The sequence below is a fragment of the Gambusia affinis genome, linkage group LG03, assembly GCF_019740435.1.
Source record: "Gambusia affinis linkage group LG03, SWU_Gaff_1.0, whole genome shotgun sequence".
NCBI classification, from domain to species: domain Eukaryota; kingdom Metazoa; phylum Chordata; class Actinopteri; order Cyprinodontiformes; family Poeciliidae; genus Gambusia; species Gambusia affinis.
In genome coordinates, this window is record NC_057870.1 from 23,024,099 (window position 1) to 23,598,398 (window position 574,300).

Here is a 574,300-nt window from a genome sequence, read left to right on the forward strand (position 1 = left end):
TGTGCTTAGACTCACGCTTGAGGTGAGACTGTTGACCCAAAGCCGAATAAAAATCCTCTAAAAACAATCTCCGACTTGGACTAGTCATTATGCTTGACTAAATCATAAGAGAACCCCGTCACAATGACAAACACCTCTTTTTATTCACAATTCAACTGAATTCTGATGACTTTATACTTAATACATAATATAATTACATTTCTTTCTCCTGTCAGTGCAACTTTCTACACATTGTCAAAATTTATTCTGGAATTAAAATAGTCTTAAAAGTATAATAAATTTGTTGAAACACAATTGTAAAAAAATCTAATTATAAATAAATACATCTTCTTTACCTGTATAGGCTAATATTTTGATCAATTCCATGGTGAAATGTGAATATTGAACACGGTCAGTACTTCTACCCCAGCAGCGTAACCCCAGCATTTGGGTCAAAGCTGAGATCCTGCAGCTTTAAGGACACATTGCTGGTAGTTTAGTGGATTAAATAAATGTTGGCCTTGTATTTGAAAAGAACACATTTCCTTGTCTTTTCAAATGTTTGGAATATTGTTGTGTTCTTCAAATGAGGACTTCCTTTCAACAGGAGATTGGAAATTTACTTGCCGTTTCTCCCCAGCTGAAGCTTAATTTTTCCTCTTCTCCCCTATTTTCCCATAAATGCCTCTCTGACTTGTTTTCTTTCTACTGCCAGGCTTTTAGTAGTGTTCATAAAATTGGCCCAGATTGCTCCTTGTATTTCCACCAGCTAGAGAGAGCTAGGCTATTGGCATTTGTGTATATTAGCTAGCAGGCTACAGTATAAATCTGTATTGATGATATGGCAGCCCCTATGGGACAAGGTAGATGAGAGCCAATCCTGGAAACTATTGACTGGCGTGGAATTGCTTTGGTAATATTGTTTGGGAAGACAGACGACTGCGAGGGAAACAAAAAACGAGGGAGGGAAAAATAACTTAGTAGCCTAGGTGTGATTTTTTCTGCTTCTTCTATTGTACTTTACTGCTGAAAAAAAGTACAAAAAAGCCTGAAGTGATGAAAAATAACAGGGGAAAAAAAATGAGAGAAACAAACCAATAAAAGGAACAGTATTGTAAATGTCTGAAGGCGAGAAGAAAATGACAGGACACAATGTAAAAATGACGTAGGAGATTTAACATTCCCAGTGAGAAGGAAGGCAACATATGCAAAACTTTTAATTAGGAATTTTGCAAAATTACTTCAAACTAATATATGAATATAGCAACTACCATTGGTTTATGTTTGTATGTATATTTTTAATTTGTCTTAAAAACCCTGCAGGATTCCTCTTCTTGTTTAGTGGGAGACTGAAAAATATGGCAATAATATTACCGTAATTATTTTCATCCTTTGAAAATGGGTTGGAGTTAGAGAAAACAAACTGCTACATTTTGGAGAAAACCATCTAAAAGGTACACAGAGTGAGTGGTTGAATGTCTGGCTTTAATTTTAAATACACCAATGGTGTGAAGTGAAACATGGACAATAACATATTAATAGGTTTAGCAAGGATCTTATGTGTTCAACCATACATCCAGATCAACAGAGGAAGAGGAAATTACAGTTTAGGAATCCCAAACTTTAAGTGTTGAGTCTGGAAGAAAATGTGACTAGAAAATCTGTGGGGTCACATCCAGAGGCTGGCTGACACATTATCCTCTCAATCTGACTTTCTGAAAAAATTTAAAAACTTTGATAAATATTACCATATCAAAATGTTGAATGCTTATAGACTTCTATTATGAAAGAGTGTGTACTGAGATTGAGTTTAAAGATGCCTCAACAAAGTGCTTTACTCAGGATATATACAATTATCCAAAAGGGTTTATGTACTATTTCTGTTTCCTTCTTACATATTTATATTCTTTTCCGCTAACTTGTACATAATAACTGTACAATTTAGTTGTGGAAAATCATCTAATTTTTCTCAGAACAAATACAAAATTTCATTCAGGTTTGTACATTTCTAAGAACCACTTAACTTAATGACCATTAAAAGCATTGTTGTAACAGTTAAACTGCAGTCTAAAATATTTTTTTACTTAGCTGTGGTGAAATAAATCTGTTTTAGTAAGTTTGGCTGCACTTACCAGTTACCTGACTATTTTTCTGTGTGTGACGCTGCTCAGATATGCCAATCACTCTCCAACTTGGCGTCTCATCTCCTAGTTTGTTCCCACATCAGACTCTCAGCACTTCCATCTGCCTTCTCTATTCCGCGATCTTCTCTGTGCCCCTCTCTTGCTTTCCTGCTTTTGATGTCTCCTTTTTAATTTATTCGGCTGATCTACATGCAGGTAAAGTTCATGCAGAGAACAGGCTTTTCCACTAAACAGTCCCTCGAATCACTGCTGAAAGCAACTAGAAGTATAAAAACTTATACGGTGTTCAGGATCCTCTCTCAAAATTGCTACATAGGTTTAGGAACATCAAAGCAAATGTGAAGATCTGGTCATTTTCACTAACCTGTAAATAGCAGATGATTATTGATAAGCAACTTCAAGCTTTGAGAGAAAATTTTTAAATTTTTAAGGACAACATCATTTGATCTTGTATTTTGTGAGAGTGATTTAGATGATGTTATACCTAAATCATTAGGTATAATAATTGCAGGCCTAAGGTTGAGGGCCTGCGATGTGCAAGCTGGAATTGATTGATAAAGTTAAAGATGTGGATAAAGCCTTAAAATAACATTTTATAGCAGTTGTATCAACTCATATTGACAAAATAAAAAAAACTTCTAAGCATCAGTTTGAGTACTGAGAATGGTCCAGCAGAACAAAATAACTGATGTGTGGTCAGGGATTAAGAGGATCATATGCTTCAAGCAGAAGGAGGATCAGATCGATAAAAGTCTGGATAAAGCCAATGAACTGAACACATTCTTCAATAGGTGCAGTTCAGGAACAAGCTCAGCCTCCTCCTCCTGTGCCATCAGCCAAACAGGCCTCCCATCCTCTCTCGACCCGCTGGCTTTCTGTCACATCTCAAACGTTTTATCTTCCACCCCAGTCATGGATCTGGTCACTGCTCTATCACTGTCCCTAACCACATCAAGAGATGAAGGTTAGGCCTTCATCTCGCACTCTGTCTGTTTCTAGAAGTCAGGTGGATATGAAGAGACAGAACCGGAACAGGGCTGCCCGTCCAGATGGCGCCGGCCCCAGAGTACTGCAGGCCTGCGATGTGCAGCTCTTCAACCTTAGCCTGACCCGGTAGAAGGTTCCAGAGCTACAGAAGACATCCTGCTTTGTTCCAGCGCCACAGACAGTTCATCCATCAGTCCTTAATGACTATTGACCCGCTGCCCTAACATCACACACAGAGGTGGAAATTTAAATTTTCTTCTCACCAGCCACTCGGAAATTTTACAAGGCACATTTTTTGTAAAAAACATGTTTGCATAATATTGATCTAGATTTTAAAAGACATGCAGAGGCAGATTTTTCAAATTTATCACTTATTTCTAATCACTTATGCATGTGTTCTTTATTTCTTTAGTAAATGAGTTTTTTTGCCAAATAAGTAGAGGCATGTTATTCAAATGAAAAGAAAAGTTTTTATAATCATGAGTTAGTAGTTCTGCTCGTAATATGTTTCCTTTGTGAGTCCACCTATTCATAAGAAGTCAAAACAGGCCGACTTGTTCTCCTGCTTCGTAATGCTGCCAATCGTAATGTTAGTGTTATTGTGTTCCTGGAATGTTTCTTAACCAACCAAAGTAAATGCTTTCAGATATTGTCCCAATAGAGTCAACTCCACACTGTAGATCTGTGAATGCTAGGAGGAAAATACTTTTTTACTATTATGGTTTCCAAACAATCACTTGGAATATAGATAATATCTAATGGTTGTTATGGAGACGCAATGCCAGTGAGTTTTGAATATTTAACCATAACCACCATAACCCATGTTAACATGACATCCTCGTCCAGCCCCGTTTGTCTAGATATTCTGATCAACCTTTAAAAATGGCAAAGAACAAGTAAAAAGAAGATACATGAAAAGCCAAATGTTATATATGTGATAATTTACAGACTGTCCATCCATCCATCCATCCATTTTCTATTAACCCTTCGTCCCTAATCGGGTCTGGAGGGTTGCTGGTGCCTATCCCCAGCTAACATTCCGGGCGAGAGGCGGGGTACACCCTGGACAGGTCGCCAGTCTGTCGCAGGGCAACACAGAAAACAGACAGGACACACAACAATTCACACACACACTCACACCTAGTGAGAATTTAGAGAGACCAATTAACCTGACAGTCATGTTTATGGACTGTGAGAAGAAGCCGAAGAACCCGGAGAGAACCCACCATGCACAGGGAGAACATGCAAACTCCATGCAGAAAGACCCCGGACTGGGAATCGAACCCAGGACCTTTTTGCTGCAAAGCAACAGCTCTACCAATTGCGCCACTGTGCAGCCCATTTGAGTCCACCAAAAAAGAAAACAGGAACTCTTATGCATTTTATACTGATAATGATGCCACTAAACAGCCATCATTCTAGTGATTTAATAAAAACATACAAACAAAAATCATCCTAATATTGTAATTTTGCCCCCATGCAATTACTCATTTTAAAGGTTGAATTATTAAAATGTATTTAGTCAGTTTTTAATGTCTTGCATATGTAAAACACATTTACAACTCTGCTTTTAGACAGATGCACACAGACGTACTGAGCAACTGAAGGACTTTTAGGGGGCATTATGACAGTTCTTTTGACAAATGAATCCATCCTTTCAATTCACAGTGGCTCTGACTTGTAATTCCAAACATTTCGGAGGGCATTTTACATCTAGTTTCCATTTCAGGAATGCAAAGTGGACAAGATTTAAAGACCAAGTCCACACAAAGCATTATTAACATGAAAAAGGGGAACCTTTCCAACAGTTTGAAATAGGCAGAGCTTAGACTTATATTCAATTATCACCAGCAGCAAAAAATTCAGTACCAAGGAAGAATCAGGTTGACAACACAAGGGACTTAAGCATACATTCCTACCTAAGCTCAGTCTTTTTGGATTCAGGAGGAAGTGTCTAAAACATTTCTTTCTTATAAAAGAACAACAACAAAACAAGTGCCTGATCGTGTGCTGATTTGCAACCAACTTCCGCCAATTTCTCTCCTTCTCCAGTATGATCCTGGATTGTTTGAGTAAAACAGAGCAGTCAGAGAGAACCCATGCATGCAAAGGAAAAATATACAAACAGAAACTTGTGAACATTTCTCATTTTTTAAAAATGAATACTAAATTTTTGCTTGGAATTTTGGAGACATGTTGTCAGTAGTTCATAAAACAAAACAAAACAAAAAACAATGTTTGTTTTACTCAAACATATGTTTATAAAAAGTAAAATCAGAGAAAAAATTTGTGAAAAAAAATTTGTGAAAAAATTGTAACGTATAATTTTTAACAAATAAAAATATGGAAAATGTAGCATGCATCATTGAGCAACCTCTGGTTACCCTAATCTAGTGTAACTAATTGCTTTGCTAATCACATAATTAGCTCATGCAGTCCAGTAGAAAAATATTACTGTAAATTACCCTCAACATGCTATGTCCAGAAATGGACATAGTATGGTTTGTCTAACCATAGTTGATAAAACCATAGTCAGAAAAACTAACAACTTAACACTAAGGTGGAGGTTCATCTTCCACCAGGAATTACAAAACCACCACTACAATAAAAAGGTCTAGATCAGGGGTCTCAAACTCCAGTCCTCGAGGGCCGCAGTCCTGCAACTTTTAGATGTGCCTCTGCTGCACCACAGCTGAATAGAATAATTAAGGCTCTGGAGAACTGATCTACACAAGGTGGAGGTAATTAAGCCATTTCATTCCAGCATTTTTTGTACCTGTGGCACATCTAAAAACTGCCGGACTGTGGCCCTCGAGGACTGGAGTTTGAGACCCCTGGTCTAGATGTATGGCTCTCATGATGTGGTAAAAGTACCGGTGATGATACTTATGTTGCCATCAATGGTATTCAGAATATTGACAGCTGATAAACTGTACAGTTGAACAAAAACAGCACAACCAGCATGGCTGATAGCACAGGAACAAATGTTAGTGGCTACCTTGTTACCTTTGAAGTTGAAACACAGATCTGTGAATAATATCAAACCCAAATTAAAATTTTTTGAGTTGCTGGTAAGAAAACCAGCGAGTTATGGTATCTAAAGTGCTCAGTGAAAAGCTAACTATTGGCTATTAGCTAAGTATTGCCTCAAGATATTTAACTCAACTTATAAAAAAGGTCAAGCAAAATCAAAACTGGTACATGTCATCTATTTAAAGTTATAAGGTTCAACAGCTTTTCTGCATGGTACAGTCAGAGTATATAATTATGGCTTTATTTGGACCTTGGCATACTTTATTCTTTAAATTGTCAAAATATTGCTGAGGGTTTTGTATGTGTATCCACTTGGTGACAAAGCCAACATGATGCAGCAGAAAAAAAAACGAGGACTTCTCCACATGGTGGCATCTGTACCAGGCAGGTTAGACGCCCTGTGGGAGAAATCTGCAGTGGCTGCAATTGTAAGGTCAAGAGTTCACTAAAAAAGCTGCTATTGCAACAGTTTCTCCAATGTGACACAAGCTGTCTACCAAATAATGTTCTGAGACTCACTCACCGACAGTTAGTCTCTAATGATGGGCAGAAGCTGTTTGCCCTGATGTCACACTCACACCGCCTGTCCCATAAACACACACACATCTTTTTGCTTAGTGAGTGGCCCTCATACACACCAAAAAACACGCCCACTGTTGCTGCTGCTCTCCAACCCTTTATCTAAACACACACCTACACACACTCAGGATGTCTCAGTTGCTGCCATTGCAACCCTCTAGGGACCCTTGCAGGGCAGCACAATGTAAATTGTACTCTCTGCCATTGTCTCTGTTTGCCCATTTTTCTTCCAGCTTGTAGAAGACACACAAACACACCAGGGTGCACAAACCCACTTCTCCACCAGTGCTGCAGAAAAGCCAGCAGTATTGTTGTTATTGTTGTACTTGTTAGAGATTGCACTGTCAGCAGAAAATACTGCTGGTTTCTACATGGCGTGTGTATAAAGCACAAGTGGGGGGGAGGGAGGGTGAAAGAGCGTGTGTGTGTCATTGCGAGTGTGCGTGTGTGTTCACTGGCCTTGCTCTGTCTCTGTGCTGTCAAGTGGATTCATAACCCAATCCAGCAAGGAAGATTTTTTTTATATTTTTTGGGGGTGGAGGGATCATTGAAAAATACCCTATTACTCTGCCACAAAACATTTTAACAGGGCAGCATTTGTAATCTAAACAGACATCAATGATTGTCAACAGTCATCATACTTAGAACCAAAACAACCTAAAATAGATTCAGTTATTTATCATAAAAGTTTGAAACAAAAAAAGCCTTTTAAGTCACATCCACCAAAACAGGAAGGCCCAACCATATATGGTAGACACAGAACAGCTCAATGACTTGACAAAAATGATCTACTAAATAAGTTCAAGTAAATTCAAGATTATTTTTTAAAAAATCTGACAACACATTTTAATAAACCCAGACATGTAAATATATGAGATTATAATTAAGTGGCTGTTGTTCTGTCTCATTGCCAGGTTGACATGAATAAATACAAGAATAAAAACCACAAAATCCCACTACAGAAATACATAAAACAATCTTACATCCCATACATTTTTGCACATAATCAATGCATATGAATCAAACCTTCCTGGTTTTCTTGATTTTTATAAATTACTAAACAACTGATTATTTCCACCACCCGCATTAAATCAGTAACTGGTCTCCCTGTCCGACCCTCCGACCCTCCGACATGTTTAAACATTTTCTTGATCTGTGACAGTTTTTTCCTCCCGTCTGAACCAAATGAGCAAATGTATTTGATTCCATATCAGTATTTTAACTTCCTGTCTGTCCACCACATGGTTATTAGCTTGAAGTGGCGTCACACAGCAAAATATGTTGGCTTAAGTGGCACGACAAATGGTCTCTTTGGAAAAAAAAAAAATTAAGAGCTAATTAATTTAGTGCAGCTAAATCCTCCTGAGAAAATATGGAGTCTTGCACAATCACTGCATCTTTTCTAAATGTACAGTAGAGTATTCTGGTGACACAGTTGTGGAGGAATGCCAGTGCTGATCAAAGTAAAATGCTGGTCAGAATGGGAGTAGAAAGTATTGAACCTCTTTGAATGCTTTCAGGTCTTTAGTGTTTACAAAACTACTTTTATCACAGCAGTCATTTTCAAGTACAGTCAATTGAAGTCAAACTCAGAGAGCTTTTAAATCCCTCTTTAGGGTGCTGGTTAGTTAGGTCTCCAAGGTACTGCTCTCACATCATATCTCTCCTTACTCCCATCTCACCACTGGATAAATCAAATACAAATGTTTACTTTAGAAACTCAAACTGCCATCAGAGACTTTACTACTGCTTTGTAATAAAGCCAAAGCTCAACATTGAAAATATAAAATCACACACTCTTTGGGAACTTCTGTCTTCTCTACTGCCTTGTGCTTACATTTTTCTTTCATTCTTTGTGATCTACAAAACTGAACAAAACCAAAATGTAAACATTTTTTATATGCTGATACAAGCCTTCTAAATGTAAATAAACAGACAGAGGAAGTTGTACTTATTAGCCACATATCTTTAGTTTTCCAAGTGTTATTACTGTCAAAAGTGTAAAAGTCATCAAGAGATGTGGAGGATAGAAATGAAAAAATTCCAACATGAGGCCAACAAACAAAAGCAAAAACAGAGGCAAACCCTTTGTAATCTGCCATTAATTTGAGTTGAGCCAAACCACAAGGGATTCTGGGAAATCGATGCAAGCTGATTGCTAGGGCTGCAAAAAACCAGAAACCAACCTGGACTTTTTCTCATCATGTAGCTGTTTTTCTCTGTCTCTCTCCTTCTGTCACACACACTCCTGGTTGGGTCAGTTTATTGGGGAAATATTAGACAACTGGAACTGGAGCTCACCAAGTGGATAGCAATGTTCCATTTGTTTTCCCATTTGATTGCAATGTGCCTCTGTGAAACAAGAAAGAAAGTGCAGCCTTGATACCGGGAGCTTTTTAAACTGCAGAACTACAATTTTTTTTTTTTTTATTGGACGTGATACACATGACAATTTTCCCTTCACTTCTTTTCCAGCAAAAACAGGCAAAAAAAAAAAAAAATATGCCAATCGTTGCCTGGAGGAGAAGTGACGAGGAGTGACCTCGAACGCTTACAGGCAAACCGGTTATCAGCTTATAAATTTGATCCAGATATGTCGAAAATATTAAGTAGGACAAGTTTCATAAGTTCAAAAAACGTTCTAAGTGACACTTGAAAAATATACCTAGAATTAAAGTTTTATCATCGCCAGACTGCCACCAAATAATCCAGTAAAAAGATACGGTAAATTATTATTTATGATACATGAAAGAACATGACATATCAGAGGATGTCAAAGAAACTGCTAGAGAAGTCTTCTCAACTTTTCATGAAATATGCTGTTTGTACAAATACACAATTATGTCCATAATAAGACCATATCCTAATATAAAATTAAGAATTTCTTCAAATACGAAAGACAATTTCACTAGTATTATTCCTCTGGTTACCAAGGAAAATTCATCTTTTTCAAGCAAAGCTTACAGCAATGGTACATTACAGTGTTCTTGTAAAAAAAATATCAGTTTGTTTTATACATTTTAGGCATGTTTACTCAGAGAAAATGTCCTTGCACCAAACATTATCCAATAATTTGAATTGTCCAAAATGTGAGAAACGTTTAAGAAGAAAAAAACTTTTGTGAGCAAATGTATTGTTTCTTGTTGTTATTTTATGTTTTCATCAAGTAAAGTATCTTGAATTGCCTTGTTGCTGAAATGTGCAAAACGTGCTGCTCAGGCCTGTTATTGGACTTTCAGGGAACACTCACTCCCCTCATTATCCTCAACAATGCTGTGGATCACTTCCAGTTCTTAAAACTCATCTTTTTCAGGAACTTAAATTGTCTTCACACTGACACTGTTCTGAAGAAGGAATAGAAGAAACTCATGAAGTACAACTTGGCTTCTAGAGCTGCTAGTCATCTCTAATATTGCCATTATTCAATCTGTCTTGTGTACATTCATCCACAAAACAAGACAGCAACAGACTGCAAAGAACAATTAGGTCTGCAGAGAGGATCATCAGAGCTGACCTTCCCTCCATCCAGGACTTGTACAGGTCTAGGATGAGAAATGGGTCACCAGTATCTTTGCAGAGCCGATACATCCTGCACACATTCTGTTTAGACTTTCACTGTATCTTCAGGTCGTTGCTATGTACTATTTGCAAAAACCAGCTGTGAAACACAGTTTCTCTTCTGTCTTCTTTTACAGCAGCTACTCTGCTGCATCATTTCAACCTGTCTATTTTAAAAAGTTAAATATTAGGTGTGCATACACATACATGTATTGTAAATACTACTGTTTTTAGTTTTTATTTATCTTGCAAAGATTTTATACTTATTTATAATGACTGTACATTATGACCATGTGAAAATTAAATCTAATTTATTGTTTGTGCACAGAAACAAATTTATTGTGGGACAAAGTTGGACAATACAGTTGATTCTGATTTGAACATTTAAATTTATATTCCGTGTTAAGTGTTAATTCTTAGCATCCATCTGCCAGGATTGTTTAGGGTCTAGTGACCTTTATCGAACAGTTAATAGACAGAAAACAGAGAAGGGGAGGACATGTAGCAAATGGTCCAAGACTGAGAATGAAACCCTGGACAACCACATGGTGGACTATAACCTCTACCAACAGAGCAGAACATTTTATACTATGCAGAATTCAACTCATATCTTCCTTTTCTTTTATGTGTATCTTTAGTTGCATTTATTACTGCAAAAGTGTCTTCACAGGTCTGCCTAAAAAATGCAGACAGCTGCAGTTGATCCAAAACGCTGCTGCTCACATTCTGACTAAAACAAGAAAGCTAGAGCACATCACGCCAGTTCTACAGTCCCTACACTGGCTGCTTGTAACTCAGAGAATTGACTTTAATATACTATTTAAAAATATAAATCACTGAATGGCTTAAAATGCATTAAAGTTCTGTTGTTGTTCTACATGGCTCAAAAACAGCACAACAGCAGATCCAGACCTCTCAGGTCTTTTGGTACTGCTTCTGCTCTGCATCCCCAGGACCAGTTCCAAGCAAGGAGGAGGAGCATTCAGCTTCTAAGCTTCACAAATCTGGAACAAAGTTTCAGAGAACTGTAAAACCGCTGAAACTCTTAGTGCCTTTAAATCTAGACTAAAAACCCACTTGTTTAACGGTGCCTTTGATTAAAAATGATGGAACATTGATGCACATATCTGATGTTTATTGATGACTTTGATGATGTGATTTGACAAAATGTTATTGTTTATTGCTTGTTTCTTAATTATTTATCATATATTTTTATGGTGTAAAGCCCTTTGAACTGCCTTAGTGCTAAAATGTGCCCGATTCTTATATTATTCTCTAGAATATACAATTACATTCAATCCACAGTCACACAAAATCCGCATTCAAAAAGTATTTGTTTTTTTTCTAGGTGCTTGCTACTATCACACAGAAATTACAAAAAAATGAGTTATGAAATTTTACTTTATTTTCAAATCATCCAGGAGAATTTTTTTAGACCTGCATGATGAACAGAGCCACAGAGCATGTAAAATGATACTTTAAATCAAAAATTGTTGCAGGCTATTAGTTTAACTCAAGTAGTTATCAAATCACATTACGGAACTTCCTGACGTTCCACAGAGACGTAAAGCTGATTTGTTTCTTCTCCCTACTTATTCCTTCTGGGGCTTGAAGCAGAAGTTCAGCCAGCGTGCAGCGGAAAACTGGAAATTTCATTGCTTCATTTTTAAAGTAGCTGCAATAACTGAGCAGTGGGGACCGATCTTATGATGGAAGACGAATATCACAGTGAGTTTTTCACAGTTCTCATCAGGATGTGCCTCACATGGGGTTAGCTGAGGCAGCTGGAAAAATTAGACCCAAACACATCCATCATATTTACATATATTCATAGATAGTTTTTGGTGTGCATGTCTCATCCAGTCAACCACAACACCCGTCCCCATCTCTCTCTCCTGCTCTCTCTCTCTTTATCCTTCCTTTCCCCATTTCCAGTATCTTACCTAAACACACACACACACACACACACGCACACGCACACACACACTGTCCTCTCCCTTGGTATCATTAATTCTGGGCAGTAGGTATAGATGTCTACCAAGCATAATATAAGCAGATGAGATTGAGAGAGGGCCAGTTTCCTCTAACAAAGAGTCAAAAGGACAAAGCTTGGCCATTGTGAGTCAGGACCATAATGAAAGCATTAAGATAACTCTTCAATATTTATGAAAGTGTGCTGCTCTAAGGCCATAAACACACACACACCCACGCCCACGTCCACGCACCCACACACACACATAGGGCAGCAGTCTGTTTGGCCATTCATTATATGAATTGATTTAGCTGAGTTTTCCCTGGTGGTCTCTCAGGGATAGAAAGTTTCATCCTTTCATCCGGACCTCCATGTGTGGGTATGTCCCCTTTTCCACTAAAGACTGGCGTAATTTTGAAAAAGGAAAATTAAAGAGATACTTAGGTCTGCGCTGCCACACTAATTCATCTGTCCATGCTGAAGGAGGAGTGTACTTATTGTGAAAGCATAATGTCAGGATCCTCGTCAGGATTCATGCACATTTAGAAGGAAAATATCAAAACGAATGAGAAAAAAAAGGAAAGTATTTTGTAATGGCTTTTTGAAGCTGCTTGTTGGTAATTAAACTTTACATCTACTTTATACGCTGCTTGTAATGAAACTTTAAAAAAAAAGTTTTTCCCCTTTTTTATACAAGAGCTCCTACATGTATTTGTAATGAGTAATCCAGCCTGTTTGCTTAAAACGAAAATGTACTATATCTACTGTTATGTCCCATTGCAAAGTTTTTAAAGGGGATCTATTATCCAAAATTGACATTTTGCACGTTTTTATACTTTCATATGGATCTCAACTGCTTCTAAAAACAGCCCAAGTACGTAACAATAACCATCTTGTCATTTTTCGAGTCTGGGAAATTAGCAGTTTCAAAAACCTCCTGATTGCATGGATAAGCTATAGCAGTATGAATTCATACTGCAACTCAGTGCCACTGCTATAGCAAATTACATAACTATTTAAGGTTATACAACCAGAATGTAGCATTTAGCAAATAAATATTTAAATTCAAACTTACACTTGATAAAAGGGATGATATCATGTATTTTATCTTAAGTTATTATAAAAATGCTGCATATATCAAACATCAGTTAAAAGAGATCTGACTTTGCAATTTGACACTTTGAAACTGGTGTCTTTTTAAGAAGCTCATGCTCTTGCTGACACATGCATGATACAACAGCAGCGCTCGTACATTCACGGTTTACAACCGTTCTTAGTTGCGTTGAACTGAGAGATACTTTCTATAACAAACTTGTTAGATGTGAAATTCCACCAGCTTTTTGCTGCTGCTAGTCTGAGTAGGAGAGGCGCAGTGTAAGGGTGCTGTGTGGGGCAAAAGCTTGGCTGGAAAGTGCAGCTCCAGAGAGGAGCTTGGGGTAAATATGAGGAATCCTTTAGGCACCCTGGCTGGTTGCCACGGTAGAGTCAAGGATTCCCTAAGCATACATGAAATAATCAAAGCAACACTCAAGGTATGTTTTTGATGAGGGAATAACATAAGATGATATAGAGCTCAAAAAGTCAATTTTACCTAATACGCCTTCTTTTATGTTGAGTCTTTCTCACATTTCAAAATGAGGCTCTTTTCAACATCAATCTGATTATCTGCCGTTTTTTGGAAGCATTGGTAACTAATCGTTCAACCTCTGTCAGCTGGTTTTCCTTCTGTACACCTTTTTTTTTTTTTTTGCTACAGCACAATGGATGCTTTAATCACTGTGGCAATGAAATAAATATATCTCGCCAAAAGATTACATAACAGAGCTAAATAGAAGCCAAAAAGAAAAACAGTTACATGATGCTGATTTTTAATAATGTTCTCTAACAGATCTGAGGCCTTTACAGAAATGTTATTGATATTAAATAAGATAGAGGAAATCTCTGTTTAAGAATTAAGTTGCAGTAGATAATATAGGGATGTGTAGCAAAATCTACAAGTATTGCTATTGCTATGTCCAGTATGTAAACAAACTAAATTTAATATAAAAACTTAAAAATGAGAAAGTTATATTCTGCTGTTATATTCAGCAGGAAGCATCATGGAATCTACTTCAATGATCCCATTCAAATTTTCACGAAGACATAATTTTTTACTACATGGTTCAAAAACTTCTTACAACTTCTGACTTTTCCTGTGCTCACTCATTCAGGTTATTCATGTATCCTCAGATCCATATGTGCCCTGACGTTTCCATTTAATCACTCATCCTGAAGCGTCTCCATCCTTAAGAATCTCCACCCTGCTCCCCCGCTCATTAAGTCCTCCTTCTTTCCATCAATCCATCCATCTCTGCACCCCACTCATCTCCGTTCCTCCCCTCTAAGTGCCAATCATTAAGCTGTCAGTCAGAGAGCTTGCATGTTGACAGAGTCTCAGCAATCAATTTACGATTTATGGTGAATAGACTTAAATGCTCAGGTTTCCTACCAATTTCTCTTTCCCTTAGTCATTTTAACCTTACTAGATTTCATTTCTTCCCCTACTTCTCATCTGACCATCGTCTCCTGTTCCTACTGTGACTTTACTCCTTTCATTTCTTTTTACACTGCAAAACTGTAATGTTTCTTTCCCCTCTCTCCTTCAAACATGCTGGGTGTCAGTCCTATAGTTCCCTTATCCGTTCAGGTATTTTTATTATTTATTACAGCCATATCTGTTAAAGTACTATCTGACTCCTTTCCCGTTTCACAAAGCCACTTTCAATTTACACCCCTATTCATGTCAAGGCTGCGACGATGGATGGTTGAAGGTGGTGGTGGGAGGCGCTGCGTCTTCAGATAACCCATCAAAGATCAGATTTACAAGTGTCCCTTGGACTATCCCTCCTCTGTGTAACCTTTTAAAATCTCCAAGGTTTTCCATTTAGAGCCTATTTAGTAACTGTACATCCTCTCAGTTAAAAAAGGTAAGGAATACACAAGCAGGATTAAGATATATTTTGTATGTAGCTGCAATAGGAAGTGAGCAGTTGACTTTTGGACAACAAGAAAAAAAAAGAGAAAGCCTCACATAAGTGTTTTAAACAAGGGAGAATCGAGAAAGCTAAACTAGAGCAGAATAAAAAAAGGGAAATGTACAGACCATGAAAGAGGATTGGACAGATTTCAAAAAGGCTTGATACAGAAAGCCAGAGGGTCGAATAGCCATCAATCAAGTAGTTGATCAATGAATTGATTTGTAAATCAGGCACTATACAGTATGTCAAGGATGAGGCTCCATTAGAAAAGAGCTATGCCGTCATTACACACTAGAACCCGAAAGCTTTGGGTAAAAACTTATTCATTTTCACAAAGGCTGTGCAGAAGAGGTCAATAACACGAGAATGGGAACACTTTTTCTTAGCTTTCTTCTTCCGGCTACATCAGATTTGTGTGGCTAACACTTTGGACAAATTCTCAGATTTCCACTGGATATACTTTGGATATATAATTAAAATCCTATGTTTAATTACATCGATTATGCAAAATCATATTGAATACATAACATGCACTATTCATCTAACATGAATGTCATCTATCCAACATAATTTTGCACATGTGAATGAGTAATGCCAGGAGGTAAAATACTATTCATTTTGATTAGTGTCTTCTCACTGCATTAGATAATCAGGAGGTTTTAGAGCAGGGGTGGGCACTCCTGGTCCTGGAGGGCTGGTGTCCTGCAACTTTTAGATGTGTCTCTACTTCAACACACCTGAGTCAAATAATGAGGTCATTAGCAGGACTCTGGAGAACCTGACTGCACTTGGGAGGTGGTTCAGCTGTTGGATTCAGGTGTGTTGGACCAGGAGACATCTAAGAGTTGCAGGACACTGGCCCTCGAGGACCAGGAGTGCCCACCCCTGTTTTAGAGTATGCCCCCTTATCTGTAGGGCGTTCTGTACTAAGATGTGGTAAACCTACATGCTGAACAAGCCTCCAGTTTATTGCAGTTCAAGTACAGGAGAAAAAAGTATACAGAGTTCTTCGTTAGCAACCACGGCTTATATAGAATTACAAATTACTCAATGAGGCACACTGTGCCTCAAAACTGCTTAATAATAAACAACAACGGTATGAAAACTGTGGATAAAATAGAAAAAGTCACACCACCAGTTTGGTAGTATTTCAGATGTTTTTAAACATAGAACGAATCAATAATTATCAATATTCACTGATATAAAATGCTTATACTGTGATGTGTTTTTTCAATGATATCGCTCAGTCTTATGTTTATGTAAGTTTAAACAAGGCTTAGTCGATGGTAGCTGCCAAGCAAAAACAATTCCTTTGGTGTTGGTGGGAGCTTATGTTACGCCACCAAGGTCTAGAGGTTGAGGGACGGTAACATAAAATGTGTACAGAGAAAATAAGTGGAATGTAAAGGTTTTTATTACAAAAGATGGTTTCACAAAACCAAAACACAATAGAGCTTAACCCAATTGAAACAAAAGAGCTTACAAATTCAAGAATGGTCAAGAGCAAATTAAATTACTAAATGTTTGAACAAGAAACAAGTCAGTCTAAAGTAAACTCAAAACAACCCAAAAGAAAGGATACAAAGAGAGCATCAAACCTCCCAAACACGTGGTTCTCGCTTCTATAAAGTCAATCTAAAGCAGAGTCAAACTACTTAGCAGAACAAGCAAGAACAAAATAGTTCAAAACTGCACAAAGCAGTTCTAAACACCAAACATGACAATTATTTTATGTTGAACACATAAATTAATTCATCACAATAAAGAAACTTATTATTGACAAGTCAACTTATCAGGAAAAGACAAGAACAGGAAGCTCTTGACAAATTCATGGACAGACATCAATGTAGTCAAAAATTTACCTTGAACAGGATGTGTTTTGTAAAACTTTTAAATGACTTCTCAGGATATTGATTGTGTTTTTATTTTACTTTTTTTGAGTTGAGTATAAAATAATGTCATAATGTACAAAGTTTTGTGTTGCCTAAGCTAATAGGAACTTGCTGCAACAGCTTTGGCAAGGCAGCTGATGTAGACCATTGTATGATATACAGGCACACTGCTGAAGAGACATCTGTAGTTCCTACAGACAAGTCTATGTTTCCTAAGGGACTGCTTAACTCAACACTAGCCCGGTGATAATGTGCCATTTTCCTTTATCCATTAAAAGCTGTTTGGCATGATTTATAACCCTGTAACCTGCTTGGGAAGAAGCAAAGTAATGTTAATATCCTCCTGAAGCTGCTCAGGAGGGATAGCCTTGTCTGTTTATGCTGGTTTTTAATACATCCTGCTAAAATGCTAATGTTGCTACATCTACTTTATCGCACCACAATGACAGTGGATATTTAGACATTGACATTTCTATACCATCCCTGGTAGTGCAGTTACAACAACATAGTATTGATAAAAAATGCATGACTTCATTGCAGCTTTTAATCAGGACTACTACAAAGTCTATAATGTACTTCTTTCCTGCCCTATAGAAAATTACAAATACATATATAGTCTTTTAAAAACACTTCATTCTGTTTTCACTGGAGTAAGATAGATAAACAGCAACAAAAATGTAAAAATTTTTGTGTATCATTTCCTTTTTATGAGCTGGATGTATCACTACACTTTTATTAATAATGCAATCATTACATACCTGGAAACAAATTATAATTTTGGCAATGAGCTTTTGTCTGTTTTCTTCAGGTGTTATGGAAGGTACTAATAATACACCAACTTATTTCTGACTTTGTCATTTGTCACAATTAAATTACCGGTAGCCATATAATTAACATTTAAATAGCTATGGTTGATAATTTTGGTTGTTAAATGTCACTGCATCAAATAAACTGGGTATTTCAAGTACTTTTCTTGCATTTTTAAGAAGGAAGGTTTCTTGGAAAGGGTATTTTATAAACACAATCATGACTAATCGTGTTCACTCTTCTATTTGGATTGCCATTGTAGCTAAATAAAACCCTTTCAGCACAGGAACTGTGGCTATACGACAATCTTGAAACATACTGGAAATTCTAAAGAAATTACTTTTTCGGTTTCTAAAATTTAAATTTTTTTCTATTAATGATGATTTTGTAATGTAACACTGTAATAAGGAAATACAGTAAATTTGCTTATTTTCTTTCAAAAACATATTTTTCTTTTTAAGCTCTCTTCAGCATTAATATAAATCAGAATAAATCACAAATATATTTTGAATCAAATACAGTCTATCATGCTCTATTATTCTTCAGCCTTGTTTTGACACATTTTCTCAGTTTATTTCTTAAAGTGTGTGTGGTTCATTGAGTTTCCGTTTTGAGTTTTTACATCTTTATGGAAAATAGTTCATGACTCTTTTATTCAGCATCAGAATGAACTGAAAACTATTTTATTCAAAACTGATTTCAGGTCAATAAATGGTGCTATAAGATTATTACATGAAGCTTACAATGTTTTGCAGTCTTAGTTGATATGAGTTTGTCTTTGAAATAAACAAAAACACTGTTTCATTTACAACCCTCCGTTTTCAGATTACTTGATAAATTTTTTTTCACATCTCAGTCCACTTGCTTGCTGTAAACCAATGTTTTTGTTCAGTTTTTCTGAGCGTTTTCTTGTTCTCTGCATTTGGCCATCTGTCATTAGTATGGACTTGAGAGGAGTTGGGGGGGAAACCATGAAGTGGAGGCATCTAATTGGTCCACAGAGTATAAGGGCCTGTTCAAGGGAACGCTCCTTAGATGAGTACTGATTATAGGAAACAGCAGGTGCTTGTGTTGGCAGGATCCTAGTATTAAAACAAAAGTTCAAGGCCTCTCAGTGGGCCTTGAGTGAGTTTTTTATTTGTCAAATTATTTAGTATTATTTTGTGGCATCCTTCCTGGAGATGGCAGACACAAGCTATACTGTGAAAATTTATTAAAAACTTATTTTGGTGACAAACATGAATTTTTCGCAACTCAAACAGGTCTGCCATCTGTTAGGACAGAAACTGCATGTCTGGAAAAGGAATGGACAATTCTAGGTCAGTGTGTCCTGCATGTTTTGATGTTTCTGCTTGAACACACCTGATTTAGATGACTGGATCATTTGCAAGCTCCTGTAGCATTCAGGAGGGGTCTTCTCTAGTCAATACATTTCTCTGTCACTCTAAGAGAACTCCATTTTTGGACAAATGCATTAGGACCAGTTCAAGCAAGAATACAGAAATGTGCATTTGCAAAAGAAATTTACACAAATCATCATTAAAAAGTGATTATCAGCAACAACAGAAATGTGTTTTGCCTGAGGATGGGTCAACTTAAACACACCAACCAGGACAAAAAAAAGCCCCCGAAAAGTTTTGATCGGCTTTATTTATTATAACAATTTACTTTTGCTGATTGTTCAGCATCAAATTTTTATGTGAACTGTGATTTGGCACAAAGAATTGGCATGATGCTAAACAACACGAGGGCTAAGTGAAGTGAAGCCAACAGTACTGCAGTGATAATAATTTAAAATATGTATGCTACTAAAATAAACATCAGTCTTATAACAAAACAGATGTCACGGCTATAGATATGAGTTTAAATTACCCCCAAAACAAACAGTGCTGTGTCACCAAGACAGCCACCGTGTTTCATCTACAATTTATTACATTATTTGTGATTTCCTCTGATAGTAACACAATACACCACAAAGACCAATAAATTCTCTCCTGTATGTCCTCCATTCGTCTGCCTTTCGCTTGAATGCCTTTCGCTTGAAAAAATAAAAAATAAAAAGGTACTGAGACATTGTTCTACTGATAATTGAACATTGCGTGACTGTAAATTACGTCTTGGTCTGGTGGATAGTCTCACAGGCATAAGAGGGAGAACTACGGGAGGGATTACTTGGCTGTTTGTTTGAGAGATAATTTACCAAAGCATTCAATCTATATAATCGTATTATCTCTGCAAGTGCATAAAGTAAAGGTCCACAGGGAGGGAAATGGATCAAGACTTTAATCGTACTATTTGGTTCAATCTGTAATACGACAATAACCCAGTGATTATAGGAAATAGTCTGAAATGAAGGAGGTGCAGCAGGTTTCTCTGTGAGAATGTGGAAATGAGGTCTTGTTTTCTTTAAATTGTTATTCATATAGAAAAAAGCCTTAGAACAGAAATAAGTAATAATATTTTTAGAAATATTGATGCATTGTAAATGTTAGTATAGTAACCACATGTTAACATTTAGGTAGAAGACTAAAACAACACCAATGTTTCTTACATTCCGTGTGGTTATAAACTTTAAAAATATATTCCCATTAGAAAACGGTGGCTATGAATGCCTTGTTGATATCAAAAAGATTATGCAGTCTAGCTTAAGAAGGTAGAAAGACAAGAGTATCTCAAATATAATTCATCACAAGCCATCCATCCATCCATCTTCTTCCGCTTATCCGGGGTTGGGTTGCGGGGGTAGCAGCTTCAGAAGGGAGGCCCAGACTTCCCTCTCCCTAGCCACTTCTTCTAGCTCCTCCGGAGGAATCCCAAGGCGTTCCCAGGCCAGCCGAGAGACATAGTCCCTCCAGCGTGTCCTGGGTCTTCCCCGGGGCCTCCCCCTGGTGGGACGTGTCCGGGACACCTCACCAGGGAGGCGTCCAGGAGACATCCTGACCAGATGCCAGAGCCACCTCAACTGGCCCCTCTCGATTTGAAGGAGCAGCGGCTCTACTCTGAGTCCCTCCCGGATTATTGAGCTTCTCACCCTGTCTCTAAGGGAGAGCCCAGACACCCTACGGAGAAAACCCATTTCGGCCGCTTGTATCCGCGATCTCGTTCTTTCGGTCATGACCCAAAGCTCATGACCATAGATGAGGGTGGGAACGTAGATCGACTGGTAAATCGAGAGCTTCGGTTTTTGGCTCAACTCTCTCTTCACCACGACGGACCGGTACAGCGGTTTTATCCCTTACAGTTACTGTTGAGCGATACCTGAGCCAAATTGTTGAAATCTCAAATGTCCTTGCCAAATGATGGAAAAATTTTCAGGCTTTCTCCAATTTCTCACTCCATTGCCCTTCTCTTACTTCTTTCCTTTTTTCTTTTCCCTGCTGGATTCTCACACCTCACTCTCCACAAGTTCTACACAATCTGTCAGTCATGTGTGGCCTTTGTCAAGTTTTCTACTAAGACCTGGATAATCCTGCCATCACTTAGGCTGTTAACTCCCTCATTACAGAGTATATTAGCCACTGCAGCCCTCTAATCCTGCGTTCTTTCACTTCTGCCTATTAGGGATCCTGATGGATTACTGTAACTATCACACCTCTTTTTTGTGATGGTATGTAGGGATTAGTATTAAATAAATGTGCATGTCACAGTGATAGCAGGACAGTCATTCAAAGATAATAAAAGACTTTTGAAAAATGGAAGTTGGATTCCCAAAAACAAATGAATAGAGGCATTACACCAGTAATCCTGGAGTCCTACTGTTTAGCAGAGGATTAAAATACATTAAATGTTTACTTGTCAGAATAGTTAAAGGTGAAATTTTATGTTATTAATAAAAATATTATCTCACTAGCAATTTATCAAGAAATCTGTCAAACCTGCTGCACAGTGTGGTGGGTGCATAAGTGAAATTTACAAATGAACAGACTGGGAACTGAAAGTGTTCTTGTAATGTTGCATCTAGTTTAGCAGAGATGGAAAACCAGAGTTACATTTATTGAAGGTGACCAAATCAGCTTTTTTTTTTTTTTTTACCCCAAACGTAAAGTTTTCTTTTCTGTCCAGGTCATCCAAGAGGATTTCATTAATTGATGAAAATATCCAGGTTTTTATAGTTTTCAGGGGACCAATAGGTATATTTAAAGTCTCTTAAAGTTGCTGCCTGAAAGGCGGTTTGGAGCAAACAGCGGCAAAAGGAGTGAAGACGGAAGTGTGCTCCAGCCTTGCTGGTAGTGTTTACAAAGCAGAGTGTAGCTTTTTGGACGAACTAGAAAATGAATGTCCTTCATACCATCCTGGCTGCAACAAATGGTTGGCGGAGTTCACCGTGCAGATAGCTGGCATATATGTTTCTGTGTTAACACTCCATAATCCTGTAGTGCAGGGGTCTCAAACTCTAGTCCTCGAGGGCCGCAGTCCTGCAACTTCTAGATGTGCCTCTGCTGCACCACACCTGAACAGAATAATTAAGGCTCTGGAGAACTGGTCTACACAAGGTGGAGCGTTTTTCCAGCGTTTTGTACCTGTGGCACATCTAAAAACTGCAGGACTGCGGCCCTCCAGGACTGGAGTTTGAGACCCCTGCTGTAGTGCATCACTATCACTATCCAAATAACCGAACAAATACAAAACGGATACATATACAGCAACAAGAGGTTTTTAATATTAGCCCGGTTTTACTTACTGAACTGATACCTTAAAAACTAATACCAGTGTTGACGCTGAAATATTGTGCATTCCTAGTAATTGTGTCAAATATTTTATTTATTAGAGATTTTAACGTCATTTTCCTGCTTGTTGTCTTGAAAAGGTCCATCTGAAATTTGTTACTTAACTACTCTCTTAACTACTCTATTCACGTGGAGAAGGCACACTTTAAAATGTTAAGATCAAAAGTCTTCTTTAAGTAAAGCAAGTATGATTGAAGTATTTCAGGACTGGGCCAAGTGTCCTCTTTCTTTTTTGCTAATCAAAATATGGTCACCCTAGTTTGTTTGTTTCTTAAATGATCCAAATTCATTTAATACAGCCAGAACCGCAGGAGTACAAGTCAAGTTCCAAGTCTTTGAAGTACAAGTTAAGATGTGCAAATATTGTGATATTTCTAGATTTTTACAATCAGAATCTCATTCTGACCCAAGCATAGTTCTGAACTTGTTTCCCCATTGCTACAACTTATTTTAATATTACAAAAATTAAAAAATGAATCCCTAAAACATTAAACTATAAGTCAATCAATATGTCAGTCATGTATAATTAAAAGACATCATACCACTGTGCTCAACAGCTTTTTGCCTTCAAGCAGCTTTATTGGAACAGGGTAACCAAACGAAAAGAGAGGGAGAAAAATGATAAACCAGCATATGTTTTATTATTTCACAGATGGGAGAGTTTTGGTATTACATGTGTTTGCCTCCTCCACTCTTGTTTTCCCATTTTTTCCCTTCTTATATATATCATGTACAGTATGCTGCATGGTTTTCACTCATCATTTTCCCTTTCCAGCCACCTGTTCTCTCTCACCTCTCTGGGTTTTTCTTCTCCCTGCTTTGTTTGAATCATTCTGTAGAGTTGCTGCTTTCTTCCTGCTCTAATCACAATGAACATGATGAGTTTGCTAACAAGTTGTTTTAATTCTGCTGCGCCAGGAGCTTGATCTCTGTCTCACCTCTGCATAATGTGTTAAACTGATTTTACATAAGAAAATAACACCTCTCTGATACTTGTTAGCAAATTTCAGGCTTCAGCACTTTTCACACAATGAACAGGAGCACACACATCTTTGTCTAATTTCCATATTTTCACACAACACTCTTTGTTCTATAACACATTAGATCGTGATTATCCACAATAATTCAGTCAGAGTCAGCAAGCTGCAGACTTCAAAATCACATCTGTTATTTGTCTTAGCATGAAAAAAATCTACTGGACACGATTTTAGTACATTTGGTGTTAAATTTATAAGTAAAATGTATTAATTTTCAATCAATTTTGAAGGTCTTTGGTTTAAAAACTTCTGTTCACAAAAATCCTTTTATCTTTCAATCTTTGGAGGTATTAGAGATATCACCTTTCTCATTTTTATTTCAAAAACTGATATGTCTTTTAAATGTAAAATGTTAATTTGAGGAGAGCAATTCAGAAGGGATGGAAGATAAAAGCAATTATGTTAAAAATGAATGAAAAGATTTATGAATGTATTTTCAACATTCTTCCTGTTGGTTTTCTGCAGAACTTTTTGTAAAAGAAGCAACAAAATGAATCTCATTAATGTTTTCCATAAATGCATAATCAGAAGACAGAGAACAGAGGATAAATACAATGGACCTATGATTTGGATGCTTGTAACAGGAACAAACAGAAGTATAATCAACACTAGAATGTAAATTGACAGCTAAAAAATATTTTTCTCAAGTCAAATATTCCTGTGTGGGCATTGTTCCCCAGCTGTCATTCTTATGCTTGGGTTTAGTATACTTATTTTTATTTTCCACTAACTTATCTATTGTGTCTATTTTCTATGTTTTTATTGGCTACATGGCAGATTTCGGGATTTAGTTAAATAATTAAAAGTCTTGATAAAGAAAAGGTCATGTCTATGTCAGTTCCCTATTATTCATGAGGTTACTCTGTTACCATGTTAAAATAATGTGAAGTTTCCATGGAACATACAAATGATGTGGATACAAATTCAAAGACATCTGAGATGGGCGAAAATAGATTTCAACAACTGTCAAAGCACAAATAAAAAAAATATTATAACAGTTAGCTTAATGGTGAAATTAACCATTTATTTACTATGCATAATCTTAAAAATCCTGACAATTAACAGCATGAAACCCAAAGATAAATCTAATAACATTTGAAAACATTACAATCCAGATATCACAAGCAGAAATATACATATAAAAAACTACATGATTAGAGACTGTAACACTGATAAATAGACAATAAAGTCAACATTTGCTAATAAACCAGTGCTTGCAGCTTTGCAGTGCAACACAGGCTGATCATGCTGAAGTCCTTTCACCTCAACATCATCCTCCGTCAATTTACAGCCAAAACAGAGAAGATAAAATTAAATTTTAAATGTAGCATTTCTCTCACTCACTTTTAATTTGATAAAATATAGTAGAAAACTTTCCACAGCCTTGTTGTTTTCAGGTATCGGCTGCAGGCTGCTCAGATTTCTCTGTAGCTGGTGTTATTCATTCGTATGTTGCTTCTTAAACTTAAATATGTGCGTTCAGTCAACATAGAACAGACACCTAAACTGAAGGAAAAAAGGAGAACGTTTATCACCAAGGTTTGAACTCGAGCGCTGCTGAGTTCAGGTTTAGTTCCAGGTGTTATTGATGCTTTTGGTGCCTGAATGTTGAGTTGTTGTTTCACTCTGAACCTTCTCCACTGTTACCTAATGCATAATAACAGACATAATATTGTTAGCTGAAAACTCAGCACTTCTCTATTTATGACTAAAAAACTACTTGGCCCATTCTTCACCCTAATGTTATATTTACCTAATTTCACTAGCTGTTGCAGTCACCGTAAGGTGATCCTAATTTCTCAGACAGTGACAGAAAGCAGATAAAATCTGATCTGAAAGTCAAGCTATTTTTGCATGCAAATCGTGAGGAGTGTAGCCATGACAGCCAAGTTTCCTGTTTCATTCATCCCAGCAGGAAATGAATGGACCTGGAATCATTTGCTGCTTGTGTTGGTGTCAGAGTAGATTAACTGTAGCTCAAGCAGTATGCCATTACAAAGTGGCACTTTACCTCTGTAGCTGTGTTTGTGCTGAGCTGGATGCGGCTGCAGAAGCTCCACTTGTTGCTTTTCTGCTAAAATACATCTGCACTTTGACTTGGCCAATGTAATGCACAAATGACTCTAATGGTTTCTGCTCAGAAGCTAGAATGTTTCAGACACAATAACTTGCGCTAAAACGCCGCAGCCTGCCCTTTTAATGCTTCCATCAACCATTCCTTTCTTTTAGGTGGGCAAAAGCAAGATGCAACATCTATTTGTAAGGTAAAAATGGAAGGCAAGTTCTCCGCAAAGCATTTATTGAAAGCTTTAATACACACCCATACAAAAAACACTGAATAAAAACACTGTCACTGCATTAAAAGTTTCTTACTTCAACATCAGGAAGCCTATAATTTCCCTTTCCGGCTCAGAAACTTCTTAAGTTGTCAAAAGGTTAAGAGAGGATGCATAAAATAGCTGACAACAAAACACAGCTCAGACCAATGCACACCCTACAACTTCATACACAAATATTTGTAACAGAAGCAACAAAAATTACACTATCTCACACAAACATTAAACACAACAAGAGCCTTTTTTCTCTTGATTAGCACCAAAAAACGCATACCAGTGGCTGCCGAAAGGAAAATTGGGTCGGCAAAGACAGTAATGAAGGAAAATTGGAGTAAGAGAGAAATAAAGGAGGAGGTGAAAGACAAAAAAGATGGATAAGGGGAGTAGGAGGAGGAGAGTGGGTGTTATGGCTTCTTAACTCTTCGGAGTGTATGAAATAAAGAATCACTTGTGTTCCTAATGACTGTGATGTGTGACAGTATTTAAAGCCATTAGAGGGGATATGAGCCAAAGGATATGCACTACCCACACACTCTGCTACTGCAGAAGAAATGGACCAAATCAAGAGGTAGGGGAGATAAGGATGGTGGCGAATAGGGGAATCGGGGAAGTATGGCAAATAAAGCAGGGAGGGGAAACCATGAAGAATGCGAAAGGGAAATGAGAAAAAGAGGAGAAAGATGAGAGGGAGAGAGGGAGAGAAAGAGAAAGTGGAAAAAGTGGAGGAGAGAGTGGGATAAAGAGTTGGATCGTGAGCCAGAGTGAGAGGATGCGATGAAGGGAGGTCTGGTGTCTACAGGCTCTCTGGTGTCTTCTATCTTTGATCTAAATGTACTTTGGCATTTCTCCTCTCCTCTCCTCAGATGCAATTAGAATTCTCGCTAGCCAAGCAGACGCAGATGAAATGGCTGCTTAATGACTTCCTCGGCAACTCGCCCCAGCAACGCAAACCTTCCATCTGGAACCTCCTGTTTCTCTCTCTCCCTCTCTCATCTTTTCCTTTTTGGCTAATCCACCCATATTTTCCATTTTGATTCAGAGATAGATTCTGGTCTGTTTTTTATTATTATTGTTTGTTCACTTTGTTCTTCGCTGTCATGTCTTAGTTTAAAACTAATTTTTATGTTTGCTTTTTGCTGTTTTGCAGAACTTTGGCATTCCTTCTACGCCAGCTTTTACTCATTGAATATTTGTTGCCTTCATGCCTTTCACAAGCCTTGTGTATAGTTCAAGAACTGTATCTTCCATATCTTTGAAATCTTACAATAAACAAATATGATTTGAGCAAACTATTTGACTTGAAGGATATTAAGCCAGTTTATGTGAAGTGCTTATTATTAGTCAGTACATTAGTTGACTCACAATAAACGGTGGAAGACTCTAATAAAATACTCAAGTTTATACATTTTCAGACATTTTTATCCAGTTTAAAGACATTTAAAATGTAAACAAAGTCAATAATTCAAAATGTTTGCTTTGGGACTAGACTGACAGAACTTTGAGTAGGACCTTATCTGAAGGATGTACAAATACATTTGTATTAATACACTATTTGGAATCACATCAAGAAACAAATGTAGAAAGATATGAAGGTATGAGAAACAATAAAAGCATGTATTATATTGATGTGGAAAACTGCATCTAATACAAGCCCGGATACTTCTAAACATTATTCACTATCCCTCATTGTTAAGATGAAAAGAATCATGTTAAAGATTGCTTGTTAAGGCTTCAGGAAACTGTTTTTCCCATTTTTCATCTTCCACTTTGATTTGTTTTTGTCTCAGATATTTTGATGCTCAACTCATCTGTTCATTACTCACCAGGAGGGAGGGCTAATTTCCTAATTGGGCAGAGTAATGCAAATTTAATGAATTTGGCAGTGGAGTTGCATAGAGCGTGCACATTACTGAACATACATGACTATGAGAGTGCCAGGATTCTCAGCAAAGACACACAAGCATTCTTCCTTTGTGTCACAACAGGAGTCCAACATTCAGTAAATCACAAGGCACAAACTCAAAAAGTGATTCTGTGAAATACAGATTTATCTTTGATGTGGAAAGCACAGCTTAACCCAAATTATGAGAGCTAGGATTCAATGATATTTATGTCATGTTCAATTAAAAAGATAGTAACAGGCTGCAGAGAAAACAATCGATGGAAACTCAGCACTTTGTGTTGGACAGGGCTGCACACTTTGGAATATGAAATATGCTCGTTCTACTTTAAGAAAACTAGCTTAGATTCATTTTTTTTTTTTTTTTTTTTTTACAGATGTTAAAACAAAATTTCCTTTTTCCCTTTTCTGTTTTCAGAAAATACAACTCTCAAAAACATAAATGATACTTCTCTCCAAGAAATGTTTAAGCTGTCTGCATTTGACATGATAGCTAATGGTTTTGTAGAGAACGGAAGTTGGTGGTGAAGTTTCCTTGTAAATGTGGATCCAGCTACAGCATTTTTACAGAGTCAAAATTTAAATTCTTACGACAAGTTTAAGTTTTTTCAGTTATTAGTTTAATAACAAAAAGATGCTCCTAATTTGCTGTGATGTATAATTTACAGGTTTAATGGAATACAGATTTTGTAATGAAATTAGGTGAACTTAACATTTGAGCTTAGTTGAGCATTTTAGCTAAGCTTGAAATGTCTATCTGTGGAGATTCCTCCATCTTTCCCCCAGTGTTAGTATTTATTTAAATGTTTTCACTCAATATATTTATAATTTCACTCTTTTTGTGGTGTTTATTGCATTAGGTTGTTTACTATTATGGGTGCACACATTTAGTAAACACTTTTTGTTTATTTGAATCATTAACTACTTTGTTTTGCTGAGTTTGAAAGACTGGCTGGGGGGAGAGGACTGGACAAAGGCAAACCAGGAAGTGGGACAAACCATCAGGATGCTGGAAGCAGGGGACTTGATGTTAAAGAACCTGCCTCTCTCTACGAATAGCACAACTCCTTAAACATTTTTGGTGTTAGGTTGTTTTGTTTTTGCAGTTGTGTTGTAGTCAAAATGTGTTGGTTTAAATTAGTTGCTTATGTTTATAGATTGTTTGTCTTTGTCTCATCTCCCACCCCTCCTCGTTTGTGTAGGCTAGCCTTTGTGTTTAAATTCCCCAGTGTGTTCATTGTGTGAGGTCAGTTTTTGGTTCGTTATCCTGAGTTAGGTATGCCTTAGTTGATTTATTTTGGGCGAATTTTACTATATTTTTGAGATTTGATGTTGAATGTCTTGTGAAGGATTTTTGGAAAAATAAATAGAAAATATTTTTTTTTATATATGTCTTTGTTCTTGTGCCTTACTGGACGGACCGTAACACTATCCCATTATCTCATGCAGTTTTTTATGATTATGCATGATGGCTGCCTTCTCCTTTTCATGTCAAACTATTTTTAAGGAAATGCCTGTTATAGACTTTGCCACTTAATTTGGATACCAAGGTTATAACAAGACCATCTTCCAGTGCCTTTCAAGATTTGTTCTGTAGATAATTGTTTTAAAAAAACTATTCCTATCCCTTCACAAATGTTTTTTTTCTACTTAAGCATTTTGTTAAATTCCAAAATTTCCACAGATAACATTTGTCAGTGTGTAGTTATTGACATGAACAAGTTGAATGTTACAATAAATCTGAAAAAGGGACACAAGATACATGACTGAGGTTTCTCTCCTAAGGTTCATGTTGCATGCAAACCAGTGAAAATTAAACACCTCCATTGTGACAAAGCAAGACTGAGCAACATGGCATGAATATTCTCGTACTGCCCACTTATTGTTATAAACATATGCATGGAAATATAGCAATTGAAAACAGTTTTTCTTGATTGCTTTTCTGCAGTTGTCAACTCAGGAAAGCTTCCTTTCAGAGCAATGTTTGTACTTGCTTTTCTTTTGTCATGATAATGGTAACTGCAAAACCAGACACTTGTTAAAATTTTATATTTTTAAAATTCAAAAATGTTTTTCCACGATGAAACATTTCTGAAACCATTTACACAATTTGACATTTGTATTGTAAAATTAATCAGAAAGCAAGCCATTTAGGATGAAAATAATAAATCAAAGGAGCATCAACTCAGCTGCAAAAGAGTGATTGTTGAAGGTTTTTTAATTTCAATTAAGTTTAAGCACACTTATGCAACAAGGGTGTTACACAGCCTGCTTTTATGCTTCAACATATGTCACGCTCTCCATATTTGTTTGTATCAATTTAACTTTACAGGAGATGTCACAATAAAGGTGGAAAAAGATCTCAGTTTTACAAACTGAGGACAAAGCAGTATACTAAATATTTATGCAACAAAACAATTGCGAAAAACAGACATCAGGCTCCTATTCAACTATCTTTGGAATCTGATTAAATAAAGTTTATTTAATTCAGAAGCTTATTTAGATTCTGACTCTTTATTTCTAGTCGGATCACTTTTCGTATCTTAGTTTGAAGCAGCTGTGATTAATTACGAGAATCATTGCCAGATCCAAAGAGCTTGATTAGTTCAGTTAAATTGATTCTACCAATTACAGCTTTGATTGACTGTGACACATAAACTGAAGAGTGATATATTATCTATGTCAAGAGTAGTCATAGTCTCTGTTTCTCAAGATTTGCAGTTTTTTTCCCTCCACTGTCTGATAACTGAAGATATTAGGTTGGGAAGTCAAGATGGAAGAGGAGGAATAAAGCAGAACACAGTTCAGGCATTTGCAGTTAATCAGGAAAAAATGTCTGACTCCTCTTTACAGTGACCTGCATACATCTACCAACCTTATTCCTTACAACAAATGCGACCTTTGAAACATTTGTTTCTGATAAAGCGCCAAGAGAAAGGAGAAATTCAAAGTTAGTGACAGCAGTTAAATTTCCATTCAGCAGTTTTATATGATTTTATAACCTCAGCAGAAATGTCAAACATTTCTAGGCAACTTTGCGGAAGGTTTCAAGGTTGCTTGAAGAACTGAGTAGAATAGAGCAGGCTCAGATGTTCTCACAATGACCTTAGATTAAAAACTGTGTAAACTGGAAAAAAAGGAACTTCATTTACTTACAAATTAATAAACAGACCCTTATTAATTAAAGAATGGAACTAAGGAATCTTTCCAAATACTTGAAATTCATCGTTGTATTATATATTATATAACACATCAATCTCACATCCTTCACAATTGGTACACTGCAGAACCTAAACATACTTTCTAAAAAGCAACATATATTTTGCCAACACATACAGTTCACAGCCGCGATGGACTGGTGACCTGTCCAGGCTGACCCCGCTTCTCGACGTTGACCACTGGAGTCAGGCACCAGCTCCCCTGGTGACCCCACTAGGAATAAGACAGAGTGTTTCATGTGCTTTCTGTGCAGCTTCCATCCAACACTAACATCAATCATGTGACAAATTTTCTGCCACATTTGCACACTTATTGGTCAGTGGGAGGTGTAGAAAGCTGCTTTGACTCTAGAATATATTTGTTTGATCCTGCAATTGTAGATCAGATCAGCTTTCTCATCTCCAACTACCAAACTGAAAAATCCTTCTTACACTATGTCTGACTTGCACCCAGACTAAAACATTCAGATAGTAACTCTGCTACCTATTTATTTTTACACATAGGAAAAGATGGAAATCTGTGTGTGTTTGTGTGTGTTCCCACGTTTTTGCGCAAGAAAATAACCCCGACATGCAGGGAGCTCGCTGGTAAGTGTGATGGATGGATGTTGTTTCTCACACATAGTGACACATGTTTTTGTCACCCTCACACGCAAATACAGTCTTAGTTTAAAGCATTCTCTGTCATCATATATCAGCTCAGACACAGAAACCCAAATTCTCCTATTTATTCAGACTCCGTTCTCTGACTCTGAGCAACAACTTCGAGCTATTTTTAGATTTTCTTTTTGCTGAATCTCAGAGCTTTATTTAGTTTGTATAGTTGTCTATTATCCCTTGATTGTGTTTAGTGAAGTCTAAACACAATCTAGGGATCCGTTGATTTCAAAGGATCCAAAGTGATTTGATTAGTCTTGTGATTTGATTCCAGTTTACAAATGCTTTCTTTTTGTGCTTGTTCCAGAAACTGTGGTTTCCAGGTCTGCTGGATGCAAAGGATAGCTCCCTGTTTACAGTCTCCCAAAATGTATTGTAATACCTATTCTACACATGAGCAAACCTGTAGTTGATAACGCACTGTAGATACAAGAGCACATTTTATATTACCAAAGTTTCACAGTTTTACATAGAAAACTGATTAATATTTACATGCACGCACTTGAGCATATAGCAGTTTCACACCTTTTATGCATTAGTATTTACCAAGATAGGAAGCACTCACAAAGGTACTATACATTACTTTGAGTATCCATGATGAAAGCCTGCAATCACAGGCATATAAAGCAAAAGTAGAAACATGAGGGAACAAATGGAGAAAGACATTATTAACATCCATGTGAGAAGATACTTGAATAGTAGAAATGTTTTTCATTTGCACTTTATATTCAGAGAAGTAGGTTAGCTGTACATTGCATAAGTCTTACTAGTTTGTCAGAATTGTATAAGGTTTATATAAAAATGTAAGTTCAATTCCACATTGTCATGATGATTTCGTTTTTCTTTCAATTAATGCTGATTTATCGTTACCTGGGTCAAATAAGATGAACTACGATTATGTCGTGAAATGGTTGTAATAGGTGGTGAGGTAGACGTGATGGACCCAGGTATGAGGAGTAAATGATGGTTTAATAATGAATTGTACAAAAGATTCAAGCTGCACAGGTGAGTAGAGGCAAGGAGCTCAGACACTGGCAGCAACAGGTAACCCAGCTAGTAACAATGACATGAGACATGACATAACCAGGATCTGATGGAACAAGAGAAACCAGTGGGTTTAAATACACAGGGAAGGTAATCAAGGAAAACGAGGGACAGCTGGGGAAAACCAAGGGGTAGACTGGACAACAAATCATTTCTTTACAGCTTAAAAAGCTATTCTACCCAAGTAGAAAACTTCTGACTTTGAAGATATTAAAAAAATCTAAAAAAAATCTAAATAAAATCTAAATAATTTCGGTAATTCTAGCCAACTTAAAACAGAAAAATTTTAATTTGATTTAATGCTGTGTTCTGTTTTTGCACATTATATAAACATCTAATATTAGCTGTAAAACAGGGAAGTGTTAGAAACCATGACTGGCTGCATCATCCCTGAATGTTAATGACCCCAATTTATTTAGATATGTTTTGCATTGTCTCCTAAGGGAGAGAAATACTGTCTTGCTTATAAAAGCAAGCATTACCTTTAGTATTCTTGGTCTTGGTGCCAGTGGTAACTGAATTCCTATACATTTTATTCTCCTAGTGTAGCTAATTAGCCACTTTTCACCTGTAAAATAAACTTTTGGCAGTCCTCTTCAATCAGAAAATCAGCAACTCTGTCTTATGAGGTAGATTACATTGCACTGTAATAAGCAATATAATGAAAATGTAACTTTAGATTTGTCTTCAGAAATTATTTTCAACCATAACAAGAAGAAACCAATTACACTTCCTGTGAAGAGATATTTTAGAAAAATAGTTATCTCAGAAAAACCCACACTGTTGGCTGTTTTATTTTTCTTCAGTTTAGAAAAATTGTCTTCAAAATATCAGGTTTGTTTAGATGTGCTAGTGATAGCTGATATTGCAAAATTTGAAAGAAAATATTTGCAATCTCATAAAGGTTTTTTTTATATATATATTTACTTCAGAGATTTATGCATGAAGGAGGATGGAATTGCCTAATATCAAAGAAGAAAAAGCACTTTGAATAAAAGAATCTTCCTCAGTTGGAGTGAGGCTTGGAAATAAGAATCTCATTTTGTTGCTTCTTTTCACATTTTCCTGTCTTTAAACCTGAAATTGATCCAAATAGTACTGGCACTGTCAGCTGCAGACACATACAGACCTATGTGGGTGAAAATACAGTAGTTCAGTGCATTTAAAGTGCATCAACTGACTTGAACTGCATTTAAAGTATCGAAACTTAAGTATATATTCAGATGTATGCAGTCATGCTTGTGCATGCAATAGGCCATGGGAGTAGTTCCCCAATCATTCTAATTGCAAATATCTTAATAACATTCTCCTTTCCAATTTCTCTCTCTATTTCTCTGCATCTCTGTTTCTTTTTTTCTTCTCTTGTGCTTCCTCTTTCTCGCCTCTCCTTCCCGTATGTTAACAGCCTGATTAGGGATTTGCTGGCCTCTCGGCAGTTTGAACCAATAAAGGGCTGGTTTAAGTGAGAGCGTTCACACCTGTCCTGACAGGAATGATAACGACCATAACCAATCTCCGCCAATCTGCCCCGTTTCCACTGTTATGAGCCGTTGGAAAGCTCATGTAGGGCGCGAGGAGACGTGTTGCATTCAAATGGCTCTGTCAAATGAGAAGAAAATAGATCCGACTTTGTGCCGGAGCTACAATCACATTACTGGCTCAACATTACGCCTCTGGAAAGCTTAAATTATGTATGTCACCTTGTCTTTCTTGATCTATTATCTATCTAAATAAAGTGGGATAATATCCAAATCTTTGTTAGTGTAAAAGTGTACACCTTATACATTGTTTACCCAGTATTTTCTCAGAAAATTTAGTAAGGGTTGCTAAAGTTACAATGAGAATGTAAGAAAAGGCTACAGAAAAAGATATAGACATGAAAATACCAGGGCTGTCTACTTACCCACATACCTTACCTTTCATCAGTGCTGTAAGCGTAGGCGATGGTGGCATTTGTTGCTTTCTAGTCATCAGATACCTCTGACTCGTTCTTATTTATACATGCGCCACTTTATTTATTCATTATTGTGCTCATATTTTATTCATCCCTTGTTTCATTTTATTTTTATTTACCACTTTCTGCTGAAACTATCATCAACTGAATGTCAGCACTTGATCAAATAGTGATGGGTATAGAGTGAGAGGAACAAAAGAGAACAGAAATTGTAGAGAGAAAAAGTGAGATTTACATAGCATTGCCATGTGGAGAAGTATGAACACATAAAGTTGAAAAACTCCTCCAAACCTCATGATTAAAAGTTATATAATAAAGAGAACGCACCTTGTATACTAGTGACAAATCAACATGTTTTCCATATCTCTGACTATGTTCTTGCATTGGGGAATAACACCTGCATGTAGAACATGGGGCAAATGCCAAATCTCTTACAGACATCATTTAAATTCCCCAAAGAGAGATAGACAAGACACAAAATATACTACCTCAAAACACATCCCAGCATAAATAATAATATCAATAACACACACATATAGAAAAAAAGAACAGACAGAAAAACTGAGAAGTCTTGACATCATTCAGGAGATATCTTTATTGGCATGACAGCCGCTGGCAATTGCAAATTCCTTCCTATACACCTTTGTAATGAAAGGCTTCTGATAATTCACCAAAAATAAAGTCTATTAAAAGGGACCTACTATGCCAAATTCACACTTTGGACATTTTTGTACTTCCATTTGGGTCTTTTCTACTTCTAAAAATATTGAAAGAGCTAAAAAAAAACAGCCAGTTTTTGGAAAGATGTTAATGTTTCTTGGTGTCTGGTGTCGTTTCAAAAACCTCTTGAATGTAAGGTCACAAATCAGGAGTCACTGCCCCTCACCTAGCAACCCCAGCAGAACTCCAGGATATTTAGTCAACTGATTTTACTGCTGAATGTGCTGTACAATGGCTGCTTGAAAAGACAAACATTTTGTTGTTGATTTACCATCCAGAAACCACTTGTTGCAATCTTGTTATTTGTGCAGGAGGCTCTACTTCTGATTTTCAAAGATACACAGTTTTATAATTGCACATCTGTTTGCAGCCATTTTCAAGTGTGAGTGTAAATGTTGAGTTGGGAGGCATGGCCAGCAGCAGCTTATTTGGACTTAAACTGATAAGAAGCCCTAAAGCAGATCATTCTAAAAAGAGATCAACATAGGCAGAACTGACTAGACAAAAATCTCATTATTTGTTTTGTATATCCAATAGACCTGCTCAAGTAAGCATATAAAAAGCAACAAAGTCTAACTTGAATCATGATGCATCTCCAGCTTCAGTCCAAAAGACCATTTGAATATAAGTGCAGCTTTGCTATAGAAGTATGGATGACATTTTTGTGATATTAAATCACAAAAGTATAAGTTTAGTGACATAAACGACTTACCGTTCTGCTGGTGATTCCTCTCTTGTTGATATCTTCATCTCCAGTTACCAGTGAATAATGAACCCCTCCTGCAAATAATACAATTCCAGGTAAACATACATACTCCTTTCAACAGTTAAATGTCATAGATTTAAAGTCTGTTGAGCTCCAAGTCTCTGAAGAAGATTTTCTAAGAAATCTGTCAGAGTATCAAACTAGTAGCCACTCATATTACTCAACCCAGCTACAAAAAGGTTGGGTTTCCTTTAAAAGTGCAGCATGAAGGTGTTAAGTCTTCATGCTGTTCCTGGCCAAGTCAAGTCTGGGCTGTCCTGCTGTGAAAGCAGCCATAATCAAACTTTCAAATGAAGAAGTACATGCATAGCTACAGGTGTCTGTCCAGGTTGCTGACCCTGCCCCATCAATTTTTTCATTCAGCTAATTCTGCACTCAGCTTTGCAGCCTGCAATAATAGACCCTGAAACAGCTTCTGTTCTAGTTTTCTCTAATTTCTTTACTTTTCCCAAAGACATTTGCTTTTAAATCTGCATCTCTCATGCTGTGTATCTGGCCTTTAAATTTACACTTGCTGCCTGCAAAGCTTCTTTTCCATCTTTCTTGTAAATTGGAAAACTTTTGCAAGGTAGTGTGGGTGAATATCAAGAAGTCAAGATGGGGGATGCTTACAAATTCATACCAAAGACTAGTCAGTTTTTTCACCACAACACATTTTTATGTTTCTGTGCTGATTCAGGGAATCAGCACAGAAACATAAACTTATTTAGCACTTTTCTAGTTGTATTCACTGTGCTTTTACACACCTAGCTACACTCTGATATGCAGATTGGTAGAGAGCTTGGGATTTAATGCCCTTGCCCAAGGGTACACTGGCATGAGGCAGGCGATGAAGCTGGAACTAAAAAAAACCACTTTCTGATTGTAAGACAACCAATTGAGCAAAAGTTGCCCAAAATAACAACACAAACATTTCTACATACCAAACATTGACAATAAATGACATTTCTCAACTAAACATTCTAGTTATGCTTCATATTTGTTTTTTAGGAAAGTTGGTACACATCCACCGTTCAAATTGCTTTTGCTTCATTATACAGTAAATTACAAGCTTCTGTATTTCCAAGCCGTTTTGCATGCACCCAATCACTCAATGAAACAACTAATGGCTTTGCCGATAAAACATGAGCATTGATTTGGAAACGTACACAGGAGCATGCACGCACCCACTCAAACACACAGTTGGATCAATTTAGCATGAGCTAATTGGCTGTCATGACCTCTTCATCGAGCTGAAACCATGAAAGCCTTGATCTTGAAAAAGGGCCTGAGGGGTACACTGGGATATACAAGCAGATCAACAGTTACACACAGAAAAACACAGTTATACACAAACACACACACAGGCACGCAGGTACTCGGAGGCAATGAAAAGTGGATAAAGTCCTCCAGGAAGATCAAATGCAAAGTCACTAATCTACCTTGTTGAACATCAGAGCTGTTTCTGATGCATATATGTACTCCAAGTGTCTCACACTTTGAATAGGCTGCTCTATTTTGTAGCTCAAGGAGATGAATGTTTTTGCAAAAACTCCTTATCTTGAGAAAAAAAAGATTGAAATACTCACAGGGGCTTCTTGGCCTAGAGGTTTTTTTTTTTTTGAAAGCTTGCTATGGTAAGGTATGCGCTCACAACTAAAGAAAAATAAATGCAACTAAAATAAGAAGCCATCACGACTAACCCTAAAAAACAAAGGGATTATGCACCTTATTGCCGCTTTTATTAATTTTATACATGCGTATATACTTAACTAAAATTTTAAAAATAATTTTAAAATGTGCTCATTTATTTTGTTCCACTCTTGTAACAGTTTTTCTCAATTGTAAAGTAAAGTCTAATGAGCTGTGATTTGTGCATCAATTTCCAGCATTAAAGCACAAGTTTAAAATGTGCAAAGTTATACAACAGTTTCTTTTATGTTAGAAAAGTTAAAGGCACCAAAATAATGAGAATTGATCCTTCACTTCACCTGAAGAAACATCGGCGTCCAGCTGCCTGTGATGTTATGGAGTAAGCCACACCATGTCACAGAGCTGGGGAGTTTGTTTTTCTTGTCATGTCGAATTTGTCAAAATGCCTTGATACATTTGTTGTGATACATAAATAAACTGGGCAGAATTGAATTGGTATGCAATTCAGCAGTGAAATATTACACTGCTCCTTCTGATGTCAGATTAAGAGTACAGGTTGGTAGCCTCAGACATAGAAATATTGTTAACATTTGGAAATTAGATTCAGTCTGAACGCTCGTGTCCTCAGCTTGTGCCCTTAATCCATTTATTTCATTTTGTGCTGTCATCCGAGCAACAGTTAAAACGCTGAACAGTGAAAAAGCTAAATTAATTAAAGAATTAAAAAAAAAATCCCAGCACCTTTCTCACATTCTATCAAACTTCTCTAACACTTTACAATCCTCTCAGCGGTTTCCTAAATTCAGTTGAGCTTCTCTTCTCTCTTCCACCCCTCTCCCATCCCTTTCATTTTACTTCCTGTGCCTTTCTTCACCTATTATGCTTTTCTCTCCTCCCTCACCATCCCTGGTTCATTTTCCCACTACACCTCACGCTTTCGTCCTACCTTCATTCCACTTTCTACCTCCTCGCCTCCTCCTGTCCCTCCCTCTATCTCTCTCGGTGGCAACATGAAAGGCTACCTGTGTGCTGATAGCCAGGGGAAAAGGAGGGCAGAGAGTTAATTAACTTGCTATCTGGGACTGACTGTTAATAGGAATTGGAACAACTAATAAGAATACACTGTTGTGTGCCATGTTAGCCGAAATATAGATTTAGAAAGCATACACAAGAAAAGGGAATGTATAGGTAAGTGTGTCTAGGTGGAAAATAGTGCACTATGCTCAGGTGCTTGTGTGTTGGGGTGCACATAAACAACTAGAGAAGTGTGATTGTGTGCACTCAAACACACACTCATAGAGAAAGGTGGCAGGTGTAATTTCACGCATTAGGAGGACTCAAGAAAAAAAAAAAAAGCACGCCCCAGCTAAACCCCTCAACCCTCTCCACGCGCACACACTTCGTCTACCATCCCCCTGGCTGCCTCTTCTCTCGCCACCCGAACCCTTTGAAGATAACTTTTTCTTATTAGCCTAACAATGGCGACGCGGAATGCAACTTTAATTCAAGCTTGGCAAACGAGGCGGGGAGGAACGGGACACTGCGCCTCTCGCTTGTTCCTCCTGCGGGGGGAGAAAAAGCAAGCGAGGAGGGGAAAGGAAAGAACAGTCAAGAAAAAATAGGGAAAACGTTCAAATAGAAATCGCAAGGTAAAGGTTTTTTTTTTTTTTAGTTTGGAAATGGTCCTGAGCACCTTTTCTTTTTTTCACTCCCCTGTTTTTTTCCTCCAACTCTGAGATTGGCAAAGTGCTGACGCGATCTCTTGTGAAAAAGCAGATACTTTTGACACACACTTAACAAAAACGCACCTCCCTGCTGATGTGATTCATCTGGTTAAGTGCCACCCACAGCAGTAACACAACTTCTACGCGTCTCATGGATTTTTTTTTTACCCCTGCTCTACTGCTTTTTTTTTTTTTTGTAAAATCCTTTGCCTCTGTCTTCCATCCAGTGTTGCTCTCCCGTTGCGGTAGGTAGGCATGCAGGCAGGGTTGACAGGTCCTTTCACAGACAAGGAGGAGATGCTTGGCCTTTGAAGTGAAATTGGGGCCCGTGGAACTGTCTGGAGCATGATTAGCATGAAGCTTGGAGTGGTGAAAAAAACAGACAGCAACCAGGTTAAATGCAGGGTAAAAGAAGATGTTGAGGAAGAGAGATGACTGGAGAAGAAAATGAAACTATATGGAAAGAAAAAGAAGATGATACCAGATGAAATATCAAAAAGGTCTTTTCAGAAAGTGGGATTTATTAAATAAATGAACTGGTAGTTCTAAAAATGTTATTTATGTATCCCAAATGTTAACCTCTATCTTTGCCCCAAAATAACAGTTAGAGACATAAAAATCTAAATAGTTTAAGGCTCATGTCTGCATTTAAAAAAAAAAAAAAAAACTTTACGTTCCTGGCCTTACACTCACTTACAAAATTGTTTACATTCACCACAAAGGTCACGGCTTGGGGACACCAAATGAAGTTCAGTAATTCCACAGACGTAAAAAGAAAAAAAGGTCCATTGTTTTATGGTCAGGGTGTTTTTAAAAAAATCTCTCCAAAATTGTAATGACCATAAATAAATTAACTGGTGACAGGAAGTTGAATGATAAGGATATTGCCGGTTTTGCCAATGTTTTGGTTGATAGAACTACATTTTTCATGTAGCGTTTTCTTATTTTATAATATATAGCCTGTATATTTTATCTCTTTATGTGGACAACCCTATTTTAGGTTCCTATATATTTTTCTCAGTTGGACCTAATAGTAGGTTTCATGGTCTTTTCAAGTGTTTCACAAATTTAAAAGTACTTTTGTTATATAACATAATAATCTCTTACTTAGATAAATTAAATCAGCTGAGCTTCCTTCTGCCTCTCAGACCACCCATTCCCCTCGCCTCACAACTCCTCCAGACTAGCGGCAGCGGCAATTAGCAAACACCTGATGGAACCGCAAGTCTGTCGAGCTTATTTGGGCAGACTTTATTATTTATTGTGCTATATAATGGCACTACATGCCTGGAAAATTCATAAAATCACCCCATTAAAGAACTCTTCATGGAAGATATGAAAAGAGCATTGAATGCATTTAGCTTAAACTTTAATAAGTTTAAGCTAAAGTATTTGAATAGAGTTCTTATTATGTTGATCACTTTAAAACAAAGTGGTGGTAGCATTAGGTTATGGTTGTGTTTTTAAATAATAAAAATGTAAGATGTCTGTATAAATTAAAAATAATCATGATGTAACAACTAGAAGAGGAGGACAGAGAGGGCAAGCTGAAAAGCAAAGACATGCAATGCAATGGAAGAAAAGACCACTGGTGACAGTGTGATACATTTCCATTTAGATGGGAGGGCAAAGTCTTTCTTCAGCGGAGAGGGACATCTTTTTGATGTGAATGGCTCAGTACTGTCATCTCAGAAACACTATGCTTGTATTTTGCATCTTCATGAGTTTGAATCCTAACTTCCAAAGAGTACATCATAAAAAAAACTTTCCCAGAGCACTGGACTCAACCTCCCAGGCACACTTCAAAAAGAGGATGTAATGTAATCTTATTCTGAGAGACAGAGATGTGAAATTGAAATGATTATTTCATCTTTTGTGTTTTGAACGAGTGTGTGCGTGTGATTGTCTTGAGCTGCCTTAAGGCTTTGAGGTTACCCAGCAATTTCCTCATTTCTGAAAATCTTGTTATTAGCTTTCATTGTGAATTTAGTCTTGAAGAAAACTGAAAAAGTAATTTTATTTTGTTTAAAGTTTCAAGTCTTAGCTCATTCAAACAAAGATGATACAGTGGCTCACCTTACACTGTGTCTTGCAAAAATAATCAAGACACAAGCTCACACAAAGCTCTATGTTAGAACTATTGTATTTGAAGCAATAATTCAGTTTTATTTTAGCTTTAAAGTAAACATATCTGAATGAAATTTAGAATCTATAGGGAATTAAACTCAGCTTACAAGGACGGTAATAGATGCACGGTGTGTTGGCGTGTGTGTGTGTCACTCTCTTTCCTCCATCAGCAGTCCAGGGATCCTCAGGGTGACTCAGGTTTCTCTCAGCAGCAACGTCATCACCTTATTGATACACAAATCAATATTCTTGCATATTAAAATTTAGTCACCCAAAGCAGAAATTTAGTTTAAACTTTACCTTAAAGATTCAAAATGTTTTCCATTAAAAGTAAGTTCAAACAAGTCGTGGCCTTCTCATTATCCATACTGCTATTTACTAAAACTACAAGGTCTCTTGTTTTGGGGTCATTAATATTAAACATTTTGATACATCAGTTTTTTTTAAAGATAGCCAATAGATTTGCTTTAGCTGTCTCTTTTTTTGTTACATAATGCATCATTGGCAATCCAAGGATATCTTTTCACCAAAGCTTTTATAAGACACAAAAAATAAAACATATAATTATTTTAGCTTTGAAAACCAAATACTGAGAATAATTTTCTATAATGTACTTATTCCATATTGTACAATAATGTTATGTAACTTAAGTGAATAAATCCCTAATATCAGGGCTTCACTCAGTTTTCTCTTATTTTGGGTCTAATATTTCAAGTCAACTTGACCCAAACATGGACCAGAGCCAAAAACCAGTAGAAATACATCAACCATACACAAATAAATTCAATTACATTGAGACGTTTCAGCACTTCTGTGACTTAGCTTCATAGTGTATCGAAATTCTTAAAGAGCCATTAGAGTTGACATAATTAAAGTAACACTATAGTCAAATAGGATTAGTGAAGTGGGAAACTGACTTAAATTGTCTTTCAGCACTGTCTTTTCAAGCAGCAGTAACTGAGATTGCAAGTCTTGATCACTGCTTTTTCATGGGTAAGAAGACAAAAGTTTGGGCAGATATAAGACAAAGCAGACAGAACACCAAGATTGGAAGGGGGAAAAAAAAGCAACATTACAAATCAACCTGCTACGTCAGCATGGTCGCCAGATCTATGAATTTATCAGCGCACAGAACATTCAGGCTCCTGATATTTCAGAGCCACGGTCAGGGCTATAGATTTTAACTTGCACAAATGTCAGAGAGATAAATGATGACTGAATCGGTCAGGCAGATGAGACTAACATATTCCGTTATAAATCCTTTGGCCTCATCTTATACTGTACAACATGAGGGTGGAGAGGATGAGAAAAGGCTGAAAAAGGTAAACTAAGCATTTAGTTTACTCAGATATTGGCATTTCTCTCAGAATGCTTGTTTGTGTCTTTTTTGTGACAATTGTGTGATATGATTGTAAAACCGTGCACAGTCTTCATCAACAAGACAATATGGGATTTTATTCACAATCTATATTGTGTTTTAGACAATCAATGTAATAAAACATTGTAATTTTGCTTAATTAACTTTTACTGAGCTGCGGTGAAGTTTGATCTGCCGTGTTTCAAGGTGGCTCTGTCATTACCTGCTGCTTGTTTTTATACCTAAAAGTCTATTATGTATTCAATTCAATCTTCCACTATACTTTTAGAGACAAAATGACAAGGTGATGTCTTTGATAGTGGCTGACAATCTCTGTCTTCTAATTGTTCCTTTGTAAAAACGCAATGCTCAAATTCTCCACCCTTGAATTAAACATCAGCCGTCTTTGTCTCCTGCATGTCTTTCCCAAACTACTGCCAGAAAAGTAATTACTATTTCAAGAGATTCAAGAAAAGAGAAAGGAATGTGGAGAGAGATTAATGCATCAAATGATAAAAATCTCCATACAGTAAAGGACTCGTTTGCGGCCATTAATCAGTTAAGTGTGCAGCAGGGGGGCTAAATCTCTTTTGCATAATGATGAAATCATTTCTTCTATTCATGTTGGGAAGTACTATGAAGCTGAGATAGAAAACATAAAGGACACTTGAATAAAATAAAAAGTAGTTTAAGACTTGTCCGATGAAGGGAAAGCTGAACCATGGAAGGATGCTAATTATTAAGACATTTAAGAACCAACAAATAACAAAAATTCAACACCCATATTCAAAAATACCATATCTATTATCCCAACTATATATGGAAAGAAAAAAAACATCTTAGGGGCTATATCTGAAGGCTGGTGTCAGCTACACAGCTAGAAGTGTAATGTTATCATAAAATATTAATGTTATGTCCCAAATGTAATTGTAAGTATCCGTCATTGTCTAAAACTGTTTTTCCTGCCAGGTTGTGAGGTGCTGGTACCCGTCTCCAGTGGTCCTTTGGCATGATGAGGGGTACAGCCTGGACAGGTCACCCACTCATACCTTAAGCCGATTAAGAAACACTGATTAGCCTAAAACGCCAGAGTGTCCAGAGAGAACTCATTCATATGCACAGAGAACATAGAAATCCATTCAGAAAGAGTTCACGTCGGGATTTTAACCCAGAACCTTCTTTCTGAGATCTTTTTATGGCTTTCCACAACTTCAGAGTGCAGCTTCCTTAAAGGCAGTCACGTAAAAAAAAATAATAAATTTCTTTCCAGTGAGGGTCCAATTACTGAGCAAGAAATTCAGGTAAAAAGTTCATGGTTTTTAATTACTTTCCTTATAGATATAAAGAAATTGATAAGGAAATAAATTGAGTTTTACTTGCCTTTAGCCAAAGAGCAACTAGAACTTCCAACGTCACCACCAAAAGAGGCCCAGTTATTACTTTGGTGGATTATAACAAGTCTACAATTCTTTTTTTATTATCCTTCAGAAGGTTGCAATGAGCGGCACATACTTTTGATAGTATGTGTCTGTTATGAAGAACAAATTTATAAGCAGGCAAAAATACATTAATCCCTTGCTGTCCGCCTCATTTCAGGCTGTTTCTGTAGGATTCATCATATCAGCAGTTTCAGATGCAGTAAATTACTTTGTCTTGGTACATAATCTTACATAGCATACTGTAATTTTAAATAACTGGTTTGGAGCTTAGCCTTTTTCTTTATTTTATCTGTTTCAGTAAGCAGGACATGTATACAAGACATGATTAAATACTGCTTAGGACTTCATCATTAAACAGGCTAAGCTTAACTTGCAATTTTAGTAGATGCATAGCATGCCTAAAATGTGAAGAGATTGTTCTGTCAATTGATTTTCATCGCATGCCATCAGAAAAATCTTTACAACTTGATTTGCCTGGGCTATGACAGATAACCAGAGAAGAGTACATAAATTCCTATAAATATAAATATGACATTAGGTTTTAAAAATATCAAGATAATGTAGTAACACTCTTTTGTGATGGTAACTATTCAATGTATTTCCTTCCCTGATTCCATTTTTAACAGAAAATGTGCTGTTTAATGTACTCATGTACCTAACCACTGTACTCTCAGCTATTTAACATAGAAAGCAATAGATCAATGTCAAATTAAACCAGGTTTGTACTTAAGTTCTCAAGCTTTAATAGTGGAGTTGACAAGAAAGATAATTACTATGAAAATATGGAGGTCATCTCCATAGTTTCTTAAAGAGTTAAATTTTATATTCCTGTGTTTTATTCCATATTCTGATTGGTGAGAGACCATTTGCTTCCACGCTAGTCTAGAAATTATGAACCAAATTCATGTGAAGTATCATAGGTCATAGGAATAAGGTTAATAATGAAATAAAAAATATCACAGGATTTTATCTAATTCCAGCTAAGATAACATCTATCTTAAAATCTTTATTATGTTATATTTCAGACCTTAAAAATGTAATATTACATTTCTTTAGGTTCAAGTTTTGATGTGGAAGAAGATGGAAAATGAGATGACATTTTTGCACCGAGTAGTTTTTAAACATTGAAGAAAAGCTTAGCCAAGATCAGATAAACAATAGATGATATCTGAGGCAATGAAACGATGACTGAAAAGCAGCAAAAAGAGACTGTCTGGTGGGTGGGATGGCTGTGATGAAGGAACTGTTTTGATGTTGGCCTTAGAGACTCCTCCTGCTTCCGTGGCAATACCACTTTTCACTTTAGAGATAACTTTATATATATTATATAAAAAGACCCTCCTTTTGTCGTCCTTTGGGGGAATGCATCCCCTTAACGGCTGACTTACCGGAATGAAATCAGGAGCAGGAAGGAGAGATAGCAGGAGAAGGATACAAACGCCGCCTCTTTACCACTCTTTGCAGGCCCCAAGTCATTCTTATCACACCTATCCAAACTCGCTGCTGCAATCTCCAAAACTTCTTTATCTCTTAACCTGATCTGTCCTACCATTTTATGTAAGCATTCCCTCATTAAAAAAGGTGTATGATTAAATAATAAATTTCAGTCGGATGCAGTTCTTACTTCTGCAACACAGAAAAGTATTCCTTGCAATTTTCCTTACAGCTTTCTTTTGATGTTTTTATTGTCTCTCAGTCATATTGAAGAATTTCTGCTGAGGTTTTTTTTTTTTTTGTATAGTGCAGCAGCTTGTATGCTAATATGTTGTTAGCTGTTGCACCACTTTAGAAAAAAACTGAAATTCAACAGCTAAAATTCAATAATTCACATGCAAACTAGTGGTACCACTGCATGCTAAAGCTAGCTGCTACATGAAGCTACACTCAAAGCAGACTCACATTTGCGCAAAGGTACACTTTTGTAACTGTGTACGCATACTCGGTGTTGCACAGTAAACTGCTCAGCGGGAAACGGTGCCAAGCTGATATGGTTGAGAAACCAGCCACATCAGCCAGACTGCCACTTTGTGTCACACCAACAGGAGTGAGACAGGGCTTGGTGCCCAACTAACTAATTGTTTATATCAGATTGTGGAAAATGAAGGAATACTTCACAAGAAATGTATCCAATCGCTATTCTCAACTATCGAAATCTCAACCATCCACAGAGAGTGTGTGCAAAGTCCACGAGGTTTGCAGAATACATACAGTATACAAGAGTATATTTGGGCCATATTTGGACACTGTTTGAAAAGGATTAAGAGCAGAATGGGGGCACTGTGAAGATGTGGTAATAAACAGGTGGTTCTTGATAGAAGTTATCCGTTTCAAACTCAAGTGTTGCTTACGAAGTAGTGGGATGATCCATTTATTATGTTTTGTCTTGAAGAAGCCATTTTGTCTTATTATAATTGTGGCATGTGTACTTAGTGGTTTTTACAGCAAGTGTTATGCTGTATAATTGTATTTATTTAGGATCTTTCTCAGACAGCCATCACAAAGTTTTCACAATGATAACAACATACAATTTGTCTTAGCAGCCCAGCGACCAGTGAGGTTAAAATGCTTGTTTCAAAAAGCAATACTGGAAATCCCTATTTTCTTATAAACACAAAAAAATTGCTTCTCTTTAAACACACACCTTCCTTACTTTCAGGTTATATTGCTCTTGTCTTCAAAGTTCAGGAGAAGTTAACTTTTATTAGTCCAATCTTTGTAGAAATCTGTGTACTGAAGTCAACGTCAGTTCGCATTTGGGATAAGGTTAATGTTTTAACAACAAACAGACACACCTCAGACATCTCCAAGTGCCTATAGGACAGGCTTTGATGATGAATAGAGCCGAGATTGATTTTGGCACGGCCACAGAGTGTCCTTTGGGTATTTTGACATTGAAAAGATCTGCAAGGGTCCTGACACCTTTGATTCCTGTAGATCCAGCATTGGCTCTGAATCCAGCTGCAATCAGAGCTACTTTAAGAAAGTGACTGATTGCTGGGGAGAGGGAGCGAGGGAACGCATGGAAAAGGGGAAAGCAAAGAGACTGTGAGGCACAGAAATGAAACAATGAAGAAGGTATCCATAAATGTTGAAGAGTTTCTGAAAGTAAAGGATAATATGATGAAAAAAAGTTACCTTTAAGATGTATATATATGCACACGTCAACATATAAGGTGGAATTCTAACCATCTTATTTCCACTGTTTTATCAAAGCTTATAACAACCTGCTATCAAAAGGGTTCTTCCCAGAATATGAGAAACAAAAAAGTCCAACTGTTTTTCATCCATGCACGAAAAATACAGCAATTAATTGTGAATTGAATTCATTTTACAGCCCATCATTACTCAGCATTATTCTGTTGCATCTGATACTGATGACTTTGGCCTTAATCCTAAAGCCTTTAATCTATCATTGGCTCTTATGCCACCTTAAATTGGCTTCCATTAAACCAGGAGGTTTGCATCAGGTCCCAGCCACACTAATCTTGAGCTTATTTTTCTAATAAAAGAAAATTATCTCTGTTTATATGGTCTTCAGGATTTTTATAAAATATGTAAAAAAACAACAACAATGTAATTCTAATGCTGCACCAGCAGGTGGTGATAATTTTGACAAACTACTTAAAAATGTAATAAATTCCAGCAAAAACAATTGTAGCTAAAATTTTCTTTTCAATGGTTAACTGAGGTTACATTTGTGATTTAATGGAAATACATTCAGGAAAAAGCATAAGAGATGCAGAATAATCAATAAATACTGCTCCATGATTTGTGTTTTTTTCTTCTACCATACAACATACTGTGTGTGCAAAGTTCTTTCAATTTCTCTTCTTCAAATAAAGACAAAAAACACTGTGCTGTGTTTCTATTTTTCAAAAACATTTTAGTCAAGAAGTGTGGCTCTTGCCTTTAAATCTTTAAAAGTTTTTTTCAGTTTATATTGTTTGAAAATGCCTTTGCAATAGTTCCAACAAAGTTGGAGCACTTGACCTCAGGATCTTTAGAAGCACTCCAATTCCCAGAGGCTTTAGGCATCAAGAGTAATGATCCAATAGGAGCGTCCTTTCTGAAAATAAAAAAGCACTCAATGAGGTACCTTGAGTCGTTCCGGTCTAAGTGTCTGGAAAATACCATTTAGTATATTGTATTACTCCCATTAATGGCATATAGACCTTAGAAGTCTTATTGCCCATTGACTGCATCTATTCCCAGTGGGCTATATGTCTGTCCATTGACTGCCATTTAGTGTCAGCGGGAACATAAGTTGTTATCTGAATGACGTTTGAACACTCAGCAGCTCATTTCGGTGGTCAGGGGTTGCATATCTGTAAAATGGATGCCGTCTTCCCTTCTACCGCTCTCTAAGTGTATCCACCTTGTTCTCATTTACTGCAGGTTAAAGTCTCGTTTTAGTTAGAGATTCCTCGTGGTTTTATTCAACAGACAAATATTTGGGAGAATGTAAATTTTGTAAAGGGCCTGGGCTACACTTACTTATTACACATGACTTTGAAACATTCTGTATAGTATAAAGGTTTTTTTTTGTGTTTGTGTCTTTTTGCCATTTCTACTTTCTATTTCTTTTCTTTTTGCAAGTTAAGGTCAGTTTCAGTATTTCTATAAGGTGGTGCTATGGAAAGGTTACTTGCTCTCTTACAAATAACTTCTGTTTGTGCTTTGTTACCCTTTAAAGTCCAACAATGTCATCTCTTGATTCTACAGGTTGGGCAGCAACAAGCTATGGGTAAACTTGAACTCAGTTTTTCTCAAAATGGGGTGAATCGCAGCTAGCACATGATTTAACATGTGCTAGCTGTAAAATTTTTTGTCAAGGGTATTTTTCCCTTATAAATGAATTTTTTATTTGAAAACGACTTTCCTATTTACTCAAGCTGCCTTTATTTTATTTTAAAATTTCTTTGACAGTGATTTTCTAAAATAGAAAATCTATAGAAATCTATAATGAGAAAAATATTTATTCACACCAGTATATGCCAGTTCATGTAATATGTTGAACTTTTAGCTCTCCTTGGAAAAGTCATTTCATAAATCTGAAAGATATGACCGACAAATTGAATAAGGTACTGCATGTTTTTATTTGGTTATAGTCAAATAAAAAATATTTTTATTGAGTAATATTAAAATCTTTTCTAACACTGTCTATTCTGTAATGTGTAAGAAGATTTTCTCTGTTTTTTGTTTTCCACTCCTATTCCATCCATAAAAAAACCTAATATTATAAAAAAAATATTCCCTTTATTTTCTTCAGTACAGTAGGCTATTCAAGTAACCATTAATATGACAGAACAAAGAATTGGAAAATAAAAGTCAGGAAAAGATCTGTAGATAAAATAAATGTTTCTTATTAGATAAGAGAAATGCATCTTTGTAAATGTTTTTGTTAAACTCACAGAAAAATTAGGATAAAATGAGGAAGTGGAGATAAGATTTTACAAAAATAGGCCAAGGGAGACCAATGGAAATCTTTTTGCTTCATGTCAGTTTTCTTACTTCACTCTTTATTCGTCACATTGCTCCATTTCTTTTAAAGAGTATTTGTTGATCTTTTATACACACTTTCCCAACATGTGGCTTCCTTGTTTCCATGTTTCCTCTTATTCCTTTGTTATCACAAATTAAACATTTTTGTTTGTACTGCCTCTATTGTCTTGCAACAAACGTCTAATTACAAAGTAAGGAAATGTGTATATATGCCCAAGTATAACACTGGTTACATTTTAAAAGATGCTGTTTAAAATGCAAAACACGAGGTAGATAAGCAAATTCAAGCACTAAATAAAACTTGATTTGGTTTCAGAATATAGAACAGGTCTAAACTCCCAAAAAACACCCCAATAAATAAACCTGAATTTACCTTTTAAAAGATACCATGGTCAGGTTTAATATTCTTTTTGTAAAACACTTTAACTGCAATAATTTCTATGTTTTTAAAAAAAGTCTAAAAATAAAGTAGGCGCTAATTACAAAAACATATAGCAAAAAGAATTTGCCAGGTGTTATTTTATAACATTTCAATGCCCAGAGATGCTGTTGAGAAACATTCATCCAATACAATGAATTAGTTTAAACTATTTCCAATTTTAACAGTTTGATTTGCCACCTGGCTACCTTGGTAACTTGAACAGTTCAGTTCCATATGAGCCCATAGGACAGAGGAACCACACGGATAGATCAAATAAACCAGAAAAGCTTCAGTAATATTCAGCGTAGCACTTTGCTGAATATTAAATCAGACATTTGCTCAGTTAAGACTTGCTTTTTTTCTATTCTACTAAGTTTCTCTTATAATTAAGGGAAATCACAATATGCAGAGTAAAAGCTCATACTCCTGACAAATTTAGGTTTTAGGTAATCTTTTAATATTTTAAACACTCAGCATTTTTCTTCTTACTAAAAGTAAGAAGAAATAGGTGGGTGCAGCCATTGCAGGGGGGGCGGGGAAGCGGTATGAATGAAAAAAAAAAAGAAGTTACCCAAAAGTGTTTCACTGTAGAGATGGTTTGTAGTGTGTTTTGTTGCAACCTGAAGTGTGAAATAAACTTCAGTGGAGTATGAAAACAAAATATGTGTATAGGTTTATGTCTGGTTGAACGATGTGTGTGCCCAGTTGATTCTTTTTTTTCTTTCTTTCTTTCTTTTTTGGGGGGGATTTTATTGTAATCCATAGAGGGGCCCAGAAAATTTTTGGCAACCACTGGGGCGGCTCAAAAGAAAATCTTTGGGAACCACTGTTCTAATCAATGAGGGGAATATTGTCCATTTGACAAAACACAGAACTTCACACAGCTAGCACATTTAGAGCACAAGTCTGCTTATGTATCAGCTTAAGGTTTAGTCCTTACTTCATCAGAAGTGTACTGATTATATTAAAATATGGATTTTATCCTACATACACTGTCCAATATTAATCTGTAAGTGTTTCTAACCTGCTGCTTATGAACAAATATCAGACTTGAACAGGGTGCAGATAAAATGCACTGAAAAGATTGCATTATGTGAGGCAGCAAGTGTGAGCTTATCCAAACAAAGCAAAATTAATTCCCATTTCAATCAGCATTACAGGCCATTCTGACCTGCACAGGTCTAGATGGATCCCTGCACACCATTACATTACAGTTATGTGTTCAGAGTGCAGCAACAGTGAGGAGCAACTACAGGTTTTATTGGTCCTGTTCTTAATGACATTATAAGGAATAAGATGTATCTAAATGAGTAGCTAGTTATCTAATCTGACTCCCTGAAAGGCACCAGTGGTATGTAAGCCGTGGACTGTTTCAGATAAGACCTTGAGTATAATAATCCAAGCTTTATTAAATATCAACTCCCTATTGCTGCCAAATCCCTCTTTATTATTTTATGAACCTTGAAATATAATAAAGAATCTAAGCAAAAAGTTAAATAGTTACTACTGTTCCTTATGAAATCAATTATCAAATGCAGTAGGAGTTAATATTTTAATAAATGTGTCATTCTTCAGCTTAAGCCCTCCTTTCCCTCACTACTGTAGACCCTAAAATATCTTGTCTTTAGATGGTGGTACTAATATTCTTGCTGGTAATACTGCACACCCCCTAAGTATTCATAACCCTTGAACCTTTCCATATTTTGTGACATTAAAAATATAAAGTGCAATCATTTTCTTTCTTCAACAATTTACTTAGGTGATTTACGGTAGTTTGATGGTTCAACCCAAAAAATGAATTAAAATGAAATAGTTTTCAACTATTTTTGACAAATAAAAGGCTAAAAAATATGGTTTGCTTTTCTTGTCATACGGACCAAAAAAAGAGCCCAATTCATCAAAATGCACTAACACACAACTATACATCAATACACAGATGAGTAGACAGATTGGGGTTAAATGCTTTGCCCAAGAGCACATCGACAGTGGGGGAAGCTGGAATCAAAGTAACAACCTCTATTTGCCACGTGACTGACATAAGCCCCAGAATGCTGTGTGGTTCTGTGAAAATAATTAAAATTCTAATCAGACGTACTACTACTGCTAATAATAATACATAAATTTTACATAGCACCTTTTAGGACACTCAAAGACGTATTATCTATTGATACTGATCACACTGGTCTACCACAATATATATTGTTATTGATTTATTGTCCAGCCCTAATCTTCATTTATTTGAACTATCCAAGCACAGCCAGTTACCAGGATTGCAGTTAAAACTAAGCAAGTTTGTTGTTCTTGTTAAACTCGCCATCTATGAATAAGCGTGTTTCTTCAAGAGCTCTAGGGCCTAATCCAAAAGTAGAACAGGAAAAATTCTTGTACCATGAATACGCAAACATAGATAAATACAGAAAATGTATGTATTTTGTGAACAAAATCATGCTATTCAGATTAATGATATGCTGAAGCCTTTTTATCTTTAGATATGGAAAGGTTTTGCTGTTCTGGCTTTTATCACAGTTAGAAAATAACAGAAGCAAATTATGTAATTATAAAGCAGGTTACAACCTCAGTTAAACTGCCTAACTTTATCAAGACTTTAAAAAAAAATAAAATAAAAAAAACAATTCACAGAAGACCAAGTAAAATGATTGTTCAGTTATTTGTTTTCTTGATTATGCCAATCACAAAGGGAATTTGAATTTCAGCAAGATACATGTGAAATGCCACACTCATTCTTTGGTAGTTTCTCTAGAAAAGTAGTCTGTCTAACATTTAAAACATATCCTCTGAACAAAATAGTATATTCAAATTTCTTAGTACTCATAATGTGAAAATTAGCATTTTGTGTAATCTGTAGTGTTTGTGTAGCAGATTTTGAAGTGCTAGTCGAGAGATTGCTGCAATATTCAAGCCTTGTTCTTTGACAGGAAATCTTTAACTTATGTTGTATTTTTTGCCTGATAGTCGGTATAGTCAGTAATATGGGCTCTGTGACTTGAAAAACTTGGATAATTGTTAAATATTAAACCACAGATTCAAGTCTGATAATTTTTTAACTACTTTGAGATGAAAGATTTTCTTTCTCAGTTTAATGTTACCAGGTTGAAGTATTAAAAAAGTGCATCTGTATCTGACATTTTATAAAACTTTCCCTCTGGCCGTGCTTATGAACACAATATAAAAGTAAGTTCTATTTTATTTTATTAAGATCAAAAAACAAAAGGTACTAAAATTATTTCAGCATAACCTTTTCTTGATACTAAAAGGTTGTCTGTGCTATACGTGACACATGGTGGTATCTTGGTGAAACAAAAATAATGGGATCACAGAGCTTTGCACCCTGAAGGACCTTGGATGCATGCTTCATCTGCTTAACCAAACATTCAGAATACATGAAGCATGCAATTTAAATATGACATACTAGATAATATAATTATCCATATCTATTTGCATTTGAACAGAATGCATACTTGCACAAATTCATATAGTTAAATATCATCTACTTGTTCATATTTGCATTCAGATGCACACAGAAAAACTGACATAACTGCAGAAAACTGGCATTCGATCTAGTGCACAGTACAACCTACCTAGAGCTCCACTTTTTAAGTCAGAGTACAATTTAACAAAGATTGTTATCTTCTCAATTAATCCCACACGTATGGTTCGCTGCTGGTGGTTTTCAATTTTAGTTACACAGACAGGACCTGAAAACGTGTATTCCTGAAAATGGTTTGAAAGACGCTGGAAGGAAAGAAAAATAAAAAGTCCCCAATTTATGCCTAAAGACTGAAATTAGGGAAAGTAATCGGGCCTTACATCCGATCCAAATTCTTTAAGTCAGTAATGCTTTAAGTCAGGTTTGAAGATATTGTTTGAGAAACCTTAACCACCGTTCATCTAAATTTAGGCAGTGTTCACAATGCAGCCTGAAGTCACTGAAATTATTATTATTTTTTTACCCTTAAATTGTTTGTGATCTTTTTATGACAGTCAACATAGATCAAATTTTTACAAATTAAACCCTGGCCACTTGGATATGAGATCCTCATATCCAATCTGTGACGTACAGATAAATACGCATCACATCACTGATACTGGACAAACTTCACTATTATCTCTCCTAATGCACAGGGACATTAGGATAGATAATCCTAATGTCTGCCAACAACCATGGCAGACAATAATGAAAATTAAGTTGTTAATGTGCTGGTTCCAGTTGGACAATTATGAATGTGCTTATAGGCCTTTGTCATTCTCTCAAATATTGTGGAAATGTCTTTATTCACTCTGTCATATTTGCCAGTTCAGTGGGGTCATTTTTTATGGGTAGTTTGCTGGAGTCTTTACGACAGAATTTTTTTCAAGCCAAAATCTAGACTTTGAGTGGACAACTACAACATCTTTCTTTCTTTCTTACTTCTTTTCTTTCTTTCTCTTTTTTTGTTTCTTTCTTTTTTTTTATTTCGGAAACGATTAAGTTTTATGGCAGACAGCCCCACATTGGGTTATAGAATATAGACTGAAGTGTAATCTTATTAAAATAAAGTTAAATGCACAATATAGCTGCAAAGCCAATCCAAAACTAGTTTAAATGAAATCAACAAGCTTGTTCAGCTCTCATGATTATACTGAACTGAAAAGCACAATAATGATATAAGCCTGCAACACATTGTAAAAAGAAAGCTGTATTATATCTGAATGGTCTTACATTACAGACAAAGATAAGAACTTCACTAAAACTAACAATTAATTTCATAGTGACCATTAGTACATTAAAAATCCCTCCTGTTGAAGACAGACTACTTCATCCCATAAGTACCACTATTAGGTTTTGCTTAATGTAGTCAGCAGCTAACACTTCCTTTGACTATTTCGGCAAAATGCCAGTTTAATTTCCATCTTCAAACCGTCCTCTCCCTCTCTCTTGTTCCAATAAAAACTTCAACATGTTTTGCAGATAGAATGACTTATCTTGTTGCAGATTCAGTGCCCAGGGTCAATTTCCCTCCAAATGAGAGCATTATCTGCAACAAGCTGCCCCCTGATCTAAGCCTGCGCTCCTGCCGGCTTCATTTGTTCCAGGCAGACGAACTGAAGACTAAAAACTCTTGTGCTTTGTTGTCGCTGCCTGATTGTTCTGTCAGAGTCAGTGTTTCTGTGTTTGGTCTGAGGCATGATAAAGAACAACCAGCGGACTGTAGCAAATGTCTTTACTCACGCTTATGAGAGAAGATTACATGAAGTGGAAAGTCTGACCAAGGAAGAAGCAGGAGTCAAAACAGTGATAAGAAAAAAAATACAAAATCAGTTTAATTTAAAAAAATAAATAAATAAATCATCGCTAATAACAAAGGGACTGAATTTTTTTCTTGCAACATTTCTTTTTGCTGGTACCTGTTTGAAGAAAGGACTTTATTTCTGTTGCTTCCAGCAGTTTTGAACTGTTAAAGAGTGGGGTGATAATTCAGCAACTATCCCTTCAACTGCATCCATTCTTTCCTTCGTCTCTTCCATTTTTTGTGTGTATGATTAGGCAAATTGTCCTCTGTTTGTTTTTGTATTGTAAATCAAAACTTATTGTAAAAGGTTAGAAGACACATGATATAAGTTACATCAAAGTATAGTGTTGGTTTTGAAACAAGGGTATTTCTCTACCTTTTAATTAAAAAAAATAAAAAATAAATGTGTTAAACTCAACTACAAAGTGTCAGAAAATCATAAATATATGCAATAACATTATTTACACCACATAAGAAAGTATTGGGTCATAGTGACGCAATAAAAATACAAATTTGAAAATAGAGTTTTGGTTTGAAGTTTTGGCCACATTAAAAACTTTTAAGGATTCTTACCTCCATTACCATTCTCTTCATAAATGTATGATTCAGTCTTGTTTGTCTCATATACAGTTGTTTTAAATGCTTTAATCATTACTCTACTACTTACTGATTTTAGATACAGGCAAGCTATTTTCTTGTCCATATCTGGTTATTGAAGGGCATGTTCTTTTATCACATTTTAGAGTTGAGGGAGATATTGATCTCTGGGAATTGTTAAATATGGTTTCATTTATCACTAGTCATTTAAATTTAGAAACCGTTCTAACTCTCAACCCTGAACTAAGTCTGATCTCTTATATATATATATATATATATATATATATATATATATATATATATATATATATATATATATATATATATATATATATATATATATATATATATATATATATATATATATATATATTTATGAATAAAGCTGTTGTGAATGCTTAAGTATCAAATGGGACATATGTTGTACATGGAAGACATATACAGACCCTTTCAAAAACAAGCTACCTCAGTAGATATTAGAGTTGAAAAAAGTATTAAATTCTCGTATTTTCAAAATGATACAGTAGAAAAAAGATGTTAGAGAAAGCTGAGATCAGAAAATGACTGAGTTTCAATTGAATAATTACTAAAATAGCTGGAGGTTCACAGTGACAGTCCATTACTCTTTAGAATTTGTTATATTGGTATTGGATTATAGATCTTGTCACCTCAGTCAACTTAGTTAAATAGTTCAAACAGACATCACGGTATGCTACCTGCATAAAGAGAGGCAAAGCAAATATTCACTCTAATCATTCTCCATTTTTCTATGCACACATGGCTGGAATCCACATTCAGTCAAATGTGCTTGAAATAAAACATTCCAAATGTTTGACACCTGACTTTTATATTTGCACATGGATTAAAATATAAAGAGCTAACATAAATGAGGTAAGGAAGCATAGTAGAATGAACCTAAAGCTTATCTGAGAAACATTAAGCAAGCTGCACAAAAGAATAATTTTATATGGAAAACTGTTTTCATGACTTGGGTATTTGATCAATATTGTAAGATTTTGTCACTGTATTTTGTCACTTAAAGTGTTTCTTTGGAACACAGTTCAAATTAAAAGGTGTACATGAATCCTTGTGTTGTTAAAGACAACACAAGAATTTGGAGGAGATTACACAACACAAACTTCCACCCAACTCTCCATTCCCCCAAAGGGTCAAAGAGGCCAGAAAAGTTGACAGGAAGAACAAAAGGAAAGAGGATGGTGAAAAACAGACAAGTTTCCTTTAGAAATAAAGCAAAAGCCTTGGGAAGAAAAACCATTTTAAAATATACTCTAAATCTCAAGGCGAAAGTAGAAGGAAAAGAAAAGACAAGGATTTGGGGAAAAGGTAATGAAAAGATGAGGCAGCAGAAAACATAATGCAGAGAGGGAGACTGGATAGATTGGGTGAAAAACGGGGAGAAGCAGAAAACAGGAGAAAGGGAGTAATAGAAAAGAGTGAAAAGGGCTAGACTGGTAATATACAGCAAAATGAGACAAGCCCTTTGGAAAAAGAGGTGAGGATAAAGGCAAAACAACCAGTCAATTACCAACTAAGTATATTCAAGATCAGATAAATGTGGAACCTATTAAGGAAATAAATGTGTATTTAAATATGAGCATCAGACAAGCAAGTAGACAATTTAAAGGAGGAAAACAGTTAGAATTGGATGTATACCAGCACCATTCGGACAAGTTAAGAGGGGAGGCTGGTGGTGCATGTGAAAGATGGTAAGAAAAAGAGAGAGGGGGAAGTAAGGTATATTGCAGGACTAAGTGGCCACAGTGCAGTCTGCCAAATATAAAATCAATAGACACTATCTCAGTCCGACCTCCTACTGCTGAATCCATCAAAAAAATTTAACGATTCTTCAGTAAAAGATGCAGCATGGCAACACCGGAGAACTTGACTGTGTGTGCAGATTTCTTTGCATGCAGTGTATGTTGTGTGTGTATGCATAGCTCAGGGAAGGCCACCACACAAAAAAAATGCATGTAAATGTCAAAACAAAGAAAGGATCTTTCCTCTGTGATGATGAGGCTGTTGAGCTCAGTGTCAACATGTTAGGGCAGTGTCGCTACATCTGTGAAGGAATATCCAGGACACCGTTAGAGTGCGTGTGTTTGTGTGTGCTGACACAAGTGTTATGCCAGAAGTAATTTCCAGGTACATAAGCTAAAATGTTGTTGCTGTTTTATGGACTTGCAATTGTGTTGATGTTGTCAAGGTCTCTCAGCCCAACTGACACAATCACACATACTTTTGCTGAGAACTAACTCAAAGCGAGACTTTAATGAACACTTGGCCCTTTAGTTTATGTAAACTATTACTTACAGTAAACATGCAGTCAAAGAGAAAGAAAGTTTAGAGGGACATAAAAGAGACAAAAGAATTAAAGGGAAGAACAGATGACGAAGGACAATGAGGAAGGAGGAATTGATGGGACGAAGAGGAAATGTAGTTGGATGGGGTGAGTGGGACAGATGGATTGAGGGGCAGGGTGAGTGAGGGGAAAAGAAAGTGATAGAGAGACACAGAGGAGTGTAAATTTGCATAGGGGTGAAATTGAAGTAGCTTTGAAAGGCAATTCAGCTAAATCAATTTAAAGTCCTCTATTGAAGGACTAGGGGGATATCTAAATAACTCAGCCAGGGGTTCACACACATCCACAAACTCACGCCTACACACAACATCAAAATAGATCAACCAAACCATCTGCTTTACATATAGATTCCACTTTCATGTGAGACTGGGGGACTGGTAAGTTTTGGGTAAAGTACTTGTAAATATTAAATATCAAAATGCAGAATTTTCCAAGTTGAAAACTTCCATGGACTGTTTCAGCTGACCTGAAAGTTTTACAAAGATACCTATGCACAAAAAATGAGTAATGCAAAAGTTTTACCACTGAAATTTGAAAGAATCATAAGAAGAAGAAAATAAAAATATTTCTCCTTATTACATTTCTTACTTCTAATATTCAATGACACAAAGCCTGTCTGACATTCCTTTGGTTTATACACAGCTCTAGGGAAATTACAATTTTGCATCACCATCTTACTCACTATAGCAAAAGGGACCTCCAGCTCTACCACCTATTTCTTCAAAAAACAGCACATTTATCACAGATAGGCTACAGCATTTAGAAAAGAACAATGGAAATATTTAAGCAACAAATCAATACTCAAGCTACTCTATGCAAGATTCCAGGGTTTCCCCTAGATCAGAGGTGGGCACTTCTGGTCCTCGAGGGCCGGTCCCTGCAACTTTTAGATGTATCTCTACTTCAACACACCTGCATCAAATAATGAGGTCATTAGCAGGACTCTGGAGATCCTGACTGCACTTAGGAGGTGATTCAGCTATTGGATTGAGGTGTGTTGGACCAGGGAGACATCTAAGCGTTGAAGGACACTGGCCCTCGAGTACTAGGAGTGCTCACCCCTGCCCTAGTGTATTGTAAGCCTGGCGACACGAGATACATTGGCAGATAAAATTGACTTTAGCTACAACAACTTACGTCGCAAGATCAGAAAGAAAAGCGAGTGCATAGTCTATGGTTCAAATTTATTTATTTTTTTCCCAAGGCCGATTGGGGAGTGGCTTCTTATGATTCAAATGATTATACGTACTTGAGAATACAATAAAACTCATAAAAGATGGATTGAAAACAATTGGTTAGAAAAATAATCTCAGTACTGAAGACAAAATCTCTGATCCATTTCTTACTATTTTGAGTTCTCATTTAAAGACTAGATACAAAGAATGGTGTCCCCAGTGGTAACATCCTCAATTGGCACATTTGCTTTAGCTTTTGCTTGAATATTTGATTGATTTTGTAAATAAATAAGGCACAACAAAATAAAGCTTCTGAATTGTAAAATAAAAGTGGATGGTTATGAGACTTAAGAGCCAGTTTTAAAACAAGGCACTCATTATTTGCACAAGCATTCCTTTTCTGATCCAATATTCCTCATTGGCTGATGAGTTGAAGAAATTAATGATATCAAAACTACTACAGTTTTCATTTAGTGATCCTTACATCACAAGCATGAATACGCATTTTCACATTCATTTTAATACTACTGGCATAATTTGATTGTCAGTCAGTGCCCCTGGGAAAATAAATCATCCAATTAACACTGAGCTAATGGGAGGGATTTTAATTAGAGCTGTCTACATTCCCTCTCTTGCTCTTCGTGTTATTTCCACAGCTATTCATCTTTTTTCCAAACACTTGTTTTGTCGTGCTGATTGCCATTCCGTCGGGGCTTTTTTGCGCCTTCCCAAAACAGGGACAGACACAAAACATACAGCTGCCTTGGTGTGTTCAGTTCACACACACACACACACACACCCGCCCATACAAATAAAAAGCCATGCCAGCACTCATCAAATTGATGTTTCCTGAGATTAATGTTGAAGAATGAGAGACTTGGGAATGGGGGTTTGGGATGATAATGGGCAGAGGTTGGAACAGTGAGATGCATGTGGATATTTTGTATTACACTCTCTGTTGGTTGGTTTAGGACAAATTTCTGATAGATTTAAATGCTAAAGAAAGCTTTAGCATTTAAACTTCAAACCTCTGGTACAAATGATGGTTTATTCTACTAACATTTATGAGCTTCACTCAATTGAAAAGCGATATTTGGAAATCAATCAATGACTACACATGCTTTTAACATTAGTTGCTTAAATGTGCTGTATTGAAGATTTAACAAATAAAGTATTTTGAATTTCAGGAAAATACACCAACAGGGAAAGATTGTGGAACAAGACAGCATTTCTATCAAATACTGTTTGTTTTCACTCTTCAGTGAACTTAATGGAATTGAATGAGTAGTCAAAGGCAAATTCTCAGTAAGTGAATTTGTAGTGAGCTGTCTTCAGGATTTTTCTTCTGTTTTGACTTGGTTCTCATAATCCGACTGGTGAGGTTAAAAATGCAGGCTTAAGATCTAAAACTAAACAGATACAATACAAGTCATTTAGCTTGAAGGTGTGTAAATTCTAATTTCCCCGAGATTTGCAATTAACGCACAATTAATCCATAATACAAAACAGCAGATATCCTGCAACATTCCGCAGCTGCTTTCTTCCAGCTCGTTAATACAATGTTTTTGGTTTGTGTTTTATCAAAGCGTATCCTGTACACCCCGAGGGAAGCTTAACTTTTTGTGATCTTTAGAAATGTCCAAGACCTTTGAAATTAGTTCCAATGTTGAATGAAACACCACAAGGAGGTGGAGGTCTGTTTTGACGAAGACAATGGACATAATTGTGGGCAGTAGATGTGGCAAGGCAAGGCCAAACAGTACATAAATCCTTAATTGGGAAAAGATGTTGACTTATCAGAGTATTTATTCAGCCAGATGCAATTCTTATAATGGGACTTCTTAGAAGATTATGAAGCATGTGCTCAAAAATTATTTGCCTGAAAGGGGAGCTTTTTGAATCATCAAAAGAGCACCGCATTACATGAGATGTCTAACTGGCATAGCCAAAAAATCCCTTGTAGACGACGTCGCAGACTCTGGATTTTAACTGGCCATTCATGCTCAAAAGCTCTCCAATGTGACTAAATTTAGAAAGAAATATATAGAAGAGTGAGCCAAAATTCCTCCACAGATTATTTTCTCAAAATAAACAGATGGAAATGCATCTTGTATTTATTTAGGTCATCACTGTTTTATATAATATAAATTGTAAATAAAAACAACCTACATTGTTCTCCACTGATATGATTTTGTAATATAAAATGTATCTTTACAGGTATTCCTGTGCAATATCTAACACACTTTTACTGCTTACTTGGATTATTTATGCTTATTGGAAAACAAATGACTGTATGTAATAATTTTATAACATTAGAGACCAACACCAGCAGAGTTAAAAGATTTACAAATTCCTTTCTGTCACATTAATCCCTGTGTTTCTGGCTCTATAAACCCAAATAAAGAGCCTAATTTAGATAATTTTCAACTGAGACTCAATCAGCATGATTGGAGGCAACTTCAGTTTCATTAGTAGAGTCAGCATTAAATGCCATGAACCAAAAAAGGCACCTAATGCTCACTGTATAATTTGCTATATAATTTTAACTTGATAATGATCTGTAATATCAAGTTCTTCATCAATGGTTAATGCAGCAGTCACTGCCACGTAATGCAAAACATAACGCATTCCCACCAGCACTTTTTTTATTGACATGCATTATTCGACAACACTCTTTAAAACATGTTGTGTATTCTTTTCTTTTAATTGGATTTACATGCTTCAAATCAATGCAGCATTCTGGTGTTGCATCTCACAGTTCCCTTAGAGATCTGCTGTGAAAAGTGTCAAAATAGACTTTAGATCCTGTTGATCAGAGCAGCGTGGGAATGTACAAATTTTAGACACAAACATCAAAGTTCCCAAAGGTTGTTGCTTTAGTGCATGAAGAAGAGGAAAGAACTTAACACACTGCTGAAGTTATCAAAAAGATAATAATCTCCAGGTTGATTTGAGATAAATGTTTTAAAAATATGCCTCATATTGTTATGCGTCTGACTTTTTAATCACATGGTCAAATTCCATTCAAATCAGCAGGAGTTGACCAATTCAAGTTAAAGCTTTGAGCTAGAAAAAAACCCCTCATTACATTTCAATTATGAAATAACTTATGATAAAATATTAATTATATTTTGTTCAATATTAAAATTTTAATTATAAATTGATTACATATTGGGTTCGAAGAAATATTGAACTTACTTCACTTCATAAATAAAGCAGCGTGTTTGCACAGAAGAATTCGGTAAAATCATTTTATATTAATTATTGGTTAACTACATTGCATTTCTGAATATTGATATCAAATTAAAATTAAAATATACAATTTGATTGCTTTCCCAGTGATAGTGAAATTCCAGCCTCTCAGGTGTCTACATTTATGGAAATTTTAAAATTGCTCATTCGAAACCACACGGTTTTGAATGAGAAAATTCGAAACCAAGATGGACACCATAACATAGTTTTACTGGTAACCTTTCCCATACATAAGAGAACGATTTTGCTGCTCACTAAATATTAATACAAAGGAAGATGTAAAACCAAGTGCGATTTGTGAACCTCTCGTGCAACCATTTGTGCAAATATTGGACATTTTTATAATATCGGACTATTTAAACCAGTATTTCCCAACCCTGGTCCTCAAGGCACACTGCCCTGCATGTTTTAGGTATTTCCTTGCTTCAGTGCAGCTGATTTCAATTGATGACTGATTAACAGGCGTTTGTTGAACTGCAATCAGTTGAATCAGGCACATTAAAGCAGGGAAACCTCTAAAACATGTAGGACAGTGTGCCTTGAGGACCAGGGTTGGGAAACACTGATTTAAACTAATCTAGGTTCTAAATTTCACTAACAAGTTTTCAGATTTAAGGAAAGCAAATATTTAATCTCTAAGGCTCAAACACTGATATATGCACATATATAGAGGGATCAAAATACCAATCTTCGAACACTAAGATAAACATCTTAGAACTGAGCAAAAGCAGCTTCGTGGTAGTGTGTATCCCATCAATGACTGTGTGGGTGTGTACATGTTTGATCAGGATTGTGTTTTTTGCCCTCGTAGCCTCTGTGTTAAAGGAGAGATGTACTACCAGCTTTTAAATTAGTTATGCATCACTGCAGGTATTCACAAACACCCCAAGATGTCGTGTTCTGTGTTTTCCTGTGTTTATTTTTGAAGTTTCCTGTGTGTCTGAGTCTCCGTGTTGTCCTGTCTCCCCTTGATTAGCCCCAGGTGTGTCTCGTTCCCTGATTACCCTCTTGTGTATTTAGCGTCACCTGTGTGTGTCTGTGTTCGTCGGATCCTTGTCTGCGTCTACGTCAGTGTACGTCAGTTTACGTCCGTTGCAGTCTGTGTACGTCTGGTTACGTCCTGTATTGTCGAGTCCTCGTACTTTCCTGTTGCTACCTGAAGTGAGCATTAGCCTTCCGCTCAACAGTGCTGCCAGGTCTGTGGACTGTTTTCTGTTACTATTCATCATTAAACTCCTCATCACACATCATCTGGGTCTGCTGCGTTTTACCTCACCGCCACCACCACACCCCCTCATGACAGAAGGACCCGACCAAGCTGAACGGTGAGGCACGCACAAACCACCATGGACCCAGATGAGATTAAGGAATTAACGGAAACCATACGGGAGTATGAGGCTGCCATGGCCAAGCCGTACGCGGCGACAAAACGGCTTGGATTCGCCATCCGGTTGGGTCTGTTGCTGGATTACTGGGTCCCACGTTTTCCGCTTCCTGAGCTGGTGGCATTGCAGAGGGAGGCAGAGTGGGAGCGTGAGGCAGCGTATGCTGTCATGGCTGGAGAACCGCTGCCTCCCAGACCCAAGACTCTGTCCTCCCGATCCACCACCCCCGTTCCGTCGCCTGAAGAGCCAGCAGCAGACCCTCCGCGGCCGGAGCCGCCAGCAGCGCTTCCGCGGCCGGAGCCGCCAGCAGCGCTTCCGCGGCCGGAGCCGCCAGCAGCGCTTCCGCGGCCGGAGCCGCCAGCAGCGCTTCCGCGGCCGGAGCCGCCAGCAGCGCTTCCGCGGCCGGAGCCGCCAGCAGCGCTTCCGCGGCCGGAGCCGCCAGCAGACCCTCCGCCACCCGAGTCCGTTCCTGCCGCCGCTCCTGCCGGCGCACCCGAGGCCGTATCTGCCGCCGCTCCTGCCGGCGCACCGAGGTCAGATCTGCCGCCGCCCAGCCGGGCGCACCGAGGCCGTATCTGCCGCCGCTCCAGCCGGGCGCACCGAGGTCCGTATCTGCCGCTCCAGCCGGCGCACCCGAGGCCGTATCTGCCGCCGCTCCTGCCGGCGCACCCGAGGCCGTATCTGCCGCCGCTCCAGCCGGCGCACCCGAGGCCGTATCTGCCGCCGCTCCAGCCGGCGCACCCGAGGCCGTATCTGCCGCCGCTCCAGCCGGCGCACCCGAGGTCAGATCTGCCGCCGCCCAGCCGGGCGCACCGAGGCCAGATCTGCCGCCCGCCCAGCCGGGCGCACCCGAGGCCGTATCTGCCGCCGCTCCAGCCGGCGCACCCGAGGCCGTATCTGCCGCCGCTCCAGCCGGCGCACCCGAGGCCGTATCTGCCGCCGCTCCAGCCGGCGCACCGAGGTCAGATCTGCCGCCCTCCAGCCGGGCGCACCCGAGGCCGATCTGCCGCCGCCCAGCCGGGCGCACCCGAGGCAGATCTGTCTGCCGCTCCAGCCGGCGCACCCGAGGCCGTATCTGCCGCCGCTCCAGCCGGCGCACCCGAGGCCGTATCTGCCGCCGCTCCAGCCGGCGCACCCGAGGCCGTATCTGCCGCCGCTCCAGCCGGCGCACCCGAGCCCGAATCTGCCGCCGTACCCATGGTGATGGGATTCCAGGCGGCCCGCCTGGCTCCAGGTCGACAGATGGCACGGGTAGTAGGCTTTCCTGCCCCAGTCAGTGTTCCTAGTGCTCCCCCAGAGACTCCTAGTGCTCCCCCAGAGACTCCTAGTGCTCCCCCAGAGACTCCTAGTGCTCCCCCAGAGACTCCTAGTGCTCCCCCAGAGACTCCTAGTGCTCCCCCAGAGACTCCTAGTGCTCCCCCCGAGACTCCTAGTGCGACCCCCATATACTCCTAGTGCTTCCCCCAGAGACTCCTAGTGCTACCCCCGAGACTCCTAGTGCTTCCCCCGAGACTCCTAGTGCTTCCCCCGAGACTCCTAGTGCTTCCCCCGAGACTCCTAGTGCTTCCCCCGAGACTCCTAGTGCTTCCCCCGAGACTCCTAGTGCTTCCCGAGACTCCTAGTGCTTCCCCGAGACTCCTAGTGCTTCCCGAGACTCCTAGTGCTTCCCCGAGACTCCTAGTGCTTCCCCGAGACTCCTAGTGCTTCCCGAGACTCCTAGTGCTTCCCGAGACTCCTAGTGCTTCCCCGAGACTCCTAGTGCTTCCCCGAGACTCCTAGTGCTTCCCCCGAGACTCCTAGTGCTTCCCCCGAGACTCCTAGTGCTTCCCCCGAGACTCCTAGTGCTTCCCCCGAGACTCCTAGTGCTTCCCCCGAGACTCCTTGTGCTCCTCGTCGCCGCCCCCGTGCGGCCCCAGAGACTCCTTGTGCTCCTCGTCGCCGCCCCCGTGCGGCCCCAGAGACTCCTTGTGCTCCACGCCGCCGCCCCCGGGCGGCCCTAGAGACTCCTTGTGCTCCTGCCGCCGCCTGCGGCGCCCCAGAGACTCCTTTGTGCCCTCGTCGCCGCCCTGCAGGCGGCCCCAGAGACTCCTTGTGCCTCGTCCGCCGCTGCGGCCCTAGAGACTCTTCGCCGCTGACGGCCGCCGGACAGCCTCCGTGGTTCCCGCCTCTCCTGCGCCATGAGCCGCTGACCGCCTCCGTGGTTCCCGCCTCCTGCGCCGCGGACGGCCGCCGGACCGCCTCCGTGGTTCCCGCCTCCTGTGCCGCGGACGGCCGCCGGACCGCCTCCGTGGTTCCCGCCTCCTGCGCCGCGGACGGCCGCCGGACCGCCTCTGTGTTCCTGCCTTCCTGTGCCTCCGCCCACTCCGTTGGGTTAGTTTCTTTTTGTTTTGGACTCTTGGCCTCCCTGTGCCTCCGCCCACCCGGTTGGGTTGGTTTTTTGTTGTTTATGGACTCTGGACCCCCCATCCAGCTCCCCTCCGCCCACCCTCGTTGGGTTTCCCGTTTTTGGGCGTCTGGGAGCCGCCCGTTAAGGGGGGGGTACTGTCGTGTTCTGTGTTTTCCTGTGTTTATTTTTGAAGTTTCCTGTGTGTCTGAGTCTCCGTGTTGTCCTGTCTCCCCTTGATTAGCCCCAGGTGTGTCTCGTTCCCTGATTACCCTCTTGTGTATTTAGCGTCACCTGTGTGTGTCTGTGTTCGTCGGATCCTTGTCTGCGTCTACGTCAGTGTACGTCAGTTTACGTCCGTTGCAGTCTGTGTACGTCTGGTTACGTCCTGTATTGTCGAGTCCTCGTACTTTCCTGTTGCTACCTGAAGTGAGCATTAGCCTTCCGCTCAACAGTGCTGCCAGGTCTGTGGACTGTTTTCTGTTACTATTCATCATTAAACTCCTCATCACACATCATCTGGGTCTGCTGCGTTTTACCTCACCGCCACCACCACACCCCCTCATGACACAAGATGAGAGGCACACACATTAAGATGATGCAGAGACACTAGCATGCCACATCTACACACCCTATTGAATAGTAACAGAGAAAGGCATAAAAACCACAGCCAGAACGTCCTGGTTACAGTTGTAGGAAAACCTTCTAAAGATAGTGGAAAGGGACAACTGGGGAGCAGCAAAACAAAGGTTATGACATAAAAAACAAAAAAAAAAAAATCCAGATAAGGGGTAGAGGGAGCCAACAAGAAAGTGTTTTGATCCAAAAAGTTTTATTTGACTGTAAAACAGTCATAGGCTCATCTCAAGACCTTTAATATTCAAAAAATATGTCTGGTTGATGCTGTTGTTCTCCTTGTTAAATATGTATTTTGGGTAACCAGATTTATTTTGTGATTTATATTTTCTTAAAGTTCTAATTCAAAAATTATTTAATCTCACATAGCAACAACTTTCAGATTGCTGCAGTGTCTGTTTTTCTGGGGTTTTTTGCGGGGTGGGGGGCATATGTCCTTGCGAGAGTTTCTTTACGACATATCACATGGCCAAGAAATTGCTACTAAAATATTCTGATATCACCTAAAATGTGCCCAAATATATAACTAGTTTCAAATCATATCTGACTTGAAGCACTGCCAGCCTTAAAAACAAACATGTTTTGCTTTTATTCCAGTCTTGCTTTTGAAACCAATGTTTACATAGAGATCAGTGTACTGAAGTGCTCTGCTAATAATACTATTTTTATTACAGTGGACTCTGGGTATTCATGGGGGTGAGGAACCACAAGCTCCCGGAAATAGCTAAAATCTGCAAAAACTTGGGACCACCTTGTACAAATACTTGTAACCAAAACTTCTAATAGTTTGAACACCAATATTCTTTAATAATATGCATTAGTACTAGAAATTTAACTTGTTTAAAGTTTTTAATTTGTGTTGGGGACTGAAAAGGAGAAAAGCAACATGAATCTAAAAATAGCTCAAATCCAAATAAAAAGAAATCCAAAACACAAAGAGACTAACTGAACAGACACAATGGATAAACTAAGACAGCAAGACATGAAAAGAGAGATCAAAATATAGACATAAGTGGATCTAAAAGTTCAAATACCAATAGATCATAACACAAAATTCTTACAAGGGAACATGGAGCTCTGTATTCATTGCCACTATTCTATAAACAGCTATAAAACAAACTGAAGAGTTTTACCACTCACCAAAAATTAAAGAAATGATTTGTAAAATAGTCATGGATTAATTTCTCTGGTACCCATCAAACCATTACTTTTTCTGTCTGGGTCTGTCAACCCTCTAATATTAAACAAATCGACCATTCATTATGAAGTTCACCAATTTAGCAAAAAAATTGGGTATTCTTTGTTGCATCTACAAAAATCCCCATCTATCACAAATCTACGAACTCAATGGCTGGATTGTTACGCATGAGAGAGAGCCACTCCTGAAACATAAACTGTAGTAACCTTGACTGTCTGTGGCTGCACCTATTAATTCACAGTATCCTTGTTTGGATTTATAAAGGCTATAAAATATTAGGGAGCAGTGATTCAGGGAAGAATTTTCAGAATAATGGCAGAAGCTGAGCCAGAATGTCAAGACAAATACAGTAACTGGAAAATATAGAGACTACGCCGAAGGGTAGTCTGCTCTTTGACCACAGACAGATTGAGAAAAGAGATAGTTGGATGCAGGTGCTGGATTTTATGAGGGTCGTTTGAATGAATTACATGGAGGGTCGTCCATCTATTCCAACTTCACTTTCTGAGTACTAAGCTCATGTTCTCTTTCTTCTCATCTACTCTTCCTCCTTCTTTTTTCTTGCCAATCTGCTTCTCCAAAAGGTTCCTACTAACCTGTGTTTTTCTCTGTCACTCCTTGTTGCTTACATTGCAGCTATGTTTTAACAAAGAGTCTAGTAATATCTGTGCACCTATTCTTTCTACTGCCTTATATTGCTGTGCAGAGAACAGAAAGATGAGATATAGTTTGAAGCAGCAGGAGCATAAGTCTCCATATCACCATGCAGCCATCTTTAATTCAGTATGCGTTCTGTAGGCAGAAGTAATAAGAGAAATATTTGCTACTGTGGTTTGTCATATTTTTTTTTCCAATAAGAGATCAGTAATGATTACAAAGAAAATGATTCAAAATTCTACTTAATACTTTAGAATCCAACATTGGTTTCTTCATTGTAAACAGTTTAATGTGCTTTATAAATCTTTAGATTTTTGCCTGAATTTTATTATTTGAACCAAGTTTATATAAAAGTTCTAGGACTTCATATGTCCGCCATCTTCTGCTTACATGAGATGGAAATAACAGCTCTAGGAGAAAACCCATAATTTCATTTTCCCTGGTGACAATCTGCAGCTCATTCTGGGGGATCCATGTGAGCTGCAGAAGTGATATACTATATTGCAAGAAATATCCGCTTACTGCCATTAAACACGTGAATTTAAGTAACGTCCTATTCTTAATCCAAAGGGATTTATAAGCCACCCTAAGGACCTGAAAACAACATCAGGTCCTTGGTGAAGGTTTCCCACAAGATTTACTAATGTGTTTAAGAAAATTTGCAATAATTCTTCCAAAATAATTTTTATGGTTATTTATTTAACATTTAGAATTTTGAGAATTTGTCAGAAAATGATTCAGAAATAGACAATACAAATTAAACTAATCTAAAAAGTTGTTTCTTGTAAGTCCATTATAAATATACTAATAGTATGCATAAAATGAAAAACAAACAAACAAAAAACTCTCTTAAAAAGTCTATTGCAGTCATCAATGTTGTTCTTGTATTAGTTTTTTTTTTTTTTTTTTTTTTTTTAAGGGTGTTATCACATCGTAGTCTTCATAATGCAGCTGAGGCTGCTCAGACCACAGCTTGTGTCCAGATGGTCAACCTTTCAGTTCCCTTTGGTGTTGTTCTTTTGAGTCATAGCCATCGTCAGGCTCATTCTGCCACTTCTGTGAGATTGCAGCGCCCCTAGTCCTTCCATCAAATGGCCAAAAAGCTCAGATGTAACTGCAAGATCTTTCTGACACCATAACACATAACTTTGTTTCTAAATATTTATTAAACCCTGTTCTCTTTCCCAGAAGATTTATTTCAGTGTTAGTATCAACATTACAGAAGTGTTTTCAGGCACAACTGGGTGAACTTAGTGAAATAAAACAAGTGAATATTGGTCTTCAGGTGGAACATGCAGAGGGGGTTTAAAGCAAATTTCTTGGATATATAATTATTAGCTAAAATTACCATTATGTTCAGTTTCACCCTACTCAGAGGAGTTGGGAGGAAGTATTCCAATTAATTCCTTCTGCTTCTGTTTCCATTTTTGATGTGAGTTTAAGGGTGCATTCACACCAGCACTACTTAGTCGCCTTTAATTGAACTGTACTGCGGTTTGTTTGGGAAGGTGTGAATGCACAATCGAACTCTGACGAGGACCAAAATGCAGGACATTTATTTAATACACACAAGGATTCAAATATAAGTAAGTTAGGTGATTTTTTTTATGTGTGTGTTTGTACAGTACGTATTAAAGTGTTTGATCCAAGTTTCATATTATTTTTAAGATGATCTAAGGCTGCTGCTAAAGGCTTTTGTGAAATATATCTTGTGGATGAATGCTAAAAAAGAAAGTGCAGAGACAGCATGACAGGAGATTATAAATGAGGAAAGTATTCATCTATTCAAATCATAAAAGAAATATGTTTTGTTTATAAATTTTAATTAAGCAATATCTAGCTATGCACGGCTTTGTATTGGGCTGTTGTCACCGAATCCTTTGGAGTCATAATTATGATTAAGTGTGGGCTGATTCACATTCAGTGTTAAGCTTTTTTCAGTAGTTTAAGCTATAGAAAAGGGTCGCTACACATTCTTCATGTCTGTACTCTAACATTTCCAGACCTAAATTGGCTGAGTTTTTAGACTATTATTGTGCACAATAAATCAGTTCAAAAAGGAATTAATATCAAAGCTAGTAATTCTAATCAAAATTAACAAAATGGGAAGCCACTTATATTTAACAAATTAATATCAAAACAGCTCTCAGTTTTAATAAATTCAAAGCTCATGTGTCATATTTCACTAGAAACTTTCTACAGGCGTTTCTAATACAACACTGGTAAAAACCACAACCCTGATGGCTGGCTGGATTGATATACCACTATATATGGATAGTTGGCTTGTGAACTATAAGCCAAACTGATGTTCAGGGAGAACATCAACATGGATAGATGAAAATATACTGCTTTTTCTTTTTTATGCTTAGCTGGACATGGAAAATACTTATTCTTTTCAAACGTTTAGAGCATTACAATAGAAAGACAGAACTATCCGATTTCTAAAGGATAACAAAGCCTAAGATATGAAACAGCACCTCAAAAGGACTCTACTTTGAACACTCAACTGCATCACTTTTGCTTACACAAGCGGCATCATTTTCTAACAAGTTGGACTGAATAAACCCACATGTGCATTAAAATTATATCAGCATGTGAACAACACAGAAATTTCTCCTCTCTATTCATCAGGAAAACTAACCACCAAGAAGAGCCCTGGTGTTTCCTTTGAGCCTTTTCTTGTATTTGGTCTTATTGTTTACATACTAAAACTGAAGGAGAAAGCGAACAAAGGCATAGTAAATTATATATACAAACAAACAGTAATCATGCTTTAATGTGTGTTCTCCATTTATCAATGAAACACTTGTGAAGAACTTTGAAAAAAGTGAGAAGTTTACATAACTTGGAACAGCTTTATCAAACAATAGGAGACATTTAAAAAAAAACAAAAAAAAAAAACTTGACTTCAAAGTACCTGCTTATTTTTTTTAACAGTAACAATAGCTCAGTTATATACCACATACCTTAACATGCCTTTACTCTCTCAGAAAATTAATTTATTCAAACAAGCTGGTGTGTGTTGAATAAATCCTTTTATATAATTAAAAAAAATGTCAGAAGAACAGTCAAGGAAAGAAAAAGAAATAAGTTCAAAGAGCTGAAAAACATGACCCCATCACAGCCCATAAAAGAGTGTGCACACATTTTATTTGTGATGAGGCAAACACACAAGTAGATACTATTATGTCCTGCTTTCATGTAAGGATAGTGCAATAAGAGAAAACATTTGAAGCAGCAAAATTGTAAATAAAGGTGTTTTAAGATAGGTACAAAGAAGAGCAGCAAATGAAAGAATTTGACTGAAACAGATCCTTAGAAGAGTATGCAGAAAAAGTGGAAGTTGTGTATGAAGTGTACAGGTGTTTGTGGAGGCCCTCCTAAAGTAAAGCTTTTAAATCCACTACTTTCTTACTATTACCCAAGTAAAAATGTTAATGTGGCACTTTTACTTTTACTAAAGTACATTTTTGTCTGTTTATTTGTGCTTTTACTTAAGAACATTGTTTGAGTACTTTCTCCATATCATATCATTCACAACAACAGAGACATGTATTAAACAGCCAAGTTAACGCACAATTACATCACAGGTGATCTAACTTAAATACTCACTTTTTTTTTCACAAACAAGTCCTTGATTGGATGAGCTCTGCACTCCTGCATTAGAACTTCACCCTGCTGCGTCCCTCTGACATTTGACAATCAACCTCAGAAAGTAAAAACTCACATAATCACCAATTAACAATTATTAAAATGTACCAAACCATAACTGAAAACTATAAATCAATGAGTTTTGAACCTTTTCTAAAGTATCTCCACAATTAAAAAAAAAAAAAAATCAACATAACTGTAGTTGTACACGCAAAAGATGTTTTTCAATAATTAATTTTCCTCACAATCTGTTTCTTATCAAAAGAAGTTCCAGTGTTTTTTTTTTCCTTCATAAACTCAATTGTTTCTGATCAAACAATTGCACCACATCATTAAGTTTTATGCAGTTGTCTTTTTATTACCTTTTAGTTTTTTAAATGCACTGGCAATTGATTTAGAAATGTAAATCCCAAAGTTATTTCATATTTTATTTTGCTTGAGCTATGTTTTTACAGCCATACAGTGTTCATCTTGTAATGTTATGAATCAGTAACGTGGCTCTTCCCATAAGAGTTTGACAAAGCTAAGTAACAATGACCTAATTTCAGGGACTGACTCTAAGTATGCTTCTAACCATTATTGGCATGGTTACAGAGGCATTGCATATCATAGATTAGCAAATAGTTTTTTCCTTCTGTAACTATGACTGAAAAAGAACATTTCAATACCAGAGCAAAGGTAATTACCAAGTTTTAGTTTTACTTCAGCAGACTGAGGTACAACATGTACTGTTCATTCAAACATGGGTAAGAAGTTTGACTTTAAAATAGCAGTTACTTTCCCATTTTTGAGTGACATTATGAAATTGAAAGAAACACTACTTATGTTAAAAAAAAGTTAGTCAATAGCTAAAATACTTGTTTATATTTCAATGGAGTTCAATCAGCAAAATGCTGCTGCTGCACATAATGTATGAATATAATTCTGACTTGCAATAGTATTACCGTAAGTTGCAAAACAATTAAAGCTTAATGACCAAAAAGACATCACAGATATTAAAGCATTTTTATTTAACATTTTGTTACTATGCCTGTTATCTCCTGTTTGGTGTTGATTTAAAGGACTATTCCACATTCTACAGTAAAAATAGAGATTTTTTAAGGTTTCTGTCGATACGTAATAAAAATAAAAATGACTCCTTTTGGTGCTAGAACCCATTAATCATATAGAATGAATTGACTGGACTGAATCATTTTGATCAATGAGACTTTTATTGTGTTTGTGAAAACATAAAGGGGGGCTCGCTTAGGTAACTATGCATTCAAGAACCACCCCTTGTAAGTAAAGGACAAATGATTGAAGCTCATAATGTAAGCGCTTTCTAATATTTTATAACTCTCTGGGGTACTATATTCTGAGGACACGATGTTTATTTCCCACTGATATTCCTGATATTTCAGAGCTGTAATCCCCCACCAAAAATAACTTTGAGGACCACAGAATGAACCCAACATTCAAGAGATATTCATGTTCTAATATTAATTAATCTGGAATTCTCCTTTTTCTGCTTCTGAAAGGCTCTACATAAAAATAAGACTTGGGTACAGATAATGGGTGCATTTATTTATGAGTAAGTATTAGAAGAGCAAGTAGAATTTTTTTATACTTCTGCACATACTGAAAGGAGTGATGGGATTGTAGCACTGCTTTTCTCCCTGATTTCCATTCTTCACATCTTTTCTAAGCTGTTTTTTCTCATTAACAGTTTTACCTATATGCCTCAGTCTTGTTCCTTTTTTCTGAAACTCGCTTTTTAGCTGCAAAGTTTTTGACCTGTGGTTTGTTTTCCATTGAATGAACTTTCCTGTAAAATAATTGCATTTCATATTCCTTGTCACTATCTTATTTTTCCATTTTGCTTGTATTGATTACATCAATGCCGCTGAAGGATGAGTGGATGGATAAAGATTTTAGTTGCATAAATTGAAACATGAAGACTAATTAATTTATATTATTCAAAATGTTAACATTTTCATAAATTCCATGCATCTTGTTACAGCTTCTAAATGTCACAAAGTAGGCCAAAAATATATATTTTTTTCCCATTTTAGTTTTTCACTTGACATTTAGATCTCCAGAAACTAAACATTGAATTTTGCGTACCTGGGTAAAATGGCAGTGATTATTACTCCTGCATTGCACATCCTGTGCATGTCCTGCTAGGTGGAGAAGTTTATATGACTTCTCCACATTTGCATGGGTATTCTCAGGATAATCCCAGGAATAACTAAATTTTGTAAATCTAAAAAGACTGCTGCATTTGACTGTGTTAGATTTGTTCCCAAAAGTAAAATTGTATTAATGTCTAAGACCTATGTTCACCTAATGTTTTTATTTTCAGTCCTTTACTTCTGGTTTCTCTGAATCTGACTTCATATTTGGCTCCAAGTGAAGAAACTAGATGAGATTTATAGCCACCCTCCACATAAAATGCATCCCATTTTGTCTACACTTGAAAAAGTTGTATTAATTAAGTTTTGGTCAGAAGATTCTCACTGCTTAAGACAATATCGCTGTGACAATAACCCTTAAACATCCAACATCTGCTGCTAGTATTTGTGTAGAAAGTATGCAAGTTATCAATACTGACTTGTTTTTTGCTTTTAATGTTTTTTTGTTTGCTTGCTTTGTTTTGTTTTCAGTGAAAGCCATTCCACCATCCTTGCAGTCTGCTGGAAAATCACTACTTTCATTTAGAGGTAAAAATTTCTAAAATGTTTTTAACTGTAAACATGAATGTGCTAAATATTGATCTGAGTGAGAAGAAAGTGTTACATAGAAGGATTATTCTTTCTTCTTTTCAGTTAGTGGAATACTGTATTGTTACACAAACAGTTAAATCTTTACTAAGTACATTTTAAGTAAAGCAAACTAAAATTTGAATATGAATTTTAATAGCTAGTGTTCTGGCTGAGCCATTCCAAAATGTTAATATTAATTTATATTACACCCCTCCCAGTCATAAGAAACATAAATGCTACTATTGCTACAAAATCCTGGTCTTGTTTATTTTTATTTTTTTCAATAAAAGTGCAAGTGTTCTTCAACACAGCTGATTCAATGCACTGAAATATCTCTGCAGAGGCCTACTAATGACACATTTATTTGATTGTGCTTAATATAGCCAGCATCTCAATCACTGGAACTGAAAGACCAAATTTGAACACCACTATAGAAAGTAAATATATTTTAATTTGTTACAATAGTCAAGTCAAAATCTAGACCTCTAACTTGAAATATTGAGCTAAAACAGCCAACATGTGTTGCTCAAATTAAAGAGGCATTATGCCAAGAATCATTCGTTTCTGCAGGAACGACAGATAACACAAAAAGAGGAGTGATGCGTCTTTAGAAATATGCACATTCATACACACCCATCAAGGCAGAAATTCTCCCATAAGACCCACACACATACAACTATATTAAAATTATGTTCTGGCATGGTGCACTCCTCTCCATCTTGCTGATGGTTTCATTTTTATCTCTCTTTCTGTGATTTATAGGACCAGCGGTCTGCTATTAGTTAGCTTAAAAAATGGCTGTGCTCTGAGCAATACCAGATTTCATTGGACCAGACATTTCCCCCCACCTTCCCACTTCCTGTAGCTTGAAAAAAGCGAACACAGATACAGATATTCGTGAGCCCTGAAAAGGCATTTTGCCAGTGCTATTTTCTCACATGAGGAGAAGAAATATACATGGTATTTACAAATATAGATTAGGATATGGTAGCAAAAATTGCAATCATGATATAACAGCCAAACGTTATGCTGTTTTTTGTTTTGTTTTGCTTTACCATGTTTTTCATATGGTCATTTAACCCTGTGCAACGTCTTTGCTCTGGAAGGTTAGTCCAACAGAAATGGATACACAAACAAAACAAAACCACATAATTATCTCTTAAAGACAGACAGGGTTAAAGGGTACATTGAAGTTACTGAGTAATTGTATTCACAAAAGAATATTTTTTTTCAGTCCTTTTCTACTTTTTATTAGATTTTGAAGTTGATCGTCCAACCTTGACCAAAGTGTTGCTGATTAATACTAAAAATCTGCAAAGAGCTCTTAGGTCAATTTTCAGTGGTAAAATTGAAAGGTGGATGACATAAGATTAAAACAGTTAGTGGAAAATCCAGGTCACTCTATCTAAATCAGCTGTTTTCTTTTATGATCGTGCAGCCAGGATACCCGCTTTACAGATAATTTTGTTATTCACATCACACAAATCACTCCGGTGAGCTCATGGGCTGAGAGTGCTTTTAGAACATGCAGCTGGGATTGTACACTCAAAAGATTGTGGCCATCAACTCAGCAGCACTGACAAGGGAACATCCAAAAAAGAAGTGTCAGCCATTTCCTCTATACTAAATAATATCTAACACAGCTCTGTGCTGTCTTACTCACAATGGTTTTCCAAGCTCATTCATGGTTTCCAAACCAAACACCATTATGATTCTGTGACAATCCCCCAAGGTGGCTCATAGGCGTAACAGGGTTGCATCTACTTCAACCCTGCATTTCAAGTGAGCTTAAAAGATTTACAATGTTTTAAGTCTACGGTAGATTGAAAGTGTGATCTACAAAGGGGCTTTAGGTACAAGGGATAACACGTAGGCAGTCTCAAACTGTCACATAAACACTATGAGCCTAAATAACAACAACCAACAATGAACAAACTTGAATGACAGGCATATTACTGTTTGCAGATGAACCCGATATAATTTGACTTATAATATTTTGCAAAAATGTGCAAACATTTCAGCTTCTAGATGTTCAAAGTTGATAACGACATAGCCCAAAATACTTTTATATACAGAAAATTGTAATCTAATTACATTTTTCCTTCCATTTCAACCATGAAGTGCTTTTTGCTAAAGTATAAATTAAGGCTATAACAAAGGGGTCCTAAAGTGACAAAGACCTTTGCAACATCATAATTCAAGGTGCTTGCAAGACATGTTACACGAGAGGATGTGCACAGTGAGGAAACTTTGCCCTTTCTGACTTTCAACTGTCAGACAAAAACCCTTATTTCATGTTTTTATAACTGTTCAGACATTTTTATGTTTATTTGATTTATTACCTTTACTTTTATTATGTCAATGTGGATAGGTAAAAGTTGATTTGTTTTTTTTGGTGTTCATTTCACAAATTGATTTGTGACAAGAATAAACTAATCGATACAAAAATGAGAGAAATTTTTATGTTGGAACTGTGTGAAGAAACCTCATCCTTATTTCTGCAGATAAGCCTAAAATGAAGATGACTTCTCAAGGTTTTGAAAGATCATACGCAACATCAGCACAAAGGATGCATGAATGATTCTGCATGTATTCATGAAGAAACAAAGCCACCAAGGGAAAATCTGTGTATGTGTGTTGCTATGTGAGCACGCCCTTGTTGCCCTGTTCCCAATCAATCTCAGCAGGAAGTGATAGGGTTAGCTCCACCCTCTGCGAGGGCTAAACAAATTAATATTAATCAAGCATTGATTAAGGCCTTAACATTGACCAGCCATTACTCACATCACCATTCTTTTTTTTCAGAAAACCTACAATTGCATCTCGATCCTATCGCTCTTCTCTCTTTTAAACTTTTACTGTTAATGTAGGTGTTTCTTGAATGCTTATTTTCTAGTTTACTGTTTAACCTACAAACTATTAAAAGCATTGAAACCACCTGGCTAATGTTGAGAGGTTTCACTCTTTACGACAATAATTTGTGAGTGCCTTGCTGTGTGTGGTTTAGAGGTCTTGATAATAAACTCACTCATTGTTCTTTGATGGTTTCCCTTTCCTATCTTTTGATAATTTGTCCTATTAAATTTATCTGTATTTCATACTCTCCTTTCTACCCGATGTTCCCATCAAACTGCTGGAATTTCTAATTTTTTTTCTTCCCATTTTATTTACTCTCAAGTTATCCAACCATCCCTGATATTATTTATCTATCCATTTTTTATCATATTCCCATGGAGATTTGATGGAGGAGTTCTGACAAAGAGCTAGTTTGAACAATCAAAAGGGGATGATAAAATGGAAAAAAAAGAGTGAGAAAAAAAGATTAAGGCATACTGAAGCAGAGAGAAATGAAGAGAGGGACTAAGAACTGGATGTGGGGAAGTCAATAAAACACAATAGGCCATTGTTCTGACATAGCATTAGTCACCTGGGCAGGGAACAGCTTGAACAGGGAGTTTGGGAGTGAAATGGAACGAAGACAAGGATTAAGAAAGATAGGTGGAAGAAGAGGACAAAGGTTGGGCTGAAGGTAAAATTGTTAAAGACCATCTGCCTTCAGGAAAGAAACACTTTTTTGTTGTTCACCAGATGTATTGCCTAGCCTGAAAGGGCTATACAATACAATTCTCAGCAAGTCAGGCCCGGTTTGACTAGTCTGTACTATTTATAGGAGGAGACCTCAGGACAAGACCTAGTACCCGCTAGAGAGACTTTATTTACCTTCGGGCCCGGGAACACCTTGGGATCTTCGTATTAGCTGCATTTCCTTTGAGCATAGAATTGTGCAATTTGACATTTTAAAAATAAATTTTCTTAATGGAAACAAATTAAGAAATCAGTCATTTTTTGATAAAAACTTTTGGGGTGAGTTTTTTTTTTATCAATGTTGGTTATTTCACAAAACTGCAATGGAAACTTTTTTTGCTTCAAACAAGTCATATGATCAACAACCGGATGTAATCAAGAAGAAAAAGTCCACAGGAAGTGGTAGAAGGATTATAGCATCTTATCACATATATGAATTCATTCATGTGACTTTAATTATGTTTCTTATTTAATGGAAACTGTGTTTTTTCAACTTTAGCATAATATTGACAAAGTTCCATTTCTAATGGAAATGCAGCGAGGGTGAGCAGAAAGATGTTTGGGTGTCCAACGTTGATCTGATGTACCTGGGACCAGATCTCAAAACAGAAGACGCTGAATGAAAAAGTATTTATTTTGCCCAGTCAAGTTGGTGAAAATTGTTGAAGAAGTAGATTTCTTTTTTTTTCTCCGAAGTGGCAAAATGTTGCTTGTTTGTGGTCAGTTGTCATCCATTTACTGTTAGGGTACTGTCTGAATGTTTAAACTTCAACATAAGTGCTTTATTGCTAATATCTAGACTCCTGTTAAAAAAAAAAAAAAAGTAGACCAATTTCCTACAGATTTTCTTTCCTTTAGGGTTCACCAAAACAAGAATGCTTCAAACCATCTCTACCCTGTCAAACCAATAATCATAACCTCTACCTTCCGCTTTATTTTGGAATAAATAGGAAAAGTGGGAGATTTAAAATGGCATACCTAAATCGGAGGCAGTTGCATTGGGTTTTATTGCATTTGGCCATGCTGTGCCTAGATGACCAGGAAAAGAGCACAAAGGAAATTCATGCACATATTTTTAAATGCCTGTCACACACATGCTAAGTTTCAGTAATGGATATTATCCTTGGTTTATTTCATCCAAGCACAGCTTTGAAGCTAAGCTAAATGAACCTCCACACATACACACAAACATTCTTTAAACACTATATACATCTGAATGATTTTCTACTCACTGATGTGGCCCTTCTACACTTTAATTAGCACAGAGCAGTGGTGATAGAGCTATAAACATACTTTATGTCTTATTCAATAGAAACCTACAAACTGAAAAATCAAATCTAAAACATGGGGAGTGAGCTTAGCCTCACAAAAAATCTGAAGTAAATCAGTTTCAGTGGTTGCTTTCTGAAAACTACTTTGGTCTTTGGCCAAAAACGCCACCTAGCAAGTACAGCATAATAATTCTACTGTCATTGTAGTTTCCACAATTAAAATTTTTCAAGGGCCGGAATCAGATAGATAAACTCAAACAATCTGGAATAACAAACCGCTTATACCACAACCAAGGGCGAAGGAACGAGTCTGCAATTGGGAGGGAAGCATATCGGAAACCTAACAGATCAGTAAATAGAAATGTCAAACAATTGTGCCATCAACACGTCGGTAACGTGTTACTCTAATCTGGCCCCTTGTTTCAGTAACAAGTATTCTAACACATTACTATTTACAATCCAATAATCAGATTAAAGTTATGCATCAATGTAGCATAATGACTGTCATTCCAGGACTGAACACTCACTTTATCATTTGCCTCACAACTAGCAAGCTAAATACTCTGGTAGCACACGCAAGCTACCAGATTCTGATATATTTTATTGGTCAAAAGACATTTGGTCAATGGTCAAAACGCATTGATATAAGTTGACCAGCCTAGTTTTTCTAGTGTAGAAGATGTCGTACCACACCTTTGCTATTCCAGATTGTTTTTCTTGTGCTTTTATCAAAAAGAAACTGAGGAAAATAAAGTTTACGTCGACTACTTTAGTAGCGTTCAAGTAGGAGCAGGGTTGCGATAGCTCTGGAGTCTGCTTGGGAAGGGAAAAATGAAGTTCCGTTCAAACACTGTTGAAGCAAGAACTCTTTGAGGCTTTGGTCCCCGTTTGGCATTGGTGGAGAAGATTTTTTTTGTGAGTGCAACACACAAATGTAATTTCCTTACAAATTTGGCACTATCTAGGGGTACATAAAAATACTTTATCACCAATGACCACTATTAAAACAAAGTAAAAACTAAAAAAAATAAAACAATTCTACTTTTTCCTACATCTCTGCAACCTTTTGAAAATCATTCAGTGTCAAAACAAGCAAAACACATTTTATTTTATTAAGTAGATGAAATATTACTAAATGAATGACATGGAAACTTACTAAAATGCTGTCAGGAAAAGGAATACAGGACAAACTAAGTCAGTCCACAAAGTGAACCAAGACAGGCCAAGTACACGCATCACTTTTCTGTGTCGAGGCAACACGCTGGGCAACTTTAGGCTTCCTGGGGGATTCTGCCTTGCTTTGAATATAATAAAAGACTTACAGTATCAAGGAACAGAGCACAGGGGAAACCGGAAGAGAGAATAAAAAAGAAAGATAATCATGTAGAGAAACGTCAAGTGCAGCGAAGAAAAGTAATTTTCACCAAGAATACTCATGTGGGGAACACACACACCAACACATATATATTTTGTAAAAGCTTAGAGCTGATGCTTGGATACAATTTGTTTTGGCTATATGTGGAACCATCAGGGATACACAAGTTCCAACTTCCAAAAAAACTAATTTGGACACAGGAAGACACATACTTGGCAAAGTTTCAACTCACAAAAAAAGAGAATCACTAATTCAAAAACATACACTAGCAGCACATAATGCTCAGAAAGACAAAGTCAACTTCCCAGGAGAAATTAGTTACTTTCTGGCCCACACAGTTGTATGCATACTTTAAAATAAAAAGGAAGATGGTAGAAAGGTAAGCTCGCGATGGCGGAAACGACAAAAAAATAAAAAAAGACTAGCGAAAACAATTTTTTTGGAAGAGAATAGCTCTTAAGAACATGTATCAAAGAATGTTTGACATACAAACTTTTTTACAAATTTAGGCCCTCTCAGTATTTAAGCCACACAATTAAGGAAAACAATTCTTAACAGTTTCACACTTTATCATCTTTCTCTGACAACTCATGAAGTTTTCTCTTTGTGCTTGTCCTGCATATTAGTGATATTATTTCTTAGTCAGATCACATATGACCTGACTAGAAATGGTGACAAGTGGGAGGAGTTTCTTCCAAACCATAAGGGCAAATCATTTATCAATCGGTGGAGGTGTGACTTTAGATCAGGGACAAAGTGATCCATGTTTATAATGCCATTAGGTGTTGATAAATATACAACAGAGAAAAATATAAACTAATGAGCCCACTGAACGGTTAATGGACAGCATGTATTTCGTGATATTATGCCAATTCACTTATTTTAATCTGTGTTGTTCTATTAAAATTGTTTTGATCTTTCTCTATCAACCTGAGATTGTGAGATAAAAACTTGTACTAAGACTTCAATCTCAGACCAGGAGTTCAACACAAGTCTCAAGACTTTAAGGCACAAATCTAGGTCAGGTCTATTTTTTTGTGCGTGACTTAAGTGTGACCTGAGATTTAACTGTCTCAAACTTGAATCTCCACCTTTGGTTTATATCAAACAAAAACAACAGTAAAAGCTAACCTTTTAATCATTATTAAATTATTACTCTATGGGTTGTTTTTTTTTTTCTTTGTTTTTAGCTAATTTTGGGGTAAAGATTCTAGACACAAGCTCAAACATCTTTCTATGCCAATGTACATTTTTCTTTATTTATTTACTGGTGCTCTCTCAATGAAAGAGATATGTGAATAATAAATCTCTTCAAGTGGAATATGGCTATTGCAATACCTGGAAAATGTGGGAGGACATTAAACTGACTTAGTTCCGCGTTCATTTAATGGCATGAGCTGAGTAAATTCCTGACAGACAACCTTAAAATTACATCTAGCACATCAAAACAGAGATTTACTGTTTTGTTTTATTCACGCAGTGCAATCTGTTTCTATAATTAGCTGGCTGATCGTTTCTTCTAAATTTTAAACCTCCTGGGTCACCATAATGAACCGTTATTTCTCTTATGCTACATATCCATAAATGTGTTTCAAAGTATCTTCTTTTAATACTTCACTTTTTCCTGACCTGTCTTAACCACTACAGTTGTTTGCTAGGTTTTGAATGGCAAAGCATAAATGAAGTGTTTTGTAAGTTAGCATTACATCACTCGTATAAAGCCAATGCTGCAGGTTCGCTCATTCAGCTTATAATTGGGAATGCATCAACTCTAATACACATAATATAATATGATCCAAAAGTCAAAATAGTGATGTGTAAAATATATATAAATCAAGTCAAACATTCTACATTGTAGATTTGTCACTGAAAAACCAAAGAAAGTATATCACACATATAAAATTAATCAATAAAAAACTAAGCTGAATTACTCCTCCCAAATTTTGACAAAAAAATCTAGACCTTTTCATAATTATGTAGAACCAAATTAAGCATGTTATGGTTTTCTGAAAGGCACTAGTTTATTTGCTGCAAATTTTGTTGGTACTTATGCACGCATTTGCTTGTAGAACTAGTTATCATCTAATGTGGCCAGATGTTAAACAGATGCAAGTCACACATATCTTTTCACTTTAAACCCATAAATAGGGAAAGATGTTCCACAGTATTTCACAGTATTGAGGTTCTTGGTGTAGAAAAACTGTAAGAGGAGCATAAAAGAATCTAAAAAAGGAAAACACCCCAAGCCAACGTACATTTTAAAAAACAAAAAAACTGGCACAATTATCAGTAATGTTCAATGTTTCATTTACCATCTCAGACGGTCAAAAGACAGAGCGATTTAAAGTGCTTACTTGCAACGAGATGTCAGACTTTAGTTGGAGCAGCACCTGTACCTCAATAGACTTTCTAATCTTAAGATAAGTGGTTTTCAAATTATTTCTAACATTAGGTCAGTATCATTCAAGCATTATCTCAGCTGCGTTGTCCATCCACTTAGTTTGTTTATAAATGTAATGAAAGTCTCTGTTCAGCGTAATGCAGCAAGGTTTAGAAAATCTTGAAGAAAATATTCCTTTGTCTCCATTTATACATTGCAAACTGATTTAGCCACAAAAATACTGCAGTAGTCAATAAACTATAAGCATCTGCATGTTTTTAAGGAGAAACTACTGTGGTGGATGTGGCGCATACAAATGTATTGATTTATACAAAATCAATACTACATACAGCCCATTTTGCATCAGCTATAGCAGGGAGTCTCTTGGGATACAGTATTCTCCATAAGCTTGTCAAATTCATCCTCTGGGATTTATGCCCATTGCTTAAGGCAAAACTGCCCTCACTCACTTCAAGACGCGCTGCAGGTTCTTCGGGTATACAGTAGCATTTATGGTATGTAACAGATTTAAAAACTGTTTAAAAATGATCTCAGAACCTTTACATTACTCTGCTGGATTTAATTGCTTGTTTCTTTAGTAGTGTTTTCAATGATGACATCATTTGTTGTTACTCCAATCAACTGTTCTTTCCATGTTGACGACTACACAGGGAGAACTGCAGCACCATGGTGCTTCATGTTTGTTAGACGTTAATTTATTACTTTGTGACCCAAAAGGTCAGTATGTTGTCCATGTGAGAATAGGAACTTCTTCTTCATATAGGGAGTCCTTAGAGGCTTCTACTTTTTTTTTTTTTTTTGCCCGTTTCCATAAATAGGAAATATAGAAGATCTTTGTAGAAGTGCTTCTGGATGGTCTGTGAAATCAACTTCTAACTTTATGAAGCTAAACAGAAACATGTTAAACATGGTGAATATATTCTCAATTCATTCCTTCAATGTCAGTAATCTCTGACTCAATCACAGAAAAAATGCAGAAATATATGATTGAATGAATAATCTCCATAGGATTGTGCCGTTGTAGGTCAGTTTACATCATGATGTGATGTGTGTTCACATTTGTTTTTTTGTAAGCTTATGTATGGGATATGTACACACAGTAATGCTAATACAGATATACAGAAGTATATTAAAATTAAAACAGCACAGTCAGTAACAGAAATAAAAGAGCCAGACTTTTTTTTTTAAATGCAAACTTATTTTTGTCTCCTTGTTTCATGGTACACCACAAACCAACATGCACCTGGAGTTATTAATAAAAAAACAGTTTCAAACGTGCTCCTCATTGCTTTGTTGTAAAGCTTAAAACTCAAACACTTAGTCGAAGAGTATTTCTCTACTTTAGAGGGGTTTTTCATCCCTTCTCAAACCTACACTTCTCTAACACACTCTCTTATACACACACACATACACCCACATAGGGTCTTGGCATGCATAGCAGCAGCTATTTTTCTTGTTAATGTAGCATGTCGAATTTGCAGGGCGGTGGCGTGCAAATGAAAGGTTGCACGTCTCACTCGCTTGGCAATATGTATTTGATAAGAGCTGTAAATCAAGTAGTGTAGCCGAGCAGAGCCTGCAGGGACAGACAAAACATGTTTTAATGTAGAGAAGCTCAAAATTTCTCTGAATTACTATTTTGCTACGAAGAATTAAGAGAGACTGACCAAAGCAGAGGGTCACAAAAACATGAACAATCAAAATGAGGCTGACTGTGAATCTGTAAACACAGACAAACAAGTCAGAATAGACAAGGCAAAAACAAAAAAAAAATCCTAATTTTCTCAATCCCACTGCCAAATACAGAGAAGCTTTATCCTCTTCCAGTGATAGAATAGATAGATAGATAGATAGATAGATAGATAGATAGATAGATAGAATAGATAGATAGATAGATAGATAGATAGATAGATAGATAGATAGATAGATAGATAGATAGATAGATAGATAGATAGATAGATAGATAGATAGATAGATAGATAGATAGATAGATAGATAGATAGATAGATAGATAGATAGATAGATAGATAGATAGATAGATAGATAGATAGATAGATAGATAGATAGATAGATAGATGGATAGATGGATGATAGATAGATAGATAGATAGATAGATAGATAGATAGATGGATGAATAGATAGATGGATGGATGGATGGATGGATGTATAGGTAAACAGATGGATGGATGGATAGATGGATGGATGGATGGATGGATGGATGGATGGATGGATGGATGGATGGATGGATGGATGGATGGATGGATGGATGGATGGATGGATGGATGGATGGATGGATGGATGGATGGATGGATGGATGGATGGATGGATGGATGGATGGATGGATGGATGGATGGATGGATGATAGATAGATAGATAGATAGATAGATAGATAGATGGATGGATGGATGGATGGATGGATGGATAGATAGATAGATAGATAGATAGATAGATAGATAGATAGATAGATAGATAGATAGATAGATAGATAGATAGATAGATAGATAGATAGATAGATAGATAGAACACCAGTAGAACACGGGAATCATAATTTATCAACAAATCAAATAGTAGATAAAACAAAACAAATTGATTATTGTAACCATAAATAATGGGTCCCTTTTATACATGTATAGGAAATAGTAACAGGTCTTGTGTGAGGAAAGGAGTGTGGGTGTCATTTCACTAGACAAAATGAGACTGTATCTGAAGTGCACTAATGGTGTGTGTGTGACTTCACAGTAAAATGAAAGAAGTGTTTACCAGTATGGTTGGCTTCATTTTGGTGTGTATGGGTACTCTACAGGCACAGAAGGAGCATGTAGAAGGCGTATTATTGAAGGTGTATTTACCCAAATGGGCAAAAGCACTAGGAGTCTCTTTTGACAAGGTGAAGGTAATACTATCATTACTGTGCTCTGCCCAAAATAACTCTGTAATATCACAAAAACACTGGCAACCACTAGAGAGTAGAGATAAGATTTTACCAGGCACATTTACATGTTAGCACTATGATTGACCCAAATGTTCAAGTTTAATCTTAATTAATCTTGCATCATGAATCAAAAACCGATAAGAACAATAGTTCTTGTATGGACAGATAAGAATATACACTCTTAAAAATATGTCTGAGAATCATCGCAGTGGTAGAGGAAAATAGACTAATATTTGGAGAAAGAGTCTGAGAGGGTCTATGTGACCCTTTTTTGATTGTTCTCAGTGAAGGGTAAAACAGTGCAGCACGGAGTTTTTAAAACATACTTTCAGCACTCTCAAAATAATGTTTTTAACCAAGATTCTGCTGTTTGAATGTTGCCTTTTTGATTTGCCTGATGTACCAAGACTGTTTTTTGACTTTGCAGGACTAATCACTTATATAGAATGCATAGAGCACAAACATCACCCAAACAAACAAAAAATTACACATTTAACTAACTTATCAAATTACCTATATAAAAAAAACAAGAAAAAAAACATAATTTATATTGAAGCAAAAATGTATTTGTAAATATGACACTTGCTGCAAATTTGTAAAAACAGTTAATTTTAACCACAACAAACTCAAAGTGTCTGAGTGTGTATTTACAAGGCAAAGATAAAGCTGGAGATGGAGAACAGTTCTTGTCATGTAGTAAATATAGCTATTAGGGTGTGTGTGTGTTGGTGGTAATGGTTTTGTTATCAAGTCAAGTCAGTTGTGTTGTGCTGTCTTGCTGAGTCCTGGTCAAAGCCAATTTCAGAAAATTGCTCTTTAAATCGCTTGTCGCTACATAGTGCTTAAGAGAAATGAAGTTTTTTTTATTTAGTAGTGATATAAAGATATGAATTCACTCTTCTTATAGATTTAGCTTATCAGAGTCTTGTCGCAACAATCATTGCTGACTTTCTTCGCAAGGAGGTACATTTTCTGGGATCCATTTAAGATGTTTGGGTCCATTTAAGATACAAGGGTCAGACTGGGGGCAGCCTCTTGTTTCTTAGAGGACAGAAAGTCTCAAGCATTAACAGAACAGGATCACTGACTACAATTCCTGTTTAGGCCTGTCGCAATAAACAATACATCAATTAATCGCACAATGAATTAAAACTGTTGACTTCATTTTAATTATCGGCTTTATCGTTTCTTCCGGCCTTTTTCTCTTTCTGTTAATGACACTGAATCAAAAAAGGCACAACTCCGGTGCTCTCCACTGACCCCTCCTTTCCTCATTTCCTTAGTGTAATGCCCAGCGCACACTACACAATCTTAGAGTTGTTGGCTGATCGTCGGCCCATTTTCAAAACCTGAGACCACACATTAGCCGACAGAAATCCTAGGTATAACGGTTCGATAAGATTCGATCGTGCCATGTGGTGTCCAACAATGAGCACAAAATAATGGCTATAAGTCCAGTTAACTAATTTTAAAACCAGGCATTAATCAATGCTTTACTACAATCTGTCTGCAACGCATGTGGCTCTACTGTCAGCGTAACGTCCTGACTGAATGAAAATCATTAGAACCTATTTATGTCACGTTAACGAAGAACAGCTGAAAAGTTACCAGGTTTATCAACTGCATAGCAATTTTGCGCCAACTCCTCCCCTCATCATTTCTGTATTCTTTGCACAAAATGTTTTATATACATTAATGTTGTTTAGACATATCATCTCCAATGTCCGCTGGACTGGATTGTCCCATGTCAGCTGTTTGGGAATCCCCTCCGTAATTTCCCCTCAGAAAGCATGAGAGGAATCCATGTTTTCTGATTGGCTACCTGTCACATTCACTGGGAGTGGCCTCGACGATCTACCGTAACACACCACACACTACAGGATGATCAGTTACGAAATTGCAAGCGACAATCATAGAACGGCCAACATCCTAAGACTGTCGCAAGGGGAAAATTGTGGCCAAAAATTGTGTACTGTGAACTACTGCATCAGGTAGTCGGATGTGCCCATCGTTTCTATTTAAATCTAATGATTATTGAAGGGCAATATGGTATACAGACTTCATAATCTGCATTCTTTTGGTTGAATGCAGTATTTATTTTCACTTTGGCTTTATGTTGCTTAGATTTCATTCTAGTACATTTCTTGTTAATGGAGCCTGAGAATCCATTTTATTTTTGGTTGTTTTGTTTATTTTGTTTATCAGTTCCAGTGTTAAGTGTTCTTTTGAAAATAAAATGTATCTATCTTTGGCAGAAAATCACATGCATTATTATGTCATTTCCATTAAATCAGTGTAAAAAGGTCTTCAAACAATATTATCGTTTATCGCAATAATTGTTGAGACAATTAATTGCTCAGGAAAATTTGTTATCGTGACAGGCCTATTCCTGATATGTAATTGTTCTTTTAAAGTTAATAATGTACCAGAAAATTAAATATACCTTATATGTTAAGTTGCTCTGTTGTGTTGATGGAAGTGATTTATAAATACATTTTGTCTCAGAATTACGTCTTTACTGGCTTTACCTAAATGCATTTGAATGCAAAAATCTAGAATCTAAATTCCAGAAGTCAAGCTACCACAAATAACATTCAGTCCAGACTGTATCGACATCTGTCTCATTTAGGTTGTCAGCTGTTTTGCTCAGTGTTAACTGAGCATGCTTTTTCCATCCTCAGATTCACAAGCACTGGTGGCTGAGACACTGATTCAGGTCCATATCGATCACATCTTCCCTACAGGCCATAATGCATAACATCTTCACTCAAAACACTTTGAAAAATGGTGGGAAGTATGCCAGGTAATTTGGGATTTAATGTAAACTTTATCACAGATCTCTCATTTGACACATATTTGTTAACATCCTGTGAGATACAAAGCGTGCTGCTAACTTTAAATGTAAGTGTTTTTTTTAAATCAAGAACTGTTTCGGTCTCCCAGGGGGCAGCTCATAGATACAGCACTATGTAATATGGAGTCCAACAAGTTATGCCTGTAACATCAGGTTTTCTATGAAGTACTGTCTTAAAAACATGATTATTCAATCAAAAATTTAAAAAATTATGTTTAACTTTAAATCCTTACAATGCTAATAAAACTTCAGTACCACTAAACTTAAGAGCTGTAAGATTTAAAAACTCAGATTTTCTTTTTTTGTTGTTGCTAGTGGGCTTTTGATTTCTTACACATGGCAGACCTACAGCTTGTTGTAGAAACTATATCTCCTTTTTTGTAGGAGGCCCTGCTTAGGTTCTGCAACACTCAGGTATTGTTTGACTTCATAGAGAGAATAAATAACCAACCAATTTTGTATAAGACCTTTATGGTTAATCTAATCTGCACAGAGCTTCAATCTCAGACTACAAGTTTAATTGTGGTCTACCTACTTTCAAACAAGGAGGTAGACCCTTTGGTTAAAGAATGTTTCTGTTGTAGAACATCATCAAATTTTCTTTTACTAGTTCAGCTAGGTTCTGATATGGCTGGCCTTGGTGACTCTATTCATAAGGACATCACCTTACTCTGCTCTCTTTTCTCCATTTGTTCTCCATAATTGTGTTTTTCTTTTCCGAATGCATGCTGGTATTTTTTGGTGATTTTGTTCCATGTTCCTTCACTGTCTGGAGTTTAAAAAAAGTCTCTTACTGTTTAATGGGAGTTCTCCTCTCTGCAGTCACCAACTGCCCTAGATGTGTGCTTAGCATGGGTGAATTAATCAAAGTAATTATTGATTACACTCTATACCCATTGCTTAGATAAAGTACCCCGAATAACAGTTTACTATTACACAAAACTGATTTCTGACTGTACTTGGGCTCAAACTCTTTAATTAATTAAAGACTGTTAAATAAGAAATCAAAAAGCTTTCAGTTTTCAGTTGTCTTTATTGGTTGCTATTGACCATGTTTAAATGAGGACAATTATCATAAATAAAAAAATAAGAAGGAAAACTTTTCCTGGCGCATTTTCCATATGCGCACTTAATTGCTGCCCATTGGTTTCGCTACTTGCAAGCACAAAGCAAAAAAATCTAAAAGTATTCAGCTGCTTTTTGCTTTACATCAGATGGAAACCCTTTACAAATCTTCTTTAAAAACATACTAAGATGTGAAATGATTCAATTCTGAATAAGCCTGCTTATTTTAATGACCAATTAAAATTGGTCACAAAAAAAAGACCAAATTACTTTTTTAAAAAGTAAAAAAAAAAGTACATAGGACCCAGCAAATATTTTTGGTAGTAAAGTGTGCCATCATAAATTAATGCCATCAATGAACACGCCAGCACTAATGGGTACCTGGATTTAGAGACTTTATGCAATATTAAAAATAGCTTTAAGTTATGGTAATTTGAAACAGTATTGTAAGGGTAAGAAAACTAATAGATAAGACAATATGTTAGGATACTAAGGTTTATAAGGCATTCATTGATCCGAATATAGAGTTAATTATCTCTATAATATACTGTATATTCCAATAAGGTTTTTTTTTTTCTAAAAAAAAACTTATTGGTTTTAAGAAATCCCCTTGACCATTTTTGCTAACATTTGACAACTGTACTGTATTTGAATATTTCAAAATCCCTTTTTCAATGAATACAGCTAAGCAGTAGTAAATCCCCCTTCACACCAGAGTAAGAGAACAATTAAAATCAAAAGACAATGGACTTAACAGGAGAGGTTGTGAGCATAAGAAAACTGAGCCTGTGATGTGATGGCATATCTTGGTCCTGGTGCTTATGAAGCTGATTGGTAGCTTATCAACTCAGGGAGTTTATCAATTAACAATGATCAGTAATTGATTCTATGATTAGAGCCCCTAATTTATCAAACAAGATCTTCTTTACAGATGATGATGTGCTCCAAAATTAGTTTCTGTTTTGTTTTCAACAGCTTCTGGCTAATCTGTTGTTTGTCCACCATTTTTGAAGCCTTTTCATTTTCAAAGTCCCATTAGCGGTCACTGCTGATTAGCCACTTAGTACAGAGATCAGACCTCTGTAATTCCAGTGTCATCTGTAGCTTTGGTAATGGATGTGACATCTGTAAAAACAAGGCCATTTTCACAAAGTGCAGAAGGCTATGAATCTGTCCAGTTTAAAGATGGGTCAGTACAATGCTGAAGTTTGATTTGCATGAAGAGGTCTTGGTGAGGATTGATGTCTTGATTCAGTACGAAGACTGGTAACAGCCATCATGTTTAATCTACAGAGCAGATGTGTGTTAAGCTGTGAAATAACATGACTGAGTGAGTGACCACTGCCAATTAGGCGCTGCACTTCTAAGCAGCATTTTATGGCGTCAGCAATAACCTCATGGTACATCAAAGTGCACTTCATAGATTTATCCTAAAATATATCTACAAATAAATAGTTAAATAGTCACATTTCCCAGTCTTCTTTCTAAACAATAATCTTGATTGTTTTACTGTTGCATTTTGGTTTTATTGAACAATCTGATCAAATCCCCCTTTATAGCATTTTAAAATGCTATAAAGTAGCAGTCTTGATAAATACCTGGTAAAGCATATTGTTTCATTGAGAATATTGTGACAGAATATTTGAATTTTTATTTTTAATGCCTAGGTCATTCTCCCCATCCATTATCCTTGACAGCCACACCCTAGAGGTCAGGTTTAAATTATACCATAAACTTCACATGTTTTTTGTTACTCTACCTTGCTCATTTACAATTTAAAAGAGACAAACAATTAAACACATGAATGGAAATACCAAAGGAGCAACAAAATACATTTAAAAACATGATAATGGCAGTAATAGTTTCCAATGCTGCAAAGTGCCACCACTGATTTTGTCCTTAGCTTTTACAGATCAACTGTGTTGGTATTTTTTTGATAATTTAATTTTATTACACTGTGGCATTTCAAAAGTCAAAAAATCTCTGAGGTTTTGGTCAGAGTAATTGAACAAATCCAATATACAAAAAACTAATCATTCAAAAATGATCAAATTGAAAATAAAATGTATCTTAATTGATGTAAAGTATCAGGAATTGAGAGATTGTATATGTAGTGCTAATTATATATGTAGTGCTAAATAAGACCATGGTGACTTACAAAATGTGCACTTCAATTAGAAGTTATTTCAATATAGAAAATATAGCATACAATTTGACTTGAATGCAATATGGTACAGAACACTGTTGATGTAAAGTAGTTAGTCTTAGTGGGAATCAGCTCTTGATTTGTTTATTTGTAACTTTTTTTTTGGTGATTTTGTTTCTTTTCACACAGAATACTGCAAGTAAACTAAAATTTGTCACTACAAACAATTAAAGAATAAATGAATTGCTCAATGGTCCGGGTCGTCGTTTAGCATGATTGTTGTGTTCACACCTACACAAATAAACCACAATAAAGGGGAAATGGACAAAAGACGCCTGGTAGGAAAACTTTCAAGTTTTGTGTGGAAGTGCAGATTATGGCGAAATAGGTCTGGAAGGAAGGGCTGCACAGTGGCGCAGTTGGTAGAGCTGTTGCCTTGCAGCAAGAAGGTACTGGGTTCGATTCCCGGCCGGGGATCTTTCTGCATGGAGTTTGCATGTTCTCCCTGTGCATGCGTGGGTTCTCTCCGGGTTCTCCGGCTTCCTCCCACAGTCCAAAAACATGACTGTCAGGTTAATTGGTTTCTCTAAATTCTCCCTAGGTGTGAGTGTGTGTGTGCATGGTTGTTTGTCTTGTATGTCTTTGTGTTGCCCTGCGACAGACTGGCGACCTGTCCAGGGTGTACCCCGCCTCTCGCCCGGGACGCAGCTGGGGATAGGCACCAGCAACCCTCCCGACCCCATTTAGGGAAGAAGGGTGTAAAGAAAATGGATGGATGGATGGAGGTCTGGAAGGGAAACTTGGCTAATTTGAGCTTTACAAGCTGTGTACCGACATGACATTCTCTCAGTATCAGATTCAAAGTTAAGTTTGTTTTCATACATAATTATCTGTTTTTCAGCATAAATCATAATTTCTAACCAGAACTTTACCCTCTTACAGTTGCTCATAACTAAAAGCTGATTCAGTGCTGATTATAATATTTCTGAGGCAGATGGGGAACAAATTAATTTGATGTATTTGTAAAAACATAAACAAGGTCAATACAACATTGACCTTTTTCAAAGTTACACATAACATTGTCGTTGAAAAACATTGAGAATCCCAGCGTATGATTATGTGTTTCACCTGGTAAAAACACTGTATTACTAATCAGACTAATGAGACCAATACACACTCACTTTTCAGCCTCAGACAACCAAGGGAGCATTTAGACATTAAAACACATAAATACAAATCACTTTTAGATGGAGAAAGTGATGCCAGTTTCAGCCTAAATACATTTGAATACACAAATCTGGATATTATGTTTATTGAAGAGGTAAAACGATGAGAAGAAGGAAAAAGAGACCAAGAAAAAGTTGTTTTGCAAGTACAAAAGAGTGTAGCAGTGTCATGATTGCCTTCACACTGGAATGGTCACGGAGGTCCCACAGACTGTTCAGCAGTCTTCATCTAATATGAAGGAGGCCTAGGCAAATTATCAACCTTTATCCCCCACCCCCTGACTTTTCAAGTTACTTATATTTTATCTGCATTTTTGAAATTTAAACAACCTCAAAATATGATCTAAAAAAATCTCATGAATTTTTGGTTGATTACATCCAAAGAATTTTACAGCTCAAAACAGAAGGAGGCTAGAAAGTGTCATTACTTTTACAACATAGTAGTCAAAAAGGTCTTTCCTTCAGAAAAATGGAACTATTAGCAACCATCAACTTAGACTTGTTCGACTTCTCATTTTTTATTACAGCAAACTTGTATTTATTTTGGCATTTTTTTAGATACAGTAATGTGTCCAGAAGATAGTGATCAGTCAAAAATATTTATTGCTTTGGTAGAGGCTTCCCAGCTCATTTAAGTTATTTTTTGATTAAGTTTACTTTTTTCACAGTTGTTGCCGTTTTAAAACCCAATAGTTTAGGCTGTGATTTCAGTGACTAAGGTTTAAGTATAATGTTTATTCCCTATGAAATTAATAAAATGGAGACCCTCGGTACCCACTGATGAACATCGTAACATTTGGTTTGGTTTTCTAAATGAATTGGACTCCTCAGACTCATTATTTTTAAGAGACATTAACTATAAGATTTGATGAATTGCCTCCATTTTTACATCTCATTATAGGAGAAAACTGATTTCTATCCTGTACATTCATTAATTCAATACTTCAAACAAAGACAGGTACAACTTTAGAAAAGAACCAGTAGGATCACTTTCACATTGTGGTGAAACTGTAGGTAGTATTCTGTACTGTCATTTGAACCATAAAATGTACAAAATATCACCATGGTATTGGCTAGTGACCTCCAATCTTATTCACAAGCACTTTGAAGCATGTTTATTTATTTACAACATACAGTGTACTCTGAAACAATAACACATTTATAAATAAATATTGCAATCTGAACAATCTTACAGTTCTCCTTTTTGTAGTCGAATTCTTCACGACTGGTCACCTGAGCTTAACGAAGGTGAGGCAACCTCTGCCTGCTCCGTCTTCCAATCTCTGCCACTTATTGTTTTACATGTGCTATCACTCACCAGCAGACTATCCATTACTTGCTGTCTGTCCTTGGTATTCCTTTTCTTCCTCACCCTCCAGATGTCAATTTTAAATAAATAGAAACAGTGTCTAAAACAAAAGAATAATATATTCTCAAAATCTTAATAAACTTTTAAAATTAAAAGCTACAATTTAAAATATTTCTTAACTTTAAAAAATAAAAAATAAAGAAAAAACAATAAAAACATATTTATCAAAAAGTAGAAACAGAAGGAAAAAATTTTTATGGTAACATGGAAATAGATATATATAGATATATATATTTATATATATATATATATCTATATATATATATATATATCTATATATCTATATATATATATATCTATATATATCTATATATATATATATATATATATATATATATATATATATATATATATATATATATATATATATATATATATATATATATATATATATATATATATATATATATATATATATATATATATATATATATATATATATATATATATATATATATATATATATATATATATATATATATATATATATATATATATATATATATATATATATATATATATATATATATATATATATATATATATATTTCAAGCCATTTCTATTAGTCATTCCTTTTCAGTCATACTGTAATGTCATTTAGTACTTCCTGGTAACTCCGTGTAATGCACAAACCTCTTCCAGCCTGGCTAGATGTCTTCATTCAGAGTTCTCATTGAGTTTTTAGCCAGGTTTTGCAAAGTCCAAGCCATTTTCATTTCATTTCACCACCCTTTGGTTTGCAGAATGTATCTGACTGTGTTCCACAGTTTGTTCTAGTTCTGCTTAATCACAGACGAGGAGAGAGGCAAGGGGACGTCACCATTGTTTCTGATGGGGAGAGAACAGTCACTGGCTGCAGGGTTCACGAAATGAGGCCCCATTAAAAATGGCCAGTGTCCTTTCTTATTTTTAATTGTGCAAGAATAAAAACGTATGTCTTGGATCCAAGGATGAAACAGTCTTTCTTGGGACTTGTCCTTTTCAATCTCTCAGAGTTGTGGTTTGTAGAAAGAATATGATTTCCTGAAAAAAGATCTGATTTATCTGGACTGCTGACTAAAAAATTTGGTAATTTTCTGTTGAATACTTGAAATATATTTATATATATATTTCTAACTCGCATTATACTCATAAGTAATAACAAAATGAAATCGGGGAAACGATAGGTCAACATCTGTTGTTTTGCGGTATCAGTGGTTGGTTAACCATTCAGGAGTCCTGGCAGGTAAATTGCTTATATTTTAAAACAGAATATTTACTCAACAGCCTTAGCCAACAATGGCAATAAATAAGTAAAAAAAAAAAAAAAAAGGTTTGTCAACATCTTTGTTCAAATGTATAGTGGCTTACAAAAGTTTGTCCATTAACATACCCTGAATCGATAATGTATGAATACAGTGGTTTACTGGTTTTCTGAAAGTAAACACTCATAACCAATAGTGACCATTGCAGATTTTTACACTATGATTTTCACAATAAGTAACACAAAACGAACTCTGAATGTTACTTATTGTTTGCTACTGTTACTTTTAGTGTGAGCTAGTGATGACTTTCTACTCTGCTTTGCTTTAAGGGAGCCAAAGGTTAGGAACCCTTAAGCTGTGTGTCCAAAACCTTCAAGTTATCACCATTTTTCAGTTCACTGCGCGCACATTTTTCGCTTCACTTGACCCTTTATTAATCCACTGCAAAGGCATCACAGGTGAATTGTACTCTATGTCCATCTTTTCTCCAGCCCACATCCTTTGCCTCTCTATTGCTCAGTATCTCTCCCGGTCAGTCACAGATTGTCTTGTAGCCTCTCCATGTAGGTTCTGATTTCAGACTGACCCAGGTCCATATCCTGGCACACCCACTTAATGTCATCCTCATTACCATTGGTCACAAGAACTGAGGAGTTGACATACGGGCCACCACTACCCGAATTATCGTTGGGCAAAACAGTGGCAAAAGATGTAAATTTGACTCGTTTACGCTTGGCAGCAGCAACTGCAGCTGCAGCTCTGGGGGAATTATTCAGATGCTCTGTTTGCCCAGTGGTGTCTTTCCCACCAGTAGTGATTGCAGAAAGGCACTGATGGGGTTCTGGGATAGACCTAGGCAAGGTCTGTCCATGGGCCATTCCCCGCAGTCCACCTGTGCCGCCACTCCCACCACTTATTGTGCCCATGCCAGAACCTACACCCATCACCAAAGTGTTCCCAGCACCATTCAGAAGGTACTTGCTCTCCTCATATCCTCCTTCATTTCTGTCTATGATGGTGGTGCATTCATCAGGTAGGCCCTGGCATTGGTCAGTATGGTCTGCTAAGAGGTCAGCTTCAGTGCCAAGCCACACCCAGTCATGAGCATGGTTCATGTTACCGCCTGCTTCCAGTACAGGAACCTGCTTGTGGCGGTACCTAAAGGAAAAAAAAGAGACAATAATTTGGCTTCAGTGAAGGGTAAATAAAGAAACAAGAAATGAATCCTATTTCTTCTGATGATTGTCATAAATTTAGCTTAATTTTTTTTTTATGTGGTAAGACTTGGTACTTTCAGTTTTTCAACAGATTTGTTTCAAAATTTAGAAACTCTGACTAATATCTACCTACAAACTTGAATGGTAAGATATAAGTAAGACTATACCCATAGCTAGCAAGATTAAGATATTGTGGTCTTAAAAGATTACAATATTTCAATTATATTTCTCTTCAATGGGAGCTCTGTCTTACTCTCTGCATGCAAGTTGAATTTATCTGGTAAACTCTAAAATTGATAGAGCTCGGGGTGTGCTGTGGTGGCACAAGGGGTTAGCACGCCCCACGTTTGGAGGCCTTAGTCCTTGACGCGGACGATGCGGGTTCGACTCCCGGTCCCGACGACCCTTGCCGCGTGTCTTCCCCCCTCTTTCCTGTCTGCCTACTGTCGCAAAAATACGAGCCACTAGCGCCACAAAAACTCTTCGGAGAAAAAAAAAAAAATTGATAGAACTTGACAACTTTTTGTATTTCTGTTTGAGACTCTTATTTTGAAGTATGAAAGAAAGTAAAATATTTAAATTGCCCTGTTATATCAACAAAGTTGGCAGTCAACACCTAATACAATTCATATTTAATATTCTTTTTAATCTTAAATGGAAATTAAATGACAAAATAAATGAATGTCATCACAACTGTTGAATTGTTTGTATTGGACCACTCTTTTTTCAAGTCTCAAATAATCAGAGGGGATATTTGAGTTTTTAATAGTTTTCTGAAATGTTGAAATGCTTTAAATTAAAAGTTTAGTTATAACCTTTACAGTTTGTTACCTGAATGCAAAGCTGACACAGTTGATGAGGAAGACCATTATGGCCAGACAGAATACTCCCAGAAGAGCATACATCCCAATCTCCAGGTCTGACAGGCCTCTTGTGGTCTGGGTCAGCTCACCATTCCCAGTTCCTGGAACTTCCACTTGTACTGGGTTCTTACTATAGTCCCCGCCTTGACCTGACCCTCCCCGACCACCACCAGTGGCTCTTCCACCTGAAGCACGGTGGGTTACTGTGCTTTTAGTTGTTGTGCTAACCTGACAAATGGAAATTAAAACATTACAATGTTTTAGTTTCAAAAAACTATAAATTAGTAAAAAATTATCTAATGTAAGGGAGAGACATGTTATCCCAGTATAAGTCTCATTCTTTATTTAAAGCAGAAATTTTGAAATGTAACATTTCTGTAGGAGGATTTTGACAGCATTAGGTAAACAGATAATCTGTGAAAAGATTGATTATCACCACCTCCTCTTGCTTTACTGCTATTCTGAAGTAAAGCACTGTTCCCAATCAAAAACAACCAATCAGAGCCAGGAAGAGGTTCTCAGCACTGTCAAACAATGTTGTGTACTGCTTCTCAATGTGCTGTTGGCATAGAAACAACTCATCGTTACATGAAAACCATTTATATATCAATGGTGGCTATGCTAACTAGCCTGAGCATTCACAACAACCTCTGCTGGCTACAGCGATGCTAGCAGAGGTGAGAACCAGAAGTGGGATGAGCAGCACCATACGGCTTGTGATTGACAGCAGCAGGACCCTCCTCCTGGCTCTGATTGTTTGTTTCTAGTTAGCTTGAGGAGAAGGCTGATTTTTTCACAGATTATGTCTCATACCATCCTGCCACATCATACTAACAGCTTCAACAAGTATGGAAAAAATATGCTTCATTAAATTAGATACTGACGTTTTAATAGTTAAAGACAGTAATTTCAGGAAAACATCCAAAATAATCTTCCCACCTTCCTCATGGCTCCTTCCTCTCGGTCCACAGCCACACTCTTGGAATTCCATTCCCCTCCATTTGTCCGTTGTTCACTGGTGCTGTTTTCTAACCCTCCACCATCCTCCGCTCCACCTCTCTCATCGCTGTTTGCTCCAAACTTAACGACCACATTACCAACTCCAGATGCCAGCACACTCTTCCTCTTGGACTTCTGGCAAGTTTCAGAAATGACCATTTCCACACGAAACAGTGGACCCTGTCCATCACCCTCAGCTACTATAATTGGCCAGTGTTGCTCCTATTTGACAATCCAATAACGGGAAAATTAATAGACATGTTCTTGTTATGTTTGAATGAAGTGCCATAAAGGTTGTTTTAGATTTTTAAAAAGAAAGTGTTTTAACCTGATTGGTTACAGAGATGACATTCTCATCCAGTGAGACAGCTGAGAGGAGGAAGTCCTTGGGATCATAGATATCAAGAGGTGTCACTGAGCCATCACTGTAATGAATCCATGCACTAACCACAGCTTCCTGAATGTAACAACAAAAATAGGATACGTTAAGTTTCAGGGTATGCACAGACCAAATAAAACAAAAATGTTTTCAAGGCTTTATAGCCTCTGGCAGAAGGATTATGCACCGAGAGCAACTTTAGAGAATGTGAACCATAAATGTCAGTTGCGGTTGCTTTGGGTTTGCTTGTAATTAATTGAGACTTTGGTGACCTAATAGTGTTGTCATCAATATAACTGAAATAAGTAATACATTTTTACTATTTGGACCAGATACAGAGATACATATCTACTCTTCCACTGACTAACACGCAAAGCAGCTGTATCCTATTTGACTCTGGGTCAAATCCCCGTCTCACCAATATATGTCTTTACTAAATCATGCCAGCATGTTGCCATCTCATCCCGTCCTGCTTCAGTTTCTGATATAGGCGCAGAAACCATTTTAAACCCATGGAGATACCTGCTGCATGTAGTATCTTTGATAAACCTGGTAAAGTGATTTGACCAGTAACCCTAGCTACAATTCTTTGGCCAAAGTATTACAGATCATAAATAAAATTGGGAGAAATTACGGTAGCAGGATTCATCACTACTTAAAAAATTACTTTATATTCTCAGGTAAACACAAATTTAATATTAAGTTTTCTTCAGTCATCTGACAGTCAGTATATGTGAATGCATAAATGTATTTGCAGAAGTAATTGTTACCTGTTTAGGTGTGTGAAGCAGATCTGTAGCTGTAGTTGTTAGCTGTATTGCTTGGTAATTTCCAGGACTTGCTGTCATACTGAGAGACAAGGATGCAACCAGCTGGACTCCCAGGTCTGTTATTGTTACCTGCAGGAACAAATATAATTTATTAAACAATCTATAAAGGTTTGCAAAAAATCTTGGGCTTCCACATGTTTACAATAAATACAAAATATTTCTGTATTTATGATGAAGGAACAGTGACATTATGTGCAACTAAAATTAAAACTGGAGTCATTTCAATTATGTAGTTGATATATATAGCATATTTTATTGGATCTTTTTCAGTGTTATTTTTCATGTTCACGTTAAACCTGTGAGTTAATAAGAATTACACTTTGAATCAGCTTTATTCCTTTATTCCCTGACCTTGTCATTTCTGAAAAATAAAACTGTTTGATTGACAGATCTGTATAAAAACATTATGTTTCTCTTCTATGTTTCTACAGTATGTCATCATGGGGAGTACCAGCACTTATTTATTCAACTTAAATCGCTTCTAAAAAGAAAAATTGTAATAATGATCCAGCAACATAGTAATAAAAAAAACATCACAGAGGCTAAACTAATTTACATGTTACTCTACCTTGTCATCCAGGACTGTCACAGTCTTCTCTGCCAGTATAGAATCAGACAAAGGGGACAAGACCTGCAACGAATCATAAAATGAACACAAATTTTACAGTAAAGCGTGAAAACATAAATCTAAAATTACATTTACATTTTTTAAGGATTTTCTTTAGGCTCTGGTGGCCTTTATTGAGCAGTAAATCTGCACAAACTAAAGAAGAAGAGAGAAGGAGAAGGGAGAAGACTTGCAGCAAATGGTCCAACACCAAGAATGTAACCCAGAATAGCTATGCTTTAGGTTAGTTTCAAACATAAAATAATAATGATCACTTTGAATCCGTGGTGGATATTTTTACAGTGGGCAGATTTAAATATTGAACCTGGAACAAACAAGGAAGAATACATAGGAAAGGATAAAGGACACCAATCCTAACTTTCATTTTCCTACTTATTCAGGCTTTGAAAATACTGTTTTTAAATACCATTCTTTTTCAGACTGTGTAGGGAAGCAGGCTGAAATAACTTCTTACACTTATGCTATCAGAATTAGCAAGATGCTTTATAGTCTGTTATTATTAACCAAGTCCAAAACAAGCACGTAAACAGACATGAATAAACAGGATCCTTTCATAACTGATTAGATTATCTGTGTAAAGAGTGGAATGTGTTACATTCATATTTAGTAGACATTCAAATCTCACAGTTGCTTTCAATTCATATTACAAAAAAAATACTTATAGAAAGAAAAATGTGCACACAGCATCTGACACAAACACACATCAGCTGTGCTCCTGCGGGTTAGCATTCAACTAAGTCAACAGGGCCAAAAGCAAAACAAGCAAAAGAAAAAGTGGGTGGATGAAAAGAGAATAAAAACAAGCAGTGAGCAAGAGAGGGTAATATATAGAGCAGGTGTCAGAGCAAGAAAGACAATGACAAATAGCGGTGGACAGAATATGAGAAAGGGCAAAGGCAAGGAGCATGAACGATTGTGATACAAGAGGAGAGGGAAAGCAGAAGACGGACAGTGACAGAGATTAGGAGCCTCGTGCTGGAGTGTACTCCTCTGCCTGAGGACAGGCAGATCTGATTGGTGTACAAAGAAAATCTCTCACTGAACGTTTCGATGTGTCAAATTCAATCCTACCCTCGGTGAGGTATAGAAAAAAAAAAGATTGACATGTATGGGATTGCACCTCAAGTCTGAGAATGAGCCTGTGAGAGGAAGAAACTGGGGGAGGGGACTAAGGAAAGAGAGATGGGCAATAGAGGAAGAATTGGGGCTCAGGGAGTCTTAGCTGGGGAGGTAAAATTGAAATGTCAAACTATCAAATGGTGGCTGTCGACATGCAGAAAGAGAGAGTGCTGGGTAAATTCTCTCTCCTGGCTCCAAAACCGCACACAGCTGCCTATAAATGTGCATCTGTATGTGTGTGTGTTTGCGTCCCAAGTTGGCTTGATGGAAACATATGTTCAGCTGTTTCCAGAAAGTCCCCTGTGTTTCCTCTTAACTCAGTGCCAACCTATTTAACAAACACACAGGCCACTTGTTTAAGAGCTTCCATGCATGCGAAGGAACTTAAAAACATTTCATAACATAGAATTTTAAAAATATATGTTTTTACGTGCAGTCTCTTGCAGAAGTGTTCTTGACATCATATTTTGCTATGTTACATTCCAAACTAATCCATTTTTATTTTTATTTTACTGACCAACACAAAGGAATTCATATTTATAAAACTGAAGGAACCCTGGAGAAGCTGCAAAGATTCACAGCTCCTATGAGATAACTGATAAACAGGACAAAATATATTAGCTCGACAAATCTGGCTTCTATGAATGAAGGGTAAGAGTAAAGCTATTATTGAATGAAAACAAAACATTTGTCTTTATTATTTTGCAAGTAGGGAATAACAAGCATTTGGAAAAAGGGAATCTATTCAGTTATGACCAAAAGCTGAACTTAAGGCTCATATGAACCTACAACAAAAGTTTTGCAAAGAAGAATGTAAATGTCTGTCTCAAGACATGTCAATATCTAGTAGAGATATTCCCAAAAAGACTTCCAGCTGTAATCACAACAATAGATTTTTCCACAAAGGTGATGATTCAAATGGGCTGAATCCAAAAGGATGACACCTTTTTTCACAGTTGTGTTTATATATTTTTGTAAACAATGTATCGTTTTCTTTCCATCTCAAAATTATGAGTTACTTTGTGTTGGTGTATTACATAAAATGTCAATTCATCATAGTTTGTGGTTGTGAAAAATTTGAAAGGTTATGAACGGTCTTGTAGGCAATACTCTGAGACTGGATGGACTATCAAACAGCCCACTGGACTGTATTATATGTGGTGTAAAGCTTATAAAGGCCAGACTATTCAAATGCAGCCAATGCACAAATGTTTTCAATGTCTGCAAATGTACAACTACAAAATATCACACCAAGATGTCGAGGCTAAATCCACAATAGTTAATTGGGGCTAATTGTGGAGTAAGCAAGCAAAGAGGCTTGCTGTTAGATATGAAATAGAAAGAAAGGGGAGTGTGTTTACTGCATAAGAGTGCTTTATACTGCAAGGTGAAGGGCCAAATTACAACGTGCTTGACAAAATCAGAAATGTTCAGCTGACTGTTCCTGGACTTCGTGATGAATTCACTGATTTTGGAATATATTTCAAAACCATTGTCCACCAAGCAGTGACTAAAGCAGAAATCTCAAGTTCAGAAAATGTATGTTGAAAGACATTGTATTTTGCAGAGAAAATAAAATGCTACTCACTTGTATAGTAGTAATGCCTAGGTCACGTCCCATTAAAATATGCCCATCTACAAGTCTAGCAATGCGTGGCTCTTCGACCTGTTTGATAGAAACAGAAAGCCCAGTGGTAACTTTCATTCTCCTCTATGTGCTAGGCCCTCTTTTTCACTGTAACATTAAGTACAGCTAAACCTATTTTATATCATTGTAATAATTTAATTTGACACATATGCTTCTTCTGATCAGAAGTAATATATTTAGCTGTAGCCCATGTAGAGCCCTAACTATTAGGGTGATGGGAAGAAGGCTTTATATTTACTTAGGGGTATGAATAAATTAATGATTTATTAATAAATATATAATTAATTCATTTATTTATATATCAATGTAGAATATATTGTATATTATATTCTACATTAATTAACTATTAATGACCATTTTCCACACTTACCTTCAATTGTTCCAAGACCAAAGGAGTGATATCAGCTTGCCAGTCAGTACCCAACATGTAAACCATCTCCCCTCTAGGGTCAGATGGTTCAGCAACAAAATGAGTGAGAACTCGAACCAAAGCATACTGGTACTGGAAAGTGGAGAAGGAGGGTAAGGTTTAGTGGACATGGATTGAGGTCCTTCACCCCAACCGCCCAACTCATTGATGACCTAATCAATAATGTTGCAAGTTGACGCACAAGAAAACTATACTATTTTAAAGCATATGTATTACATAAATTTAGAAGCAGATTTTTTGGTGTCATCTACAAAAAACAAAAACACACAAAAAACAATCCCATTTACCCCCTCCACTGCACAAGTAAATTCTTGACATTTTCCCAATCTTTAAAGGTAAATAAAAAAACCCACCACATCATATTAAATAAAAACTGCTAATTGCAGATTATATTCTACAAAATTCTATTAAACAAAAACAAAAGAACACATAAAAACTGCCTTTAAGAGCATGACCCGATGAAATTCAATCAAATGATACCTGTAGGGTGCAGCCTTTACCCTTTCTGTCATCATCTTCATCGTCCTCGCTGTCTCTGGTGGGTCTGTAAGAACAGAAGAAGATAAATGAGATTGAAAATTGAAAGAGGATGAGATAATCTGGTAATTAAAAGCCCTTCCAATAATCTAAACGTAGCTCCAGCTAAACCATACCAAACACTCTCTATATAATAAGACTTTTAGCCAACACAATGCTCATTTAATTTCTAATTATTAATTACATTTACACATACTGCCTGAACTGTATATTTCTTGATATGGCTAATATTTGTGTGTCCAACGTAACCCAAAATAGGAGGGTGTCTTTACTGTGTTCTTAAATTGGAAACTTCTTGGGTTTTTGGTCAGACACTTGTCTGCCAATTACATATTTAAAGAAAATTTTGACAATGCGCATTTATTAAATGTAGTAAAAGATAAGGTAAAAATTTTTCTTGTGCACCACTACACCAATTATTGCTAGTAAAACAGGATTAGTTGAACAATAAAAAAACTGTAGTTCTGAATATTTTCTGAATATTTATGTTTGTTCATTCAACAAATGGAAAAAAGTAAACTAGTGTACACCTGATGCATTTATTAAACCAGCCAGAAATCCTTTTTTTTTCTGGAACTGAGCACGCTTGTGCTCTTGCAAACAGGGTTAATGGATATTACAGTTTTCAAATGCTCAGTTTTGTTCTGTTTTAGTTTGGTTTTCAACCTGAAAAGGACATAACCTCCAACAATATATTTGAATGGACCCATAACATTTTGTAATGGGGAGGAAGTGCATTATGGGTAGCAAATCCTCAACTAAGAGTTTTTAGAATATTCTATTAAGTGTTGGAACATTTGTAGTCTTTCCTCCAGATTCTCTTATAGAGTTTCAAATCCCAAATAGGGACAAATAAATACACAATCTTCCTTCTCTGCCTCCCTCTGTGAAATATCTAGCCAGCACTCAGAACTGCATCTGAGTCTCATAACTGTCCTTGCTCCAGTGTTGCTCTGGTAATATTACACAAATTCTTATTCCATTTCCCAGAGCCCCAGTCACACATGTGTTTGCAAGAATGTCCCTAATAGTTCTTGTGTTTTACTCAGAGAGAGTGTGGTTAGGAATATGGTGTGTGTGCGTGTGTGTGTGTGTGTGCGAGAAACAACCTGAGCACATTGGTTGGTGGCCACCTGAGCAAAAATTGGCAAATTGAAAAATAGGCCCAGCCGAGTAGAGTGGAAAGATGGTGATATGGGAATAACACAAAGCACATCAGGGATAGAGCTCATAGATACTCATGTGTATATACAAATGCTTAAAATATATACTGTGCAGGTAGAGATGGACAATGGAAAAGTAAATTTGACCCAGCGATAACTGTAGATTTTTACCCTAAGAAGTTCAAGTGAGGAGAAGATCACACACACTGAAAACTATAAATTACATAAACAATTAAAAGCTGGAAATCGGTATGTAAAATGTCATGATGGTGTAACAATCCTCTAGAATTTACTGTTTCAGTATTTTCTGATCTAGTTGAGTAATTCATGATGCTGATCAAAATATTTTAGCAGCATACATTATCTGGCATATAAAACAATTATACTTATGTGTATTGTTATGCTTTTATAGTTAAACCAGATATTTACATTTTCTGTGTAAAAAGACAATCTTCTGTTCCATGTCAGTTCTCCAGCACCAGTGTCCTGCATGTTTCAGCAGTTTCTCTGTTTCAGAACACCTGAATCAAATGATTTGGTAGTTGACATGTTCCTGGAGAATTTCATGACATGCTGGTGAGCTAATTGAGCTATTTGAATCAGCTGTGTTGGAGCAGAAACACATCTAAAACATGCTGGACAGCAGCCTTTGAGGACTGACTTTGGATATCCATGGTTTACACTGCAAAACAGATAACTAAAAAATAACGACTATTTAGCTTAGCCTTTTTGAGCTATATATCCATTCAGGGAATAATGGACAAAAAGATGGTTGAAGTGAAAGCTAACACACGACACTTCACGGCATGTGAAAAGGTTAAAGTTTCTGGGTAGTTTCCCATCTTGAGGTGAGGCCTGGGTGCTGAAGATAAGGATGCATTGTCTTCAGATTTTTGCAGAGCTGAAAAGGCCTCCGCCCAATGTTTGTGTAAATGTGTGTGAAGAAGCATAAATAGTGAGAGCGTTTCTGAGTTATTAGCCTTATGATTTACGCATCGTACCTCATTGTCTTCTCCTTGATGATGAAGCCTTGAAATGAACATTTGTGAGTATGCCTCTGATTTGATTCTGCCTTGAATTTTTCTTTTATGGTAATTTTCCTTACAGAACTGTTCAATTATCTGCAATCTTTTTCTTTCTTTATTAATTAACAAATGTTAAAGTCTAATAAGAGCAAAAATATGACAAAAACATATTCAAACTAACAATTCCCAGTGCTGGCGTTACTTGATCAGAAAAGATATTTATAAAAACTTTTTTTATCCATGATAAAATGAATGACAAACCGAGGAAGCAAAGTGCCATCTAACAGACCAATTGCTTTTGCAGCCTGAATGTGAGGATTTTGTGTGAAATGCATTGCATTTTGAGGAACTAACAGATCCAAATGCTTTCAACATCCACAGTGGGATCCTCACCCCCCACATCACTCACTCCCTGAGGTCAGACAGGTAAATTACCTCTTGTTGGTGGTGATCGGCACCCTCCAGCCTTTGACCTGGCTCAGCTCAGTATCTGACACATCTATCTGCAGGGGTAGCTTGGGAACCCAGACAGTGAGCAGCAGCTGAGCAGACAGGTGGAGGTAGGTGAAGTTTACTGCCAGGGACTGTCTACCTCGCATTTCTTTGCCATTCACCAGAACCTGGTCGCAGTTTAAGGAAACCTGAAAAAGGGGAAGCGGTGAAAAGAAGATGAGAAAAGAGTTTCCCTGACGTGTGAAGCAGCATGGGTGAAGGATCTTACATTTTACACTCGATCGGTGATTTTCATTCAGCTGTAGCAATAGTAGACATTTATTTTGCTCACAGCCCAGAAAAACTTTCCCTTACAATTTGCCTTTGTTCCAAAAGCAAATTCAAAATTTATCACACATTGCTTCTTCTTTTTATTTGTTGTTCCTAAAACTGACCATTACTATATAATAAAGCAGAATTTTGAGTTAAATTTCACATTATTTTTAACTCAGTGTTACAAATCACCTGTTTCCTATGACACAGTTATCATTTATATACATATTTTTTAAATAGAATTGTGGTTTTGTTGCCGGGATTAACCTAGAAAAGTATTTTTCGGGGTGTAAATATAAACCAGTGCTCTTTCTGTACAGTGCAACATTTCTGTGCTGATGTCCTTACACAAATGTTTGATCTCTAAAGAGGTTAGCATTTTGTTCATCAAAGCCAAACCATTTCTATAGGCTCGAACCTCTGAATATTTTTCAATTTAACTTTGCCTCTGTGTGCTCACGCTCGGCCAACATAAAAGGAATCGTGGCCAACTTATCTCCTTCCTGCTCCATCTTTTCAGTTTCTCCTTTTCTTCTCCTATTTCTCCTCTTATTTCTATCTATTCTAACATCCACAATTTTCCTCTCCTCATCCTCTCTTTTACTTTTGTCTTCGCTGTGCCCTCCCTCATCTTTTCACAGTCTCCCTCTTCATCTTCCTCCCTTTCTAAAACCTGATTTACCGCTTGTTAACATCAAAGGGATGTTTGACTGTTGGTGCCCCAAACCATTTCTTCAAGTATATATTTTTTTATTTTCCAGGTATAAATGAGTGTAAAAAAAAAAAAAAAAAACTACGCTACTGTAGTAGGGTTTGGTTTCCAATGAAGGTTTAGGGAGACAGAAGTCATGGTAGAGGACCTGCTTTAACTGGTGGTCAGGCATGTAATTTAGCTCATAGGTTTGGTGAATTTGTTCAGTGAAATTAGTTTCAGGTTAACCAGAAAAGTTTGACGAAATATCTCCACAGCTTTTTGTAGGAAAGGTGTCTTTCCAAAAACACAAAACATACCATACAATATACTAAAGAATTGATGATGATATAAGAATCCATCCATCCATCCATTTTCTTTACACCCTTGTTCCCTAAATGGGGTCAGGAGGGTTGCTGGTGCCTATCTCCAGCTGCGTCCCGGGCGAGAGGCGGGGTACACCCTGGACAGGTCGCCAGTCTGTCGCAGGGCAACACAAAGACATACAAGACAAACAACCATGCACACACACACTCACACCTAGGGAGAATTTAGAGAAACCAATTAACCTGACAGTCATGTTTTTGGACTGTGGGAGGAAGCCGGAGAACCCGGAGAGAATCCACACACGCACAGGGAGAACATGCAAACTCCATGCAGAAAGATCCCCGGCCGGGAATCGAACCCAGGACCTTCTTGCTGCAAGGCAACAGCTCTATGATATAAGAATCTAAAACAAAAAGTTACTTGCTCAAGGAACCACAGAATTTCTAGCTCAATATTTGCAGTAATTTACTTGACTTTTGTGCCTTTTCAAATTCAGCAACAACTTCCAAAAACTGCTGAGCATCTAACAAAATAAAAGCCAGTCTTTGTTTTGATCATAAATTGCTGAAAACCCAAAGGTGACAGAGAACCTGCAACTGCTGCCAGACATTTAACATTGCACATACTTTAAGTTAGCTGATTTGAAAGCCTGCTTTGTGCGAGTACAAAGATGAAGAAATTATGCTATTTCTGTGAAAAATCTAGGTTTGCTATGTCAATGGAGTCTGTGATGAGCCCCTGTTTTGTACAGTCTGTTATTGGAAAACTGGATATAAATGTACATTATGCTACATTGTCAGTACAGAGCAGTGTTGGGCAGATTTCTGTGAAAATGTAACTAACCTCAATTGCAAGTTATTCTATTTAAAATCTAAAGCAACATAGCAATCACAAATAATTTATAAAAGTAATGTAATGAATAACATTTGGTTAAGAATTATGTAATTTTATAAAATTTGACTAAAAAGCAACCCTAACCTAACCTAACCTGTCTTGGGATAAAAGTTCAGTTCACCAAACAGCCTATGGAGTTCCTCTATTTGGTCTTATCAATCAGAAGGTAATCTGTGTGAGTTAATCTTCATTAGTGCCATCCGAGCTTCTGCATAGCATAGAATGAGATAAAGTAAAATTATCAGGTAATTCCCCTGATATCTAATTAGACCTTGTGTATATTGTGGAGCTTTGGTCCTTGTGTTAGAGGACGTATGGTGTCTCTGAGCTGCACCATGACTAAAAGAAACCTTTGGCCACCTAACTTAGGTGGAGATCATATTATGTTGTGCTGCAGTTTCAGATATGTGTACACAGCACTGGAGATATCAACTGACACCCTTTTAAAATAAATATTAATGCTTTGCTGTTTGCGTGTGTTTTCTTGGCAGAGTTATAGAGCAAAAAGCCAAAATGTGCTCTGAGGCAATGCCAGACTCATGAAGTTGAAACATTGACACTGACTGAAAAAATTAATGCATTTATATTCCCACACACATTAATGTCACAAAGAAATGACTGGGGACAACGCTGCAAGAGTGACATTATTAAAAATATGCTTTGAAACTTTTCTTGCTTTTAATTATTGAAATATTTTTGCGTTTTAAAAATCCATAATCTTTTTTGCCAATCAGGCAATGCATGAAGAACACTTTAAAATATTTCTAATTTTCTGTAATTTTCCATTTCATAATTGTATCTGTTCAAAGCACATTTCCTCTGAGATTAACACTCCTGTAAAAGGCTTCTGTTTAATGAACTATTATCACTTTTTCTACTGTAGAAAACATAGCTTAGAGAAAAACTGCTGTTGGTGACACCTCATAAGAAACTTTGCATATTGATTGACAAGTATAAAATACAGTTTGGTAAGTGAAAGATGAAGTCAATGTGCTGCACTTTATGACAGGCCTGTAAATTATTTTAATCAAATCTCACTTAAAAAAAATACTCCTACAGTTTCAATGCAACTCCTTTGCACTGCTGATGCAATACATTGCATAATCCTTCTTCAATTCCAGAGTGCAATTAAATTGGATAATAACCTCATAACTGTCTGGAGTTAACTTTGTTCTGTATTAAATTATTTTTGCTGAGACTGCTTATTTTAGCTCTGAAAGCTAAAACAATTAGTGATGTGCTTTTTTTTTTATTTTAGGTTCAACAAAAGACAGGGTCAGTTTACTCCTCTGTAATTTATACATGAATTGTCCCAAATTCACTCAGACTTTGCAAGATATATTTGAACAGTTTCCATCAAACTACTCCATGACTCTGGATGATTATCCAAACTTAAAGACTGTGCAAACACGCGAGTGGTGTTTGAAGACTACGTGCTGAATATCTGGCAAAATGGGGTTGAGAAAGTATTAAACAGCAGAACTACTGAGAATTTTGCCACCATTGATTCTGAGAATTACTTATTTCAATTTTTCCCACTGAATAAAAGAAGTCAAAATAAAGGTTAGATTTTTCTAAAATTTTCAGTTGGAGTATGTGTTATTGCAATAAAAGGTTAATGTAATTTTTGGCTTTTTACACATCTTCACCAATGGAAACAACAAATTTGTATATATAAATGTAAATGCAATACAGAGCGTGTAATGTTTTTACAACCCACAAGCTGAGCTGCAGTTTTTAGGACACCGAAAAATGGATTTAATCTCAGAAAGAACAAGACAAAAAGGAGAGCAAAGGGAAAAGAAAAGCAAAAAATAAATTAACAGAAGGAAAGAATGGCAAAGAATAGAAATGAAATAACAACTCAGAGAAAAAGTTGCAGAGAATGAGCAAAAAGTGTAGATCTCAGCAGTCAGGACTTGTTGAAAGAACAGGTCTGAAAAATTGTCTTCACCCTCATCAAATACCACAAACAACTGAACAACAACAGAACAAACAATTGCTGAAAAGTTATTCAACATTTCTGCAGTTCAAGAGATTGGAGAGAACCTAAGTTTAAAGGTTTCTTAGCAGTTACACCTAGAAATGTTCAGTGTTTTTTCCTTAAACCAATGAAAAACAAACAGATGTGTGATCAATAAGATGTTACACAAGAGTAAAAACTATTAAAGTGTTTTTACGGTTTGTCTAAAAATGCAATTTTGTTCCCCTCTTTGTGGACTGAAAGTGTTGGAATTACTTCAACTATAACAAAAGTTGGTCTTTAGAAGAAAAAAACTGCAAACTATTCTTTTTTTGTAGAACTGCAAGGAAAAATGAAACATAGTAGGTCCATGTCTGTGTAAATCTTTCTATACTCGTTATTCAAGCTGTCTGTGAATGGATTTACTGTAGGTACATGCTTAGATTTTAAATAGTGTGTCATCACTTAAGTTACAAGATTACATAGGCAGAAAGCTTGCTGTTGGTGTTGAGGTTAATTGATGGTCATGTCTCAATTTTTAATGCCAGAAGCAACGTGAAGGTTTCCCTGAACCATCTGTCACTGTTTTATAGGCATAATGCATGACTTTGATAGACAACATTACTTTTTTACCTAACAGAACTCTGATATTAATATTAAACATAATTTGCCTTGCAAGTAACATTTTAAAATAAGTATCATTGGTAATTAACTACAGGCTAACAATGTTAATAGATTACCACACACTTTTATATATAAAAAAGCTGTTGCTAAAGTAATAGCAGTATAAAGGTTGTCCCACTAGTGGTTAATGTTTGTTTCAAAAATGACCTGATGGGAAAGACTATTGTTGTGTGCAAGTTGTCCAAAAAGTAGCTTGCCTGCTACAAGCAAAGATGTCTCAAATGCTAATGTCAGTGTCCACAGATCACATTTCTAAAGAAGTATTTTTTTCAAAAAAGTTACTTGAATGATCAGAGATTCCTAAAGCACTTGAAAGCTGAATAAATATTGTTTTGCACCAATCTGGTGGTTGAATAAACTAAACAACATATAAAAAACAAGTATATATTATTGAGGGTATATGTCTATTTATTCAATAATTTGGCAGCTGAATTGAAAACATTGCTTATTTTGTCAATTTCTATTTTTTTAATAAAATGTGTTTAATTGTGACTATTTACAGACTGTTAAATTAAAAAAATGAAGAGTTCCACCTCTTGATATCATGTAAAGAAACTCCATTAGATTTTATTTTAATCTATTAAATCTATAGATTTGATATTTTTTCCAAAGGGAAAAAAATATCAGCAAACCCTTAATGCAATGTCCCCAAGCTCGACTTTTATTCATCCAATGAATTTGTGCAGCAGTCTGAGCAACAAAGAAGTTAAGTAGAAGATAGCAAGAAAACAATTTATATATGTTAGATTTTCTCATTTGTTTTAGTACATTTAGCACCTAATACCCAAACCACAGAATGTGTTAACTGTGCCCATCCTTCACTTAAGTTTTCTTCCCATCCTTAAAATCTACCCAGAAGTCCCAAAACTCAGCCACCCACTCAAACCCATTGCCAACAACCTCCTTAGGCCAAGTCATTTATTTACATCTGTATTCATTTCCCTTTAAGCTAAGTGATCTGTCTGAATTTACAGTTACTTCTCCCTTCCTTCTGCCAATCTCTGTGTGAAATTCTCTCAGTTAGTCTGCATCAGATATACATTTTCTCAGTATAAAGTCATTCATCCATCTCCCTCACTCTCATGTTACGTTTCGCAAACTTTTCTTTGTATCCCCCTTCTTCATCCTCCGCCTTTCCTCTCCACTTCTTTCCCCACTCATATCACTGCCTTAAGCAATCCAATCCATCTAACTTTAGGAATGCTATCATCCAATTGGAGCCCACACAGAGGAAAGAGGAAGGCTCTGGGGGACAGACAAACCAACTATCTGATGGAATTGAGCCCCACGTGTCTGTCGTTTCAGAAACCCACATAGGCCAATCGCCTCTTCACATAGTTTCATATGGCTGTAATTTAGGCACGTTTTATTTTCCTACCCACACATTCACACAGGCACTCTCAAGCACTGGAGTACTGTCATTAGCAGGCTATAGCCACATATATTATACTGTGGCAGCTTAGATAATAGCAAGTTGATGTAGAGAGCGGATGGCAGGTGCCAGGACACACAAACGCTCACAAGTTAGTGTCTTATCTCTGGGCCTGTCATTTTGAATTTGTAAAAGTGTGGAGTCAAACATTCTCTAATGGCCATTTACACTCTGCTTTTCTTCAGCATGAAAGTCTGTAATTAAGAGATGGAGAGTGACAGTTGGAAAGTGAGCTAAATGGTGAAACAGGAGTGCTACTGGAGGACATGTGAAAAATAAAAGATACATAAAAAATAACACGAAGTAACAAACATTGACTTAGTAACCGCTGTAATTCTAGAAATATATATATTTGACATGGAAAGTATGATTTAATTAAGTAACTATTTACATTGTCTTATTTCAGAATATTGACTTGTTATGGCCTGTGTTTACTGTAACTTATCCAAAAAACAGCACAAAGTTAAAGTATGGTATCCCTTCTTTTTACTTTGAAACATTTCTAACTTTGACTCTCCTGACTGTTGGAGAGGTCTTAAGGGTTTAAAAGAAAAGTAACAAATGGACTGGGGTGTACGTTTTTTTTCTTAAGTTCCTTGGCCCTATGCAAATTAGTATGGTTATTAGCATAGGGATATAAGTCAAAGCTGCCCCCAATATGTCTGTTTGTAGGGTCCTATTGTGGCCTAGGTGTGAGTGTGAGTGTGTCTTTGTGTATGTGTGTTTAGCTTATATTAGTATAAGAGATGCTTAAGTATTTGGATTTATATGTTGATTTTTCGCACAAGCTTGAGGAAAACTCTAACTTTTCCCAAAGTTAAATGAATGTGTGTCTAATTATCCTCTCCAGCATTTCTGTCCTTACAATTAGATATTTGAGATAATTAGGAAGGTTTCTATTATGTAAGTCAGTGGTCCCCAACCTTTTTAGTACAGCGGACCGGCCAACCTTCGTAAATTTTCAGCGCACCGGGGGGAGAGGGTGTGTGCGTTGTGAGGATAGAGACCGATGCCGTTGTTTCTTACGACGGGGGTGGGGTGAGGGTGGGCAGAGTGCGCGTTGTGAGGATCGATGCTATTGTTTCTTACTCATTCTGCTGCATGTTGGCGCAAAACGTAACCGACGGCATCTGGTTTAGAATTTTCAAAATAAAAGCTCATCCAGACTCCATACATAGAACGGAGATATTTAATTATTTCTTGTGCGGCCCGGTATCAATTGCGCCACGGACTGGTACTGGTCCACGGCCCGGTGGTCGGGGACCACTGATGTAGATAAAGAATCAAATATGGTTTCAACAGATTTTCAGTGTTTCCAAAAAACTTTAAGCTATGTCTGCCAGATGTGGGAGGTGTCTCAGACAGGATATTTTTGAAACGCATCAATGTACTTGCAAAAAGTCAAAGCTAATTTCAATAACACAATTATTGTGTTATTGAAATATAAATTTTGTTATCGAAGTTTGACTGTTAGTAACACCTTTATAAACATTATATGGTTGTTTGTCTTTGTTTATGAATTGTATATTTTATGAAGAACAAGTGCACCAAACAATTCTGCATTCTGGCTCAAACAATAGTTGTTTGTTTATTAGTTGCTCTTTGTAAACCACTCAAGTAATATTCACCTAAAACAGTCACTAACTAATTTTTGGGGGTTTAAACCTAAGCTGGCTCAACCATAATTTGGTTGCTTTTTATGCTTTATTTTTAGATTGTAAATATAAGGTAAATGAACAGCTGATGTCTTTAAAGCTAGAGCTCCTCTGGCTGGAGTCTAAAATTAGTAGTTGAACTATTTCAGGATGGAGTTGATGGTGGAAATAAAACAGAGCAAGAACTTGAATATACCATTAATGAGTCATCATAGCAGAATGCTATAGCTATAGAAGAAACAGAAAGAAGAAAAAAAATCAGTGTTGTACTAATATTTTACACAGATGAAAACCAAAATGACATTGCACTGTAGGATGTCTTGGCTTCGTGTCAAATATGTTCTTATGAGTTCAGCTATCCAAACTGGGATGTGAAAAGAGTCGCCTCTTCTTAAGTCAAGGGCAACAATCTGAGGTGGTTCAGATCCCTGATTAGAGAACCTCTTGGCTGCTTCTCATTCAAGGATTTGCAGGCGTGTCCTGTAGAGGAGAGTCTGAGGTAGGACACAGAACTCAGAGGAGGGATTAAATATCTGACCAATATCCTAGAGAAGTGGAACAAACTGAAGGTTTTATTCATTATAACTATTTCAATATATGTATGTGTGCATGTATGTATGTATGCACATTAATTTATGTAAGGATACTTGCTTACAATATTAAAATATGTGTAACATGATTTCTGAAAAAAAACCCTGAAAATTACTCAAATAGTTTTACGCTTTTACTTATCTTATTTTAGTATGTTAGATACAACATGTGAAAGTGAATTTATAACATTTTTTTTTTTACATTTTGTAATTGTCAATTGAAATTTAAAAAGTTGTCCAATATCTGTTCAAGTGACATTAATGTGTCAGAACAAAAATAAATAAATTCTATCAACTTTCATTAAAATACCTCAACATACTTTCCCCCTAGTAATACCAGCACAACTGCTTTAAAGGTAACTTAATTGTGAGAGTAATAATATGCATCTTGTGTGCTCAGTTCGTCCAAGGACAAATTGGTGTGAACCTGTAAGTGGGTTCAGGCCAGCCTATTTGTTCAATGCAGCGCTAATCAGGCTTTTGATTACCTGCTTGTACCATGTCAGCATCTGCCCTCTCAATTTTACACTACATGGTTTCATAACATTTAGTGAGGGATGCTTAAGTGGATGTAAACATTCGGGGCGTAGCATGAGAAAGAGCAGATGCATGACCTCTGTAAAGGCGGTTACACTGCTTGGCCTTTCCTGTGATAATAAACCCTGCAGCAGATGCCAAACACTGGCTGCTAACAAGGATATAGTAGGAAAGGCAGAAATACTGCAGCTGATTAAGGCAGTGCACTTTTTTTCCACCATTGCTTCTTTTTTCTGTTTCCAAAGTCAAATTTCTAGGCTGAAGATGAAGAAAAATAACAAAAATATTAACAAAAGACAGAATAGATCCAGAATGAATCGATTACAGAATAATGTAGTATTGGACTGTGAGGTCTGACTAAAATGTCCTGGCTCTTCCATGTAGAGCTTTTGAGGACACATCTGATGAAATCCCAGTGGTAGACCCAACAGATATAGATCCAAACCAGAAACAGGGTCCACAGCTCCGAGCCGCTTGGTGGAAGGATGAGGCTCTGCATTGCTTTATACTCTGAAACCTTAAACTGGACTGGATAAAGGGTCAATAATTTAAATCTTACTCAACATTGTGATCATCAAAATGTTCACAAGTTTTAATTTAAAATCTAGATTAAAACTTAGATATTTTTTTATTTATATATGAAGAATGGGATAATTTTATTTATTTGAAAATGCTCAACATTGTCCCAACTTAGAAGTAGAAAACATGAAACATAAATCAATCAATCAGCAATTCAAATATTTTCAAGCAAATGAGTAACTTTAAAATGCAATTTTGTGACAAAAGAGCCTTCCGAGTGACACTCATACCGAATCTGTTGATGTCCACAAAGAACATTAAATAGCTTTTCTTTCTCAAACAATCTTCTTCCGTGTTTCCATGATGAATCTTAGGCGGCAACTCTTTTTTCTCTGTCTGAGCTAAATGAAGGAGAATGTTTTTTGACATTGGCAGGGAATATTTTATACAGAGTAACTCTCCTTCCATCTACTATGTGTAGCAGTAGCTTACCATAATTTTTTCTACCAAACCAGATGTTGAAAACACAAACTTTTGGCAGATTTAGAGGTTGAGTGACCCTGACAGACTTCGTCATCAAATTTACAGCTACATTGTAACCATATATAAACACAGTAAGACCTACACTTTCACTGTCTGGATTTCTAGTGCCAAAGCTGTTTTGGGAAATGGGTATGCTGACATTTATACATATTAGAGTAACACTGCTGGTCAGAATCAGAGTTTAAATGTGTTTCTAATCAACCATTTGAATGAACCCTGGCTTTCACAAACAACTTTTAAATACTTGTGTAGAATGCTGGTCTATTAAGTCTCCAAGCCACTGAACTTAGACAACATTTCTCTTGAACTGAAATTAACATGGAACTTTGAGTTAAAAGGTTCTCTAATAAGTTCCTTGAGATATAATAATTTGTAAGGTAAAAACCATGAACAATGGCTGTTGTGTACATTTAGGCTGATAAAACATGATTAGATATAACACAGGACATCACTGTCTTGAAATTATCACTAGGAGGATGTTGACTTTGTTGGATTTCAACATGGTAATTAGCAGTTAATTAGCTATTGATTGAGGCCTGTATGTTTCATGAAGGTAAGCAGAAAAGTGTAACATGGATGCTTCACAGAAAAACATAAATTCTGCCTAACCTGCACAACACATGGGCAAAGATACACTTAAAACATGAACATGTCCATTCTATGTATCATTTGTGTCTCTCCCATTTTACTATATTATATTATATTATATTATATTATATTTATTAATCCTTTATTAGTTTTCTCCTTTTTTATATCTAAGTTATATTTGATGTTTTTGTAATTTCAATGATTAAACCTTTTGAACTTACCGATTACAAAATTAAAACAAGCAATCTATTACTATCCAAAACTATAAATAAATGAATAATTTTGCAATTGACATATGATATAGCTTAGCTTCATTTTTCAGTACTGCAGTTGATTGTTCTGAATTGGCACTACACGAATAAACTGAATTGAACCGAATCCTATTTGGTAATAGCTATCTCAGGTAATGTAATGAAGATAGCACAGCTGATGAATACACATAATGCAAAATAAAATCAAAAGCTTCTTGTCACCTGAGCAGAAATGCAACATTAGAGTGTGAAGCATGCGTTAAAAGGATGTTTGTATGATACTTCAGGATTTTTCTTGTGTGAAATTGTTATGTTTTACTCTCTGGTAGTTTTTGTCACTATGGGCAAGTGTTGAACAGTTTATGGGGATCCACTGTGGGGCATTCACGGCTTTGCTGATTTAACAACAAAACCTCTTTCTACATCATAAGAAGTGAATTGGTGGGGAGTTAAAAAATAGCTTCAGACACCTTCAGGGTCGCTGCTCACACAGATAAATGTTGTGTGTTGCCAATGGTCTGTTTAAATGTTGTGTGTGTCAAATTGCAGGCTATATCCTAAGCCTGTTACCGCTAAATGGAAAATGTGTGAGTTTAGAGAGTGTTGTATAGTGTATTGGTGTGTGTGTGAATACGCATCTGTGTATGTCCTCTGTCTTTAATCCATTTTGGTTTTCATTTCCTTTCCAGGCCTTTCAAATGATCCAGGGCACCAAGACAGATCCCCATCCTTCTCAATATTTTCACATAATTTTTGTAAGTTATTTTCTTGCTTTCCTTTTTCCCCTCTAATTATTTAACTCACTGCAGTAGACTTCATTAAATGTGGCATGACAATGCTTGTAAATCCTAAAATACTTCAAAGAGAATGGCTACTGCATACAACTCCAGAGTCCAAGCAAAATTAGGACTGCACGTTTCAGGAGAATATTGAAAAATTAATAACCAGCTCTGAATGGTAATCTGTCTTCTCTTTTTACTGTGGAAAAATGTGGGAATTTAATGTGAGGAAAGCTTTAATGTTGCCCACATTACAGTGTGAAGTGAGATTAACTAAGGACTGGTTATTTTGGGAAATTTTAAAATTCTGCCTAATAGTTTCAACATTTGGTTACAAAAGACAAAGCTATGTTACATAACTATTTGCTGAAAAAATTTGAAATCAGTCTCATAACTGTACATTTTAATTCAATGAATTTAAAATACCTCCACTAGATATTTATTTTGAATGTCACAAATAATACTTGCAGATTTGCAAGTTCTTATAGAAAATGTATAAAGTGATATATCAGTTGCAAAAAGATAATTGTGTATTTGTTGGCCTCATACTTCCATGTCAATGCTTCTAGCTACATTAGATTTATTTTTTAAATCGCTTCATATTTTTCATTACGTTTCAGTCCTAATGAAACAAAATCTGTAATTTATTTCCCTAAAGTCAAATCAGAAAAAGAGGAAAAGAAGGGAAGAAAAGACATGTACTGACTGTAAAGAATGGACAATCAGAACAAAACATGGCGCAACAGTGATACCGCTGGATCATTTCCACCTAATTACTTTGCTTTATTTTAGCACCATGTAATTCTGTTACTCCTATTTAAAGCAAATGTGTTAGGTCAACTTATTTTATTATGGTTATTCTAATTTAAATAAAATGAGTTGGCTCAACTTAATATATTTATGGTTATTCCAATTTAAGGCAAATGTGTTGGCTCAATTTAATTTATTAAGGTTGATTCAACTCATTTACTATAGTTGGACCCAATGTATTTTAAAAGAGGCAGCCCAATTAATTTGCAATGCTTTGGACCAAATAATTTACTTGACTAACATTAATGGCAATTTAGTTGAAACCAACTTTTAATGTGCTAACCCCCTGCACCACCACAGCACGCTGGAGAAACCAACTTATGTTACAGTGATACCTTCACACTACTTATTAAGTTGATCCAACTCATGAAAATTAAGTTATCTCAACAAACATGCTTCATGCTGAAAGAAAGCTATTTAATCATGTGAAAATCCTTTCCATGATTTAATTACGTTAATTCAACGACAATGTTTTAAAATTCTGCACTGAACTCGCATGATGTCCTGTGATCTCACTCGTCTTCAGCACAATATCAGTCTGACTATAATGAATCATGTTATCGTAACATGATTAAATTTCAAACGTGAAGTTGTTGAATTTCTTGTTTTTCCAACATGATTGTATCACATTTTTCTTTGAAACATGAAATTATTTAGTTAAAAGTACATGATATTCTTTTGTTAATGTGATAACCCCCTAAGTTCATTTTTTTTCAATGTACATTCTGGATTAGCTTTATCCTAGCCACCAGCTCAGGAACATCTGTGTTGTCGGCTATATCTGAACTTAAACATTAGTTGTGAATCTAGTATATTAATTGATTTTGATGATTGAAAAAATTATTCTATTATGATTTTTAACTGATGGATTTGATGACGTTAACAGTTAAACATTCATGATTAATCTTAATAACTTTGTGGTGGATTCATTGTCGTTTGCTTAGTATTTTTATTTTTTGCAATTTAGGTACAATTATTTATGTAAATTTAAATGATACAGGTTAGCAATATTTACTTGTTTTTTCTTCTTCTGGGGTTGTTTGATGGTTTTTATCTGCTTCTGGATCAACTGTAAGAGAAATGTCCTGACACTGATGAATAAATGGAGGATAAATGAAAAAAAAAACTGCTTGGTCCATCAATTTTCACAAAACTGCACAAATTAAAGAAGAACTACAGTTTCTAAGAACAACGGGCTTGCCAGCAATAAAAGCTGCAGCAACATGAGGAGATAAAAAGAAAATAAAATTATTTGATTGATATTTAAATTTTCTTCTGGTTATATACAATGTCTTACAATTGAAGCAATGTCAGTAACAAGACAATGTTTAACCCAAATGGGAATAGTGAGTCAATGTCAATAAGGTCTACTTATCATTTTTGTTTATTCTTCAGCAAAACTTGATACGCCACCTTTGCTGACTTGGACACAAATGATTACTGTAAATGCACATACATTAGTTCAAAAAGGGAGAAGCAGCTTTATCAGCAGAGATGTAAATTATCTTATTTTGCTTAACTCTATATTTTAATGCAGCACGTCATATTAAAAAGGACATACACTTGCAAACTCAGCTGTCACTTTTCTTTTTTAATGTGAGTGGACACCTAATATATACATGGGCACAAACCCCAAAAGACATAGTTGTCACTTGTGAGGGTAAGCCAGTACCTGAAGACATAAAAATGATACAGAGCAGAATTTTCTTTGATGAGAGTTTTTTTAACTGAACAAATGGAGAAATGGACATAGCAAGGTTTTTACACTGCCCTCTCAAACGTTCAGTCTGTACAGTGCAAACATATGCATATAAAAAATTAAATCTTGAAATAGTGTTTATGAAAATATCAACCATTTCATCTCTTTTGTAAGATTAAACCTTTGTAAGAGCAGAAAAAGGATGTGTGTCTGGTAATCAATGAAACGTAATCAATTGCAAATTTATTGATGGAATCTGACTTGATGTTGTGTTTTTATTGTTGATTCTATGTTGCATTGTGTTTTTGTGTTTGATTTGATGTAAAGCACTTTGAAATGCCTTGCTGCTGAAATGTGCTATACAAATAAAATTTGATTTGATTTGATTTTGATTTTGAGCAGATCTGTTTTACAGCAATGTCAATAGATATGTTTTCCAAAAAAAAATAAAATTCAATTTTCAAGAAAATTGTGCAGCTTTCTTTTAAGCATAGCAAATAAGTCCAGTACAAATAAGTACATAATAAAAACATATTGCAATAAACAAGCAAAAAAAAAAAAAAGCATTACATTACAGTGGCAAAATAAAGTAATGAAAAATTGGAGTCTAGTCTAAAATTCATCTATTTTCCCTTTATTTGTCAAAGGTCAGCCTAAGCAAGTAGTTTTTTAAAGGAAGGCACTATTTTGGATATTCAGCAGTTTTCAGAAGTTTGTTCCAGATTAGTGGAGGATAAAAACTGAATGCTGTTTGTTCTGGTTCTGGGGACGCAGAGAAGACCAGAACCAGAATACCTGAGAGGTTCTGGAAGATTGATACAATCACAACAGCTCTTTAATATATTTTGGTGCTACTTAGCCACTCAGTGATTTGTAAACTATCAGAAGTATTTAAAGTAAATTCTCTGAACTACAGGCAGCCAATGTAAGAAAATTATTAGATCATTTTACATGTGTACAATTTTGCTCCTAGCAGACTTGTCCTAGCAGACTTATAATTCCTTAGTGTAATTCCTGCTCTTATTCACATCCTTCTCAAGCACACTACCTGAACACACACTCACTGAATACACATGGACACAAAGATCACCCAGCAGGCACACCCCTGGGGTTTGATCGGTAACCGGTCATACCCCACGGGTGTGCAGAGACCCCTTTAATGATGTCATTACTAATTCAATTTGACTAGGAAGAAGAAAATGGGAATACAGAAATGTGCATGTGTGTATCTACATGCACTTGTGCATACACTGTGTGTAGGTGTGTGTGTGTGTGTATGTGTCAGAGAGTAGCTTCATGTTTAGGACAAGACATAAGCAAATTAGAAATTGATGCATCAGCGGTTTAATAAAGCAGCTGTAGAGTTTGACACAAACATGGCTACAGTCAGATAAGGCCTTTGTCTTTAGAAAGGATGAGGTTTTAATGAAAGGAAACCCATTTCTCAAGAAATTAAAGGATATTTAATATTTGTTTTACATGATAATCAGGGCAACTTATTAAACTATTTCATTTTATATTTTAACTCTGTAGAAGATGCTGCCTTTATGATTCAGTTTCAGTGTAAATTGCAGAATGTAGATAGCATTGCGATCACCAACCTACAGTTCAGATGCCTGTGACTTACAATTTTTTATCATATAGTTTTGATGGGTGGAGTGTGGGACTGAATTTAGAGCAACTGTTCATACTTGCAGTAAAAACTGCCGTTAACAAAAGTGCTATATCAGAGTTTGAAGAAACAAAGCAGACATCAATCAGTTTGATGCTGGTTCCTGAAGGTTATACACATTTTCCTGTCAACAAAGGTGGAAGAGAATATCAGTGTTAAAACTCAAGGAAGGACAGTTTTTAGAGAGGTGAGACGATACATAGTAGCTGTACCTGAATACAAAAGAGACAGAGAAAAAGTCGTTTGAAGTAGGCTGATCAAGGAAAACGGTTGTCTAAAATCTGTAATTTTTTCTACAGCTACATTTGCTCAATGCCTAATTTCAAGAAGTCAAACTGCATTAACTTTTAATGGCAGATTTTTATGGCAGTAACTGTGCATGAACCATGTTTCGGTACAGACCCGGTTTGTAAGGTCACGGTTCAACACAACAGATAAAGGGACAAAAGTATTTTCTTCTTTTCTCTCTCTTTTTAGGGAAACAAAATCCTCCCAAAACTAAAGCCATTTTAATAATTGTATCTAATTTGAATCAAATATTGTCCTGCAAACAAGACAAGTTCTTCATGTCATGAAAAATGATCAATAAAAGTAACAAGCAACATTTGAGTTAATTTTACCTTAACTTGCCATAAAAGGTAAAGCAAAACAAAAATCTATAATTTGATAGGAAAACTCCAAGTGGTGCATGATTGGGCTACTGGTGGTTCTGTGACTACAGGAATAACTAAATAACTGGTGGCATATTATACTGAGTTAATTGGTAGTTACAAGACATTACAGAACTCAAAATTAAAGGACATAATGGCTTGCCATAATTCCACCACACACATCCTACTGCAATTACTGTATCATTTGAAGCGTAAACGTTTTGTGCAATGCTGATTAAAGACAAACAGGTGGATGTTTAAACTGGTAAGAACTGCATCTCAAAATCTCTTTGTAAAGTTATATAGCTTCAGTAGTAAATTGTGTACAAAATAATTTCTTAACATATTTCAAAATTATTTAATTAAAACGTGCTTATTTGTTTTGGTGAAAAGCTACTCTTAAGTTAGCTTTGTCTTATTTTAAATGTACAAAGATATTTGCCCTAGAAACTAGACAAAAATACTTGGTAAGATTTTGCGTTTTTGAAGTAAAAGGCCTAATTCTGACCTGTCTGCTAAGCTACAAACTCTGTGTGACGTATTTCCTCCTCTGGCCATCCTCTCTATACGTGTCAAATTGCAGTCTATTTTCTTTGACTCTTCTGCGACATTGACAATAGTAAACCTCATTCTATGCATGGCGCCAAGCACGCAGCAGTCATTCTTAAAATCTTAGTACATGACAGAATGAACAATAAAAAGTGGTTGAACTTGAGTTGAAGTAAAAAAAAAAAAAAGTAAAACAGTTACAACTCAAGCATCTAGCTGTTTAGCATCTTTCCACATTCAATTTCATGACACACAGTCCTAAAAGGGAAGGCATACATTTATACTGATGTATGGCTGTCCATCAAAATTCACTTGTCCTTTTTTATTTTCCCGGTTCTCAGATCTATCTCCTCGTCCCCCTTCTCCTCTTCTCATTGATCAATTTGTCATCTTCTCACCACCTCATCCTATCCTCCCTCCGTTCACCTCTCCAGCTTTGCGTGAGGTCAGGATAATGGTACTAATTTGTGTGTATGCATGCGCTCGTCCCCTATCTGTCCTCTACTGGCAGTGACACTGCTGACCTCCGCATACTGCTGCATCAACAGCAGCAGCTCATACTCAGATCCCAGATGACAAAAACCTAAAGGGGCCTTAACAAGATAGTTTACACTTACAGAGAATGTGACAAGAAGGAAGATAATATCCATACTGTACTTTACTGTTGCTTATGTTGCTGTCAGGGATGAATGGGTTAAACTGAGAAACGAGGTGAATGGGAGGAATCAGCACCAGTTTATTGCAGCGCAGTGACAGGATTAGCCAGTCATTTTCATACGTTCATTATCTGGGAGGGAAGTTGTGCTACTCCCTGCACCAACATTTATCTACTGTGAGTAATTACATAAAAGGTTAGCTGATGGAGGTGATTTGAAACCAAATGAAAATTTCATCTCCTTCAGATTATTGATTACAATTTGTTAATTCCAAAAGCAGAGCAAGTTGTTTTTTGTTTTGTTTTTTTCTCGTAGGAGGTATTTTCTTTAACTGAGGAAAAGAATAAAGTGAGTAGAACAAAAACTGTGAAGTTGGTTGTAATAGTTAAAAAGAATTGATTCTTATTATAATCATGACTTATTTCCTAGTTCTTTTGTGGCTTTTTCCATCACAGCAGCCAAAAATCATGAAGAAATTCATATAGTTCTATGAAGGTGCAGATTTTCTGTTAGTGTGGTTAATCTTCGGTATTATGCCTCAGTGTTTATAAGTTAAAAGACTAATGTAGTGTGTCCCATTTCAGCTGCTACCAGCAGTTCGACTGGATTTTAAGATTAGTTACATCCAGAGGCATCGTTCTCTCAAAACATTTGCAGCATTCATTTGGACATGCTGGCTTTTATGACATCAAATAAAACAAGATGAATGCAATTAAAGGTCTCATTTATTTTGGTCAGTATGTTGTTTTATTTGTTGATGTAAAACAATAAAATTACAGCCCTGTTCTTGTGTTTTTTTTTTTTTTTTCATGAGCATATGTTATGGCCTAGACGTTTTTTAATGCATCAACTCACATGGTTTTGACTGCACTTATATGTCACAATTTGTATTAAATTGTGACAAACTGAGTTTAATTTATCTGATACCCTCATCTTCCTTTCCTATCCAGATCCAATCAGGATCCAATCCCTTCTTTTTTTATTATTTTTTTCTTTTCAGTCTTCCACATAGAAAGATGCATCGTCTTGTGCCATAAAACAACTTGAAGTCTGATGATTGAGCTTTATATTTAACCTTTTATGAATAAATTAGAGAAGGTATTTTGTTTTTTATTTTCCATTCATCTTTGTGATAATATTTAGTCCTAACCACTTAGTGTCAAAAGACCCAAGTGGTACAGTAAGCATTCTGTCTGTGTCCCCCCAGAATTTTCACTTTTGCATAATTTTTTTTGAAAATATGGTTTGGCTTTGGACTAAATTAATTTTTAGGTACATTTTTAAAACATTTTTAGCTCTTTGTGTTTAAATTTTGTAGAAATTGTTTTTTTAATTGTACTCTATAACACCAAAACACTTTTTTATGTGCTGAAAATCTGTAGTGAATGTAGTTTTGACACATTTTTAAAAACTACACAAAAACATATTAGCCAATGCCAATTTCTGTATATTATAGGGGAAAAAAAAATCAACCTTTCAAGTTTTTCTTAAAAGAAAAAAAAAACAATCAAATAAAAAATTGTATGCTAAAGCTGTCTATGGGGTTAAAAATGTCTGACAATTCACAAATATTTATTTTATGTTAATAAAAGTCACTCTGGAAAGCCTTTTTTATGTCCAACGGACTCAAGTAAAACAATTTATTTCTAAAAAAATTTACAACAAATAATCACTTTTGCAGTTTTAACTCAAATATTTCTTACCTGCTGAAACTGGCCATTAATAGGTTAAAATTCATGAATATTTGTTGTGCCTAGTAAGGACTGAATTTAATTATGGCAGTCAGGTACAACATTTTTGAAAGATCCTGCATATAGATCCATAATATTACTATGGTACTTTTTTAAATGACTTTTTGTATTTACTATAATTAGATTAGGTGACTATGTTTAAAGATCGATGAAACAGAATCTGAAAATACAAAGCTTTGAGTGAACTTGTGTTTTTTAGCAAAAACAATATGTTGCTATACTGTTGCTTTTAATGCACAAATTTCAGAACAGGCACTCCAAACACATACTGTAACACCACCTCAGGATATGTTGGAAATTGTTGATTAAAGTCCTGTTATTGATGCGCAACAAATATGAAATAAGATTTGCCTTATTCTATTGATTCACAAAATACCCTTTACTTGTATTAACTCCAAGGGAGATGTCTGGGAATATTATGCCCAATAAATGCAAACCTGCTGTCAGCACCTGTCTTGCTTTGCTTCGCATGAAAACAAGAAATTGCTGATGACGTGCGCACTAAGAAGTTAAGAGTCCAGGAATTCTCAGTAAGCTAAAAAGCCTCTCAGCTCAAGCAAAGAAGCAGGTAAAATTGTAGCAAAGACAGAAATGTGACGGTGTGTAGGAGCTCATGGACCCAATAGGGTTACAGCATTTCAGATAAAACTGCAGAGAACAATTTAGAAAATTTCAGAACAATTTCATGGGCCACAACTTTATTATATCTTTTGGTCTCATCCAAAATATTTCAAAATAAAATGAAAAGGTGAAAGGTTGTAAGTTGGCATTCTCAACGGGCTGTTGAGGATGTTTTTTTTTTCTTATAGCCAAAGAGCAGCATATATGTCTGTGTGGGTCTGCTTGTGCATGTTTTCTCTGGGAAGGAGAAGAGATATTATATGTCAGCTAAGATAGGAAAATCTTTTCACGAAAGTTTCATTCTTGCAGACAGTATGCATTCCAGCACAACCTCATGTTGATGATCTGCATGTCTATGGAGGCACGAAAGACACATTTACTCCGATGTTAACTAGTTCTTTCAAGGAGCTGGCTTAGTTTCCCACAACCTGAGTCACCTTATTGTGTCAGTGTAGCTGTTGGTATTTTGTTTTTCCTCTCTTTAATGTGACTTTTTGAACCGGATCCCAGCACAGGGTGACGGTTTAAATACACAAATCATATTATTTATCTCAGCATCCCTAAAAGCAGATACCTTAATTTCACCAAATTAATTTGTTTTAAACAAAATGCTTTACAGAGGAAGCTATGTGTGTTAATACTTTACAATCCCAATCAACTGATTGGCTCCAGCAGAGCTGAAGAACAGAAATCAAACACAAATTGGAAAGACTGCAGCTTTATACCTTTTATGATGAGTCATAATTTCATGGATGACAATTTCCACTCTGAATAATTCCACAATCTCTGCAGACACTTGTAACATAAATCACTGGGCCCGAAGTAGATTTTTTCAGTGAAATAAATATTTTCCAGACAATGTTATTTTTGACATATATGACTTTGCAACTTCTTCCTGGGTTGCATAGATTTGAATTGCACACCTGCTTGTGCTACATCAAATTTCTCTGGGTTTGATTTTGATCATGGAGGATGAATATGCATCCTGCTACACTGGAAACTGGAATTGCAAGCACCACTTCAAGCCAAAGTTTTGAAATCAGGGAACATTTTTCCAATTGCAATCAGAAGTAAACAAGACTTTCTGAATGAGGGAAACTCCTTATCTCGCTCTGATCCTGCAGTGGTTCAGCTTCACCAAATGCAAGTCCAGCTCAGAGATGACAGATGAGAATGTTTTTAAATCATTTAGTTAAAGGGTAAAGCTTAGGTAATTCTTTTCCTCAGCTTCCTTGCTGACAATCATGTACAAAAGGAGCAGATATGTCAATTCCCACCCACTTTCGAGGTGGAACTTTCTTCAAATCAAAAACAATCTCAAACGGGCTACAATAGGACCCTGCAGTGCAAAAAGGCCTTTAGATTTTATAAAAAAATTAGTCTCTAAAGAATTTAGCAATCACAGATTTTTCCAGAAGAGAAAATCTGTTGTCATACAGTAAATGGTAATTAATTTACTCTGAATAAAGCTTTTAAACGTCACGCCAGAAAATCATCAAAGTAACAGAACATTTGATACTTGGACAAAAACAATATAAATATTTTTTTTTAAATTAAAAACAACTTCAGTTTAAATGCTCTGACTACACCTTTAGGCTTGTTACCTTTTTTTTTTTTTTTTTTTTTTTTTTTTTTTACAAAGTTACTTCAGGATAAAGGACTGAATGTAATGACAGAATCATATATCACATTATTGACACATCTTATTGAGAAGTTTAATCCGGTTGTGTTAATATCTGGCGGGATTTAATTGTACTGTTTTTTCATTACCAGGTGTGATCTTGAAGACAAACAAAAATAACCACTTACTGACATTTCACATCCAAACAATCCACTTACAAACAGAAAGCAGATATTACATTCTCAGCAAATGACTTCCTTCCATTTTTACCAAGCTGTTATTGATTGTTCTTTAAATGCTAGTACTACTGTCGGCTTGTACCAGGAAATTGGCATCATATTGAAACTGTCACAGCAAGGGTGTGTTTCATTTTAGGCCCAGAGGGCATACGGAGTGATGCACAGGAGGAATCAATTTTCAGCTGCAGGTATTGACTGGTTTCTGTGAAAGTGTTAAAGGTATTTCTGCCTCATCAATTAGTAAAGTAGAGTGTAGTTAGTCTGCTTGGCAGCGCGTTTTTCTTACATCAGGGATACTTCCGAGAGATGGAGATCATTTTTTTCAACAATTTTTTAGTTAGAGTTGTTAAGACAAAAGTCTGGATTAAAGGACGTGCTGTGGTGGCATAGGGGATAGCGCGAGCCACATTTGGACGCCTTGAGTCCTCGATGTTTCGCAGGTTTGAATCCTGGACATGGCGACATTTGCCGCATGTCTTCCCCCCTCTCTCTCCCTCTTTCCTGTCAGTCTACTGTCATATAAGGGACACTAGAGCCCACAAAAAGACCCCCTGGAGGGAAAAAAAAATTTAAATAAAAAATCTGGATCAAAGAAACTGTAAGATTTAGCTGGTTCAGAATCATTTTCAAGTTACTTTTTCTAAGTCAATTCAAGTCTAAAGTCTTTTGTTCCAAAACAAAGTAACATACATGTCATGCAAAAGATTCTTAATGGAAATGAGCAACTATTTAGTCAATTACGAGGCAACCGGCTAGTTCTGTTTAACACATAGAGAGACTGGTATTGTTTTTACTTCTACCAGTAGATACCAAACCATTGTATTATCTATTACACAATTTTAAGCTGACATTTGAAACTCAAAAACCACAACATCTGACAGTTGACTGGTACACTCCTCCACCAAACTTTTTAGGTTGACTGCCAATCTGCTACATGCTGTTTCTGTGTATAAAACAGAAAGTTGCATTTTCGAAAGTCATGGAACAGAAACTAAAGGGGTGCTGCTGATTACCCTTAGTAAGGCAATCCTTTCATAAGAGAACATTTGGCAGGCTATGAGAATAGAGTAGCAGATATGTTAGACAGCAGATTTCAGGCTAGCTAATTCAGACAATTGATACACTAACTAACCAGCTAATATTATCTTTTTATGGTTGCCTTACGAAGTGTGGAGTAAAATAATTTGAGTGATATGCATGCTTACTTTAAAAATAATTTTTTTACTCAGAAGCAGTTTATTATATTTTTAGTATAGTCTTTCACAACTGTGAATATCTGTCCTTTTAAGTTGACCTTGACTTTAAATTCATTCATTCAAGCAGTTTGACATCATTGCATGATGTCAAACTGCTTTTGTGATTTTCCTAAATTTCTAGCTGAAAAAAAAAATATTTATAGATAAAAGTCACTGGTCCTGCATTTTTTCTTTTTGCCTGTCATAAATCACTGAATTTTGATAGTCTTAAGAAATAGTTTTTTAATATTTATTATATTTCTTTGTGTATTCATTTGACTTCCCATACACATCGCTCCTGAAAAATGTCCTGTGGACAATGTAGTTTATTTTTACCAAAGGTTACAGCGAGTGACACTGACATTGTGTACCGGCAGGTTAATGAGAAGTGAAGAAGCAAAAGAAAAGATGGCATGGATAGGACAACAATTTAAAAGTGCCAGTGTGGACTGACCTTCTTCTAGTAGCGCCAGTAAAGAATTATACTTGAACAATGTTTTCTGTGAGCCCACTTATTCTTGAAAACATGATAGTAAAAAGAGTTTATCCATAACATTTGTGCTTTCAAATAATGTTTACTGAAAACAAGCTGAATTTTTTAGTTCATGTGTTGTTAAATGTTAAAAGGAAGTCAGATTATAAAAAGTCAACATCGTGTCTCATTCAATTTGTGCCTCAATATGCAGGATTCCCAGAGGACGTTGCTGTGAAGTAAGAATATTACAAATCTATGAGTGAACTGTGAACATGTACCTTAACCACATCCACATCTGTGGAGGCGCAGGTGATCGGCTCGTCCACCTCCCTCACCTGCCCATCTGTTTCCACCGTAACCACTTTAATGGGCACTGCTACACGTCTACCTGTAAGAATGGCTGTGTTCACCACCTCTGTGTCCTATAGAAGGAGAAAAGATGAACACAATTTTAACATACTATTTAATCAAGAGTCATTTCTACCGCATTTTACATCGTTTACAGAATTTTTGTTTACTGTAGCTGTAAATTACTGAAACCAAATAATATTCTCAAAACAATTTTGTCAAACTATAGTTCTGACAAATGTGAAGCCTAATTATATGTTTAACTTTCTTTTGTGGAAAACTGCATGACACATTTCCAAAAACTGCAATCTATTTCCAGTTAAAATTCAGCATCAAGTGGGTGGGCAGCAAGGCATGATTGATGAGGATGACAAATCCAGAAGAGGAGACATGAATGAACAAGTGACATGGAGCAGGGGAGAGGTTTAAAGGAAGAGAAAATCTGAGGGAGGGGAGAGAGAAGAGATTATAAACCTCACAATTATTGTAATCAGCATGATTACATTTGATTAGATCCTTATAACAAAAATAGCACAAACAAACGGGTGCATACATGCAACTCAGAACACCGTGTGCCAGTGTCGATCTTGATTATTTGGCATGCATCTCCAAGGGGGCCTTCATCCCCGCCAACACAAACGCCAGTCTGATTACTGGGTATTTTGCTTGTCCTGTTTCTCTGGATAGCATACATAAATCAATGTGTGCGTGCGTGTGCGTTTGCAAGTGTGCATCACATTTTACCTCAGAGGAATGAGAAACATAAAATGTCAGAGAAAGGTTCTATTAAGAATGGGAAATTATAAGGAGTTACAAAATACCACATTGAGAGAGCAAACAAAAAAATTAATTGACTGATTCATTGTTAACAATTTGAACAGAAAGATGTGCTGACTCATCAGAATCAATGCCTCCCTGATACTGTTATTGATAGTGTCACAACAATACATCATGAAGTCCAGAGTCTCATTTTTCTTCTTTTCTTTATTAATATCCCCCGTGTCACTTAGAATGGGGTTAGGGCTCAGTGAAGTCAGCTTGATGCTGTCAGTCCTTGTTTTTGCATCTGGTGGAGTTGAGTGTCTGTCCAAACAACTGGGTTCAGAATCACTAGGATGCAGTAACTATTTGTTTCATTGAGTCTTTTAAATGACTGAATGAAACAAATTCAGTTTGTTTCAAATGAAATTCTGTGAAAAGTGTATTCTGGGAAAATTCTGGGAAAAAACAAATCCCAAGAACCAAGAGAAGAAAAAGAAAAATCTGGCATTTGGAGTAGTTTCAGCTATAAAGTGAGGAACATTCTACTAAATTAGATGGACAGCTTTAACTTTGTTTGATAAAGAAGGTTTTGACAGCAGATTCGAAATTAATTAAATGTCCTAAGTTTATTTCAAAAGGAATTGTTTGAATGGCCATGTGTAACAGTCTGAATTGCAGGAACTAGATGAATCACCAGAAACCTTTGCTTCTACATTTATCAGCTGCTGTATTATGCTCTCTCTGCTAGTACAGAGTGGCATTATCCTCTGAGATTTTGGTCCATATTGACATAATAGTATCGTACATCTAGGAGACAAATGTCCTGCTCCACCACATTGCAAATCTGATTGGAACTTGTTGACATGATCCATGGAAGTAGCCATCAGAAGGGAACACTGTGGTCTTAAAAGGATGATCATGATAAATGATCTGAATTTATGTTGCGCTTTTTGTGTTATATTGACCACTCAAAGTGCTTTACATTAGAGTTACATTTATCTAGTCACTCTCACAAACGTGCACAAATTTTTAGGTTAATACACAGATAAGTAGGCAACTTGGGGTTAAGTGCCAGGGGCACATCGACATGTGACATGTGACGGGAGGAAGCTGGAATCGACCCACAACTTTCCGACTCACTCACTACTCTACCTACTGAGCTCCGGTCATCCCATGATCAACTGCAAAATGTTATGTGTAGAAAAACTGTTCTTCCCATTCTGCCAATGACATGAGGGTAAAATAGGAGCAAAGACACAAAGACACCATTTCAGAGCACAGCAAAAAATTCTAGAAAAAATAAAAACACGACAAAGTCACCAGTGAATACACACTCTTCCTTGACACACACACAAAGGTTTAAGCACATGTGACCAGTAACAATCTGTCTAATGCCCGATCCTTCTCTGCCACACACGCAGCTCTGTGACCTTTTCATAATGAGATCTCTCGCTCGTTCTCTCTCAAACAGACATGCACACGCACTTTCTTTATCAGTAATTCTTAGTTTTCTCTCCGCTTCATACACTCTGCTCAGTCTTGCTTGAAATCAAAATTAAAGTGCTGTCCAAACATGGGTACAGTTATATAGGTTGCTGTAGAGAAAGAGGTGAGAAGGAGGAGCAGAAGAAAGAACAGAGAGGCTTTTATGGGTGTATAAAGATTAAATATGGAACAGGAGGACAAAAGACCCAGGAAATATAGACATAGGGAAGAAATAATTACATCATTGCAAAGATTTTGTTCCAATTCAAGTTGAAACGAGTAGAAGAGATAACTATTTAAACAGAGATGTATGCATTTATTTTTAGGTATTTAATTGTTTCTATTTTTAAGCATGCACATGTTAAAACACCAGCAAAAAAAGATTAGCATGTGTTTTCAAATTTTCTTGCTTTATCTTTTACTGTCAATGAAAGAGAAATAAATTTTGCTCCTTGTAGAGCATTGGTTGTCTCAGTTGGACGTTTTAAACTTTCCTGAACAGTTTAAAGAAATAGGTGTGACTGGAAGCAGTCTGACCTGTCTGGTGACCTGTGTACCCTGCCTCTCACCATGTAATTGCTGGAGATGGACACCAGCTCTCTTGCCACACTGCAATGGTAAACAGGTGAAGACAGTGGATGGATGGGATTTTAAACACCACTGAAAAGGAAAATCTAAATTCTTTCTTAGGTTTCAAGTATAATTTATGTATTTTGTTTGTGTCAAAACAAAATCCATCCATCCATTTTTTTCCACTTTATTTGCACGGAACTTTTTAAGTGTGATGTAAACCCCTAAGCTTGGATAATAAAGGTTTTAAAAAAGTGAAGAAAAAACAAATAATAATAAAATGTGAAATAATATTCTATATTCTCAACAGAAAGGTAAACATATAATCAAATGGTACTCTTTTTTTATTCATTTATTTGAATTTATTTATAAATCAATAGTTTTTTTTATTATAAACACAATTTCTGACAAATTAAACTGTATTTTATTGGAAAGGTATTTTTGTACAAAAACATAAAATAACGTTTTTGCAACTTTATCTTGAAATTGAAAATTTAATTTATTGAGCAGATATGCAAATGTGCTTAACCAAGAGTCTGAGTTTTGACCAAATGTAAATAGAAGACAGAACTGAAATTAACATTTGACAAATTACAGCATGCAGATTTGCTGTTGCACACTCACTCTGGCTAATGGTGACAGCCAGATATTAACCTATGACAGCTCGTTTGAATTTCCCCCAATCTTTGAGCATGGGGTTGAAAAAAGCCTACATTATAAGACATTTTAAGTTCCTTATTAACCCCAAATAATCACTGACCTCATAGAACTGCATAGGCATATATATATATATATATATATATATATGTATATATGTATATATATATATATATATATATATATATATATATATATATATATATATATATATATATATATATATATATATATATATATATATATATATATGGGTGTGTGTGTGTGGGTGGTATATTGTGTATAAAGCAATGCATTTTTGCCTGAGTTTATGTCCTTTCTGTACACCTGTGCGTGGTTGGGTGCAACATTCAGGAGATTTTGCAAAGCAGAGAATACCAGAGAGGGAAGCACACAAATGTGTGTGTGTGTGTGTGTTCATTTAAAATGAATTGACAAAAATGTGTGTGATGCAGGAAAAGTCTAGAAAACGTTGTTCTGCCCTGTGATGTTTACTCATGCATGTTTCTGCTGTATAAGGTGTGTGTGCAACTCGAAGTGAAGCAACTAGAGCGAGACCACCCATGTGTGTGCACGCACACACACACACATAAAAGGGTTGACACTGTGAAAAAAATTGAGCCTTTTGCTTTTCAGCAAAATTAGATTTCATGTTAGTACAGGAGCATGTAAGCACTTTTCTTTCTTTTCCTTTTTATTTTTCCATTAGGCTATCAGCAAATTTCTCCCTTCTCTTTCTCTTTTGAACACTTGCACAGAAACACACATTCAGAGATATTTTTTTCAGTCAAAATGGCAGTAGTGACATCAGCTCTGTGGTTTTGTTTCTTGTAAAGGCACAGAGACATTAAGACGCTTCCTCTCTCTCTTTTTCTCTCTCACCCTCGATCTCTCTCTCTCTCTCACACACACACACACACCCTGGGATGTGTATCTGCCTTATCTACTTTTCTGTTCATTCCTTAAACTGTCAGGTTTCTCATTTGGAGGAAATTGCTTGGAACATATACAACTCAGAATCTTCCTTTGTTCACACTGTGACCTTTTCACTACAGTCTAATAAGCCAAACAATGGGACACTGGCCACACAGTCTACTGCTACCTCTGCTGCTGTATAACACAAGTAAAATAAAGTGATTTGAGAAGAAAGGAAAACAAGACCAATTATTCCCCAACAGAGATGCAAAGAATATGGAATACCCGTCATCTGGAATTGAACAGCTTTTGCAACACAAATTTATGGAAGCCATAGTCCTAAGTATAATGCATTTAGAATATGCACTGCCTCTTTCATGTTACAATAAAAGGCTTTATTGTATTTTATTTTATTGTATTTTATACTGCAACATACTAATACAAGGTTGTGCATAACTCTTAAGTGAAAGTGAAAGATTGTTTTCAAAAACCTTTTATGGATAAACATCTGAAATGTTTGCATTTGCATTCAGCTCACCTAAACATAAAGCAGTATCGCTTAAAAAAAAAAAAGATCCTAAGTTTTGAATGATTAGTCCATCTAAACCCAATTGCAAAATATGACTATTAACATAGACTGGTAACTTTAATAGGAGAAGCAGTAGAGCGTGGTTACTCATGGTCTCATGGTGACTCTAGAAGAGTTGCAGATATTCAAGGCTGAAAATCTCTTCATAGAACAACTATTTATCATGCACTCCAGAAATCTGACCTGTATGGAAGAGTAAGGAAAAAAAGCCATTCCCAAATTAAAACATTAGGAAGTCCTGTTTGTGGTTTGCCACAGGTCATGTAGGAAAATATTAAATATCAAGCTGTAGCACTAATCGGTTTGGCATCACCATAAAACACTGGATGTGGAGAAAAACTAACACTGCATATTCCCAGAACACAACATCTCCATGGAAACACATGGTGGCGGGAGTATTATACTGTGGGTATATGTTTCTTTAGCTTAGACTGGGTAAATAGTCAGAGTTGATTGGAAGATGGAGGGAGCTAAATTCGGGGTAGATCTCACAGAAATCCTGGAGCAGTGGTTTACTTTTAAGAAGGGCAGCAGCTCTAAAATCACTGACAAAAAATACAAAGGTTTTAGACCAGAGCATAATCCCGCATTAGAATGGCCCAGTCAAAGCACAGACAGATATCAGATCATAAATCTGAGGGAAAACCAATGTCTTTACATACTAGCAATGTATTCTACCTAAACCTAAGATGTTTTGTAAACATCAAAATTTAATAGGCCAAGCATAAAACCAAAGTAAACAAAGTTTGTAGCTGTAGGAGAAAATCTGAAGACGTTCAGATTTGTCACTGCATACAGACTATGGAGTCCTAAATGCAGCAACACACTAATGTTGCTGCATTTGATGTGTTTCCCCACAGTAAGAGAACTGCTTCAAGTTAAAAACATCATTTAATTAGCCTTTGTAAAACAAGTACTATACATACCTTGTAAAAATTAGAACAGCAAATGGCTGTAAAAATGCACTAAACTCACTACATCTATTGACAGACGTAGCAATTAAGTAATTAGGCAAACTGCTAATGGAGAAATTGACTCTTTTACCAGTTTTAGCAGGAAATTAACAAATTGCCTGCAGGAAGAGTAGAGTGATTTGATCCAGACACAACCTTTGATTCATTATGTAATAATTGTTTAGAAAACATTTCTCTTTAGTGAATGTTTGCCTTGTTGAATGGTAGCAATCATTCCATCATTTAATGTGGAAGTTTAACTCATTTCAGTTTAAAAATATGTTAGAGAGCACCACGTTCATCATGTATTATGCTTTCTTATGCTTAAGGCTTCTTTTTTCACAGCTCTACTCACCAATTTGATGTCAATTAAGAGGTAATACTACTAAAACACGTTTTAATCTAAAAAATACATATTTTAAAAACATATTTCTAATCAGGTAGTCTTATAAATTAAGAAATTAATCTACATCTTGAACAGAAAGATCCCAGCAGAATACTTGTGACTTGAACTGATTTTGTAATTTACCAGAATATCAGGCCAGTGAAGAGAAAAAAATTTTATATTGTGAACTTTTGAAAATGTCTCCCAAGTTCTCTCTACATTTTTTACTTTCTTTGAAAGCAACCATTTGCTTCCTTTTAGAGTTCCGTCATTTTATCCCATAAACCATGACACAGGAACCCCCTGAGCAACCTAAGAAAAAATTAGTCACACTCTTCTCCTACTGTCTACCTTTCTCTCCCAGCACTACGTTTCAACTATTACATTCCTGAAAACTGTTTGCTTGTAGATTATTTACTGCATATGTCCTGATTTCCAGTGCCTATTTGCATTTCTTTTATTTAAATCCCCATATAGTTGCTGCAAACTGTATTATTTAAGGTCTACTGGCACTCCAGAGCTTGCTTATTTCACCTCAGATGAGGCTGCTGAATTTGCATTTATTGTGTTTGTATTGCCAACACCTCAAGGCAATCAGCAGCACCAAACCATAAAAGGAATCTTAAAATGAGACAGATTGCAGCAAGGCGAGGACAGTGAAAGAAAGATGTGAACAAGAAGTATAATAGGGTTTGGATATTGAAAAGGAAGTGAAAGCTGACAGGATAAGTAAAGAGAAAGATATATATATAAAAAGCCAAGTGCAAATATTTAAGACAAGATTGAAAGAGGTTAAATGAGAGAAAGAGAAAAGGTAAAAAATGGTTGGGGAGTGACAGAAACAGATGATGGTGCTGACACCTGGGCGTGCTGCCTAGACCAGAAAGAAGTTCTGTGTGTCTGCATGTGTGTGTATGATTTGTCAGGGATAAATGGCTATTATCACTATGACAATGTTAATTACAGCCAGACTATTAGGCTCGAGGAGTGCCGCCTCATTTATTTGGTTGTAGAGTCGTTGTGTGTAGATGTGTGCTTCTCAGTGTATGTCTATGCAGATTCTCTTTTGTTGACTGCTCCTGTAAGTGGGTGTGTGTTTTTGTGTGAGACAAAGAAAAAATCTAATCTATGTTAGACAGAATAATTACTCAAAATAAAGTGGCGGTGAAATGTTGAAATATTTATTGTGATTTATGTGACTTCCGACTTATTGTGTAAACTGAGTAGGAGACATTTCACCTCTTCCACTCAAGTTATTTTAGGTCCACACTTTCAAAGTTAGAAATTATTAGTAAATATGAAGAGGAAATTTTGTGCCAACTCATCTTAAAAACATTTTCAAAATCAGGAACGCAAATAAAGTAGAATAATAAGTAAGATTCCCCATATTGGATCAGATTTTAGTTTAATAATAATATGGCCTTATTTTGGAACCATAACAAAGCAGAAAAACCACATGAACTTCTTTGGATATAATTTAAAAGATTCTAATACAGTGCATCTAAATGTAACTGAATTGTGTTTATTGAACGTTTCACCTACTAGTAAAACAATTTAGATAGAGTCCAATACCTCACTTTCTTATTGCACTTTTCTCCAAGAACATTTCTGGTGACTCAAGTGTATTCTTAGCCTCTTCACCTCTGCAACCAATTTCAAGTCGTCTCTTACTGCTCCACCTGCCTGTTGGACATGACACTAATTGGAGCTCCTAATGAAGTACTAACAAGTCTGTGGGGTATCTGAGAGTCAATTGCTCCATTCCTGGGTCAATCAGGACACACCTAACCTTTGTCATTCCTTTGCGAATACAAACAGGGCAAGCAAAGGTTGCATCCGCACAAGTAACACGCAAACAGCCTTCACACCCACAAAGTGCTGTCAGGCCTAATGTTTTTCTTAGAGACAGCTGAGATTAGCATGTGTCAATGCTGCACGCAAGTAATTACAGGCAATTTGCAGGAGTGTGTTAAGACTTTTATGCAACATGGTCAAGTAAGATGCCGGTCTAACAACATTACTATATCACTTGTTGCAAACTGAAAGCAAGAACTCTTGCCTCTTTTATGCCACTCTTCTATAAATAAGGGATGCTGCTTGTTGATTAACAATCTCCAACAAACCTTTGAGTATTCACAGAATTACACACATGTAAACTATATTTTGTAGCATTGCATTGTATTTAGGGGTATGAGAAGGAGTCGGAATACAAATTATTGCCACAGTTTTCAGTTTTTTAATTCAAATATCATTTATCCTTTCTTTACACTACACAACCATCCATTATGTATCACATCGAATTAAAATTACATTGTAAGCTAGTAGTTTAAGATGGTACATTACCACATTTACAAAGAGCATGCTTTTGAAGAAATTTCAATCCATTTAAAAGAGGAAATGTCTGGACTCCCTACTATGAGTTATCTCACTGACAAATACCATAGAAATATAACTTAACAGATATCTTAACACGGGTGACATTTTGCTTTCCTTTTCATAAGTTAACAAGATAAGGCAGCACAGAGAGAAGGAAGAGAATGTTGAGACAGAAATAGATGGAGAAAGTGGGAAGTGAAGAGTGAAACAGAGAAAGAAAAGTGAGAAAAGCAACAAAAGCAGAAATTAAATGGGGATTAGGTACTACAAAAGAGAATAATTTTGAATAATCAAACTGAGAGAGGGAAGAATAAAAAGATAGAGGAAAAGAGAGGAGGGATGGAAGCACTTGGTAGATATGAAAGCTAACAGGTCATCCAGCCACACACACATATGGAGTGCATTCATTTAAGTAATTGGGTTTATGCCAGACCCAGACATTTTACCAACTCTATACTTAACCAAAAATCAATACACACCTTAGTCCTGAAACTAATCCCTAGCACAAGAAGAGGACTTCTTCTTATGGGAACCAAGCTTTGGACCCCCTAAGGAGCACTGGGTCCTCAAAATGTAAGTATCTGATGAAGAAATTGGTCGCACAAGGTTAGAAATACTAAAACACACAAACCTGTGTAGTATCCTTGGGAGAATTGTACTTTCAATTTCCAGAGACCTAATTTAATTAGAACTGCCCTGCTCTCGTCTCCTCTACCACCATTTACATTTGTCTGTGTCTCTATATCTCTTTTCCTCTTTGCTTCTGTTCACTTGAAGGACTGACACACATCCACTGGACCTCTCTTTGTTTTTGTTTTTGGACCTCTCCTTCAATTTAGGAAAGCTTGTCTAATATAATACAATAAATATTTAAATGATTACAAACCCTAGTTTATTTCTTCACTCAGTGTTTTCAGGGCCTAAACTATAATTAAATAAAAAAAAAATAAAAAAAAAAAAACTCATTGTGAAAACTCTTGTGAAAAGAGTTCTGCATCTCACGTGAAAGCATAACGGGTCAGAGAAGTTTCTGGATGGTGCAGTGCAAAAGACTCATTCATTCATTCATTCATTCATTCATTCATTCATTCATTCATTCATTCATTCATTCATTCATTCATTCATTCATTCATGCATACAGTTCAATTTGATCCTAGTTATAAAATGGTGCAGTTATGTTGAGTGTATTAAGTTGTCAAGGGAAACTCATCAGACTGTATTGAGTGAATCCGTCTTTGTGAAACAAGCATGTGGAGTCAATGAATAGCTGAATGCATCAAGCTTATTTACTCAACTAAATTTTGTATCTTTTGTATAAAAATTGTTTTCAATTTGAACATTTTATTGGGACAAAAAAGTATGAACAGAATTGGAGGGGAAAATACTTTTTCATATTATTGTCATTGATGTTGAGTTTTAAAAAATTACAGCCACAGACAAAAACACAAAAACATTGATTTTGTTTGTTTTGCTGTTTGATCAGGCTGTTTATTAGCCTCTTGTGATCTCTCTTAAATAGTCTTGTTGTATGCCTTTTTCCCTTTAATTTCTTGCTTTCTGCTTCTAAATTTTTATTTTTTATTTTTGTTTGTTCTCTGATACATCTTAGTTTTCCATCTCTTCTCTCTCTCTTTCCCTGGCCTTCATTTTGTTTTCTCATTGCTTCCCTTTCTTTTAAAATGTCATTATTTGAATTTAGTAATTTTATTTATTTATTTTGGTATCTGAATAATTAAAGTTGTAAAATAGCAGGTATAAAAATGGCTAGCGATAATCCAGAGTTAGGAGTCAGGTGATTTGCTCTTCTCTTCTTTTAGACTGCACCACACCTCTATCTGCTCTGATACTGTTTTAGTGGTCTATGAAGAACCAGTTGTCAGACTGAGCATTTCCCAAATGTCATTATGTAACTAAGTATGAAGGAGTTTGTTTTAGATTTGGTTCAGGGGAGAAAAATCAAATCAGTCAGTCATGGTAAAATTGGGAGCTTTGACTATTATTCTGTTTCTCATTTTCTTTGAAAGTTTTTTTTCTGCAGCCCTGGAGAAATCCTAGATTTTCTACAATACTTTATCTTAAAGCAAATAATTCAGACTTTTTCGAACTTCCTCAACAAAGAAGATTTAAACAAATAAAACATGTAGCTTCTGAACCTTTGAATTTGAAAAACCCTTGGTTTGGTGCAGTATATTTCACTCCAGGTGAGTTTTATGCTGAAAACTAGATTAAATATGCTGGCATAGTAGATGTGTAAACAAGTACTTACATTACCTTTTTGATTTTTTTTTAAGCATTCAAAAGGCTAGTAGAAAATTGAAACAATAATTATTATTTTTTTTTTAAATGAATAATCTCAAATCTAAACAGGAAATAAATTCTGTAGAATTGCATCTTACGTGGAATCTTGTGATTTGGCATTTTATTTAGTTTGGGGAATTAAGTTTTTTTTTAAATAAATAGTTGTTGAACAAATTTGTTTCAAAGTCTTTCATTGATATGTTTAAGTGGTTTTATATTGTTTTAAAGCTATCTTGCAATGTCAACATCGAGTTAAGTCAACGTACCATCATGCAAACTTCTGTAAATGGAAACAGAAAAAAAATGTGCCTTTTGCAATAGAGACGTTAAGTTACAATTAACATGCTGGAGGTAAGCAAGCAGGGGAATCCTGGTAAATGTTAGAACTCTAAAAGATAAACACAGAAAGATGCTTAGAGTGTAGAAAAAGCTCACAATGTGAGAAAAAGAAATAAAGGAATAGATGAATAAAGGTGTACCCCTTAAGCCTTTTAATGAGTTGGGTATGTGTATGAGAGTGGTTTCATTAACAAATATTTGATTTTTCAGTTTCTTTTTCTGCACTTACTAGCCTTTTTCTACACAACCAATCAGAAGAGGGAAATTAGGAAGCCACTTAGCAAAACTGATCTGCTAAAAGATATGAAAATTCACTCATACACACAAGCATCTTTAAGAAACAAAGATAAACAAGTATCCTAATTAACAATTAATTACATAGTAAAGCCTCAGAGAGAGGTGAAACTCTGGAGAAATGAAGGAGGATGAAGATGAGACAAGGGCAAATGGAGTAGCAACATTTGGGAATGACGGATGGGAATTTATAAAAAGAGGAGCGGGGGGGGGGCGTGCTCCGGTGGCGTAGAGGGTAGCGCGCCCCACGTTTGGAGGCCTTCAGTCCTCGTCGCGGCAGTCGCGGGTCGATTCCCGGACCCGACGACATTTGCCGCATGTCTTCCCCCCTCTCCTTCCCCCTTTCCTGTCAGCCCACTGTTGTATAAGGGACACTAGAGCCCACAAAAAGACCCCCTGGTGGGAAAAAAAAAAAAAAAAAAAAGAGGAGCGGGCATGAGGTTAGGGAATACAGAGGCAGAAGGGAAGAGAGAAAAGTGCTTAAACCTGAAAAAAAAAAAAAAAAAACAACTAATGAGAAACTGAAATGAATACTGAAATTCTGGAGATCCACAAAGCTGTACAATTACTATCAGGCACAAGCAAGACGGGATAAAGATTTAACAGATAGTTTTAGTTTTTATGTTCTTCTACCATGAGCAACAAAATAGATAACAGATTACAGATTACAATGTGTGTATCTAATAATTTGTGTACCTACTCCTATTATATGTCAGAATAAAACAGTATTGTTTTTCTACACAGATTTCTATTCAATTTGAATGGTCTTTTTTTACTCTGGAAAGTTTAAACTATTTAACTATCTGAGATAAATAAAATGCTACAAAATGAGTCCATTGGTTTCAGTGAGTTTATTTATGTCATCTACAACATGATCTTTGTTTATAGAATCACATTTTTTCCATCTTTTGCCATGTTGTTGCTTCACTCACTGACTTTGGCACCCAATTCTTGAAAAAATGATATAATACAAGTAACACCGCTCTGAATAGACTGCAGTATCTTACTATTTTGATGATGAGTTTAGGAGGAAATTACAACTAAGATTGCTTCAGGGTTAATTTGGAGAGCAGAAATCATTAGCTAATCTTAACCAAGTTGAATTCAGTCAGTTTATTATATCCAGTCTGTTAATATCTGTGTTTTTCTCTCTTTGGCTCCACTCTCGCCTCTCTGTTCAGCTCCCCCTGACAACTCTCCCTCCTAAACCCTCATCTCGAGATGAAACCAATTTTTTAGGCCCCACAGGAGACAAATTACTCCTAATAATCCCTCGTTTCTTGGAGAGAGATTCTTTCGTCCCAGCTCAGCCGAGGAGGCCAGAGCCTTAATGGATATATGGAATTAGGGGGAAAATATTGGAGATGGATCAGTGATGACAGACCGTATTCTGATTCTCATTTCTGCTTCCAGAAAAAATAAATTAATAAATAAAGAGAGCCATTCTGTATCTACACATCAGCTCTGTTGATGTGCTGACTCTTGACATGCGAGCTGGTAGCTGATGGCTGATGTAGATTTTGAATCATATAAACAGTTGAAGCAGAAATAATGTTTCAAAGCCAGCATACAAAGCCCCTGATGCAATTATGTGTGACGCAAAGCTTTCAGGTACTTTAAACAGCTGTGAGCAAGATTTCATATTTTACTGTAGTTGTATTTCAGATGCTTCCCAAATTGTGATCCTCTGATGTGAAATTGGCTAAACTGAAAGATGTAAAACTGTTTGAAAGCTTCCACATCTAACTCACTTTGAAGTTACACCTCTAGCTCTTAATTCTATTCCTTTACTCTTCCTTCTCGCAAAGACCTGGGAAAAAAATGAAGCTTTCATCTTGGCGACCTATCACAATGACCCCTCTCAGTGACAGACACCTTAAACAACCAACCGATAATCAACACCTGGTCAGGCAGCTCTAGTAAACAAATCAGGAAGCCCAAATGGCTTGTAATAACAGCCATTTTGATGCTTTTACCAAAGGGGAAAGGCAAAAGATAGATGAAGGGAGAGAAAGTAAAATTGCATGTGTAGATATGTGTATACAAAGATAAGTGAGGCTGTTCTTGCATTTTTGCTGAAGATGAAACAGTCTTTCGGTAGAGTAAGTCTGAAGAAAGTATGTATGGAAGTCAGTTTTCATCAGTATTGTCTTAAACCCCTCTTTACATGATTGGTATTTTGTCTTTTAGGGAATGCAATAAATTACTCATCTGAAAGAAATTGGACAAATTATTATATCGGAAACATCAGAAAAAAGTTGCCTTTCAAGTTTTTCTTTGTTCAGTAGCTTTAAATCAGGTGCTACCAGTTCTGCTTTTATCTTGTGAGAGTCAGGTCCTCTGACTCAAGACTTTCTATCAAAACCTTTCACTTCAATTACAGCTGCAAATAATTCAGGGTATATCTCCACATTTCACCTCTCTGTCAATACTAGCAAAGGAATCCCAATTGCATGATGCTGCCTACACCACCCAGAGTCGGTCCTCAAGGACTCTACACCATAATTGTGAGGATACTCTTGCGCCACAAATGCCATTTTCTATGTTGGTTAAAAAGCAAAATTTTGGTTCATCTCACCAGCAGACCTTATGTCCCATATTTGTTGTGCTCCTTTACATGGCTTGTTGCAATCTTTAAAAGATTGCTTTTTCATTGTGGTGTCTATATGCCACTCCTTCACCGACATCTGATTTATGAGGTGTACAACTAATAGTTGTCCTACTAAGATGACCTGTCCTACCTAAACCATCTCATGAGCCTGTTTTCTGATTAGTGCTTTTCTTATCTGAACTGTAAATTTGCAAGGAAAGCCGTCTGTTATTAGGTCTGAAATACTGAAAACCAACACTCACTGAATCTCTCTATCTTTAGTGTAATGAAAGGAATATGGTATAAGCACATTCGGTTAGATCCCATTGTGAGCTGATGATAGCATTAGGCTTCATATTATACTTTGTTTATAGGGGATCAATTCTCCACGAAAAGTTAAAAGCTTGGGATACCATTTTAAAACCTGACCATGCTTTTATTTTCTCTGTTGTGACAATTTAAATTTTTTTTCCACAAATGTTTTGTAACAAAACCTTTAAGGCATTCAGAAAGCACATATCCAGAGATTAACTTCTTGATCTCAAAGGATTTTAGAAGTAATTTCCACCTGAAAAATACATACCAAACTAAATCTAGAACAGCTCCCCAGTTATCAGATCAAAATCCATTAGCATTTTTAATGTGTTGTTCTGTAGTATTGTTTTATTGCAAGATGTGACTTAGCAGCTCATTGCTAAATGAAATAAAATGTATAAACATTCATCCAATAATTTGAAGTTGAAGTAGGATGTATGATGGTGTTTGTTTGCTATTTCAGAAAAGGAAAGGACCTTTCAGTCTATGTTTGTAATAAATACTAGTGTTTTAACCGTTAATCCAATGATGCAAATTTAGCTGTCCACAGAAAGCTGTCAATGATTGTTGCATATAAGTATATATTCTATCTTTGCACTTGGAGCTTTGGCATGATTTATCATTAAATTGTATTTCTGTTTTGAGTCTTTTTTTGTCATTCCATCATTATGTTGATGAAAAAATATTATAGGTAAATTCTGTAGTGTTGCAGTTTGGAATAATGGTTTCCTATAGTTGCCAAAAAGAGGAGGCTTAATGAAATCCATTAAGCAAAATTGGGTTTTGTTACTGAGACTTTGCTGTTTGAAGTAGGGCTATCAGGCCAGATTAGCTTGACCTCAGTACTAATGGACGTAGGAGGGGTTTGAAACAGCATCCCTCATTTCATTTTTGGCTAGTGGTCTCTAGTATTGGATTTGAGTTTGTGAACAAGCTAACTCCTGTAAATGAGTTTTGTAACGTTTATTTTGGTGCTCAACTTAGATTTATTTTTATAAGTGTGTTTATGGGTGCAGAAAATCACACAGATAAAATACAATTTTACTAGAAAAATAAAAGCTTACTAAATATGGTATGTCTTCATTAAGTTTTATTAAATAACTTAATGAGGCTTCTAATTGTACACAAAAACCCACAAGAAAAAGAAAAGCAGCTTACTAGTTAAGATTTGCACACATAGCATAGAAATATTTCCCTGAATCCTTACACATGGCTTAGGCTCTGGATTGATTTATTTAGAATGACAAGTGTAAAACGGCAGACGATTTCGACTGAAAATGGGACTCTGTCAGCTATCAAAGTACATTATTATGTGTTTTTATGGCTCTACTTTTTATTATTAAAACTTTGGTCGGCTGAAACCACTTGTGTGTGAGAATCTAGAAGGTTTGCATCCAACGCAGTATAAACAAAGTGAACTTTAATCTTAGGCTAACCTGAACAAATGGGAAGGACTGGGGTGTCACCACAAAGGTTAGGAGGAGGAGCAAAGAAGAGATGAAAAATGGAATCTATTCAGGCATGAAAAATATGTGCAGCTGTAATCGTAGATCTGTATCTGCTCTCATCTGGAAGCAAATCTCTTACCTCTGCCAGTGGCACAATGCCCTGGATGTCGGAATTGCTAATGTAGAGGTGGGAAACTTGCTCTGTTTGCTTCAAAGCCGTCTGTGTGTTAGCGGAGTATTCCACAGTCCAGCGCAAAGTCTGGGTTGGCTTCAGATTAATCACGTTGTCAACCTCAAAGTCCAGCTGCATTACCTCATACGAGTGACTGTTCAATCTATAAAGACAGAGAGAGGATATCAGTTATTCAACATGTTTAATGAAGACTCATACTGACTTTGCCAGGGAGAATGGTTTGCATTCTGACTGCTAAAGTGCAGCATGTAGAGTTGTGACCAAGCTTGGATGCTTTTTAAACTGCTAATGCAATACATTCGTTCATGGATTGTATTCTTTTCCAAATATTTGAAAAATAACGCTTTTGTACTCCAACACAGAAAGGAATTTGCTGGGAAGCAAAGAATTGTTTAAAGTGTATCCACAACTTCTTTAGATGTTGTATCCTGTGTTTTTGAGGGTTCTTTCACAGCAGATTGAGACAATCTTTGGTCTCCAAGAACTCCACAACTTGTTGGAAACCTTCTTTATTATGAAAGTAAACACAATGGGGCTACTTCTTAAAAATGGGTTTTTCCTGGCCATCGTAAAAAAATGCTACCACAAGAGGTATCAAACCTGCCAATGATTGTATAGATCTGACAACAGCCATGCAATAATCAGTGGAAATACAGCTGTAAACGTGCCAGAGGTATACTGATCTCCAGCATCAGTTTTTGTCTTGCTAAGAAGTAATGAGTATCAATATTTCATTGTTGGATCAATAGCAAGAGAACATTTAAATGAGAGGAGAGGTTTCTGTACAGTTCTGCAACACAATGTGAGAACATCCTGGCAGGTGCAGTCAGAAGTATTGATGCAAATTAAATCTAAAATTAGATGTTAAAATAAAAAGAATAACTTTAATAAACCCCCACAACATTTCTATGAAAGTTTGATGTCAGGTATGTCTCACATGCAATTTTGAGTAATTGTGTACACAATTACAGTTTTGTAATTGTATACTGGATGGTTTTTAATGTCACAATAACCATGACTTTTGTTTGCATTGAAGAATCATCTGTTCTCCATGCTAAGTTCGTGATGTATGAGGTTGAACTAATTATACCAACATGCAGCTGGTCCATTCTGACATACTACCTTTAAGAGCTAACAGTCAAAATGGGATCTCACAAGAGATTCCCATTCCCTTTGTCTCTCTGAGCTACGCCCCAAAGAGGGCGTTACCTACTGTGTCATCCTTTACCCCAGCTCTCATTTGCATTTCCTAACATGATTTCCTTTAGGTTTAGCTTAGCTTTAGCTTAGCAACTAGCTAAAAGAGGTAAAAGGAAAACACAGAATTATTTCTTCTCAACAGCATTTAAGTGGACCTCTGTTTTTTGTATAAAAAGCAGAATCTGTCACTACCAGTCTGTAAGTGGTTCACCACCTCTGCTGCTGCTGATTGGACAGATGTTCCAGCCCTGTGAGCCAGTCAGCTCTGCCTTCTGCTCATCTGGCTGCTCATCTGCAGCTGCTTAAATATCGAAACACACTTACATTCTAGGTGACTGTGATTCGATTTGAGCAGCGTACCCTTGTGTCTTTTGTTTTCGTGGCTTGAATGAATGTATGTTTTGGAGACTGCGCTTGATTAGACACCAATTTAATTTGTCTTGGATCAACACGTTGTGTAATGGCCCAGCTACTTCAATTGTGTACTTGGAGGCAGGTCAGGTCTGGTTCTTTTCTCTGTTACCCACTTCAACTATTTAGATTACTTTACATTGGTTATCGCCAGTAACCTCAGAGGTGCTGCCTCACATGTATTTATGTTTGGTTGGCTAATGTCTTTTTTGTTTTATTCTGAATGAGGAAAGATTTAGGCAGTTTTAAGTGCCTCAAGTTAGAAGAGCTTTATTTAAATCATTTATTGATTTAGAAACATCCATGGGGCCACAGCTCCTCCTTTAGTTTGATGTCTCCTGATGAGACTCTGGTTTTACCTTTCTTTGTTCAATATTATCTTAAAACACTCATTAAACCTGTTAGGCCTGTTAAACCATCTATTTTATTATAGTACCCTCGTGATGTCTAGCTGAGCTTGATTGTAACACATAATGTGGTCTTAGTCATCATTTAGTGAACAAAATTATTTCCTAAAACTTTGTTTATTTTGTTGAGGGATTCTAGTTTCTTATTTAGAACTCATTACGTAGCAAAAGGTTTGAGATGTCAAGAACATTATTAGATCTTGGGTTCAAAGAGGGAGAAATCCAAACACAAAGGTTGGGCTTTTGTTTAGATATCATTTAATAATACATCTTTCCTGTATAACTTCAGTCACCTATCACAATTGTAGAGAAATGTCTTTTAAAGTGAGCTCATTCTTAGACTCCAAAGCATTTTTACACATCTAACGCATAATCTGAAATGTAACTGGAGAAGACTAAAATGAGATTAAGTTTTTAAAATTTAAGTTAGCAATGAATTGATTCACATGAGTAAAGTTGATCAAACTGATCAAAATCAAACTATCAAACTGCATATGTAAGAATCCCCAACCCTAATTCTTAATACTTCCACTGTTTCCTGAAACTTAAAAGTTACATTTGAGAAATTAGTAGTTTATTATGGGAATAACTGGGTACTTCCTAGAAGTTACCGTGTACTTTTCTAAAAGCAATCAGGTGTGAATTAAAAAGGTTACATTATGGAACCTAGCAACTCTTTAAACTGTAGATTTTTGTTGTTTGAGTGTTTTAAAAGTTTTAGTATTTAACCTGTTCCAAGACATATGCATTATGTAAGTTTGGTTTGCCTTTCTACTCACCAGATATCTTAATTTCACCAATCTTTTGTGTGAAGTAAAATAAAAATTTGTATTTGATTAATTAGTACTATGAAGATACTGAAGCTTTCTATGCCCTTTCTACAGATCTGTTGACAGATTCAAAGGGGATTTATGAATGACTGAAAGGACTGAAGTGCTCATTACAAGATCATTGAGCAGAATAAAATTGTGTGAATGCCACTTCTAGCATGAATTCTACTAACTGATTTCTGAAATGTAACAATTAGGTGCAGAAAAAAAGGTATGCATTTCACACTAAGTGTAACAGAAAAAATATGCAGACAAAGGTTCAATGTGCATAATATTACCGTATTTCTATGATTTCAAGAAGAGACATAATTCAGATACTTTTCAGATAAACAGAAATTATTGTCACTGTTTTGTCAATTCCCTCAAGGAAGGTTCTGTTACATTTTCACACAGTCACACATACACCAGAGACATTGAATCCTGGATAAAAGGTAAAAGTTTTAGTGTTCAACCTGTTCCAAGGCATATGCATTATGTATATATTAAGGTCATGGCAAAAGAAGTCACAGGGGGTTTGCAGTAAATGGTGTCTGTGTGAAAATCAAGACATTTGTCTGAAAAGATGGGTGGATGATAAGTGAAAAAAGTAGAACAAGGAGGAAAAACTGATGGAGTGTCAGTTTGCCTTGACCTCTTTTACGTCACTGTCATGCTTGATTCTCAATCATCTATCTTCACCTAACCTCATGTCCAGTCTTCCATCATATCCTACCATCACATATTGCTGTTGTTCACAAGTTGGAGAGACAAATGCTACATTTTGGAATATATGCTTTCTATTTCCTGTTCTTCAATTACCTTCAAGAAAGAAAGAAAGAAAAAGAGAACTCCATCTATCCTATGTTGCTTAGTAGTTTGGAATAATATTTGTGTTAAAATGGCCATTCTATAAAATAATTAATGTAAATCATTTAGAGACAAAACCTGGTGGTGAAGACAGCTAAATAAATGGGCAAAAAACTTTCTTTTTAAAAATTTGATAAACATCTTTTCACTCAAACTTGTTACTTTTTAGTTTATCTGACATTTTTGCTGTACAGTGGTTCGTCTTTATTAATTTATTGGTATCCCTTGAACTCATTTTCTTTTCTTTTCTTCGTTTATGTTTCCTAATTGCTAAGGACAGATTAGCCCCAGCCCAGTTTAAAATTTTAGTAGGACAAAAACTCAAAACTTGGATAAGCCTCGACACACACTGAGAGACAATGCTCTGTCACTCTCATTTTCCGTTTCTGTCTTTCTCACTCTCATAGATACATGCACACAGACGATACACAAGCAACACACTTCTCCCGTTTCTCCGCCTTGTGCACAAGTCGATAGCACACATGTGCTCAGACCTATCCAAAAATTGTTGAGTGTGTTTTGGTGCAGTAATCGCTGGAGCAGAAAAAGAAATGTGTCTGCAGTGACAGGTTCGTTCAGGTGTTAGCTTCGTCACAACCACTAGAATCTGAAACAATATTACACTGTTCTCTAGTGCATACACATACGAATACATTCCCACACAAACACACACAAGAGGTACTCCCCAGAACTCAGAACTGACCAAATAAAAAAACTGTAATAGTCCAAGAAGCTTTTCACAACTTTTCAGCTTGTTTTTCCTCAGACAAAGCTAATCCTAATGGCTAGTAAACACTGGTCTTTGTGTAATGATTATATAAATGTATTTCACTTAGTGAATTGAGTTACTGAAATTATACTAAATGAACTTTTCAATAGCATTCTAATTTACTGATTACAATTGTATCCTTATATCTTTTAGTAGATAAACATCTTATCTGACTTTGTTAAGCAAAGATGTTAAAGAGGCATCCTCTGAATTGTTTGACTTTAATACATGGAACCAGAAAATATATGTTTTAAAATTAAAAAAAATATTAAATTTGAATGGCTAAATTTGAATAGAATGGTCATTTAAGTTGTAGAAAAAATGCCAAATAAGTAATTATTTAATTATTTTTGGAAATGTTTGTAAAAGTGACAGGAAAATTGTTGTTATTTCAATTTCCCTCTAATATCTGTGTACTTTAGGGTGGGATGAGAAGTGACAGAAAAGACACAAAATTCAACAAAATTACAGCATAAAACATTAAAGAATTTCAACATTTTTAAAGTAGCCAAGCATCTTGAAAATAAACTTCTTCTGCCATGAGAAAAGCTTTTCCAGGCCCTTTTAGAATGGAAACAAAGTAACATCTATGAATAATGATGTGCTTCCTGGAACCACAGACTGTGATTCTCTGTAGCTGTAAACTGGATTTTGTGCATCAGGGCATCACCCTTTGGGATATTACTACTGACTTCTAGTAGCAGTCCTTTTGCTCTCAATATTTGACACATTTCCCAATTTCTGATTTGGAAGGGAAGAAAAAGTGCCATCAGCAACAATTCAAATCACAACTAAAAAGAATAACTAATATGTATGTACTTTGTGCCCTTGGCCAACAAAAATAAATGTTTTTGAACATAGATATCTTATTTGACTCACTATAACAATTCATTTCAGTTTAATATGATGTTTAGATGTCTACAGGAATTGCTGATTCCAAATGTTGTTTCATAACAGCATAAAACTGGAATAAGCAAAATAAATCAGAAAAAATGCTACAATAATTTATTGCATCTATTATTAAATTAATTTCAAAGATGTAATGAGAATCAAGCATTTCAACAATGCAACTTCAAAAAGTTTGAATACAGTTTAAAAAAATGTCCCTGTCTATTTGTCACTTGATAGCTGACCATGAAATAAGGAGGACAGGCAGATGTCTATCTTTTTGATATTAAATTGCTCCGGGAACTGCTTGGGGAAGCTGGGATGGCTTAGCCTATAAACCCAGATAAACGGAGACACTTCTGGCAGCAGCGAGTGATTTCTGAGATGTGACGGTTGGACTCACTTTGGTGTCTAACTTGTTTGGTACTTATGGGACTCTTGAAGCTGATTAGAAGAAATTATTGACCCTCTCCACCCCTACTTTCTGTTTAGCCATCAATTAAGGAACTTAGTACCCAGTCTGGACCAGTGCAGATAAAATTATGAATGCAGTCACAGAAAGATCACCTCTTGTTCTAAAAGGTGGGTTGAGATATTTTGCAGTTTTTAAATATTTCAGAAAATGTATGTCATATGTGGCATGCAAGTAAGAAAGGACTTGGCTCAAATATCCAGGGGGGAAGCACAAGGACACACACAGATCCTGCGACACCTCCAGTGGACTAAACGCCAAGGACCCGTCCATCTTCCTGTCACAACTGTAACTACAATACACACCAACCTGCACTGGATCAAAACACAGCAGTTTGTGTCAAACTGCTTCATTTCACTGAGAGTTAGGGCTGGCTCATGTGTTTATTCTTAGAAATAGAAATATTGCAGATATTTATTAAGAGACAGAAGTAGAAAGTAATAGTTTCCAGAATAGGTTTTGGTGTCATCTGCCACCTGGTGTGACCACTTTATTAAAGTTTAACACATAAGGTTAAGTCCAAAACTGCTCATACTCTTTGCAGATTTAGATTCACCAACACATTTCATGTAGCTGGAAGTAATTTTATGCTTTGAAAAGGACCAGCCTGTATCCTGACTGGAATCTTTTTAATTTAAACCAAAGGGGCATTGAAAAAAAATATTTTCACAGCTTTAACAGAAGAATGAATAAATGATACCCACTTCATTGCTGTGGCAGGTACCACTTCATAAGGACAATGCACGCCTTCAATAGTTACAGAAAAGTAATCAATTTCTCTAAAGTGTTTTTCTTAGGGAGTCTCCACTTACGGCTCTTCTGTAATTAAAACCTAACTGCTGATCCCTTGCTGGTTTGTGTCCCTGAAGACAGGTAGGTGGTGAAGTAAAAAAAAAAAACAAAAAAAAAAACAAAAAAAAAAACATAAACATCTCCCACAAAGAGGCAAAAGCCACATATACAATCTGTAAACATACTCGGAGTCCCTCACACCATGTAGTGAGTGCTCGGAGGACAGGGGCGTCTTATCAAAGAGTACCATAGGAAAGTGGTGGTCTCAGGGGAAATTCAAAGGACAATGGAGAACAAACACACGCACACATGAGCCAAAAGACATTCACCGCTGGCAAGAAAAAGAGAAAACATCCCCTGGGAGAAAACAAGGTGTAGCAAAAGGGGGGATGGAAATGGGAGAAGAACAAGAAAACAACAAGGAGGAACAATTCTCCACACTTTGCTCAGAGGAAGTTGTCACTTACGGCATTTCCCCCTCAGCATCTTCACAGCCGGTGGCTCACTGCATGTTTGTGTGTATGCTTCTGTGTATTTGTCAGAGAAAAATAAACTCTTGAGATTCTTAAGACAGACAGATAACTTTTGTGTGTTCTGGACTCAGAGCAGCAACACATGAACACAGAAGATTCCTGGATTTGGCACCTTGTTGACCCCAAAGCCAAGTGTGTAAATATGCACACCAAATTTTGAGTGTTTGTGATTTTATTCTCTTCCATCACACACGTAAAGGAAAGCACTTATCCAGAAAAACATGGGTTATCCAAGACAAATTATGAGCATTTTTTGCTGCTACAATAAGATTATCAGTTTCTAGTTATATAAAATGAATCATTGTGGGCAATCTACAACACAAGGAACTATTAATTTATGCAATGCATTAACAGATTCCTTTAATTAGTTTGAATAAATTCTTGTAGCTTTCAAGACAAACAGATGCTCTACTCTACTTCCATTTTTTGAAGTACAAAAGATAGCAAAATCAGAAGTTATACTTGTAAAGTATGAGTAGTTGTTTAAAGATAGAGTGGATTTTTCCTGTTTAATATGACTCAGCTGAGTTAACAATACTCATGATGTTTCAGCCGAAGTTATAACAATGACTTTACATTAACAAACACAAAAAATGTGACTGAACAGAAGGCTTCATTCACTCTATTCACTAAAAACCCAAGGAGATGGAAAAAAAACAACAAAAAACCATCAAATATCCACAGTAAAGTCCCAACAATCACTGACATGGCAATGATAAGTACACTTCAGTTTCATTTTTCAATGCACACTTTAAAACTAACAAAAAAGTGCATGCGTATGTAAGAGAAGGAGTGAGTGTGTTTCTGCTGTCAAGAATACAGTGAGGTTGTCACCAAGAGGACAGAGGGGACTCTGGGGAAATGAGCTTGCAGAAACAAAGGACAAACACAGAATAACCCTCACATACGAACCAATGCAAACTGTGGCTCAGTTATGATGAGCTGTGGATTACTACAAGTTTAGTGCTAGGAAAAAAAATAATTAATTACAGAAAGTGGGTATACTGCACTTCTTAAATATTCATTAGAATATGTGCATGACATACCAGCATATGCTCTCAAGGTGAAAACTGATAGATGGCTGTAGGATAGATCAATGGTACAGAACCAGTGAAGAAAGACACACAGTCTTCTTTTTAGTGACATAGTCTTTCTAACTTCCTTTTGTTCGTGGCTTTAAAAGTACTTAAGCGCTATTTCACTTAAAAACGTCACGTTAATGCAGAATTAGATTTGGAATTGTCTAGTTTTAAAATACAAACAGATCTTCTATAAAGCTGTAAGATGCTATTTTTCTTCAAAAAAAAAAATTAAAATAAAAAAATTATGTTTTACTTATTTGTTAAAACTTTCAGCATCTCATGACAGTGCGGTATGAGACAGATAATCTGTGAAAAGATCGATCTCCTCCACTTCCTCCCTGTGCTGCCGTCTGAAGAAATATACCAATCCTGGTCAAAAACAACTAATCAGAGCCAGGAGGCAGGTCTCATACCATGTTGAATGACATGACACTTTTAGCAAATATGTAAAAGCATATATATATATATATATATATATATATATATATAGTAACAAACTGTACAGCCACCAGGAGACTAGAACATGTTATTCTAATATATGCAACCCAGTCTCAAACACATTTTCTGAGCATTATAGATAAAGGAACCACATGTTCTAGTTTATGCAGGACTTTGCTGCTTTGTAGCCTTTTCCTCAAGGTCTTTTAAGGCATTGTGTGGGGTCATGATGATTTAATAAAGGCAATCACTCAAGTAAAATACCATCCTCAGATTGTTCTTGTAGCCCAAATCCACCCTGGCACATGTAGGTAAACAGTTTCTCTGTAGAATGCATGAAATGCTGACAGGACATGTGAAAAAAGGAAGCAACAAGCATAAGCCAATGATTATTTTATCCGGGATGTTTGATTTATTTTTTATTTTTTTGAATGTCAAACCTAATTTGAAGAAAGTAGTTAAGTAATTAGATTGAATCATTCTATATTTTGCTATAAGCATCATTTCTACATATTTTTCGTCTTGCAAATTTCCCTGCCTTGTGAGGAATTGTTTTGTTTTTGGTGTTGCCACCTATGCTAGTTATTTTCTTGTATGATTGCACATAGGTATTTCTCTGATATGCACAGAACCCCCTGTCAAGTGCCTGTAAACACAAATATAGGCCCATGCCATCTCTTTTTCTTGTTCAGTCTTCCTTGCTCATAGCTACCCCCTACCCAGACAGCAAAATATTCCCCCCTTTCATTTCTAACATACACAGGTGGTAAATGCACACCTTCGCCACACATACTGCTTGCTTTTATCATTCACCCATTAAAGTACCTCCTCATACTCTAGTTGTCTTTCCTCATTTTAACACAAGCTACATGTTCTCTCTTTTCATCCTATATACACAAGGGGACAAACACAAACCCCCTTGTGTCCCTACACCAACAAAAAAACATGCAAATGCTTTTAAGAGAGGCCCAAAAAAAGTTTGGGCCTCTGCCTGGGTGCCTGTAGCCAGGCAGATGGGCGGATAGAGTAACAGCTTCCTTGGCATTGTGTTTTATTGCTTTTAGCTTGTCTGAGTAGTTTGGAGAATAATTTCAGTATCTAGTATTAAGGACAAGTATCATGGAATGATGAGAAGAAAAACAAAAAAACCTTTGAGAGTGGTAAATTGATCCAGTAAAACGGGGTTCAGAAAGATGCAGTGACATATTTGTTGTTACTTAAATCTTAATGTCTAATATGAAAGTACTTTGTTACAAGAAGCCTTATCATTGACTCGATGTGATCTGCTGGGTTTGAGTCTAGATGTATTATTGGTTTGAGATTAATTGAATCTGAATGGAGATGTTTGTTTTTTTAAATAATTGCTCTGAAAGCAGTCAAAACCTGCTTCAAATGTTTTACGTTTCCCCGATAACATGATTATTTAATCTTTTTTATGACCCAAGTAGCATATCTATATTGCATAAAAATTTTCAGTATAAATAAATTAGACTTTGAGGTTTTCTCTTAAAATAAATATTATAAATACAATTTTGTTTAAATTTTAAACAACCAGTTTTACATAGCTTGAACTTCTTCCTTGAATTTGTTCAGTAAAATTGAGAACTGAAGGTTATCACTTATACCATAAAAACACAATTGTGCTACATTAATAAAACTAAATCTTTTTATGCTTTTGAATAAAACATTTTTTCTCATGTTGATTTTCTCTTAAATTGACTAATACATCATAAAGGAGAGATCATGTTTCTCCTGTTTCAGCTTCTCTTCACTGGTTGCCTGATAAATCATGAATAGAATTTCAGATTCCTTTGCAAAGATAAAACTGTAAATAATAAAGCTTCATCTCCTGTCACAGATCTGACTGTTCAGGTTAGTAGTGATTATACTAGAGAAATGGGGGGCAGGTCTTTTGGGTATCAGGCTTCTCTTCTGTGGGACCAACTCTCACTTTTAGTTCGTGAGGCAGAAATCCTGTCTTCTTTAAGATTAGGTTTAAAACTTTCCTTTTTGATAAAATCTATAATTAGACTTGCTTAGGTCATTCTGAGCTGCTATGGGCTTAGGCTACTGGAGGATATCCTGACCACTTTCATGCACTTTGCTAAGTGCACTACACTACACTACAATTTTGTATATTTTGCTGTTGTATGACCTTTCAACTTTATATTCGCTCTTTTTTTTTTTTCTTTTCATAGAAGTTATATCTTTGTAATCTGCCATTCAGTTGTGGCAGATCACATTAAGCCAGATTTTGTTGAAGAGAAGTTTTCCTTTCTCCTGTCACTACTTGCAATATTTAGTCAATGTCACAATGCAATTAATTGTGTACTGTTTCTATATGCTCATTCAGGTGAATGAGCATATAGAAACAGGAGAATGAGCATATATATAGCATATATAACATGCTATATAGAAACATATAGCATGTTATATATGCTCATTCACTAGAATGAGCATACAGAAACAGTACTGCAAATCATTGACTCAATGTGATCTGCTGGGTTTAAGTCTACATGTATGATTGTTTGAGATTAACTGAATCTGAATGGAAATGTTGCTTTTTTAAATAACTGATTTCACTGGATAATTGTCAGCAATTTTTTTTCTATAAAATTATGCCATTTTAATAAAAGACAAGCTTATTTTAATGGTTTTTATGAAGTGTTTCTTTTTATGACAAATCATGTTTTGTTGAGAGAAACTTAACTGACACTGTTTTGTAAAAATGTTTGACAATATTTATTCTTTTAAATACACATGAAAAGCTTCAGTAAAGGAAATAGATAGATCTCCAAGTATAGTAGGAGGCAATATGACAAGAAAAGGCATCAGAAAACAAGTTTAGTAGATAAAAGAGGAGAGATGGGACAAAACCACCAAAGAGAAAGTAAATATGAAACTGAATCAGCGCTCATTAATTCCAATGTAAAAATTTGACTTTGATATTCTTTTCCTTAACAATAATAGCTGCTTCATGATGAAGAAATTGTTCAAGAACTCTAATGTTTAAATACACAGCTTTCTGTGCACCACTGACACACAAAATGACTGCATGTCAATGAGTTCCTTGACTCGTCTTTCAGGTAACTTATGGTGCTGGAAGGTTCAGGTTTACTGGAGCAATTGATCAAAGTACTGTACTACACCCTTATTTTAGCTCAGATGAATATTGCAAATACAAATGTAAGAAAATATATTTTTGTTGGAATTTCAGAAATAGAAAATAAAATGTAAATGTCTTCAATTGTGCAGAAGAATGAAAAGGGAAACAGAGTTGAATAAAATTCTAGGTATTTATTAGACTTCTAAACCATTTTGCTCTTTTCCTGCACTATAATTTGTCAAAACTTTGCTTTTTGACTAATAACCTTTCATTTTGAGATGATAATTCTGGTGTTCTTTCAAAACCGACTACTCGCTTCGTAAGAGCTGAACTTGGTATACCACAACAGCTTAAAAGCAAGAAAACCTTTAAAAGAACAAGGAAAGGCGTTGATACTTTTCCTTCTATTTAAGTTTTGTGTAAACATTCATGCTTTGATTCTCAAAGTAAAAGGAACACAACATAGGCGTCAGTCTATAATGTGATCCTCAGTAAAAATGTAGACTGAGGATCAAACAAATTTTAAAACAAACTCCAAACTTTTGTGTCATTGCTGCTAGTCAGTGTTCTTACCGATGTCCAAATAGGATGTAACACGGCCGTGAGATTTTGGTCGAAGAGACAGAAATCGCATGGCTGTACAGCATGTCTGCTCTGATATACACTTTATTGGATCCTGTTGCACTTAAATTCCCTTTTGCCCGTCTCAACCACTCAGACACATACAGTGACATGTTATCGATCTGTAGGGGCTGTGGAAAAAAATCCTGGAAAAAAGGAGATTGACAGTTACAAGCAACACACACACACACACGCACACACACGCACACACACACACACACACACACACACATGTTGTAAACTCTGACACTTGCACAAGTACATTCAAACATTGAATATTTTAATACCGCTACTTTATCAACATCCTAAATTTGATCTAAGTAGGTCATCCAGCAGACTGTAGGGTTTTCTGGGTTTTCTGGTCAAAATACAAAGACAACACTATATTGCAACTTTAATTTTTTTTTTCTAAATTAAAGTTAAATTTTTTTTTCCACTGCCAAAATTTAAGTTGTTGAGAATAGATGAATGGATGGGCGGACAGATAAATTCTTATGCCGTCACATCAAAAATGGTTACCATAGTATTTACTGAGAACATTTAAAAAAAGAAAATCATATATTTAAAATCAAAGAGTCATAAAGGGTAAACAAAATCAAATTCCTTGTTTGTGTAAATTAACGAGTCGAATAAAATCATTTTGGTTCAATTAGTCTAACTGAATGACTGCAGTTCAGGAAGTGAATTTGTTCTCCATCAATTCAAAAGCTCGTTATTAATTCCTTTTTCCTTTGATAAATGTCAAGTTCAAAGGCCTAGCCCAATAATGCCCGCACATTTGTTTTTTTCCTCCTATTGAAAAAAGAAGATAAACAGGTAAGCAGAAAAGTAACAAGAAAAAAAATGGATGAAAATATGTCTACAAAAAGACTTTTTTTGTTCATATAACAGATCACCTTTTCCATTTTTGTAAACTGGAAAAGACATACCAGCATAAATAAAATTTATTCAAATAAGCCTTTTAACACTTATAAAATGTACTAATAAATAAACTAAAATTAACCAATAGCATACTAATTTCATCTGAAAATTCAGCAAAAGCAAAAAACAAGAGATTGTCTAAAAATCGTCTAAATGAATTCACCATGAACTGTTGTGCACAGGAAGCACTAGTCTTTTCTGCAGAATGAGCAGCTGGTAATGAGAGATTCTCCCCTTCAGGCACAAATGCAGATACTCTTACTCCCACATACTCTTACAAGAACTAATTTTCTGCTTCTCCTGTTGGATAATATATTAGGACGGACATGTCGCTATTGCACAGGTACATGCAAGTCCAAGTGTTGTAGATTCATGAGTGTTCATTCAACAAAGCATTGTGTGTTTCCATGGGAAACTCCTGCTTTTAATACAGTCAATGTTTCTACATTTTCTTGATTTCTCGTTGATTGTGTAAACTCTTTGTCTCCTGGGTGAACTCGTTTTCATCATAAGTTCTTCATTCTTTCAGCTTCTGAATGGAAAACGACTCCATCTCCGGCATTATACCATGTGATAGATTTCTGCGCGCCCACACATACTCACATTTGCACATACGCACCCTGACAAACACTCCAAAAGAGAAAAAAAGGGAAGAATGAATTATTAATCTGGCCGTCTAATTATGGCGTGGGGCCCAGAGAGAGATATGATCTTGGGGAAATCACATCTAACAGTCATTTATCACAACAAATAGAGTGAAAAACACAGAGAGAGGAGAAGAAAAAGGAATGGAAACAAGAGGGAAGAAGAGAGGCCAAAAGAGGAGCAGCAGTAAAGACTAACTCACTCTTCTATCAGATAGTGCTATTAAAATATGTTAAGGAGATGCAGGGATAGAGAGTCAAGAGGAAGGGTAAAAGGGGAGTCTAAAGTAGCAAATTAAGAGGTGCTCAAGGGAAACTGGGGCCCCACAAGAGCCTCTAAATACAACTGAAATTAGGTTTACAGGGCAACACATTTTGAAAATAAAGTTTGAATATGTGAAGATAAAACAAAACTATGCCTACTCGAAAGAGAACAATGTATGAACCAAAGAAATTGTACAATATCAATTATTTTTCTCATTATATCTCTTTAACCCTTTTGAAGGTAATAACCAGCAGCATTAATTTTGAAACAACAATTTGATGCAAATTACAAAAGACGTATCTCCAGTCCACTTTATATAAGCTTAAACTGAAGTGTTTAAAATAGGTTATTGCATCACTGAAGCCATGACGACGACAAAAACACATCATGTAAGATTATTCAACTCACCGTAGGTGTACGTAACATAACATTGATCAACAATGTATTTGTTGCAGTATTTGATTTGGTAAGAATGATTCTAGGCAAAAAGGGCATTTATAGCAGAGTTCCAAAACCAAAACCATTATAGGCCAAAAAAATCCCCACAAAGATATCTCTCACGTTAATGAATATGAAAAGACTTCAGGGAAAATATTTTGTAGACCAACTAGACAAAAGTGTAACTTTATGACAGTGTGGGTCCATTTATTTCTGGAATAAAGATTAACAAACCACAGGTAGAGTCAAATGTGGTGGAGATAGTGTATTAGACTGGAACTGCTTTGCACTTTCATGCCGTGGACAACTGGCATGTCCAAAATTTACTAATCATCTTAACCCCAACCACAATTGAGTAAATCAACAAAGCAATAAGTCAAAAGAAACCAGGAAGTCCAATTATATATGCCTTCAAAAATAAAGTGAAGGCATATATATAGAGAGGCGTCATAAAATTACTTAAAAACTTAAATCTGAGAGATTAGCTGTGGCTGTTGCAATGTGAAAATCAGGGCCTGATTATTTGACTATCATTCCTCCTGAATAAAACACTGTATCATTTAAAGTCTGGTTTTCTTATAACTTTTCAGTTTATTTTTGTCTGACATGATCTGATCTGAATTTTGGTGTGACCAGTGTAAGCAAGATGGGATATCTGAAAACTTTTATGCTACGAACTCAGGAAGAGAAACACAATGTAAAAACTGTTTTCTGTATTTCTGGTACAAGGTCACATTACTTCCTCATGTTCTGCTTAGTCAAAAGATTTCATCTGTACAAATGTGTTTGTATGCAAACGTGTGTGATCCATTATACAGGCTAAGCATTCATCCATTGCTGATAAATCAAAGGTAATGCTGATGATCCTCCTAAAGCCCTGATGCTGTACTTGCGGGAGGTGATGTGCTTTTTGGCCTCTCATTTGTAATCTGACCAGTTGTTTACTCGCTCTGCAGGGTCTTTGCTTTTAACTGACACAGCTGAGAGCTTCTTTTTCTTTCCCCCATCAGCGATTCTTTTTCTGCTTGTGTTTACAAACCCTTTCTCTCATGTGTCAGTATTTTATTTTCTTGGTGTTCCTGTCATTAACTTTGATCAATATATCATATTTCAGCTACTAGTTGTATACTTGTGATGGATTAGTGACCTGTTCAGGGTGTACCCCATTTCTCACCCAATGGCTGCTGGACATAGACACCAGGCCCCCTGAGACTGGAAGGACAGTCAGTAATCTGTGGATCAGTGGACCAGATCTTTAACCTCCTGGAGTTGCTAAGAGTCACAGGAGTTTTGGTTGTCCAGTTAAAATGTCTTTTGTGGAGTAGGGAACGATTTGTCACTTTGTCCCTGTGAAAAATTTTGTCTGGGTGCGGGGGAGGATGGTGCTAGGGGTTAGCAAATCAGAAGCTGTGTTTGCCATATTAAAGTTGGGCTTATTTCCCATTACTGTGTGATCTTTTGCAGGGCTACCCTTTGTCTTCCAACGCAGCATGTGGTGTTACAGGACAGAATTTCAAGGCTTTTAATGGAAACAGGAACTGGTTTGGGAACCTCAGGATCCCATTTTAATTATTTGCAGACGGAGGAGTCTCTGGATGCATCTTCAAGCCATGAAGTAATACACAGCCACATGTGAACCAAGATGAGAACCAGCTCTTCCAAAGTAAAGGCCATGATTTTCAACATGGACAGCAGGGATTATTTTGTCCAGATTGGGGCTCAGTCTTTGGCTCAGGTGGAGTACATTAAAATCTTGTTCACATGTACATGAAGAATGGCTAAGCCTCTCCTGCAGTAATACTGGTGTTACTCTGGTCTATGATAGAAAGAGGAGAGCCAAAAAGACATTCACCTATGATTGTAACATATAGATTACATATAAATTAAGGCTGCAACTAAGGGTTACTTTAGTTATAAATTAGTATATTGATTATTCTGATGATTAATCAGATAAAAAAAAAATTGGCACAATTTAGCCTTTTTTATGTAATATTAGAAATATGGTAAAAATGCAAATAAATAATACATTTGATAGGGATGCCTTCTGGGAGCCACCCTTTGGAGGTTCTCCAAGCATGTCCTACTGGGAGGAGATTGAGAACATGTTAAAGCGACTACAGTTGTTGGGATAATTATGTATTGTTATCATTCTTACATTTGTAGATTTACTAGTTTGTTTTTCATTTATATGTTTAGTATTCACACCCTAGAAAGGAGTAGTTGTTAAACTGTGTGAAAGACAAAACTTGCTTTTTCCCTAGACCTTGAAGCTGCAGCTGCTCTCTAATCTAGGGATACTCCTTAAAGGGCCGGTGTGTTAGTTCCTGTATTATCTTTCTCTATCTTCTTTGAGTTATTACCTTCACATTCCATTCCTGCTCTGTTCTGTAATAAAAAGAATTGTTCTGATGCAGAGAGTCAGAACGCATGGTGAACACCTTGGAGAAGTGGTTTGCTATGTTTTCTCCTTCTGCAGAAGCTTGGTTGAAAACTCATAAACGTTGTCTGTGGTTCTCTTTTTATGTAGGTTTAGAAAATACCTATCATCTTGGTGCCGTGACCCGGATCTCAACATACCCGTTTGCTGACAGACGAAGAACGACACGCTGAAAACCGTGCACGGCCAGAGTCAACAGGACTTGGAAACAAAGTCCCGGGAAGTAACTTCTTCGCTGGGCCAGCGCCTAGGTCCGACTTTGTCTGTCAACGGCGGATTGAAGAGATCCAACCGGACAAGACGAACCGACAGAAACGTGAGTTAATCAACCAATACTAATTGTGGGTTAAAGTCCCATACTAATTGTGGGTTAAAGTCCCATACTAATTGTGGGTTAAAGTCCCATACTAATTGTGGGTTAAAGTCCCATACTAATTGTGGGTTAAAGTCCCATACTAATTGTGGGTTAGAGTCCCATCCGTAATTGGGTTCAAGTCCCAATTTGGTTAAGAGATAACATCAAATAAAAGAGAAGAGCGGGTTTGAGTCCCCTCCTTTTTGAGCTGGCAGAGGATGTTTGAATTTGTGTGTGTGTGTGTGCGTGTGTGTGTGTGTGTGTGTGTATGGATGGTGTTTCATTCTATGAGAGTGAAACTTTCTGTCATTGGAATTAGAATCCAAAGTGAAGGACCAAGTCAAAATTAGTTTGACCACTTGGAGGACTTTCTCTGAAGGAAAAGCACAAAATACCTATTAAGCTAAATCGCAGAGTACTAAAATTATGGGAAGATAGTGAATGGTTTTTAGCATTTCTACACCTTCAAAGAAAGAAAGCCAGTGGAGAGACGTCTCACTGAGAGAAAATAATAATAATAATAATAATAATAATAAAAAGGGGGTTCCGGAACCGCAAAAAGTTTGCAGTATTTGTATTTATAACCTAAATATAAATATATAGGAACGATTGTTTTGCATGCTCAAAATGGAGTTATGACTTTCCTAAAGAGGGAAGTTTGAGTGTAAATGAATTTTGACTGGTGCAAAAACAACTTGATGAGAAATTAAATGAAACAATAAAAAAAAAAAAAAAAAAAGGAAAACATTTCTTCTCAGAGAACAATGTTTTATAATGTATCGATTACTGGGTAGAATAATTACAAAAGGTTAAAACACCAACTTGGTGCTATGATTCTTTGGCTGTATGTCTGGAGGGGTCAGCGATCAGAGTTTGGTACCGACCTGGACTTTATCCAGCCTCATATCTCACGTAAATTTCAAAATGAGAGGAGGGCTGCTCGCTGGCTTCACAGTTTCAGCATTAAGGATCAACAAACTTAAAGTAATTCACTGGTCTCTGATAAGATGTTCACTCAAACTAAGTTAATTAAATTAACTTACATTCTACATTTTAAAATCTAACATGGCAAAGAATATAAAGAGACTACGGGTTTAACATGTTTCATGTTTATATGTGTTCTAAATGATTTAGAATTATAAAATATAAACAATGTTGGGTAATAAGTGGCTAAAACTATAAAATTTAAAGAGAGAAAAGATATACATGAGATATTTAGAAATAAAAAAACACAAAAAGAAAGATAAACCCTCATTGACTCCTATTTGCTTCTTTCCTTTTCCTCTGTCTGAGCCTCGCTGCGGTGCGTCTGACCTCTGACCTCAACTCGAAGCTGTCCTGCAATGGATCAGATGAAGTTCCTCCCTCATCACCAGCTTCTGACAGCGATCAAGAAGACAAAGAAGAGTTCCACCACCTCCAGACACTAAAGTATCTGCTGATCCTAATTCCCTGACACCTGTGAACTGCCATTCAGCAAACTCCTGCATGGTGTCCTGCTGGACATTGGACTGAAACTACATTCCTGTGTTTGGATGCAACTGAACTCTTACAACCTCCGCTGATCTACTCCCTGACATCAGCGTGGAGAAGGAAAAGATAATGTGCTTCAGAGACGAAGACAACAAACTGAAGTATTTGATGCTTGTTTCATTTGTGAAATGTTTGGACATTGACAGAAGGACAGTCTGGACAACTCAAGATCCAACACCAGAGCCAGTTGGACTGACAGGAAACTGCAGAGCGAGTAAGAGGGGGGAGGGAGGATTGCACCCCAGCGACGCCAGAACCAGGAGGAGGAGGGAGAAGTGAGACAGAAAGGAGACATAAGATAAGTGTATCACACACACAGCTGTTATACACTGCTATTGCAATGAAAACTTGCTTTCTTACTAGCCCTTTTCACATATTATCTAGCCAGAAAAGAAAGTCTTAGAGGCTTTTATGTTCAATATTAGACAAATTCTCCCAGTTTGTCCCAGTTAACTCTGAGTCCTGTACAGCAGGACCACTGCTAAGGATCCTCTTAGGGTCCACGAGCCATAGGTTGGGAAACCTAAAGGGAAAACTGAAATTACTAAAAGGTCAGCAAAGACTTAACAAAAACTTATGCCACTAAATTACACCAACTAAAAATCATCAAAGAGTCTAAGCCAAGAATGATTTGCAAAAGTTTTTTTTTCTTTCCTTTTAAAGAAGTATCCTGGTAATACATGCTAGTTTGGAATTAAATTAAATATCTTTAAGCATTGAAAATAACTGATACTGAAGTGTTAATATACCATAAAGTATTTGTTGGATTTAAATTGAACAGTTAATTTATAATTTAATTCTATAAATGAATTTGCATGGGTGAAGTGTTCCAGCAACAGGAAGTTGCTGGATTCTACCACATGTCTGAGATAACTCTTTTGAAATGTGCATGATACCTAAAACAGGATCCTGACAACTAAAGATAATTATTAACACATTAAAAATGTTGTTAAAGCTTCAGTAAATTTTATAATAATTTGAGCAAAGAAACAATGAAAGCAGACTGAAAATTTGTGACTGACTGAAAATCAGATCAATATTTATCTTTCTGTTTTTGTTGCTTTTGTTGATGGAAATGAGTGACTATGAGAACAAACAAACTGTACTCAAGAACTGAGTAACTGATCAAATTATTAATTATTTAATAATAATAAATTGCCAGCTGTTTTAAAATACAAGGTTGAAAGAAACTTTGATTTTAAGTAATTGGTTACTCCAAACTGATGATTGTGAATAAGAGCAATATTTTCTGGACTAAAGTTTAAAACCTTTAGTCTAGGTTTGTTTGATTGATGATTATTAAATTTATAAAGAAATATTGAATTAAAGGATTTGTGATTTTGGTTTAATTTCAGGATGGTCATTTTTGTTTAAAAGGAGTAAAAAACAATGTTCTGCAGAGGAGCCAACTCTGAGTTGTGCCATCTGTCAGGAGTAAAACAGAAGTGATCCACCTTGATGAATTTAACAACATCCACATGTAAAATCTCTAACTAAATGCCTCTTTGCTAACAGTTTTCCTAAAAGCAATAAAACTGCCAGCTAAAACTAGCAGTTTGTAAGTGTGCAGTGCACACCACAGGAAAGGATGAGGTTCTATAATAAAAAAAAAGGTTAGCTGATCAAATGTTAAATAAAAAAAGCAGCAACAGGATAACATAGAACTTGAAACTTTCTAAAATGAGATGAAAAAGAACAAATAATAGATACATTGTTCCAGCTGACATGCAGGATAATGCTCCAACAACTAGAAAACAAATTAGAATAATTAATGAGGCAACACTGAATGATGATAAAATTTTTCAGGTTAATAACAAACCTGTTCTACCAAAATCCCTATTTAAAGCAGCAGCAATATTGACACACGGATCATGTCATGTGTCAACACGGGGGATGATTACTATACTACAACATCATTTTACTATGTATGGATTAAATTCCTACTTAAAAAATTTTTTGTACTGCATGACCAGTCTGTGTTAAAAACAATCCTCAAGGAAACATGAGATCAAAAAGAGAAAGATTCCCAAACCTTTCTTATCCGTTCCAGACAATGCATATGGATTTTAGTGAACTTCACAAAGTGGGCCTTATAAATTGTTTGGTAATGATTGATGCATTTTCCAAATGGGTTGAAACAGTCCCAGCAAAGCATGCAGATGCTTTGACAGTAGCTAAAGCTATATGTAAAACCATTATTCCAATAAATGGCATACCAAACTATTTATAGCGAGAATGGACCACATATTTTAAACAAGGTTATACAAAATATGGCCACTCATTAGGAATAAGATTGAAAACCGATCAGTGCAGACCTAATGAAAGAACAAATGGAACAGTAAAAATAGGTTAGTAAAATATATAGAAACAACTAACAGGTTGTGGCCAGAATGTTTAGATTTGGTGAAGTTGCACATGAGAATTACACCCACACAGGAAGGACTAACACCATTTGAAATAATTCATGGAAGACCATATAGACTACCGATGTTTTCTGCAGATTTACAGAAAGCAGATTAGGAGCAAACATTGGCAGATTAGATGATTAGGACTCTAAGACAGAAAGAGGTGTCAAATGCAAATTTACTGCCCTCTGACTCTGCTCTCCCACAGGAAACCCCTCCCATCAAGCCAGGAGACTGGGTGTATATCAAAGTCATAAAAAGAAAGAGCTGGGCCAGTCCATGGTGGGAGGGACCATTCCAAGTGCTGATCACCACACCAACTACTGTAAAGATTGCTGAAAGTCTCAGATGGATACATCTCAGTCACTGTAAGGTACAGAGAGTGTTAGACTTCTAGAATTGAGTGAGAGGAAGCCGGACTACAAAGGGAATTTACAAATTTAGAGGTAAATTGTCTCAAAGTCCGTGAAGCAATCAACAGATTCTCACTCTTTTAGCCTAGAAGTTTTGACATCTCTGTATTCTGAGCAGCAATGGGGTCTCCACATGCCAGGTGGATCCTCTACTGTGTTGTGACTGCAGCATGTCTACTGTTTTGCAGAGGGAGTGGTCTCACTCTCAACAGGATAAGGAGAGAAGCAGACACATCCTCCCTCTAGACTCATCCACATGACTACAGCACCAACTTGTGATGGCAACTGATGAACAGGACTGCATATGAGAGAAATGAGACCAACTGGTATGTGTGTGCACAGCTACCCTACTCCACTCACAACTTTGGTCTGAGACCTGGAAACATAACCAAACAACAACAACTTTGTTTGTGACACCATGCCCCTGCTACAGACGAACCTCCGACTACCAGAAGTAATCACTTTGGTTAGTTTTAAGCCTGGAGCCCTTGGTGTCTGTGTGTATAACATGTGTAACAAAATCTATACCTTCTGTGACAAGAAGGCAGACTTTTCCAACTGTGACGCCTTCCACGCGACAAACCACGCCAGCACTGGCTGTTCCAAAAGATGGAAGTCTGACCACAGTTATACCAGAGTTAACTTTCTCAAGGTGAGGAAATTCGATATCGACAGCAAGACCAGAGGACGTCAAAACTTCACTTTCTGCAGTACCATCGTTCCAGGGAACAGAGGATCCAGGACAATGGCAGACTGGTACTTTCTGCATACTTATGCTTCTCTTACCAGGAAGAGATAGGACTCCCAGGGGAGAACTGTGCGCCTTGGTTCCTCTCTCCAACCCAGTGACTTTCCTGAAAAGGCTCAGGACGTTCACAGCCATGGACACCACCGCACTAGAAGAGACGTCATGCCGAAAGTCCAAAGATGGGGAGGCCTTACTACGAACTCTGGAGTTCCTTGGAAATTCAAGATCTAGGGCGCGGAGAGAAGCTCATGCAGAGCCTATTCCCATGGGTGGGAGTAGGTGAAGTCCGAGACCATGTTGAAATCAACAGGTACGCTCTACTACGCCTCATCAACAACACATACCAGCTAGCTAACAGCACTACAAAAGAGCTGACCACGTTGAGAAACATGGTTCTACGAAACTATGTTATGTTAGACTTTCTCACAGCCTCTCAAGGAGGTGTCTGCAAGATCATAGGATCAGCATGCTGCACATTCATCCCTGATGAAACAGGAACTGGAGGAACTATTCATGATGCCCTGCATGAATTGGAAGAGCTTAAGGACTATGTGAACAGTGCAACTCAGGGGTCACGACCCTTTGACTTTGTTTCTTGGTTCACCTCTGGACCATGGTGGCAGCTTTTGTTAAAGATTGGAACACCCATCTTGACTGTACTGATCCTATTCTTTCTTTTTACAACCTGCATCCTTCCATGCCTTCGTAGCATGATGCTGAAGACATTCAACACTGCTCTGATCAGCTATCAGATGGTCAGGGTAACCTCTAACACAGATGAAGACTACATTTTGCTCCAGAAGAATGAAGATGAAATGAAAACAACAACATGTGACAATGTCCTGTAATAAATAAACAGATTAAATCATTTGCTTAATGACTCCTACACTGAAAATGTGAAAACAAGTGGTGTTAGTGACGAAAATATGCATTTGGTTTTTGGTTTTCTTTGTTTTCTTTACTGTTTTTCTTATACATTATATTCCTTTATATATTAATGTAGTATGTATCTGTATTCTAAAAAAAAGGTGTAATCGATTTTCTTTACCTTTTTTTTCCTTTTCTTTTCTTATGTTTTGCATAATCTTTATGTAACAATGATAAAAAGGAGGGAAATGTTGGGATAATTATGTATTGTTATCATTCTTACATTTGTAGATTTACTAGTTTGTTTTTCATTTATATGTTTAGTATTCACACCCTAGAAAGGAGTAGTTGTTAAACTGTGTGAAAGACAAAACTTGCTTTTTCCCTAGACCTTGAAGCTGCAGCTGCTCTCTAATCTAGGGATACTCCTTAAAGGGCCGGTGTGTTAGTTCCTGTATTATCTTTCTCTATCTTCTTTGAGTTATTACCTTCACATTCCATTCCTGCTCTGTTCTGTAATAAAAAGAATTGTTCTGATGCAGAGAGTCAGAACGCATGGTGAACACCTTGGAGAAGTGGTTTGCTATGTTTTCTCCTTCTGCAGAAGCTTGGTTGAAAACTCATAAACGTTGTCTGTGGTTCTCTTTTTATGTAGGTTTAGAAAATACCTATCAACAGTTACCTTTTGGCCCAAGAATGCCTTGGGATCTCGGAGAGAGAGCTGGAGAGTTTCACTAGGGAGAAGGATCTAAAGTTTTCCCTGCTGGACCTGTTATCCCTTTGACCCGATCATGTAGGATATGTGGAGGACGAAGGATAGATAAATTAATGGATCTGGTGCTTTTCAAGCATACATGGTGACTGGAAACTATTTGCAAGAATATATTACTGTTATCATACCAAGGTTAAAATTAAATGAAGAAAAGTTTGTCAGACTTCATTTTTCAGTGTAATCATACCAGTATATGATATTTAGGTGTTTCTGCTAGATAATCTAAATCACATATTTTTTTTATCTTCTTAGGCTACCTTTGCAAAGTAACATTGAAAGAGACAGAATATGTTACATTTTACCCAGTGGAAATTACAGATAACGTGCATTTATCTATATTCAGTCTGTTGTCAACTACAGATGTTTTTGTCCGACACAGAACTAAGTGAAGTTAAATCATCTTGTATAAAATCAGAGCCTGAAGGTGACACTAGATGCATTTGTTTGTCACAATGTTCAGTGCTTATCAAAGGTGAGTAAACAAGTTGCAAATGAGGATGAATTGTGAAATCAGCTTCATAGAATCTTTAATAAGTTTAAAAATGTACAATAAACCAATAACACCATCTCAAGACCTTTTCATCACACCGCCCCTCCACGGTCCAATCATCCACCTCTTTTGGGACTGTGCCATGCGTAAATTTAGCTACTAATAAAATACACAGGGGGTATCTGAGCTGTGCCGTGACGAGCTGTAGTGGGCCGAGCCGAGAGAGTGACTGAATCAGGCCAGGTATCAAATTCAGCCTGTCAACCATGCAAACCAAGGACCCACTCAGGCCTTAAGAAATAAAAAAATAAAACACCACGTCCCAGAAGGCCAAGCTCGTTGCATTTTTACTTCCTGTCTCTGACAGCTAAGAGGGAGATGTGTGTGACTGTATGTTAAAGAAAGCAGGTAGATGGACAGAAAGAAGACATTATACTACTGTTGGAGTCATTATTTACAATATACCACTAAAAGTGGCCAAAGTAAAAATAGTAAAATTTTTGAATCTATATAAATAGATGAATGGAGAAATTCAGATACAAATCATAACTGCATGTGACGGTGTATGTGAGTTTAGTTCCTTAAGGGATGCAAGACCTCATAACACATAAAACAATAAATAAAACAACAGATCCCACAGGCAGCTTTCATGCTTCCTGCAGATCACTTGTAAATTGACATTAGTGGCTTAATAAAACTAACAAAGTTGAAATGCAAAAACAAAACGACAGTAAAAAACTCAAAACTATCCAAATAACATCAAAATGTGCGGTTCAGCACTGCGGAGTCACAAACTGAAGTCACTTTCACCAAACTTTAAGTGTATTTATGTGTGTTTGACGGATGAAAGAAAGAGAAAAAAGACAGCAACATGAGTTGAAAAAATGAAATTGATTACGTTTGGTTGTTTCTTTTGATTTTGCCAAAATGCCACATAAGGAGGCAATTGGTTTGATGTTTTGCCTGAAAAAAAAAAACCAAAAAAACAAAACACAGAACTGTCTCCACTTAACTCGAATTTAAATCTAGTTTTATGTCAAATTGTGTGAAGCAAAAAGCCATGACCACCTCTGACGAGCGTTCCCAAATTGTTTAACTCATTTTATTATTTTTGAAAGATTTTTTTTTTACTTTTTTTTTAATTTATAAAATTCTACTAATTTTGGTATTTTGAACTGACCAGAGTTTAATTTTATTTTATTTCATTAAAAAAATGGCCATGGATGTTATTACAGTGCATGTGTGTATTTGATTTTACATGCATGAGCCTATTCCTAAGCTAACAGGAGTTGGTTGTTTTACTGCTTAGGGCAATGCATGAAGACACACTTAAATGACTTAACTGTCAAGAAAGCTCTCTGTACACAAATACATACAACAGGCACACACTGTTCTCTTTGCTCTTGGAGTAAATTGGCAAGTACCGTAAATGCTAGGACACTTTGCACATGTTGACACCTCTGGCATTAAAACACTTACTGTCGATTACAGTGGCGGACATTCAGGTCACTTAATGGAGGTGAAAGTGAGAGACAAAGAGACAGAAAGTGTCAAGAGGAGGTTTGGGCTTTTGATTCCTTCAGCAAAAAGAGAGAAAGAAAATCAGGCTCATGCTTTTAATGGCATTTCCATCTCTAACACAGACACACACAGCAGGAGCCTATTATAAGTGGTAGATGTTGATTTCAATGTCTTGTCAATTAGGATTTTCACACCTACGGCTTGCCTTAACTGTTTCCAAGGTGTGATTTCTTAAGTTATTTAGGAAACTAAGAAATGATGCCATTAAAAGCATTTCCTGACAACCTGAATCTCAAAAGGAGAACAGCTGTTTTTCTATCACTCATTATTGTCTCTCTGGTTGTTTGCAGTCAAGCATGAAAGAAATAGTGTTATTGTCATAGGAAAAAATAAAAATAAAGAAAATAAGCAATGGTCTAAAACCCAAAATGCATAATTGCATGTTTAATTGTTTTAAAACAAAAACCCTCATTAGCAAACTAAAAAAAAATACTGTGATCTTAGTGTTATAATGAAATATCATGGTTGCTATTGAATTTTATTAAGTCACAAATTTCTTCATTTCCATTAAAATGTGATAAAAAGAGAAAAAAATCAAATTGGTTTTATCTGCATACCAGGTTTTCTTTACATTGCTTAGGTTACTAGTTGCAAATCCTTCCTTCTTATCCTTATTTGGGATAAGTAAATATCCCTTAGTACATGTGCAATTATTATTGTTTCTGTTAATGTGTAACTTGTGAAAAAATGTGAAACTGTGCAATAATGTTCTTAATCACAGATTCCTGTTGGCTTAACAGTTTGAAAGAAGCTGTGTTTTTGGAAGCAGTTTTGTGTTTGAAAGTTTTTGCATAAAAATTTCTTTGTGGTAATGTTTAATAAACATCAACTATTAGGTTATCACCAATTGTCTGCCCTAAAATAAGGCGGACAATTCCACAACCTTGCATTTTCCCATGGTAATGGCAATGGTGGGTTTTAACAATTTAAATATTAATTCACTCTTAACTACTTTCATGAAAGGCTTTTCTCACAACCAACATGAAGGTTGGGGACAAAACCAAATACATGGTATGTGGACAGAAGCTGCCCTCTGAAAGCAGCTTGTATGATCCTTGGCTAGATGATCATGATGTCTGTAATAGAAACAACTGGAGGAACCAATGTGTACAACAGAGCTAAGTGAACTTCTCAAAATCTCAAAGCTTGATTACTTTGGACAAAGTTAGTCAAGTCCAAAATTATTTCGAACCTTAGCAAATTTAGATTGAATTTCTCCCTTTTTTTTGTTTTTTTTCAAAAGCAGTGCATTAACTGTTCCGCAAGTGTCAAAATCATATTCACAGTACATTGACAATGGTTGACTGTAGTAAGGTCAGGCCATCAAGGTTTAGCTGTCCCTGAGGATACCTGAAGTAGATGACAGATACCAAGTCTGTCTATTGTGAGATCTATGGGCTTTGCGGCAGCACCGGAAACAGGAAGAAGCATAAAGTTATTTAGACATGTTAGGACGAAGAAATTTTGCAAGCCACTTCATTCAAATGGTTGAATTACTTCTTCAGCATGCCATCAAGTTTGGCAAAGGCCTGGTAACAACCCATTCATTTTATTTGGGTGTGTTGGAACTGAAAGCTGCAGGACTGTAGCTCTCATGGACTGGAGTTGAAGACACCTTAGCTTTGAGAGTCTAAAAGGAGAAATGGAGGATTTCCCTTCTGTTCCAGTTACAACTGCAAGCTGATCTCCCATAAGCTGAAAATAATGGATGGATTATTTGATGACTCCCTCAAAAGTCTTTATAAATGGCCAAAATAAATTGGTCTCTATGTTGTTATGGGTAGCACCTGTTAGAATATCTCCATCATACTCACAAACGGTGCAGATAACATCAGAACATTAAATTTATAGGTGTAAAAGAAGCACTGAAGCAAGGTGGTATTAGCTGATGGAAAGCATAAAAGGGAAGGTAAGAAAAGATGGAGGAAAAAGTAAAGAATGGGAAAGCTTGAGACAGTGATTGAACGTTATTGTGGTTGCAGGGAAGAAAGAGAAAGCAGTGAGGCGTTTCCTTATCCCATAGTAGATATGTCTGTGAGTGAAAGACAAAGAGAATCATATAAAGAAAAAGACAGAGATAAATCTTCCTAATACTTTTCTCTCACCTTTGGAAAAACCCAAGGTTTTAAATTTTTGCACATGTAAACAGAACAATTACTATGTGACAGTATGTCACACAGCTAAAAGCCTAAGATTGAAAAATAAATACTTCTATGCATAGAGCTCTTGTGATGTTGTAACGCTGAACATTATTTTACTTTGCAACACATAAGGTTTCTCATGTTATTGCATAATTTTTCTAATCCTTACAATCTATTTATGCTAAAGTCTGTGTTAAGCAAACTTCCCCCACAAGAGCAAAAAGGTAAATATTTCACAACATTCCAGGTTTGGCATGTAAAAGCCACCACATGTGGGTGTGCTCCATAACAATGCATTCAGATGCTGTAAGACAAAAAGCAAAAGTAACAAATCACAGACATACAAAGCCAGACAGAAAATCAAAAGTCGGTGTGCAACAGAAAGCCAGGGATAGCGTGGAATACAGAGTGGAAGAAGGACAAAAATGAATGGGCTATCTCCATAAAGTAGCCATGCTTCTCAAGGTGGGAGCTGGGCAGCTAAATGTCAGCGGCCAGAGAATGGATGGGTCTGATTGAATTTATAGGAGCTGCTTCCTAAGATCAATGCAGCACACACAAGCACAGCAACAAACACAGGAAAAGGGAGAGTGAACAAGAGACATGGATAGTGAAGGGATGTTGGAAATAGATTTATTGTCTTTCAATACCTCAATTCTTCCTGACTTTTGAAGAATTCCACTTCCAGCCCTGCTTTTTTAATTTTTTATTTTTTTAAATCAAACTTATACAGATAAGCCCCTAATTACTCATATCTCATGAAGGTTTAGATTTAAAACAATGTGTTAATTTTAATAATTGCTAAATAATAAGAAGAATAACCAGTTTTTCAATTATGGTAACATATTAGAAATGAACAAAAAAGGAGTCCATATTTTTCAAATTATGTACATTTGATATTAGATTTGATAAAACATGCAACTGTATTAAGATGAGAAAACTGAATACAAATGTAAATCTGAGGCTTGTCTCCACTTTCAACAATTTGTAATATTCTTTAAGTGTGGTTGCATTACAACTGAACATTTGAGAATCAATACACAGTTAGAAAGGAATGAAGAAACAAATCTGGCACACACATGCACTCAAGCTTCTGCTTATCCTAATGGTGAGTCTAGCACTATTAGACAACTGATGAAAAATTATAGCAGGCAAGAAGTCAGCGAGGGATGAGTGAAAGAGAGGAGAGCACAGAACAAATGACAAGAGCAAAAGGGTAAAAAGGGAAGAAAATTACAACCAGGAACAGAGAGCTCTTTACAAATATATGTAAGAAAGAGGACGACAGGAAGATGTGAGCAAGTCAAGATGAGTGAGAACAGAGGAAAAGTAGTGGCTATTGGAGCCTGAGTGCCGTGCAGTGATAAAGAAAGATTATCAAACAGGCAGCATAAGAGAGGCTGAGAAATTATAGGATGCAAATTAATTACAAAAAGAGAACAGAAGCACAAAACATTTAGCCAAGAACAGATGTAAGGCACAGTCATGCTTTAATTGGTAAAATAATCTCTAATCTCTAACAGCAGGTACATCTATATGTGTATCCTCAACAGTAAATTAATTTTGATTCATTTTTTAGTTTACTTTTGAATTCTCAGAGTATGCTTTTCTTTAAAAATTCCCTAACTCCTTCTCTTCTTGCACACTTTGAACATTGTCACTAATAAGTGAGCACTGCAATTATATCCAAATCCATACATGAGATTTTAAGAAAATTAGAAAATATCAAATGACAGCAATTTGTATCAAAACTAGCATACTCTGATCAAAGGAATGTGGAACTTGATAGGATATTTGGAAAAAAAAATTACAAAAATGAGCATTAAAAGACAAACAATTTACAACATGTGAAAAAAAGATTTGCAAACAAGAGGCAAATATCAACAGAAATGTTTTTCAAAATCAGGGAAAGTGTGCAAATAGCAGCAGAGACGTAAACATTTATGTTTGTTGAAATCAATGATAGTTAAAGAGTCTAAAGGCTGCTGGGAGGAAGGGTCACCACTTACGCTACTTTTTGCACTAAGGATGCAGCAGTCTATCACATAAGATATGTGTTTGTTTATGTGCAAGACATGCAGACTAGTCCATCTATTTGATCATCTATCAAGACTGATACCATCAGATGCGAGACATTTTAATCATATGTGTGATGGATTCAAAGTATTTTTGCAATCTTGACTTTATTTCACATGATTATCTGTGTTCCCAAAAATCACATTATCAACCACTTACCTCCTTTTAGCACTGCATTGGTTATCAATAAGTTTAGATAGAATGGAACCAAATGCCCTAGTTGTGCCCTTTCTGTTACTGTAGCCTCCATGCTAATGTCCCTGGCCATTTGCTGTGAGTTTTCAATGTGCTAATTAGAGCAGAAGAATTGCTTAGCTTTAGGGAGTGAAGTTTGGCTCTACTTTTGCCCTCTGTCAGCTTGTTCAAATCACAATCAAGTCTCTAGAAGAAATATATTAATTTGACACCCAAGAGCTGTGAAGACACATAAAGTCATATTGGGAGTTCATATAACTCGTCTAAATTTTATCTGCTGAAAACTGAAATAGTATTGTTTGTCAAATATTTCAGATAGTAGCATCAACTCTGTTAAATCCCAGTCTTAATGTAACAGAGCTTCTTGCTTACTAATTATGACCACAAGATAGTGCAACTGGAGAGTTATATAACAGGACATCACATGAACCACAGCGGTTCTAATTCTGCATCCATTCAGACACGACTGATCTGAATAATAGGAGCCAGTGATGCTTCATTTTCTTGCTCAAGAAAATTCTGAAATGTGGATATAGAACATGTTATTTGCAAAGACATGCAAAATTCACAAACTATTAGCAAACTTTCTGTTGTTGAGCTTTACTCTTGCTCTTCCCATTGTTGTCTTTACATCAGATAACCTTATTCTAACCCTGTTTTGTCTGCATGATAAATTGACAGCCTTAAGGTTGAACATTTTGATGTTTCATTGATTTTTCTTAGCTCAACTTGCCTTCCCAGAATTTGATTAACAGCATGAAAAGCAGCATGAAGAGCTTTTAACCAGTAAGGTAGCTTGCTTGATGATAAAAGCTTTACAAAATTACAGAAATGAGAAAATCTTTTGATTCCTCTGATTTACACAAAAAGAATGAATAAATTTGCGTCATGTTGAGATATTGGAAAATTTCCTGAGCAAGAATCAAGAACGATGTGTCTTCTTTAACTGATTAGCACCTATTGTAAAGCTTGAATCATTTTGATCAGATGATTTCTTTAAAAATTATGGACTGATGCTTTTATCATCTTATAATAATGATCAAGGTTGCAAAGTCTACTCAAAGTAAGTTTTATCTACTATTGAATATGTTATGTCTTCTTATTTCTTTGCATATGAACACAGATGCATGCGTAATTAAGTTTATCTAAATGTAATGTGTTATCCAAAGGTCTCTAAATAAGTAATCAATTGTACATAAAAATGCAATTTTTAATTTTTAGGCTGTGGACACATAAATTCCTACTCCACCATGTATATTTGAATATCCAAAACATGCCATATACTGGTCTATAGATCAGGTTTGTGTATAGCTTAAGATGTGTCTCTATTTAGTACACTCGATGGTGACTTCAGTAGCACCACACCTGTTCAATTGCTTGCCAACATAAATAATAAATCAGCCAATCAAACTGCAGAAATTATTCATGATGAAGATTACTTTCTGAGGTAGAAACTGAGCATCTGAAAGGGAGAAAAGGGATTTAAATCACTTTGGTTGACATTGCTGGATGTAATGTTTTAAGTAACAGTTGGTAGCAATGTAGTGATGAAGTGGAGATTTTATTGACTTATCTTGGGACCAACAGCACCAACAAAGGACAACAGTCTGATGAAGTGTTGTTAAGACAATGTCTATTTCTTATGATCATTGTTTCAGATTTTTTTCAATGGTTACAGCCATCAGGATAAAAGAAAAACAGACATCAGTAATCTGCAAATTATAATTATTTTGTATTTGTCAGTGTTCGTAAATTTCCTGCGGACCGGGGGGGGTTGTGGTGCGTGCGTGCGTTGTGAGCTGTATACGATTTTCAAAATAAAAGCTCCTCCAGACTCAATACATAGAACGGACATATTTAATTATTTCTTGCGCGGCCCGGTACCAATTAGTCCACGGACCGGTACCGGTCCGCGGCCCGGTGGTTGGGGACCACTGGTCTACACAATCTGTGTTTAGTTTTGCTAAACAACCTGTTATTTGAAACATGTATACAAATTAGTTGGTAAAACTAATAATTTTAGTCAAAATTTACATGGTACAAATCTAAAGAAAAAGTTACACATAAGTCACATGAATGACATTTAGAAAAGTGATTCTATACACATTACACATATGAGTGCTTCCTCTTTGATTTCTCAGATAGTGCAACCACCAAGAATTGACTGACAGCTACAAATGTCGAGCCAGGCCTTAAAGTCATGAGTGCAGAGCCAAGAAAGATCCTTGCAAGATTAAACCCAGTTAAGATAAGTAAGTAGCTGCTGCTGATCATTATCACAGTCACTTTTCAGTAATACTGGAAGAAGAGAGATTGAAGAATGATTACATAGTTTGCCAAACAAAAGCCGTATGTGCTTAGTTAATTCAAAAACCGTCAACACTGTAACCAGAATCAGAGCTTAACGTTGAGAAGCTTTTAGAAGTGAACCAACTTTGTGAAAAATCAGCGTCCATTTTTTTTCTTTGACTTTGCTATATACTTAGCTGTTTTTGGTAATTGCTTTATGTTTGTTGTTTGTCTTGTGGCAACCACCAAGTACTGGCTTCACACCAGTTGCTTTATTTACCCAAACATCAGAAAACCTGTGGCCTGGCTGCAGAAACCATTTTCAGATAATCTAAAATTGCAGCAGTTGGATGACACCAAGGTGCACCTTTGTTTCTGTCTGATTTTAATGCAGCCCGGTGCTTCTTTTCACCTCGGTGTCTGACAGTTTTTCATTGGTTCTGACACTGAGCATAGCCAGTAAAACCCATATCTCAGCAGGAGTAGAGAGGAAGGAAGACAGCAGGGCACAGCAGAGGGAAGACAAAAAACTGCTACAGTGAATTAGCAAAAATTTAAATAAATAAAAAACCCAAAAAAGCACCTCATTGGACAAAATAAAAATAAGATAACACACCTGATTGGTAATTAGTCTCGAGAGCATTAGTGCCCAAGTGTGTAGAGAGAGTGTGATAAAGTTAGTGGGTCTGTGGGCATGTTTTTGCATTAAAGTGAATGTGTGTGTTTGCAATAGAAAGGGGGGCATGAGCCTTTGCATAAGCCAAGCTAATGGCTATCCTGGCACACATAATCAGGATCGTTAATTACAGAGAGAGCAAAGCAATATAGACCGGGAGGAAAGAAGAGAGGTTTCCACCGATGCTAAAATGAAGTGGCAATAATTGAGCAAAAGAGGTTCAGAAGTCAATTGTGTTAGAGAGGGAGGGTGTAAAAGGGTGAAATGAGACAGGGCTGTCATTTCATTTAGAAGGTGAACGTTGTATCTATAATGTGTTGTTTTTTTTTCTCTGGCAGTAAGCACTTCTGTACCCCCTAATACAATTTTAAATTTAATTATGCAGAGGATAGGCACAAGGGATTGAAAAGGTCGTGAGAAAATGAGAGTGGAAAATGGTAACACAAAGGGATGGAAATGGATTTGATTTTAACTAACTTACAGCATATAATTTGACAAAACTCAAAGAAAGTTCTAGACATTTCCTGGTTTATAGAAAATCTAAGACTAACTTTTCCCTCAATTTAAAAAACAAAACAAAAAAAAAACAAACAAACAAATGAGGCAATTTTGGTGAATTTTGACAGGCCAGAACATGTGCTTGTGCTGACTTTAGAGGTATACATCTAACCATCCATCCTGGTCGAGGTTTAATGGTCTTGGGTTAGAGTTAGGGTACATCAGGGACATATTTCCAGCCAATCTATATGTTGTTTCAAATATATACTTGTTTTTATTTATCCTTTTAAACCAGAAATGTATTACATTCACCACATACACTGTAACATTTTTCAGATACCAAAGCAATTAAAAAAATTATCATTTGTCAGGGGCTTACTTACAATATGCTAAACTGAGGCAATATTAGAAACTTATGAAACATGTGATGAAGTTGTGGAGGGATGATATAACAATATATAAAGGGTTAGTGCCTGCGTGCTTCTGGTTCACAGAACCCAGATATGAGTAGATGTTCCAGCTACTGGTGGAAAAGAAATATTGATATTTTAATTTCATCAATGTGCTTTTTTTACCTTCTAAAACATTATTTTTGCTCCATTAAACAACCGATGCTACATATATAGTCTGTGAGTCCATGGTACTTGAATAATTAACTAATGCATTGTGGGAACAGCCATTCTTAGTATTATGCTTAATTAAAATAAATTTGCTATATATTTTTGCAACTCTAAACTAATGACTATCATTTTTTTTAGTTCTGTCTTTATATTTATTAGCTATTACAGTTATTGAAAAGTTTATCTAGGATTGAATGTTTGTTTATTTTAGAGCTTTGACACCTAACTCAACTACCTGCCAAAGACAATAATGATGTCGTCTTACCATATGCAGTTTCTTGGACTGAAAAACTGGGCTGAGTAAAAACTAGGACATTTGCAGACACTCACGCAGACAAATACAACTGATTATTCACATGCACAACAATCAATTTGTTTTTCTTTCCATGACACAAAAAGTTTGTGTAAAATCTTTAATATTGACTTGAATCAATAGTTTAATCCTCAGAAGCATTTCCCTTTGTACGTATATGAATGTGGGGGAATAAAAAACAACTTTTTGTGTGTTTGTGTGTGCGATGAAGTTTTTGTGTGTGAGAAGCAAGGTAATTAGGTAATCAACAGCTGTGCCAGACAGACAGGAAGCAGCTTGTTAAGAAACTGAAATGGAGATGGAAACAGATAATGAGAGAAAAGGGGAGGTAGGGTGGGCTGTGTATAAACAGAAAGGTGCAGGAGAAACTGTGGACAGAAAGGATCAGAGCAGGAAAATGAGAAAAGGTTCAAAACTGAGAGAATGATAGAAGACGGGAGTCACTCAGTAAACACCATCAGATGGAGAACAGCTGCTGTTGTCAGCAATGAAACGTCTAAATTCTTCATTGACAAAAGGAACCAATGTTAGGGTTGACAGGAAGTTTTCATGATCACATCAAGAAGCAAAGCTAACCTAAATGTAAAACTTTTTTTTTCCTCTGATTTGGATCAGATAGTTTAATGTGATCTGCAAACTGACATCGTTTTCTTGAAGCTATACAGAAAACATATTTTAATCTTTTTTGACAAGCATATTATGTCTTTCCATTATCAATTATCTTGCTCTCTATTTAAACAGCTGTGACAAGAATCTGCCATCAGTCATGTTAATGTTCAGAGATTATATCAAGAATTCACTCTGTGTCTTTCAGGACCTTAAGATGCTACCCAGCCCAGTTTGGGAACATTATTTTTATCATGAACAAAAAAATTATATAAAAAGCATCTCCCAATTTGTATTCACTCAATCCATGAAGTTAAATATAATTTTTATTTTTTAGGAGAGAAAAAAACAAAACATTTCCTAACTTTACCTATTATTACAATTTCTATTTATCTTAAGGATATCAAATCCTAACCTGGAGAGAGAATTTTTTTGCAGTACTTCCTGCTGTTTTCACCGTCAGCAATGACTCCATGACAAAGGAATAAACAAAAGAGCTGGTGCAAAACAAGACCAAAATATTTGTGCACAGAAACGCAGAATACAACAAGAGATGTCGAAAACCAAACCGGTCTTCACAATTTTCTGGTACTTTTGTGACAAGGATCTGCCAATGTCCTCAAATATACTGTAAACTGAATGAAGTTTAAGTCTCTATTTCAGAGGCATATTCAAAAATGAACACTTGTTCAAGTTATCTCAACAAAGAATCCTGGCATTTTCCTGCAATGTCAACTGAATACATTTGCTGTTCTGGTCGAGACCATCTGGTTTTGGAAATTGTTTTGGATCTATAAGTAACTGCAGTTTTACAGATCATAAGATGTATAAAATATAGGACATTATGCATAAGTGTACATATTCTTAAATTTAACAAAGAAAGTAGTGGATGTATATGGACCTTCCCAGTTTCTTTTATTTATTTATTCTTAAGAAATTAAGTAAATATTTTGCATGACATGATGTATAGTTTAGAACTATGAAGCATTTAATGGCAAAAGCTACCTTACAATCATGGCCAGTACACTCACTACAAAGATTTTAAATCTGGAGGGCATTTCTTAATTAATAAAAATATAATGCTTAGTACATATGAATGATGAATGTCAGTGTCTCACAAGAAAAGCCTATCATAAAGCCAGATTTCATTGGACTATAACAAAAGTTCCAGAAACTGTCTTTTTGAATCTAACTGTCCAAAGTAGAAAATGCTCTTTGGAAAATACACAAACAAATGTTGTGATATATTATTGGGCAGCAGTTAAAGAAGGCTTAACAAAAACAAAACAAACAAACAAAAAAAAAAAAACAAAAAAACTGGGTCATCAAAGCCTTGGAAGAACAAGCAAGTAACCAGAAACACAAGATGTTATCAACATAAAACCCATGGGACAGATGCCATAAACCAGTGATGACAGTTTGATTGACACGTCTTCTCTTGGGAGCATTATATAAATGGGTTTTAAGATGCAACCTTGAAGCTGGTTCTATCTCATTTCCACTCCTAGCAGCTCTAAAAAGAAAGCCAGGATCCACCATCTCTTAATCTTCGTGGTTCTTTCTCTATGCCTCCTTTTCTCTCTCTCTTTGCGTGTTCAGACAAGTGTCCACAGGAGCCTCAAAGCAAAGAGTACTCTCTCATCAACCAGCTCATTTCTTTGCCAATCCTCATTTTCCCCTCCCTCTGTCTTTCTTACCCTTTCCTTCCTTCTTAACCAGCAAAAGACAACCCAGGAACACACACACAGCTGACCATCTCTCCTTTCATTCTTTTTACACTCTTCTGTTGTGCTCAGCCTTCCTTTTCCATAGCTGATAAGGGAGGGTTTCTCCAGAGCCCAGACAAAAATTGATGGAAAATGGATCTCGCCACTTTTGTTTCAGCTCGTTGTTGAGCGCTTTTTTTTTTTACTGGTGTTACTTTGTACTACAACCAATTTCCCCCAAAAACATTTCAGCAAGGGGGTATTGTTTAGTACAGATATGCAGAATAATTCAAAATAAAATTTTACCCTAAAATTTGTGACATATTTAGTGATTACCGCAAAGACATGTTTCACATAACTGATTTAACATTACCAATGCAGTGGTAATGTTAAATCAGAAATTCCAGCTCCATCCAGCTCCAGAAAGACAAAAAGTTAAAACCCAAAGAGAGAGATTTGAACTCTCATGTGTTCACTCAGTTCAGCTCTTACTTTTAAGGTTCATTCAACTAAAGCTAAACTATAAGCTTTGAAGGAAAGAGCTGGACACATTAAAGAGTGCTGATTTAAGGTTTGTCATTTTTAATAACAGTGTTATAATCATGCATCTTTATTTGTTGAGGCATGAAAAGTAAATAAGTGATTAAAATTTATGTTAACATATCAAAAATCAAACTGGCTCAAGGTCACAAACCTACAGCTTTTCCCGTTTCCTTTGCCTGACAGTTGTAAGCAAATTTTAGAAAAGTAATTTGCTCTTTAGTGGTTTTTCAGATCACTCATCTAATCTAAAAATCTGATTTTACCTTTAAAATAAAGTTTGAGATTCCTGCTTCTCTTTTTTTCTCTAACAATTTGACCAGGCCAAGAACAAGAACATAAAACTCCCTATACAACTTTTTCACACCCTTTCCGAACGCCACTCTCTCTTCCCCGCCCATCGCAGCGATCTTCTGTCCTACATTCAAGCAACGTAGAACAACTTTTCATCTTCTGTCTTTCCTCTTCCTCTTTCAGCAGATCCTTTTAGTCTCCTCCTGGGAGACTGAGGCTCTTGGTCCCCTTAGTCTGTTTGTGTCATTCATTCAGTTGTGCATGCTCAAGAGCTCTCAAGTCAAGGACAGAAGCTGAGTTTTTTCATTTTTTTTATTTAGATGATGAAAAGAACAGCAGCAGTGGGACCCTGGAGTTACTGTCACCTAAGGAGAGGGAGAGGTGAAAGCAGTAGGGCAAGAAGACTGAACAGGACTGAAAAAAGAAGAGAAAAGTTGAGAGAGAGCTGGTGGAGAGTGAAAAATAACGGGCGGCATTTTATGAGACGCAACCAGGGAAAAGAAAAGACTTGAGGGGCTAAGTAATGGAAGGAATGGGAGTAGGAACGCAAACAAAGAAAAAATCTGAAGAACTGAAAAGAAAGAAAGGGACTGGGACACCTCCAACGTTTGACACTTCATCTTCAACACACAAACACGGTCCTGCTACACAAGGGACTGGGAGTTAGTGTTAGCACCGGCACTGCCGTTCGCTCTATGACACTGAACATCTCTTAGGAGAGGAATTTGAACATGCTGGGTCCACGTAGGTCGCCTTAATTAGCCACACATCCTGCTACGCAGGCTCCCGAGGGGGTTTATCAGGGGCATTGAGGGTGAGGAGTCGAAAAAAGGGGGAGACAGAAAGGAGGGGGAGTGGGAGTAGGACTGAGTAGTAGAGCAAGGGGAATAAGCCAATAGGATTGAAGGTTATTTAAAGCTTGGCCTACAAAAACATTCAGAAAAATAGAATATGTGTGTGTTTGTATGGCCAGATTAGTACATCCAAAAAGAATCATTCTTTTCATGCTGATTTGCATAGCAGGCAAGCTGATCCCGGTTTTCCATATACTTAGAAAATCTATGTCAGAATGCATGTGTGTATGCAGATTATTCTGGCCTGATGACTGAATGCATTTAGGTGGTCAGGGTCATTTTACTGACAGACAGAATGATGCTAGGAAATGCTGTACACCTAAGCCCCATCCATATCTGCACGGTCTAATTAGCCAGCCCAGGTTATTATACAATGATACTCAAGAAATAGCAAAATGCTAACTGAAAATCACAAAGGTACATATCAAGTGTCTGAGCTGAAGAAGAAAATGCATGCCACATGAATTCAATTTCATGCCGTGATAAATAAGAGAAATTTACATTGTCTAATGAGCTCGGGTGAAGTTTGCAAAGATTAATTTTACAAATGTACAAAAAATGCTAATAGACATACATTAGTTAAACTCAGTCCTTTGAGTATAAATATTTATGTTTGAATAGTATGCAGCATCTAGTGGCCATTAAAACAACTGCATCTCAGGTGTGGAAATGAGCTTTTTTAACCTGATTTGAGTTCTAATTTATGCCATGGTATATATATTAATATGATGGAGTATTACAGAAGAATATTTTCAGATATAAGTGCTCAAGTCTCGGACTTTTGGAGATTTGAACCAATCAAGATGTACAAAATTAAACCTGAACATTCAGATTCAGATCTTTAACCTAAATTTTGTTTTGTTAAAGTATCTTCAATTGCACTTGTGTTATCAAGATTAATAACACAAGTTATTAATCATGTGTTATTAATATTAATAACTTAATTACAATAATTTATGTTATAATATAATTATAAATTATATTATAATGGTTATAAATTATATTCTTAAACTTACATTCAAGTTCCAGTACTTTTAACTATTAACACTTAATGCTTTTATCGAGAGCCGCATTGTTAAATGGAATATGTTTTTTTTTTTTTGTCTGTAAACATTCCTTGTGTTAAAGGCTTCCAACACGCCATTGACATTTTTAAGTCCTCATGGGAGGTATAGGTTAAAAACTCAAGAATAAAAAGCAGAATGTTTTGTGTTCTACTTTACTTCCTCTTGCCTGCTTGTTCCTCATCGCATTCCTGAAAATTTTCAGTTTTCTTATTATTACTGGAACAATACAAAAACACGTCTTGTATTTTAATGCAACAAAATGATGTTGTGCAGCAAAATGCTATGACAGTCTAAAAAAAAAACAGCATGTGATGTGCTTAATTTTTCAAAATGAGTTTATGATTATTGCTTTTATTACAGAAAATGTTTTACTGTATACATTTTATAGTAAAGATGTGCAACATTTTTAGTAAAATCTGCCAAATTATAATTTGGTATTAATTTCTTTAAACATCAAGTTTAGACTGGCATGGACTTAGTCCAGATTTTATACAACTTTTTTTCTTCTTTGAGAACCTTAAAGCTCTTTTTTTCCTCCCACCATCCTTCTTCTGCCATGCGCTCTCTCCCCTCATAATGATTTATTCCGCCTTGTTTGCCTCAATTTTCCTTGCCCATATCCAATTTTACAAATATTATCTTCTCATTCTTTCAAATCCTTTATTAATTAGTTTTGACTTATTTAACGTTCCCTAAACATAAAATCAACAAAAAACTGTAAAAACAACAACAATTAAAAAAAAACCCACATCATAAATCTGTCCTTTAAAACCTCTTATTTCGGAACAAACTGCAATAACCTGTCAAACATCGTACCTTGCTGCCAAACTTTAGCAAACTAACTACAAGTAAAAAACCTGAAATAGAAATTAAGTTCTAAAAAATCCACAGAAGTCAATCTTTGAGCAATCTATAAGGACACAGAGGCCAGAGGCGATAGAAAAATTGCACATTGGGGGGAAAAATTGCAAATACAGAAAAGAAAGGGGAAAAGCCATCAGTAATGCTTTGATGCACCACAAAGCAAGCAAAAACACATGTTTGAGCATATATATGTGTGTGTGTGCACTCTTTGCCCTCTATTTTGTATTCTGCAATCAAGAGAAGAGAGGAAAAAGGAAGGGAGAGAGGGTGATAAAGACAGACTATTACCTCTGGGGTGGTCATTTTCTCTGCTCCCGTGTTAAAGGAACCCCCACAGACTCTGTGTGTGTACATGCTTGTGTGTGTTCATGGCTTTCAGGAACAAATTTAAACTCAGTGGTGGGGTTGTTCAAGAATAGAACAGACAATTCTGCTGTAAAATACTGGAAGTCAACAGTTTTGAAGGGCAAAATTGTAGCAAAATGTAATTGCTAAGTAGTTGCTATTGTGGATTTTTCTCTTTGGTTTTTATTTCCAGAAGACAAATGGAATGACACGGTACAAAGGCATGGTATCATACAGACAGGGAAATTTAAGTTTCTGTCAATATATGAGATTAAAAAGGGAAAAACTTTACTGCTAAGAAGTTTGCTTTCCAATATGATCCACTCCATTCACAATTTGGAATAGAAAGCATAATTATAAGTCCAGTTGTATGGATTGTGAAGAAGTGTCGTCCCAAAAAGATGTGCAAGTGAAACATGCTAAACTCCTTAAATCTGAAAAAATGAAGTCCAGATGCATAAAACAGTATAAGACTCAATGCACATTTACTTTACTCATTCTTATTAAGATGAACTTGGAAGAGGGACTTGAACAACTTCTTTGATATGTCTGTATTTATGGAAATGTGGATGTAAATATGACTTGATATAACTCAAAATTGTTATGTTCAATCAGAAATCATAAGCCCAGTGTTTGCATTGACCTGGATTCTTTGTATTAATGCTGGTTGCTAGTGCATACACAAGGTCAATCCTGTAAACACACTGGATCCAGCTGATTTTCTTAATTCAGTTAACTCATGTTAGTAACCAATCGTTTCAGGTCAAAGGCAAAATTTAACTGAAAACAGAGTCAAACATTGCTTCAGGAAGCTGGTTATATAAATTGTAACTAAAATGTGAGCTATCGATTGGGTTACATGGACACATGCTACACTGAAGAGAATAGAAACAAAAAAATGCTTACAACCATGGATGTAAATTTTTCACTTCCCCCTCCAGAATCAAACTGTAATTTGCAGAGTATGTTTCCAGGAATGTTTTTTTTATTCCTAACAACCTTTCTCACTTTGTTTCTTATATTATTCTCATTCTGTTGTTGGCAGACATCCTCCTCTTGATCCCACTTCAACAGCCTTTTTTGTGCTTTTAATTCCAATTTGTGCCAAGTAGGACTGCAGACTTCTTGGCCCTCTCTTTGTTGTCTAAGTGTAGCTGCGGGTTCAGACTGCTGGCATTCAAACAAAAGCTCACTGTTGAGTTATTTTGTCTTTACAAATGAGAGAAAGCATCACACCTAACCTCGTCCCCTGCTTCTGTTCCTCACCTGTGTGGATTTCAGTTGATTAAGAAAACGTAATCACTTGTCCGTGGCTGGATGAGGCTCTAGATACAATCTGTTGTGAAATGGTCTGCATGTATGTATGTGTCAAAACTAAAGTATCACTTAACATAGTAGGCACAGCAAAATGTCTGTTGGGCTTATGAACATTTTAATCAATACACATATATGCATATCAATATTACTAGGATACATGTCTAACAGGATATTGTGGCAGAAGGTCTTGTGGGATTTTCAGAAGATGGATGCCACAAAGGGCACAATGAAGCTTCAGTCAACATGACTTTCTCTAAATAAATGTGCATTAAAAAGCCCTGAAAAATTGTGGATTATTTATGTAGCAACTTGTTTTGGTCTTGGCGAAAAATAATAGCATGAGAGTGAAAGACAAAGCGAGTTTTGAATAGATGTCTGGTTAAAGCGTAAGTTAGCACTTAGGGAAGGATGATCTACACAGATTTATTTTCATCTTTTTGCAAAAAATAAAAAAAATAAAAATAAAAAATTCAGGACTGCTCAGTTACATAATAAATCTGATACATATAAAAACTGAGTTTATCTTTTCATAGATTGACTCAATATTTCCCTTACCCAGAAAAACTGTGCTTACTTATTTTGACTGTAAATGATCAGGCTCCAATTACTGCCCACAGTATTAAACTCACTACATTGTCCACTCTTATTTATGGTGGTCACACTGAGACTGCTGAGAATGTGAATTAAAAGCTACGCCACAGAGACGAGAGGGTGGAGTCCAAAAAGTAATCAGCACCAGACAACTAGTTTTAATAGACCTCATATTAAAATATGCCACAAGATAAACATCAAGTGAGGAAAAAGATTAAAACACACTAAATAGTCATGGTTATAAAATTTGAATAACAAAATGAAACAAACAGGTTTTACCCTGAAAGCAACTGCTGCCTACTGGTTAAACCAAAGTCTGCAGAGTCCTCCAGGTATTTGATACTGCTTAATGTGGGCTACATTATTTGACAAATAAAACTGAAAATTACTAAATTGTGGAGAAAATAATTATTGTATCAATTTATGTAATAATGACTGTTTTGTTTTGAACTGAAGGAGAGGCTATGGACAAATAAAAGGTTTGTCTCAAAGGTTTTGAAAGACTAATTTAGGGTAGAAAATAAATAAAGGTAGGTGTTAAGGTTAAACACTAAGCTTCCTGTAGACATAAAGGGCTGCTTTTATCTCTGTGTCAGCTCTAAATTAGGGTTTTGTCCATCAAGACTCAGATTAAAGTTTTTACTAGTGAAGAAAATAAATGAATGGATAAAAAAAAAACATATGAAAGAGTGAAAGAAAGCACTTGTGTCAGAAATTTGGCTGCATTAACACACAAAAACAAGAAAGCACAAACAAGGAACAATGGAAAATGGTGGGTGAGAGAACAGGCAGCTAAATTCTGATTATTATGTTAATTGACTAATAATTTGACCTCTAAACATCTAACAGCTTGCAGCAGAAATTCTACATTTATTACCTTAATGAGCAAAAGGAGACACTTCATGGACTGTAAACTTGAATTTGTTTCTATTCAGTCTGTGCTAGCTAAACTAAGGGCCCGACCGAACTGCTTGGTATATTTTAACAAATGTATCTTTATTTGTTATTAAAAAAACAACTAATGTTAGCTGGAAGATTGTACCTTAAAGTTGTAACTGGGTTTCTTTTACAATTAGTCAATGCCTTTTTCAGTGTACATTGCAAGTTTAATAAAAACAGAGTCATCACAATGCAGGCCAGATGAGGGGAAAACAAAACAAAGATAAAAATGGCCCTGTTGTGTTTTTTTTTTTTTTTTTGCACAGAAAGCAAAAGTGAAATGTGTTGTTTAGGCTTTGGAACTTGCAACACAGTTGGTAAAGAAAGCTAAATGCAACAGTCTTCAGCTATTAACTACCAACAGCCTGCTCATTTTACATGCAACAGTGCTTTTACAGATTCCCTAGAAATTACTGCATATCTTATGAGTTTGCCTACAAAACAAATCCATTTTAATTTTCATATAATGTCAGAAATTGCATAGGATAGTCTAGGAATGGCTTCCTGAAATAATTTGTTTATTTAATTCAACTGAGTGAGTCGTCTAATATGTTCAAAGATGATTCAGCTGCTGCAGGAAATACTGTATAATCATTAAATGGAACTTTTTCCCTGAGGCTGCCTCTGGAAGCAAATAGCTCTTGATGATGAAAAACTTCAAGCCCTCATGCACACACACACACACACACACACACACACACACACACACGCACGCCCACACACACACCGGCACACAGGCAGATAAATAGCAATCCATGTGTGGAGTGTGGACAGTGCATTACCCCAGTTTTAACATTGAACAGAGACCATTAACAGTGTTAATCTATAGATCGTATCATTATCATGAAATAGAGCTTTGCTCCCATTCTAAGAGCATAATCATAAACCATGGCATATTTTCCCTATTTAACCCACCATTCAAAATTAAGGTCAACCTAAGCATGCTCTACTTTTTGCCAATATTAACAAAACAGAGCAGGAAAAAAAAAAAAACATGACATATTTTACAAATTAGACATTACCCCAGAGAAAAAGAAAAATTACTATTGACATCAATAACTCAGAAAGGTCCCCAAGGATAACTCTGTAATAATGAAGAAAAAAGAGAGAATGGAAAACATAAAGATTGATGGGACAAAAAGACAGCAAACTCCTGCTATGGTATTGTAAAATAAAATTGATTAGACATAAATTTTATTATATGTTTTTTTTTTTTTGTTCAGAAAACCTGTTTGCAAATGCTAATGGGAAAGGAGGCATTATTAGGTGGGGTGTTAACAGTATAGCAGCATAGTATAATAATTTATCGTATAAATGCAGAACCGGCTCTAGTCATTTTGGATGAAATATGACAGATCGTTGTGTTGGAACACAAACCCTGCTAAAATTATCATTGTAGTACATCTTAAAGGTGTAATTATGCAGACAAACTGCTTGAGCCTTAATCATATTGTTACATTCACTAGCTATATTTGCATACATCTGTTTAAACTATATTTACCATAAAAATATATTTTACTTAAATTTTTCACTTAATAAGAGAAGGCTATAATTTTTAACTGTATCTACCGTTTGCTTTACAAAATGGATTAACGTAGTTTTGATAAACATGAAACAAACCTTAGCAGAGTAAATTAGAATACATTTGGAAGTTGTATGGTGCACATTAATATCTGTTTCTATTGAGGTTTTAACCTTTTTATTGACACTGGAAATGGACTTTTAGAGTCTTCATGTGTAGTCCTATATGTCCTCATTGCATCCACTCAGGACAGAACTGATGACAGAAATGAAATGAAGTTACAACATAACCATAGAGTTACACAGACATTACCCTAACTGCAACAGAGTTTTTAGGCAAATCTACTTTTACATATCCTAAGAAAGACACACTCTTCATAAAAACAAAAGCAGATCTGCAACCTGAACTACATCCAGTAAGCAAAAATAACCTGACAAAGATGGAGATGTTCCTAAACACACCACATCTTTTCTCCACCTAGAATAAAACCATGATCCAAAAATAGAATTTGTTGACTAATTTCTGTAGGATATTTACTTCGGAAGAGAAAATAATATTTACCATTTCATTCAAAGCTTTGTTTTCCTATTCTTTTAACACTGAGAATGTGTCAAACAGAAAAGCTTCATCTGGGGGATTTTCAATCTTTGAAAAACAGCAACAGTACCCACATAATATTTCAGACTTATTTCGGTGTCAATCAAATACTTTAATATTTATTGAGTACTATTTACATACTGAGGAATATTCCACTGCACAGTGATACCCTAGTCTACAGCAGGGGTGTAAAAATGAGTTTGACACCCCTCCTGTAAGAGTGCTGGAACAATATTAAGCATCTGCATCAGACAGTATGAGTTTTGATTTGAAATGGGTATACTGTCTATACATGATGTTCAAGATGTGCCTGTAATAAATCTCACACTAAATCTTTACTAAAGCAGCTGGCGGAGTCATGTGCTGCACAAGGTGCTCTTTTTTCCCTACTTCAGTACCTGCCTCTCAAGATGTCTATGCATGCCACTGATCCACAGGGTAAACTCATGGAGAGCTGTTAATATCACTTTCAGGAGGAAAACCTAAAAGCAAAACAGCTCAGTCAGAAGCTACAAATCATATACCAGCCTTAGCTTGTGAAACAAAAACAAAACTTGTTTGCTAGCATGTAGCTCAACTGTAACTTTAAGGAACATGCTAGAAAGGTTAGCATTCACTCTCAGAGAAAATCTTTAAATACATTTGAACATTTCTTAATGTGTCAGTTGCCTGATTTGAAAATAATATATCAATCTGTTTTTATTTACAATAAAAAAATGCCATGTTGAAAAATTATTCTCTTCGCAAAAATCATTGAAGAAAGTCATTGAAGGCATCACAACAGTCAAATCCTTACAAAACTGAACACCTTTTTGCATCTTTCCATTGGCATTTTGACAATTTCTATTTGAGAAATTCAAAATAGTGTGAGAGCATCAAGGCCTTGTATAATATACAAATAATAAATAATAAAATAAATTATTATTATATTCTCAAATACCATTGCAGATAAATGTCCAAAGGGACTACAGTAAAGCAAAATGCATACAATCATAACAATTCCATACACACCAAGCTTATACTCCAGTTCTAATTGTTGGACCATTAATTATGAATCTTGTGCTTTAAAGAACAAAATAATTGTTGTATAATCTCTTATATTAAATCTGGGAATAACAAAACGTACACCAATTTAGCTCACACTATTAATTGTGAGGCGTACTAATCAACAGTGCCCTTTTCATTTATTATGATGCTCATTCACAATATATTATCGCAATGAAAAACATCTAATTAGAGATTAATCCAGATAAGCTCAACAAATACTCCCACACTTTCACTGATCTAAAGGCTGTGATTCTCCCTGTCATGCTGCTTGCATATTCTGCACAAGCCTTTGTTAAAAATGGTCTAGAGTTGAAAACATTTGCTTCATTTCTTCCTGCAGATTTTATTTTTTTGATGTGTGACAGTTAATTCTTTGAAAGTGGTGCTGCATCATGCATGTACACTGAATGTTTATACAAAACCTATTCTTATAGGCACAAGGTGGTATAAAAAACTGAATGTATTTAGATTTGCTGAATTCAAACCCAACTTCTTAGGTGACACTTTGTGTTGCTTTGAAGAAAGCAATGTGCACCTTGCCTCTGGACTTAAATGAATTTGACTTCATGTTTTTTGACATGTTTTATAGATTTTTGGAAATGCAAACATTACAGTTCCAGACTCTTTATTTTTTTAAAGATGCTTTTATACAAGATTTTTTTGGTGTGAATAGGTTTTTTTCCTGATCTTGTCAAGTTAATGTTTCTCTCTGCGTTCATCCTGGTTATATTTTGGATTCACTGACATGTGCAGGATTTTTCATTTGTTCTAAATAAGAATATCTTATTTATACATACCTGTGTCATAAACTGGACTGCATTTAAATCCCCAGACCACCATTGTACAATATACTGATCAGATATAACATTATTTGTATATTGTTGTTGTATGTTGATCCCCACTTTTTTGCTCAAGCAGCTCTCACTTATTGAGATACTAAAACGCTTCCAAAGGTCTTGTGGTACCTAGCACCAAGATCTTAGCAGCGTCCTGTAGAGTTGTTTGTCAAGCACATCCTGAAGATTATGATTAAATTGAGATCAGGGCAACTCATTGGATTCAAACTCATTATTATACTCCTCAAACCATTCTTGACCTATTTTTGCCCTGTGGGGGAGCGCTTTGTCCTTCTGAAAGAGGCCACAGCCACCAGGGATTACTGCTTCTATTTATGGATGTACATCGTCTGCGACAGTGCTTGGGTATATCTTACCTTACTATTCACATGAATGACAGGGCATAGTGCATCCCTGTGCCATGAGTTCCCCAGAAAATTATTGCACATATACCCTGCGATCCATGTGGTGCAGAAACAAAACATTTTTCATCAGAACAGATTGCCTTCTGTTCTGTGAACCAGTTCCAAATCTCACTTGCCTATAGTACATTCCTTTGGACAGGAGTCAGGATACCATGACAGCCTGAGCTAACTAGCTGCATATACAACAAACTTAGATTCAATGTGTAGTCAGACAGCAATACCTTTTTCAGCAATTTGAGATACAGCAATTATTCTATTGGATCAAACCACATTGACCAACCTTGCAATCCTTACCTCCAAGACTTCAATTCATGACACAAGTAATTTATTTGTCACATGCTTAGTTATACATATACAACTTACAGTGAAAGGCTTTCCTTAAACCATCCTACATCCTTTCCAAAATGACTTATTTATTTATGCTTGCTCATTTGGTTTTGCATCTAGCATTAACTTGAACTCAAGATCTTCACTGGCTACCTACGTAATCAGTGTTACCTCACCTATCAGTGCTCATAATGTTTTTATCTGATTCATATATAAGCCTGCTTAAAGTTGCTCTGTTTTTTTTCCACCTCTGCCTCTTTTAGATCACTCGTTGCTGCTGGTGCAGTCCATCACTGAAGGACAGACGTGGCTAACGGCTAGCTAAGTACTGGTAATTGAGCTGGTGTCTAGCAATGACCGCTTCATGGAGAGGAAAGTCATTATCCCCATTGGTTTAAACAAATGAATAAAAGAAACTGACGAAACAGAAAAGATGGCAATGAAACAGATATGAAGGACATGATAGGACAAATTCACTGAAAGAAAAGAAAATGATGACCAGGATGAAGAAAGAAACAAACTCTTATGACACCACATATCTAAAAGATACAAAAAAAAGATAATTTCTTATTGTAAAGACCGTTTTTCTATTATGCAATATTAGTAGGAAAAGCACTAAAAATATTGAAGTATAAGTACATGTATTTTAATATAACTTTTCTAAAGTACAACTAAAACTACTAGCAAAAATTTCAGGTGAAGTAAATCAAAATCTACTGTAATAAAATGTGCCACAAGTTTACTCTGTTTAAGAGAGAGAATGTTTATTTTCTTGCATAATGAGTGAAAATGTACGATGGAAGTTCAAATGTGTGGAAATTAATCAAGTATCAACTATTGCCATGTTTTTGAAGTATGTCTGCCACTTTTGATGCACTACTAATTTGAACTGAGCATAGTGTTCATCTCTATTAGGAGGAGTCAAATGCTGGTATATATAAATTGTTTTTTCTATTCTAAGCGGTCATCGAACTCCGAGTTAATTACTTGAATAATTATTAGTCAAATTACTAAAAAAGCAGGTGAGGTAACAACATCAAGCCAAGCATTCAGCAAACAGAAGTGAGTGAATCATCAAGCACACTGACAGAGCTGTGACTGCCTAGCATAACTTAGCCTGAATTTAAGAACACTATCATTTTAAAGGTATAAAAAGTGTGATTTACATAAAGCATTATATTAAAACATAAAACAGATACACAACTTTAACAGGAGCATTTAAACCAATTGAGCACCATCTACATCATCAACACATTTAATTTACCCAAGGTATTTCAAAACAAGGTGCTCTCCTGCTGTCTCTAACTGTTTCACAGCTAATGATTTATTTATAATTTGCATTTGGAAGTTTCAAAGACACTTTGAAGCTTCAACAAAACTCTTTATTTCTCAACCAGATACAAACTTTGAAGCATCAATTGTTTTTAGTATTTAGAATTTTTGCATCTTTTTTTTGTATTGTTAAAGTGTAACTGAGTGCGATGGCTCATTTATATAAATACTATTAAATGCCAGTTGCAATGGTTAAAATATAGATCACTCATAACACCTTTGAAACTCAAACCCAGGCTCCGTTTTGTCATTGAGTCTCAAGTCCTGGTTGATTTTGCACTCTGCACACTTTATCATTCCCTCTTTTTCTTCAGTTTCAAACAATGTTTATTTAAATAAACTGACCCCATGAAACAACTGAGCCATGATTTTATTATGTTCTGGCCCGTATGATTCTCATGGCCTCCAAGTGAAATATTCAAATGCCCTTTTCATGTATTCTCTGCACCCACAAATGCTTTTCGAAGCAACAGACACAGGAGGGGCTGCTTGACAAGAAGCTGCTGGGAAAAAGGAATCGTTATGTGAGCTTCAGTTCTACCTCTCAGCTGTGGAGGAGGCCTTTCTTTGACAATCCACTGCCAAAGAACTGCTTCCCGGTGCCATTTCCTGTTTGATCTCCCACGCAACGAGGTTGCTGGGTTTCACAGCGAGGAAGTTGATGCCTGGCTGGAACCTCACCCTACAGAGAGAAAGACAAGGAAAAGAAACAGAACAGGAGAAGAAATGGAAAGCAAGGTTAATCTAAAGTTCACATAAGCACATTATAAACAAAGGAACCGCGGTATTACTGTGACAGTTTAAAGCGGGGATTGGTTAAATATTCAATCTGCTTTGCTTGGAGTTTCCTCGCCCTGCTTTTCACTCTGATTTTCTTTGATCTCCAATATGTGCCAGACTTTCTTGGTATAAAATGTCTTTTAAAATTGATTCTCACAACATGAATCTGCCTCCCACGGAGCTCTTTGGTGGGAAAAGAAAAAGGTGTGACAGGAAGAAGGCAATGGAGTGACAGGAGATGTCTTATGAAAGTAAATGCTTTTTTTTTTTTTTTTTTTTTTTTTTTTTTTAACCAGAATAATACCTGAACAGTATGAACAGAATACACTGAACTAGAGATTAGCTTATCTCTACATATTATGGTTAATATGCATTTATTTATTTATTTATTTTGGTGTGTAGCTACTCTTATCAAATATTACTAGGACTTTTTAATAGTGTTCCCATTTTAATCTACATTTGTTTCATTCATCCCTTTTTGTATTTTTAATTATTACCCCTCTTCTTACTTTATTTCCCATCTTTCTTTTTCTCAATTACATCATTTCCCTCTTTTTAATCTCATTTTCTGTCAAACTCATTCTCCTTATTTACCACTTTCTTTTGAAACGTCCTTGTTAAGCAGGTTTACTTTAATCTCCATGATTTTCTTCTCAAACCTTTTCTCTTCTGTATCCTTCCCTCCTTCTGTTCCAGTTGTCCTCCTTCCACAGGATTCCTTTGCTAATCTCTACTTTATTTTCCTTACCAGGTCTCCTCTTTCATCTATTCTTTTCTTTGACTTCTTCTTCTCCTCCTTCTCTTCAAGTGTCTCTTGAGTCTATCATCCTTTCCTCTGTGACTTGCTTCTTTTCCTTACCCACATACTTCCCTTAAGTCCTGCATTTGCCCCTCCTGGACCCTCCAGTCTTGAAGTATCCTGTTGTTCATATCTCAATTTGCTTTCTCTCTTCCATTCAATCATTACTTCTTTCTAATCTGTCCTGGTGTGTTTTGCTCTACTTATCACCTTGACAAGACCCTTCCTCAGTTTACTAACACAATTTCCAACTATGCACAGAGATACACACTCCCTGTTTTTCTCATTAGCAAAAATACAAAACAATATCATTGCTAACATAATGAAGAATAAAGTTTTTTTTTGTTTTGTTTTTTTTTAATGGGCAAAACACATAACTGAAAAAGTTCAGAATTTACCTTTAAAATGTTCCTATTTTGGATTTGTATGGAAAATGTGAAACAAATGCAGTAATATGGTCACACTGACTTATGGTAAGGATACTTTCTTAAATTGCCAAATCACACCGTGATGGGATTTTGGTTGTAAAAAAGTTGCATGTTGTCTTGATACCTGTTGCAAAATACTACTACCAATAATTGAATGATTTTAGTAAAACAATTGTTAATGCTAATGTCTTTGTGCTTTGAGTTCAGAGCAAACATTTATTACCATTTCAACTTAAAATCTTGGTTCTGGGTAATATCTGCAGCTTTGGCAAGGAAAAGACTTAATTCTTCTCTTAAATTTACCACTTTACCAGACCTTCACCTTCTGAAACACTGCTTGTTTAATGTTATGCTGCATGAAACAAGTAATATCACTGGTTATTTGTGCGTGTAATTTGTTTGACTCTTGTGACAGACATGTGTGATATGTGATGGAGCAATCCTACAAACATTCTGTAACAAAATTGTAAAAGAATTGATTTAGTCTGTAGAGGAGTCCATTCTTTTTTGTCAAATCAGAGAAAATGCAGAAATAGAGCTGGTCCAAGTTTGTCAAAATGGCAAAAAAGGTGTGAAATAGTCTATCATATGATTCACCAATGGGAAGCTGATTTTAGTATTATGTTTTTTAATGCGGTTTATAAGATCCAAATGCTACTGTATATGGTTTTAAGATTAGTAGTTTTACTTCAAAATGTAAAAAAAACTCAAATTATTATAAAAAAAATTAAGTCTGGATTATGTCTGGAAAGATATGGAGTTTATAATTAAAAAATGTGTAGAAACTCTGAAAGCACATAATGTTATTTATGTTGCCATCCATTAAAAAGAACAAATGTTGTACATGTTTCATAAAAGGTTTCTATGATTGTACTTTTGAGTGTGTGTAAGTTGATTATAATCAGAATGCTTCTTTGACATAGTAGAACGATGTGGGAATGAATAAAACGTTCTATGGCTTTATCTTGAAATAAGATGAAAAGTTAGATGGTTCAAAAATATATTTGTTTTTTAAGAGTTATGCTTTGGTAAAAACAGATTAAAAATTAAGAAGAGGGAAAAGAAAAAACATTTTAGTTTTTTTATTATTATTATTGTAGCAGCACAGTTGAAAACCACAAAAGAGTCCTCTAAGTATGCAAAAGCTTTTTTATAGTTTAACAGCTGAATTTCCACAAACCTCTTTGGGATTGTTCTGAGACATACATCTCTGTCTCCTGAATTCTCTCTAATTTTACCTCCCCAGCCTTTAATATTCATCCCTCTCTCTTTTCAGTTCTCTGTCTTTTGTTCATGTGTCTAGCCAACATAGAGTTTAAGAAAAATGTACATCAAAGTATAATATCAGTACCATGTGAATAAAAATGTGCATGCAAAGCTATTTTTTTTAAAAATGGAAGACGCACTGAAAACAATATAAATCATATACATAATTTATATGTATGCAAAACAAAACAAAATACAGTAGAAAGTCTAGTCATTGAAACAGGTACAGCAAAAATAAGTGCTGCGGTAGTTAAAAATGTAACAGGAACTAACTGAATATAGTCATTGAGAATGTGTCCCATTTTGATCAACCTATTAGACCACATCTTGTTATCTAACCTTCATCTCCAAATCCATTACACAGAACAAAAAAGAGCAAGACTGGCACTTCAAACTGCATTCTGAAAGAAAACACTGCAAAATGTTTAAAAAAGTCTTAAAATAAAATTAGATTCCACCGACCAGAACAGAATCATAGTTTGCATTGCCCAAATAATTACATTTCCATTTTCATATTCAGATCACTGAACTCTGATGAAGAAATATCTCAGATATTAGGTGTACAACAGGAGAAAATTGAGTCAGTGTTTGCAGATAATAACAATGCGGCGTTATCCCTTTTTAACAATTATCAAATAAACACTTATTAAAATGAGCAGAATATGTATAATTAGAAAGTAACACAGATACATTTGTAAATGTAGGTGAAAAAGTGAAAAGCATAAAGAGTAACATGACTGTCCTGCAGTCTTTGAGTCAGGTTTGAACAGTACAGTACATCCCTTAGTGTGTATGTGTGTGTCATTCAGCAGACCAAATGATGGACAGGACTGAATCCCTAAGCTGCCTCTGTCAGATCTGTGTACAGCAAGAGAGCCTGACAAGTGTCTGAGTGTTTTTTACCCGATCAGTTTTTTGGTAATACAGGAAGACAAGTTAACTTCTCCCTGTTCTCTCTTTCTCTCCCTCTCACTGTGCCTTGTTCACCCCCCTTGGTATTTATCAGCCTCTGTTGCATTTTTCCTGACAGCAATGCTCCTCTGTCTGGGAACTGTATGATAGATTCCTAACACACTGTCTGGCAAATTAACACTTCTTAGCACCTCATATTTACAGGCATCAGTTGTATCATTATCACTCAAAATCAACATAAGAAGGAAAACTTTTTTTTATTTTGCAACAGAAAACATTAAGAAGGCTCACATTATGCTCTGATCAGATAGTTTTTTTTGCGTTAGTCAATGAGTAGCAACTCAGACAACAAAACTATTGTCTTTATTTCAAAGCTGTACCTTGTTTATGGACACTTCAATGTTAGTTTTACATTAAAAAAAAGATTTGAAAGAAGATAAGTCACCATATCTGTTTCCACTTTTTATTGTTTCTTTTTTGTTGTTCTTATAGTCATGCTAATTCTACAATGCAGTTAATACTTATGGAGTTTGTAATAGCCAGTTTGTCAAGCCACTTCTGATCTGGAGACAATAGAAAAAATAATTAATAATAATAATAATAATAATAATAATAATAATAATAATAATAATAATAATAATAATAATAATAATAATAATAATAATAATAATAATAATAATTTTTGGACTGGTCCTTAGTGGTCCAAAGTCCATTTTTCAGAACAAATTGTTTTAGTAAAAATGTTTCCAACTCAGTAACATAAGAACAAATGGGTCTACAGAGACAAGTTGAAGGTGGATGTTGAGATCAGTACTTAAACTGACAGGAAACCAAATCATTTGAGCAAGGACAGGGAAAAAAGGTTTGGCTAAAATAGAAACTTGTTCATATCAAACTATTCCTCCCAATTCTGTCCTTGAAATGCACTTTAAATACAAATTTTTGTCTAATAAAATAGTCCAGAAAAAAATACAATAAAGAAAGAGCTCAAGTATTCACCCACACATATATTTGTTCTTCGGAAACATACAATCAGGAATTCGAAGATGATTTGAACTTATAAATCACATACATGAGTATGAGTAAATGAATTCAGTGATAATCCAATTTCTATCAGGAAAAGCTGACTTTAAAGGGAGAAACCTACATTCTAAAAAACAAACGGATGGGAAAAAGTTGAGAGAAAAGACTATAAAAAAACATTGTAATTAAATTGAGCTATAATGGTTTATTGAAACACAGATTACATTTAAAATTTTATGATTAAAAAATATCCCTTTGAGGTCCGAGCAGTTCTAATGTTAAATATTTGAAAGTAGAGATAGTCAGATGCAATCCAGATGCCTTAAAAATGCCTCAAGAAATAGTAATTTTTCAATGCATGGCCACAAACTATAAATCAGACATTGATATTACTAGCCATGATGACGAATTATATTTCCTCAAGGTGTCTAAACTGTGCACAAAACGTGGGTGTGGTCATTTCCCTTCTACTTCTTTTTTTTTCTTTTTTAGCAAAGAGGTACTGAAAACAATTTGGGGTGTAACTGATAGGTGATTACCCCCCCAGTGGATCTTTGTTCCTGGCATCTCTGGATAGAGAGTCATGTTGACAATATTGAAAACTTCCACAGAACAAAGACAAAACAAGAAACTGAACGAGAAACACTCTCAGACATTTATGACAAACTACAGGCTGATGTGAGATTAGGGATCTTATTCAGAGGAGTCAATATATTCAATCAGTTTCTTTGCTGTTAAATTTTCATTAATCAGTTGAGATTTATGCATTACATCTTGAAAGGTGTTAAACGGTCAGAAAGCTGAGCATTTAACAGATGTACTAGTAACATTTTCTCTCATTAGTTCTGCTGATTTATATACAACCAGAAATTCAAAACTCATGTTCTGCCAGACTGCTTTATGCATGTAACCCATAATTGCAGCTTTGCCTCTTAAAGTGTGACCTGAAACTTGTGTTTTGTCTGCCACTTTGCCTTGTCTGTCTCCCAGACTTTGAACTCTGGAATAAACAGCTGATTTTCTGAAAGACATAAAATCTTTCAGAAAATCAACTCTTCAAAAATGCAGGAGGCTTTAAATTGAACCATCATTCATGTTGATTTTGAAAAACTTTAGAATTCCACTGCTTTTGTCAAGATCATGTAAGTTTTTCATACATTGATGATAACTCAACATTCTGTGTGGATCGTTAGCTCAGCTGGTCAGAGTAGAGTACTTATGATACCAAGGTCATGGGTTCAATCCCCACACTGGCCAACAGAAATATAAAATCAACTCTTCAAAATAGCAGGAGGCTGTATATTTAACTATTATGCACATTGATTTTGAAAAATATTAGAATATGAGCTCTTTACTCAAATGTTCATTGTGGTAAGATCACGCAAGTATTTCTTATATCGATGAAAACTCAACATTATATATGGCAGGTTAGCTCAACTGGTCAGAGCCTCTTGCTAAGAATGCAGATAGTGACAGAAACCAGTAAAGATGTTGTACCATTTCTTACCTGAAGGATTAACGTCAATATGGTCTACATAGCTTCAGTATTTGCGTAATGTTCTACATTTCTCACTTTAACTGAACACAAACATTTTTTCTGAAAATACATAAGTACATTATAATATGTTCATACAGCTTTCTCTTAATAGTTTAGCAACATTGAAATCTCTCTTTTCAGTGACAAACATTTTCAGAAATTTCTGCTGGCTCACAAAACACTGTACATAATTTAAGCTGATGAAATGTGATAAAAGCTCAGAGATGACAACATCTAAATATAACTGAATGAAAACAACAAATGTGATTCCGCATGAAAATTTTCATTATTTCACTTATTAAAAAGATGTCAAGAATGCCCAACAATTAGATTACCACAATTGATGACAATTCCTAACTTGAAGTGATGCCTGACACTAGAGTAACTGAAGTGGCAAGACAAAAGCAGACTGATCAAATTCAACAAAACAGCTGCTTAGTCCTCAGCACACCCAGCAGAAGCTACTTTCACTCAACACGAGTGGCATTTAAATGAGTCAACTGTCAAATCATTAAATCTTGTTTTCAGCTTTTTCTGGTTTTTGAAAGACAGAAGGAAAACAATCTGTTGTTGTGATCAGGACAGTATAAAGTCTCAGGGTTACTTTTTTATGTGACAAGCTGTCAAGACAATACAAAAGCTGGAAAAAGTGTTTATGCTATTTTAACAAATCTTTTGAAAAATTATGTTGGTAAATCAAACATAATTTTAGCATTTCTGAATACTGTCACATAAAATGTGTTAAATCAAATTGGGTTTGTATTTAAAGCACTAGTAAAGACTTGTTATTCACTTTCTGATTCAAATAAATATAACAGAAAAAAAACCTAAACTTAAATTGTACTTCTTGATTAGGTTTGAAAAATAATAACAAATGTGAGATCGTTAGTTACCATGCATCATTTTTGAGACGTTTGAAAAGAAATGAAAAAAAAAAACAATTAAAAAGCTGATCTGTTGTTGAAGACCATTTCCTTGAAAAATCTAAAAGGTTGATGAAATAGGAAAAAATATATTTTTGAAGAGACTTAACACATGGCAACCCTGGAGAGACTTTCATTGTATGTTTTTCTGTTCTGTTTTCAAAAACACTACTTACAAGAGAAGGTATAATTTTTGAAATGAGGTTGCATAGAGTACTTGTGATCTTTGCGTAGTGAAAACAAAACATCATTAGTTTGGATAATTAGGGAGAGGTTCTCATTTGAGCTTCAAGTTCCTCAAAATAAACCCTTTTAAGAGCAAATTTCTGCCTTCTAAAATAATTAAAAGTTTCAAAATGTTACATGGCAACAAGCCCAGTGACTATTTCTCTGATAGATTTTCTCACTTAAACTGTAAACTCTTTGTATCTTTGAGCACTTTTGACCCGGTGTTTCTGTGTTTTTCCAGTGTCTGATTTTTGTCCTCTTAACCCTTTAGCTGGTCACAGCTCATGGTTACTCATACTGACCCTGTTTCTGCTGGAGCTCTCAGTCTGTCAAAGCATTGAGTTTCATTTTTACTGTCACCACATTTCTGCTCAGTAGATCAAATTCAGTGACTCAATGCAACCGACGAGGCTTCTGTAGATAATTTTTCAACCATATGAGAAAATGCCTTTTGTTGCAATTTAGTATAGATGAGATCAAATTCAACCCTATCTGTATCCAAATATGATCAAAATTGAGTTAGATTTGAATGAGTTAGGACCAAATTGGCTTCTAAATAACTGTACATAAATTGGAACTCATTGTCTTGTAAAACGCCTTTGTTTGTCAACTTTTGCTGTAAAATTAAGATGAATGTTTACAAAAAAACAACAACAACAAAAAAAAACAATTCAAGACCAGACTCTCTCAATGCATCTCTTCTTTAAAAACTTTAACCCTTGAAACACCAAACTAAACTCTACTGGAAGACGAGAGAAGGTTTGCAAATTATTGTATATTAATCACAATCTTTAATCCATATCCTTACTGGATAAATATAAATCCATAAAGGCATTGATAATCTCAACAAACAGATTGTTTTTCCTCTCACATCGTTAGCACCTATTGGCTTTCACAGGAACCTGGTAATTAATCTGATATATAGCAGCTGTGCAGCATCTGGAAGACAGAGATACATGCTAATTGTTAAAATGCCAAATGAAAAAGAAAAATTTAAACATCTTATGTAATGTCTTCTTTGCTTCTTAGAAGATCCATTGCTGCTTTTTCAATATGACTTACAATGCAATTGTTTAATGCTAAAATGTAGCAAATACATTTTAGCATTCAGGTACTGAATGACATCTTCTTTACAATTAGATAAAACAAAACTAGGATTTGTTTTATCTAATTGTAAACTATAAGAGAGTTTATCATTTTCACACTTTGTAGCCCACACTACAGATTTTTCTCTAATCCCTATTGTGATTACCATGTTTCATGTTTTGCAGGAAGAAGGACTGGTGTACTTCACAAAACAGATGGAATCACGAGGAAATATTGTGACCATAAATATATGTGACCATATATTTATGGTCACATCCCCTGGTTTTTTTTTTTTTAAATTAAGTAACTATGCATTGCTGTGAATTTTCTTTTGCCTACTGTTCAAGACGTATTTATTCTACAGTTTGATTCTGCCCCTGCATTCTCAACCACCCAAACATAACCACAGAAACTTCCTTTTTATGCCTCCCTCCCACATCTGCCTGCAAAGCAATAAAATACTTCTAATTATGCAGGTTAATTGTTAGAAAAGCAAAATCAAGTGTGCTAAATGTTATAAAAGGACCATTATAAATACAGTTTCAATGCAAATGTTACAATTCTCCCTGATTAGGTTAGGACTGCATGCAGCCTGAGGGTGCTGCCATGGAAATGAAAATCAGCAGGGACTGATTAGCAAATTGACATAAAGCTGCAAACTGGGTTTGTAAGCATAGCTGGATGTATTTCATAAATTATTCCAACTGATGTACATTCTAAAATCACATTTTATTCTTACAAGAGCACAGTGGGAACACTTATTCACTTTTAAATACCTTGCAGCTGACGTACAGGTCTCTGTGACGGCATCATTAAAAAAGGACCAGCTTTGTACTGACCACTTATTTGTAGAAACCACAATTTCTCCTGATAGATGGCAGTAAATGCAGCTGCATTTCACCATACATGTAATTCTGCATGAGAACTGTAAATGCTACCTCTGCACAAATTTTATTCTCGACTCTGACAATTTAATTTGGAGGTCTTGATGTTTGAGTACTGGATGCCTTCCCCCAAAAAATAATAATAAAACGACACTCTCATATGGAACCTGATCACACAGTCCTACTTCCTACCACACACGAGATTAGAACAACATATTTCTCAGTAAAGAAATACAGATAATATTAGGCTGCTGGCTGTTGTAGCTTCAGGATGGTCCTTTGGGCTGCTGTCACAGATTAGCAACATGGCAAGTTGAGCTACTGATCACATTTAGCAGGTAGAAGGAGGAGGGTGAGAACAGCCTTCCAGAATTTTCTTCGATTTGACCGAAAAAGGCCTGATCTCCTCCTGCTTCATTTTAAAGTGTAGCATATTTTAAGCCGAAGTGAAAGATTTTGACACCAGCTTAGCAGTTATTGCACTGCGTTAAGAGAAAGCAGCTGGAAAAATTTGTACAGACAGGCTTTTTAATTAATATTTTCATCAATTATTTTTGCTGTCTTTTTCTTAAGAGTTTTGTGAAGCACTTTGCGATTTTATCTGTGAAAGGTGCAATTCAAAAACAGGAGAGGTTAAGATAACATTAATATTGTTGTCTAGATACACCAGATCTACACCGGTTGGTCTGCATGAGTCACACCAACTGGAAGATTTTGATGACTGAACAGTCGACCTTCTGGTTAAACCAGACTCGTATGTTGTTTCATTTGTAATAATGAACGTTAAGCAAGACTGCTGTTTCGGAAATCTTTTTTGTTTTCTTTTTTGTGGTGGTTTTAATGTTTTGGAACTTCGGAATACAGTCATTTTAATTGATTGATTTTGCCAATTAAAGGGCATGTGCTGTCTAGGAGAAGTGACGGCATTTAGACCATGCTCCTAAATTCTGTCATTAATGACTGCCTCTCTAATGGGTTGAGAATAATCGTTGTCCTTATACATATAATGAGACTAAATAATACAACTGTAAACTTTTACTGGCTTACAGTAAGAACCTTATTAACTTTAAATCTGTTTTCTAAATACTCTAGTATCAATTTTTTTGATCTACAACTATTCAGTTATGATATATAGCTGAATTTGCTTAAAATACATTTAAATGTTTAACACTTATTTCTTCCCACTATATACAAGTTAAAACATGTTAAGCTAACATTAATGTTAACATTTATAAATATTTTCTGAAAGAAGCGGTGAAAATAACTCTTAAAATAAGTTACTTGAGAGTTGAGATTGATTTTGATACTTTCACTGTGAATGGTAGCTCACAAAGCGTGTTATTATTTCAACCTGGTCAACCCACTGATGATAAAGAAAATCTGTATAGATGTTATTCCCTGATCCTAAAAGAGAAGATCAGATGAAATCTCAATAGGTTGGCAACAATTCCTCAAACCACTGAGGCCCAAACCCGCCACTCTACAGACAGAAAATAAAGAAACTGCCTCAACCATGACATCCACTGTTTGGATTTGAAGTATTTTCTCTTAGAAGGGAATTATACCCAGTAGAAACACAATATCAAACATACACCAAAACAGTATTGGGGGATATCAATTGAGCGCAAGCTGTTTTCCTTGAATTGTGTTTTCGGTAGAGCCAAACCTCCCATTGTTATTAACAATTGTTTTCAAAACTACAAGTTCTATTATATGTTGTTAGATGTGTACTTTTGTGCAATTTGATATTCAACAAAAATGTTCCTGTCCTGTACCAGAAACATGCTATTAAAACCTGACAGACTACATGATGCAAGTGCTATGGGAAAAGAAATTCAGTTTTACGTTAATATATATATTTTTTTTTAAAAAAGAAAAAGAAAAAAAGAGATGCTTCAATTTATAGAACTTCTAGTATTTCTTGGTAAACTAATGTGACAGAAGCATTTATGTTTCCATTAGTGTGTCAAGGAACCTTCAATTAGTAAATCAGAATTTACACTGTACAGGAGTGACAAATATGACATGGCAGTTTCTCTTAAAAACGGAAAAGTTGAGAGAAAATTCAGTTCAAGAAAAGTAGACATGTACTATTTCCATAAGACAGAAAATAGCAAGAAAATAGACTGACTGTATAATACAGACTGACTGGTAATTAAATAAAAAGTTAAAAACTAGAACAGTAACAAGCCAGGCCGGATCAGGAGCCATGTTCACAGTATTCACATTCCCACTGTTTTATTGAAACTTTATATGAACACAAAGAAGAGAAAAATTGAAACCTGCTTTTTTAAACAATGTAAGAAGAAAATCTTTGTTGAAAGAAAATAATTATAGGTCCAGATCACACTTTGCCATGAGAAATTTAAGGAACACAGCAAACTTTTGGAATAAAATACTTAGTCAGATAATGCTCAAACTGTATTTTCTGGGTTACATGAGAAACTTTATGTGTGGCCGGACTTAGCCCTGAACACACCATCTATTGGGCAAAATATGGTGGCAGACTTTATGTTTTAACAAGGAAATAATCCTCATTCTTTCCTTTACAAGGCACATTGAAGCTTTAGAGCTGATGGAAAATTGGAAAGAAAAATTGTTATTTTGAGAGTATCTAGTACTGATCAAGTTCACCACAAACAAAACATAACTTCTTATCCACATTCACATTTAAGCAAACAGTTCTGTGTATCTTCACATCCAGTCAGATTAGCTCTGGTGCATTTTCACAACAACCCTGGCAAATATTGCACAGGCTCACAAAAATAAGTCACAGGTCGCCGAGGACTGTAGCAATAGTAACTGAGGTAGCAGTTGGCAGAAAAAAACAAAAAAAAAAAACAACATAAGCATGTCAACAAAGCCAGCAAACAACAGGTTCCATCCAGAAACATAACTGGGAGCAAGGACTGGATAATGGAAGGGCAGCTGGAGCTTGAAGTGTGTTTCTGGAAGTGACTGAAACAGCAGTATGTGTCATATCAGCCTGTCGTCCAGAGAAGAGTGCTGTCAGGGAGACTACTCTTTCTAACACAGATCAACAGAAAGAGGAGGATTGGGTGAAGGTGCTCATTGGAGGACTGGTTTTAGCTGGTCTGGGAGATGTCAGGACTCTTTCATAGAGAAGAGAAAAGGCTCAACAAGGTAAGTAGGAAGACATTTTGTGCTAAAGAATGAAATTCCTTACAGAGCATAAAATCAGCAAAATATTCAAGCTAGAAGCTATATATGTGAGATATATATGACTAATATACAGAAAAATTTTAGTTTTTGAAATTTTTTGTGTCTCAATTTTTATTCATAGATATTTAGGTTGTTTTATTGAAACTTCAAATAATTTTTTGCCTATAAGCACATTATTAAGCTGCATGCATTTTGACACCCTTTCATTGAATTAATTAAAAATCAGATTAAGGTTATGGTCCTACAAGTACCCTAGACTAAGGTTTGAAAACTTATTTTAGTGATTTGATGTGAAAACACATTGTATATATTCACTGCGTTCCTAAAAATGAATTTCAATGGTTTCAGATATTTTTTACACCCAAAACAAGTAGGATAAGCTGCAAAAGTTAATTGCTGATGTTTCATTGAGTGCTGTGCCCAACATTATTAATGGAAAGTTGGATGGAAAAAGGCACGACTCAGAAGTGTGCACAAGCAACAGATATAGCATGATTGTGACTCTCAAAATTGTTTCATCATTTTTATTCTTATTTTCTGATAAACTGAATTTGAAATTTTCAGTTGCAGATATAAATAATCAATCTAAGTTAAATGCATCTACATAATATGTGTTCCACTTTTTAATTTGAATACATTTTGAGTTTTTGAATTTATTTAACCCTTGTGGGATGCACATTCATGTTTTGATGCATAAAGTGATTCATTCATTTTTTGCTACATTCAAAACTACTGTTCCTAGCACAGAAACAAACTACTTGTTCTTTTTTTTGTGTGAAATTTCTTAGAATAAAAATTATGATAATATAATAAAAAAGTTATGAATGTACTGAATCAGAATGTTAATCTGCAGAAAATCAGAAATCAATACAAGCCAGCTAATGTCCGATTGGTGCATATGCATTTATTAATTTATATTTTGTATATTTTTCCAGCAAGGTAATTAAATTAATTACCAATAGGCATTCAAACATGCTTTGGCCTAACGGATACATCCTCCAGTAAACCCCAGCAAATACTAAAAACATCACAGACAAAAAAGTAAAACAATAACACGTTGAGACAGGAAGTAAAAACAACGGGACAATGCAGTAGAAAAAAAAATAATTTCAAGAACATAGTGAATGTGGAAAAAGAAAGAAATGTGCAGAAACAAAACAGGAAGCCTGTGTGGGAGAGAATGAAATATCAATTAGGAGAGAACAGGAAATGACAAAAAAGCTACATTGACCTTTAGGAGCTGAGGAGAAATTAATAAACAAATATGGTTTGCATCACGCCTGCAAATGTGTTGCATGGCCTCAACTCAGCGCCATGCATATGTACATCTCTACCTTAGTTTCTGGTTTTGACAGGTGTCTCTGTGCCATCCTGTCTTTCTTTGGTCCAGGTGTTGTGGTGCGATAAGAGCTCCACCCCAACACCTCTTCTCATTCCTCAACCACAATCCCCTCCATCCTGGCCTGACTGAATCTGCCAAGGCCTCACAGACAAAAAGCTAATTTCCGCTTCGACAGTCAACTCTTTGGAGCTCATTCAACAAAAACATCCAGTGACTGTTAGAGCGACATTAACTGAAGTTATTAGCAGTGCTGAATCATTTACGCTGCTATATGGACTAAACATCAAAATGACAAATAGCCATGGTGAAGGCCTAATAGAGAGAGGGAACTGAAGTGCTGGTCCGTGCTCTTGATGACTCCTAGGAGGGAAAACCCAGGAATAAAAAAGTGAGCTATAGTTTACCTCATGCAATAAGAGGTAAACTATTAAAACTGATCTGAATCTATTCCAGATGTAGTAAAAACATGCCGAGTCTTGCTCTGATCACTTTCTGAGTATAGACTATAGCTCAACTTTGGAATCAGTCTTTGTGTTTTGGTGTCCACACTAATAATTTAACCATCAAGATCATTCATAAACACACCTGCAACTGGACGTTGTGAACACTGCTTTACACAGCACGAAGAAAAAAACAAACGAGCAGAGCGACAGGAACATTGATCCAATAACCTTACATTGTTGAGCTCTACATCCATTTTCACCTTGAGTTTGGGACAAGTTACAAAAATATTTATCTTTTTGGTCATTTTAATAAACCTGTGTTTGTTCCAAAGCTCTCCAGACTGATACTTCACCCCTGAAACATCAACCTGCTTTTGGTCTGAGGCAACAAATAGTGCAATTTCGACAATGCCAGGGGATCTCTAAAAAACACGCCAAGTGTCCTTTTGACATTGTGTTATTGGATGCCAACAGCAAAAGCCCCATATTCTATTTTGGACAGAAAAAATAAGAAGTTCTTCATTACAGCTTAAGGGAATGAGACAGAAAGGCAACACTTCTTTGTAGCAAAGGAGAAAAAAAATGTTTCCTTATTCACACAAACACAAGTCGGGCCTTGACATATCATCCCTTACCTAAAGGCTGGTTTATTCCACCTTTGTCTTCCACTTCCAGAATCAGCTCAGAAAAGCTCTTGCTACAACAGATAACTTTTAAACATCCCAGATGTTAAGTTTATGTTATCTGTTCAAACATAAGCAACATGCTGCTAGCCTCAATTATGGCACTGTTGCTCTGGCAGGGGGTGATATATTACATCTTACAGCAGTTTTTTTGTTTTTTTGATTGAAAATCCCAACTAAAGGTCATCAAACACCTACCATAAGCTTTACTGTTTCTACTGTTTTTCTTTACAAAAAGTCTAGTTGTTTTTTTGTTTTTTTTGTTGTTTCTAAACCACAGCTGTCTCAATTACTGCCTATTGATTTTGGACAAATGAGGAAAATACGAGAACAGAAATGCTATCATTAATTATACCGTTTTCTGATTTATCTCCATTTATTACACAGATTTTTCCCCATACTTCGGAAAATGGGACATAATATTTTTTTGATATGGGTATTGAACTAGAAATGTTATAATCACTTCAACACTAGTTTGTGTTGTATTTGTCGCACACTTTATGATTTATTCTTTTCCACCTGCTCTGTCTGCCATGTTTTGCATTTTGCATAACAGTAATTTAATAGTTTGAAGATTATCAACAAAGGATGATTGCTCCCTTATTTAGAGCAAATTGTGCTTGGTGCTAAATTTACTTAATAAAAAATTCAGATATATGGAGTTTAAAGTTTGCCATATTATTAGTTTCCATCTATGACATGGCAACATAAACTGGAACTGCAGTGATGTAATAAAACTTGAACTAAATGCTAACTTTTGTGACTTATTTCACATCTCAGCCCACGGTCCACTATCACTTTTTGAGTATGTAAAAAAAATTGCCTTAGTGGTACAGAGTAACATTGTCTAAGTCTACAAAAGTAGGAGGACTGATGCTGTACACAGCCACACGCAGGTGGGACCGTTAAAAAAAGGAAATGAAATAAATAGTGTGGAAAATGCTAGTTCCTAAATTTTGTGCTCAGCAATTTCTTGAATAAATAAGTTTAGAGGAGATGTATTACAGATTTAAAACACCAATAAAGCAAAACAAATAAATAGTGGAGAAAAACAATGTCAGCGTTTTACACCAGGCCCGTCAGAAACCAGTTTTTTTTTTTCCTCCACAGTGTTCTTTCTGTCACCTGCTTCCCTGTGAGTGTTGACTCTTGGCTTGTGTTTCTCTGTCTGGGGATGAAGTTTTATTCTATCTGCTCCCAATAAACTATACAAACTGTTTGCTGGTCAAGGTGATATGTATGCACATGTACACATACCTTGTATCTGTTCTCTGCTTTTTTTCCCCAAAAAATAGTTCAGTTTAAAATGGTGTAAGTAGGGTGACAGAAAAATCTAGATCTAGCTTTCCTGATATTTAACTGTCTGAAAGTTTCTCCAGTGTTTCATTATATCCTCGAGACTCCTTATTACTCAACCTCCAAAAAGAAGAGCTTCGACTCATTATCCACAAACTATCACAGCTTTATCTTTTATGAGGTTTGATCACAATTTTAGTAAGAAGACTTCAGTCATCACTAACACTCCCTCGCCATCCCATTCTTTTGACATGATTGGCAAATCTGGTTTTATCCCTTTTCTCTACTTCCCTGCTTTCTACCAGGAGTTTAGATTTCTGGGGAATAAAATCAGAGACTAACAGTACAAAAGTATAGAGACCAGCAAAAGCAAAAATATTACTAACAAGCAAACTGAAAGCTAAATATGTATAAGAGAAATATATTGAAGCATTGAAAATATTTTAATTTTTAATTTTTATTTTTCCTTGCTGGTGATGGCTTCTGTTACATCTCTATGCTTCCATGTAAGACAGTAAATATTTCATTATGGTCGACTTATACAAGTTAGCTGTATGCATCGTCCAGCCCACGTCCCATATTGGTGAAGCTCTGGATGAGAGGTTGAGCCGAAAAAGGTTCTGGACATTTGAAGTAGTGGAAAGAACATAGGCGAATTGCTGCTCTTTAAAAAAAGAAAAAAAGTTGTAAACCGATATTATGAATTGTTTTGTATGGTGCAATAAGTCTAAGTTATCTCTATGTTTCATATTATACCCTTCATGTCAGGAAATAGAGACTGTTATTTGTTTAGAAGTGGTATTGAAATCTTACAATTTATCATCGTCTTAAAAGGAAGGGGATTTCGTATGCTTAGCAACCTGTTTGCCAAGTCTTAGCAACAAGCAAACCTATTGGTTGCTGTGAATATAAATCCCGGCTGTGGATCGTATTTCTGGGAGGGATAGATGACGAAGCTGTGGAAAGCGTATGTGCTGAAGATTAAATAAACGTCAAGTTATTTGAAGCAGCTCTCTCTCACGTTGTCATTCATCTGCTCCATAAAGAAGAATACTACAAAGTTGAGGTTGTGATGTGGCGATGACAGCCAGCAGACTAGTGCAAAAAAACCCCACCAAGATCACCTCAGAGCAATGCTTTACGCATATAATTTCTTGCTGACAACACACAGTGGACAGGTGGAAGGGAAGTAACATAACCCAACTCCAGCCCAAAAAAATTTCTTAAGTATGTGTAATGATTCAAATTAGAAACTGGTAAACCAAGTTTGAGACCTCTTATGTAATAAGAGGTCTCAAACTTTAGTCCTTGGAGGCTAAACTCATGCAACGTTTAGATGCGCATCTGCTTCAACAAACCTTAATCAAATTATTAGACCAGACCGAATGCAAAGGAGATAAATTGACTACTTCAGGTACACTGGACTTGGGGCACAGCTACATGTTGCAGACTGCAGACCCCTGAGGACTGGAATTTGACACCCCTGCTCTAAAGCTACTCTCAACATGTTCATAGAGCCCAGGATTAAGGCTTGATTTGTGACAGCTCACATGTGACATTCCTTTCTGGCTTGATTGGTGACTTGAACAAACACAGTTTAACAAGAGACTCAAAACATAGAATACAGTCTTAAACAGTTTGAAATATATTCTAAACCAGTATACCAATAGTAATGTATGTGAATTGATGACATTTAAGATTTAATAAGTGTTTGAGTTTGCAAAATCCACTGTCTTCAATGTCATCAGGAAGAGAAATTTATCAGGAACTGAGAATTTTAAAGGGCTAAAGAAATATACATGCAGTATGTATCTATAGTTGCTGAAAAATTACTAAATAATTACTTTTTTAAAGCTGGGAATGGCTGGGAAGCAAATGAATGGAGATACAATGCAAATATGTTTAATTATACTCTAATTTAGTCAGATCCAATAGTAACTGTGCCTTCTTTTGAGATATGATTGGAAGCTTTAGATCAGAAAGTGGACTTTTGAGTCATGAATCTTTTTTAAAAAAAAATCAGAACTGAAAAACATGACACCCTGCCAATTAACAAGGTTGCACACAATGACAGACTGCAGAATGCTTTTAAATCACTCTGCAAGTCTGAATATTGTTTTTTGTTTTATCGTTTCCAATTTTACTGGTATGGTTGTCTGCTGTAAAAAGAGAATGCATATTGGTTGTAAATTTGTCAGCTGGCCAGAAACACAGCAATGAATAAAATCTTGTGTTATCCTGTCTTTGCTATGCAGTTTCTGTAAATAGGCAGCCTCATGCCATGGAAGATTGTTGTGTCAAATTAAAATGAGACACCTAGTCAGCAATCTATTTACAAGTTTTCTTCTGCCCTTCAAGAGAGTTTTCCATATAGAGAACAAGCATCTGTTGATTAATTCCAACTTCTATTTATCCTATTGCTGAGTCACTGGCAACAAATTATTCCTGAGTCTAAACAAAAAGTATTTCCTTTCTTCACCTTATATTTTAACTCAGTGCTTTCTCTTCAACCCAGACTCCTGATTTTTATCTTGCCTGCCTCAACCTTTTGCTTTTAATTTCAATCAACGCCTACTCTTTCCTGTTATCCTTCACACTTTTCCTTTCCCCATGCTTCAAACGTTTTTTCAAACCACACATCCTCTATTCCTGCTTGCTTTGCTATACCTCTTTCCATTTAGTCTCCTAACCATTAGACTCTACGTTTGAATCTCTTATGCAACTCTACATTGAACTCTCTGGGTGCTTTCTGCTTTAATCCCCCAATGTCTGTCACAGATTCAGTGTAATCCTTTTGTGTCTCCTTGCTGTTTGATTAGTCAGAAATTGACAAGGGCAGATCTTTTCTGTAGATCACTGGAAAGCTGAAAAACAGACCGATGGACTATTGTTGACAATTGTCACAACACTAAGTAAATCCAATGTCATTGTTCTTAAGTGACTACCTCTTCAGAAAAAAACATGTGCAAGACATCTTTTATCTTTAATGAAGTTGTATGATAATGTGTCTGTGAAACTGCTGAGAAAATTATATAATTTTCTCTAGTAGTGATGTGATATAATTTTGATTGCAGGGTTAGAATAAATGCAGGAAGCTGATTACCCAACAGAGCTAAAAGCTAATATTAGATTTAATTTAGAGGGCAAAGGGTTGTTGCTTTTGAAATTAAATATATACATTTATATGAATTTACATTTTGTTATGTAAGAATGGATGAATATGTCTGTGTCATTATGCTCAGATTGACTTAATATACATTCAAATACTTTACACAAGTAAGTCTCAATATGTTGCTCACTATCAAGTTTATATGTAACACACATTTCAGCAACAAAGCAAATCAAACTTCTTTACATGACAAAACACGAGAAACAATAATGTTTATGTATCCACATTTTTAACTCCTGCAAAGTAAATATGTGTGTTGGTACATGGCGTTCATGTTTCATTTTATTTCTTGCTTGTTAAGGTATCGACATGCTGCTTTCTTCAATCCTTTCATGTTTCTTCTAAAACCTTGCTGCTTAAACATAGAAGAAAAGAGCTAGCTGGTAAATACAGAATGCTTATGCAGAAAAAGTGTGCATAAATTCTTCGAGTGTTGTGTTTTTTGTTTTTTTTTTGCTTCCCCATTCTTCTTTTATTTGCATATATACCTACACAGTGTCTGTAGACATGTTTCCTCCTCTGATGCCACCCACTGCTGATCATATTATGACAGCTTCTGGGAACCAACACTAAGACAGCACATGGCATTGTACCCCGCAATGCATTTCTTAAAGCAATGCTATCCTGGCAGAATGGAGCTGTGTTTCAGCTAAAACTTTCCAGTACAACATTTGAAAAGGGGAACATGGTGGAAAAAAAATGTGAATATTTTCGCTTTCCGCACATTAGTTGCACATAAACTGTGCAACTAATAATGTGTGAAAATCCAGATTGACACACAAACAAAAAGAATATTGTACATATACATTTACTCATGCTGATGCTGAAAATGATGGTACACCTCTCAGCTTTACAAAGAGCCTACTGAGGTGTTTGAGGTATCTCACATGATTTTATTAGCCACTTAAAACTGGGACGAGATTCAGTGTCAGCATCTAGACAGCTGTTGGAATATATTTTATACATACATATATTTTATACATATATGAATAAATATATGATTTTCCTTTTAAGCCTGAATTGACCTAAGAATTACACATAAGTTGATAGAAGGTGTTGCTGGGAAAGTAAGGTCTGTGACCTGATTTCACAAGCGGTAGAAAACAAAATGAAACTATAGAATTGAATTATATATCAACAGATTTCTTTTTAATATAAAAACTGAACTGGGTGTTACACAAGTATTGAGACTGAACTGACCCAGGATTAGAATGAATCCCCAAAAGCTAAAAGTGAATTGAATGATTGAAGAATTGTCTGGTAATTGTATGATAATGAGTACTTTGCCATCATTTTAGAGGAGAGATGCTGTCAAGATATTTAACTTCTACAAGACATTTTTCTTTTGTTGCTTGCTTCTTATTTTTAGTTCAGACTTTCCCATTTTCTGTATCATGTTAATCTTTTGTGTCTTCTTCCTTACTAAATGTCCCCAGGACTACTCATTATACAAGCCATTCTCTGTGATTTCAGCCATATCTACTTTTTTCTCTAGTCTCCTCAAGAACAGTTTGGTTCATCCCTCCTTCCTTCTTTCTCTCCATCCCTCCCACATGCCACCTCCATGCTGGAGGACTCATTATGCAGACCGACTCTCCCTCTGTCTCTCTTATCACCCTCTACTGGAGTACTCATTACTGTTTCCCTGTCCCCCATTTTTTCTGTTTCTCACACTCATTTTTTTTCCTTTATATCTTAATCTTTTTGCGGTAACACACTCATACACGCAGAGAGGTATGTATGCACAATATGTTTCTTTTTTATTAAAAAATAACAACAAAATTGAGCTTTTTGTAATTCAACTAGTGCTGTAGGGTGATTTTGTGAAGGTACAGTGTTTTTTAATGGCAGCAGGATAGAACAGGATAAAATAGTTCAGTGTTCAGTTTCTGTTACAGGGACACACTAATAGGAAGGAGCAGGAATTGGACAATTTACAACCTAATAGGGTTACCTGGTGACTGGCAGAAGTTCTTGTTTTCCTATGTCAGTCTAAACACAAAAGCAAAGTAGTTTGCATGAGCAATGGCAATTCTTTACTTTAAGTTTTTGAGAGAGGAGGTCTCACAAAAAAATAATAAAGTAATCTTTGTCTGAAAAATCAAGAAGAATTTGTGATGAACAAAAAACTAAATCATATTAAGAAGAGAAGGACTGATGATTAATGCACAAAGTGGTTATTTGTAGGATGGAAGAAGACCTTTGACTAAATCCACTGGGGAAGGCATGATTAGAATTTTTTTATTATCCCAGTTTGAGTTCCAGTCTGATCCATCAATAACAGACTTGTATGTCTGAATTAGTGCTGTAAAATGGCACAAGTCAAGCTCCAGTGACATTCTGTATGCTGAGGTATCCGTTTTTCTGCACACAGGTCATTTGTAAATAAACATCATACTACAGCCTTCAATAAACTGATGTTTTATTTATGTTGATAAGAATTTTACAGTACAGAGTTTGGTGAAAAAGAGGTCATTTGGCACACAGAGAGGAAATGAATGCCATTGTAAAGGATGAATAACCAAGCTTTGTTAGAGCAACAATAATGCAGGGCGTGCTGCGGTGGCGTAGGTAGGGGATAGCACGACCCACATTTGGAAGTCTTGAGTCCTTGACGCGGCCGTCGCGGGTTCGATTCCTGGACCCGGCGACATTTGCCGCCTGTCTTCCCCCTTTCCTGTCAGCCTACTGTCATATAAGGGACACTAGAGCCCACAAAAAGATCCCCTGGTGGGAAAAAAAAAATAAGATCAACAATAATACTTCTAATCTATGATACAGTCTTGAAAGCTGTATCTAGACATACTCTTTGATACTTTTTTAATTCTCTGCCTAAATTGTGGCTGACAGTCACCATCAACACGTGTCAGAAGTAGAGTTTAAAAACAGACTTAAATACTGATTGGGACCCAGCTATTTTTATTGAATAGCTGCTTTGCACTAACATATATAGTTTTCAATGCATCCTCTTTGGTGAAAAAAACAAAAAAGAACTGAAAAGAAAAAAAAAAAATATTGAGAAAAATGTGCTGCTATCAAACAAAGCTAAATTACCTACAATGGAAAAACAGTAGCTCTTTTCTGAATTAAGTTAAGGCAATGCAGTTAATGGTAGTTCTGATTGTTAAAGGTTATTTAAGGGTAAAGGGCTAAGTAATGTCTCATGGCAGGAAGCGTTTCCATGGGACTGCAGAAACAAACATTTTTGGTGTGTGTGCTTGTGTATTTTGTAATGCATAAGTGCATGAATGGAAGTGTGTGAGTAATGTATCCTTCCAGATCGTGTTGCGTGGACTTAGATAAAGATGGTCCTTCCTTTCGGCTGTTAGGCAAGCAATCACAAGATGACTACTTAAATTAATTAGTTGACTGTACAGCACACATAATAAATACTAATGAGGAGAAACAGCTGGAGCAAGTGAGCCTCGGTGAGAGACAACAGATAAGATTAGAGTTATGAGAATTTAGAGGAAGTTGTTGTAGTGTTCAGATTATCTTTTCTTTTACCTATCCTCTCTTACCTATCCGTTTATTGTCCATACACCCTTTGTGCTGCCTTGGTACTTCTTCCCATTCTAATTTGTTTTTTGTTTTTCAACCTACAAGGGACTAACTAAACAGCGTTCATGCAGCTGAAGTCAATTGTTTGAATAGATTTTAGAACAGGAGCAAAAGAGTCCGAACCAACTATCAATTATAAAATTAAAACTGAACTGTAAAGAAACGATGACCACAGGCCATCAGGACGTTTTTGTTATTTCCATCCCAGACTGGATGGTTATATATATATATATATAAAATTGTTTTTATATTGTATTTTCACACCTTAAAATTGTATTTTCACACCTTTGGAACCGTTTTCTCTCTTTTAAATGTTCCTGCATTGTTTAAGATTTATTTATGTCTTAAAATAGTTTCAGCATGCAGCACATTAGGCACAAAATAATGTAAATATTAATGGAGAGAAATGTACAATAAGGATAAGGATGAAGAAATTAGAGAGGAGGAGAGAGGACAGAAAAAAATGGTGAAGTGGGGTTTTACTATGAATAATAGCCCATTCATCAGTTCTAATTTGCTCGGCTAATGTTCTCACTGAGCCTAATGGGGAGATTAACTGGCAAATTAGCACTGATAAACGAGCAAACATGAAGAACGGTGGTCAATCATGGGGGTAGCCATGTATTTGTACTGCACTGTGTTAATAGGAAGCATCTGTTTTAAATGCGATTTTAGTTCTAGTTCAGGATCTAACTAACCCCTGGACAAAAAAAAGCAGAAAAAAAACAAAACTTCAGGATAACATAAAAAGCTCAAACTAGAGGTTTGAACAGGAGATGACACTGAAACTGTCAGACATGAAATAATGTTAGTCATAACCTTAAACTATGTTTTATTAAACATCTTTAATTCAACCAAAATACATAGTTCACATATTTTTGAATATTGAAAAAAAATCATATTTTTAAAGTTGTAGTAGAAATCACTTTTATCTAAAGTGTAGAAACAGATTAAGCAAAACGAGCCGTGAGATAGAGAGAGTACTTTCAAAATTACCATAAACCTTTAGGGTAGCATTTATAGAGAGATTGCACTAAGAATTTTGAATGGAATGAATATTCTCATCAGTTAACCCAGTGTAAGCCTATTCATGGGTTATATTTTCATATTTTCTGCATTTTCAGCATCGGGTTATTGGATTTTTTTAAAATTAGGAACCAACTTCTGTTATCCTTCTTTTCAAATAAATGTAAGTCTAGTTATTATTTTTAGCGACTTATGTGTTTTATACATTCTATGTTTAAAAACTAATAACATCCATAATAAAAACCTGAATCTATAAGAGAATATGTATTATTACAAATTGTAAATGTAAAAAAGAAAAGCCTTGGTGCTTGATGCATGTATGTGTGGAATTCTCTTTCAGGCTTTGTGTCTTTCTTAAATTTTTGCATACTTGTTATTCTGTTTATTCTGACCTTGGAAGAGTTTTATTTGTCTTTCAGAGACTTTGTTCTACTGTTAAAGTCTGTTATGAACCTGATTGCAATCATAGATTTCTCATTTATCACAAATGTGAGTGAATACAGAAAAATGCTTTTGTAAATTGCTTCTAAAACTTATTATAATTACAGCTTTGTTTGGAAAGTATGTATTTTGTTAAATTATAAAATATTGTTGCTCTGACAGAAATATCCATTGTAGTTCTATGGTCAAAACTCACAATTTTCTTTGTAAACCAAAATATATATTTCAACAAATTCTATCAGCTTTTACTAATATTTCAAATTGAAATCTTAATGTTTTATTTCACTGTTTTGCCACATTCTTGGGTTGTTAATAGGCACCTTTTTGTCTCAATTAACTCTCCTGTTATGTTCGTTTCTGAGGTACAATAATAATGTTTGTGCGTCAATTTGACCTGGGGAGTGTTATGCAATAATGTCAGAAACAAAAAAAGTCCTCCAAAACATTTTTGCATCTGATTATTAACGCCAATACTAACCATTTCAATAAATATTTGTGCAATCATATTTTTATATTTCCCAGAAATTAAGGATCAATGACAACAACTTACTCATTTACTCAGTTGGACATACAAAATGGAATTTACATTTTTCATGTCCACTGAAAAAAACCTACAAGCAAAAAATACCTATAATTTCCTTGAAATTGATTTTTGGTATTTTTTTTTTATATTACTCTTTTTTTTTAATGGGTGATCTTTATAGTTGAACTTGAGACACACATACTGTTCAGGGTCAAATTAACCTGCTGATTAAAATCAAGATAAATGAGTCATGCAGAGAGTATTTATGTTGTCCTCCACTTCTGCTGAGTGTCACTCAGAGTGGGTGGCGTTTATCCACGGGAAAAAGAAAAGATTCCAGTCAAATGTTGTATGAACACCTGCTTTCTCACAGTTTCCTTGTGAAGTAAATAGAATAGTGAGAAAGTGGGCTGTGTGTGTCGGCGTCTGCATGTAGGCGTGTGATGTGGTGTGTTTGTGGTGAAATATGGTTCATAGCTGCAAGAAAACATATAGAATTGGACATTTTTTTTATACTTTTTTGCACTTTAACTTAACTGCCAGGTCAAATTGAACCGAACAGTATCTATGCAAAAAGTAGACGCAGGGGGAGTTGCAAATCTGTAAAATGAATAAATTTTCAATTAAATGTAGAGAGCACCTATTAAGACAAATAGAAGAAGGTTCATTCAAAAAAACTTCCAACTATTTTAAAAAGTTTTTTAAACTTTAAAACGGATCAATTTGACCCGCAACATAACAAGAGGGTTAAAAAGTGCTAGTTGAAGCATAGCTGAATGGAAGTTTAAATGATGCATTTGCCCTCCCAAAAGGTAGTCCCTTCCTGCTTAACAACTGTAAGTTAATTGATCCACATTTTACAGATGCCATAGAGGGCTATTAGTAACTGCAGCTTTAATACCATTCGGTATCTTGATGGCAAGATATGGCCAGTAGGAGTTGTGATCCTTTCAGACTACTTTGGATAAACAGCATAAAACTGGCCTGCAGCGTAAATATGCACTGCAAATAACTGTAGGAGAGATTAAGGATATCTGGGTAATGTTAATTTCATGTGATAACGGTAGCATTATGAAAACACACCTTATGGTATGAAGTGTCATACAGTTCCCTGAGGAATAAATGTATTGCCATCCTTAAAGGGAGCTTTAATTAATAGATTCAATAAGTTCCTGTTTAATGCTTGTAGGTAAAGCTCTTGCTCAGAGTTATTTTACACCGAGTTCAACAGTCACAGAAATTCAGCTTTCCAAGATCACAACATACAATCCTTACTGGATTATAAGAGTCAGTGAAACAGTTCTCTGTGACAGATCACCCCTGTGAGCTTACAAAGGTCAGACAGATCAAACAAAACACAAAATGGCTGCTACTGGTGTTGAACTGGAGGAGCTTCTTGAAGGATTAGGTTAAAATTTGCTTTAGACTAGGTCCAACGAACTGTGTCTAATCTGTAGATGTCAAACATGTTCTGAATTAAGAATGGACAAGACATCTTCAGCTGTTAGGAAGTTTAGAGCCGAATTCTTACACACCATTGAACAGGTTTGATAGGAAATCTTGAACACAAATTGTTGTAACTTTAGGCAGCCATCCATTGAATTATTCCTTGATCTGCTGACTGATAACAGCCTCTTCTTTGAAAACTCATTTGAGAAACAGTTGTCACTAAAACTGAGACTATACATTTCAGCAAGTTGATTTTGTCGGAACTGTGCTTTGCGAAGAAAAAAAAAAGGGCCATTACTGTCATGGAAGATAAGTCATGTGAAGGGAAAAAAAATCTGTCGTTTTGATGGTAGCTTGCTGGTTCAGTGGGTAAATGTGACAGCCATTCAGCAGCTGATTTGCAATTGAAAAGGGGAGAAGGGAAAAGTCATATTTCACTGAGATCAAATAAGATTATAAAAAATAGCAAAACTTGTCACTATTTTCAAAGTGTACGTTTTAGACTTATAAGATTCAGTTATTTAAGGGCAAGGCACTTAAGAATCATAAGTAAAGTACATATGCATACCAGTAACTACCATTGGTATAAGAAATATGAAAATAAGTTAATAAGAAGGCAATTATCAATGCATTTAGTTTTTTTTTTTTTTGTTTTTCATGTCTAATCTATCATCTACTTTCTTCAGTATGAAGTCGTAAAGTACCAAAGACTTAAATCAAAACTAGTTAATCAGACGTATTTATAAAGGCAATTCCTAAACGTATCTGTTGAGACTCCATACTATTCGGAGAAAAAAAAGTGAACACCGTCATCTGCACCTTTTTTGAACTCCGTCTATTTTCTTTCCTGTTGGTAAATCCGCAGACTTTAGCTTTGAAAGTCAGAGAGTAAGCTGTGCTTAAATTATGTGCCAGGTCTACTTTTCCAAAAGCAACCATCAAGTATGAGTTCTTTAATTCACTTTAGACATTTGAACCGGAAATTTAGACTTTGTAGAAACCTTTAAAAACCCCACAAAGAATTTAGGCTTTTTTTTATTGTTCATTAAAACTTTTTGTTTTTATCTCTAAAATTAAGTATTGCGGTTCTGATCTCCATTTGTTTGGACAGTGTCAATTGAGAAAGCTAAAAACAAGATTTAATAGTGTATTTGTTTCACTCAAATCATGTTCCATTAAATATATTGAATGCAATTGTGCTTATGAGCAGATTATCTAGAGCTACATAAATTAGACGTAGGCAGTGATTTTCACATATTCAAAGTCTAATAAAAATCATTTATTCATGCAACAATTACAGCTCATTTTATTTGTTTGTTTCACCATCAACATTATGTTATAACGTAGGATATCTTAAGATATTTTTACATTTTACACCACTGCTATCACTGATGACAATGAAATAATATAAATACTTCCCTGTTTACCTAAATTTCCACTGGAGAGTTTTTCAGCTGCTGGGTTTATGGTCAGTAAACTTACATTAGGTGTAAACAGAAAACAGGCAATTGTCCTAAATCATTTGCCGGTGAGAAGCACTTGTTAAAAACTGCTTTCAATTTTACAGCAGCTTTTTGTTTTTTCTTTTCTCTTTGTTTTTTAATCCATTTGGTGTTGTGTTGACACTTTGTGCAATGTTAATTAGCTTCAAGTTGATCTTTTATAAGTGTGGAGCAGAGAGTGCTTAGTGGGCAGGATGGAGGGGTACAATAAGCAAATCATTTATTACCCAGTGGCAGGGAAAACAGAAATTGGTGCTCAGGTGCCTTTAACTGTCAGGCCTAAACAGGAGCCATTATGACAGCTGATCAGCACGGTGTCTAAGAGTGCTCCAGCTGGAGTCATTTTCTGTCATGCATTTCTTTAAATAAAATTACAAATGCAATAATGAAGAAGCAAAAGCCCAAACAGGACAACAAACAAGACCAATGATAACAAAACTCAGTCTCAAGGTGATGAGTTATTTGCAGTACTCATTATTTGCTACACTACGCACTGCCTTGTTTGGTCATTTGTGTCATCGTCTGTTGTCTTCTTCATGCCTTTTACTGAATGCATGTAAGCTATACTGTACTGCACTGCCCCTACAACTACCAATGGTATTGCTCTGCTTGGATAAGCATCTACAAGGCAGAAGATGGTCATTAGATTTATAAAAGGCTCCATCTTCTTATTTAATCTTTATCATTGGTCTTAGTCCTTATATGTTTATAAGACAGATGTTTACCTTAATAAAAGACATGTAAACATGTCTTCCTGGTTCTTGATTTTATTTATTTTTTTTTTGGGGGGGCACTGTTTCACCTGGTTATAACTGGTAAATGAAGCGATGGCTATGGGTAGTCCTGGTAGTATTCACATGGTTCTGTGATTTCCATCTGAAGTGTAATCCTGGCGAGTTGACTTCAACCCCCCCATGTCCATGTCAGGGCCTTTAAGCTGAACATAAGCCATAAGAACATGTGTTGTAAATTGAACACAGGATTTGAATGGAGGTTATGAGCACATTAGAGAACAAGCCATTGCCAAGGTATGAACTTATGCAAGTGTGATACGAATTACTAAGTCCCCTTCATACCAAAACAAATTGAATTTGAGAACTAAAACTGCAAAAGTTTGAAAAACTGAAAGGGGGAAATCACAATCACTTGTCTTATTTTTCAAGTTTATACACACATTTCCCCAATTTCAAATATTTGATGGTTTTCTTAGAAGAAAAATGTGCAAAGACAAACAAAAAATTCAAGTTTATCAACTACTCAAAATAATGTTTACATTTTCTCATTGAAGAATGAGGCACCATCTAGTAAACTTGCAACTTGCACAATAAGTATATCTTTGGCCTATTTCAAGAGTGTCCTAGTGTACCAAGACAATATGTTTTTATGAGTCAGGGAAATAAAAAAGCTTTAGTAAAATGTAAAATAAACAGCGACTTTCATATAGGGATTCCTTTCCATTAGCAAATATGAGTTGTTTCGCTACCCGATTTAAATGAAAATCAATCTCCTCCCAGGTTAATGTTTTTAAACTTCTCAGTTAAATGCTCAGCCCAAGAGAAATTCAACATTAACTTTGAAAGAGGAGCATCACCAAGCAACTGGTACATGTTCAGCTCAGAGGAATGCAGGTGCTGTCTGTAGGAGCCCAGTTTCTAAATGGGGCTCTTCTATCCAGCAACAGTGAGTGGTGCGAACAATGAGCACAGCACAAAAAAAAAAAAAAAACGGTCAGCAATTTACATATCAACACCCCCTAAATTGGTAATACTAGACCCAGACGCAAAGAGCGATAGACGAACACAAAAGAAAGATGAAAAGGGGCCGAGGAATGCCGGAAGTTGACAAAGGAAAAGGATGAGGAATTTTCTATCTGGAGACAGTTAAATGAGGGTGACATGAGACTCGAAACTGTGGTGCATGTGCAAAGAGGATCACTGTCAGTATCAGTAGCTGAGGTTCAAAGCAAACAAAAAACTTAAAATTCATTTTCAAACACACTCAGCAAGTTGGTAATTGCAATTTCAGTGATAATGTCAATTATTTGGCAGAACAGACTGCCAAAATAGTACCTCTGTCTTTTCTGACTCTGTTCTCTCTTCTTTGTCCTCATTTCATTTTCTCTTCCTCTGTGTTTACCCCTGTCTATTTTCCTCACCCTCACACAAATGCGACGCCCCAAAATGCACAAACACTGACGCTATCTCGAGGCTGATGGCTGTCACCTTTGTGTACTCAGCCTCTTTCAGGAGCCAGCAATGCAAACACCCTCATGAATATTCAGGGCCGATTTGAGATTGAAAGAACGAGACAGAGGTAGTAAGAGACTGGAGAGGAAAAAAGGAAGGGGTGACAGGGAAACTGAAGGGATACGGTGGAGAGAAAGTAAAGGAAGACTGCTGCAGGCAGAACAGATAGAGCCGGGTGGATTACGAGAATAAACAGAAACCCAGTGACAGTTTGGGTTAAACAGACAAGAGAGAGTAGTGTTTGTTTATGCTGCGTGTTCCTGATCAATTTACCATGGTCTGCTTAAAACAGTGTGGCTTTCCCAAGTTGAAAGAGAGCGGCGAAGAATGAGAAAGTAACAACAACCAATAGGATCAAAGCTGCAACATTAGGGATGAGATATTTTGTGCTTAACAGTTAAAACTGAAAATCATGGTATTCAGTCATTTTGCATTGAATCACTTTGACAACATTAGCAGTTACAAATGGAGGAATAAATTAATCACACTGGATTCAACATTCTGTTTTTTTTTCCCACATTTTCAGCTATTTTACTTACTAGTTCTCATATTTGGACATTGAAATACATAGTTAGGAGAATTAATGCTCAATACATTGCAAGTTGCCTGCTTGTTGATAGAAAATGTAATTTAATTTACCAGGCAAGATATTTAAACTCTTAATTTTATCTGCTAATACTCAATATTATGTATGTCATGTTCAGCAATGTATAATGAAACAAATTCCAAGGGTACAACTGTACAACTACCAGATCTTTCAAACAACTCCACTTGCATTTCTTCTAGATATGCCTCAGCATCTATGGCTTTGTGTCCATACTGTGATTCTTCTCAAAAATATAATTAGGCTAATATCATTGTTAGCCTAATTCCCTAATTGCTTAAAAGACAATTGTCAAATAAAAAAAAAAAGACAAAAAAAAAGAACAATGGTGTGACCAAAATGTACTTGTCATTCTGAATACAGATAGAATTTTAGAGTGATGTGTACCGGTACATTTTAAGTCCATTTTAAAATGCACTTAAAATGTAAAGAGATCACCATCCAGACAAAAAACATGGATAAATAAAAAATATGTATGTCTAAGAATCATTTAAATTGGTGATGTTAGAAATGTGAAAGAGATCAAACTGATCAAAACTGAAAAGTATGCATAACCCTATTTTGAAAAGTTAAAAACTTTTAAATGATGCTTTCCGCAGAATTATTTGCAAGCGGAAATGGTAACAGATTGCAGGTCAAAGTGATTAGTATCTGCTTCATTACGGGGGTCTAATTGTGCTGTCATGTAGTCGGCTAATTATCAAGATTCTGTGTGTCTAAATGTCGTGACAAGTTGAAAATGTATTTATTACATGGAAGGCTTGACCTTATGCTGTTCTTATTTCATACACCACTGAATTTACTCAAACTGTGAAATGTTCTTGGTCGAAGTTAAATTAAATCCTTTTGTCTTTAGTGTAATAAACTATTTGAATACCAGTTTAAACCAACAAACCAGTAAATGTTACTGAATTGTGATTCACAGAGTTAACTTTAATTATTGCAGGACAAAAAATAGCTTCAGAAAAACATTTATATACATAAACCCAGTCCATAGCTCTGCTGTCAGTCTAATTTCAAATGCTCATTCAGTTGGAAGAATGTAGATTAAGTTGCTTTAAGATTTATTACATTTCTAAATGTTAGCTGTTGATGACAATTGGGTGAAATTAGATGGACAGCTTTCATAACCATTTTTTTCCCATTCAGCACTTTGTTGCACATAAAATGTTCAAGCATTTTACTATTTTTTTGATAAATATTTGTGTTTTTCTGTCATATGGGGCTCAATCTAGCTGCTATAAGTCTCGATCTTTAAAAATCAATGTATCTATATGCAAATAAATTGGTCTTCACTGCAAAAATTTATCCACATCACATACAAAACCAACTGTACTTAAATAGAATACATTTATACGTTCTCTTTTTTAAGTATGTTTTTGACCCTTTCCTTTCTTCCACCTATCACATCCCTGAAAGGTAATCTCTGATGTCCATTGAAACAGGATTACTACTGTGTCCAGTCTCTGTTTCAGACTCTTTAGAAGCAGCACTCTAAATAATCACCTTATCCATTAAACTGGTCTCATGACAGTATATCCTGGTGCCTATATTGGTCTTTCAATCCCTGTGTGTTCTTGCTACTCATATATTCTCATACACTTGTTTTATCATTTGTCCATGATGTAGAAAAAATGATGGCTGCCACATTCAAACAGACCGTTTATAGCAATGCTTTAATTTTTTTTTATAACCTAGTAAAAACTATGGCATGACTGATATTTTTAGAACTTTTTACAGTTCTAAAAATATTAAATTGGATATCTTTTTAAACCCCTTTCTGTGATCACTTTGGTGAGACATTTGGTAATTTCTCTACTATTTGGCATCAGTTAAGTCTTTACTTGGTATTTTTTTGTCCCATTTTGTCTAACGAACAGAAGCTGCCTAATTATGCATATCTTGATAGAAGGTGTTGATCTCGTTGGGGCGGGGCCTCCTTCATTGCATAGATAAACATCACTTGGTCTGCTTAAACCCATTAAACATTCAAGTTTATCCAGCTTGGGGTTTGAAAACATCCCTAAAATGATATGGTCCAAATACCCAGTTGCCTTATAATTGTGTCCAGTCTATTGACATGCAACAAGCAGAGGTTATATCAAAAGAGACTGTAGGAATAATTAAAATTGGGGTAATTGTCCATTGCATTATTAAAAACTGTAGGGAAAGTGTGGAACTACCTTTGAGGAAGAAATGTGGTCATAATGATCCTGAATGATTGTGATTGAAAACCACTTAAGAATTTTGGTAAAAGTCAGGACTATGTTTAATAGATAAAGTAAGAGCATAAACAAGTCAAGATACTGGTACAGCACAGATGTGTAGTCATAAGAAAACCACTGATCAGTGATACTAACCAGAGAAGAACTTCAATTCTCAAGGGAGCATAAAAACTGACTTTGGAGCAATGGAAGCAGGTTGTGAGGTCCAAGTCCAGATTTACACTCTCTCAAAATGATGAGTGATGGGTACATCAGGGTAAGAAGAGAGGTAGTGAAATAATGTACCCACCATGTCTAATCATTATGTTTTGATCCAGGGTTGCTGCAGTCAGTCATATCTTGGCACAGCCACATGATGTGGTCAAACACTGAGCACAGGACACAGCCTGAATATACTGAATGAACAGATTATTCCAGTAATGTATTTTTCTTCCTTGATGAATATGATAATACCAGGATTTATTGGACTGAAATTGGATAAAAGTGGTTCAGGGAGCATCGGGCATCATTTTTGCACATTGATTAGCAGCTTTGGAGTCCAAACCTCAACCCCACAAAGAATCTTTGGGATGTGCTGGAGTGGCTGGACTTGATCATCTTGGTGAAAAATGAATGGTATTCTTGATTAAATAAATCTTTTAATATTGCAGAAACTTTACAAATTAATGCAAGAGTAAATGTGTGCCATAAACAAAGTTACTGTGGTTCCCCAAAAAATACCAGAGCGTGAGATTTTTGGGCAGACAGTGTAAATGGCTCTCTTTTTCCCTTCCCTATCAATCTTTTCCATTCATATATTGAGTTGTTAAAATATTGTTCCTCATTCTTGCTTTTTCTACCTTTCTGTTTAACCTCTGTCTGTCTTCTTGGCTCAATCCTCTCTTTGTGTCCCTCCATCTCCTCAGCAGTTTATCATAATCACATCACCTCAGTGTAATGGAGCACACTTAAGGCTTATTACGTCTCACACACATAAATATACGCATGCACAAAACTATCGCACACAAATGAGATCCACTTAAGCCTTATTACATGTCTAACTGTGCGTCTGACACAGAAGATTATCCATCAGGTTGGATGCACAGTCAGGGGGCAAGAATTGCAGGTAAGAAACCCACACATGTACAGACAAAGCTTAACTCACAATAAAAGATGATAAATATTTAGAACGTGTGAAAATTAGCGTTTGCACTTTTATTTAAGTGCACAAAAATTGAAACAGGTAGAGAAGACAATTTATCAGTTTACAAATGTATTTCCCACCAGAGATAACATATTTTGGAATGAAATGTACAGACTGACCCCAGAACAAAAGTCAGAGACCTTGTGAAGATGCTAGCTGAAGCTGGTAAGATGAAAAGTGTTGTTATTCACAGTGAGAAAATGTCCTGTGTCTCCCTTCAGCAAGGAAGAAACCTTTGCTTCTAAAGAAATATAAAAAGCCAGATTGCAGTTTAAAAATGCACACAGGCACAAATATCTTCATTTCTGGGGACATGTCATGGGGCCTGATGAAAATAAAACTAAGTAAAAAATATATATAAATATATTCTAGGTACATTTTCTGGCATTTAGCAAATATAAACTGGTAATTCAAACTTACCAAAAAACAGGAGAGGAGAGCTGATTTCTGGTTTCAGACATATAAATATAGAAATCATAAAGGAAGTGTACAATACAGATGAAGCATTTGTAAGGCAATGAAAGAGGTGACTTCTTAATTTCTATATGCATGTGTCCATCTGAGTTAGTGCAGAATATATGTTCGTGTGCAACTGTTTCATGCTTGCATACAGGACTTTTATATATAGCAAACATGCTTGTGCAATGTTGATGTATGTGCATGGCAAGAACATATGTACAAAGATAAAGTAGGCTGAATGCTAGATAAGTTATTTTCCCTCTCTTTGTCTGTGGGTGTATTTGTGTATGTCAGCAAGTAGTAAAACATTGTGCACCAAAGTGTAGTCACACTCTTTTTTTCCTTCACTATCCTCAAATGACTTGAAGAGTTGTTGAACACATAAATGCAGATTTATCCCAATTTGTCATCAATTTGATTTTTATCATTCATTCACTATTAAATGGCTTAATCACGTTAATAAATATGCTTCTTTTTTCTTGAATAATGCCTCTAGTCTATTGAAACTTCTCATTGTTTTAATTGTTCTCAAATTTCCAATCAAAACAATGGTAACAGACAACAATGCGTAACCAAATTCTTACTTAATTAGAAAATTGTCACTTTCATTATTGTAACCTGCTTTCTCTGCTCCCTTAATCGCATTTTCACCTGGCAGAGATGATATGCTAGAACAACGGAGACAAAAGTGTTGAATGAAAGGTTGTTGGCTCTTTATAGTTAGCCTTTGGTCACTAAAAAAACTTACCAAATATACCATAGAGGTGCAGCACTTGTAAGTCATTTAAAGAAGAAATATGTTGTCTAACTTCCTTGGTTCTTTTAAGTGAACATGGATGGAGGCAGAAACATTGCCATGCAGTTAATTTCATGTAAACCTTACACAGTGCGTCTCAAAAATATTCACACCCTAAATGATCTTGTTATTTCACAAACAAACTTCACTGTATTGTATTCACCCCATAACACAGTGCATTATGGTAAAATGAATAAAAAGGGACATACTCTTTTTTTATTATTATTATTAAATAAAATCCAGTTCAACTAATGCCTTCAGAAAAGTTGTGCACTCCACAAATCTATTCTTTACAGATAAGTGGCAAAAGGAAAGCATTTTGTACAGGAAAGCTGTAAGAAGTCATGTTTGCAGATCGCCACAAGTCATGTAGGAGACAGAGTAAGCATGAAATAAATGATTCTGATAATTATTATAGCCTGAACAAATAGTTTAATTTGGTGTCAAAGCCTTTATAATCATCAATAAATGGCCCTAACTGACCATAGTAGTCTTCGTTTAAATTGTACAACAATAGCCCACTCAACTCCAGCGAGTGGGGAAGAGTATATATTCAGGTACAACAACATCAAGAGGTGTAAAAAAGTAAAACACTTGATCAATACTCTGATTCACAACTTTGTTTACTGCCAGTCTGAGGCCTCTTATCCATATTAGCACATTCAGTTAATGCTTAGTGAACACTTTACTGGGCCCAGCCTGTTTTTGATTTCTTTGAGTGTGTGTAATCAGTACCCTATTGATTCATGTTAGGTTTGTCACAGCTGTTGAGGTGTGACTTCACTTAAGTTAATGAAAATCCACTTTCAGCCTCCCACTTTGAAATGAAGTTCCTGCACTTCTGTAGTGTGTGGTATTGTTAAATTATATAAAAATAGGTTAAGAAAACAAGACAATATGTGGTCATATGTAAGAAGTTTTCTTAAGATTCCCAAGTTTATGGGCAAGAAAACCTTTAGACAGAAGTGAAAAATGTGTTGATCTACGCAACAGTGAAAATCCACCCAAAATTCCCTAAAATAACATCCCATCCACATATATTATTAACACAAATGTACCTTCTCTTTCATAATGTAAGGCTCTTAACAAAAGGGGGTTTTCTAAATGTAAAAATATACTGTGATTAGTACCATCAACCAATACAACATGTTTTTCAACTAGCAGTAAAATAGGTGAAATGTATTAAATTCTAATAGAAGATATCTTAGTTTTAATTGTTAGCAATGAGAGGAATACATTTTACTTTTCTGGTTGACATCTGCATTTACCAAAACATAATCAGTAGAAAAAAAAAACCTTGATGTTTTAATTTACTGTTCATACCATTTCAGCTTCCACTGAGCCACACAGACAACATGGGAGAGAAATATGTACCTCCTCATGCAAAAACTTACAATATTGTCTAACTGAATTGTTCCAGGCTGAGCACCTTGCTGGATTAACAAGCAAAACCAGCAAAACTTGTGACTTCTTACGTTTTTCACAATGTTTTATGCATGAATTGAAAAGAATATTTATGTCCTTGCAGGGTCTTTTTTTTCTTCGTTTATTTTGTTACATTTAGGCTGTGTGTTTGAGATAATCTAATTTTAATAAGAAAAAATTGACAAAAATTTAATGAAATGGAAAATGTAAATTTTAAATCATTACGTTTTGAGGAAAATAGCTATTCAAACAAACCAAACCCTACTCACTGACTAGGTAAAGTTATACTGTAACTGTATAAATTCAGTCAATTGACCATTTAAATGTTAGTTAACCTAAATGTGTAGCAATTTGAGCAACTGGGGTACAATTAACTTGAGGAGGGACTGTGGGTGTACACCGCCTCCACCCAAAATGTGCAATGGCTCCCCTTAGCAAACTGGTAGAAAAAGTAAAAGTATAAATGCATGCAAATTATAGAAATAGAATAAGAGCTATTTGATGTTACTGCCTTAAATTCTGTTACTATAACTAACTGGATGAAAAGTATTGTTATCTCTACTGTATGATGGATCCAGGCATTCAGCTATTTTCTGGGTAGAATGATGCATTTGCACATCTGTCACTTGACAGCCTAAATCCCTGAAGTCATTGAAATGAGGCAGCATAGATAGAATAAGATATGCATGCTTACGCTACATCAGTGGTTGTGAACTTATTGTCTCAGAGAACAAAAGAGCTGTCTAAAGGAATAAGGCAAACACAGATGTTCGGCCTCTGTCAAAACCTCATGTACTCTGGGAGTACCTGAGACCCATTAAGGGTACTGCCCTCCGGTTTCTGTAACCCAGATTCTCTAATTTTATACTCATTCTTTTCTTTCTTTGTCTCTTCAGTTTTCATTCAGTCCCAGTTGCACTTTTCCTATTCTGTATTTGATTTCTGTGTCTCTGTTTCTGTTGGATCTGCCATAAATACTTGCAAAGTTACTATTTGCGTTGCTGACTTCTGGAAAAAGTTGAGCAAACAAAGGTGACAGCCATCAACTTTGGGAGGTGGCAGCATTGAGAAATTTAACATGGCACATGCAGGAGACGAGTAGATCGATATAGCGAAACCACAAACAAACAGAAACAAAGAGACAAAAATAGACAAAAATTCTAACCAGTTTGACCAAAAATGTTCTGCAAAAGATTTACGGTCTTACCTCAATGTGAAGTGTTCCAGGTTTGAATCTGTCTTCATGTATATGCCAAATGCCACTGTTTTGCCAAGTCGAAGTGGACTTGGTGGTACAAGTACCTCCAGGTTCTCATCTAATTGCAGTCTTTCTCCCTTAGCAGAAACTGGGCCGATGCTCATCTCCACAGTACCAGCTTTCATCATGTCCTGAAGGCCTCCATCGTCCAAAGTACCCCACTGTCCTCCAAGACCAATCCCCAGACCTCCAAGAGGTCCGACATTTGAACTCTGAGCTTTCCATGGCTCATTTACAATGGATGGGCAGTCTTGACCAGCCCCTTCCACTGGTATGATTGAGTAGTACACATCCACTGATGGTAGAGAGACTTCGGGAGGTCTTTTTTTCACTTGTGATGGTGTAAACCAAGCTGGTGGAATCTCCAGACGGACCACACAGATGCCAGATGGCCCCGTGAGACGGCAACCTGCTGAAGGCGCTGGTTCATTGGTGTCACGTACTGCCAAGGCACGGACACATGGGAGAATGGATCCAGGAAGCGGGTCAGGCTCATCCCAGCGGCGTCCAATCAGATAAAATAGTACCTATAGAGAAAATAAATGCATGTAACATTAAAGTAAGTAGATTCAGATAGTAAAGGTTAATACATCAATACCAGAATACAACAACCAAACACCCAAAAAAATTCAGTTGATACTATCTCTCTTCAGTCGTAGTCCACTTTTCTTAATTATACCTGGAGTTAAATTTTTCATCGTGTTGTATTTGTTTGTATTGCTGGATTTCCTTCAGAAGCATAAAAAACATCTGTTGCAGGACTGATAGTTCTTTACAGATTGCATATATGCTTTTATTAAATCAGTATGTTTACATTGCTGGAATCAGAACTGAAGGAGCAATTTTGTCAATAAGTGTCAAGTTTCTATGGAAAATACTTTAAAATCAGTGAACTGCAGAATTAATTATCAAGGTAACACCTTAAGATACCCTGGAATGAAGTAGTGTGGTAAAAACGAACCCCTGGTTCTATGCTTTGTTTTGCACAGAGGCTCTGGACCCTCAGCTGTTGATAAATGATTGTTTGCTGGAGGTGTGGACTCTATTGAAGTTTTAAATTTCACCCAATCACTAATAGATTGGGTGAAAATTTATGTCATTGGTCACGTTTCTTCTGTTTACTGATTGGCCAGTTTGAGATTCAACTGGAGGTAAGGGATTTAGTAAAAAGGGATTCAGTAAAAATCTCTTACTTATTCTTACCACAAAAGTTAATTTTTTTAAAGCAAATGAATACTAGATAGTATATGCAATACCTAAAATTTGCAAATGTTACTTATAGAAAAAAACTCCAAAAAAATCACGTTCTCTATTAATGTACAACTTGTTCAGATTTTTTGAAGAAAACAACTTTTTTTCCCCCTCATAAATATGGAAAATCCAAAAACCAAAGAGGTGATAAAACAAATTGGGATGTACCTGAATCCATGGTCTTGTTGACCCCACTTTAGGGACCACCACTTGACCTTTGATCCTCCAGTTCATCGTCACCTGACTGACTGAGGTCAGCAAATGTGGCTGAGGACCTCGAAGAAGCTCCGTTGGGATCATTTGCTCAATGCTCAGATTCCCATAGCTGCAATTGACACTCGGCTGAGACTGTGGTGTAACGCCTGGCTCCAGCTGGTGAAGAAAGAATGGCTCAGTCCGTGATGACAGGCTGCCATTTCGCATGACCTCCTGATTAGCTTCCCGCAGAAAGAAGGCAGAGTCAGTGCCGCTTAGCTGGCATTGGACTGGGAGATAGGTCGGGAGGGAAGAGGAGAAACGAGGCTGGGAAAAGTCCGGCCCTGCGCCCGGTCCACCCCCTGCTGCTCCTAACGAGCTGTCAGACACTGAAGAGAAAAATTGACAGAGGACGAAAGTTAAAAAAACAGAAGAGAGGAACAGCATAAAAAGGTCAAACAATAATTTGACCATTATTATACTTAAAGGTGTTGGTGAAACCTGGCTTTGTGTGTTCTTTGTTCACCAGAGCAGAAAATAATTTATTCACATAAAATTGACATTGCATAAATCCATCCTTAATGACCATTGCAATGAATTTTTAGTTTATTCACACTCTGACATAAATACATGCACACATATATCAGCTTCTTTCACACAAACATCTCCACTCACTGACACACACAAAGGCCATAATGTATGGAGCGTCTTTAACACTTTTTCCATCACAGAGACATTTTGATAGAAACATAAGCTCACATAGCATCACAGCTTGCTTTCAAGCGTCACTATTTTTAACACCAATTCTATGAGCAATGGCCCCACATATATATAAATGGCACATTGTTTGTTTATATTATTTTTTTCAATATACTGAAATCTGATTTTTCTGTATTTCAGTGTGTAATCTTTGTCTTTTGTCCATTTTAATCATGTTGAAAAAAGGAACTAAATGGCATTTTTAGAAAATGTTTCCAAAAAAGTACATTCACTAGTACTGCAAAATTAATCATTAATACTTAAGGGACTGTTTTGATTTGAGTGCAAAAAAGAATTGTAGTTTTGTATGTTTTTCTTTGAATTATTGACAGCTTAGCAAACACCACACTGAGTCTGTCTGTTTAGCATGGCCATGGCAGCTTTCCTTGACAAAAGGAGAATGGGATACTCCTCCTGTAGTATAAAATTGAGGTCCCTTTAAGCCTGTTCAGGCAACTCCAGCTGTGCCGCAGTATCACATGTGATCTTCACAGATGTGGTTTATTAATTTTGGTGGCCTATTTAATCTGTATTTTCCCTTTGTCATTTAGTCCCGCTGCTACTTCTCTCTGCCTGCTGTCTGCTACTTTTCAACCCCTTCATCACTCCAGGATTTGTTTCCTATTTCAATGGCAATGCTAGAAGACATATTCAGGGGGCATAGATTTGCATCAGACCCTCACACTTTGAGCAGCATAAAAATGTAGTTGTGAAGTTGGTGCATAATTGCCATACCCAAATTTATAGAATGATATTTGTATTATTAAGGTGATGCATTTTTAAACATGGCATTAAGGCATGGAAGTGTCTAGGTAAAACAACAATGTCGACTGGTCTGCATATTTATAGATAAAAAATTGACAAAACAAGTAAATCCTTTAGCTCTACAGAGTTACTCAATGCTACAAAAAAGAGCATGCAGGTGTGAAAAACTGAATAAAAAGTACAACAATCTTTATCACTGTTTTCTAAAATGCTAAAAGCAAACCATTTTATAAATGGTTTATGGGCAACTATTATAATAATATGAAACCAATGGCAAAGAATAGGTTACGTGATTGTGCTGCAGTACTGTGATTTATCTACACCTGTGTTTGTCAGCTGTCACAGCTCCAAACCACTTCATACGGCTACATCAAACACAGGTGATTAAACACAGAAGAAAAAACTAAGGTTAAGTAAATGTAAGTAGTTGTATTAAAATGAATGGGTGTGCGCCTGGCATTTATAATACTTCAATGTACTGTAAAAAGAGTTTTCAATGTTTTCAACACTTATTTGACATTGTAAATCTATTATCTTCTTAGACAATGAACAGAAAAAAGTTTCTACTCCGATTGTAGTGAAACAGAGAAAATGCACATGCAGAATGAGAAGTTTGTGAGGGAAATTGCATGACTGTATTTTTATGTGTCCTTGGGAAGCAGAGTGTGAAAATATAATGAGGGTGGGACAGAGTAGCGCTGTCTGGGGCAATTCATACTGAGGCGACTTCACAAAAAACAAGAGCAGCGGAATAAACCGCTACCTCTGTAAAACTGAGTACGCAGGTTTTTTGGTTATGGTGCCTGGGCACGTAGGGATAAGTTTAAAGTTGAGGAGACAAGCAGAAGGAACATCAGACAGCAAGCAAGTAACAGAATAGGGGAAAGACGACAGACTCAGAGGAAGTAGGAAACAAGTACAGGGTGAGAGACAGAAAAAGATGGTAAAATGTCTGTGAAAATTTGCACAAAGATGCCAATTTGGATAACTGGTGGTGGTTTTGGCATTTCTATGCAACACGAGGTGGCTGCACATGACTCACCAAAAATAACACTCCAGTCCACAGTCTTAGTACATGAATTTGAAGCACTGCATGAATAAAACTTTTGACTGATTGTTAAGATGACTGGTAACAAGACAAAAAATAAGTACAGCCTATTGAGCTGAAAAAATTTAAGTTTCAGTTAAACAGTTACTAAAGTGTTCTTGCAATCTGAGAAAACATCTGAAAAAAAATTAAAAGAATAATTTTTCAAGTTTTAAAATTATACATATTAGTCAACAACACAAAATACTGAGATAACCCTAATATTATCTGTAACCCTGTCAGACTAAGCTTTTAAGTAATCTTACTTTTACCAATAGCTTTTTTTTCTGACTAGAAGTGTGGATTGGCCTGGCCAGAGTCCCCACTCAAATCTTGTGCACTTGGTATTGGACCATTTTTTCCTGATCATAGCAGCTTCTATCTGCTTATCAGTAATCACAATGTGTAATTGGTTGGCCATTAACATTTTGTCGGTTTGCATCTTGAAGTCCAACAGGATCTTAGCTGAGATCTTTGTGAGGTGATTCTTTGGAATGCTAACCTGAGATCAACAGGCCTAGATATCAGGCCAAACCTTTCACGGGAAAGGGATGCATTGGTTTCAAGTTTTTCCTACAAGAATTGTTCCTCTCTTCCAGCTTCCAAACATTACACATTCACTGAGCACTTCATCCCTTCAGGCCATCTTCCCAATATCTTCTTGCTATTTTTCTGTGGTCTGAATTTTTGCATTTGGGCACCTAATTTCCCCAGCAGGATGTCTGATTGATAGTGAGGCAGGCTGTTGATTGCTTGTACCTTGCTCTTCCTATTGAGCTAATTTCTCACAACATGTCTTACTGATTGCTGATATTTGGCTATTGCTGCTTGCCTCATGATCTGTTCAAGGTTGCCATTTGCCTGTGGTATTCCAAGTTACTTATAGCTTTCCTAAACATCTGTTGCTTTCTTATCTGGGAGTGAAATTCCCACCATGTCAAGTAACTTCCCTCTCTTAGAGGGGTCCTACGATGCGCCTTTAACCCTGTTCAGGTAATGGGGACATCTCCTCCTGTCTCCGCACAGGGATCTTCTAGTGACAGACTGTTGCATCTTAGGTGCAAAAAGGAGCATCGTCATAGATCTGTCATCCCAGCAGCTATTAGTCTTTAAAACCAGCACTTTTACTAACAAGTCAGAACTTCTTAGTAAAAGCTGCTGTTGCACACTTCTTCCATTTCTTGAAAATAATCTGCTTTTATGCACAAATATAAATGCATATTGTGAAAAAATCTTAAGTCATCCCATTCATTCTTTAAATCTTAACTGTACAGATTTTTTCTTATGCTGGAAATTTGGTCTTACTGTATAGTCTACTGTTATTTTTGTTTTTATATTTTCACCATTGTGTGAATCTGCATGCTTCCACTTGCCTGTCACTTTGCTGCTGGTACTCCTGAAATCCCCACCGAGTGACAAAGGTTATATCTATTTTTTTTTGTATTCTATTCTATACATGAAAAAGACTTTTATAAAATATACTTTTCATGTTATTATGGAATATGACTTCATTTTATTCTTTGGAAACATAGCAGCTGAATGCTTCCAAAACTTTGGAGACTAGTTTTGCATCTTTTTGAAGTCACTGTTATACAGACATATACCTGCTGCTACTTTTGGTTGAAGAGAACATTGTCCCTAGAGGCTGAAATTTTTTTATGTGAGGCTCAAAATAATCACAGGCCATAGATCATATGGTCACAACACATCAGCGCATTAGGTTTTGCAAGCTCTGTGCTTTCTTCCCTCATTCATTTTCCATCATTATGGGTGTCCTTGAGGTGTCTGCATGGATGTTTCTGTATCCACAGGAATCCTATGAAGCATATGTCAGAGTCCTGTACAGGGACCTTGAGCACCTGACACATACACGCAGAGCCTTTTCATGTGGGCACAACTTGATCTTTGGAGAGCGTCTAAAACACAATGAAATACTAGACTTTGTTTTTATTTATTAATGTTTTCTTAATGTTTATTCATTTTCAGCCATTTTTATCTGAAAAAAAAATCTAAGGAATTTTTACTATGATTATGGATTGCAATATTATCGATCTTTCACAAATGAGAGAAAGTGTTAATTCATAAATAAGTATTACTTTTTAACTCTATTCATTAATAATGAAATGTAAACTGATAAACTGAAACGTTCCCAGTCACTACAGCCATTGGCTCAATAGGGGGCGCTGTGTTACAAGTCAGAGTTGGCACTCTATCATCCCTACAATGGTATGTCTTTGGCTACAATTAAAACTGGCAAAGTCCAGTTTCTCTGGCATCATTACTTTGGCAACCACAAAACACAACAGGAGTCCATACCCGCTGCGCCCTGCTGCACACACAGACCCACTGACTGTGTGTGTCAAAGTGGATTTCTGAGCACTCCAGTCCTCCTGAACATGCATGCATAAAAATGCGTCTGTTAGCCATTTAAAAGTCTGAAAGCGCACATATGTGTTCTTTTGGAAGGTTGCTCACAAACAAGAAAGTTTACTGAACATAAACTGGAAACTGTGTGAGAGAGAGTGTGCGTGAGTGTGTGTGAGGGCAAAATTGGACAGGAATAAAGCCAGATGTACAGAGATTTGACAAGGCCCATCTGTGATCCTTCTTTCTCCCCCAAAAATGCCCATCCTGCTCTATTTCCAAGTGCAGACACGCTCACACAAGGCTAGTAATCAAAACACACTGAAGCGTGCAGGACAGGAAGAGAAAGAAAGAAAGACAGCAAGAGCAAAGCCAGATGGGTCTTAGTCAGGAGGAAAGATACCAAGATGTGATAACAGCATCAGTTTTGGAGGATATTGTGCTGGTAAAATATTAGATCATATTAATATCATTAATATGACATTTTATTAAAATGATACACACATATGCTCACATTGAGGGTTGCTTTTTCTTATGTTCTTGATGTGTCTGATTCAAGTGTGTAAAATCAGCATTCTGTAAAGAGGAACATAATGAAATGACTCTGGAGCGATACATTACAAGCTCACACAAACAAATTCTGTAAGGAGGAAATTTCTCAGGTTATATATATATATTAAAATCAGTGAGCTAGCATTAAGACAGAATAATATATTCATATCAGCTCTAAAATGCCAGACTTGAAGAAAGATGTGAATGACATTAACTTGTTTGACAATTTTGTGATCATGAATTATGAATGTTTTGAAATTTGAGTTTTCAGTTGCTTATTTTTCTAACCCTAAATGTGCTATAAAATGGACTGTTTAGTTATATACCGGTAGTCCAATTTGTCTCCATATATATATATATATGTATATATATAAATAAAATACATTGTTAATACAGATTTCCTTTCCAGTCATTGGTTTTCCCTTTAGTCTATTCATTTTTTGCAAATAGCAGAAAATTGCAGAAAATGTAAACAAAATAACCCCCAACAAACTTGCCATCTTCATCAGTTACTTACAAGCCACGTTGTCAAATCTCTATTTATAGTTTTGTATGCCAACCCAATTTTTTTTTTTTTTTTGTCATTTTTTTGTTCTTTCCCCTTTAAATTCTCTTTATCAAGCAAATGTATCCTAAGCATGTGAAACAGGGCAACAAACACACCAAAAAACAGAGTGTTGAACTTCAAGCGGCAGAGTGTTGAACTTCAAAACCACAGTTTGATTTTGCATGCTGTGATAGTCTAGAAAGTAAATCCATCACAGATGAAGTTTTGGTGAAGTATGAACACTATTAATTTCAAAGATGGCAGTCTATCTGACAAAAGGGGAGAGTTGTAGAGAGAAACGGCAAGACAGAGATGGGTTTTTTTGAGTCACGGAACAAAGAAAGACAAAGAAAGACAGAAGGAAAAACTAGTGAGAAAAGATAAGATGAAAGAGGGATGAGGTTTCTATTTCTGAGCAGAGCATTCATCATGAGAGTTTATTTTGGTGGGCTCTCATTCTTCCATTGTCTGGCTTGCTATAATTCTGCCCAGGCTTTTCTTTCAGGTGCTAATTGTATTTTTTTCAGCATTAAAGGGGAAACCTAATATTTCGAATGTGCACTGTCTTTGTTCCACACCCACTGAGTTAGGCTTTAGTTCCTCCAGAGTAATATCAAAAATGAATGTAATGAAAAAGTGACTTTGATGTTGTCAAAATGTGCTCCCAGACTGAACAGCGCGAGCCACAGATGAATCTAAAATACTTGTATGTTTGAAATTTAATAAAAAGATATCATACCAGAATTTAAAAAATTTCAGATTTGGTGGCCGTAACATGACAGATTGCCTGGAGGTGCAAAATAAAATGAAGAATCTAGGGACTGCACACTCCTCTACGTAAAGAGAAAAAAAGTTTTGAAATTCTTATGAGCAAACCTGCACTTGTTGCTTTTGTGATGAAAACATAATTTAAATAATAAAAACAGTGAATTAAAATAAAAAGTCTTAACATATTGTTTTAATTTCCACACATTTTATCCCTTGTTGCATAAAAATGTTTTTTTATCATCCACTTATGATTTTTAAGTAAACTCTTAATAAAGATAAGTCCAGCAGTTGTGGAAGAGTTGAAATAAAGGTACGAAGCAGTGGTACTATCAGATTTAACATTACCATTCTTTAATCCAAATGACAAAGCTGTGGGTCTTCTGCCAGATATTATGATTAATGTGTTTAATGTCTACTTCAGCACACAATGCAGTAATGGAAAGGTAAAAAAACAAACTGGTGGAGACTACCATCAGCTCTTGAGCATTTCAACAGCTGGTTAAGGTGTAGATGCTGACTAAGGAGTTTCAATGAGTTCTTGGGATAATTCCTCCACTGCTTCCCTTCCAAGTGTTGTTAGATTTTCTACATCTGAAAGAAAACACTGTTTCATCTGTATCCTCCAGATAGGAGAAACAGGACTAATTGATTATTTTGAGCGTCACATGAAATATTTTACATATTTGTCAGACAGAATGCACAAAAAGGTAACTAATCTCAGTACATGGAGAACTTAGGCATCTTTGTATTTATTTACATGTTAGCTGGTTTGAAATTCAACCACCACTTCATTGGAAGGATAATTCTTTTGCATCACTGAGTAAATTAGAGCTCAGCGGTTAGAGGATATCTCAGGTCTTCAAACTTAAATTAGATTTCTGAATAATGGTCTTCTGAAAAAAGGTTTTCTTACAGTGATTGATTTTGTTTTCGTTTTTTGTCAAAGAGTTACCTATTGGATTTTGCCTACCCTATGTTTCAAAATTCCCAATACTGCCACACGCATTTACACCGGGTTTTGATTTATGTCCTTGTCACTGGGTCAAAGAATTCACATCTCCCAAGCTATGCTCTGACCAACACTTTGCTCCTCTGTTCCTAACCCCCATCACAGCTTTTCCAACATGCTGGGTTGGATCCAGTATCTCCCTTTTCGTATTATATCAAAAAGAGTTTTTTCTTATATTTTTCTTTACACCTTTATATATGGCTTCACAGTCCTTAGCTTGTCTTTAAACCTTCCCAGTTATTTCCCTTTGGTCTGTAGAATGATATTTTTCAAAAGGAGTTCCTAATGAACAGAAAAAATGCCATGCCACTGCTACAGATATTTTCTTGATATAAAACAAATCATTGGCGTACGTCAACTGACTCTGTTTGTGAATGTTTTCCTAAGCATATGGAAGAAAGAAACAGGATGTAAAAGAAGATAGGCATCTAGAAAATGTCATATTTAAAAGTTTACCTCTGTCATTTCCTGAACGGTCGAAGCAGATTCACAGAAGTTCAAAATAAAAAACTTTTTGTTGAATTAAAGAAGATGAATCTAATGTTTTTCTTTTCTTTCCACAGATAACGTAACCACTTTATTTATCAGTTGAGGATGTTATGTACAAAGTAATTTCATAAAACAGTCGTTTTTCACTGTTGTGAGTTCTTTTAAATCCACTACCTGTCTTCATTTTTGTATTTTAATAGTGATGCAGATGATTGAAGTGGAAGAAAAGCTAAAGTTTTTTGTGTCATGCAAATATATTCAAATCTCTGCATGCAAGAAATCACCTTCACAGATTGCTCTTGTGACAAGAACAAAGTCACTGTTGGAAAAAAAAACCCAAACTAATAGGGACCCATTTACAGTTTGCAGCAAGTCATGTAGGGGACACAGAAAACATGTAGAACAGAGGTCAGACAACAACCAACCAAAACGTTTTGACTCAATTTTAGTCTTGTTTCAGCAACAGCAATATCTATTAAATAATCAACACAGTAAGATTAAACATTCTGTATATAATCAATGTACAATTCGATATAAATTTGGACATTTGAGGGGTTAACATGACAAAATCTGTGAGTATTTAAACCTCTGCAAGGTTCTGTGACATTTCTGATGAGTAAAATTAATATGAAACATCCAGTAAGGAAATAATAAGATGTTGGAATGAGCACTTTGAAAACTGTTTGAATTCTGTAGCTGTGATTACTGAAACTCCAGACATGAGGGTTTTTTTGTATACAACTGGTACAATCTGTACAAGCAGAGAAGTGTGAAGAGCAATTTCAAATGGTGATCCTACAACGGAGGGAGAAGCTGGAACAAATAAAGGAAAGGGCTCAGAGAGGAAGTCGAGCAGCACATGCAGAAACAGAGGAGCATAGTGTAGGATGTGCAGAACTCTTGGTGGATTACAGACATTCTCTGACCCCAGTGAGCTGGATACTGAATGCTTAAAATCATTTTGGGCATATTCCAAATAAAAATGTTTTCTAGACTTCCTAATTTAAAGATAAAAAAAAAAAAAAAAAAACCTACAAACCTTTGACCAACAGTTCTTCTAAACGCTAGGACTAATTGTAAACCTCATATGACAATAAAAGGATTATTCTCAAAGCATGAGGAACATTATCTTGGTGAAGTGACAGGCACTACTTTGAATGGATTTAGTGCATCAAACTCTATAGATTGTCACCAATCATAGTTGTTAATGATAATAGAGATCTGAAGAAACATCTTTTAACTAGCACTCCTGATGTGTGAATTTGGTCCAGTGATAAATTCACTGGTCCTTGCTATCGTTCAATTCTATCCTTCAGTGATCCACAGCTAGTCGACCAACTTATAAAAGCTGCTTATAGAGCTGAAAAACTTCCTGCTTCAACCGACTTAGGAGGAGAAACAAAGCAGCGTGCCTTGTAGCATACAGGACAAAAGATTATTTGCAAAGAAAGAATTTATCCTGCAATATTGATGATCTCCAGAAGTTAAGTTTAAATGGGAGGAAGAGAAAAATTGAGACAAACGTTGAAAGGTAAAGGGGAGAGAAAGGGCAGGAAAATAAAAGATGGAAAAAGTAAGACTGAACATGACAGGGACAGACAAGGACTGAGGAAGGGCTTTAGGACAAAGAACTAGAAGAGTGGGTAGGAAAGGGAATATGAGAACTGAGAGTAAGTAAGGTAGAAGGACAAGACAAGACTTAATGGAGATAAATGTTGAGAGGAGCTGTGCAAAAAGAAATGGATAAAGGTGGATAGGACAGTGAAGGAGTGGAGGAAAAATAGGACAAAATCTGAACCAAAAAGTAAAGGAGCCCACAGAAGAGAACATTCACTGAAAGTAATATTTTATTAGCTCAAATTGAAAGTGATAAAAATATAATTGTGTTGTCAACCTAGCCTGCCTGACCAAAAAGGTTAAGATCGGGTTTTAAAGCAGTAGTTAGACATCTGCTCTTCAAAGAAAAAAAAAAAAAAGAAGCATGCACGAAAGCAATCTGCAGTAAGGAAAGGATAAAACATTTGAGGTACTAAAAAGGCAGATAGAGCAACAAGATCGATTTTTTACCATAAATATGATTTAAGAAAAAGAAAAAAGGGGTACCACGAACGAGAACAATTCTAGCTCCAACACAACTGACTAAACAAACCAATGAATGAGACACCTTTAGATTTTTATTTCTAGAATTGTCTATCTTATAGTGAAGCAAATGTCAGTTCACTTCTTCCTGAGTTGTGGATGTTGAGCGTATAAGTAAAATCCTTCTTGATGTGATGCATATGGAGTGAAAATGAAATGTGCTCAGAAGCTTCATTTGCACCAACACTCTCACAGGCTACTTTTAAAATAAATATCTCTGTAATGCTACATTGTGTTGTAGTGTCCCACATTCTCCATCGACAGCATCTAATTGCAGACTATTGATTTCCACTTGAACAAAATGCCACCACTCCTTCGTGCTGCTGTAATAGGACTTTATTTAAAAGGTTAAGGATCAGTTAAATGTTACGTTAACATGGCTACCGGCTTGCAAGAGCAAAAACAATTTTCTTCCGTCTCCACAGGAGACATTGTGTATTTTTTTTTCCTGTTGTCAAACACGGAGAAATTGTGAGCTAGGTTTAAGACTGGATGGAAATGGATTTCAATATTTCATATTTCCTTTGTAAGATACAAGATTTTAATTCCTGTGTTGTGTTAAAGAAAAATATGTGTTATCAATCTTTGTTTCCATTTAAAGAATATGGTAAGAAAATTATTCCTTTTAATTTTAATCACAATTTTATTTCTATACTAGTTTGTCAATAGGATTTTTTAAGACAGTTTACAAAAATGCAACTTACCGACTAAACACAGACAAACATTTCCCTTTATGACCTTTGGTTCCTTCCTTTATAAAAGGTAAGATAGCTTGATGGAAGCTTGATAGACATTATACCTCATCATTAAAAAAAAAAAAAAGACTTCTTAGCACAGCATGCCCTTGTAATCCTTGATTAATCTGTTTACAGCTCTAATCTGATTAGTCCAATCTGATTAATGTTCAACAGTTAATTACAGGAATCTAGTGCAAGTAATCTGATTCTCCGATCAGAGAAGGATTATTACACTTTTGACAGTCTCCTCCCTCCTTGCCTTCCCCCACGGTTTCCTGAGTCTTTATCAGTATCAGGCTTTTTCATATTTCTCCTCAGTTTAGCTTGCATCTTTTAGCTCTGTTGCCCTGGGACTCTTTATCTGGCTTTCTTTTCCTTGTCAACATACCTCTCTCTCATCCCTTTCCATCATCTGGCTTTCATACCTGTTTATCCTTCATTTCATGTCTTTTATCCATTGATTTTTACAGCAGAAATACAAATTAAACTTAAGGCCTGACGAGAGAAGATATTTTTTATCGCTCCTTCCATAACGCATGAGCCACTTTAATCTAAAAAATTACTTTTAAACATTTTTCTGAGAACATGGGGAATGGTAATTATCACTTTGCTCAACTTGGCAAAGTTAAAAAAAGTGATGATGGATGTGAAGTTAATCTAATTTATTTATTTACCTTCTATTATGGTGAAAGCTACATCCCTCAAACTTATACTAAACAGCATTGATGATCTACTCTCCAATAATTAGAGACTAAAATACCCCAAAATGTTTTTGCTATGAGTTTTTATACTTCTTTAATCCAACATCTATACCAGTGTGTGTCCATGATTCATGGAGGTAAACAAACATTTCTCCACCTGTTGCATTTAAAAATTAAACTTTTGTTTAATTTTAAAAATGCTTTCAAATGCAAGTTTAAAAGTAGGGTTAATCTGATTTTATTTTTTATATCTTTTACTCTTGGAACAGTTATTACCAATTACATGTAACATCACTTCTGAGAAAATTTCTTAGTCAGGGTTTAAAATAATTTCTGGCTAATTCAGCACTAATGGTAATATAATGGCAATTTCTACCTACAGACCATATACACTTCCCCAGGTATTAAATACACACAAAGATATCAACAAAGTTTGATTTATTTTCCTTTTTTAACTTTCATTTGACAGAAACAAGTGACATTAATCAAAAGGTTACTGTCCCGGAGTTATCTAAAGAATATGTTTCATTGTTTTTTGGGGTTTTTGACATGCAATCAGAAACTAGAATTCTTCCAACGGGAGAGATTGCTAAATATTGGGTTTTGACTCGAGTTGGATTTAAATCCTAGGTTGTGACTTAGAATCTTAGTCCAGGACTCAAGTCTCATTAACAATAATCATCTGACAATAAGGAGTGAAAGCAGGCCAGTGTATAAGATACAGACTGCAGTTCTGACAGATGATGCGCTGCTGCACATATTTTACTGTGACGAGATGTCCTTGATTTATTAGTCAAGGATGTTCACAAACCACGGGCCATTAAACCTTCATAACAATCTGTTTATCTTTGCTGTAGCTTTATAATTATTTTCACACGTTTCTCCAACTAAACCGTCATATAAACAGTACATGACTTCATGTAAAACATTGCAGACTAAATGAGAAATCATTTATTTCCATCAGACTTGAGTCTACACTTGGACTAGCATCTCAAACACTTGAGGTTTGACTTACACTTGAGGAAAATTACTTGTGACCATTTTGGCCCACTATTAAGAAAAGATGAAGACTTAGGCTATTCTATGTTACACACACACAACTACAACAAAGATACATCTAAAATAACAGACTCATAAAAAAAGGACACTTACATCTATGCTGATGTCACGACATGCTGACCCATAGCATAAATCAAATTACACTTGATTCCAACAATGTGATTTTAAAACATTGCACATTGCACATCTCTTCTCCTTCCATCCATGTCATTTCATGTATTTTCAATTAAATCTGCAAAGAGACCCTGTAAAATTGAACATTTTTGACCATATATCACAACTGACACTCATAGCTCTCTTTTTGTCCTTCACCTTGACTTTCCCAGTTACTTTGAGAGAACCTGCAAAGACCTGAATATAACACCAGTATGAAATAAAAATTAATAAAAACCATCAAAATCAAAGAGATAAGGTCATTCATTTAGGTATAAGATATTCATATTATGATGAACGTGATTATGAATATAGCTGTGAAAATATATTTTGGATAAAATTTATATATAAACAGTTTCAAGAAAACTGTCTTAAGGTGTTTTCAAACAACTCTGATCAAATATTCACTGGATAAGACCACCCATATAATATGTTAGTCTTTTCTTTGTTTTAAAGAGAAAAGACAAGAAAAGGCACAAAGATAGCATCAAATTTAAACTACAACTCCAGAGTTTTTGTCTGTAGTTCTGACATTTTTAATTTCTTCTACAAAAATTGTTGGTCAATCTTTTTACACAGCCTGAGACCGACAGAGAAACACTATGCATTTTTACTTCTGACAAGAAAAAGAACAATTTTTGCTGTTCCATATAAAAAAACATACCTGAAGTGTTGCTTTGATTATTACATGTATGCTTGAGAAACATTTAAATTTCATGTGGCAGCTTTTTAGCCTAAACAAATTTTCTCACTTTCCTTTGCAATGTTCCACATACTTATTTTGTTTATTGCTGCTTAAAAATTCCTAATAATTCTTTGCTCCCTTTTTCATACCTGTGGTTCAAACAAAATCCAACTTATTAAATATCCTTTTTTGTGGTCATGTTAAAAATTCAAACCTGAATCCAGACAGAAACTACAGAGATGCTCAGATATTGCACTGAAGACCGAAAAGCCTCAGGTTCAGTATAACCTCCCCGGATACAAAGAAGAGCACTAGCTAAGGCTCTAAATCCTTCCTGTCTGTGGAGGTAAGGAGCTGGCTGAACTCAGAGGAGAAACTTAACTTAGTTCAGAAAAAGGAAACTGCCTTACGCAAACATAGCAATTTTCTCAAACAAAAGTCAAGTGATTAGAGAAATTACTTATTTATTTCAAACAGGTTTTAAAAAATAAATATATAAGAGAACAAGCAATCAGTGGGACAGAGAAAAACATGTGCATACATAGCTAAGAACAAAATTATTTGTTTACCGCTACTTCTAGTTTTATAATTCATGAGACTCACGACTCACAGAAATGTACATACATGTAGCAATTATCATCATTACAATGTACTATGATGAAAAAGGCAGATAAACATCAATTTTTTGATTAAAAATAATATTCATTTTTTTCCTACCAACCGATGCATTCTCATTGTACTTTGTTACATGCTTCTAAATCAGCATCTGTGGTTCATTTATTTCCTTTCAATTATTATTACATCTCCATGCATAAGAAGTTTTGAAATAATGATGAAAAACAAAAAAATCATGTGGGAATGAAATGCCAGAAAACATTACTTCATTTCTGAAATGAATGGCAAACTTCTTAATAATACAGGTTGTGATGCTTGTTCCACTTTGTGATGCTAAACAACCATTGAAGTTGAGAGCTAACACCTACCAGATGTTGGGAAGTGGCTGTAAATAAGTCTGCCTAGCAACTTTGGCCAGCAGCCAGACATAATTTAAAGTCGGTGGATGTGTGGAGATGAAAGAGTGTAAGTGGCTGGTTAACAACTGGGCTCGGCCAGCCATTGCAGCCCGAGGGCAAAAACATGAGTTCGCTTCTGGAGAAGTGACAGATGTAAAATAAGATAGATGGAGATGGAAGTGATAGAGGAAAGAGGGAAAATGGCAGCAAGGTAAAATGATGAATAATGTTTGTCACTGAGCCACATTTCCTGCCTTTTTACAAAGTAAAAGGGGAGCCTCTGTAGCATAAAGAAAGGAATAAATTAAAGGGAAAACAAAAGTTCTGCTTGAACTGGTGAGAGAAGTAAGGTGTGTATAGAACAGACTGCTTTTAACACACCCACACTTTTTCCATTGGGACTCGGTATCAAACGGAACTTTTTCCGTAGGTTAAATACAAGAAACCGACTACCAAGACTGGAGAAAGTAGCAGCAGAAGAGACCAAAAAAAAAAAAGAAAAAAAGAGAAACACATCTTGTCTGCATTTTCCCCATAAGTGTTTGTTTCCATCTTCCACTTTGGTTTATAACTTATAGAAGCAAAATCCGACATGACAGCACAATGAAATAGCATTAGAATGAAAAGAACAGTATGTAGGCATATGATTCATAGTTAATACAGCTGATATAAGTCACACTGATCACTGTCTCTGTGAATAACAGTTGCTAATCAAATCATAGAGTTTTGCCAAGATTTGAAAGCACATTTTCAGGTTACCATTAAAAGATTGGAAATGTGTTAGTTCATTTTTTAAACAAAATAGCCAGAATTTATTAAAAAGACTCAGAGAAAAATGCCTTATTTGCAGTTTGAGGTCATTTTTATTTGAAGTTTGAGGTCATTTCCAAAGGAAATTGGCTTCAGTGAACTAATTCAATGGAAATCACTAGTACCTCTTGTTGCCTCTGTCATTTGAAGGGTTTAAATTATTCATCAACATAAATGCACAAACATTCATAATACAGTCAAATTTATCCACAAACTCAAGAGGACATCGACTGGAATACAAATGATGACTTCCCATCTACTGAAAATAAAAAAATAAATAAATGCAGTCTTTGCTGTGTCTGCATCTGTCTATCTTGGCCATTAACATGGTTGAAGCTTAGTTTGAAAATTTGAATACGTCATATACATATTTATTAACAGCATCACTGTTGTCAAATTTTTAAACTAATCATGATCATGACTAACAATGTTATATATACATCCATGGAAACTGAGGATGTGTGTGTGCCCACACACATATTGACGGCTCTCAGTAACACTTCTGACTTGCTCTGAGTTTGTGCTGTCCTCTTCATCAGACACCACTTCAGCCTTTCAAAACTCATTAAAAAGTCAAGTATTAGCAGTGTATTGCAGTGTTTAATATGGCAAAAGTGCTACATTGTCTACTGGAAATTATAATATTTGATCTGAATATTGTCAAGATTGCACAAATTAGGTAGCTGCTGAAGCGCAGGAAGGTTAAATGTAAGGAAATACTTCATGAGTAGACTATGCAGCATTGTACAAAAACTTTCCTCATCATTCTATGGGTCTTTCTGAGGACTGGATTTTTTTCCATGAATGAAAACATCACATTTCCAGAGGTCTTGCGTTTTACTTTAAGAGATCCCCAGAAATAGCTCTTTTTTTCCTAATTACATTTTTTTCTCCAAGAAAAAAGCACTACCTGTGCTATAAATTTTTCATCGGACATGAGGGCATAAACATTTTGTTCTAAGATTCTAATTTGGCCTTCACAGTCAAATTTTGTTTGGTTTGTTATTTTTTAACTGGTTTTCAGAAGGTGGTACACATTTTACCAGAATATTCCTCTACAAAGCATTCTCATCTTTAATCATGTTCTGCTCAGCTGTTTTGGCTGAGAATCACTCAAGTTGTACTTGCTATTTTAGGAAAGTAAAATCTGTGATTGTGTAAGTAAAATCATTGTTCAGTAAATTAAATTTAATAGGTTCCCAATTTTCTGCATTATTCTGAGTATGGTTTTGTTTTCCTTTTGCTCTACATCTGCAGTTTATAACCAGGATTTTCTAATTTCTTTGGCACAAGGCACTGAGGCTGTTGCATCAGCTGTTGTAGTTTCCCAGTCCTGTTATTTCTCATGTACAGTAACCATTACAGACTTTAAGAGAGGTAATATAGTTTCAGGTAATATCACTGTGCCTTTTCCACCCCTCCCATTCTGTTTTGGCACAGTGTTACAGTCATTAAACTTCATTACAGGGACAGGGTTTGCTCACACAGAGGTGTGTGTATGGATGTGTGTGTGTGTTGCAAGGGCCCAGAGTGAAAGATGGGGTGCCACCTGCAACTTCACTGTGGTCAGCACACACACACACACACACTTTTGCATTAATGTATTTAAAAGGGGCATAAAACCAGCCTAGAGACACAAAAAGCTTTGCAGCATGTCTCCAACATTACACCACTGCTGAGATGTGTGCTTACTGAGCTACATCCATTTTCCTTAACCTCAATATGGTTTAAACCTTTAAACATTTTCTGCAGAACAGCATTTTAATTCTTTTCCCCCAGGACATCGCCAAGCCATATTCATTGGTGCTCTTCATTAATGAATGCACTACAACCACGTAGTAAATCTTGAGCAGTAACTATTTATAAAAGTATTGGTAGATTATAAAAGAGATAACTATGCAATTAAATGACAAATCTATCAAATTATGAGTTAATTATTGAAAATAAGATGACTCAAGGTGATTCATGTAAAACCTGCTAGTGAATTTGAACAAATTAGAAAATTGTCCATTACCCTGTTAAAAATTAGTCTAAAAATTTCACTCATCTCCTTAACTCCAAAATGAAACATATTATAGATTAGTTGCACACAGACTGATCTTTATTTCCATTGGTGATTTTTCACTTAAAGTTATAGATAATGCAACGTTTAACATGAAGATATTACAACAGCCTTTCAATATTGCTATTGTCAAAAGGCATTTTTAATCTGACCAGCCAGCCCCATTGGAACACAAATTACAGAGGCTCATATTCTAACTTAATGACCCAGGCGCGAACACAACTCTCTGGTGCCGAGTGCTCTTCACTTAATTTTTTATGTGTCTCAATGACCTTGCTCCAGCCCAAGTCTCAGAAATGTTTCACCCATATTCTTCTTCAAGGTCTCTAAGGTGAGCTGACCTGCTGCTCCTGGATTTTCCAAAGACAAGACTGAAGATCAGAGGCTGCCTCCAAGTTCTGGAACGGGTTGCACCTACATATTAAACAGGCTCCTTCACTGTCTTCTTTTAAATATTTTTGGAAAGATCATGATTTTTATTCCTCTGGCATTCAACACGTCCTTTGTTTTTTTCTTTTACACATGCCCTTTTATTTTTATTTTTTTCTTTATTGACTGTTTGTACTTAGTTTCTTAAAGTTTCAATAAGGCAACTTTTATAAAAATGTCTTTTACATATCTTTGAAAAATGGCGTGTAAATTTACATGTATATGTAAAATGAGACAGACTGTGAAAAAAAACAAAAACATTCAAGCTTCTTTGCCTCTTCTCTGTGGTAGGAGAGAGCGAGTGCGAGGGTGTGAGCCGTGCATACACAAGACTGAGTGACAGTGTTAAGACACTCCTGACATGAAACCTTTGATAAAACATGGATAGGGCACTGTAAATGTGCAAGTCTTAAAAATTTAACTTTATGCTTAATATCTTTCTGAATTGACTGCATCAGAGCATACTTTTTTTTTGTCACACTTTGCTCTTTATAAGTTCTCAACTTTTTTAGTATGTGACAGAAGAAGAGATCCCTCACACTTGTCACCAAAGTGTCTCACCTGCAGGTGTGATGTCACATACAAGCAACAGCTGTATAGCTATAAAATGCTAATTCAGTTCACCAGTGTGCGACAACCTGGCTGTTTATGTGTGCCTATCTAAATATTTTCCTGCATGTGTGCATGTGTGTGTGCGTGTGTGGGTGTGTGTGTGTGTGCGTCAACAGTTCTTTTACCTAAATTGCCAGATGGTGCACTATAATTGTTCAAAGCCAGACTTTGTAGAAATTGCAAAAACTTGAAGTACCTTGATTTTATATGTACTTATGTACCAATATGTCTAATTTTATTCTGAATCAAGCTTCATTATTTGAATACTATGACAAGCGTCAATAAAACCCATTTAATTTTGAGTCACCCAAGGTTATAAATCTACATTAAAACAACAATATCCACATTTCCTTTACCAAACTTACATACCAGTTTAAGTCATTGCAAAAGGCAGAATTCACTATCCATTGTAACATAAATAACTGTTTGATTATCCCCAAAAGGTATATTTTAAAAAAAACTGTTTAAGTGTGAAATGTCTGGAAATCAGTGTTATTTATCTTCCTACACAGAAGCAAAACAGTGTATAAGATGGCATGTTACTGTAATCTAACATTGACAACCTTCTGCTCAAAAAAACTTAAATTAAGGTTTTATATCCAAATCAACAACCGAGTTCATCAATGTTCTCTAGTGAAATTCTCTCTGGGTTAGAGGAGGTCTGATATACATCTGCCAGATATTAATATAATGATACTACATTTGGGATTTGAAGGAACACAATATTTCTGTTGCAAATGTGTTTGTTTCATGTCAATGGAACCATCATTTACCAAGAATGTTTGATATGTTTTGGGATCTAAAGTATGTCAAAAAGAATAATAGGAGTTCTGAAAGTATAATATACTCCAACTTGATTTTAACAAAAAACACAACAAATCTCTGTTATGTACATTAAAGAACAACAAAACAGCCAAAGCATGGATTTTTTTTTATTTTTATAATTTAGCTACATTAATTGTTACATATATTGGTTAATTTTGCCAACATGTTAAAAATGCTTAGTAAAATGGAAATATGATGGAAAAAAGCACTAATATAAATGATGTTCAAATTCATGGAGGAAGGAATTGGCATGTGCCTAAAGTCGTGTTTCTCCTAACTGGCTGTGTGACAACAACAGGCACTGGCAGTGAAGAGAAGGTATAAGTGATGGATGATTAGCATAAAGCTCAGGAAACCAGCCATCTACACCTTTATTGCTTCTCTCTTCCTTCATTTCAATCCAACAGAGCCAGTTTGCAACTAGAAATAAACAAACATTAATAACTCAAAGGTTCTTCACACCTGCTTTTAATAATGCCACACTCTTATTACTCCCAACATATTTAGCCTTCAACACAATCATCTGGATGTTTGAAGTTGGCATTTCCAACTTTCAATTTGCAAGAGAGCAGGATGAACTACTAAACTATCTAAAATGAACAAAGGGAAACGTCAAAAAAATTAAATTTAATTTGCTACAATTAAAATTTTACTATAGTACTAACTTTTTCTTTGAAAGAATTATACAGGGCATTGTGAAGATTTCCGTACAACCATACATAGTGTGATGTAAAAGTACTCATGCAAAGTACAGTGTTTCATATTTTGTCAAACCACAATTACAAACAATACTAAACTGCACATAATCCTTGCTATCTACGTGAGATTGGAGAACATTTGGTCTTTTTGAGGCTTCAGTCGTGTCTACATGTATGACAACCAATACCTTTCACACACAACAAGAAAATCTTCTCTGCAGCAAGACACTACCAACACTATGCTTCACAGCTAGGATGAGTGTTCATTTAGAGCTTTTCTATGCAAGCCAATAAGAAATAAATGATGGTGATAGTTTACTTTCAACAATAGCTTTCCTCTTACCACAGTGTGAACAAAATAGATTTATAGAGACCACAAATTATAATTCTAATTAATAATAATTATGGGTCTCTATTGACATCTTCACATCACTAAATATGCAGCACTTTGTGTTGATGTGTAAATAAAAATGAAATCTCAGTAAAATTCATTAAAGTTTATTGTTGCACCTCAATAAAATTGTAAGAACTTCAAGCAAATATTTAACAATGCAAATTTTGGCATTTTTTTCTTTCAACTTTTGTTGCATTTTTTTAAGCACAATCAGATTTTTTTGTGATCAGACCTTTCCAATAAGGGCTCACCTTCAAGCAGCTCATATTTCTAGGAAACTAAACTCTGAAGCCAACAATGGCTTACATTAAATGTGCAAGAGCAGTTTTGCTTATCTGTGAGTTGGTGTACTTCCTTTTGTTTAATTTCAGCATGAACCAGAAGGCAGTAATGCTACACTAGCCATTTTGTTCTCCCTAATTAAAGTGGGTATAAGTGTGACTTTAAAAGTGCTGGATACATGATCTGTAATCACTGATAATCTAATCCAAAGCCACAGCTCAGTGTCAGTTACGTTGACCTCATTAAATAAGAGCTATGCTTTAAACAACCCACTAAGATCATATCACCTGAGAGGTAATAAGATAAGCTGTTCCCTAGCAGTTATCAATAGAGCCATTTAAACAGAACTGTTACAACTGTGAAATCTTACAAGACATAATCCTACAGATTTTTGATAAACAAAAAATGTAGAGAACTCAATGTGCATGGAATCCCTGGTAGGTTCACTGCTGATCATGTCTTAGCTGGATTTGTTTAGATTTCATCAGAATATGACCCCAAAGGATTGAATTGTGTTTACAAATATACTATTTCAGCTATATTACTGTTTCTACACACAGTATGCAGCCACAATGTTAGTAAAGCAAGAATTGATCTTCTAATTTACTTAGCAAATGTACACCTTAATATGCATACCATCGATGCCAACATATTTCTGAAAACATCAAGATGATGGGTTTCAGAGGGACAAATAATAATAATAACAAATCTGTACACCAATGTAAATTTGTTAAATTTGTAAATTTCAATGTCATATAATTTGATTGAAATTTACAAATTTCAAAAAACATCTGTCACTTGTCATATAATTTAAGAAAAATAATGAACATGGTTTACAAGTACATTGATTTGGGTGTGATTTTGAATATCTACAGTACTGAAACAGTTCAAAAGTTTGAGCTACTTCAGAAGGTTGAGCACAAATACCTTCAGCTAAAGGCATGTGGTGCTGGTAGAGGCAAGAGGAACAGGACTGTCTGAAATAGTCAACTAAATGTTGTTTTTTTTCCTAATTTGCATCTTTATGCAACATTTTATATATGTACCAACTATTATACCTTGCTTCTTCATTTTTTGTGATGGTGAAGTTACAGAAAAGTTGCAGTAACTTCAACTAGCTTCATAAGGTTGTTAGCAAAAGCAGCAATTTATCTAATTATATAAGTAGTACTTGTGCACCTTAATATCCAAACGACTTGAGTATCTAACTAAACGCCAAATGCACAGTACTGTTGTGTTTTAGCTCCAGAAGATGAAATGGAAAAAGGAATTTAACAAGTTATTTGCCACAGTCACTCTCTTCCTTTGCCAAAAGTGGACCAACATAGTAAAGACAACACACCCACCTGTTATAAAAATAGACGCCATTTCCAAATATGCTGGATAGTCCTGAGAAACATACATAGTTATTTTAACTTTGACCACAAAATGGAGCTCATGCTTATTTGGTGATGTCTGTTTGAACACAACATGATCAATAAATTCTCTACTGAAAATTAAATTTAACTTTATTTTGATAAAGTCCATCAGAAAGAGTCATTAAAGACACAGAAAAACACTGAATACCATCTAGCAAATAGATATCACACATATTACAGGTAGATGATTGTTCAGTAATGACTAGGCTCATGCTTTATGCTCATCAGTAATAATTACTGGCAAATATTTCTTATCTACTTGTTTCTCCCTTGCTAGCTTTTATATTCTTTTTTTTATCATTTTAAATGGCCATCCCAGCTTGATCTTTTTTAGTGTTCTTCCTCCCACTGACTGTCACCCATCTATCTCTTTGTTTCTCTATCTTAGCTCCTGTCACACCCCCTGCCTTTGCTCTCCCTCATCCTCTGTCTCTTCCTCACCTAATCCTACCATATCTCACAACAGCAAGCTGGTAATCCTACATTTCCTTTCATGAACGCATACTCACTTGCGTACTAAAGGACACAGACACACACATGCGCAGGTGACAGAGTATGCATTTGCTTTGACAAAGAAGCACAAGTGCTCTAATATATTTGTCTGATCAGAAAATAAGAATGCTTTTTTCAGTCGGATAGTACTTTAAAGACAGTGTTTTATACACAGGACGTTCAGTGTCTTTATATACAAAAACCACTAGAATAGCTCGAGCGAAACAAATACCTGAAAGCTTTCTATGGCACAACAGCACTTTATCTAAATGAAATATATTATTCCACAAACAATGTACCACTAGATCATTTCTGAGTTCATACTACACTACATTTGTATGCAAATACAGATACCAAAATACACATTCAGGTTAATATATTATAGTATAAAAACATGACAAATGTAACATAGCAGTAAAAGAGAAATGCCATCACAATATATGTACATTTTTAATTCTTTCTTTCTCTCCGAGAGAAAAAGGTGCAAAACTGTTTTATTCTCCAATGTACAACACCAGACTTCTTTGATTATGAACTTGCATTCTCTCTGTGAAACCAATCTTTCTGCTAATATAGCTTGTTTACATGATTATAGCATAAAAACAATATTTAGTCATAGGTGAAACATTCGAATATTACTTTCATAAAATACTGCAACTTCAAACAAAAGAGTTGCAATGTTAGAGCATTATTTAGATATCTTCCTATCCAATTAGAATATCAGGTGGAGATATATATATATATATATATATATATATATATAGATGTGGGTATACATATTTTCATGAGTGATTTTGATATTTTAAGAGAAAATGTCAGTGAAATAGCTTTGTTTCATCTCCAAAAGTTAAGAAATACAATATTTTTTTACTCAGCTTTTAAATGTTTATATGCAAATGTGATTGCATTCTTTTAGTATTTTGAGGGTATTGTCAGCATACTATTTTAGTGGAAGACTGAGTTGCAGTGTCACAGTAATGAGCAGGCTTACTGTCAATAACTAATGTAACATTTGGCTCATAGCAGTGTATTGCAAATAAGCAGCTTTCAGTCAGTCACTATACAACAAACACGAAGCTAAGTCCAATGGCTTTAAACTAGGCAGAAATCCCATTACTATTAATTTATCCATTTCCATTCCTCCTATGGCAATGTAAGCCATGGTTTTGAACTATGGGCAAAAAAAAAACATTATCAGCTATCCATGTCCCTTTTTATTTTCATGTCAGCCTCATTTCATTTCATTTTTTTTTTTTTACTTCTTCCCCCAACATTCCCATGGCTTGGAACCAAACTGAAATCCCATTTATTCATACATCCATCTCTTCTTTTTCCCATTCATGTACCACATATCTGCATTGCCTCATCTGATGGCTGGAAGCCAAGTTATCTATTTATCTTCATGTTCATCCATCTTCTCATTTCTCTGTTCTTCTTTCATAGATCCCAGATCAGTGAAAAAATTACTTTAAGAGGGTTATTTAGGGGACTTAACATGTCCAATCTGGAAATATTTTGTAAGGTTGTGCAGTGCTTTTGAATAGTTTCACAGCAGCCATCCAGTCCCCTTATTTTTGTTTTTGTATTAGTTTGTTAAGAGATCTTGCTCCCTTGCTCAATAGCCTCTACTGACATCCAGTTTATTATAGCGCTGCCAACGTAAACAAAATGTATTTTGTAGGTTGCAAAACCGTTGATTGCTTTATCGCTTCTAATTAAGAAATAGCAGATAATCTTTTTTAAACTGATGTTAATCTTTAGATGCTTAAATCAAATAACATTACCTTTTTATAGAATACTGTTATCTTAAACAGAGACAGAACTTCTTCTTTCCTCAACTGCTGACTCATTGATTTTATTTGATGTTTAACATGTTTCTTCTGTGGTTCCATCTGCATTTCAGCTTAGGTGTTGTATTTTGGACTGTATAATGTTTTAAATGGAGAGCATGTAAAAAAAGAAAAAAGATGTACTATGTACTATCTGTTAATTTGAGGAGAGTGAACATGTGTCTGCAGCCTCCTCCACACTTATTAGCACTCCTGGTGTAGATGAGCAAAACATCATAAAACAGAAAAATCACAACAAAAAAAACACCAAAAACATGAGAAAAATACAACTTAGCGTACAATTATATCGTCAGTAGAAGAGACAGTCTTTGATTTTCTTTGATTGATTTTGTTTTGGATCATTATCCTCTTGAAAGACCCAGTTACGAACCGCTGGCAGTTTTTATATATATATAAAAAAAGAATATTTTTATTTCAAATATTCTGGTTTTTCAGTGTTTGTTGTACATGCAGCAATTGTCCCAGAATCTTTGGAAGAGAAACAAGCACATACTAACATTATTATTAAACTGTTTCATAAAAATCCTCCTGGAACATTTGTAGGAAATCTCAATCTTAACATTATCTAGCAAATTTCCCATGTTTACATCTACAATGGTAAAACAAAAAGTAAAGTAAAGTACTTTTTTTGTGGCATACTTTCTAAACGACTATTTTAGACATTTTGCAATCCCAAGATGCTACTCTTTGCTATAGTTATCCAACAGTGACCTTTGAAGATTTTTTCTCCTCTTACCATCCTGCTTACTGTGTGGTAGAAGGAAAGAGAAATGTGGATTCTTATGCAGCTTAGAGGCCATTAAAGTTTGCAATAGATATCGACCACTGTGTTGAATCAAATGCATCCCCAGTAAAATAAGTAATCGCAGTTTAAAGTTACAAGATGAAATTCCAAAAAAAGGAAAACATTGGGGATTGTATTTTTTTCACTATATGTAAATGTTAGGTCAGAGTTTGCCCCAACGCCCAATTTATGCACAGTGTGAGTTAGATTTTGTTATCTTTACTAGACCCTCGTCTGGAAGTATTCTCTGCAGATATCTTTGTGTGACTGAGTTGATATAAGAAACAATGGCCTAAACACTCTCATCTTCAATTAAATAACTTTTGCCAAAAAGTTGAAAAGTACTGCTGTGATATGGTTATAATTTTGGTGAATTAAAGTTAAAGTTTTACTAGGAATTAAAGTTTTACTAGTAAACAGTTTTTGCTTTGTTTGTTCAAAGGAATTTGATTTATACAAAACTACAACATCAAGGCATTGCATTGACAAAAGATGATTAGATTTATGCTCATGTTTGTTGTCTGATTTCAGTGTTTTTTTCTTTTTGAACCTACCAAGCAAACACTTTCGGTTTTAAGCCAGAAATTTATCCACATTTTCCAAAAACTTTTTTTTTTCAGTTGATGTGCAACTCTACATTTGAATTTTATATTATGATGGTTAATGGCTCTTTAGAGAAACATTCCAGTTTGACTCTTGCAACTATTTTAAACAAAATAGTAAGATCGTTTTTTTTTTCTGCAGAGACTAAAACCAAGACAATCATGCATCGCTTCTTTTATCCACGTTAGCTGAAGAATTGTTTAACAGTGTTAAAATGCCACAATAGCATTGTAATGCTCCTCTTCTTTATAAATGTTAACACAAGACTGTGTGTGATCTCTTCTTCTAAGGCATTGTTTAAATAATTCATTTGCTTTTTGACTTTTTTAACCCAAAGGCAGCGTACACTGCATCTGCTCTCATTCAACAGTTTGTACATTTGTTTGCTTCTGCAAGCATGCAGAGCTCCAGATATATATGTGTGTGTCGTCCATTGGCGTGCTCACAAGTGTGTGTACAACTCAAAATGAGATGTGCATGAGTCCCTAAAGTGTGCTTGGCAGCATTGTGTTACATAACCCTTAATTATAACTGGAGAGGAAATGTGACAGCTTGTGACCTAATCCTTAATACATGAATTACATTTATACAATTCATATGTGATTGTGAACGCATATGCGCGCGCGTGAGGGTGTGTGTAGCAGGGTGTGTAATCTTAACATACCAATTAAAAAAAATGTGACAGTGATGAAAACACATGCCTCAATTTGGAAGTGTGACGGCTTGATAATGTTACAAAGGGGCGTTTGAATGTGTGTGAATTTGTGTGCGTTTATTTGCAAGTCAGTGATAAAGTAAGATTCTTGGAAATTTGCAGAAATGTGTATGCTCCCCATTATTTTTGTGCTGAATGACAGATCTATTACTGTGGAAGAGTAAGCTATTAGAGGCCTTGAAAAAGTACACACACACACGCACACGCACAGCACACACATGCCATCAAGCTGTGTGATTAAAGCTGAGGAACATCCTTTATGTGCTTGGGTTTATCTGGAATATGTGTGGTGCGACTAACAGAATATGAAAAGCTGACACTTGGCTTTTAAGGCACTTGCTAATGTGGCCTTTGAAGGTTTTTCATTTCTGAGCGTTTACACTTGACTCACACCTTTTCACTTCAACGTGCCCAGTGCAAACACTTATCACCATATTCACACGTTCACCTACACATTTGTGCACTAAGAAGTCCATATAATAAAATATTATATCATAGCGACCTTTTCCACGCAGGTATCATCCTATAATGGTTTTTAAATTATCCCCATCATCATGCAGCACTTCTTCACCTTTAGAGCCACACAGAGCGGGTGACCTGGTGTTATGCTATTGGAATTTGAGCTTTCAGACATAGAGAAGTTAGAGGCTTGAGAACAACTCCAGTGCCCTGCTACGCAGATTTCCTCATTCATACAGAAGGGGGTTAAGCTTCCGCTATGATAATCTGTAGTTTCACAAAAATTGTGCAGCATGATAGAGGAGCAGTCCTGCAATGGAGAAGTTTTGTGGAAGGGGCATATGTTTACTTATACTAATGTCCAGCTAGATCTATTTATAACTGTCTGAACCCTCAGAAATCGCAGCATACAAACGCTAAAGGCTTACTCTCTGTTTCCCCTTGTTTTACTGGCTGTTGCCTCATTTTCCTTTATTTCCTAACGCTACACCTCTCCATCTTTCTCCATATTTCCATTAATCCTTCCACCCACTATAGACCATTAACCCCAGGTTCACAGAACGTCAAAATGTGCACCTTAATGTTTTTCTCAACTACTGCTTCTGTTCTTTGGGATAGATGGGTGAAAACATAAGAAGAGAGAATGATGCAAAGCCAAAAAAAATACCAGAAGAGTTATGAGAACTTGTTCTTGAGGAGGAAAGCGAAACGTGCGAGACAGAATGAAAGAAAAAGGAAAAAAGTGTTACGGTTGTGATTTCCCAGTACTCTCTTTTTGGACAGAAGGCTTGCTGTCTCCCTTTTGGAGAGCAAAAAATAAGCTGATTAACACAGCAACCAGGGGCACAATGGACAGTGGCCCATTTTCTGTAGGAAAAACAACTATCACATTTTAAGTAGAAGGAGGAGATGTTTAACACATTTGAAAAGAGGCAAGTAATTCATTACCGGATTTAGGGAAAACATTTTTTTGGTCCCTGCTATTAATTTTAACTGATATACATAGACTCTGCCATTTGTTCCTGAAGCACACAGCCTTAAGTCATCATTTATTCCTGTTTGCACTAAGCTGCTATTCTGCTGTATCTTACCCCCTCTGCATTATCGAATAATTGGAAGTGAAGTGAATCAAGAGCCTGTAGTCAGCTACACCGATTAGATGTAAGACTTGCCTCCAGCTTGTTGCCAGTCATGTCAGTCACAACTAGGACTACATCTTCCCACTGAAAGCCCCAACAGACAGAAATCATGTAGACAAAAGCCTTTCAAATTTTTACAGGGTTTGTATGTATGACAAAAAACTTAAAAAAAATTATAATGTGATAAGATGTAGAGGTACAACACTAACTTTGAAAACTGTTGTGAAATTCTTATCTTTGGAATAAACATGGAGCAAAAAACATTTGAATAGCTTTTTTCAACAGTACCACTTTACATTACCGTATTGCTGTCTCAGGAAAATACGTTTCTGAACACCATAATGTTATAATGTGTTAATTGTATTGTACAAACGCAAATATTTTATTGTAAACATGAGATAATTATATTCCATAAATGTGATCATTTCCTCCAGATGATGGCAGCAATGTGATAGGAAAAAGTTGGAATAACAGGTTACTTTGTAATACATATGAAGATAAATGAATGGTTAAAAATATGGACAGCACTTGTTGCAATTTTTATGGAAACTATGTCATAGGAATCTAAATGCCACGTGAAACTAGGTCCAAGACTTATGCATCAGCTGTCTCCTTTGCCTTTGTTCCACAACATAGAAGTCAACAAATCTAAGCAGACAGAGAACACTTTCACTCCTTGTACATTTTTATTGGGAATATTTAAAACCAGTTTAGAGAAGCATAGATCCTGGGTCCTGCATATCTGACTTTGGGAAAACTCAATAAGAAAATGTTAATGTCAGTGGTGTAATCTGACAAGAAGTTGTTCTTTTTTTGCAAGATATGGAAATGATCCATTTGACACATCAAGCCTCAAACCACATTTTACTTAGGGAAAGATAAACTGCAGCTCATAATGTTTATTTATTTTTTTATAGCATCATTCATAAATGATATACTTTTTTCTTTTCCAGTTATTTTCCTAACATTTTAGAGACAACTTTTATCCCTCAACTTTTAAGTTTCACCTTAATGGCCTGCCTCCAGCCAAATATCAAAGACTATGTGTTGACCATTTCCACGTAATTTTGGCAAGTTCCTCTTAGTTTTTCCTTATTTAAAAAAAATCAATTTTAAAGTAATGTCTGGATTTAATATCTGGATTTATTGGATTGAATCTCCATCCTCCCTCCCGTCTCCAATGAAGTTTTTCTTGAAAAGTGTATTTGTTCGGAATGACCTCCCTTTTCAGCTCAATGTTGCTGCTTCCCATCAGTCCCGTCAGTCTCTAACACCGCCTTACTGAGTTTTTATCATGGTGCCTTCACATAGTGTGAAAACATTTCAAGCAGCATTTCAGGTGGCAACTGAAAGAATAATGTGTTTCCAAGGAGCAATTTTATACAAACATTGAATGTTGTGTATTATTTAATAAATTAAATTTAAAAATATGTTTAAACTCTGAATGAATTGTACTTTACTACTACTTTACAACTCATACCAAAGCTCAGAATATGTGCAACATAATATTGTTTTTTGATGCAAGATTCTCTGTTTTCTTACATGAATCCAAAGTTTGAAAGGACAAGCTGGGGTTATACTACACCAGAGGTATTTTACCTGTCATACTGCTGATAAAGACATTATTCCTAAAATTAAGACCTACGTTGTCTGGATTTGAACTTAATTAACTGGAAAATAGGGCAATAACCTCCAGTTTTACATTAAATTTAATTTCTCATACAAGTCAGGACCTGGTTGTGGCAATTACAAGCTTATATGGTCTTCAATTTCAAAAACTCAAGTTCAGTGTAACAGAATAGAATTAATAACACAAGAAAAATAATGTTTGCATTCCATGTATTCACACAGTAAAGAAACATTTTGACTTCTTGATATTGCAAAGCACCACTGATTAAATGAGTTATATACAGTAAAAAGTAAGAAACATCAGGGAGCATTCTCTTGAGACTATTCCAGCTTAGATTTGGAAATTTCCATTTTGAAGAACAGATGAAAAGCATTAATATTTCAATTAATCAACTCTAGCTTTAACTTCTTCTTGTTCTCCCTGTAAATTTTAGAACATTCATCTTTGAGCCATTATTTTCTTGCCTTGTGTAGCTAAAATCACCAACTCCTCTTGATTCCAAAACTCTTCTACTGCAACAAGTGGAAATTGTGTAATGATCCAGAGCACAACCTTCTGTGTAGAGTATATTGACAATAAACACACCATTTCTGTGTCATCGGATTTAACCTAAGTGAAATATTTGTGTATGTATTTGTCAGCATGATAATTATTGCTTGTATGTGTGCTTGTACTAGATTTAGTAGCGTGCTTGTTGAAAAGGAAGCAGTTCTACTTTATTCTTCTCCAAATATACATCAGGCTTTTAAAGGTGGCCAAATGAAAAAAAAGGAGCTTTGTCATAACGGTTTCATATGTTTTACGCAAGGCAAAGCAAGTAAAAATTAAGACATTTCATATTTTGTTTACTTCCTATACGTAACATGGAAAGTAAGAGAAATGTGTCTCTTTGGGGAATCTGCAAATAAAATTTAAATGGTAAATAAGTGAAAATTATAACAGCTAAAAGTCACTAGTAGTACTAGTAAGTTGTCGTATTCAGAGGTCAATGTGTAAAGCAGGGAAAATATAGTCCCATCAGCAATATCTGATAAAAAAAAAAGTTATGACAAAAGTGTATGTGCAACTTTAGAAGAAATTTAAAAAACTGACTAACTTAAAATGTCTTTTGAGAAGTTCATTCAGCATCCAAAAGATAAAGTCAATAGAAGACATAAGTGGTGTCTGTGAGAGGAGTGTAAAAGAGATGACAGCTTCAGACAAGGACAGTGAGGAAGAGCAGAGGATGAGAGGTTAAGCGACATTATCATAGCTGTGTAAAGTGGTGGAGAACGAGATGAACAGAAGGATGAGAGCAGGGTGAGAGCGGAAGAGGCAAAAGAGAGAAGAGAGTCTGAGTGGAACAGAGACAGAGTAAGGCATGTTGAGAAGTGGACAGAAGGTCACGAGGTTTGTGGTTGCAGAATATTCCCTCTCATCGCCTGTTTTAATGAAAGAGTTTGGCCACTTAGTGTTCCAGGAGAGGAGATGACCAGGACAGGATGATGAAAATTATGAACCATGGAGCTTCAATATGTATGATATTCCACCATTTCAGACTAACATGGGGGACAACTGGGCTTTAGAGAGCAGCACAATTCATATTTATCACACCCTGTATTTATTAACTTGCTGAAACTGGCACAATCCACATTTTGCAGACGACATTTCCTCAGGATATGACCAGCAGCTGTTCATTATGTTAAAAAATGGGGCTTCTGTGCCTAAAATAGAAGCTGATGTTCAATGCATTGGTATTGCATAGAATTAGAATGACGTTTTTCCCTAGAGCTTCTCTCTTCTGGACAAGCTTCTCTCTTGCTTTGCTACTTTTCCTGTCAGTTAAGTAAAACATCATTATGTGTTATAGTCTTACTTTGAATCATGCACTGGAAAGGTTACATCCTTTAAGTTTAATTTCAAAGATGTTCAGAATGAATATATGTATATATATCTAAACTGTGGTTTAAGCATGTCAAAACAATGAGCATAAACACTAACGTCATCTTCTGGTTTACAATAGCAACATATGCTACTTGCATCTTTTCTCTATTCTACATTAGGATTGTCTGTCAAAGGCTGCATTTGATGTTTTGTCTTTATGTGTCCTTTGAAAGCTGTTTATACCTTGAATATTCATTCAATCTGCAACTTCACGGATATTACCCCTGTCCACCACATGACATTAAAGAGGCATGCTAACCAAGTTTTCTACAATATCGGCCACTGATTAAAGGAAAGGAATTATCAAAGTTATTATACTTGCCTAATGTACACAAACAAGCAACCAAACACCAAAAGAATAGTCAACACTTCAATACTGACTTGAAAGTTAAAATTCTTTGGTCACTTCTTCAAAAGATGTAGCATTGCTTTCTAAGTTCAAAGTTACTTCAGTATTATGGTATCTGTTATAGTACAGTAAAATTTTGTGACATATTTGGGGATTTTTTTTTTTTACTTCAAGAACTGTTGAGGACAACAGATCTGTTAATTGAGAAAGCTTTGATGTTTTATATAGGAGCTATATTTTCATGATTTCTAAGTTCACATCACTGCATAGGAAAATGGATAGATGAATTGATGTTTTCTCCACTCTGAGCAGAGCTTTGGCTAAAGAGTAAAGTGAGTACAGGTGCAGTGGAAGAGATTCACAAATAGAGAAAAAAAACATTTAAGTGGTATTCCTGAAACAGTTAATTTGCTCCTAACAAAAAAAAATCTGAGTACCAGCTTTTTCCCCCCCTCACTCTAATAGTGCCACCCTCTGCATGAGCTCAAGTTGCTATGGCAATACTGACAAAAACCGTTCATTATATTGACATACAAAGGCACCAAGGGGAGCATCTGCTAGCATAAACACACTGCTAAAGTATAACTTGTGTATGACAAAGGCTGAATACACACATGCTCCACAGTAACGTGCGCAAGTTATGACCCACAAACTCATGCATCTAGTTACTGTGGGTCTTCATACGTTTCAGAGCATCATTGAAAACATTTAAGCTAAAATCAGGAATATCAAATGCATACAGTATGGTTCATATCTTATATGAGATGCTGTAAAGCAGTGGTTTACAACTCTGGTTGTTAGGCACACTGACCTGCATCTGTTATAGTTGTGACCTCGTGGTTTGTCACCAACTATAATGTATGAGTAGATTTCCCAATTGTTTGAGAATGTAACTCAAATTTTTCTGCCCCACACTTGCGTACCCGAGGTAATATAAAAGAAAACGTATGAACTTTGCCTAAAGCAAACACATTAAAAAATCCAGAGAAGTAGTAAAAATACACCTTGACGTGTGAAATACTTTAATGTTAGTTATAAATTGATATTTCAGGCCCACATGGTTGTGAGCCTTAAATATAAACACTTATGACACCATAAAGTCATGCATAAATATGTGTCATTTGACAAGGATGAACCCCTTGTGTCAAGTGAAAAGTGCATCTTAGAAAGTTTTCCAACAACATAGAAGGATGAGGAAACAGTGGGAAGCAAGATAAGAGCCACTTGGTAGTACCATCCTAACTTGACTCTGTTTGAAAAGCTAAACCAGCAGCTAGGAAAATCTCAAAGCTATTTTCCTTCCCTGTGTGTATCTGTTTGTGTATCTGTAAGTCAGCCCTCATGTTAAAGGATGCATTGACTAGGCGTGGTAAAATAAAAGTCAGTTTCTGGATAGCTGTTGGTCGAAGTTGTGGATATTTATTCTTCCTGAAAAAGGAAGAAAACTAAGATTTCTTTCAGCCAGATGGATGTCAGAACGCAGAAAAAGATGTGCTGGCACGCAAATATTTTAACATAACCCAACGATGCAAAGACATGCATAGAAAACACAAAGATGCAAAGACATGCATAGAAAATTCTTTGTGTTTTGTACTGACAAAACACAGAGGCATACACTGGAATGCAAACACAAACAGCTACTTAAAACAAGTGGACTCAATAATCAAGGAAATTTAGACACACAACAAACAGAAAACACAACCACAGTAAGTGCAGAAAGCAAAGGAACATCGATACACACATCCGTATACACACAGCAGGTTTTGACAGGATGGCGCCCACACAGCCAAAACACAGACATGCAGATAGGCAAGCTGCAAAGAAAGAGACGGAGGTGGTGGAACGAGAGGAGGTATGAATAAGAAGAAAAGGAGAAGAGAAGAAAAACAAAAAAAAATGGAACAAAGACAAAGCAGAAGAGTGAGAATGAAGGGGGCAATGACAGAGGATATAAAAGAAAAAATAAGAGAACAAGGCAATAAAAGACGAGCGATGAAATGATGAAAGGGATTTCCTCTGAAACATGTAACAACCGTGAGTCAAACATTCTGTCCAATTATAGTGCTTCCTCAAAAATCAAACAATGCATCAATCCAGAACATAAATAAAAACAGAGATTGCTAGTGTTCCTGCACATTATTTCAACTTTAACTGCCTGTCTACAAGACTGTGACTGCAAAAGCAGCGATGAACAACTTCCATCTTATCACACAAAAATCACAAAAATACATATATGTCCATGTGTGCACAGCCTGACATAACCAATGAACAACACAGTTTTAGCCAGAGTCTGGCTAATTATCTTTATAAATAGTGAAGATTAATAACATTACAGGAGTGAACTTAAAGATTCTCCACGTCATCGCTAACAAATGCAAATACACAAATGCTTTTTTTTTCTTTGACAAGAAGCAACCATGACATGTTAAAATAGTTGGAAGAACCGTGTTTTTAAATTTTTTACAAAGAACTCTGCATTGCACATTCCCCTGGTATTGCTCTTTTTAAATAAGTCTGGGCTCTGACATCTTCTCCATGACTCGTTTAGACATATTTGCCCCATCGGAACTTCCAAAGACCCCCCTTGTGGAAACATTAGCTTTTAAAGTGTATTGCTGAATTGAGGCTCACAAGATGTTTTATGAAAATACATAATAATCCACTATAATTTCAAACAGTAGTTGCACAGTGAACTCAGAATCTGCTCCTGTGAGTTATCTGAGCTTGTTTATCCATGGTGGTATCCTTAATTGTCTGTTTCCTTTTTCTTATTAAAAGAGACAAGTCTTGCACTGAGAATGTCTTTTTGAAAAGACCCTCTGCGCTGCAGCCAAAACTGGCTCTGAGCCTCCCAGTTTTTCCTCCCACTTCCTTCTACCTTCATGCACACACCATGAGGTCCAGGCACTCCTCCCAGAGCTGATGTAATGCATGGTTAGTAAGAAGGTACACTGGGATGAAGGAGGTAGAGCTCAGAAAGTGGAAATTGCATTTGAAATGGCTAAAGTTGAGCTCAGCAAATGTGTGTGTATGCAAAATGTGTGTGCAAGCTTTTGTGCAAGGATTCACCAGACTCCTCTATGAATGGGATAAAGCTCTTGCTTTTTACTGTTTAGCATCTTGTTTATTTAAAAGCTCTGAATATCTATGTACTTCCTTTTCGCCAGGTTTGATTGCATGTAAATCACTCTTTATTTGGCACAAAATGGCATTTATTTTTGATATTCTGGAAAATGTATCTTAATTTAATCTTTAAGGTTAACACTTGCAAACGCTGTAAACTATGTTGTAGTTTACAGTAGGAGTTCTCCACATCTATTATCCACAGATCCCTATTTAGTGCAGAAAAGACTGTTTTCTTACATTTTAGATATAAAATCTTGCATATTTCAGGGTACATGTTTCACAATGTTTCGCATGACTTCTGACAACAAAGAAGAAGCAGAATAGTTTTTCTTAGTTTAATCTCTGATAGATCAAACCAAAGTAGAGCAAGAGCTGAATAGTCACAGAGGAAAATCTATGTTTGAGTTGGAAATAATAATCATGAAACCTTCAGCAGTGTTGGTTTTTGTGGGTGACATACGCTTGTATAACTTAGGAGCATACATTGTATAAAGTTTGAATACCTGAATTTATGATTGTCTCCTTTAGAACAAAAATACTCGCAAAAATAATTCCATGTTTGACTTTCTGTTTAAAGACATTTTTTTTCCCTCTCCCCTCCATCCCACCGTTCCCCCTTCTGTCAAAACGAGCTGAGTCCTGTCTGAGTTATGTGTGATGTTGCTCTGCTTCACCAGCTGAGACATCCATCCAAACAGGCAGACTGACAACCCCAAACATACAGAGACATGGAGGAATACACACAGAAAAACTAGATCACTGCATAAACACACCGAAGCAAATGCACTATAAATGCACATAGAAATATTTCATGATTTATGTATAGTGAAAATTATATCGCATGTGAATCATACTTTACTTATAACTCATGTGCATTTCAAACAAGTTTATTAAACACCTTGTACAATTATCAAGGGTTACATTTTTTTTCACATTATAACTCAGTTTAAAATGTACAGTCAATTTGCACTCTGTGACACAAAGTATCACACCGGAATGTGTGCAAACATTTGTAAACATGAAGAAATGGCGATACTATTAAACAAGCACTTGCACCGATAAATAAGGCATCTATTTAGAAGTTTGCAAGCCAAAAGAGAACTGGTTGTTTGTTGCATGAAACAGAGCTGCCCTGCTGAGTTAATTTTGTGCCACAGAACTGAGAGCATTTAATGAGCTAGAATTGCCAGACCACAGTCTGTAGGTGGTTTGTTGGCTTAGAAACAAATTGTACATCAGTGAAAATAATAAGTGGATCACTGAAGCCCTACAGACCGAAGGTTTGTATGTGCCAACACTGCTCAGTGGGTGTATGGATGGATACAGCAGTGCTACAGGTCTCAAATGCGCTGGCATACTTGACGTATCCCCAATAAGAATTTGGCTTCATTATCTGATTTTGCATCAACATCATCAATAACATACAAAGCTCTCAGTAGATTGGGTCACTTTGCAGAATGCCTTGTATAAGTTTTATGCTCAAATCTTCTTTCTGAAAGAAATAATACCATAGCATGATGCCATCACCACCATGTTTTATGGTGGTGACAGTTTAATTTTTTAGGATGACATATTTCTTTCCAGCCACACAACAAGGTACACTCTGGTGGACTCTATTTACTAAATAGTTGAGTTTTGAAGTCAGCCAATTAGACTGGATATAATTTTTGAGGTCAGAAGAAAAAAAGGGGAATAAAAATGTGCATCATATTTTTCATTAAAAAAAAATACATTTTTGAAAATAACATGCTTCCACTTCACAGTTTTTTATTGTTGGTTTATTACAAAAATCGCTAACATACATCAATCTTTATGGCTGTAGCATGTTAAGATGTCAAAAATATCAACAAGTATGAACACTTCTGCCGAATACTGTATGAACAAATCTAGTGTATATAAACGTTTCACATGAATTCTTCAGCATTAAAAACTCCACATATTGCTCATACGGCTCATACGTAATAGCTGAGGTTTGAAGGTCACATCTGTACTCCATTCAAACTCCAAGAAGATCCACACTGAAAAAAGTGTAATAAGCATACTTACACAGTCATCACTGTGTGTTGGGGAATGTTAGCTTTTCACACTAACACCCTTCATCCCACCCCGCCTTCCATCTCTCTCTTAGTGTCCCCTTTGGGATGACACTAACAGCTAAAACTCTGAAGCAGAGATGAAGTTTAGACAGCTTGGGACATTCGGGTTGAGGATGATTGGATAGAAAGGGGGAACAGAGGTGGCATTTTAGCTTTTCTTTTTTTCTGGTGAATGGTAAAACGTGCCATAAGTAGAGTGCTCTTCCTCATCACTGTCTGTTAGTGCTTTCTATTCAGTATTAAAACTGCAAAACTTATTTTTGCCCAGTTCTTATGAAACGTGGTCATTTTAGCAATGCGTCATTCCAATTTAAACTCATTGCCAGAAGATTTATATCACTAGAAACCAGAGAATGCCTATAATCTCAGGGTTTCTTAATCAACAATATGCTGAGTCACAGGAGGGAACATCTGAGTTTGAGTCAAGGTTTACCCTTTGACACATGTTGAAGCTTTCTGGGGTGAAATATTGAACGCCACATTGAATACCAGTCTGAGGCTTGAGTAGAAAGTGACTTGAGTAGCATTTGTGATTGAAAATTTGATTAATAGTTTCACTCTCTATTCTTATTTCTCCCAATTTGTTTAAGTTATTGTATGGCAATCTAGAACACTAAAGTAAAATAAAAAGGAACTATCTTGACAAAGGTAAGCAGTAACTAAAGACTAGAACTCTGAAATCTTAAAGTACAGAGCACAGATGTACAATATCAACACAGAGTGATTCACACTTTGACACTGCAGATCTGTCAGAGATATCTAAAGGGCCAGATGATCTTCACTCACTGTTTGTCTTTGTTGTAAAAGATGACAACATGAAAACATATTTAGATTCCCTTAAAGATTTTCCTTTTTAATAATAACTATATGCAGAGTACCTAGAGAGCTAAACTGCAATCAACTCTTAAGCATATGCTCCTTCTCAGAAGATGTGTAATCAATGCTACATTTAAGAATATGTGACTGAAATGATTGAATGCAGAGCTAAATGCTAAAAGCAGAAATGCATTTCTTACTGCTAAAAATAAAAGCACTACATTGTTAGAGGATTTTGAAAGTGCTACTTTATCTAGAAGACTAATATGCTGGTGAAGTGTTTCCTGCTCTTTTTGTTTGATTCAGGGATGGCTCAAATGGTAAATTTGACCTTGAGGTGTAGTGTTGTCTTTTACATCTTTTCTCAGCAACACAGAGATGACTCTCATGACAGGCAGAAAGGAATAACAGCAGCACCAACCAGAGCGAAAGAGAGAAACAATAAATTTGTTTTTCCACCTTTACGGGGCTTTGTCACGACAAAGCAGTGAAACAGTGTGCGCGAGTATTTCTGTTCTCCATGTGAAAACTAGAACATGTCTTGTTTTGTCATGCATGCCACTCCTAAGTGATTGTGTTACATGGGTGATTGTATCCATCACAGTGTGTGCTCTACCTTTAGGCGACAGTTCGGTCAGTGTATGTATGTGTGGGAGTGTGACAGGAGAAAGTGTGTTTGAAATATGGTAAGAATTTCTGGGAGTATGTCTGTGTGTGGCTACTCTGGTGTCCCAAGGGCTAAGGGTACCAGATGCACTAAGCTTCATCATCAGAGCTAAAAATATACGTGTGCACACACGCATGCAAGCACTCCGGCACACACACTCCTATATGAACGCAACCACACAATGCAGAAACACAGGAGACATTAACAACATGCCTCACTGATTAGCATTCCCCTCTTCTTTATTTCTTCCTAGTTCCACCTTCTTAAACTGTTTTATAGTCTTGATTCTGTCTCACATTTTTCTTTTTACCTATCTGATTATGTCTCTCACCAACTGCCCGTCTTCTGTCCTTTATCTTTGTTTCTTGAGGAGATAAGTTGCTTGGTGTTTGCATTCACATATCTATCCCTCTCAAGACTTCATTCCCTTTGCAGCTCTCTTTGCAATCTCTTTCTGGCATCACTTTGAGTTTATCAGTGGGGCTATTCTGCAGTTTCTCTACTTCCTGTTTATCTGAAGTACCACGACTGGTCATAATCTTAGGATGTCTGGATTATTTTATTGTCGTTTATTTATGTTTGATAAATCATGCCATATTCAGTTCATTCACTCTGCTAATTATTGCTGCAAATATAGTTGATTTAGTTGATCCCTTTGTGTTTTACTTCAAAGTTTATACCAGTGTTCTGTTCCTTGTACATTAAAACGGATTTATCTTTTATTATTTACAGGCCTTTTCTGTTTGGGTTTGTAGATCCTTTGAGTCTTAATTTAGCTCCCTTGTTCATTAGTCTCTTTCCCTCAGTTTCCTTCAGTTCAGCCACAGCTGTTCCACACTGCCTCTGATTAGTTAATCTGGGGGGCTGCACAGTGGCACAGTTGGTCACTGTTGCCTTGCAGCAAGAAGGTCCTGGGTTCGATTCCTGGCCCGGGGTCTTTCTGCGTGGAGTTTGCATGTTTTCCCTGTGCATGCATAAGTTTTCTCCAAGCACTCTAGCTTCCTCACACCATCCAGAAACATGACTGTCAGGTTAATTGGTCTCTCTAATTTCTCCCAAGGTGTGTGTGTGCGTGGCTGTTTGTGTGTAAAGGACAGAAGAAATATGGTAATTTCTTCCTATTTCAGTCACAGGTGGTAATTTTGACTACAGGGGATTTTGAACTGGTCCATTTCATTATAAGATAAAATAAAATAAAATCTAAGGCTGGGAAATCTGACAACTATTTGCTAAGTAGCATCTCTAGCATAGCTGTTCCCCACCAAGGCAAGATGCAAATTCATTAAGTATATGGCAAATATGTCTTATGAATTTGGGATCAAATTGGGCTGGCAGCATCCAACTGAAGACACTCTGTTTTCCTTTGAAAATATCATGAAGAGCATATTCATGGCTGTACATAATTTATTTGATTTTATGTAAAATCCTTCCTTGCACCATAATCTCCAGACGTTCCACAGTTGTTATAAGTACCAAACCAGTACAGAACCTACAAGGTGGAGTATCGAAGTCTGAATACAGCTGAATACAATGCAAATACACAAAAAAATACTAGTTCTTGAAGAATAAATGTAAGACATTTCCATTTTACATGTCTTTTGATGGCTGCAACAAACTGGCAACCTGTCCAGGGTGCACCCCGTCTCTAGCCCAAAACGCTCACTGGAGATACGCACCAGCACCCCTCCTGATTCCATGGGTAAGGGTTAGTGCACTAGGGACAAGGGTGTTAGAAAATGAATGAATGAGTGGATGGATGGATGGATGGATGGATGGATGGATGGATGGATGGATGGATGGATGGATGTCTTTTGCTAGCTAAGAGTTTATTTTCCTACTTGACATAACATTAAGAACTTTTTTTCACAGCATTTAGAGCTTTAATTATTTTAAGAAATTCCATTATATTCATTCATTCACTCATAAATTTGAGTCAGAATTGGCTTAACTCTGGGAAAAATGTCTTGTGTATGTGAGTGTGCCTAAATAACAGCAACAAATTTGTTTTAAGGTTGCTCAAAATATGATCAACAGGAAAAACTTCACATAAAAGATATAACCGATGTAGAATCTAAACATATCCACATGCTTAAAGTTAATGTTGCATGCTAAGGATGTGTCTTTGTCAGAGTGTGTGTGTTGGAATAGAAAGTGTGTTTTGATGCTCTGTTTCAGTTCGGTATGCTCAAGGACCACATATTACATCTTGGGATTTCATATTTGTGTGGCTATAGGAATCTCTTCACACTTGAGAAATATTCCAAGCTCACCGTTAATAAAAAAAAATAAAAATACTGTACCCATTTCTCTCAGGGCAGAAAACATGGAAAGTAAAAAGTAATACATTTACACAGGCATTCATTTGGCTTTTTTCCCCCTTAGAAATACAAGTTGCAGAAATTTGGCTAAAGAAACATAATCCTCATTAAATGGCCCTGCCTGTAACCACCATTTCTTCAACACAGTGTAGGCTCGTTTAGAGTGCCTTCATTATGCAGCTTTGCAGACGAATGAAGTTAAAAGCCTCAAATATAGCAACTCAGGGGTCACCAATTCATATAAAAAGAAAGTAGTGAAAGCAAGCTGAAGAGAGCAGTACTTAATGAACATGCTGTCTACCGATTTATTTACTTATGAGCATCCATGAGGAGGTAACAGATCCATGAGGGAAACCACTGGGGTTTCCTTCCAGTGGGTTATTCCCATAAAACCTCCAGAAGGAAATTATAAAGCCTCCATTGCAGTCATTGAATAACACCTGATCCGTTTGTGTTGAAAAGAAAAAAAAAAGTCTTTATAATCTTCACAAAAGTAAAGATGTTTTCAGTTTTCCAAGTAATTTTTTGTTTAAAATTCACTGTAGAAAAACAGAGGAGGATGGTCAAATCATTTTGATATTTAACTACAAAGTAGCCATGACGACATACAAATTAGTTAACCAGTTGTAAGAATTAATTTCAAAGAGCCAAACAATTTTAAGTGAGAACTTAAATTTTCTTACAGAATAAACAAGTCTCAAATCAAGACATTTAAATGCCTCATTCATTTTTAGTCGTAATTATTATAAACATTCCTTTGGGTCCGAAAGTATTCTAACTTCTTTTAGACATATGTCATATATTAGACATATATGACATATGTCTAAAAGACATATAAAGACATATGTCTTTTAGACATATGTCATATATTAATACTGTATGACCAGCTGTCTTTTTATAAAAGACAGCTGGTCATACAGTATTAATGTCAAAATTTTAAATATCCTTATATTTTGCAGGTATACTGTTTCTCCCCTAATAGGTATATAAACGTTTTTATAGTGCATAGCCTCACAAACTACCAAGATACGAGGATCAAGAACACATGGCTAGATCAGCAGAGAATTGGTTAACTAGACATAAAATCAATGTTCCATTGTCATTTTAGTCCCTATATCTAAGGAAAATCTGTTGTTGTGAGCAGAAAAACATGGAACATAATAGAACTCTTCCTCTCAAAGCCCAGACGTATGAAATGCTTTAAAACACTATAGAAAAACAAAAAGTAATTCTTTTTTTTTTTTATTTGGGATTATGTCCTCGCAGACAAAAAAATATTAAACTTTAAAAATGGATTTTTCTAAATCTCTTAATGTGAGGCCATGCTGCTGCACTACAAGATCCATTTATTTTTAAGGCTTTTCCTAAATCTTTACCAGAGGTGCCGATAAACTTGGTCGGCACTGTAGATTAGTATGAAGGGTCTGCGAGAGCACAGATTTAATTTCAAGTTGTACCAAATAAAAAAATGTGATGGTAGCATTTTCCTTAGCTGGATACCAGTGCCCACTTAAGACTGCATATCTACTGTAACACATGGCAGGTTGGATTCTTATGACTGGCTGTGTGAGTCAGGACTGACAGCTTGGGGAGCATGTTAAGTCAGAAACCAGTAGCCTGTCAGGCACCGTCTCTTTGCGACTGGAACAATGTGACTGGGCATGTGAATAGGCTCGATGTCTCATAGTATGCAAAATGTTTCTGTCTGTTTCAGCATGAGTGAGTGTATGGTACAAAGCAGCTGTGTAAGTATGTGTGTGAGTAAATCTGTCTCCCGGTTCTCCCCACCGGCTGCAGAGAGGATGAAAAAGATTTAATACCTCTGCCAAGGTGATGCCCTACAGTGCTGCCTCTTTGAGACACACACACACATACGCGAACACCCAAACACCAACACAAACCAACTTAGAGGTTTAGCTTTCTTCCTCCGGTGGCAATATATAACAGCCTACTGGCATGTCCAGCAGTTCTGTTGGAATAAAGCAAACACCATAGATATATTCTAATGTGCAATATCCATTTCCATTACTAACCTGACTAATAACTGGCTCAAATCCCTACCACACACTGGGAAAGTAAGACCTTTTGACTGACATTTTAGGTCAAACTGGTCAACACACACTTTTCTCTCCCTGCTCAACCTCGGGGCTTTCTGTCTTAAACTGAAATCAACACATTTTACTCCCCTTGCTTCTTTTTTTCTACTGTACCCCATTACTTTATTATTTGCTCAAATCTTTCTTTGCCTTTTCTTACCACATTAGTCTTTCATACTGCACCACTCTGTGTGATCCTCCATTCTGATGTAAACACTTTTTGCCCACCAAAAGAGCTCACTATTTACAAGACCTGCCACAGATTCACTGTTCGATTTAGGTCTGAACTTTAACTGAGCCATTCTAACACACAAATATCCTTCGATCAATACTATTTGACTCCACCTCTGGCTGTGTGTTTAACATCCTTGTCCTGTTAGAAGTTGAACCTTTGCCCCAGTCTTTAGTCATTTACAAGTTCCAAGTATTGTTCCAGAATTTCCCCATATTTATCTCCAATATTTTCATTAAATCTGACCAACTTCACTGTCCTGCTAAAGGAAAGCATGCATAATGATGGCACCAGTGACCTCCAGTATGACCACTTTTTCAGTAATGCATAATGTAACTAATATTACTATTTCTAAACCATTTGCATTATTTTTATCATTATCTTTTGTGAAAAAAAAATAAAAATAACATCTTTTTGCATTGTGGTGAGTGGTGCCATATATGAGACCAGTCATGTTTTCAGCATCAGGATAACTTGAATAAAATACATACTAAGTAACCAGGAACATGAAGATAAACAACAATGAAGGAGAGATATGTTCTTTTTCTCACTGGAATAACGTCACTCTTTTGAGTTTGTACTAGCTGTTAAAGTTGACAATATTTACTGAGTATCCACAACACAGTTTTGAAGTTTTCATTCCTGAAAAATTGGTTGTTCTACGTCCAAATTATGAGGTGCATAAATACCTGTTAAGATACGCGGAAGCCTAAGGTTCCAACTAGAAAAATTTAAAAGTTTGGTTGTAGCTGCTTCAGTGATATTTGCGTTATGAGCTCGATGTAGTACAAACAGCTAAACCTCCCCTCCCTGCTATATTGCAATTTAGTGGAGTCTTAAGGAAGCTTTAAATAGGCTGTTTCTTGGATAGAAATTAAATCATGCAATTAAAATTATTAGACTGAAAGGAGGAACAATTTCCCCTGTCTTATTGCTTAATCCATCAGCTGTCACGGTTGCGATGAAAACTGTTATTAATGAGGCAAATTATCCAGAATTACAAGCACAATGGTTCTATCAAGACACTGCAACTAATTTTCAGCACATAATTTTTCATGGTAGCTGTGCACGATAAACTATCATTCCTTTTTCTTTGCCGAGTGAAAGTCTCTTTTTTATCAGGAAACTGGTAGCGCTGCCTAAAACACTGACTGTACATTTCATTATCTTGCATTATGAAGCGACCACACAAACATAATTGTGAGTTTATACTACAACTTGGGAAGAACCCGAAGTGATGAAAAAAACAGCCTTTTTGCCAAAAGCAGGATTGTCGTCATTGAGACTGACCTGTGGCTCTCTCCCCACTGTGCCAACTTTAAAGTAACTCCTCCATAAACCTCTCTGTCGTCAGCCTCCTCCCATGCCAAAGGATGAGCAACTCTCCTGCAAGGGAAGCCTTTAATCTTGACCCATGCTGACCCTTAGACACAAAGCGACTATGTGCAACAATGAGCTCATGGATGTGCTCATGTGTCCGTGCAATGGATGCACTTTTTTTTTTAGGGAGAACACGAAGAACGCGACTGTGTCAATTCTGTTCACATTACCGTAAAGACGCTCCCACCAGTGTATTAACATTCGGATCAGAGTATGCACACATGCATAAAACATGATGAAAATACATGGATAAACACAAAAAGGCAGAAAAGTCTCTATGAACGAGCACCAAATACAGACCACAAGCAGACATGAATGCATAAACACGCAAACAAAGAAAGGCCTGTAACACCGCAGTGGAAGAGGAATAAAGGAACAAATCACTGAAATGGAAGGTGGCAGGACAAAAGAGGAAAAGAAAGAGATGGAAACAGTCTCTTCCTTCTTTGGGCTGCCAGACTGCCAGCACAGATTAACACACTTTCCTTCCTTGTGCATCCTATTATTTCCCCTTTCTTCATTTTTCACTTCTTTCTGTTTCTTGATCTTTATTCCAATACCCACAAGTCATCCACCATGTTCTACATCTTTCAGTCTAATTTTGACTTTCTCTCCTTCTTCCACCATATTTTTTTCTGCATGTCTTTATTCTTGACCATATTCTTTCTAAGTTCAGTTTTACTTGACTTTTTTATACTGATGCTATTTGCTCAGTGTGCAGTAACAGATCGTCATCTGTTCTTTCAATCACTACATCCTTTTTCTTGATTGTCTTTGTATTCTGTCATTTTCTCCTGTTTTTTATTGTAAAGTCTTTTCTTCGTCAAAGTCAGTCTAATTCTGTCATTTTTTCAAACTTTTTGACCAATTCTTTATTCCCTTCTCTTATTAACACTTCCTGTGCATGGACAGGAAACGAAACCTCCAGAAATATTATCAATAAATTCTCATTTACATACATATAGTGTGCTTACATAACTCTGTTACCTCATACACCAGTGGGTTGTTTGATAACAGCTACGAAACCTGCCAAATCACCTAACCTATTTGTGTGTGTGCATGCGTGTGCAGGGGTCTGTGGGGGTGTGTGTGTGTGTCAGTTTCTCAGTGTGTACAAGGTGAATGATATATTAGGCTGACACCAGCCTGCCATCTTTTAACCACAATTAGAAAGCTTTTCTGACAGACTGTCAGACTGAAGGCAACAGTAGCAAATACACACATGTACAAGCAGCATTCACATGTCTACAGGCTCGCAGAAGAATGACGCATGAGCAAACGTTCTTTCCAAACCGTCACACACTTATGTTGGCATGGGCACTCACACACACACACACACACACACGCACACAGGAAGGCAGACACAGTGATGCATGGCCATCATTACCCACACCCTTCTCTTGACAGCTGCTCCCTCTGCAGAGCTCACTGCAATTGTACTCTTCTACACGTTTACACACAAAAAAATCTCACTACCCATCGGACAGTACAAGAGCAACACGTTAATCACCAGAGAAGTCAAGACTAAACTCACTTCTGTGGGGAAGGTTTGTATGAAAGCATCCAAAATATGCTCAGAAACCAGCCATACTAACCTGAAGAAAATGCTTTCTTTTTTTGCTTTTATTTTCCCCATTTTTTGCCAATTTTATATAGTGAAATCAAATTAATTTTAATGCCACTTATAATGGATAGCTTATTGGATTTCATCCAAATTTCATTAAAACATTTTTGGGTAGTACAGTATGAACACAATTCACATTGCCAAACTGAAAGGGTGGGATGTTATTGGAGGAATTATCTTTCTGCCCGTTTAAAAATAATATTGAAGAAGGTTTTATTGTTATTTATCTAGATTTAAAATATAAAATTGCAGAAAGCTACATGTATGGTTTTGGAGATTAGTTGAACATAAGTTGAAAGAGATCAACTTGTTTTGTTTTGGGGGATGGTTCACATATCTCAGTTGCTTGTAGTCCTTTTAGTTCTTTTTTCTTCTTTTTGTGAATTGACTTGGCTAAGAGTAATTGTGAGAAAGAAGGTATTTCATTCCTAAACTGAGGGTAAAGGGTTTATCAAATAGAGGAGAAGAGCTGCTTTCTTGTCTACCATATCTCAAGCACTTGGCTTCATAAAAAAATACTTCGCAACAATGGCATAAATAATCTCAAAATATGATGTTCTTGAGTGTAAAATCAATAAATGTTAATATGAACAACTAACTAATCCAACAGTAGTTGTGGCATGAAGATGTTCAAACTTGAGATTGGAGTTGTTTTCAGATTGCAGAAATCCACTTTAGTTTAGTTCTCTAACTGGCTGCAATTCCAAAAACAAACCTTTGATTTTCCAAACTGAAAAACTCTAAAGACTTTCACATGCTGGTAAATCCATGTGTGCCAAAAATATCTGCACTAAAGGTAATTTCAGTAAAACCTAAGCGCTGCCTTTAAAGAAATCAACATAATGAAATGCTTGTGTCACCCAACATTTATTATATTAAAGTACATTATTCCTGCTGACCCCAGTCTTTTTTTTTTTTGCACAAAAACAGAATTCTGTAACTAAAAAAACCTTCTCTGGTTCCATATATCAGCCACTAAGTGCTCTTTTATTTTTTCACATTAACTTAGAGAAAGCAAAAAAGTGAGCTTGAGTACAAAGTGATACTGCCAAACTGGAACAACCACAGAAGCTTTTCTGCCAAGTAAACGACAGAATGGTAGAAAGAAAAAGTACTTGTCCTCACTTTCACCTCGGCTAATATCAACCAGACTATTCTTGAGTGTATCTCTTGAATTCCCCCCCCCCCTTCTCTCTCTCACCTAATCTCATTCTCCCTTCGTTCTCCCTTCCTTTATCCTCTTCTTTATCTCCTACTGTCTAAGTCGTTCCCTCCTGCACTCTCAGGAAATGGTATGAGTCACGAAGGCTCTATAAAAGCACCTAAATAAACATAGTTTTAAAGTCTGAAATTTAAAGCCTAAATATTTTTTTTTAATTGCTGGACTCCACTGATGAGATGACTTGGAATCAGCTGCATGTAGGACACTTACATTTTTTATGACAACTTAACTTTTAGAAAGGAAGTGTGACTGTTTGAGCTCAGCTTTTTAAGAGAGCAGGGACGAGAAATAAACATTATTCAAGAATGATCTTCAGTAGTTCTAGTCAGAAAATCCAAGAAAATCTCTAACTGCAGCATGATCTCACCTAAATTCAGCTTAATCTTCTAAAAAATACACTTAATTTCTCAGATCACTTCATCTACCTTTTCACTAAATTTGAGGATCAACACCTTTTAATATATCTTTTTAAATTTCCTGTATTTTCTTTTACATAGTTTACTGCATGACTAGTGCTATCAGGAGTTACTTGCTGATGAGAGGCTTTAAGCAAGCTGCTTAGTTTGCATGTGGTATGAGCTAGCATAACTCTTCCACAGGAAAACACCATGGAAAAGGTTTCTCTCTTTTTTAAAAAAAAACAAAACAAAACATGAACACTAGACCAAATGATGTGCATCTTGCTTTGAAAGCTGTTGTGTATTTTTGTTTGAAACATGAATATTTTTAATTGCTCTGCTTGGTGTATTATCCAACATCCTTCAGATAGAAAGTTTTCCACCAGCCATGACTTAGAGGTCCTATTGACCTCTGTTTTTTTTTCTGAAGTGACCAAGGGAGCGTTGAGTCATCACACCAGTGTTACACCTCTGAGTCACCACACCAGTGTTACACCTCTGAGTCACCAAGCGAGGCATTCAAAGACCCATACTGTAAGGGTTAGCTGGTTTTACAGCTTGAGAGAGTGATGTAGCAATGATACACTAAATGTGACCACAGGAACAGTTCGCTACAAACAAGATTTATGCAATGAATGACTTGTGTGGAAATTTTCAGAGACAGATCAAAGAACATCAACCTGTGGCAGTTTCTTTAGTAGTGGTGACATTTGTTATATGTCCTTAACATGTTTGCCACATCAGAATAAGAACATTTATGTTGTATATCAATCTCAGGTTGCTGCAACTTTTAAGAAAGTTCTAGCTCTGCAAAAAAAAAAAAAAAGGCAACTTTAGATGTTGTACCAGCTGTAGGAAAGCACTGATGATGTTAAATCTGATAGCTTTTGAAACGTTTTACAGTGGTTAAAATGATAATGACCATTAGCCTCATCAATGTAATGTCACTGCCTATTGGAAAACTCTGGACAAATAACATTCCTAGTATTATAGCATTATTTCCAAATGATATTAACATTTTCATTTGGAGTGTATGGGCAGTTTTATTTGTATTTATTAAAAGAAAATGGGCATTTTAACTTTAATATGATTTATTATTTATAATTTTGCCAACTTTATAGCAAAAACATTAATTTCCACTGTAATTCTGTTTGATAACTGAAACAGTTTAGAGTTTTTCTGCTGCTCTCCATGGTGCTGAACCTCAGACTACAGAGGATACAGGAGTTCTTCGTGGTCATTTACACTTTACACACCCAAAGAAAAAACTTCTGCTTTTAAACTTTTGTAAAAACTTTATTTTTACACATTTGCTAAAACTGTCACTATGTCCTGTCAGGAGAATATGAAACAAATAATCTGTGGAAAAACAAACATCAAGATTCTCTGGTCCTACTGTCCTCTACACAAATACACCGCTATCTCACAAACAACTAATCAGAGCCAGGACGATGGTCCTAGCGCCGTTATTCACCCTCTCATATCCACTGATCACCACCTTTGTCTGTATAATCGTTTAAGTTCAAGATTGCCTGTATGTTGCAGAGGGGCTAACGATGGAGAAACCGTTTTTTCTCTTATTGTTTTCTCTTCTTATTTCCTGTCCTAAAGCCATTCAATCTTATTTTTAATTCCCAGTCACATATACATTTTCTATTATTTTGTTCTCACCTTTTTCCCCCACCTCTGTTTTTTCCGTCTTCTCCCAGCTCGATGGCTGAAAATGGTTGCTTATTTCAAAACTGAAGCTTGCTTGGGACTTGAAAAATTGCCGGTGACTGCTGTTGCCACTTTTTGGCACACCTTTAAATATTTTGAAACTTTTATTTTCAAACCTCACAACAATACTGAACATTTCTTTCTAAAGTATAATGCTTTTGCTCTGCAGTGAGCAAATACCTCAAACACCAATGTTGTCATCCTCAAGCCTTCTCAAAGCCCAATCAAACTGTTGCAATCGAAGTGCAATATGCCTCCTTCGAAGCGTTTTCTTCCAAGAGCCCTTTCTGCACAACCTATACTCGTCATATGCACTATTATTTAGCTTTTTTTGGTTGTTTCAAAAACAACCAAAAGGCCAGAAGGCCTCCAGTACAGAAAAAAAGACATAGGGTGAGTATTTTGCTGAAAAATAAAAATAAAAATGTATAAGTATTGTGTGAGATTTTTGTCATACAGTTTGTATCAAAATGACAATGATAAAATGATAAAATGATAATTAATTATTGGTGAATATTTGTCTTCTGTATGTGGATAAAGTAAATATTTCTAAGGGCCTTAGAAACCAAATATTCACAGGGATGCTTATATAAGACTAAGTAAATTAACAGTTATGTACTGCATGATAAAGTCACTGCAAAAAGCAAACAAACATACATTTTAATTAAGGTTGAAATAGTTATGACATGCATGTCCTTGTTGAGCTTGGGTAGACCTTCTGAAAGAATATATTCAATTTATGATCTGTCCTCAAGAATTATAAGTTTAGCTTGGAGGTATGTTGAAAAGTTAATCTCACTTTCATTCTTGATTTGCCAACAAACATCTAAATTTTTCTATTTCCTACACTGAGAAAAGTGTAATGTACAATATTCCCCAAATCCCTAAAGACAACTTGCATCATTTTTGAGAAATTATTTGATTTGATAAGATTAGGGGCAAGCTAAAAAGTTTAAATATTAAATTCATAAGCAAGCACCAGTCCCTGAATAGGAAAAGTTTAATATAAAGAGCAAATAATCTTCTATTTGAGCTGCTCTTCGGAAACTGTACTGGGTACTTCTCAGGTGTGAATATGTGTACTTGTGTTAAAGTGAAGTGCAGCATTGCTCAAATGCTTATTCAACCATTACAACATGAATTAAAATGAGAACATGAGTGTAACTAAGTCATTAATGAGCTTGTTAATCAGTGTTTAACTAGTTCATACTTGTTGAAAAATGCAATAATTTTACATCTGGGGTCCATCAGCCCAGTTTGTGGGGAACCCACATTTCACACTGTTTTTTTTTCCCCTCACTAAATCTCATCTTGAAGTAAACATAAAACACCCATCAAGCTGATGGAACACAAAAGACAATAACAGCCACACAAAGTCTCACTTTATCTCTCCCCCGGCTCGCTGTCTCACACACACAAACACACACAGTGAGGTACAAAGAAAAGAAAAAAAAAACACAGAGCTGATAGTGATGGATGAGGAGAGCAGCTATGTGGGTGTGGCTGACATGAACCTAAAGACAGAAAAGCAAGAGGGAAAGCAAGAAAACAAGTGCAAAAGTTATGGGGATGAACTGGATTTGAAAATATTAAGAAAGACAGGCAGAGCTAAATAGCAATAACTAGACAAAAAAAGAATAAGAGACAGCAATAAGATTAAATGACAACATAAGAAATAGATATAGTTTCTGCCATTTGTTCCTTAAGCACAGTCTGAATGCAATTTGTATAACTATAGCTGAGCAACAGAGCTACTGGAGCCATCATGCTGCTAAGTGTTTGCTGCATGTGTTGCATTATATTTGGGGCTTGGAACCACTTATCCCACTTGTCAACAATCCACTGAAAAAAGAGCCAATAATTTTTGTTAGGTATGTGCATACTTAAGCTTGATAGTAGTTTTGGGGCTCTGGGGATTTGTCCAGTAACTGGTGTGTTGCTAGTTCAAAAACCCAGAAATTGCACAGCAGCTTCATTGTAACAGTAGCTTACACAGTGAGTATGAATGGCTGAATGAATGATGGTGGTGTAAAATGGTTTGGAGTCCTCTGACCTGATAAAGTGTTATACAAGTGCATGACATTTACCAAATTAATTTTACCCACCAAGCAATCGCTCGGTTCAAAATAGTTAAAGATGTCAATGAAGCAAACAGTTACAATGTCCAACTAACCAGATTTGCATCACTAAGTAGAACCAGAACAATTAATAAAAATGAATCTGTAGCTTCAAACAATTATTACTCCTGTTCATTATCTTTTTTTAGTTTAATGGCAGTATGTTCGTAATTTGCCTTTCTATTTTTTTCAAAGCAGATAAGTATTTTTAAAATGCATTTATGACAGCATTTTCACTTAAAACCACTGAGTGGACAATCGAAATGACAGTGTTTTTAACATTTCTCGTTAGAAAATGTTGCTTCCATGTGGTTTTTATTTTAAGTAATTATTTATACATAAACAAACTACATGTTTACCACAGCATTCTGCAATTGACTCATTTTCATTTCTTTTTATGTGCCAAATTACCAACAGCTTGGATAACTATATTTTGACTTCCCTTCAACCAGAGTTTGGGTATTGTTTGCTTGAAGTGATATTCAGGGCCAAACCATATGCAGTAGAGACAGTTTAAGTAATGAGACATTCTGTATGCTTGGAACTATGCTTAGACGCACTAAATTTAGACCAGGGAAGCTTTAATGGTCAAAAGATGGAATAAAAATGTTCCACTTCCACTCCCTGCATTGTTTTATGGTGCTGAAGAAATTTCAGGTTTTCTGAATTATAACACTGCCAAAAGCACTTGCCACTGAAAATTTACAGGCATAAAGTGCTTTTAAAAATCCAGGCAGGAGGGTGCTACAGTGGTTGGGTTGTGCTTGTGGGTGAAAGCACAACCCATCATGGAGACCTTAGTCACATGTTTGAGTCCCAGCCTCATGACCTTTGCTGCATCTCATCTCCCCCCTTTCATTTCTTATTTTCCTGTCTAACCACTCTCAAATAAAGGCCCCCTGAGCCAACAAAACCTTTTTTTTTTTAAATCCAGGTAGGATAAGAGTTTATTAACCTTTCACCCTACTCCAAATAGACGGCCTTTCTCAAATTTCCTAATGATTAGTAAATATAGATCTTTTTACCATGAATTCACAGTTGAGCTGGACACTTTGCTATTACTTATCTTTTTGGATGTCCTGGTTCCTGGGCTAGACAGGTAAAATCATCAAACTTCTTAGTGCTCTTGTGCAAGGTCTCTTCCTTTTTCATTTACTGTATTTACATCCTCCAAATGGGAAGTGCTAAACTACTATTGTTTGCCAAAGACTTGAATTAATACAAAAACGTTGTAATAAAATTCATGTCATTAAAGCAGCAATATTTAACTTTTATATCTAAAAAAAAATGCGATCTGGTGGCGTAGGGGGATAGCTCGACCCACGTTTGGAGGCCTTGAGTCCTCAACTCGGCAGTCGCGGGTTCGATTCCCGGACCTGCCGACATTTACCGCATGTCCTCTTCTTTCTCCTTCCCCCTCCTGTCAGCCTACTTTCATATAAGGGACACTAGAGCCCACAAAAGAGCCCCTGGAGGGGAGGAAAAAAAAGAAAAGAATGCAACCTATTCTGAAAGGACATTAACTAGTTAAACTATGACGCGACGCCTGCAAACTCAGTGATGAGAAGGCAGGGAGTTATCGAATGCCCTTTGGGCGCAGTTTGTCCCAAACGTTTTACAAACCAAGCCTTGAGAATGTCTGTATGAAATTAATTCAAATTTACCCACGAACACACACATGCAGTCTGTGATTCAGACTTTAATTACCTCTCATAGGAACATCAGATGGCAAACAGCTTTTAAACAGCCAGCTGGGAGAAAAGACAGATCCAAGAAGGGATGGTGGAATATTAACAAGAAAGAGATAACAAAAGCAACACAGAAAGTAGGAAAAGAGTGAAGAGAAGGGAAGGCAATGGGAAGGGATAAAGTAAAAATAAGTGGGCAAACTGAGGCAGAAGAAAAATTATTCAGTATGTAGGGCAAGAGACAGTGGAGGGAAGGTACAGATGGAGGGATCCTCCTTTCCTCCAGCAAAGCCCACCAAATGAACAGATGCCCAACAGAGAAAAGGGGAGAAAGATGTATTGTGACGCAAACAGAAGAGGCAATGAACTATTAGTGTGTTGGTGAGGCTGAGAGGGAGAAGGCGAGATATTTATAAAATGCGTTTCAATTACAACAACTCATGGCTGAGAGCAGACCTCACACAACAAGCAAATGTGTTTCCTTCTTGGCTACAACACTTAAAAGTAACAGGAAGCATTTCTGGTGTGAAAGAGGATATTATAGAAGGAGTGAGATCAGAGCATAGAACCACGGGCTATGTCTGGTTTCCTGCTGACAACCACTTTCAAGGTAATCCTTTACTGGTTCATCTATATGTATGCCAGATTTACAGTCATTAAGCGGGTGGAAGGGTGAGCAAAAAGACCTTTTCCAGAGTGAATGGCTGTAGTTCAAACGCACCTGCTTCGCTGGGATCTCTGACTGAATCCCCATCAGCATAACTGACCTCTGGGAAAGAGGAAAAAGAAATATTGTCCTTGTAAAGATTAGCAAAGTGTAACAATGTTGTAATTAGAAACATTTTCTGTATTTTAAACAGCAAACAAAGCCAGATGGTGAGGCACTTAACCATGGCAGGTGCATTCGAAGACAATCAACACTTGAATAGTTCGGGTTGAAAAAACTAGGTGGCTCTGCCTTTTATTAGCATTACTTCAGTCCTCATTAAACAGCATTCTCCTGATGTATTAATCTACATTTATATTTGGAAATGATGTAGTTTTCTTCTTAAAGAGACATATACAACGGTATTAAGAAAGGGATTTGTTGTATTTCTCCCTAGATGTTGTAAAAACCAAATGTTCCACTATGTATGAGTCATAACCTATACTTACTCGATGAATGCAACAAATAAATTTACTTATTTTTTGATCATAGTTACTGTTATGAGGTAATATCAGGTAAGAGCACTTCAGGTTTAATCCAGGCAAATTCATTTTGTGATCAAAGGAAATTTGCTTCTCAATTTTTAACTGTTTTTTGATTGTGCCCATTTAATTCCAGGTAAAAAGGATATAAATCTGCAGATTTCCATAACTGCATGCAGGCATAATAGTAAAATTTGTCCCCTGAAATCATTTGAGTGACACAGGAGTTTTAAATTTCCAGCAGCAGCTTGCTGTTTTGATTTTGATTCGCTTTTTTCAATCATTAAATGAGCTGCTGCAAGAGACAGGAGTCGCTAAGTGGCTGTGTGTCTGCAGTGCAGTTGAGTGAAGTTAAAACAATAGGCAGAGAAAGTCTAAAGTCTATTCTTAAACAGACTCCTGGATGTTGAATTTTTTATTGAACTTTTTTTAATAGGGACATACTTACATGCATCTTCTAAATGGAAAGCAGAATTACCAAAACAAGTAATTATTATACATAAAATCATCCAGAAAATACAGTTTAGAATCAAATAGTAAATTCCTTTAACCAAGTGAAGTTCATCATATTCAAATATTTATTAGGAATTTTCCATAGAAAACACAAATGCAATTTTATTCATGCAATATTTATAGACTTTTAAAAGCAAAGTCTACTCTTTTAGGTTCTAGCCTTTTAGATATATTATAAGTATTTGGGGATTGTGGTTGTACTAAATGTTTTAAGAATTTATTTTTTTAATTTAGCTACACATTTCTTTAATATTTTTTTACCCGGTAGAATCTGTTGAGATTAGATTTAAATAATTTTACCACCTAGCAAAGAATAGACCATTTACATGTTAAAATGCTAAAAGTGATATTCTGGATCTTATGACAATGAAAACCAAATGTTTGTTTTTGTTTGCAACCATCACAAAAGCATCTCAACCAATTGGTATCCTGTTATTGACATACAGTTATAACGTGGTAATATTGTTCATTTTAAAGATGTAGGGGAACATGAAGATGCTACTAAAGCAAAGACGCATTTTATAAAGAGAAAAACAGACAAAAAATTTTGTGCTCGTCAGGCTGCGTCATTGTTTTATTCAGATGTTTAGGAAATCAATCCATTTATTGGTCAATTTACTTAAGTTTTCTACCCCATAACCTGCTTAAATAGGCTCCAGTGTTCAAACTGGCCTTAGGCAAATATATCTTTAATTTCTCCAGGACAACAATACCAAAAGTGCTGAATAAAAGAAGACAGGCAGGAGGAATTGTTTGAAAAGGGTACACAAAGAAATAGTGAGACGGTGTTGTTGCAACAGAGTATAAATTGTAGATGGATGGAGAGGGGAGAGGTAGAACAGTGGAGTGATAGAGAGGTGGAGGTGGGAGTCCTTATCAGAAAAAAGCAGGCGCCTTTATCTCTTTGCCCTCCAGATGCACATACCTACCCACCCACCCACGCACACACAAAAACACGCACACATGAAGGGATGGTGGACCACTGGCGGCCCACTCAGATACACAACACACCCAAAGAACTTCTGCGAAGGTAGGAGCAGACACTTCCCTGCCAAAACACATATCATCAACAAACGCAATTGTGACTCCCTCCACTGCGCTTATGTGTCACCGTTACCTTCCCTTCCTGGGCAATAAACGCACACACTCCAACAGGTGAGGGACAGGCGCCATTTCTGCCCAGACATCCACGCCCGCCTCCCCTCCAGCTGCCACATAGATGAATGCCATTAGCATCCAATAAAATGTCAGTGGGGCATGCCCAAGTAACTCATCACGCACGTACACATGCATAAACATGGAGGGAGACACATTGTCAGAAATGTCAGAGGCCCATGCCCAGTAATGTATCTGATGGAGAGAGAAGGCAAATGTCAGCTGTTCTTCAAAATGGCAGCCAGCAGATGTGTGGCCAATGAGACAATGACTCTAAGACTGATACGGGCAGACACACTGACAGCAAATCAGTTTGAGCTGGCCTGATGCATATGTAGCATTACGCCATTACATCAATAAATTGCACCCATGATAAAACATCACTAAGATTCTCCCTTTCAGTGAGCACTGGTTATTTTATGTGAAAAGGTTTGATAAAACAGAGTGACTTACAGTGTTTTTCTTGATATAGGTATCTTAAAAATAAGACCAATGATGATGTTAATAAAGAGAGATCTAGATGAGGCTCTCTTAGGTCAGATCATACAGACAATCCACAACATGATAGAAGTAATAAATTCCCTTGACATAAATTACATGTACTCGGTGGAAGTGATAGAAAAGATTCATTCTTAAGCGACATTCAGACGCTGGCTAAATCTGATTTGATCCACAAATCCAATCTCTAAGACAGACTGTCCACACTGTTATTTTCAAATGATCAAATCATATTTGTGTGTTCATGCATCACCAACTTATCTGGATTGGTTGCTGTGGTAACTTCATAGGACACTGGCGAATGGTCTTGCAGGTGTTTTTCTAGCTTTCCTTTCTCAGAAGTCACATTGCTTTACAGTCTTTTTAAAGCTGTTCTTCCTGTATGAGATTCTACAGTGTTGCATTTTTCTTTTGTTTGGTTTTAGGTTTGATAATCATTCTGGCCATTTTTCAGGCAACAAAGTCACTAAAACCTCATCACTTCAAACCCCTCACTTGGTCTGAAACTGAAAGCGAGTAGCAAACCACAAAAACAGACACTTTCACAAGAAACCATATGTTTAGAAATACTCTATATGACTTCTGGTATGGGTAATAGCACATGATGTTCAGGATTATTAGATGGTTTATGGTGGCTGGCAGTGGTATTTAGTATAATTATAGTATTAAACTTCTTCACATGTTTTCATGTTGCCAAGAGAAATCTAAAAAAACAATTAGGAACCATTTGCACTGCGAGCCTCTCTACAGTCTTCATATCAGTAGGCTAACATTTGTGTTTTCAGTCTGATGTGCACCGTTTATATTTTTAATCACTTTTCTTCAACAATTGCCTTCTTCTTATCACTTTTTCTTAAAGGCCAGATTTGAAAATTACACAGCTAAATATTTTTGAGCTGTGGATCTCTGCAGGTCCTCAAAGCTTAACAGATTCTCTGATTAATGCAATGTTTGACCAGCCTGTTTAGATGGGTGGCCACGTCTCCGTAGATGTGCAGTTGTATAATATTGAACAGTACTCTGCAAGACGTTCAAAGTTTGGTATATTGTTTTATGTCGTAGGTCTGCTTTAACATTCTTCACAGCTACCTCCTGCCTGCTCTGTTCTCTGGTCTCCATGATTCTTTTTTTTTTCACAAATTTTCACCAACAGACCTCTAAAGGCGGATTTTAAAGTGAAACTAGATTATTCCATCACCAGTGTTTCTCATTCCTTGTCCTCAGAGACTACTGCTCTGCATATTTAAGGTGTTTTCCTTCTGTCACAAACCTGGCCTGAATAAATGGGTGATTAACAGGCTTCTGTAGCACTTGATGGGGTGCGAGAGCTAATGCTATCATTTGAATCAGATATGCTGGACCAAAGACGTCTAAAATATGCAGGGCAGTGGTCCCTATAGGGACCAGGATTAAGAAACCGTGCATTATACAATTGCACAGGATTTTATTTATGGTCACAGAAAATTGCATTCCACATATTCAGATTTTTTTAAATAATACATAAAAAAAACAAGGCACCCTTCTTTTTACGTCACCAAATGTGACAAAATGTAAATTGGTGGACTGAAAAGCCATATGTACTACTTAATGGATATAAATATGTCGACTGTGACTTTGGATATTTTACATGTAGATTGGAACATTTTCATATTTCAATTGCTACCTTATTACTCCTCAGTCTTCAGACTTGCATGCAGAGATGACAAATTCAGACAGTTTTTGTTATGAAAAAGCACAACAGAGAGAGACGGTTTTTCCTTGTTCTTCCAGACACATCTAAAAATACAACAGAAACTCAACTGGCATAAGCTAAAAATTGGAAGTCTGACAACAGCTTTGTCTGTCATCAGTCATCACTGAAAACCACATTTACACACAATTTGAAGATAATTTATATTGTTGATGAGGCTGGAATTCTAAGAAAGCTCTTCATTATAAATGAACTCATGAAAACTCCACAGCCATCTGTCAACAGAGGGGAAAACTTTTCTCCCATTCATCAGCCGGACGAACGGATGGATAGAGGGATGAAAGTTGTGTGATGCCCAGCCAAGCGTTTTTTCATCCGCCCTCCAACCCCCTACGCAGAAATCTCAGCAGCAGCCACTGGCAGCGCTTGCCCAAGGTCACCGGGACAAAGTCAGGGGTAGAGGAGAAACAGAGACAGCCAGTTTGTGTGAATGTGTGTGAGAACGTCTGACTGGAGAAAGAACATAGTTGTATTTGCAGCAGGTTGTGTGTTCATTCCACAATTTTTGCATTGGAGAAAAAGAAGTTTAAGAAAAGGGACAAAGGTGTATGTGTGTGTGGGGGCAAGGCACGGGGGATTTGTAATAATTTCTACAGCTCCTGTAGCTCGCAGTGTGTGTGTGCATTTATTTGTTTGGGAGTGTGGACTAAAGATGGCTGCTGACTGTGCCACAACTCAGCAGGCTGAGCAACATGACGATAACTAATCGCCTCTGAACCACTGCACTAATGAAGCAAACGCACACAAAAACCGACACTCAACAACTTGCACTTGTGGACTTGTACACACAGCTATCATGCAACCATGGTCCTTAAAAAAGATCTTTATTCTCCTACCTATGAGAATAGTCTGAGGGGCTTTGCAAAACACCAGCAAACACTCCAATTGTTAGTGCAGAAACACAAACACGGTCAGGTGATTCAAACTCAGGACACTTTACCTCAAACAAGCAGATGGCAGCTCTCACAAAACATTACGTACAATATCGATATCTGCAGCAGTCAGGGTGTGGGCTGGCAGCAGCAGGTGATCCATCAGAAACCCCGCCGTCAAGCAGAGGTCAAACCCATCAACCCCAGAGCTCGACTGCCAGCCCACTACACACTTTACCCTAAAAAAAAAAAAAAAAAAAACTAAAAAAACTTGCCCATGTCACAACATCGCGTGAGACATGCGAGCACAGGACACCGCACTGTTAGTTTCAATCTAACCTTGTGAATGACCACACTAAGAATTTGTATGGACTCTTTCACCAATTATTCAACTGAAAACTTCAATTATTTTATCTTGAATGGTCCAAATGTATGGTCCAGCTGTATTTTGGTATTAATAAATGGAATTCATGAATTCGACTCACTGACTCTTCTTTAACCTCATACATCGAGAACTCAGCAAGGAAAACAGATAATCCTCTACAGTACGTACATAACTAAGGGCTTTAAGGTGGCGTTAAATACCGACTGTACATTTCATACCTTATAATGCTAATCTTCATTTGTGGATGTTTGTTGTACAGACACTAAAATAAAAGTCATTTGAATGAATTTAAAAATTAGTATATGGGTTGATCAAATGTTTCTATTGGCAGATCCTAAAAGAATCATTATTCTTTCCAACATGTATTTATTGCAGCTTTGATGGTTTCATCTAAATATCTTCTGCTTTAATCTCAATCACTACTCTCAAATCATTCAACACTGAAAACTGACCTTCTTGCAGTTGAACAGCACCCGATCATTACTTTTCATCCTCCTTCATTCTCTTTTGTTTCTGTGCATCTCTAATTCCTCTTTTCCTCTTCAGTGCCTTCGGGTAAACATTTGTCAGTGTTACGCTAGTGTCTCAGGTAAAAAATATGCAGATTAACTTTAACTCCTTTGCATAACGAGCTCTTATTTGCCAGTCTAATTACAGCAGTATACCGAGGCCATCCCAGAGCTGCCCTCAGGTTTCATTAGTGGGGTTCGTTAAGAGGTTTGTTAACGGGCAGCTAATCGCTTCCTCCCTCTTCAACAAATAGTGGAGCCTGAAAGTCCTGAAAAGGCTCCCACTGCAGCAATGTTGGTTTAAAGAAGACACATAAATGCAGAGAGAGAGGCACACACACAGGAAAACACATCTCACACACATACAGGGAGATGAAACTTCCTACCAAACACAATCACATTACACACACACAGAGATGCTTTCAGAAGGTCAACAAGGCCTTAGCCATTGAAGACTGCAGGCCTGCAGTACCACACACAGTGTCTATTCATTCCTGGATGCCGAAAAATTATTGGAGAAAATCCAGACAAAAAGGAATTCAAGTTTATAAAATAAGCTTGATTTTGGCCAAATACGCATCGCTTTACATTTAGCAGCAATACTATGAGCAAAGCTCTGTTGAATAGCTTTTGTAATGCAGGATATTTTGGGTCAACAATGTTATCTCAGCTGCTTTGGGGTTTTTTTCCCCACACATAATAGTTTGGTAGACTTATGTGTCTACCATAATAGTAGTCACATAATCTACAATGTGTCAAGAACACATTTTCTGTTGGTGCAGTAATGTGTCAAGTGAAACAAACCCTTGGAGCATCACATTTACCCCCTCGCCTGTGGGGGCGCTGAACCATGAACCACTGAAGGATATCAAGACACTGAGTACAACTTCCTTTTTCACAAAATGGAAACAAAAATGTAGTCTCAGTTTTTAGCATTTGTGGGATTTTTCTTCTGTCTTTGACAAAAGACTGAAAGCTATTTCTCCAGTCAGACATGTTTTGGTTGTATTTATCCAGAATGCCTCGTGCTGTAATCCACTTCCTGCTTTTGGACCAGTCTTCAGTCTACTTAGCATTCACATATATATATATATATATATATATATATATATATATATATATATATATATATATATATACCGTAATTTCCGGACTATAAGTCGCAACTTTTGTCTCACGCTTTCGACCCTGCGGCTTATACAACGATGCGGCTTATTTATGAATATTTTCTAACGGCCAGTAGGGGCGCTGGAGGAGAAAAGGTAAGCGTGAGACAGCTGGAATATATCTGTAGAGGAAGACTAATGTAACATCGTGCTTTGTGCATGAATAAAATTAGCTTGAACAGACCCTCATCATGGAGAATGCAAGAAGAAATGCATATGATGCAGCTTTCAAGTTAAAAGCAATCGAGCTGGCCGATAACGAAGGAAAAAGAGCTGCTGCACGTAAACTGAAGACTTCCATGGTTTCAGTGCACAGGAGGAAGAGGATGACGGCTCTCCGTGACTTTTAACAGTATGTTATTTAAACCAACCCTGTTAGTGTTGTTTTGCTATATTGCTGCTGTTCAGAAAGAAAAGCTACGGCATATTAAACTTTAAAAACACTTTCTGTGTACCGTCTTTCTTTGTAAATATCTCATGTTTTAATGTAGGCACATGCGGCTTATAATCCGGTGCGCTCTATAGTCCGGAAATTATGGTGTATATATATATATATATATATATATAAAATTGCACCAGAGTTTACGTCAACCCACCAGAGATCAGAGTTTGTTTTTTGGCTCGCATCATTGATTACACATTCACACCTCCCCAAACGAACCAGACTATCTAGGCAAACAAATTAGAGTTTGATTAAGGCAGTCTAAACAGGGCTGGTGTGAATGCACACTTCAACATTCATGTAAAGATTTAGCTTTCTGTGCCAGTTTTCAGTTCCATCGATCAATCTATCAGTTTAACCTCTCACCTATCCTGCATTACCAACGAAAAGTCATGTTCCCACAAAATTCAGTGCATAGCTAATTTTCTTGTAAACTCTCAGTTTTATTACAGAATAAACTCTAATAGAAATGTCATCATTATGATGCACAAGAAAATATGCAAAATTTCTATGTGATGCTACCCTTGTCTTCAGTCATTTTCATGTTTTTGAGCTACATCAAAAAGCACGATGTATAACTATCATATTTTACCTCCTTTGTGAAACACAGACTGCATTGTAAGTCATAAAATGACATAAAATTACCCTTTTGTTTTCTTTAGTAATAAAAAAAAGGGAAGAGAAATTTAGCTGTTCTTCAATGCAAATGGTAAAAAACAGAAAGATTAAATGATTCTACTAAGAAAAATTTAAACAAAGGTCAGTGTAATTTAAGCAGGTCTTTAAATCAATTGCTCTGTTGAATCTTGCCACTACAACCTCTCTTTCCCTCTCTCTAGCTGACCTCTTAGCAGGCCTCAGGGACCGATGCCCAAAACCCGTACACTGTCTCTCTTTGACGGGCAGAGTGCAGCCGAGCTGAGCATGTTAAACATTATGTAGATGAGATCCTGATGCCACTTGGAGGTTTGTAAACAGTCAAAATCTCAGCTGTAATGCCAGGCTACAGCCTGAGAGCAATCCAGAATGAAATACAAAATCTCTTGTTGGTGCCCCAGCCTTTTTCCCCTCTCCAAATACTAGTCTCCTCCCATGCCTTTGTTTGCCAGATCTGTTTACCTTGTTCTCTTTCCTCCTTTGTGCTTTTTCCTTCTGAAACTTGTAATTTATTTTTCTGTTTTGCTCTTCCTCTCATCTCTGTCCAATTTTCCCTCCTACTCTGCCTCCGCTACCTGAAGTCTCATTTCCCACAGCTCCTTTTTTTCCTTCTCCCACCTCCATCACCGTAACTCCTATTCTACATTCCTTTGTCCCATTTTACTCCACAGTGCACAGATCATGGCCCAGGCCTGGCCTTTTAACATTTCCCCATGCTTCTCTCTTTTCATTCTCTCTACTTTGCACTCCCTCACTCTGCAGTTCATTTAATGTTTGCTGCACTTCTGAGTCAAGCAGTCCCTGAACTCAGACAAGAATAATATGCTAATTAAAAGCACCTGGATATGCAAAGAAGAAAAATTTCACCTAAAACATCTGTTGAATCATAATGGTTGCAACAGCTTTTAAGGCACTCAGTTGGTTAACAGTATTTGAAAATAATTACAAAATGCAAAACAAATGATGTAAACAATAGATTGATGGACCTTTTATGACAACATATATTAAATCAAATATTAAGTTCTATCACCAAAAAATGCTTAGTAGAACATATAGTCTTTAAATTTGGTCACTTCTGGAAAAGTATATGTTAGAATATTCTGAAAGTATCAGAAACTAAAAGTTGTGTTCAAAGGTCCAAACACTGAAATAACAAGAAATCTTGTTTTTTCTTCATACCATGCATTTTTGCAATGGTATGAAGATCATTGATAACTATACTATAGGTGTCTGTAAAAACTGAAAAATACATCAAGGCTTTGCAAAGTATAAAGGGTTTCTTATTAGGACTAAATATGTGTAGTTTTTTGCCATGAAGCCAAAATGTAAAAGCTCCGATCCCAAAGTCTCTTTTACTTTGTGACAAGGTGTTCTGTTGGAAGGCAAAAATCACTGTTACTGCCATTAGCTCAGCATTTCTTGGTACACGGGTCTCAAACTTCAGTATTTAAGGGCCTGTCCCGCAGCTTTTAGATGCATCCTTGGTCTAGAACACATAGGCACTCCCAGTAAGTTTAATTTAACACATTATTGGGAAAAACCTAAATATCAAGCAAGAAAAGCAAACAGTTGCTTGCTATTCTCCTAGTTCTATAGTTTAGTTTAGAATAATTCTACATACTACAACACATGGATTAAAGGAATGCCAGAACCATATTTAGCAAAAAAGAAGGGAATGTAAAATTCCACAATGTAACTAAATAAAGTCCCCTAATAGCTGTATTCTCAAACAGAGGGGTGTAAGAGCCAGGAAGATTTTATTGTTACCTTTATTCATGTTTAAAGGAGCCTGCAATCACAATTGGCAGTAGCACTCAAACTAATCAACAGCCTCCCTGTTCAACCCAGTAGAAAAAGTAGAAAAAATATTAAACTTTTTTCACAGCATTCCAATATTTTACCTATAGGTGTCACACACAACTCTGGTTTTAGACATATTTGATCCCACATCTTAGTCTCTGCCAGTTATGCTGCACATAATCATCCATGTTCTCTGCACGCTAAATGATTTCAAGTAGTCTCGCATTCAGACAAATAATACAGCTTTGGATCTTTCTTTTTCACAAGCACAAAAGTTAAAAGATAGGCTGGCTAATAGATTTCTGTATGATTGCAAAGAGCATGTCATGCTCCACCAACTCAATGCTCTTTGGCTTCATGTTTTTTTTTTTTCCCCTCCCCTCTGTCTGCATGTGGTTTCAGGTTTGAAATCAATTTGGCTTAGATGAAAGTTTTCAATTTCATTAGCTTGATCAAATCGAGCCCTGTTAACAGGCGGCGGTAATAGAAAATCATTTAGGCCGAGCAGCTCGCACACTCTCAAAGGGCTGGTTAAGAGGTGCTTAGAGAAGGAGAGATAGAAAGAGAAGAAAGACACAAAAAGAAAATACATGGGAAAAACATCTGTGAGGGGCATACGAAAATGATGTAGAAAAGGTGCAGGAAATGAATGAGGCTTTGAAATGAGAAGATGTCGAGAAAACAGCAGAAAAGACGAAATGATAAAGTGAAAAGTCAAGAACATTAGGATGTGTCAGAAAAGAAAGGGGGAAAAAATGGGTTTGTGAAAACCTGGTTACATGAATCACATTATGTTCATGCCAGCCAAAGAGCAAGCAGAGGAAGATGGCAGTGCAGGCAACATCATTGCCTCCCAAGTTCTCATCTCAAAAGTTCAGGTTTTTTCTGTACCTATTATTTATATGTGCCGTGTTTGTGGCTTCTCTTCCAAAGTGAAAAGTCATTCACGTTAGGTTGATCACTGACAGTAAACGGAGTTTGTGCTGATGACACAAACTCCACACGTTTGACAAAACAAATGCATCTAGGTTTGCACCGACAGGAATTATCAGAGTGCCAAAAATATCTCATCTTTTGACTAGACTTTGCCAACTCTCAATGAGAAACTGGGTTTAGAAAAAGAACTGTATGAAAAATATGCAAATTATTATTAGAGCACAACAATGTCAAGAAAACATTTAATTGGGATACTACTGCTGAAAATTGTAAACACGATATCAGTTTTGATTAACCATGTAACTGCCACTAGAAACTGTGTGGAAACATGTGGGTAGAATGGATTTTAAATTAATCCAACTTAAAACTCCAGACTGCAGAAATACAGAAAAAGCACAAGTCAGAATTTACAATCTGGTACATAGAGATATAATTCATTATAGTGGCACTGATGGCAGATTAAACGAGTTTTACCTCAGAAGAAGTTTGTAATAATGTATAGATCTTAAATAAATTTAAACCTACAAGATATGTTGGGAAAGAGAAAAATATATATATCATATGCTCCACAGCAGCAGTGCTCTATGCCTTTCAAATGGAAAATTTGTAAGTGACCGACAATCAGGGCAGTTATCACTGCTTTAATTTTTATCTTAGAATATCAAGGTGTAATATCTGTTGAAATGCTAAAAGTTTGTGCTTCCTTTAAAGATTTCCACTGAGGTTGCTGCATTTTATCAGCTTCTTTAATTGGAAACTTTGTAAAAACACTGATAATTAGCACGGATGGCTAGGTTTGTGTTATTTGTGAATACACACATAGAAGTTCTTCTCATGTAATCTTAAAGGTAACAGACAAAATGAACTACAGAGCTGGATGAACTGGAAGATGACTGAAATAAAGTACTAGTGACATAACAATTATAGCAATAACTTAAGTCTGCAGACAAAATCAAAATCATTATTGTTAGATTATGGTGTACTGCACAAGTGGAACTGCTTCGCTGACTTATTTGTAAACATGGTTTTTAATAATGTCAGTTATAAAATGCAAAATGCCAGCTAAAAAAAGAGTAAGAAGCATAAAGATGTTACTTTTTGCTTGTTACTCTTTTTTAGCTGGCATTGTTTTTATTATATTTTAAAATACATCTTCTAAACAAACATGAAATGTGGAAGATTGATTTACTAACCATATAATTTTGAATAAATCAAATCTTGTAAAATTCAATAAGAGAAATGAAGCCCCAATGGTAATCTATTGTTGCTTTCCTCTGAGGCACTGAGTTATAATGATAATGATCAGCCTGTCTCCCTTTTTCTCTCACAAACACACACATACACATGCACTGCAAGTGTGCAGCTAATCAACTAAGTGAAACTAATGCAGGGGGAAATGTGTTGCTGATTAGCTCAACCTTAAACTCCAAGACATGGCTTCCAGATCCACACTGGCCTTCACACACATGCACACTAGTGCACTCGCGCACCGGCATGTGCACAGAAAATTAGTCTGGCTATTCATGCTAATCTGAGGGAAAATGACTTGCTCATTAGCAAGACCCTTAAACCTCTCGACAGCGCTTTAAAAGCCACGTCGTCTCATGGTCAAAGAATATACCCAGATATGTAGCTCATACTGGCACACACACACAGGCTTGAGCAGAGGAATCTTTGAACTATTCAAAACTACTCAGTATCATAAAATGACTTTCAGAAACTGCAAATTCTATAAATAGCACAACATAAAAATGAGACTGGACTATGCTAATAAGTACAAAAAGTGCAGGGCTGAGTATGTGTGGAGCAGAGAGCAAGCACAAATGGATCATTTGGCCAGAGTTTCTTCTTAAAGTTCTGCTGAACTAAAATCTGGTCCTGCTCCTAACTCATTACTAATATTATAAATAGACTTTGTCAGTTTTAAATGTGCAAATGACCACTTTTGTGCCCGCTTTTAAAAACATGCAGGATAATACAGTAACTGTGCTCTCTTTAGAAGTCAGTGTCTACAGTGGATGCCAGGAGTAGAAATATTTGGTTATATCACTGTCACTGGCCTTGCTAAATCCAACTTGTTGCAGAACATAGAAGTGAGCTGATTAGCTCAACCTTAAACTCCAAGGTTGAGTACAAGGTATTAGCCACAATATGGCTAATATTTGGTCAATGTGGATTTATGCAGCCAAAACAAAATCAAAAGCAGCCAAAAACTTACCAAACAACTGATACTCCTTAAACTATCACAGCTACCACTAACTTTAGTTTATTTGATTGTGACTTCACCTCTTAATTGAGAAGTGGAATGTAGAAAAATAGTTTGTAAATCTTTTCAATAGATGAAGATCTAAAAAGCTGCGACGGACTGGCGACCTGTCCAGGGTGTACCCCGCCTCTCGCCCGGGACGCAGCTGGAGATAGGCACCAGCGACCCTCCCGACCCCATTAGGGACGAAGGGTGTTCAAAAAATGGATGGATGGATGAAAATGTCAGCTGTGTATCTGTATTAAGTGCACTCTAAATGTATGGCTTTTATGACTGAGGAAAACCATTGTAGAAAGAATAAAACAAGAATTCATCTTCTGGTGTAGAAGACGAAATCATGTGAAATGTAGTGCTCTTGTCTTTGTGACACCAAATAAAATGTGTGAAACCAAACGTGATATTTTTAGCCCTGCATGGTGGATAACCAGCAATCCATTTCGCCCAGAAAACATCACCCCCACTGTTAAACATGACAGGGAAAGACCAATGATTTTATTCTTTAACTCACATGAAGAGCGGTTCAGACTAAATGGGAAGATAGTTGATACGAAACAGAGCAGAAAGCCTGCTGGGGGATGCAAAAATGTTTGGAATGAAGCAACCAAAGTCACATTGGAATAAGAGATGTTCAAATCTCTGCTTTGTTGTTATAGTGAGGCTGGCCAAACGCTCAACTAGTTAAAATGTGTGGGCATCTCTTGCTCCACTTATACATATATTTCTGTTTCTTTCAGTTTATTGCTGCTTTGTGGATTTTTAATCATTCCCTTGGACTTTGTAATATTTGACCCAATGTGCAATGATTACAATGGAAGAGTCTTTTATTGATGAAGGCATTTGTTGCAACTGCTCTATTCCACTCACAGAAGCAGCTGATTGTGTCCCCCAAAGCCAAACTACTGCCTGGGATAAGACTTGAAATCCCCGCTGAGTTGGACAACAGGCTACACAGATGTAGGGCAGGACCAAAATGGAGAGTTTCTAAATGGAAGTTTAAAACCATTTCTTCCCTTGATTGTTATGGAAAATTTAAGATCCCTGGCATATACAAAGAGGATGAGAATGTAGGGCTAACAAGGACTCAGTGGGAATATTGCAAATGCAGCATTATGTCTTTCACAAAGACATGGCTGCAGGAAGATATGGCTGAATCCAAAGCCTCTCTTCTTCGGCTTTACGCAGCCCCACGGAGGAAGCGGCCAAACCAGCAGATACATACTGCCTGTTTTAGTTCTGACTTCTCAGCTTTGCTGCTATAAGCAGCGGTAGATGATTTGATTCTTGTAGGAAAGTTAAATATGATTTGATTCTTGTACCCCTTTTCATTATTATTTCTAGTACTCCTTTTTATTTTAGTTGTAGTAGGGGTTCTTATGTATTTTTAATTATGGAGTAGAGTGGTTATGTTTCTTTTTTTAAGATTTTAGAAAAATAGTGGCCTTTATGAAGCTGTAAATTGTCAGGAAACAAGCTGGAGAGTGGGGGCGGGGGAGAACATGCAACAAATGGTGCCAGACCAAGAATCGAACCCAAGAAAATGTGGAGTTCACCCTCTGCTCATGGTGCACATGCTCTACCAACTGACCCGCCAATGCTGCCAAAAGGTTTTGTATGGAAAAAAAAGAGAGAAAGATTTATAATTTTGGCCTAGTATAGTCACAGCAAATCCTTAAAGAATACAGAACAGAAGGCCTGAATATGCAAAATTACTTTTTATGGATACAAAGCATGAATATGCATTTTAAATATTGTTTCTATAGTTATGCAACAATTCATGTCCTTGGCATATGCAGATTTAAAATTTGGTTCAGCCAACCAAGAAGTTTGTTTGATAGGAAATGAGACAGGCATCAAACCCTTGTAATTCCTAACCAGCTTTTTTACCCTAGATCAGGGGTCTCAAACTCCGGTCCTCGAGGGCCGCAGTCCTGCAGTTTTTAGATGTGCCACAGGTACAAAACACTGGAATGAAATGGCTTAATTACCTCCACCTTGTGTAGATCAGTTCTCCAGAGCCTTAATTATTCTATTCAGGTGTGGTGCAGCAGAGGCACATCTAAAAGTTACAGGACTGCGGCCCTCGAGGACTGGAGTTTGAGACCCCTGCCCTAGATGTATTGAGATTGGAAAGCCTCCTTGCCATTACCCTAATCTTGACATCTTTATAAAAACAAAAAGTCTTCACGATTAAGCACGTTCTTATGGATAAGCTTGTATTTTTACAACAAACAGGATTTTTCCATCAGTAATGAGATTCACTGATGGAAGGAGGAGAGACTGAGTTTGTTCTCCTCTCTTTCTCTGAAAGATAACATTTTCCTTTCTTCCACAGTCTACAATCTCTTCACTCCTGTCACTTCCTGCTCCTCTGAGTGATGAAAGAAAGTACTGATTTGTTCCTTGCAATCTTCTGTTTTTAATTCTTCTATGCCTTGAGGCATATATTGGGGCTGTGATAGACTGCAGGCCTCTTCACAAGATACCACACCTCTCCCCCACTGATGGCTGGAGATAGAAACCACGCCAAACTCTTCATACAACACCAAGATTATGTAAATGTAGAAATTTTATTCTACTTTGCATTATAGACGCATCTCATACGTTAAAATTAGTCTCTGTCTCTTTAAGAACCTCGTACACTTTCTAATACTCCCCATTCAGCACGTCATCACAGCTAAGCTTCCTCTATGCCATCCTTGATGCCGTTTACAACCGTTATTGAGAGCATTGAAGCTTGTATATGAGCCCAACAGACATGCAGTTCCACTAAGAAAGATTTTAGGATTCCTAAGCAAACATAAATAAACAAATCAAAGCAACATTTCGGCTATGTATATGAATGATACAAAGCTCAAAAATTCTGATTCCAAGACAACTGAACAAAGAATTCTCAGGAACTTCATGTGGTTAGATATTTCGTATTAGCCTCACATAACCACATTTACTTAAAGAAGACTAAGTGGCATAATTAGTTCAAACCTTTAATTGTCAAATCATCTCCATTACAGTAAAAAACAATTTACATGTGGTCAATATCCAATGTCTCATGAGAGATAGCTTTTCCCTGGGTACAAAATTACCAAAACCGTTCGAGTGTGAAGGGACGAAATTACCATTGGGAGAGATTCTCCAGTTATATCCACATGCTTCATAACTCACTATTCAGTCAATAAAAAGGTTCAGAAATTAAAAATATTCAATTTATTTAAAAGTATAAGATTAGATTTAACTTCTACAAAATGTCCATAGATAGACTGGAACTCCTCACTGCTTGTTTTTTCAGAGAAGAGAACCCCTCCTGTCTTTGAATCTGTTTCAGTAAGCTGTGTGTGTGTGTGTGTGTGTGGTTGCATGCATGAGGTATACAAGTGTGGATGAATGACTCAGTCAGTGAATGAAACCAACAATGAGACACAAATAAAAGAGGTAAAAAAGAGCAACTTATAGAAAGGCCAGGGCAAAAGCTTGCCATTGTGTATGCATTTGTGTGAGTATCACTGATTTAACATCAGTAATTATTAATGCCCCGCAACGCATGAGTAATGTTGCAGTGAGCTGACATCTCCTACAAGTTAATAGTGTAGTGTGAAACACACTCAAGCAGACACATACACAACATAAATGGAGCTTTTTTTTCCCACCTGCGTTTGACACATGCAATACAAACTCTGCTGTATGGTATATCCAGGTACGCAAGAGGAAAGAAAGCAGCTCTTAAATACATTTACACAGAACATTTTCACAAAAGGTAAAGAAAAGCAACTTCAACAAGGGCAAAGCACTGAAATAAACTGCTAAACACTAGGGCAGTTTTTTTTAAAATTATCTAAGCACTAACGCACACGCTAGTGAAACTAGAGACCGAGACAGATGAGATCTCCTTCTAAAAGTATTTTAAATGGCCCCAGACAGCCAAGTAAAAATAAGTATTTTACTTTTACTTTTCTTAAGAGGAATGCCCTGGGCCCAAACAAATATTGCTTCGGTATTTAAGAGTGTGAGAACCACAGTAGGGAATGTTTTACTGTTGAAAACTATATTAACTCAACTCTCCCTTGTGGACAATTTCTAAATAAAACTGCAGGCCATATCATTTATTCTTACAAAATGAATAGGATATTTGCAGCATATTAGAAGAGGTTTTACTGATCTAAGGCCTAAACAGTGCCAGGTTATGACTATATAAAGAGTTACTGACAGATATTATTAACATAGCTGGGAGGACACAAAGAAATTAAAGTAATTCCATGCAAACAGCAGAAAATAATTAATAACCCTTGAAGCAAGCACCGCAATTTAAAGGATTCAATCAAAGCCTCACTTTGCAACACAGAAGGCTTAAACTGAATTTTGGTCAAATTTGACCTGTGGAGATTCTACGTGGATAAATATCCATGGAATACATTTTTTGCCAACTCTCTGTAAAATACATAAAGTCAGTAGAAAAAGTGGAACAATTACTCTCAATATATTATTTCATAGAGGGAAAATGTAATATTAAAAATATTTTTGGCTTTATTCTCTGGCAGCTCCGTAATTGTTTATTTGTTTAATATTTATTTCCTACTTTTTTAGTTGGATTTGAGTTTCCACCAACTTCCAATTGGGAATCTGTGACTTTCTTTGGGGTAAGGAGTATAACATGACACTGGTGTGTTTGTTTTAGCCACTGGCTGCTAAGCTGGATAAGACCCATATTTATCTTGCCACCAACGCACAGAAAGAAAGATGGAAAGGAGAAAAAGGCCAAAAGCTCACTGATGCAGAATTACAGCAAAAAGTGCCATCTTGGGGGTCACCAACAACATTAAACTTAAATTATAACCATCAGTTTGGAGAAAAACAAACAAAAAAAAAGTCAAACCATCACAAACGTAAACATGGAATTATGCAAAACTTCACTGGGACTTCAACTAATGCAATGTTCTTTAGTCAGATAAAAGTAAAATTCAGCTTTTCTGCAACATTCCAGGTGACTGGTGTGAAGCAAAGGTTCACACCATTAAGTGAGATGGAGGATCTGTAATTTTGCGTGCCAGTGTTTCTTCCAAAGGCATTAGGAAACTTGTAAGACTGAATTTGTGAGCTCTTTGAAATACCTGGTTAATCTAAATGAAAACCTACAAGGCTTCACTTGTACAGTAAAAAGGGTCATCTTAGGATCTTCTTTTGGTTAATTATCAAAAGCATAAAACCAGACCAATGTAGAATGAGTTCAAATAAATTGTTGAATTCCTTCAGTAAAGATATTATTCTCCTATTTATTTTAAGGCTTTACACATTTTTTAAATATATTTTTTGGACTTGATTAAATGGTAGGCGGCAGATAGAAAATAGGGAGGAGAGAAAAGGGAAACACATGCAGAAAATAGTCCAAGATTGGGTATTGAACCCAGGACAACTGTGTTAGTGGCTACTTTCTCTGCCACCCAGTGAGTCGCACATCTTTCCCATTGCCAGTGCAAATAAATATGGCCAACACTGAAATTTCTGGTGAGGTTAAAAGGCACTGATGCAAATTTTGATGCTATACCCAATCTGGTACAGTAATCACAACAGCTAGTGAACAAATTATATAACCAATATAATGGATTAGCATAAATGTGGCCAACAGTCACATCATCACTATCATTTATATAATCGATAGATAAACATTTTGACAAACGCTTGCTCCTACACTGCACTGCCTATTTCCCCAAAATTCTAACTTGGGGCTTCAGTCTCTAGCCGAGCACCTTACACAGCAACTTTTTTATGCTCCTTCCAAACTAAACTCCTGGTGGATCTGTGAGCCTGGTGAGCTTCGATAAAAACAATTTTTCTGTCCAACACTCCTAAAAATGGTTAACGGCATAATAAGGTAGTGTTTTTGTGATGAAGTGCTGAAAAGGGAGTGTTGAAAACAGTAGGAGCTTCAATTTCAAGGTGTCAAATTGCAAAGTCAAAATTGTTTAAGCTGTCTTTGATATGCACAGCATTTTTATAACAACTCAAGTTCGTATAGTTACTTGATTCTGCTATAAAATACCACTATGTGCCTGGAAAATACATAATATAGGCTATTTAACACCAAACTGTTCACTTCACAACAGGCACATTGTAGAAGCTTGGCTTTTGAACAAAACTCACAATGACATCTTGGAGAAGACATAGATGATGAAACAACAGAATGATGTAAATAGAATGAAACAGTCATATTGAAATACGGATGCCACTTAAGTTTGTGAGAGTGACAAATACCATCAGTTTTGGAGACACTGTAAAGCGCAATAAATTTTGTTGCAATGATGTGATGTTTATTACAAAATTTGACAAATTAGCATGACAGCCCTACAAATCACTTAAATGTGAGCACATCTCCACATTAAGAAGAGAAGCTGTCAAAGGGGAAAAGGAGGAAAGCAGGGAAATGTGGCTTATTTTTCTTTTTATAAACACTACATGATTATCTACTTGCAAACTCTAAACAAAAACACATTTGAATAATGAATACGGAATTTCACTGCAGGAATTTACAAAAACAAAACAAAAAACAAAACTAATTCTACTTTTGCACATTTGAGGCAATGTCAGAATCTATAGCTTGCATTAGTATTGCTCCAGATTAAAGCTTCTGAAGAAGTTTCTGAGGTGCATTTAAGTTGCTAACAGGTTAAACCTTGTGTCTGAGCCAAACTTTCATTCTAATAACCACCTTTAAAACATTAACTGTCAATTTGCTTAAAGTTTTCTATGCAGCCGATTGATTTATCTGCATATCTCGTATAATATGGTTGCAGTATTGTATCACAGTGATTTGTGGCAATAAAAAAAAATTGCTTTTAGTAGTTATTTAATATGCATTTAAACAAGTACTGAACTCAATAATTTGAAAATTACAGTGATACATGTTTTTTGTCATCTCTCAAACTAAAGGACTCTTTTTGCCTCAATCAACTCAAGGTTTGATATCTGGATTAAAGAAAAATAACTAAATGTTACAAAAAACATTAACTCTTGCACTGACCTGTCAACTTGAAAAATATGTAGCAAACTTAACATTTTCAGCACATAGGCCTTATCTAAATTTAACCTAAAGGAAGACAAGAGGCATATGCCAGTTTCAGATTCTCATAACATTTTATATAAACGTTTTACATTGTAATGCTTTTATCCAAAAATGAACAGCAAAATTAAAACATAGAAAACTATCCTTCACGTAAGCCAGCTGACTGACAGTGCACAGCAACAGGTGAGGGAGGGGAAACCACAGCATTATTTTAAGCCCCTTACAGTTTGTGAACACGCTAGAATAATTTTCTGACATCTCATAGAAAGGACTTTGAGTAGTGGAAACAATTGGATGCAACATTTTGACTGTTTAAAATCAGAACTTTTATAAACCTTGCCCTACCCTGAAACCACTAATTAATACATGTGCGATCACAAATCAGGCCTTGCTAGACAGTTTGATCAACCCCGAGAAACTTTCAGGCACTTTTAGGCATCGTTTTATATCTCAGTCTGGATCTCTTTTGATGTTTAAACTTTTAGTCACAATTTCACCACAATTAGACATAAAGCAACTAAAAAGTACTCTGAAAAGCTGCCTGGCACGTTCTGTGATGTCAAAATTGAAGCTTTTCTGGAAGATTCTATCACGATTCAATCAAGATTTACAACAATGCAAACTGTTATTCTGCATGCAACAAATCATACTTAAAGTGAATTTGACTGCTTTCAGAGAAAAGTCTGACTGGAAGCTTTAGCAGTGTTTGGTATTCATTATACCAGTAAAGCTACTGTGAACTGGTGTCCAATGAAAGCTGCTTGACCAGAGCCAAGATGTAAGGGAACTTTCCATGAGCATGTGGGTGAGAGAAAGACACCAAGGCAGAACAAGAAAAGAGCAATGCAACTTTACTTGCCACCAAGGGAGCGACTAAACAGCAGTCAGAAAGCTGTATTCACTGTGATACAAAAAGGTACAGACAGTCCCTGCACGCAGGGAGAACACTTAAGTATTTCATCATACGCGGAGAACACAAGAGAGCAGAAAGGTCACCGGGGGAGAGGAGAAGCTGAGAAAATGTTTGGACGATTTCAGCGTTTGGTTACTCAGATGTGTTTCTGCCGGCCACAGCTGTTTTCAGGCGCGACGTTCACTGGCCGTCAGAGTGCACGGAGACCACCGCGCTCCGGAGCGCACAACGCAGCCTCTGTTAACTGCTCAGTGGGCCGTGACTGATCCGAGCTGATTAAAGCCACGCACACTAACACTCGCACAAAGGAAGAAGGAAAAAAAAAACACTCGCGGGACTATGATACTGATGCCGAAGGACCGTCTTTTGGACTGCAAACGGAGGCGTGCGAACCCACTCAGAGAGCTTTAAATCAGCCAGCGCGCTTTACACTTTATTATCTATTGATTGCGCTTATTACAGCGGGGGGTGGTGCAAGTCGACTGGTATTTAAAATATCCCAGGATACTTATTTTTGGTTCCGCTTCTTTGATCAAAGAGATTCCTTTTGCGTCCCTGAGCTCATTGAAGGAAGAAACATTAAACTGTTGATCTGATTTAAATGAAAGGAAAATGTGTATTGAATTTACAAAGCCAAATTATCCCGACTTGGGTTCACTTTTATGTCTGATTCTTCTCATCTTCCACAGAGAAGAAAGGTGAAAAGGACCGCAGACCTCTGCTTTAAAGCGCTCACAACCATTTAAAATACATCATGCAATAAACTGCGTCAAAATGTACTTTTCATTCTTACCAACTGGGAAAAAATGGGTAGATTTGGGCAACAGTATAGGTTTCTAGTTCAGCTGGCACAGGAGCGTGTCAGCCCCGGACTTGGCGAGTCTCAGATGGCACCAGTTAGAAGGCATCTGTCATTTGATGCTTCGGCAGTCAATTACTCATTGTCTCACACGAGAAAATACATGATGATGTGTTGCGTGATTTGAGATATTTTTATAATTATTATTATTTAATTCTATAATTTATTCGATAAAGACTTTAACGTTCTGTCTTTATATTTTTGCTAAGATGAAAATGTTCTATAAAAATGTTTTCTTTAACAGAACAAATGGATTAAGTTACGTGCTGAAAACTTCCTTTTTGTCAGGGCAGACTCTCAACACCAGAAAAAAATGCAGCACAAACTTAACAATTACGACTTTTTCTCCCCTCGAGTGGCGATAAAACGTAATTAAAACCAAAATTCGTCACAAGAACAAAGTAGCTTTAGAAACAATTAAGAGTTTGAACGTATTTCCAGTAACAAGTCTTACCTTTCCACAGCACGAGAATTAAAACGGTCTTCCAGTGGCAACATCCCACCCGCGCGCCTGTCCCTCTCCAGACCGTCTCCATACCTTCCTGACGGGTGAAGGCCAATGGGAATGTTCGCAAAATGGACAAACGGGGAGTCTCGTTTATTCTTCTTCTCTCAGCTTGTACTATTTCTGTCTTGTTCCAACTTTCGGATCACTGTCGCGTCGGTGCCATAAACGCTCTCATCCTGACCGATCTGCGCTCTCCACTTCTGATTGTCCGAACAAACAGCACGCTGCTGAGCTTTCGGAGAAAAACTATAAATCCTTTAGTAGTTGGAAATAAAAAGAAATTCCCGAATGATATTTCCTGTGCATACTGTTCGCTCGTTTAATCATCTCTAGCAAACAAAAACGCAAATCAAAGAAATTTAAAAAACAAAGAACCAAAATTCGAGTGACTCAAAACTATTTTTTCCAAACGCTGGGCTTTTCAACCGGTGCGCTCTTATGCTTCAAGTATCCAAATGGGACGGTTAGAGCTTGGGTAAGCTATGACCGACTTCATCGCACTTTTTCCAGCAAAGTTTAAAGCCAAGCCGAACCAAATGTTTATCTTAAAAAGTCCACGTCCGAAACGATTTTGAAACTACAAGTGAAGGCAAAACTCTGACACTTGAAATCGAATGTCTTCAAGAAAATCCAAACAGTGTTCCGTCCTCTCTCCTTGTTTTATCTCTTCCTCCTGTCTATCCATTAACCGCTTCACTCCGCTTGCTGTGCGAGTGACGCGTCGCTGGGCTCAACTTGAGAGAATGTGCGCACACTATCAGCGAGATGGAGTGAGGTGAGGAGAGGACGGGAGAAGAGAGGAGCTCTGTCGTTTTCAGCAGCCGCTTGAGAAGGAGGAGGTTGAGGGGTTGGTGGGGTTCTAGCGACGGCTGTGGGGCTGGGGAGGCTGCGGGAGGGTGGGGTTTGGGGATGTGACTGGCACTTAGAGAACCAATCAAGTGTAAAGGATATTAGTAGGATGTTTTTGTATTATTCCTTGCCTTCTTGAGGTAATTTACTTGTTGTCTTTATCTGTATGGAATTGCCACACCCAGATGTAATGGATAAAAAAAGTGTCTACAATTTAAAGAAAAACTGAACTAAAACAAAAAAGTAACTCGCTATAATAAGTGTGTGAAAATTAAACAGACTTGATTTCTTTATGATGAGAAATGGAAAAACTTAATTATTAAAGCTTATAGGAAACTGGATGTGCCTATGTTGGAGCTACTCTTATTTAAGCGTGAGAGCGCGTCCACGTCTTGTTTATCCTCTCAATGCTTAGTTCTGCATTATTCATCCAAAGACACACGCTACACCTGTTCTCTCTGTAATCGATAGACACCAACTTCGCCGCTGGCCCGCACGTGCTCATGCGCGCGCAACCTCCAGGGCACCTCGCGCACAAAACTCATTCACTTTCTATTGATGCGAGCTGTGACCACGTTCGCGCGCGTGAATGAGAAAGCGAAGAGGACTGAGGGTGATGGTGGAAAGGGAAGAGGGTATGGGGAGTTGAACAAGTCAGAAGAGAGAGAACATTAAAGTCCTCTTTAAGTCCGAGACGATATTTTATAAACCGGCGAGCTTGCATCCCTTTGTCAGTTAAATGTGTAAAAGCTAAATAGATGACATTGTGACTTATTGAATTGCAAATCAGCCGGCGGAGATGGGAGGATTTTCGGAGACGGAGATGCGCGTGAGCCTCCATGCCTCTCTATGTCTGATTCCACCACTCCATCAGAGGGACTAAGGAGGAACGACAGCACCCCCTAGTGACTGCTTTAAAGCAGATTGAACAAGCACGGGGCAATTTATTAAAATGATCGTTTTGTGTGTGCAGGTCAGGTGCATCTCAAAGTTGTAATTTTTTTATTTCATAGATTAAGTTCCAAAAGTGAAGTTAATTCTAGGCAACAAAGACAACTATGTTGCCTCATGGAAACACTAAGAGTTGTCTTCAAAAATAATACTATTGAAATATATGTCAACATACTGTACAGAATACGGAATCAATACTGGGCCTGGGATTCATTTACATGAATGATTACATCAGTGCTGACTGACATGGAGGTGATCAGCCTGAGGACTGCTGAGCTGTTGAGGAAGCCCAGACTCCTTTAGCTGTGGCCTCCCGAGTCTGGTGTCTCATTTGCTCATTTACACTTCTTAGACTTCTTTGGTGCTTGATTATACCAGTTTGTCAGTTGACCAGAGTCATGCTAGAGTTACTAAATCAGGTGTTGATACTTTCAGCTGTATGGTTTGGTGGCAAATCCCTGGTGGAAAATGAAAACTGTCATAATCCCATTGGGCTTGTCTTAGGGTTTTGGTTTTTATTTGTTGTTGTTGTTGTTGTTTACATGGTTTAATATTCATCTCAGTTTCCATACTGATCATTTGTGATTCACTGACTTTTTTTGTCCATTCCATATCTCACTTATGTCTTGCATTTTTTATACCTCTGTTACTGAACTTCTTTTGTACACGTAACATTCCTGTTCATCTTCAGGTATTCCTCTGTTTGGTTCCTGAATCTATATGTTTTGGACATTTTATTTTTCATTAAATCCACCTGGTGCTACTTACACTTTCTGATAAATGGTTCTGCTGACTTTTAACTCAATAAACTACAGAGAACAACACCAGCAGATGGTATGGCCTTCAAAATCTTCACTGATTGGGGAAATTTCAAACTGTTCCTGCGGCTTTCCACTCTTCCACCAGAATCTGCAACATTGATTTCCAACTGAAATATAAAGTCCACTTTAAATTTAAAACAAAATGTTTTCCTCCTCAGCCCCAATTAGACACATCTGATGTCTCTGGTGTAGGAATATCTTAACACAAAGAAAGGAACTTGTCCTTCAGTTGTACATTCCAATAATTTGTTGAATTTAGCACTTCAACAAATTATTGGTTTGATATGAGCTGTTGTATTTACCATTTTGCTTCATTTTTGTCAAAACCACCTGATTGGTTTTGAGAGATCCTAAGAGTTTTATTAACTGTATAGCACTGCTTTATAATGAATTTGCTTTGCTTCATTGTTACAGTCAATGTTGTCACATCACCTGCAAATTTAAAAATCCTGACTGATGGTGGATAACTAAATCCTTTGTGCAAAAGGAGTATAAAAGACACAACTGGTGGTCCCCAGTGCTTGTGGACACTAGCTTTATATCATCAATTAACAGATATATGTGATTGTCATTATGGAGGCTTTCGGCTCATTGCTTCTAATCAACCTTTGATGTTCCCAAAATTATTCTTCTCTCTCTTCTTTCTGCTCTTTTCACTCCGATTCCATCAGGCAGGCATCACGCTTCGTTTCATTGCTCCCTCACTTGTCCCCAAACACATTTTTCTCTCCTCCCACTCACAAGCCAACTACTTCTCTGCAAGTAGGGAACCAGCATCCATCCAACTACATAAGTGCATTTTACTCTAATATATCATTTCATTTCCACTCTATGACTTCCCTTTCAACAAGCCAGACATTTGCCACGACTTAAGCGTGAAAGATCTATTTTTAACTCATCTATTCCTCTTGGACTGCAGTGGCAAGAAAGCATTAGTTCAGCAAGCATGCAGTAAAGAGTAATGTTTGTACAAATAACATGTCTGTATACCAAGATACCAAGGCTATGTAGGGGATATTTGAGATTGTATGCAAAGAACTTTTCAAGATTAAACATATTTCTTGTAAAATGAGGACATTCCCATTTGCAGAAGCATTCATATCCTTTGAAAGGTTTACATTTTGCAAACAGAAACAGTATATTATATTGGAATTTTGTTATTATATAGTATTCATACTTAAAGTTAGGGTTAGGTTATAGATCAATATCCCAGTCTTTGTGCATCTAACATAACACTACACAGGACACCAATGAAGCTGCTGCATGGCAGCATGTCGCTGTGGAGAGCCAAGGCAGGAAAGCAGGTCAGAGTACTGGGAAGATGGATGGAGCTAAAAGTAAGGCAATTCTGGAAAACCTCTGAGAGGCTGAAAAAATACCTTCCTGCAGGATGACAACACAGAAGCAGAGCAATAACTGAACAGAAATACCTGTAACTCAAGCGAAAGGGGTTTCTACACGGTATTGATTCTTGGGGTTGAAAACAAAGGCATGCCACACTTTTCAGTTTTATTTATAAAATTTAGAAAACCACGTAAAGCCAAGACATCTCAGAAGACTTTCAGTCATGTTGGCACTTAAACAAGGTCCTACATTACATTGCATTAGGAAGGTTAAATACAACAAATAGTTATCTCCTTTCACCACAAAAATATGCTTCAGTGGGTTTAGAAATAAAATTTCAACAAAATATTCAAGAGTTTTTCCGAGAAAATATACAAAGCCGAGGGAGTTAGTTCAGACACCTTCAAAAACCACTCAGTGTACACAGAGATAAAGCCTGCTCATTTAAAAAGGATATTATGTATTTTCCAAGCACATAGTGCCATTTTATAGCATGATCAATTATATTACCTTCATCTGTTATATAAATGTATCTATCAAACATGTCCCTTTATGGGGAATTTGATGCCTTGAAGTTGGCCGCTGTCTCTTTCAAAAGCGCCTACTCTTTCCGACTCTCAGCCTTCAGGACTTCATCACAACACACAGTACTGGACTGTAACTCCAAGGGTGACCGCCACAGGAAGTTCAAGGATTTCTCAAAAATGCATGACAGAATTGTAGGAACACTCCAGGTATATTTTTGATAAGGGAACAACATCATAACATAATACACAGCTCAAAGATGTCCATTTAAGATACTACTCCCCCTTTAACATATTAACCACCATACTTTCCAAATGCTCATTATTATAGGCATAAATTAACTGTGTAGGTTCATTGGAGTTTCCTATTTCTTGTTAAAAAAATATTACTTGTCACTATTAGAAGAGGCCTAGAGGCAGCAAATGTTCATTATATAAAAGCAGGAAGGCATTCATCATAAAGATTGGATTGTCAGTTTGGGGTGTAAGTCCTCAGACAACTCTTAATAGATGTTATTCCGTAAATGAAGAAAAATGTGCCCTCAAAAAAACTGATCTTCAGTGTCATACTTTAGCTGTTGTGCTTATTCGCTGCCACACTGACCGCAGATACTGCCCTGTTCTATTTTTGAACTTCAATTACAATAAATCCCATCCAGCCAAACTCCAGCCACAATCTAGAAATTCTACTTTTTATTAAAAACTTGCTACATTTTGCATCGTGTCTACATTCCTGTGACAAAGCATTCTACTAATTTTTACAAGTAGAAACATCACTTTGGAAATAGTGATGTCTCACTATTTTCAATATGAAACAATGTCCAGCGGCACCGTTGGACATAATTTTCCTTTGGTCACTGTTCCTGTGGCACATCCCAGTTATTTGGACTTGGTGGAAATCTTTTGGCAAGCATGAAAACAAAACCTGTTTAAATGGGCAGCAAAGAAGGAATTACTGTGGTCTATAAAACTCATTTTTTTCAACAGTTCTTTCCACACTCAAAATAATATATTGGAAAAAAAAATATCCTTATCAATATGCATGTTTGCAAACCCAAAACATAAATCAGTTTTAGGCTGACAGATGGTGTATATCAGTGCTGGCATATTCTACATGGCAGTCAACATAAGGCACAACTGCACTGCAGAAATGTGTGAAAATATGTTTTGATGCCATTTCACAACTCATACATAAAACTATAGGTTTCCTTCTTCAATATACATTTTTGTGCTCCTCTTTAATATCTTGACTACAATTGTTTTCTTTTACCCCTAACCTTCAACATTTAAGGTTTAGGAAACCTTAATGAGGTTCATGACTGGTGAGCTACAGACTCCAGACTGAAATGTACAAATCCAGCATTGTAACTATATTTTAAATTTGATGATAACTAATTAAATTTTCTAACAATATAACAGCAAAAAAGATAAAATAATATTTAGTAACATCCTATTTTGTAAAGTTTTTTGAATGTTTTTTTTTTTTGGCTGACTTCTCTTTTCTGATTAAAATTGAAAATTGTGTATGATCTTACCTTTATTTTCAATGATGTCTATGCACCTATCCTATATGAATATCTGTCATTCTGGAAAAAAAAAAAAAAAGAAAAAAAACCTCATGGCTACAAGGCTAAAAAAGAAAAACTCTGTGAATAAAGCCTACTCTAGGGTTGCCAGGGTGGCATAGGCTGGCGTCTTTCTCCAGGTGTTATTGCCTGAAGTCCAACAAGTGTTAAAGAATGCTCCTTTTAATGAGATCTTTTACAGAAATAGTTCATAAATCCTCCCCTCTCTTGTCTTCCAGTTAACTGAAAAAAGATCAGGAGGAATATCCTGTCATTACTTTTGGGGATTCAATGGCAAGAAGATAAATCCAGTTTCTCTAGTGGGTTCTAGTGGGAGTGCATCAAGGTCTCTGTAGACATGATCAGAAAATCTCCAATGAGAGGCACACAGATGGAGCTCTTGCAAGATAATTCAAGCCCCTCACCTTACTTTTTTTTTATGTGGAGATTTTACCCTTGTGACTGAGCTGTTCAGCTCATCTCTAAGATTTTCCACTTGTTTCCAGGATTTTGTTCTTCTGATCATGATGTACAGCTTGTGACCAAAGGTCAGGGTGGGAATTAAACTGAACCAATTCATTTAGAGTTTGGTTCAGTTCTTGTGTTACAGACCAGAACACTATCTGCATTAGAAAAGCTGCCAGTCTGACTCTTTCTTGGTCATGAAGATGATGTTCTTAAGGAACCATCCCCGTTTAAATATTCCAAATGACAATTGTACAGAATTGTTTTTCTTAACTTTGTGGATAACATTCTTTCTAACAGTTCTCATCTTGGTTCTCCTCCGTGCTAATGTTGAGTTAAAATCATTTTGTTAGTAGGATAGCTCGTGGACGCTTCCTGGAGTACATAAAAACTCCATCCTTTTATTCAAGAGCTGAAAAAGACACACTTTGAAGTAGTAAAGACTTTGATAGTACTCTTCTCTCTTGGGTCAAATGGCTCTTATAGAAATTCTGTTGACAGCTTGTTCGGACAATAGATTCTACTCACTGGGTGGAAAAAGATGAGTGCAGCTGAAGAACCTTCCCATTTACTTCCCATTCCCTCCCACTCTCTCTTCCCAGTATTCTTCTCTTTTTGCTCTCTTCAGTCGGAGTACCATCGACATCTATCTGCCCACTGGAGCAAACTGCATACATTAGAATTCAATTAAAACTGGTGTATAGAACTGTTCAGGCTTAAAGTGTGCATCCATGTGAGTGTCCACATGTGTCTGCGTGTGAGTGGATGTCTGATGTGGGAGTGGTACTGCTTGACAAGTGTGTAAGGATGACTGTTGGGAAGGTTTTGCTTGTTGTTTCATTTGTTTCGATTGCTATAAATCCTACAGAATACGATACTGACAACTACAGAAAGCTTTGTTACTATGAATTGGTCTTTGGAAAAGACCTCCAGAGTGTAGACTGATTTTGGTCTCAGGCTTAGGCATTGGAAGTCCTCCTTCAATTTCAATAAGTAGCTGTACGTGTAATTGTTTGTAAAAGAAATTGCTGGCATGAAATGCTGCTCATGCTCAATTTTAAATTACATTCCAACACAAACAACCTTAATTAATTGAAAAACACCAAAGTCCCACTGACACACAGAATATGAGCAACCAATTCCAAATCCCTTGTAACTAACATTATGGTGCTGTTTGAAATTCAGGTACTTTCCATATATCCACTCATGAATCAAGGTGTCCTCCAAGGTAGAGTGAGGTTTTCAACCACTCAGCACGCTTTTCAGATTAGCTTGGGTATTTTATACCAGAGTGACCAAAACAACCACATTGTTCAACTTGAATCAAATGATGGCATCATTCCAAGGCAGTGTGTGTCCAAGCTGGTGACCAAGCGCCATAAAGAGGAGGTGCCAGGCTTTTCTGGATGTGTATGCTTCTCCCATGGACATCTGTGCTCCCTTTAGTAAAATTAGTAAGTTGTTAAACTGTCAACTTGTCTCGTTTCATGAAACTTTCAATATTCAGTTTTCTGATTTGTTATCTGAGGTAGAAGCGAGAGAGCTTTACTTACATTAAGTCAGACCTACCAATGTTCAACTGAGAGGATTAGTTCTTAATATTTTCACTTCTTATGTAGTGAGACAAACAATTTCATAATTCCTTCCAACTGTTTCTGAGCTTTAAATCGTCCATATAATTAGGTCTGTCAAATCTGTAAAAAGGTATGCAATAGTCTGTTAAGCAATGTAATAAAACTGCCACAGAATGAATGATGCAAGGATTGATGAATTATATTTCTGGAAAGCTGGACTTGTCACAACAGAATAACACTTCTAATGCAGCAAAACACGACTCCTGCACAGGAGACCAACTAAAGTCTTTGACATTTGGAAACAATTTGTCAGTTGTGAAAACGGACAAGAAATATAATTACTCGAGACTGCAATATATTATTAGTATTCTGCAAAATTACAACATGTTTCCTTTCAAATTTTTTTTAACGCCAACATCAAGTCATTTACCGTATGGTATTTTGTGCCACTTCGTATGAAAGGGGATGTATTATGCAATGGCTGCTGGAAAAACGTTGTTAATGGCTTATCATCCAGAAACCACTTGCTGCAATCTTACAGGTTTTGCAAGAAGCACTACATCTGCTTTTCAGAGATGGACGGATATATAATTGTTACATAATAAATGTATCTGTCTGCTGCCATTTTCACCTGGGAGTGTAAACTTTGAGTTGGAGGGTGTGGCCAGCAGCTGCTTATTTGGATTTAAAGTGACAAGAGAGGCCCTAAAACAGCTCATTCTGAAAAGAGCTAAAATAGGCCGAACTGAGCAGACCAAATCTTATTATCTAAGAATAATTTTGTGTAAAAAAGTAATGGACATGTTTTTTACAGCCCATAGAACTATCCTAACCTGTTCAAGGACACATAATAGATCACTTTTAAATCTGCTTTGTCTCTGGGTCAATAGGTTTTACATGTTTAATATCTGCAATAATTTGATTTTTTTGTTGTCTATATCCTTTAGTTTATCTTTGTGTGCAAAAGATAAACTAAATACTTGTAATTGTATTTGCAAGGGGGGGCTAAAGGGTAATACACACTGGTTGACCTGTCAGAGCATGAGATACAAAACCCATCTGAGATCATGGAGGGTTAACAGGTGAAATCCCAACATCGCCTTTCCTTGCAACACTTCCCAGCTCATTCTGAGCAATCCCTAGGCATTCCCAGGCCAGAGGGAACATATAATCCCTTCAGCAAGCTCTGGGTCAGCCTCCTAATGGTAAACCTCCCAAAGGAGGCATTTAGATCAAATGGCTGAACAGATCATTTGATTTCTTTTAATGTGAAGAGGCAGTGGCGCTACATCTAGCTCCAAGGCAGAAGAACCAAGTCACCTATACTGAGGAAGCTCATTTCAGTTGATTTGATTTACATGAGTTGTTGATGGACCTCTAAATCAAGAGCTCCACTTTGTCTTTTTCTTTTAGCAATAAACCAGAGCAGTGTCCACATTAATGTCAGACGTGTCCCAGTCTGTCCGTCTACCTCAGCTACTACTGTCAGTACAATAACACAAAATAGTTGATTAGTCAAACACCTAATAATTCTTCCACAGCCCATATTTCAAAGTTAATTAATAACCATAAACATATGATAGCAAAGTGAACAGTTCAGTTTTTGGATCCTTTTTTATTTTTTCAACTACAGCTATATTAAAATAGCCTGCATTATCTCATACTTGTACTTGTACTTATTCAGTAAAAGAAATAAAATTGTAATCAGGACAATTTCTGGTAGAATGAACACAGCCGGTTTACTCAACCTGAAGTAGCTTGGGTGGCATGATTCCTCCAAGGTTTATGGATTCTTCAGGTAATGCTTTATTTCATTTTGCCACATTACCCTTAATGTGGCCAAATTAACTATGAACTACTACTGGAATGCAGGTAGATGAGAAGCCAAAGTAGATTAGGATGACTTTATACACCAGTAATGCAGACAAATCAAAGCCAAGGAAGATTGTGGTACACATTTGCAATAGTATATCGGTAAAAGTTGAGAAAGCCGCACCTTCTTACAAGTTTCAGGGAATAAGAGATAACACACCCTTTAAAAAAAAATTATTTTATTTATTTATTTTTTTGCCATGAATAAAAATGTATATATATATTTCTCTGATCATATGAAGGTGACATTGTTGCATTCACAGTGGGCTTTGCAACAAGATAGCAATTCAAGCAGAAAATGGTTTGTATTCTTTGAGGGCTTTCATAATTATGCAGTGTGTATTTTTGAGAAAAATATCCATCAGGATACTTTAAGAACTAATCTTGTTTTTTGTGAACTCTTATCTCAGTGAAGTGTGCAGCATACTACCAAAAAAAAATCTTAAAATTTAAAACACAAATCATACATTTATAAAGATAAAATGCTTATTTGAAATTCATGCAAAAATGCCATCTGACCAGAATAAGACATGAGTTTATAACCTCATGATTTTCTTTCTCTTAAGTCAGTTTTAATAAAGATGTTGAAGATGAGAAAAGCTTTCGACTTTTGCTAGCGACTGGTGAATGAGGACGTTTTTCCCCTCCATTACACTCATAACACTGCTGAGGTCAGAGACCCATTATTTTCAATGGCTTGGGCCATGTAAATCCGCTACATGCGGTGATGAATACTCGCGCAGTCGATAGATGGAAGGCATCCATCTACACACAGATGGTGAAGTTGAACAGTGTGTGTGGGAATTCCCAGCCCAACAACCTTGTAGCAACAGGAACATCTTAGACTGCACTACAGTTCTGTAGATTGTTTTTAAACAGAAAGGCAGCAGAAGAAACTTTTGTTTTTTTTTGGTAGGTGACATCTTATTTCCTTATTTTCCCCTGAAAGAGCAAATATGACTTTCTGGCTTTTCCATCCATTCCTGCCAAAAACAAATCCCAAAGCAACCACTTTTACAATCCTTTAGGTTAGATGTTTCAGTTTCTTCATTTTACAATTATCTCTAACATTTACCATTCAAACATCTAAACTTATTGCTATCTCAAGACATTATTGGAAGACATGTGCCATTTATAACTTTAAAAATGTTTTCTGGATTTGTCTTATAACTAGTAAGACAAGTTTTCAAATCAATGAAACAACGTGTGCTGTTTACAGCCCAGTTAGTTCAAAAATTCAGGTAGAAGCTGCAATAAAATTTTAAATGGGTTAAAAGATGTAGAGCAACTGCCAAATCTTCCAGTTTTTTATACGTTTTAAATTAAGGAAACAAATTTTACTTTTGTTTATTAAATTCTACTTTATCCCAGTTAGGTTTTTGCCCACAGTTAAACTATTTTTTTAAACCAGAAAGACTTTTTCTCCATTTCCTCAATGTGGCAAGAAAAACCCTAAAACTCTATGCACTTTCGCACTACTCATCAAATATGTGGTGATGGCCAGAAAAGAATATCAAATTTTCACCAGGATATCTGGTCTCTTTGTTTTCGCTTTCTATTCTCTTGCAGAAAAGACTTTTCAGTGACTCTGGACCCGTAACAATGCTCACACAATCACAGGAGCTGATATGCAGCCGTGATTATCCAAATGAATCAGAGCTTTAACAGCAATTGTTTGACTTCAAGTGTTTTGTGAAAGGAGCTCATTCTATTTCTTTTCTAGTTCTGAGGAAAATATAGAACTCTACACTTGCCAACCACATATTTGAGGATTAATTTCCCTCTTCAGCTTTTTCAGCTACGTTGACATCTTCAGTTTATAACAACCACTTTGTATTTTAACAGGAAACCATCATTTTTTTCATCTTGCAACTTGAGGAAATGTTCCACCTCTTCCTTAAAACCAAATTTAAGATTAGATGCATGAATTCATTTGGTTTTGTGTCATCATGTACAGTTCGGACTCATTCACGTGCTTCATTTGTTTTCAGCAGTTTTCATTTACATTGACAAAAAATAAAAAAAATTTTTAGCACATCAATTAACAGGAGGGAGTTTATTTAATATACATGTATAGATATTTTGGAGACTAGATTGTCCAAAAATATCTCCTCTCAGTTTCGCTCTATTTCTACAAAGTTTTCTGCCTTTACTTTTCTTTAATGTTACGGGAAGCACCTTACCACCACATTATGTCACAAAAACTTATCAAAATCTGGATAAAATCTTTAACACCAATCTTTATCTAATGTGTGTACAAACCCTGCCAGAGGTTTGATGTGAGAGTTGCTGCCATGATGACAACTTTTACTTCTTGTGCCTCCTGTACAGCTTGTCAGCATTTACGTGAACAGAGATCAATTACAAAGAAACCTCGACCCCCATCCTGCTTCTTCTCCGGCACTCCAGATGCAATTTACTTACCCACCGTAAATCAATGGAGACAAGTGGGGCTAATTTAGACCATTTTATGTCAAGTTGGCCTTGACCCCTCCCCATCATACTCACAAAGCTACACACTCGCATCCTACTTAATGACTAGCCGCAGAAGAGTTTATTACGCAGAACTGAGGGACACCCTTTAGTCTCACTGGCAACACACACACACATTCATAAACAGAAACACTCCGCTTGCCTATTTGTGTACGCTTAAACGCACACACAAACCATGACGTAGGCCATAACTCGTGGACCCACTGCCTGGGATTTCCATATTGCTTCTGTCAGAGACAATTTTGTTTACAGGGCCCTTTGGATGAAGTAACTGCACAGGGGACCATCAATTACAAAGAGAAGAGAGTGCAGCACAGGAAAAAGAGGATAGTGAGCAAAAAGGGCAAGAAGAAGATAGAGAAGGTAAAAGTTCAAGAAGCAGTGCAGAGTAAAAAAGCAGTAAGACAGAGGTGAGACAGAAAAAGTTGAAAACTAGAAAGAAGAAAGATATTGGTGACAGAATAAAGCGAGAATATATTGAATCTATTACTTGTAAGTGGGCAAAACAGTCAGTTATCCATGACCTCAAGAAGGAATGAAAAAAAAATAGACAAAGCATTTTATTTTACAAGGTCAGGCAAGTTTACTTGTTCAGCACATTTCAGCAGCAAAGCAATTTAAAGTGCTTTACATGATGAAATTCATTAAAAACAACCAACAAGGCATTTTGCTAAATGTCAAACTCAAGTTATACAATATTGGAATAAAAAATCCTCTTACTTGAACTGTTAGCTGGATATAGGCACCAGCACCCTCCAAAATACCCCACTAGGGAAAAGTGTGCAAAAAATGGACGAATGGAATAAAAGCTAAAATTAATCTAGTCATTATGAATCAAAATCAAATTTAATATGACTTTCTATTCCTGATTTAAAGGAACTCAAGAAGTAGCATTTTCGCAGGCTTTTGGAGGTTTGTTCCAGATTAGAGGCAGACAAAAAAAAGTATATGCTGAAGTGTGTGGTTGTAGTGGGAGAACATAGTTCAAGCTCACAAGTTCAAGGTACATAAAAAACTTTATAATACAATGCAGTTCAAGAAATGAGGTATTTGTCAGAAATATTCCCTTCACTGGGTTTTTGTTAGCAAGGTCCTAAATTCTCCAACAACTTAGAAAGTTTGTGCCACAAAGAGCTCCAATATAAGGAAACCTGAATAGGAAAGCTGTACCAGTATGCAGAAATAATAGAATTTCTCATAAAGACCTGATGAATTGATCTGTCACAGCGAGCCACAACACCAACCGTTTAAAACGGACGTCTCGACCCGCCAGGTCACCCGTCCGATTTAAATGCCACAGCAGTTCACTTTACATGCATCGGGCTTTCCTTCCACATTTTCTGTTATAGTTTCACACCAGACTTTGACAGCACCACTGAGAGGCGAAGCAACATGAGACTGAGGCACAGCTTTTGTCCACTTCAGTGAACAATACATTACGATTCACAATGAGAAGAATTTCATTTTTCGTGCTTGAAGTATTTGAAAATGCTCACAGATGACGCTTTCTGCAAATGTTGATGGTCACCACTGGGGTTTATTGGACTTTAATCTGTGTGTGGCATTGTTTACTGTTTTTCTGCAGGCCTGTGCATTTGCATTTGTGAATGTGTCTGTTTGCATGAGTGGATATGTACCCATGGCAACCAGGAAGCTCCAAACAATAGGTGTTTTATCAATGTAGGATGCGTATTACTTCGGACTTGCTAAATGGAAAAAAAATAATTAGGCTTGTGTTTTAATAAAGTTGGATGTTAATAATCAGTAATCACTCTCTTGATTAGAAGATTGATTTTAATATTTTATTTATGGTGTGAAATGGTTTTTAACAGTGTCACAAATTCTTGTCAGCAGGATATTTTGTATCTTTATGTTTGATAAAAACTTTGGTTGAACAATATGATGCTCCTCAATGAGCCAAGATTTTAAGTTGAAAGAGGAGGTGACTGAGCATTCACAGTTATTGGTCTAACATTGAGAAATAAAATGCATGCAGTTAAGAGACTTTCTAGGCGTTTTCAAAAGCAAGTTTCCATTCAGTTTTATTTGACTAACAGCTTCTTTTCATCTGGTTTACAAATTTATTTTTGCTATATTTCATGGAAGATTTTTACATATTCAGCTGCCAAGTTGTTCATTCTTACTAATTTCATTTTTCTCCTGTGAATCTGTTTTGTTATGCTCTGGGTTGCTTTTATTCACTGCTTTGCAATACGTCAGTGAAATGCACTATTTAAATAAAAAATACATGAAAAATGGCTTGCTAGAAAGCATGCCACGTTGTGTCTATTCCATCATAAATTAATCTGAATTTGTTTATGTTTTGTGGAATACAGTGATCTGTGAGGGGTAATCATTTGAAGAAAGTCACATAATTACAAAACATTTTCAAAATAGGGAACAGAAACAATGGCGTTGAGAAATACATCACATATTTCAACAAATCACAGGTGCACACATTTTTCTGGGATAACTTTCAGTCATCTGAACAGGTAAACACACTCTCAGTGTCCTGAGCTGGATAGCGATTCAAACAAACATCCAATTTGCTGGGCAGATTACCCAGGGGGGCTTCAATGTTTGCCACCTGAGGGGGGTTGGGTGTGAGGTGACTCATCGGGAAGATGCTAATCAGTTTTTACACACACACACACGCAGCCAGTAAATATTAATTCTCGACAGAAGCGCACCGCAACTGGCAACTTAATTACACTCATTTCACTCTGATCGTCTCCCGCAGGAGCGCAGAAAGATACACACACAAACACACACACACAATCAGCTAAGACAATTTGGCCCCAACACTTTGAATTAAGGATATTGTCATATTGGATCATTTCCCCAGTGAGGAAAACTGTGTGTTTGAATGTGATTGTGTGTTTGGATCTGTTGTCTTGCTTGTGATGAACAACAAAGGATAGAATCAATCTCTGCAGCAACACAGCTTTATACCAAGATATATTTATATATATTTGCTTTTCTTTGGCATTGAATAATTTCACATTTTAAGTGTTAAATTTATACTTACTTTCACAATGATGTACATTGTTTCCCTGCCGACAATAGTCTGGAAACAGACGAGTCACATTACCACAACAATTACAGAATGATTATGTTGTACACAGCTGAAAAGTCCTGGAAATATGATATTACTTCCTGTGCAAACAACCATTTTACCATAAATTACTGGTAATAAAGTAAGCAAGAGTAGAATATTTGTAAGGAAATAGGTTTCCTCAGCTTGTAATATTTAGATTTCCAGTGATCCATGTCCCTTGTTAGCAGTAAAACTCCAAGTAAATCCCAAAATGTTTTTTACAAGAGACTATAAAGACACAGAGCGTGTGAAAATAGTACACTTGACAGCAAACAGCTGTGCGTTTACACATTAAGTAGTGATGCAGCCCAATTTTCATTCTGTTATTTATGTTTACTAATCAGTAGGGAAAATATGCAATTCTTCAGCACCCAAATGTTCTTCAGTAGCAGTGTTTCCACTACAAATGTGCACAAAACTGTCAATATTCAATGCAACTGCAGTGTTTTTATTAAGAAACAATTAAAACCACTTCATCTTTGCATCAAATCCTAAATTACATTGGAGCAGGTTAGCACACAACCACTCCATATATAAAAGTCCATCATTGCCGTCAATCCTAGTAAAAATGTACAAAAAGCCTACAAAGCAAATTTTTTGCACAGCCATACACTGGGGGAAAACATAAAAAAAAAAAAAAAAAAAAAAAAAAAAAAAATCACCTGTATTAAAAACATTTGCATTGTTAATGTCTCCAACAAAATAAATGTAAGAAAAATTTTGCAACTTGTAAAATACTTATACACTTAATACGTAACATGGCAGCCCCATTTCTCTTAACTTCAAAATGGGGAAAACAAGAAAACATACCGACAGGAGTCTATTGATCGTTCTATATTCGGAGGTGGACAAGAAAGAAATGGATGCACAGGTAAACTTGCATATTTATAGTAAGACAAAATATTTGAAATAAACTAGAACTGTAACAAACAAGCTTGGATAAGAACCCAAGTTTCTGCCACAACTAGAGGTAATTGAGGGGGGAACAAAGCGGAGAGTTGTGTAAAGGTCACAACCTCTCTATGAACAATTTTTTAGGCTTTTGTACAGATGTTTATCCATCCATTCATTTTCTATACACCCTTTATCCCTAATGGGGTCGGGAGGGTTGCTGGTGCCAATCCCCAGCTAACGTTCCGGGCGAGAGGCAGGGTTACCCTGGACAGGTCGCCAGTCTGTCGCAGGGCAGCACAGAAAACAGACAGGACACACAACCATTCACACACACACTCACACCTAGGGAGAATTTAGAGAATGAGTTAACATGACAGTCATGTAACCTGACAGTTACATGACTGTCATGTAACCTGACAGTTACATGACAGTCATGTAACCTGACAGTTACATGACTGTCATGTAACCTGACAGTTACATGACAGTCATGTAACCTGACAGTTACATGACTGTCATGTAACCTGACAGTTACATGACAGTCATGTAACCTGACAGTTACATGACTGTCATGTAACCTGACAGTTACATGACAGTCATGTAACCTGACAGTTACATGACAGTCATGTAACCTGACAGTTACATGACAGTCATGTAACCTGACAGTTACATGACAGTCATGTAACCTGACAGTTACATGACAGTCATGTAACCTGACAGTTACATGACAGTCATGTTTTTGGACTGTGGGAGGAAGCCGGAGAACCCGGAGAGAACCCACGCATGCACAGGGAGAACATGCAAACTCCATGCAGAAAGACCCCCGGCCGGGAATCGAACCCAGGACCTTCTTGCTGCAAGGCAACAGCTCTACCAACTGCGCCACTGTGCAGCCAACAAATGTTTATAATGATCCCAATAAGTATGAAGCATACTGTTAGTATATGATGCAACAACTTGTGTGTAAAAATTCCCAGCACAGGGTTCTTCTTAAACAGCTCATGACATTGATCACTCAGGTTTACTGTTTATAACCTTGTAACAGAAAACCTGGCAACTGTACTCAATATTACAGCACAAGTCACTGATGTAGAGAAAAGCTTGGACATTACAGTGTCTGCAAAAGTTACTTAAAGAGTCAAAGTATTTTTTTCCCATAACTGCCCAAAAAAAAAAGTGTCTTCTAATTGTGTAAACCACTGAGCAATTTAGCACTGAACTTTGTCTTGTACACAATAAGAAAACTTTGAAAATTATAACAGAAATTTTCTCTTAAGGGTGAGAAACTTGAAGGTGATAGCATTGAAATTTCCACAAACTTACTTTCTAGGCTGCCCTACCACTCTACATCTATTATCTGAGCATAATTGGACAGGAGTAGCTTCATGAATGCTATTCCTTGGACACTTGGCTAGGTCTCGACCAAAACAACACTGCATCATGCAAACTCTGGGGAGCTGATGGCACAAAAGAGTAGTCCAATGGGCTAAGAAGATGGTTGTTTTGACTAAACCAAGGCACAGGATGCTCCAAATGAGCAAAAATAAAATGCTCAAATGCAGTAAGAGAAAGAGTAAAACTGGTGTTTAAAATTCACATTGAAAAACAAAACTGCTGATAACATTTTTTGAAACATCTTAATACTTTTAATCCAGTTTGTTTCTTCCTTATACACCTGTTTGGTTTCTATCAGTTTTGTGAACACAAAATTGGATGATGTGCTAAAGCTATTCACATGACTGCATTTATATACAGAAAATTTAGTTTTTTTCCTCATTCTTAATCTTTAAGTGATTTATATGGGGGTCAGTCGGCCCCCTGCAACCCAGAGCTTCAACTCTTAGGTTTTTCAGGAAGTTTAGGAGCATATGAGATTTCTGCATGGCCATTTAATTAAGCTCCCCATACCCATACGCTCAAACTAATCTGTAAATAATAATTAAAAGAAAACACTCTTGCAGTGTCTCATATTCAGCTACAAATTTTGAGCTTACTGACCAAAAAAATAAAATTATAAAATAAATAAAATCACACGGTTGATCAAGCTGTTGATCCTGGCTCAGTGTCTAAGATAAATTTGTCAGACTGTAAAAGAAAAAGTAGAAAATAAAATTTAAAAAAAGGACTTGAAAAACACAGATGGAGTTGGAAAGTGAGCAAACAAAAACAAAATAGAGGGACAAGGAGACAGTGAAATGACAGTAGAGGCAGACAGACAGATGGAACAAAAAGTGAACAAATAAGAGAGTTAGCGATGGATGGCTGCTGTGATAGCAGAAAAAGTAAGCAGGACAGGGATTGTTCAGAGTTGGCTGTTTGGACAGATGGTTGCCTGTGTGCTAATTACAGACTGAGTGCTTGACACTGTGAACACAATCAAAGTGGAAACTAGCTTTATTTGTTCAGCTTCACCCCCACGTAGGCATGCACACAGGAAAAAAAAAGACTATTAGATACACATTAAACACAGCTTGCGGATGTTGCAGAGGTGGATAACCAGACACAAATACACATCAGGCATAAAGACCAACACAGAGTGTAATCTGAAGTCCTGAAAATTCAGGATGAGCAGCCCACATACACCTGGCCCAAGAGCTGCCTTGTTAATCTCAGTTTTCAGTCCTTTTAAGAAGAACCCCAACACCTGACCTCCACTTTAAATAATGTAGTTGTTAAAGTTTGGATGTGTTGAGATCAGAAAACTAGCAGCATTACATTGTAAAGCTCCCCTTACTTGTGGAACTCTACATTTATTGCTAAGAGGTGATTTTATTTCAATTAAAAAATTGTTTTCCTCACAGAAAAATAATTATTTAAAGTTATTTCTAGTCTTAATGCCTTAAAAAACAAACTTCATAAACCTTGAACCTCTTTCACATCTTGTTGCATTTTTATCCTCAAATGTATTTTATTGGAATGTGATATGACAGAGTAACACAAATTGGTGGAAGGAGAATAATTATTGAGTTCAGAATCTGTGTCTGAATTTTATCTGCTGAAGCAAAACATTCCCACAGGATGATGCCACCAACATCATGTTTTACAGTGATATTAAGGAGTTCATTATAATGTACAGCCTAAATAACTCTGTCTGCAGTTCTTAAACTCTTTCCATTTTTGGATGAGAGATCGAACTGCTCTCTAGAACTGTCACCACGGCTTTATTAATGACCTTTCTGCTGGTCTTCTTGGTGCCATTTGTTTACTACTGTCAGCCAAATTTATACAGAGATTCAAATTACACAGGTGGATTCCGTTTACTGAATTGGAGAGTTCAGAAGATGATTTGTTGCTGTGTATTTTATCAAGAGGCATCAGTTATGGTGGCTGACTATAAATGCCACAGATTGTTTTGTTGTAAATATTGCTTAAAATTTCACTGCCACTTCAATCTTGCATTACTTGTGTCTATTTATGAAGTATAGTTTATTATTGCAATGTGACAAAATATGAAAAAGTTCCAGGGGTATGATCATTTTAAGTAAACTGCGCTGCATCCTCTGTCAACATTTGCAGTTAGGTTAGAAATTATTACTGCTTGGTGGCATGTACTTGGATTTGAACAGGGAGAAAAAAATCCCACCATCCTTTAGAGGTGATGATGTATTTATTGCTTCACATAGGGGCCTCCCGGATCCACCCCCCCAACATGGTGCAACCATTTAGCAATATTGAAGATCTGTATTTTTATGTTTTCTGTAATTTTGTGCATCAGGGTTTTTAGGGCATTTTGCTTTATTGTTCAAGAGGGATTGATCGTTCAAAATGTGTTTATTTGTTCTTGTCCAAGTTGTCTTAAATTCTGAACAGAGTTTGCATTTAATCAATAATTGTTGCTGCTTTAAAGAATATTGCTTGAGATTATTTCAGACAATAGATATGGTGACTAATGTTTTTTTTATATATATATATATATATATATATATATGACCAATACTTTTGAAATGACTTGTAACATTTATGAAGAAATGTTTAAAGTGTTCTGCTCACCACAAACTGGTTGCATCTGAACACATATTGAGTTATAATAATGCCGAAATATTTAAATGACAAAACCCTTTTAAAAAGTCCACTTTTAAAGTTTTTCTTGTCAGTTGAGATGCCAACAACTACAGGAAACAATGTTCTGATTAATAGGGTTTATATGAAACAGTTGTGTGTAAATCATCAAGCTTAAGTTATTCAGGCTTTCAAGAACATTTCAATTCAAAGTTTTTACCTTGTGTTACTCTCCTTGCATCAGACTCCTTCTGTAAGTGCCGTTTTGTTTTTGAGGAGGTTGCCGAAGAGTTTTATTTCAATGTGCAGTGAACTAGGTACTGCGATATGGTTTAAAATTTAAATAACAAATTCATAAAGAAAAGGTCCTTTATATTTCTTGGAATTACATCACGGTAAGGAACCCCTCGTACAGAACAGCTTTATAGAAACATTCAGTGATTTACGTAACCTGCCTTCAGGGAACTGTAAGATACTAAAGCTTTTGTTACTTTCCTCAAATTATTTTTTTCAGTTTTAATAATTAATGTATTCAAAGACAGTATGAAAATTTTCCCACGCTACTCTTTCAGCTTTGATGATTTTTTTGTTTGTTTTTTTTGCCATGTTCAGAGAATTTTTAATGGGCTCTGAATAGCTACCACATTCAATTTCTTTATTTTCAGTGAGCCCTTGGCAGATTTATTCATGTGTTTGCTGTCATTGTTGTGCTGCTGAGACCAGTTTTACTTCAGTCTGAAAAGTAGTTTTTACAGACAGCCTCTCATTTTTCTCCAGACTTCCCTGATGCAAAGTAAAATTTATGGCAGATTCTGTGATACCAAGTTAGCCAAGTTTTGCTGCAGCTAAGCATCCATAAACCATGGCAAACCGAGCATACTAAGCAGTTGGTGTATGAATTTTATCAATGCTATGTTTCTGCTTCTGTACTTTAAATATCTTAAACACAGTTTTATTGAGTTTTCCCTAAAATAGAACTCCATTGAAAATTTCTGAACTTTATCAATTGCTTAAATAGCTGAAACTATGTATTGTATAATGTCTATGCACTGTAGTCACTTTTGGGCTTCAGAAATGGAGTGAAAGTGAAATTGTACAGGCATTGCTGTTGGTCTTGTTTGACATCAATGTTGCCCCTGCCATTAATATAAAATTAAATACTAAACCTGGAAAAGAAATATCGGTCGTTGGGAGTTTGCTTGGTTTTGTATTTTATGTGCATAAACAGAACAGCGTTGTGTCTGTTAGACATCATGCAACTGTTAAATCAAGCAAGAGATTTATTTAACAATTTAAAGAAAACCTAGATTTAACTTTAAACATAATTAATTCCTGGAAGACAACACTTGTTCTTCCTGCAGTCATGAAACATTAATGTTAAACTATTAGCCAATGAAACTTTTCAAAACCTCTAATTTTGCAGGCTTAAGTGAGTCCAATCATGGTGAAACTCTTTCAAAAATAGGAATGACAACTTACAAAAGAATAAGGTTTTGGATCCTACAGAAGAAAAAAAGTTGGTATTTTCTACAGTGCAGAAAATATTAATGTCAACAAATTAACTTTTCTTAGACCTTGACCGGAGAACCGGAGATTAATTTTGCTTTGGTGACCCTCCTCAGTCCTTCCTCCTCCCCTAGGTTTAAAGGGTCATGTGAGAGCTGCCTCTTCCCCTCACCCAGTCACCTCCAAGCAGCTTCATTATCTGGAAACATAACGAGCAGGGACTTGACGAGTTTAACGAGGGCCTAACGAGGTGCTGGTGTCTGCTGTTACTGTGGCATCTGGTCACAACTCAGGCAGTTGAAAAAAAACAAGGTACAATCTACCAGATGTTCCCTTAATTTCAGTTTTTATTTTGCTTTTGTCCATTTCATCAATGAGATCTCTTGCACTGGAGAGAATTTTGATTGGAATTTAAAAGTTCTTTTGAAAAAGTGTTTCATTTTTGTAGGATAAATATCCAACATATTTTACACACCATCATGCAGCTGCAAACTAGTATCTGAAATTCCCACCCAAAAAAGTACAATTTAGATACATGTAGTTTGCATTAACAGACAAAAAGGGCTTTTGTCATATGAATCCCTATAACTGATTCATGTCAAAGAGGGAAGTTTTTCTAAGTTTCCAGGACAATATTACAACTTAATGCAAGGAAAATATGCTGCTTTTTAGCATTCCTTGAAATCAAAACACACTTAGCCAAATTGACATGTAAAAGAAGTGTGATTGTTGGGAAAGGGAGACAGAATTAGCTTATTCAATGAGCTCTACTAGTTAGGGATGTCTTAAAATTACTGCTTTGTTTGTGTACTGGCCTTTTAATTTAATCCATATGACTGAGGCAGAAAGATTAGGTGCATTTTTATAGTGGTAAAGAATTTCTAACCACTCATTAAATTGTCGTCTCCTGCACTTTCAGTTTTGGAGACCAACGTAACCTGCAGTATAAGCTGAAGCAAATTACATTTTGCAATATTTAACAAAAATAAATAATAATAATATGCGTTGAAACAAAATCATGGTTGACTAACAAAAATAGAAAAAAACAAAGAACAAGAAACAAAGAACAGCCTGACTGCCAGTAAAACAGAGCATTGGCACATGTTGGTGGTTCTTGGTCTGATGAAGCGATGTCTTATTCCAGATGGTAAGAGATTAAAAAGTCCATGAGAGGGATTTCTTATGATACTGAGAGCTTAATTTTTGCATTTCTCCTTAAAATTGGAGAGAAACAAGGAGCTTTTCTTTGATAAGTTCTTAAAAAAAAAAAAAAAAAAAAGAAAATGTACTTTTGAAATTTGTTGAAAGTATTAGAAAGATTTTCATCACAGCAGTTCACCATGTAAGCTAATTCTGGTCTTTTTTTTACATAATCCAATCAAGGTGGCTTCACCCCTTGACTTAATTTCCTACTGTTTGACACATTTAGAAATACATCAAGAAGAGAAGGCTAAACATACAACCTTAAGGGCTGTTCTTAATACTTTCCAAATTAGGAAAAACAATGTAAGAGCTGTCATGAAGCCAAAAATAGGTTAGGAAAATTTGTTGGAAAACTTGTTACTTTAATTTAACCTGAATTGCCATGCTCCTGTATTTCTGTCAGGACAACAATGCCGTAAAATACAAAGTCTGTATAAAAAGAATAGAATATAAATGGAGGTTGTGCTGTGAGTTTTAAGTGCGTGAAAGAAACTGTGGCTGTGTTCAAATTTAGGGATTGGAACTGTTAAATAACCATAAAGTAAGTGTACTATATCACATGACAAACAAAATTAAATTGACAAAATATTTCATGAAAGAAAGGCGACAAGCTGTGGAGAATGTTTAACAGAGTAAACTCCGGAAGGATTTGTGAAGCACAGACATTTCCAGCCTCATTTCACCCCGTTATATCCTGTTTTCAGAAATTTCAGCATCTGTTGCCCTGGCACCAGCCCTAGTGGCCGTTACAAAACCAACCTGTGAGTTGGCTGATGATGCTGAAGTTTGGATCAGAATCTCAGTTTGTGATCCAGTACAGCTTCTGCTGCAAAATCATTTAAGCTGGTCAGTCCTCAACTTATTTTTCTAGACTAAACAGGGACTCATAAGTTAAGATTTATGAAAAAGAAATTAACTGAAATCAAAATTTTAAAGGGCTTCCTTTCATCAGAGGACTACTTTGGATAGAAGTGTGTGTAAAATGAACAACTGGATTGGCCAAATTATTATACAGGTACTGCAGATGATTTAAGGTAAAGGCTGCATTTGGTGGCTATATGTTTGTTGGGATAGAACTATGCAAGGCGCATGCCATCTGAAAATCTGAGAGGAAAATCCTAAGACTGTAAAAGAACTTGGAGTACAACCAGATCGATTAAAAGCACAAATCAAAAAGAACAAAAATTCTGTTAAACACAGATAAAATGTAACACTGGCTTGAATTGTTTGTAAAATCTGATAAAATTGTGACCACATATATTTTTCACAAGCATTGTGCAATTGTTGACTCCTTTCTTGCAGTCGCTGCCCTAAAACTGACCATAAGCTCAGACCATATATTTATTTAAATATATATATTTTTAAAATATTTTCTTGAATGACTGCAAAACTTTTTTTTACTTTACTTTTGATTGCATTCTTATTCTTTAATACTGTATTTTAACATTTCACTAAAAATACTGAGCACCTCTCAACTTTTGTATTGAGTCCCATCTTCATTTATTTTTACCATAAAGTTAAAGAAACAAGTTCAAGAAATTATTTATTTATTTAGTCAAAACATTTACTGGAGTAAAACAAACTCTCCACTGCTCCAACTGGTACGTAGACCCAGCAAGTTTGCTCTGACAAGGCGTCTAGTCAGGCTTAGATTAAGCTGCTAATCCTTTGGTAAGAGTTGTTAAACCACTACAGCTGACGTAGGCAAGCCGTCAGCTGAAGCCAACTGGATGGTCTTTGCATGACACACATGAATGGTCTTTCACACACACACACACACGCACGCACACACACACACACACAAATATTGATAGTGTAGAATGCCAAACAAACCGCGGTTTGTCTCCCATTTAAATTCTGCACTGATGCATCCATATGCAGACAGTTGCATGATTGACACGTTGGTTTCCAGGCATAGAAGACAAAAAAAAAATAATATGGATGCAGATTTGGTGCTTTCGAGTGCCTTTTGGCATTTTAGGTAATGCATATTTGGGAATAAAAAAAGATAAATTCATTAGAATTTCTTCATTTCATCAGAAACAACAGAAATGGATGAGGTAAAAGTGTAGGAATTTAGGATTTGTAGGTTTACCAGTTAATTTATACATATATTCTAAACACATACACACCCAGACGTACACACACGCTTGCTAAGATTTGGACTTGGACCAGGAGTGCAACAGCTTGCAATGAATATTCAGTGAACATTAATGTGTGTAAGGGGGAAACATTTGTATAGAAGTGTGGTTGCTGCCTTGTGTAAGCCTACTCCACAGGAAACACACACTCCTGGGACAGGACATTTTGTCTAGAGTGGGTTTGTGGGTGTGTACTCCTTGTGAAGTACCTCAGGGACATGCAGGGTACTTGTGTTTCAGAGTATAGCAGGACATCAGCACAGTAAAAGAAAACAACTAAAGGTTAATCTTAACAGAAATCAGCACAACCCATTGGCTTGAGGTGGCCTTCATTTTTAAGACATGCTGTTGTACTCCTTTCTCTGAAACCGTTAAAAAGTCAGTGCAGACAATTGCTCTTACAAGTCTCCTTCATCCAACTGTGCAATTTAATTGCAGTAAATAAAACTGTGATAATAAAGACTAAACTGAAAAAAAGCAGACAAATATTTAGTCAGAGCCAAAATGACAATAACAACTGTAGACAAACCCTAAAGGTGTACTTTAACTACAATAAAATTGACCTCTATAATATTTTGACTCAAGATGGCAAAATCCAAAAGCAAACTGCACTTTGTAGATTTGTATTGAGAAAATCTGAAATGTCAAAAGTGTAATTAATTTCCCTCTTCTCTACTTTGTTTGGGGCCATCACATAAATCACGTGAAAAATGGAAATAAATGGTAAGATTCTTTGTGAAAGGTAGCATTTAACAGAAAATTTAGAGACATCAAGTAAAAGATTTCCAACTTTATTTTTTTAGATAATCTTTCCCCCTCTCAACAAAACTGAACTCACAATCATTTATGTAACTTTTTCCAATACACCCGTTCACAAACAACACAGAAATGAATTAGATATACAAATCGGCTTCATGGGTGCATGGGGCTGGATGCACGAACATCAATCTTTGTTAGGAGACTTCAGGAAGCATTTGCCACTCTAATTAGATGCATGTAGTTTCAGAGCTTGTTTGTTGCAGAAAACAATTTAGTTGATTAATGAGCTGATGAGATGTGATTGGATAAATTGACAGCAGGATCATTTCATCATCTAGTTCTTCCAATCTTTTAGTTCAGTCTGTTAGTCAGAGCCAGGATTCAGTAAATTAATCAATAATTAGACAGTTGGCAGAATTTTATCAAGCAATTTATAAAGGTTATATCATATGATACACCTCTTTATCTAGAAAGTTTTACCACAAGTTTTGACTAAACATAATCTTAGGCTTCCATTCCAGGTGCAAAAATATTAGGATCATGACTTAATTTAAGTAGAAATTAAGCTACATTGTTAAGGTGAAATTTAAGGAAAAACAGCACAGCTAAACCTAGCAGTGACAAAAGCTTAATTAGAGAATGCAGAACTGCACCAATCACCTTGTTGTGATGGAGTCAGAGTTTGTCCTGAGTGGCAAGACTGGACCCAAAAGCAGACAGCAAGTAGGAACAGAAGCTCCACTTGAATGAATGTGTTTAAATATTTAAGTGTTTAAGGTGATCTACCTTTAAACTCTCTCAGGGTCCCATCCATTCACCAGGTGACCATTTTGAAGAATAGATGATGTGATCTGTTGATAAAATGAATTTTGTTTAATTTTTTATATTAAAGTAACAGTGGATAGTTTATTGGATTATGTTACTTTTAAACCTAAGTTACATAATCCAAATATCCTTTTTCAGTAAGAAAGAAAATATTTGATTCAACCCTTAAGCAAAAAATATAAGCTTACATTGCAACATAAACTCTGAAGTGATATTGACTCCAAACTCCAGTAGACATGTACATCAAAGCAAAAAAAGACACAGAAACAACAAACTTCCCAGAAAACAAAAGGAGAAATGGTCGTAGCAGAAAAAACCCAGGAGATAAACAATTAGCAAACACAGACCAGGTGTGACAGAACAAGAAGAACCAAAAGGAAGTGAAGTGAGGTTGGGCTTTTCAAAATAAGACAGGAAGTTTTGATAACCAGAACACAAAATATGAAATAAATAAATAGATAAAATTATTAGAAATGGATAAAAAGTAATGATGACATGATACGCCAGACTGTGGGATTAAAGACGAAATGAGTATTCAACATCATCAGTATTCAACAATTAGGCAGTTTACAAGAGTCTGTAGATTCAGTTGTTAACTTCCTGATGTGATGCAGATTTTTTTTCTGTTCCTGCTCCTGTACACAAGGAATAAAAGACAAATGATTATTTAATACTGCTTCGGAATACTCCTGTGTAGTGTTAGTTATTACAAACTGAAGTGGCAATGGTTATTGTCACAACATGAGATGACATGACATGTTGACAGATTCATCCCAGAGTTACAGCTACAATACCATCAGCCGCCTGGCTTCTCAAATGCTGGCAAAAGGGCAGGAGGAAAACTTAGTAAATCACTTGGTTGTCCATCAAACTGCAACAACTGCTGCTGAACAGCCACTGGAGCAGTTGTGTTCAGAAGCATCGGGGATTTGCAACAATCCACAACACCATATGATGGATTGGCAATTAAAAAAATATTATTGTGGAAAAACAAAAAAATCAAGCCAGACCTAAAATCAGTGCCAGGGTTTTGTGGAAGGCAAAGAAAACATTGAGAAGCTGTCTTGTTTTTTGTTGCCACATGCATATATTTTGAACACTAAGCTATTTCCTACAGAGCTCTATGTTTTATCAATGAGTCATTTCTATAAAAAGCTGCAAAGAAACGAGTTGGCAAAAATAAGGTATATCACTCTGCAGTGGCAGCTGAAAGGTAATGATATCAAAAAACCAAATGCAATTTAAAACAAGCAAACCATTTCATATTAAATGAAAGGCTCTTTACAGCTACAAGAATTAGATCTGGGAAAAAATTTAGGAGAAAAGGTTAGTTTAATTACCTTAATTTGCTTTCTGTGGGCTCTGAAGTTCAGTTTATTGTCAGTTTTAGTGCTTGAAAGGTATTAATTTTTTTTAGGATAACAGCTACACATTTGTCTCTTCTTATTTGTTTTAATTTTGCACGTCTACAGTCCAGTACTAAGAATATACAATCTATGACACCGAGCAAAGGAGGACAGACATAACGCTCTTTCCCTCAGGCATGGAAACACTGGAGTTGAACATTAAAATCCTGTGAAAACCTTAAACCTTCTCTAAAGGCTCTTGTTAGCTCCCGTCTGCCATTCTCTTTTTTTTTGCCCATCTATATCCAACCTAGTCCCCTTGGCTATTTTTGGGCCAATTAGGCCCGTTTCTATGCCCACTTTTTGGAAAGATGTGTGGAGTGAATGGCCTTGAGTGAAATCCCAGCCAGGGGAGGGTGAGGATAAATTCACAGCAGGTCATTGAAGATATAAACTCAAGATGTGTGAGGTAGATGGCTTAAGTGAAGTAAATAGTAAAAAAACAAAAATTTCTTCTTCCCCTTTTGCTTTGTCTAAGTAAACTTTAGCTGTTTTGTAATAATTGGACGTATTGAAAAGTTCGAGTATACACAGAAACAAGAAAGCAGCTGATCATAGATTTGACAGTTGTAATTCCTAAATTCAATTTTGTTTCTTTTTTTTAAATGCATAAAATATATGAAACATTTACATTAGGACTTTATGGATATGGAACATTTCTGTTTTACAAAGACTTAAATAATTCTCTTTTTGCAGTAGCATTATCTTAGTTGATAAATATGTTTATAGGACTTACTGAGATAGGAAAAGCTTTTCTTAACCCACTTTAATCTCTCATATAGACTTTGAGATTGATCCACAATTCAAGGTGAGGCTCTTCCCACAGCAATGCCTTAAATAAATACATCTATCATACTCAAACCTCTAATCATCCCATAGTTTCCCTGCCTATTGCAAATAGTCTCAAAGCATTAATGTACTGGATTTTCTTCAGTGATGGAGATCATGTTTTTGTGTTAGTGAGATCAATAAAACACCAAAAGAAGAAAAAGGCTGTTCTGAGGCAAAAAACCTATAACAAAAAGCAAAGTACACATGTATGATATAATAAATATATGGAATACACCAGTGGTCCAGGAAATTTTATTTTAGTCTCCCACTGCGCTAACTGTATGGACAGAAATGCACAAACCAGATGTGAGCAAGATGTAGCACATTTAAACAAAACTCCAAAGTTAGGGTTCACAGAAGTCTTGGCACATGATAAAAAAAAAATTAGATTGTAGCCAACACAAATGTTGATAGGATTGGATGATTTTTTACGTGTCTATCACAGAAATCCCCCTAACATACCTTAACATTTATAGCTATAGTGCCACAAAATGTGAATATTCATCTTCTTTATAGATCACATAATACATTGTGTACATTTTGTTAGCAGCTTCAAGATTTTCACACTCAAACTAATGGTCAACTATAGATAGAAAACATGTAGATCAACTTTTAAAGCAGCAGCTCCAGAAATAATGTGACTGGGGACAAAGAAGGAGAGGATAAACCAGGATGTCATTGACCAAGAATTGTCTCAACTATGCGATTTAAACCTGCAGCCAGCTGTACCTTGAGACATAGATGGGCCATTTAGACAGGAAAGAGTAAGCTTTTAACTGAAAAAGACCAGAAAGCATAATTCTTGATATTCTTCGACAGTTTCAACTGCTTCTCATGTGACAAAGCAACATTATTCTGCAAGCGGATGACAACACAACTAGTAACAGACCTGTAGTGGGTATTCACCCTGAAAAAAGATCTGAGCAGTCACAAATTAAAAAGGGCAGATAAGAGCAGACACATACCTGTCGCCATGCTGAATGACTACTACACTGTCTGGTGGGTTTGTGTTTGTGCAGGTGGGTGAATATAAAGTGTAGGTGTGTGTATGTTTAGTCTCTGGGTCAATATCAAGTGTCAAGCCTTATCCCTGTGTAATCCAGTTCTCCTGATAACGTTTTTTTTCTTCTTTGCGTGTGTGTGTATGAATGTAAAAATGTGAACAACACACACACTTTATCCTCATGTAATCCTCTGACCCTGATAAACAGAAATAGAAAGGGAAACTACAAGTGAGCCTGTGTGTATAAAACGTTTATTTTCACCTGTTGTATCTCTCTGTGAAAGTGTTTCTGCAGTCAAGGACACAGATCAATCCAGATAAAAGACCTGGCCGTGGGAAAAATCATTATGATACAATTAATGAACAGAAATCACAGACTTACTGGATCATTCGTAAGTAGGGGAAGGTGTCTTGATTGGCTTTTTTTTTTTCCTCAGAAACATAGGTAAGAAGAATCTCTCTCTTTGGGTTTAATCTTTTTTGTTTATTTTCGTAAGAGGGATATTGAGCTCAGCAGAGCAGATTAAACTTTAATTCTCTTTCTTGCTTCATTTACTCCACTCTAATATGCTTTAAAATACAGCTCAATATCTTCTGCATTCACAGCAGAACAATCAAAAGTTCACACTTTAAACTTCCCATGCTATCTCGTTCTGTCTTCTCTCTCTCTCTTTTTTTATGACCATTCTTTCATTATTTAAATAGTTTATAGTCGTTTTGCATGAAGGACTTTTATTTTATCATGTTAAACTCACCACTTTAAAACTCTTCCCAACATGCACAGCATCAAATCTGATCATATCTGGGTTTCTGTGACATATTTAAGTTTTTAATTCAGCTTTGAGCTTTTTCCATTGTGATTTGGTCCACTTTGTCATGACCTCCTTAAATTAAAATGTGAGCAAATCATGTAACATGTTATATGTTTAAGGAGTTCTTGTGTCTTTTTATTATAAAAGGTTGAACTGACAATTTCAAATCAAATATTTTAGTCCATATTGATAAGATAGCATCATATTGTCTCCTCTGCCTTCATGATGATTATCTCTGTCAACATGCTATCCAGTAGATGATCTATTTGTTTGAGATCTGATTGTGAGGCCACTAGAGTACTGTGAGCTCAATGTCAAATTCAGGATGTTGGAGATGATTTGAGCTTTGGGACATTGCATCGTCCCACTGGAAATAGCCAGAAGACGGGCCGATTAAAGGCTACATGTGGCTTTTAAAAGATGCTTAATTTGTACCTAGAGGTCCAAACTGTGCCAAGATAATATTCTCGACATTATGACACCAACATCATCCTGACATGTTGATAAAAGCCAGCATTATCCATATGTTCATGTTGCTTATGCCAGACTCTGAGCCTCCCAGTGACAACCAAGACTCATTAGAACAGGCAAAGTTTTTTTTATTATTATTATTATTTGTCATTGTCTAATTTCACAGATCCTGTGTGAATTACAGCATCAGTTTTATGTCCTTAGCTGGTATGAAGGGCACCCAGTGTCTTCAATGTTTCACATGTTTTGTGTACATAGATGTTACTTTTGTCCACATAAGTTTCACTGGATATTTTCTCCTTTTCAAATCATTTTCTGTAAACCCAAGAGATGTTTGTTTATGACAATCCCAGCAGATTAGTAGTTTGTGCAATATTCATACTGCCCATCTGCCACCATGTCTTGTTGAAAGTCACTTCAATCCTCTGTCTTCCATATTCTAATGTTCAATTTAAAACCCAGTCATGTCTGGATGCCAGATGCATTTAGTTACTGCCATCTGATTGGCTGATTTGTTTATGTTAACAGGCATTTAAACAGGTGGATTTAACTACGTGCCTTGTGAGTGTTTCATATCTTTAGTGTGTCCCTTATTATACATTACAATTTAAAAAAAAAAAAGGACTATCATTAAATTTCCAGACACATTTGTAAAAACTGAAAAGCTGTATTTAATGGGCTTTTTTTTTTACATTTAGTTTCATTCTAGTTGCTTACAAGAAACTTTGATGTCAACAGAACTCAGTTTTTCCGCCTTTCTGTAGCAGTTAGCTCAGAAAGCCATTTCAGTGGTGAGTTTCTGCAACAGTGCCTTCTGTCCTTCCCCACCCTGCCAGTTTTTTTCCCATCTCATGTTCCTCTCAATCATCGATCCATCCGTGTTTCCATCTGTCTGCGTCAAACGCATCCAGCTGTATCTGTCTCATAATCAAACAGTAAATCTCTGAAGCCAGTGATCCGATTCTGACAAAACTCAAACTGCACCATATTTCTGTGCTGAAATTTCAGGTGTACAAACTCAAAGCAGCTGTTGAGATACAAAGCTTTGTTTGATCACCTGAACCACAAGGATTAAAAACTTCTTTGGAAAGTACAGTTAAAAGGTGCTTCTTGTGACGGTTGATGTTTTTGGTACCAATTAGCCATTCTATGCATTAATAACTCTCCTAACTTTTGTAGTATGTGTGTCTACAGACTGCTTTAAGCCTGCTATTTCCGTTTTCTTCCTAAATATTTGTTTTATGGTTAGGGAACATTTCTTTGCAGGATTGAGGTAAAAATTTGGGGCAAGTACTTCCTTCAGTACCATTCATATAGTTGAATTCTATGAAATATGACAGAATTTGACACCCCTGATCCAACCAAATTAGGTCTGAACAACCTCCTGCTGGTAAGTATTATTGCAGCCATTTAATCACACAGTCTTGTGTTAGATTATGAGTAGATTGTGGGAAACAGGACGGAAGTGAATCCAAATGGGCAAAATGCAGAATCTTCTACCTGAAAAGGGCATGAATTAATCAAAATACCAAAGTCAGGAAATAGCGAAGGAATAAAACGAGCAGCTTCCACGACATAACACAACAAGCTAAAAAATATCCAACTGTAATTGAATTTTTTTAAATAGTTTAAAGACACTGGACTTACTAAGATGTTAAGTTTGAGAATCATGTTTTTAGAGACTGTTTGTAAGAATCATATATAAAATAACAAATGCTTCCACTTTAAATGAGCCCTTTAAAATTTTGAGATAATTTATGAGCTTTTCTTGAACCTAACTCCATTGGTGACTGATGCCGCTTCCGTGAGCGAGGAGGAAATTACACATTTCTGGCTGACATGTTCATGTCTAATTCTTCAAGCAATGATTTTGTTTTTTCCAAACAGACACATTTTACTTTCACTGAGCTAATCCCAGCATGTGATGAAACTGCACGGCAGCTTCTCCAGCACCTTTCAACTAATGCATCTCCTGGCTTTCGTCTGCAAAAGACCAAATGCCTTAAGCGATTTAATTGGAAACATTAGAAAGTCAATAATGTCTCTTGGAGCTGAACCAGAGAATTTGTGCAAAGACACATATTTTACTCAAGTAATAAAAATCATGCTTCAGTAGTGAAGAGAAGAGAATTGGTTGTGTGGACAAAGAAAGAAGCCACCTACGTTTGAGCAATCCCGCAGAAAAAAACAGCAGAGCAAAGAGAGTGAGATTGATTGACAGGTGGAATTGGAGGACTATAAAAATGTTCATGGCATTCAGCCTGGGTGGCTTACATGTGTGACTTCAGAAAAAAACTTTATCTCTGTCAGTTTCAATTCTCTCTCTTCTTTGCTTTCTGTTTGGTTTGACTTCTAGTTTCTAAGCTCCTTGCCTTACCTGTCTCTAGCTGATTATTAGGAGTTCTTTCTTCCTCCATTGCGCCTAATTTTCTTTTTCTTTCCCCCTTCGAAGTTTTCTGTTGCCCTCTGTTTTCCCTCTGTGGCAGTTTGATAAAAAAAAGACAACCATGGAGGTGTTTGCATGTATTTGTTTATTTTTAGCTATTAAATCTGCATTCCTTCTGTTTCAGGCTGCAAATACCCAACTTCCTGAGAACAGTTTCATTAAGAAGAAAATTGTATTTTGCGTTTATGTGGGGTATCTTCCACATGACATAAAAACTACAACAATGTCTTCATGAAGGCCCAAAGAAAAATTTTAAATTTTTTTTAAAAGTTATATGTTAAAGTTTATATGAAAAATCTACATGGTTTTGTCACAATCACTAATAATACCCACTTCTGTTGTTATGCAGAAAAGCAGGAATAAATATTTGGGGTCTTGAAAGGTGTCCATAACGTAAACTCTGTGAAAATTTGTCTCGCTAAAACTCCAAACTGTAATGTACGTTAGTTAAATTTTGAAGAATAGATAAACACAAGTAGCAGATCATTTTTAAGGATGTATACTTTATAAATTTCTTAATTTTTGGTGGTGGCACCATCATGTTGTGTGGATGCAATTTTTCAGCCTTCTAACCTTCTAACATGCCCTCTAACATGTCAAGTCCCTGAATATACAGTCCAGTCAGAGCAAATGTATTCTCATTAAAAGATAGCTACATGCTAGGCTGACAAAGTCTAAGTCTGTTCCTAAATCTAATTGTCTTTGGCGAGGCTTTAAGCATTACTACTGGCAGTAAATCTTATTTCAGTCTCAGTTTGAGCTATTTTGCACCTCTGGATACTCAGACATTTAAATAATTTATTTTTGCAACATTCCTGAATTGCTTTATGCAATAAAAGGCAAAACAGTGTGTAGAGGAAACAACTGCCCATTTTGCCCAAGCCGCATCTTTGCAAAGCGGATTTTTTTGAAATCCTCCAAGATATTACTCTGCAATCGATTTCAGGGTCAAGGGTTGAATGAAAAAGAGAGAAGAGAAGAGGAGGCAAAAAACAGGGTTTTAAGAAAGGCCTCAGGAGCAAACACAAAGGCTGCAGAGAACAGACAAAAGGTAATGATGCTGGGAACTAGGGAGCAAGGAGTAAAGGCATTGGATGCAGACGGTCTAGTACATAACCAACACAAGCAAAATGTTTTGTGAATCATTAACCCTCCTATTATGTTCATTTCTGAGATACAGCAATAAAGGTCGTGGGTCAATTTGCCCCAGGGAGTGTTTCATCATGCTAAAATGTCAGAACCCAAAATATTCCTCCAAAACATTTTTTATCTGATTATTAACTCCAATACTAACCATTTCAATCAATATTTGTGCAATCTGTTTCTGTTTTAACATACTCATTTACTCATTTGGACATAAAAAGTGGGATTTACATTTTTTATGTCCACTGATAAAAACAAAACAACCATATTTTCCTTGAAATTGATCTTTGGTAACTTTTTTTATATTACACTTCATTTTTTTTTTTCAATGGGTGATCTTTATAATTGAACTTGAGACACACAAACTGTTCAGGGTCAAATTGACCCGCTGATTAAAATCAAAATAAATGAGTCTTGCAGAGAGTATTTATGTTTTCCTACTCTTCTGCTGCGTCAGTCAGTGTGGGTGGAGTTTATCCATAGGAACAGAAAATGTTCTCATCAAATGTTGTATGAACACCTGCTTTCTCGCAGTTTCTTAGTGAAGTAAAAAGAATAATGAGAAAGTGGGCTTACATGCACACAAGTGTGTGCGTGCGTGTGGGCGTGTGTTTGTGTGTGTGTGGTGAAATATGGTTCATAGTTGCAAGGGAATTGGACATTTTTTTTTATCTTTTTTTAACTTTAACTTGACTGCTGAGTCGAATTGACCTGAACAGTATCTATGTAAAAAGAAGACAGGGGGTGGTGCAAATGTATAAAATGAATAAATTTTCAATTTCTATGGAGAGTGCACCTATTAAGACAATTAGAAAAAGATTCATTAAAAAAGAAAATGCTTCCAGCTATTTTTAAAAAATGTTTAAACTTTAAAACGGGTCAATTTGACCTGGAACATAACGGGAGGGTTACAACAGGTGTGTCATTAATCTGAGTGGTTTCAGTTTATTTTTGAAATTAGTACCATCTAAACTGAATGATCAGTCAAGTACAAAATGAAGCCATTATTGTATTTTTCTGCTTTGTTATGCCCTTTGGTTTAACCAATGAATATGACTGAGAGAAAAACAGCTTAAAAGGTTCTTTTCACTGATGGTTATTTGTGAATTTGGCAAACACTTTAGCTTGTCACCAGTCGCTTTCGCAAAGCGCTCAACTCTGAAATCCAGACCCCCTGTCATTCTCTCTTTCTGCACTCCTTTTTTCTACAAAATGATAGCAACCAAGACTTCCAAATCCTTTCTATTTTTGTCTTTTTCTTTCCATATCAGATTGACTGACAAGTCGGAGAGTTCACACTTCCCTATAAAGGTTACAGGGATCTTCAAAACTGCCTAGTTTACTTTTTAAAGAGCCATCGATCAAAATGAGTGGCTTCCACGCGAAAGGACTCAACACTCACGCAGAGAAAACTTTTCATGGATCAATCCATCTGTCTTTTATCTTCATCCCAAGGTTTCATCATGAACTGCAAACTTGAACAACAACACCAATCAGCCGGTATCAGTGTGAAGAGCACGGATTTGCTGATGTGATAAAGGGATACTCCATTTACCATAAACTGGAACCAAACTGAAAATATTGATACAAACAGTGAAGAAAGTCTTGGTTAACATTTCAAAACTACCATTAATTAGCAAATACACAGGGAAGGAACTCCTAAGTCAAACTAGAACTCTACATATTCCCCAATTAGGGAAAAATGTGTGTTTGGGGTTTAGCTTAAAGTGCAAAACAAGAAGAAAGTTCTGGACTTTTTCTTCTTTTTTTGCCCTTGACATCATAGTAAGACGTCAAGTTTAGAGCTCCTTCAAAGTCAGCATAGAAACCAAATCTTCAAATTTCTGACCAATATTTCTGTTGATGTCTAAAATGATTTAATGTTTTAACTTATTCTCTTGTTGTACAGCACTTTGATCAATCCCCCCCTTTTTTAGTATCCTTTATAAATACATATAATTTGATTAGGTTAAAACAAACTATGCAAATACTAATCCAGTTTATTTTCATTTAATCCAGACAACTGTAGCCAATCAGTTAACTAAATATGAGCTTACAATGGAATAGATGTATAATATATAGATATAGATTATTTATAATATAAAGAACAATAATTTTAATCTTTTTGCTTTCAGTTTTAAGTCCTGTCTTAAACAACAATACACGTAGAAACATGGGAACCTCCAACCTCTGATCCTTTAGTTCATGAAAGAACTAATATTTATTTATTTAAACAGAACAAAATAACATCACACATACTGTCAATGAAACATTTGTATGGGGATACTGTTTCATTTTACAGGACTCCTGTGAAAAATTAAATTAATTTGAAAATGTTAGTGATGAACAGCAGAAAATCACAAAATATTTGCATTCAAGCCACCCACCACAGAGTACTGTGACAATCAGAAATCACATGAATGCTATAAAATGCTCCCTGTATGTGAAATGTCAAAAATTCACATTTAAGTCAGGCACATTTCCAGTGACTGCCAGTTTTTTCTACTTTATACTGACCAACAATGCCGCAAACAAGCAAACCTGTTTCAGTTCATTCATCGGATCTCCAACCCATACCAAATAAAAAGGCTTTGAATAAATACATTTTCCTAGTGTAAAAAAATTAAACATCTATTAAAGGGGAACAACATTAAAAAAGCTATGACACATGTGATGTTGTAGATAATCACTAACAAAAAAATTTACATGTACAGAAACGCAGATCAATTTTGATCAAAACCATAGTGCCCGTCAAAGTTTCACATTTGGTCACAAAATTACCACATCTTGATTCGGATGTGCTAAATCAAGAGAAATACCTTATCATTCTGAAATTCAAGAGAATACAGATGGTTTAAGTTATAGGACGATTCTCAAACCCACGTGGGGGACAGTAAAAAAAACAAAAAAACAATTGTGGAAGGAAATCTTAGGGGCAGCAAAATAGTGGCCCAGTCAAAGCACCAAACCTACATCCACTTGAGAATATGACAAGACTTCCATCAATTCTGACCAAACTTGGGCAATTTTGTACATAACTGGCAATAAAGGTGCCAAGCTGGAAGAAATGCACAACAAAAGACTTCCAGATGCAGTTCCAACAAAAAGTAGTGCTACAAAGTTTTGTCTCAAACATAGTGGATATGTCATGATACACAATTTTTAAAATCATGTATCATTTTGTCCACTTTATGCACTACTTTGCATGGATCTTTCAACAAAATCCCAATAAAATACATTTAGGTTTGTGATGATATTGAGACACACAGAGAAAAAAAGGTGAATGCTTTTACAATGGGCATAAGAGATGAAGATCAAATGCACAGATAGAAGGAGAACTTCCACATCAACATTGTAAAACAGAACAGTATTCAAGTAGGAAGAAACACTGAACCAACCGAGGTTAGCTATTAAAAATAAAATTAAAAAAGATTTCAATGTAACCATAAAGAGATGTGAAAAACAGGCAGTGCTGTGAGTGCATCCAGGATTCCTAATTATCTTCAGTAAACTTTGACATTTCATGCAAGATCCAAACAGAATCCCAACCTTTGGTTATGTTTAGACGGTTATATTTGAATGCATAATTATAAACACAAGTTCATCTTCCAAAAAAATACATTAGCCGTCTTATTAATATGCATATATATATATATATACTCAGACATACATCAATAAAGCAATGCACACCATATAACAATGATCTGCTGGCATGAAATGAAGCTTTATGAGTATTTTTCTGCAAACCTTCCCAGATTTTATTCCTAAAGCTTCTCTGAAGCAGCATCAGGGGTAGAGATGAGAACTGCAGAGAGATGAGATTCTTTAAAGGATGATGAAAATCAAACTGTGAACGCAAACACTTAATGCTGCGCTTAAAGTTTTCATAGCAAGCTTTACAGGATAAGCCGACTCACAAGCACTGCTGTGCATCACATTATACCCAAAGTGTAATTCTGTTAACATTTATTTAAACAGCTTGACACACTAAAAGCAGCAGCATAAAGACAGTATTTAAAGCTTGCCTATCGACCAGTGTACCTCATGGTGTAAAGTCTCCCTGCATTGTACTATCAGCTTATGATGCAATTATGTAATTCCCTATTGTTTTAAAAACACTTGTTCCCATTTCTGCTAACCATAAATTCTAGAGCACCTCCATTTTCCACCATCCCTCCCTCTACCCAAGACAGTTTTATTAAAATTGATGTTTGTAGAGTCTCTCCTCAGTCATGTATGTTTAATAGTTTTGCAGCTCAGGAATGTTCTTGTAGAGGTCCAGTGAGTCGGGATTGGAGAACGCTCCTCTCTGTGCAACCTCCCGACCAGCAATGATCTGCTTCACAGCAACCTCCACCTTCTTCCCGCTGATGGTGTACTGCCAAGAGGGGAAACAAAGGCTGTCATTCGAGCGGCAGCTGACTCCTGCTGTCTTTAAGACGATCTGATAGTTTTATACATATCTGACTGATATTCAAGATCTCTTACGGGAATGTCTTTTGTTTCCAGGAGCAAGGCGGGGATGTGTCGGGCAGACAAAGCTTTTCTGATGGCTCCTTTAATCTTTGTCACCAGCTCCGGATGGAAGGGCTTTCCAGGAGCCATCTTTAAGAACAAAATAACTCTTTCCTCTCCATCTGCATTGTACTGGGGCACACAAAGACTGTCTGACACTTCCTCGAAAGCCTCCACTGCAAGAAAGGAAAGCAAAGAAGAAGACGGAAAAACAAAAATGAGAAGAGCATATGCGAGACAGGAGGTGGGAAGAATTTCATTTTTAGACAATTGTTTTCTTTTGCTCCAAAGAACTAAAAGAGGATCTAAGCTAAATTATTATCATAACAATGATTTTGCCCTCCTTTTTGCCTCCGTCCTTAAAACTCACCGATGTTGTAGATCTCTGAGCTCCCAAAGCGAACTCCGTTGGGATTCAGTGTGCCATCGCTGCAGTACAATCACAAGTTTACTATGTGTGCTATACATATACCACTACCAGAAAGAGCAAAAAGTGAAATATACAAAGTTAAAGAAATGTTTTTCCACTAGCTTCTTCCATATATAATTCAAAATAGTGCATTTTTCTAGTTATTTCCATAGCACTATAGTCTCATACAAAATTAGAAATGGATAACTACAGTGTTAATTATTGTTGTCAGGGAAAAGCAATTTATGCTAAAAAAATGTATTTACCGAGATAACAAAAATTGTATATTTAACTGACTTTTTTTCTCTGTAGTAACCAATATAAAACAAATAAAAACCTCTTCAGCTGCATTGCTTGAAAAAGAAATTACCATAAGTAAAATTGCAATAATAAAAAAAAATACTTGGTTTCAATATTTACTATAACCGATCATCTGTGAGCAAAATGGTGAAACAACTGACCTTCTCCCAAGCATAACGATGCCTCCTGTCTTTGGGTTGATTTTGCAATAATCTCCATGGGCCCACACACCTAAAGCACAACAACAATCAAAACCATTACTTTTACTATTACTTATTATAATCTGTACATAAAAACTGATTATCTGACAATCAAATAAGGTTTTCTTATTTGATTGTTTATTGTGTTTTTACCAGGAAATGTAGAAAAGTAAGCTTTGTGGTATTTGCTCCCATTTTCATCATTCCAGAAGTGAGTTGGTTGGCAGGGGATTGGCTTCAGGCAGACAAGTTCACCGCTCTCATCCCAAACTGGCTTACCTGGTTACAACCAACACACACAAAATCACATTTTTCATCAGAAACATTTTATAGCTTGTACTGCAGCAAATACTACAGATAAATTTAACTGAGCAGTAATTAATAGTTGTGCACAGCAGCAGAATATGTCCAACACACCGCCTAGAACACTGTGTGATTCTACACAGCCCTAACCGCTCTGCTGGAAAGGGTTAAAGCCTTAAACACTGACTGAAATAATCCCAGGCTGAATGGCTTCAAATGATCCCTCAGTCCACTTTCCTTTGAGGTGGCAGAAACAGCCTGCAGAAGGGAGCTGGGGAATGATGGGCTAAAATCAATGAAAAAATATAAAGGACTTTCAAAACTCCCAACAAACTACTAGAGGAAAAAGTATTGCTATTAGAAATACTGTTTCCCAGTTATTTGTAATGGCATTTCTCCAGGGAAAGTTGATTTCACACTGCCTTATCTTTTATTAGTGGACATATACTTTTATAACTTATTAATCTACAATGCACATAAGGGTCTCCTCAAATTAAATCTTCTTAAAAATTTAGTATGTTGTTGGGCTTCAAAAGCAAATTAGAAGTTCAAGGGCATCTCATGAGAAATAAATGTGCTTACTTTTCATTTTTATCAATATTGCAGCTTTCCTACAATTTAACAGCTGCTAAACTTTGACTGAAGACTAAAAGAAAGGCATTAATTTACTGGGAGATTCTCCTACACCAAACACGTTCACATCGTCTTACCCTCAGTACTCCAGGCTTCCACGGCCATGCCGAGGTTTCTTGACTGGATCTCGCCCCGGTACACAGGAACCGTTGGGTTTTGGCCCATGAAACACGAAACTATATCAGTCCCACCTGGGGAGAAATATAAAGACAAACAGCGGTTAATGAAAATTGCCACAACTTGTGTTTTAAGGGGTTTATTTTGTATTAGTAGATTCATTTCACTACTCGTCTTCTGAGTTTACACAGAATATTCTTCATATATGTTTTCTGACTGAACACAACTCTTTTATTGAGGTTCGGATTTAGGAAAGTCAAACTCTTGACCTTTCTTTATCGAAGGTTTTATATGTTTTCTTAGCCATTATAATACCAACCTATCAGAGTTATTTCAAATCCAGCTCAAGGAGGCATGGAAGTGTATAAGATGCTAATGGTCTGGAAATACCAAGTAAAAATTGCATAGTTTCACAGGTTTGAAGTTTTTACAATGCAATTTTTTTCTAATATGTGTACTGTGATCAAATTGTTTTGACTTAAAATAAAAGCAGAGGTTATTTTTAGACCCACAACACGGATTAGTAAACTATTAACAGTGTTAGTGATAACATCATTAATTGCTATTTAGATTTAAATCATTAAATCATACATTTTCTATGTTTAGCTGGTGCTTCCAAGTGTATTCCACAGTAAATTATACCTTTTGCTCACCAAAGAGAAACAGAAGTCTAACAAGCTGATGGTAGCTGGTTAATTAGCTAAGCCCTCTGTAAGCCCACCATCAGCTGCTTTATGGATATACTACTAGTAGCTTACAGGCTGCTTTAAAACAAGTTTACCTTTAGTTGCTATGTTATGATGGTGTTTTTGGAAATATTTTTTTTTAAATAATTTTTGCAAGCAAGAAAAAAAAGCTTACAGTCAGCCAGCTGACCAGCAACGTGTAGCAAGAGGTTACATTGCTGTGTCACTATATGCCCCAAGCAGGAATGAGAAAAAAATAAATAAATCTTTCTGATATCTCCTCCCAGCAGGAACAGATTGACATTCTTTTAGCACTTTTGAAACTAACTTGTTTTTTAGGTCTTGGTGTAACGTGACACCAGTGACTGTCCCACGCCAAACATCAAGTTCAATTAGTTTTTTCATTTTTGAACTTTTGCTCCTGTTTGCTGCTCTGTTTCACACAAGCTACCGTACCTGAAATGCTCAGTGCTGCAGCTTACAGCAGCATCCCTGTGTCTCCAGAGACCACTGGGCCGGGGACATTACTTCAATTTGTCGTAGCATCTGTCTGGAACTGCTACCGCAAACTGGCGGTGTTAGCGCACTGCTCCACCTCCGCTGACCTATTTAGGAGTTCTCCTTTCCAACACCTTCCTAAGACTGTCATGATGACACACACACTCACATACATACACGTACCTATTTATCTCTTTCTACCCTCCAATCATCAACTATTCCTGACACACTCTATTCATCTCCCCTCCCATTGTTCGCTCTCTACCTCCCTGCGTCGCTCCTCTCTGTATCACAGGCTACATCCATCCATCTTGTACCCTCGCTCCCTGCCCTTCTACTGCTCCTCCCTCTCTTTCTCTTTTTCTTCCTTTTCTATCTGTTCTTTACACTCAGTCTCTGTGTCTGTCTGCCAGGTTCTTTATTGAGCTTTAATTGGCTCCCTGGAGAAAGAGGAAACATTGTCTTCTGATTACACACAAACACACTTATAGTGGGAAGATAGACAATTATCTTATTGTTACTCTCATCTGCATAGGTGGGCACAAACATGCAAGCAAATACACAGAGAAGTATATTTAAAAGCAAAAGTCGCTGTGGCTTTCTTGGGATGCTTTCCGTGCCATTCCTTGTGCAAAGACTGTGTGTATAAACAAGAAGCTAGCTTGTCACATTGATCTTGTGCTCCAAGCAGCACTCTTCAGTTGGTGCTTTTCACTATGGATGTGTGTGTATGTGGAGGTGTAAAGGCTTTGAACATCCTCTGGGACATTTCAGGGCCAGACAAAGCCGCCAACTGCCACAAACTAAAGCGTCAACCACCATATTTAATCTTCGGCTGCATTCATGATTTTTTTTTTTTAAGTAGATTGTACAAAGAAAGCATATTGTGAAAGTCACAGATTCAAACAACTTGCAGGAACACATAGTCCCCGGAGGAGATGGAGTAAAAGGGGAGCATAGAGTCGACATATGGACAGTCAGACGGAGGTACATTAGAATCCAGGGAATCCAGCAGTGACAGTGTTAAAACCACCTGGTGAGGAGAAAGCCACGTTCATGCTGGCAGGGACACACACAAACACACGCCAACACCCTAAAAAACACAGCATCTTTGAGAAAGTGGTTCATAATGCAAATAAAATCTCCATAAGCTTTAAAGTACTGCTGGGAAAGTCTGTATATCTATTCTGGAGTTGACACACAGTGGCACAGGGTGAAATCTACACAGTGGCCCTTCACATATGCCACCAGGCAGTGGTCACAGTGGCACATATGCTGTGATAAATCCTATCACACATGCGCACACACGCACACACCAACGGAGTTGTTGACCTCGGGGGTCAAGGTTAGGGCAGTTGGCAGCCAAGAGGGCTGCAGCCTGCTGATGCCCTTGGCGACAAGGGGACCAGCTTTTCCGACTAACAAACATTAACACAGAGAACAAAATCTCACTCTAAAATGATGAATCCATGATATTAATTGCCAGCATAACTATGTAGGTTGTGAAAAAATATTAAGACAATTTGATAGGAGCGGAAGTTTAGTCAAACAGGTCATTTTTCTAAGATAGCTTCAGGTCAAAAGACTGAACAGGCAGTTCAATTTCAGTTTAACCCTGTGTGTATAAAATGGTTATGCATAATCAGAACTTTTTTTGTAAAACACAATTCATAACACCTTGCAAGTACTTTTCAAGGTTATCACATTTTACTGTTACAATGTCAAACAACAATATACATGTTTTGGTTCTCATGTGGTAGATCAACAGAAAGTCATAAATAATAGTTAAGTGGAAAGAAAGTGACTGTTTATAAATAAAAAAAATCTTAAAATTTTGTGTGGATTCAACCATTTTTTACCCTATTAACTCTAAATATGTACAATTGAAACTCTCAAACTGTCGTTAAAAGCTGCTTAATTAGTAACATAAGTCCCATCATGAACACCAACAGGTCACAAATGCATACTCTTACATTATTTACAGTAAAAATGGAGCATGAAATAAAAATAAGAAAGTCCTTGTATAAACATGCTCCTTTCTCAATAATTACAAAATAAATATCATGGTCTATTTGTAAATGACTAAGAGTTAGATTTCAAACAAGACTGTATCAAAAAACTTTCAACATCTCTTAGAGCACTTTTGAAATAATCAGAACAAAATGGAAAGAGCATGGCACTACTTTCAAACCATGACATGGTTGTCCATCTAAAATGACAGCAATAGGAGCATTATTGACAGAAAAACAGCCAAAAAGCCCAATGCAACTTTAGAGAAGCTGATCTGCTCCTCAGGTTATAAGACATCTATTATTTGTGCATTCCACAAATCTGGTCTTCATGAAAGAGTGGTGAGATTCCTGGAAAGCTATAATAAATCTCATTTGCAGTTTGGCACAAGCCACATCAGAGACACCAAACGAGGTGCTCTGGTTAGACGAGAACAAATTTGAACTTTTTGGCTTAAAGGCCAAACAGCATGTGCTGCAGAGACACCCTGAACACACCACGCTGTGAAGATGTTTTTCTTTAAACAGGACAGCATATTGAAAATGGTCAGATAAATTCACAGGCACACCAACAATTTTTTGTTCTCAAATCTAGAAAAATATCCTTTACCTCTTACATTTCATCTACAGTTTATGTTTATTTCTTTTATTAAAACAGTTGAAGGAACCAAACCACAAAGTTTGCAAACCCAGCTTTAAAAAAGTGCTATTTTACCTGAGGAGTCCAAATGTCTCAGGATTTTCCTCAAAAACAGCTAATAGATTATATAATAATTTAGCAAACTTTGTGCCTCAAAATGGCTGCACATGTTCTCTCTGTGCATGCGTGGGTTCTCTCTGGGTTCCTCCCACAGTCCAAAAACATGACTGTCAGGTTAATTGGTCTCTCTAAATTGTCCTTAGGTGTGTGTGTGTGTGTGTGTGTGTGTGTGTGTGTGTGTGTGTGTGTGTGTGTGTGCGTGTGTGTGTGTGTGTGTGTGTGTGTGCATGGCTGTTTGTCCTGTCTGTCTCTGTGTAGCCTGCGACAGTACCCCGCCTCTCGCCCAAAACGTTCGCTGGAGATAGGCACCAGCACACCTGCTGACCCCAATAGGGACAAGGGTGAACAGAAAATGGATGGATGGATGTGTCTCAAAATTTCCCATAACTGAAACATAAATACAGGTTTATTTTTGCAATTTGAAAAACAAATTACCTCTCTTGAGAGCCAATCATCATGATGTTGGTTTAGCAGGCATGTGTAATGCATACTATATAACAAATGCGAATGTGAACAGTATGTAACAAAGCATGACAAAAGTTGTGGAAAATAACTCCAGTCGTTCTTGTTGTGTACAGTTCTGCTCTTTGCCTTTCAACATTTCCGTTTAATGATTGGCACTCAGGTCGACGCCCATGTCCACTCTCTCGTCTTGCATGCCAACGGGAGCTTGTGTGTTCGTCCGGGTGCATGTGAATATTTGCGTACATAAGTGTGGGTGTATATGCTGATGTGCATTCGACGTCAGTCACCCAGCCTCTGCTAAATGTTAAACGTTTCCGGACTCACTGAAATAGACAGATAGCATTCTATTGACCTGTCAAAATCACAAAGGAGGCTGAGAGAGGCTGTGTGTGAGTTTTTCGGTGCATGACTGTGCTGTGACGAAGACGCAGTTATATATATATTATCTTGCTGAAATTTTCTTTGTTTGCTCCAGCTCTTTGTGTTAGTGTCACATATGCTTTGTTGCTAATTTTGCATCACAAAGGAATGCTGAACAGTGCCACAAACCAGTTCTTAGTTTTGAAACTGAGTTTATAACTTGAGATCAATCAGCTTCTTAAAGAAGGGAAAACTACGCCACATTTAATCTGACCATCCTTCCTACTTAACAGTTCTTTAGAAGAATTCCACATTTTATTCTGACTATTAGCTTCGCTGTAGCTTTACAACTCACTTGAAAGAAAGTGGTGAATAAGCCGTATCCAACATATCAGCTTAAATTCTGATCCGGGATGTTTCGCAAAAGCCCAAATTACTAAACATCAGAAATCACTCAAGTGGAAGGTTTGAAATTAGTGGATTTTTTAACTCAACTTTTCTACATTTTTCATTTCTGCTTAATATTGGTTCTCGTCCAATGCCTCTGCAACACTTATTGAGACTCTTCACCCAAAGCCTAGCTCCTTATTTTCTGCTCGACAAGGCAGAAAAGGGGGTGAACTGGGTCTTTTGTGAGATTTTCACCTGCAACATACTTGAATCTTTGAATATTTGGCTGCAGTTACTAGAACTTGATAACCATTTCTTCTGTAGACCCTCAGAAGTTAATTTCTAATTTTCTTTCAGAGGCTTACAAATTACAGCCTATTACTCTTGTCAAATTGTATTTCAGTGCATGTTTGTCATATAAATGGCTGTTTAAAGATTCTAAACCAGAAGAATTTATGAATCTTTTTTTTTTCTCTTCAAGTTCAGCTTTTACTCATTACAGAAAAATACCCACATCTTTATATGGTAACAAACGGCTAGAATATTTATAAACTGTATTTCAGCTATTTCACAGGTTTCAGTATCAGTGCCATCTGTGCCTTTTTGTTTCTCTCTACGGATCCTTTGTAGATACTCTGACCATAAAGAAGAATTTAACTGAACATAAAAGCATCTGACCCCGAATGAAGACAGAAAGAGAAGTAGAGAGATGAGAAAAAAGTAAAGAGGAGATGATTGAAAGACCAACACTTGTTTTCCTTTTTGTGGGAAACTCAAATCTACGTATGTCTAAAGTTAACATAGCTTGTTTACCTGAGATGGAGCCCAGTAGCACAGTGCTCTTGATGGAGCGATAGACGTAGTCGTAGCTCTGAGGTTTGAGAGGTGATCCAGTGGACAGTATGGTATGAAGAGACTGAAGGTCGTGCGATTCCGCTGAGACAGAGGAAGGTCAAATTAAAAAAAAAAGTAAGAAAACATTTTAACAACTGCTTCCGGAATAGTTGCTCTTTTAATTTTCAAACAGAATAAACACAGATTGTTTCCAAAATGAATTAAATTTGTCAGGTAATTTTACAGCATGTTAAGTAATGTGCAAAAGTTACAACACCTCATTTCTTCTCTTTCCAAAGACCCAAGCTTTTGGTAACCTTTTAAGGTGGTGTTAATCAATAGACGTTCATACTTTCTGAAGGTCTTCTAAAACTTTCTGAATAACCCTTCTCAAGTTTTGTACCTGAATTGTACAGTATATTCTTTGCTGCTGATACACGGATTTTATACATGGTAATCTACATATCTTGGTTGTGACTACTGTGGTCCGTCTATCATGTTATCTATGTTAAACAGTGGTAGAACAGCCTGATATTAGTAATCTTTAAACAACAATTTGTCTGTAATTTCTGCAATTAGCTGCCCTGAAGCTTAAATCTCAGCATCAGTCACACAACAATCTTCATCAGTTGGCCACTAAAAGATCACAAGTAGGTATTCAACCCTATAATTGATGGTGATGCTGTAAATGGGAGGTTATCAACTTCACATAATCACAGCAGGTGCAGTAAAATGTGTTTAGGTATGTAGTCATCTTAATTTCAAAATCAACCTGGTTACAGCTTTGTGAAATGTCTTCTTTTTAATTCATTACATTAAACCCCACCTACAGACTAATTTGTGTCTTTGCAAAAAAAAAAATATAATGGAAATTGAAATACTATTGTTGTGATGACAAAACAACTCCCAACTTCTGCTAACAATTTTCTGAAATAATTCCATGCTTTGTCTTGTGATCACTGCTGTAATTCACTTATCACAGTAGCAGCTGTATCAAAAAAGCAAATACAGTTGCAGGCGGCAATAATTTCAACCAAATTAGGAATCGGCACACAAAAAAGTGGGCAAGCACCTGCGAACAGCTGTGGCTCCTGGCACCCCAACATGTTGTGTTATTGCAGTTAGCCACCCTGCTGTGACAGAGCCTACAAGCCCCTATTTACTGAAACACACATGCACACACACTTTAGGTGTCATCCCCAGGATCTATGCACATGCTCTATGTTACCCACAGATGCCCAAACCACATGCCAATAACACCCTGTGAACCGAGAGGCTTCCAGCAACCGACCCTCACCCCATAAGTGCGTGCACGCACCCCCCCCAACCCCCCCCCCCCACACACACACACGCCTAGACACAGTGGGAACTTCTGCAACCCCCCACCATGCCTCCAGGTGTCCAGTCCAAATGTCAGCTCAGGAAAAAGGGCTTCTCCACTGGGGCAGTCAGTGAAGATGCTTCCTAAATCGAGCCCAGTCAAGTCATGCTTGCACACTACACACACACACACACACACACACGCCCACGCACGCACACACACACCCAATCTTAAACTCACACAGCTAGAAACATCTCCCTTTGCCTCGGTCTCTTACTAATAAGAATCCAAGCACACACTTGCATACACACCCCACACACATACACAATGCCAGCTGGATCAAGTGGCTTGGGAAGGGGAAGGTAAAAAAAAAAAAAAAGAAAGATGATGTCTTTCGGGACTTTAACATTTAAGTGCAAGACCAGTTCTGTAACTCACACTAGGTTAACTGGTTTCATTCGAAAAGATCTGAAGCTCCCTATGTTTTGTCTCAGTTTTCTTCATTAGTCTGAAGCGAGGGGAGACAGTTTATATACACAAATGACAGTTTAGATACACAAGAGTTTGTTTCATGGATCAAAGAAAAACAAAGAAAAGTCTAATTTATAAACACTATTTTTAACAACAGTTGCTATTTTTGAATACTTATAATGCTGACTAGAAATAAAAAGCCACAAAGATCGGTCACATTCTGAACTCTGAACAGCATTTAAATGAAAGGAGTTGAACTTCCCTGTTTTATTGAGGATTCATAAATATCAACTGCTGATATTAAAATTCCTGCTAATGTTCAGATAAATATTTTGAAATTGTGTTTTTCTGTTCAGGTAAAAATCTGTGAAAGCAGCCTAAATTCAATTCAATGAGTTTGAATAATCTAACATACTTATTTCCTCATATATTTCACAAATATCAAACTCCCGCGAAATTCTGTTGAGGTTTCATGTATGAAGATCACCACAATATAGGGTGTAATTGTAATCTGGAAGGATAATAATACCAAGTTTTCTAACTTTTGACAATCACTGCCATTACTTCTTTAGGTCAACATTAGGAAGAATGATTTGAAAGAATCTCCGAACAGTAATTACCATTACTAGATATTGTATATTGGATTTAGGTCAAGACACTGAGTCATTCTAGTCAAAACTTATTCGTACAACATTTCGCATTTTTCTGTGTAACATAAATCCGAATTATTCCAGGAAATACACCTACTTGTGGATTCAGGATGGATATTAAGACGATGTCCAGTGTTTATTTTTCCAAAACACATAAAGCTTTCCACGGCCTAAGTAGTAAAACTGTACTCTGATCTGACCACAGTGCAGTTTTTCCTATGGTTAACAAATGCCCTACAGAAGACAATTTTATTTAAAGGTGTCATGCAGGGTTGCATACAAAAGCACAACACGTTAGTCAATAAATTCAATGAAAATACACTGGAGTGAGTGGATTTAATGACTAAGAAAATATGTAAAAGTTCAAGAGAATTCACATTTTTCCAAGTCCCTCTTGGTAACTACTGCACTGGAACCGTTTTGGTCGACAAAAACAAACATAAATAAAATGTTGTCCATTTTTTTCATAATCAATTCATATTTCATCCTCTAAGAGTACATGAGTAGGTTTTTCTTAGAAGCTCCTTGTTATATCTATGTTTGTGTTTTCCCTTCAAAGTTCATGCACGTGTGTGTGTTGTGGATGGGTTACTCACAAGGTTTGAGGTTCTTCTCCTGCACCAAAGACAGCCACTTAGCCCCAGTGCCAAAGATGGTGATGCTAGAAATGAGAAAAGTGGACACAGACATGAACTGTTTGGGAAAAAAAAAACAGAAAAATGAATAATTCCTTAATAGGTCATTCTAAAGACAGATTAGTTTTCTGGGAAAAGAATAGACTTGCATCAGAGGTTTCAAGAATCTTCATAACCATTTATAGCCTCCTACATACATGTATTGTACTCTAAATTGTGAAGCGCATATTGCTGGATAAATGAAGAACATTCCAGATGTTTTCCTGGAACTTTCTGCAAGAAACAATGTACACACTCTTTTATGGACCATGCAATAACATGCCCAAAAATTTTAACACTCTCATATTATGATCTATTAACACCACTGAAGACTTTAAAAAAACATGACCAAATGAAATGTAATTTATTTAAGAATTTGCACAAATTTTGGTTCCAAATTATTTAATGGTAAAGGAATTGATAAATGAATAATTTTTTAAAATAAAAGGAGCCAAAGCCAGACCGCAGGAGTGACTGTGACATTGCTGCTTAGCCAGAACCGTGGCATTGCTCCATTTATTGGTTCACTGAATCTGAGCTGAATGTAAATAAAAGCCTAAAAGGAGCACAAGTTACTGAGCAGCCTTTGCCCTTAATCCCATCTGCTCCAATGGAGCTGCTCAGTTGCCTGTTGTACTTGGAAGCTCCCAGCGGAGAAGAATGAGTCACTGTGTAAATGTAAAGCAAGGTGATGCAGAAACACAACCCGTGTGCTCAGTTAAGCCTTGATAAAAAATGAAGAAAAAGGTGATTGGGAATTGACTTTCACCTGAACAAACACAAAAAGACTTACAGAGTATTGGCCAGACAAGGAGGACAAAATGTCTCAATTTTAGATGCTCCGCTAGGAAAAGTATCGACAAAATGTTTGCACTTAACAATCGTGAAATTGAATGATTTAAGAAGTTTCCTTCTCGGTGAACGGAAGTCACCCTGGCAGCTGACAACAGTTGCACAACATGAAGGGACGAAACGTCACTTTTCATTACAGGCAGTTTTAATTTTGGAACCAAACAAAAGGGCCTTTTAATGTCCCTGTGAATGGGAATATCAGCATTCTTGTCCTTTCAAGTTATTTTCTTAATCAATCAACTTGCCTCTTACCATTGTAATAGAAAATTCTTCCAATGAAAAATAAACCCAAAATATATCTGTATGTGGAAGACACAATCCTTTGGTGCTTTATTGATCAAATGGCCAAGAATCAGTTTGTGATGAAAGCTGTTATTTGTTCCATTTGTGGTTAATAGATGTGGCTGATGGGGTGAATGACCAGGGTGGGGGTTAGATGGGGTGAAGTGGTAAAGGTCCCAAAAAGACGCATGTTGGGTGGAATGAAACCAGTGATGCGTCCACGTGTCTGATGCACTTACTCCTTGGTCATGTTGATTCTGATTAACGTCGCTATTGACTACAGCCACAGGATGCCATTTTGAGCAATAAGGCAGAAAATCTACAGCAAAGTTCTTAAAAACTGAGAATTTGGAGACATTTTACCAATTTTGTATAACACCGTATACATGAAAGTTGGTAAATTTGCATAGTATTAACCCTTTTGATTTTTGCTTTTTTCTTTCAAGAGAACAATAAGTTGCATGGTTAGGTTTCTGTTTGCTGTATGCGGTTACCTGAATTAATTCCACTTCATTACAGTTTTAATACATCTGAGTTAAATAAAACATATTGTACTTTCTGGTCTGAAGTTATACACATTCAAAAGGACAAAGGCCAACAATTACCATAATTCACTAATGTTTTTGAGCAGTTTTGGGGTGGAGGGATTTTAAAACTTAGTGAGAATGTAAGTTGTATAAATAAGAACTGGGTGAGCAAACTTGAATTCACTGAGTATTAATTATACATACTGGCCAAAACTTAACCATACACCCCAAATATACACATACATATTTTTGGATTAAACTTTATGAAATTAATCCAATTAATAAGGCACGATCCCTTTAGAACAGTTAATACCTGATTTCCACATTTAGTTGCAGCCACAGATGACACTCCTCACCCAAATCTGTTTGTCATCTGCACACAAAGTCCATCTCTCTTTTATCCATCATCCCTGACCCCCTATCTCCATCTGGATTTGCTCATTGCTTGCTGCCATGGAAACAGCCCCACTGCTCTGATTGGAGGCAGGTGGCCAGGTGCGGCTGCTAATTGGGTGTTTAAGATGGAGGGAGGAGGAGAAGCTGTGAGTCTTTGCCTCTGAGGGTTGTGTGACAGCATGACCCGACGTGTGCGTTTCAAGAGGGACGTGTAACTGGAAGCTGCTAAATCAATAAGAGATGCTCAAAAGCAATCAGACACAAAAACACCTCAGAGCAATTATTGCATTATGCGTCCCTGCTCCATGTCGTGATGCAGCAGCTGAAGCTCCACTTTTCATTACGTCTATTCTAGACTACCTTTCTATTTGTTCTCTGGCAAGTAAGCCACTGGGGTGTAAATAAGAGCCTTTGGTCTCTTTACAGGTGTCCCGGACAAAAAGGAACTATGCAAAACTGCTGCTTGAAGGAATACAGTTTTAAGATTAGCAAATATTTAAGCGGTTCTGAAAGCTAGGAAAAGTAGATATTTTCGTAATTTTAACACATACTAATACAAATTTTAAGCTAGTAGCATGGTATACTGAACTCTATGACACAATAACTTAAACTTTACTAGTTCTTTGTCCTAAAGAAGAACAATTGACATTTTACTCTGTCAATAACTGAACAATGAATAAACTGGAGTTTCAGTCTTGTTAAAAATAATCTACCGCCACATCAGGATTTGACACAAATGGGCATGAGATTGAAGAGACAAGAAGATCCTCTGAGAACACAGGAGCTTCAGGAGTCACATTCACACATGGAACCTGTCAGAAATTAAATGCTATAACCTTTTCTTTGCCACACGCAGGAATACATTCAATTCTGTTTCCACTTTGGTCCGGCGGGATAGTTTCACTAAAATCTTTCCTATGTACACGTTGCTCATGGGAAGTTGTCAGTGCATTCAGATGTTCTATGCTTCACACTGTATCAAGAGATTGCAGTCTCTGTCAGAGCATGGAGTGCCCTTCAAAATTACTGGCATGCATGGAAGAGGTGTGTAAAACACCCTTAAAAATACTTTTTCATTGTGGTATTCCTAAAAATGTGAAAGACAGGAAATATGCCATTCAAGTGATGTTTTTTTTTTTTTTTATCATGTGGATGGCAAGAAAATCTTCAAAGTTCACTGTTAGAAAATTGCAGCACAGAGTGATACTGAGGTCAACTAGCACAAATGGAAACATCTAAATATGTTAATTAATGGGACCTTATTAGGAGCTGTATGCTTTAGATTGATGAGACAAAAGTCGCAACAGATACTCAATAACAAATTATTAAATGTTTAAGGTGGCTTATTGTTGTTTTATAATGTCTCCTGGGATTTTAACTGAAACTAAGAGCTTTTTTCCAACAAGTACTTCAGGTGGGTTAAAGAGAAAGAGGCTCATGATGCTGTGATTCTGCAAGGCATTGTAACCATTTTGAAATGTCTCAAACATTTAAAATAAAAAACGATGAACTCATCTTGCAAAGAAATTATGAGTTGCCACTGGGTCTTTCAGCAGAATAATGATCAACACAGAAATCACTGTAAAAATCTTTTATGGCTGCAAGTAACTGTAGTTTTGACAGCGACACAGGTGAAAAAAATAACTTAATTTGTTTTCTTAATGTAAAAAGTAAAATTACTACAATCAGAAGTTTGTTTAAAAAAAAAATCTATGAGAAAAAACTGGAGATTGCCAGGAATTTATTTGTAGATCACAGAAATTGATTAACTTGAACTTTATGGCAATCCTTGGTTGACCTCTTTAGAGCTCCAGTTCATGTAGTGATCAAAAATACCATCAATATCAACCTTTCACTATGATTATTTTTTAACATTCTAACACAATTCTGCATGAATCATTATCAATTTTTACTCCAAAAAATATTTTAAAAATAGCATTAAAGGTAAGCTAAATAAATAGCTAAAAAAATTTGAAGGATCGGGAGCAATTAAATTATTAGCATCACACAAATGACTAACAAAATTCAAGGTGAGAGGCAAAGTCTAACAGTAGGTTTTACATTTTCCAGGTCTCTGACAGTTTCAGCTCCAATTAAAAAGTCCGACGTCAGTTCAGAAGGAAAAACTGTAAAATTTATGGCAGTCTTCCCAGAGGATTTTATTTTCCCCCCACAGCCTTCAGGTTCTAAAGAATATGTCTTAGGTAGCAATATCAGCGCCTAATTGGTTCAGGTTTCTCACAATTTAAGGTATTATCCATCTTTCTGTCATATTAGTTGTTTTTTATTAAGCACTTCTGTATCGGCACTTTTGCTTAGCATATCCCAATCCTGTTCATTCAAGTTTCCCCATTAAAAACAAATTTGAATGACATCATATTATAAATGTTCAACTGAATAAGAACATTTAAACAGACATCAATAACTTTGGAATCTACTAATAGTTCCTGTCAAAGATTTTTGCAGGAGCAGTCTTTCTTTGCAGTTTTGAAACTTCCAGGGTGTCAAAATGTCCTTTCTATTATTCCCTTCCTTGCTGAAGGCAATGTGTCATCTGTAAAGATGTTTCACACAGATATCACTGCATTTTAGTCTCACTTTTGCTGACTGTGGTACTTTCTTGTAACATTTGTCTGGCAGAGTGTGGACAGCAATGCACAGTCACAGTCATGGACTAAAATGACAAAATTCATTTCGTCATTTGGTCAAGATGACTAAACTGACATTTTAGTCATTTGTTGAAAATATATTTGAAGCAAATATATGCTTCAGAACAAACCAAGTGCAGAAAGGAGTAAGGGCTAACAAGGTTTCCTGTGGACTTAATAATATTGGTTTGTTTTTATCAATTATTACTATCTCTAACAAACTTTGTTCTTAAATATTTAATCTTTGGTTTTTCATTAGTTGAAAGAGCTGTTTTTTCTATTGTAGAATGAATTGAAAACTTTATCAACAATTAGGCAATATTATTGATTTTTAAAATGTACAAAGAAAATCTATTCATAATCCTTTTGTCCCATTCCAACCGAGTCTCATTGTATTTTATCGAGATTTTAAATGATAGACACAAAGAAAGTGGTACACAATTGTAAAGTGGAAGGGAAAAAACACCTCCTTATTGATACCCCAGAATCCCTAAACTGAATACCTTCAGCTGTAACTAAATTACTAAAGTGAATCCACCTGCAAGTAATTCAGTCTTATAAAAAATACTGTTTGTCTATTATGGCCTGCTACTTGTTAGAAATACAAGTGAATGTTAAATTAACCCTCACATTACCTTTAACACATCATTCTCATATAGTGATGGGTGGGATTGGAGAATCTAAGTTTGCTTTTGCTGAAAATTGCAATGTTGATACTAAATATGATTTTCAGATTATTTTCTTTCTTATCAATATCAAAATTTCCCACTCCACTCTCTGATATTTGGTATCTAAGTTACACAAAAGCAACATCAGGTGTCGGCACGAATAGCATCCAGAATTTGTCAAACAGGCCATCTTTATTACCAAAATGCACCACAGTTGAAATATAGGACCTACCAAATATTGAATCCAAGCTCTCATTTGCATCTGGAACATTGTACACAAGATCAAAAACATACAACCAGAGCAAAACAGAAGGACTTATCTGAAAGTATATTCATGTTATAGAATGAGCCAGTCAAAGCCTAGACCTAAATTAAATTGTATGTTAATTTAGGTCTCACATTGTATTTTGGCAGCAATCATCCAACTCCTTTACAACTTACATAAACCTTTCTAAAGTTTTAATTGGAAATGCTTAGAATTTACTCTGAAAAGCACACAATCTTAAAAACCCTCAGTGAAGGAAAAATATGCTAATACTATTTGTCTAATACAAATTAAACCCATCACAGCACATTTCATCCAGCTCACACATCTACACACTTTAATACTTTTGCTCTTACAGATTTATCAACAGGACTTATAAAGTAGTGTTTATGGTATTGAAAATGGCAAAAGGACATTTAGCCAAGACAAGATCTGTTGTAAATATTGTATGTGTTGTATTAAGGAAGGTGGTGTGTGAGAATATTTCTTTAGGAATGGAAAAAAAGAGGGGTTGTAAAGAAATTTGAGTTATTACAAATCTTTTTATACTGATCAGCAGAAGCTTTGGCAACCAAACTTGCAGCCACATCTATTTTAAAAGTGGACCAAATCCATAATGCATAAAGCTGAGCTCACTTAACTGATGCATAGACATGATTTGGTTATTATGGTGTAGCCTGGCTGTTTTAAACTGCTAAACATCAAACTGTGGTACCAACAGCTTAAGGACTCTTTAACGACAGAGTAGAAAGAGCAGAGATGACTGGGGTTATCTGCAGCTGTATGAAGCATGAAGTAATGCAGAACTGCTCTCCTACACCTGTTGCTGTGCAGTGATGCTCAGTTGTCTGAATAAAGATCTCCACATTTAACCAGAGACAAATTTGACTATTTTTCAGTTGTGAAAAGCATGAACAGTCATGAACAGCTGCAGTGTGAAAGTAGAGTGAGCGGCACCCAGCAAAGCTAGAAAGGTATCACTGCTTTAAAAGTAGACTTGAAAAAATGTGATTTGCATCTCTGTTAAGCAACAGACTGCAGGCTAGCTTTCTGAGAAGATTTACTAACTAAAAGGCTAATATTTACTTGTTATTGTATCTCTCTGGAAGACTAGAGTAGCAGAAGAAAAAAAGATTCTGCACAGAATAAAAAGTACTACTAAATTCAGAAGCTGTTTTGTCTATGTTTTTCATGTTGTCTATATTTCTAAAACACACTAATGATGCCTAAACTGTCCTGTTCTTTACATATAATTTTCAATACCCTCCTTCCTCCTTTGATCTTTTCCAATAAATGCTGAGTCAGTAAATGGAAAACAAAAGCTTACTAAGTAATTTTGATCTGCCATCTAAAAACCCATTAAACCCTGAACAAATCTTTATTCATGACCATCCTTCTGCATGCATCCGTGTACAGGTTCTCAATTAGATAAGCAGTTGATTGAATCTGTGGTTGTTGTTTTTTTTGGGTTTTTTTAAATTGCTCTCTCTATTTATGTATCTACATTTTCCTGCATCTCATTAATCAATAAACAGACATACTAATGTTTCAGATACTCTTTTCTTAATCTTCACTTTCAACTTTTAGACATTACAGTGTTTTTAAAATTAAGAAAACAAGTTAATCACATTTAGGCGTTTATACCATCAAACAAATTCGGTATTACATTGACTCTGTTGAATTTTCTCTTAAACTGCAGTAAAAGACTCCAAGATTCTAACTGAAAAAATAAAATCTAGCTTAAATGGAACTATTTGACCAACATAAGAACATTTCAAATTTTTTTAATTGTATAGAGCTGAAATTGAGGTATTAAGGTGTTTTATTTGTCACAGCGCTTCAATGCACATCTGTCTTTCTTTAATGCCATGGTCTCTTGTCTTTCCCATTTTGAAGAGTGGCTAAAGAAGAGAAATTGATCTGTGTATGTTGAAATAAGTATAGCACAAGGAAACAGGATGTACAGGACAAGATTTACTGATGCTCCAGCTTTAAAACATAAAGAATAACTTAAATTTTAAACTTTTTCATTTTTATAGAAATGTCAATTTCAATGTATTGATAATTTTGACGCAGCGGAGTTTAATTCCCCCCATCTGAAATGATGTATTTTTTCAACTATTTATATTTGTAAGAATGTACGGTGACATTACTTTAAACCTGTTCATGTATCTTTACCAGGGACGGTAATAACTGTGGAGGATTGTTCTGTAGCAGGAATGAAAAATAACTATTGTTTTCCTCATTTGAAAACCATTTGCTTAATATTTTCACCAATGACATTCCCACACCTTGCAGGACACCAAAAACATTCAAATTACAATTTCAAAAGGAAACTTTATTTCTTTTCAATGTCAAACTCCTCTGTGTCCCTAAATGAAAAGGTAGCCCATTTGGAAAAAATCTGTAATCAAAAAAAAAAACCCTTATCACTCCTAGGATGATTTCCTTTTCAGAAACAACACAACATTCCTGTCACCTTGTTTTTCCTGACGTCACTCTATCCACTGTGTATGTTTTTGTGCATGTGTGCATTGCTAACTCACCCCAGCTTGTCTGTCAGGTTCCACAGCACATTGGCTGTTGGCATTAGCGGTGAACCATCGTACAAAACCACTGAGGCTCCCACTGCCAGAGCAGATACCAGCCAGTTCCACATCATCCAGCCGGTCTAAGAAAACACACATAGATACAGATCCATCCACACTGATAAGTTATCTGAAATAAACACTCCTTTTGTCATCAACATGGATAAATGGATGACTCCCGCAGACAGTGATTCGCATGATTGCGTTTCTCATTTGGCAGCATGCTGCGGTGCAGCTTTGGCGGCGTTCTCCGTTGGTACTAATAATGCGAATATTGATTCCACTTTGTGAAAAAGCATCTGCAGGGCTAAAACAGCGGCTTTAACAATACCAGGTAGTGGCGACACTTTTGGTCAGACAGTTGATCTCTCTGTTGAAAGTAGGCTAATCGTCAGCCTCAAGCAGAAATCAAAGTTTTGCAGTGATTTAGGACTAGTAGGCAAAATGAATTCTTCACAGCAAAAGTATGGCGACTCAATAATAGAGTTAATTGCTTCTAAAACTCAATAAAACAGAAGTTCATCATATGAAAACCTGCTTTTTGAAAGGATGAAAAGTTAAATATTTTAAACTTGTACATTTTAAGGGCTGTGGGCCACACATTGAGATGACAAAACAAACAATTCTCCACAAAAATCCAGATGTTATGCTTTTAATTTGAAGAAAACTTTATCTTTTTTCTTTTTAAAGTTAACATCTTTCGTTTTCTGGTTTTGTTGAGAGGCGCTAGATTGATCCAGGTTTTTTAACAAGACATGGACAGATGCATTTCCATACAGAATATAAAGTGGAGTGCTCAGTTTGTGGAAAACATAGGAAGCTTTGTTCTCAGGAATTACAACTTGAATTTAACTGACCCAAATAAAACATAACAATCATAAAATCTAAATTTTGAAAATTTTATCAACATAATAAATCAGTGGTGTCCAGGTTTGCTTATTTGGCCGGTAATCTCAAGTCCAAATGCCACATACAACAAATATACAAAAGAGTTTTAACAGTTTCAGAAGTACTTGTGAAATGTGACTGCTGTATTATTACTTTCTCTATTTTTTTTTGCACATAAGCGGTTCCACATCTGCCTCTTTCTCCTCATCTTCCTCTGCTTCTTTTCAGAGTCCCACTCTAATATTGGAACCAAAAACCTCCACTTATATCCCATGCATTGTTGGACAGATTTGTCAGACTTCTCTGGCATGATTCTGCTGCAGAAATAAATCATAAAGTCTTGCATCTGGCATCATATGGCGTGACATAATAGAATCAAGATTTTATATCAAGACTGCTCAGGATGATTTTTACCACAAAGTGTGAGACAGGCCTAAAGTCTAACTTGATTTTTTATTTATTTTTTTGAAAAGAACTTAATGATTTCCTGAAGATGTATTCTCAGTTCCCCCATGTGATAAACACTACAGGGAAGTTCCTTCTTTTCAAAAGGAGGAAGAGATGACTGGGTACACATTTACTTTCTCAACATTCATATCAATTTGTGTGCATCCTGTTTTTATTCTGGGTTCTTTTCACATTGTTTGTGTGCTCATTACTTTAGATGATAGAATGTAAAGCCGAACCATTGATGCAATGGTACAAATTATTAAGGTGATAAAGCTATGCTGTTTTGCTTTTTATTTTTTACATAGTGGTTGAAATTTAAATGTTCACATTGGAGGAAATGAAAATATAGTTTTAGCACTAGATTAGGCTTAGATATCAAATTATTTTTCTAGACACAGCTGGACATTGTCAGTCAAAATAAGAGATAAGTTGACGGTTGGTGGTTCTCTAAAGCAATTTGTAATAACTCAGTTTGTTGTATCTGAAACATAAAGAAAGGGAAAGAAATGTGTGACACCACAAGATCAATACATGAAGCTTTGCTCAACAACTGAATTTGATCAAAAAATGACAACCAGGCTCCAATTAGCAACAATCCAGAGAAAGGAGATTCTAGCTGTTGTTAGGCTTCATGTGCACATCAATTCTGAACAAGTGTGGAAATGATTGTCTGGGCAAGTAGCAAGAATCCTCCTCACAGATCTGCTGCAGTAAAAGTGGAGTGAAATGTGTCTAGATGTTATCATAAGATGTCACAAACTTTTGAAGCCTTCAGAAACAAAAAATATTTTTATAGTGCAGAAAACTAATGGCTTCAAGTTGGCTTTAAAATGTTGGGGGATTTTAAGTGCATTAATTTCGACACAACTTACAGTAGTGTAGTAGATGATGACATCACTGGAGGTCATGTTGCCATGGAGAATGTGTTCTTTTAAGTGCTGGATGAGAGTGCCCTGAGGAGATGAGGAAATGAGTTAGTTTGCTTAAGAACATCATGTTTTCTTTGATCATAAGTTACAATGACCAATTTATCTATAAGACACTTTTAAAACAAAAAGGTTAGCTTTACTGTAGGGAAAGAGAAAAAGATGCAGAAACGAAGATCAGAAATGTTATGGCTTTACAAACAGAACAGAAGATTAAAACAAAGAACAAATAAAGTTGGATCAAATAACAGCGCTCCATTTTTGCTAAACACAAGAGACTTTAATCTACATACTGAATATACAGAATCCTGTAATATTATTGGGACCCCCTGCAAAGATGTGTACAGTTTTAGTACAAAAATGAAATTTTAAGGCTTTTTAACTTCCTTCACCATCATTCTGCAAAGTGGTAGCAACCCCCCCCCCCCCCAAAAAAAACAAGTTGGTGTTGCGGTTGTAAGGCGGTGCAGTTGGTAGCAATGTAGCCTTGCAGCAAAGGCTCCCGAGTTTGAATCTCGGCTGGGGTCTTTCTGAATAGAGTTTTCATATTCTCCCTATGAATGCTTGGGTTCTCTCTGGGTACTCCGGCTTCTCCCCATAATCCATCCCCATAGCTTGACTGTTAAGAAAATTTTTCTCTCTAATTAGTGTGCCTGTATAATTAATGTATTGTAAGCTTTTCACACATCTTTATCAGGCGTGTCAGTACTTATTATGGGTGCTGCTTTTTCAGACAGTTTTTAATTAAATCTGTTAAAAACTATTTCAAAAAATAAAGATTTCTAGTAAAATTTGTAAATAATATTTTTCCTGTGTATACCATTTGTCCAAATAGCCTCAGCCTACAGTCTATGCTTTGTTTAACAAACCAAACTATTTGTGGAAAGGTTCGGGTCTCCGACTCTTCACAGCTGGTTGGGTCATTATTGCTGGAGGAGAGTGTAAACCGTTGTGACCAGTTGTGCAATTTGGTTCTACGCTTCACACTTTTTTAACAGGTGCATCACCTACGTGTGTGTGTGTGTGTGTGTGTGAGTGCGATTTTGCACAGAAACTTTGCCGAGGCTCAGCTGCCATCCCCGCCGTTTGGTCTTTGCCATTTTGCCACTGACAGGATGTTAACAGAGCCGTAACAAAGCAGAAAGCAGAACAGTACCACGGCTAATTGGCTAAGGCAGTGAGGACTGCTATTGTCACAATACGACACGTTTCCGGCAGCGCATTACGGTCCAATTATCGTCCGGATGCAAAGAGGGAGGAAGCACAAAAGAAAGAGATGGGTGATGGGGACAAAGGGAGAAAAAAATGCTAGGGGAGAGAGAAGGGAAAATGTGTGGATAGGGAGGGAGAAAAATATCTAAAAAGTGAAGAGATTTAGATAAAAGAACAAAACAAAAAAAATTGGCAAAGTTGAAAAGACTGAAACAAGAAAAAATATTTTTAAAATGCCTGAGTAGGAGTACTTTAATTAAATATGAACAGTGTTATTTTTATGTAATACTGTCCTTTTAAAATCTCATTTATCTGCCTCTTATGGGAAAAATTGTCATTCAACCATTCAATGATCCTGGAACAAAGAACAATTGCTGCGCTTATGGAGTTCTGGTGCCATCTTGTGGCGATAGAAAGTATGATAGAAAATAGTTATGTTTTAATCACAGTTGCTCTGTGGAAAAAAAATGTTATCGGTCAGCAAAGCACAAAAATTTGGAAAGCTTAATTTCCATCAGTTGCTTAGAAAAAAACTGTGTAGATAGAAGCAGAAACCCTTTTGGATCATAAAAGTACTGAAGTGAACACTAATTAACTAAATAAAATATTCTTTAGCATCCAAAAACACAACCCTAATGTGTCAATTGTGTGTTGTGTGAAGTCAGTGTAGATACATCGACTTTAAAAAGACTGAATGAAAGTAAGAATTTGCCGTGCTGTGAGCAAACATGTGCCCACTTTTGGATTTCTTACACTTTCTGTACAACATGTTTCACCCATCTATCCGTTATCTAAACCTTGCAGCAGAGATTGCTGCCAATCTCCAGCAATCACTGGACGAGAGGCAGGTACACCCTTGATAGGTCTGCAGTCCATCACAAGACAGAGATCTTTCACTTAAACTTAATTATTAAATCAGACAAAAAAAACTGATGATATTTTTTCTTTCATTACATTTTTGTTTATTGGGCTGAGAAAAAGTCACTCAAAGAGTCCAAATCATCTTCTCGCCTAATAATATAATAAGTACCTGGGTGTTGACCTGAACAACAAACTGGACTGGAGTCACAACGCTCATGCACTTTACACTAAGAGACAGAGCAAACTCCCGGGGTCTTTTGGAATGCAGAGGATACTCTGAAAGACCTTTTTTATGACTCTGTGGAGGCATCGGCAGTCTTCTTCTACAGTGTCGTCTGTGAAGACAGTAGCTTATCTACAGTTGAGAGGATTAGATAAGCTCATCAGGAAGGCCGGCTTTGTGTTAGGAACCCTCCTGGATCCTGCACTAGTGCAGGGAGTCAGAGCAACTGAAATAACATCAGTGTAGAAAAAAGTCTCACTGCTATGGATGAAGCTTTTTGCTGAACTGGAGACCTCCTTCAGTAACAGACTGCTGCATCCCAGCAGCTGGAAGACTTTTCAACCAAGAAACTCAAACTCAGTACATGTTTACATTCCTGCTGTTATTTGTTTAAAATGTCTTATCTGTTGCTCCTTCCTATACTTTTTAAATAACTACATAGTTGCACATTTATTGGATTTCAACATGGTATTTTTAATACCTGTCCAGTATAATTTCTCCAATGTTGTAAATTAAGCTTTTCTCTACAGTTTCTTATTCTTGTTTTTCATTTTGATGCTGATACACATACATTTCTCCACAGTGGTTAAATAAAGAATATTTCTGTTTTATAATTTTCTATCTATATTGCGTCAGAATTTTCAGAAAAAAAAAATACTATTTGCAAAGAGCCTTTTATATTATCATGAAGCAACTTTGATCCACTCTTTTGCTCATGCTTTTCTGAAGTGTTCTAATTAAGAAAAGTATGAATTGTGTTTTAAGGTCATACCAAGGCATCGCTATCAAATTTCCATACAGGCTTTTAAAAGAGTTAAGATTTGTACGCCTTTAAGAGTGACAGATGTCAAAAATGTTTTCTTTCTCAGATATCTGTAAGTAAAAGGAAAAAAGCTCTGAATTAAAAACATCACATTCAAAACTTTTTAAAGAACATTCCTCTGGAAACAAGTGTCTTGTTTTGCCATTAAGAGCCTCCCTGCACTCAGGAGAAACACAAAATGAGGTACCATGCACGTCTTTTTGCTAATTTACCATTTCCACAGGAGGTCACTTGTCGTCTGCATTACTATCGGCACAGGCAGCATTTTTCCATCTTTTAATGCTGGTTTGTTTGCAAGATTAAGTCTGACATTTGAAAACCACAACAATTACATGTGGCAGTGGGTTAGGCACGGCACCGCAATGACAATAGTTGCGGTAATTGTTCCCAGTCAGCAGTCGACCATAATCAGTCAAATTAAAAATTTAGGTTAGAAGGCGACGGGTTAATTCTAAAAAGGATTTCAGACCCGAAGAATAGAGTGTTGCTGACATTGTTTTTCGAAACAAACAGGTAGAGAAGAATGTGCCGGTTATTAAATCAGCAGAAGGAGACGAAAATCCACAACAAAAGCTTTTCCAAGAGTCTAATTCAACCAATACATCAAATGAAAAAAAAAGAAAAGAAAAAAAAGCTAATTTGCATAAAAAACTATACAGAAGCATTGTGGTTAAAAGTTGGATCTTATTTTCAGGAATAGACCAAACGGTTGTAGTTATAATCAACACAAATCAATTAAGATAGAAAATTATGCTCCAACAGCTGAGATCATAATAAATAAACAAATACAAAAAAATTAGTATTTTAAATTGAAATTCAGAAATCACAGGTTCCCAGGAGAGACTCTAAAAGCACAACAGTTTTTCAGCAAACAAGACAAATAAAAACAGCCTGAGGCATTGACCATTCAATCAATGCATGATGAATAGTTTTTTATTGTCACATTCAGAGATGATTCATTCTTACCCCAGCTGAGTGGACCATACATTTAGGAGCTCCTGTAGTTCCAGAAGAGTACATGATAAACAGAGGATGGTTAAAAGGAAGCTGCTCAAACTCCAGCTGGGGGAAATGGTCACTGTCGCCACAGCAAGATGCCAAAAAGTCATCGAGGAATTCACTGTAGAATACAAGAAAACAAAAGATGAAAGAAAAATTACCACCTTACATCATACACACAAAAATATTACAAGTACCCTTTTATTAAAAGAAAAAAATCATTTAAAACTTCCGGAAAACTTTTTTTACACACACCTGTTGGGAATTTTGGAGAGGTCAGTCTCTTCCTTGGACAAAACGTAGGGAATTACAACCACTTTATTCAGATCAGGTAAACCTGAGATGGCAAGAAAGAGGAACAAATCTTGTTGCTTTTGTGTTCTCTACATATGCAAATATTTGTCTAAAAAGCAAAAAAGCTAATGGATTTCCAAGAGGGAAGCATTTGTTGTTGTCATAAGATCTTCAATGGATAGAAAATAATTGCTTAAAAATGAGCAATGTTAAATTCTGACCATTGAAAAATCTCAGTTAAAAAATGTATTGAAATCTGTTGGCTTTAACATGTTTCTAAGTTTCTTTTACTCAAGAAAAAAAAAAAGCAGAAACACTGGATTACTTGGAAACATACCTTTCACAACGTTTCTCAGCTTTTCCATGTGGTCGTGTGTTTTGCCATTGTACACCACAGCAGCAACTGAGAAGATCAATTTGGGCTGAATTTGAGAAAATCTGTCAAGGACACCCTAGAAGGAGAAAAGTAAAGAATTAAAACCAGCGAGTAAGGACAAATATTTGACTGAAATAACCTTTGATTCTGTGGAAATATTCATGAAGGGAAAAAAAATATGTAGGAAATAAAACTTAACATGTTTAGCCTAAGTTTCAAAACAATACTATCAGCAAGCAACATGGTAAACAGAATCACAGATCGGTGCATGAAAGCAGTGATTTTCATCAGGATTGTAAAATGATCTGTTGACGCCCCTTCAGGCGTCAACAGATCAGACACTATAAGCAGACTGAAAAAACCTTGATATAGCACATTAAAATATTTTTGAATTCTACAGTCATAGTTTAGAAACCAAGATAATGTTAGGAATTTTATAAACCTATCAGCAATATAAATTTAATATAAATAAATCCATCTAATCCTCACATTAACTCCAAAATCAACCGATGTAGAGCTCCAAATGGCGCCGATGCTGGCTGCTGCTAGCATGGCTTCTACTGCATGTATGCCATTGGGCAGGTAACCTGATGAAAAAGAAGATGGGGGAGGGGGGGGGGGAATTAAGAAAAGTAAAACAATCATAGGAGCACTCCTTGCATCTGACATATTTTTTCACTCAAAAACATTCAACCAATGGATAAATTCACTTTCTGAAAACTAATGGGTATGTTTTATACCAAAGGATAATCAGACAATTGAGTTTTAATGTACACTTATCTCACTTTCCTTCCACCTTACTGTGGTATTGACAAGATGACATTATATCACTGGAGACAGTAAATGTGTGCACCAAATCTTGAAGTTGCACACTACAAACTTCAAGATTTTTTTATTTATTTTGAACATGATGCATTCCTTGTTCCAAACATGAACAAATAATGCAAAAGGCATATTTTTGTACAATAATTTTAGCATGCTTGAAAAGGAGTAGGAAGAAGTAAGAAACGTATGAACTCATACACCATAAAGATTATTAGAAAAACTCAAGATTATAGAACATGGGAGTAAAATAGAGACAAGAAGATGATAATATGTGACTTGAAAGATGAGTAAGAAAGTATGAGAGGTGTAATTCTTTATTTTTTAATGAAGTCTGCATCATGACTTCTCAATTAGTGCTTAAAGAGTTTTAGTTAGTCTTAGTTTTGTGTATGTCAAACATAATCGGAAATTAAAACAAAATATAAAAAATCCTGACCAGGGGCAATATTTTTATTTTTCCTCCATTAGCACAAACAATAAGACATCAGCTGTCTAATGGAAAACAAAGAGCAGTAATGAAAAATTCTTGTTGTGAACAAAGTTTATTTTCCATCTCAGCACAGCTCTATTATGGCTCTGCGAGATTCTCAATCACATTATATAAGTGACACTGAAGCATTCAGGCTGTTGCACACACATTTGATCTGAAGTTTTATTTCACTGGAAGAGAGTCTAAAGTTTATTATGTCATAAAAAGAATAAGACTATCCATGCTTAACACGGAAGCTCTTGAGCTACCTTTAAACAGAGGGCTGTCTCACTGATAACGTATATCTAATCCGGTTGACTAAACCTATAACACAGCCAGTAGTTCCAATCTGAATGGTCAAAGGCAAACAGAAACTGCACTGTGACGTCTGATGAATCATGACTTATCAGCCACGTCTGCTTGCTGCGCCGACTCCTGCTGTAAGAAGGAAGCTCATTGAGGCAGGATGACACGTTCAGCTGACAGATCACCGCCCTGTTGCACTGGCTCCGATGGCTCATATCATAAATTACCCTTTTACTGTTGAGCAGGAAAAATTGCATCATGAATCCTGATCTCACTACAACAACATGCATTTCTTGCTACGCTGTAACAAAAATGTTCACACGTTGATGGGAAACCCTGGTTTCATTATTTACACATGCAAAATTTTCTAAAATCTAACATCTTCTAACTAGTGTTATAGTAATGCTTGTATTATAAATGAATTTTTTTGTAACAAAACTATGAAAAATATTATAATTTAGGGATACATTCAGATCCCAACAGCACAGAAAAGCTTTAGCAGCATTTGACTTTACCTTTTATACAGTGAGTCCATGGACGTCTTTCTTATTGGCACGTTTGGCAAGTCTTTGTTTTAATTTTGACAATAAAAAAAATCAATAAACAAAATTAGATGCTTTTTAGCCTTTAAAATCTGTTTAGATCTAACCTAAACAAAGACAAATTAAGACAGATTATCTATCATTCTTTTGTTCTCTGATCTACAAGTTACTTATGTCTCACAATCAACTGAAAGTCCCAAACAGCCTGGGGTTGAAATTGAACCACCAATACAAAGCCCATGATTCACCTCAGGAGATTGTCACAAATTAGTAAGCACTGTGAATTGTAACAGCCCTGTCACACTATTATGTATCAGTCTTTTGTTTAAATGGAATTTGAAGACAAAATATCTTTCCTGCATCGCGTCTTACGCATTTGACGCTGTTGCTACACAATTTTATCACCAGGAATACCAGTATGACAGACTTTTAGAAATGTTGAAAATGTCCATACAACTTGTATAATTTGTCATTCAAGTCAAAGTTAGAGTTTTAATAAAGTTGTCACAAGTTCAGCGCTTGAGAAAAGACAATTTTACATAATAAGCCTGCTAATGTTGCTTGATTTGACATTTTTTCCACATTTTTATTGATAGAAAAACACTGAGGTTTTATAGTGTTTCAATAACCCGACCAAAAGGATTTGTGCTATAAATTCCAGAGAAAATAAGTGGTTGTGTGTCGAAATATGTTTATAAACACTGTGTAGAGTTATATTAGGCATGAGAAGGAGAAGATCAATATATTTAAATGCTGCATAAATGAAAAATGTCTGAGTGTATGCATACGTTTGGCCAGCTTCTGTTATAAAGCAAAGCTGATTTCATCAGCTAAGTGCTTATATATCTTCTAGACTGCAGACGTTGACAAGAGATTGAAGATGGAGTCTGGGGGACAAGGACATCTCTGTGTCCAACACACTTGTACCAAACTGAGGGAAATTATCTTTGTTGCTACAGTCCCACCACCCTTCCCATTTGTATAATAAAAAACAACATTCATACACACAGCCGACCAAGTCGCATGATAACAGCAGCTTCATAGGTTTTTAACATTTCAGAAGGTACATGTCAAATAGTTAACTTTAGTCAGAAGGTATTATTAAATATTTAGTTCAAATCGATCTGTAGTATAACCAACCATCCACGGGTTCAAGGTTGGTTGGTTCTGACCAATTAGTCAACAATTGGTCAAAATTGTTGACCAAGTTTTTTGGGCAACAATTTTGTTAAATTTTTGTACCATTTCATATTAAAGCTTGCAAAGCCGTTTTCTAGAATCTGTTCATTATTTTGTTGACAAAATGAATCTGGCTTTAACTAACAAAATTATTTTCACACTTTGCAAGAAAAGAGAGTCTGTTTTGGCTGCAGTTTCCTGTCTGCCTGTGTGACGTCACCTCCACTGCACAGTGTGCTGTAACAACTGTCCCAGTGGTAGATGACTGAGCAGAAAACAGCTAAAACACTTTGACACACTTTAGTGTATAAGTAATAAATTTTACTAACTTGTGCAAAACACTAAGTTTATGAAGCATAACAAGTTTTAATCTACACTTTGTCCACATGATTAACTGCAGCCAGTTTGAACTATATTACAACCAAGTTATCAACGAGTCACACCAAAATGAAAAGTAAACATTCTAGTGTTAGCTTTGCACTTAATACCAACTGCTTTGCATAAAAATGCTGTCAGGAAAAAAAGGATATGAGTTATTTTTAGACTGCAGCTGTATTTATCAAGTTATACCTTCAGAAAGAAAACTGTAGAGTCCTGTTGGAATAAAATATCTATTCCTGTTAAAAAAAGGATGCTGCAGTGTTCAGAAGGAGTTAAATGGGACGCAATAACAACACTAATGTGCACTGAATATTGCTGACAAAATTTCTGTTAATTCTACTACAATCTTAAAGTAGAATTGTATGCTTGAACACATACAATTTAGCAACAAAAACCTATTGCACATTATTCAGATTGGTAAAAGAGACTGAAAATCCCAAATGGGTTTTTCTTGATTGCTGGAAAGTCATTATATAACTTAAAACTTGACTTCTTTACACATCTTAAAAGTTAAGATTTAAGAAAAATAATTTTTCTTTATGGCACAACTTAAACAGAGCAATATACATTCCTCCAATGCCGACATATGAAAGCTTTCAGTTGATGTTTGTTGTATGACATGTTTACTGTTGGTGCAGTTAAAAGTTCAATTCTTTCTCAAATTAAAACTGAACTGAACTCATTTTAACAACTTTTTGTTAAGGAAATAGATATCAGAAAAAAACTGTCAGTTGGCTAGAGAAGCACATGTAAGTAATCAGGCTGAAAATCAACTTACTGTAAAATTTTGTACCATATTGAAAGCCGAACATTTAAATTATACCGCACAAGGGAAGGCTCACACAGATAATATGGACTAAAACATAGTGGGTGGTTTGTGTTGTTTTGCAAGCCACTGTCTCCAAGATATGTATACATTTTATGGCAACATAAATTTTGATTTCATCATAACTTCATCATTGCACCTCACTAAACTTTGCATTTAGTGGAAAATGCTTCCCAAACACATAAAATCTACAGCGACAGAGTTGACATTCCAGGTGTGAAATATATATTAGACACATTAGTAGACAAATGCTGTTTCTATTAGTACTAATAAGTCCTAAAATGCAGAAATGGGTCTATGTCCCAACGTTTTGCAAATTAAAATAATGATTTCCAGTTTAATACTGGACCATATTGAAGTGTTAAGGTTCCTGTCATAAATGTGTGCTTCTGTATGAATGTATTTTAACAGGATGTGCTGAAGTAAAATATGCAACCTCAGCCATCCCTCCTTGCACAAATATGAACTTTGAATAAATAAATAGTGGCATTTATAGAAAGCTGCAGCCAGTGCCAAAAAATCCACCCTCATTACAGGGAGTACACAAACACATATTGAACATTTCAGAAAAAAAATACCTAACTCTTTCTGCAATGTGCAACAAAGGAATAAGGAGAGAATGTCAGCATAGGTAAAAAATTATATGACCCAAAAAGTTCAAGTCACATACAATGCCCAGCAATCCATATCACTTGAACAACTACAAAGTTCAATGATTGTGATTTTATATGATAAATCAATCTGTGTAATGGTGGCAATTGGCAAAATGAAATGTTTCAATTGTTGATATTTGTGTTTTTATGAAGTAAAGCATGTTTGCACTGCCTTGTTGCTGAAATGTCCTATAAAAATAAACTTGATTGGTTAGGCTTGATAAAGTAGAGCATAAGTGCAGGAAGTAAAATTATTAATGTATTCAATTTTAATTAGAAAAATAAAAATGTCAATCTGCATTTAACCCTTTCACAGTAAATACTTTCTTTTGCTGCAAGTCTTTGCACATCGGGGCACTGAAAATTTGCTGATTGTTTTTTTTTTTTTTTACAAAATAACTCTATCACATTGGATGCAGAAGATCGGCGAACATCAATTTGATCATGTGTTTTCAGGTTGATGTGAAAAGTTGTTGTATTTTCTTGTATGTTCTTGTTTTCTTTCCAGCTAAAAGACAGACGGTTACACTGAGACTCACCTACAACCCTGTCTCCAGTCTGAATGCCCATCTTCCTCATAGCTGCAGCTAAGACTGCCACATCACGCCTCAGCTCCCCAAATGTTACCTTTACGATCTCCTCTTTCCCTTCCCCTGTTACACAGACACAGAAACAGAAATAATACATGAGCAAAGAGACAAAAAAGTGCATACATTACAAATACCTTCAATACAAATGACCAATCTGATTGGATTAATTTAGGTTTTAAAAGTTGTTATGAATAAGGGATTGCTAAATATTGTTACCCTGAAAGATATCTAAATGTCAAGACAGACATGATAGGTAATACCAACACAGGAAAATATCAAATAAAACTGCAGGTGAGTGATTATCTAGTAAGAACATCACAGCAGACAAGAAAACAGACCCTATCTCTCTATGTAATACCTTACTGACATTTACAGAGGCTCTACAACATCCTGACCAATGGGTATTTCTACAATTACATTACAGCTCCTCAGGAAGGCTGGGCATGTACAAAACACTCCCCAGAGAACACACACACACACAAATAAAGAAAGACCTATCCATTAGTAAGTGACATTGAGAAGCAGGGAAAGGAGCAGCAGTTAATCTAATAACAAAATGACGTCAGAAGCACACCACCATACTAACTCAAGTGTTCCAGTGCACCCTCAACTCACTTCTTTCAAATCCAGCCTTCTTTCTTTCTCATGTAACATGATGCAGTGTTATCCAGCTCTGCTTTATACATCTACCTACTTGCAGCATAGAGAGCCACTTTGTCCTGGTTGGCATGCTTAAGCAGGTTCTCGGCGAAGTTGAGTCGGGCTCCTTTAAACCACTCTGGAACATCTGAGATCCGCTTGGATACGTCCACCACCTGGTACGACCGGCACAAAAAACACAGGGGAAGAAAGAGTCAAAAACCGAATCATTTCAGTCTGTTCTGTCAAGTTTCTCTGACTCAGTAAACTCCCAAGTCAATATTCCAATTTTGCATATTTAATACTTTTTCAAAAAAGGAAGCAATTTAGTGTAAATGTCCAAACAAGCTACCAGTGAGGGAACAGCCCCACCCACAGCACATCACTGCTGCAAAATGACTCATTTACTGTTGTACAGTCCGGTCTTCCAGGATGAATATCAGAAGGACTATATTGGGTAGAAAATGTGGTCATTTAGTGCATGAATCCGTGTGTACAAAACAGGTGTGTCCATCCTGTGTTAGCTTATTGCCTTAAAGTCGTGTCAGCATCCTGAAACTACAGATTATCAAGATAACTCACTGCAATAGAGGGTAATAATGGGGATGACTACTCTCACAATTAAGATCTGCATCAGAGACATATGAAGACTTAATTTTAATGTAGTTTAATATTGTATTATACGAAATCAGAGGAAAGTCTGCAAAGTCTGAAAATTGATTGCAGCTATAATTTTCAAGAACCGAGCAGAATCTGAAATACTTTGACTTTTGCTTTATATTCGACTACTTTTCGGTTGTGCTTACCTCTTCATAGGGTTTGGAGCTGACAATGCCACAGAAGCGCCACACCTCTGCCCAGAACTCTGGATACGAGGTCACAGACCACTGGTAAAGATCATTGTAGTTTGCTAGAAGACACACAATTTGAACATATGAATCTTCTTGGAAACATACCACCCATCTGAACACAGTTACACATCAAACACCATGTCCTGAAACAGTCCTCAATGAAGTCAATACTTGCAACAAAACCTAAATCCAAAAGAAATACAGATTTTTGTGACAACCATTAGTAAGGTAAATACAAACGAATTAACTGTCACTTAGAGCTCATACCCACAACTAGAAAATGAATTATTCAAGACAAGTACATCAATATTTACTTGAAACAAACACCTTAGAGGGAAGTAGAGTGGAAAACTTTAGAACTCCCTCTACAAACTGAAGAGGATTAACAAGAACAGGAACAAGTGCCTCTTACATTGTGTTCCCTTTATGTCTGAAGCAGGAACTTTGATCTGGGTATAATATCAGATCCAATGTAGACATATTCCAGTTCCAAGTTTGAAAACAGTGAAAGAGGGATTTGATCATTTATGTCCTCAGTGAGCAAGCTAACTAGGGCCAAGTTTTTCTCTGCATTTTGTCCCTTCAAAGACTATAGTAACACGTTAACTAAAACAAATTGCACGTGTTTGTCTAAGACTTAATAAGATGTAAATGTAAAGCATTTCAATGGTTTTTAACTACCGCTACACTGGTTGAGTTGCTAGCACTGTGTTTTGCACTAAGAAGAATGAATGGGTTTTCTCCGGGTTCTCTGGATGCCTCACATTGTCAAAAATATGACTTTTAGGTGGAGTTGCAACTTTGAAGAAATTATGTATCACCAATTTAGATTATTTTGGTTTGGTTTGGTTTGGGAACCAATTGTGTAGAGACATGCAATGCAACCCATCCGCTTTTTGTACAAAACAAAGCTTCATGTTATGAAACGTTATCAAACATCACATTAATTTTAGAAATTAAAAAGCGTTTAGCAGATTCTTTTTGTTTAATGTTTACCATTTTCACTCACATTTGTGCCATATGTAAGTATTAAGATCTCTTTCGGCATCTCTCGTCGACAACACCTTTCCATCTGTTGTCTTCATCGCGTTTTTCTACATTCCACAGAGCAGTGTCAGTTTTCACATAAACAATTGAAGCAGGCCACTGTCTTGGCCCAATTGTCTGACTTCTTCAGCCTTGACAATTGGGCCAAGCTACTGTTATAAGCTGCTAGTTACAACTAAAAGGGGGCGCGGCGAAGAGATTGGAAGCCCTGCTTAGCAACAGTCCTCTGATGCTGATTCTTCCAACCCATCTAGATTTGGCAACGTAGCACAGTCACGTAGGTCTAGATGTTGGATGAAACAATGCTAACAAGAATACAGCGCCACTAACTATTTCTATTTTCTGCAACTCAGTCTGCAGCTTCGTAGGCTCAATGAAATCCGACTTAGACGGTCTCCAACACACCTACTATGATCTCCCTCCCTCCTCCCCACTCACCCAGATTAAGTCCGTAGTTCAAGTTGACCTGTATCCTAAACTTGTCCATCTGTGTGTTCTTCTTGGATTCCGGGTACCAGAGCACCTTGCTCTCCGTATCCATAATTTCCTCGCCCTTTCCTTCCGTGTCTTTGGACATCTTTGTTGAGTCCCTCTTTACTGGAGTCAAAACACCACGTAGTCCCGAGCTCCTAAAACACAGCTGACAGTTCCAGGAAGTGCGGCGAGGTATTCAATGGGCTCACCAGCTAGCTGCTTCGTTTGAATGGCTCCAGACTGCGGGACTCAGCTAGATAACGTACAGTCCAGGGCAAAGCGTGAGGGGATGTCAATGTAGCTTCGAGACCACGCCCCCATCGTCATAACGTAGCCTGGCGTGCTGGGTGTTCAAGATCGAAAGTGTCTGAAACTGTTGCGTGTGATTTCAGAAGGATCTTTAGAAATCCTTAAAGCGACTACCTAGGAAGGTGAATGAGGAAATATAACAGTTGCTATGCAGAAGGCTCGAATTTGGCCAAATAAAATGATCTCTCATCCATTCAAATTACTGCTAGACCGATTAATGGAGGAAACTTCAACAAAATAAAAAAATGTATACATCTTAAACTAGAATTTTATGACCCTTCAATTTAGTTTAATTCAATTTAGTAGTTTTCCCTGCACTGTGCTTTTTAATTTTATTTGAGTAATACTATTTGATGTGATAATAGTCATCCTTACCTAAAAACGTATCACTACTTTATCCACTTCAAGGTACTTCACCGAATGACAAACGAGCTTGTTTTAATCGAAAATGCACCACACTTCTGGTTTGTGAACAATTTTCAGTGTTCTACTGCTGTTTTATTTTTTATTTATTTTATTTACTGAGCCTGTTACGCTATTTGGAAATCAAATAAATATGAAGGAAACAGTACTGGAGGTTTATTGTTCCAATGTAAAATTATATTTAGTAAATTAGAATATACATTATCTGTTTTAAGTATTGGTTTCAAAAGTTGAATGTTGTAGAAAAGATTTGGACGTTTCATCTAACCCATATTTATTTTTATAAGAATGTGATTAATTAATGTTTTTAATAGTGTTGTTATAAAAGTAACAAAACGTCCACATAGATTTATATTTTCACAAATTAGAACAGATTAAACATGCCAGTCAAGTACTCAAAGTTGCCTTTGTACCAAAGACTTGTTCATTCTTCCTTGAATAAAAAAAGGGGGCTGTAGAGATCTTGAATGTCACCCACACGTGAACGCGCAGAGGTGATGATGTTGATGTGCGCGCGGGAAACTTCCCCGGATCATTGATTGGTCCTTAGCAAACTGGTCCCACATCAGCCGACAGATCGCTCTATGCGCGGAGGCGTAACTCTAGCGTTAAACTGCTGTCTTTGCTAAAAAAAAAAAAAAAAAAAAAAAGCCGAAAGAGGTGTTTGAACTGCAGCTTGTCAATCAGAGACCTGGGACGAGGGATGAGCTTAGGGGTGTGACCAATCAGAAAGCTGAAAAAATACCCTCCTTAAAGCCATTTTATTCCTCTAATCAGGTTTTTTAAGAGTTTCATAAGGGATGTTTTATCCAAATGTTGCTTCACTCGTAAATAAAGTCTCTTCCACCACGTAGTTTTGCTTGATAGTTTCATTGGAACTCCTAAACAACCGATGGCTTTGTCTGTGCCTCGACATGTGCATTCTTCCTAGTGAAAAGAAATGACTGAAATATTGTAAGAATTTGAATTTTTCTGACAGATGAACATGCTTTGATCTAAACCAAACTTCTGGTCACATGTTTCTACTTTCAATTCTCAAGTCTTTTACAATGTCCAACAAGTTTTGTTTTAGGAATTGCTTTGCTTCATCCACCTTGCCTAAGAAAACCATCGTGATAGCATTATTTTGCAACCACATGTCCCTGAACTCTGACCAGCAAAGTGTTGCTGATGAGCATTTCCACATCATAATGTTTTCACCCCCATCTTCCAATATGTTCATGATAATGCGCGGTATTATTTTCTGACATTTTGTAGGCCAAAAATGTAAATTTTCTTCTTATCTGACCAGAGCAACTTCTTCCACCTTGTTCCCTTCAAAGCTTTTGGAAAGTCCTTAAATGGATGATGCTTTCTATTAAAGCATGGTTTTCTTGTTGCCACTTTTTGATCAAAGCCATACATGTGTGACTAGGCCCTCAGCCACCACCCATCACACACTGCACCCGACCCCTTCGGCCCCTCTCACGGGTGGTGGGCCCATGGGATGGGGGACCCATGTTTCCTCTTCGGGCTATGCCCGGCCGGGCTCCATGGAAAAAAGCCTGGCCACCAGATGTTCGCTGTCGTACCCCCTCTTCAGGCCTGGCTCCAAAGTGGGGCCCTGGTGACCCGCATCCGGGCGAGGGAACTCCAAGTCCAATGTTTTTAATCGTCATTGGGGTCTTCAGGCTGCACTTTGTCTGGTCCCTCACCTAGGGCCTGTTTGCCTTGGGTGACCCTACCAGGGGCATGAAGCCCCAGACAGTATAGCCCCTAGGATCATTGGGGCACTCAAACCCCACCACCACAATAAGGTGGCAGCCCAAAGAGAGGACAACAAGAGAATATCTTATTCTGGGAACTTTGATTACTGCATTCTACAGGTGAGAGAATGAGCGGATGTGAAATTATAGACATAGATTGAAGCACTGAGGTAAAATTAGCAACACGGGAATAAAATTAAATATAAGATGCTATAATGAAAGCAAAGCCATGAAACAAGATGCAAAGTCCAACAGATAAAAACACTGGCTTCATTATCTCAGTATTTTGTTCATGGCATTTTCATGCTGTGGGGTTGTTTGGCAGGGTCAGAAAAAGATTTCGGTTGATGGGAAGATGGATGAAAATATAACTGCACAGGATTGTCATCTTAAAAACAAGTTTGCCAAAAAGGTAATTTGCCTCCTTATTTCTGCTGACTGTACATGGATATGGGCATTGCAATTATGGTTCTATTTCTCTCTAAGTGCAATTTGAATATAATTCTAGGTTATAGCCTCTAACTGGCTCGACCAGAGGGACCACATAGGAATAACCAGAAAAACTTGTTGATTGAGCCTCACAATGGCAAATCCTTTACAACTTGTTGAAAGAAAGAACACAATATGCAAGAAGAAAAGAAATGATTGAAATGGTAAATATAAACGTTTTATATGGGGACGCTGACCATATAGGACTTCTTATTTATCATCGGAAAAATTAATTTAATGCTCTCAAGTCTTGAAACAAATTTTGCTCTGATCTCACTGCATGTGTTGCAGTTTATCACATGGATTTGTATGTTAAGTAAAAACATCTATGTTTAAGTAGATATAGGAAGAAAAATATTTACATGTCAGTTGTACAACACTGTTTACAATTTAAGATCTGTCCTTCTTGAATAAAGTAAATATTATAGCTAAATAGTTCTTCACAGACATATGTTGCTGTGAGGAAAACAGCATTTACTAAAGCAACAATGTAAATAAACTAATTCAGATTTACAAAAACCCATTGCATGTGTTGACCTGACTAAAACTTGCTGCCTTTGATGTGCTTCAGCTTTTGGCTCTTGGTGTACTCCACCTGTATGTACTCCATAAATAGTAGACAACGATACACCACAGTTTATTGTTTGTCTGGGTAATGCTTTACCATACCGGTAACACAGGTATTCTTTCATCAAGCCCACATTCCTGCTTTACAGACTTTTTGACACATACTCAACAGAAGAGCTGTCATTACTTTTTCAATGCTGCCCCCTCAAGGAAACCACGACTTTAGCACGTACTGAAATGGGAGAGTGAGGTTGTACCGTATCCATCCTTTAGATGGCAGCATTGTACATTATATTTTGTGGTACGCAGTCCAATACATTGAAATCCAAAAGCATCCTAAATATATTTAGCAAGCAACAGAAAACCAGTCACCAAGCAGAACATAACATAACACAGAACTAATTCGAAATAGCAAAATGTGTCAAATAAAATTTTCTCAAAGCGTGTTTTGATTAGTTCACACAGATTTTTCGAAGGTGTGGCAAAATTGTTGGATTAACAATAGATTTTAAGTTTGGTTCAATCGGTTGCTCATTGTGGTTTTATTCTAATCTTTAACTGAAGTGTACATTATCTCTTATTGATAATAGACTGCAGCACTAAGAAATATCAAGAAAACATCTAAAAACTGTTCCCTGGTAAGATGAAGTAAAAGCATACTGATAAATATTTCTTAAGTGACAAAAATACTAGCAATACATATCTGTGATACAGATATATAACCGACTAAACACTTAAATATTTGTTTCTTATGGAGAACATACCTCAATTAATAAATACATAACTCATTTTTTATGTATTGAATTTTGCGGGTCTCCAAATCACATCTGACTGTCTGATTATTTAATTTTCCCCCACTGTGTTCTGAAATTAGTTTGATCACATTTACGATTTGTAATTTTTTTGGTTTATTTATTATCAATTAAGATTTTAATGTAAACGAAGCACCTGATCCCACGTTAGCGCAGGTCCTCGTCAGGTTTTTAAGTCACATGATCGAATCGTGTTTGACGTCATTTTCACTCTTCACGGAAGCAGTCGGCGCCGATATGATGGCTGCTTCGTCAGTTTAGCAGCAGGAAGAGGATGTCTGCATTAGATGAAGGACTTGTATTCCCTTGGTATAACACCTTTCAATAACTGAATAGGCCGCTGGAGAGTGTTTCTGTCGAGCCAGCAGGGATTTCGGACACTCATTTCTTGTTCAAGGGGTGGCCTGAAGACGGACGCCGGATAAAAAAATGTCCCTGTTTCAGTCGGCACTGGATTTCTTAGCCGGGCCCGGCTCGTCCGGAGGGGCCAGTCGGGACCAGAATGACTTCGTCGGACAAGTCGTTGAGCTCGGTGACATGAAGTTGAGGATAAAACGGGTGATTGCTGAAGGTGAGAACTTGCTCCAGAGCCACGGACGTGACTGTCATGGCTTGCAAACAGGCATGCTAGGTAGCTGAAGCTAGCTAACGAGCTAACAACGTCAGTTGAGTTGGTTAGCAAATGAAGTACCGCGACTCACATCGCAAACACCAGGAGATTATTTGGTTTCGATCAACTTTGCATTAATTGTTGAAATGTGGATATCGAAGGAAAACACATTTTAGTTTGATTTGTTCGTTTTCGTATCTTGAATGTCGCTGGATAACTTCGAGTCATGAACCCTGACAGCTATTTACATGTTTTGGCAACACACATTATGTGTAGATGTGGCAGCAATAAAGTAACACAGATAGCATTAAGTTTAGCACACTTCCTGATTATTAGATTTCACAAATAACTAAAGCAATTCCCGATATTTGCTGGATTGTCTCACCTAAACTTAAATGCCGACAGCGACTGTTGTGTTGCATTTGAAACGGGTTAAACGCCAAAAAAAAGGCACGCAAAATTTAAGACTTTTATTTATCTCTAAGGTGTTTTTTTTCCGTTTCCCTTAGCACAGGTCCGTTTTATCCCCGTTCTAATATGTAGACTTAAGATGGGAGACATGTTGAAGCGTGAAGATAAGTGTGTTTTGATGTAAACAAATGTTTCTGCAATCTATAAGGGGACCTTGGAGTTTCGAAAAGAGGCGTTTATGAGGATATATTTCTTTTCTTACAACTTTGACCTTTTAAGATTGATAGAAATGTAACAACCTAATATTAACTGCCAATGAGACATGCTTTTTGAACAGCAGTTTGTAAGGTGAATCTTGCAAACTGTTGTTTATAAGCATTGTTATATCAATAAAATTAAATGCTGGTTCACATTTAGTTTCTGGAGTTGTCTTCCCTGTTGGTAATATTTCCAAACAGTCATTTTTGTTATTTTTTGTAAGTGAGGTGAAAGTATTGCAGCCTTTTTTCAGGCAGCTTAACAAGAGTAATCAAAACTAGACTGCAGCACTTTCTCTGGCATCTCCTTCATAGAAATGAAGCTACAATGGCAAACATGCTGCGGTTTTGAATCCATGCATTTTTGAAAGCTTTGGAATACTTTGATTCCACTAACTTTCCTATCACTTTCCTGAATGCAGTTGTTGACATAAAGTGTAAATAGAGCTAAATAAATTTCTCAAATGCATTGGAATGTACACCTTATTTAGCAATAAGTGCCTGATTTACTTTATGTTTTAACAAATATATATTTTTGATTTTTCTTTTTACACAACTTTGTGTATCCTCATCTGTAATGTAAGAAGTTAAGCCTGTTAATCCTTCTCATGGTTTCTCAAGATGAATTAGTCCCAGTTGAATTATAGTAGAATAAAACAAATTGTACCGATAAATGTTTTTGTATGCTTTTATTGCTCTTTAAAATTACTCATAGGAAAAAAACAGAATCAAGTTATTTAACATGTTGATATGACAACATAGACACAAATAAAATGCTAGGATCAGTCAATGCATCTGACAGTTACGTGACAACAATGTTGTACTAATGTTGCCAGACAGTCCAGTGCATTAACTGAGCCGGTCCTGGACGGCCCATCACAGGTTAAACTGGTTGAAGATCGTTTTACATTAAAACTCCCCCTCCCCTTTCAGACTTGTGTCCTGCTGTCTGAAAGGTTTCTTTGTTGCTCTGCACTAAGATCTTTTGATGCTTATACAATAAATGGCTCCAACCAGATGATTTTTTAATTTATTTTCACCTATACATTTATTTATTTACAAATCTACGAAAGATTTAATTAAATTAACTTCAAAAGATCAGTGAACAGAGAAGTCTTGCAGCTTAAATTGGAAAAAAGGAAAAATAGATTTTCCAAATTTCTGCCTTCTGTTGTTCAGGCCTGTGTTCCCACTGTGATGTAGCTACTTTCATTATTGCTACTAACAAATAAAAAAAAAAATGGCTGTTACTCTTTATGCCATCTATCAGCTACATTTGAATGCATTGTTAGTCCTGAGCTCAGAAATCAAATGAGCTTGTTCTGTCCTGCTCATGTGAAAGAAGTCTGTGTGACTATCGGGTTACTGGGTTGAATCTCAAACAAGGTCACTGAATCAGGACTGGGATAATGAATCCGTCTTACACACACCTGAGCAGCAGCCATCCTTGGGTAAATAAATCGTTAAAGATTAGAGACGGGCAGCTGTTCCTTTAGTTTTTTTGCTGAGGAATTCAAGGTGGGTTGTTGATTTACTCATCGCTATGGTTACCATACACTTCACTTGTTTGGATTATTGAGATTTTCTTTTCTGTCTTCCAGCAGTACAGACTTTTACGTTTGTAATAGGGATTTAACAGTTGTTATTAAATTAAACAATTGTAATTAGGATGTTCATTAAATTCAATAATTTAAAAAACAAATTTAACAAAAAAAATAATAGTAGTAATTTCATTTAGAAATAATTTTTATGATTTATTTTTACTATTTTGTTTTTTCAATGTAAACTATAGATTTTTTTTCGAATCCTATCTGCCTTTCAGCATGCACTAAAATGAATTTGAACACACACTTTTTTTCTGTTTGCTGAACTGTAAATCCCACAGTCCCACAGTCTTATTCCATGCAACACATAATGGCATCCTGTCCTGCTGTATCCATTGGTGGCAGACAGATTGTAGTTAGTAAAACATGATTCTTCTTTTAGTTTAGTTTAGTTTTTAGAGTTAAAAACTCCCTCTATGAAACTAAGTTTATTTATTTTAGCAGGCCTTCTCATTAGTGATGGGTAAATGAGGCGTCATGTATCGTTTCTTTCGACCCATAGCAAAACTGTATTGATACTGTGTCGATACTGTGTCACTGAATACTGACACCTGCTGGACATTAAAAATTCCTACACGCAACCTAGTTGACAGACTGATTTGATGATCTTGCCTATATAATAAGATTTAGATCATTGTATTTTATTGTATATTATATATTGTATTAAGTCATATCTTCAGTTAAATTCAAAATATATTTGATATTCTTCAATACAGTCAATAAATAATGTGAACATGTACCAAGTGATGAAAATGAAAGTGAACATGTTTGAAATGAGGATGCTTGTGGACTGTTTTTTTTTTTTTGTTGTTTTTTTTTCCCCCCACAAATTTTCATTCAAAAAAATATGTTTTTCTAGGACTTTGAAATTTAGTCTGTTCCGTTTTTTTGACACAACTTATCCTGCTGTAGAATTCAATAAAGTAAACAATACATTTATATGAAGTAATTTATAAAAAGCAACGGAGCAATTTGTACAATGGCTGTATACCTGCGTTTATCCTGGGTGTATCTGCGACTTCATTCTGATGCCTGGCTCTATAATGCCTCAGCATTGAGGAGGTGAATTTATTTAAATAAAACAGATTTTAGTGACACTGTATATTGTTGAAATAAATACATTTTTTTCTTTTAATTTATTTTGTACGCAGATCTTTATGGATGTGTTTTGCTGGAAATGTCTTTTTTTCAAATTTATTTATAGCGGGGTTGTCTTTATTTTCTTTTTTTCTGTCTAAAGATTTTAGTTTATGGAAGGTAATTTAAGAATAAAATAATGATATGTATGATTTAAAAGGAGAGACATATTCAACACTTAACCTGCAGAACATAAAATGAAAGTAAACTAAGAGTCAATTTCAGCTGAATACACAAAACATTCCATATACAAATTATTTGTCTATGAATGCTACAGTAGAATATAAATATGCTATTATTGCTTTATAGCTTTGCTTATCAGTTGTTTTTTCTTTTCTTTTAGGTGGATTTGCTTTTGTGTATGAAGCCCAGGACATGAGCGGTGGAAAGGACTATGCTCTGAAGGTAAGATGAGTTATCGTCAGGACTGAATATTTCAAACTGATTTGTTTTTAAATATCACTAACATGAACATAAAAATAACTGTTTGAAATGAGTGATTCTGTAAGGCTCTCACTGGCTGATAGCGGCAGCTTTTTTGATCTTCAGTTTATATCTAGAGATGAGATGATGATCAGCTCCTTAGAAAAATAACTCACTTTTTAGCCTTTATTTTTCTTTCTGCTTTAAGCTCTTTCCACTTTTAAATCCCGGGGGTATTTAAAAAAGCTTCACCTGCGTTTTGAGATGTTAAAGAGAATTCAGTGGTTTAAACTTCTTTTTCGTATTATATTCTGTTAAATCTGCGCTGTAGACACTCTTATTCCTCCTCTTTTAGGAGAACGTTGAAACTTTCTTTTGAAGTGTTCTTATGGGAAAAATATCAAGTTCAAAGTTCTGGCCCACTGCTTGAGCATTTTGCAACACACCTTTTTTTTTTTTAATCCCTCCAGGGGGTCTTTTGTGGGCTCTAGTGTCCCTTATATGACAGTAGGCTGACAGGAAAGGAGGACAGAGAGGGGGAAAGACATGCGGCAAATGTCGCCGGGTCCGGGAATCGAACCCGCGACAGCCGCGTCGAGGACTCAAGGCCTCCAAACGTGGGTTGCGCTATCCCCTACGCCACCACAGCATGCCCTTGCAACACACCTTTAATACTAATGTCAATACATGTTGTAAAGTCTACAGTGAGAGATTATGTAGTTGATTTGAAATCAGTGATTCTGTGAATCTCTCAGCGGTTGATCCTGGCAGCTCAAATAATCTTCAGCTGTTTACATCTGGAGATGAGATGACGTTACAGTGTGTGTAAGAGGATTATGATACACAGCACTGTAGTTAAACAGGTTTTTATTCCAAAACAAAGACAAAATTATTGGATAATTGATTTGTTAAGCTTTTACAGTGGCATCCAACACTCCTACTCTGGTTAGCATTACTAATAAGCAGCAATTTATTTGTGTTTTCCCTCTAGATGTAGCAAATCCATGCCTTAGATGTTGGGATTTCAAAAGGATATTAATATATAATGATAAAACAAAACTTTCTGTATGCACTTTCTGAAAAGTATCTCTACAAATGATTTTTTTTGCATGTTTTTTTTCAGAGGCTGCTGTCCAATGATGAGGAAAAGAACAAGGAAATTATACAGGAAGTCTGCTTCATGGTATGATTGACCATACTCTATTTCTTTTAAGATTACATTGGAAACTTCTGCCTCAGTAGAGAGCAGATGTTGTCATGTGAAACAGCCAAGTTAAAATCAAATCCACATGTTTGTGGAACAAACCTTGGGTTTGTAAACTGGTTGTACAGAATTATCTGCTTGTTTTATAGGCAAAGCCAGGTGTTACATTTACAATTCAAGAGTCAATACACAGTATTAATAGTAGTTGGTGGTAAATCTACAGGTGATTTATTTATTTTTTTCATGTGTGAAACTCCTAAGGATGATACAAAGTGTGAAATGTCTTCAATTTTTTTATTATTTGCATATTTAAAGTAAAAGGCTATTCCATCATATTTTGTTGCAGTTGGATACAAATCCATTGACCAAAATGTCCATTATTATTAAGCAACAGCTTACTAGTGAAAGTAAAACCTGTCATTGCAGTCCTTAAGGCACACTGCTCTGCATGTTGTAGATGTTTCCCTGCTTTGCCACAGTTGATATCAGATGATGGCTGTTTTACAGAACTGTAATCATCTGAGTCTGGTGTGTTTAAAAAGGGAAACATCTGAAACATGCAGAGTAGTGCACCTGGTGGACCATGGTTAGAAAACATTATAATTAGACCAGGGGTTTCAAACTCCAGTCCTTGAGGGCCGCAGTCCTGCAACTTTTAGATGTGCCTCTGCTGCACCACAGCTGAATAGAATAATTAAGGCTCTGGAGAACTGGTCTACACAAGGTGGAGGTAATTAAGCCATTTCATTCCAGTGTTTTGTACCTGTGGCACATCTAAAAACTGCAGGACTGCGGCCCTCGAGGACTGGAGTTTGAGACCCCTGAATTAGATGGTGTTTGATATGCAGTTTGAACCTAATAATTAGCATAGAAAGATACTTCCTTTTTTAACCTCTCTGGCATTAAATCTAAGTCTTTTCTATTTATTTATTTTTGCTGAATGCCAGCATAATGTAACTCAGACCCCAGGAGGTTCTTGGTTAACATTTCAGCCAAATGGAGGCACAGCTGTGGATATATTTTAAGGCATCAGCTCACATACAAACTTCCTCATGTGAGTTTCTGTAAAAATAATAATAAGAAAAGCCAAGATATCAGAAAGAGAACCTCTCTGAGGACCAAATCTGAATCATCTTTGGATCTTACTTCCAGCTGCCTGAATGTGCCATGTTCATCTGTTAAAACAACTATAAACAGCCTGGGAAAGTCGAGCCATCATGCCATTCACAAGACAAGCTCTGTGCCCCGGAGATGAGTGTATTTTGTGGTGAAATGTGGGTATCAACTCCAAAACAAAAGGAAACCCTTTTGGAAGCTGCTGGCTGTAGACGAGTATCATTCTCCACAGTGAAACAAATAAAGACTAGTTTTTAAATGTTCTCAGGGACAGAGACCCTAGTCTTCAGGGTCATGTCCTGTGGTGTGATGAAATCAGAACTGTGTGGCCACACTGACTGCTGTTACATTTGGAGAAATAAAAAAGGGAAGCTTGCTTTCTTCACAACTCTATCCCAACTGGGCAGTATAGGGGGGTAGCACAGCAATTTGTGGGGGTGTTTCTTTGAAGCAACATCTTACGACATCAGCCAGGGAGTAAAATTTTCACCCTGCCAAAGTAGGTGTGAATGGTTGTGTAATAGAGATAACAAAGCCCTCATTTCCATAGATATTTTTTCTCCGAAATATAAAGGTATTTGTGAGAAATGTGGCCTACAGACCTGACTCAGTTACACAAATTCTGTCGGAAAAATGGACTAAAATTTTGACAAACTATTGGGATAATCTTATTGATATCCAAAATGTTTCACCCAAATTATACAGATAAAAAAAAAATGTCTACCAAAAATTAAGAAACAATTTACAAAGTTCTGAATTTGAAGACCATTAAAATTTAAAACACTCATTGACATTTAACCAAAGCAGTATGTTTGGTGATGCTGACTGACTTAAAACAAGGGACGTCTAGACCCTCTCTTTATACAGTGTGCTTAAAGATTTAGTTTCAATAGTTTAAAAAGTCAAATCTGAGAACAGGCCTGACTTCACAGCTCTGTTTATTCTCTGATCCTTCACCCTCTGGGTTCTTCTAGAAAAAGTTATCCGGTCATCCAAACATGGTTCAGTTCTGCTCAGCTGCATCGATCAGTAAGGAGGAGTCGGACACCGGACAGGCAGAGTTTCTGATCCTCACCGAGTTGTGTAAAGGTAAATACCGACTCCCACTTCTGCACACAGGCATTTTCCTAAGTGTTGGTACATCTTCCTCTGTCTGCCTCATCATGTCGGGCTCCGGGGTCACTCATTCATCCAACATAGTTTTGTTAATTCGGGTGACGTTGCACTTTCTCAGGAACTCAGAAGGAACTGGTGATGAAAGTCTCCCTTTTTTGTGGCTTTTTTATTTCCTGTTCTGCTTCCTTTACTTCCGTTACAAATGCCCTAGTTTTCATTCAGCAGTTTTTTACAACTTTATTAGCCTGCACCTTCCTCTTTAAACAAAGAGTATGCATTAATATTCAGTTGTCTTTTTTCATACATTTTTCATAATGAACAAAGCAGAGATTTGCATCCAATATGATTTGGTTAGAAATGTACAAATAAAAGTCAAAATGAACTAAATTCGGTTTGGGTATTGTGTAGCTATTTAGATTTCTTTATTCATTGGCTCATTTAAATCTTTCAAAACAGGTCAACTTCTTGATCAGCTGAAAATCAAACAAAATTTCCAGCTGCAATACCTGCATAAAGTTTTTTCTTGTTTACTAAAACTTATCCTTTTCCTAAAATAATAATAAAAAAAATATAGCATATTTGAAATATGCAAAATTATTTTGTGTACGGTATCAAATACAGTGACTATATTGTAAGCTGTTTTCAATCAGACTAATATGCAGACTTACTGTAACTGTAAGTATATAAATATATATATATGCACATCAATAAAACACCTTGATTCCACATATCTCAGATTTTAGTCAAATGCAAAAAATGTGGTAGATTCCTCCCCATTTTCTATTCTTTATGTAAAATAAATATTTAATGTATTTCCTTCTTTTAAACTGCATACATTTTGAGAATGCCCTAACCTAAGCTCTGATTTGAACATATTCGTCTGAACCGTTAGTGTTAATAAACAGCTTGGTTTAAAATTGGAAATCATTATTTATATAAATATGTTTGCTCTGGCTCAGGTCAGCTGGTGGACTTCATAAAGCGCGTCGAGCAGCGAGCTCCCATGTCCTGTGACACTGTGCTGAAAATCTTCTACCAGGCGTGTCGAGCCGTGCAGCACATGCACAAACAGAAACCTCCGGTCATCCACAGAGACCTTAAGGTTGGTTGGCTCTGATGGCTGAAGGAAGAATGATTCTTTAAACGGTCGTAGAATGATGAGCCTGTTACTGTGCGGTGGAGCTGAATGAGACTGCCTCTGATGTGTTGCAGATTGAGAACCTCTTGATTAGTAACCAGGGCACCATCAAGCTGTGTGACTTCGGCAGCGCCACCACAGTGTCACATTATCCCGACTACAGCTGGTCTGCACAGAAGAGGTCCATGGTGGAGGATGAGGTACACACACACACACACACACACACACACACACACACACACACACTTCTCTAGATAAAAGAGAAACACTGATCCATTGGATACAAGCAGGAATTACTGATGTTCTGTTCGTCCTCATTGCCACAACTTGTTCCTGTTTTCTTTTTCTCTTTAAGTTGTTGAAGGTTCTGCTCACATAATGTGACAGAACTGTCTACTGCACAACAAATTCTTAAAAATTTTGTTTCATAGGAATCATTTTATGTTTACCAAGTATTGTGCTGCTATCAGGTTGAATCTCATTACTCACTGAACTAGTTTAAATTCTTAAAAACACCACTATATACATGTGCTTTACATTTTTGCTCTTGCAAGTTTTTTTTCAATAATACGACACAACATAATGAGCAAAATCTCATTTATGCACTAATGCAGATTACTGTTTATTTTTTGTTTTTTGGCCTGTCTAAAGGAGCATTGATTGATAAATAATAACAATATTATGTGTTAGCATGCATTTGTTAATTATATTTACCAGCCATCTACAATCCTATTTTTCTTCCCCCAAGAAACACACAAAAAGCAAGACGATTTATGCAGAACTATATTTTAATAAGTTAATGTACCAAAGTGACAGTTTTAAAACACTTTTCCTATGTATGTATGTAAAAAAAACAAAAAAAAACTTGAATTAGCTAAAGCCTCCATTTATCTCACTGATTCCAATGTATCTAGTATCACACTGAAACTCTAGTAATGACATCTTGATGTTAAATAGGAACCAGAAATGTTTGATTGAATTCACCAGAGGAAGCACAAATTGATTACATTAATGCTATTAATACCATAATCACACAGAAACATGCACAGAGACAAGAAATTGTAAATCTAATATTGTCTGCTAATCTTTCCAGACCAATGATGGTAAATATGTGCTAGAGCAAACCGCTTGTATGATGGTGTTGTAGATGAAAAATACATAATTTTATTCTTTTCAAAAGTAAACAAAAAAGAAAATCTTGGTGAATTGGAAAAAAAGTAGTTTTTAATAATTTATTGGAAAATATCTAAAAACAACATGGCCGGTGTAAATATCTGGCTGTATCTGAAATAATTTTACTTTTTTCCCTCTGCAGATTACAAGAAACACCACTCCAGCATACAGAACACCAGAGATGATCGACCTGTACTCTAACTTTCCCATCAACGAGAAACAGGACATCTGGGTCAGGACTTGGAAACTCCTTACTTTTTCTTTTTTTTTTTTTTTTTGCTTCACTTTTTATTTGAAAGTAAATTGAATTCTGAATTTCCAGTTTGACCATCTGTTCTCCCATGCAGGCTCTTGGGTGCATCCTCTACCTGTTGTGTTTTAAGCAGCATCCTTTTGAGGACGGAGCCAAACTGCAGATAGTCAATGGAAAATACTCCATCCCACAGAACGATGCCAAATACACTGTGTTTCATGACCTTATACGTATGTACTACTACTTGTTTGATATTCTTAGCCTGTGTAGTATTTACAGACTAGAATGTTTTTTTTTTCTTCTTTTTTTAGTATAAATTTTCCTGTTCCATTTTTATACCCTTTTAATCGTTTTTCTTTTTAGGTTCCATGTTGAAGGTGAACCCTGATGAGAGGCTATCCATTACAGAGTTGGTCAACCAGCTTCAGGAGATTGCAGCCGCTCGTAACGTCAACCCCAAGTCTCCAGTTACAGAAGTGAGTGTTCAAGTAGAAAGTATATATCAATTAGTGTATTTTTGATAAATCGTCTTGATTGGCGTCTTGATTGATGACATAACACAAAGTTGACATTATTCAAAATATCTTTGTTATGACAACTTGACATTAACCAAGAAATCATGATCTGACATAAATTTGTTATAAAAGTATTACTGATTATACTTTAGCTTTAATAACTTAAAGCTACATAATTTTTCAAGTTTAAAAGTGACATGAATTACTAAATGACACTTTATGACAGCAGTCAGAAATATTCATAAAAACTTATTCATGTTCATGACATGAATAAGTTTATGACAGTGTCATGACAGTCTTATTCACAACCCATCAAATAAAGTGTTACCTGATTGGGTAAGACCGCTCGTCTATCTGTAAGCCTGAAAGAGTCACACGGCCCCTTCCGCTATGTGCCTCTCAAATTGCTGATGCGGTTCCTTTTACTAAGTCTCTCATGCAACACACGCACTTTGTGGAGGCACAAAGGAGTCAGTTTTCTCCTTTTTCTGGCTTCTTTCTTACTTGCGCCCACAGTTTCAAATAGGCTGACACTTGGAGGTTTTCACGAACTGAATTTTATCAGAAACATAAAATGATTGTAGTTTGTTTAGTGGCATTGTTGTCGTCCAGACAGAAAACATTTGATACTGGGAGCACAGTCAGTTTAAAATTTCTGTTTAATCTTTTGATTTTCAACTCAAATCCTTGTACTTACTGTGAAAGCTGATTTCAGTTTGAAATCTGCAGGTCTTACTGGGACTCATTCCTCCAACTTTTTGATCTGCAGTAATTCCCTCATTAGTGTTCAGTATCCTCCACTAAATCTTTGCTACAAAATAAATTACTAGTTTGGTTTTGGCCAGCAGCAAAGTAATTCTCCAAAAGTTCACCTGAATCTTGCTCTATGCATAAACCTGAATCCAGACCAGACTGAGTGTGTTCATGGGAGGTGAGGGGTGTGTCGGTGGATTTGCCGATCGCTGATCTGATTAGGGCTAAGAAACTGTTTCCCTGCTGGACATAAAGAGATTACGATCCTCCTCCACTCTCTGCTGCAGTTCAGTGGAGACATATGGAGTGGCAGACTGAGCCGTAGCAGAGGGGAGACAATTAAGGAATAGAGGAGAGATGGAAACGCAGCACTGTCGACGCACAGTGAAGAAAGGAGTGAATTCAAACTGCTTGCATTTTTAATTTGCTCAATGTCGTTTTGTTGATACTTTTAAGAGCTTCTTATTTTTCATGATATCTTCAACTTTTTCTTCTCATTAAGCAGTTTTGGTTGCCAGTTTTGCAGTGTTTTTTACGTCTTCCTCATTCTTACAACGATGTTGAGTACGTATTACTGTTGGCGTCCAGTTTATGATGGCTATGAATGTCTGCAGCTGCTGGAGCAGAACGGAGGATTCGGAAACAACGGAGCGCAGCCACCCATGCAGATCCAGAGTGTCCATAACAATGCAGGTAAGTCTGATTAGTAATGTTGGGATCTCTGAAGATTACAGGTTTTTATGCTTTCACAGACTAGCAGAATATCCCTAAATCACCAGTGTTGCATGCAAACAAAGTGACAGATTACATAGCATTTTGCAAAGAGGGAGATGTTTAGAAAACATGGTTACCAAGGCTTTAAGTGATGGTTTCTAGCTTTGTGTCCCAGTATTCCCGGTAATCTACTGAATGTGCTGACGTTTCAGTGCGTTTTCCATGAACCGTAAAAGCTGGACAAAAATGCAGACGAGAAAACAAAATGAATAAATTCAAAACAATGTTGCAACCTAAGTCAAGATATTAAAATGCGGAACGTGGCATTGCCAGTTTAGTTTTATTTTTCTACATTGAAGCTGGTTGATGCAAGCTGCTGGTCAGCTGGCTGAAAGGAGGCAACTGTACAATGGGGTTAGGAGAAACTCAATCATTTGTCAATATTTCCTGTTGCTAAAATAAAGTCATGGTGCAAAAACTGACACCCATTGCTTTTACTTAAAATTACATTTGCTAAGCTAAGAGTAGCAATTCTGTTAAGCAGCTGACAGCAGTTCAGCTACCCTAGCAGATATATTGACTAAATGTGTAGTTATTACCACATAATCTTTTTTTATTGTTTTATAGATTGTAGGAATATTTGTTGCTAGACCATATTTTCTATTTTGTGTAAAAATAGCAATGATGTAAAATTGATATTTACTTACTGAAGGTTTTTCATACTAAGAAACTCCAACTGACCCAGGCCTATGTGGAACAGTAATGGCTTTTTCCCTTTTTAGTGTAATTACATGTACTTTAAATCTATACTTATCCTGAATGCTAAAATATATATATTTTTGCCATTAAGGCAGTTCTCAAATTTGAAAATCTTTTTGATGTTTGCATCTGAAATTATATAATTAAAACATAAGTAAGAAAAAAATCCCCGTGGCAAAAAATATTTTCCCATTTCTTTACAGGAGGAACTTTGTGAAATGCAAGCCCTGTTTATTCTGTTTTTCTTTGTGTACATTTGCTAAAACTATTGTAATGAGTTTATCTTTTTCAGCAAACACGCACACTTACACACACACATGCAACCTCCTTGATGCCTAATAAGAGGATTTCTGTGCCGCCCGTCAACCATCTGTTGAAAAGCAGAGCATGTTTGTTCTTTCCTTAGACGATTAGCTCCATCTGCATCTTACTGAAAAACATCAAGAGCCTGAATTATCACAGTATAAAACCAACAAATTTATCCAAGCTTGTTTTCTGCCTCTCTTCTTTATTGGACCACTCGGTGCTGTTAAAGGGACGTGTGCGGCATTGTCTGTTACTCTACAAAAAGCACATTCACTTCTCTTCTTTCCCATGATGCCCAGGAGTGTATGATCCTGATCAAGCAGGAAGTGGCTTTCTGGACATCTTGAGGGGAGGAACAGAGCGCTTCCTGACCAACATTAAAGACACATCATCCAAGGTCATCCAATCAGTAGCCAGGTAAGGGGCTCCAACTTTGTTGCTATGAGTGTCTTTATATTTTCTATTTGATTATTTATCATGAAACGCTTTTTCCATGTGAACTTTCTTACTTGGCATAACATGTATAGTTCTTGCACAGTCTGGGATTATATCAATAAAACTACAAATAAAGCTATTTTCTGAAGGGGAAAGGGAATTCCAGGCTTTATTCTACAACCCATTGTTTAAAAATGGTATCCATCTATCTGTCTATCAGCCTCATTTCATCCATCCTTCGATGTACCCACCCGTCCAGATATGTTTGATACGTACTTGTTGTATACTCTATATATATACAGTTAAAACTAGATATTTTTTCTCTTTCTTTCTGACATTATGGTAAATAAGTCCAAACATTTCCAGATTTAGGTCAGTTAGTCCATCGTTAGCAATGATCATCATGGCCAAATGATCCACTTTATTTTCGTTGGACTACCGGACGCATCATTGCAGAATTAAGGCATTTGTCTTGTCCATTTTCATACAATATCCAACTCTGGCTTTTTATTTTGCCATTATCCATTTCCTAAACCCTCTTATCCCTGAAGGGTTGAGAGGAAGGCTGGTGCCTGTCTCCAGCGGTTATCATTTGTTTATTTTTCATTTATCGCAATGACTTCTTCCTTCCTGAGTGGCTTGCCACATACGGAAGGAACATTTAATCGCTCAGCTGTCCAAATTTTTGTTTTCATATTTAGGATTGACAGGAGTAGTAACAGATTTCCTTGGCAGTGGTTGTACATATTACAGCCTCTGCCAAACAAAAAAAGCAAATGGCTAAATTTCACACTTGTTGCACAGCTTTGATCCTTCTTTCAGTTATTTTTCCTCATCTGTTTGATCCATTCGTGTGATTGTTTTTGTTTATTTTTCTTTTTTCTGTCCCAATTCCTCATGGTTCCACTTTGTGTACATCTCCTAGCAGCCCGAGGTAAATATGACTCGGTGAAGTTTGTCTTCTCATGCGTCGCCACTTGTGTCCCGTAGCATGTGTTTGACCAAGAGGATAAAACCTTTTGCTAAAGCTTCTGCTGTTCTGTGTTCATCATCACAGCTTCATGATCCCAACATCACACACTCAATAAGTCAGCTGAGTGTTGCTGACAGATGGGTATTAATTTGGGGTGAAATTATTAGAAAATAAAAATATATTTCAGCCATCTGCATTCTGTGTGATAAGATGTTGTTGCTTGATTAATTAAATTTTCCATGCTGTGCTGTAACTTATGGTATTTTTCAAACCATAGTTGCATCAATTCTCACCATTCACCCATTTATAGTTTTTGTAAATGAGGGAGCTTTGTTTTATAACACAAAACAAAGTTGTTGAACAGCATTTAAAATATTTTTTTCCTGCCTTTCCGCTGTGAGCTTTTAATTGCTGATATATCACATCATGTGTAAGAGTTGCTGTAAACCGGATTTGACTAGTATTCTAAGATTGACAAACTGTTAACATTTTATAGTGTTTAGGACTTAATGTGGCTGGTTTTATTAAAACAGCATTTATGTCTGTACAATTTTAGATAATGCAAGCCCTTACCATAACTGAGATTTCCAAAAGGTTACTGTTTCCAAAACCAGCTTTTTCCAGAAGTTAAAAGCTCCAAATAATAAAACATGGCAGCCTTACTGTACTCTGTTCAAACTTCCTGAACAAATTTATTTTAAAGCTTCACTGATGCTGAACATGACTCATTTTGAGCCTCTTCTTTGCAGTGACAAGGAAGAGGCATGTAATACACCACACTTTGTAATTCTTAGGTGTGGTGGGTTCACTGTTGGGAAAAAGATTGGAATCTTGAGCTTCCAAATGGCCAGTGACCAGCCAGAGCCAGTCGAGATGAAAGTGATCTAATATTGATTATCGATTGACTTCACAATGTGGTTCCTGCCGTGTCCTCAGTTTTTCAGGCTCGTGAACAAACCAGAGTTTATTGTTATTATTAAGGATAACTAATTGTTAACATGGTGATTAGGTTTTACAATACAATGCCAATGCTACATTGTTGTCCATCTCTACAGCAGGCGAAGTACTGAAAAGGAAAACAAAGAAGTCTTTTAGAGTTTTCATTCAGAAGGAATTAAGAAAGGGAGGACAAGTTTTCAATGAAAGAGAAAAAGTCAGGATATAACCAGACATCTGACTGACTGGAAAAGAAAGTTAAAATATAGTGAAACTAGCAATGAGTAAGAGGACCATCTATCATTAATAGTTTATCAAATGTAATAAAAAAATTGAATTGTATTCAATTTTCACTAACCTCCCAGTTCTGTTCCCTTGAAAATCCTTTAAAGATGTTTCCCTTTTTTAAAGAGTGATTTAACGCAGAATTTCCATACATCTTTGGTCACAAATGGTTGGTCAAATATGTAAACTGTAATAATGAGTTTTTTTTCACTCCACTGCTTACAGAGTAACGTTTTCACCTTTCATGTGTCTTTAACCGGCATCCTGCTGTGCGTCCTAATGCCATCCCATAATATTTACTTTAGTTGGAGTTGATGGCTTTGATACCTTTGCTTTCCGAACCATGATGCATTGCTTTTAATTTGTTGCAGTGTGTTTGTAGATGCTGTAAGAGTGTCTTAAAGCCTGCTGTGTCGTATATCAAAAACACTTATTCTGTTTGTGGTATTGAGTGTTTTGGCAAATGTTTGTGGTGCCTAGAAAATTCTGTTTATAATGAAGGAGGAATGTACCAATCAAACTGCTTTAATATGTTAGAAGCCATTAGAAACAAGAGTGATAGATGAATGTTATAAAGAATTGTCTCCATTTTTTGATTTTTATTTGTTAGTCTTTAGTTTACCTACCAAATGACTGTGCTTTTACCAGGCATTAGTCAAGCAACTTTTTCTTTAATAGTTTGAAGTATTTTCTAACATGGATGTGTCCCTCCATATACTCTGCCTCTTTTTTTAAGTCTGCTTTATGTTTTTCAGCTATGCCAAAGGAGACCTGGATATTTCTTACATCACCTCCAGAATAGCAGGTAGATCAAGTTTCCTCCTTAAAATATTTTTTTTTTTCCAAGTTCTTTTGTTCTTATGAAAGCGATTCTGTTGTTTAAGTAGATGTGATTAAGTTGAAGTGAACACACATCGTAGTGTCTCATGTTAAGACGAGTCAAATTTATTTTGGGGGTTACTGATCAGTTTGTTTGTGTGTGTAGTGATGTCTTTTCCAGCGGAAGGGGTGGAGTCTGCGATAAAGAACAATATCGAAGACGTTCGTCTGTTTCTGGATTCACGTCATGCCGGCCACTACGCTGTGTACAACCTCTCTAGACGATCCTACAGGCCTTCACGGTTCCACAACAGGGTAAGAAGAGCGTGTTTGTGAATATGATCCTACATAATTGGTGCAGGGGAATGAGATGCAGCTGATTTCTTCAGCCACTTGAACTGCATCTAAAAACTTCGGTCTCTACATCGTCTCTCTTTGTCCCTTGTGTCCAGGTTTCAGAGTGTAACTGGCAGGTTCGCCGGGCTCCCAACCTCCGCAGTCTCTACAGCGTCTGCAAAAACATGCATGTGTGGCTCAAACAAGACCAGAGGAACATCTGTATAGTGCACTGTCTGGTTAGTAAGCCAGTCCTCCACTCATGCTCAAAAATGTAGGAGATCATTTTATGTAGGTTAATAAATGAAACTATAATTTATAAAATTATGTACACACTGATTATTTGTGCATAGCTGCATCCTAAAAACTTGCTACTCATACAATTATTGGTAAATTATAAAAGTTATTTAAAATTGCTTTAGTTGTTACAGTTTGGGTACATATTTGTGCAAACCCAAAATACATTCTGGTGTTGAACGTCCTTCAACTTTGCACAAAACAGCTGAAGACTGATCAGTGAGCATTTCTGATTCAGTCAGTAATTATATGTATCTTCTTTACCTTTCGTCAACATCATCCCCAACTGTGTTTGAGACGAAACATGCCAAGTGTGTGATTGATCTGAATTACTTGTAAAACTGCTGTCAGCTGTTGTTCTTTTAATTGTTTTAATCGTTTGTTTGTTTTTCTGTGTAGGACGGCCGAGCAGCATCAGCAGTGGCAGTTTGCTCTTTCCTCTGTTTCTGTCGCCTCTTCACTACAGCTGAGGCTGCTGTCTACATGTTCTCTATGAGACGCTGCCCGCCTGGAATATCTCCCTCACACAAAAGGTACGAAACCCAGTGTGCAGAAAATGTTGCGTTGGTTTCCTCTCTAATTGTGAAATCTCTCTAGATTGAGTTTTATATACGGACATTTTTTTTTTTTCCTCTTTCACAAAATGATGGAGTGCTCTTGAATGTTCCTTTTTGGTTTTAGGTACATTGAGTATATGTGCGACATGATGGCAGAGGAGCCCATAATCCCTCACAGCAAGCCTGTAGTTATTCACTCTATCGTCATGACACCGGTGCCGTTGTTCAACAAGCAGCGCAATGGGTGCAGGCCATTCTGCGAAGTTTACGTCGGAGACGAGAGAGTCCTCACCACTTCACAGGAGTACGACAGGATGAAGTATGATTGACCTGTAATGTTTTTCACTATTTAACCAATAGCATAGCTTTTTTATTCAGTTATTGTCTCTGTTTTTTTTTTTCCTTCAAGGGATTTTAAGATGGAAGATGGCAGAGCAGAGATTCCCCTCAATGTTACAGTTCAAGGAGATGTACTTGTGGTGATCTATCATGCTAGATCTACACTGGGTGGGCGTCTCCAGGCCAAGGTACAGGCATATACGACTGTTATCAGGATTTTGACTTTCATTTTATTAATACTTTTATATCTAATTAAAAAAAAAAACTGTTCTGCCCAAAAGACTGACTTTCTGATGTCAAAAATCTTTTCCAGATGGCATCAATGAAAATGTTTCAGATCCAGTTTCACACAGGCTTTATCCCAAGAAATGCAACTACTGTCAAGTTTGCAAAGTATGTAAAACTGTCTGCCAATTAATATCAGTACAAACTGGAATATTGTTACTCAAATGAAAATTACTTTTTACTATTTGCAGGAGATCTAAACCTCAAGGGTGTTATTTTTTTTTTCCATAACATTTTCCTCCACATGTTCTTTTTCTGTCAGGTATGATTTGGACGCCTGTGACATCCAGGAGAAATACCCAGACTTGTTCCAGGTTAATCTTGATATTGAAGTGGAACCCAGAGACAGACCCAGCAACAAGTCCCCTCCATGGGACAGCTTCCAGACCAAAGGCCTCAACCCCAAAATACTCTTCTCGTCTCGTGATGAGCAGCAGGAAATCCTCAGCAAGTTTGGTAGGTTCTGGATTTGATTTACTTATCGTACCTTCTGTAGAGCCTTGAAAAATAATAAGATACCTTTGACAATAGTTTGTCCCTTACAACCTCAGACTTTGTGATGGAGCAACACAGAAGAGCATATGATTCAGAAATGGGTGGAAAATAATAATATGAAAATGTTGAGTTGGATTTGTATTCAGTTCCCTGGCCCAAAAGAAAATGCAGCATAATGTAAGAGCCTTGCATGGTCTGGTGTGAATGTCGGTGTAAATACAACAGGAAACATTCCTACTTGTTTTGAGTTAATAAGCTGATTAGCTTGATGTTTAACTTTTTTTGCAATGTTATATTATTGGATTTTGAGTTCTCATTTTTTATGAGCAATAATCATCAAAAAGTACAATAAATAAAGCCTTGAAATAATTCTCAGTGTAGTGAATCTGAATTAATCAGACTTTTACCTTCTGAAATGTCAAAAAATATTGATCTTTTCTATGATTATTCTTTTAGATGCAACTGTTTTTTTTTTTATCTCCTTAGTGTGTTCAAATAGCGTCACTTTTTGCTTATTTTCATGCATATTATGACCTATTAGTATGTACTTAGCAGGACAATAAAATGTATTTTTTTGTAGGATTTTCAACCATTTTAGTTACAGTAAAAGTACAGATGAAACTCGCGTATAGTGTGAAGTGAAACTCAGAATTATCCACGCAAGCCTTCCATTAGAAACAGTTTCATTTCTATGAACTGGATGTGTGACCACCACAGGTAAGCCCGAGCTTCCCCGTCAGCCTGGTTCCTCTGCGTTTTATGAGTCGGAGTCGCCTCCACCGGCTGAGACCCCAGATGGCGCCAACGTCACCGATTCAGAAGCTTCTGTCAGCAACGACGCCAACTCTAGCAACTTCTTCCAGACACTAGATTGGGAAGGTAAATTTACTCTTTTATAATTTGCTGAAGTTGAAATGTTAATATTTTGAATCAGTTTTTTTCTTTTTCAAAGAGGGAAACGCCTCTGATTTTTGTTTCTTGTCTTAGCTATGAACCATTTCAAACACTGTATTACCAAGCTTTTTCCATGAATTAAAAGCACTTTCATACTTAAAACTTTTAAAATTTGCTCTCATTTCTTCCATGTGCACTCAGACATTCAGAGCCCTCATGATGCCACAGACAGCATAGGAGGAGAATCCATGAACGACCAGGAGGATCTGAGTGATCAGTCAGAGGGGGAGTCTTACTCTGCTCCCAGTGGGGAAGCTTTATCCCGTGACCTCAGTGAACAACTGTTCGATGCTGATTTCCAGGTGGATTACTTACTTTGCTAAAATAACACTTAAGGCCTCATTTTAATGTGATCTGACAGTGCTGTTAAAAATCCAACAATTTAATTTCCTCCTTCTCACCAGACCCCCCCTCCAGCACCCGAGAACTCTGCTCGAAGCGACACTGCTGACCTCCTGGGATTGAACTCTGACACCGAACTGCCTGCCTCATCTGCGGTTTCCTCTGGTGCTTCTAACCAGGGCGGACTGAAAGCTGCCTCCAGCAACAGTGATCTCCTCAATGACTTGTTTGCACCCCCTACTGGTCAGACAGGAGCAGTGCAGGAAGATCTGTTCTTTAGCGAGCCAACCAGTGGAGCCACACCTGACTCAAAACGTGAGGAGTGGGACTTTGTAATGCTGGACGCATTATTCCAAAACTTTCTCTTTAACTTTAATGTGATTTTCATCTGATCATGAATGTTTTGCAGCCATGGGCAACCTGTTTGATCCGTTCGGGATGGGGTCCGGATCTGGCGTTGGTTCCAGCGTGGGCTCTTCTCGCCAAGCCTCCGGGCCTGACCTGTTTGGAGACTTGTTGGGCTCTGACAGTTCAGCGACCAGCGGATTCAGTTCTGCTCACAGTACCACCACCCCTGCATCTAACAACAGCCTCTTCAACCTCAGTGAGTTCACAATAAACGGAGTCTTCATACTGCTTTAACTTTTTCACATTTTGTCACGTTACAACCTAAAACGTCAGCATTTTAGTGAGGTTTTCAGTGATGGGTGAAGATTAAAGTAGTGCATAACTAAGCCTTGAACAAGGGTGGATTAGAAATGTATTCTTATTTTGTGCTGCTATTGCAAACGCAATGTAAGTGATCATAAAAAAACTACTTATTACTTCATCATTAGGTAATATTATGACTGCATAGCACAACATTCATAGCACCACAAACTCAAATAGGCTTCTTCAGGACACCATTTAACTGCACATAAAAATAATTCTATTAATTATATTCCCTAATATACAGAAATTTGTTATGCTCTAATCAAACCAAAAAAAAAAAAGTAGTACAAATAACATATCAGTTTTTTGAACATTAAAATTGATCAAGTCAACAAAATCAAAGAAACTTCCTGCTATATCTTGGTACGGTAGTAATTAGGGACACCTGGTCTTCACAGATAAGCTAGGGAAAGACGGCCCTAAGATGACGTCCTCAGCCAGCCAACCAGACCTGCTGGGTGGGTGGGACAGCTGGGCAGCTAAGACCACACCTGGCATCACCACCAGCACAAACAAACCCAGTTATACCAACACAGGTGGGTAGAGGAATATTACTTAGCAAATTGTATGATGCTTGTGTTGTTTGTTTTGGTGGTATATCAGGTTTGTAAATGGCTTTACCAAATGTGAGTTTGACTCATTTTCTAACTGTAGTTGCAGCTTCTGGTGTGTCGTCCATGTCGAAGGCCAAGTCTCAGACTTTTGATCCTTTTGCAGACCTTGGATCTCTGGGTTCCAATTTACCAGGTGAGTTTTTGTCTTTTACAGTGTTGTATGTTGATTTTACAAGCAGTACGCCAACATGTGGAAAAACATCAACTTGAATCTCTTAATTTCCCAAAGTAAGTCTGATATTTATTCTTTTTCTTGCAGGCTCTTCAAGTGGTAACTTTTCAGGGGCTTCATTCAGCACAAAGACGCCGTCTTCCTCCACCCCTTCCTCTGCGAAGCCTCAAGCCCAAGCCTGGCAGTCAGGAAGACCGGCCGCAGCGCAGACCAAACCGTGGATGTCTGGACCTGGATCAACACCTAAAGCATCTTCAGCATCTCAACCTGCAAGCACACAGCCCTCTAAACCCAACTACAACCTCAACTTCTCTAGTGTCATTGGTGGGAGGGAGGAAAGAGGGGTCCGTGGGCCTGGATTTGGTAAGAGAAGGCTGGATTTGAGGTGTTTCTGCTACAGAAATGCTTCTCGTTGATAAGTTTCAGATTTAGCCCTTAATCGGTGGTGTTGTTTTACCGTAGGCCCCAAACCAAAGGTGAAAGAGGATGATTTTGGGGAGCTTCTGTCCACTCAGGGTTTTGCTTCCAAGCCTGATAAAAAGGGACCAAGGACCATCGCTGAAATGAGGAAGCAAGAGATAGCGAAAGACATGGATCCTCTGAAGTTACAGGTAACAAGATGAATATAATGCATGTCCAACTCAAAAACACTATATTTTCTTAAGCTTATAATGTCTCTCAACTATTTATATTCCCTGAATTTGTTCACAAATTTTTAAGATTACAGTCAATCCCTACATGTGTGTAAAGTGACGGCATTATGTAAAATTGTCTTTTTTGAGCTTTATATCATGTTATAATGTCGTACCCTCATCAAAAACATTCCTGGAGTTTTGCTTTGATTCTTCCATGTTGGTTTGAGAAATCCTTGATTTCCTGTGGCAGCCATTCTGGGTTGCCTATACACTTGCTCTCACCAGGCGCCGCCTTCCACGCAGCTCCTCCAGACTAGTGGCAGCTTTTAGCAAACACTTTTGTATGAACTATTTCTGAGTCCAATGAACTGAAGAACTTTTGAAAACAGCTGAACGGAGAACTGATGTTGTGATGACATATTGAAGGCGGCGTGTCAAAAAGCAGGAGCTTCTTAAAGAGACAAACGTCAAATTTCTTTTATATTGTTTGATATATACAGCATCTTAATAACAACTGAAGGTAACAGTTACTTGACTTTGTTAGGAAATGGCACTCTTTGCCTGGAAAATACTGCCCCTTTAAGTGGGGTCTTTATGGTTAAAGGTCAACAAAACATGGTGCATGGCTGTATAGAGAGACACTTTTTCAACATCTTTTACAAATGAAAATCTGTAAATATTGAGCGGTTTTTTACGTAGCTTTCCTGAGTCTATAATTTTCTGTCTTTTGCAGTACATCTCTACAACCTTTACACATCTAAAAAATAATCGTTTTTCCATTCGTCTGTGCAAAGTAACTCTAATCCAGTCAGATTAGATGGACAGAGTCTGTGCAGCATGTCTTTAATCCTACTGTTTATTTCTTTGTTCAATTAAAGTGTGGACTTTGACTTGACCATTCAATACAATAATAATGCGCAACTTACTTTTATCTGCTTAGAGACCAGATTTATGTAGTGCACATAACAGCTGTCGATCTCTGTTCCTCTTACAGAGTTCTTAGGAGTTATTACTCTTCTCGGATCAGTGCTTCTTTTTTTCCCCCAGCTTGTCCGTTTAGGCTGTGTGTTTATACGCTTCAGTTATTTTTTTTTTGTAATGCTCTTTGTTCTCTAGCAAACCTCTGAATTATTGACGTTTTCATTTATTTTTCACTTTCCAGATTTTGGAATGGATCGAAGGGAAGGAGCGAAACATCAGAGCGTTGCTTTCAACTCTCCATACAGTATTGTGGGAGGGGGAAACGCGCTGGAAGCCTGTGGGCATGGCTGACCTCGTGACCCCTGACCAGGTCAAGAAATTCTACAGGAAGGCAGTGTTGGTCGTCCATCCAGATAAGGTACAGCTTCAAAATCCTGCACATGTTGTAGTTTGGCGCTCAGATCTTCAGTCATTAACGCTGCCTCTGCCCACGCAGGCCACCGGTCAGCCGTACGAACAGTACGCCAAGATGATCTTCATGGAACTGAATGACGCCTGGTCAGAGTTTGAAAACCAGGGATCCAAAGCTCTTTTCTGAAACACCGGCCTAGACCACTACTAAACCAGACCAGACGTGTACTGGGCTGGATTTGGCCCAACCAAACGAGGGTTTGACTGGGCCAGATTGGACAGGGCTGAGCCCACATTGGGCCATAAAGGGTGCCGAGCCTCTGAGAGGTGTCCTCTCTTCCCCTTCTTCCTTCTTTACCTTCTTGTTTCTACAGCTACAAGAAAAGACCTTCTTGCCTCACTGTAATGAAAATACTTCTAATTCTTGTTCTTACACAGAGGGTTTAATAAACATTGAGATGGTTTTTAAATGCACTGCCTACCTGTGTGACTGCCTGAGTGGTGCTGCAAACATTGGGAGGAGGGAATAACTGACAATTGGGCCAAAAACTAAAGATATCGTTTAATTTGGGGGATCGACACTGAGAAAATTCTGACCTATTTTGGTTATTGGTGGTACTAATTTTCCTTTGTGCTTTGCACGTTTGCAGCCAGTCTTGTAGTTTACTGGCAAATAAAAGTGATTATGGCTGTAAATTGTTAAGCATGGCAGCCGACTTGAAAGTTGGCAAAACCCCATGATGTTGAGACTTGCTTCTTCAAAAAATGGGAACATTTCCAAACAGAAATTGAAAGAGATAACCGAAAAAGACTATGAATTCCTTTGCTGCTCTGTTATGGGTCACAACTTGAATTTTCTCGAGCCTGAAAGTCAAGAGAATTTACCTGCTGAACACTACTTGTGCTGCTTTATACCTGTTATTGCTGCAGCAGATCAAAGTTAAAAAGAATAATGATAATAAAAAAAAAGTGCAGCTCTCAAACTTGTTTTGGAGTTCCTGCGTTAATCCAGTCAGGCAGTCTGTTTTTTTGTTTTTGTTTTTTTTTAAGTGCTCTTTGACTTCCACCTTCTCAGTGTACACTGTGTAGCAAACTGCATGCTATCCTCCATCAAACCTCTAAGCAACAGCAGATGGATGTCTTCAATTCCTAACCCAGGGTGTCTGAATGAGCAGTTTTCTTCAGTGAAGTGCTTTTTTTTTTTTCTTGTAGCAGCGACAGGAAAGATGCTACCAGCGTGATTGTCCCTGGTGACAAACCTCTCAGTTTATGAGTTTAAGCTCCTCTGTAATCATCATCCGTTTTTGTCACTCACGCTACACCCATCTTTAACACAGTTTACAGAAAACTAAAGTTCAGAAAATTGAAGGATTGAGAAGAAAATGTGATGGTCTATAGGTTGGCGTGATTGTTTTCTCACTCTTTGTATTACACTGTTTATTAGTTAAAATAGACTTTCTTTGTAAATATAAGATTATCATCCATCAAGTGGCTTTGTAAAGATTCCAGCTTGGGGGTTTATCTTGATAAGCCTCAGGCTGGACTGCGTGAATGTTTTTGTGTGTGTGCTGACAAATAATGCAGCTTTATAGGGCATCATGCTCTGTTGCTGATTATCACTTTGTTTTTCCTTTAAAGAAATTTTCTGAAATCTTTCCAACTATTTTTCCATTCACATTTTACCTCATGGACCAATCAAATCTCCTCTTTTTCTTATTTATTATAGTGTTTTATGAACGCTTTTGGGGAAGATGTATTCCTTATACATAATAATGGCACAAGTGGAAAATTCAAATGAATGGAAAGTTTTGAACTCAAATGGGACAGTTGTTTGGTCACAGTATGCCGCTGTTTTCATTCCAAAGCATCACATGTTAATATGAATGTGCTTTTATACATGTATATCCTGTCTGTTATTTCTCTAGATCTGTAACTCTATTCTTTGGGGTATTCAGTCCTTTTATGTCACAAATACATTTTCCCCTTTAAATTCAGAGGTGAAAGTGTTGCTTCTGTTTTCTTTCTAATATTTTGTAAAAAGAAAATGGAGAAAAAATTCCCCAAACAAAGGGCCTGCAAACTTAAATAAAAATATAACTGATGCTTGAAATTCAGTTTTTGTTGTTGTTGTTTTGACACTCTGACAACATAAAGCTGAAAAATGGCACAAAAAAAAAAAACAAAAAAAAAAAAAACTCACTGGCAGTGTTTACCAAATTACATCATGCTAATATGAATGTAAATTTAAATGTATAAAGAGGAAATTAAAAAAAATCTTTTGATCTGGGACATTTGAGTCGTCTTTCTTTTAATAAAAATATGCCTTCAGATTCACTCTGTAAACATGTTGTATCTCCAGTTGCACAAGTAATGATGTATCAGTGTAATTATCTTTTCTTAAGATAAGTAAAGAGTGTTTTTGGTGGCGAGAAGGTTTGGGGACAGTTGTCACCAAATATCAGTATCTTATCTGTTGGTAACACTTGTCTGGGTGACCTCTTGTTAAGCAGAAAACATACAAAGCAGCACATTACAGTTTCAAATGAGAGTAGAATACACTAAATTCCATACAATGTCTGTAGGCAGAGACGTTTTTAAATGGTTGGTTGAGGTTAAGTTAGCAAGCCAACATCAAATCTCTGAGTTATAACTTTATTTCACAGGTCAAGACAGCAAAACAATAACTCATAATGTACCAATTTCAACACAATCATATGCATTACTCTGTGTATACAAAATGAATTGCAAAATTCATTTTGATATTCAATATTCTGTTCAATATCAAAGCTTGCTCTTTACAATGTAGCTTTGTAACAACAGTGGCACTTTGTCAAGACAGTGAACAATGGTAGACAGAAAAGGAAATGGATTTGTGAAGTTTTGAAGTATGGTTCTGTTAAAGGATATGAGGAGCAAATGAATTGGCCAAAGAAGACGATTCTTTTGCCATCTTTGTTTAGTGTAAACCCAAATTAGTTGCTCTCCCAGCTAAAGCTAAACGGCTAGTTCAATAGTGACCTACACCAAGGTGAAGTTTTGCTTTAAATCACTGACTTAGTTCACATTTGGGAGTTGTTTATACAAAACTGCTGTAAACAACTGCAAAAAAAATTGAGGTGGGAGGGGGTGCTTCACCAAATCCTTGGTAAAGCAGTCATGAAACATGACTATAGTAATGTTAAAACATGTTTTTTTCACAAACTGTCTCATTCTATACTGTAGTAGCAATATAGAATGAGACAAATATGTAAAAAATATGTTTTTAATAAAAGTTACCCCAGTTTTAATTTTATTGGAAGGTTTATGTTTTGAAAAGACAGTGGTGAGCTAAACGAGTGACTTTCAAAAAAACAGCACAAAAACAACACATCTATGTCCAATAAACAAACTACAGACCCAATTATCAATGCTACAAGTCTACTGATATGCATAAAGTCTATGCACTGTGGAGAAAGATATTCTGGGAGACAGAAGATGCAAAAATATTTCTGTTGCTGATTGTCATGCCTTCAGCATCTTCTCCTGAACTACTATAGTCATTATACGTGACTTTGTTGCATAGCAAAGTATTTAAAAGAACCAAAGATGCTTTTTTCATAGGTCTCAGCTGCTGTCGTGAGAGAAGCCGTTTCTGCATGTTCACATCTGGTTTGATGTTTCAGCAGAGTACAGGACAGGAAAAGGCACTTCAAAGTGTGGATGCCCACTTCGATTTCCTGCCTGTTCTGCCTTAAGCCTTAAAAAATGAAAAGGTCTGGTTGACTCCCTGGAAAGCTTTGAGTCCTCCAACAGGAATCTGAAAGAGACAAAAGTTACAGGAGCATCATCATTAGTGAATAACTACAAATAAAGACAGAAAGGTGTTTTAAAAGATTTATTTCATACTTTTAGAGTCTTACACATAGAAAAAGGTCTTCAGAGCTGTGTGCCTTGGCTTTAACCCTCAATGGAGACCTCAGGAACAATGTTTCCATTCTGTGTTATTTCCACTGAAAGCTCCTGTACCCATAGAGAATAAATTCATTTTGATGAATACAAAGACAGAAAAAGATATAAACCCTTTTCCTCGCTGTCTGAAGTTAAATCAAATTTTGCATTCGATCAGTCAGAATTAGTGGTAACACTTTATTTGACAGGGTGTACATAAGGCCAACATGACACTGTCATGAACATGAAGGAGTCTTTATGAATGTCTATGAATGTTGTCACAAAGTGTCATTTGGTAAATAATGACACTTTTAATGTAAAGTTGCTCTAAAACTTGCCTTGAAAGTAAATTATAAGGGCCAACTTTGCATTAAAGGGTAATTTTTTAGAAAATAATGCAAAGTTGGCAATTTTAATGGACTTTCAAGGCAGCTTTTAGAGCAACTTAGTATTAAAAGTGTCATCATTTACCGAATGACACTTCATGACGACTGATGAAGGTGGTACTTTCAGGTATCCGGAAACTGTTAGCAAGGATGAACCAGATTTATGCAGAAACTTACTTACCACTCCACCAAGCTGCACAGCCTCAACAGGAAGCTGTCCCTGACATGGAACATCACAGCCTCCAGATTTCTCTTCTTCTGACAACACATCCAGACACTTTTGGTTGGCAGCAATAATCTGGAAAAGAAAGGAAACATGAAGTCCACGGACAAAGCGAGAACTTGACCATTTACACTTATTCTTCATATTTACCTCCTTAAAAATGTGTTCTGTTTTTGTTCCACTTAAATGTTTCCAATCAGCAAACAAATTTTTATTTTAGAAAGAGAGTAAATACAAAGAGAATACAATTCTCTTTTTCAAAAATTCTTATTTGTTGCTCATCTAACAAAATAAAATTGGTAGATGATATGAAACATCTAAGTGTGGGGAAAAAAATATGTGTTTTCTTCTGGCATTATGAAACAAATGATTAAGAGTATTGCTGCAGCTGGAGTAAATTTAACATTAGCATATTTTCATATATGTATAAATGTTGCAGTGTCCACCTCCCCTGCAGGAGCAGCAGACTCTGTTTCTGGATCTGCAGGAGTAGCTTCTGTTTGGGTGATAAAAGTGTCCCCAGTTCCATCAGCTTCCTGAATGTCGAAAAAGAAGAAAAAGCATTTAAAAAAAGAGAAAGAACAGCTTTGCTTTTGTTTGTTATAATTTTTATCTAACTATAAAAAAAAACAATAAGAAGCTCCCCAGAAATCAGATCATGAATAGCTGAAATTGTAAGTAACAGTAAAATAAACAAGGCTCTAAATGTTCTACTGCAGTTTTCCGAACACATTGTTAAGAACACACCACCCAGGAACTACTATTGCAAAATTTTTCCAGTTATTCATGACCAACAAGCATAAAGTAAAGAGGATTTTGTACAAATCCCACCTGCTGCACAACAGCAGATGTTGAAACATCCTTCGCTGTTGACACAGATTCAGTAACAGCTGATTGTTGGAGTAGCAGGTCGGCCGTTCCCTGAGTGACAGAAGAAAAACATGAGAAGGGAATGTTTCCCATCTTCAAAACTATGCAGCAATCAAAAACCAGTTGATTGTAATTTCATTGATTACCAAATAGAATAGAACAAAATGAAATGGTGTTTCCATGCTCTAACACTTTTTAGTTGAAAAATTGTTTCAAAAACAAGTACAAATTAACAAAAAAAATGTTATAAGTGTGATAATAGTGCATTTCATTATTTTAACAGTCTGTATGTAGCAGTCTGATTCTTCAGGTTTTGTTGCTTTGGATGTGATGGTATGAATACAGTTTGTGCTAATATTGTAAACCTCAATTGTCCAAGCTCACAACCTTTAAGAGGATCCGGTCGCCAAGGTGATGGAGATGTTAGTTCAGATATTGACTGATTGTAGTCTTTGAAAGTCAGGAGGTCAGTAACCAAGCTCAGTGATGCCATAAAATTAGCAGCTCACACATAAAGACAATATTATTACTATCAAATTAATATTTCTTGACGTGTTGTTAATAAACTCTTGGTTATACCTCTGTATGTTCAACAACAGGCGGGTCAGCTTCATCCAGAGGAGCTTCAGTGATTGTATTTAGTACCTGATGAGATAAAAGGCTGACATGTTACAATTTAACAAAGCAACTGCATTTAGTAAAGTGTAATTATTAATAGCTACAGAATGTTGTTGTTGTTTCTTAAAGTGGAGTAAATGATAAGGTTCTTACTGCTGGGATTTCCACAGGTGGGCCAAGAGCATCCTGATGCAGTCAGACAAAACACAGAGAAGTCTATTGTTGACTTTGAGGAAGTAGTTACACTGACATAAAGAAACACTACACAATGAATTAATTATATAAGATTTACATAAAATTATTAACCTCTATGGCTGCAACAGTCTGGACTCTGAGTGCAGCTGAGTCTTCCAGTTTTTCCTCCCCATCCTCAGGTGGCTCTGCAGGCTCAAGTGTTTCTATGACAACGTCCACCTCTGATCCAGTATCAGATTCAGTTTTTTCTGCAGCATGTTCTACGTCAGCAGGACTTTGGTCACTGGTAAGATCTTCTATCACTGGTTCTTCTGCTTGTTCCTTTACCGACTCTGATATGGTTACTTCTTCAGTGATGGACACTTCTAGTTCCTCCTTGGTCTCAGTGTCTTCTTCTGTCAGGGTCACATCTATCTCAGAGTCTGCCTCGCAGACATCTTGTGTCTGCAAAGTTACCCCAATACAAAACATGCAACATTAATCAAGAGAACAAAAAGGGTCCCGAGGAATACTGACTTTTCTTTATAGAGAGAAGTGGATTATATTGCACTACCAGAACTTCTGGGGTCATAAAAAAACGTACCTGACCCATCTCTGTCTGTGTGTCTTCATTGTCTTCTGTCTAGATAAAATACAAAATACATTTTTAGTTAACCTTTCATAATAAGCTGGCTACATGTTTGAATGAATCCATCAATAAATTCACAGATGAACAAACACAATTTAAAACAATTGGGTATGTGCTCAGGAAGATCCAACTGAACAGACCCGCATTAAAAACATAATGAATTTACACCACTTTCACAGCTCTTTTATGGTAATAGAGACTTTTTACTAGGACTTTTAACACTTATCTAGTTGTTCATGCTGATTTATTGGTAACCTGGTAAAAGAAAAGTGTCAGAGGGCTGAATTAAGATCATCCTACAGCCTTTCAGCCAGATAGAAATTGTATTTAGACTGATGTTTAATGCAACATCTTGTCTTGTTTTTCAGCCATTTTGTTGTAGACTTACTGCTGTGTTGTTCAATTTTATTTATGCTTCACCCTTGCTATTCTATTTCTGTTTCTGTCATGCTTGCTGTACATTAGATTAGTCTTTCCTTAGCTGTTTATTTACTTATGTTTAGATCTCAATGTGATTTTTCATCCTTTTGCATTTAGTTTATTCTTTAATTGTCAGACGTATGTTTAGCTCTTTCCAGGATATTATTACTCCTCCTCTCTCCCTCAACTTGCCTCTCTTGTCTCCACCCTCAACTGCACCCTCTTACTAATCAGTCATCTGTCACATGTTAGTAATCAAACTGCTCAGTAATTAAGCTTCTCACTCTCCTTCATTTCTTAATGGATTCTTTTGTTTGGTCTCCTGCTCACACTCCTTGTCCTCTAATTTGATCCTGTAGTGCCTGATCACTGTGGGACTCTTTGTAAAGATCCTTTCACGTACTGAAGATAAATTAAAAAATTGTTTCTTTAAGCAGCACCTGGTTGAAACCTTCACTCTTTAGCTGTTACAAGGGTTGTCTGATTTGAGATTTGCTTTATAATGTTTACTTAAAACAAAAGGAAATGAATCAGGCCAAACAATAAAATGTAAAATGTCAAACACAGTCTTTTAAGCCATTAAGAATTTGTCGCTCTTCAGGAGGAGCTGATTTATAAAAGGCCTCAGGTTGGCGTCAGTTTAAAGGTGTCAAAACCTGTTTCACTCAGACGCTCACTTGCCTAATCTGGCTTTGGCTTAAAACAAGAAGACATCTGGTTGATTCAAGTTACAATCAGGGGCAAAGCAAAGTGTTTTAGGTAAAAATGAAAGTTTAGATTAGATTTACTTCAGCTTCTACAGCAACCATGACTGGAGCCTCATCTGGGGTTGTTACCAGTGAAGAAGAAGAGGTTAAAAATTGCATTCTTACGTCAACAAAACAAAAGAACACCTAAAGATAAAGAGTGCTTCTTAACAAGCATGTCAAGCTGTTCATCAATACTGCCTCATTTTCTACAGCTTACCTCTTGCCTAAAAATTGAAAGGTCAAGCTTTAGGAGGAACACACACTGGACTTTTAAAAATGTGCCCAAAGCGAAACAAGCTTTTAAATAACATTTTGTCAGCCTGGAGGCATTTAAAAGAAAATAAATATCCCAGTGAGAGCCTGATCAGGTTTTCTGTGGCCGTACCAGGAAATGCGTGCCAGAAGTAGCTTGTAAACTTGGGCTCACAGTTCTGCACTAATGCAAACAGCCAGTGAACTTTTTCTTTAGATGCTTTGTGTGTGATCAGTGCAACAGTTTGGAAAAAGGGGAGGAACTTCCTAAGACCTACATGAAAATCTCGCAACCAACTGGATGATTGGAAGCAGTTACTCCCTCTCTTCACTCCTTGGTATTTTTCAAGTCAGATCTTTAAAACTCTTTGCCATCAACTCAGTTCTCCCATTTCAATAATCTTACAGCACATGTTATCCTCTTTCATCATTTTGCATGATCATATTACGACGTAGATATCCTGGAATGCACAATTTTTAAGACTTTTAAAAGTGTGAAATGTCTTCCCTCTTCTCCTTACCCCTTTCCTATCAGCCTACTTTCATATAAGGGACACTAGAGCCCACATAAAGACCCCCTGGAGGGGAGAGAACAAAAAAATCAGAAAAAGCCTCTGATCCAAATCTCTGAAAATTCCTTCTGAAACTAGTTTACTGTAGTTTCTTTGGGGGATCGAAAATAAAATATTTGTGGAAGTTAATTACTTCCAGATCTGTTGTCATGAACAATAATACAAGTTGGTTTAAAAATAGGGATATTCAAAGATTGTTAATAAAAATTATTGTAAAGAGGGCTTGAAAGCATTAATGGTAATGGTAAAGAGTCGAAAAGAAGTAGAGTCACTAGTTAGAGCTAATAAAAAACAAAACAAGAAGATAAACCTACATTTAAAGACCTCAAACATATTAAGCAAGTTAATCTTGCTTTATAAACTATATTATTGACTAGCCAAGTTCTAAAATAGTATCAATAATGATCTTAAGAGGAAACTAGAAATCCTTAGATTGAACTTTTTTTACTTGCTGAAACCCATCTGACCTCCAAAGAACAAAAATAAACCAAATGTTCTTAAATTCTCTGCATTTTTACAACAATATGAGATATTTTCAATGTCAGGATAGTTCAGAAATTCTATTCCAATCACAGTCTGGAGAATGTAACCTACTGCGGTACCTGGTATTTTTTTAGAGAGTAATAACTAAAAATTGCCAGATGAGAAGAGAAGCCAGCCAGACCTTTCAATTTCCTAATAGCCTTCGCCTAAATGATCACTGGGGCGGCATCCACTGTGCAGCCAAGTGTGTTGAGCCATACTGGCAATCACAGAGAGATGCTTATAAATATTGAAAACCTTCATACTCTGATGATAAATAATTTAGCATTACCTTGTGCCAGTTCTTTTTCTAAATGTAGGACAAGTTGACTGTATGAAATATCCTCCAAGTTGTCATGTATATAGACCAGCTTTCATCAAATCATTTAAATCTGCAAGTAAAGGCCTTCTCCAGAAAAAAAGGGCCTAGAAAGCAAAAACTAACTTATAGTTAAGATAAAGAGAACTCCAGCTAAATTGTCAAGCCAAGATATAGGTAATATGATAAACAGAGAGCAAAAGGGAAAGAAGAAAGTGATAAGGTGATCTTTAAGTCAGTTTTAGATAGGCTGCTAAACATGCACTCATACAAAGCTATAGTTGAATCCCTCCAGCTACTATAACTAGAGGAACTCCATGTTCTGATCTACAGTAGATACACATGCAGCCTCTGTAAAATTTGTCTCAAACTGAAACTGTCAGGAGTAGCTTTAGACAAAGTTTGAAAAGAGAGGAAAGAATTATTTTAACTTTTTAGACGGATGTAAAAACGACATTGCCAAATATGGGAGTGAAGGATTTATGCAAATAGAGAATAGCAGCGAGAGACCAAACTGGGGAGGAGTGGCGAACAGAAGCATGGTAGGAAAAAGAGGTACAAAATGTTCAGCTCTAGCAGAAGCTCCATCTTTAGCTGCTTCAGGCAGCAGCGAACAAAAACACCCGACTCAGCAGCTGTGTCTAATCAACAAGAGATGTGTGCTCACCTGAAACTCAGCGGCTTCTAGATAGAATCAGTTTTTTCTCAACAATTCATGTCTGTACTGATTCTGCATTAAGCTTGCTCTCTGAGTAAACTTTGGTAAAGCGCCACACTCTTATGGGAATGTTTTTTGTCCATAAATGCAATGTCTAAAAAATAGGTCAAATTGGAATTACTCTCTGGAATTAATAAAGTTTTTGTAAATGGAGTTTGAAAATCTCAGAAACTGTGAAAACTTCTGCAATTGGAAATATGATTTGTGGCTTATTAGTACGTCTGTTGAAAATAATTTGTCTGTGGAAATTATTTGAATTTGTGATTAATCTTTGTGCTGTTTGTCAAGACACAGAGAAGCATCTGTATTTGAAGCATCTGCCTTCTGCATGTTAATATTGAGTTTGAGATTTTTAAATAATCTTAAACTGATCAGACAGGAACCAATCAAACTGGTCGATTAGAAGACTGATTGTTTTGTTGTACTGAAAGAAGTAAGGGTTCTACTATAGTTCTGCTGTAGGTTTACCTATCTATACACTATTACTGGTGGCAATTTCAACAACCTTGCAAAGTTTTCCATTCCAAAAATAAATTATGTCAAACATACCATTACAGGCCACGTCATTAGGAACTCCATCTTGTTGACACAAATTGTAAATCAACCAATCACAACATTAACTACATCCTACGACTACTACTTCTTTAAGCCAAAATTTAACATCGGATTGGGGAAAGGAAAGGGATTTAACTAATCTCTTGGGTTTACAGAAAATGGTTCGGCAAATAAAATCTAATCAGCAAGCAGCAGTTCTGTTGACATCAGAGGTTAGAAGATTTGCATGCTGCTTCGATACAGCAAAACAGAAAAGAAATAATAGCTCCAACAAAGTTACAGCTATGGTGAGGTAAATATCAGCTTTGAACACAAAGAATATCATGATTTAAAATTAAATAACAGAAAAAAGATTGGCAGTAACAAAGAAGAAGGATGTGTTTAAAATGTTTAAAGTCTGCAAAACCCCTTTTTACAAGATGACAGAGGAAACACAAAAGCTTACTGTATCTAGTATCAGTAATTTATACTTTTATAGAAAACCTGCTGGTACAATTTAGCAGATAAATCCAGAATACGCTTCCTGCAATTGGGTAAAAATAAAACTTCATCACACCCTTCTTGTCTATACCTCTAAAAGCAAAATATGCATCTGTCTCTCATTCACTCATGAACAATTTTCATTTTAAAGTCACTGATTCTGCATATGAAGTGGGGAAACACTGTTCACTGCTGTAAGCTGCAAACCTCTCCTTTATTTCCCCCCGTTTCCTAAATGGAACATGTTGTTCTCCCTGCTTCACAGCCTCCATCATCTGCCTCAGTCCTCCACTGACCCCGCTGCTGCACATTTGCCCTCTAATATTCTATAAACACCAAAATTTATAAAAACAATCCTTAGAGCATGCATGTGATAAAGTTTGTGTGCAATAAATATCACAAAAGACCCAAAAAATACAGATACATGCTAAATCTAATGTAACTTCAAAGTCCATCAGTTTCTCTTTGGTATGTTGTTATTTACCACCATTTTCTTTTCTGCTCTCACATTTCAAGGTGACAGGCATTAAAAATGAAAAAGACATAATCATGTCTTCTAACAAAGATCTGAAATGGGATTTGAGATGCAGGAAGTGAGACTCCATTGCTACAGGCTGTTAGTCTTATTGGTTTGGTTGGAGTTCAGGATTTTAACAAGAAACAAAAATAATGATTAAACAAAAGCAGCTGAAGTACAGATAAAAACTTTCAAAGACTTTCAGAAAGTCTTGAGACCTGTTAATCAAGACAGTTTTGAAAGAAAAGCAAGTCAAGCTTCTTTGCAAGCAAAATGCAATACGTGCCAAAGCAAAACAGGACAAAAAGAAAGTAAATTGACAGAAACCTGGCCTGACTATAATGCACCAGGAATATAGTAACTGCCTGCTTATGTGTTAACACAAACTAGCTGACATTCAGTCAAAAATAACAAACAAAGGTCACCACACATGAAGCATGGCAAAAGTATGTAAATCCACATCTGTCCAGACTGGTTCCTAAATTTGGCTAGTATTACATCTTGATACCAACCACCAGACGCACAACACTCAAAAACTATTTCTTATCAAACTGTCAGGTGCTGCTAATAGTTTCTAATGCATCTTCATGCTCTGTAGGATGCTCCAGTAACTGCCTGTAGCACACCCTTAGAGAGTCTCCTCTAGATGTAAAAGTTTCTTGCAAATCGAATCACTTCAATAAATGGAACTGCTGTACATTTGTACCAAGTTATGTGCAAATGGGACGATTCCTTCAGAACTTGCAAATGAAAAAGAAATGATTTATTTACCTCAGAGACAGGCTCTGTTTCAGAAACAGGAACCTCAGCCTCTTTCGCCTCTTTAGCTTCAACCGTAGAGGGTTCCGCTGGAGGAATACTTTCAACTGCTGCTTCTTTGGCGACACGTGCTGGACCTTCAACTTCATCCCCCACTCTGGATTCCGGCTCCACAGTAGCCTGCTCCAACAGCACACCATCATCTGCTGCGGCTACCTCAACCACAAAGGCCTCTGCTGCTTCTTCTTTCACAACAGGCTGTGGTTCAAATTTTGGAGGTTCCACTGCAGGGGCAGAAATGGGAATGACCTGTGGGGGCTTTTCTCGAGTGGGTGGTGAAATTTTAGCTGCTTTTTTGGGAGTTGCTGTAGGGGGCGCACTAATGGCAATCCCTGAGCTGGATTTGATTGGTGGATTGGCTGCATGTTGATCCTCAAGTGCTCTCCTCTGGGCTTGCTGCAACAAGGAAAAACAGAAAAAAAAAATAATAAAAAAAATCACATATCTATGTTAACCACTAATGACTCAATACTGAACAAGTATGCTTAAGATGAGTTTTGATCTTTATCGGACCAGATATATTCATTTTTGTGCATTTGATAATGATGTAGCTATATAACTATCCTTATATACTTGACTAACTATTAAACTATTTCACATTTTGTCATGTTACAACCACAAAATCCAATCCATTCATTGGGATTTTAGGTGATGAGCTAATACGAGGTACATGAAAACTGTGATAAAGACACAAAATCATAGTTTTCAAAATTCTGACAACTCTAAATAAAATCCACTGCAAATAATTTTTTCCAGATATTTACTAAATGTAGTCTATGTGTGTGTAATTTAGTATGAGAATAAATCAGAAAACATTACTGATCAAAAAGAGCCATAAATGCCAAGGAACAGATAGACCAGGAATGAAAATGTGTACAAGTTTAAAACAGAGGAGGCCATAAAACCATTTCCAAAAATTATTTGAAGCCTTTATCAATAATTTGTGTGGAAATAGAACAAATGTAACTTCAAATATACCAAGACATGGCTGTCCACCTAAAATGACTGTCAAGCAAAAATAAAGCATTCATTAAAATAGCACCCAAGAGGTTCACTGTAAATACTGAGGACCTGCAACCTGTCGGCAGCACAACTATGAATCTGTCACACATAATCCCAATAAAACCCAGTAAAGTTTACAGTTGTAATGTAATGATATGGAAAACATTTCCAGGTGGTATTAATGTTTTTGCAAGGTTTTTCTAATTTTACCTGGCTTTTACCTTTAAATACCCTTAGAAAGCTTGATGTTATTGGCAAACTGTAGCTCATCCTTGCGCCTACAGGATTACCAGACATGCCATACTTGCCAGGTTCAACATATTTTTCAGCGTTGGACAAAACCCCCTCGGGCTTTAGTGGAGATTTTAGGAGGGCAGACCACTGAAGGGAGGGGGCAACTGGGACTGGACCCAACAAGGCTAGTTAGATAATGGGAGCTAATTAGTTGAATCAGAACAGTCCTGACAGGTCTGGTGAAGCGGGAAAAGAAACCGTACGAGTCAGCAGTACTGATGGGTGCCCCGCGGGCCAGACAGTGGGTCTAATCACTTCATAATCAGGTTATAATCACTCCCCAAAAATGCTTTTGTTAGGCCAACAGCCAGCTTTGCTTTGCTAGACCTGTGGTGCAAGCCAAAAGTGCCTGTGTGTGTGTGGGGCTGTATATGTCCTGTCCACCAAACACCGTCAAAACAAGGCCTCTGTTGATGATGTCCATACAAAGCTTGATATTTGGCAGCCCACACTGGACTGGGAACAGGAGAAAGACAATTTATAAAGAACCAAATTTAGAGAACAGAAATTGACACACATCAGTCAGGGTACTGATTTCTCTAAGGTTATTAGTGATAACACAAAGCTGAAGATTACTTAAGGAGGCAATTTTATCTAACTGTCAATAGTGGACTCTGAAAACCAGTGAGACTGTGTACATTCCAACCTGGCAAAACCTTTGCAGGCCATTCCTACAGTCAACACATCATCAAAACCAGCCCAGTAGCAGACTCCAGCTAAAGATGGCAGATTTGGTCAACAACAGAGCTTACCTGGGTTGTCTCACCTGCTGGAAAGCCTGGAAAAACACCTGTTATTTTACTTAACAGAGAGAACACACATTGATAACAATTAAAAACATGTCCTGGAGTTAGCTAAAGGTTATTCTTTGTCTGTTGTCCATAGACAGGTTTCAAGGGTTCTAACTGGTGATTGGCAAGGTCAATTAATGAAGAAAAAAAAAGAAAAAAAAAAAAAAGATTTTTCCAAATTATTAAATGAACCAATGGAAATAACTGTAAACCAAACATCAACAAACAGCCTGTTAATTTTGGGGGGTTATTAACAGTCAGTTATGACTGCTTTGAAGCATACATATGGATAATCTTATAATTTCTTCATTTTCCGATAGAATCCAAATTACCTCTATGAAGGAAACTGCAAAACATTTTTTTCTTACCTAAGGGTAAGAGTTCCCAAGAAAACAAAAAAAGGGAAAATCGTATTGCTCCCCCAAGAAAAGGTTAGTGCATCTCTAGTACAAAATCCCCAAATCTATTTCTGACATTAAAAAGGCTTCTAAATCAAGTGTGAAACATTGTAATTAGCTTAAGAAATATCCTTATAGTTACATTACAGACAGGACAAACTGCAAAAGGGAGTGACAAATGTTAAGATACCAAAAGAGCAGTTGGTACAAACAAAACTGGTTTTAATGGTTTCTTTAATTAATTATGCAAAATTGTTTAATTTGTTATTAATAGCAGAGTGGATTCCAGTGCACTGCTGCTTTTACCAAAAATATTTATACAAAAACTTTTCCTTTGGGTAATAACAGGCTCTTCTCTCATTTCTTTAGATTATAAAAAGTTGTTATTTTGTTGGTTACATAATTAGCAAATATTTTTCATAACAATGAACAATGGTGAATGTAAAAGAAAACGCTAAATGTTTGCATATAAAAAGATTTTCATGGTTTCAAAGTAAACCTTTGCCCTTGGTGAAAATGGAGCTTCTGTGTTACTTTCTCACTCACACAGATCTCCACTCTGCCACACCCACTCATTTCCTTTGAGCACTTTGTGTTCAGAAATAGTTCTACCCCAGACACAAGAGAAATAGAAAAGGAGATGGAACCGTATAAATTAGTGAGTTACTTATATTAAGACAAAGATATGGGTTCTGTGTTGGGTTGTTGCTGATTTTTCTGCAATTAATTTTTTTCTCACATGTTTTAGAAAGTGCTGTCTAGTTGTAAAATTAAAACAAAATAGAGAATAATTGAATTATGTTAATCTTTCTCGTGACTTTGAAAATGTCAAGAAGTAATCTGCCCATCTTAAACAAAATGGTTGAATATGGCTATATTAGATTTTGAAAAATAAAATCTACTTAGGTTAAGTATGGTTGTCTTCTGGTTCAGTGAAATTTAAGCATAAACATTTTTGTTTTTTCCACCTCTACCTTCTTTCTGCAGATTTATGCAAAACCTGAACACTATTTTCACCTCAAAATAAGCCGTCAAACAGTCAGCATTGTTTCTGTTTTCATTTGCTTATAATAAAAATTTCACGAGAAAAAAAAAAAGAGAAACGCACAGTGTCACTACTCTTGCAGAGTAAATCTGTTTTTCTAACAATAAAAAGTGCGTCTGTCACCACTCACCACCCTCCTCATGCGACGCTTGTTCTTCTTCCTCTTGCTTGGCATTTTCGGCGCGCTGCTGGAAAAACTCAAAAAGACTGAAAGGAGTGAAACAGGCAGCAAGGCAGAGAGAGCAAAGTGGATGTCTATAAAGCCTCCTATTTTCCTCCTTTTACCTTTGCGCCGAACCTATAGGCGGACTGGGATGGAAGATGGGAGGGGGGCGTGTAGAGACAGAGAGCGACAGCAAAAAGACGCGCGCATGCGCTCCGCTGGCTGGATGAGCGCTGGACGACCTACCCACATTTTGGACGGTGAGTTACGTTATGTAAGAGCTCCAGCAAAGCACAGAGAGAACGACAGAGAGGTCTACTGGCTTGGGACGCTTTTTGGCTCACATTTTAGGTTTTCTGCTGCATTGATGTTTTGTCAGCCAGATCATAAAACCTGCCACTCTCAGTCAAAATCACGAGAAGACATTAACTAAACTAAATTCCTTCAGAGAAATTAGAACGTGTTAATACAAACAGAGTTTTGAATGGATTGAAATCGTAAAGCAAAAGAATAGATGGCATTGTGTGATGCTGGGAACACAAAGAGAGAAAACTCGCCTGCTGGACTCCAGAAGCTGTGAGGATCCATTGTCTGAAACGTCTTGGGCAGCAGGGAATGTATGCTTATTACATGAAATAAATGCGCTTTTGTGTTGGCCACATTTATTGGGTTTTACTTAAAAGCCCTAAAATAAACGTATTTTGTATTGCAGTTATAATTTTTCTCTAAGAAAAATTTAAAGTCTGACTTTTAATCAAAGTATAGGGTAAACAGGGTGTTCAATTATTAGAACAATCCCTAATAAAATTAATGTAATGCAAGCTTATTTTATTTACACCTTTTTTTTTAAATGGATGACTGTTGCCTTTCTCATTTGGATAAGGACCCAATTTTCTACCAGTACACTGGAAATTGGTCATTAGCAGGATAAAAGTCTGATTATGACCAAAGCGACACAGATCTATACTGGCAGAGCCAAAAATCCATCAAGGTTTGATAGCTAGAATTTCCTCACTGACATTATGCTACTGGAATAGAAGGCTATTTTATCTGAAAGTTTTTTTTACACATCTTTACCGAGAGCATAGATAAACAATAAATTTGTAGACTCTTTATTTCCCAGGTGTTGTTGGACAGAGTCATTTGACATTTATACCGTATGGCAGTTTTGCCTGTGGGCTGGAAACTTAATTTTCTCCTTCAATGTCATTGAATGCATATCAGTTATGTGCAGTGATTCCAACCTGAAGCTGCAGTTCAGGATGAACATTATGATCAGGGATCACTGGCTAATTGAAGAATAAAGACATTTTTGCCCTGTCTATTTTCTCTATTAGTTTTCTGTATTACAACTACAAAGATTATAATAAAGTTGGTCCTATTATTCTGGCTTGTATTTTAAGTTTCGCTTTATGTTCTATATACATAAAATGTTATCTATGCAAATGCAGTCAATGTTTTGAAACATGCACCAAGCTTTGGTGGGTTTCCTCTTTCTTATTGATTCAGAAATGTATATCTGGCCTTTACAGATTCACATAGATGCATTTTTTATGGCTTATATTTTGTGATGCAGTTACATCTTTTTGTGTCAAAAAGGTCTGCAGTTCACCTCAAAATGCTGACGTGGATTGTTTTCTTTGTTGTGTGTTCAATCATCGTTGTTGGCTGTATTTTACTCAGCAGAGGACATGTCAACTTTGACAAGTAATCTGAAGTTTTTCCTTTTTTTAAAGTATTCAAAGTTTTTCTGTGCATTCCAACAAGGCTTAGTTTAGTCCTGTACCTCAGACTTGTGAGCACACATCAACATGACGCATAGAGAAAAGGAATCAGTTCTGCAGGTTTGTCAGGATACATGGCCAAAGGGTTAAATGCTATGAAATCAAACAGCTAAAACAGAAGAGAAGCACAACAAAAGGCTTTAACAACCATTAAATAAGGTACTATTGCAATAAAAGTTTACTTCTAAAACTTAACTGTTTATGATCATCTGTGATGGTAATTTACAAAATTATTATTATTTCAGAAATTTGCGTGAATCTTGTCTTGTTCATTAGTAGATAGATCATAAAATATATGTGCTGGAAGGGCCCATGCTGAGTGATTTATCTTATTATTTATATTTTCATCTAGTGAAATGATACAACTGCTGTCATATCAGAAACCTTTCAGCATTTAGAGGACATTTAAAATAAAACAAACAGTTTCTACAAATAACTGGATGGCTCTGGCAGATGATGGGCACCCAAGCTGCCTGATTACTTGTGATAGAATGTGCACTGAAGCTGTCATAAGGTTAAAAGTCATTATTTTCAATAGAAGAAATGTTGTCTGTTAAGTAACACCCATCCATGGTAGCCTCCTCTGTCACATCAATCATGGTTGCTTTGTCACACACATCCTGTGACAAAGCCACCATTATAAACTGGGATGTTTAAACATCCTTTCCAATCAAACTCCTTGGACCTTTTCACATTTTGTCATGTTACAATCTCAAATTTCAATGTATTTCATTGACATTTTACATCATGGAGTTGCATAAAGTTGTGCAAATTTTAAATAATATTATAAATGAATATATATTTTTTAATTTTGGAGCAGTAAAAACACAAATTAGCACTCACTAATGAGTAGCAATGTATTTTCTGTGTTATTTGTTCCTTTACTTATAACTTGTATAATGTTGCTCTTGGAAATATTAATTTAAATATGGTGCAAATATACTGTGTCTATTGTAAAGAGCCAGCTATTACTCAATATTTTATCATCAACAAGAAAGTTTAACAACAGCAAGATAATATGAATCCAGTCTACTCCGACAGCTCATTATTTTAATGTTTTTATTATTTTTTTATTAGTGGCACAGTAGCCGTCCACACACAGTGTTGCATGCACGTGTAAAGAGTCACAGCTCTTTGGTGATATGAGCCAGACAAATATCACAGAGCAGTGAAAGACTTGCTGAGCACGTCATCTTCTGTAGTAAAAACAGGTATTAACATCACTAACCATGGATAAAGTTTGCTGCGCCACCAATTGTCAAAGTACAGATTAACACACTTAAACATAATACTCCCTGAATATTTTCAGAAACTCTCTTGACCTCTTCTACTCTTTAACTGCACACACCGTACACAGACAAAAGTCAAATCCCCTTCATTCCTTTTTGTATTGTCCTGTCTTCTGTTTGTCGACTCGGCCTCAGGCTTATTTCTGCCTCCAAATCTGTTCCAGGATCCAGCATGTGAAGTTCAGACCATCTGAGTGAGAATATGTTAGGGACTCAGCAACATGTCTGCACCTGAAAGAATAAATTAATTTCAAACTTTGTTTTTGATGTGTATGTCCCTAAAATGTAAATTCTACACCATTAAATCATTTTTAATGTTAACAGTTTAATTGTTTTCAGATTTTTTTACTTAAAAACCACAAACTTGGGAAAATGTATTTGTTATGTATAGAGTTGAGGGAAAACCATGCAAAATGTTCTGATTGTTTTACAAATAAAATCTAAAGTTTGTCTTTCTTCCACGTGTTTGCAGTGCCTCCTAGAGGGTATGTGGCAAACTCCATGTAACATCTTAAATTTCTTTCAACAAGTCAAAGATCTTGTTATCTTTGCTCAAAGACCAAATTTGGAGTACCCCAGCTATTCTCCCACCTGAGCTGTGGCTCCTGCAAATCCTCCAGAGTTTCCATGGGCCTCTTTATTTTTTCTCTGACTAAGGCTCTCCTGGTCTGTCAGCTTATTTAACTGAAAAATCTCTTTCTGAGGTATTTAAGGCATTGTGTTACTATTAAATTTTTTTATTTAACTTTTTTTTTTTTCTTCCCAGCCATCCCTGAACTCTCTGCTGTGTTCTTTGGTTTTCATGATTCTGTTTGTTCACTAATATTTTGTAGCGAACCTCTGAAGGGGTCAATACACACTCACACCTTAATTGTAAAACATTTTTAACATATGTCTCCTCTATTTATCTCATAAAATCTTATTCAAGTAAAGTTTACGTTTGGAATGTCACACAATTTTGAACATTTCAAGGTGTATGAATACATTTGAACTTTTACATTCAAATTTTTCTTTTTTGTTACCATACATATGAAACCAGTCTGTTACCCAACTTTACAGCAAGCCGCTCCAAATGGTGTTACAAGGTTTAATTGGTTAAATCAATACAAGCTGATTTACTCTACAAATTAAGAATGTAGGAGAAACCAAGAAAGAGAGAAATTGAACTGAAAGGAGCATAGGTAAGAGTATCAGAATGAAGTGGGAGATACATTTTGTAAGTAAAAATATGTTCTGTAACTTAAGGTCCCACAAAAACATTATGATGATGTCTAAACGTTAACAGCTGTCTTGTGTTCTTATATCCAAGAACAGTTTTTTTTTTTTTTTTTTTTTTTTTAAAGAAATCTTAAAGAAGGCAAACTTTACAGGGTAAGGATCTTGTTTCCATTCCATGGACCTTGTAGTTATCAGGCTTCTCTCGTATGGAGACATTTTTCAATTTTTAAAACCAGCCTTAAAATGTTCCTTTCTAATAAAGCTCATAGTTAAAAATAGGAATGTGTGCCTGGTAGTTGGGTGGGGGAGTCGAGGGAGGTAGAGTGTAAGGTCTGATCTGGTGGGAGAGAATGCAATGCTCTGCTCCTTTCATGCCTCATTGTGAGGGGTTAGGTTGTTCTGAACTGTTTCTGTAGACATGGGCTTAGGCTACTAGAGAATACAATTATTACTTTTCCTCACTCTTCTACTTTCTCCTTCCACTACTCTCAAATTTGCAATATTTGCTGTAAATTCAAGTGTTAACTTTATATTTTCTGTAATTTTTTTTTCACTCTGTAGTATCTAAATCTACAGTGGTGTTTTGTTTGGCATCAGCAGAGATAATGCTGCCAAAACTAAACCCTCTTCCTCTCCTGCTGTTCACTTTTTTACTTTTTATTACAGTACTCCTACATCAGTTCTTCTGCTAGATTTTTACACATCTTTCCCAGGGATCCCAATAAATGTGGAGGGTGTTGTAGATAAAATTCTGCTCTTTAGCTCATCCGACGTACTAATGTACTATACAGATTATTGTATATGGTTCATTTGATTGGTTTATTTGAACTTTCAAACCCTGTTATTCAAGCAGATTACAAAATCAAAATATATAATGCAATTAACAAGTCAGATGATCTAAGTTTAACGCCATTTTCAACCAAGTTGGTGCAACACCCTCCATACTATCACCTTTCTGAATCACATTTTCCTCCTGATAACCTCTGACACATTTCAGCAATAAAAGCTTAATAGTACGGAACCAAATGTCCATACAAGGCCAGGTTTGGTCCAATCACGTGTTCCTGCTAGGATCATGTTCCCTGTGCACAGGGTGACTCACAGCAGCCATAAAAACAATTTAAATGTAAAAGCTATATTTATCCTTACCATACAGAGGTCTGTGCAGCCCTGTCAAGAGATAAGATTTTCATATAGTGAAAATTTCAAATGAGGATTGTTGAGAAAAAAGGTATTAAATAGAGAGCTGCCTGAAATGTGTTTTTAGAAAGCTGATGATTTTAACAAAGAAAGAAAGAATGCTGGTAATGATTTGATTCAATAAAAAATGGCTTGTATGTGCATGTACCACCATCTGGTGTCCAGTTTGAACCAAACAACCTCAACCTCCACATTTTGTGTATGAAGAAATCTTGATATGTGGAAAGAGAAATTCAGTAACACTATTTTTTTTTTAATCTTTTTTTTGCCTGAACATTTTAGGCCCTGGACTTCAGTTCTGGCAGCCCTGTGAACTTCCTTTTGAAGAGAACTGGCCATATTATGACAATTTCTTTAAAATAACAAATGTATTTAAAAGTGCTTAGACACACTGCTGTGGTCCAAAACCCTTTGGCATTTTAGAGCTTAAAAAAAAAATGCTACTGACCTTTTCTTGTAATCGGAATAGAAATGAAGAAGTTATTTCAAATTTGATTCACACAATATGTTCTGGTTTTAGTGGAGCTCCAGGTAACATTGCTCACCTTCGAAAAGATAGGCAATTTCTCTGAATAAAACAAAAGCTGCACATACAAAACATATCAACATGTATTTCATTGTACAAAAGCAAAATAAAGACATGCATGCATTTACTATGCTATATTTATAAATGCTTATGAGGAGTTTATATGGCAACATCATGATTAACATTTATTCACATAGAAAAAAAAGACATCTGAAATACTGAAGGATTTGCATATGTTATCTTATGGAAATATTTTTTATAATAGACAAACATCTGTCCTCTGTGCATCAGAGGATTTAAGTAGACCAGCTACAATAAATATTACTTATATTTTTATCCCATGGTAAACGTCTTGCAATATTTTAAGTTTTGCCATACAATTCTTAAAGCAATATGTAAAGAACTTAAACACAGAAACAGCTTGTTTTACTGAAGGACTTTTTAACATTTTCTTAAGCTTAAATTACAAACTTTAACATTTGTTAAAGTTTATCCTGGTCTGTAAATGACAGACCAGGATAAAGTTGTTCATAAGTAAAAATTATAAAGAACAATTCCTTTATTTTTTTTACAAGTAGCAACAGCATGCACCGCCCCTTTTTGAGACAAAAATTCTCTTAATGTGTAGTTAAATTTTAAACGTGTAGGATTTTATCACAGTATAGAGGCAGAATGGCCCAATCAAAGTCCACAATCTGAATCCAATAGAAAATATGTGGAAAAACTTGGAAACTAATATTTGCAATCAGTCAGATTGGACCATCTCCATTTAGTTTGTTTGAGATTCATAGAGTATCCAAAGGCATATGGACAAAAATGTCTTCATATATGCCAAGCTGGAAATCAGAAAGACCGGCAGGTGTAATATCAGCAAAAGATGGTTCTGCAAAGAGTCATCTCAGTTTGACTGAATAGAAATACACACCGCCCATTTTAAAATCTAATCTGTCACATACTTCAAAAACCATTTCAAACCCATTTCCACATCACTCAATCCATTCATCCATTGGATAGAAGTTGAAGATTTGTCTGCAAGGCACTGTGTCCCCTTTCGAAGCTGCACTTTCACACCACCAGGATAAAATTAAATTAATGCCAAAAAATGTAGCTTAAATTATCTGTGCACACATTTGTGAATTGAACCAGATGGATGAACATTTCACTCATGAAAACCAAATGACATAATTTTCAGTTTATCACTGTGTTTTTGCTGCATACAAACAAGCTGAAAAAATATTTTTGTTCAAAATCTATCATTAAAACATCACAATGCCAACAAGAAGTGTGTCAGTTTGGGAAAACAGGCTTTTGATTGCAGGAAGAAACACTCTTCAGCCCATGATGTTGGGCACAAACTAAAACAAAGTCTTGAAAAGATTATGAACTCCATCAATACTTATAGTTTTCATACGGAGCACTGGGCTGTTACTTTATTAAATAAATGTAAAATAATAAGGTAAAATGAAAGCAGAATGAGCAAATGTCTCACAATGACACAAAAATAAAATAGAAAAAAATAAACGCAAACATTAAAAGCTGTAGGAAGGCAACACAGGATTGTCCATGATCATCAGGGTGAAGCTTCTGCCTTACTCTGTCCGTGCAGAGACGGTCCTAGCCTGTTTGGCACCCTGGGTGAACCACCCTACCAGCACACTCCACCCCCCACATTGAGGTTGCTCACCAGGGGGGTTGGCGGGTGTTTGGCAGTGAGTATCTATAGACATTCAGAGAAGAAACAAGATTACTCGGGAGAGGAGGAGGTGGTGGTGGCGGGGGATACCCAAGCCGCTCCCCCACAAGATGCTGCCCCGGGCTGTTGCCAATGTCACCTATATCCACGGTTGTATGAGTTGGTGATTGTGTGACTAAAAAGTCAGAAATGTGTTGTTCTGTGTAAGGAGGTGGGAGATCATCTGGTTTAATTCCCAACTGAAACATAAAAAAAATAAAGAAAACCAAAGAATTACAAATTAAACTTGGAAACGAATCAAACAAAGTTGGCACTTGCAGATAAAACATGTCATTAACTAGTGCATTGTTAGAATCACCTCATTATAAGATGGTGGGGGCTCATAGCGGATGGTGGTACTGTATCTTGGTGGAGTGAGCTCGTCACTCTCGTCACTGTCCCGCCGTGAGTTATTTCGAGGGAAGGGGATGAAGTATATGGAGCGCATCTGGCTCCTTTGCTCGCTGTGAAGTTGTGCTTCCCTCTCTATCTGCTCCTCTCTCAAACGGGCGCACGATCTGCAGAAGCTGGTGCAGAACAGGATGGAAAGACCAAAGCCCAGGAAGCCCAGGAAGACCCTTAAGAGAAAGATGAAGAAACGAGCAACAGAAACATAAGATTATGGCTGGGGAATTATTTTGATAACAGCTATCAAACTCTCTTTCCTCTCACCACCCATGTTTGTATTCGAACCCAGGCTACTTGTGTGTTTTCTGTTGAACAGGTTTCCTTCTCCCCTGCACTGGAGAAGAAGCTACAGAATCCTAAAGGTTTACAGGGCTTACAATAGTTCATATGGATGCCTTCACAAGGAATAGTGAAGTACTGTCAAAGGGAAACACACACACTGCACACTGTCCCAAATGAACACTTTCTGGTAGTGTAGGAAGTTCAATATATGTCTTTGTTTCCAAGAGAACAGCAACTGGTTTTCTATTTACCACACAGGCCCAGAAATATCTGGATGTTTTAATATGTAGGAGACAACTCAAATAAAACTGAGAGAAAAAGGCTCCTAAATGTTTGTAGATATTTAGTATAGTTCATACTTCATTCATTGCAAGGGAGTAATATAATTTTGGGGCTCTCAGTCATTCATTTGACCCTTTTTAGTTTGATAAAGTAAATCCTAAAAATCTAAATAATTGGGTGAAAAATATTGAATTACTGACAATGGGCTGAAACTGCTACTTGGGATTTATAGTGTCAGGTTATGATGTGATTTTTATTGTTATAATTAATATTTTTAGGTTTGGCAAGCCTAAACAATTATTAGTAATTGTTTAGGCAATTACTAATAATTGCCTAAACAATTATAAATGTTTCTGCCTGAACATTTATTGTTCAGGCAGAAATAAATGTATTTATTTCTGCCTGTGGGAATAGTTTTCATGCTGGAGTAAATAAAATTCCTACACAGGGGAGGAGGGAAGGAGGAATATACTTTTTGATATTCTTTGCAGTTCTTTGCTACACAATGTTTCAGCTCTTAAAAAAAAGAGTGGTTCAAATAAGTCTTTAAGAGCCTATGATTATACTGACATTTATGCACATAATGCCTGTTTTTTGTACAAACAACCCAAAGTAGAGATGAATGGAGATGATTCTTACTCTAGATAAGGAAAGGAGTTTATCATTCTTTCCGTGGGAGGATGTCACAGGATGGATAAGAATGGAAATGGATCCACGAACAACAGAATGAACCTAAAGAGCAAACATGATTTAATAAATTCTATTGCAAATGACATGATGAAGTGATTTCATAACACTGACAACCAGCCACAGATTTCTATACAAAGCAGATCTTCATCTTCTGCCAAAATCAATAAAAACACACTTTGTACTCACAAACCCATAAATGTTTTGTCCTCCACACACTGATGTAAGAGGGTTTTATTGCCCATTGATACTGAAGGAAAAGATATGGTTGTCGTACAGAGACTGATTTCTTCCCAGAAACAGCCTGCCCTGTGGTGACCGCAAACTGCTAACAGTTATTCAACATGGCGGCACTGGTTGGTATTACGTAAAAGTACAGTGATGATTAAAGTTTATCATCACTGTATTCTCACATGTTCCATGTCTGCACTGAGAAAACTGACATAACAACTTGAAAGGAGGTCAGGCAGTGTCAAGGAAACAGGCATTTACATTTGGCAGAACCTCTGCTTAGATGATACTCCATTTTTGAAGACTGAAATAATTTCAACCAACTTTTGAGGCAAAGTTGAATAGTCTACATTGCTTTTTTGTGGTTTATTTGTTTTTTTAATTATTGCATATCATTATTTGTACTCATTCCCCTCACACAATCAGTGAGTCTCTGAGTAGTTTAATATCAGTATAAATATGATTGTTCTGTCTCAGAGTTTTTTTAAGAGAACAATCGGAGAAAAAAACATTATCATCATTAATTTGTAAAACTACAGAAATACAGGACAATCCTGGAAGGAGTTTGCAGATGAGGTTAACTTTCCAGAGCATTCTGCCCATAATTTTGACTATTTTTTTTAATATTATTATTTTCGTTCCACTTCACTATGCACCACCTTGAGTGAGCCTGTGACATAAAATCTCATTCATTTGTAGGAGGTGAGATGTGACTGCTGAGAAAAAGCTAATGAAGAACTTTGTGAGGTACTGCTAGCTTTGCTAAGCAATAAATCCTGATTTTAGTTGTCATTATAATGTATAACATGAATGTATTTTTTAGTCAATAAAAATACCTTGTTTTCAAATGAGATTTTATCAGCTCTGAAGGTTAGTTTTGTGATTATGACAGATTTTGACTAAACTTTAGTTTTCTTGACAACTTAAAAAGTTATTACATTTTGAGAAAAACTAGTTTTTAACAAGCTGAGAATGTATTTAACACAAGTGGACATTCACAACAGAAAACAAATCACATAAAGGATAGGAGAGGTCAAAACTCCCAGCGCCGGATCATTGAGCACATAGAAATCGCAGCAAAGTCAGTAAATACTCACTAAACAAACAGACTTCTGCGATACGGTCCATTTGACAACAATTCAGATTAAATGCGATCAAAGTTTTGTTATGAAAGACGTTTCAAGTTTTAAAAAAGTGGCAAAAAAGGTGAGGTTCAGGATCTTACCTTTACGTGATGTGTCCTTCCCAGGTGTGGAGCTGAAAGGACAAAATCACTGGAGCAGAGTGCAGTTTTTATTGTGGGTGTGCTGACCAGGAGTTAGAGAGCGTGCATGTGTGCGTGAGAGTGTGTGTGTGGGTGTGTGTGTGTATGTGCTGTGTGTGCTCATGCATCAGAGCAAGGGCAAAGCCCACAATGTTTATCTGCCACTAAAATGCATTCAGAAATCTCTCTCCTTAGCTGGTCAACAACCAAAAGCCTCACCAAAGGCCAAAATATAGGTTATCAAGTAAAACATGCACACATTATGTGTGATCTGTGTGAGATTGACGTTGTGTTTTATTACTCTGTGATAAATGGTTCCTCGTGAGAATTTATGACAGTGTTATGAGATTTAAAGGAGCAACCGTGCTTTTCCAGACAAACTGATAGCTAAAGTAGTTTAGAAAGAGTTCAGGATAACAGTTAGCTTCCCGCCACGCAGTTTGAGTCCTCAGTCCTCATGTTCCCTCTGTGTTCACAAAAGGTCATTGTTTAACCTGCAAAGACACAGTTGTTTCATTTTGTATCTCTCACAGCAAACAACTACCTTTTGAAAATGGACAAAGTTTGAGTTATTTATAGAAATCACACTGATGCTAAACTCAGTTAAAATAAGCCTGATGTACAAAGCTATAAAGAGTCTGAAATTCAGACTTTCTTTAAATGACAGTGACCTGAGTAAATTAAAGTTTAATAATAAAAAACAATAATAAATAAGTTATTTTATTTATTATTGCAAAGTTAGAATCCAAATCCAAATTCATATGAAGTAATAATCCTCCTACCTAAACTGGCATTACCACTAAGTCTTTGCAGTAGCAGACAATGAGAGTTTTACATTGCTGTGGTGAAATTTTGCCCCTCTCACTTTTGCACACTTGTTTTCATATAACCACAATGGAATATTTTTAAAATATAAATAACCTATTTAAGATCATACCACAGATTTAAGAGTGGGCCTTGACCAATAATTTCCAAAAATATTTATGTATCTTTGAATCAAACAGAGCTGGACCTTAGGATTTTCAGAATTTTCTGCAAGTGAGAATAATTCATGGTTCTATCAGAGGGCAAGGCATGCAGTCGTTCAGGTCCTGCAGCAACAAAGCAATGTGGAAAAAAAAAAAAGTTTCATTTCATCAGGTTATGCTTGTCTAACATTACAATTACTTTAATTATCTGGAACAAATAATTTCTCAGAGTACAATATTACACCACTGCTAAAAGGTTGCAAAAGACAAAAACAACCTTGAGAGGACATCTTTGTTAAGAATGCAAATGAAAATTCATTCTTCTTTTTTTTTTTTTTTACATAGAAGTACATTGTTCTGCATGAGCCAAGCACACCCAGCAGTGATAGGAATGACATTATCTTTTTCCTGCCGTGTCTGTTCTTCTCTGAGCTGCAGAGGACATTAAATCATTATGATCAGAGCAGCCGTCCGAAAGAAAAGCAAATCAAAACAGCAGTGAAGAGCGCAAATGTGCACAAGTGACTGGCATAAAACAAGAAAGCTGTAATGATTAAATATTGACCTCACAGACCAGTAAACTGTCTCACAGTGAGGGAAAAACTCCTGCTTGCTGTTTAGAGAAGTGTAAGGATACAAAGGTTGAATCCATGTAGCTGTCTGGAAGAGAACATACAAAGTTTAAGTAATTACTAATAATAAAAGAGCTCTTTGCTCTTCAGCTGCAGATTAATCATGGTTCATGGCTTTCAATTAGATAAAATAGTTCAGAAAAGGCTTTGCCATCTCCATAGTTACAGTGACTTACATTTAATATATTTTTTATTGTGGTTTTATGTGGAAAACTAATTGAAGACAAGCCTGAGTAGTGGAAGGAAAAAGATGCATGGCTCTCAATGTTTTCAGAGAAATTTCAGATGGAATCAGGTTGTAAAACAATATACCTTACTATCTAAAAATGTAAAGATTGTGCCACAGCTGCAAACCTACTAAGATATGACTATCAACCAAAGTAGGCAGGCCAAGTATTGACAGGTTGGTTTGTCAAGGACATGCCACAGATTTAAGGCTCATGGTTGCCCTGAGGTGAGAGACCCACAGTTCACATGGAAGAACATATTGGAAGAAAATCATTCTTTTTTTCATAAAATTGGCTTCAAGAAATTGTTGAAAGAAGTTAAAAATAATTCCCTTTCGCAGTGAAGGACAATAGGAAAATAGATGATGCTACATTCATGGAGAAACTGAGGCAAAAAGGGACTTGATGCTCAGATAGAGGCTCATCTTTCACCAGGAACTTCAAGTATACAATACAGCAATAAAACAGTTTGCATCAAACCATACTTGAAGCTGTTTCATGTCTAATTGGCATAGTCAAAGTCCAGGCTTAAATCATAATGAATAAATGTAAACTAAATTTGTAAACTAAATTGAAATGAATAGAGGAGGACAGCACATAGGACAACCAAAGATGAAACAAACTTTATTTCCTCCAAATTTCTTTCAATAAACATTAAATTCACCTACAAAACAAAATAACATTATGAAGCCAAAGTGATGTGAACTTCACAGTCTCTCATAAATGAGAGCATGTTTACAACACATTTGACAACTACTGCCAAGAGGAGCTTCACCAAAAAAACTCATCAATTGTCATTAATTTTCCCCATTCTGTTTACTGATACACAATAAAAAAAAATAAAAAATTAAAAAAAAAACCATAATTTTAGTCTCTCCTAAGTAATCACACAATCTTCATCCTTTTCACTTCTCTTTTGTGTTGGGCTGCTAGTGAAAAACTATCTGGTAGTAAAATACCTTACAATAATAAAGGATTTGTTGAACAGTGCATTTCTTAGAACACATTATTTACAACATGTTGTCAGAGTTCTCTGGAAAAATGCATCTTCAATCCAAATTTATTTTTACAAAAGCACAACTTTACAGCAGTTCAAAACAAATCCCACCAAAGACCTGACATAAGATCACACTTATACACCAAAACACACACTCAAAATCAATTCAGGCATCGCAGAGAAGAAATATTCAGGCACAGTGTTTACAGCTCTGACCAGTCAAAGTACCTTTAATTGTTAAGTTATAAACTGTTTTTTCTTAAGTATGGTGAATGTTTTAAGAAACATTTTTCTTCCTCAAAGAAAATAACTTTATTTTTGGTGGGTCTGAAATTAAATACTATTTGTGCATTTTTAGATGTGCTGTAGAGAAGCTTAAAACAAAGTTATTGTATGATTTGAGAAAGAAGAAAAACTATCTTAGTATATTTGATTAAAAATAATCACATTTTCAAAAATAAAGAATTTAGTCAGCGTTTTAGTGCAAAATGTTTAGAGGTTGTTATTGACATGAAATTGATTTTATGTCAGTAACGACATGAAAACATGTTGTGCTCCAATCACAACCGGTTAGTTGTGCACTAACTAGTTAGTGCACAACTTTCCAGCAGAAAAGCGCCTTTCGTCTACTCCTTAATCTGGGCTAATCTTTACAAATCCAGATAAAGGAAGAGCTCCAGTCAGGATCTGATGGTGGAGGTTTGAAGAGCCAATTGGGCTCCCTAAAATATCTTAATAAAAAAATTTAATCTGGTTTCACCTCTGGAAAGAGAAACCAGAATCTGCTTGAACAGTGGAGTAAAACAAACAAATAAACAAAAACTACTCCCCTAGCTCTATAAGTCTTCATGAGATGGTCTGTGCTGGTGCTTGTTCAGCCAGGCCTCTAGCAGAGGAAAGTTGGAGTCTGTCCAGCGGATGTTATCCTCAATGGTCTCGTAGGTCTGCTGGATGCACCTCATTTTTGACCCAGTTTCCTCTGTCAGCGAGTCGAAGAAGCTCCGTATCTAAGGGAAAGGAACAGGTGAAAGACTTACAGGAAGTACACATTTCTAAAAATACAAGCTTTTCTCTTATTAGCAAAAAAAAAAAAAAAAAAAAAAGGAAAGTACAAAACCTTGACATAAAAAAGTAAATTAATATGTTTCTTAAAAGTCAACTAAAATAAATATTTACCTCCTGGAGCATTTCCCTGGTAGAGTATTGGTTGGTCACGCCAAGCACCATGTATGATACAGAGTGAGAGCCAAGGTCAAACCTGTTTCAAAAAGGCAATTATATGCAGTCATTATCAAAATTTAGAAGCTCTGTTTAAATTAACCAGGAGTAAAAAAAAATGTTAATACAAATGCAGTAAAAATCACTTATATAAAATCACGAGTAGTGAAGAGTAAAGTGCTCTGACTTCTTGATCATTGTGTGCCAGTTGGCTCGGAGAAAGTCCCAGGCCAGTTTGTAACCATGAGGATTCCTTCCAACAGAGAAGACCACATCTGGGAGGTCCTGGGTCTTCATCACCTCTCCTATCAAACTCTGCTCCATCATCCTTGAGATGGAAAACAAGAAAAATATTTTGAAGAATAGTGCAGTGAATTCTTCGTTTGCTTTAACAAAGATTAACTGCTGCTCACCACTTGAGCTTGTCCTTCAGATAGGTGACGGTCATGGCAGACTTTATGCGGCTCTTGACAGACATCTGCAGTGAAGTGCGGTATTTCTCAAAGAGGAAGTCCCACCCCTCTGGTGTTCGTGCTCCAATCACAAACACAGCCATAGTGATGTCAACAGGGAGGCTGCGAGAAGAGGGATGGATTTTACTATTTAAAACATTGTTTGGTAGTGTTCATTCTTTCCCTTCGAATGCTTAATTATTCTGAAGCTGAAGAGTGACCTCATGGTGCCATCTGAATCCTTCCACTGGTTAAAGAGCTTGGTGGCTTTGGCTACACAGGGAGGATGATTCCTGACGCAAGCGAACAGCAGCAGGTAACTCCTCAGCACTCGCTCAGACACCGAACCGGAGTCACTCCATTCTTGACGATCAATCAGATCCCGGAAAAGATCCACAATGTAACCCTGAGGCACAACAGAAGGAGTGTGAAATACCAATGTGCCATGCAGTCTGCTAGGCTATGCTCACATCGGATTACGACTGACCTATAATCCCCATGATCACTGCAAATATGGAAAACCTAATATTTGTGTGACAGACTCGCTACTCAGCCAACTGGATTTTCTGCTGCTTTTTTTCTACTCCTTTCTAGCCCATCCAAAACAATGGATGGCCAAGCACATCGATAGTTGCCTGTGTTGGTTAAGATATCAATACAAAGTACCTTAACTTCTCCGGCACGTTTTCCTCAAAATCTGCATAAATTCCCAATATAAATTTGTGGTTTTTGCACCTCGACCATCAGTTTCAGACTTGCTTTAGGGCAGGGTCTCAAACTCCAGTCCTCAAGGGCCACTGTCCTGCAGTTTTTAGATGTACCACAGGTGCAAAACACTGGAATGAAATGGCTGAATTACCCCCTCCTTGTGTAGATCAGTTCTCCAGAGCCTTGCTAATGAGCTAATTATTCGATTCAGGTGTGGTGCAGCAGAGGCACATCTAAAAGTTTCAGGGCAGTGGCCCTCCAGGAGTACACCATCAGTATACTCACCAGTCTATCAGATGCAGTTGAAAGCATTTTGTCATTGTGATTATTTTTAATGCTTCACACAGCTGAGCATGCTATTCTGTGCAATAACTTTTCCATGGCCACAGCACTCTGTGTTCTCATCTTTACAGGTGCATTCAGGAAGAACTGTGCTTATGATTCTAAAATCTGCATGTTTTTTAAGTCAATTTTTTTACTATATTCAAAATATATTTATTTTAACTAACTAGTCTACAGCAATAGTTGAATTATTTTACAAACCCTATGTGATTTTTCTTGCATTTTTTCTTCTCTCTATTCATTGTGAATTTGATGCCAGAGCTTCTTTTTGACATAATGATGAATACATTTTATAAGCAGATAGAAACACTCAAAATCCCTGTCTCCCATGCAGTGACAGGAATGTATGCACAGTTTGGAGGTGTGTGATGCACATACCAATCTCTATGTATAAGGTCCCTATTGTTTAATTGTGAGTCGTTTCTTCAGCTACTGGGTCGTTTTGTTGTAGATAGATTGGTGAACCCCTGCACCCAAGGCATCCAAATGCCAAAGGTTGCAAAAAAAATTAGGTTACTTGGAGTGATGTCAGTGATGTTAGAGACCTGGCAGGAGGCCAGCATGGCCACTCCTTTAAATTCTCTGGTGATCAACCAGTGCATTTTCAGTGGGTCACACGTCATGGATAAGAAATCACTGCTGCTATCAGACTCCTTTGCATTGAGGAACTCATTCACCTTAGGGTGTGCACTGCAGTCTTGGTACACCTTAGAAGAACAGATGGTTTTTGAGAGGAGTAGCTGATTTTTAGTGTCATGGTGTGGTCTTAGTCTGTTGCAAAGGAGTCCTTTAACTGTAACTCAACATTTTATGTAATTGTATTTTATTCAAGCTGACACAAAAATACGTTTGGTTCTAGGCATATAATAAAAGTCATCTTACTTTCATCTGATTTTCCAGAACTGTCATGTCTCGCTTCTCCATCAGTTTGTAAAGAGGCACAAGCTCTCCGAAGCCCTGGGTCACAGCCATGATCTGAGTCTCTTTGGAAAGATAAAGGGACAGATCCAGGGCCGTATCCAGCCTCACCTTCCCAACACTGAAACACACATAGGAGAATGAGGTTTATACATTTCCACAGAACTGACATACAAGTCTATGATTGTTTTGATGTATTTCACCAGTAAGTTTATGTTTCAGATAAATGTTATTTTTCTTAAGTGTATGCATGATTAAAATATAACCAATTTTTGCTTTGCATTACTAAACCCAAATATTCCAACACCACACTAAATTGTTCCAGAGTGGGACAGACCTGACCAGCTGGAAGACGTTCTGGATGAGGCTGGCCCGGTCGTTTCCAGACAGAGCCGTGTGGTTGTACTGCAGCAGCTTGATGATGGAGTTCCAACCTTCACCAGCATAGTGGACCATGTAATAGCCACTCATGTTGACATTAAACTTCACCCAGTCCACTTCCTCTGGCAGGTAGAGCACATCTATGTACATGGCAAGAAGCACAACCACAGTTTAACTGACGTGAAGTTTGCGCATATGGATGATGTGAATAAATTTAAACCTCACCAGTCTTTGTCTTGAGAAGGTAACGATGAACTGTGTTGGAAGCACTGGTCATGTACGTTAGAGGAATCTGCCACAGGAATCTGACATATAACGTAAATGAAAACAAGAACCATTAAATAAAGAACCAGAACTCTGAGGATTTAATAAATTATAATAGTGTTAAATCATCATTTAAAGAAGGAATGTCAGCAAACTGTAATAATGTATATTTATGTGTTTCATGTCTATTACCCTTCAGTGAGCGAGGGATCATCTGTCCTCAGGAAACGCTCCTGACTGAGTCTGACCTCCCGACCTTTGACCTCTACTGTGACCAGTGGGAAGCCCTCCTGCAGTGTCCAGGTGTCCATGATAGTCTTGACATCAAGCTCATCATCAGAGTACCACTTCTAAACATGGGCAAACACATATCATGTTTAGATGCCTGATGAATTACTTCAATTCTTTAATATAACTCTACCAATCACAGTATTTTTGTTAAGTGACATAAGAATGCTTAAATGAAAAAAAAAAACCTTCACAACATACTTCTTATATCTACATTCGAATCAGTACTTGAAATATTTATAATAACTGGAATTATGAGAAGTAAGGCTTGAGGAGAGAGCCAAGTATATCTATCTGATATGAACGTTATTAAAAAAAACCGTGCGCTTTCTCAACACGGTTACCAAACAAAGTAAATGTTTGAGAAATTTTCAGAATGAGAATAAGCATCTGCAATAAAATATTAACCAATTTGAGGCATTCTGAACATCTTTAGCAGGAAAACCAGGAATGGTGGATTTATTCTGTTGCTCTGTAGAACCAAGCAGCAAAACTCACAGAAGTTCCAGACTGGAGTTTGCGTTTAGAGCAGAATTCTGTGTGTTTCAGTCGACCTTCATCCAGAGCATCTGAGCTGCAGATCTGGTGGAAATTTAACAGAGAATAAAAACACACATCAGAAAAGACAACATCAAAATAACAGCAAGAAGAAAAAAGAAATTAAAAAGACATTTCTCAGACTGCATGAAGAATGACAACTAATGCTAGAGTGTTCAACTCATCCACAAAGTTTACTTAGAGATTAATTAAAGACGACAAACGCAGTCAGGATCCGATTTTAACTCACATCAGTCAGACTCTCCCACAGGTGGCTGTTCACAGTGTTCTGGTAGCTGTAGCGCTTCAAGTATCGGATGATACCGATCTCAAAAACTTCCGGACTCAGGAAGTCCCGTAGCATGTTCAGAATACATGCCCCCTGAAAACATACACGCACAAACACAGTTAGCAAGAAAATAAACAATTCAATGTGGATAATGTCAAATTAAGTTATTTTACGTGTCCTTGAATTAGAGATGTATCAACCGAAGATATGTGGCATATTTCTGATCTCTGGTTTTTGCAATGATTTGACCATCCAGGACATATTTGGATTGCTTTTTAATATTTAGAAGACAACATAATGTCATTAATACTTTTTAAAACAAAGACAAATCTTTACAGAGCTGAAATTTAAATTGGCTGTAGCGTCTTTTATTTGGGTTTAACATGGTTAGCCAGCATTACAAAAACAGTGTGTAGATTCTAGTAAATGTGGATCCTTTCCTGAACTCTGTTTTATCTTTTTGAGATTTCTACCCTTGTCTGTTATGTTTGTCTTGGAAAAGGCTGACAGTATTATGGAAATATTATGGAAGTAACTCTGCAATACTACTTTCAACCTGCATATTCTGAAAATTGTTTTTTTTTTCTCTTGCAGCCTTTATTTTCCTCAGACATGTCTTGACACATTGTTGAAAATACAGTTCCCATTTAATAGAGTCATCTTACCTCATTAAAGCATTCACTGATCAGGTAAAATTTTAGACAGTTAAGTTAACTGTTAGGTTAAAACTATATATATATATATATATATATATATATATATATATATATATATATATAAAAATCAGCTGATCTGTCCAGATCTTCATTAATAACGTTCTAGCACCTTGTATGGTCACAACCCACAATATCTAATGCTTAAATCTTTCAAGATACACCACTGACCTTGTCATAAGACACATCATCAAACATCTCCTGGATCTGTGTGGGGTTTTCCACTGGTGTGGAAACTGGATGAGATGAGCTCAGAGAGTCTACCTCCATCGCCTCAAAACATTTGCCCAAGAAGAAGTCATCCTAAGATAAAGACAGCATGGAGAAATTTAGTTTGAATTAAACTTGAAGAACCAGGAACAGAAGAAGGTAAAAGATACAATAAGTTTTCTAAGTTGGGATCTCACCACATGAAGCTCTGGGTAGGTGATGTCGAGGGAAATGAACTCCATGAACTTAGCAAAACCCTCATTTAGCCACAAGTCATTCCACCACTCCATTGTCACCAGGTTTCCAAACCACTGGATAAATCGGTGAAAGAGTAAAAACTGATTTAATTCACCTGTAACCTCTTGAGGAGCAATAAAGACTCAAAGTTAACACATACCTGATGAGCAAGCTCATGGGCAATGACCTTGGTGATGCCCAGTTTGTCGGAGGCAGAGGACTTGTCAGGATCAAAGAGAAGGCCAGTCTCTCTGTAGGTGGTCAGACCCCAGTTCTCCATTGCGCCAGACTGGAAGTCCGGGATAGCAGCCAGGTCTGCAGGGAACCACATAAAGCAGGAATCAAATGTGGAACGTTCCCCTGCTGACAAATTGATGCTTAATTCTATCTAAATTAGTTTTAACATTTATAATGCTTCCTGGAAGCATGGATACATTCTAAAGATGGATTCATCTTAGAGTCAGCTGACATGCACCAGAGACCAAATAACAATGTACAATGTGTTTTCACTAACCCTGTTTGGGAAGTGGATATGGGATATCAAAGTAATCATCATAGAAGTCTAACAACTTCACTGCAGCATCCAAAGCAAAGGCCGTCTGATCAATCTTCTCTGGTACAGCATAGACAGAAATCTGAAGGCAATCAAAGTAAAATAAATTATTAAAAAACTGTTTATGAGTGCAATAAAATGTGAAACAACTTGGCCAGTACCATGAATGAAGTCTCACCTTAACTCCATGCTTTGTTGTTTTGCTCACAGACAGGAAGTCAGAGACGATGTAGGCCACCAGGTAAGTGCTCATCTTTACGGTTGTGTCGAAGTGATCCTCAAGCAAACCGCCTGGCAACTCCACTGTTTTAACCTGCAAACAGAAAAAAATCTCTGCTTTTATTTTACAGTTGGTCATGTTACAGACACAAAATGTCATGCATTTTCTTCGTAACCTTTCTAACTTAGTAATACATCTTTAATAAGTAAAACTCAGAAAAGTGTGGCATACATTTGTATTTGGCCGCCTTGAGTCAATACTTACACACATCTAAACAACTCAATTATATCTCTGGCTGTATGTTATGATTTGTCGTCCCGCTGATAGCTGGACCTCCATCCCTAATGTCAAGACTCAGGATAGTTGGTTACTTAACTCCATCAATTTTAAGTTAACTCTAAAAAACTTCACTGTTCCTGCTGAAGCATGCCTAAAGTATAATTTTGTCAAATGTCTCAGTGGGGAAGGTGTGTTCAGTGTGAAGTTCAGTGATAGTTTACCACTAAATGTTGTGCATATAGTCAAAATTAATAAATAAATATATTTTGGTCTTGTCTTTCATTATGTTTCTTGCCTCTGTTGCTTACGAAATACAGAAAATTAGACTTCTTAAAGATTTTTTTTTTTAAAACAATATTTTTTTTGTCCTTCCTTTTCTGAAATGTTCAAACTCACCTTGGGCATGTTGGAAATGGCAATGTGGCGTGGCTCACGGATGATCCGTATGGTGAAGTTGGCTTTGAAGGCAGGCTCGTCAAAACAGGGGAAGGCTCCACGAGCGAAGGTCGCCTCAAACTGCGTAGATGCTATGGCCCTGAGAGACAGATGGGTAAAATATTCACAGCCTTTTTATTTTCAATTTCAGAGTTTTATTCAAAGATTGGAAAGAGCCAAATGGAAGTGTCAGTAATGGTTGAAGATCATATTATGTGACCTTACCGGACCTCCCCGCTGCCCGTACGGTAGCTGCCTTTGTAGAAACCATGAAAGCTGTCAGATAAGTTTGCAGCAAACTCCAGCTGGACCTCATACTTTCTGCCCTTGGTCAGAACTGATTCGGACAGCAAAGCAAGCTGATGGAATCCAGGGTACTCCAGCACCCGTAGAGGCCGGACGCCCTCAGGAGCCAGGAGAACCACGTTGGAGATGTGCATTTGCTTGCCATGGAGGATAACGACACTGGTGTCTTCTTTCACATCCAGACTGATGCGAACCACCCCGGTGAAGTCCAGGGAGGTGAGGTTTGGGTGTATGGTCAAGTCATAGTGCAAGGGGCTGATGGTTACGGGAAGCCTCATGCGGTCCCAAGGGAAGGGTTCACCGTTGGTGGCTACAGGAAGCGCTTTGGCTTGATCTTGATTTGGGATTTGAGCTCCAGATGAGGGATGAATAGAAACAAAGAGCACCAGCAGGAGGGGAAACATGGTGGCAAGGACAACAGGAAATCCTTTCACCTAGAATATTATTAAAAAGAACAAACATGCAGAATTTAGTTTAGATTCATAATTGTTTCGCAAAGTAAATTACCACAGTTGAGCAGTTTAATCAAATAATTGCAACACAAGCACATTCACGGACAACAGCAGGGAAGACATGAGCACAACAGTTTCGATTTTACCAAAACCTTCATTCATTTGTAGACGCCAAACAACTAGAAGAATACATATTTCACATAAAGAAAGAACTTGTATGATCTTACAGCTTCAATATTGATCTATGTTAGATTTAAAAATGTAATATTCTTCCACCTTACCGTTTCACCTTCTCCTCGCAGTTTGTCAAGAGTGAAAGTGAAACAAAAGCTGGAGGAGGAATTATATGCTGGGCAGGAAACGGTGGAGAGCTGTCAGCAGTTATTTCCGTGTCACAAACTGAGAAGCATCCTCGGTTTTTAAAATGTAATGCTTTCCCACCTCTGTAAGTCAAACCAACACAGTCCAGAGACTGCGGGGCATGACAACAACCCGCCTGGTTTTGTCTTGTTAAAACTTTCACAGTAAATAAATGTGGGCTAAAACATTGCTTTAAAGTCCCTAAAAATACCAAAGGAACCAGGAGCATAATTTTCACAGGGACACTCTTGGGAAAGGACCAGGAAGTCCAACGTGTTTATGACTAAACTAATTCAGACCACCAGAGGGAGACATTGCTTAATTTTAAAAGGAGTCAAGAGGAGCAAATTCCTCTTGCCAGAAAAAAATCTAGAGATAAGTGAAAACTAAAAAGTATCTTTTAATTTAAAACCATTTTAAAAAAGCAAAACTAAACATGACTAATTCCACTTGTTATTCAATGGAATGAGGAAACTTGTCTTAATTCATTATATAATTTAGCGGGACTCCAAATCAGTTAGTCTCTTAAATAAGACAATGCACCAAATTGAGTGTTTTTCTAGTAGGACTAAACAAGACCATTATTTATTCCAACAGGAAACATTTTAGGAGACATGGCAGGCTGTACAATGTTCTAAAGCTTGCAGACCACAGAGTTGATAATAAAATGAATATCATGAAACAATATTTTATCATCTCAGAATAATTGATACATTATAAACTAAATAAAAAACAAAAAGCAACTTGTGCTAGTGGATTTAAATCAAGTATTATGTTTACAGTGTGTTACTAGAATATTAGGTTCATTAGGAATGCATAAATTGTCTTATTAACATTCCTAAATACTCTAAAAATACCCTTTTAAAATAAAACTTAAGACTATTGTTTGGAAAATACTTCATTGCAACCTGTCCTGGGTCACCAATGAAATGTAATTTTCAAAAGTCCAGCAGGTGGCAGTAAATTTACATGTGAGGTGGTTTGCCAACTGTCAACCACGAGCGAAGAAGTCAACCGGATATTCCGAGGGTCATTATGAGATAAACAATACATTTAGGAGGTTTTTCTCTTTAACTTTCAATAATTGCTGGGATTATTTCACAGGGACTAAATGGGTGCATATTATTGCGCCATATGTAATCAGACAACATTCTGCGGGAAGAAGAAACATATCTTTGGAAAAAATCACCAAAGCAGACTCAGGGTCGTTTTACTTAAATTTACTGAAAAGGTGAGGAGCTTAAATTAGCACATTTTGTGCAAAAATGTTGTTTGCAATGTGTTGTGTGTTTTTCTATCATTTTGCATCACCAAATACTACAATTATAATGCTCTGACATGCCAGGCCAGTTGCTAATGATGTTAGCTGCTAACCGTGAGACTGTTTATTATCTTTTCGCCGTTTCTCCCCTACTTCTGCGACAAGTTTAAGCTATTATTTAACAGTCGTCCCCAAATGTGTCATGACATTCAACACAATAAACTATATAATTGTAATGGAGCTAAATCCACTCCTATTTTTAAGACTGGGGTCATTTCAATAATCCATATTAATTTGGATGATTATAGTTTACAGCTATTGCAGGTTCACAGATCTGCAATAGCAAACTATGTTTAAACTCATTTATTTAAACTACCAACAATATTGGTATGATATTGAAAAATACCATGTTTTTCCATACCAGTAGCATTTATTCAGATATTAACAGTGTAACAATGGCATGTGATTTATTTGTGTTGTCAATAGGTAACAGATACTAAAAAATTAGTTGCTATATGATGGATTGTTTCTAGATTTTAACTCAACATAGGGACACTTTTGGGAAAAGGTGTCTTCCTAATTGGTCTAAAGTCCTAATATTATTTTGGACTTAAGTTTACAACTTAAAAATCATTATATTTTCATAATAAATATTTTTGCTGCATTACATTTCCAATCAAATCGAATGTGTTTTTATAGTTTTTAAAAATAAAACTATAAACTATTTTAAAAATCAAAATATGATTCTTTCTTTTTCATAATTCAACCATTACAAATGTAACTTTGAATACCTATTTACCGTTTTGTGTTTTGATTTAAGCCGTCAGTGAAAAGGCATTATGGTTTTAATCAGTGCTCTGTACCTATTAAACGCTTTTAAAATTCTTATTTTTTTTTTAATAAATGGATTAGCTTGTTGCTTTTTGATAGTAATCTTAATTTATTTTTGTTCCATGACTGTCCCATGATGGCTGTCTGTCAGGTCAAAGAAGCACGACAAACTCTTAAAAAACCCCAAGTGGAAAAGTTTGATTGCACTCAGCACAAGCAGAAGTTCTGGTGCTACTGCTGTGGTCTTGAAGTTGAACGGAACGTCACAGATGACAACATGACAGTGATGCATGGAGGCTTATTGGAGCACATGGCCACGTACGTCTTTTATGGTTAACTTTTGTATTTAAATTCTGTTGTTTAAACACTGGGTATTAAAAATCTCAAATACTTTTCATTCCAGACGAGAACACAGAAACAGTACTTATAAGTTTTGGTGGGACAACAAGGCTGACCCCAAGCTTAGAGATAGAGTCTTAATCACAGAGGAAGAAACTGAAAGGTAAGACAACAAGTTTGTATGAAAGAAATATGGATTTAAAATCAGTTGAAATCAATTACATTGTTTGGTTCTTTCTAGGTTTAAGGCTGAAGCGGCAAAAGTTTTGGAGTCCTTTGTGGAAAAGGAAGATGAGTATATTAAACAGGTAATGAAAAAACATTTTGAGTTGTACTTTTGTTATCTTTCTTGAGATTAAACCAAAAAACAGTCGTGTGCTTACATAATTTTATTTGCACACTTTCTTTTTAAATTGATCTTTCTTGAATTAACTTATTCGCTAAAGTTATTTCAGTCTGGACTATGTTGATAGGCAATGAGGCGTGACAGTGTGCAGTGAATGCTAACGAACAGTATTGTTTTCCTGCTTATCTTTCCATGTGTGCAGCAAGCTGATGTTATCCGGGCCCAGGAAAAGCACCGCCAGGAGGTCTTCCAGTGTCTTTTAGAGGTTTGTTTTCCAAAGATGCAGTGGCAGTATCCATCACTGTGGCCTTGGCTGGTATTTTTCTATGTAAAAAGGAAAATCCCTTTATTTCCAGCTGAATGTTTAGTCATCACAAGAGGTAAACAATATTCACCCAGAGGTTATTTATGAGATTGGGTTGCACAGATTTAACTAGTTAGGATTTTAACTTATGCAAGTTGTAATAAACTAAAAGCTATTTGGAAATTCAAGTCGAGAGGTGTAATGATGTTGCAAAGTAATTTACCAACTGATCGACATGATATGGAAAGAAATGTTGAGTGGAACTTGCAGGACAGAAAAAGAAAGATTAAAAAGCAAAATCGGTTATGAATTTTAACGGTTTCAAGGCAAAATCTAGTAAAGAAATTTAAATAAATGGATTTAGTCTTTTATTTAATAACTTTACTATATACTTTAATCCATCTGAAAAAATACATGAAATAATTGTAAAGTTTGTTTAAATATTTAAAGCAGCTTCAAAAATATTCCCCCTAAAAATCACTCATCATTTCTCATCAATCTTTGCACAAATATTTCCAATAACTACTAAACTTTCTTCACCGTACCTTCTACCACTTTTTCTATCACCACACATACAAAAAGCCATGTTTTAATGATTTTTTCCTCTTTTTTTAAATCCAACCTTTTCACCTTGTTTCATATTTTATGTTTGGGTTGTATTTTATTTTTGTTTTAGATTTTTTTCACCCTTTGTCAGTTAACTATACACTGTAGACAAAAAGAAGGTATTAATTAGTTGATGATTTATTCAAAAATATATAGCCCAAAATTGTTTAATGATAACAGAAAACTGAAGTTAAGCATTATTAGATGTGAGATATCCTCTGTGAACCCATGTTGGCTTTTCCTGAATCAATATCAGCCCAATGAAGAGCGGGAGTTATCAAATGGACCCAGCAGCACCGATCCATCGGTGGAGGTTTCTGTCAGGTAACGCTGTCAGCGTAAAACAGTAAAACATTTTATGTGTTCATTGATTTCACTGTGAGTGATGTTTCTGTTTGGGGCTCATCGTCTTGTCTGGGAACCAGTTCTCAGTTTCAGTCTCAAGTGTCGGAGCAGAAGGTTCGGAGCAGGTTTGACCCGATTATTGAGGCGCCCTGGACACTTGCAGGACAAAGTCTGACTTTTATTGGTTATCAGGTAAATTCCCAGCTTTTTTATGAAACTTTGAATGCTTATATGTTTGTATTATTTTTTTCACTAATTTGGTGCAATTCAAGTCAGTCTTTTTTTTTTTCTTTTGCAGGATTCATCAAGCAGTGGAAATGTGCATACAGGTAACTTCTTGTTAATTCTTTTGTTATTCATATACTTTTGCTGACTTTACAATGACTGACTTTCGAGATCTGTCTCCACACAATGCAGGCAAGCACAGTTTTGGAAGAATGGATATATTGACCTTATGTTTGACCACAATTTCCTCTGTTTTCTTCCATTTTACCTCTAAATTCTATTCTGGTGTATGACGGCTGTAGCTTGACTAAAATTGGGCCATCAACAGAAAAATTATCCCAAAAAAAACAGGAGAACTACAGCAACATGACAGAAAATATTTGGTGTTGAAATGTCTCAACATGAATGAAATTCTGCAACAGAGCTGTGTGTCTACAAATTCCTGCAAACCTCATTAATATGAAGAAATGTTGTAAAGAAAAGTGACTCAACATTCCTGCAGAGGCTGATTAACCCAGACAAAAATGACAGCTTTAAATTGGGTGGGTGCACAAGCTTTTGAATCATTGATTTTCACTTATTTGACAGTGAGAAAAACATTATTTTTGTCTTGACTGTATGTTCCAACTTATCTATTTTTAATTTAATGTTTTGGTCTTCTCACATGGTGTGTTGTTTCTGTAATAGGTTTGAGTTTAGCTCAACAGCTCAGCATTGCGTTGTTTGTGTTGCAGGAGCCCTTCCACCTTGGCTCCAAGATGATCCACTAGAGGGGCCGTCTGGAGCAGCGGCAGAGGCTGAGATCGGCCCGTCACTCCAGGAGTTCCTCAAGCAAAGTATGTTATGTTTTAGCACTTGCATTGTTTGATGTACAAAGGCCAACTAGTTATTAATTCAGGTTTATGAGTCACTTTTGTTCTCTAGAAAGTCCTGAAGTTTGCATTATCTTAACAGTTTAACTAGGTACTCCAGACACATCAAACTTCTGTGTAACAACAGAGTCATTATCTGTCTTTTTTCCAGAGGAGCAAGAAAAACTAAGGAAGCTTCCTCCGAATAGAGTGGGAGCCAACTTTGATCACAGCTCTCATACAGACGCCAACTGGCTTCCCTCTTTTGGTAGAGTGTGGAACAGTGGCCGGCGCTGGCAGTCCAGGTAAGAGCCACAATGGGAAAATAATTACCACTTCTGAAGAACATTGGAGATATTTTTAGGGAAAATAAGAAACCATTTGGCAAAGCTGTATTAGTTATAAGTAAGAAAGTTTAGTTCCTTCAATTTCGAGGTCCATACAATTGTCAGAACGGACAACTGAAAGCAATACAATTACGTTCATAATAACAGCAGTGTGTTTAAAAAGGTGAGGAAACCTCAAAATCCTTCAAATAAATTGTGTTTCAATGAACATAAATGCATTTGGGATACTGCACATTCTATTTCAAATCAAAAAAGTGGAAAAAGTAATTGAATATTACAATATTTTACAGAAAGTCGTGTTAAAAAATAGCAGTTTTGACATCTTTCTTTACAAACACAAAAATAAACTACATAAACTAAGAAATGCTGAAAGATTCATCTTTCCTTAGAATCATAAACTAATATTTAGTTGCATAACCATCGTTTCTGATAACTCCTTCACATCTGTGGTACATGGAATCAGCCATGTTTTTACAAGTGGATACTGTGTTGCTGGTGAGTCCTTTGCTGTCATCAGTGGTCATATGGCCGTTCACAAATTAGCACAGACTGTTGTGTTTTGCAGTCTGCTTATAGGGTTAGTATGTTACAGCAGTGATTAAAACAAATAATTATTTATTTTCTTTAATTCCTGTTCATTTGGTATATAATAATCAATTGTCATTTTACATTAAGAAGTAGTTCTAATGGTTCATTTGTTAGTTTTCATGTTCAAGCATTGAAGATGTCATATTTCTAATTTACATTCCACCTATGATATTTGATGTCAGTGTGATTTAATACAAGCTGCCTCTAAGCTCTGAGAGATAGATACATATGTAACATGTTTTTAAATAGATAACAAGGAACACTGCATTAAGTTTTTCTTCAACAGCTTAATGTTTTACTCAGAATCTGCTGGTCTTACCTAAATCAGCTGACAAGATGCTGAAAACCTGATTCTTACAGTCTAAGGAAGAGTTCAAGTTTACATTGTCTAATCCAGTCACACTTTGTCTCATCTTAAAGAACCTTAAAGTCTACACTGTTATGAGTTTATTATTTTTTTGTCCCCAACAGACACCAATTCAGACAAGAGGAGGGACAGAAGAATAAACAGAAGAGAAAGCGGGAACTTGCCACCGGCGGATCCAAAAAAACAAAACCAGTCGAACAGCCGCCCAGTTCTGATATTTAAAACTTGATTCCATACATTAGTACTAAGGTTTGGAATGATGTTTCTATGTGTTAAATTGGTTTTTATGCAGAATTTTTGTGAAGCTTTCTTGCAGTGTTGAAACCAATAAAACACCCCACAATTAATGAGGACATGTACCCTCTTGTGCTGTAGAGTTACAATTTACATAACGGAAAGCCTGAGGAAGGGTAATTTTGCCTAGTATTGAAATTGCATTTTATGTTGACAGAAGTTGTGCCTCATGCTTTGTTAGGCTCTTGCTTTGCCCTACAGTTAACAGAAAACATTGTTTTAAGGTATTTTTATTTCAGTGAACAGCAGGGGGCGTGAACAATCCAAATGAAACTGCCTGTTAAAAAGTTAACAAGATATCAGTCCTGTTTCTATTCTGAATGCAGCTTTACATTTTTTAGTATATGTTTTCTATTTGACCAGGCTGTAACCCTATAAATGATGAGCTTTCACCCCCGTTTTCAGATCATATTATGGAAAGAATTACGAGAAAAGTGCACAAAAGGCAAATGAGGTCACTTGTAGATGAATGACTGCTTTTGAATATGCAGTGTGTGGTGTTCTACTTCCCTATGCTAAAAAAATAGCATGCAGCCTTTTAAAGTCACCTTAACTTGTCAAGAAGGAAGATGGTTTTGTGTCATATTTTCAGTAAAATAAAAACACATTTCCAAATGCAAAAAAGACTAATTAAAAGAAGTCATACTGGGGTTTCTTAGGATTTTTATAAGCATAGGGTTTATACATGTAGTCTGATTTTCTGTCTAGAATTAAAAGTAATTTTATCACAGTGATATTTCAAAAGTGGTTCCACTCAAGCTAGAGTATTCTACTGGGTAATTTGGAGCAGGAGGGTTCTGTTCAGTATTTTATTTCTTGAACTGCGCCCTTCTGATCAGAGATCTCAGAAGTTATTCATGTTTTCAGGCCTTGTTTTTTTCATAACTACTCTTTTAGCTCCCCTGACCTTCTCATATTCCTTTGTTATGTTGCTGCTGCTTTGCAGTGCTACGTGTCTCACAACTGCCCTCTTTTCTACTTTGTCCACAACCACAATGTCCAATGGGTGAGCCATTACCTGTTACTGTAGATTTGGACTTCAGGGATCTGACCTTTGTCATCTGACACTAGTTTAAACGGTATATCCCACTTTGACTGCATTTGACACAGTTCTGTTACCAAGAATAGCAACTTAATACATTTAAGCATGCAAATGTGATATAGATGACTTACTGAATTTACAGCCAACCATCATTATATTTTATTACCATAGCACATCTGACTTTGAATATGTAATGGTTGTTAGTTTTAGATGGGCTGGTCTAAGTATTTCAGAAACTACAGATTTCCTGAGATTGCTCCATCTTACCTTGTATCACCAACTCAGACTGGCAGCGGTGTGGTAATAGCCACTGCAAGTGGAGAAATGTTTTCTTGACGTACTTTGAAGCCTTTTAATATCAATCAAGTATAGTCTAAACATCACAGTCAACTAAGGTTTGTTGTAAACCATACCAAAACTCTTTATAAACACAGTGTACAGTCTATCTTTAATTGGTAACTCCAGCCAGCTAATCTGACATGTTAAAGTGCTAAAATCTTGAACTCATTTGTTAAGAACAGTGAGTTCACCATAATCCAGTGGCCTACACGGTTACCAGACCGGAAATGCTCAGATGATTCTGTGGTCTTTGGGTGTTTCAGAGATGAGTATAAATACATATGTGTACCTGGAAAACAGTCTGGACTGGAGATGCAACAGTAAAGCTGTCTACAAGAAGGAACAGAGCAGAGTTTAATTCTTGAAGAAGCTTAGGAATTTCAGTATTTGCAGTAAAATGCAGCATATTGTCTCATGAGTGTCTTCAGAGGCTGCATGAGACTCTGTTACAGACAGCTACAGGACTTCCTTCCTGCCTACAGCTGTCAGCATCTACAATTGTTTGAAGAAAGTTGTATGAGGAGTTAAAACATTTAAATTTCCTCTGGGCATAATAAAGTATTTTACAATGGAGCACCTTTTGGGTTTGGCGAATGTGCAAGTGGAAAACGTGCTAGGAATATTTGAGACACCTTGCTGAATCTATGTTACTAATAGCTAAGGCAGTTATGAAATCAAAATGGAGTCTAACATGATACCAGCAAGACACACCTCAGTGATTCTTGAGAAAAGAGGCAAAACAGGTCCTTTGGATAAAGCACAAATTTTGAATAAAATATACACAAAATATATATTTTTCAATTATCTGACTAAACTAACCTGGGCCATGTGACCACAACAATGTAAGTTTTCCTGGTTTTTGCTGAATATTTTTTATTTTAAACATTGTAGTGGGAGGATGGTGTCTTTAAAATCCCTTGTCCTGGAGCAGAATTCAATACATAATAATAGTTTAAAACAATTAAAGGAATACTAATGTATTATGACAATTAAGTATAAGTATTCAAGTAAATAATTATAAAAGTATCAAAAAATTGAATTAAAAATCATTTTTATATATTTTCCAATGTAACTGAAATTTGTCCCAAGTTTTTTCTTCTGTTTTATTCCTAAATTGTTCGTCACAACCATAATGTGTCAACACCATAACTAACCATTTAAAAAACTTTGATGAAATTTTGTTAAATAAATGCTTAATTTAGTATACTGTAAGATTTCATAGACCTGATGAGCTACAAAATGGCCTCCTTCAGAATAACATCATATAGATTGAGGTAGTTTGGCATTTTGTCAACTCCATCAGAGTGTTTAACTGACAGTCTGACTCTTTCAGTGATAGTGTTGACAAATCTCACTTAAATGTGCAGTTAATTCCTTCTTAATGTATTTTACATTAATGGCATTACTTCACATATATCAAGTATTTCATTTTACTCACTAGTTTCTCACCACCTTCAGTTCTGTCTACTCCATCGTGCACTGGCAACTCTGTCAGACGGACTTTATGTTATTTTGTTTGTTTGTTTGTTTTAAATAACATTTTGAGAAGCATTTGTCTTCAGTTCTGGGTCAGGTCCATTAAAAATGTTGCAATTGGGAGCCTGCACCTTAGTATCTTTACATTTCCAAAACATTATTTGTCATATTTGTATACATAAGCTTGAGGAATGATTAAAAAAAATATAAAAAATATGGGAAAATTTAAACCCATTTTGTTCCACTTCTCAAGAATCACTGACCTAATAAAGTAGTTACGTCTGGTTGAGCTGCTTGACAGTTGTAGCAAGGCATTTGACACCAAGTTATTTGTAAATAATGTTAATAAAAAAACAGAAATTAAGACAATGAGCTTGTCAAGAGTTTAACGAGACAGATGAATGAATGGATTTAGAGCAGAAAACGTAGAGGCTTCTATTTCATGTCGTGCTTGCAGGCCTTTCTCTTTTATCTTTTCCTTCACATGGCTGAAGAAAATAAAGCCCCAGTGTGCTAACATGGGCGTGGAATCACTGCAGCTGCAAGGCACTATAGGGATACATGTAGCTGATCTATTCTTAGCTCTGTGAAAACATGGCTCTCCCTAATTCAGTACAAATGGGAGGAAAAAAAGGGGATTACCACTCAGTTTGATACAGTAAATGGTCAATGTCAGTGTGGCTGTAAGGTATTTGGGCGTTCCAGCCACGTATCGTTGCCGATTAACTGTCTCGTCCTTCCTTATATGCAGTGGGTAAATGTTAAATATCAAAGGATTTAGTGTGTATCGAGGGTTCTGCACAAAAGCCTTCCTGGCTTTAAAGACTGGGAGGGGAGAAACGCACGTGTAGTGGGTGGATGTTTAACTAATCCACAAACCAATCAAAGAGCAGCATTTTTGAATAAATCTGCATGTTTTAAAAATTGGTAGTGGCTGAATGTTGATTGGGTAAAAGGATCACAAGCAGCCAATCGGATAAATGGCAAGAGCCCAGCTGGCCGGTAAGTCCCGCCTTCCGCATAGTTGTCAGCGAACCCCGGAAATGTACCTTAAAGAGACAGGAAAAATTTCAGGCTAAGGTTACAACAAGGAAAACAGCTGCGAATACACACACAAAACAAGAAGACAGAGATTTAGAGGAATGGACGTAGCTTCGTAAAGCAGCAAGTGACTTGTGTGAGAGGACGAGACTGACTGTATCCGAGTATTTTGAGCCGTCACCTCCGCTGCTCAGACGGCTAACTTCTGGCTTCGATTTTCAAGTGGCAACGTTGACGCTGCAGCCAGCAGGGCAGAGATAACAAAAAGGCCAAACTCCGAGACGACAGGAATGCGTCAGTCTTGACTGTCTGGGCTGTGTTTCGTTTCCTGCGTCCACCTTTATTTGGGAGGTTTGTAACCCCAGAATCATCATCATGTTCTTCTTTTTTTGGAACTCATTTATAACTGCATTATATGAAGCTTTTAGAGTGTCTGTTGGGAAATAAGACAAAAGCTTTTTGTTTTTAACTTGTAATATAGCTCGTTCCGGCTGAAATTCTTCCCCTATTTATCATCCAGGTTGTGACAGACATCATTCTTAAGAATCAGGTGAAAGAATGACTGGCATCCAGCCATAGACAGCTGATAACCTAAGAGTAGTTTGCAGGATTAAGAAAGGGGGCGTTCCCCTGCTTTGTCTGTTTTCTCTGCACTTTTTTATTCGTCTGCATGAACCTTGTACTGCTACTGATAAAGAAATGTTAGTCAAAATGTCATTATGATTCTCTTGGGTGGTGCATTTGTCATGGGAACGCTTGTGTTGATGCATATGCTTTATTTAAATCTTTATACACTCTTGGGTTGTGCATCTGGAGACTAAGCAAATAGGGAAATATCAACAAGCCATGCAAAATAACTGTAAGACAATGCCTCAAGCTAAGCAAGGGAGTTGATGATGATGAATGTAAAGCGTGCAGGTGACTAGCACAGCAGTGGGTGTGTTCTTCCCTTTGATTGCACTTGGGAGCTGTTTTACGTCATGCACTGCACAGGCTACTGATGCTGGCCTTGTAGCATTGTTTCTAAAAAAAATCTATCATTTGCTAGACTTTTATTGCATTATTGGAGGTCTTATCTCCATTGCACTGCCTCCATTTATACTGATTAGCATGGGTGAATTGCACTTACTTACACATTATGCACACGTGCTTGTAGACTCACACTGCCTCACCTTTATTGCACATGTGCATGTGGGAATCCTGCAGCTGCCTCACATTCATGCAACCGTAGAGCTATTCATATTTCACACGCATATTAACATAGTGTACACATCCACATTGCAGCAGCAAAGTCCACGCTTTGCACTAAAAGCCCACCCCCACCTCATTCTCCCTCTCTCTGTCTGGGAGAAAGCAGTGGGCTTTGTCCTCAGCTGAGCGTGACGTCATGCAGATATTTGCTGTAACCAACCCTGAAGGCATTGTACATGTTGTTCAGCAGGCCTGGGCCTGGGCTTGTCCTGTGCAAAAACACACACCCAGGAAAGAAATCATAATTGAATCTTGGGACAGTGTTGCAGGTGAAGATGGTGGAATTTAAAAAATGCAGTCATTTTAAAGTGGTAGAAAGGTTGGCAAGATCAGTCACTGTATGAGTGACTTTGGGACTCTGTTGGATGAAAAGAAAGCAAAAACTGCTGTGTTTGTGTACTTTAATGTTCAGGTTGAAGGAGCTGAATTATATGCTTTTATACAAACAAACCAGTAAAGAACACTGGGTTACGCAACCCAGTGTTCTTTACATACAGTTCATGAGGGACCTACTGTGTGCCTTTTCATCTTTATATATGGAACTACCAGTGTCTAGTTAGGCTGTTTAGAGGATTAATGTAATATGATTAGGATGAAACTTAGTTGAGGCTAGTAGCAATAAAAGCTGAGATTTTTTCTTGATTCTACCTAAACACAACAACAGCCTACCGATGCATTACGTACCTTGCCTGCACCTCAGTTACAGTTTCCAGTTTTATTCATGGGCAGGTCAACTGATAATCTGAAACACTTAAGGCACACCTTTCATCATGTCATGTGTGTGTTCACCCTGTCTTTCAGCAAACAGAGTTCACCTCATGCGTAATTGTGTTCTGATTGCATGGTTACAGTTCATGGCTGTAGCATTCTTTTTCCTAACCGGTGGTGCTTTGTGAAGTGGTGGATACTAAACGCTCTGAGCTGATGAGTGCTTGTCGTCAGCCTTCCAATGAATGTCTACAGGATTTTATGTCAGAGATTACAGATGATTATGTAGGTTGGATCCAATACTCGGCACAGCTCTGGGGTTATATTGATCTCTAATGCTTTATGTGTGTCTACATCTGAATGCTGCTATTATAGAATCAAAATTACTTTTTGTCTGATTTGACTAATAAAAAAAGCTTATTTTAAAGGTACAAGAAATGGAAAAAGAAAAAATATTGTTGTTTAAGTAATAGCATTACTTTTTTCAGAACTAATTACTTTGGATAGACAAATTTAGAGGAGTAAATAGCATCATGAACTGTTTTTTGACATCCAAGTAAATATATGAATGAGCAGGCATTCATCCATGAAAATACATAAACTACAAAATTAAAGCCAATTCTTTTCTCTCTTTGTTTCTAAAACAGAAAACTATACATTTATGTTGAGTACTGAGATACTCAATATAAAGTACATCATAAAATAGCAATATTCTCTGCTCAGGCATCTAAGAGATATAACAGGTTTAGATTAAATAGCTCACTGAAAATGCACACAATAATTTAGTTCTCTGTAGTGTTCATTGAATTTTTTTTATATAACAAGGAGCTGTAAATACTCTAAAGATGTTTAAATTAAAGAAGTGTCATTTGTGTTTCCCTGTGTTTTTAAACTCACGTTTTGAAGGAATATTCATAGTCAGACATTCATACATGTAATGTTATTTATCAACCATTTTCTTTACAACATATGTTAAGTATTTCAGATGTTTGTCCAGTGGCTAAATGCCTTTTTTATTAATTGGACTTAAATCTCAACTGACATTAAGAGGAGATGGCAAGATGACGGCATCACTTGCTGAATTAATCTGAGATTACAGCCTGAGAAACAAAGGTCTACGATATCATGGCTGTCTTCTTAGACTAGCAGAATTTAGGCATGTTGTTCTGCAAAGTTGAAAAGCATTTTCTGAAACATGCAAAAAAGGTTCATGGTATGCAATATTACAAAAAAAAAAATCCATATTAGATTATATTCAGTTTTTATATTCTCATAACGACTTCTGTAATAATGGTGGCATCTTGTTACAAAATGTTAAAGGTCAATCTAATTGTGAGATGATCATGTTCTACCAAAACCCCTGTTTGGTTGTTATTCAGAGCTTTTACTCAAAAGTGACAAGCAGTGTAACAGCAGCTGCTTGGAAAATATAACTAGAAAGTGGTTATTTACTTTCTTGGCTAATTATTAGTCATAAAATATTAAGATTCACAGTTTTAACAGAATTAGGTGTGGTGATAATTAGAATTTTAAATCTACTGCAGTTTTCAGTTTTTGGGCAACTATAACACATAATGTTTTTAGATCTTCAGTTTATTACGATGGGATTGGAAGATCTGTGGTTTATTGTTTCGTGTGGAAGCATTTTGTGAAGGTTTTCTCACACTTTTCCTAACTGCCCATTTGCATGTTTGACCCACCACTTAGAAGATCCTGTGGTCAGTCGTTTTGGTAATCTTTTCTCTTTTTGTTTGAGATACTTCCTTACTGCACAGTCTGTGTTCACTCTTCATTGCAAGATAAACTTACAAGTTTCAGTGTTTCAAGTTATTTCCTTGTCTTTGGGTCTCTACAGTAAAATTACCTTTAGCCAATCTTTTGTCATTGTATTTTACATTATGCTCACAGTTTTAGTGGATATAAACTCATAGGTTTTTTTTTTAGATTCTATTGAAGAACACATGTGAATGTGGTGTGTTACTCTCTGAAGAGCTTTTTATATTTTAAATAGCTTCTCTATATGTGCCAGAATTAATGAGTAGTTATTGGAAGGTACAAATCTCTGTATGATGTAGGTCAGTAGAGAGCTCATCATACTAAGACTTGTTCACTCTCAGCCTCTTTCCTGTCATCGTTCTGCTCTCTATACATGTTGACTTGTTTCTTTTATGTTGTCACATGCTCCATTTTTCAGTATTGTATATTTCTGCTTCTCACTGTGGCAGTTGGCTTAATAGAAAAGCTTGACTCTTTGCATAAATAGCTTGTTACTCCCTGTATTTTGAATCAAAAACACACTTGTGACCTTAAAGTAAGAGAACTGAAACTGTGTGTACAAATGTTTGCAGTGTAACTGCAGTTCGACTGCAACTGTCTGTGGAGACTTTGCTGCCAGATCAAACATTGATATTTTTAACCAAAACACGCAGTAAGAACTGGAAGAAGCACTTATGGTTGCTGACATAGTGTTCCATTTCTGTTCCTCTCATTCTGTAATTTGGATCTGAGCATGATGTCCGGTCCAACTAAGCTATGATTCAAGGGCAAAAACTAATCGGATTTGAAAATGAACATGGCTAGGTTAGCTACTGTTAGGAATACAAGCTATTAAAAAAATATTTCTCTGAATTTTTGTATTAAGGACTTTTGCAGCAACATGTTCACTAAATGAACCACCCACCTATTCGCGGTTCAGTAATTGAAGATTCACCTACTTGGGAATTTTTCTGTGGGACATAACTCCATATTTCATAGAGCATATCCAAAATATTCAAAGAAAACACAGATGGAAATGGAGATACCTAGGCACAATGCTACTTTGCATGACATTGACTGTCATTTGGATAGCAGTCAAGGAACACTATTCATTTTCCTTGCTGCTGATTGGCTCTACCCCCAAGAACAGAATTAAGGAAGACAGTTGATGTGAGCTCCTGCAGTATTGCAGAGACAGTTTCCACTAAATGTAGTAGTGCATAGTGGAGTATATTTGGTGTATACTCTATTAAAATAGACATTTTCATATAGGCATTTTCAGATGGGGTCACTAAGTCTTGTGGATATTGTGGGTCCACTTAATACAGGGGTTTCAAACTCCAGTCCTCGAGGGCCGCAGTCCTGCAACTTTTAGATGTGCCTTTGCTGCACCACAGCTGAATAGAATAATTAGGCCATTAAGGCTCTGGAGAACGGATCTACACAAGAAGGAGGTAATTAAGCCATTTCATTCCAGTGTTTTGTAGCTGTGGCACATCTAAAAACTGCAGGAGAGCGGCCCCTGAGGACTGGAGTTTGAGACCCCTGATGTAATAGCAATGTGTGTGTGAAAGATATAATAAAAATTTGTTGCAACTGTAAATAAACTAATCTTGGTGGTGGTATTTTCTGATACCACCACCAAGGTGTGCATGCAAGGTAGTCATTGATGATCACACATTATCACACACTTTCAAGACTCAATGATCGCTCATTTTCCAGCTCAAAATTCTTACTTTTATGGCCCTTTCAGTTAATTTTTCCAACTTGAAAAATTTCTTATTAAAAATGAAATGCTTTGTTAACCCATCAAGCTGTACTGATGGATAAAACCTTTCTTTTTTGAATTCTGTTTTTAAAATATCCTCTAGTATGACGGTACTTGGAAGTATTGGTATTTGGTATCCCCTTTAAGCTTTGGCATAGGATACACTGATCTCCCTGATTCACTTTAACTGACTACTGACAATTAAAGTGAATAAGACAGATTATCTGTTCTTTGTAGCATCTGTGGTTGTATTTGATATATTCGGTGGCAAGTGGAAAAAACTCAATTTGATATTGATGGGGAAAAATGTGCGAGCCAAATTGTGATTGCTGGATGATTTTGCATTTACCTTTCAGAACGCACGAATGCTGTATTTTTTTATATGACGCTCAACAGCCTGAGATTAGTCAAGGTGGCAATACTGATCGTAATGAAGTAGTCAGATTCAACCTTGGATGAATTTATGTCTGTTGAGTATGTCTATGGAAGCACGGGAAGTCCTGAAAGATCTTCAGGGTATTTCTCTCTCTTCATTTGCATGCTAATTACTGCACTACATCAATGTGTTGCATTGTAAAGGCTGTTGTGTGTATGTGGCTTCTTTCCCCACTGTGTGTCATCAAAGATAGAAATCTGCTTTGTTGTTCTGCTGTTGTTTAAGATGTAACGTAAGGTGCAGGGGATAAGTAGACAACTATTTAGGGGAAAAGAAGAAAGTGGCAGGGAATGTGTAGAAACTGTGTGAGGGGAATTATAGGCATCACAGGTGCAGACAGGTGTGAGTCGAACAAATTTGACTCAATTTGGTTTCCACAATCCTATCTTGTTTTCTCTATAGTATATATGGCTATTTTAGTTTACAAGACTCATGATGTTACAGTGTTTACCATCAAAGTGATAAAGTGAGTAATAGCTCAATACCAGCTTCATTTTTAAAACTGTTGGTTTCTTGCTAGGCTTCCTGCATGAAAGTCTTTAGTTTTTTATTCACACTAGCTCCATATCCATTTGAGATTGTCACTTATATGATCCACTCTGACATTGTACTCACTATGGCCTTTTATGATACATTTCTTTGCAACATTATCCTGTTAAATATACAGACATTCATATGGCTACAGCTGCTATTTGACCTATTGGCTCACACCCTAAAAGATAAACTTGGAAACAACTGGCACTTGCACTGCTAACTAGCAAAGTAAGTCTGTTTTTCCACCAGACATAAATGACTCAACAAGAAAAAGGTACATATCTGAAAGTTAAACACCTGAAAATATGTAATCACTAACCAGTTGTAAGTAACATAATATGCCTCCTGTGGGTTTATTTCATGTACTGAAGACATATGCTCACAAATTAGTTTATCCAAATCAACTCTCTAGCATTGAAGACTCTGATAACTGATCGTTGTCTCACTTTCCAGGCTCAAATTAAGCAAAAAAAATCCTGCCCTGTTTTTCTGAATGTAGCACAAAGTAGGTGTAGGTTCAATATGGACTGGTTTTGGTGAAGATTAGAAGTTAGTGTTTGGGTTAGGCAGTTGACAGTGAATGGTCATCTCCTTCAGTGACCTAATGGGATTGCTGAGCAACCTTCTCATTGTAAGTTAAACTGACCTCAGGATTAACCCCCGTCAGACCTTTAGTTGACCTTTATTTTTAAATACCAAGCCCAAAATGGATCAGTGGCCATGCATGTTAGAGTCTACAGACATATATTATTTAATTATAATGAAATATTAGAAAAACTACAATACACAGTGTCATTGTAAAATCCCACGTTTAATTCACTCTTCTGCATCTGTCAGTACAATGCTTAGGACACTTTCAATGCGACTCATAATTTTTTTCTGCTCCTAGCACACTTGGGTGTAGAAAACTAATCTGGAGAAAAGAGAACCCATCTGGTTGGAGAAACATGTTATTGTCATGCAGTTCAAATCCATTAATCTATTTAATTGTCCAGCTTCACTGTAGACTCAACTGTCCTTTGCAACATTTCACTCTATAGCCCTCCCAGAAATGTAGTTGTTAATAAGCTTTAACTCTTCTTGTAATATTTCTGATCATCCACTTTAGTTGGTAATTGTCTCTACTGTCTAATTTTGTTGGCAACCATCAGTTAGATTGCTTGGTGAAACTGTGACTATATGTTGGCAAGGCATTGGGCAAGTGCTTAAGACTTAGTTTTATTTCCCCTTCTCTATCTATATATCTATTTGGAACACAAGCAAAAGCAATGTGGCACAATCATACAATGCAAGAGTTCCCCTAGCATGAAATTAAAGAGCATGAGGGATAGGTGAAAAGAGAAGCAGCTGAATGTAAAGTGAAGGATTGAGGACTGAGAGGGAAAAGAGATGAGGTGGAGGGAGAGAGAGAGAGCTTTATTTCCTGTCCTCCATGAATAGGCAGCATATTTTTCTGGAACATTCCTCTGAGCTGGCCGGGCCTGTCACCAAGAATCGGGTTGCCACACTTTTTCCCCGTCTCCACATTTCCTCTAATTGCAATTTTTGTGTTACTGGATATTGTAAATAAGTCACTTCTTGATTATTTTTCTTCTATACTGTTAGATCCCTTTAATTCTTTTAAAGAGTTCTTATCCGAGAGGAAAGTGGAAAAAAAGTCTTGCAATTAATAAATGTAGGCTGTGAAAGTCACTTAACTCTTGTGGTAAATAGTTACGAGTCATAAATTAAATTTAAGTAAAATAAGATCAAGTGGATTGATGTTAGAGAATTTATTTATAGCAGCACATTGCATGACACTACAGGATATACAGAAGACAGATTTCCAAATTTGCAAAATCAAACTGTCTTGTAGTATCATATCATTGTGAATTAATTGATTGCTGTGTGAAATTGTCACACAAGTGGAAGCAGTGTTATTATGTTTATATGTGTTGATTTTGGCTAATTGTTACACAAAATATCTAATTTGGGCAAATTAAACTGTTTATTTTGCATCCAGAGGAGTGCTGAAATCTAACAGAGGTCAAGAACACATTAAACAAGATTGGCTCAGTCTTTGCATATTTATCACTTGTACCTTCATCCTGCTCTTACCTTCACCAGATCCAGGCAGTCATCACTGGATATTAATGTTTTCTTAGCATATATGTATTCAGTTTAGGCTTATAGAACTCAATGAGTTATGGGGATTACCTTAATGTGTTTACAATATCAATCAGAATTTGGAATGCACTCATCATGGTTATATCTTGAATTGTCATTATTATTATTTACTCTTATTCATTTCATTTATTAGTTTAATTTAAATATGGCATCTACAATATGCTGCTTTAATCAGCATATTAAGCAAAATGCTTCCAGTAGAGTTCTTGGTATGTGTGGAATGAACCAACATTTATGGGATACTTGTCATTCCTTGGGTGCATTAAAACTTAATTTATGACAACAGTTGAGGGGTTAGGCATAGTCCACAAATTTTTGTTTGGATTGATATCTAGACTGTGGTAAGCCAGTTCAGCAACTTTTCTGTACTGGCTTCATACAGATATTTCAGAATTTGGCTATGAAATGTATCTATGGTTATAAAATCATAGATATTATTTTCTTTAGGATTATTTTCTTGTTGTTGCCCAAAATTAAATAGACAGTGGAAAGAAATACTTGTATTAAATACAATCCTGAGCTTTGATGGTTCTTGGGTTGTTCAATTTCTGTGAGGCAGATTTTTGGCTCTTCTTCTAGACCAGGAGTCTTTAAATACTGGCTTTAAGCCTTTGTGTCCTGCAACTTTTAGATGTCTCCGGTCCAATACACCAGAATGCAATGGCTAGAGTATGAAGTCGAGCCATCTGACCTTCAACACCGATGTGTCTATGTGCTGAAGCCACACATCCAAAAGTTGCAGGACATTGGCCCTTGAGGGCTGGATTTGAAGACCCATGTTTGAGACCAAACAGGGTTTGGTTGTTTAAGGTGATCTTCAAACTTACAGTTGTTTCAAAAGACTTTCTAAACTTGCATAAATCTAAAATTGCCTCCTTAGATTTTTACTGATTACCTCAGACCTCTACAAATGTTGTTAAAAGAGATTTTCAATGGGTGGGTAATAGCATGCAGGAACTTGCTATCCAACAACAGTAAAATTTGATTATGGTATGATGATGGCTTATAGATCTTGTTCTCTTAACACAGCTGCCTCACTATGGTAAATTGAATATCTATGACTTCAAGGCCTAGAAAAAAAAAATGTGGTTTCTTTAAAGATATGAAATGGATATTAATTAACACATGAGATTAATGGATGTTAATAGCTTACAATCTCTTGACATATTGAATAAATCAAAGCATCCAAGCACATTTAATCAAACAATTGCACTTTTTTTTTTAAAGATAAGTCAAGAAAATTGTTTTGACACTGAAAGACCAAATAGTTGGTGTCAAATTTACACTTTAGTGCACAGCACTATGTAGAGCTCAATCCACACAGGAGTACACACACATCTTCAAATATGCTCATATGGGCGTTCACCCCCTCCACCCTCACACACATATGAACATTATTATACTATCATTCCACCCGTCTCTCTCATCACCTCACTCTCCTCTTTTTGTTCTTTCCTTCCTCCTAACTTCCCCTAACTTCCTCCTAACTGACCTTTCAGTCACCTTTCAGTCAGTTTTGACTGAAAGGTGACCTTTTCACCCTTCAGTCAAAACTGTGACTAACTGATTTTCTCAGAGTTATCGCATGGGTTGAATTTCTGTTCCTTTTTGTTTTTAAGGATGTAACTAGAGAAGAAGATAACATTTCTTAAATACTGATGGTGTCACTTTGAAGTTTGAAATATGCAAGTCATGGCAAAAAGTATTTTCATTACGAAAACTGTTACAAAACTTCATTCTCCTTCAGCAGGATTGTTCAAGACTCAAAACACAACACCCAAACACATTCTCATGTTCCAGGCAGCATTACAGGAATGTGTGTTTGATAGAATGTGAGTCTGTACTTCCAGCCTGTCTTTCTCTTCTGGTGGACTGGCTGTACCCTTGTAAAGGGGGAGGGTCTCCACAGAGAAAACCCACCCTTTTTCCCCAGATATAGAAACAACCTCGACTCTAAAGTCAACAGAAGATTGAAGGTGTTTGTTTACATTTGTTGATACTGCAGCGTGGGATTTTTTTCAGATCTGGTTTGGAACAAAAAAATGTCATTTTATTATGAAACTTTTATATGTGAAGATTCAGTTGAGGCTGTTTGAAAACAGAAACCTTGTCTCAACTCAACCTTTGGTTGTTGGTTTATCTCTCTGTCTTTTAAAGTTCCTCCTCCACCTTCTGTCTCCTCCCTTTTCTCTCTTTCCTATCCTCAGATCTCTATATTTGGAGGTTCATAGTTAAACACGTGTCTTGTTTTTTTTTTTCTTTTTTTAAACCACTTGTCTGCGCACATATATGTTTGCACACACTTTAAAAAAAGCATGCTCAGTGCATCAAGCTGCAGCAAGAGGGGCCTGCATTCTTCCTCTATGAAAGAGAGCATTTAGTCTGCGAGAATTTACTGTTACATATTAAAGAACTCTATTCCAGTAACTTCAGAGAATGGGCACATTCAATCCGTTTAATAAAAACTAGATTGCCAGTAGTTAGACATGCAACTTTCCTTCCTGTCATCTTGACCTATGCAGTAGTTAATTTTTTAACTAACTGTTGGCACTTTGCAGGATTATTGTTGATTATATTTCATTGTGTCTGTTTTCTGATGGGTTTGTTGATGGTCTTTTGTGTAAATTTCTATATATGTCATGTTGTTGTGTTTTATTATTTTTTTTAATCCAGGATTCCATGTAAAAGACAACCATTCATTGATGATATTTCCTTTTTTTCCCCTACTGTTTTCTTTATGTAGCATCTCTGAGATTCTAACAAGCTGAGATGTTAGCAGCTTAACTTATCAGGCTATTTGCCCCTTTAGTGACATGTCTCTATTTCTGAGACATGTCACATTGCTGTTTTAAAACAGCAATGTGTTAATAAGAATAATAGTTTACACAGCATGACTTGCTCTTTTTTGTCATAAGCATAAATATTTCCAAGCACCTCTCTCTTGGTTGTTTCCCTGTAAACAAGAGAAGTGTACCACACCTCTGTGACGCAGTGCACAGCAACCTGTGTAAGCAGTTCAATGCTACTGTTCTCTATGCTGCATATCGACTCAGAAAACTGGTAATTTTGACACTTTTTCATAAAATATTTGTGATTGGAAACTGGGACTTTTCAAAAGCTTATTATACCTTGACTGTTAATTGTCTCTTGCTTTATTTGGAGGTTTGAAAATTTCTCACGAGGGAGTATGAAACCTTTGCACAAACTGTATTAAGTGTTTGATAACAATTTCAATGCCGTATATGTATATAAACAATCCTGGCAATTTGTATTTCATAAAACAAGTACATCTAATTTTTGTACTTGTTTTTTGCAGAGTAACTTAATTATGTCTCTGTGCACTAAGAGATTCTGGCAAGATGTTAGACCCCACATTTATTTAGACGGTAGTAGGGGAATTACAGAAAATTTCTAAGAGAGTTCAGGTTAGTGGGATTTTTATTATTGTTTTAAACCTAAAAAGTTTTATATGTAGCAGATGTCTTTTGTCTAACACCTTGTATAAATGTTTTTTTTTGTTTTTTTTTGTTTTTTTACTTTCTTCTGCTCTCTGTGTACCAGAAATAACATGACAACTAAGCAGCAACAGTCAGGAATATATTTTCCATCTGGGTAGAAGCAGATGCAGTGTGTCACAGTTGGAAGCTAACCAGGCAGATGTAAATCAGCAGTCATAGCAGGATGGTGACAGTTACTAACTGAAATATGAAGAAACACAGAGCTGCCTTTAGACTTGTCTTGAGTATCCCAACCAACAGACCTACATTAATGAGCAAACCACAGCTTCCTTATAAAGATAAAGCAGCACACTGCAGGGAGGTGTGTTTGTGTTTGCAACAAGCATGCAGAACCTAAGAAGTGTGCTAAATACGCAAGCCTAATATTCTTTGACGTATAGTTTCGCCTCCTGTTTTTGAGCGAGAAGTGAGAGAGGGCTCTCCAATGTGTGATGCTTTTTTTTTTTTTTGTGCATTGCATACTTTACCTCCACTCCTCTCCTCTGTGACATTCTTTGCGTAATCAAAGTGCTGTTCCTTATTAGCTCACAGATGCTAGAATTGGTCACACACGTGCACAGCTGATTGCTGCTTCTGGTCCTCTGCTGATAAACTTTTTTTGTGTGTGCTCCACTCCCTATCTGTCTTCTGGCTGCTGTTATTCTGCTTTTCCTGCTTGAAGCTGTCGCGCTGCACAGCCTGCAGCTTGGGTATGAGAAAGACTCCACAGAAAGGGGGAGGGTGAATTGCATAGATCTGTGGATCTTTAATCTCCCTTATTATTATAAGTTGTTATTTTGAAAGTTACATTGAGCTAAATATATATTGCTTTGTGCGAAAAGATCAAAAGTAATCACAGAAGTAAAAATATCTTTAAAATTTCTGAACTTTGAATTCATGGTTTCAGAAAAGTGTTGTTTTTTTTTCATTTTGCAGAACAGGCTTAGTAGGAGCAGGTGGGCAGGCTTTTGGCTCCCTGCACTTCCTCTCCCCTGTCACTCTTTTCCTCTCAACCAATCAGAACTTTGCTCATTACAGCTGACCCCCCTCTTAGTTCACCAATCGGCTTGCAGCATCCAATCCCCCCTCCTTTATTTCCTCTGTATGCCTTCACTGCTGAGTGAGCAAAGCATGCCTCACTCTATCAGCTGAGAGGAAAGCAACAGAAAGAAAACACAGAGAGAGAGAGGACAGTGAGAAAGTGTTGAAAAGAATGACAGAGGAATAGGAAAGAGCATCAGAAAATACAGGAAAAACAATGAGAGAGATAAGCAGAAACTGCTTCAGATACTTTACAGGAGTACATAAACAGGAGAAAGAAGGAAAAAAGTGGGGGTGGCTTAAAACAGAAAAGGAGAAGGAGGGCACAGGCGAGGCAAATGGGGGCTGGGAGTTGTTGATAGGTTTTTGATTTGTGCATATGTGTGTGTGTGTGTGAAATGAGGGTGGAAAGAGGTAGACAGGAAGAAAACAGAGAGAAAACAGCATTATTGCAAGCAGCTGAACAAAACAAGGAGAGGAAGGCAGAACTCTGTTTCACACTACAAACTGTTCAGGACAGAGGACACGAAGAAGAGATCAGTGAGTCAAGAGAGGGAGGAAGAAGACAGCCTGAGCAAGCAGAGGAGAACAGTGTCACCTACCCTGACCTAAAATAAAGGAAGGAAGGAAGGAAACTAACCTCATCTTTGTGACAGGGTGAGTGTGACAACTTCTCCTCCTCTCATGTCAAGTGCTCTACTGTTGCTCCTGTTGATCTCTGTCATATTATCAGCTGAGCTGAGATGACTCAAGGTCTCCTAAAATGGCCACATGAAAGGCAGACAGACTGAGGGAGGGGAGAGCAGGAGCGACAGAGAGGGGACCCTGAGTCAAACAGCATTTTCAGCAAAAATGTCATTTTGCCTGCCCAGTTCAGAATGTCATGACACCACAGCCGAGCTGCTGTGTTTACTGCAATTCTGTGACTTATCTGCCCTGTTCATCTTACATCCAACCTGGTCACTTTTGTATTTTCTTTGCCACTTCCGGTCATATGTTTGTGTTAAACACAGATACATTCAGTTGTCTTTCAAACCATTCATTTTTAGACAGGGTCTCATTTACTCAACTCAATCAGCTGATTTTTTTTTTTGCAGGCAGAAACATTTTTTATGTTTAGGAATGTTCTCAAGCAAGTGTGTGTGTGTATTTATATGTTTGTTTTTTTTATCAGCTTCCAGGCACAGAACAGACCTGGGAGTAGTCCAGGCGCTGATCTGCAAAAGGTTGATGAGACAATCTGTTATGGAATAGACTCAAAACGCAAGCAGTGCAAAGTGTCAGGGAGAAGCCAGAAATGAAACTTCATTTTTCCAAAAGGCTCATTCAAGATTATAGCCTAGGCCACATATATATTAATACACAATTTCACATTTATCCGGGGTAGGGAACTGTCAAAAAGTCAAACCAATGTGGCTGTTTTCTGAAGAGGTAGTTGGAGAGAAATTGAACTACATTTCCACCAAAGGTCATTTTATCATGTACCGTATTCTCTGTACTATAAGTCTCACATTTTTTCAGAATTTGGCTAGTCCTGTGACTTACAGTTGGGTACAATTTATATATGATTTTTTTTTTCCCCTCTTTATGACAGTTTTTGACAGATGCATTAAATAATGATGTACTTGAACCAAGGACTGAACATTACTGTCTGCTGCCATAAGGAAAGCTAGTTGTGGTCTGAAAGTTAGTGAGCCAGAGCTGGTGGAACGACTCCACAGTTGGTCATATAAAGAATGTTTTGTCTGTGTTTTGACGTTCTGTGCTACTTTGTTCGATTTTCCACTATAGTGCATCTAGATAGCTATGCCTATCTATTGGTGCTACCTTTCCAAACTGCACAAACACCTTTTGAGGCTTGTAATCGATGCAGTTATGTCTCTACAGCCTGGTAGTTGCCAAGGTGGTGAATGTCAATGACTTTGCAGGCAGACCTCTTGGTCTTAGCGCTATATTCAATGCAACTGTTTCTGTATTACCCCGGCTGCAAAAAAAGCAACTAAACACAATGTGTCATGAGATCTGAGACTTTTTCTTCAGTGCCATTTATTTGTAGGTTCTCCCATCACCTCCTTTTCATTATGCATGGTTTGACTAATGCAACTTTTAATCTGGAAAATATGTTATTATTCAAAATAGAAGTTAAGAGAGACTGATTGCAACTCTGGAGGAGATGATTTCCTTAGCCTGGATAAGGAAGTTGATAGGAGTTGATGGGCATATGTCCATCCATCCATTTTTTCCGCTTTATCTGTGGTCGGGTCGCGGGGGTAGCAGCTTCAGAAGGGAGGACCAGACTTCCCTCTCCCCAGCCACTTGTTCCAGCTCCTCTGGGGGAATCCCAAGACGTTCCTGGGTCAGCCGATGGACTCCAGCGTGTCCTGGGTCTTCCCTGGGGCCTCCTCATAGTGGGACGTGCCTGGAACACTTCACCAGGGAGACGTCCAGGAGGCATGCTGACGGGCATCTGGTCATACTGGCTCCTCTTGATGTGAAGGACCAGCGGCTCTACTCTGAGTCCCTCCCAGATGACTGAGCTTCTCACCCTATCTCTATGGGAGAGCCCAGACACCCTATGGAGAAAACCCATAACGAGCCCGACTTACTGCCGGCATTGCGGACCAGACTCTGACACCGGTCATTTAGGGACCTGACAGCCCGTATCAAGGAGCCCGGTACCCAATACTCCAGGAGAACACCCCACAGGGCTCCCTGAGGGACACGGTCGAATGCCTTCTCCAAGTCCACAAAACACATGTAGACCGGTTGGGTAAACTCCCATGCACCCTCCAGGACCCTGCTGAGGGTGTAGAACTGGTCCAGTGTTCTACGACCAAGACAAAAACCACACTGCTCTACCTGAATCTGAGATTCGACTATCCGACGGACCCTCCTCTCCAGGACCCCTGGGAATATGTTTAAAGCTTAACACAGGTTAACTTGTTAGAGGCTTCAATAGACTTGAGACTGGGGCTGGGCTTCAACTTCCAGCAGGATAATGAGCCTGAACATATAGCTAGAGCTGCAATGAAATAGATTGAGAAATAGGGAAACTTTCAACCCCGAGAAGTGCAAAATTTTGGAGACATATCCTAGAGTACTTGCAGTTGCAAATGCAGTGAAAGAAGGTTCTAGAAAGTAGAATATATATGCATACCTTATTTTTAGCTGTTGTTTAATGTTAATACCCCTGTGTCATTTTCCCCACACTTTGCAATTATGTATATATTGGTTTTGGCCTATCACATAAATTTCTTGTAAACTACACTAGTAGTGACTGTAAAGTGACCAAATTGAAAAAAAAATCTAATGGGTACAAATATATTTGCAAGGCATTGAACTTTAGCAGCATATTTCTTTTCAATCTTGTTGGAACCTCTTTCGGTTAAACAAGATTTCTAAAGAAAGTACTTAAAATGTTTGGCTTTTTTTAAACTTAGATGTTTCTGGGAGCTACAATGGATGAATGGAAGTTAAGACTTTAAAAGATATGGCTCCATCATTCACGCTTTTGAAATGTAAGCTAAACAAAGAGAAAAGCAACCTTCAGTCAGTGAGCTGTCCAATCTAAATCCGTAATCCTGCAAGTGCAGCAGCTGTCTTTTTTTCAAATAGAGCATCTTTAAAGTGGGGCACAGTGAATGTTAAATAGAAGATGGTATAGAAGAATCTTTATCAAGACGTGTTTTTTCTTTGCTGCCAAAAGACAGAAAGTGATGGTGCTTTGAATGCTTGGCTTTGTTCGTGTGTGTGTGTGCTTAGGTATGTGGTGTTTGTGTGTTGTGATTAATATATACACAGGCCAAATGTCAGGCTATTTTTTCGACAAGGCGCTAGCTTTTAACTCTGTCTCTGACACCTTCCTAAGTTTTACTGGGAGGTGGTTTCTAGGTCAGCCCCATCAATATATAATGTGTTTCTGTGTTTTGTCAGAGTGCCTTCCAAAAGTATTTATATCCCATCTAAATTTTCCACATCTTACAACCTTCCCTGTATTTTATTACGTTTTTGAACTCCCAGAAATCAACTTTGTTTATGCTGGGATTACATCACACATTGGCTAACTGCATCTGATTAGTTGACTTCTGAAGGCAATTGGATTGAACTTTACTTAGGGGTGTCAGAGTAATGGGGTTGAATAAAAATGCATGCCATACTCTTAGAGGATCTTATATTTATTTTTTTTTTTAAAAAGCAAACAAATATGCACTCCAAGCAGAGAGGATGGTTGTCAGAGAATTAAGAAGCAAATAAAATTCATTGGAAGACTTTGGAACTGGTGGCTGGTGCATTTGTTTTTGTTCACCTTGTGGATCCTTGACCACACTATCTTACAGTGACAAAATGTGAAAAAGTTCAAGATTTGTTTATATTTCAGTCTTGTTCAAGTTTTCAAAGCTTATCACCGATACATATTTCTAAGTGTGCATCTGTGAAACAGATGGTTTTACTGAGTATTCAGACACTGTAGTTGCTACTCAAACTACTGATCGCCTTAGGTGTGGTTTGATTTAATGGTTAACTAGAGGCATAGCACTGATGGGATAAGATTGTTCTGCTACATTTGTCAAGTAAGTCTGACACCCCCTTCCTCGTGATGATGAAGTAAAACACCTCTCAGCCCTCCTGATCAGTCAACTGACACAAGACATCTGACCTTTGACCTCATGACCACTCTCTACTTTGGCCTCAACACACAATGGTGCTTATGTGTTGACAATTTTATCCATTCCTGTGAACAAACCCCACCACTGCAACTGAATGACTTTATTAATAATGTTCTCAGAGAATATGTTAAGATATTAATGATGAACAATGACTCAGTGGTGAAAGATGTAATGCAATATAAGACCTTATGGCTGTGGAGGTTTAAATCCAAAATTCTATATTAAAGGCCTTCAGGTGATTTCAGAAGAAACAAAACTTAACTTACCTCCAGCATCGTATTCTATTGCTAATAAGCTAGCATTGTTATGAAGATGTCACTGATACTTCAAAATAAAACCATTTCCTGTTAAATTCAATAAAAAGAAAAAAAAATCAACCTTTTCATTTTTGTGCTACATTACTCTTCCCCCATGATGATTCAATTTGGAATATGTTTACCATTTAGACTTGACAACAAAGGTTTAAATTTCTCAAAATATTACACTCATATTCAGGATGAAAAATAGCCTCCATTCTACACAAACAGCACTTTATAGAGAATGACTGATAGATGTGCAAAGAAGCATGTTTTAAATTCATCTAATTAGGTGTAGTTTTAGAGGTAGACTAGATAGCATGCATCTTGAGAGAGAACATTGATCACAGTCATTAAAGGCATAACTAGTGGCCTTGGCAATGCTAGCAAATTGTCTTTGATAAACAAATTTGTGAACACCTTCACATGAAATAGGTCCACTGGAGGAATATTATGTTAAAGACTTTCAGGTCTTTAACTTTGTATCTCCTTTTTTTTGAGTCATTTTTGTTTGTTGTAAAAACTTACTTTGCTAATTGTCAGTGGAAAGCTCAGTTGTTTTGAGTTTATCTTGTAGTATGTGAGCTAACCTGTCGTGTAGCAGCTGTAGCCATGAACACCATAGGTTGGCCCTGATGTTTGAGAGGGAGCCCCTCATGGTCCTGGTCTATTTATACATTTCTCAAGGTCTTTAGCCAGGGTGAAGTTTCACTGCATGTCCATCATCTTGTGTCCTCTCATTCTGTTTTGAATGGTAGTTGCTATTAGGTTCTTGTCCCATTTTTCTTTATCAACAATTTCAAAAAGGAAATTTAAGAAAATTTTCTAACTAAAGAAACAATACTCTTAAGTGTTTTTAATAATTGCATTTTTGCATACTTATGTTACCTTGTTTATGTTTAGTATTAGTATTTGCTGGGGATTATGGAGCACAACTAAAGTCAAATAGGAGACATCTGCAAATACGAGACCCTCTCTAAAAATAACAGCCAATTTTAATAGGATTAAACCAAATACCTATTAATATGCATTCATAGACTCAGTGGAAAACATCTTGGCACTTCTGCAGAAGCTAGCATCCACAAAAGAAGGGGATCCACTGCATTTAATTTATACCCCATATTGTACGCAAAAACTTTGTATATTTATTTCTCTCATCTTGGTAGGATGAGTGGTGAGATGAATTTTGGAGATCAATATTTGTAAAATTGCTTTAACTTCCTGCATAATTTAATTTGTGACTTATTGTCTGAAGGTTTTGTATTGTAATTTATTTGTATTAATTGTGCTTCTGATCTATATTTCAGCCAGATGACTCTTAAGAAACTTGACAGATTGTGTCTTTAATCAAACCAAATTAAGCAAAGCTGATCTCCAGTAGAACGAAAGCCTCTTACTTATTAGATGTACAGAACCACATTTACTTACAGTAGACAATTAGTAGATTAAATAAAACTACTATAGATTGTGAGTGGTCATAGCAGGAACAAAATGTACAAGGTGTGGACAAATTGATAAATGGTCAGAATAAACTATTCCTTGGAGGAAAGAACAGGAACAGAATGAACAAAGTGCAAAAGTATGAAGCGACAAAAAGGACCAAAGGAAAAGTACCCGGAGAAAACAATTCACTCTGCTGGCAGGTTGTCATTTTGTTCATTTTCCCGACTGAGGATGAATCATTCTCAGCTAGAGGCAAGGACACATTGATGTACATTTTTTTCCCATCTGCCTTGTGTGCTATTTGATCCTGGACTATAAAAAACCTAATATAGGAGCTCCAATGTCTTTAATTAGAATGTATTTTCCAACATGAACCATAAAGTTTTTTTTATCATATGACAGTGATCTGAACAGTTGATCTGACATGTATGTAGGACTCACAAGCTAAGTGAAGATAAAAGTTTTGTATTATTTGTAAATTACAGTTATCAGATGATTAATAACTTATATTGTTTCCAACTGTTTGAAAATACCTGTTGACTTATCAAGTAGTTCCTGAAATGAGTGACTGAAACTTGAGATTGTAGATCAAATATATAGGATCACACATAAAGAACTGAACGGTCCCTCTGGCAGTTTTTTAATATACAAACTATTACTAATTTCAAAGATTCAATAACAATTATGTAATGTTTGTTGTATTTGGACAAAAATATTTTGGGGGACAAAGTAGTTTGGCACTATACCTGTATGCCAGATTATACAGTGTTAAAATGCAAATATTAAAGCATAGTCACAATGTTCAGTGATGCAGCTGTAGATTTCCTGCACACTCCCAGCAACCTGAAGTATTTCTTGGGGTGAAGCCAGAGTGTTTCCTCTCGACTGTTGGCAGCTAGATCGAGCCATAGAAGGGCTGGGCAGCTTCTACCAGCCATACGCCTCTTCAAACTGTGGCCAGAAATTTAGCAGCACCTAGAACTTAATATATGAACAGTAACTATAAATACTAGTAGCAGTTATACTTCCTCACTTTTGTAATGCACTGATTCATGTTAACCTCTTTTTGTCTGTTTACTCTGTAACGACATGAACCAGAGATCCTTGTGTGACCTATATGTCTAGTTGGGAACTGCTTCACCTGAGTATATCAGATGACATTACTAACAATATTTTAAATGTGAATACTCTAATTTTATCAGAAGCTTATGTTAAAGTCCTAAACATTTTACATCCATTTTGACCCGTCATATGAAACGGTGATGATGTCACGTTGCAGTAGAGTTACAACATTTAGCTGTAAGCATAAACATGTCTTTTAGGTTTTTTAGAAATGGTTTAATTGGTAGCCTTAATAGCTGTTTGTAGTCTAATACTCGTACTTTGGAGTAGTTTTTGTCACGTTTGTGAAAAAGGCATTTATGTGCAGTCTAAGATTTTCCCATGGCAATGTGTGACTGCAAAGAAACCATATGTTGGGTAGCTAATTATAGGTGACGGAGACTTCATGCCTAACTATGTGATTCTTTGTGTGCAGCAGTTGGAGAACACAAATACCTTATGGTAAGCCATTGTGTACACGTTGATATAACATTACGAGGGCTGAGAGTAAAACTAAATGATACTGATTATCTCTTCATCATGACACCTGTTAGTTTATGTTCTATACTTGGCAGCAAGTAAAAATCTTGTTCTCAAAGTTGATGTTTGCGACACAGCACCTCCAAACCTGCATCTCTTGTGGGGTGTTCCTGGTCTGCAGTGGTCAGATTACTAGTCTGAGAGAAAGGTACCAGAATACATCCAAAGTGCCTTGTAATTTGTTGTGTTTTCGACCTATGTAGTCATAGTCCGGGTAACAATGGGTAATAGAGCATCAGAACTAGACTATGGCGCAATGGAAGGAAGTAACTTGGTCTGGCATGGGAGCACATGACACCAGGATGCACAATGGAAAGAAGGCAAGTTACTGGAGGATTGTGTCACTTTTGGTAATATTCTGCTGTGAAACATTGTGACCTCCTATCTATGTGATGTTATTTTGTCACAAAATACCTACCCCAGCACTAGTGGAGACAATATACACCTTTAAATGGAAACCAAAGATAGTTGTGGTGTCTTTCAGCAGAATAGTGAGGTTGTCAAAACAGGGTCTCAGTTGTGAGCCTCCCCTTGATATTCTCAAGATCTTAGTCCATTTAAGGATCTGGGGTTGAGCTGGACTAACAAGTTTTATCCAAGGAGACCACACCACACAATTTACAAGACTTAAGGGATTTGTTACTAGCTGATTGGTGCTAGATCCCACAGCATGAAACCCATTCTATAACAGGTCTGGGCTGTTTGACAGAAAAGGGGGAACTAATACAGTATCTGGTAGTCAGTCATAATGTTCTGCATTGGTATAAGCAATGTTTTGTATGGAAAAACAGATATTTAGAATGTCTCACTTTTTCTCTATGTTCTTGCTTAGTTCTTCCTGGAGAAGATGTGTGAAATGTATGAACTTTAGAGTTTTGTCTAAGGAAGATGTACAAAAAACCCCAGATGTCTTGTGACTTGATTTACTGGAACACTTTTTGTCAGCAAGATCATTTGAATACCAACTGCAGGTCACCCAGAGTGCATCTAGTCTGATCATTTCTTATAAGGACAACAACTTAGACACATGGATGAATTGTGATTCAATCTTTTAAGAATTTATGCATTTAAATGGTAGTTGTTTTTTTTTTTTACTGATGTCTAGAAATTGGATCTCTGAGTTTTGTCATTCTTTAAATTACAAAAAGCAGTTATTATCTGTAAAGGGGAGAGAAGAGACCAAGAATAACTGAAAGTGAGCAGGCATCTGCTTGTTTTTTTTTTATCTGTAAAAGCTTGTTAAATTTTTTTGTTTTGATTGTACACCTCTCAGGGAGGACCACCAAATTGCTATGTGTATTTATTTATGTACTTGTATTCTAAGGAAGCTTTTTCATCGGCCCCCCAAACATGATCCATACCACCATCAACCTCCTCAAACCCTCTGTAGCTCTGCTTCTCTTTCTCCCTCTTTGTGGCCAAGTACAAAGGAGTCGTTATCCTTGGGCTACGTGTCACCATGGTGATGGCTCATTGCGACCCTCCCCGTTTCCCTCCTTTCACCCAACATTCCCAAATTCAGGTCCAAGTAGGATGGGACACAACCCACTTCTTTTGGTTTAGCACCGTGTGGTGCCAAGTTAACTCCATGAAGTGACTCCTTCATATGTAATTATCAGCTCAAAGAGTTTCGGGCCTTTGTGTTTAAAATGGGGGATTCTTTTATGGAGAGAGTAGAAATGAAAACAGTTTTGCATAAGTTGTTTTTTAGGATGTTTATACTGTGTTTTAATGGCTTTATTTAGGAGGGGTTTATTGCTACTCCAGACATATTCCATCCTTTTACATAGGGAAAGGTTACATTTTCAGGGAGTTTCTTTGTCAATCTTTTTGTTATTCCTGATGGTTTTGATTTATATTTTCTTCTTCAGGGACACTGGGTGGAATGACCCAGCCATGATGCCACAGCCGTGTCCCACCTCACACCCAGGTAACCAAGGACGGTTCACCTGGCTGTCAGCCAATCCCAGAGGGAGTGGCAACAGAATTACTGCCAACTTGGATTCAGAGACCTCTCCTCGTAAGAGCCCTCTGCCGTACTGACACTGCGACACTTGGTGGTAATTTCTCAGCATCTGAATTTGATCACTAACTTTTTGCAGATAATTTAGAAATTGTATAATTTTTTTTTTATCTTTGCTTTTACCAATGCAGTTATTTTTTTTCTCATGATATGTGACATTTATTGGTAGTAGTTGATATACCTTCTGATTTTTGTAGGTGTGAGTGCTTGTGCCATTTACCTTTGATCCTGTTTCCTGATTATCTGTTCTGTGATGTTGGCATAAATTCGTGCCAGCTTCCAGAAACATGGATGAATTCCATGAATCGCTCATTTAGACACGTCTTTCTGATGTTGTGCCAGAGACGACCCATCAACACAGTTGCACAAAGGTGAGGTGTTGATCTTCGCATTGTTCTCAAAATCTTTTAGATATACATTGAAGGAAATATAATAATAATGCTTAGCATTTTTGTTTTATTGGTTGAATCTGTGTTCTTGCCTTGTGTTGTTTTTGTTTCTTGTAATTGTTCAGATCACACAATAACATGGTAAAGACGGGAAATGTCAAACTAGGTCAATGGTTGGAAACTTGCCTATTTAGGTCATTTACACAGCTAAACTCACACCGAGTGTAATCTCTAGCAAGTTTACAAGACAACCAGGTCCAATTCTTATCTTATGATATGTAGATTGCTAGTCTGATTCAAAATTTATCCAATTTCAGGTCAGTCTGGTTCATTCCAATTTAATCACATAGACAGATGATGACTCAGTTTTGTCTTAATCCAGTTCAATCCAAGATATCATATAATGTCAATGTTTTCTTTTACATCTCTGTACTATGATTTAATTTTAAAGACCTTACTGATTCAATTTAGGCAACATTGAGTTTTCTTGCCTTAGAACTATCCACACCAAAGAATCTGGTTAGTGATAAATACCGGCATGTAACATAATGTGTTTGTTGATTGTTTAAAAAAACTGCTTTTTAAATTTTCCACAGCTATAGTATACCAAACTATAGAATGGGCAGATTACATTCAGCAGCCAATTTGGTTTTCATCTTTATGGGACTCGCATTTAGGTTTTGTCCCACTTTCACTGTTTGCTAGTATTGCTTTCATAAACTACATACTAATGCAGCATTTTGTTCCTCTCAGGTTGTGTGTGGCTCAACGTCTTGTTTCACACACTTTGATGTCCTCCTAGTCATACCTATAGGCCATTACCTTTCCTGTGGGACATCTGGGTCTGCTTCCTGGTATTTGTGAGGATCTATTTGATCTTGTTGTTGAAAGTCAAGACTTGCAGCAGCAGTACCATGCGGCACATTCACGTGGAGTTGACCCAGAAAAAGGCTCAACTAGAGCTTCCAGCACAGGAGGGGGACCTGCCTCCATCTGCATCCCCAATGGTGGGACTAGATCCTGGCGTTAGAGCCGAGGGACCCAGGCGCTTTGACCAAGAAGAGTTGCGACTCCAAAAGGTTTACCAGCTCTCCATTTTCTCTCAGATGGGAGGATTTTCAGCCTCCACTGGATCACATGCTGATGCCCAACAAAGACCGTGTCGAGCGGGTTATAAAAGAGTGTTAGAAGAGCCTCAGCTAACTCATAAGCGCTCCCACCTGGAGGACACATTGGACAATGAGGTGATTGAGGGTGGGGTGTTATGTGGGTCCACCCCAGCTCAAGCTAATGGGAATGGATCTATAACTGGGCCTGGCGGGCCTGTTTCTCCATACTCTTGCATGCATTTGGAGCATAGAGACTCTGAAGGTGGACTGTCACCTACGTCACCACCGCTCTCCCCAAGCCAAACTCCCTCCCGGCGACCTGCTCAGCACAATCATGATAGACCCATCCCTGACGCATTTGCGCCACTATCCCCCAAGTCGCCTCCAATGTGCGACCCACACGGGCATATCTGTGACCAGGGACACTCCAATGGAAGCTTAGCAAGGACAGAAACGGCTAATGGCGTCCGCACATCAACCCATTTGTTAGGAAGCCCTGGACATGATGGTTGTAGTAATGGCTCATCTGGAGGACAGCTTAGCCCCCTCTTATATGAACTATCCACATATGAAACTCCTAATCCTGCCAGCCCCACAAGCCCTCCTGGCCCTTTCTCCCCTCCACACCACACAGAGATGCAGGAACCAGGGGAAGCTACTGAATGGGACATTGGCCTTGAATCCTCTCCACCTGAGAGAAGTGCCACCCAACAGGCCACTTCGTCAAATGGCCTGGCTTCCTGGGAGAAAACTCCAAGCAGTAACGGTCACCGTCTATTCTCTGGAGGCCACTGGCCGGCAAAAAAGAGACTGCTTTCCCCAAGTGATACAGCAGACTCGTGCTCTGAAGATGAAGGGCCCTCTACATCTAAAAGAAGCAGACTGTCTTTGCTAAGTTCAGGAGTAACTTCATGTCGTAGCACTGATGCTAAAGCTGCTCCCTACTGGAACCACCTGCTGCCCTCTACACGAGACCATCCTAAGGTTAGCACTCACATACACACTATGTCCTCATTTTATGTTTCTATGCAACTAACAGAAGAAAGAACATTTTTATGACTCTTTACCTCACAGAGGCAGTTATAAACAGCTCCTTTCTGTTTATAACTGTGACTTTTGGTTGGCTTTTGATATAACTAGCCACACCTGAAGTCCAGTTTTCTTTTTTTTTATTTGTCTTTGAATACTTCACCATAATTATGGAAGTAAATATGTGCCATCAGAATTTGAATAAAAAATACCACTGAAATTTGAATGTTGTATATTAGTGCTTACTTTTTCAGTATTAAAATAAATTCAGAATATATTTTTAACCTAAAAAAAATTTCAATGTCATTATTTTTGCAGTAAAAAAAAATTCGGTGTAAATTTTTTTACATGGTTGCAATTTTCAGTTATTAAAAAAATTCACATTCCTATTTCAAAGTGATCAAATTTTCAATATACATATTTTTCACAGTTTAAATTTTCAGTGTTAAAAAATTCAGCATATAAAAAATTCAACTTTTCAAAATTCAAATGCAATATTTTCGTTGTCCTCCAATTCAACTTGCTCAAATTCGCCGTCTCAAATTCACCGTCTAAAAATTCGCTGTCTCAAATTCAGCGTCTAAAAATTCGCTGTAAAAATGGCCAAGGTTACTTCAGGTCACAGACATTAGCAATGGATGTCCGATTCCAACATCCACATAATCACGTGACACAACCGTCATATTGAAGAAATACCAGCATCACCCAGGCTGGCGACCATGGAGGCGAACGCAAAACCCAACGGTGAGTTTAATGCTTTCATATTTCTATAGTATATTTTATTTTGTGCATGAAGTTTGATACATTATCTTAAAGCCTGATTTAAAACACGGGTTGGGCCGTTGTTAATCTTACACCGTGTAGTGCCGGCATATTACATCTTGCTACCTCCTAGCACCCCCAGCCCCTCCCGCTGTCCACGTCCAATTTCCCCAGTTTTATTTCAAAAGAAATACCACTTGGGTCAAGTCTAGAATCTTTAAAGAGAACTGATGGGTGGCGACATTCTGGGTTGTTTGTATGTTGTCTTAGGTGAGACTGAGACAGGCAGTCTTAGTAAAGTCGTAATTTTTCAGGAGATGCTACCGCTAATATGGCTGCCTTGTGTGCTTCAGAGGGGCTGTGAACACTTTCCGACATTAATTATAACCACAACCCCATTCTGTTCAGCTACCGTATTGTTCAGGTGACTTCATTACAACATCATCCAAAATACTGCTTCTCTTATCTGACAATTGTTGATATACAATATTAATTTACATTCTTTTTACTTTGCCTAAAACCTCGTTCTGTTACCTAGCAACACTATAAACAACCGCCTTTGTTTTTTCAGTTGATTTTAACTAATTTTCAAGAAAATATATGCTTGTAAGTACATCTGTTAACTTATTTTAGATTAAATATCATAATTTAATTTAGATTACTGTGACTTCTCAATGCTGACCTACTGATGTCAAAATACTTTTTATTTTACTGGCAATTTTTTAATGTTTTTTTCTTTTTCAAGGAACTTTTGCTGAATCATATTTTGATAGACTCCGTGATCGTTTGGAGCAGGAAGAAGCAGTTTTATATCTGGGAAGAGTGTGCACAATCAAAGGTTTGTACAAATGACAAGTTTCAATATGTGATGCTTTTGAATGTCTATAGTAACATTAGCTTTGTGTGGTCTTCAATATGATGAGATTTGAAGGGCAGTTTTTAATCGTTTATTACTCCATAATTGAAGGACTGAGCGACTGTGGAGAGATCTGTGGACGGCTGTAACGTGCATCTATTATGACGTGCTACACTACCTTAAAGAAGAGGGATACCTGGACATTTCAAATGAAGCACTCCTCTTCTGTTGCCATTATGTCTTCCTGCCATGTCTGCAGGATGATCTGGATACTTTCTGCAGTGGCTGGGACAATCACCCACTTCGAACTGAAGCAACATGACTCCTAACCTGCTCTGGGTTCTTGGTCGTACACATCATCCAATTCCTGAACCCCACGGTGCCTTGACAGAGGTTATTAAGATTATAACGGAGGCTCAGATGTATTTGCTGAACATTTTATGTTCAGATTTTTATTTAATAACAATAGCTGAATAACGGCAAACGGCTGTTTGTAACCAAGCAACCAAAATCACCAAAGGCAATCATGTTTTAACAAGATAACTATCACATTTTAATAAGATACATATGATGTTATAACATGATAGCGCTCAATTTTTTTTCCTGTGACAGCAATACGCTTCCGTGCCAGTTTAAAAATTCACCATTTATGAAATGTAAAGCAAAATGCTGATCATGTTACCACAGAGGTGAATTTTAGTGCTTTTATGGTAGACATGTCAGAGAACAAAAATGTTCTAAATTTGTAATTTGTTTTTTTTCTTTACTCAAAAGGAACCCATTAGGTACATTTGTACATTTTTGTATTGCTTTACATTACTTCAATTATAAGAATCAGAAAAAGTTTTGTCTTATGTTGTTTATTTTCTAATACCTAAAGCATATATGAACTCATCTAAGTACATTCAATAAAATTTTGCATAAAAAAACAATTTCAGTTTCATATTTAAAACTGCCTGTACAAACAGTACTGACTCAGAGAAATGAAATATCTACTCTGAACATTGTGTTATTCTAGTTCCTCTAGTTTTGAATTTGACAAAACTAGAGAAATTAGAGGAACAGCAATGTTGTCGCTCTAATGAGTAATACATATGATCACATTTAAACATATGTATCGAACTTGTGATCTGACAAAATCAGAAAATTGAATTGATTCTACATTTCAACAAAACTGTTTTGTTTTAACAAACTGATTCACAAACAAAGAACTGCTACAGCTTAAATGTAGATTGTTTTTTATTTATTTTATTTTTTTAACAGGTCAATCACTCAAAGCAAGCCAAAGCCAGACTGCGTAGAGGAAATGCATGCTACAAAATCCTCACTGAAAGAGTTGTAATTCCAGTAGTGACAAGGAATTCTTAGTGTTTTGTAGCATGTGGTGTAGTTTCCACCAACAATCTCCACAGACAGACTTGCTGGCAGATTTTCCCATCCAGTCCAGAATTTCATCATGTCTCCTCTTCCTCCACTCCGTGGTCTTTCAGTTAGTAAATTAAGTAAGTGGCTTGCAGATTCAACAATAGCATCCTGACTACCCTGTAGTCACAAAATATATAAAAGACAAAGTAGCAGTTGAAAAAGGATTAGTTAAAAAGAAATTTACACTTCATGAGAATGATCACTTTTACTCAGGAAAGCTCTGTGCTGTAGGGTTCCCACCTTTCAGAAATTAAAATAAGGATCTAGCAGATGGAAAGTGTCATTCTATTTCACTAGAGAAACTAAAACTGCAGTACCATAAGTTTTAAAGAATAAAGAGACAGTATAATTTCTTCAGTTTCCCTCTTAATTTTTTTTTACAATTGCTAGCATTCATCCTCACTGACACTGTTCAGCCTGGCATGTGTGTCTTCCCTCTCCTGTATCTTTGCTAGGACATGGTAGAGTATCGGTTGAGGACGTTTTAAACAGACGCAGGTTGAGAACGGCTCACCACGACTGCTAACCCTCTTTTGCACCTAGTGTTTCTAGGCAACCGTGACATCATCAATGGTCCAAAGCGTTCTGGGGTCCTTACTAGCTCCCACATTAGCTGAGCTTAACATGTCTTGTGTTTTATTTTTGTAATTATTGTTACACTAAATGTTTATATGCATGTGATAGGCGTTACTGTCGGACATACAGAAATACCGAACAAATCGCGTCTCGTTACGGGGCGATTCCGTATTTTACGAAAGGGATGGCAATCCTACTGTGCTCTTCTCTCATTAAAATTATAGAAACTATATAAAACACAAATAAATCTACAATTTGTAAGATTAACAACGGCCCAACCCGTGTTTTAAATCAGGCTTTAAGATAATGTATCAAACTTCATGCACAAAATAAAATATACTATAGAAATATGAAAGCATTAAACTCACCGTTGGGTTTGCGTTCGCCTCCATGGTCGCCAGCCTGGGTGATGCTGGTATTTCTTCAATATGACGGTTGTGTCACGTGATTATGTGGATGTTGGAATCGGACATCCATTGCTAATGTCTGTGACCTGAAGTAACCTTGGCCATTTTTACAGCGAATTTTTAGACGCTGAATTTGAGACAGCGAATTTTTAGACGGTGAATTTGAGACGGCGAATTTGAGCAAGTTGAATTGGAGGACAACGAAAATATTGCATTTGAATTTTGAAAAGTTGAATTTTTTATATGCTGAATTTTTTAACACTGAAAATTTAAACTGTGAAAAATATGTATATTGAAAATTTGATCACTTTGAAATAGGAATGTGAATTTTTTTAATAACTGAAAATTGCAACCATGTAAAAAATTTAAATCAATTTTTTTACTGCAAAAATAATGACATTGAATTTTTTTTTAGGTTAAAAATATATTCTGAATTTATTTTAATACTGAAAAAGTAAGCACTAATATACAACATTCAAATTTCAGAGGTATTTTTTATTCAAATTCTGACGGCACATATTTACTTCCATACATAATTCCTCCATTAGCTGTTGAAAGTGACAAATAGGGTATAATACAAAGTCTTTAGAAAACAATTTATGCAATTAAATTATAGAAGAAATATGAGAAATTTTAAGATTATTTGATTTCTCATTTAATTAGCACACTTAACTAACAAGAGAAATAATGTGCTGTGGTTAGGGTCAACAGTGGTTTGTTTAGAAGAAATTACAACAACTTGGTAGGAATTGTCTGTAGGCCCCATTAATTCAGGGGAAACTAATGGAGCATCAATGAAAACAAAACGGAAACTATGAGAACAACTAAAACCTTTAAAGCATGAAGTAACGCTGGCTCATTATCACTGCATGCTGGAACAGAGCAGAGCAGCTCCAGAATAAAACCCATTGAGGGAAGGGCTATTGTTCCCTAACATCAGTACGGAGCGTCCCTCATGCTGATGCATGAGCATACACTCACACACACCCACACACATGTATAGGTGCATTTTGCTTAAAATCTTTCTGGAAGTGAACTCGACATTTTTTAACTCGGGAAGGCTAGAAAGAGCTAATGCAGTCAGTTCTGATGGGGAGAGTGCTAACAGGGTTCTCTGGTTAATTTTTAGCAACTGTAGAGCATATGAGGAAGGAAAGAAAAGAGAAGGACTAGATTTATAACTAAAAAAATTAAGAAGGGAGGAAAATACATGCTACATAGTGTAGTAAAGCACAATAAGTTAAGATCAGTGATGAAAAATTTAAAAAGCTGATGTTTCCCTAAATAAAAGTTTCACACAGGATAATTAAAAAATGCCTAATGTACATTTAGTTGTATGTGAAGATGAGCCAAAAAGCTGACAAAGGCTTTAAAGGTGAATAAATTAGGAGGAACTTGACTATGAGTGAAAAATTAGCTGGAGGTTGCATGAGTTTTGCTGGTGATGAGTCATCTGACCAATGGGTGGCCCTTACTGTGTACGCAGGCCTGGAAATGGAAAAAGTTATTGTGTCTAATTGTCCGAGCTCAGTAAGTAAAAAGAAAACTGAAACACACAACTGCACACATCTACCAAAGGATAACAAGAAGAGTTTGTTTACTGGTACTAATTAGAGCATCTGATGCGATTTAGAATGTAATTTTAACTACAGAGCATGCTAGTGAAATGACAAATTAAGATATTATCAGATTAAAAGTGGGTAGTTTTTTTTTCCAGACTGCCATAAGCTGCACCAGATCAGGGAGACGACTAAAGACTGGGTTGCGCTTAAAAAGGTGAGTCATCTATCATTTCTGTAGACCTCTAATTACAACATTTATTAGCAAGAAAGTACACAGGCTACAGAGACAGGATGAGGCCATTAAAATTTATATTTTGCAAGGGATGCAAGATAATAGTTTTTATGTCATAGTGGAAATAAATGTATGATTTTGTGATGGTTCTCAGATTTTAGTCAAATCAACACAGGGGAGAAGTGTGGGTGTTTAAAGTATGCTTCCTCTTTTTCTAAATTAAAGGGTTTGTTGTCTGGACATTAGTTTGCAGACACACTCGTAGCCGTGTGACATATTGGTTAAGGCAAGATTATTGTGATCTCAGCCACTGACCACTGGTGTTTTTGGGTGTCTTTGTGGCCATATCCAGCCGGCAGCTGCGCAGCGGCAGGCAGACCGATACCGGCCGGGCCACACGTTGGTCCTCGTCTTCCATTAGTAGATCGCTGCTGGGCAACTTTGAGGTACTCAAGTCTAACACTTATTTTTATGAATTTATTTATTTTTTTAACCAGTAAAATGATTCACTTAGAGTTTAATGACTTAAACAATTTTCTCCTTTTGCTTGTGCGGCAGGAGTCCATGTTGAAGGGCAGATTCTCCCCATCTGGGCAGATTGAAGGATTCACAGCAGAGATCGGAGCCAGCGGCTCCTACTGCCCACAGCATGTCACGCTGCCTGTGCAGGTTACGTACTACGACATCTCAGAGCACAGTGCTCCCTCACCCTTCCTGGTCAGTCTGTGTTCATCTGTGGTTGTTTACCTTTTCAAACTGTATCCTCTCTAAAGCCAGAGATTTGAACTACCACCTAAACCATTGTAGGTTGGTATTGTGGTTGCTGAGTTGGGTTTTTGTACTGGTATAAATATGTTCTGTTTATGCATTCATATGCCTATTTTAAGCTAAAAATCAGAGATGCGCCAATCAGAATTTTATGACTTATCTCTGATCTCTGGTTTTTGTAAAACTTTTTCTGCTGGTGCTAATTGTGGTGGATTCTGATTTCTCTATAAAAAAATATTAAATATAAAACCAAGATAAAATAATTATGTAGTCCACATTATAACATCTTTTAAACACCTTGCATTAGTGATTAGCATGGTTAGAAATTTGGGGTGTATTATTTATTTAACAGAATGGCCCTTAAATGAGAAAATTAAATTTAACCTTAGGAACTCTGTGGCCATATGATTATGGAAGTCTGACATCCGAAGCCACTAAAATAAAAAAAGGAGTTTTTAATTATTGTTTGTTATTGTTTTTTCTGTTTGAGTTGTAAGTATTTGCACCTCTCCATCAGGGTGTGATATCACTCGAGCCTCTTGGAAAGAAAGGATACAGCATACCCAAAGCAGGGACCATTCAAGTGGTGAGTTTATATTCAAAGAAAAGAAAATAGGCTCATTCTGCATAGCTTCTGCATTTACCTTCTAAACATTTTTATGTGCGTCTTCTCAGACCTTATTTAATCCCAATAAAACTGTGGTGAAGATGTTCCTGGTGACGTACAACTTTGGAGACATGCCAGTCAATCACATGACCTTCCTGCGTCACCGTATCTTCCTGGTACCAGTGGAGGAAGGCACAGAGGGGGAAGATGAGGTGTCTCCAGGTGGCGGAGCGCTCGACAGGAAGAGGATTCTTTGCTACTTGATACATCTCAGGCATGATTGAACTTGTCTTTGTTTTGTTATTATTACAGCTTTATATTCTGTTCACTGATCTACAACTTATTCTAGAGATGCATTGTATAATCAAATGTTAAACAGGAATATTGGTAACCTTTTGCGGTGCTTTTTTAAAAGAAATTATTTGACTTACCTGCTGTTGTTCTTTCTTTTTTAGATTCCAGAGCTCCAAATCTGGAAAAATTTACTTGCACAATGATATCCGGCTGCTATTTTCCCGTAAATCCATCGAAGTGGATACAGGGATCCCGTATGAGCTGAAATCTTTCACCGAGGTGCCAAGAAATCCCAAATACTCTCCCCGTATGTGACTCCTGTCCTGACCTTTTGAGGCTTCCCTGATTGAAAAACGAAGTTCTTTCGTTGTTTCCTTAAAAATGACTGACTGCAAGAATGATGGACACAAAACTTGATGAGGTCTGGTTAAAATGCTCCGCAGGCACACTGACACACAGTGTTGCTCTTTGGAAAAATCACCCATTTTTTATTTCCTGCAATATTCCTTCACTGTAGATTGAGAGACAGTTTGAAAATGTCACCCAAATCAACATGGCAGTTCTCCTCATAGTCTGGTCATTTGAAAATATTAAAAATATTGGAATTCAGCATAGGGACTGATGAGCAAGCATACAAACAAAAGCAGGATTTTTTTCAATGCCTTCGTCTGTTGAACGACAGAAATGCACAGATTCTGATACACACACCAAAACAGACTGATGCATATCTCAGACTGAACCCTTTTGGTGGCAACTCTCTGAGTTAAGTGTTAACATGCATGCCTTGTGACTTAAAAACCTGAATTTTCCTTTAGTGCCGTTTCACTCTGTCCTTCACTCTGCCTGCAACGTCGGCTGCCTCATTGGACCAACAATCGTAGCTCTGCAACTTTAGATTGAAATAAAATAAAAAAGCCCTCAATGATTAACACATCTGTATCTGTTGATTTGAAGCACTTTTACGCCTCTTTGATGAGGTCAGATAGAAGAGAGACGAACACTATTAAAGGCATGAGTTGTAGTAGAAATGGCTCACTTTGATCGAAGTTTAAATTGATTTGAAAAAAAACAAAAACGTTAACTTAATTTGTTCAAACTCAGGATTTCTTTAAAAAAAAAAAAAAGCCTTTTTGCTGTTTAACCTGTCTAGGTACAGACCACTGTGTACTCGCTGTCATTAAAAAAATGGAATCCATTTCTCATATGTAGCCAGACTGAGGGACATTGTGTTGTTTTCTTTTAGTACTTTCTAGATTGTGTTGAGAACATCTGGATGTTAGCGCAAATAATGAGGGGAAGTGGTCTTGGGATGTTTTGATAACTGGATATTTTCATCAGAACTCAGTGAATGAAAAAACAAACAAAAAACACAAATCGTGACTTGTGGACAAAGATGTTATGTCTTGATATTTCAAATAGGAAAAGGAAATCAAACCGAGTGAAAAGTTGCTCGTATCCATTTTTGGCCACAAAAGAAGAAATAAGTACAAGTATTTCAATTTAGAATGCAGTATTTTTAAACTAATCAAATTGTCTTTCAGGTTTTCATTACTGATTTCTGAAGAAAAATCTGTTACATAAATATTCTCAAACTGAAAAAAAAAACTAAAAAAACCACAAGTTGTAGTATTTATAATTTATGTTTTCAAATATGTCTTAACGAGCAATATGCTGCACAAAGTAGAGCGTGTTTTACAGCCTGGAGAAGCTTTTTGTTGGCGGGGTAAAAGATGACAAAGAATTGAGAGAGCGAGAGAGGGGAGGGAGATCTAGGATGAAGAGGGGGGTATGTAACATGGAGGGGAAAGTCTATGTATATTTAAAATAATAAACTCTGAGACTGGTGTGTAAAACCCATATTTCTGTATTTGCGTTTTTCTTTTTCTCCATGATTGAGAGTCATTGTTGAAGTTATCTCTGGCGATCCTACATTAACATTGTGAAGTAATTTAGAGATTTATTTTTATAATGCATCCAGTCATTTACATTTTACTCCCAAATATACATTTAACTTTTGCAGTCCAACTAAGGTTTTATGATTAAGCTTGGAAATGTGTGAAATTTGATTTCACAATTTTACGACTTAATTGTTTGGTCAGTTTGAAATGTTTGCACAGATAGATATTTTTACCTTGATCTCCATAAATTATTAACATAAAATATGTGAATTTTAATCCCAAAATATAAAAAATTGAACAGAAACTGATCTTGTAATAGCTTGAGCTCCATTTAAATGTTCTTTCAGTGTTTATATATATATATCACCATTTTGCACAAGTTATTTCATCAGAGTTGCTGAGGGAAAGGATCATGGTGGTTTGTGTATCGGCCCAATACAGAGGTATATCACCCACTAAATTTCTTCCTTCACTGAAATACTCTCAAACAGGATGAAAGAACAGGCTCAGATCCTGAACCTGTGAAAAAGGGTTTCTATCTTTGGCAAATGAGATTATGATTTGTAACCTTCTAAAAATGACATGATGTTGGATATGTGGCTTTCCTTCTGACACCATAGCTCTATTTTTAATCTTAACAGTTCAGATTAATGAAATGTGGCGCTTAAGGATTTACATAATACCAGGTATTATTGATTATAAAATAGTCTGCAGTATATAGCTTTTTTTATATGCAGTATAGATGTTTCATCTCTTTGCAGTAGAATGAATTCAAACGAAAAAGTTTATTTCCCAATAGAAACACAGGCGTTTGCAAACCAGTGTTTCTACTGCAGCTCAGAGGATTCACTTGAGTTTGTTCAGCAGAGTAAACTTTGACCAGGATAGAAGAGGCCACTGTTTTACCTTACTTTCTCTTGTTACTCTGCTATTACACAGTCTTAAAGCATTTTCTGCCCTCTGGTGGCATGTAGTAGTATTACATCTCATGTTGGCCTAGTTTTTTTCAGCTGGCCAAAGAAAATCCCACTAATACAAATATTTAGTGAGATGCATTCTTTTCATGAATGCACTATTCCAGCACTATTATACCTATATTCAATTATCATTCACAAGTTGAGAAATCCAAGTGCGATACTGACATGGAGAAGATCCAAAAAGTTTGAATTCTAACTGGAAATGTCAGCCATTCTTAGCAAGTCTGATTTAGGAATCCAACATGGCCTCCTGGTAGCCAGAACATTGGTGCCTTTGCATTAATAAAACATTAAGAATTGCAACTATGAAAACTTTACCTCCTTGAGAAATCAAATACAACAAATGTGGCAAGTTTAATTGAATCTTTACTAAAAACAAAGAAATTCTTTAATTTGTCTTCTGAATATGTTATGTTTATGTTTCATGTCACTTTAATCGTTTGATGAATTTCAGGGAGGCTGACAGCCTTCCTTTGTCTAAAACACAACAGCACTGATTAAGGCACAACTCGCTGACAGAGGATACTCTTGAAATACACAGCATTGAAAAAAGAGCACTTAAAAGGGAAAAATGACATGTTCATTTGCATAACTTTGAATAGTTACATCACGTGTCTCTATATGACCCTTCTGCACTGATTTAAAAAATTTTTGAATGTAGTCTTATTCATAAATAGACAGCCACAGAGCATTGCAGTTTATACAAGGAGTTTTTACCTATATAACTTCTTTCAGCATGTCGGCAGCCCCTTCGATGGCTTGGGCCACTACTGACAGGTGGTAGTGCACTTTTTTCCAGTCGCTGGCCAAATGTGATGAATTAGCTTGAGCAAAGGAATCTGCTATTCCTGGGAAGGTTGGCTTGCCAGAACTGCTTGAAGCCCAGATTACATGCCTGTAGAATATTGAAACAATGAGTGCAAAATCCCAAAGAAGTGTGACGTTAATAAAACTTTGCATCTCCTGAAAACAATGCTTGATGAAAAATGAGAAGTAAAAAGGTATCAGTACCACCCTTCTGAACCACCTTTATTACCTATCATTATGCAGCATTTATGAAACATACTTGTTAGAGAAACAGATGTTTAATTTGCATCACCCAAATGCTAGTTCAATGCAAGGCACCATGCAAATGAAACATATTTGCCTTACCTGAATCCATATTCATTTGGGAAGGCCAGAGGATTCAAGAAGGCTCTGTCCATCAACATGAGCTGATCATTAATCTTTCTGATCTTTAGCGGGCTGAAAAGAAAGAGAGAGATGGAGAGTGATGCAGACTAAAATGGTTTTGGCATCATACTGACATCTGCATCTGCATGTGAGCATGGCCCTACGTTTCATTTGCCAGGTCTGAGCTCTGAATGACTTTGTCCAGCTGTTCTGCTTCTTTGCGGAAGTTGGCCACAGCTTGACTAAGAGGTCCTGAAATGAAGCACAAGTTACTTCAGTGATTTGCAAAAGTGCTTCTGGCTTTATTATGACCTGAATGCCTTTTTTAGGATGTGATCCATATTTCCTACGCAGCACAAAATGAATGATCTGGTATTGATGCCATTATGAACATTTTACAGATGAGAAGAAAACTAAATATTCCTGCAGGTTATTTCCCTGTTTACTGTATTACTTACTTACCCATTGAGATATTTTTAGCTTCAAGGTCTTTTTGGTATAAGGTCACTGCGGTGTTCAGGTAATCCTCCAGACTCTCAGCGTAGTCCTTGCAGTTAAAAGGCAACAACAGACTGTCAGCCAATCGGATGAGGATGTTTCCTGCAGTCCTGCCAACAGCTTGGTGAGCAACAAATCCTACAAGAGGAGCAAGTTTGGGATTTGAAAAAAAAGGAAATGTAATAGCTTATCTCATTTATTGAACCTGACAGTAGAATTAATGGAATGAACATCTTCACCATCATAAAAAAGGTATAACACAATAATTTTGAATTAAAGTGAAAGACATTGCAAGACTCACCAGGATCAATAAACCTCGATGCATAGTCGAAAGTGTCGTATGCTGTGTGATAGGCAGGATAAATCCGAGCGTTTGTTTTACTCTGTACAAGGAAGAACAAATGCTGAAATATGCAGGTGACAGACAAATATAAGGCTGTAATATTTTATAAATATTACATTTTACTGGAATCAAAAACTCATCCCTGCCATTTACCATTTCAGGTTTATTATTGCTGTCATTATGTTTTCTCTTTGTGTTCTTACTTTCCAAATAGTGTTGCGTGTTCAAGGATTTTGTTTTTTGTACAAACGGCAAAGAGTTCTTCCATCCCAAAGATCAGGAGCTTTTCACCAAAGGTAAATCATCCAAATACCAGTTAAAGATGTCAGCAATTATCAGCGAATTGTATTGCTACAGTTCCAATTGAGATTTTTCTATTGATTATTGTGATAAGTATAAGTAGTTTTCAATATGCCATTGTTTACATAATGTAATTAAAAACAGTAAAATACTTTTTTACTCCTTTCAATATGTTTTGTCTTATGACAGACACATTTCCATTTTTTAAATCAGAAAGCAATCAGTTGCACATATGTTACTTGTGAACATACTTTTTTTCATTACGTGTTGTTTTCACATTTTTGTTTTAAATTGGTAATTTATTGAAATTCGGATTCTTCTTGCAGTTTTGTTCTAGCATTTCTCCATCTGTCTACTGCCCCTCTGCAGAGGCATTTCTCACTGAAAAACTGAAAAACTCAATAAATAAATAAATAAATCCCCATTACCCTTGAAATAATATATAAAGAAAATGTTTTTTCTGACCCTGTCATATGTGTAAGACATATCTATGGAAGTAATTCCCAGGTAATGGACAAAGGCAGCATAATCACTCCCTGCTCCATTCAAATATCCCACCCTGTGGAAAGAAGAAGCACAAATCAGCTTACATTTAATACATGTATGCCTAAATGTTATTTCTTTGTTATTTTGGACAGTAACTTCTGACTTTGTCTCTTCCATTTGCAAGCAGACTTTTGTGAGACCGATTGTGTTTTTACCCCACTGGAACCTATGGAGGGTTTAGGAAAAAAAGTGGATACATTTATATGTTTTAATATAATTCAAATCTGTACCTTGGGATGATTCCATGGGTCGGACTGGTTCTGTTAGTGTAACGAATCCAGTTGTCATACACAGATGTGGAATCAAATCCAGGAGCACTGACCTAAAGACAAGATATACTTCAACATCAAACATTCTTAAATATGAGTGCAAATTAGTTTGATCCAAATCTGAGTACTTTTAATAAACACCTGAAAAGATGGTTTGAAAAGTTTACCTGTTTTGCAGCTCTGAAGATGACACTTTGCATTGATGGCATTGCTGAAGCTCTTAGTGTGGCATTTGCTGCAGAAACAAATGTACGTGAATGAACAAGACTGGTACTTCACTGAAACTCCAATTCACAGCAAGAATCCTATAAGAACTAAAAAAAGACAAAACATGGTACACGTTTAAATTTATCTATTCAAACAGAACAACTACCGGTAAGTTAAATTCTGCCAGTCCCCCAAAAGAGTAAATTTTTTAAATCCTTCAGGCGTTGGTGCACTAGAATGTTGTATGTGAGTGTATAATGATAAAAGACTATATGCAAGCACTTATGCCACTAATTTTGTTGTGCAATAATATTTTCAAACAGTTCAATCTAAAAAGTACAACTACTTACCAAAAACAGAAATGTCCACATTTATGTAACCAACAGTACGCTCACTGAGTTTGGTGAAGTATTCCTGCACAAAAAAATAGATAAGATTTCTTTTTATGTCACTGAGCATATATGCAATTAGTAATGTAAAATTATATTCCTTTCTTTAAAATATACCACAAGAGAAAAAGTAATGACTTATTTGTCTCATTTAAGTACTTTTTGTTACTCCATTGAGAAAGTCAAATCAAAATCAAACTTTATTTGTATAGCACATTTCAGCAGCAAGGCATTTCAAAGTGCTTTACATCAAATCAAACACAAAAACACAATGCAACATAGAATCAACAAAAGTCAAGACCATATCCATTTCTGAATCAATTTATTTTTTCTTGCTTTACTTATTTTTGAGACAGACTTTACCTCTGTGTACTCAGCAGACCCAATAAGACCAAACTCTTCAGCTCCCCAACTGCCAAAGATAATGGACCTCCTTGGTCTCCATTTTCCTGTCACAAAGAGGCTCAGAAATTATAGTTATCAATCAAAATCATTAGACGGCCATTTCTCTTCTCTGCTAAATATTTCTTCTCACCCTGTTTGACCATTCTGCCCAGCACTCTGGTAATTTCCAACATGACCGCCGTTCCGCTGCTTGGGTCGATGGCACCATGAACCCAGCTGTCCCGGTGATTCCCATAGATCACATACCTGTCTGTGGACATATTTGTAAAATGGTTACAAAGAAAATATGCAATGAAAACATCAGACAGAAGTCTGATTTGTGTTAAGTTGCTAGTCTCACCTGGCTCAACACTTCCTCTGATAACTCCCATCACATTGGAGGAGTTTACAATCTTTCCTTCATTGTAGATGTCCAGTTTTACATCACTGTACCATAGATACAGATTAATGTTAACAGTTTACTCATCTTAAAATAGCTACTTCCAGCAGGATTGTGCCTCGACACAAAGCTCAAATCATTAATGGGTTTCTTGAGAGAAAATTGAGGTTTCACGGCACTTTATGCTTGATTGGTAGATTGGGAGAATTTTTTCATTGAGTTTAAGTGTATGTGGTGTTCACATTCAGTCCAATTATCCAAGAGACACTTTAGTTGCAAGTGAAACCAGTGATAAACTCTTTTTTCCACTCCAATCATTTCCCAAAAGCTTTATCTGTTTTTTCTGCTTCATACTTTGGTTGTAATCTCCTTATCTTAATGCGGTTACTTAGTAAGTAAGCGTCACATTATTAAACTGCAATAATACTCATTATTATGTGTTATGCACAAGATAAATTAATTTATAATTTATTAGAACAAAACATAATTATAATATTTTTTGTTTTTGTAGTGAGTTGCTAATCATTTCAGTATCTTTGGAAATGCTGACAACCTGTTGTTGAAGGGAGATGTGGGTTTAAACCCTGGACCACCTAAGTTGTAGATACAGTTGAATCCTCCCTGCCAGTCATTTGGAGCTGCCTTTCCTGCCAATGCACTGAAAAAACCAAAATAAAAAAAATTATGATGTTATTATGACTCTATTTGGGCCCTAACTATTCCACAAGCGAATTTCCACAGACCAAATTAGTGTGCTTGCATCCTCAAATCCAATTGGTTGTGTTGGAATGGGAGGGATCCCAGCAATATCTTCATGTGGGATTCTGTAGGTGTCCACTGGAGATTAAAAAATAAAATAAAAAATAATTATTGAGAGCGCATATGAGAGTTAAAAATTTTTATGTTGTGGTAGAGCGTTTGTTGGACTCTATGGCAAAACCAAATCTTAATTTTAATGAAGCCACTTAAAATAAATAAATAATAAATAGTTTTACCTTTGGCAGCCAAATACGGTGTGAGTAAATCTCCAAAGTCTCTGCTATAGGAACCTCTTTCCACACCAGTGGGTGGCAGATACCAGGAGTGTGGGTATGTCTCATTGGTGTCTGACATGAGACCATCATTCATGTCCAGAGGGTCTGTGTACACCAGCAACCCAACAACACCGTAGGCTGCTGCATTGATAGCCTGCATCAAACACACCACAACATCTGGTGAGCAACTGAATTTTGTTCAAATTATCTGCATACTTTTATGCAGAGAAGTCACTGTTTGGCAAAAAGTAATTATACCCCTAGAATATTTACCAACTTTTGTCACATAACAACAAACTTCAACATAATTTATTGGGTGGGCTTAATTAGAGAAACAATGACGAATGGTAACTTTGGAGGAGCTGCAAAGATTCAAAGTTCTAAATGGAAAATCCTTCCATGGGACAACATTAACTAGTCACGCAATCAATAAATCTGCCCTCTATTGAAGAATGACAACAAGAGGACCTTTTTTGAAAGAAAACAATAGGAAGTCCAATTTTAACTCTGCAGTATTTAGAAAAAGGTGCTCTAGCCAGGTAAGACTGAAACTAAACTTTGATCTGCAAGAAATGTTACATTTGGAGAACAACTAACACTGCACATCATTCTGAACACTAAAAAAATAAGTTCTGACATGTTTTTATGTTACCCTACATTATGTATTACAGATTGTCAGATATTTTTTGATAACTAGTAATGCACCAAAAACAATGGAAACAAGAACATATTCTACGGTGAAACATGGCAGTGGCAGTATCATGCCGTGGGGATACTTTTTTCATCATGCTTCATGGAAAGTTCAGTCTACTGCATAGATAAACTGAGGATTAAGTCAGTTTCTTCAGCACCTTTCCATGTGTTTTGTTAATGGACTGATGAGGGAATCTAAAAGGGGGATGAAACTTGCCAAGCAAATTTCTACTAACTTTTATAGGGACATCATTGCTCCGTAATGTGAAGAAAAAAACACAAAAAAACAATGAATGAATTCCACTAACAAGTAAAACTGACCTTTTGTCCTCTTCCCTCTCCACCATATCTGGTGATTGCGATGGTTCCTCTTAGGTCAATGGTCTCGTTTAGAAGTTTAAAGTCACTTGGTTTTCCCTGATTGGCGAAAACCAGTTGCCCCTAAAGCAATAAAAAATAAATCAGCCAAATGTTCCGATCAGTCATACAAGTTGGACCTAGATAGTTTTGCGGAAATGCTCTAAGTACTGCGAGACATTACAGATAATCTCTTGGCTCATTCTCCTTATCTTTATAACGAATTGTAACTAGAAATTTAAAAGATCTTTTTGGCCTTGAAGATGCTTATCTGCTGCAAAATATACGTCTGTGGTTCCAATAAAACAACAATTGTAACAGTATGACGGGCAAACTGTAAATAATTAAGCAACATCAGCCTTTTTTTTCTCTTTGCTTTCTTCACAGTTTACTGTTGTGGTTAGTTCATGTCCACAATAATTATGTATTTTGATTTTATCCATCTTGGTACATAACCAACTATGTCCATTTGCATATTTTTGTCTGGGAATATGTAAATTACGCATTTTATAATTAGACAATCACATCAGTGAATGTGCTTTAGAGAATCTTCTGTCTAAATAGTCCAAAACACAAAGGCATGAAAAACCCCCCATACCATTACTAAATTGAGGGGGGGGAAGAACTTTTAAGCATTAATCTTAATGTCTGCGACAGACTGGCGACCTGTCCAGGGTGTACCCCGCCTCTCGCCCGGGACACAGCTGATAGGCACCAGCAACCCTCCCGACCCCATTTAGGGAAGAAGGGTGTAAAGAAAATGGATGGATGGATGGATGGATAATCTTAATGTAATATTTTTTTATTGAAAGGACAATCTAAATAACCAGCAGTTGTCAGTGATCTTATGATTCAGTGACAGATGCCGCTTTTATCCAAAGTCCTTATCTAGTTTATGATACGAACGATGGTAAAAGAAGTTAAAGGATAAACTTGAAACCTTATAAACTAACAAAAATGAATCAGATGTCGAGTAATTAAAAAAAATCCCTCTTGTATTTTTTCAACATTTACCTGATAACTGCAGTATGTTGAGCATATAAAGACATGCTCTGTTCTGAAAATAATCTTAAAAAGATATACCGATATGAAGTCAGAAAATGTTAGACATCTTCATGTTTATGAGAGGTCAGATTTTAATCTGTGTCCAGTCAAAGTTATAAACATCATGTAAGTTTTACTATTTTGGTAAGTTACTTTTGCAGTGATTATTTTACTACAAATGTGAATATGAGCCTACTTATTGAATTTTTGTATGGTCATTATGTCCGGAGTAGTCTTAATCAGCATTGCTTACTTGGAACTGTTTCTTTTTTACTTGCAGGGATAATTCTTAATTTTTTGGTGATGAAAATAATAAATAAATACTTTTAATTTGTAGTAAATATTACACATTGCATTAATCTTCAGGTCTTTTTACCTTTGCGTGTCCTGCCGGAGAGTATGCAGCAAACGGCTGAACCACCTGAGGATCATTCTGATCAGCAGTGTAGTTCACTTCCCTTTCTCTCACAGTAAATAGCACAGAATCCAAGGAGTTTACTGAAATAAACACATTACAATCATCTGTATTGTGAAACACATTGCAAAGTAGCAAATAAAACCTAAATCACAAGTCAGACAAGAGAAATTTTCACAGAGGATGGACACTGTGTCACTGTTTCACTCACCAACAGTGACTTTGTTGGGGGTTTTGGGATTGGGAAATGAAAGGTAAACCTCATATTCCTGTCTCCAGGCTTCATCCAGACCAGTTTCTGGATCTTGCCATTTTTTTAGCACATACTCCACCGTCTCTTCATCGCCAGGTGATGTGGCCATATGAGGCACTTTTGTCAATTCCCTGCACAGAAACATGTGGATAAGGAAAGTCTGAGTTGATCAAATTTGTCTTAAAAAGCTAAGCACATGTGATAATATCTTGACTGACCCCCAAACGTATCCAACATTTTTTTCCAGTTTGGACTGCAGTGTTTCTTTCAGTTAATGTATATTGTTTACTGTGTAATGCTTTTTGTCATGGCATATAAGAGAAATTACACCAAAACGTAATTCACAGAATAAAATAATCAAATTACCTAAGGTTCTCCTGAAGTTGAAATGTCTCCACCTCAGACAAGAACTGCTGGATGAGGGCCTCGTCCACATCCTTCGCCACATCATTCACCCAGGATGGTGCAGAGTTCTTTTGGATACCAAAGTGACCGATTAGAATACCAATAGTCAGTACAACAGCCCCACACAGAGTCCCAATCAGTGCCTCCTTTAACATCTTCCACAGTTTAAGTCGTCTTTGGATCTACTGGAAAAGTTCCCAAAGTGATGTTTTTGTGGCTCTGAGCCCAGCTGATAAATCCAGTTTTGTCACCCGTTATTTCTCAGTACAACAGGCATGTTGCTGCTGGTCCCACCTTTCATAAGGCACAGTCATTGTAAAGTTTACTCATTAATGTTTGCCAATTGGATGGACTTTATCCCTTCTCTTGTGATTGGATGATTGCACGGGAGGGCAACATCCTTTTCATCGTGTTCCAATTGACCTTTTTTTGTAATCATTTGATTCCTATTCTATTTGATCTATTCCTATTACATCAGTTTCCTGCAAAAATCATCTCTTGATAACATTCAAAAAGGAAAGGCCAAAAATAAATGTTGCTAAAATTTTCAAAAAATTAAAGAATGAAATGAATTTCTTCTCTTTAAGATGAGTAAACATTTGATTGGATAAAACCGCTAAATACACCAGTGAATTTATAATGAAACTTGCTTATTTTCATCCAATAAAATGAAAAACAGAAAATGTTTTTAACTTGATTCAAATAGATAAACCCAATCAATCCTAGACTGATGTGCTTTTGATATTCTGGTTCAGTCAGTTCATTCTGATAACCCGGCAAGAGAAACATTGAACAAAGAAAAAAACAAATACAGATAACTGCTCAACGTTTTTCAAGTTTTTTTTCTTCTGAAATTCTTCTGAACTTCATTTAACTTTTGTTTACATAACAAGAGTTATATTTCTTGCTATTTACTCATAATAGACATTATAGGGGAAAATTAGCCCAGTCCCAAAACAGCTGGCCTTAAAACGTTTGCAAAACATTCTGCAAGACAAATGGACATCAATGTACAAGAAGAGCTCCACATCCAAAAATCGCCATCAGCACCTAAACCAGAATAATTTTGAGAATAAAAAAAACATTATTTTAACCAGTACCTATAGTACAGTTTACCTTTTAGCACCAGAGAGAATGTCAAACATCCATCTTTCTGGTAAACCCCTGGAATAATGTCCGGCCATCAATTCACATCTATTGAATTGATATCTATAGATAGATTTATATAGATATCTATCTTCCATAGAAAGACTTTTCCATACATCTATTGATAAGTGCCTAAACTTCATGTTTAAGAGAGATTTCTTTTAATATATACATTCTTTTTTGGCAGGTACTTTTTCAATTGATATGTTTATTAATTTTGTAGTTAATAATTTATTTTCATATGATTTAATTGCTTACATTTTATATTATTAACTTGTGTTATCTGGGAAAAGGAGCATACACATTATTTAATATTATTTCATAAAAGCTGTCCATATCTCAAACTTTAAAGCATTGAAGAAAATCACACTATTTAACCTTCAGGTTGGTGACCATGTTCAGTTGCTCTGAAGGACTTACAGTAGTTTCCAGTTGCTCTGTAAAAAAATCAACTTGAGTCCACCCACTCTATTGAAATTGCGATCATAATTCAGTTCATATGAGCTATATTATTTGTATGACTCAACTTTTAGCATAACTTAGGCTTTGGAATTACACATGATTTCAGTCACTTAGAGTTAAATGCAGGCAGGAAAAAAAAAGCAAAAATAACTTGATGTTTTTGAGAAAAATCACTGAAAAAATAGTTCATAAAGCGTGGTGAAGAGAATTCGATAAACATGTGGAACTTTACTGCTGCCAAAGCCGGACCGCTAAAGTGTGACACACGGCGGAAGTAAACAAAAAAAAAAACATTCTCGTTAACGGATCACATGAAAACATGGTGCATCTTTAATTAAACAACAATGTCTTCAGTTGAGTGTTTGAGGCAGTTCGTTAACGAGCGATTGACGGCCGCGGCTCAGGAGATCTTCAGCGTGTTTGAAAAAACTATTTCCGACTACGAAGAAGAGATCAACCGTCAGCGCAGGCTGCTCACCATCGCCTGGAAACCTGAAGTTAAGTTGCACAAAACAGGTTTGTATTGAAATGCAATAGCGCATGGTTACGGCAAATCAAAAATTGTAACGTATAAATTACGATTAATTCGCAGAGATTTCATTTAGGGGTTTCTAGTCGGTATGTAGTACTGCTTTGCCATTTAGTCTTCAGTTATGGTCCTTATGTAAAATTTGAGAATGTGTAATCTACTAACACGTTAGAAATCTTCGTAAAACAAAGATTGATCAACAAGCCTTGAGGAAGCAAAGATGCTGGTGGCAGAAAACTACATTTTATTATATTACACCAAAGAAGAGGAACCATTCTTTGAGGAAGAAATGTGGTCAGGGAAAAATATCCTAAATGATAATGTTTGACAAAGATTGGTAGAATCAAATTTCAAACTTGGTGGAAAATGAATCTACTGAATAAAAATGAATAGAATAGAAATAAATATCGTGATATATCAGAAGTTTCGAGATATTCAGCAAATACATGCTAAGCTAAAGACTCTGAAATATATTAGTGTGTGACAGTTTTTGGTGATTTTTTTATTTGTATTTTTTTACATAAAGCCAGATAAAATTTAAAAACTGAGGAGCTGTCAGTCCAAACTAACCAGCTATTTTTCAAAGAAGAATCAGGAGAAATCTCATTTCCAGACTTCTAGCTAAAAGATGGCTCAAAGTATTGATTCAGGGAGAATTAACAAAAACCTGCCAGACTAAAACATGAAAAGAAAATGTTTTCTGTAAATAAGCTTAGTTGAAGTCACAAAGCAATAGGCTGCATTAGATTTTATTTAAGGGCATCAGCATAAAAATGTATGCTGTATAATTTAGATTTCTATTTTTCAACTTTTTGATAGCTCTGTGTTTTTTTAATTATTTAAAATATGTGCTATGTTTTGTGATTTTTTTGAAAGATTAATAGATCATCAAATTAGTGTTTTGGGGATAAGCATATCCTTAGTTTTTTTTTTCTTTTTTTTTTTTTTTATATCATCTGTTTTGTATTCATTTTCTATCCAGAGCTCCCACAGGATTTCATTAATGTGGACGACATTCCAACGGCCCTGCAGCTCAAGACAGGACAGAACAGGAAGTCTATTTCGGAAAAAGAAGACAGAGAGCAGATTCCAGAGAGCAATGAAGAAATCCTCACCAGTCCTGAGGAAGGAGAAGTTGAGCTGAAAGAGGAAGTTGAAACTCTTTTTCCAAGTATTACCTGTGATGAGGGTTACAATGTTGTCTTGTCAAATCCTGTGGATGAGGAGTCCACAGACACAGTATCTGTTAAAGGTGTAACAGAATGCAATACTGATGATCAGCTTGTCTCTAGATATTCTCAAGATGTGAACAAAGGCCAGAATGAAGGAAATCATAGCGGTTCTGTAATAACAAGACGCATGGAGACAAGATTGCAGAGGAGACATCACAGAATCAGTGAACATAGTCCCATCACGTTCAAGACTCCTATTTACACTCACAAGGGGAAAATATGCGAGTTTGTGTGTGAATACTGTGGCAAAGCGTTTCCGTATAGATCCAGGCTGATGCGGCACCAGATCATCCACACGGGCGTGAAGCCTTATTGTTGTCACACCTGTGGTAAACGATTCAACCAGACATCGATCCTGAAGGTCCACCAGCGGATTCACACGGGCGAGAGGCCGTTCTCCTGTGACATCTGCGGGAAGCGCTTCAACCAGAAGTCCATACTGAACGTTCATAAGAAAATCCACTCAATCGAAAGGCCGTATTCCTGCGATTTCTGCGGCCGAAGGTTCAAGCAGAAATCAAAACTGGAATCTCATGTCATATGGCACTCAGGTAAGATTCCTTGTCCTAAAGTTTAAATGGAGACTGTAAAATCACGTGGGATTCTTGTTTTAAATTTTTCATATTTTAAACACTTAAAAATAGTTATGGGTCATACCCAAGATTTTTGTCTTATAAAATGCTTCTTCAGAAACATGAACTTGAGCAACTTGGATCGACTGCTCCTTTTTTTTTTTTAAAGTCATTCATAAAATTATTGTCTCTATCAGTAGACTGTAATAGATTAATTTCCATTGATTTTGACTCTAGCTAATTGATAAATTATGGTGTGATGCAACAGTTTTGGCTTCAATTTGAACCAAGAGTTAAGCTCAAGGATTCAGAAATGAACATCAATCAAAGAAACTTCATTTGCAGAGCACTTTTTGTAGAAATGCGTGTAGGACAGTTATTTGTATGGACTAAAAGCAAACATGCATAAAAATCACAGCAATTATACAACAATTAGAAGAGAATTCTAAGAAATAAAATTACCACAGTTATCAAACTATTATAGAGGACAATGAGCTGAAGAACTAAGACTTAAGAATACTTTAAAACTTTAAACAGAGTGCAAAGAAGTACATGAATGAAAATATGCTTGGTACACTTAAAATAATAGTATAGATACAGTATAGTCAAATCTATAAAGTTTGTTACCATTTTTAAATCCAAATTATATTTTAATAACCGTCATTGTTTTTGCTCTTTCTTTCAGATATACCACAGCCGGTTTTCTTTAAGGAGGAAAACTTTCTCTCCGACCAGCAGCTTTTTAACCATGACCGTCATTCTGCGTTGGAGTTGGGGTTTCCAAAAGTCAAAGAGGAGCAGGAAGACTTTTGCTTGGCCCACAAGGAGCAGCTTGTGTTGAAGCAGGAGACAGACACTTTCATGATCACTGTTCCTCATGATGAAGGTCACGATCACGGTGTGGCCCAAACACTCAATAGGGACTCAGCAGAGGAAGAGTCTGTCGAGATCATATCAGATGATAAAGGTGGGAAACAACTGGAGAAGACTCATCCAAGAATCTGTAACGTCTACAGTCCTATCCTGTTCAAAACTTCATGCAACTCTTTTGTTGATAGAAAGTGTGAATATAAATGCAATACGTGTGGGAAAGTGTTTCAGTTTAAGTCCAGACTGATAAGACATTACCGAATCCACACGGGCGTGAGGCCTTACTGCTGTCACATCTGCGGCAAGAGGTTCAACCAGAAATCCATCCTGCAGGTCCATCAGCGGATCCACACGGGCGAGAGGCCTTTTTCTTGTGACATCTGCGGGAAACGCTTCAACCAGAAATCCATACTGAACGTTCACAAGAGGATCCACACGGGCGAGAGGCCGTATTCCTGCCAAGTGTGCGGCAAGAGGTTCAACCAAAAGTCCATACTGGACGGCCACGTCAGGACGCACACTGGCGAGAGGCCGTATTCCTGCAAGACATGCGGCAAAAGCTTCAAAAGTCAATCCAGTCTGCTGGTTCACATGAAGATGCATGCGGACAAGAAGACCTACTCCTGTGAAATGTGGGAGAGACTTCAGTCTTAAACACACACAGGTCAGCACGTACAGCTTTAGCAAACCTCGTGGGAGCATTTTGATATTAAGTAAATGTAAAAAAAACAACAACACGCATATAGAAATCTTCCATGTTGGTAGTAGAGCAGATGTTCGTTGTGTGCTTGCATGCTGAGGGCCTTAGCTGCTTTCTCTCTGATTTTTATTTATATTTTTGCTTGATAATTTGTGTAGGCCTGAATCTTAAATTCTTAAATATTGCAAAAAATATTATGCTACCGCATTAGCATTGCTTGCAGTTTGAAGTCTGCTGCAAAGAAAGAATTTCTACTTCTGCGAAGTAGATACATAATTGCTACGCTGATGATATAAAATACTGATTCTTAGTTCTAACTTAACTAGCGTGTTGTATGCTTAAGACAGAAATAGACTGAGATGTGGCTGCCATGGTTATAATTATCATAGGTAAGTGCGCTTATTGTCTTGCTACTTGTGTGTGCATTTTATTGTGTGTAAGCTATATTTATACAGCATATATACATATTATTCTTGTATGAAATAAGTATATTAAGGGAGGACTTGGTACAACTTAACATGTCTGATTTGGGGCTGGTGTCTAACCTTAAACCCTTTTTGGAACTAATTGAACAGTAGTGAAACATTCTTATCTCTCGTTTTGGGTAAGGAGATCAACTGAAACAGGCTGTTTGACTCACTCAGACCAAAATTTCCAAAACAATTTTAGATCTTACATAGAGCTTGAACATAAATGTTAAACTTTAGCTGTAAAGTTGAACAAATTCCATGTAGTTCTTTTAAGTTAGTCACACAGAAATAGCATTTTCTTAATATTACACCTAAACACATTGTTGGTATTTCCATGGGGCCTAATTGAAAGAGGTGGTCACACTAACTGATAATTGGGCCACAGACTATTTAGTTAAAAAAATAATTATTTCTGAATGTCATATTCTTTCCCTCTCCACTTTGTAAATGTACTCCAGGTAATGATTAGACTTTCCTAAAATTTTCTGTGACATTTTTCCATTGCAGCAGAAGCTAAGTATTTTCCTTTTTTTTTTTTTGAAGTTTTGCACATCTCTACCAGAAGTAGAATTAATTACTGTTTAAGATAATCAGCTGTGATTCATAACTATGTATTAGAATGCATCAAAGATTTTTGAAAGTTCTACTAACAAAACAGAAATAACACCACTGAAAATTTTATTTTTGAGAGCCAGATAGTGTAAATATCTTTCAAGATTTCCCTGCTTGTATGAATGGATGTTTTTCTTGATCTATATGTTATAATTCATTTGAAACTTTTTTTTCAGCATCTTGTTTCAAATCCTTTTTTTATTTAAAAGGCACAAAATACACAAACTCACATTATGTCTTGTTTGTGATAAGATTTTGTAGTAAAACATACATAAAATCATGACAATATGATGTTTTTGAGGACCTTTTATATTGTTTTATAAGCAGAACACTTTTGTTTGTGACATTCTGTTCATGAGGGAAAGTGGAATTACTAATGTGGAATTCCTGAGTTAATGCAGCTTACATGAATAGTATGTCATGCAGCTTTGTATGTCTCCTATAAAGGTGTATGGACCTTGTGTCAAACAGAGTTCAAGACTCATGTGTTTTTAGTGTTTGTTGAACTAATGAAGGAGGTGGGACTTCTGTAATGTGCCAAAATAAAGAGAATGCAGGAGGTTTGAGGAACAAGGAAGGTGAAATATTTATAGTTCAAAGGTTTCAAAGTCAAATAAAGCAAACTTACTGTGGTTATCTGTGTCTGGAAAAATTAAGATTATAATTTTGTGTCTGTTCAAATTTCTATTCATATAATGTGGAACAGACAGACTTCCACATTTGTCTCTTCAAATGTGGAAGTCTTGAGTTATTTAAAAAAATACATGTACTCTTAGTATTTGTTTGCACCAACAAATGTTTAGTTTAAGTATTTTGTTTGCAGCTTTTGGTGAAGTTGTGCATTTGAGTGTTATTTGTGATGTATTTCTCATTCAGATTATTTCTAAAATGATAGCTTACTATCATTGGATGTTACTACAAACCAAATGGACTAAAGTGTTGAGAGTATACCCTGGCTAGTGCCTGAATAAAACTTGAGGTTGATTAGATAATTTTTCTTTTCTTTTATATCATGTACCTTATAACTTGTAATTATTGAATATACTAATTTACTCTCATCCCTGTATTATTTCACCCAATGCCCAGCAACAATTGACTAAAAATTGTTGCTACTGCAGTTTTACACTTGTAAATTTGTTGTACAGCACTTTTGGTGTATCTCATATTGTTTTTAAGGTGCTTTATGAATAAATTGACATTACTGCACATTACTTTGAATGCATCTTGTGGACAATGACAGATATTGGTGGCACTACCCTGCTTTGAGACTGCAGTTTTTCAGCTACAGGAATCTGGCAGGAATCTAAATACAGAGCCATCTGAGAAGAAACCCTGTTGACCCTGACCTAGTTAGATTTTCTAGACTGATCAAATTCAGGCTTACAGCATCTTACTGTGTTTCTACAACATAGTCAGACTCCCGGGAGCTGAATAAAACATTAGGCATATACTGTAGCTCACTGTTCAATAGAGATGCTGTTAGGATCCTGAAACATTTAGAGCTTAGCCTTGCTCGGAAACAGTTCTATTTCAAATAATTTAATTTAAAGATAACATAGGTTGGGTTTTAAACAAACATGAATTAAACAAATGCATGTCAAATTTATCTGCATTTTTGTCAGTGTTGGCATCATTGGCTCAGAAAGTGTATATCATCCTCAAAAACCTTTTTTTTTTTAATGTAAAAACACACATTAGATCCAAGTTCTAGTTTGCCAAATAACTTGACACAATGATAATAATGTTTTCTATATAAACCTCTACTGTGACCTCATGGTTCCCTGATTTAACATATGACATATAGGCAAATTCTTCCAACCACTGGCTACTAAAATATTTTTTCACCACACAGTGAGCAGGGAGGAAAGGGAAGCGGAAAAATCCAACACTTATTGTGAAAGAACCACAGCAAAAACCTACAGCTTGGAGTAGCCGGGTCTCCACCCTAATCATTAGACACAATTTACTTTCCAACTTATTGTTTGGGGTGATGCCAAAACATGCCTTTCCCATTCTACCAAAAACTGAAATACAGAGGTTGAATTGAAGCAAAAAGAAAAACTATTTCCCAGCAGCGCAATTAGTCCTTTTATGTGATAGTGAACATCACTCTGACTGCCTTCTCATTAACTGAATAGAATTGATTTTCTAGGGAACTTAATTTAGACATTGAGAGATGAGTTCAATAGCTGCTTCTTCAGAGAGGGTGTACAAAAATAAAAATATTTACTGCATAGTGTAGGAAGATATTGACTCAGTGTAATTAAAGTTTGAAAAAAGGAATGAAATAAGACTTTTATTATTAAGTGTGCTACATTACTGGTACAAAACATTCCCAGGAATGCAGTTATTGATTTTACATAAAAGGACCCGATTAGTCAGCTAAAAAATAAATATATTACCGAAGAGCTACTTGTGTCATTAAAATTGTTATTCAATTAATCAGTTAGGGCTGAGAGACACTTCAACGATTACATAGATATCAACTAAGCTGTCTTTTTAAAATAAAATAATTATTTTCGAAGTAAAATTACAGTTAAAAAACAAACTTCTTCGGGGTGTACAAGAAAAATGCAGGCAACCATTGTATTATGACTTCCATTCCTTAACGGCAGGTGGCGCTCCGAGCTCAAACATGTTTTTTTTCTGTATCACCTAAAGTCCAACGCGGAAGTAAAGTTCCGACAAGTAGACTTCAACCAAGTTGGACCAACCGTTCGGGTTGCTGATTATTTTTCTTATGTGAAGTGCATTTATGTCCGTTTTGACCATGTATCCAGTTCAAAGTATGCGCAAGTTTGTCTGCGATCGCCTGACTGCTGCAGCTCAGGAGATCCTGGGAGCGTTTGAGAAGAGAGTAGAAGATTATGAAGCAGAGCTCTCTCGGCAGCGCAGGATGTTGGACATGGCGTTTTCCCCAGAGATAAAGTTGCAGAGGGCAGGTTAGTCACCGGTTTCTTAACTAACGCGAGGAACTACACTGTAAGGAATTTAGTGGATATTAACGTGATAAGTACTCGGTCTGTTTTCTTCTTAAGTTAATTTTTTGTGTGTTAGTTAACACCGGTTGCTCGTTAGACCCGTTTGACAGGTCTGACACGTCATGTGGATTGGTAACAGTTTTAGAGAAAATTCTAGCTAATTATACATATATTTAGTGTGGTGCCTCCTGATAAAGTAAAGAAATTTCGACATTAACATTAAATGACGCAATAACTAATTGCATATTAAATGCGGAAGTCAAGTGATGGGTGATGAATCCTCCTGCAATTATAGAGTAATGTTGCAGAGAATTTCCTGCGCACTTTATATCCCCAAACTCAGTTTATTAATGAAACTGGAATGTTAATATTTTGTAGATATATCGAACAAATAGTCAATATTTATTTTTATTGTATTATTTTATCAATGACAATTACATTTACCTTAAGGAATTTGTCGTTCGATGCGAACAATATTTAACGAAATGTTAGAGTCGAAAGAGGCCTAAATCAGCATGGATTAGTGGTATTTGCATAGATTTTTTTAATGGTATTTTATTTTTTAAAATTACTTTCGTATATATACTGCCTTTCATCAATACTCATATCCCTTGAAAGGACTTAGTACAAAGTAATAACTGTGAAATAAAAGCAATGTGGTTCTCAATTGTATTTTGAATTTTTTAGTTTGTGAAAATTCCATCAACATTTGTAGAATCGAGAAAGCAATATTTTTAATTGTTCAGCGTGGCCTTAATAGACTTTTGTCCCTCTTCCTGCACTGTATATGATGATTTCCCAGAAACATCTGGGTTTAAAATGTTAATAAAAATCTGAAAAGTGCAACATGCATATGGATTCACCTCCTCTAAGTTGATACTTTGTACAACCACCTTTTATTTATTTATTTTTTTTAACCACAGTTAGAGATGCATATAGTTTTGGATACTTCTCTTGTATCATTTTTGTCCACTGTTCTTTTCTAAATAGCTTTAACTCAGATTAGATGGAAAACATCTGGAAAAAGCAAGTCCATTAGATTTTAGTTGGGACTTTGACTAAGCCATTCAAACCCACTAATAGTTATAAACATCTCTGGTTATATGTAGAATTCTTTTGTTTCCAGGATGGGGAACGTTTAACCTAATCTAAAGTTTAGCTTCTTAGAAGTACTTTCAGTATGAGACAATATTTTAGCCAGTTTCCATGTACCTGCTACTGACACGAGTCCTACAGCAAGATCTTAAAGTAAAAAGTTGATCTTTTCTCATTTCACATGGACAATTAATCTTTTTAGACATATAGCGTAACTTTTTCTATGTAAATTGAGCTTTTAAACAATACAATTATTAAAATAAATGCTCCCACGGTAGAAAGTACTATTTGATAAGTGATATTTTTCAACATGTTTTCTTGTTTTTTTAGATTTCTGTGTATTTATTTTTCTTTATACATGGCAACACATCATACTTTGTAATTTTTATAGGTTAATTTTCAGTAAGGGAAAACAACTTTGGGATTTAGACAGCAGTAAGTCAGTATTACAATAAACAATAATAATTAATTATGCGATTCAACCATGACATTCTTTTTCCTTCACTGATTTCCAGTTGGTAAAATATAAACATCATAAAGGCACTGTTAGGACAGATAAGGTCATAGCCTCTTTAAAAAAACTGTATATTTATAGAAAAAAGTAGATGCTTTAATTTTAGAGCTGGAAACATCATGAAGTCATTAGAATATTAATTTTACAAAGTGCTAGCTTGGTGTCCTATAGTTTTGGATAGCTAGGAGTACTACTAAGCATTAACAGCTTAGTTAAAACCTTTTACAATTTTGTAAAAGGTTTTAAATTGACAACTGATTTTTATTCTTTGCTTGAAGGGAATTACTGTTGTTGTAATTAGTCTTCAGTATTTTACTGTATATTTTTCAAAGTATTAAACATTCATAGTCTTTCTTAATTTTTATGTGTGATTTTTTTTTTTCAAATCTTTTTAGAGATGAAGGCTCTCCTACATCAGCAGCAGCACAGCAATAATTACGACGTGTCCAGATTTTTACCAGATACTGTGCAGATTAAAGATGAGCATGAGGAAATAAGCATCAGCCAAGAAAGACCACAGCCTTTGCAGCATCCACACCGGCCGCAGCCTTTGCAGCATCAAGAACGGCAGCAGCCTTTGCAGCATCAAGAACAGCCGCAACCTTTGCAGCATCAAGAGCGGCAGCAGCCTTTGCAGCATCCACACCGGCCGCAGCCTTTGCAGCATCAAGAACGGCAGCAGCCTTTGCAGCATCAAGAACAGCCGCAACCTTTGCAGCGTCAAGAGCGGCAGCAGCCTTTGCAGCATCAAGAGCGGCAGCCGCCTTTGCAGCATCAAGAACGGCAGCAACCTTTGCAGCATCAAGACCGGCTGCAGCCTTTGCAGCAACAAGACCGGCCACAGCCTTTGCAGCATCAAGACCGGCCGCAGCCTTTGCTGCATCGAGAACGGCCGCAGCCTTTGCAGCATCGAGACCGGTCACAGCCTTTGCAGAATCGAGAATGGCCGCAGCCTTTGCAGCATCGAGAACGGCCACAGTCTTTGCAGCATCAAGAACGGCCGCAGCCTTTGCAGCAACAAGAACGGCCGCAGCCTTTGCAGCAACAAGAACGGCCGCAGCCTTTGCAGTATCAAGAACGGCCGCAGCCTTTGCAACTGCAAGAACGTCCACAGCCTTTGCAGCAACAAGAACGTCCGCAGCCTTTGCAGCAACAAGAATGTCCGCAGCCTTTGCAGCAACAAGAATGGCCGCAGCCTTTGCAGCAACAAGAACGGCCGCAGCTTTTGCAACTGCTAGAACGTCCACAGCCTTTGCAGCAACAAGAATGGCCGCAACCTTTGCAGCAACAAGAACGTCCGCAGCCTTTGCAGCAACAAGAACGTCCGCAGCCTTTGCAGCAACAAGAACGTCCGCAGCCTTTGCAGCAACAAGAACGGCCGCAGCCTTTGCAGCAACAAGAACGTCCGCAGCCTTTGCAACTGCAAGAACGTCTGCAGCCTTTGCAGCAACAAGAACAGCTGCAGCCTTTGCAGCAACAAGAACGTCCACAGCTTTCACAACTGCAAGAAGTCCAGGTCTCCACACTGACTCCAGCTTCTTGTCCGAATACCATCAGCGGTCAGTCACAGCCATTAGGTCCTGAAAAAGAGAGTGGAACAAATTCAAATTTTGTGTCTAAGAGCTTAAACAGAGCCGTAGAGTCTGGATGGAAGGAGGGGACACCGTCAGTGAGTGAGCAACATCTTTCTCAAACTTCAAGTGGAGCCGAAATCCAACATGACAATAGAGGGGCATCACCAACCGAACCTGCAGTGCCAACTTCAGCTGAGAGGAGCCTCGTATTAGCTACAAATTCGGAGGAAGCATTTGATGATGCATTTTTAGATGCAAATTATGAAGACATCTTGAATGAAATTGATGACAACACCTTTGCACTCTCCAGTATGAGTCCTGAACAATCATTAAATATGAGCTTTGATGATTTAAATGAAACATCAACCAGCATTACAGAACAGACACAGTTGGGGAAAGATCATGTTGAAAGCTCAGTGTTGATAGGCAGCACTGGCCTAACGCAAAACTGTAATACTGAGTTCACAGCACTAGCTTCAAGCAATAGGGCCACACCTACAAGTATGTGTACAGGTTACAATAACATCTCAACAGCTGGAAGAAACTGTGAACTAGAAGCAAGTAAGATTCAAGATAAAAATACAATTTTAACTAGAAGTGTTGCGCCAACTCAACCTGAGGTGAATCAAGGTTGGAGGCCAGAACCTTCCATCCTGATTGTGCTAACACCAGTTGATGAATATCAAAATGAGACAAGAACCACAACTGCGATGGCAGAAGATCAAGGCAAGGGAGTCTTTACTACTAGCAACCTAGATAAGAGCACAACATTAACCAAATCTGCTGAGCTGACACCAAGCGAGAAAATTCGAGAAGGAGGAGTAACAGCAATGGAAAATATTGATCAAACATCACAGAATGAAAACCGTGATATGAGTGCACCGTCAGCCAAAAGTACAGATCAAACTTCAAGCCAGGATGATATCAAAGAGTCTGTGACATCGACTGATGGAACTGAATACACCTCAAAGAAAAATCATAAACAAGAGAGGACGCCTTTGCATGGAAGTACACATCCGCCATCAAAAACAAAGTCAAAAGATGGGAGAACACCGACTTCAACAAGATCGCTCAAGAAACCCAGACAAGAAAGCGCAAGATCAACTACAGGGAAAACTCTCAGTAAAAAGACTGCCACCAGTCAATGCACAGATTATAATATAAACCCTCAAGAGGAGGAAGAAACTTCAAACCTAATTTCAAATTCTGCACAAAATGATGAACATGGCGGCAACAAAGCATCTTCTACTGGAGATATTGAGTTGACACAGAGTGACCACGGTCAGAAAACAGAAATAGTCCCAAGTAAAACATCAAGTGATAGGAAAAAGGCATCCCCACATTCTAAGTCCAAAGATAAGTCAAGAAATCAAAACAACGAGGTAACTAATGTTGGAAAATCTCTCAATGAAGATGCACAAAGCACGGAAACAACATCGACCAAGAGGCTAAGAGATGGTCAGGGTTCTGAGTCGCCACAAAAAAGGATGCATAGAGACGAAGATTCCACATCAACTAGAATCAAAGAAGTCAAAAAGTATGACACACGCAGCAAAGAAAGCACAACATCAAATCAAGATCCCGACCCACCTCTGTCCAATAGTGATGACAGCGAATCAAGTGAAGGAGAGGAGAAGGTGGAAAACCCCTACAAGTGCGACAGATGTGGCAAAGTAATGTCCAACTTCAAGAACTACAAATTCCACATGAAGACTCACACAGTCGCAAAGACCTACAAGTGTGACACTTGTGGGAAAATGTTTAGAGAGAGCTGGGACCTGAACAAGCATTTGGTCATCCACTCTGCAGAGAAGCCTTACAAATGTGACGTCTGCGGAAACGGTTTCAACCGCCGCTACAACCTGGACCTGCACCTCCGGGTACACACGGGGGAAAAGCCGTACATTTGCAACACATGCGAAAAGACATTCAGCTCGTGCGTCAATATGAAGAAGCACATGAGGATTCACACGGGGGAAAAGCCCTACACCTGCAAAGAGTGTGGCAAAGAGTTTGCGGACTCTTCCGCCTTCAAAAACCACCTGCGGGTGCACACAGGGGAGAAGCCCTTCAAGTGTTCCTACTGCAAGAAGAAGTTTGCCACCAGGACGACTTTGAAGAGACATATCAGGACACACACGGGCGAGAAGCCATACAAGTGCACGGTTTGTGGTCGAAACTTTGGCCACAGAACTGACCTGAAGGGCCACATGAGGATGCACACAGGCGAGAAGCCTTATAAATGTACTACTTGTGGCGAGGACTTCTCCACCTGGTCAAAACTTAATAAACACAAGCGGATCCACTCGGGTGAAGCACAAGACTCCACTGAATAACATGTTAAATTTATTGTAAGGTATCTAAATAGCAAGTGAGGAAACTTGAGACAAGTCACTAGTTGTCAAGCGGCTAGCTTAGCTTAGTTTTGAATTAAATTTATTCAACAGTTCAGGTATAACATAAGTTTTGTGCACACTCTTGAAAAAAACTGTCTAAACCTTGTTTCCATCTTCTTCCTTTTTTTTCCTTTCCTTAATTTTTTCTTTTCTTGTTCCTTTATTGTTTGTTTTTCATGTCCTTCCTACTTCCTCCCTTAATTCCTTTATTCTGTCTGTCCTTCATTTTATCCTTAATTTATTTGCTTCCTTCATGGTTTGAACTTTCCTTTCATGTATTTTTACTTTCTTTTGTGTGCCTCTTGTTTTCTCCCTTCCTTTCCTCCTATCTTCCTCTCTTGTTCTATGCCTTATTTTCTGCCTTTCTTACTATTTCTTGTTTCCAGGTTCCATATTTAAATATTTAAAGCCTGCTGTCTGCCTGTCGAAAAAATCTGCTGTTTGTTCATAATGAACTTTTAGAATTTAAAATTTTTAAATTAACATATGATATTGAGAATTCTGAGAATTTAAGTTTAGAAATGTTTACATTTTTACATGGAAAATGTTTAGAAATTATGTAAAAATTGCAAACATCATCAGCTATGGTTTTTCTGAAAAATGTCAGAATTCTTTGCCACTGAAAACGCTTTTAGTTGAAAATGACAGCAAAATGGAAGAAAAAAAGTTTGTAATGGGTTGTTATCTCAAGTGCTGGTGTAATAATGGCTGTATATTTTTAAAAAGATGTTTCCTTTAATTTTTGACAGTTTGCTAAGGACTTAAGAACTATTTTGCCAAGGCATGGACCATTGTAATATTCTGACAGTAAAATAACATATAAGGATTAAAGATCCTGAGGTACTAGGTATTTCTTAAGACATAAATTCAAATTCAAATGTACTTTATTGATCACAAAGGGAAATTAAATGTTGTTGTAGCTCATTAGTTCAGACTCACTTGATGGTATAAGGACCTATATGTGAAAGGTTCAAATAAAAATCCACATCATCATTTTGCATTTAAGCAACATTTATTCCTTTTGCTGCTTAAATATTTTATCATATTGAGGTACAGTAATTATCACATTTTAAATCATAATTTCCGACTGCTCCCTCCAGAGATTATTATCGTTTTTTGCTATTCTACTCTTTTTATGGTAGAGCAACTAGATGTTAATTAGTCAGGTTATCTACTCTGGTACCTAGCATAAAGTCTGTTGCTTGACTGATTATCACCTTATTAATAGTGCAAGTTTCCACACTGTTTCTCATGAAATATGGCTGTTTCTTGAGAAATAGCCAAGTCATATTTCTCATGACTTGGCTGTTTGGATATATTTACAAACAACCATAGTTGTCTTTCATGTAAGCGATGGGAAGTTAGCATCAGCCCTCAGCCCGCTGACACATTCATGAAGTTGCAGAGTTGCATTATTCCATGCTCCATACAGCCTCTGGCACACTCTTTGATATAACAAAACATGTTAACGATGTTTTTTTTTTCTTTTTTTAAATATCTTAATTCTTTAAACATCGGTATACTTTGATTGAAGCGACCAAGCCCATGCCTTAGGCTGACTATGCCTGGCTTTCCTTGGCACTCCTGGTGAGAACATAACATCAGTGTTTTTTTTTTTGTTTTTGTTTTTTTTTTTTAAAAAAAACATTCATAACGGTTCAGGGTTTTATTCCGTCCCTGCTAACATTGTGCACTTTGTTGTTAATATTCAACCAGGAATGTGAGGATGTCTTTGTTTTGTTGTTGACCCAAAGGATTTTAATTTTGTGTGCTGCCTTTACTTGATTGCTGTTTTTCTTTGCTGGTTTATGCATGCTGTTTTATTCTTTAATAGCAGTTAAGATACAGCTTCATCACTGGCTGGTGACATGTTGCTATCTCTAAACCAATTTAGTTTTAATTATGTGACCATATTTAGCATTGAAATTTTTTGTTGAATTTTCTTGTGTGTGTGTTACCAAAGATCTCAGCTCTCGCTTTGTCATTTATTATTGTGTGGAAAAGAATGTTTGAATAAACAACTGGAAACTAAGATACTTAATACAAGAGAAATAGGATTGAAAATTGTAGCAGTCAGTTTTGTGTGGTTTTGAATTCCTGTGTGATATGTGAGAATACACAGAAATGATTGTCTTAGAAAAATGTCTATTTTCAGATCTTGTTTTATTCAAATTAGAATATTAAAATATTTTTGATAATCTATCTTCTAGTCATTTTTTTGTAAGCAAACAGTTCTTTAATCCTGCCCTGTACGGTCCAGTATGGCTTTATGTGAAAGCAACCTAAGCTCTTATGATATTATAAATTAATACCACTAAATATCCAGTAACATAATCAAATTTTAACGACCTGCCCTTTGTGGTTAGCTCTTTCTGTAACAGCATTATTCATTTCTTTATATAGCCAAAATAGATAAAATGTTTCACTGGAGTGAATAATGGTAAGATCTTAGTTTACAAATGGTACTTCAACAGTCAAGTGTTAAGATGTTGGTACAATTGGTTATATATCCCTTTATGGGTTTTTTGTACTGAGTCTCAACAACATTTCTCATGCAGTCACTTTTTTCACACCTTTGGTAGAGTGAAAGAAACCAAATTAGCCAGTGTTCTTTTTTTAATGTGTTGCTGAAGTTTGAGGAAGTTGAAGAGAGAAAAGCTAGCATATCAGTACAGGAAGTTGAGAGCAAACTGGCTGACTGTCGTGACAGATATCATGAAACATGGTTAAAAAAAACAAAACAAAAAAACATATCACCTTACCCTTACTTTATCAAGATTATCCTTCTAACATAATTTTGTGCTTGCAGAATAATTTAAGCATTCAATTAAATCCAATTTAAGATAAATAAAGGTATTTATCTTTTAATGAGTTCTAGTATAATAAGTCAAATTAATTAAATATTTGATCAAATGATAAAGTGCAACATTGCACAGATCTGAAAACAGATCTGTTCATTAAATGTGCTGATTGCGGCAAAAAAATAAAAAATAAAATAAGCAGGAACCAACTGTAAAGCAGGATGCATTAGTCATGGACCCCTTCTGCCCTCGTGTGGTTCAATATTAATTTGCATCCTTTTTTTTGGTGCAATTTAAAAAAAAATGTAAATTTGTTAGCAAGAGCAAACTTGATTTTGACAGTGAACAACCTCTGAGAATCTGATTAAACCAATAAGCAGAGACAAGTTGAAACCTCTAAAAAAGTTAAATACGAGTTGCTGGGGTGTTCTATTCAGTTAAAAAACTACTCTATTAATCCACAAATGTTGCTATGATGTATTTCACCTAAGTTTCTCTAAACATTTGATAATTGTGGGCAGGAAGGATCTCCTATAGCAGTCAGTATTACAGCATATTTGAATACGCCTCTGATTGAAACTGCTCTTGTATGGCATTCTAAGTAGAGAATGCTCAGGATTATCAGTGATGAACTAAATTTTATAAATCTTTTGCACAATCATCACCAGATGCTCCAGGACAGGATCAACCTTCTTTATCAACTTGTTGAATATTCCTAAGGGACTTCCTGTGATGCAGCCAAAGATCTTGCGACAAACACTGAAAGATTGAAGCTAAGTACGTCCTCATATTCCAGTCTGCTCTCCCCCTTCATCACTGTTGCGTCTCCTGTTCAGTCTGTTATCCAGGTAAACACTCATGTATTTACACTCCTTGTTTTCTCTTGTGGTGAAACTAGTGCTGGACAAATTGCTGCTTCTCTTCATACCTACAGTCTCATATGATTTGTTCACATCCATGAAAACCTGTTTTCCTTGTCCATATCTGATAGAATTGACAACTGCAGAACCATCCAAGTATTTCAGTAGAAGACAGAACTCTGTCTTGTTCTTGATGTTTGATGTGTACAGAGTGAACATGAATGCTAAGAGTGCAGTTCTCTGTGATGCAATGTGTTAAAAAAAAAAATCAATTTTTGGATACTTGTCAAATTTTTCCATTAAGCGCATGTGTGAGTGACACATATTGTGGCATTAGAAAAAAAGATTCTGAATACATGTTGCAAAACACTATATTTGTGTTATGGCTGTTGAGAACACTTCCAGGACAGTTTAGAGATTGTAATTGGATCTTTGTCACAAAGTGTGTCACTGTATATACAGTATTTAGGGTACTGTGTATACAAAGTGATACAAACTGATAACAGGGGGTAGCTCAGACTGCTCAGCTATCTGTGTGTGAGACCACCCACCTTCCTCTCTCTTTATATTTATCAGGCTGTGCTGCAGTGCCTCCAGAGCAGCAGTGGATTCTTTGTCAGGTTGGACTACAAACATCTCACAGGTGGGTTCATGAATCACCTACATTGTGTTTGTGCAGGTGGCTGCAGACTTTAACTCTGAGTGCAATCATCATATCAATTTCCAACAGGCAAATATTTGGAGTCACCTTGAATGCCCATAACCCTGTGGATTAAAGATGAGGCCGATGGAGGAGATGTGTGAGTGGCTTAGAGATGATTGAAGATCTTGTGTGAGACTTAAAAAAAACATTGCCTTGCAAAATTCTTCATACCTCTTGGACTTGTTCAGATATTTTCAATTTAAAAACCAGAAGGAACATAAGGCAAAAAAATGGTATTGTGATTCAGAAGACAAATCAAATATGTTTATTAGATGTTTATACAGCTATTATCTAGGTAGGCTCAAACTACATAAATTTCCCCATTATCTCAGAACAAATTTTCTGTCTCTGCTGAAGAAAAGCCACCCCACAACATGATGCTGCCACCACCAGAATTCACAGAGAGGTTGAATTTTTTCAGAAAGATAAGGGGTTATGTTAACCAAATATTTTCCATATTTGACTTCAGATAAATCTGAAGATCATTTGTCATTTTGACTGATTACACACAACTGACCACTTGGTGCAGACGTGCAGACATTTTCAATATCCACTTAGTACAATGTAGAGGTAACTAAATCAATCAAAAACCTATACATTTTCGTCAAAGCATCATCTCTGACCTTCTCACAGTACTCAATCCGTCTCGCTATTCAGAAGCTGCCAGCAAGTCGAAGAGTTGTGGAAGCTTTTGAGTGCGTCTGTGACCGCTGCAGGTCACAGACCGGTGCAGCTGAACCACTGGTGCAGAAGGAACCCCAAGATCAGCAACAAACCCTCCAGACACTAGTCACCTGTATGAGCTAAAAATCCCAAATTTGTTGAAAATAGCCTCTGCAGCAAGTTAACATTTGATTATGCACAAGTGAATGCACAATTGATGTCCATGTGGACCAGGAAGAAGTTGTGAGCAGGTGAACCGCTTATAATTTAAAGTCATTTAACATTGTTTATATGTCGTTACATGGGACCACAGTCAACGGTTTTTGTCACTGCTAAGATAATATGCATTCATCTGCTTGCTGTGAGAATGCAGATTCTCTCTTCAGCTTGTTCAGACTGAATATTAACTGAGCTGAATGAAAATTAAATGCAGTTGAATATGTCATTATTGTCATGAAAAGAAAATTACGGGTTAAAGTAGATAGTGGCTGGATTATTATTTTTTTACCCTGTTAGTCAACAAAGAAGCATAGCTTCTACCTGTATGATCCTTCTGCTTCATGAAGCAACTAATTCAGTTTATGATGAATCTTGCAAACGATGGCAACATCTTCCAATTTGTGTCAAGGTTTTACTTTAAAAAATCCTGAAAAATTAAACCCTAAAGCAAGAATCCTTTGTAACATTCAAAGAAAATGGCCAATCAATGTTCAAGATGAGGCAATAGATACAGAGGAGTTCTGGAACTCTTTCATTTCTCACATCATTCTTAGTTGTTTCTATATGAATGTTGCATATGTAAGCCGCTGCCCACACAGTCTTTTTACAACAGGATTCTCAGTAAAGATCTTTTTTTTCTTTAACACCATGGAAATTGGATTATATTGTGGTGAGCATTGCAAGCTGAGCTGCTCCCTCATTCTGATGCCAGCAGCAGCTTCGCCCCCCTTTTTTAACAATACACCACACACATCCTGTCCCTAAAAAAAAAACACTTATTGTGGGATTGAAAGTTCATATAAAGGAGAGCACTTTAATAGAAATTTCCCCTCATATATGTATATATTATACTTTCCCACAAGTTTATTTATTCCAACTTGGGGAAATAAAAAGATAAAAAGCAATATATTTAACCAAATTACATAAAAAGCTTAAGTGGATTTGTGATGTAAGCCCAAGCTCAAAAGCTTGGTCTGTGAAACCCATCATGGTTTTCACAAGCTTTTCCCAATGATTAGCATTGGCTGGAACGTTGGCACGTTCTCCAAATCAAAACCACATTCCTTCTGGCTTGACGAGCTTGTGCTCTCTCATGGAGTGTCTCTGTTACCAACCCGGCCATTTATAAACGTTTATGTCACCACAGTGGCTTAATCAAAGGCTTTCAAAAGAGGAACAAATTAACAGAAAGGTATCGAGCTTTTCTTAGGGACCTAATTTTGAAAACCACAGTATTCATGAAGCAGTGGTGTACAGTTTTGTTTTTATAGCTGTATAAACTATGAAGTTACCTTGTAATTTCATGGCTACGAACGTACCAATTTTGGTACACCAGTTTTGTTTGGGCTTTGTTTGTTTGCATTTTTGTCAGTGAAATTATCCATGTTTTCTAAAACTGAGCTTTCATTTTCACAGATGTGGAATTTTTTTTGTAAATGTTACAGATGTGAGGCAGGTGCATGATGTCCGCTGGCGTTGGGAACTCATGCGCCTCAAACCTTTGGTCAGAATTTGTTGGCCGCAGCTGAAGTTAATGCTGTACTGTACCAACGCATCTGGTACAGTGTAAGTGCAAGTTGTGATGTTTTTAATGGGACATTTTATCATCTTTTTCTCTTTCTGCTAGATTTTATTTCTGTCAAAATGTTGGACAGCATGTAGCAGAAATGTTTTAGTGTTTACCTATTCTCAGTTTTTATAATAATGAAACACATGCAAACAAACAGATTAACCAAATAACTGACTGACTAAAACAAAGAGCAAAAAAGGAAAAATCCACCACTGCTGTTTAAATATTAACACAATTTTTCAGCATCTCATCAAAAGTTATTAATCTGACATCAACAGTCAAAAACTTAAGAAATTAAATGAATGACAAAAAATAATAACTCATTCTTATTCTTATTCTTATTCTTATTCTTATTCTTATTCTTATTATTATTATTATTATTATTGTTGTTGTTGTTGTTGTTGTTGTTGTGAAGTGTAAAACTCCTGATCAAATTTTACTCATCTGAGTCAGATGGATGATTCCAACACAGAGGGTTGTTCTAAGGATCTCAAACAGAACTGCTTTTGATTTGATGTCTAAAAGAAAAACTGGTTTTGTTTTGTATGAAATTGACCGACAGAAAGCTCCTGAATTGCTCACCTAAGGAACAAACCTAAAGCATGTTTATTGAATATTTGAGTACCCAATGCTGAAAAGCCAGTGCCAGAAAGCGAGCCGACTAAAATAACTCTAATTCTGATGAGGAACGGACAAATATCCAGACAGAACTATTGTTTGTTAGCGGCGACAAAAAGAATGTGCAACTTGTTATGGGACATTTGACCAGATTTTACTATATGCATAAATTTGATTTCAGCAAATACTCTTTTGACCCCTATGAAGACTAGCAAAATACCACAACAAAGTTAAACTTGTGCACTTCACTCTTACCTTTAAAATGGAATTCAAGTTCTAATTAAAACACCAAACAACAAAAGATACCCTTTAGACGACTCTTTTAACAGTGGTAATATTATATTTATCTTAACTTCTTATATGTACTATTCATGCTCAATACAGAACTAAATTTTAAAATCTATATTACTATCGCATTTTCTGCAAGTGACGACTACAGAGAGCTGAGTTTACCAGCAGGGGGCACCAGTACACTAGTTGATTAGGATGTTTTACCTCAGTATCAGGTTTCAGAGGCAGTTCCTGAAAAGAAAATCTAACAATATCAGTAGATACACAGATTAAGTTCAGATGTTTTGTTTAAATTAGATAAATAACTGGAAAACAAACAGAACATTTCTATGTGCAATGTTTCTGCAAATGTTATAATTAAATAAAACATTTCTATATTGATTCAAAGAGGTGTTATACTAGGCATTTCTTCAAGTCATCCCTGCCTCTCTGGTTTATATTTTCTCTGTTAGATTGTGTCAAAGCAGCTGTGGAGTGGAGAAGAAAAGGTGAGTTAAAGAGCTCGTAAATATCTCTGAGCTCGCTAAAGTGTTGCTTTGCTGACCAAGTGACTCAACATCAAAGACCATTCCTGTCTTCAAATGAGCTTGTTGCCATCACTTTACACAAGATTAGTTTGGCCAGCTGTTTTAAGTGAGGGTGTGTGAGCGTGTGCACGCGTGTTTGTGTGTGTGTGTGTTTCAGAGAGGTCTAGTTGGTTTATTTTTAGATTAATTAATGGGCCACCAACCAGGAGAAATGACTCTTGGTTGAAGTTTTTTGTGTTAGTTTTTAGGGGTTGAAAAACAAATGAAGTTCGTGTCACTTCATGCTTGTGCTTCCTGATTTGATCTTCCTATAAAAAGCATATTCCTTACAGGATTAATTCATGCTACATTTGGTAATTGGTTACTCTGAAATAACATTTTTTTGCAGAATTGTTTTTGATTCTCAAAATGTTTTGTAATATTTTCCACTTAAAAGCAAGCAACTTAGTTCATCAAACAAAAATGACATTTTATTTGGTGTTAAAAGTAACAGAGAAAAGTTGTGGTTTGAGTTTTCCATTTGTCTCACAGAAATAGGGCATGGGACTTTGCAGGAAATAAAATGAGGTAACAGGTATAGGGCTAGAAATAGATGGCGCCTTGTTTACCACTCCGTTCCCGGCTGTATACCGTTGCATCCAATGTGTCTTAGAAGTTGGAGTTCAGATCTGGGAATGATGTCACTCATGAGTTGAGCTTGATCTCATAGCAAGTCAGAAAAACTGTAAAATATGCTTAATACTCTTATGCTAAACCCTAGTTGTAACACAAGTCAATAACAATACATTTCTCTCGCAGATAAAATTAGATGAAAATGATATATTAACAAAGATGTTAGATATCATATAAAAGTCTAATTGAGGTCTGAACCATATATTTTTTTTAAGTAGTACATTTTTATGAATATTTCTTTGGAAAATGTAATGATACTTCTTGAAGATTGCGACAGACTGGCGACCTGTCCAGGGTGTACCCCGCCTCTCGCCCAGAACGTAGCTGGAGATAGGCACTAGTAACCCTCCAGACCCCTTTAAGGAACAAGGATGAACAGAAAATGGATGGATGGGATGGACTTCTTGAAGACTGTAAAAACCTGAAAAGGATAAAATGAGAACAATAAAATATTGATAATGAGATCTCTCTAACTGAATACATTTTAAGTAGTGTCTGGAAAAAAAGTCTCACTTATAAAGCTCAAATAATTCTTTGTCCCCAGATGACTTATACTGAAAGTCTGTTCTTTAAAAGTAATGACAAGAATCCAGTCATGGATGAGTAGCTGGTAACACAATATTCCAAGGTTTTGAGAACTTTTGGAAGGTTGAAAAGCACCATATAAGTCTGATGTCATTTCATTTAAAAACTTAAAGGTTTTTAGGTTAAAGACCCTTAAATGAAACGCCAGACATAATACTACAATCATCACAGTAAACTCTGCGTTAAGCATTGAGTAGCACAGTCAGTGATGGTTCTTGCATTAATGGTGTCCTGGGTGAGCCCCTCCTGCTGCTCTCTTCAACCAGTTAAAATAGAGACATTCAATTCTGGGTCCAGATATAGCGTATTGCTGTCCTGCACAAATCACACAATAACTTTTTATTTTCGCCAAGCTGTTGCTCCACACAAAGGAAGTCAAACCTTTAGTGTGTGTGCATGAAAAAAAAGCAATAAAAAACTTATACAGAGCACAATGTTGGCCTGGAGAGCATAAAATGCCACTTAATGCAGCACTTCCCTTCCCCTACCTGTTGCTGTATACTAGTACTCAGCAGGTTGAAAGATTTCTACACTCGACCCTTGCTTAGAAAAAGAAGAAATTTTGGCGTCAGTGATTATCTTTACTTACAAAAAACAAAAAAAGCAGACATTGTGTGGAAACTAAAGAATTAGATAATGTTTTGAAGCTGAAGTTGCCAAGACAAAATACTAATTGGTATAACTAATTAACCTATTAACTCGAGGTGAATAGAAAAATAGTGTAATAACCCTAACCATATTGATTTAGCATCATTTTCATTTAATGAAATAATTATTTTTTCATTTAATGAAAGCATTTAAATAATGTTATGGTAATAATGTTATTGCTGTATGACACAGTTTTGTTTTTACTTTAGGTTAAAATACTGCGAAACTATCTCCACGTGAAGTACTTGTTGTTGCGAGCGTAGTTAAGGCTCATAATGTGCTCTGTAACCTGCCTGTGTGTATGTTTTCCTTTCTGTGAGGAATCTGTCTAACAAATAAAACTAATGTTTAGCATAAGTCTTTTACCTCCAACTCTTTTTTTTCCCACTCTCTCTGCGTCCTCTTCCCCCCTCTTCTCATCTCATGTGTTGGTTGTCTTTCCGTGTCAGAGACTAAGCAAACACAGGCGTGTGTGAGCGGCCTTGTAACTTCCCGTTCCTGAGAGAGCGGGGAGCTCTGGGACGAGAGCAGCTGTCCCATCATTTGTCGGCCATGTTCAGCATTCTCCAGATATCTTTAAGAGGGCTCTTGGGCTTTTTCTGTGTTCTGGTTTGACCTTCTGCCTTTCCAAAACCCTTCATGGAAGTCACACACCAGAAATGCATACAAGATGTGGTTTAAAATCTTTATTTTTTCAAGTTAGTTGTCATTTTGATGTAAGAAAGCAGGAGACATGCAAGTTAGCCCTGCATGAAGAGAGAAAGTTAGGGAACCTGTTCAGGCCAGCCTCATTGCTAAAACAGATATCACCATGACGCCAGCATGTGTTTTCTTCAGCTGGAAAAAAAAAAGACGCTTAGACTCCCCCGTCCTCCTCCTCTCCTGCTAGGAGTTCCCTTGACCTCCCGATTCCACTCCTTCACCTTCCAGGCATTAATCATCAGACATGCACACATCTCTATCCACTCCTTTGTCTCCCTTTCTTGGTTTCCTGCTCTCACTTTATCGTTCACTACCTCATCAAGCTGAAATCAGGGACTATCTGCTTTCTCTTTTTCTGCCTTTAGTCTCATCCGTTTCTCAATGCATCTGGAAAACATGATCCATGGAAGCAACAGAAGAGTAATGGGAGAAATGTGTAGGCGATTGTGTGTGCCTGTTGTATGGGGGCGGCCTCACACATCTGCTCATGTGCACATGCGACTGGATGACAAAGGCAACTGTATGTCATTGTCAAAGTAATCCCTCCTGAGAATGTTTTCCTTTCGGCTTTTGGTTCTGTGTCCGCTGTTCTCCTGCACTCACTAAAACCACTGATGCTTCAGTTGCTCAATTATCAAATGACTGCTGAAATCTGTAAATGCATCAATCCATCAAAAATATTAAGAACAAATGTCTTCTTTTAATAGCTGGCAGACACGCCCGACTGTTTCAGATATAGATCAGTAATGGTCACATATTTGATCCCCAGACTGTACATTAATCTGTCTTTGTGACGCATTCATAGACAGGGCTCTTTTTTGCAGCAGTGTTGACTTAATGGCACATTTTTGCTTGATTATGATTGCCTATTTTTACTTGAGTAGAACCATTAATGTGTTCTGTTGCAGTTCCAACATCAATCATGAAGGACTTGTTGTTGTGAGACTTAAAGATTTATTTGAAAGAATTGGTGTTTAGTGAAGACAATTATCATCCTTTGTCCACTTCAAAACTCGTTTATTGTCTTTGGAATCCTTGTCCTGTTCAAGAATCAACTATTAGCTGAAGACATGAAATTCAGTTTCTTATAAAAAGTAAATATTGAATAAGACCAATAATTGATTTCTAGGATGTTGATGTGTTGCATGCTTGATGTGTTGCATGCTTATACCACTAAATAATTGGTCTGTGCTACATTTGCATGGATTACATCAATGTGGCATAGCATGGAGACAATAAGCCTTTCATCTTCCTTTTGAATATGCCATGTACATTTTCTATGGGACTTAGGTCAGGTGAGTTTGATGGTCAGTTAAGGACAGTGATAACATGGTCATTAAAGCAGGTACTGGTACGTTTGGTAATTGTGCAGGTGTTAACTCCTGCTGGAAGCTAAAATGATGATTTGTCTAAAGCTCAACTACAGAGGGAAGCAGAAACTGCTCTGAAATGACCGGGTAGTTGTTGTCTCTGGAGACTTCACAGTGGTCCTCAAGAACTGTGAAGAACTAGGTTAATATGCTTCTTCACTCTTTCACCAAAGTCTTCTCCATGATGCTATAGACCATAATGTTTCTATAGGAAGAACAAATATTTTATTGATCTTATTTCATACTCTACCATTTAATCCAAACCTACAACACCATAAGACATTCAGTTTGGATTATTACTAAACTGGTGTGAGTAAACCACCAGCCTGCTAAATTGTTATTCTCTTGTGATACCAAATCAGACTTTTACATGCTACTACAAGTCCCCCACAGCCATGACCAGTAAATCTTCAGTCTTCAGACTCAGAAGACCAATATTTCATCAGAACACATTTGATTTCTGTTTGAGACTACTGACAGATGACATGTGAGTTTGTGATGTGATTTAAAAAATATCTTCTTGTTGATCTTCATAAACCTCCCCCAGGCATGCCTGGTAATGAATAGTAGGTTTGTGGCTCAGACCACACAAATGCCAAGTTCTGGATGTGAAGAGCCTGCCACCGATCATCAAGTGTACAGTTTAGCTAAACTGACAGTGATATAAATAACCCGCTAAACAAATTTGCTTAGAAACCAATGTGTCGATCTTGAAAAAACCAAATAAGCTAAGTTTGCAGTGTAAACAGATGAATGTTGTATTGGTTTCTCTCTGAGGCAGTCTGTGCGGTTTTGTACTTTCAGCACACCTACAAAGCAATGCAAACCATCGACCACATCTCCTTCATCTCTGGCCTCGTTTGCCTGAGGTTTTCTTTTCTGAAGTGCTTCTGCTAGCACCTTGCAAGCCACAAAACACACCGACTCAGTAAGTGACAAATTAAGGGGTTTTGGCAGTCTCCAGGTGGGAGGACATGTTCACATGGGTGTATCCTTGAGAACCACAGACATGTCCCAGACAACCAATGAGTGAAGAGAATGAAGGAAGAGCTACTAGAAAAATGAAGAGGTGGAGGCCTGATAGAGGAAATTGATATATACAGTATTTATGCTGATATGCCGTACCTTTTTGTTCATTAACCTTGACCTTTTTTGTGACCACTCTCCATGCTCTTACTTTGAAAAGCATGAGCTATTAATAAACCTATTTACAAATATTTATTTTAAAGAAAGTTATGCACTTACAACTGTCTGCTGTATGAAGCTGTTTAAACTGGCCATGTCAATGTGAATAGGTGATGATATGGAACGTAAATGCTGACAGTTAAATTAACCAAACCAAATGTATGGAAATCTGAACCTGGGGGACAAGCATGGCAAAGAGGGGGGAGGGGGAGGGGAAGATAAAACCGATTCCCACCAGCTGAACAACACCCAGGCATTAACGATCCAGTTCAGGTGTTCTCAATCAATTTACCTGCTTCACTCCAGCAAATAGACTCCTTCCTGCAACAGCCCAAACAATTAATTACCCAGAAAGAGGTCAGAGTGATACAATAAATTATACAGAAACATGTTAAAGAAGTTCATGTTTTTCATTTATCAGTTTAGGTTTGATTTTGGTTGTACTTTCGGTTTAACCTCAATAATATGACTGCTGTTAACACTGTGTTGCAATTAGTTCCTATATTTGCTGTAAATCCTGCTTCATTGGATTGTTTTGTAGCTTTGTTGTTCATTTATTTTCTGTTTAGTTGTTGTTTTTAAATGGCAAATGGCCTGCAGTTGTATCGGGCTTCATCAAGTGCAAGGACTCCAAAGAGCTTTATGCTACATTTAGTCATACACACACTCAGGCACTGATGGTGATGAGCTACACTGCAGCCACTGCTGCCCTGGGGCAGATTGAAAGAAGCAAAGCTGCCATATTCACCAAGCCCTCTGACCACCACCTGCAGGCGAGGTGGGTGAAGTGTCACACAATGACTGAGACGGATGATGCAGAGGTTTGAGCTGGAAACACACCGGATCGGAAACTGAGAGGAGGAAAGCACCCATAAACTAAATTCTTGTTTTTTTACTCGGTTCCCTTTGTAACTGCTCCTCTACAGCTGTTCCCTATCCAGTTAATTAGTCCCACCTGCTTCCACTCCAGCAATCATGTCCCCTGCAAAGTTCTTTCCTTGTGTATGTAGACATTTTTAGAAAACAGCTGATGCAATATCCTTTTCTCTCCACAGGACTGCCTGGATTGGTCCTTACTGAGTAACCAACCTCAACTCAACTTGTGTCTTCAGCACTTTTGTAAGTTTATTCCATACTCGTTTCATGAAAACTCAACTTCATCAACTATCAGTCCTCCTCCAAGCTGCACTTGGTTCTTATTCAACATCAAAACATAATGCAGTGGAGACTACCATATTTATTTTTCTCTTTTTACAACAAATCTTCCCCTAAATTATAAGGTAGCCAGACCCAAGAGATGATGCATTAGGAAAAAATCCCCATAATTTTAATAACTCAACAAAAGAAACCAACTCAAAATGTGATTTGATTAGCTCTAATTTCTTCTCCACTAACTTCATCAATGAATCTTTCAAAATCTCAATGAATTATTTTGAATCTCTCCTATTAAAACTGTTGAACTGAAAACAAACTAATAGGACAAGTTGGTCAAATCTTGATCCAAAGAGGCTAAAAAAAAATCAGAAACAACTCTCAAATCTTTTGACTGTATATGTCTGTCACTTCACTGTTTTTATCTTGCATGAAAACATTGAAAGGGTTTTGTACTTGGAAGCTTTACCAAATTTCTTCACTTTTTATTCAAGTGTCTGCAAATGCCTTCATAAAGATAACTCCTGCATTTTAGACTTCTCTTGCATCTTATTCTTAATATTTGTAGCCAATTTGGAAACTCATCACTCAAAGTGCTCTGTGTGCATCAGCCTTTGTTGTGGAGCTTCTGGAATAACCTAAAAGAATAACAGGACCATAAATATTTCTTTCAAGACATCCTGTTCTGTTTGCCAGTCATTATGTGACTACAGACACATTTTAATCAATACATAAATCAAAACAGTAAATTCAGGAAATGAGCTCAAAACTGGTAAAATAACTTGCCGTCTTTTCATATTTTTGTTCAAACATCATTTGGACAGCACATGGGAACCAGTTTCATAAATTGAGTTTCTTTCTTAGCTTTTTCATTTGCAAGTATTTTAATTCATAAAGTATTCTATATTTGTCCAGAACTAGCTCCATCTCTTAACAATCAAATCTTTTGGTACTAAAAAATTAGCAAAAGGCATGTTTCCTTTCCTGTTCTGACTCATGCAGTATAGATCAGTATAAAAAACGCATGGCATATGTGCAGTACTACATTCATGTAGTAAAAACACAAAGAGGATGGCAAAACACATGAATGTATGACCTTGTATTTTGTGAGGAACTCACCCAGTATGTTGGGTCAGTTTCTTATAAAAATGGAATGTTTTTTTCTTTAGCCAACTTTTAGGGGTCACAACAAACCAAACAACTGTAAGCTCAAAATGTATCTGACCAGAGATTTTCTGTAGATCAATAAGAATCAGCCATATTTCTATTTGGGAAGAGTTTGATAGAGATAAAAATCACATCAGCATCCCAAGGAAACAAACTGGTTTATCTTTACTCTTTTTTTTTTTTTTTTTTTTTTTTGAATGATGGAAAAAAATGCTAACAAGCTTTTCTTTGTCTAAGAACAAACCTCCTTTGTGTGTCCCATCTCTAAGGACTGTGTTTCCACAGTCGTCTTCTCTCAACTCTTTAAATCAAACAATATTCCCAAATTACAATGACATGTGCAGGATAGGGTTTCTCCTCTTCGAGACGTTTCTGTCAGCGTGTCTTAAAAGTTTTTTTTCTTGGCCGGGAAATCTGAACTCTGCTTCGCATTCAATTCAAAAGTATTGTGAGGACAATGCCTTTCACTAATTTGTTGGCTTCAGAACTCTTTGTGCTGCACTCTGAAGCCAAATGAACACTTGGATTTGATTTTTAAATGTTGGACATAATTTCAGGTGTTTTTTCAATGTAACCTGTCAGCACTATGAACAAGATTTAATGATACAAGTAGTAGGCCAAATGACTCGTATTTAGAGAGTGTATTAATCAAAGCTAAGTGTAATCACAATTCAAACTACTGTTAAGTTACAGCTATACTTGAACATAGCTTATTCTGCTTCTACGCAAGTAACTCCTACTGCAATTTTTTCTTTAGACAGTAGAGATCGCTAGAGAAAATTTCCCTCTTTTTATCTAGTAGCAGAAGAAGAATCTAGAACCAAAAATGTTAAACCTAATTTGATCTTACAGGAGTTATTTTTTGGTTGTTTTGGTATCAATATTTATTGTGTGATTGTGTGGCATAATAATAAGGAATATGTTTGCAAACAGTTTTGTGTTTGGTGGAGGAGGATAAGATTCAGAGAAAGTTTGATGGAGTGATTCTAAATGAGAAGCTGTTCAAGCTAATATTAATTAAATATTAGGAAGCGTAACCAACATGAACTGAGTGGCTTCATTCACTTTCTCCACTCTCGTTGCTAAAACTACAGGCGGACTACAATTCCAAAACTGTGCAGAAAATTAACCCCATCGTTCACAACTTCTCATTTTGTTCACTGATTGGCCCAGTAAAAAGTCCACCAGTGACAATCAAAACCAAGGGGAGAATGCCCAGATTGTGGTGGAAGCGAGAATTGTTTTTAAGCAGGAAGGCCATGCTAGGGTTAAATTAATCTGACAAGATTTTAGCTAAGTTACCAAAAAAACATTAGCAGGAGCTGTTAAGGAAAAACATTTATAGAAAACTCAATTAGATTTAACACCTTGGATTCAACTTAGTCTGCAGGAAATTTTATGACTACCCAAAACCATTGTGTTATTTATCATCATTAGAGGACTTCAGAAGTAGGAAGACAGCCACACTCGCCACACATGCGTTCAACAGCTGCACATGCTTAACAGTTTCTTTTTGAAGGGATGTCGCTAAGAAAACTTCATGAGATGACAGAGATTTATGACTTATCCTGCTCACATTTTCTTTCTTGCAGTTGCCTTTGTTCACACTGCTGGTGACGTGCTGGCAGGAAAAGGAGAATCCTTGAGCTTGTCAAAGCAATGGCACAAGTTGCTTCATACACCAAAGAAGCAGCTTCATCATTATCTATCATGGGAAACTGCAAAGTTGGTTCATGAAGATGTAACATTAAAAATCTAATCCGTGAAAGGTCACTAGACTTTTCACATGTTTGCTCCTAAAAGTAACCACAACATATGTATAAATACTCATATCTCAGTTTTTCTTTCAAGTTTTTTTTATTTTGTAATCTAACTATTTGCTCTAATAGGAAGGAGAGCTACTTTGAAACAACTATAGTCAAAGCATAATCAATTTGCTTCCACCTAGATTAGTTAGTGATACTTCAATCTGTTCTCCAGTCAGCAATTAGCATGGCATTGTATAAAACTTCCTTCTTAACTTCCAATCTGCTTTTTGTCCAATTTATCAGTCTGGCCTGCTTAGCATTTATGGAGGGCCATTCAAGTTCCTGTGATTACCTTCGGCGTCATCTGAGCCGCTATCTTGTCTTCTCTGTAGTGAAGCCAAAAATGTGCAGGCACTGAAGGAGCACTAATGGGCAGAATTGTGAATGGCCCAGATGTCTGAGGACAAAATTGGTGTAAGCTGACAGTTTATTCAGGCATTCAACAATTACAGCCTCCAACTGAAATAAAAGGTAACATTTGGAAACTGCATCTAGATCTTAGCAATATATCCCCTGGAGATATCCCCTCCAATCCTTCCCCTATGAAGTCTGGTTTCTGCCCAAAAGTTTCTGACTTTGGGCAGAAACTGTTCCACTGAGGGTATGGGTAAAATAAACTTTAATAATAAACTTTTATGGATTTTTGCATTGGCAGTGTGTGCACACATTGGTTGTTTGTCTTGTGTGGGAAATTAGCACTTACTATGCTCTTACTTAATCTTCTGGGTTCACATTAAACTTGAACCAACTAGTGTTTATTCCATACAAGTACAGTATGTTTGAAAAGTGTGGTCACAGCTGAATAATTTTAGTGAAAACTAAGGTGGGGCTGTGGATTAACTTTACCAATATGGAGCAGAAACTATGACGATCCTATTTCTGATGATCATCTTCTGAAAAAAAGCTTACTTTATTACGTTTTCATACTACTAGGAGTCGGTTGCAGACAGAGCCTTAAAATTCATCAAACATCTCTTTGTGACAAACATTTCTACCTCCAATTGAAGCAGGCAAAACCAATGCCTGCTTTTGGGGAAGTACCTGTGAATACTGCATTCAGGTATTGGCTTTTATTTTTGTACCTTCTAGCTAGTTTAAAACAACACTATGTGAGAGATGCTTCTTTAAGGTGTTATGATGAAATCCATGTTGGAAGGTTAGGTTCACAAATCATTTTAAGGCTTTAAAGAAAACTGCTTTGTTTTATAGCTTGGAAGAATATGAATCTAGAATATAATATAATAAAACTGCAGTTCACATCAACATTATGTCTTAATTTCCTGAGAAACAAAAATAAAACTTTTTTGGCAGGCATCTTTTCCCTTTGTATTTTTCTGCAAAAACAAGTCATGGATCAATGAGATGTATAATTCCTTTCTTGCTGGCTCAACACTGGGTTTGTCTTTCTAGTTTTGCATATGGCTACAGATATGCACACACATGCTGTGAATATATACAGGCTGCAAAAACATGTGGCTTAGGGCCCTAGAGCTACAAAACATAAAGCTAAGCACAAAGCTTACACACCCCTCATTACTTTGGTCAACTGGCAAGTGATAAAAGATTCTACACATTAATTTCAACTGTGTTCAACTCATAGAAAACAAAACAAAGAATGGGCAAATTAATGCCAGATGGTTTTGGTGTGCAATACAGAATCAACTTCCAAACATCTGCAGCAAATAAGCCAGGGAAAATAATAATGGTGCACGTAACACAGCTATAGATGGAACGATCAAAGCTTTGCTTTCTTTCTACAACATACTATAATGAACTGAAATCTGAATACAGAATAAACATTTTAAGAGTAAAATAATGACAAGTTATTATTAGCACTGCTGTCTTTCAAGATAAAATATAATCATGTTCTTGCATGTTTTCTGAGCAGTTATAGAATCTGATGACTCTTTTTATAGGTATAATGTCCACAAAACCTTAAATCCAAAGTTGAGAAGCTATTTTGTAGAAATATGCAACTGGATGTAACATGTGTCAGGCAATAGTCTGCCTTTTCATGCATCAGCAGAAAGCAAAAGCCCTTATCATGAGCCAAAAACACTCTTGGAACCCAATGTATGTGTCTAAATAATTACAATCATTGACATTTTAATTCCCAGTACATGCTGATCCACTGCGAGAAGAGATTTCCACGGATGAGGAGCAAGATAATTTCCATCCCAAAGTACTCTCTCTATCTGCACCGAGAGCTTCTCAAATCCTGGTGAATGGGACTCGGCGTGAGATGAGTCCAAAGATAGAATGACAGATTTATCGCACCCCAGATGTGCCTGATTTACAACCATTGTTTAATCTCCAGATTCCAACCACATGAAAGTCTTCTATTCGGGGCCATAATTTATAGGACACAGAGAGGCTGGCTTAATGTTTTCTCTCACTGCAGAGGATGAGCCAGCACTGTGACTTGCGCTGATAAACAGATGCTTGGATTAGCATTGATGTCACAAACACATGCGGGGAAAGGTTATCTCTTAAACATTAGTTCTTGTCAGATCTTAATGGCTATAAACCCCAAAATACCTCTTTTGAAACAATTTCTTGCTCCATATTCAAATGTCTTCTTTGTGCAAAAATAATGTTAGTATGTACCTTAAACAGCCCAGATTCTTTCAAACTGATGCTGCTTGACCAGTTTACAGAAGATCTTTATAAGTTTTTATTTGTATTTCATATCTTATGTCAAATTTGTTGCCTTTGACTTGCTGGGGTATACTATGCACTATTGGCTTAATACATATAATTGGACAAATGGTGTCGGACATAAAAAAAAAAAAACTATCTACAGCTTATTATTTGCTATTTACAAGTCAGGCCTTCTAAAAAGAGACCTGAAGGAAGAGTTTAAAGATAGAGTGCTTTTTTTTTTTTTTTTTTTTTTTTTTTTTTTAATCTTCAAGCCTTGACAAATGACCTTTTCCAGTGATTGACAAGGTAAACTGAATTTAACTGCAATGACTGAATAAGATGATTGGAACTGAATTTGAGTTTCTGTGTGTGTGTGTGTATATATATATATTCAATTTCAAATAATGAAATTGAATAGATTTTATTAGTTGGTTTGGGAGATCGTTAGTATTGTAAAGTACATTAATGAGATATTTGCTGTGAATTGGTGCTATATAAATAGACAGAAATGGTGTTAGAATGAGAGACTGTGTGATGTAGTCATGCAAAAATATTGATTTCCTTGAAGCTACACTCTGTCCAGAACTTTGAGGTCAAATCGTTTGCTATTAAATGTCCCTCTGACATGACTTGGAAACAAAAGGGATTGTGCTTTCTTTGTTGTTGCTCCCATTTTCTGGAATAAGTTGCCCTTCCAGACTGGATCTGCCCACAGTCTGGATAATTTTAAATCACTTCTTAAAGCTTGTTTTTTGGGGTTTTTTTTTGTTGTTGTCATTTAGGTCTAATACTGCCATGTTTCTGTAACTTTCTTTTTGTCATTTTATTCTCCTGTGATTTTATAGTTTCTATGTGTCTTTTTACAGCCCATTGGTGCAGTTTCAACCTGTTTAAATGGTTGGTTCAAAAGTGCTATATAAATAAAGTTGACATTGACATCTTCACATTTTGTCAAGAACATCTTATAGTGGATGCTAATTGGATTTTCTGCAATAGACTGGCGACCTGTCCAGGGTGAACCCCGCCTCTCGCCCGGAACGTAGCTGGAGATAGACACCAGCAATTCTCCCGACCCCATTAGGGACAAGGGTGAACAGAAAATGGATGGATGGATAATTGGATTTTATGTTTTAGCTTATAGGTGTTTTTGGGGTTATTTGATAAACTGTTGGAGCCTTCTAAACTGTGTATGAGTCCCATGTGCTTCATGTATTGGAAAACAAAGAAACATTCCTACAACTTTTTATAATTCCTGTAAAGTCATATGAAAGTCCTGCTCCTTTGAAGTAAATTTTAAAAACATGAGAAATTGCACTATGGACAACAATTGCGATTTTTGATAGAGCTCATTGCCCAGGGCACTACAGTTTTGGGGTGAGCCATGAGAAATCAATGAGCAAATATATACAGTACATTTATATTTTAAGCTACCCAGGAAATGTGGAACAGTTGACCAATTTTATTTGTAGAAAAAAGACAAAGTATTCAGATTTTTAATTTATATATATTTTTTCAAACTACGGCTCCCTTGAATTGAGAACATCTATGTTACCATTTATGTATGGGCTAACATTTAAAGAAAAAAACCCACTATTGGTGGACAGTAAGCTTTTGCTTTGACTTCATCTTCAGAGGTCATTTGTATTGGTTAAAAAAATCCCCAAAGCTTTCAGAATGATTTAAGAAAGGCAGGACTGTTGGAGAAGTAATTACTGTATACATCTTAAAACGTCTTCCAATTTCACATTCCCACCCTTCAGCGTCATAGGCAAGTTCTCATTACCAGATCAGCTGAGCTGGGAGATGCAGGCTTCTGGTTTTTCCTGCGAGCCGGAGTTCCTGTGTTGTGGTGGGAGGGTCTGCAAGAGGCGACACGAGCAAATGCTGCTGTTTATTTCTATTCTGTCATGTGTGCGAATCTGATTACAGGTTGCTAAGTCAATATTTAGCTTCTGCCGACGGCATCATCGTCAGCTGGTTTATTTTTTCTGGGCCCCACCACATCTGCTGCCAATGTCCTGCGCAGTAGCCGAAGCACTGCACTACCAGGAAGGAAAGCAAACAATGAGTCTGCAGTCCTGATCGAGTGAGTCAGGCAAAACTGTGGCTCTTCAGAAGCCATGACTCGCACCTAAATTTTAGAGTTATTTGTGGACAGTGGGTCTTGGCGTGGTTTTGTGGGATGCCTCAGGAGATTTGATGAGGGGGTCAGAAGTACATGGTAAAATTCTCTTGTCTCTGATTGACCTTCATACTTGTGAGGAACAAAAAACCTCAAGGAGTAAAAAAAAAAAAAAAAGCCAAAACATGCTTTTTGAGGATTTAGCAAGTCCTTGCAGTTCAAATGTTTGCATTAGTGGAAACATCCCATCAGCATGGTTCCAGCTGCAGGGACAATATTTGCATTTCATGCATTTTTCATTTCATTCCCCTTGTCTGGGAAACTTTCATGGAGGCTCCCACTTTATTAGAAGCCAAAAGGAACACAGCATCAAGGCTTCTTTTCATCTGGCCCACAGGCAAGAAGGATTTGATATTTAATAAAAAATGGCGAGCAGCAAATTTCTTCCACTCATGACTTCATTACCTCGGGTTATTCCAGTGAGCAGGACCACACACAGTCAGGAGATCAGAAACACCTCCTCTGCTTGTTTGCCTGACCTACTATTTGAATTTGAAAGTTTGCAGAATGGTTGCCTTTTAGTGCCAAAAAGAGCAAGTCAGGACTTCATTAGGCTTGGAGCAATCTCTCTACTTGGTGTTTGTTGGGCTGTGTTGGAAATCTCTGTTTGGGTGGACCTGCTTTTGCTTTAGAACTCTTCTTGGCTCTATGAGGTGTAATATGTGCATTTGCACATATTGTAACTTCAAACCACTCATCTGGTTTCACAGCTATAAGTGGAGTTGCACCACTTATTTACTGCATTAGAGACAAAACCTCTTGGTGCAGCTTTGGAGACCTGCCATATGTAACCTTTCCACCAGCTTCTTTTATGTAGACAACATACATGCATTATGCATACAGTTCAAAAAGAACAGTCCCCCCAACAACCACCAGCGCCCCCTTAGTCCTAAATTCACTTTCGTCTGCTAAACATCTGGAATTCATTGAGAGGAGGAGGTTGCAGGGAAATTAACTCCGACAAGAGTCTGTAGCTTTAGGTTCAGCCCCCTGCTTTAAGTCCCCTAAGATGTTGAAGATAGGCTCACAGACAAAAACCCACTGAACTGTCTCATAAAGACTAGTATAGGCCTGTCTCGACCTGATAATAAAGGACTACCAAAATGGAATCAGTTATCAAGGTTCTTGCATTGTCACAAAACTGTAATGTGGAATTCTTTAATAAAATCAAAATCTTTTCTTTTTGCTGAAACTTTAAACAAAATAAGTATGCAGCTCTTAAAGATGCAGTTTCATCTTTTCTTCATCAAGTCTTGAGTTAACATACGACCTCAAAGAAAATTGTTGTTAATTGATGACTTGTTACCATGACTCGGTTCTTTACAGAATAAACCCCTATTAAAAATAATAGTGAAGCTTGAAGACTTGAATGCTGAGTCAGTCCTGTTACTCATGACGACCACAAACAAACAGCTGGAAAGCTGGCTTAGGTACACGATTGCAGATGTTACTGATCACTTTTCTGTTAGGACGAGGCAAAACTCCTTTAAAAACTTTTGTTTATGATTGAATAAACAAACAGACAAACATGAATTTGTAATATATGTTGCATTTAGCTCTTTAGGAGCAGGGGACGGAAAATCATAACTCAAGAAGAGGAATGTTTGGCTTCATCAGGTGCTCTTTCACAAAGAGCTCATTTTACTGCTTTTCAAATGAAAGACTTAGCTGTCTGGGATCTGAATGACCTTACACATATGTCTAAAGTTTGTGTTTCCCATTACTTCTCCTCCCATTTCTCTCACTTTTTGCACATGTTCATTACTTTCCCATGAGAATTTTGAAAGTGTTAAACTCGGCAGAAATTTTGTGATTTCGATCCAAGTCTTCTAGGTTTTGTGCTTCATAAAAATAGGAGAAATATGTCCCTTTTTGGAATCCTAATTGCTTTCTTGCCTTCATGTTGATACAGAAATCAGAACATAGCCTAAGCTTGGAAATTCTTGTTAAAGAAAATATGCATATAAGAACGCCTGAAGCAAATAGTTTCCCGGTAATACATGAGTACAGGCTGCATGGTGGGCTCTTTATGAACAAAATTACATCTGTTTTTTGTTGGCTTCAGACATTAATTATATCCTTCTTGAGTTGTCTGCTCAACTCTTTGGTGTAAATGATAGAGACAAAACATTGCAAGCAATAGTCGCTGTTACTTTTATGTTTTCTTTGTGGCAAAGTCTGTTTTGTTCTCTGTTATTGTTTGTGAAGAATGTTATCTTGCCCCTGAAACTGGCCCTCATCTAATGTTTTCCATATCTGGATGAAGACGTCTGAATGAGAAAATTAGTTCAATGATAAGGTTTTTAAGAACAATTTGAAACAAAACAAGTTAGAGAATACATTTCCAGTGACTAGAAGTTAACAGTTCTTCATTGTGCCTTAGTAAAGCTTTCCTTGACCTAACAAATTCAAACTAAGCACAACTAATTCTGGTAAAATTAAAGCAAAACATTAGAAAAATTGCCAGATGTTGCAAACTCAGATTCTTCATTCAAAAAAGAGCATACTGTGCATTAAAATACAATATTTCCTTTAAAACATAATCTTATCTGTTTTACTAAGTAAAACAGATAAGACTGCCCACGGTAAAACTGTGTGCCAAGATAAACTACCGTAGTTATTATGGCAACCACATGAGAACCAACACTGTTAGTTCTTCTGTGCTCAAAAGGTGAAAAAAATGATTCAGAAAATAGAATTTTTAAAAATACCTTTATGTAGGAAGTAACAGGTCATTAAAAATGTTGGCAGAAACTGGGATCAGGCATTTTATTTATTTATTTTTTTACAAATTAAATGTTATTGTTTATATTCATCATTTTGAGAATAAAGCACAATGGACTTTAAAAGTCACCAATGTTACTAACAGTTATTTCAGTTACTTTTTTTTTGCCTACCAAAAGTTAAAGCTAAAAAAATAGATATGTAATAACTCATTTGCATATAATAGTTCAAATACATTTCATAAATGAGTTTACAGTAAGGAAAGAAAATTGAAAAAGCTTGAGGTAATATTTTCTTTCCGTAAAGTGAACTGATTTCAAGGTTGGCACTATATTTCAGAGAAAGCTCTACAGGAAGCAAATGGTGCAACATTGTCAACCTTTTTTATATATATAAGGAATGTCTTGTCAGCAAAACAATGTTTGCAGAGCAGAGATGAAACACTTGGGGCAATGGCATTCATACTTCAGTATTCATCATCCTGATGTACAAATGCCATGCCAAAAATTCCTTCACATCCTTCCACCCTTTCATGTACCCAAAGCCTCCCTCTAGACATTCCCTGTTTCAGTACCGCATCTGTAGCTCATAATGTCCTAAAATGACAGAAACAACTTCTCCAGGCTGAATAAAAACATCAATGGTTTTCAACTGAAAACCATTGGCTGGAATGAAACTTCATTCCAGCCAGGTTCTAACTTGTAAACACGTTTTAGTCTTCAGTCTTCTGTTTCCGAAAAATAGCAGATGTAGTTGGAAGTTACGAAGCATGTAAGAAGCCATTGGTTTTCAGTAGCTCAGAGGATGGAAATCTTTGGATTATCATCTGAGCCCTCAAACAAAGCTGATAGCTGTGTAAACAAACTAGTCTTTTTCGCACTTGTTCTGTGTATTTGCTTTACTTTCTGGCCATGACACCGAAAATAAATAACTGCAGGACTATAGATGCTCTGCTGAAGATTCGTAATTTGTATGACCATGGTCTTTTGACCCCAGCACAAATAGTAAACAAGGAACAATTTTAGTCTGGTCGGCAGCCAAGGCAAATGGTTATACTGTGATAACAGGCTTATTTCCTGTAGTTAAGATTTTTGTTTAACATTGGACTCAACTATCGGTCCACAGCCGGCAAGATAGGGTGGCCTAGTTTCAGATCTTTTAACCTCTGCCGCAGTCCTGTGTCCAGATGTGGGTTCCCTTAAGCAAATTATTTGCACTTCATAGTACACACAGGTTCCCTACTAAGTGTTTCCAGCTTAGATTTGGCAGCACACAGAGGAGACATTCCAATTGAGCAACATCATATTTTCCCTTCTGCATAGCGTAGCAACTAATTATTTTGTGTGTGGAAAAAAAAGAGACATGTACAGAGTACAATAATAGGTTTTGATGGCTCATTATTTTTGGATTTGAATAAAAATAAATCCCCAATGATGTGGGCATTTTGGAATTTAAATAGTGCCAAGTCTAAAAATGTGCTGCAAGTGAGAAAGTGCTTAGCATTGAGTTTGAGTTTACCTTGCAAAACACAGATGAATTAAAACCCTCACCTAATCTCAACAGTTGTCAAAGTGATTGGACAAGAAATTTAAAAAGATGTTTCCATAATAATCTTCTCCATAGTCATATAAATTTTTTTCTCATATTTTCCCTAAAATTACTGCAACTAAATAAAAAAACTGCTTCTTACTAAAAGGTGGTCAAATATGTTGTTTTTCATGAATCCATTTTGACATTTGTCCTTCACTTTTTTGTGTTAATAATGTGAAACTGTGAGATGATGCCTTACAAAAATATTTGCACCCCTAGAACTATTCACATTTTGTCAAGCTACAGCCACAAAACAAAATTTATTGTTTTGGTATTTTATGTGAAAGACCAACACATGATGTTTCATAACAGGTTATTTTTTAAATTCTATTTTTTTGTTAATATTAGAAAATTTGGAATCCAGACTTTCAGTATCTGTAAATGACTAAAACATCCCTGGAGACATTTGGTATTTCCATGGCCAATCACAAAACCTACTTTATTTAATTAGAAATATCTAGCTTGCCAAACCATTGGAAAAATAACACCACCCAGAATCTCCTTCTAAACAACAAGACCTCTTTCCACAAACCACAACAGAAACTTTTTTAGCAATGGCAGTATTTTAGTTTTCTCAGTGATGTTAAATATTCTAAAGGTAAAAGGGTTCTGAAAATAATCATTTTACTCTGCTACTTGCATTCAAACATCCCTCTTCATCCCTAAACTTTTAAATTTGGCATGACATAACATAGAGACAATAATGCTGTTTTTTTCCAAAGCAGAATTTGTGGTCTCCTCTCTGTAATTGCACTACTGATTACTTCCTGTGGGAACTCCATGAAGGATGTTTGGTCCGATCTCTTCAGATGACCCCAAACCAGAAAACACTCAGCTCATGATATGTGCTTTAGATTCAAACCACTTCCTATTGAATACCTGCAGGAAAGCACTCCAAACTTGAACAAACCATAACTCCTAACATTTTTCACTTGCTGCAGGAAGACTCCTGGTGCAGTCAATCACCCGGCTTTAGCGAGTTGCCCTCCTTCGCTCTAAGAACCCAGAGGAGCCCTGAAGCTCTAAGAAACATTTTCATAGTCAGGTGGTATTTACATTTGAAATTGTTCAGAGTGCAGCTTGTCTCTAAGGCAGCCAGGAGTGAACACTGTTTGATCTCCAGACACCAGATAAATCACAAGCAGTCTGGGCAACAACAATGAGTATTTTATACCTGGATAAAAATGACATCTATCACATAGCTGGCTCATGACTGGGTGACAAAAGCTTCTTTATCCTCCTGTAAACAAACGAAAACAAGTACTTGGTCCATAATTACTGGCCAGCAAGAGACGCCACAATTTTCCTCACAAATGTGCCAAGTTTCTCTCTATCCATGTTTTAAATCTGGGTTGGGGCCATCCTTTCCACAGTTTGCCATGGCAGTCTTTTAATATGGAAATTGTGGCGTTTTGCACAATGAAGAATCTGTTGTGCCTTGCTTATTTGCTGGCCCTCTCAGTGGGGTGTGAACTTCATTATGTGTTGTGTACATTGTAAGAACAGAGAGACTATATTACTGTACACTGAGGGCAGCTGATGAGGTTGAAGTTGGTGTCTCATTTAGAGCTCATGATTTGTTGCTAAATTAGAGGGCAATTTAATTCTTCTTTTCTTAAAAGAATAAAGTTTCCTGGAATGCATCCAACCATCTTTATTCCAAAATAAGATAAATTTAACCACTAAGAAACTTTAGATTCTGACAAGCCTGAAAAACACCAATGTTGAATAAAACTGGGCTGAATTATCCTGAACTATATCTGTCAATCTGCCTGTCAGTCAGGAAGCCATACACTACATACAGTTTTAGTTGAGTTTGTTTATGGATTTTTGTCTGATCTACTACTGTACAAACCTTTAGATTTTAATAGAACTCAATGATTCTTTAGTTGGTTTAATAAAGCAGCAAAAATTGCCCTCTGATTCAAAACATTCTGTTCCTGAAATATGATTTAGGCAAGAGACACCCAGTGTAGATATTTAAGGCACTCTTCCTCAGTGGAAAGAAAACACCATTCTCCCACCATCCACTTCAAAGTTGAAGACAAATCGCCAAACATTTATTCCTTTTTAATCAAAGTACAGCAAGAGTTATTCCAGGCTTTGGCATGGAAAGCAGTCATGATAATATAATGGTTTTGATAAACACAGCAGACCACCCCCTAAGTATTCAGTGGAACTGGGAGAACAAAGCATAACTTAGCATTCCAGCAGTGTGTCCGGCTGATGAACACAGCTTGATTTAGAGAGTCACAGGTGAATTTAATGATAAGGATTCTAAATCCAGCGTGTTGTTTGAGTTACCACAGAGATAAGTTGCCTTTGGGGAGTTTAGAGGTTTTGCTGTCTGTGCTCTGTTATCTAAAGACATTGTACTTCTGAAGTGTTAGTAAGTTCTTTTCCTCATTCCTTTTGGCACAACCAGCAAGAAATGAGATCGCCTCTATTGAAAAGGTTTCTTCAGTTTTTAACAACTTTTCATAGATATATTCCTGTACTTAAGACTTGCATACCTGCTAACACACTTAATATATAGTTTAAATAAACAAATCTATTTAGAAAAAAAAATATGAATATAAAAATCACATTTGCAATAAAAAATAAGTTAGAATTATGACTTACAGGTTAATGAATAACCAAGATGGGCCAGTTCTCATTGCTTGTGACTTGTGCTCTTAATTTCTAATAAAATAAAATATTTTAGCCTGGAATTTATCTGGTACAGTTGATGGGATTGCTGTCATCTTATTAAAGTCATATCATATCATTACAAAAATGAATCAGCAATTTAACGTTTAGAAAATAGGAAATAAATAATAAGTACGGTAAATGAATCATTTGAGTGAATGAGATGAAGCAAATAATTTCATTACCTGATCTGTTCATTTCTCAGTTCAGAAGAGGTCAGCACCAGCATGCCGGTCAGGTAAACTTCCACGTTCTGTGACTCATAAAATGCATCATAAAGATTAACCCAGTGAGACACATGGTGCCACTCCCATACAGCAGCTGTATTGTCAATCAAGATGTGAGCCTTTCACGCTGTTTTTATTTTTCTTGGCAGCTTGAATATTACCTGTGTTTTTATAGCTTGACATTTTCTTTTAAGTGTTAATCTTTCTGTGTTGGACTTGTTGTTGCTTCCTGGCCAGGACTGCTGCGAAAAATAGGTTTTTATTCATCCTGGTAAAATAAACGTTTAACAAATAAGATAAAAATGATCACTATCAGTGATCAGATAAAAATGATCACTATCAGTGAAAATACTGATATTTTCTAGGCACATGCTGTAATTTTTAAGCACAATCAAGTAACTGTTGCCTTCAGTTGCTACAAAAATGCTGTATATATATCAAACTTAACTTTAAAGACATTTGACTTCGTAATTTAGTGCCTTGAATTTGGGTCTCTGTCTCTTTAAGATGCTCCTGCTCTGACATGTCGCCTTCAGCACGTCATAACAACAATGCTCCTCCATTGTGGCATTTACAACTGTTTTTAGGGGTGTTGGACTAACAAGCCATTTGCATGATAAGCTCAGCAGACATGTTTCATCAAGTGTTTGCTAATTGCAGATGCTATGAGTGTGGAGGAGGTGAGTGGGTGGGGCTTGCTGTGAGACGGAGACTAGGCTGGAGACTGCAGCTCCAGAGTGGTGCTTTGGGTAAATTGGCTGTGTATTGTATGAACAGGAGTTAAGGTAGCCTCGAATGGCTGTCACTCTAGACTTAAGGATTTCTTATACATGCTCGATTGAGTAAAAATACCCCTTGTGTTTGATCAGGGAATAGTATTATAAAGCTATAACAAAGTCTCAATTTCTATAAGGATGGTAAATCCTCTGTAAAAGGAGTTGTAACTAGTTAACCTTACTCCAACATGGCTTGATATTTCTATCAGGAATATCTATCACCATCCAAATTAAGTTTTTTTTTTTTTTTTTCTGTATATCTTTATTTATTTTAGGGTGGGATTGTGAGATGTAGTGGTCAGTATATTGTGTTAAACAGGAGTTAGAAGCTTCATTTGAGACAAGTACTGCTGAAAAACAGAACTATTTATCTGTTCAGAGTTCACAGCATTCCGACGAAACGCTTTATTTTAAGTTTGTGGAGCAAAAGTCACTTTTGTTTTAGACTGTCACATAGTGATGGTGTCCTTTAGAGCAAAGTTTGTTTTTCAACACAGTGAAAGTTAAGACACTTAGAATTCATAAGTACATCACACAACCCCCCCTAAAATGAACATCCTCCAGATCTGTCTACTAAAAAATATACCTTCTCACATTTTGCTTGATTGCAATGAACCATGGGAAATATATTTATTGTTCTTTATTGCTTTAACTCCAATCAGCCGGGTCTCCTAAAATGTTAGAAAAACTTGCATGAATTATTAATGTAGATTATCTGCAAGTGTCATTCTTGATTTAATTTGTCTCTCTGATATCAAAATTATGCTGAAGAACTTCAGACCACCTGGGTCCTGGCTTTCACTTTCAGGTGGTTTTCTTGAGTTTCAGCTAAAGTTGAAGTGATTATTATGTCTCGAAACAACCCTGTCCGCACACTGGCATGTCAAATAAAGATTCGAAGAGGGTGATAATAGCCAGCATTGGAGCAATGCAACAGATCCTGCGGCCACAGCCGCCTGGCTGCCCGCCTGCTGCTTGATGTTTAACAAGCCAGTCATTTAAACAGCGCTAATAAAACATCTCCTGCTGGGGGGATATGCTCTTCATAAACCCTCACTTCACCTTATCGGGTGTCTGCATTTATCCTCTCTTCTCTACTTTCTTTGTAATTATCAATCAGCTCTTTTGCAAGTGTCATAGTTTTAACTATAATTAGAGTGGCAAAAATCAAACAGCCATCACCTTATTTAGCTTATTTAGCTGTCTATATACCAGACAGGAGAAACATAGCTGTTTACCAAGCAGAGTTTCTGGACAGCAAGGTGAAGAATACAAATTTAGGTTCAGACCTTTTTTCCATCTTTGATGAAACATTGTAAATGACTAAGCAATGATTGTCGTTTACAATCACTGATGGTGGAATCACAGTTGAAACAACTGTTGTTTCAACAATTGTTGAAACATACAACATACACTGAATAAAAAGACATCTTTTTAAAAATAAAACATTTTTCTCTTCTGCACAAAATCATTCTACAACTCAAAGGTATAATGCTGCTCCAACTTTAGAGGTTAAAATTTAGTCTTGGAAGTGGTGTTACACACATCAATCAATCAAATTTTATTTGTACACAACCTTACAGCAACAAGGCATTTCAAAGTGCTTTACATCTTGAAAGCACAAGCATACAAAGTCATAGAACCCCCTGTCAACAATTGAAACATTACATTTTAAATAATTCTCATCTCATTTTAAAAAATTCGACAGTGACCAAGCTAACGCTTATTTTGGATGTGAGCTATTATCCATTTCGTTGCATTTTATAAACGGAAACAACAGGAACATGCTTCAAACAATGCAAAAATTAAAAACAATTCAACAGTTTTTAGTGTAAGGTAGCCATTAAAGATTTGTGAGAAACCTTTAGCTTCACAAGTTAAGGGATATGGGCAGAAACGATAATCGGATAGGCTGTGACATTTAAATGATGGTCAATTTAGCCCAAAGTAACTATTTATGACCCAGAACAATTGTAACTAATAGGAATTGAGATGGATATATACTCCAATATCATTGTCGGATATAAAACAATAAAATTCAAAGCCAGGCATTTATTGTTAACACTCTAGCCATAAAAATATAAGGAAAAAAAGCACCTAATAAATCCCATAGAAAAATAACACTTTGAATAATACAAACTGAAACTCTACATCTCTTGTGTTTCCAACAATGGTATCCTTAATGAATTTTAATTATTGCCTTGGGATATGAGCGGTTTGTCATTGCTCCAATTTCCCCGTGAATGGTCATAAAGTTGTAAAACTTTGCTGTCTTGTTTAGATTTTGTTTTCATGTTGTTTTTTTTCCCCCGAATATGTCCCATAAGACGAACATGAGAAAACTCAATGCAATCAAACAGATTTGGCAGAAGACCGATAAGATTCTGATGAGTTCCTGAGGCCCAGGGCTCTTGGGGTCGATCCACCCCCCCCCCCAAGAGACAGCAAGTCTGGGTCACATCCAGAGCAAACGCAGCTCCTCACATGGCTCAGGAGATGAATGTACTTCATCATGTAACTCCATAATAACATGGAACAAATGGAGTCAATTCTCATTTTTAACAACAATTTCTTTATACAACAGATTGTTGATGTATTTAAACTTTAAATGAAGCATAATGATATTCTTGGTGAACAAACTAATTCTAACATCTAAATATTCCCACCCTATGAAGTTATTAAAAAATTTAACTCTTTCTACTAATTGACAGATGTGATAAAAAAAAAAGTCTTATCAGTTTAATGCTCTTTTTGGAGAGACACTGGAACTGGTATGCACTAAGCTGCATAAAGGTTCCATATTTTTCCATAATTGTTGTGATTAAAGCAAGACCTTGGAACATTGCTGGCTGAAAGCCCCCAGGGCAGAAGGAGTGGGGGCTGGGCGGTACGAGGAGGAGATATTCCTGATGCTAAGTTTCCTGCAATCAGATACCAAGTGGCCTTGGTTATTGTAAAATAGAATGTTTCAAGATAAAGCTGAATATCATAAAACAAGCTCCACATTCAAGAATGTTTCATGAGCTTTTCTGTTCTAAGGTTCCTTTTTAAGTTTAAAGTCGTTTGAAAGGACAAGGTTGTCATATGGATACAGTATTAGCTTTCAAACAATAAACACAATTTTTACGCCAAGATATCTAATATAAATTATTTTCGTTTTTTTGTTTTCTACGTGGCTACTTTAAAAAGGTTATTGTGTCCCAGTTTAGGCTAAAGCCCCAGTTTGCTTTTGAACCCCTACCATTCAGGACCAGGCTGCAGCTGCATCCATTTCCAGCTATCTATCACTCTCTATCACTCAATCACTCTCTCTTGCACACTGACCCCCCTCTCCTTCATTCCAACCATCTGTCCCTAGCAGAAGTTAAGGTATTCTGTTTCCGCCTTCAGAGTACAGCTAGATGCTCAATGACTTCACTAACAAATGCAACTTTTTTTCTGGAGAAAAAACATATTTGCATTGATTCTTGTTCAGATCTTTGGCCAATCATCATCACTCGATAATCTGAGTGACTTCCTGCTAGTGGATTTGATTCATATAATTATATATAATAATGTTTCTATAAAAAAAAAAGCTATGTCAGTTATAGAAAATAAAAATGTCAAAACGCATCCTCTTTGACAAACCATATCAGAATTTGGCCATGAATCGTTTTAGGTTTTAATCATTTTTGAACTTTATATATATATATTAAACATGCTTCCTCTCTAACAGTCTCTGTGGCCTCTATTTATTCAACTTTCCATCCTGTTGAGTTGGTGTTTCTTATTCAAAGGGTCCTCACGTTTTAAATAACAAGCACCACTTCTTCAAATACTCATTTTCACAATGCTAGTCATTTTTAAAACATTATGTTTTGGTTTGTATCATAGAAAAAAACTAAATAAAACATTCTTATACTACACTGTCACTAAATCCTTGTGGAAGGACGCAGTTTAATAACGCTTTAAATAATTTTCACTCACAAGTTGAAACTTCCATGTCAGTAGTTAAAAATATATAAAAAAATATTTACATAAGTCACAGAAGGCCATAAATCAAAGTGGGAGTCGGTCAAATGATTCTCACAATCTTTGACCCAAAATCCATTATGGCTGTTTGTAAGCTACAATATTATGATGTTGATGCAAAAAATGGTTATTTACTTACTGGATCATTTGAAAATACAAAATGCAGACAGAATCATTACTATTAGTTTATAATGCTACTAGTGTTTCACCCAGTCACTGAACGTTTTATTTAATCAAGTTCCAATGACCCATGTAAATGAAATGAAGCATTAGTATTAAATAGTATTAAATTTATTGGTATTTATGAAACAAATACTAGCGTTTCTTCTTGATTTATGATTTATTCTTTAGACAGATTTTTCACAAGTTAAGAGAGAAAGTGCTTTAAGAGTATTAAATGTCATCTATTATAATATTGCTACATCAGAGATATTTTCTCCAAGCTGAGAATAATTTCTGGAGTAGTGTTGTCTGGGTCAGAGCAACTTTGCTCTCAGTGACATGTTTCTTCATGTCCTGCAACACGGATGCTGAAGTATGTTTTCCTTCAGTCTTAAATGCCAAAGATGTATAGATGCACCCCTTAAGATAACATCCCTCGATTTTTTTGATTTTTTTTTTTTTTTTTATTTCTGGTTACAAAAACCCCACTATCAGGCAGTGAAAGCAGTAAACCTGGAAGTGGATATCTTCGTTTATCTAAAGGATCATGTAAATATCCCCTGATTAATAAGTTAATGTGAAATCTAACCTCTGGTGCATGCCAGCAACCTGTACTGCATCAATCTTTCTGTCTCTCTAATGGATGCAGGCAGCAGGGAACTCATGGAGGCAGTTCCATACGGGTGTGCAGCTGTCTGTAGACTGAAGTTGCAGCTTGAAAGAGACCTGTGGAGCTGGAGGAGCGGCTACAACAAGCTTTTTCACTGTTCAAAGAAGTCGCCTCCTTTAAGGTCCTCGAAACAATGAAAGCTGGAGCTTCTGAACAGATGCTTTTATTTCAGTCCTTGAAGTTTCTCAAAGGTGATGAAATGTTTGCAGGCTTTGTCACTGTCTTTCTGTGTCCAGTCATTTGAGAGCAGTGTCAGATTTCCTACTGAAAGCCAACTTTTTATAACATAGAACTATTGCTGGGGAGAACTTTCCAAATTTTGTCGGTTTTCTTTGCTATAATAAACTCTCTGTTAATATGACCATTTAACAGTCCTTTGAGGAAAAGCTAAATCCGCCTATTTCTTGAAAAGCCACAAGATTAAAGTGCTTGCTAAGTTTGGAGGACTATTTTTCAATCTGCCAGAAAGCCACTTAAGCTTAAGGGTAGATTTGAGCCACAGAGAATTCACAAACGACTCCAGCCTCTGCTGTTTCATGTCGACTTTAAAAAGAGCAAGAACCTTTGTCTGTGGAAATCTGACACAACCTCTAATTTCTGGTGCCTTATGTCAGTAATGTCCATACACATTTTAGTGCTGGAATACTGGAGATGTTCTCACAAAGCAGCAACTATATGCAACTGTGCCAAAGTGTCTGCATGTTGCTATATGGGTGTGTGCGCTTTGTTTTCCTTGTAATTTACCAACCATCTGAAGTAAATGGTGTTCTCAGAGCGGCTCAGATTGTAATCTTAGTGCAGCAAACCTGCTGAGGGCATTGCTGTAAATCACCCGTGTTTTAAGGGCAGACTCTGAGATCGCAGATATGTTTTATTCGTCAGAGCACAGTATTATTTTAGTCATTGCCCCTCATCATAATCAGGCGTAATTTCCCATTTTTTGTGGGAGAGTATTTTCTCTGTGTGTCTTATGTATGAAAGTTGAATTTGGCAAAATCTGCATAGCAAGGCTTTAGCAACATGTTAATGCTGTTGCACATTTGATTGCAATGAGACAAACATGGTGCTAATGCACACTTGAAATAACAACAACAGCACAAAAACAAATCCCTGTAATTTCATCAGATGCTTTTTTTCCTTTAAATTCTTTTTAGGTCTTGGACTACTATCTCTCATTTAATATTTATTATGAATCTTGTTGAACTAAGACCACTCATGGGGTTCCTCAAAGTGCTTATCAGTTTATTCAACAAATCAATAATTTTTCCCTAGCTTCATCTATGGAGTATTAAAACGTCTCTAACTGTACATATGCCTGTTTGTCAAATTGATTTCTGTTTTAGCACATATACCAGTTGCTTACTGTAAGAAAGTCCATAATATCAATTAGTGGATGGTTTAATATTTTGTCCAACTTCATTCTTCCCTATGGCACCCAAAGTGCAAGGTTAAAAATCAACACTTAACTAGATTGAATAAGCCTGAGGATCACAAGCAAGAAAATGAGCTGTCATACAGACTTATCTGTAAATTTAAACATCCATATGAAGCTTATTAAATCAACCTACTACCTTATTCAAATACTGAAAATTTCACCAGATTCCTTTAACAGAACAGCAGGAAACTAATAATAATGGTTTTTTCAGTTGGTTGTGATAATGTATCTCTGTCTTTATCACTCCTTGGTACAACAGTAAACATCCAGCTGGAGCTCATCCCAAAGGCTGCTGCTAGACTCCTGACCAACACCAGAAAAAGGACCTTCATTTCACCAAGACTAAAGCCCAATCTATTTTTTATGCCCACTTTTTCTTGCTTGGTTGCTGGGATTGCTGTAAATTGCCCATGTTTTAAGGCCAGACTCTGCAAGAAAAAGCTTCTTCAGCAGTCATTAGCTGAGAGACAAGGTAAACCCTGGACAGCTTGCCAGTTTTTTGAAAGCCATTACAGATACACACAGGACAAACAACTATTTTTTTAAAACACACTTTCATACCTAATAGTAACTTGCAGTATTCAGATTTGCCAACAGTCATGTTTTTGGAGTGTGAGATGAAGCTCACATTTCTCCCACAGAAGTCAGATAGAGAAAACACACATACAAGTGGAGATCTTGCAACCTATACAGAAAGACCTCAGGCTGGGATTCAAACCCAGAACCGTCTTGATGCAGGGCAAAAATACTACCAACTACCACACCAGAATGAAGATAACTTTACTAAAGTTTCAGTTTGCTCACTTTGGTCAGTAGTTCATGAGCAGACTGGAAACTTTTTAAAAACATAAACGATTTTTTTCTTCTTCTTTGTAATAGTTGAGCCTTGTGTTGTTTCCCCATAGTATTTCTCCCTAAAAAGGCCCCTGAACTAATTTGATCCAAGACGGAGGGAAAGCCAAGCACTAAAGCTCCCTGTTTGTGGGAAAGGTTTACCGTCTTAATGTGGCACAGTTGGTTTACATTTGCTTGTTCTTGAGTAACTGAAAAGCTTTGCCTTTAAAACAGTTTTTTGATTTTGTAGACATAAATTTTTGATGATTCTGCCTCCTTTTTTTGGATCTAAAATTAAATAAATGGAAAATATGGAACAACTCAATCCCTCACATTTTATGTCGACTTATGGAAAAATGCTATAAAAGTCATTTTACTGTGCCCATGGTTTAGGTTGAAATTTTTTCTCACAATTACGATGACAGCATCACATTTATATTTTCACATTGACCAAACTGTGTACTGTGCCTATCTACACATCAAAAAACAGGCCCCATTGGAATTAATGCCAGAAGTTTCTTTGCAAATGACTCCCAGATGGTTTCAACCAGAACAGCTCCTTGCTCTCGACTGAATTTATACAACACTGCTGTGTCTTTGTGGACTACACAGTAGTTTGGCCACATGCTTGTTTAAATGTTTCTGCCTGAGAGTTAGCACTTCTAGCAAAGCCATATCTCCCTAAATGATGTTCTTTTATGCTCAATAGATTAATCAGCAACTGCTTGGGTTTCTCCATTAAATCTATTGGATGGAGCTCCGTCGGTTTCTGTCAATGTTGCTTCTTGCTCATAGGATACCAGTGTGTAGCATTTGCTAAAACAGTAGTGTTTTAGCAAATGTGTTTGTAACTTTTGCATTTGTATTTGTGAATCAAGCCCTGATTTGTATTTGCTGCTGATGCAACTTTTTCCAACTTTCTCAAAAACTTATAATTGACTGCACAAACTTTCTCAAGCTCATGTTTTAAACATCAGTGCTTGTCGCCTGTCTGCTTTTGTCATTGATACTGAGCGTGGCCTGCTGCGCTCTGCCTGGAATGGCAAGAGGGCTTGAGTTTCCCTCCAGCGCATCCCCAGCCCATTACCCAGAGGGCTGTGCAGCTCATTCCATGGCCTTAACAAGACCTTCGAGGGTTGTTGGTGGTTTGTGCATGGCTGGTAGATTGAAAGTTAAAAGTTACTTACACCTAGTTACATTGAGAAGCTGACACAACAATTGTATAATGACCCTTTCAAACCATGAGACATATGTTGAGATGAACTTTCTACCCTTTCAAAAAAGAGAAATGCAAAACACACCATTATGCCCTAAAATATGCATAGAGCAGACAAAAGGTTAAATCAAACTGCACTAAAAGTCAGTTTACACTATATATAGATATATGCATCTACACAGGGTGGACACAAGTATCCCATGGATGGTAAAATTAGGCCATCATATTGAGTGCTGACATAAAAGCTGAGAGCAGAGCAGTACTGCAGGAATTTTGGAAATGACATGGCCTATATGTCATGAGGTCCAGCTGCTCCTGTCAGGTACAGGGAAATGGTGAGCAGCGGAAATGGAAGATGTGTAAATCAGGCCTTGCTTGTCGCCAAATTCTGTCCAGGCACTTGAGAGAAGCTTGATGGGGAAATCAGACCATGCAGAAATACTCGTATGACTCGTCTTTTCTCTGCAAAGTTTGTTCTTTGCATGCCCATTAAAGAAAGAATTTCAGGCAGAGTGGATAACATCATAAGTTATTATTAATGTGTTTATTAAGAGCGCAACAGAACATAAAACTCAGCATTTTGTACATACAATAGGTTTGATGTGCATAGTTTTTACTTTAGCAAGAAACAAAGAAACCTTATCAAAAGGACTAATGAAAGAGCACAGGTTGAATATGAACTGGATTAGTCTTACCATTAGTAAAGAGGGAACAGCATAAGCTTTGGAAGAATCACGTCAATATTAGATTGTACTTGATCACATAAAGATCATAAAGATGGGGATCACTGGATTTTCTGCAGTGAACCCCATGTTCTAACTTTTCTTTTATTTCTGATGTAATTTAAACATGTAGAGAAGATCTTATGTTTAAAGTATAAGTATATGTCACACATGTTGTCCAGTATGACAACATTTTCTAACATCTGGGAAAAGCTTGGACAATTTGACCTGAGTGTGTCTGAGAGTTCATTTATCAACTCAACTCCAGAGCCAGAACTGTCATTCTGCCCTGCAGAGCAACAAAAAAATAGTTACATTTTCCCATGTGAAGCCATTTTAAAGTTCAGTATGAATCATCAAGATTATACTGATTGTAGTGTTATCAGCGTCTGCATACTTTTATAAAACAAAACAACAATGAACGCCACATGCCTTGTCAGTCAAAACATGTTTAAGGTTGAAGGAGTTTCAGATGTTGCATTACAACACCTCAGGAAAACGCATTTGATGCCAGTTAAAGATAATATCAAATATTGATTTAATTTTTTCTTTTCTTATTTCTTTTTTTTCTTTGTTTACGCGACACTTACAGAACTTAAAAGCATTTTTGGCCTTAAACTTACATTTATATGAAAGAGTAGAAGAGAATTAGAAGCAGAAGTACAACAAGCTGTGTTGGAAACTTTAATTGACTTCTTATAGCTTGGGTTGTCAGTCTCAAAGGTTAAAGTCTGATTTCCAAATAAACTTGCTGTAATTTCCAGTTAAATTTAATTGATTTTGGACCGAATTTGATTCTACTTAGCTGCAATTTGAGTCCATTTTTTAAAGTGCCTTGAAATTACATTTGCTGTATTTTGGCACTATATACATAAACTGACCTGAATTTATTAAAATATTTATTTTATTGGAAGCTCTTGAAGAATCTTAACCAAAGGACCCTGTCTAACATTCTTTCCAAATGAATCAATCAACTTGCATTAGATATTTTCACACAGCATTTCTTACAGTCCCTTGTATGACCTTCTGTTGTAGAATCACTGGAACATAAAAAGCCCACTTCATTATCAGTGTGCTCTAACTTTGAAGCTTCATGCTTATCATTAATGCTCTTGAATGTTCTCAGGAATGTATCTGGAGGATAAGGATAAAAGAAATCAGCCGGGGTGGGGGGGAAGAAAGAGGTCCTCAAGTTGACATTATTCAGCCATTTGTGCGGGAGACTTTCAGATACTTCAATGGTGACTGATAAAGGAGAACACCACTGCCCGATTTATCTTCATTCGCAGCAGACGGATTGCAGCAGCGAGTGTGTCTGGACAGGAAAGGCCAAAAGAAGGAGTAGATTGTTCAGCTGCAAATGAATCCAATGTCTTCTGTGTGCAGGATGGATGAGGGAGTGTTCCCTGTGTGTTAAAGCGCTCTATATGCCAGACTGCAAGACTCCATGTATAGAGATAGATGGGCTCAGCAATGACCATCATTATGTCAAATGTCCCCTTTTGCTTCACTGTTCCTTGTGGTGGATATAGTATTCAACTCAGAAGGGTGCCATGACCTGTAAGCTAAGGCATGCTGGATCTTTGAGGATTTTGGCTTTCTTCCACCAACCAAAAACATTCACTTGACATTTTTGCTAAGAAGACATTTTGTTGTACTTAAATGTGTGTGCATAAAGGTAATTTTTTTCCTGCTGGTTCACGCTGGAGAGCTATACTTTGCCTTGTCTGTTATGAAAATGGATTCATGGAATGTAGAGTTTCATACTGTATGGAATTTTTTTCTTTTTTTTCTTTAGATTTTGGTTTTCTTCCTCGTGATGCACTTAACCTATACTGACTTTGGCATGATAAATACTTACCCTGGATGACATAAGGGGAGTTGGATCTGTTTTCTAATTAATTCAGCTAGTAATCAGAACATAAACTTTTCAACACATGTTCATCAGATAACAATTAAGTGTGGAAAACAATGCAGACATTTTAGGGGAGTAAAGGATTGAAATATCGCATATCTGCCATTTCTTCAGTTTGGACCCACATCAAACATGTTTTCAGATGAGCAGACATACTAAGAAAACTGTGGCAATAATTTCATAAATACAATGAAAAACTCTAAGCAGCCTGGAAAGAAAATGTAATGTAAATTCTCAAATGGATATGTACTTATTTTTTGTTTCATTCTTCTGAATTTTCAAAATAAGAGAGAGTAAAATCACATAATAGGACAAAAAGATTTCCAGTTTTATACAGGGAAGGTGAATGTTCAAGTATCCAAAGGTCATAAAAGGCATTTGGAGCAAGCCAGTGCAGATCCACAATAACATTCCAACCAGCTGAAACGACGACCATGGGCTAAAGGTGTGAGGTAACACAAAATGATGGAGCAGAAGGTCATAAACCTTTGGCCGCTCACCAGGACACACCTGGCCTTTTAAATGTGTAGAGGCAGGAAAAAACTGTTGGTGCACACCTGGATGAGACATGCGAGTGTCTCGTTTCAAGTCAAAAGAAAGAAAATTTAGCTGATAAGAAACAACTACTTATGATACAGATTGTCACTGAAACCTGACGTTTTAATAAAGCCGCACTTTGTTAACTTTTTGTTTGTTTGTTTGTTTTTACCATCTAGTCTAGTCTTTTAATGTCTCCAATTTCTATAATTAAGTGGCAAGTTGTTGGTCAAGAATTGATAATTAATGAATGAAACTGGGTTGATCCACACATTGTTTGGACAAACATTATACTTTGATCAGATACTTGATCTGAGAGGGTAAAAGAAAATGATTGCCTACTCAGCTAAAATAATGTCAAATGTTTTCAAATGGAAACCAAAAAGTAAAAGACATAGAAGAAATTGGAGAACTAGCATTAAATGCTAGTTTTAGCCATTCTTTAATCCAGTGGATTGAAGAATGGCTAAAATGACAAAAACATAGCAGAGGACCAGCATCAGGATGTTTGCACTTACCCGTAAGTACCAGAACAAATAAGACAATTATGTAGTTCTATCAATTAATAAGGAACTCCTAGAAAGTCCCATTGTTGGGAAAATGCTACTTGTTGAAAATATTGCATTTTGTCAAACAAATAAGACAATTATCAGTCTTATTTGTCAAATAATTGAGAATAATTCATCAATGATTTGTCTATTTTACTTAAATGAACAAATAATTGAAAAGTAAAATGGTGCAACATTTTATTGACCGATGAGAGATTAATAATTTTATGTCACATCAGATTCAATGGCAAAGGCAGCTTCTATGTATCAACACAACTCTTTGTGTTGTTTCAACACAAAGAGTTGAAACAACTCTCTCTCTTTGTGATACAACACAACTGGCTACTGCATTAAAAAATGAGGTAGCCATTTTTTAAATACCACCTTTCAAACTGAGATGGCTGCAAACATGTTGTCCAATGTTACAATGTGTTAATGCACTGAATTTGAAAATGAACTTGGTGTGAAGTCACTATGGTAAAGACTCACACGTTGGCTTGTTTGTTAGAGTAAAACATACATAACAACACAAACAGCTTTAGCAATAATATGTGCAGGGTGCTTGTAAGAAGGAAGGTCAGGAAAACATCCAGTAAAGAAGCAAAGGGGTGTTGATAAATGTTTTATAACATTCAAACTCATCCTCATTGTTTCACAAAGTAAAAGAGAGACTATAGGTTTCACTGTCTGAGTAATGTTTGGATGATTTGTGACTGTGGTCTCAAGAAAAACTATAAAATAGCTGCATAATTCTCAGGAGACTGGGTGCAGTTGGGTAAATGCAGACTCTTCCAAAATTTGCCTTTGTTAAAAACAATTGCTTGTTTTAGGCCCATTGCACACACTTGGAATGTATGTTACAACATGGGAGTTGTCTTGCACATTATTCCCACCAAGAAGTAAACCAGCCCCTGACTTCCTATGGGATACCATAGGAATGGATTTTAAATACATTTTAAATGGTTAAGACTTCCTGTGCCCTTTCTGTAAAGGACTGTTTTTTCCACTTCAGAAACAGTTAAGTTGTTTTCTTCCTTGTAGGCAATTTTCATAATTTCCTGTTAAACTAGATGGCCACGTTTGCCACAGATATTTTACACGTGCTCAGCAAATTTTACAGTAATGACACTTCTTCTCTATGGTGCTCAGCCTCAACCGATAATTTTCTGATCTTGGTATGCCAAATGCTTGAAGAAGCTAACACGGGATGGAAGCCAAATCAATTTTTTGATTAATTTGATAATGAATCATCTAACTACTTGGGGGCACTAGTGTTGAACTTTATGAAATTATCAGTAGATCGTTATTTTTTACAAAAAAATATTTTAAAAAAATTAGCTAGTGATTTTACAACCAAAATCTGTTATGATCAGAAATTCTTTGAAGCACAGCCTTAGATGTATGATTGTTTGAAAATGTTAATACAAAAAGGATATTTTTGTGTATCTCTTTAATTGTTGCATTAGTGCAACCTCAAATTTCAATAGATGTTTAAATTGATTTATCAGATTAGTCAAACCTAAACAATATTATACTACTCTGAACAGAGATGTATTAAAACACAGTTTGGGACTTGTGAATTTATTTTATTTGTTAGGACAATAAAAGAGATTGAAAAAAGACTGAAAACCATAATGTATGGTCTAGTCAAATCTTCCTTGAAAATTCAACACAGTTTGTCATTTGTGGAATCTCTACTCTGTGGAAACAAAACCAAAAATATAGGGTTACCTAAAAATGCTGCTGAGATCAAATTTCCACTTGCTGTCAATATAACGAGCTGTCTCCTTTCTTGAGCTGGATGTATTGTCACAACCCCTATTGTGTCACTTGTCTCTTTCCTGCTGCCATGAGGAACCCACAGCAAACATGCAGCTCAAGCTTGTCCTGGGCTCGTGTTTCTCCCAGTTCTCCCATGTTTGGAATCGCTCATGGTGCTGAGTAAAGACGCTGTTGACTGCTTTATGTTTATCAGTTTCTTCTGTGATTTAAGTCAAATGCAACGTCGTATAATGCAATAACAGGCTAAGAGCTTTACCAAGCACAGAACAAATAGAAACCATAAGAAAAAAACAATAAAAAGCATCAAATGGCTCTGTACTGGCTTGTATTTTTGCATGTGTGCAAACTCCGTTACAGGCTACAGGCATTTACATGCCAGCTCTAATTTCCATTCTGGACTTTACTAAGGTCCTTTCCTTTAGTGCACCACCAGAGCACTGGGCCACACGTTTACACGAAGCCATAAACTGTGTCAGTGGAGATGTAACCCCAGTGTGAACTAAGTGCAGGACAGAAGCCTGATGGATTACCTGGAGCTGACCTGGGGTGTTAGTTGTGATGAATCTGTCCAAAGCCATCTGGGGCCCCACCAGAGTTAT

General features: G+C 36.6%; 11 protein-coding genes and 1 long non-coding RNA gene across 23 annotated transcripts; 6 read left to right on the top strand and 6 right to left on the bottom strand.

The window, feature by feature from the left end:
* Positions 1–94,205: 94,205 nt before the first annotated feature.
* On the bottom strand, positions 94,206–343,766 carry si:dkey-215k6.1 (transmembrane protein 132C). 5 transcript variants are annotated; one of them, XM_044112800.1, is made up of 18 exons: positions 343,635–343,766; positions 343,408–343,472; positions 293,824–293,871; positions 239,276–239,691; positions 237,806–238,383; positions 199,718–199,858; positions 148,842–149,037; positions 132,657–132,800; positions 108,618–108,823; positions 105,938–106,001; positions 105,398–105,529; positions 104,968–105,045; positions 102,201–102,263; positions 101,573–101,701; positions 100,752–100,880; positions 100,364–100,645; positions 99,393–99,652; positions 96,659–98,502 (listed from the first exon to the last, which is right to left on the bottom strand). In XM_044112800.1, the coding sequence occupies exons 2-18, from the start codon at positions 343,433–343,435 to the stop codon at positions 97,881–97,883; spliced, it is 3,516 nt and encodes a 1,171-aa protein (XP_043968735.1). In that variant the 5' UTR covers positions 343,436–343,472; positions 343,635–343,766; the 3' UTR covers positions 96,659–97,880. The 5 variants fall into 5 exon arrangements, 4 of the variants coding, with proteins under 4 accessions (XP_043968735.1, XP_043968736.1, XP_043968734.1 ...); XR_006370271.1 differs by lacking the exons at positions 293,824–293,871; positions 343,408–343,472; positions 343,635–343,766 and adding exons at positions 94,206–96,139; positions 316,514–317,372 and having other exon boundaries at positions 96,734–98,502; XM_044112801.1 differs by lacking the exon at positions 293,824–293,871.
* Positions 165,690–172,943, top strand: LOC122828845 (endogenous retrovirus group PABLB member 1 Env polyprotein-like). Its single transcript, XM_044112803.1, has 2 exons — positions 165,690–166,311; positions 170,497–172,943. The coding sequence occupies exon 2, from the start codon at positions 171,629–171,631 to the stop codon at positions 172,295–172,297; it is 669 nt and encodes a 222-aa protein (XP_043968738.1). The 5' UTR covers positions 165,690–166,311; positions 170,497–171,628; the 3' UTR covers positions 172,298–172,943.
* A 9,981-nt stretch (positions 343,767–353,747) lies between the features above and the next one.
* On the bottom strand, positions 353,748–391,498 carry aacs (acetoacetyl-CoA synthetase). The gene is made up of 18 exons (XM_044111009.1): positions 391,178–391,498; positions 389,648–389,751; positions 388,897–389,017; positions 388,152–388,265; positions 382,921–383,018; positions 382,393–382,507; positions 382,017–382,098; positions 381,729–381,882; positions 377,590–377,670; positions 375,338–375,462; positions 367,076–367,140; positions 364,017–364,139; positions 357,996–358,109; positions 357,136–357,261; positions 356,944–357,013; positions 356,444–356,502; positions 356,047–356,249; positions 353,748–355,936 (listed from the first exon to the last, which is right to left on the bottom strand). The coding sequence occupies exons 1-18, from the start codon at positions 391,314–391,316 to the stop codon at positions 355,799–355,801; spliced, it is 2,031 nt and encodes a 676-aa protein (XP_043966944.1). The 5' UTR covers positions 391,317–391,498; the 3' UTR covers positions 353,748–355,798.
* A 4,251-nt stretch (positions 391,499–395,749) lies between these two features.
* Positions 395,750–421,853, top strand: gak (cyclin G associated kinase). The gene is made up of 29 exons (XM_044111056.1): positions 395,750–396,129; positions 399,921–399,982; positions 401,124–401,183; positions 403,295–403,409; positions 404,396–404,538; positions 404,649–404,774; positions 405,890–405,979; positions 406,095–406,230; positions 406,364–406,476; positions 407,883–407,961; positions 409,347–409,464; positions 412,432–412,481; positions 412,662–412,810; positions 412,948–413,070; positions 413,528–413,661; positions 413,810–414,004; positions 414,095–414,212; positions 414,338–414,417; positions 414,572–414,765; positions 415,522–415,683; positions 415,900–416,060; positions 416,163–416,415; positions 416,510–416,704; positions 417,210–417,347; positions 417,466–417,558; positions 417,685–417,960; positions 418,060–418,208; positions 419,395–419,571; positions 419,650–421,853. Exons 1-29 carry the CDS (start codon positions 395,988–395,990, stop codon positions 419,749–419,751), a joined length of 3,933 nt encoding a protein of 1,310 aa, XP_043966991.1. The 5' UTR covers positions 395,750–395,987; the 3' UTR covers positions 419,752–421,853.
* Positions 421,854–422,202: 349 nt separating this feature from the next.
* si:dkey-164f24.2 (fibrous sheath CABYR-binding protein) lies at positions 422,203–436,347 on the bottom strand. 2 transcript variants are annotated; one of them, XR_006370137.1, is made up of 11 exons: positions 435,995–436,347; positions 432,287–432,730; positions 426,367–426,405; positions 425,895–426,227; positions 425,742–425,774; positions 425,550–425,615; positions 424,932–425,021; positions 424,547–424,636; positions 424,059–424,175; positions 423,450–423,563; positions 422,203–423,360 (listed from the first exon to the last, which is right to left on the bottom strand). XR_006370137.1 is itself a non-coding variant. In XM_044111057.1 (11 exons), exons 1-10 carry the CDS (start codon positions 436,037–436,039, stop codon positions 423,501–423,503), a joined length of 1,320 nt encoding a protein of 439 aa, XP_043966992.1. In that variant the 5' UTR covers positions 436,040–436,194; the 3' UTR covers positions 422,203–423,360; positions 423,464–423,500. The 2 variants fall into 2 exon arrangements, 1 of the variants encoding a protein (XP_043966992.1); XM_044111057.1 differs by having other exon boundaries at positions 423,464–423,563; positions 435,995–436,194.
* A 5,766-nt stretch (positions 436,348–442,113) lies between these two features.
* On the bottom strand, positions 442,114–446,978 carry si:dkey-283b1.6. The gene is made up of 4 exons (XM_044112540.1): positions 446,892–446,978; positions 445,388–445,480; positions 444,096–444,354; positions 442,114–443,976 (listed from the first exon to the last, which is right to left on the bottom strand). The coding sequence occupies exons 2-4, from the start codon at positions 445,411–445,413 to the stop codon at positions 443,725–443,727; spliced, it is 537 nt and encodes a 178-aa protein (XP_043968475.1). The 5' UTR covers positions 445,414–445,480; positions 446,892–446,978; the 3' UTR covers positions 442,114–443,724.
* A 2,379-nt stretch (positions 446,979–449,357) lies between these two features.
* Positions 449,358–459,161, bottom strand: erap1b (endoplasmic reticulum aminopeptidase 1b). The gene is made up of 19 exons (XM_044110711.1): positions 458,838–459,161; positions 458,024–458,538; positions 457,760–457,898; positions 457,043–457,177; positions 456,826–456,946; positions 456,472–456,626; positions 456,272–456,385; positions 456,036–456,167; positions 455,113–455,244; positions 454,824–454,907; positions 454,230–454,387; positions 453,999–454,078; positions 453,730–453,913; positions 453,357–453,513; positions 451,646–451,830; positions 451,386–451,547; positions 451,160–451,300; positions 450,931–451,012; positions 449,358–450,761 (listed from the first exon to the last, which is right to left on the bottom strand). The coding sequence occupies exons 2-19, from the start codon at positions 458,506–458,508 to the stop codon at positions 450,591–450,593; spliced, it is 2,817 nt and encodes a 938-aa protein (XP_043966646.1). The 5' UTR covers positions 458,509–458,538; positions 458,838–459,161; the 3' UTR covers positions 449,358–450,590.
* A 721-nt stretch (positions 459,162–459,882) lies between these two features.
* On the top strand, positions 459,883–466,012 carry cenatac (centrosomal AT-AC splicing factor). 2 transcript variants are annotated; one of them, XM_044110720.1, is made up of 12 exons: positions 459,883–459,945; positions 460,021–460,147; positions 461,160–461,326; positions 461,412–461,510; positions 461,589–461,655; positions 461,896–461,958; positions 462,860–462,927; positions 463,029–463,140; positions 463,247–463,277; positions 463,908–464,009; positions 464,197–464,329; positions 465,431–466,012. In XM_044110720.1, the coding sequence occupies exons 2-12, from the start codon at positions 460,028–460,030 to the stop codon at positions 465,546–465,548; spliced, it is 1,080 nt and encodes a 359-aa protein (XP_043966655.1). In that variant the 5' UTR covers positions 459,883–459,945; positions 460,021–460,027; the 3' UTR covers positions 465,549–466,012. The 2 variants fall into 2 exon arrangements, with proteins under 2 accessions (XP_043966655.1, XP_043966654.1); XM_044110719.1 differs by having other exon boundaries at positions 459,907–460,147.
* Positions 466,013–469,521: 3,509 nt separating this feature from the next.
* On the top strand, positions 469,522–504,617 carry LOC122827756 (protein FAM214B). Of its 6 annotated transcripts, none has more exons than XM_044110712.1 (11): positions 469,522–469,869; positions 483,078–483,331; positions 492,593–492,781; positions 492,942–493,115; positions 493,887–495,226; positions 501,015–501,073; positions 501,444–501,537; positions 501,650–501,808; positions 502,377–502,445; positions 502,535–502,740; positions 502,922–504,617. In XM_044110712.1, exons 5-11 carry the CDS (start codon positions 494,048–494,050, stop codon positions 503,073–503,075), a joined length of 1,920 nt encoding a protein of 639 aa, XP_043966647.1. In that variant the 5' UTR covers positions 469,522–469,869; positions 483,078–483,331; positions 492,593–492,781; positions 492,942–493,115; positions 493,887–494,047; the 3' UTR covers positions 503,076–504,617. The 6 variants fall into 6 exon arrangements, with proteins under 6 accessions (XP_043966647.1, XP_043966651.1, XP_043966653.1 ...); XM_044110716.1 differs by having other exon boundaries at positions 493,021–493,115; XM_044110718.1 differs by having other exon boundaries at positions 492,593–492,741; positions 493,021–493,115.
* A 1,366-nt stretch (positions 504,618–505,983) lies between these two features.
* Positions 505,984–514,645, bottom strand: naaladl1 (N-acetylated alpha-linked acidic dipeptidase like 1). The gene is made up of 19 exons (XM_044111097.1): positions 514,307–514,645; positions 513,899–514,071; positions 513,649–513,770; positions 512,193–512,312; positions 511,140–511,332; positions 510,888–510,981; positions 510,698–510,802; positions 510,106–510,191; positions 509,896–510,015; positions 509,724–509,809; positions 509,322–509,385; positions 508,932–508,999; positions 508,726–508,817; positions 508,415–508,508; positions 507,608–507,689; positions 507,271–507,444; positions 506,973–507,060; positions 506,788–506,880; positions 505,984–506,530 (listed from the first exon to the last, which is right to left on the bottom strand). Exons 1-19 carry the CDS (start codon positions 514,498–514,500, stop codon positions 506,353–506,355), a joined length of 2,226 nt encoding a protein of 741 aa, XP_043967032.1. The 5' UTR covers positions 514,501–514,645; the 3' UTR covers positions 505,984–506,352.
* A 1,565-nt stretch (positions 514,646–516,210) lies between these two features.
* On the top strand, positions 516,211–529,438 carry LOC122827906. The gene is made up of 5 exons (XM_044111004.1): positions 516,211–516,469; positions 517,465–518,265; positions 518,972–519,803; positions 523,687–523,880; positions 525,924–529,438. The coding sequence occupies exons 1-5, from the start codon at positions 516,298–516,300 to the stop codon at positions 529,436–529,438; spliced, it is 5,514 nt and encodes a 1,837-aa protein (XP_043966939.1). The 5' UTR covers positions 516,211–516,297.
* A 13,837-nt stretch (positions 529,439–543,275) lies between these two features.
* On the top strand, positions 543,276–548,346 carry LOC122827914. Its single transcript, XR_006370136.1, has 3 exons — positions 543,276–543,690; positions 543,968–544,031; positions 546,824–548,346. It is a non-coding gene; the product is annotated as an uncharacterized LOC122827914 (long non-coding RNA).
* The last annotated feature ends 25,954 nt before the right edge of the window (positions 548,347–574,300 follow it).

Bases quoted from the DNA above. Each gene is read 5' to 3' on its own strand.
- LOC122828845 (XM_044112803.1), top strand. From the start codon at position 171,629: ATGGGGAGGCCTTACTACGAACTCTGGAGTTCCTTGGAAATTCAAGAT.
- si:dkey-215k6.1 (XM_044112799.1), bottom strand. From the start codon at position 316,595: ATGGAGACGGTCTGGAGAGGGACAGGCGCGCGGGTGGGATGTTGCCAC. The intron at 199,859-237,805 runs GTAAGACCGTAA...TTCTCTCTGTAG, and splicing joins CTGGAACACTTCACATTGAG to GGTGAGGTTCCAGCCAGGCA. The intron at 98,503-99,392 runs GTAACAAACTGT...TTTTTCCTTTAG, and splicing joins TGTGTCAGCTTTGCATTCAG to GTACCGCCACAAGCAGGTTC.
- aacs (XM_044111009.1), bottom strand. From the start codon at position 391,316: ATGTCCAAAGACACGGAAGGAAAGGGCGAGGAAATTATGGATACGGAG. The intron at 375,463-377,589 runs GTAAGTTGTGTC...GTGTTTTCTTAG, and splicing joins TCATCATCTACTACACTACT to ACCGGCTGGATGATGTGGAA. The intron at 367,141-375,337 runs GTGAGTTAGCAA...TCTCATTTCTAG, and splicing joins AACCTGACAGACAAGCTGGG to CATCACCATCTTTGGCACTG.
- gak (XM_044111056.1), top strand. From the start codon at position 395,988: ATGTCCCTGTTTCAGTCGGCACTGGATTTCTTAGCCGGGCCCGGCTCG. The intron at 417,559-417,684 runs GTGAGTTTTTGT...TTTTTCTTGCAG, and splicing joins TCTGGGTTCCAATTTACCAG to GCTCTTCAAGTGGTAACTTT. The intron at 418,209-419,394 runs GTAACAAGATGA...TTCACTTTCCAG, and splicing joins TGGATCCTCTGAAGTTACAG to ATTTTGGAATGGATCGAAGG.
- si:dkey-164f24.2 (XM_044111057.1), bottom strand. From the start codon at position 436,039: ATGCCAAGCAAGAGGAAGAAGAACAAGCGTCGCATGAGGAGGGTG. The intron at 425,616-425,741 runs GTAAGAACCTTA...TTATCTCATCAG, and splicing joins CACCTGTGGAAATCCCAGCA to GTACTAAATACAATCACTGA. The intron at 424,176-424,546 runs GTGGACACTGCA...TTTCTTTTCCAG, and splicing joins CTGCTGCTCCTGCAGGGGAG to ATTATTGCTGCCAACCAAAA.
- si:dkey-283b1.6 (XM_044112540.1), bottom strand. From the start codon at position 445,413: ATGATAAACTCCTTTCCTTATCTAGA. The intron at 444,355-445,387 runs GTAAGAATCATC...CTTTCTCTTAAG, and splicing joins AACTCCTTTCCTTATCTAGA to GGTCTTCCTGGGCTTCCTGG. The intron at 443,977-444,095 runs GTGATTCTAACA...TTTATGTTTCAG, and splicing joins CCCCACCATCTTATAATGAG to TTGGGAATTAAACCAGATGA.
- erap1b (XM_044110711.1), bottom strand. From the start codon at position 458,508: ATGTTTCCCCTCCTGCTGGTGCTCTTTGTTTCTATTCATCCCTCATCT. The intron at 453,914-453,998 runs GTGAGGTTTAAA...CCATGTACATAG, and splicing joins CCTTCTCAAGACAAAGACTG to ATGTGCTCTACCTGCCAGAG. The intron at 453,514-453,729 runs GTCTGTCCCACT...TGTGTGTTTCAG, and splicing joins AACGTCTTCCAGCTGGTCAG to TGTTGGGAAGGTGAGGCTGG.
- cenatac (XM_044110720.1), top strand. From the start codon at position 460,028: ATGGGTGCATATTATTGCGCCATATGTAATCAGACAACATTCTGCGGG. The intron at 460,148-461,159 runs GTGAGGAGCTTA...GCTGTCTGTCAG, and splicing joins TACTTAAATTTACTGAAAAG to GTCAAAGAAGCACGACAAAC. The intron at 461,656-461,895 runs GTAATGAAAAAA...CCATGTGTGCAG, and splicing joins AAGATGAGTATATTAAACAG to CAAGCTGATGTTATCCGGGC.
- LOC122827756 (XM_044110712.1), top strand. From the start codon at position 494,048: ATGCGGCACATTCACGTGGAGTTGACCCAGAAAAAGGCTCAACTAGAG. The intron at 501,074-501,443 runs GTGAGTCATCTA...GGCCATATCCAG, and splicing joins ACTGGGTTGCGCTTAAAAAG to CCGGCAGCTGCGCAGCGGCA. The intron at 502,446-502,534 runs GTGAGTTTATAT...GCGTCTTCTCAG, and splicing joins AAGCAGGGACCATTCAAGTG to ACCTTATTTAATCCCAATAA.
- naaladl1 (XM_044111097.1), bottom strand. From the start codon at position 514,500: ATGTTAAAGGAGGCACTGATTGGGACTCTGTGTGGGGCTGTTGTACTG. The intron at 514,072-514,306 runs GTAATTTGATTA...GTTTCTGTGCAG, and splicing joins CAACTTCAGGAGAACCTTAG to GGAATTGACAAAAGTGCCTC. The intron at 507,061-507,270 runs GTAAGTAAGTAA...GCTTCATTTCAG, and splicing joins AGCTAAAAATATCTCAATGG to GACCTCTTAGTCAAGCTGTG.
- LOC122827906 (XM_044111004.1), top strand. From the start codon at position 516,298: ATGTCTTCAGTTGAGTGTTTGAGGCAGTTCGTTAACGAGCGATTGACG. The intron at 519,804-523,686 runs GTCTTAAACACA...TCTTATGTGAAG, and splicing joins GAAATGTGGGAGAGACTTCA to TGCATTTATGTCCGTTTTGA. The intron at 523,881-525,923 runs GTTAGTCACCGG...AAATCTTTTTAG, and splicing joins GATAAAGTTGCAGAGGGCAG to AGATGAAGGCTCTCCTACAT.